Here is a 557723-nt window from a genome sequence, read left to right on the forward strand (position 1 = left end):
TGACCCCTAGATAACGCATCCGCCAACTCATTCTCGACTCCCGGCACATGTCGAGCTTGAAAGGATATATCGCAGGCCAGACAGCGCCAGACTAACCTACGCAGAAGTGTAATTACTGGGGGGGACTTGGACCTTTGTCCATTTATTGCCTGCACAACACCGAGGTTGTCACACCAAAAAACTACCTGTTTTCCAGTTAACCTGCTTGACCATAGCTCCAGTGCCACGATCACGGGGAAAATCTCGAGTAGCGTCATGTTAGCTGTCCAGCCGGATGCCACCCACTCCTCGGGCCATGAAGCAGTACACCACTCGCCGGCAAAGTATGCCCCAAACCCTACCGACCCAGCTGCATCTGTAAATAGCTCCAGCTCCGGACTGGACACCGGAGGACCGGGCCATACCCGTACTCCGTTGAAATCCTGTAAGAACAGGTCCCACACTGCCAAATCCTCCCGGATTTCCTCCGAGAGTGAGATTCGACAATGCGGTCGCCTGTTCCCCGCCGTTGCCCTCTCCAGCTTCCTACAAAATACCCTGCCCATGGGTATCACCCGGCAAGCAAAATTGAAACGTCCCAATAACTCCTGCGCTTGTCTCAACGACACTCCCCCTTGGCCTATCACTTCGCCTATAGCTCCCCTTAGCTTACTCACTTTATCGTTTGGCAAGCAGCAGATACCCCGGACAGTATCTATCTCAATACCCAGGTATGATAACTTGGTGGTGGGGCCTTCAGTTTTTTCCCCAGCCACTGGTACCCCCAGGGAATGGAAAAGAGCCCTCACCGCAAACAACATGTCTCTACAAGTCTCATCCTCCCCGGGCCCTACCACCAAGAAGTCGTCCAAGTAGTGGGCGACTCCGTGGTGGCCTGTGCCCGCGCAGATACACCAGTGCAAGAACGAACTGAAGCATTCGAAGAATGCACAGGACACCGCGCACCCCATGGGAAGGCACCTGTCTACATAATAGCCCTCCTCTAGCTTAAAACCCATAAAGGGGAAGGAATCCGGATGAAGCGGCAGCAGACGAAAAGCCGACTCCACGTCAACTTTCCCCATCAATGCCCCTTCCCCGAATCCCCGAACCATGTCCAGAGCCGATTCAAAGGACTGGTACGTGACACTACAGTACTCATCTGGGATCGCATCGTTCACCGACGCCCCATGTGGAAATGAGAGATGCTGAATGAGTCGAAATTTCCCTGCCACCTTTTTAGGAACCACCCCTACCGGGGACACCACCAATTCCCGATATGGGGGGTCCCGAAAAGGTCCACTCATGCGCCCCAGCCTCACCTCCTTCTGAACTTTCTCCAATAGAACCCCTGGGTGCAAACTAGCCGATTTCAAATTTCTCCCTTTTCCCGACTGAACCGCTCCCTCGATAGGAACTCGAAACCCCTCTCTAAAACGTTCCCTCAAAAACTCTGCCTCCATCCTATGAGGATAGCGGCTAAGCCACCTGCCCAGGCTCACCAAATTAATCGGCGACCCTGCCTTCCCCAACGCCAGTGCTGGGCTGACCACCTGAGCCACCTCTTCTATCCTGCTTGTCACATGCCTTTGCTGGATGCCCTCCCCCGCACTTAATACATGCATGGGTGAATCTGCACCCTTGTCCGTGAGGGCAGCTTGATCGGTTGAACAGGAAACAGCGGCCCTTGCTGAGAAAGGGCGCGTTACCCTTCACCCGCCCTGTCTGTCTCCGCCACGTGACGCTTGCGGCGGCGGCCCCCCACCCTTCCTGGGACACCTTCAACCAAGTCTCAACATCTTTGTAACCTAACATCAGGCTGGCGTGTCCCTTATATTTTTCCCTGAACACCTCATCGTAGGCCAGCCAAACCCCGGGACGGGAGGACACGTACATCTCGTGTATCATATGCAGATATTTTAGCATCTCCATCCATTCACTAGGGCGAGACTCCAGATAACAGGCCGCAAAGAGGTAAGCGCCCGACAGCCAGTTCTTGTAGGTCTTGTAACTGGCTTCCCCGCCCCCTCCCCTGGCCTCTGTCACCAATTTCTTGCCCTGCTTGGAGACTTCAAACATATCCACAAAACGCCCCCTGTGAATTCTACTGCGTATTGTCTTCCTGACACCTTGAAATATACCTGTGCTTGCGCAGCGCATAGTGTCATCACCCGTGAGCCTGGAGCCCCTGAAATGTCTGTGTCTATCCGCAGAGCGCTCTGACTGTCTGGTAACAAAATGCTTCCGCAAGCGCTTCACTAACCGCTGCGGACTACCTTGTGAATCCGAAGAAGACATGCTAGAGCTACAGCTATAGCTACCAGACCCCCCAGATTGCTCGTCATACATATCAAAGACATTCATCTCACCTTGCTCCGCGGACCCTCCTTCCAAGCCCGTCCACTGACCTTCCATCTCCGCCTCAGCCGAGGCCTGCCGCTCTCGAGTCACGGACCCATCCCTTCGACCACCACTGAAAGCGACGCCATCTGCTGGGAGAGATACGTTACTACATGACCCCAGAGACACAGCATCAATCAACAAAGAGCGCCTTCCTTGACTACCCGACCTGTGAGTCTCCTGCACCAACCGTCTAGGCCGCTCCCCCTGTCCTTCCGGGGCAACACTGCTGGGACCTGATCCACTCCTCGATCTACCCCTGCGGGACCTGGAAACCACCTGTCTGCTGCCCCCTGCTGCCCGGTCTGACTGCTGACTACTCTGGGATAGGGCTCTATTCTCTCTGGCCCGGCTATGCCCATGTAAAACATCCTGAACCTGCCCCTGGTGACTACCCCTTGGAGATGAAGAAGGAGGAAGACCACTGTCTATCCCCCGCAGGACATTCCGCTTATCCCTGCCCTCCCCTAGAACAGGACTACCCCTACCATGTAAGCTACCATGTACACTGAGTGCCCGTGACAGGGATTGGGACTGACTAATTACAGGCACCCTGGGGCTACTCCCCGTATTAACAGTGGAACTGCTGGGCCTGCTAACACAAGTGGGGGGGGGGACACCACCCCCCTGTACTGACCGTGAGCCAGCGCTATCCTCATGCTGGCCCACGGAACTATGATGCTGCCTACCGGCGGGGGGGTGCCCTGCCCCCTCCGCCGCTGAATGCTGGCCACTTACCATCCCCCTGGCTGGAGCTATACGAGCGGATCCTCCGCTCGTGGAGTTGCCGAGCGGAGGATCCGCTCGGCAACTCCACGGGCGGCGGCCATGGAGACCAGACTCATACCCCTCCGCCGCATCTCGTGACGGGGGGAAGGCCCGGCGCCTACTAGCTCTAACATGAGAGCGGGATGCCTGGTGACCTAAAGGTAAGGAGCCGGGCGGGGGAGGGGAGCGGGAGGAAGCGGGGGAGCGGGGATCCATATCGTGGCTGGGGTTAAATAATGGGCACATGCAAAAACACAACAAGGGGGGGGGGGGTGGAGAGCGTGAGCGGGGACAAGGAGAGAGTCCAGCAGTGTAAGAGATGGATTCTTCTCCGCCTATCCCATATATAACCTCCGTAACTCCTCCCCATGACTCATCCGGACGTCCTGATCAGACCAGCCCCTTTAACCCCCCAGAGTCCAATACAGTTCAACACAGCCTTAGCTTTTATTATCCCTCGGGCTTATCTCCAGCCCTCTGTTCTTATGACCAGTTGTGTGGAGGTAAAATCATATTTGTAGGCCACTCTGGTGCGAAGTTAGGACAGGATAAATAAAACCTGACTGAAAAGGTGTTTTCAACAGGAGACATAAAACCCTAATTTGCATTCACACAAACTCTCTAGTTCTCACATCAGATGAAGGAGGACTGTGGACCCTGCAGCAGTTTTAAAAACTGTAGTGTAACTCTAAGAATTGGTCACTTTTGGGGAGTCATCTGATATTGCAGAGCATCCCATTTTCCACTTCTCCCAGCACCAGAAACTTGATCATACGTGAGTTTATCAATTCTATGTTTATCATTTTTATTTTTACAAGAAACCATTGCATTATACATTTGTATGTCATTTGGTTTATTGTTTTATCTTAAGCATTGTGGATTTTTTTCCATATTTAATTACACTTAATAAGTTAAGATCTCTGTGTTCTTATGAATTCATGGGACAGCTTGGTCAAAACACTATATAGTTGAAACAGGGGAGAACATTGTGGGCTATGGTAACTCTGACCAAAGTAAATTGTGATAGACTAGTTTTAAGGGAGAACTGAAGGCTTCCTGAATAAAGTGTAAGCTCTACATAAAAAACCTTGGTGGGGGCATAAATGGTAAGACAAAGCTAATGTATGGACAGGTGGTTGTTTTTGATTAACCCTTTGTCACACACATGTCACGCAGGCTCAGGCGAGTGCTGGGTGGCAATAGCTCCCTTCGTGTGACATAGTCAACCTCAGGTGATTCACAGGCGGACAACTTCCTCCTTAAAATAAAGTACTTTTTTTTTTCCATCACGATAAACAGATCATATGCATTCCTTCAGGATGACACCAGGCAAAATATCACTGGCTGGAAATATTTTTTTATTAAATTCTTGCAACAAATACATACAGCGAAACATTTCGTATGGTGGCACCAACTTAAACTTAAAACCAACTTAAGGAGTATGGCTGAACGCCAAAAAGTCTCTGAAACAAAAGGAACCAATCCGGCATATAAATATGTAAAGGATTAAAACCACATAAAATCAAGAAGGTGCCACCTCTAAACCAATTCTAAACAGACAAACACACCTACCCCTATACCACAAGAAGCAAGTTGTAGGTGCATGTAAGCCATACTTGAAAAAAGATTTACTCACAAGTCAAAATCTACTGGGGTGCTAAAGGATAGCAAGAGAAAGCCACACAGAGAGGAGGGACACCAGACTTTGACCCCCTACGGAGGTCTCAGACCCCTCCACAGTCTGAACCAGTTGGCATTGGGCATCCGGCGGCCCTCCATAACCCTCAGTTTCCATACCTCGTGGAGAATATCACCCACCACCACTTCACAGGGAAGGACTTTCTGCCGGATGGACACTTGGCACCGTGCATTCCACGTGAAATATCTAACCACTAAACTGACTAGGAAAAGAGTGCACAAATCAAAAGCCCTCCACCTCGCCTTGAATGCCCCGTAGACCCATTCAGGGTAACTAAGCCCCGAAAGGCAGGGGATCCCCAGCGACCTGGAGACTCTCTTGTAAATCTCTATGTTGAAGGGACACCCAAGCAAAAAATGGTCCATAGTCTCCTCCACCCCTAGACATTCCTCCCGCGGGCAACCGCGATCATCGACATTTCTATACTTGAGGTTCCCTCTCACATAAAGTCTCCCTTGGAAGGAGAGCCAGGCAATGTCCCAAAGCTTCAGCGGGATTCTCCCCGAGTTTATCAGGGAAAGCCCCACCGAACTCACATCACCTGGGCAGTCTCTCAGTGACAACGGGACCCAGAAGTGGGAGTGCAGGACTCTCTTCTCCAACTCCCTTCTAGAAGAGCTCCTGACTTCCCCCGCCCCAAGCCCCAACGTCTTGTCATTTTCAAACCCAGGACAACGTAGGTCGGGAGATATCCATGCCTGACCCGGAAGCTTTTAACAGTGCCTCCACCATACCATGAACTGAGAAAGGGATCCACCCACACCCTGAAGCCTCCCACCCACTGAGGAGGGGTCTCAACTAGGAGACTACTCAGATGCAACTTTAGGAAAGTTGATGTAAAGAAAAGCACTGGGTTAATCATACCCAGGCCCCCATCCTTCCTCAGACGGTAGGTCACAGCCCGCTTGACCAGGTTTAGCAAATTCCCCCAGAGTAACTGGAAGAAAACTGCATACACCCTAGACCATAAAGACTCCGGCAAAAGGCACACGTAGCTGATGTACAAGAATACCGGGATCAGGAAGGTCTTGATCAGGTCCACCCTTTCCCGGAGAGAGTGTTTCCACCTCTTCCAGCTCTCTACCTTCCGGGAAGCTTCTTCCAGCCTTAATACCCAATTTTGTTTGGCATAATCACCATGACCGAATTGGATCCCTAAGATTTTAATCTTGTCACTAGCCCGGGGAAGACTGTCTGGGAGACTGAATTCACAGTCCTCCTTCCCCATCCAGAAAAGTTTACTCTTTTCCTGGTTTACCAACGAGCCACTGGCTTCGGAATACCCACAGACCAGAGTCGTTACCTCCTCAGCTTCTGCAGAACTCGACAAAACAACAGTAACATCGTCGGCGTAGGCCACAACCCTCAAGGGACACTCCGGACCCAACAGCACTCCCCCCAACGAGCTGCCACCAACCCTTCTGACGAAGGGATCTATGGCAAACACATACAGAAGGGGGCTCAGGGGACAACCTTGTCTTACTCCAGAGCTGACCCCGAAGGACGGACCCACCCAACCATTCACAAGAGGAAAGCTCTCGGCCTGCTTGTAAATAGTACGTAGCCAATTCACCACCCGGACTGGAAGACCATACCTCAGAAGCAGAGCCCAAAGGTACTCATGATTTACCCTGTCAAAAGCCTTCGACTGATCTAATGCCAAAAGGTACCTTCCCTCTCCCCCAGCACAGCACCGCTCAAAAGCCTCCCGCACCGCCAGGACAGCACTGAAAGTGTTTCGACCCTTCACAGTACAATGCTGAAAAGGAGAGAGCAACCGACCGGAAACCTGCATCACTCTACAAAATAGCACCTTCGCCAGAATCTTTCTGTCGGTGTTGAGAAGAGCTATGGGGCGCCAGTTCTCAACACACGACTGATCCTTCCCTTTGGACAACAAGATAAGAGCAGAGACCCTCATGGAGGGAGGTAGTAAACCTCTGCCCAGGCTCTCATTAAAGACCTCCACAAGGCGCGGAGCCAGGATGTCCCCAAAGGTCTTATAAAATTCGGATGTTAGTCCATCCGGGCCTGGGGCTTTCTTGGCAGACAACCCATCAATTGCCATCCTGACTTCGTCCACCGTTATCTCGTCCCCCAAAGACTCAAGCGAGCCGTTAAAATCCTCAAGGCCAGGGGTTTCCCTTAAAAACTGGTCCCTCCTTTCTCCGTCAAGTGACTTCTCGGACAAGAGGTCGGAGTAGAAAGACCGCACAACGTCAAGAATGCCCTCCTTCTCCTCCCTCAGGACACCCCCAGCGTCGCGCAAGCCTCTCACCTCCTTAGCATCTACCGAGTTCCTACAACTCTGAAAAGGGTCGGGCGAATGGTACTTCCCATAATCCCTCTCCAGAATTAAGGAAGCATACCGGTCATACTGTATCTCCCTCATCCGAGCCTTCACCCGGGAGATCTCCCCATTGTCTCCCTGTCCAGAGATCAGGAATCCGAGTTTTCTCCTCAGTGCCACGTAGGTGTTCTCTTTTAAACAATTGTTTCTGGCTACGAGGCCCTGAAAGAAGCTCCGGGTCCTCTTCTTCAGTATCTCCCACCATTCAGACCTACCCCAACCTGCCTCCAAAAGTGTTTCCTGGGTTTCAAAAAAGTCCCTAAAAGACTGTCTTATCACCTCCTCTTCTAGGAGCTTAGAGTTCAGGCGCCACAGACCCCTACCCTTCCGAAGGGACTCCGAAGCATTCAAGGACATAGATAGGTAAACGTGATCGGAAAACTCTACCGGCCTCAGCTCCGGAGCCGAGGTTTTCGAGCTTTCCTTAACAAAAACCCTATCTATCCTAGACCTACAATTACCTCTGAAGTAAGTGAAACCCGTGTGGTCCGGAGAATGGCGAACATGAACATCCACCAGACCAGCCTGTCTAACCATGCTATTTAGAAAAATGGAGTCATAGCCCAACGTAGTCTTTGAACCTCCCCTGTCTTTTGTCCTAGTAATGGTGTTGAAATCACCTCCAAAGACTATCTGTCGGGCCGAAAAAAGGTATGGCTTTATCGCCCTGAAAAGGCACTTCCGATCCCACTTTGTTTGTGGGCCGTAAACATTAATTAGCCTCAGGTCGTGCCCCCTCAGATTGACATCCAACACCATGCACCTACCTACCTCAAGCTCGATAACTCGCTGAATGGTTATCATGCCGGTAAAAAGTACCGCCAGCCCACCGTACGGCTCGGCCGCAAGAGACCAGTAGGAGGGCCCCCGCCTCCACTCTCTCTTTGCTTTATGTACGTCAGCAAGCTGACTCAATCTGGTCTCTTGCAAAAACAAAAAATCAACCTCAATCGTGTCGAAAAAATCATAGGCCATGTAACGAGCACGCTCGGAAAGGATAGATGCCACATTAATGGTGGCAAATCTTATGGGCTGGGAAGCCATCCTTCAGAGTTATAGACAGTAGTAACAACTCACTTCTTTTTTATTTCCCTCTCCGAGTCCTCATCTGAGGACCCGAAACGTTTATAACTTACGCCTGCTGGAAGGGAAAGTCCCTCTACCAGGACTGTCTCTTCCTCTGACCGGGGGACAGCCCCTACCTTTGTTAACTCCCCAACTGACCCACCAGGATCCTTGGTCTCCCGTTCTCTATCCCTCCCCCTCTGGCTACTCTGGCCGCCAGACGGGTCAGAAGAAACATCCTGAGGACCCATGATGTTATCAGGAAAGGGACCTATAGGGCCTAGTGGAGGGTCTTCCACACGTAGAACAGGGACTGTGTCCTCCCCTCCAGGTACTCTCTTCACTCTTACCCGACCCTTAACAGGAGGCTCTTCCTCAATGACACTACCTGTGGGTTGGGCCTGTATTTTTAAGTTTGCTGCCTCTTTCCCCTCAGAGGCCTCCAGAGACGCTTTCGTGTTATCTTTCAGGAAGGAACGTGCCGTTGTTTTTATATTTTCAGATCTTTTTTTTACCTTCGCTATCTCCCCCAATGACATCTCCCTTGCCCTTCTTGACTTTTGTTTTTTCCTGGTTGCCCTTTGAACTAGCTCCCCTCCTGCCACCCTCACTATTTCCCCTTCATCCATGCTTTCCTCGCTACTGGTGAGAAATTGGAACTTGTTAGATAGTACCACCACCCCTTTTTCGGCATGTTTTTTCTTAGCCTTGGCTTTCCTCGGTTTTGACCACTCGGCCCCTTCACCTGCCGGGCTCTTACCCGCCTCACTTACAGGGCATTCAACCACCTTACTTATGAGGCTCTCAGCCACCGCCACAATCCTTGGGGGGAGGGGGGAAGGGAAGGGGGAAGGGAGGGGGGACTGTGAGGGGGGGAGGTCTCTTAGTACTGCCAGTTCCCTCTGTTCCACTCTGCTCTCTTTATTCTCCACCACCTCCATCACCTCTACCAGTTCTGCATCTGTGTACCCCCCATTATGCGCCGCATGGGGGCACCTACTGAATGGGTGGCCGATGACTCCGCACAGGTTGCACCTGATCTGACTGCATGACTTTGCCTCGTGGCCTGTGTCCCCACAATGCCCGCACCTTTGCTGGGGGCAATTCATGCTGAGGTGGCGGAAGTCCCCACACTTGTGGCACATCCTCGGCTGACCTGGGTAGAAGCACTGGATCCTGTCGCGGCCAATGAAGGCTGCCGAGGGCAAGTGCACCAGGCCAGCCTCCGTGCTTCTGAGGTCTACCGTGGTGGACCAACCGCCACCCCAGACCCCATGGCTTGGGTCCGGCACCTTGATTAAGGGCGATGTTATCATGGCATATCTGCCGATCCAGAACCTCAGGTCTGCCGCGGGGATCGATTCGTTCCTTACCAGGATCGTCACCTTCACCTTTTCCTGCCTGGTAATTGCTAGGGCCTTAAAACCCGTCCACGGATCCTTCAGCCTGCACCCACCCCACCGATTCCAGAAGGCCTGGAGCCCCTGGTACGACATGAAGCTAACATCGTACTCGGTCGTATTGACAGGGTGGATGCAGGCGAAGAGATCCGCCGGGACAAATCCAAAGGTGTGTAGGAAACTCTTTAGAAAGTCAGACCTGTTGGGGGGATCTTTTCCCATGAACTTTAGTTGTACAACATTCCTTCGCCTAAAGGGTTGAGCCCCCATTGGCCCTTGCGACCTGGGCGTGGTGTTAGCCCCACCCCCTAGGGAGCTCGGGCCCGCTACAGCCCCAGCATATGATTTTACACCGGGCAATGGGCTTGGGTCTGCCACTTGATCCCTTTCTTTTGACTGGCTTCTGTCACCAATATTGCTGGGTTCAGGACCCCTCCCCTCCAGCCGGGACCCAGACCCCCCTTCCCTGGCACGAGGTGCCATCTGCCTCCCGTCCCCCAGAATGCCAGACATGGACTTTGATGCCTTTTCTATTAGGTCTGCCGCCCTCTTTGCCCTGTCTGACACGACTAGGGGCCCAAAAATTGTTTCAATGATCTTCTCCTGAACCGCACTGGGACCCGCATTGCTACCCATTGTAACACTTTTGTCCCCTACCACATTTGTTTTCCCAGCCCTGGGTACACCACCTTGGGCTGTCAGATTCACTGTGTCACAGGTGTCAGCATCAGTGCCCACCACACATACATCGCTCACTGACACCTTGTCCTCAGTTTTTGCAGCATCCGAATTGACATTGACAGCATTAACACTTATCACATTTCCTACTGTTACCACAGCACAAACAGACTTGGACGCACTGGCACTGATCTCTGGGCTATGGCCGTTGCTCGGCTGCGCTGCAGGGGAACGCGCCACCACTCCGCAACTAGCCTCTGCCCTGATCTCTAAGCCAGCTTTTGCATCCACACATAAGCTAGCATTATTACACGTTATATCCTCTGTATTGACATTTACAGTATTTGGGACAATAGCTGCGTTTACACTCACCAGTCTCCGGGCAACCGGGTACTCCCTTCCGGCTTCTCCAGGCAGGACACCAGACTGCCGGGTGTGCATGATGCTTCCGTCCCCCGGAAACAGAGCCGCACTATCCTCGGGTCCGCCTTCCGTTTTCCCCGGGCCCTTCATAGACTTCTGTTCCCCTTCCATAGCACGGATGGTTTCGTATAGTCCACCGCTCTCACTGTCCACCTGGGCCTCAACTACCTCGTTCGGAGGTAATGCCGCCGAGTCCATCAGGCTAGCAGTGTCCATGGCGGCTCTTAGTGATTCCAATAAATTTACCTTCGCCTTAACGGCCTCCATTAGGTCATCTATTTCCGCCGAGATGATCGCTCGGTCCCGGCTATACGCCCGGTTTCTCTTCTTTTTCTTCTTGGCAATCGTCCGCATCAATCCTTCTACCTCCGCTTCCAGTACACCGATCTTGGCCTCGGCGCCCGTCTCCTCCTGCTCGCTGTCTTCAGATTCCGGCAGGCCGACGGTCGCCGGGTCTATCGGTTCCTCCGGCTTATTATCCAGATCTGCGCTTGTCTGTGGACATAGCTTGCCTGCCGCCTTCCCCCCCGAACCTGGTTGCTCCACCAGGCCGGATCCCGGTTCTTGGCCCCCGATATTAATCTTCATACCGGCCGGCTCCAGGATGGCAGGTTCACACGCCTCACTTTGTCCGCTTGTCTGCTTGCCTGGTTTCCCGGTGCCTAGTTGCTCCACTAGGCCGGTACCCGGTTCTTGGCCCCCGATATTACACTTCATATCGGCCGGTTCCAGGATGGCAGGTTCACACACATCACTCTGTATGCTTGTCCGTATGCTTGTCTGTATGCTTGGTTTCCCGGTACCTAGTTGCTCCACTAGGCCAGTTCCCGGTTCTTGGTCTCCCGTATTAACCTTCATACTGGGCGGCCTCCGCATACCCGTCTGCATACACCGTTTCCCCGTACCTAGTTGCACCACTAGGCCGGCTCCTGGTTCTTGGTCCCCCGTATTAATCTTCATACGGGGCGGCCTCCGCACGCCCGTCTGCATACTCAGTCTCCCCGTACTTAGTTGCTCCACTAGGCCGGCTCTCGGTTCTTGGTCCCCCGCATTGATCTCCATATGGGGCGGCTCAAGGATGGCAGCACTCGGGTCAGTACCGGGGTCTACGTCCGTTACCCTGTCCAGGGCAGACTCTGCGGTCAGTCCGTTGTCTTGCAGGTTCCCAGCCCCGGCCAAGCTGGTTTTAGGCCTTGCGCTAGGAACCTCTTCCATTCTGGGTGATTCAGGCCTTGTTTGTGCATGTATAAATGGTGGAATAATAAGTGCTATAATAATAATAAAAATAATAATAATGATAATAATAACTAATACAAGAGTTTGGGCAATTTTACTAGACGAGGTGTCTGGTGGACTTGAAGTTATGTGTTGTGGAACTGTGGTGTCACAATTCAGGGTTTGCAGACTGCAGGGACACAATTCTAAAAAATATCTAAATAAAAAAATATATGTATAATTTATTATTCTAATTTTGAATTATGGGAAACAGAATGTCCAGAGGTTTAAATAACAAAGCATTCCAATTTGGAACTGCTAATATGCAGGGCCGCCGAGAGGGGGGGGGAGTGGGTACTAATTACCCGGGCATGTCAGGGGCATTTTTTTCTTTTTTTTTTCTTTTTTTCTTTTTTTCGGCGGGGGGGGAGGGGGGCTCAGTCGTTGGCGGGGGGAGCAGGGTAGTAAAAAAACCAAAACCATACTCACGTGATTGCGGCGCCGACGTCCCTCCTCTATGCTGCTCTGTGCTCTATTGCTCCAGGCTGACTGAATGCCGGGTGTGACATCATCATGTCACGCCCAGCATTCAGTCAGTCTGGAGCAATGGAACACAGAGCAGCAGAGAAGACAAGAAGGAAGAGAGAAGTAAAGGTAAGTGAAGGGAGGAAAACGGGGGGGTTAAAAAACGGGGGGGGACACAAAGGGGTTAAAGAAAGGAGGGACAATAGCAGTATGACACGGGTTAAAAAAAGAGGGACAATAGCAGCATGACACAAAGGGGTTAAAGAAAGGAGGGACAATAGCAGTATGACACAGAGGGGTTAAAAAAAGAGGGACAAAAGCAGCATGCCACAGGGGGTTAAAGAAAAGAGGGACAAGCAGCATGGCACAGGGGGTTAAAGAAAAGGACAAGCAGCATGGCACAGGGGGTTAAAGAAAGGGGCAAAGGCAGCATGGAGGGCGCAGTGTGATCATAAGGGGGCATAGCGTGGTGATGATAACGGGGCACAGTAATGTGTGTGTGATGACACAGAGCTTTTGGCAATGTAGTGTGTGTGAGGTAGATGGTGGCTAATTAATGGCTGCTATTTTGTTTGCGGGGTAGTGGGAATACTATTTTAATGTTGGGGCTGGAGGAAGGCCTAATTATTAATAATGGATGTTATTGATTTAACGGTGGGGCTGGCTGTAATTTTCTAAATGTAGCCATTTTTTTTCCAAATAGGTCCTCCAACATCCCATGATCCAGACAAGCCGCAACTAAAGAAATCTGCAGCCACATGTGGTAAAAGTGAGAAGAAGAGGTAGGACAGAGCAACATAGTGTGTGAAATGTTGTGATTCTAGTAGGGACAATGTCAATGTTTGGTGAGCCCAGTGGGCGCAGGCCAAGACTGAACCCTTTGTGTGCACACTGCATTCTTCCTATACTACGCAAGGGTGCTAGATGTCCTGAAAGTCAGGAATGCTTGGATAAATGTCACGCTCCGCGGAATTCAGGACCTATTGATTTTATTGTGCTAGCCACGCCCCAACGGCGCATTGCCACGCCCAAAATTGTGCGAACATACACATGAAAAATTTTGTGCCGCGGCGACAAATTTTTTTGCTTACTCAACTATAAGGGGGGGCCCCATGAATTTGTTGTACCGGGGCCCTGAATTCCTCTTGGCAGCCCTGCTAATATATGCTTGTGAAACTGCTTTGCCTCAATATTTGTTCTAAGCGATTTGTGCATGACTGCGTGAATATGACTAATCATTACGATAAACATTTTCCAACTGCTGGTTCTTTTGATAATGTAATTTTGGATAATGTGTATGCGGAAATTGATATATTTAAAAATCAGAAAACAAAGTTACTTATATTTTTTCAGATGGTGAAGGGCTGAAACACAGGCAATTAAATGTGAAATAGTTAATACCAGCAATCTCAGCCTGTAATTTTGTATTTCTTGAGTTAGAATGTCTGGAAAATTATTCTAGTACAGAGCGAGCCTGATGAATTAATTACAGATAATCAAATGGCACTGGCCAGTCCGAGGATTTTGCAGATATAAATAGTTGATCAGGGAGTGGCTGGAATACCAGCAGTGCAATTAGATGGCGCAGCAGCTGCAAATGAGCTGGCTGGTGGTGGGGGAGGAGTACAATATGCCCCTAGCATATCTGAACGAGTTAAAAGACGAGAGGACAGTCATCCAGTTCAATTGCATGATCCTCTAACAGGGCAAACATATAGGAAAACAGATCAGATTGTTAAGATGGAAAATGGCATCACTTATGAATGATAACTTGTTGTGCATGAATGATGCTGCTAATCCATACTTGCCAACATAGGCTACTTGTTTCCTTGGAGGTCTGGGGAGCAGTGGGTGTGTGGGGACGGGGCTCGGAGATTTGTGTCATTAGCCCCGTCACTAAATTGTCATCACTATTTTTGACCAATAAAAACAGGGGGACCACAATGACCTGTGCATTCCACATCACTAAGCCCCACCCCTCCATTTGATTTACAGAACTGGCTTGAGAATTGCCTGCCCTCATGGAGTCTCTCGGACATTCCGGGAGAGTAGGCAACTATGTGGTAATCAGACTAATATTACTAATATCATTGCACAGCTGAGGCTCTCTTTCTTCCCCTGTGAGTTGATTGGTAGAAACTTTTCATGATCAAGCAAAAGAATAATGAATCTGCTCAGGATTATTGTGCAATACAGAAAAAAAGGAAAGCATACATTATTAACTGTTCAATTAAAAACTTTAGAGCAACAGGCAATGAGTAGGAATTATACCTTGTTTGGTATTAAGCAACATCTAAAATGGGCTGCTCTTTGTTTTCCATGTGGACAAGAGGGACATTATGCTTATAATTGTCATTCTTTTGGGAGATGGTGAGCCAGATGAAGACAGGGTATTAATATGTCGATGGGGTATCTCTCTGCCTATATTTCCAGTGGGTGAGTAAGGGGTGTGATCAGCCAAAATCTTTTTCAAATCCTCACCCCTCCACCAAAACTCTCAATCATAGTGCTATTTCTTTTGTGTCCTCAGAGTACAACCAGCAAGAAGGAAAATGACTTTTGGAAAATCACATGTGCAGATTTCTGGGCAGCAGCTTCAATATTCTTTTTCATAATGATATTATGATCATATCTGTAATTTACTGAGTTTAGACACTTCAGAAACTGCAGAAGTTAAGCCATTAATTTTATTGTCTGATTGTCCTGAGGCTTTTATGCCGCAATGTGGTTCTGTATTGATCCAATAGGATGATAATTTACATTTATGTTCTGCTTCTTTACAGTCATTGCAGATACCAGTTTAATGTTAACATTCCTGTATCAAACTGGCCACAAGGTATCCAGAACTAAATTGCAACCTTGCCAGACTCAAGTTATGTATTTGAGTAATTGCTTAACCCAAGGACTGAGACATCTTTCCTCAGAAAGAGTGCATGTTATTCTGGATATTCACTTGCCACTAAATAGATCACAAGTGCGTACCTTTTCAGGGATGTACAGCTGGTGTTTTAAGACAACTACATAGTGTCAATCAAAGGCCTATTGGTTACTATAGTGCCCAATTAGATACAGTTACCCATTCCTTGTCAACTTGTTTAAGTGTACTTGCAGCTGGAGCATTATTGGTGGATAAGGCAGAAGATCTAGTGCTTAGCCATGAATCAACCTTTTACGTACCACATGCTGTTTTGACCTTGATGAATTTAGCACAAACACAATGCAGTGGTAACAGATGATGGTATTAGTGATGTGAAGATTCCAGGGCCCCCATATTCGGCCCAGATAGCTGAGTTAGTATCACTCATAAGAAGGTGTAAGTTGGCACAAGGTAAAAGAGTAGACATCTATACAGACAGTAGGTATGTATTTAGTGCAATGTGGTGACGCAGAGAATTTCTAACTGCTGCAACTACACCAATAGCACACGTTTAACATGTAAAAAAAGTTGTTAGATGCCATTCAGTTACAATTGTAAGTAGCAGTGATTAAATGTCACATTCTCACAAGTAATACTGATCCAATTGCACTGGATAATAAAAGGTCAGATGAAGTTGAAAATATGTAGTAAGAAGACCATTAATTACAGACATTTCAACACAGGACAATAACTTAATGCTGTTTCAGTTAATTGCTGATCAGAAATTATTCAGAATGTATATGTTTTGTTATCCCCAAGTGGCCCCCTGGAAGTCAAAGGGTTCTGTACAAGATAACAATGGTATGTGGAGAGATGGTAAAGTTAGACCAGTGACCCTAGCAGAAGCAGCCCATGGTCTGTGTCATTTAGGCAAGGATGGTATATGTAGACTTGCTAAGGACTACTGGTGGGCACCTGTTCTCTCTTCTCATGCAAGTAAAAAGGTTGTTTCATGATTTATTTGCCTTAGGAAGGTAAATCCATACCAATATAACATCACATATCCCCCTCTGCAGAGGGCCCATTTCAGGTTATGTAAATTAACTTCATTCAAATGCCAAAATGGTAAAATTTGCAGAATGTGCTTGTATTTGTGGAAATGTTTTATAGCTGGGTAGAAGCTGCATGTTGCACTGCATTACTTACAGTAAAGGAGCTAGTACAATAATTTGTGTATACATATGGTATACCACATGTGATTGAAAGTGACAGAGGTACACATTACACTGGGTGAGATTTTCAGACAATGTGTAAGTTATTAGAAATTGAGAATAAATTACATACCTCATATAGACCACAAGCAAGTGATAAGGTTGAAAGATTTAATGACATAATCAAGAACAAAGTGAGTAAAGTAATGAGGGACACAAGAATGCCTTTAATCAGGTAATGCACAGTATCAAAGCCACTCCAAGGTCCTCATTTACTCTTTTACCATATGAGATTTTGTTTGGAAGAGAATCATACGGCATGATAAATCCACAAGAGACTTTAAAATGTATAGATATAACAGTGAAGTACCTGATACAAACGAGTAAACTGTTAGAGAAACAACATGAGACATTAAAATTAATTGCACCACAGATGACAACTGATAACTGTCATTAGATAAATCAAGGAGAAAATGTTGTGGTTAGTAACTTTTTACATTCTGGTTGTTTGACAGATCGATGGGAAGGAACTTACCAAGTATTGTAACAACAACCACAGCATCGAAAGTAGCTGTAAGAGACACTTGAATCCATGCGTCACACTGCAAGAAGGTAGCCGATCCAGCACAGACCCATGTAGAAAATAATAGAGTTGATGAACCTGATATAACCGGTTTGTTTAAGGAATCCGAAAATGGCGTGCTACGGAATAAAGAATCTGACCCAGTAGGGTGAGGAAAAGAAGAAATACATTAAAACTCTATTAGTTATTATAAATGGTTTGACTTTTTTGTTAATATTTATCTTCAATATTGTTTTTAATGAACATTTTGCTAAAAATTCCTCAAAGGTAAGACCTAGTAATGGTATTGATAATTTTTCAACAGGTAATAATAAGGCAACAGGTCTTCTTCCATCCTCTACTTTACTCATAGAAGTAGAAGGGTTTCCAGTTGATCAAAAAACATATAAAGAAAGATTGCGGTGAAAAACTGCCAAATGAAATTTGCATTTGTCAATATTGTGGTCACGCACCTGAAGAAAGATATGTCAGATGGTGTAAGGAGGATCCAAAACATTTTCTGAATGAATCCTTTATTTCTATCATAGTAAGATAGGACAGAGAGTTGATTAAACTACTTGTTGGATATGTCCACACCATCATCATCATCATCATCATTTATTTATATAGTGCCACTGATTCCGCAGCGCTGTACAGAGAACTCATTCACATCAGTCCCTGCCACATTGGAGCTTACAGTCTAAATTCCGTAATATAGACACACACTCACACACATAGACATGTACATACAGACAGAGAGGTAGAGACTAGGGTCAATTTTTGATAGCAGCCAATTAACCTACCAGTATGTTTTTGGAGTGTGGGAGGAAACCGGAGCACCCGGAGGAAACCCACGCAAACACAGGGAGAACATACAAACTTCACACAGATAAGGCCATGGTCGGGAATCGAACTCATGACCCCAGCGCTGTGAGGCACACCAATTTGATATGACAATTTATGATTGTTACCTGTACCTTTAAATATAACTGAGTTAAGTCGTTTATCAGAATGGTGGCCAACATCTGGTGAATACAATGAAACACAGCCACCTCATTTGAAATTGTTACCCCATGTTTTAAATGAAAATGTTATATATATAAATGTTAGATACACAAGCAATTAGTAATTGGGAGTTAAAATGGTTTGAATGAGTAGTAACATTTTTCAATAGACATGATGAATTTAGTGAATATATAAATAACATAATGAGAAGTCCAGCATTTGGTAATCCAAAATTTACTAATGTTGTGAAAAAGTTATTGTTATAACTTTACAGGATTAAGATTATAAAGAAGGACAGGAAATGCATAAGCATGAATCACTGACAGATATTATATCTACCGATATATTCAAAGTTCCTATGCCTTACATTTGACCATATGATATATATTACATATGTGAAAAGTGAGCAAAAAAATGGTTACTATTAAATGCAGAAGAAGCATGTTATCTTTTAAAATTTTCCCCAGCAGTTGATTCATTTATACATATGGTTTAAAGAAGGTGATACAAGATAAACACACTAATCAATCAAATATATAGTTAGGAAAATGATACTATCAAAGGGTGGAACTGTTAAATATAATTGTATTTGAATGAAGTCAATTAAATATGCATTTAATAATAGATTGTAGAATCAATATAATTATCTTCATTTTGAAAATCTCTAATGTATGTGTTTTACTAAGAGGACACTAGAGGGCACTAAATGTTCACAGCGATGTATATAATGACTTGATAAGTAAAGTGCCATGTGGTATAAAGATGACTGGTTTTGCCTAGTTCTCAAACTAAGAGAAAAAAGAATTCCAACTACAGAATAATTTCCCAGAATTCTGAACAGTAAACCATATCCACAGGACCAGCCCAGATGAGACTCTGAATAATGGTTATTATTTTAAATTACTTCTTTCTCTGTACACTGATGAAGCTATGTGTTCTTAGGAAACTTTTTATGAGCGTCCATACTGAAGCCAAATCACATCCCAAAGCAGTTCTCTTACATCCGTACACAACTTAAACGCTGCCACCATCTGTTGTATGAAGTCAATAGGGCCCTGAACATTTGCCACACAAATGTACATGTCACACAATAGCATTCAAAGGATTGCCAAGCTATATCCGATCTTCCTAAAATGCTTATTAATTCTTTAGATTAGCAAGGACATACTTAATACATTTTTGAGATTTAATATAAAAAGGTATAGTGCTTTAGAAGTAACAAAACATGTGACAAATGGCATACAGAATAAATGATAGAAGATAGAAGACTCACTTATGATCATATAGTCTGTTGCCTGTGGACTGGCAAGAAATTGGACATCCGTTCAATTTGATTGATTCCCCATAAGTCTGACCCCAAGGATAGTTTGTTATGGCATTTTATATCCAAATTTTCCTTCCTCAGTCCCTTCTATTGGGATGTAAATGAGATAAGGCTATTCCCTTGCTAACAAAGCTTACTCCTTCCATGTCCCCAACATACTCCAATCAGGAAATCCTATCTATGTTTTGCAGCCATATTGTCTGACTAGCTTTAAGCCCTACTCCACACACCACCTGTTCACCCCTCTATGCTAATTGACAAGTATGACACCTTATAATATCCATATCCTCAAGTCTTCACACAAAAAAAACCTTATTTAAATAGATACCCTAGATTTAAAGCAGTTGAGGAAATTATGTTTTAGATTAAAACCCACCAACTTGGCAACAATCATCTTATAGTACTAGGGAGTTTCAAGGGGGATGGATCTCCCGATTACCCTCCTGTAGATACCACACTCGCTACAATAAGATAAAGTAATCTATTGATATGAAAAGAACAAACTAACGGATAATGAAGTATGGTGTATTATTAGGGTGTAACAGCTAGGAATTGCCCATTTCTGCTTCCCAATGAATCAGCAATTGATAACTGATTTCAGGAAGTGTCACTTATACTGGCCAACCAGATAAAATGCTTCAAGTGATAATTGATACTAAATATTCAAAACACACACAACACACATTTATAGTGCGGAGTGTGATAGTCACGTAAAGCAACACAATTCCCTTGTAAATGTAAATTGCCTCCTTCTGCTACTGAAAGGCATCTAGGCAAGGAACAAGGCATAAGCAAGTGTTTAAATAATTTTATAAATTATATCTTAAAGTTAAAATACCTAAATAATGTATTTAAGCAACTGTAGTGCCACTGGTTGTACAGTATTAGTACCTGTTCTCATGCACTACAGGGCACAGACCACTAGGGGCATCCATAATTATTAGATTACACGTCCAACACTTAATATAGTTGTTTGACACTATATGCAAGTCCTGTTTATAATGCATTGCTTGATATGTGTGTTTCCAGTACTGATTATATTTTGTTCTTAGACAGTAATCCTCAGGTTTCAAGAATTACAATCAGTAAAGACAGTGTCAGTCACTATATGATTCACAGCTATGAATTCACCTACAGATGAGCAAAATCTTCACGATTGTTTAAGGGAAAATTTGTCTCATTTTGCATTTGGCTTCAGAATTCTGAATTTGGCTTTTATTGTTCTCTGCAAAATTTACCTTTATCATGTCTATCCTGCTGTCACTTCTCCCATACTGTACCCCAACCCCACCACAGAGTAGAATAAAATGACACCATCGTCACCCAGTTCTAATTATGGACCATATATTTTGCAAAATGTGGTATTTATAAATGCGAGTGGGATTGTATTTCCCTGAATACAGAAGCAACAGCAGGGAAAAAAGATTTTATTGCCAGAACTTTGCACCTCTGTAAAGCACCTGTTCCATCACGTAACTCGACTTGCTTGAAGTATTGCTACAATCTCGCTAGTCACTATATTCACTTCTGTAGAATCATTGATAATTGCAGGTGCTGGAAACTGAAATTGCTCCCACTTTTAACAAAAACAATAAAAAAAACTATCTGCAATTGCTTCTTCTGTGACATGAAGCTATGGGATGGATTTGTGCGGTTCCCATTTGCTGTGACTTTCAGTGTCACTTCCTGTATTGTTATCAGCCACAATGCAGCTCAGATGTGTCACTAGTAACTGCAGCCCTTGGAGATGACACAGGTTCTGCAGCTCCTTATTTCCCTGTGGTGTCTGCATTGTGAGTCCCACAGATCATTCGTGTGTGTAGAGTTGTCTATTTGTGGCAATAATCTATACCGTATATTTTCTACTTCTATACAGCAAGCTAAGTGTTTGTCCATTTGTTATTATATCCATATATTTTAAAGATATATTTCAAAAAATACAAATATACAATACAAAAAAATCCCCAACACTATCACAAATAAGAATACAGTACATGGAACAGTATATTCATATAATTACCATCATTTTACAAAACTATCAATAAATCATATGATACACACACATGTACATTAAACCTTATATATGTGAAAGATATAATGATGATATACAAAGTGTCCTCTTTCCCAGCAGTCTGCCTGGCTGCAGATGTTGTTCAGAACCCTAAATTGCAGTCGGTTCATCCTATGAAGGACGTGTCTCTGACCTGTGAGCACCATGACACCAGCCAATACACCAAATACTGGTACCGACAGGAGAAGGGGAAAGAGCTTGTTCTTATTGGATACACAAGCTATGAGGAAAAAGCAACAATGGAGAAGGGGTTTGACGACGGAAGAATAAACATCCACCCTGAAAGCGTCACGAGAAGCATCCTGAACATCTCTAAAGTCTCCATCCAGGACAGTGCAGTGTATTATTGTGCCAGCGGCAAACACAGTGATACAAAGATACAGAGTGTGTGTGCAGAACCAGACACTGAGACCCCTCCTGATATGTGACAGTTAGAGGTCACAGATATGAGAGAGGCGTCAGTTAGAGCACACAGCTGTGTGAGACATCTTCATACCTGGTGTGGGAGCTCATCACACTTTGTGGTTTAGTTATTGTTAATTCAGCCAGGAATTAAAGGGGGCAATAAATGAACAAACATCCCTCAGTCAGACATACTTTGGGCATGTTTAAAAAGAACAAGCAGACAAATATTTTTCTAATAATAAAAAGAAAAGCGGAGACTTAATACAAGTTTATAATGTTTATATTTGCCCACCAGCCACGTCAATGTGTCTTTAACAGCTAGATAGTGAACTCTAACAGTGGGAATAGTCATAGTGGTTTCTGAATATTTGGAGTGACCACTTTGATTTGTACCCATATTGGGGACTTATGAATCGACGATGATTACTCCCAGGTACATGTACTGCAGACCACAGGCTCACCAGGTGTCCTACCCAAAATACTGCACCACCAGGTAACACAAACTGTTTAATAACTTGTAATTCTAGATTCTGTTTGTGACAATTCTGAGAGGATCATGTATGTCGAAAGAGTACTGACCCACACTGGTAGACATAGAGATAGAAATACAGAGGTCCAAGATAAAGTAGTTTAACCTCTACTGTAACCTAGCATCATGGAGTTTATTAGAGGATGAATAGTTTCCGATAATGGAGTCCAATTTCAATGCCTATTGTGATAGCCTTGATATTTCTGGTAGCTGACTGAAGGTGAGCTTAGCCTAGGACTGACAGCAAAGATGTAGGGAACTCTGTGTCAGAGCATCCTTTCATTTGGGGTCACTGTGGTATGTCGCCTTTGTCTAGCAGTGTCCCTCATTCGGACGTAAGAGGAAAATGGAGTATATAAATTAGAGATGCTCAGGCTCGGTTTTCTGAAAACCAAGCCCACCCGAACTTAAGGGATCCGAGTAGGCTCGCAAAACGTCATCGTTGCATTGTCAGATCTCCCGAGTTTTGGATTCCATAAGTACCTCCATCCCCAGGAGTTCCAGTGCCATTGCTCACACAGAAACAGGGGTAGCAGTGTTCTTGTCACTCTCCACTCTCCAGTGACACTGCTCAGTGCCATTGCTCACACAGAATCAGGGGTAGCAGTGTTCTTGTCAATCTCCAGTCTCCAGTGACATTGCTCAGTGCCATTGCTCACACAGAATCAGGGGTAGCAGTGTTCTTGTCACTCTCCAGTCTCCAGTGACATTGCTCAGTGCCATTGCTCACACAGAATCAGGGGTAGCAGTGTTCTTGTCACTTGACAAAAATTGACAGTAAATGACTGGAAATTAATGTTATTGAGGTTAATAATACTGTAGGAACAAAAAAAAGAGACAAATTATGTGATTTTAGCAAAACAATAGGGATTTTTTAAAAAAAATAGGGATCCAAAACCAAAATACACGAGGGCGGTTTTTCCAAAACCAAAACACAAAGTTAATCCAGATCCAAAACCAAAACACAGAGGTCAGTGAACATCTCTAATATAAATATAAATAAATATATGAACTCCATTTAGTGGGTTAGGGTGAGGATTCACGATGCTCTGACACAGATGCACGCAAAACCTTGCGGCCAAACAGTCGATGTTCCATGGAAGATTAGTGAGAGCTGCAGATACATTTACAGTATGGTGGCTCAGTGGTTAGCAGGTCTGCCTCACAGCACTGGGGTCATGAGTTCAATTCCAAACAGCGCCTTATCTGTGTGGAGTTTGTATGTTCTCACTGTGTTTGTGTGGGTTTCATCCGGGTGCTCCGGTTTCCTCCCAGGTGCCAAAAACATATGGTAGATTAGTTTTGCTGACAAAAGTATCCCTAGTATCTGTGTGTGTTAGGGTAATTAGACTGTAAGCTCCAATGGGGTAGGGACTGATGTGAAATTCAAAACTATTCTCTGTACATAGCTGCAGAATTGGTGGCGCTATATAAATAAATGGTGATGATGATGATTAGTCAAGTTTGGATGAATAGTGCTCTGAAGTTACCTGAAACTGTCGAATCAACCCAATGTGTGAGAAGTATAGTGATGTCAGCACCCTAAGCACAATACTAGTCCAATAGTGAAGATGGTAATACACAAGGGTCTGTCAGCTCTTGTGTGACATCATTTACACACTCTCAAGTTTCATTACAACTATTAAGCTTGTGCAGGATGTTTTCAACAGTAGAGTGGACTTTGTTAAGTGATAAGACTGGTGAGGTGAGGTGACCTGTATTACTGTATATAAAATATCTTCCATTTAATCTAGTTATCAAATTTACATGTGCAATGGCCTAATTCCACCTTGTAACCCACAGAGCCCTGAGAGGTACATAAACTGAGCCAGTCTGGGGGATTACTAAGCGAAAGGTCGGTGCACAGCCATTGAGTCCCCTAATTACATACATCTCTGGAGATGGTTTACAATCATGAGCGGAACAGTGCATCAATGGGCTCCATTGTAACCTTGGAAAAGGGTCCAGCAATGCCGATCTAACTTCCTGGAACAGAGCCGGAACCTTTACTGAGAATGTGCGGGGCATAAAGGTAAATGGTGGCTTGCGGACTACACCTTCCACTATATAACTCTCAGTCTGTGGCTTCCTGCTGCCTCCATTCTACTCCTCACATCATGTCAATGTCCCTATTACATGTAATATTGTCCTCACTGATACATCACTCATTTCCTGATATACTTTGCGCTGCTGAGGACCCTGCTCCTTCCACTATATAACTGTCAGTTTGTGTCTTCCTGCTGCCTCCATTCCCCTCCTCACATCATGTCACTGTCCCTATCACATGCAGCCCTGTCCTCACTAACACATCACTCATCTCCTGATATACTCTGTGCTGCTGGAGGACCCTGCTCCTTCCACTATATAACTGTCAGTTTGTGTCTTCCTGCTGCCTCCATTCCCCTCCTCACATCATGTCACTGTCCCTATCACATGCAGCCCTGTCCTCCCTAACACATCACTCATCTCCTGATATACTCTGTGCTGCTGGAGGACCCTGCTCCTTCCACTATATAACTGTCAGTCAGTGGCTTCCTGCTGCCTCAATTCTACTCCACACATCATATCACTGTCCCTATCACATGCAGCCCTGTCCTCACTAACACATCACTCATCTGCTATTGTTGTGCTCACTTGTTTCTCCTGTTTCCTGGGACTTATACAAGCTGCTTGCCGACATCTCTGTACCTGGTCTGTCTCCACTCAGCCTGTTCACCTGCACCAGCCGTGTTCCCTGTTATTTACTTTCTCACCAACCTTGTTCAATATCTGCAATACTCGATTTGTACCATTCTGCGCTATCTGGATCATATCTGTTTAATAATATCATATGCTTTCATCATATTCCGGGCTCCATAGCTGTCATTTCCAGCTTTCAGCATTGAAGTGTGACAATATCAAGACACATTTTCCCACTAATAAATTTGCAAAACCCCCACTCACCTACATACTGTAGACCTATTTATTAATGAGGAAGATGGTTACAAACATAGTACTGTCATAATACTGGCAATATAATTTCAGCTGTTATATCAGCAAATATCCACAAGGTGTCAGTCTTGTCTCTCTCTTATCGCAATTTCTGTACTTGAAAAATGTGCTCAATCTTTAAACATATTGAAATGGAGTAATTCAACAGTTACTAATATAATATTCATAATCCTTTGGCTGTAAAAACTCACATGATTTTATCTTAAGTTACCTGAGAAGTCAGTGGTGTTATCCTTCTGCTATTTAATGTTCTTACCCCTTACCACTTTTTACACTTAACTATTGTCGTTAACTGATGCTGTGTATTTCCTCCTTTGTCATCCATATGTTTTTTGCAAAACAATACATTTTACTTTTCTTTCTAGTTATATATTATTGATGACTAAGAATTATTTTATGAAACAGGATTGAATCGGCTGAAAACAAGCTCCATAATAATATTATACTTGATATTTAAGAGTTTAGTTCATCATTGTCACGAGCCTGGAGTGAATTAGCAGCCGGGCGCGTGCTTTAGAGAAGGATAGGGCTACACCAGGGGGAGCTCTCATATGATTTAAACTGGTTCACTTATATTTTTATACATGCTTCCTGGTTATGTTATTTCCTATGCTAGTTCTAGCTAGTAATTAATTAGCTGCCTCCTGAGGCTGATTGTCAGCCCTATCCTCCTCTGTCCTGATTGACTCTTAGTACTATTTAAGGCAGTGAGATCTGAGCCTCAGTGCTCATTATAGCGTCCTGTTTCAGTACTGCTGCCTGCTACCTTGTTCCTGTGTTTGGTGTTTAACCTGTGATTGATTTCCTGTGTATGACCCGTGCTTCTGACCCTGATCTATTGCCTGAACCCGGATTCTGAAACTTTGCTAGTGACCTTGATCTTACGCCTGTCCCTGGACTCTGAACCTGTGCATCATAACACTCTATTCCTGGGTTCTCCTTAGCCGGTACACATCTCCTGACCCTCTGTGTGTCTGCAGCCAAGTCTGTCCCCACCACTAGGGGCAACAGTGAAAACCGGACTTCAGAGCAGACTCCAGGTTTTGCTGTACTGGCTGAAGGAGTTCCTAACAATCGTCACCAGTTATTTATGTAGCGCCACTAATTCTACAGCGCTGTAGAGAGTACTCACATCAGTCCCCATTGGTGCTTACAACCTAAATTCCCTAACACACACCGACTAGGGTCAACTTGTTAACAGCCAATAAACCTACCAGTATATTTTTGGAATGTGGGAGGAAACCGGAGCACCCGGAGAAAACCAACGCAAACACGGAGAGAACATGCAATCTCTTCACAGATAAGGCCATGGTGGGGAATTGAACTCATGACCCCAGTGCTGAGAGACAGAAGTACAAACCACTAAGCCACTGTGCTGCCTGGCAAGTTGGATATGTTTCTTATGTCTAGATGCTGGGATTTACTAGAAACTCTCAAGGTCAATGATCAGCAATACTGAAATATGATATGAAATCGTTACACTATATTTGGACTATATAGTGTAATAGGAAGAAAGTTATAATAAATGTATTTTCTTAATGATGAAATTGTAGTTTGTTTCACTATTGACGCTAAATAGATACATTGCGGAACACATGTAGGGTCAGAGTGTCCCCAGTGTAGCAATCTTTATCTACCCATACTCCAGACTGTCTACAGTTTTGAAATGAGTGGGGGCAAAACAACCTGCAGACACACAGAGATCTCACGGCACTGATTACGTAGAACGTAGTGACCTGTCCACTTGTGTGATTGTGTAAGGGCAGAGTGTATGTGGCAGGGGCAGTGCCATGATGTGAGGAGAGGAATGGAGGCAGCAGGAAGCCACAGACTGAGAGTTATATAGTGGAAGGAGCAGGGTCACCCAGTAGCACAGAGTATATCAGGAAATGAGTGCTGTATCAGTGAGGACAGTGGCTGCATGAGACAGGGGCAGTGACATGATGTGTGGAGAGGAATGGAGGCAGCAGGAACCTCCAGACTGAGAGCTATATATTGGAAGGAGCAGGGTTTTCCAACAGCACAGAGTAATTATGCAATGCTCCTATGACACTGACTCAGGAAGATTGTGCTGTCAACTGCACCTATATATGAAATAAATTTCATACATCTGACTTGTTAAATCTTTGCTTCTTGATATTTTTATCCCTACCTTTATGTCAGTTTTACTAATGAATGACTGGTACCACTTATGACTCAGCATTTTCTATTCTTCTATACAAAGTACCAGTTAATACCTATTTAATTTCAGAATTAGATACAGTTCCCTTTTAATAGTTTTACATTGAGGCTTGACAGATGTCATCCAGCAATGATGTCACTTCCTGACATTTACTCAGACAGCTCAGCTGCTCTCTGCATTATTATTCTGTAACCTGTAGGAGATGGGAGTCATCCTGTGCTTGTTTGTAGCATTATTGCAGCTGAATTGTGAGCACATCTGTATATTTTTCTCTTCTGTGTTTGTTTTGCTTTTTGCATTTCTTATTGAAACTATTTGGAGTGTTTATTTGTACACAGTATATGGTCAAATTTTAGTGCTGTGTGATGTCTAGTTGTGATGCGGTTAATAACATTTGGAATTTCCCATTAGGTCTTTACATGTGACAGTCTACATGTACAGTGTTTAGTCTTGATGCAGCTGCCATATACATCAAGGGCAGCAAGTGGGGCAGGTTTCAGGATTAAGACCCCAGAACAAATTATTTATTCATTACTTTGAAAGGTCAATGTCTAATATAAGTGATGCTGGGTATCTTCATACATATTTAGCTATAAAGCATGACTTTGAGTGGTCTGTAGGTATTACTGTAAAGTGATGAGTCGCCTCAGCTGAAGAACGGATACAGAGGTTCAGACCTGTCTATGGTCAACACCAAGAGCCATTGGGCAAATACATCACAAGAGACTCCGAAAATGACCTGTGATCTTTTCCCCAACAGCCTGTCCAGCCGCAGATGTCATCCAGACACCTGTCCTCCATCTGGTTCATATTGGGCAGAACGTGTCCCTGAGATGCTCTCACAGTGACAGCGCCTACCTCACCAAATACTGGTACCGTCAGAAGGACAAATCATTCACCCAAATTGGATACTCATATAATGCAGGGGAACCTGTAATGGAGACCGGGTTCCCTAAGGAGAGGGTGACGATGGAAGCTGATACAGCTCAGAGAAGCATCCTGAACATTTACAGTGTGTCCATCCAGGAGAGCGCAGTCTATTTCTGTGCCAGCAGCATCCACACTGAGACAAAGGGATCGTGAGACTGTGCAGAATCTGGGCAATGACGCTCCTCCTTCTGAATAGCAGTTATAAGGAAGAGGTGTCAGCTGTGTGTGGTATAACTGATGGTTATATAACCAGTGTTTGCAGTTCCATTTTATTTTTACTTTCCAAAATAGGAAGGATCTTCTCTTTCGTATCTTCCTTTCCTTCTCAACAATAAAATAGTAAAACTTTCTGCAATGTCCTTAAATTGTCCCATCCTGCTCACGTTTTACCTTGTATATGTTCTTAAGAAGACTTAGACAACTTGCGGTTGTGAAATTACAGGTCATAGCGTAGAGTGTCAGCAATTCACCCAGCTTAGTTATCACATTCTGTGTCTATATCAGGCTTATGCCACCTCTCCAGCTGTTTGGGAACTACAAGTCCCAGCTTATAACAGTTGATGGGACCAGGCTGCCTACATCTGCTATATAGATTCCATAAAGATTTCTTTAGGAACTCTTGATCATAAATGGTCAGGCCACAGACTGAGAAAGTATAACTCAAATGAAGCAAAAAACAGGTGTTCAGAGAAATGTGCACTTCATCATATCACATGCAAAGCTGCTTACTGAGCTCAGGGAAGTTTTCATCATCATCATCACCATTTATTTATATAGCGCCAGTGATTCCGCAGCGCTGTGCAGAGAACTCTCACACATTAGTGCCTGCCCCATTGGGGCTTACAGTATAAATTCCCTAACACACAGACACACACACACACACACACACACACACACAGGGTCAATTTGTTAGCAGCCAATTTACCTACCAGTATGTTTTTGGAGTGTGGGAGGAAACTGGAGCACCCGGAGGAAACCCACATAAACACGGGGAGAACATACAAACTCCTTACAGATAAGTCCATGGTCGGGAATTGAACTCAGTACCCCAGTGCTGTAAGGCAGAAGTGCTAACCACTAAGCCATCATGCTGCCCATTTTAATAATGATCTCTGTTCTGGACACTTTTTGATCTGAGTGTCTGTGATTCTAAAATTGGACTTGCTGGAACAAATTCTGCAGATTGAGCATGCAGCACTTAAATAACATTTTGTCTGTCCTTTCTTGATTGCTCAGCTGAGGGAACATTGGTCCTGAGCCAACCACAGTAGAGAGACTGGATTCCTTACTATAGGTGCCTGGATAAGAGGGTCCCTAAAAATAGCCAATATCTCAGCCGCCTGGTGTCCTTTAAATACAAACAAACAATTGATTAAAGAGGTGAATTTGCTCTTCCAGACAGATTGATCAACCTAAATTTCAACCTACCCCAAATTTTATTCCGGCCAAAGCATTAAGCAAAAATGAATTTCCTAACCATAGACCTAGCTACTGCTGTTATGCTTTCAGACTCATAATAGAGCTATAATCTCCTTCCCCAAATAATAAAAAATATATGAAACTCTATTATGCAGCTAATTTGGAAACCATAAATAGCCCAAAAATATTTTCCTATAGTTTTGCACTGTTCATGTTTTGCAAAGCATCATGGGTGTCCTGTGATGTAAGCGTTAGCTTGGGCCTACTAACTATAAAAGCAGCCCGCTTGGTGCCTTATTTCCAAAGTTTTAATGATTAATCCCTGGATTTGTTTTTCTCCCCTGAATATGACCATTTTTTTTTTATATTCACCAAGTGTATTGTACAGTTCCACTTATTCTGCATATTGAATGCAATTTTTATTGTCTGGGATTTGTATAGTTAAATTAAATGAATATTTAATAATTAAATTTAAAATGTTGAACTATGATTTCGACTTAATCAGTTGGATTTTCATTGATATAACAGAAACAATAAGTTTATAAATACTAGTTCAACTAAATATCTATTCTTCATGTGCTGGGTATTGTTCTGTTGTATAAATGTTTGTCATACAGGATGTGTGGTTCTAGTTATCTGCCACATGCTTCCTGTACACGTGTCACCCATGTACAGGCATGAGACGTGTCAGTATTGATATGTAATCCTAGGAGATGACATGTATATTACTTCTCCTCGTTCCTCTGTGTTGGCTGCAGTGTGAGTGGGACAGCGAGACTCTGGAATAAATCATTTCTGTGTTCAATATTTCCTACATTGTGACTTAATGTCACATGATATTAATATTTATATTAATATTTAGCATTTAGCTGAGTTACCAATTGTTTTTCAAAAGTTTAGACTGAGTATCTAAAGATTCATCCCATCCTAAGTCTTACAAAAATAATATTAGTCTGACCGAATCTCAAACGTTATCCTGGATTTCGTGCATCCTTACTTCCTCTACCTCTGAACGGTGATTTAATGACATGAATATGAAGCTGGTGATGTATCTGTGTTTGCTGACAGTGTGTCTGGCTGCAGAAGTTATCCAGAACCCAAAGTTCAAGCTGGCTCGTCCTCTGGATAACGTGTTAATGAGCTGTACCCATGATTCGAAGTACAACTATAAATATTGGTACCGTCAGGAGAGGGGGAAAGCTCTGCTTCTCATTGGTTATGCATACAAATCAGATGAAGCAGTTATGGAGATCACCGATAAGAAAATATCTATGAAGCCTGAGGGTGATCAGACAAACATCTTAAGTATTTCTAGCGTCTCATCTGCAGACAGTGCTGTATATTACTGTGCCTGCAGCATCCACAGTGAGACAATGACAGAGTAAGACTGTGTAGAACTGGGGGATATAGGCTCCGCCCACAAGTCATAGCTGTAACAGACACAGCGGAGCCGAGACTGTTTGCACGAAGGAGGTTACTATACTGACATCAGTGCCGTTTGTAGGGAATGTTTCCTCCAGCATTTTAACTTATTAATAGTATACTCACAGAATATACCAATGATTGTTGTAATTGTATTTTAATTATTTCACGTTTTACCAGCCTGCAAATTTGACTGGATTTAGTTAAACATTTTATACTGTCAGCTGGTCGTGTTTATTAATGTAAGTTTGAGAACCACAATTTTAATTGAAACATTCAACTTTATGGCTAAATATAATCATCAGACATCATAAAGAAAACAATAATTACTAAGATTTTTCTGTAAAAAAAAGCTTTATATTAGATAAATACAGATATAAATATTAAAGAAGTGATTGCATAAATGTTTTATTTGACAATATACAATGCTGGAGAAAAATGCCTATTAACTAAAATAAACAGAATAATCCATTTTTTGTCCCTAATCCTGAAAGACAGCATTAATACACAGGTTACTTACAGTACGGACAGGTACTTAGGAATTAATAAACTATAACTAATGTAATATAACTCATCTTGTCTCAGACCAATGACATTTGTGGTTCCAATGCAATAAATATGTTAATGATGATTCTATTTAATTAATAGATGAACTAGATGTGGAAGGAGAGGAAAGTTTGCACTTATAAAGTATGTATTCCTGGATTTTTTCTTTTTCTCTTTTCCAGTAACAAAAAATATACCCATATATTTTACTGCACACATAAAGATTAAAAACCTGAACAAAAAATTACATGCAATTGTGTTATTTATATTGGATTCAGTCCTGTCCCATAGGCAAACTGAGGAGGGGGGGGGTTGCTAGTGCCCGGAAACCCCCCTCCAAGCCTGGGGCACTGTATAATTGAGGTGGCTGGACCCTGCCCCTGCTTCACACGGCTCTGCTTGAAAACAGAGAGCTACGTGCACCTAACAGTAGCCAACGCAGCATTGCCCATGTATATTATGGAGATGGGGAGAGTTGGAGAGCAGCCAAACACTGTCTAATATTATAGCCCCACCCCATGTATGCTGGTCACGCCCACTGGCAGCGTGGTGTGGAAACCCCCCTCTACAAATCCTGCATTTGCCCCTGTGTCCAATTGCTTTGACATTGCTTATAGATTGCAGTTTGTAAGTGATGTCCCACAGATTTTTGCCCAGGGACATCGGTATCCACAGAGGTGACCTCTGACTTCCTCTGATATTATAAAACAAGGTCAAGTTAACACACTAGTCATTCACTACTGGAAAACCCACAATATCACCCTTGACTTGGGAACCGAGCCAGTTGCAGAACCCAGATCACCCGTCACACGTACTAACGTCTTACTATTTTTTGTGGTTGTGCTTTCATAAAAAAGGGGTAACTTGCAACTGTACCCCAAAAGTAGAGTGCATTAGATTTTCTTGAGGGTGAGAAGGACAAGCTCAATTTTCTTTTAATGTTTCCAATGCAAATACAAATTACACTGTCAGAGGGATCATAGGACATCTTAGGATCATCTTCACCAACCAGCAACTCGCTTGAAAGATTGAAATCTCCCTTTTCATACAAGGGATGTCTTGTTTTTCTAGGACACCTGGGGGTTCAAATAGTAGATAATATAGGACCTCTCCCAAACTACATACTTTTCTGTGAAGTCTAATACCACCTGAGCCCCAGTCAAATGCCTTTTCAGCGCCCTTATTAAAAAAACCCTGGGCTGTATAGGCATTCCATGTTATCATCATCGTCATATATTTATATAGCGCCACTAATTCCGCAGCGCTGTACAGAGAACTCACTCGCATCAGTCTCTGCCCCATTGGAGCTTACAGTCTAAATTCCCTAACATACACACACAGACTAGGGTCAATTTGATAGCAGCCAATTAACCTACAAGTATGTTTTTGGAGTGTGGGAGGAAACTGGAGAATACCTATGCAAACACAGGGAGAATATACAAACTTCACACAGATAAGGCCATGGTCGGGAATTGAACTCATGAACCCAGTGCTGTGAGGCAGAGGTGCTAACCACTAAGCCACTGTGCTGCCCACTATCATTTTGGGATTTGACTATAAAAGCTTAAACTTAATGAGCATATGTATTTATATAACCTAAATAACTATGGAATTAATTAACACTAGGGGGTAAATGTATCAAGCTGAGAGTTTTCTGGCGGGTTTGAAAAACCAATCAGATTCTAGCTATCATTTATTTAGTACATTCTACAAAATGACAGCTAGAATCTGATTGGTTGCTATAGGCAACATCTCCACTTTTCAAACTCGCCGGATAACTCTCAGCTTGATACATTTAACCCTAGATGTTGCTGTCACGATTCTAAAAAAAAATGACAGTTAATACACGGATGGGAAGAGGATGAAGAAATGCATTTCCTGAGTGAGGACATTTGATGTGAGTCACATGACATGAACCAACCAACCAGAACTGAGCTGAAAACAAAAGTATAGAGGGTGCCAAGACTATTAGTTATAGTTATCTTACATGTCAGAGATCTCCACATAGAGCAGTAGTATGTGATATATGGTCTCTCACTAATTTATTACTTAATGTTCTTTTGGAAGAGCTAAAAACATAAATTATTGTAAAATGAAGACATATCCGACTGTCCTGTTGGTCTTCAGCTGTATCATATGTAAGTTTGACTTTTGAGAATTCCTATGTAGATTTAACACCTGTATATTAATCTAGATATCTTTGTGTATTATTTAGCAGTTGTACAGCTACATATATCAAAAAGTAGAAAAATAGATATACATTCATCAAGTCAAACATTATCTAAGTTTTATCTGTGTTGATCCAGAAGAAGGCAAAACAAAATACCCAGCGAGGCAGCTGACACTTAACCCTACAGGAGGTAAAACTAGAATCCCTCCAGGTGTAACGTTCCCACCTTAGACCTCCCTTGTGCTCCTCTGTCCCACAGGTCAGTGCTGGGGAGTGTCGGTCACACAGGATAAGAAGCTGGTGATAGTAAAGCTGGGAGGAACTGCAGAGATCCCATGTTATCAGAGTGAATCCACCTATCTCAGCATGTTCTGGTACCAACAGAAGCCGGGAGAAGGGATGAAGCTTATGGTCTACTCAACGGGAGCTAATAGTGAAACGATGGAGAAAGATTATAGTAACACATGGACCCTGAAAAGAAACGACACTTACAATTCTCTGCTCACACTTAAAGCTGCAGCCACGGAGGATGATGCTGTGTATTTCTGTGCAGCCAGTAGTACACACAGACACTAAAACCAATGTAACACCTGGCACTAAATGTCATTCATTCTACAGAAACAACAGCTTCATGTACATAGTATAACTCTATAACATTGCAAAAATCTTAATCACAGAATCATTTAGAAATGAGTTATCATTTTTTTTGCTAATTGCTAACTTTGAGTGACAAAAACAATAATCACACTATAAATGAAGACGATTATATTTTTGGTGTATAGGTTTGTGATGTAGTCCACAAATGTCACTTATACTATTGTTAATTAGTGGGAGATTTATAGTTATATATAATATAGAAGTGAAGCAGCAAATCATCCTATATGGGGGCCAAGGCAGCTGAATGGTTAATCACGTTAAAGCATAGAAGATCCCTTAAATAATAATAATAATAATAATAATAATAATAATAATAATAATAATAGAAAACATTCAGAAATGATGAGTGACAGCTACAGTAATTTTCTCTGTTGTATAAGTCGCTCTTTCTTATAAGTTAACAGGTGGTTGATGTCGGTGTCCAATCTCACGGTACCATCCTCTTCAGCAATCCTGCGGGATAGCTGAACGATCTAATAAACCCTGACTATTTACTGAATATTGTTATAGAAATAAAGCTGCCAAGCAGGAGAAGGGGGCTTCCATTTACATAACAGCCGTGTGACTTAATGCTTGAAACACTGAGGGCTAGATTTACTAAGCTGCGGGTTTGAAAAAGTGGGGATGTTGCCTATAGCAACCAATCAGATTCTAGCTTTCATTTATTTAGTACCTTCTACAAAATGATAGCTAGAATTTGATTGGTTGCTATAGGCAACATCCCCAATTTTTCAAACCCGCAGCTTAGTAAATCTAGCCCTGAGTGTCTACATCATTACACAGACCATCCACCTGCAGATGGAGCCATCTTGAGCCTCATCAGTGTAGGATAGGATCATCTGGTCAGCAATGGGAAGTGGATAACTTGTGAAACGTGTTTCCTGATTGAGGACATTTGATGTGAGTCACATGATCTGAACTAACCAACTAGAAATGAGCAGACAGCAATCAAAAGAAAAGAAGGTGTTCCAGACTGTGAGTTATAATTATCTTGCACATTAGAGCTCTCCATATAGAGCTGTAGAATGAGATATATAGTCACTCACTAATTACTAACCACTAATTGTTACTCTTCTTGTAGGAGAGCTAAAGACATGAATTGTCGTAAAATGAAGATGTGTCTATTGGTCCTGAACTGTATCCTATGTAAGTTTAACCCTTCAGAAACCAAGTTTGTAATTTATCAACAATATGTTAATCTACAAGTAAATGCAACATGTTATCCTTTGGTAGTTGTACAATGACATATTTAAAGGTAAAAAAATACATATACACATTTATCAAATTCAGCATTATCTACATTCTAGCCATGATGATGCAGAAGAACCCAGCAATGTAGATGACATATAACTGTACAGGAGATAAAACTGAAATCCTTCCTGGTGAAACGCTCTCACCTTAGACCTCCCTTGTGCTCCTCTGTCCCACAGGTCAGTGCTGGGGAGTGTCGGTCACACAGGAGAAGAAGCTGCTGATAGTACAGCTGGGAGATACTGCAGAGATCCGATGTTATCAGAGTGATTCCAGCTACTATAACATGTACTGGTACCAACAGAAGCCGGGAGAAGGGCTGAAGCTGATGGTTTTGTCCACATCAGCTAATGATCAAACGATGGAGAACGATTATAGTAAGACTTGGAGCCTGAAAAGAAACGACACTCACAATTCTCTGCTCACCCTGAAACCTGCAGCCACGGAGGATGATGCTGTGTATTTCTGTGCTGCCAGTATACACAGACACTAAAACCAATGTAACACCTGGCACTAAATGTCATTCAGTCAATAGAGGAAACAGCTTCATGTACATAGTATAACTCTGTAACATTACCAATACAGCATTTCTCACAGCTAATTCAGTTACATTTTGTGCTCATATGCAGTGCGAAGAGGGGAAATTGTCAGGGTTTTTTTTATAGAAATGTAATGTCTTTTTTTCTGATTGCCACAAAGTCAGTGCCGGTAAAAATAATCGTGGTACTCTCAGACTGAGTGGCACCAGCGTCAGCCTTTTTGTCTCCAGAGAAGACATTGCCAGTCCAAAGGTAGAGAGAGGTGAAAGAGAAAATGGAGGAACGGAAACAAGGGAAGGGAAGGCTTCTGCTAATAGGGTGGTCCTAACTCTAAACAATGAGAGTCCCTATTTTTGGCCTATACATACATGTGTTTTTAAATTGAGAGCTAACTCACCAAGAGGTACCCACGAACCTCCAAATGGCAATACACGTCCATCATCACTATCAATCAGCACTTACACCTGTCCTGTAGCTGGTGCAAATGATACGGCCAAAGAACACATACCTTAGAAATGCCCAAGGCTTGAGTTGGCCGCTGGTGTGTGCACTTGTCCTCAGCACCACCTTCCTGTACATTGTCTACATTATCCTTCCCCTCCTCGCTCTACCCTTATTGTTGTCTCTTCCCTTATACTTATCCCTCTCCTATGGACTGTCGAAGTCAGTAAATTGGATAAAGTCATTTCAATTAAAGTCTAGCAAACTTGGTTGTCTTTGTCTGAAAAGATGCGTACGGTACGCTACGACGTACAAGGGCACGCTACAGCGTGAAAGGGCGTACGCATCCACTACACGTGGCAGCAACAGTAATTGGTCTTTTACCATACATTCGCACAAACACACATACTTATAAAATAGTACACATTAATGGTAATTGCAACACATAGTCAGTTATGTCGAAATATAGTAGTATTTATATGTTATATCAGAGTTACATGCATATTAGTGAAATACACAGAATAGGTTAAAGGAATAACATCATGAGTGGTATCATAATGAACCTTGTTACATATCCTACTGTTTGGTTCACTCTGCGAGGGAATCGCAGAGTGCATACGCAAGTTATGAATGATAAGGAATTATGAACTACTTAAGACTAAGGAATCCTGGCGGGAAGAGCAGAGCATACCCCCTGCAGAGATGACCCCCTCCTTTGGATTCCTTGGGATGAACCAGCCAATGATTGACGACCCCTTGGACATTCCTGAGACCCGGACCAATAGATGCAAGCTATACCATCTTCATTGTATCACTGTATTTGATTGTGTATATAAGCAGCAGCTTGTGATCCAGAGTGCAGACTTCTTGTCCCCAGACTTCAGGATTGAATGACTGCACTGGATCCAGAGCGCCTGCGATAAGTAACGGCTGTATTTACTATTACTTCGCTTGAGCATATTTTTCCACTTATTGCGAATAAATCTTTGTGCTTTGGAAACACAAATCGAGGTTCGACAATCGTTATTGGTTAGCGACGATACGCACATAACAGGACTAAGCTCCTGACCTTCTCTGGCATAGCCTTTACATCTCAGCTTAACTAAATCTATTGACTAATTCTCCCTTTTCTACTTATTAATTTTTCACTACTCTGAATCACAGGATAAGCTATATTTTATTTCTGTAAAGTGCAGGCTGCTTTAATATACACACAAAATATCATTGTTTTTGTCTGATAAAGGGTTAGTGAGTATATTTTCTTATAATTAATCTAATATTCATCAAAGTATAACTACTACTGTGTTTCATGCGTGTATTTCTCAATAAAGATATCACAAATATAAGGTAACAACTATTTGCTTCCTAAAATTATCCTGTGTTTAGCAATAAAATAACTAAGAAATATTATTCCCATCTCGCCTCTCTGTTATCTATCTTCTGACAGATTGCACTATCCTGCCTCTCAGTGCCCACTTCGGCCCAGTCACCTTTGGAGCTTGAACTTGCTGTCTCGAGCTTGCTGTCCAAACTGTCTAAAAGCACTATATTGATATAGTCTTTATGTCTCTGCTTAACTAAATGTCTTCACTCTATTAAACAATATTCTACTTATCTGAATCCCACTTTAAGCTATCATTTATTTCCTGAAAGTATAAACTGGTGCTTTAATATAACTGTGCAGTCGTATTGTTTTTTCTGATAAAGGTTTACAATTAGGTCTGCTTTAATGACAGTCACATCTACAATACATGTACTCTAAATATACTATATTTTGTAGTGGTCAGAGCCAGATTAAGACCACATGCAGTCCTAGGCACGATACTGGCTTGGAACCATCCACTTCTGATTGACCCTGGCAAGATATATTTCCCATGGCATTCAAACTCTGTTATGGAACACACATGTACTCAGTTCTACGGAGGTGTGGTTGGGTTCACCTAGTAGGGATATTCAAAGCCGATGGCCCAGTGCCACTGTATTTTATTGGGCAGGACCGCTTGTGCATTCGATTCCTCCACTTTAATGGGGGAATTCAATGTTCAAAGTAACATCAAGGCTAATTGAATTCCCCCTATATGTCTCTCCTTTTCTTTTTCTAACGGTCTCTCTCTCTCTCTCTCTCACTCACTCTCTCATCTCTCGCTCTTATTTTCTCTGATTAATTTAATGTGTAGATCACAATAAATTAAAAATTAGACCAGATATGCGGCTGAAATGTGTAAGTCACATGTAAACTGTTCCCCAGTACTGTACAATTAGAGACTGACATTGTTCTGAATAAAATAATGTGGGGCCTCCTGAGTCTACAGAGTAAAGAGATGCTCTCCACTCTGGAATGCATGGGTGTTTCTTAACTAAAAATGCCGTATTGTATCAAAGCAGGGGGCCGTCGTCTCTATATTTTACTGGACAGTGCAATGGATTTCCTCAATAGTTTAACATAACCGATTTCCAAATCGGTATAGACACAAATTGACTTATTTAATACATACGGGAAAGTGTTATATTCCTCATGAAAGGTAACAAGGGAAGTAGGGAATAAATGGGGTGTATGTGGGAATCGTCCTGCTTGTGTTTACTTAATTGGTAATAAAGGGAATGTCTAAATATTTTAATTGTACTTAGATGTTGTCATTGGAGCATTTATTGTTGTTGTTTAGGCCTTAAAATGCGATATCCACATGACTGTGATGGCATTCAGGGTATTATATAATAAACTGGTTATATACTCCATTCTGTATATTACCCATATTCTACTGATGATAGCTGGAATGGAGGACAGTTCCAGTCTCTTCCAAAATAAAGTTGTCTGGTAGTATTTGGCAGAGTGAATTTAAACTACATTCAAATACTTTAACACAACATATTAATCCACATTATTATTTCCAGGTGGTGGGAACAGCCATGGGCGCTAAGTTTACCCCTAGCTAAGCTAATTATACATGGGTGAATTTGAGCAGTCATATTTGGGATGGGCCCTATTGTGTGAATCTAGTGTTCTCTGGCCATTACATTAATTATTCATGTGTCATTTGGGATGGGGGTCATGTTTCAGCACTAGAATGTGTCACCTTTTTAAATACAAATGATTGAAATCTTAAATTCAATCATATTTTTAGCACGGGGTGAACTTTCCCTCTCCATGTTGGACCCACAAATCATGTCCACAAATTACGGGAAATAGGTGGATTATAACAATTTTTTTACACTATGAAAGTGGACATAATAGGCCTTGAGTGAAGAAAAGAAATTGCACTTTGGAAGATAATTTTGAATGCCAAGTCAAATTTTTGTAGAGAAAGTTCGAAAAAAGAGTTTATCCAGAAGGAAAACATGTGAAAATATTGTTGGAACCAGAAAAAAAATTTACAAAATGAGAAATGTGCTGAAAATGTATATTTCAAAATCTAACAATAATACATTAGAAAACAAACCTTGTGTTATATAAAAAAAATGTAGAAATAATTTTTCCACCTAGCTTTTTGAAGAAAACTGAGCCCGAACAAAGTGAAACTAGCGGCCTGAGTCATTAAGGAAAGCAAAGCAAAAATTGAGTAACTTTGCACCTCAGCAAAACCATGTTGCATTGGAGGGGGAGGTAAATTTAAAATATGGGGACAGGTTTATAGTTGGGGTAGAGCATGTCCTAGGTCAACTTTAAATTTCAGTGTAAATGCAAAGTTATCAAGTATTTGTGTGCTACATGAAAAAGCAGCCAGTATTTTCTGTATGTGCAAAATAATAAACTGCCCCAGGCTTGGAGGGGGGTTTCCAGGCACTAGGACCCCTCCCCCCCCCCCCTCGGTTTGCCTATGAAAGTATATTGCTGTCAGGTAACATCTGCTGTATAAGATGAAGGAACAAAACAGCAGACATTTCCTGGGTAAGACGTGAAACAGGAAACCAGGCGACAGGAAACCAGACGACAAGACAGAGAAAGTCAGGGGACTTTACCAGTGAAACATCTAAATTCTTCTACAAGAACTTGCAATGAGGAGACATCTGAAACTTTTCCTGGTCCAAAACCTTCTTCTGTGTAAGAACTAAATCCCCAGTAGGTCAAAGAAAATTAAGACTAGGCTGGCAGAGAATTATACTTACATGGAAACTACATTAATAGAGATACCGTACTCTGTATTATCATCACTAAATTCCATTACCTGTTTATTTTATTCTGTGATTGTATATTCAAAAAATCACTATTGTTCTTCAACAGAAATAATATTAAAACATACTTCTTAAAGTACAAATGGTTCTTTAAACTGACAGCTTTACAGTTAATGTATCCTCTACTTAAATTAATTGGATGCCTTGTTTATTAAACAAGATATATTTGAGAGCAACAGGATTTTTTTTACAGAAAGTCGCAATATAGACTAGAAATCTCCCGAAAATCTTTCAGAATTCATTAAGGAGTTTATTTATTTATTTATTTTCACAAAGATTGATGTAGAGTAATCGTTTTACCTTATAGATCATTAGAAATAATTATTCAGGACTGATTTTAATTGATTTGTGCTGGGGTCTTTTTTTTTTTTTTTTTTTTTATAACTATTTAGAAAAGTATTAATACAGAGAGTAATCATTTAAAATGACATTTTCAAGGGAGATGCAAAATAAGAAATACATTAATGAAAATAAGAAATAATTAAAAAGTATCTCAGTATATTCTGTAATATGAAATTAATGAATTAATGTTGCTATTTTTACTCTTTAAAAGGTCTGTGCTGGGGAGAAGAAGTCTTTCAGAATAAAAAGTTCCTAGTTGGTAATGTTGGAGAAGAAGTGGTCATCCCCTGCACGCACACTGACCAGAGCTACATAACTATGCTTTGGTACCAGCAGAAGGAAGGAAAAGGCATGAAACTCCTAGCTTATTCCACAGGAGAGGGTCAGCAAGAAATAGAAGATAATGAAAATAAGCACAAGTGGAACCTGCACAGACCAGATATTCTGAATTCAGACTTGAAAATAGCCAAACCCGATGTCCAGGATTCTGCTGTGTACTTCTGTGCATCTAGTACACAGTTGCACACCACATATTAGAAGCTAGACAAAAACTTTCCTTTCCTGTATAACTTGAACTATAAATGCTAGATACTTCCTGTTTCCACCAGCAGGGGGAGACAATTCTCTTTCATTAACTTTCACAGCTCTATTTACAATTGTTTCGGGGACTTCTAAGAACTTTGAGATTCACAATGGTTTAAAACTTAAATTTAAAACAGCAGAAATGACTATAATTTGATAGATGTGACTGATATGCCTGGAGCTGGATTTTGTGTTCGTCACAGTTGGATAAATAGAGAAATAATGCATTTAATTTGCATTTTTTCCCCCATTTCCTAAAGTCAAGAGTGACTGATGTAAAAGTTGAACCTCATAGATATTCTTCATCACTGTTAGCTAAGTCACTAGTAACATGCAATATATAGGGTGCTCCGGTTTCCTCCCACACTCCAAAAACATACTGGTAGGTTAATTGGCTACTAGCAAATTGACCCTAGTCTGTGTCTGTCTGTCTGTCTGTCTGTGTCTTTGTTAGGGAATTTAGACTGTAACCTCCAATGGGGCAGGGACTGATGTGACTGAGTTCTCTGTACAGCGCTGCGGAATTAGTGGCGCTATATAAATAAATGGTGATGATGATGATGATGATGAGTTATAGGCCCGGGCCAGTTTCTGATTGGAAAGACCGTCCTGTGCAGTGTGATATAATAGTATTGAAGGAGACCACATACAAAACTCTGTGTGACCAATATAAATATTAACTTAGCAACAGTGTTTAATTTAGTCAATCTTAGAATTTATTTGAAGGTAACTTGACCAAAGAATGTGAACCATAATCTATCAGTAGCCCCATCATAATGCAAATTGCTCTTTCTGTCGAAAAAATTATGTCATTGCAACTATCAGTAAATGCTGTTACTAATATGCATGTGGCGGGGACATGTTTATTTTGAGAAAAATTGATTTTTATTAAAGAACACAATACAGACACAATAGAGAGCTGCAGAGTTCAGGTGCCTGGTTTGGGTTGTGATGATGGCCCTGATGCATTAAGGTTAGTTAAGCAAAAGTAAGCAAGTAAGGAAAAACCATGTTGCATTGGAGGGGGAGGTGCATTTAGAATGTGATGGCAGATTTATATTTGGGGTAGGGCATATCCTAGAGCAACATTAAATTTCAGTGAACAAATAACCTTTCAAGTATTTGTGTGTTACATGAAAAAACAGACAGTATTTTCCTTATGTGCAAAATAATAAACTCATTTGCACCCCTTGCCTTGCAACATGGTTTTGTCCAGAAAACCTGGGTAAGACACCTTACTAAATTATTTGCTTAACTTTCCTTAATGAATAAGGTCCAATGTCATCAACGCACTTGTCTCCAATTTCTAATTATATTGCAAGAGGCTCATTCCTTCCCTTTTTGAGCACTGTCTCTTCTTAATTGCTGAAGAATTACTCTCTATACCTCCAAAATTCAAACACCATCTGATAGCACACCCCGGTTAAAGAGTCATAACTATAACCCAAAATAGAGTGTCTCAGGATTGTTAAAGAAAATGCAAACCAAAAAAAAAAAATGTTCTCCTTAGGTTTCCAATGTTACAAATTGAACTGTGAGAGAATTTTTTATTAAAGGATATCTCAGGCTCATGTTCGTCAAGCAGCATCTCACCTGAAAGGTTCGATCCTTGTATATCTAAGACATCTGGGGGATAAAAAGGGACATTCATATAGGATCACTCACAACTGAGATCCATTTCTATGAAGTCTATTAGTGAGGTCTCTTTTTAGCCCCCTTAATAAGAAAACCCTGTGTATTATTGGCATTCCCCACTTCCTCTGTATCAATTGACGATTTTTTTGTGAATAAAAGCTTAATCCTGATGTGCATATATATTATTTTAACCTAAATGACTATGTATTAAATGATGACTCATTGTTTTCTTGTCTCAATTACCCAGCACCGTTATTAACATAAAAGAATGACAGTTTATACACAGATGGGGAGGAGGATAACTAAATGTATTTCCTGAGTGAGGACATTTGATGTGAGTCACATGACATAAAACAACCAAACAGAAAGAAGCCGAAAACAATCAAATGTATAGAGTATGTTCCAGGGTGTTATATATGATTATCTTACACATGACAGCTGTAGTAAGTGCCATAGGATCACTCCCTAATATTTTTTTATTTTACGGGAGCTAAACAAAAATGATTTTTTGTACAATGAAGACATGTCTGACACTGCTATTGGTCCTGAGCTGTATCCTATGTAAGTTTCACCCTTCAGAAATCCTGTCTCGATTTACCACCATTATCTTATTTTACAGGTAAATGTATCGTCTCTTGCTAGTTATTTACATATTTGATAACGTAGAAAATCCATCAAGTTAAATATTATATAAATTCTAGCTGTGATGATCCAGAAAAAGGCAAAACAATGTACCCAACGAAGCTGCTGACATTTAAGGTGGTAAAACTGAAATCCCTCCTGGTGTAACGTTCCCACCTTAGACCTCCCTTGTGCTCCTCTGTCCCACAGGTCAGTGCTGGGGAGTGTCGGTCACACAGGATAAGAAGCTGCTGATAATAAAGCTGGGAGATCCTGTACAGATCGGATGTTATCAGAGTGATTCCACCTATTATTACATGTCCTGGTACCAACAGAAGCCGGGAGAAGGGCTGAAGCTTATGGTCTACTCATCGGGAGCTAATGAGGAAACGATGGAGAAAGATTATAGTAACACATGGACCCTGAAAAGAAACGACACTCACAATTCTCTGCTCACACTTAAATCTGCAACTACAGAGGATGATGCTGTGTATTTCTGTGCTGCCAGTATACACAGACACTAAAACCAATGTAACACCTGGCACTAAATGTCATTCATTCCACAGAGACAACAGCTTCTTGTACATAGTATAACTCTGTATCATTACTAATGCAACATTTCTCACAGCGGATACAGTTATATTTTGTGTTCACTCATAGTGTATCTTAGTTTTTTTATACAAATGTTTTTCTTTTTTTCTGATTGTTACATTGTCACTACATAATCGTACAATTGTTATCATTTATAGTGTATACCTATAGTCCACAAATGTCATTTATACTATTGGTGATTTGTGGGAGTATTATACCTGTAGATGATGTAGAAGTCAGGCGGGAAATCATATTACATGGGAGTCAAGGCAGATGGACACTAGGGGGTAGATTTAATAAAGCTTTTAAAAAGGAAAAGTGGAGGTGTTGCCTGTAGTAACCAATCAGATTCTAGCTATTATTTTTTAGAATGTACTGAATAAATGATAACTGGGCAGCTTCATGTTCATAGTGCAGCCCTGTAACATTACCAGTGCAACAATTCTCATAGCTGATACAGTTATGTTTTGTTTTTCGATCACTGTGTATCTTATGGGGAATGTGTCAGTTTTTTATTAAAATGTTTCTCTTATTTTGCTGATTGTCACACGACCCATCTCACTACTAATTAGTACAATTATCATATTTTAGATTGTATAGAACTGTCTTGTGGCCACATATATCACTTGCATTACTGTCGGTTAGTGGGAGCGTTATTCCTATAAACAATGTAGAAGTGATCTGGAAATCAACTTATATGGGAGTCAATCCAAGTACAAAGAGAAGGAGGGTGTCTTGGATATGTATTTAAAATGCCTATAATTGTATTGATATGCCTTAAAAAATAACAACACATTTCTGCTAAATAGAAAATTATTTATAAACAGCAAAATATCTAAAATTAATAATAATAATAGTGTATCAGAAAACAAAAAGAATCAGACCATTGCACTTTCTTTCTTATAGTTTGTTATCTGTCGATTTTGTGATAGGCACACGATTTCTAAGTAAATCGGCGCAGCCAATCAGACGCAGCCTGCTGCTCCAAGGATCCGATCCACTTAATATTATAATACAAAAAATAAAACACAAATATTGGGGAAGAAACTGTGCTTATGATATATCACCCCTATACTGATTATATTATAAGCCTGTTTCTGCCCCAACGTATGTGTTTTATTGATTTTATGATAAAATCTGTCTTTCTGTGTTTTACATTCAATTTAAGCAGTCCTATTTGATGATCACTTATCCTCATAGACAATATAATCATCATTTCACCTGCTGTTTCTTTACCAAATGTCAAACATATTCTGTTTTTTAGTGTATAACAGAATTTTAATTAACCAGTGCCTCCGTAATCTCTCAGTAAACAATGTCTCTAATAGTTTTCATTGGCTGAAATTATATTAGCAATGTTATTAATGTCCTCCTAGACCTGGTTTGGGGGTGTAAGAAATTTTGCAATATTTATTTTCTACCTTTTGTCTCATAATTGAATTTAATAGATTACTGATTAATACTCACTGTTGACAACACCACCATCTCCTCTGTTCCCCAACTCCTCTGCCTGGGTATCATTCATGTCTCCTCCCTCCCCTTCAACCCTCACATTCCATCTCTTGCCTAATCCTGTCACTTCCAGCTCTGCAACATTGCCCGTATTAGACCTTCCCTCTCGTAGGATGTCACCAAAACTCCTATCCGCTCACTGATCATTTCTTGTTTCGACTACTGCAACCTTTTCCTTACTAGTCTCCTCCGCTCCCATCTGGCTCCTCTTTGATCCATATTTAATGTTGCAACTATACTTACCTTCCTCTCTCGCCGCTCCACATCTGCCTCCCCCCTCTGCCTCCTGCCCTCTGCCAAACCTTACACTGGCTCCCCTTCCTTACAGAATCCTTTTAAAACTGCTCATCCTCACGTAGAAAGCCTTCTCCAACTCAACTGCTTCCGACATCTCCAACCTCATCTCTCCAGTCAGCCAAAAACCGTGGCCTTTCCTCCCCTCTGGTAATCTCATCTCACTCCCATATCCAAGATTTCTTCCATGCTGCCCCTCACAACTAATTTGTCTCCTCTATCAGACTATCCCATGGCCTGTATAGCTTCAAACAGTCATTGAAAACCCACCTATTTATAAAATCCTACCAGTCCTCCACGTAACCATCTCCCCATGTAGAATATCTCACCCCCTTTCATCCTCCATCTCTCCCACTCTTGCTTTTTGCCCTCAGATCTCCTTATATTGGCTCAACCCATGTGTCATCCATTTGTCTGCCCCTGTCCATTTAGATTGTAAGCTCCGGTGACCAGGGCCCTCTTCCCTTCTGTTCTTATTACCTTTAACCTTTGCTCACCAGCTACACTGCTCATCTCCTCCTTGGGCTCTCTGCTCATTGACTCCAATTCTCCATTTTCTTTGCACCTCTTTCATTTATTTACTGTATTGTACTGTTATACCATGTACTGTCTTTGTCATACACTAGTTTGCCAGAAGCCAATTCCTTCAAGGATACTGGAGGGGTCCTTGACGTTTTAGCAGAACCATCTCAGAAAGGAAGAAATGTCGCTGCCAGGCATATGTGGGCTTCACATTGAGACCATCACTTGTAGTGACAAAAACTGGATTCAGGACTCGCTGCTGTCTGTCACGGGCACTAGGAGACTTTACCCAGGGATCACCAGGTGATAGGCTTACCAGAGCAGTATAGGTGGTAATATGGTACTCTGGTAGCAGGGTGATCACGGAACAGGGAATAGCAGGTGATGAGATGCTCAGAAAAGTCTATGACTAGCAGCACTGGTAATATGGAGGTAATAATACACGAGGAACTGTATGGACAAAGGACACGTGAAGGTAGTCAGTGGTCTGCGGTAGCAAGTTGTACCACTGCTATAGTGAGGGGGAATGTCCAACAGAAACGAGTAGGTGATGAGAGTCAGCGGTCTGCGGATAGCAAGTTGTACCGCTGTCTGAGTGAAGGAATGGAATCCAAGTGGAGGTATCCGGGGAGTCAGTGGTCTGCGTTAGCAAGTTGTACCACTGCTATGTGAGAGGATACTGGAACAGGTGATACAGGAAACAGGGATCAGTGGTCTGCCTCTAGCAAGTTGTACCACTGAATATATATGTGAGGAGGAGCACGGGGAGAGACTGCAATACAGGAGATACACGGGCACCTTAATCTTGATCCACAATAATATGCACAATATATAAATGACTGAACAGCACTGCAATAATAGAAAGTCACTTGAGGTAATCCGGCACAAGATAACACAGTCAATGATGGTAATAGACTCAGCGGATAGCAAACTTCAGAGGAGAACCAACACAGTCCAGCAAGATATGCAATACACCAGCACAGTCAATGAAAAGTATGCATACCGTGGTTCAGAAGCAGGCTGTCAGACAGGAGTGCAGAGATACCTGAACGGCTGGAGGCCGGCAGGATGCGAAGTCCCTGGATGGGTGAAGCGGTAGTCAAGTAGGTGCAGCGCACAGGTAGGTAGACCAGCAGGGAAACAAATACTCAGGAAGCAGTAGTATGTAGAACTGGACTCCTGGAGGACCCTGAAGAGAAGCGATGGTCTAGCTGAGAGGTAAGTAGTGAGGCGCAGATCCGATGCTGACAGGCGGGTAGAGACCAGCGGGAACACAGGAAAGCATGGAGAGCGGATCAGCTGTAGAAGGACGAGTAGAGCTGAGGAGTAGCAGCAGCAGGACTCTGCAGACACACGGAGGTAGCCAATAGCAACCAGCAGGTGCAGTAACGATGGCACACGGGAAAGCAGAGCTGAGCTGGAACTGTTGATCACGGAGAGTAGCGGATAGCAATAGTAGAAGCAGTCTCGAGGAAACACGGGAGAGTTGAGATGAGCTGAAGACTGAAGCGCACAGAGGCAGCGGATAGGAATCAGCCAAACAGTCACGATGAAACACAGACGAGTTGCAGGTTGAAGACTGTAGTGCACGGAGGCAGCGGATAGGAATCAGCTAACAGTCACGATGATGCACAGGTGAGTTGATGTAGATTGAAGACTGTAGTGCATGGAGGCAGCGGATAGGAATCAGCTAACAGTCACAATGATATATAGTAGAGTTGATGTAGATTGAAGACTGTAGTGCATGGAGGCAGCGGATAGGAATCAGCTAACAGTCACAATGATATAATAGAGTTGAAGTGGCTTGAAGACTGTAGTGCACGGAGGCAGCGGATAGGAATCAGCTAACAGTCACGATGATACACAGGAGGGTAGAAGTGGTATGGGAACCACAGGAGTAGAAGTGGTTTGGAAACCACAGAGGTAGAAGTGGTTTGGAAACCACAGGAATCAGCAGCGCTGAATACACGAGGAAACACAGGAACACCTTCAGAGACTCATGGGGAATGAGACTCCAAGATCAGGCAACGTGGTATTGACCACAGGTGCTTAATATAGGGAGTGTTGCCTGATCTGCCAATTAAGTTAAAGGAACAGGTACTGAAGGGTTTGAAAGGGTTGCGCATGCGCACCGTCAGGATGGAGGACGGCCACGGTTCCTAAATGTCTGGGAAGAAGCACTCACAGTCCGGTGAGTGACAGTACCCCCCCTTTTAAAGGTGGGCACAGAACGCCTGGAACCGGGCTTGTCCGGATTTTGGAATAAAACTTCTTCAGAAGAGCTGGGGCGTTGAGATCTTCAGCTTTGATCCATGAACGCTCTACAGGACCAAAGCCCTTCCAATGAACGAGGAAACGGAGAACTCCTCGCAAAATTTTTGCATCCAATACCTCAGTAATCTCGAAATCTTCCTCCTGATGAACTTGAACTGGCTGAGGTGCTGAAGGAGGAGTCGAGAAACGGTTGATGATGAGAGGTTTGAGCAAGGAGACATGGAAGGCATTGGAAATCCGAAGATTCTTAGGGAGTAGAAGTTTAACACACACTGGATTGATTACTTGAATGATCCTATATGGACCAATAAAACGAGGAGCGAATTTCATAGATGGGACCTTCAAACGAATATTTTTGGTAGATAACCAGACACGATCTTCAATTTTTAGTTGTGGAATAGCCCGCCTCTTCTTATCTGCGAAAGATTTATATTTGATAGATGTCTTCTTTAAACAGGTTTTGACCTGAGACAAGATATTTTTGAAGGTCTGACAAGCAGTCTCCACAGCAGGAACTTGGGTGGGCGGGAGGGCAGGAAATTCCGGAAAAGACGGATGGTGACCGTAGACCACAAAGAATGGAGTTCTGGATGATGACTCATGGTACATGTTGTTATGGGCGAATTCAGCCCAAGGAAGCAATTCTACCCAGTTGTCTTGATTGGCTGATGAGAACATCCTTATAAAGGTCTCGAGATCTTGATTGGCCCGTTCAGTTTGTCCGTTAGATTGCGGATGGTAAGAAGATGAGAGTGCTAATCGTATGCCCAAGGTTTTACAAAGGGCCCGCCAGAATCTGGAAACGAATTGTACTCCTCTATCTGACACAATCTCAGACGGACATCCATGGATACGAAAGATTTCTTTAATGAAATGTTCAGCCAGAGTAGACGAGGAAGGCAAACCAGACAAAGGGACAAAATGAGCCATCTTCGAAAATCTGTCTACCACTACCCAAATAGTATTATAATTCTTACTAGGTGGCAAATCAGTAACGAAATCCATACTAATATGGGTCCAAGGCTTGGACGGAATGGGTAGTGGTCGCAGCAACCCTGCTGGAGTTCTGCGGGAGGATTTAAACTGAGAACATAAATCACAGGAAGCAATAAACTCTTTGACGTCTCTCCTCATCGAAGGCCACCAGTAACTTCGAGAGAGAATCTCAAAGGTCTTGCGTTCACCGGCGTGTCCAGAAAAACGAGAGGCATGGAACCACGAAAGGATTTTCCTCCTCAGAGTAGGAGGCACGAGGGTCTTCCCAAATGGTAGCATTTTGGTGGACGAAGCAGCCAGCGAGATACATTTGGGGTCTAGAATAGCATGGTTGGGAACCTCTTCAACGTCAGAGGACGTCACAAAAGCTCGAGATAGAGCGTCAGCTTTTTTGTTCTTAGCAGCAGGTTTGAAGGTTATAATTAATTCAAAACGGGAAAAGAAAAGAGACCATCTTGCTTGACGAGGATTCAAGCATTGAGCAGATTGTAGATATGACAGGTTCTTATGATCCGTGAAAATCGTCACCGGATGGCGAGCTCCTTCCAATAAGTATCTCCACTCCTCTAATGCAGCTTTGATAGCCAGCAACTCCTTGTCCCCGATTGTATAATTTTTCTCTGCCGGCAGGAGACCCCGAGAGTAGAAGGCACAAGGATGGGATTTTTGTTGCTCCGAGCGTTGGGAGAGAATGGCTCCTAAGCCCACATTAGAGGCATCTACTTCTAGGAAGAAGGGAAGTGTCACATCAGGCTGTCGAAGAATGGGAGCAGAGGAGAAGGACTCTTTGAGAATTTGAAAGGCTTGGAGAGCCTCAGATGACCATTGCTTAGTATTAGCCCCTTTACGAGTCAGGGCCACAATAGGAGATGCAATGGATGAAAAGTCTTGAATGAAGCGTCTATAGTAATTGGCAAAACCTAAAAAACGCTGAATAGCACGAAGAGTAGTTGGCTGGGGCCAATGTAATACAGCATTCACCTTGTCTGGATCCATCTTCAGGCCAACTCCGGAAACTATATACCCCAAGAATGGAATCTGGGGCAACTCAAATGAACATTTTTCTAATTTACAGAACAATGAATTTTTCCGGAGTCTGGAGAGGACCTCGGCCACATGTTGGTGATGAGAAGGCAGGTCCTGTGAAAAGATCAATATGTCGTCCAGGTAGACAACGACACATACATATAATAAGTCCCGAAAGATCTCATTGATGAAGCCTTGGAAAACAGCGGGGGCATTGCACAACCCGAAAGGCATTACTAGATATTCATAATGCCCATCTCTGGTGTTGAACGCTGTCTTCCATTCGTCACCGGAACGGATTCTAATTAAATTGTAGGCACCACGAAGATCCAACTTGGTAAAGATCCGAGCTCCCTTGATGCGATCAAATAACTCAGTGATCAGCGGAATGGGATACCGATTTTTAATAGTAATGGCATTGAGTCCACGAAAATCTATGCAGGGGCGTAGTGATCCATCCTTCTTTTTAACGAAGAAGAACCCGGCTCCAGCGGGAGAGGCGGAAGGTCGAATAAACCCTCGCTGGAGATTCTCCTGTATGTACTCAGATGTGGCTTGAGTTTCAGGTAACGAAAGTGGATAGACCCGACCCCTGAGAGGAGTCTTGCCAGGTAGAAGATCGATCGGACAATCCCAAGAACGATGAGGAGGAAGACGTTCAGACTGAGCTTTATCAAACACATCGGCAAATGAAGCATACTGAGGAGGGAGTCCCGGTGAGGAAGATGAGATGGAAGATTGCTGTACTTTAAGAGGAATGACTTGGGAAAGGCAACGATGATGACATTCAGCTCCCCAAGACGTAACTTGAGGAGTGCGCCAGTCAATCTGCGGAGAGTGACACTGAAGCCATGGAAGGCCTAAGACAATCGGACTTGTCGTAACTGGAAGAATTAAAAACGAAATTTCTTCATGGTGTAGCACACCAATCTGAAGTGTTACTGGAGACGTACTCTGGGTGATGAGACCATTGATGAGACGTGATCCATCTATAGCAGTCACAGTAATCAGTGTTTTTAAAGTAATCACTGTTAGGGACCATTGATTCACTAGGGATTTAGAAATGAAATTTCCTGCTGCTCCAGAATCAATCAATGCCTGTGACTCAAAGGATTTGGTAGCAAAGGAAATCGTAACATCAAAAGCGCAGACTTTTAATTTCATAGAAGATGGAGAGGACTCCAAGGACCCTAACTTCACCTCTCCAGAACTAGTTAGGGCCTGGCATTTCCCGATTTCTTAGGGCAAGAACTGAGCATATGTGTGGAATCAGCACAATAGATACAGAGTCTATTCTTTACTCTTCGTTTCCTCTCTTCTAAAGATAATTTGGAACGTCCTATCTCCATGGGAATCACAGAAGGTGAAGCTGGACGAAATTGAGGGGTTGAACGAAGAGGTGCTTTAACAGAAGTTGTTTTCTCAGATTCTCTTTCACGAAATCTCATGTCTACACGATGGCAAAGAGAGATCAAATCTTCTAGTGACGAAGGAAGCTCTTGGGTAGTCAGTGCATCTTTAATTTTATCGGAGAGCCCCTGACAGAAGGCGGCAATTAAAGCTTCAGTGTTCCACTGAAGTTCAGAGGCTAAGATCCTAAATTGGATGACGTACTGGCCTACTGTATGAGAACCTTGTCGTAAACGAAGAATGCTGGAAGCAGCGGAGGTCACACGACCTGGTTCATCGAACACACTTCGGAACGTAGAAATGAATTTGGCACTATCTTGTAGTATAGGATCATTTCTCTCCCACAGAGGGGAGGCCCAAGCTAGAGCTTGTCCAGAAAACAATGAGATAAGATAGGCCACTCTGGAACGATGGGTAGAAAAATTTTGAGGTTGGAGCTCAAAATGAACTGAGCATTGGTTAAGAAAACCCCTACAAGTTTTGGGGTCTCCATCGTATTTTGACGGAGTAGGCAGGTGAAGCGTGGGAGCTGTAGACACCTGGGATGGCACTGGGGAAACGGAGGAAAGCACAGGAGCTTCAATATTAGCTGTAACAATCTGTCCAGATGTTCCTTGGGAGGTTAACGATTGGTAACATTCAAGTAACAGCTGTTGGCGAGCATCCTGTTGCTCCACACGGGTGACCAGATGCTGCAGCATCTCTTTGGCTGTAGGTTCCGTATCTGGGTCTGTCATGGCCTGATCTTACTGTCACGGGCACTAGGAGTCTTTACCCAGGGATCACCAGGTGATAGGCTTACCAGAGCAGTATAGGTGGTAATATGGTACTCTGGTAGCAGGGTGATCACGGAACAGGGAATAGCAGGTGATGAGATGCTCAGAAAAGTCTATGACTAGCAGCACTGGTAATATGGAGGTAATAATACACGAGGAACTGTATGGACAAAGGACACGTGAAGGTAGTCAGTGGTCTGCGGTAGCAAGTTGTACCACTGCTATAGTGAGGGGGAATGTCCAACAGAAACGAGTAGGTGATGAGAGTCAGCGGTCTGCGAATAGCAAGTTGTACCGCTGTCTGAGTGAAGGAATGGAATCCAAGTGGAGGTATCCGGGGAGTCAGTGGTCTGCGTTAGCAAGTTGTACCACTGCTATGTGAGAGGATACTGGAACAGGTGATACAGGAAACAGGGATCAGTGGTCTGCCTCTAGCAAGTTGTACCACTGAATATTTATGTGAGGAGGAGCACGGGGAGAGACTGCAATACAGGAGATACACGGGCACCTTAATCTTGATCCACAATAATATGCACAATATATAAATGACTGAACAGCACTGCAATAATAGAAAGTTACTTGAGGTAATCCGGCACAAGATAACACAGTCAATGATGGTAATAGACTCACCGGATAGCAAACTCCAGAGGAGAACCAACACAGTCCAGCAAGATATGCAATACACCAGCACAGTCAATGAGAAGTATGCATACCGTGGTTCAGAAGCAGGCTGTCAGACAGGAGTGCAGAGATACCTGAACGGCTGGAGGCCGGCAGGATGCGAAGTCCCTGGATGGGTGAAGCAGTAGTCAAGTAGGTGCAGCGCACAGGTAGGTAGACCAGCAGGGAAACAAATACTCAGGAAGCAGTAGTATGTAGAACTGGACTCCTGGAGGACCCTGAAGAGAAGCGATGGTCTAGCTGAGAGGTAAGTAGTGAGGCGCAGATCCGATGCTGACAGTCGGGTCGAGACCAGCGGGAACACAGGAAAGCATGGAGAGCGGATCAGCTGTAGAAGGACGAGTAGAGCTGAGGAGTAGCAGCAGCAGGACTCTGCAGACACACGGAGGTAGCCAATAGCAACCAGCAGGTGCAGTAACGATGGCACACGGGGAAGCAGAGCTGAGCTGGAACTGTTGATCACGGAGAGTAGCGGATAGCAATAGTAGAAGCAGTCTCGAGGAAACACGGGAGAGTTGAGATGAGCTGAAGACTGAAGCGCACAGAGGCAGCGGATAGGAATCAGCCAAACAGTCACGATGAAACACAGACGAGTTGCAGGTTGAAGACTGTAGTGCACGGAGGCAGCGGATAGGAATCAGCTAACAGTCACAATGATATATAGTAGAGTTGATGTAGATTGAAGACTGTAGTGCACGGAGGCAGCGGATAGGAATCAGCTAACAGTCACAATGATATAATAGAGTTGAAGTGGCTTGAAGACTGTAGTGCACGGAGGCAGCGGATAGGAATCAGCTAACAGTCACGATGATACACAGGAGAGTAGAAGTGGTATGGGAACCACAGGAGTAGAAGTGGTTTGGAAACCACAGAGGTAGAAGTGGTTTGGAAACCACAGGAATCAGCAGCGCTGAATACACGATGAAACACAGGAACACCTTCAGAGACTCATGGGGAATGAGACTCCAAGATCAGGCAACGTGGTATTGACCACAGGTGCTTAATATAGGGAGTGTTGCCTGATCTGCCAATTAAGTTAAAGGAACAGGTACTGAAGGGTTTGAAAGGGTTGCGCATGCGCACCCTCAGGATGGAGGACGGCCACGGTTCCTAAATGTCCGGGAAGAAGCACTCACAGTCCGGTGAGTGACACTGTCACTGACTCCTAATATCGTTTACACCTTGATACTGACACCTGGCACATAGACCTCCACTGTAATCTGTGCAAACATCATGTAAAAGATCCCTCTCTGGTAGCTCTGAATGTTGAGGGTCTCAGCTCTTAGAATCCCTGGACCAGGATCATCCTTTTGCAGGCCTCCACTGTCATGTCCAGCACTCTCCCATGCACCTCCCTCGGCTTCAGGACCACACCCTGTCTCATCCAAAACCCCAGTGCTGGCATTCCCTGGGGATTATAAAAGCTTGACATCCTGTGATACATGTCGGGGGGGGGGGGGGGGGGTAGTTGGGGTGACGTGTCAGGTACCAGGATCAGAAGATATCAGAGTCATACACAATGGTCATAAACTTTAATTTCTTGTATAATAGTGAAGTATATATGATCAATGCGTCATATGTTTAACAAGCAGGGGAGCTAGTTCTCTTTTTTTAAGTTAACAGTTGTACTTACAGTGGTCTCTGGAACCTCTAAGAACTTTGTGATCGGGCTGTGATCTGAGGAGGAATGCGGGGAAACTTAAATTTAAAACACCAAAAGTGCCAATCAGTGACCAGATCTGTCTGAGATGGATGGATTTGGTTTTTGTTTTAATCACATTGGGATGAATAAAAATATATATTTTTTTATTTTGCACACATTTTCCATTACTTCAAATGAACAGTGACTGATGTAAAAGATCATCGTCATCATCAACATTTATTTATATAGCGCCACTGATTCCGCAGCGCTGTACAGAGAGCTCACTCACATCAGTCCCTGCCCCATTGGGGCTTACAGTCTAAATCCCCTAACACATACACACACAGACACACACACACACACACACACACACAAACCGAGAGAGACTAGGGTCAATTTGTTAGCAGCCAATTAACCTACCAGTATGTTTTTGGAGTGTGGGAGGAAACCGGAGTACCCGAAGGAAACCCACGCAAACACGGGTAGAACATACAAACTCTCACAGATAAGGCCATGGTCGGGAATTGAACTCATGACCCCAGTGCTGTAAGGCAGAAGTGCTAACCACTGAGCCACCGTGCAAACCTAAAAGACATATTTCATCAATATTAGCTATGTTATTAAAATGCTATACAGATTAATAGGCAACTATAGAGCTCATCTGTGGCACTGTAAGACAGTGCTGGTCCGTCTATGGTTGGTGTCACCTGATCAAACAAACACAGAGGGGCTTTAATTTCTCCTACAGGGTGTAGGACCAGGTGAGTTATTAGGTGTAAAATTCGTCCCATTAAGAGTGACATCATAATAATAATAATGAGACCACACACAAAACACACTTTCACTTAATGATGTGACTAATAGACATGTGGCAGGGACATGTCTATTTAAGAAAGATAGTTTTTTAAAAATTGCACAATATAAAGTTGCAATGTTCGGATGCCCTGTTGGGGTGTGATAATATCATCAACTCTGTAGCCTCCAGTTTCCAAAATCGTTGGTAAGAAACTTACTGCATCTCTTTGTGAGCTCTATCTTTTATTAATTTCCCATGTCTTAAAGATTTACTCTCCATAATTCCCAAATTCAAACATCATTTGTAAACACGCTGCATTTGAAGGGAAAGTCACATTTGTAATCCCAAACTGGAGTATAATGTTTCTCCAGGGAATGCAAACCAAACAAATGTTCTCTGTCGGTTTCTAATGTCACAAATTACACTGTGAGAGAGTTTCGTACGAGATCTTTCTCAAGCAACAATTCACTTTAAAGTTTAGGCCCTTAATTTTTTGGGGTGATAAAAGGATAGATTCATATAGAGCCTCAAGCTAGATCTACGAGGTCTCTGTTTTGAGAATGAAAACTTTGATGTGCATATTTCATTCTCAACCTAAATGACTCATTGTCTAATTTTTCCAGCACATTTGTTAATATATATGTCAGTCTATACCCAGAAGGGGGAGGGGAGTAACAAAACGCTTTTCCTGAGTGATGACGTTTGATGTGAGTCACATGACATAAACCAACCAAACAGAAAGGTGCATGAAACTATCAAAAGATTAGAGGGCTTACTACACTGTTAGTTGTGATTATCTTACACATTCCAGATCTTCGTATGGTGCTAATCTATCTGTCACTATTTGTTTTACTCTAGTTGAAGAGACCTAAAAAATTTGTGAATTGTAAAATGAAGACGTGTCTGACTCTTCTCTTGGTCCTGAGCTGTTTCCTATGTAAGTTTAACCCTTTAGAGTCCATATCTATATCTACCGCCATTATATTAATCCAGAGAAAAAAATGTAATACTTTATCTCTTGATGGTTGTACAGTTATATATTTAGTAATGTAAAAAATACACAAACCCACCAGTTAAATATCTAAATTCTAGCTGTGTTGATCAAGAAGGCAAAACAAATACCCAGCAATGTAGATGACATTTAACCTTACAGGAGGTAAAACTAGAATCCCTCCAGGTGTAACGTTCCCACCTTAGACCTCCCTTGTGCTCCTCTGTCCCACAGGTCAGTGCTGGGGAGTGTCGGTCACACAGGATAAGAAGCTGCTGATAGTAAAGCCGGGAGCATCTGCAGAGATCCCATGTTATCAAACTGAAGCCACCTACAGAAATATGTTCTGGTACCAACAGAAGCCAAATGAAGGGCTGAAGCTGATGGTTTATTCGGTGAATGCTAATGAAGAAACGATGGAGAAAGATTATAGTAACACTTGGACCCTGAAAAGAGACGACACTCAGAATTCTCTGCTCACACTTAAATCTGCAACCACGGAGGATGATGCTGTGTATTTCTGTGCTGCCAGTAGTACACACAGACACTAAAACCAATGTAACACCTGGCCCTAAATGTCATTCATTCGATAGACAAAAGATTCAGAGTATTCAAGTGTAACTGTAAAATTACCAAATGCAACATTTCTCACAGTGTATCTTAGTTTTTTATACAAATGTTTCTCTTTTTTCTGACTGTCACTACATATTAGTACAATTATTATATATTATAGTGTATAGCACTGTCTTGCAATCCACAAATATAATTTAGACTATTGTGGATTAGTGGGAGTATTATACCTATAGATAATGTAGAAGTCAGGCAGGAAGTCATATTACATGGGAGTCAAGGCAGATGGACACTAGGGGGTAGATTTAATAAAGCTTTTAAAAAGGAAAAGTGGAGGTGTTGCCCGCAGCAACCAATCAGATTCTAGCTATTATTTTCTGGAATGTACTCAATAAGTGATGGCTAGAAGATTGCTTGATTTTCCTTTTATAGAGTCTTTAGTAAATGTACCCCTCTATGTAGACCTGATACAGTCCTAGATCTACATCTTCTCCCTTCTTAATAAGAGGGGATTTCTGGCAAACCACAAATCGTCCTTTTTTACACCGAAGTTGCGCTCCGATTGGAATCCGGACCTTAATGTACATTTGTTCCCCGTTACTTTATGTCAAGAGGGAATGATATAAAAGATCAAACCAATAGACATCTTTCATCATTATTATCATTATTAGTTTTAGTAAAATACCAATTGCTCTTCATGTTGCAAAAGTTTATATTGCAAAAAACGATGAATAAATGCCCCTTGTGCGTGTGATACGAGTGTGTCTGTTTAGAGAAGGACAGAGAAAGAGTTTTCAAAACACATAACAGATTTCTGCCGTGTTCAGATGACTGGGTTTGGTTGTGATGATGTCATCAACACTATAAGTACCACTTTCCAAAATCAATCTGAATTGTGTCATCCCGTCACTTTTTGACTTTCATCTCCTTTTAATTACCATGTTCTTGAAAAAAATGCTCAAAATCAATCTTAATGATCTCACCCCATCTCTTTTGGATAATTTTTAAAAAATCCTTTACAATTACTCTCCATACCATCGAAGCAACATCCATTGTAAACAAGTGCACATCATCGTTGCCATCAGACCACACCTATTGTCACCGCTAGAAGTTGGAACTGCCCCACGATAATCAGGACTGTTGGAATAAAAGAACTATGTGTGATCCAACCTATTTAGAACCTTAAGGAGAAATTCATAGTTGGTAGCACCGTTTTAAAGAGTGCTCATTCCGGTAGTAGTCTAATGTATATTTGTGGACTCCACACTTAATTGCAGAACACAAGGGGTGTCTTGAAAATGTTCCCCAAAATTAGCATATCATATTTTCTGAAAACAAAGGTGCAAGCCAACAAAATGTTTTCTCAATTTTTCCAATCTGCTAATTACACCATGAGAGGGATCTAGGGAGACTTTAGGATATATTTTTTCAAGTTGATTGATTAGGATTTCCCCTTTTTTTTCCGGACACCTGGGGCTGAAATTTAAGTTAAAGTATTACATTTACCAAGCTAGGTCCATTTCTATGACGTCTTATAAGCCCTTGATCACAATGACACTCACACATATGCTTTTCTTGCTTGTTTCTTTATTAAGAGATAGGAGATACTGTCGCACTAAATCATATATTTAGAAGCTTACTACCCATGAAATCTTATATATCAAAATTGTATCGATATGGGGTGCTACGTTAACTTATTTTACACTGAAAGTTTGAGGGAAAGAAAGAAAGTTATTTGGTAGGTGCACTGAGGCTTCTAATTGATATTAAATAAAATGTAACTTTTATTAAGTATTGATTAAAATAAGCGAAATACAATAAAATATACTAAAAACAAATGCTGTCTGCATGTATATCCTTCTTAATATGTGGACTTATGTATAGGTAAATTGCTAATATTACCACTAGCTATAATTGTGTATTGCTGGGTATTACTATGTGTTAAAAAACACAGGGAAACCTCCCCACATTAAGCAAATTCCACAATAGAATTAGCTAGAGATTGGTCAAAGTATCACTGTGCTGAGACGCTATCTAATTAGCCCATATATTAGAGCTGTAGTATCTCCTAGCAAACCAGAGGATGTATTTCTATTGAAATTCACAGTGAAACCTCCCCACATTAAGCAAATCCCATAATAGGATTAGCTATGGATTTACCAGAGTATCACTATGGTAGAGCACTATCTCATAAGCCCATATATTGGAGCTGTAGTGTCTCCTAGCAAAAACGGGGAGTGTATTGCTATCTACCTAGATAATATCTCCGAACTAAGTCTGGTTATATCGGAGTATTATACAAACTGCCAATCTAAGGTATAGTTTATGCAGACAGCGAGGACGCCGACGCGCGTTTCGCTTAGGTCTGCTTTATCCAAGGCAAGCTGAGGCACTGTTTGACATTTCTTAAATACACTGGAGGGCATATCTCCATTGTCACGTGACCGGAGTTTTAGCCAATAGAAATCCTTCGATATGGGGGTGGGTAAAGTTTATTGAATACTATTGGTGTTCAGATTTTAGAGTCCCGCCCCTTGAAATGTTTGTTGATCAGATCTCTGTCTGAAATGTGGAGATCATGCTTGTTTAATTCATTCGTATATAACGCATAGGAAAAGGAATTTTGTTCCCTAGTGAGTGATCATATTATTGTTCATTTTTGTCTTTAGTAGCGTCATTTGTTTATCAAGACCTTTCTCGATTATTACAGAGGTTTAGACCTAGTACTCAGTATGTAATTACAGCCTTTTGTTTACATGTGTTTTATTAACCCATTCACAGCTATTTTGGGTGTTTGTAGATATATCCCCATAATCATATAGATACAATTGCCATATTTCATTGTTATAAAGTAGTTCAGAATATGTTTTATTATTTATATCTAATGATTCAGGCTGTTAAATTAATTTGCATATCTGACAGGTTTAATTTTATCAATTGTTTATTAAATGATAATTTTATTAAATATAGTGGTTTTTATATATATGTCTCCATTTTTTATAAAGATATTCAAGATAACGATCTTTTAAGGAGAAAAAAAAAATAAAATATATATATATATATATATATATATATATATATATATATATATATGTTTCTTTATTAAAACAGCTCTGTACTTTAATTACAACTTTCCTGCCTCCCCAATTTTCTTCACCAATTGGCGATTTTGAGAAGAAAAACTTAAACTTGAGTGACAGTTTACACACAGCTGGAAAACAGAAGGAAGAAATGTATTTCCTAGGTGAGAACATTCGTTGTGAGTCACATGACCTTAACTAACCAACCAGAAAGGAGCAGGCAACAATCACAATGTATTAGAGTGTTCTGTCTAGAGCTTTAGTCTGTAATATATTGTCACTCACTAATTAGTAAGCACTAATTGTTACTCTTGTTGCAGGAGAGCTAAAAAATGAATTGTTGTAAAATGAAGACATGTCAGACACGGCTATTGGTCCTGAGCTGTATCCTCTGTAAGTCTGACCCTTCAGAATTCATATCTAGATTTACCAACAATATTTAACCCACAGAAAAAAATATTTTATCTCTTGATAGTTTTAAGGTTGCATATTAAATAAAGTAAAGGATACAAATCCGTCAAGGTAAATATAATCTAAATTCTTGTTGTGTTGATAAAAATCCAGCAAGGTACCTTTTTCCTATGGATAGGGCCTTTAGTGGAAGCTGGACCTTCAGAATCTGAAGCCATCTTCATGGCACCTTTACTTTTAATGTGAAGGTCGATGGTCAACTGAGGAGTGAGGTCACCTACTGGTGGGTGGAGCTATCGAAAATCTCTCCCCAACAGGCAGATCAATGCAGAGTATCGTTCCTTTAAGTTGCCCTTCCCCTTCATTTTGCTTCCTCGGCCGATGCAGGACCACCTGATGTTGGAGAACCGTACCACGATTTCTGGCTTCTAACCGACCTTCTACCCTCGCTGTTGTTAGGATGCCGGGGTCATTCCTCCACCGGCTGGAAGTTGCTAATTCAGATCTTTTTTAAAATTGCATAACTATTTTAACAAGGGTATTATTACACAGTGGGATAATGGAAAATAACATATTAGTTGGCAATGTAAAATAAATAATACACTAAGTAAAATAAAAAGCATATCAGTATATACTGTAACAACAAATTAATGTTGCTTTTATTATTATTATTATTATTATTATTATTATCATTTATTTGTTAGGCGCCTCAAGATATCCGCAGCGCCACACACATTACTAACAGTAGACTATACATGGTGAAACCATACAGAACAATGAACAAAAAGTACCAATACTTCAGAAACTCCGGCCAGTCATATGCAGTAAAGACGGAGCGGAAGAACAGGTATGGAGACAGGAGGGGAGGGGGCCCTGCTCATACGAGCTTACATCCTAAGGGAGGGTAAACAGACCAGGCACAAGAGGAGCCAGTTGAGGCAAGAGGAGAGAAGGGAGGACGAGCTAAAGGGAGGAGATGGGGGTTAAGTAGATGGTTGGTAGGCTTTGAGGAAGAGGTGAGTTTTGAGTGCACGTTTGAAGGAGCACAGAGTAAGAGAGAGACGGATGGAACGAGGGAGGTCGTTCCAGAGAAGGGGGGCTGCACGGGAAAAGTCTTGGATTCTGGAGTGGGAAGAGGTGATAAGAGTGGAGGAGAGGCGGCGGTCGTTGGCCGAGCGCAGGGAGCGGGCAGGAGTGTGAATGGAGAGGAGGTTAGAGATATAAGGGGCAGTAGAGTTGGAGAGAGCCTTGTAGGTGGAGGTGAGGAGTTTGAAAAGGATTCTGTAGGGGAAGGGGAGCCATGGCCGGGAATCAAACTCATGACCCCAGTGCTGAGAGTGCTAACCACTGAGCCACCGAGCTGCCCCAATATATATATACAATGCTTTGGTACCAGCAGAATGAAGGATAAGACATGAAACTCATAGCTTATTCCTCAGGAAATGATCATTAAGATATAGAATATAAGAAAGATAATCAAAAGTGGTACCTGGATAGACCAGATATTCTGGGATCAAACTTGAAAATAGCTAGATCCGATGTTCAGGATTGTCCTGTTTACTTCTGCACATATAGTACACAGTTATACACAAAAAAAGAATAAAAAATCAAGAATTTTTATTTCCTCTATATTGAACTGTCAACACTGGATACTACCAGTATCAACCAGCAGAGGGAACCAATTATCTTTACTTAACTTTAGCAGTTGTATATCAGGGACTTCTAAGACCCTGGAGATTATGTTGTGATCCATGGAGGATCCATGATAAATGGTCATTTTAATTCAAACACCAGCAATATCTACCAGTTGATAAATGTGCTCAAGAAATATGGGGTTGGATTATGTTTACATCACATGGGGATAAATGGAAAAATAAAGCAATTACTTAAGCAATTAATTTATGTTGTTCTCCATTTCCTTAAATCAGAAGTGCTTAATCCAGTCCTGAAGTCCTACTAACTGGTCATGTTCTCAGGATTTATTTAATCATGCACAGGTGAGTTAATCATTTTTGCTAGACCAGTAATTATCCCATCTGAAATCCTGGAAATATGACCTATTAGTGGTACTTGAGGACTGGAGTTGAGCACCCCTGTCTAAAGTCCATAGTGACTGATATAAAAGTTGAGCTTAATAGAGATTTTCCATCATTATTGGCTACGTTACTAGTAAATGCCCTATAGCTTCACAGGCAGCCATAGAACTCATCCCTGGTACTGTCTGACAGTGCTGGTGTGTTTATGGGTGGGGGTCAGTAGACCAATCAACCACAGAGACACTGGAAATCTCCCTGCAGGATATAGGACCACATCAGTAGCTAGAGGAATAGGCAGTGTAATATAATAGTAATGAATGAGACCACACAATAAAACACACCCTTTAGAACCAATGTAAATATTAAATTAGTAAGAATATATAAAATAGTAACTTGTAGGTTTTATTTCATGGTAACTTGACCAAAAATGGACTAAGTCACTAGGAAACAACACAATTTAAATTGCTCTTCAAGTTGCAAAAAATGTGATAAGGACGTGTCTATTTTGAGAAGAATTGATTTTATCAATAACACATTATATTGCTGCAAGGTTCAGATGTCATCAACACTCTAAGCACTAATATACAAAATCAATCTGAATGATCCCAATCCATCCCTTTTTTAAATTCTCCCATCTTGAAGAATTACTATCCAGACCACCCGATTTCCTCAATAGGAAAATTGCAACACTCATCGATCCAAACGACACCCATTGTTAACAAGTTCACATCCCCTTTGTCATTGACGAAACCTCTCCTGGCAAATGAGCACATATAGATTATCTCAGAGAATAAGAACTATGTGGAAATCTAACAATTGCATGACTTTAATAAAGAGATATTCACAGTTAGTCGCTCAATCTGACAGTAGTCTAATAAATATATATTTGTGACCTACACTCTCAGGTACAGAAGGGTAACATACAACTGAACCCCAAAACTAACATATAACATTCAAGAAAAAAGCACAAGCCAACAAAATGTTTTCTTTATTTTTCCAATGCCATAAATTACACCGTGATGGTATTTCTTAGGAGATCTTAGGATCATTTTCGTATAAGCAAAAATGAATAATAAATAGCCCGGGCTTAAATACTCTGCGCTCCTAAATGCCCAATGTGCATGCGGCAGAACATGTCTTTTTTGAAAATGATACTATTGTCAAAGGACACAATAGAGTGCTGAAAATTGCACACGCCTTGGCTGGATTGTAATGATGTCTTCTACACTCTAACCACCACTTTCCAAAATTGATCTGAATTATCTCATTCCAACTCTTTTTCATTTTCTCCCTTCTTGAACAATTACTCTCTATACCACCCAGTTGGGAAAACAGTTTAATCCACGCCCCTTTCCATCCATGTAACACCTATTTTCAGCAAGTGCACATCCCCATTGTCATCAGACCACACCTGTTTTCACCACTGGAAATTGGGACTGTCCGGCAATAATCAGGACTGTTGGTTAGATTCTCCTGGCAATTGAGCAGCATAAAGATGTTCTCATAATATAAGAAATATGAACTATCTAATATATTTGTGACCTTAATATGGAGAAATTCATAGTTGTTAGCAACATCGGATAGTGTGAATATTCTGGTAGTAGTCTAACTAATGTACATTTGTGGACCCCCTTCTCAACTACAGAACATGAGTGGTATCTTACAACTGTACCCCAAACGTAGTGTATCAAAATATCTAAAGCGCAAACCAAAAAATGTTTTCTTTCTACTTCCAATGATATAAATTAAACTGTGAGAGGATTTCTTACGTGATCTTCTAATCATTTTGTCAAACAATAACTCAGCTGAAAGATTCAGAATTTTAGAATCTCCCCTTTGATTCAAGCAATCTCTTGTTTTCCTATTAACTGCAATGTAAATTCACGTAAGATCTCTCCCAAGCTAGATTAGATGAATTCTAATAGTGAGCTCTCTATCATGATGAGACTTAGACAAAAGCCTTTCTTGATTGCCCCATTATTGAAATGACCCTTTACTTTAATCACACCTCACCATTCCATCTTTTTGACCACTTGAGAAAATAAAATAAACTTGATGGGAACATATATTTATTTTCACTTAAGTAACTGCAGTAAATTATGAAAAATAATTTTTGTTTTGTTGTTGTCTCATGTATCAAACACTGGTGTAAATATAGAAAAATGACAGTTTATGCACAGATGGGGAAGAAATGTATTTCCTGAGTGAGGACATTTGATGTGAGTCACATGACCTTAACTAACCAACAATAAGGCAGCAGACAACAATCAAAGGGATAAAGGATGTTTCAGGCTGTGAGTTATAATGATGTTATATATTAGAGTTCTCTATATATTGCTGTAGTTCGTGACGTTTAGTCACTCAATAATTATTCTTGGTCTAGAAGAGCTAAAAAAAATGAAGACATGTTCGACTTTGCTATTGGTCCTGTACTGTATCTTGTGTAAGTTTCACCTTTCAGAATCCATATCTGAATTTACCACCAGTATTTTACTCCACAGGTATTTTATCTCTTCAGAGTTGTAGAGTTACATATTTAATAAGCTAAAAATACACAAATTCATCAAGTTAAAAATTATCTAAATTCTAGTTGTGTTAATCCAGAAGCAGCCAACAAGACAGCGGACATTTAACCTTACAGGAGGTAAAACTAAAGTCCCTCTTGGCAAACAGTTCTGCTGAAAAGTTTTCACCTTAGACCTCCCTTGTGCTTCTCTGTCCCACAGGTCAGTGCTGGGGAGTGTCGGTCACACAGGATAAGAAGCTGCTGATAGTAAAGCTGGGAGGGACTACAGAGATCCGATGTTATCAGAGTGAATCCACCTATCTCAACATGTTCTGGTACCAACAGAAGCCGGGAGAAGGGCTGAAGCTTATGGTCTACTCAACAGGAGCTAATGATGCAACGATGGAGAAAGATTATAGTAACACATGGACCCTGAAAAGAAGCGACACTCACAATTCTCTGCTCACCCTGAAACCTGCAGCCATGGAGGATGATGCTGTGTATTTCTGTGCTGCCAGTACACACAGACACTAAAACCAATGTAACACCTGGCACTAAATGTCATTCATTCTATAGAGACAACAGCTTCATGTACATAGTATAACTCTGTAACATTACCAATACAGCATTTCTCACAGCTGATAACGTTATTTTTTGTGGTTATTCACATTTTTTTTTTTACTATAAAAATGGTTTCTATTTTGGCTGATTAATGCAAGAAAAACTTCGCTATAAATCAGTACACTACCGGTAATATTATTTTATGGGATATAGAATTGTCCTATAGTCCAGATATGTCACGTATACTATGATTAATCATTTGGAATTTTATGCTTATAGATAATATATAAGTGAGTTACAAAAACAGCTTTTATTACTCTTTCAAAGGTCAGTGCTATGGACATGAAGTACTTATGAAAACAAAGTTCTTGGTTGTAAATGTTGGAGAAGAAGTGGTGGTCGAATGTACACGCACTGACTAGAGATACATAACTATACTTTGGTACCAGCAGAAACTCACAGCTTATTCTACAGGATAAGAGTCAACATAAAAAAGAATAAAGGGAAGATGATAAAATGTGAAACCTGGATAGACCAGATAATCTGGTATCAAACTTGAAAATAGTCACACCCGAGGGCCATTATACTGCTATGCAGTTCTGCGTATCTACAGTTATATAACAAAATCAAAAATTCCAAACCAAAAACTTTCATTTCCTCTATAATATTGAACCATAAACGCTAGGTAATTCCAATTACCAGCAGGGGGAGTCAATTATCTCTAATGAAATTTCACAGTTATATAAATAAATTGTCTCAGGAACAGCTACGGACATTGAGATTAAGTTGTGACCCATGGAGGAGCCACAAAGCTGGCTATTTAAATAACCAGAAATATCTGTCAGCAGTATTAAAGCCATTTTATTGTTTACAAATAATTATTGTCCAATGCGATTGTTGTGGTTCCAAAGCACAAAGATATTTAATTGCAAAATATAGCAGGATTTACAGCAAGCCATTATTAAGCCATTATTACACATTAAAGATGTTACAATAAAGCAGGAAAGTATAAAAACACTGAATACATTACATTTTCATTATAGTGCTTCCTCAGGCCCAGGGGATACAGTCATGCTCACATGTATTCAGGATCAGAGAGAGAGAGAACAAAATGTCCCAGCCTGCTTATATGTAGCTTCAGTATAGAAAAAACTACTGGTGATGTCACTATGTACACAGATAACACTTAGTGAGGTCTTCATTGGTCCATGGTTAATAATATTCCAGTTGCCAGATGGTCATAGGTCAGTTCATTTGATCCTTTCAAAGGGTGAGGGGCAACTTCCCCCAATAGCTGAAAACATGTGCTTCTCAAGGAATCTGACCCAAACCAGTTCTAAACAAACTTAAAACACAATGTGATTTTGATCATTCAATCTTTTATCTTCCAGAACTATTGATCACAGAACGTGATTGCAAAGCCGAAATTAGCGGATTAGAGATGGTAATGTGCAGATCAAAATGACACTAAACATGATACATTTATTATATCCTGAGCCTTAGATACTTTTAATATATTATCATTTATGTATAAACAATCTAATACATTTTACTAATAAATAAATGTGGATTTTATCCTTAATAAATGTGCATTATTTACAAGTGTAAGTGTACGTGTGCATTATTTATCATGCGATTGTGACATAGCACGTGGCGTACAGATCGCAATTGCACGGTAAAACAATATTAATCAATATGGTTTACTTCAACCAATTATTTGACTTCGACAGTGGATAAATGTGGCTGATGTCTGGAATTGGATTGTGTTTTCATCACATTGTGATGAAATGCAAAATAAAGCATTTCATTTATGTTTGTTCTCCATTACCTTAAGTTACCAATGTCTGATATAAAAGTTCAGCCTAATAGACTTTTTTCATAATTATTATCTAGATTAATAGTACAATGCCTTACAGATTCACAGGCAGCTATCAAGCTTATGTCTGGTACTGTCAGACAGTGCTGGTATGTCCTTGGTGTAATTTGATCGAACAACCACCGTGAGAACATAATATCCCTTGTAGGTTAATACTTTCCTGTGCAGTGCGACTATGAGTCTGATTCAGTAGGAAAGTTAAGCAAAAAATGCTTTCTTACTTAAGTTTTCTGGACAAAGCCATGTTGCAATGCAAGGGGTGCAAAATATTGCAACATGGTTCTGTGCAAAAATTATTTTTGTGCAAAATAATTTATTATTTTGCAAAAAAATTAAATGCAGGCTGTTTTTTCATGTAGCACACAAATACTTGAATGCTTGTTTGTACAGTGAAATTTAAAGTTGATCTAGGACATGCCCTACCCCAAATATAAATCTGCCATCTCATTCCAAATTTAAGTCACCCTTTCAATACAACATGGTTTTGCCTTACTTACTTTTGCTTAACCTTCCTTAATGAATCAGGCCCTATGTGCCTATGTATGACCTTAATAAGGAAATATTCATAGTTGGTAGCAACAATTGATTGTTTGTGGGGGTTCTGAGAATAAAAGCTTAATTTTGATGGCATAATGTATTTTTTCAACCTAAATGTGTATGTAGTTAGTTATGACTGATTGTGTTTTTGTTTCATGTTGTAAATATAAACAATGACAGTTTACACACCGACGGGGAAGAGAAGGGGGAAATGTGTTTCCTGAGTGACGTTTGATGTGAGTCACATGACAATAACTAACCAACCAGAAAGGAGCAGACAACAATGAAAGGTACAGAGGGTGTTACAGGCTGTGAGCTATTAGAGTGGCCCATATAGTGCTGTAGTATGTGATATATAGTCACTCAGTAATTATTTTTTTACTCTTATTGTAGAAGAGCTTAAAACAAATAATTGTTGCAAAATGAAGACGTGGCCGACACTGTTATTGGTCCTGAGCTGTATCCTAAGTAAGTTTCACCTTTCAGAATCCATATCTAGATCTACCACCAGTGTTTCAATCCACAGGGAAAAAATATCTTGTGATAGTTGTACAGTTATATGTTTAATATTGTAGGAAAAATACACAAATCTATCAAGCTAAATAGTATCTATGTTCTAGTGTGTTGATCCAGAATAATTTGCAGAGGCAGCTGACACTTAACCTTACAGGAGGTAAAACTAGAATCTCTCCAGGTGAAACGTTCCCACCTTAGACCTCCCTTGTGCTCCTCTGTCCCACAGGTCAGTGCTGGGGAGTGTCGGTCACACAGGATAAGAAGCTGGTGATAGTAAAGCTGGGAGGAACTGCAGAGATCCCATGTTATCAGAGTGAATCCAACTATTTTGCCATGTTCTGGTACCAACAGACGCTGGGAGAAGGGCTGAAGCTGATGGTCCACTCAACGGGAGCTAATGATGCAACGATGGAGGATGTTTATAAAACCACATGGACCCTGGAAAGAAACGACACTCACAATTCTCTGCTCACCCTGAAAAGTGCAGCCACGGAGGATGATGCTGTGTTTTTCTGTGCAGCCAGTGAACACAGAGACTAAAACCAATGTAACACCTGGCACTAAATGTCTTTCATTCTATAGAGGCCACAGCTTCTTGTACATAATACAGCCCTGTAACATTACCAATGTAACATTCCTCATATCTAATACAGTTAGATTTTGTGAAAGCACACCTCCTCGCCTTCTCGTTACCCTAGGGGCCCCGCAAAGGACCCCCGAGTACCCCTCAGCCCAGACCAAGCTGGGCAATAAACCCTACACCTGGATCTGGGCCAAAATGCCGAGAAGCGATAACCCGAAATGGGAACTAGGAAAGCGCCCGCTTCTCAGACTAGGCCTGACAACTGTAGGAGACAGCCACACCAAACACCGTATACTTTCTTCAGCGGCAGGGCACAACACTCCATTGCTGCACATTCTAGGCCCGACTAGCCTGAAAAGCCTGACACCTTCACTGGGACCCACCTTACACCTCTCTGTCTGCAAAGGCACGCACATCACCCAAGGACTTTTTAAAAGAGATGCCTGCAGAATTTGCATAAACTCCTCCCCTTGACCATAAGTGCAGCGACCCCCGCCGATTAGTCTGTTTGCCGTTCCGTCCTCGTCTCCCCAGGCAATTAATCACACTGTCTGGCCAGCTTCTTTCGGAATATTCACAACATGTCACATATTGCCACATATGGCAATAGTTGATAAAAGTTATGTAAAAGATCCTTCTAAGGTGGCTCTACATGCTGAGTATCTCCACCATATCCAGCACACCTCCATCCATCCCCTTCAGGACCAGGTTTTCTGCTCGAGGTCCAGGCTTGACGGCCCATGGCGGTGCTGGAGGTGCAGTGGACTTAAAAGTGCCAGTTGTTATCGATTCCATGGGGTGTTATTTCTTCTCATCCTTCGACCTAGGAATAGAGCTGGAGTGGAGGCTGACAGTACAGGAGCAATCTTCATGTTCATGGCTCATTTATCCTGAATTGAGAGGAAGATCAAAGGTCATCTGAGGAGAGAGGTCACTTCCTTGTTGACGGAAGTGAACAAATTGTTTCGTCCTCAAAGTCCGTCCACCCCATTGTGCTTCTTATGCCGATGCACAACTACCTGTTTACGCTGTCCACTCTATCATCACCAGTGTTAGGCCACAGCCAGCACACATCCAACCGTTTTCTGGAGAACCACAACAGAGGTCTGACTGTCCTTATACCCTCCACATTGTTAGGCCAGAAAGCATTAATTCCCTGTGTGGAAGCTACCAATTGATTTGTGCCTTTTAAAATGTTTTATAACAATTTTAACAAAAGCACTATTACACAGACTAATGAAAAAAATAACATATTAGATGTAAACATAAAATAAGTAGTACATTAATTAAAAAAAGTAAGCAAAAAGCATATCAGGATATACTGTAATAACAAACTAATATTGCTATTATTACTCTTTCCAAGGTCAGTGCTGGGGAGAGGAAATATTTCTGAAAACAAAATTATTGGTTGTTAATGTTGGAGAAGAAGTAGTCATCCCATCTACACACACTGAAATTCACAACTTATTCCACTAGAAAGGGTCAACATAAAATAGAAAATTAGGAAGCTGAAAAAATGAGGACGTTGGATAGACCAGATATTCTAGTATAAAGCTTAAAAATAGCCAGAACCGATGGCCAGTATACTGCTGTGTACTTCTGTGCATCTAGTACACAAAACACAAAATATCAAAAGTCAAAGCCAAAAACTTTATTTTTCTCTATAATACTATAAACGCTAGGTAATTCCAATTACCAGCAGGGGGAGCCAATTATCTTCAATTAACTTTCACAGCTGGATAAAGATTGTCTCAAGAACTTCTAATTACTTTGGGATTAAGTTGTGACCCATGGAGAAGCCACAATGCTGGATATTTAAATAACCAGAAAGACCTATCATGGGATATATGTGGCCGATGTCTAGAGTTGAATTGTGTTTTCATCCCATTGGGATAATTAGGAAAATGAAGCATTTCGCTTATGTTAGTTTTCCATTACCTTAAGTTAACAATGTCTGATATAAAAGTTGAGCCTAATAGACTTTTTTTCATAATTATTATCTAGATTAATAGTACAATGTCTTACAGATTCATAGGACATCGAGCTTATGCCTGGTACTATCAGACAGTGCTTGTCCCTAGTTGGTGTAATATGATCAAATAACCACTAAGAGAACGCAATAGTAACAAATGATATCACACACAAAACCCACTTTAGGACCAAAATGAAGAATAATTTAGTAATAACGTATAACATAGTAATTTGCAGATTTTGCTTTATGGTGACTGGACCAAAATGTGGACCATGTTCCTCACCTAGAAAAACCACGAAACAAATTGTTCTTCATGTTGCAAAAAATTATGTTTTTGCAACTATGACTAAATGCCCAATGTGTATGTGGCAGGGGTGTGTATATTTTAAGAAGATTAGAGAATGATAGTGTTAAAAAATGACACAATAGATTACTTCAAGGTTCAGATGCCTGGCTTGGGTTGTGATGACTTTGGATTCACAATCTAAATTATCTCATTAAATCTCTTTTTGAACTGTATCTCTTTTTAATTTTCTCTCATTTTGAAGAATTTCTCTCCATAAATTAAAATTCTTATTAGCTGGAAAACCAATTTAAACAACATCCCTATACATCCATGCAACACCAATTGTTAGCAAGTCCACATTCCCTTTGTCGCCAGACCAAACGTCTTTCACCACTGGAAATTGGGACTCCAATAATTAGGACTGTTGGTGTGACTCTCCTGGCAATACAACTATCAGGTTTAGAGCCACTTAAAGAGGTGCAAAGACAATAGAGGAGTGGAGTCAATGGGCAGAGCCCAAAGGGGAGGGGAGCAGTGTAGCTGGTGAGCAACAGTTAAAGGTAATGAGACCAGGAGGATAGAAGGCCCTGCTCACTAGAGCTTACAATCTAAAGTAAAAGAGACTAATGGTTGACATATGGGGTTGAGCCAATGTAAGGGGATCTGAGGATATGAAGCAAGAGTGGGAGAGATGGAGGAAGAAAGAGGGTGAGGGATACTACATGGTGAATTGGTTAAGTAGAGGACAGGGAGGCTTTTTTAAACAGGTGGGTTTTCATTGACCGTTTGATGCTATACAAGCTAGGGATAGTGTTATAGAACGAGGGAGATCATCCCAGTGGTGGGAGGCAGCCCGTGTGAAACCTTGGATAGGGAGGACATGTCGTTACCAGAGGTGAGGAAAAGCGACGGTCATTGGCCGACCAGAGAAGCGGGAGGGAGTATGTATGGAGATGAGGTTGGAGATGTAGGGAGCAGTGGAGTTGGAGAGGGCCTTGTACGGGAGGGTGAGGACTGTGAGTAGCTAATTATCACAGTTTTTTTGTATGTCCTGTATATAACACTGCTGTAATTATAAATAAAATAACAGTTTACACACAGATGTGAAAGATAAGTAAGAAATGTATTTCCTGAGTGAGAACATTTGATGTGAGTCACATGACCTCAACTAACCAACCAGAAAGGAGTAGACTGCAATCAAAGGTACAGAGGGCGTTCCAGGCTGGGAGTTATTAGAGTGCCCCATATAGTGATGTGTTATGTGATATACAGTCACTCATACACTTTTTTTACTCGTATCGCAGGAGAGATTAAAAAGGAATGGTTGTAAAATGAAGACATGTCCGACACTGCTATTGGTCCTGAGCGGTATCCTATGTAAGTTTTACCAATCAGAATCCATATCTGGATTTCCACCAGTGTTTTAATCCACAGGAAAATAATATTTTATCTTCTGATAGTTGTACTGTTACATATTTAATATTGTAGGAATAATACACAAAATCATCAAGCTAAATAGTATCTATATTCTAGTGTGTAGAGCCAGAAAATACCCAGCGAGGCAGCTGACATTTAACCTTACAGGAGAAAAAACTAAAGTCCCTCCTGGTGAAACGTTCCCACCTTAGACCTCCCTTGTGCTCCTCTGTCCCACAGGTCAGTGCTGGGGAGTGTCGGTCACACAGGATAAGAAGCTGATGATAGTAAATCCGGGAGGAACTGCAGAGATCCGATGTTATCAGAGTGAATCCACCTATTTTGCCATGTTCTGGTACCAACAGAAGCCGGGAGAAGGGCTGAAGCTTATGGTCTACTCAACGGGAGCTAATATTGAAACAATGGAGGATGATTATAAAAACACTTGGACCCTGAAAAGAAACGACACTCACAATTCTCTGCTCACCCTGCAAGCTGCAGCCATGGAGGATGATGCTGTGTATTTCTGTGCAGCCAGTTCACACAGACACTAAAACCAATGTAACACCTGGCACTAAATGTCTATAGAGGCCACAGCTTCATGTACATAATACAGCCCTGTATCATTACCAATGCAACATTTCTCATTTCTAATGCAGTTATCTTTTGTGACTCACAGTCTTACATGGGAAATTGACAATATTTTAAATTTAAGTAGTGTCCTTTTATGCTGAATGTCACAATATGAATTTACCTGAAAATTATTATACTTATTTTATGGTATATAGAACTAAATGTCATTTATTCTATAGAGGCCACAGCTTCATATACATAGTACGGGCATCTGCCTTACAGCACTGGGGTCATGAGTTCAATTCCTGACCATGGCCTTATCCCTGAGGAGTTTGTATGTTCTCCACATGCTTGCATGGGCTTTCTCCAGGTGGTGCTATATAAATAAATGATGACCATGACGATGATTGTAGTTTGGTCAGTGTGGGTTCTCATGATACCATCCTCTGTTGCAAACCTTTAGGGGGCAATTGACTTCAGGGCTTATCTTTGCTGAAAGGCTAAGGGAGGCCACTTTATTCTTAGATTCTACCAGAGAACTAGGACTTTTCCGCTCTACTTGGAGAGGAAGCTTCCAAAATGTTCATGGTAGTGGTCATGCCAAAATAATAAAAAACGTGAAGGCCCCCCTCTAAACACTACTAACCCTACCGTTAATAGTGTTTATAGCAAGCACTCGCAGGTTTGTTTTACTAAGGCTTGCGCATTATACAGGCGCTGGATCCTCGCATTGCCCTCTTAATACCGGCAATATGACTGTCACCATTTTAAGTGATGGCAGTCACACTCCCGGCATTTTCTGCTGTTGGCGTTTATAGCAGAGATGTCGGCAATGTTGCTTATCAGTTTTTGGGTAAGTCTGTTATTCCTACATGTTGAAATTATACCAATCAGCATTTTAGTGTCTAAATATCTGTTGTCGCAATTTTGATAATCGGTATTATGACTACCACCGACCTGCTCCACTGTCCGCAGTGGTAATTGCCTCTCTTCAGCTTATTGCACCATTGGTTCCAGTTCCACTGTCCGCAGTGGTCATAACCTGTCTGCAGACCATCACATTACTGTAACCTGCTCCACTGTTCGTAGTGGTAATAATCTTTCTGCAGCTCATTGCACCATTAAATCCAGTTCCCTGTCCGCAGTGGTCATTACCTGATCGCAGACTATCACATCCCTGTTACTTGCTCCACTGTTCGCAGTGGTAATCATCACTCTGCAGTCTATAACACCATTGTATCCAGCTCCACCCTCTCCAGTGTTTACTGTCTATCCACAGACTATCACATTCCTATATCCAGCCCACTGACTATTCTCCTGGTCTGTTCTCTTGGTCATTTTGGTTCTCCCCATTGGTCTCGCACTCTCTCAGTGGACCGCCACCTGCAGGGCAGACACCGCGAAGTCCATACCTCCTTGCAAGGATCCCTGGCAAATACCACCTGCCTCGATAGACTCCACACCCCTGGGAAGAGTAGTACCAAGCCAGGCAGATCTGAAGGGCACCTATCCTAGTTACAATGATTACTTCCTCTTCACTTTCCATGAGGCATTTTTCTTCTGTGTGCAGCCCTTCTTCGTTTGTCTACTTGTCTAAAATGTCCATCTTTTCAGCCAGGGCTCTGCCACTATGTTTCATAGGGATTGTAGCATGCTTTGCACACAAAACGTAGTTGCTCATCCTCCTCTTCCTCATCCTTTCAGCATAGCAGTGCTAGCAAACAATGCCTTGTCATTCACAGGAAAGCTACTCTTTGTATCGCTGGTTTCACTAAGAAACATACCGGTGTCAATCTGTTGGAAGAACTCAGGAATGCCATTTTCAGCATTCAGCGACCACAAGTAGATACTTTATGCACACATTTGTGCCACTATGGATTGTATCTTTTATTAAACTGCCATGTACTTGTGCCGCTGCTCTGCCACTAATTTTAGCCAGCCAGCTCGCTGCAGACTTTCGCCAAAATTGGTGAAAATGTTTCCAGTTGTGAAGAGATCATTAGAAAATAGACTGTTAATGAGCGTAAATGAATGTTAATGCTATAAATAATAATGTTGGAACAAAATCAGCTCAAATTCACATGATTTTACCTATTTTTCACAATTTTTAATTAAATCCAGATCCAAAACAAAAAACCCATGAGGGTTTTTGGACAAAACCAGATCCAAAACCAGAGCATGAAGATGGTTTTAATATCAAAACACAGGGGTTTGCTCACATCTCTTACATGTATACTTTGTAATATATGTTTGTTTGTTTTTTAGCATCTTAGCCATACAGAATGAATCAGAACCACGATCTTGTTCATTTTTGGCATTCTATTTATAGTAAACTACAAAGTATTTGGTTTGCAGTATCTCTATAATTTTGCTAAGTTATCATTAATTTGTTTCAATATTTTAAATATTCTAAAGGTATTACTTTTTCTGTTCTTTCTGACGGTCTCTCACTAATATCCCACTTGGAACATAGCCTAGTGTATCTCTGTATGTATCTAGCTCTGTATATTTTCTGTCAATTCTCCAACAAGTGTAACTCCTGAAGTATCAGACAAGCTCTTTAAGCCTGAATATGATTTCAGACATACTTCCTGGAAATCAGCTAAGGTTAATTGGTTAAACTGCTTGACTGGATCTCTGTACTTCCATGTCAATCTCTGTCAGCAAGGATCATTCCTTTCCCAACATAGGGAGAAAGTACAGCAGGTCTTACCATAGAGCACACTTTTTACATACGCACTTTCTTGTTTGTTGAATATGCATCCTTTCAGCAATTGATGGCTTGTGCAGAACCAAGAAGGCAAGTACCCAGCCTGTATTATTTTCATAGAAATTTGGAACCGCCTTATACTCCAACTCTAAAGAAAAATCTTGTCGACTTTCACTCACTGTTTTGTGTTGCTTGCTGCTTCCTCAGATATTATACACGTATGAAAGGTAATGTGAATTGGAGCTAGGATTCTGGGAGTCAGAGCAATTTGCAAAAAATACAAAAGTGTATTATGTAGTCTAATAAGAACTGGGCCCTGTTGCTATGAAAGTTGCATTGGCAGTGAACAGGAACATGTTGTTTATATGGCTGACAATGTGTTGACTCCTGTACTGCTGTACAATTCTTGGAGTTCCTGCTGTGTTTGGGATGGATTGTTGGTTTAAATGGAAGCATTTGTGTTATACATAGTTCTGTGTGGTTCTGTGTTGGTTTAATGTTGTAATGGAGTTTTGTTAGGTTATTTGAGTGGAATTGTCTAAGTTCAGATAAACTGGAGTTAGTGAAGTTTTGGTCATGGAAGCATTTGTGGTTTTGGCAAAGGTTGTTCTTGGAAGGCTAATGGAAATTGCAAATGTTGTGTAACAGATGTGTATGGAAATAGGTTGTTTTATGCAGTTTAGTGTAAATGTATAGTGTTTGGATTGTTCAGGAAGTGGTCAGATTGTTCTAAATAACGTTTTGTTAGACTGTTGGTTTAAAGGGTAGTTTGTAACTCTGAATCTCTGAAATAATGGGGTTTATTGCTGGAAATGTTGATGTACTTGATGTACTTAATATCTTAATATGGCAGTAAGGTGAATTACCATGTATTTAGAGCATGCTGAGTTCAGACAATAGAGAAAATGGATCTAGTATCTGGCAAGCCTGTAAAATGACTGTCACCTAGAAACTCTCATGTGAAGGGAATGTGGATAGTGAATAATGGCTTTTGGACTTTGAATGAGATAAGTGAAATGAAATGAAAGAGGGATAAATGTGGTATGTGAAAATATTTGGAAGGGTAAAATGTATGCTTGAGTGTGTATGTCTCTCTCTCCCCCTACAGGTCTCCCCCCTCCTCCCCCTACACACACACAATGCATTCACACACCTAGAACAATCGGTAAAGCTTCACACACACACACATACACACACACACACACACACATTCACACACCTTTAGACAATAGTTAGTCAAAACACACACACAATGACTTGTATATTTATATAACCGGCAATAAATGTAATGTTGAGCACCAAAATCTATACTTTGTGTAAAATATTGTTACGCTGTTTACTGTTTTATAATATATACATAAGTTTTACAATTAGAATGTTAATAATACAGCACGGTTTTTAAAGGAAACAATATTTTGTGTGTAGTTTTTCTTGAAGATATGGGCATAAGCTATCATATGAATATTGGTTCTGTGGATTTAAGGCAAAATAAGAATTATATTTCTTAGGTTAAATCACAATTACCTTTGCGAGGAGTGGGTTGGTGGTAATAGTCATATATAGTCATATATTATGGAATTAAACGGTCATCCATACATTTGAAATATTATTAAGGAGATTAAAACCCCATAATCACCCTAGAAATCCTTTTACAGAGACACAGAGAAAAAGTGTATTATAGGAAACGTATACACATAACAGGGGGGTAATGATGTTGTTTTCTGGAATTCTTTATCTTAGAAAGTAATCATTTTGTCCGGTAACTGTTTAATTTTTTCTTTAGGATGAAAAAAATTGAATTTATACTTTTGTAATTTAAAAAAGCATTAAAAATAACAAATAGAAAAAAATTACCTTACGAATATTTTATACCATTAAAATGTCTTTTTCAACAACCTTTATGTTTAAACAACTAAAGAAATGATATAAGAACTGATTTGCTGCCAGATATATTCGCCAAATTTTGTGGTCAACTGTATCGAAAACAGCAGAGAGGTCAAGGAAGGTGAGTAGTGAGTGGTGACTCTGACTTAGCTATTATTGGATCATAGTGGTAAATAATTAGATCGTCGTGCAGGAGTGGTAGATGAAGTAAGTAGTAACTTAGTGCACGTAAAAGAAAGTGAAAAGGTTATTAGTAAATGGTGACTAACAGAAGATTAGAACATTTGAAGTGAAGTCATGAACAGAAAAAAAAAAGTTACAAAACTAATGTGGTAAAGCATTTTTAAGAACAATTATTTGAAAACAGTTCAATACCGAGTGTCCAGGCGGTACACAAACCAGGTCCATGAGGTGGTAACTAAAAGGAATTCACAGGAGAGTGTTGGGCGTTGTCCTCCTGTAGCAGCCTTCCAGGTACAGTGTTTACCCCCTATCCAACTCCTGTATAACTCTAAATTATGATATATAAATCTGAATGCACACTTGTAACAAACACATGTAAAAAAAAAATCACTAACATAATAAAAACAGCTCATATGATCACGTTAAAGATAACTTGTGCAGATATGGAATGGAATAATTAACATTAACAAAAACAACAGCACATCTAATCATATAATATTGATAATATAATATATTGATAATGATAATATTTAGACATATCACTGAATTACATTGTAACTAAGCTCTATCCGCGATATAAAACAGAACAATATACAGCCATTTCTGTAAGTAGAGCACCATTCAGAGCATCAGAATAATACTAAATGTAGGCGTATCCTGACAATGTATAGAGGACAGAGACAGCTGGGAAGGAAGTGACAGAGTATGATAGGAACACAGCAGAACAACAGGTGGGTAAACTCAGGGCACCATTTAGCCTGTAACTATGAAGACCACAGCGACATTTGGAAATATTTACACATAAAACAGCATAAATATATAAATAAATATATCAAAAATATTTAGTCATGATTAAAAAAAAAAAATCAAAATGCTTCCTAAAGTGTTTGTATATTTTTATCCCAAGATTCGATCTTTCTCTTTATTTTTACAACAGTTGGTTTGTGGAAGTCTGCCCGGGATAAATGACGATGTGGCTGACCGTCGTACTGATCCTGGACATTTTTTTGTGTAAGTTTAGGGCTTGAGTTATGGGGGAAGGTGGCGTTGGCAGACCACAGTGGTCAACTGCCATTAAATATGGGACACTCCCCGATACTTTAAGCTGAAGTCTAATGTTATATTGTTATTGAAAACATTTTATTGCACAATATAAACATGATTTTGCAGGTGTGTAATCACAGAGGGGGATAAAACAATCCAGAATATATGACTTTATTTTTGTGTTCCCAGATCCATGTCAAGGGGTGACGATGACACAGGAGAAAAAGCTTCTTATAGTTTCTCTCCGGGAAAAGGTGGAGATTCTCTGTGATCATGATGACACCACGGGCACTTACAATATGTTCTGGTATCAGCAGAAGCTTGGAGAGAGCTTCAAGATAATGTTCACATCAGTAGACATTAATAACCCCACGGAGGAGGAGGAATTTAAAAAAATCTGGAAAATGTCTCGAACGGAGAAGAAATTGGTTCTGTTAAAAGACAAAGCAGATGCTCAGGACTCGGCTGTGTATTTCTGTGCTTACAGTATCCACAGCCACAAAGAACAGAGCAACAGCCAACATAAAACCTGCAGCCTACATCAATAAGACCTGTGCAACAGCCTAAACCTACCAGCAGGGGGAGCTTGTGTTGCAAATAAAAAAAAATTCCAAACAACAATCATATGTATTCAGCAAAAAACACCTCCAGGAACGAGGGGATAAAATTAATACAAGAGGAAAATAATGTGTAATTATCAATACAAATGCACAATCTGCACTTCTGCTTGTATCAGGATATTAGTCCTCATACACAGGGGCACCAAGAGGGGGCGGACGTTAAGAGGTACCGTTGTCTGTCTATGTTGTGGACACATGCCCATCATTGGCGCAGTGTTACAGTGAGAGTGGAATGGGAGCAGGTATACACAAAGCCAGATTCTGTATGAGTTTGTGGGTGTGATCTTGACATGTCTCAGCCTTGGCTCCTCCCCCTCCTCCTCCATCTGTCCCTCCCCAGCCGATGCACATCTTGGAACTCCCCGCATGTTGTAACCTGGCTCTGAATGCTTCCCACACAATGATCCATAAGGATGACCTGATAGATCCCAGCTATCAGCTACTTCTGCTGAAAATGTGACAACAAAGGAAAGTGACTGTTCTGTCTACATTGAACAGAAATAACTCCCAAGAGAAATGATTGTCAGATATAAAGTGTGTTCCCTTCCCAATACTAATCTGTTACCCCTTTCCTGACTCTGTACAACTATACCCCCCCTAAAACTAATCTGTCACCCTCTCCTGCCCCTATACAACTATACCCCCTCCTAATACTAATCTGTCACCCTCTCCTGCCCCTATACAACTATACCCCCTCCTAATACTAATCTGTCACCCTCTCCTGCCCCTATACAACTATACCCCCTCCTATTACTATTCTTTCACCCCTCTCCTGCCCCTATACAACTAGGCCCCATCCTAATACTAATCTATTGCACCCTGACCTAAGAACATGGGGAATCTCTTGGTTAGAAATATAAACTAATAGGAGCTCTTAGCAAATCTATTCTTATATTGTCACTTATGTATATTTTTTTACTAAAACAAGGATCTGTACTTCCAGATGACAGCGGTGTAAACCTGGATCTAGGTGAGATAATAGAGTGTGAATGAGGATGTGCAGGAGAGTATTTATTTCAATTAAACTATTTTTACAAATGGAGTGTGTGTATTATTTACATTTTTCTCGGGTGGACTACAGGTCCCAGCGGACCGTTGGTGCCATGGTACGCTAGACCTTAGTGCAAGACTGGACATGAAGGGTCCTGTGGTGCACCGTGCACCAAATTCTAACTTTATTTTCCACACCCACTGTTTTAGGAGTGTAGGAATAGCCCTCACGGTATTCAACACATGGCTAGTGAATCATAAGGGAAGGGAGCATTTTTTGCTTCCCTGATTCCCATGAAAGTCCAGTCCCGTTCTGATTGGTCTAGGGCTGCTTGTCACTATGGCAGGGGAACCCCATGCTGCAGATGAAATTTTGATGCAAATTAAATTTAATTAAGAACCCATACTCATCTTCCAGGGCTGTGGGAACATCCCTAGTTCTTTCAGCATAAGTCTCTTTTTTCCTAGGGAGGCAGCACTTTTTTTTGTGGACCTGACCTAGGATATGCAGCCCTATGCTGACCGGTCTGGGGCTGGTTGGTACTATGGCAGGAGGACCCATGCTGCCAGTTTCCAGACTATAGTGCAACAGTCCTGCTGGTATCGACATTTTTTGGGGACCCCACACTATTCATCTACCCCTTGGGCTATGCTATTCCATCACTTCCCTTCCCCATTACTAGTCTATAAGGGGTAATGGGCAGCTAAATTTAAGTCTCTAAAAAGGGCAGTCCTATGTATTTTGTGTTTTAGAGATGGAATTATGTCAAACTTTGCATGAGGCCTAAATATATCCCAACAGTGTGGGCAGCTCAAGGCCAGACCTTTAATCCAGATGGGACACAGTATTTAATTTAAGCCCCTTGTAGGGTGTGGTGCTGTACATAGTGGGTTTCTCGCACTTGCTGTGGTCACTGACCAGATCTGGAAACTCGTGGACTCATGAAATATGAATCAAAGTCCTGAATGGGTCTTGAGTGACTCTCCTCAATAGTCCATAATGTAGAAGTAGCAGTAACATCAGGTACCTGGAATAACTGGAAAAGGCCAGGATATTCCGCAAACAAATGGAACATTTCTGACTCCTTCTGAACCTAACTGCCTCTGGACTAGACCTGGACTCCCTCTGGACTTGTGGACAGGACAAGTATTCCCTCTGGACTTGTGGATTGGCCCTGGACTCTCTCTGATAGTCTGGCAGCTTGAAATGGACCTCTAAAAGCTTTCTCTCTGGAAATAGAGGACACCCAGGCCTGGCCTTACCATTATGCAGCATTAGTCAGCTGCCTAGGGCACCGGGCTCTGGGGGGCACTGCTGGTGTGCACTAATGCTGTGCCGTGGCTGGCTGAGCTTAACTTCCACAGCCCCCAGCCGCCGCACAGCTCCACAGGGGGTGGGGTGGGTGATTGCACCCCACACCCGGACACTGCCGATGGTATGCACCGTCTCTCCTCCACACTCCTTCCCTCCTCACTGCCTGTTGGGCGTGACATCATCATCCCGTCCCGATAATGTCAGTGAGGAGCCCGGCAGAGAGGAGCAGCTGCAGTCTTTGTCAAGGGAAAGGTAAGTAAAGAATTGTATTTAGTAGAGGAGAGGGCAGTGTGAATAAGGAGGGGGAACATTGTGAAGGAGGAGGGAGAGTAGTGTGAAGCAAGGGGGGTGATATTGTGATGGAGGGGGGCAGTGTGAAGCAGGAGGGGGGACATTGTGATGGAGGGGAGCAGTGTGAAGCAAGGGGGGCAGTGTGAAGCAGGAAGGGAGACATTGTTATATGGGAGGAACTGTGAAGCAGGAAGGGGAACATTGTGATGGAGGAGGGGCAGTGTGATGGAGGGGAGCAGTGTGAAGCAAGGGGGGGCAGTGTGAAGCAGGAGGGCGGACATTATGATGGAGGGTGGTCGTGTGATGGAGGGGAGCAGTGTGAAGCAAGGGGGGCAGTGTGAAGCAGGAAGGGAGACATTGTGATATGGGGGCAATGTGATACAGGAAGGGGAACATTATGATGGAGGAGGGGCATTATGATGGAGGGGGGGCTGATGACATGCCATTTCCATTTGGGCCAATAAAGGAGAGAAGATGCCCATTGCTTTTAACAAGAGCATAATACATAGACAAGGACTTAGATCACCACATAAAATTGTATGTTGTTGGCTTCTTGTGTCAAGTTTTATGTTCCCAAAGCTAATACTTGAATACCTGCCCTCTAGAAATCCTGTGTTTGTCTGGGGGCAGCAGTGAAGTCTGGACAGCGTTCTGCATCAAACTTCACTGCATCTGTACTGTTGGAGGAGGTAAGGCTTATCATTTTTTACAAATGTCAAGTGGGTGAGGGTCTGGGAAGTGGATGTTTGGTGGTGGGGGGGGGGGTAGTTTAAAACTTTGCCTAGTGTGCCGAGAGATCTTGCACCGGCCTGATGACACCACTCTGCAATAGGCAGTTCCTTCTTTAATTCTGGCAGCCCGCTCTAGTTACTGGGCAGCTCTCCCTGTTAAATTAGCAGCTTTTTCAGAATAACTGTCAACTTTCTCCACTATCCATTAGCTCTGTTTGGCAGAGTAGTGGTGCTTCTATACTTTCTCCCATGCTTCTCCTCCCTGGCGCATATATCACTGCAACTGGGGGGGGGGGGGGGCTGATGTCACTTCTTCCTCCTCTGATCCATGGGCATGCTGCGTATATAGAACCCAGAGAATAAGGCTATATAATAATAATTTCATCTTATCTATAGAAAAAGTGAAGCCCTTACCAGTTAGTCAGTTTTTAAAACTAGATTGTTTTTTCTGCACAATATGAAAAGACTTGCCAAGTGTTTTAACCCTTTCATTACCATTTTCCAAGCTCATTTACAGATACAACTTGTTCGTACATACATAATACAAACAGTTTGAGGATGGGAGAATCAATTGCAATACAGGAAGGAGAAAGAGCACAAAAAAAAATCATATCCATATATACTATTTGGAAAAATCACAGAAATATGTTGTAACTAAGGTTAGTGTTAAATAGAACAGAACAATTCTGAACGATGGGGACTCCTTAATTAAAATACTCTATTTATGTTTACAGCACCAATCAGAGGGTAGGAAAAATGTAGGCGTGTCCTGACAATGTAAAGAGGACAGAGACGTCTCAGGATGAAGTGATAGTGTATGATATGAACACAGCAGACACAGGCAGGTACATTCAGGAGATCATATAGCCTGTAAGTTACTATAAAAGCTGCAGAAATATATGGACTTATTTGTAATATTCTTAGTGAGTAAATAAATAAATAAATGTCTAATAAATATTTACGGATATTTAAAATAAATAAAAATAGTGTCTGTATATTTGTACACCAGGAACTGATGGAATCTATGAAAAATCTGGTATATTTTTTGTCTTTATTTCAGAACAGTTGGTTTGTGGACGTCTTTCCGGGAAATGACAATGTGGCTGAGCTTCCTACTGATCCTGGGTGTTTTTATGGGTAAGTTTAGTGCTTACGTTATTGGAAGAGGTTTTTAGCAGACCACGGAGTGGTCAAATGCAGTTGAATGTGGGACACCACCATCTATATTAATTTGTAGTCTAATGTTGAATTTTCAAGAACAACAATGTTATTACGCATTATAAGCATGAATTTGCAGCTATGTAATCACAGGTTGGATAAAACAATCCAGAATATATGACTTTATTTTTGTGTTCCTAGATCCATGTCAAGGGGTGAAGATGACACAGGAGAAAAAGCTTCTTATGGTGTCCTCTGGGGAAAATGTTGAGATTCACTGTGAACATGAGGGCACCACAGGTTCATACAACATGTACTGGTATCAGCAGAAGTTTGGACAGGGCTTCAAGTTAATGTTTATGTCAGTAGCAATGGGGGATCCAACTCCGGAGGCTGAATTTAAAGAACACTGGAAGATGTCTTTACCAAATAACAAGGAATTGCTTCTAATAAAAAACAAAACAGATGTTCAGGACTCCGCTGTGTATTTCTGTGCCACCAGTTTCCACAGCCACAAAAACAGTGCATCAGCTAACACAAAACCTGCATCTTATATCACTAAGACCTGTAGAACTGCCTAAACCTACCAGTAGGGGGGGCTTGTGCTGCAATATATAAACCAGTAACATTTAAAAAGAAAACAGTGTAACAAATGAGGAATTATGTGGAGAAAAAATAAAACTGTAAAACAATGTATAACTATCAATTAAAAAATGAAAAAAAAATGCATATCTGCTTGTATCAGAATGTTCGTACTCTAATATTATGTTTATTCCAACAAGAATAACATATTAGCAAGCTACCCAGTAATCTTGAGCACAGTGAGCGGTCAGGAAGTTTGTAGCCATCAAAGAGGCATTGCAGCATTTACATTTGTATGAACGGATCCATGTGCTTGTTAAGGCGGCTGATGGTGGAGATTACCCTGTGTGTTCCTGATGCTCACAGATAGGGAGTACCTGGCTTGGCAAAGCAGCACCAGTCAGAGTTTTCAGTAACAACCACTTACCAATGAAGCCCAAATATGTGTGGAGCAGGGTGGCACAATAAACAGAATTTATCACGCTAAGTGAGACCCCTGAGATAATAAAAGATAGTGACATGGCTGATAATTTTCCATGACTTGCAACACTATTGCACTCAGATTGCATCTATATTTTGAGCTTCAACCAGGGGGGTCCTTCACTTTTCATATTCCTGATAGTTTCCTACAGTGTGATAGTCCCTAGAGAGCAGTAGTTTAAATTGCGAAGAATAATAGATATTGGAGCAGATCAAAAATTACTAAAGCAAAACAAACTGTATAGCCAAATTAACGTATCTCATTGTTCTAATTATCCTAAATGTTTAGCATTGTGAAGTTAAAGTGTAGAGTATGTGCCTCAAGGATCTGTCTAGAACCCCAGGTAATAGAGCTTGGATCATTGACAATGATCCAACATATAGAAAAGCCTGAAAAATTAGATGACCGTTCCAAAAATAAATATTGTAACATGTTAATTGTCCATCTAGTGTTGTTATCCTTGTGATGGTGGTGATGATGATGATGATGATGTTGATGATGATGATGTTGTACATGTTGGTCATTGTGCTACAGCTGATGACAAATGTGAAATTCAAACTGTAAGTTATCAATCATGATGATCTATGCTGAATGTTAGTAATAAATCATGCATGAATTCCAAACCAGCCACAACTTTTGAGCCAACCAGCACTACAGAAAGTATTAGACAGGGGGAACAGCGGGACCCATCACTGTGCCCTAATTCTACATAGGCACTTGGCAAAAATTATAGCTTTAAACATGTTGCCTTTCAAGTTTGTCGAATCTGCATCATTTCTAGAATTGATAATTAATAACATGTAATAGCTGATTTGCTGACAATAGACACATTAGTAAAATGTTGTGAATTGCTCAACAAACCAAACTGTTTATCATCCACTAATCAATTCTGGTAGTTTTTCTTGTAGTTGCACAACATATGGATGTCTCCAACACAAAAAATAGCACAGAGATACAATAAGACAAAGGAGAAGAAAGCAAAACATAGTTGGCAATCTTCAAAATCTTCGCTTAATTTATTGCAAATAAGTGTTGTTGAAATAATGTAATCTATTTGTTTTGGAGACACTATATTTTAGCAAATTGTGCATGGTCCATGTGTCTTTATCTAAATATCATAATTTTTATCCCAGAATACATTAAGATGTGATAGGGTTATTTGTGCAGACTGGGGTATAGTAGTGAAACAAAACACAGCTTAATGATGGATACACACAGGTGCCTATTTCTCAACAAGCAGCATTGGTGTTCCTCCCAGCATTTGGGAAACTGTCAGTGGTTAATGACATCCTGTTTGTTATAGACATCAATCATCTTTAGTTACACACGTCCCCGCATCTTGAATGGACATAAAATAAGTTCCTGTGTGTATCTACACTTACTTATCCCAAACATCAGAAACTTTGTCTCAACAAAATTCTTGACCTGACTTTGAGCAGCTTTGTATATTCAGAGCTTCCTCTGGGATTGGCTCATGTATTTCATCATACATTTAAATGGAGCAGATTATATCATACAATAAATCCAGTTAAACCTTATGTACAATATATTTACTGACATCTATGTGTACATATCCATTAGTCACATAACAAAACATCAATGACTGCAGAAACTATAAAGAGAATCAAACATATAATTCTATTAATATCTTATTATAATTATATAACACACCTGCATCCTGCATCTCCCTACACCCAAAGGTAATAGGGGGACGTGTATAGATCTATGTGCTGCGTTTTACTTTTGCCATAAAGGTTGCAAATGAAATCACGCCCCATTATCTGGGGCAGTAGGCAAGAAAAATTTTCATGGGGGCAGAAGACCAAGGACTACTACAGGGCTTGGAGCTACTTTTTCTTGCGTTTGGTATCTTATTTTACGATAGATGTAACAGTGACTGTAAATATACAAAGACTCCCAATCCTGTGTCAGTGTTTCAGGGGTTGGGCAAATATTTCTTTACACATTATTAAATATTATTATTAATATTAGTTACCAATTAGTACAACAGCTGAAAGATAAATAAATTTAAGTGTTAATCTTAAAAATGTACATTTGTCATAGTTCTTAACCTAGTTTTTATTCAGATTTCATTGACAGCCTAATCTCATTTGATTGGGAGTATTGTTAAATCTATAGTCACTGCCTCACTGGTTATGGGATGTGCTATAAATTCAAATTGCTATATCTCATGTTTGTTACTGGACGCACCGCATGAATCCCATGGTAAAAGTAAAGTGAATAGTTGCTCATCATCAATACAGGTTATTTATAAAATGTTTATCAATGGAACACTTACAGTTTTTTAAACAAACCAATCAATCTGTATTAAATCTATACTAAGACAATCTATATTAAAGACCATTTGGTAGTTATACTAAGATAATCTGTCATTTATAAAAGTTTCACAAGGTTAGAACAGGTACCGTGACTTCAGAAAGTAGCATGAAGGCTTTTATGTAGAAGTTCATGTGGGGAGGGGGGGTGGGGACACAGTCTTTGCCCACCCAACAGAAATCATGGAGGATCAACTGCGCTCTCTGCCCCCCAGCCCTGGCTGCACATATAGAGTTATTGTTATTTTTCTTTTGCATTATTTCCTTATACACCAGGAATGACATCTGTAGCTCTAAAGCTAATTTCAATAATTTTGCGACTTTGTTGGGGCATAATTGTGTAACTAAAAAATAGAGAATGTGACATTTGCATCAGAGACTGAGCACATTTAAGGAAACATATATATATTAGCACATTGTTGTCTTTTAAGAAGTTATACATAAAAGTCTATAGATCATCACCATTTGTTTCTATAGCACCACCAATTCCGCAGCGCTGTACAGAGAACTCATTCACATCGTCCCTGCCCCGTAGGAGCTTGCAGTCTAAATTCCCTAACACACACAGATAAGGTATAGAGGAAATATACAATTAAATACAATAGTTTATAATGTTCTAAAAGCAGGGACACTGTGTCTGAGCAGTTACCTCTAAGATCATCACAATCGGTGCTGCCTAGGCGGCTCTGGAGCTCCACAATCCCCATAATAACAGGATTATAATAGGAATTTTATAACTGAAACAATCATCTTAATTTATAAAGTCCGGAGGCTAAGATTATATAGTGATAATTGGATCTAATCTACATAAAAGGAGAAATTATACTTTGTGTTTGACCAGTATTGAAACTAGAGACATATTTCCAAGACTACATTACGTGAAAAGACTGGGACTAACTCCTTTATGGATAAAACAGGGTAATACACACATCTTAGTTTGAGGGTAGAGAAATAATAGAAAACAAAAATGAGAAATAAAAGCTCATACAAAGCAGTAACATGTGCGCCCTATCACAGCCCAGCACAAAATAAATCATGTGTGTATATAATATTTGGAAATTGGAATAATCACTGAAATATTTTGTAACTAAGCCTTGTCTGATAAATAGTCCAGAACATTTCTGAAAACTTCATGAATTAATAGTTACATTTATGTTTACCTTATAGTTCATTATGAAAAGTACAGCACCAATCAGAGCATCAGACTAAGAGTATATGTAGGAATACTCTGATGAGGTACAGAGGGCAGAGATGTCTAGGGAGGAAGTGACAGTGTTTGATATGAGCACAGCACAGAACAGGTGGGTAAACTCAGGGGACCATTTAGCCTTCAAGTAACTATAAAGGCTGCAGAGATATTATATTAATAAATAAATCATAATAATATAATATATAAAATATATATATATATATATATATATATATATATATACTGGCTTATAATATATTATATATACAGTTATTATTATATCACTAATTAATATATAATATATAATATAAATAATATAATAATAATAATATAATAATGATAGAAAATTATAATAAATTATAATAAATAAACAAATGTTTAGAGATATTTTAAAAAATCCTTTAGAAAATAGTATTTGTATATTCTTACAATGGAAATTGAAATAAACTGTGAGAATTCTGGTACAAAACTTTAATCACTTATTATTTTTCGCTGTCTTTAGCTGATTCGTGGACGTCTCTCCGGGGAAATGAGGATGTGGCTGAGCTTCCTGCTGATCCTGGGAGTTTTCCTGTGTAAGTTTTGTACTTAGGTTATTGGGGGTGATCAGTGACACATAAAGTGATCAAATCCAGTTGTATGTTGGAAGCCACAGAGTGGATAAAACAATGCAGAATACATGGATCTCTTTCTGTGTTCCCAGATCCATGTCAAGGAGTGACGATGACACAGGAGAAAAAGCTTCTTATGGTTCCTTTGGGGGAAAAGGTGGAGATTCACTGTGAACATGACGACAGCTCCGGCTCGTACAACATGTTCTGGTATCAGCAGAAAATTGGAGAGAGCTTCAAAGTAATGTCTATGACAGTAGGAACGGGTGACCCCGATATGGAGCAAGAGTTTAAAAATAAATGGAAAATGTCTGTACCAGATAAGAAGAAATTACTTCTGATAAAAGACACAGCAGACGCTCAGGACTCAGCTGTGTATTTCTGCGCTTCCAGTCTCCACAGCCACAAAGAATAGAGCAACAGCCAACACAAAACCTGCAGCTTACATCACTGAGATCTGGAGAGCTGCCTATACCTACCAGCAGGGGGAGCTGGTGAAACAATATGTATTATATATTATCTATTATAAACCAATGAGTTATTTATTTAAAAAAAAAGCATTTCCGGTCATGTGGCAACATATAAAGACCTCTAACAATAAGGAATTATGATGATACTTCAATAACTAATAAAAGAAAATAATGTACATGTGCAATAGTCACAATCTTCACTTAACAGAGGAACATTAGAAAATATTTGAATATAAATACATATTTTTCTAGTCCGGGCAGTTTCTAGATATTTGGGAGATAATGAGTTACTGTTTAGTTGGATGTGCCTTTCACTCTATAGAACCCTATAATTTAAGTTAGCACCATCAATCCCTTTCTTTAAATTTAAATAAATTTCCTGTAACACATTGAGGTAGTTTCAGAAATAAACTAAAAGTAATAAATCATATTTATAACACATTAATAAAACAGTAATTGCTGTAGCAGAATCTTCTTTGGCTATTTTGTCCCAGTTATTGCTGTTGATGTTGTAATTGTCAATGATTTGAAGTCACCACAATCCTGCTCAGCACCGGACAGTGGGGAAAACAGAGCATACTACAAACAGGGACATACAAGGTAGACAAAATACATGCAAACATTAAATTAAGTGGTAGGGAGGACCCAGATTATGAGAGAGTTTACAACATTATGCGAAAAGGGCACAGCTGAAACAAGAGGAGTAAGTGTGACTCTTGAAAATTGGGATAGTTGTGAGCAGAGGCGGCACTAGTCAGCTGTGGGCCCCAGGTGCACTGAAGCAGGGAGGAGGGAACCGGGGTCCACAGCTTACTTGTTCCCCATGCAATGGGCCCCATTCTCTCCATGGGTACCAGGGGCCCCCACCGAAAAAAACCCAAAAAAACAAAAAAAAGCATGCGCAAAAAAGCATGCGCAGCAGCTCAGTTTCGGCAGCACAGTACTATACAGCAGCCGTGGCGCTGTCAAAGAAGTGTCCACGGTGGTGATACAATTCAGCACCGCCACGGATGCTTCTTTGACAGCGCCGCGGCTGTTGTATAGTACAGTGCCGTATGTAGGAGCACTTTGTTAGCGGAAGGGAGGGGTTTCTGGAGACCCAGAAACCCCCCCTGCATGCACCACTGGGTACAGTATTGAGTAAGTAGGATGCATACCCACAACCTTGTCTGTCTCTGGGTCTGGCAGTGTGGCTGAGGGAGAATCTGCAGGGGATGTAGTGTCACAGGAGGTATCTAGGTAATTGTCTGTCCAGTTTCTGTAACCTGTAAGAATGTTGAGGATTTTGAATAGATCATGGATAGATCTATCTTGCATTCCAGAGTACAAAGGTAGAGGGGAGGGAGGGTAGTGGAGGGATTTTGATAATACTGTTGGGTTTGGGAGTACTAGGTGGATGGGAAGTTTTTGGGAGGACTAATGTGCGTCAGCAAATAGTGGCGATTGTACGGGGGCCTGGTTTGGGTGAGATATTGCCAGCAGCCATGACAAGGAGCGGGTCAAGAAAGAGGAATTCTGAGAATTATTTGTGGGTTGGGAGGTTTTTTCACCTTGTGTAGGCGAGTGAGTGAAGTCTATGTATGAAACAAAGCAGTTCATGGGTGATGACTAGCGTGGAGGGAATTAGTTAAGGGGAAATAATTAGTGGGGAGGGAGTAATATAATGCTGGAGATAGAAGAGGAGCTTGGAGAGAGGTGAAAGTGATTAGGAGAAAGATAGAAGGTAAGTGCTGTCAGATACAAATTGCAGCCATCAAAGCTGCTTAGTCCTGAGATTGTGAGGGACAAAGCCAACATCGATGGGTTGGAGAATGTTGAATTATGAAAGATGAAGCCAAAATGTATAAGCATGGAAGTTGAACAGGAGTTCAGAGAGAGGTGGTGGCTGATCAGGAAGAGAACTCTACATTTCAGCATGCTGAGACTTGTGGTTCCCCCACAGATGGAAAGGCACAGGATGACTAGCTGTCCACTAGATCATGCCCCCACTACAGAAAAGTCCCATAAAATGATGAGGCCACAAATGCATTAAGACAAATGAGAACAAAATAAATATGTAATTAACACCCTTCGATAGAAATTATTTCTTTTTATTTTCTTACACAGGAATTCCTCAATATATTAGTCTAGCACTTGTTTTGTAGAGACATTATTTCAGAATTGTGCATGATCCATCACTAAAAAATAGCATTTTTTTTAGCCTCTGAACTAATTAGGTTAGGTCCTAGATAGGGTTCTTGAAACAGTGAAAACTGAGGTATATTGGTGAAAAAAAAAAAAGAACTTTATGGAGTATATTTACTAAACTGCGCATTTGAAAAAGTGGAGATGTTGCCTATAGCAACCAATCAGATTCGAGTTGTCATTCTGTAGAATGCACTAACTATATGATAACTAGAATCTGATTGGTTGTTATAGGCAACATCTCCACTTTTTCAAACCCGCAGTTTAGTAAATATACCCCTAAATGTGGATACACACAGGTGGTTATTTGAAACAAGCATTTGGGACACTGTCAGTGGGTGCTGACATCCTGTCTGTTATAGACATCAATGATCCTTATTTACACATTTCACCACAGCTTGAACAGAATATACCATGGGCACAACATAAGTTTCTGGGTGTATCTACACTTAGGGCTTGTGTCATTAAGGAGAGTAAAGCATAAAAAAAGGAGTAACTTTGTACCTGGGCAAAACCATGTTGCATTGCAGGGGGAGGTACATTTCATATTTGAGGACAGATTTATAATTGGGATAGGGCATGTCCTAGATCAATTTTAAATTTCAGTGCAAAAATAAAGTTATCAAGGATGTGTTCTAAAAAAATATCTAGTAATTAGCTTATGTGCAAAATAGTAAACTAATTTGCACCCCTTACATTGTAACATTTACTCCTTTTTTGCCTTACTTTCCTTAATGACTCAGTCCCTTAGTTCTCTCAAAGGTCAATTCCTAAACAGAATTCCAGACCTCTTTGAGAATAGCTTTGTATAATTTGAGTTGCCAACAAGATCAACTCATGTATTTCATATTACATTTAAATTAAGCAAGTTAATTCATGTAAAAAAACAAATTCAACACTTTATGTAAAATTGTTACTGACATTCATACCTACATTTACATTATTTATATAAAGACATCAATACCTGGAGGAGAAAAGAGAAATATATCTAAGATTTTGTTAACATGTTATTATCATTATGTAACACACCTGTGTCTCACTGCTCCCCAAAAGTAAGACATAGAGGTACATATATAGACCCGCTTGCAGCTTTTCACTTTTGAAAAGAAAATTATGAATAACGTTACACCCCATTAGTGACAATATAATGTTATTAGCAATTTTCATTTGCATTATTCCCTTGTGCGGGAGGATTGAAACTTGTAACAATTTTTCAATATTTTGGGATATAGCTGTGGAAGTAGAAAATAGAGGATGTGGAATTAAAACAAGCATTTAAATTAAAGTTGTAGTATATATATTAGCAGTTCTACAAAAAAAAGCATTGGGTCCAGTCTTCTAGGGGTGGAATCTAACTTAAAGATGCCTGGCCCAATGCTAAACAGCCGATGGGGATCAGGGAAATAAAATATTGTGTCCCTTTATATTTAATATTAACTAATAGTGTCTCAAACATTTAATAATAATAATAATAATAATAATAATAATAATAATAATAATCCCCTTATTTTTAATAATGAAAAAATGTGTCTCATTATATTTAATAATAAATAATATTATTACATATTATAATATATTGTTATATTTAATAATAATACATTATAATTAATTAGACATAATTATTGTGTCAAGTTTTTTTTAAAAAAATTTAATAATACCCCCTTTATTTTTTCTGTAGTGATGTGGGATGAATACATGTTGACTAATCTTCTTTTTTGTTCTGACATAATCCAGAGATGCAGAAAAAAACAGAAATGAAGGAGACTGCCCCCGAGGAGCTCCTGTCACTATACCGTAGACGGGCAGCCAATCAAGAACATATAGAAGGACCTAGAGAGCCGGATCCAATGCTGAGCAGTATGGCCTACAAAAGAATGGGATGGAGGGGTGTTTTTTACATTTTATTACTATTTATTACTATTGCGTGGGAAGACACAAGCTGCTTGAGCTATTTCACCTCTTTTTTCCGTCAAGATTTGTGCCCTTTTTTCAGCTGTGTGACAAAGCACACATTAATAAATGTAGTGCTTTGTATTCTTTTAGTTGAAAAAATCGGGACATGGATTTAGAGTGTGGTGCTTTGTAAAACAACGCTTTTCTGGCAGTTTTGCAGCACTTTTAGCTTTAGTAAATCTGGCGGTTTGAAGACCTGCCAAAATAAAATGTTGAAAAAGCGGTTATATAGCAACCCCACTTTGGTAAATTTTCCCCTGGGAGTTTCTTTAAACACTCTTATAGCCATATTCCAAGCTTATATGTAGATAAAACTGTTGCATACAGACATCATACCCACAGTTTGATGGGGGGAGAAACATTAAAAACGCAGGAAAAAGAAAAAGAAATGAAAGGCTTCATACATAACAGTAACGTATGCCCTATGGGTACATTTACACATACTTGCCAACTCTCCCTAAATGTCAGGGAGACTGGCATTCTCCCTGATGCTGAGCCAGTACAAGACGTGGTTGGCTTCGCCATCTGTGGCATGATGACACAGTTCAGAAATTGTGTCCTATGTCCATGATGTCTATGGAGGTGGCCATTTTCAAGGAGACCAAGACTTAATCAAAGACTGACAGGTAAGACAACATGACTTCAGTAATGGAGACAGAAATGTAAAAGACATTTCAGGCTCTAGAGATTATTTAGCTGCTTTTCTTTAACGCATAGTTGCCTACTCTCTCGGAATGTCCGGGCTCCCGGGAGAGCAGGGCAACCTCTTATCACCCCCTCAATAGATAAGTGGTGGGGGGGAGCTTATTGACGCAAATATTGCATTATCTTAGCCAAAATTATGTGAATAATGAAGCCCCGCCCCCGCACGCCCACCTCCCCCGGGATCTCCTTGAAGCCAACAAGGCAAAGTTGGCAAGTATGTATTTACATGATAGTTTTGTCAGAAATGTAAAGTACCAATCAGAGTGTCAGACAAAGAGTAAATGTAGGCGAGTCCTGAGAGTGTACAGAGGACAGAGACATCCAGGGAGGAAGTGACAGTGTATTACAAGAGCACAGCACAGAACAGGTGGGTAAATATAAGGGAATATTTAGCTTACAAAAAGGCTGCAGAGACGTTTGAAAATATTTGTAGCAGCATTAATGAACAATTAAACATATAGCAAATGTTTAGTTATAGTTACAAAAAAAAGCCTTTTACCATTAGCACCTGTGTATCCTTACACCTGGAACCGATGGAAATTGTACGAAAACTGGGTAAAACTTTTTTATCTTTCTTTATTTTTACAACAGTTGGTTTGTGGACGTCTCTCTGGGAAAATGACAGAGTGGCTGAACTTCCTACTGATCCTGGGAACGTTTCTGTGTAAGTTTAGTGCTTGCGTTATTGGCGGAGTACAATTAGCAGACCCCATAAAGTGATCAAATGAAATTAAATGAGGGCCAGTACCTGCTACATTAATCTGTAGTCTACTGTTGAATTTGCAAGAACAATATTACACGTTATAAACATGATTTTGCAGCTATGTAATCACACAGCGGATAAAACAATCTAGAATATACAACTTTATTTTTCTGTTCCCAGATCCAAGTCAAGGGGCGACGATGACACAGAAGACAAAGCTTCTTATGGTTTCTTCCGGGGAAAAAGTTGAGATTCACTGTGAACATGAGGGCACCACAAGCTCTGACAACTTGTACTGGTATCAGCAGAAGCTTGGAAAGGGCTTAAAGTTAATGTCTATATCAATAGCAATGAGTGATCCAACTGAGGAGCCTGAATTTGGAAAATGGAAAATGTCCTTACCGAATAGCAAGGAATTGCTGCTGATAAAAAGCAAAACAGATGCTCAGGACTCCGCTGTGTATTTCTGTGCCACCGCTATACACAGCCACAAAGACCATAACATCAGCTAGCATAAAACCTGCAGCTTATTTAACTAAGACCTGTAGAGCTGCCAAAACCTACCAGCAGGGGGAGCGTGTAGTAGCAAATATATAAATCAATGAGGTTTCCAAACAAGAGTGTCTCTAGTCATCCATCGGGTAACATGTATTTGCAAATAAAGACATTAAACAATGAGGAATTATGATGATACTTTAAGTAGCAATATAAGAAAATAATGCACAGTCTATGTGCACTAATCACAATCTTAACTTAACAACAGAGAAATAGAAGAAAAGTTTTGAATATGAAATACATATTTTTTCTGGTCTGGGTACTTTTTAGATATTTGGGAGGAAATACAGTGACTGTCCAAGTCTCAGCTATGTAATTCTGAGCAAATATTCTGTGTACAATGCATTCCTGTATATAATCTGTTAATTAGGGGCAGCACGTTGGCTTAGTGGTTAGCACTTCTGCCTCACAGCACTGAGGTCATGAGTTCAATTCCCGACCATGGCCTTATCTGTGCGGAGTTTGTATGTTCTCCCCGTGTTTGCGTGGGTTTCCTCCGGGTGCTCAGGTTTCCTCCCACACTCCAAAAACATACTGGTAGGTTAATTGGCTGCTATCATAAATTGACCCTAGTCTCTCTCTCTCTCTCTCTGTTTGTGTATATTAGGGAATTTAGACTGTAAGCTCCAATGGGGCAGGGACTGATGTGAGTGAGTTCTCTGTACAGCGCTGCTGAATCAGTGGCACTATATAAATAAATGATGATGATGATGATGGATTAGCAGGTGTCTGGTCTTCGTATAATTACATTTAGTTTAATAATGTATTGTGTAATGTATTATGGATCGTTGCTGTATGTGTATTACATATATATAAAAGTTAATAATAATAATACAGCCACAAAGTGTAAATACAGCTATGATATCATACAGGGACCCCAGTAATTTCCAGATCCCCTAGATTTTCTGCAAGGAAAACACACCAACAGATATTTGTGATACAGCATCATGCAGCGGTCACTTTCCTCTTGTCTACACATCTGTTCTGGCTCATGAGGCTTTTCTTGGAGGACAGCAGTCTGGTGGGTGATAATAAAGAATAAATATTGCTATGGGAACAATACACCCTAATTACACTCCTGACCTAACCAGAATGCCCTGACCATAGTACAGTTGTATTACATGGTATACACTAATTTTGATATATTAATACTAATATACAACATAAAGCTTTAAAAACAAATCTTCATAATCTGGAACTAAGTATACTTAGAATACTATCTGTAAGACACAATCTGTTGGATAGTTTGAGAATAGGGAAAAAGCACAAAATATTAATGAGTGAACAGGAAGGAAATTAAAACCACTATAACTGTAAATATACAATTCAGGAACCCAATCTGAGGATGTCTAGAGATGTTGTGAGGTTTCCGAGAGTCACATACACCAATGAAAAAGAGACAGGGCGAGAGAAAGACAGAGAGAGAGACAGAGAGATACAGAGAGAGAGAGACAAAGAGAGAGACAGAGAGAGAGACAAAGAGAGAGAGACAGAGAGATACAGAGAGAGAGAGACAAAGAGAGAGACAGAGACAGAGAGAGAGACAAAGAGAGAGAGACAGAGAGAGACAAAGAGAGAGAGAGAGACAAAGAGAGAGAGAGAGAGAGAGAGACAAAGAGACAGAGAGAGAGAGAACCATAGAGGCACTTCGAGAATTAAACTTGATTCGTATTTAAGTGATTATACAATTACTATATAATTGATTTATGAAAAAACAAGCAAGAGACAAAAAGATGATGATGTTGATGATGATGAAGAAAGACTGAGTATATATATATATACAGGTACGGTTTTGGTAAATCACTTCCTGAGAGTATGTTATTGACCTTGGTGTAAGACCTTATGACACAATAATCACGTGTCATGTGTGTTTTCTTTCAGGAACATGGGACATCATGATCTGCAGGGTGAAACATGGATACGTCTCTCATTAATTCTGGTTCTGCTTTTTCTAACATGTGAGCATGAGATCAATGTGTAAGAGGGACACTGTTATGTGTGGATCAGGGTTACACTATCATAACATCAGTAACTGGGATTAGATCTTCTGAAGAATTTATATGATATAATTTTATCAGAAAGACTGATGAGAGATGTGAACAGCACTTGGTCATTGCAATTATGTGTCAAGTAGATGATTCTAGTTCTAGATAACGCCTTTGTCGGGAGACTTGGTTTATTAAGAGGGGTTTCCACTAATAATACATTTCTAGTAAATCCACTCACTTCCATATTTTATTCAGTGAGTGGTGATCCCTCCCTTATGATCCCATTCTCCGTAGTTATCAGGATCCTGACACTCACCTATACTGGGACACCTGCGGTGACCTTTTGTTCTGCTTGGCTCTTTCCATAGCAGGAGAGAACTGACACAGAGGTGTTAATGAAATCTGGATGCTGATTGGAAGCCACCCTTAAATCAACATCTGTCTTTTATTTATTTATCTGCTGTTTTGTATTTCTCCTGCTAGGGAGAGAGCGGAGAAAACAGAAGAGAGGTCACGGTATATGTGGACCCAGACCCCACCAAATAATATTATGGGGAAGGGGTTTTCTAAAAGTTTAGTTAAAGTGGAAACTCATTTGTGCTGTTCATCCCACCCCTGTCTGTTTCCTGCAGGTCAGTGCCAGGGAGTGAAGGTGAATCAGAAAAAGAGGCTGCAAATAGTGTCCCATGGAGGCTCAGTAACTCTTCAGTGTGAAAGTGATGACCCAGCTTACTACTTCTTGTACTGGTACCAGCAGAGAGCAGGTTGGGGGCTGCAACAAATGCTGTATTCAACAGGCGCTGACCAGGTTGATTTGGAAGAAAAATTCAAGGACTGGACATTCAAGAGACCTGATGTTCTCAATTCAACACTCAGCTTTTTACAAGCAAAGATCCAGCAATCCGCTGTGTATTTCTGTGCAGTCGGTAAACCCAGCTACAGAGTGAGGCAGCTACCATCACAAAACCTGCAGATAAGGACTCTCAGATTGACAGTTACACAACAGAGTGCAAGAGTTCAGAGAGTCCAGTAGGGGGAGCAGTTTTCAAATTGCTTTATTATTATAATAAAAATAATGTAGATGTCAGCCCAACAAATGATAAATACCTCCATAAAACTATTCTTTAGAAGACCATTTCTATACAGTAATCATAAAACGCCTTTAATACTTTAAGACACATTACTTACAGATTTTTTCAAAATAATAATCATGCAATCACAATTTATTTAGATTTTAGTATTTTCTGTTTGTTATTTTCAAATAAAGGAATCATTTGTTTTGATATATTTTCATGATTGCAGAGAAGAAGGTAAGAAGAAAAAGGGGCAGCACGGTCGGTACCATCCTAATGGCGGCCCTGCATACATGCAATATAAGAACTGATAACTGGAACTACATGTAGCATAGAACAAAAGAAGTGGCAGTGTGCATATGGTGAACGTGAAAAAATAGGAGTGGAAACATCCACAGACAAATCTCCCAGAAATTAAAGACAGTTGTTAGCGGAGAGGTTTATACTTGAAGGCAACAATCACAAATGTAGTGTACAATTCTACTGTATTCTCTGGTATTGTGAGGGTTACTTTGTTACAAAGCTTTCTGCAGCCTTTATCAGCTGAGAAAGAATAAAGGAATTTGAGCAGGGACCTTATTGTGCAGATGTGCTCTGTGTATGTGGTAACTTCATGTAATTCTGCCAAAACCTCAATGTGGGAGGAGACAAAAAGTTTCAAATACTCTCGTACCAGGGAAACAAGTCACAGACCTCTTACAGGTACAAGTCAAATATATCCCGAGCAGCGGTCAAACAATAATACTTATAATGGTTTACTTAGATTTTTGAGACGTCGCTTTTTCTGTCGTGAAAATATCAAAGATTTTCTGAATTGTTTTGTTGTCTTTGAGGGCTGAATATTTGGAGAGAGAAATGGCAAAACACTGGCTGCTACTTCTGGCTCTGCATCTTATACCATGTAAGGCTGAATTATAGGACCACTGGAATTAAAGGGGTGTTAGAGAGTTACACTTAGACATGAGCTTTTATCTAAGGCTCCATCAATGTAACTGGTTTGAAGAGGAGCGATAGTTACAGGTGAAACCAGCCTGAAACTTTCTTACTGTCAATTTTTTATAGACATTCATTTTTAGTTACCCCAGTGTGTAATCAACATTCCCCTGAATTATATATTTGTACTAAGAGATATATACAATCTAAAGCTTACACATTATAGTTACATTTATCAATGTTACTTTTATGACTCCTACAGGTTTGTCTCAAGTGGTGGAAGTATCTCAAGACCAGAAAATCTTAATAGTGGAGTCTGGGAAACCTGTGGATCTCCGCTGCAGACATCATGAGAACAGCTATTTTGCTATGTACTGGTACCAGCAGAGACCACAGCAGGGGCTGAAGCTTATGGTGTACTCTCCAGCTGCCAACGACGGCAATATGGAAGAGGGATTCAACTCCTGGACTCTAAACAGACCCCACATTTTGAATTCTACATTGAGTCTGTCACAAGTAAAGGTCCAGGATTCCGCAGTGTATTTCTGTGCAGTCGGTAGACACAGTTACATATGGCAGTGCAGCTGTGAGCACAAAACTGAAACGCACTGAGACAGGCAGTTACAGAAACAACATCGCAATTATAATTTATAACTGTAGGAGGCGCTGTTTCATTACAGTATCTTTTGCTCAACTTTTCTTTTAAATGTATAACAGAATATGCCGTAAGTCTGCTGCGCTTGTCTACACATTGCAGGATACGTCAAATACGGTGTGGATTATAAATTCGCAAAAGAATGCACAGGAAAAAAACAACAAAAAAACTGTTTTACATGTTACATGTTAATGATATAGTCATTACTGTACACAGCAAAAAAAAAAAAAAGTGTTTTTTTTTTCTTTCACGAAATTCATTTATTAGGATGTTGTTAATGTCTATTGAACATAACGTATATTTTTAAAGTTGTTTTTGATTGCAAACACATGTAATAGCATGCATACAAGACTGTCATCACCACTGACTAGAGGGTAAATGTATCAAGGTCCGATTTTGCAATTCCAGCGATTTTCTCGGGAGAGTTGAAACTCGCAGATGTATGAAGCTGAGATTTCATGTTAAATCGCCAGAGATGTATCTGTCAAAATCGCTGTTTCCAAAATCGATAAGGGTCAAACTCCCGACTTTTTGCCACTCTGGCTATACAAGTCTCAAATGTATGAAGCTGCGAGTAAGCAAACTCTCCTGAGTTTGCTTCAAAACACGCCAGATACAACACGCTGCTTGCTAGCAGCATGATTAGTAAACACATCACTGTCCTGTCATACAGCCGAAGGTCCCGGCAGCTGTCAAAACTGTAAAAAATAGATAAAAGTAAAAAAAAAAAAGAAAGCGTGGGGTCCCCCTTTCCTACCACTATTAACCCTAGTGCTGCCAGTCTACTGCTGGTTTCCTTAAAAATAGGGGAAACATTTTGCGTGGGGTTCCCCCGATTTTCACGGAACCAGCAGTAGACTGGCAGAACTAGGGTTAATAGTCAATAGACGGGGGCCCCCCCACTTTTTTTTTTCAACTTTGATCTATTTTTTACAGTTTTGACAGCTGCTGGAGCTCCGGCTGTAGGAGCTTCGGCTGTAAGACAGGACAGTGTAACAGTGATGGGTTTATAGAACACGCTGATACAGCACAGGAGAGTTGGCTAAACACGGGAGTGTTTTACATCGCAGCAAAGCGCCAGAGATGACCAGCGATTTTGAAGATCAGAGTAAAAATCGCAGCTTGATACATTTGATGAGTTTTGGACTAACACCCGTGATTTGCCTCAATTTTAACATGCTGAAAAAATCGGACCTTGATACATTTACCCCTAGGACTTAGACTAGCACTGTAGCTGGAGCTAGAGATACGGCAGAAGAACTGCTTCTTACACTTGAGCTTGCCGCGCCCTTACTGTTGATTGACTACTGATAAACTCCCCTTTCCCGGCCTGTTCACTCCCCGAAATTCTAGGCTGTGATAAATGTCCCTTGGGCTTGCTGAGGTAGCGGACAGGGCTGCACTTACTGGCATATGGTCTGGTTCTGGGTATATGCAGAATAATTTTGCCAAAGATATGCTTAAAATCGGCAGATACGTGCAATGATGAATAAGGCCCAAGACATCTGCTATGTATAGGAACAATGTTCTCAAACACCACAATTTTATCGTAAACATTTCCTCTTTTATGCAATACAACTTGTATTTAACTTACCTTTTACTTTAAGTCAGAATCTTAGAAATTATAGTATCAAATATCAACCATACTTGCCCACTCTCTCAGAATGTCTAGGAGACTCTCCAAGTTCTGGGGTAGGTCTCCTGGACTTCTGGGAGAGTAGGTAATTCTCCCGCATCTGGGACAGGGGCTTCAATGACGTGGTTTTGGCCCTGCGTCCCGATGATGGAATGACACAATCATTTAATTTGCGCTTAGGGGACGAGGCATAACTGAGACCATTCTCAGCCCCCTCCTCACTTGCAATTCAACTCCCCTCTGGGATCTCTTTGCAAATGCTTTTGTGAATGAAGAAATCATCCTCAGCATCATCACCATTTATTTATATAACCACCACTAATTCTGCAGCGCTGTACAGAGAACTGACATCAGTTTCTGCCCCATTGTAGCTTACAATCTAAATCCTCTAACACACACACACACACACAGACAGAGCAAGAGATACTAAGGACAATTTAATAGCAGCCAATTAACCTACCAGTATGTTTTTGGAGTGTGGAAGGAAACCGGAGCACCTGGAGGAAACCCACGCAAACACGGGGAGAACATACAAACTCCACACAAATAAGGCCATGATCAGGAATCGAACTCATGACCTCAGTGCTGTGAGACAGAAGTGCTAACCACTAAGCCACCGTGCTGCCGTAAGAAAGGAGCTGGATAGATTTACAAGGGTGCACGCCCTGATGTGGGAGGGAACAGGAAACAAACATGTGGTACAAGGAACAGCAATCACAAATACATGGGGTGAGTGGCAGCAGTTAACAATGGCAAGAGAGATGCATTATAGTTACAGTTCATAGAAAAGAGAAAAGGGAGAAGAATCCAGGTTTGATCATATCAATTCCTTAAGTATTTTACTACAATTAGTTACATTCATTGTCTAAGGTTTGAATATCAATGAAGGGAATTTAAAATATCTTTGTAAGTCAATATCTCATGTAAATTGTTGTTATTTTGTTTCAGAGAATTTAAAGAATGCGTCATATGGTTAAACATCTCCTGTTACTTCTGAGTCTGCACTGTCTCCCAGGTAAGTTGGATAAGACGGAGAGATGAGATTTCAGTGGGTACAGCAAGAACATCATTTAACTCTGTGCAAGTTCACGTGAGTTTTGTTGGGGTGCTGCAGATGAGACGCACTTGTAGGATACTTGGCTGACGACTAAATTGGTCCTGGTTTGATTTTGTGCTGTTTAATAGGCTGTTTAAAACTGTAATCTTCACTGACACAGACCTGACGTGTCTGAATACATTTCTCTGTACAGACCCGTGGAATATGTTGGGATGATATAAATAGTAAATGGTATATTTCAAAGATGCTATAGTGACCACAGGGAGTTTAATGGAGATTATAATCAGGGGAGGGCTGGCAAATTATTTTTTAAAAGGTAAAAAAATTTAGGTGGCCCAATGACCTAGCCCAAGATAGTCCACTATGAGAAATCGGCCCGAGGGCCAAATGCCTCCTTTCCCCCCAGCCCAGCCAGTCCCTGAATATAATGATCTGACCGCTCTGGACATATAGATATTCTTGTTAAAGCAAAACACCACAAAATGCCAATACCTTATATATATCTTTTCTCATTTTCTGCATTGAAGAGACCTGTAAAATAGTAAAAGTTGAAATGGATATATATATATATATATATATATATATATGATGCAAATTACATTTCTTACTAAATAACAGTCTTTGGCTCTTGCTGTTTATTTCAGGTTTGTTTCAAAAGGTGCAGGTGACTCAGAGCCAGAAGCTCTTAATAGTCAGCCCCGGGCAACCTGCGGAACTTTATTGTGAGCATAATAATCGTGACAACTATGTTATGCTTTGGTATCAACAAAAAGCAGGACAGGGTCTGCAGCTGATGGTGTATTCCCCAGATGAAACAAATGCTGAGATTGAACCAGGATTCAAGAACTGGACATTCCAGAGAACTCACCTTCTGAATTCTACACTGAGTCTGAAACAAGTAGAAACTAAAGATTCCGCTGTGTATTTCTGTGCAGTCAGTAGACACAGCCGCAGACAGTAAGGCAGCTGCCAGCACAAAACCAGCTCATAAGCTCTGCACAGAGGGACAGTAACACAGATCCCAGACAGACCTGCAGGGGGAGCTCTTCACCACATCACAAAAATACTTAGTCCATCAGTTGATGCCGTTTCATAACTTTATTGTTACTTAAATGTATTTATTGAAAACCACATAAGCTATTCTGTATCACTATGGCAAAATATTGAAATAGTACATTTCAGGCAATAAAAATCGAGAAAGTAAAAGTGTTTCAAGAGATTATTAAACAAATCTACATAATTAGGTTTTGAGTGTATTGACATCACATGCACAGCAAATATCCATGTTACTAAATATGCTAATAAATGTTCTTATAAAGACATAAAATCAATATTAGAATAAGGTATGTGGGGAAATAATTTGGGTTGGGGAAATATGGACAGTTTGCCCTATTTAACAGATCAACTCTTAGGGCTAGATTTACAAAGCTGCGGGTTTGCAAAAGTGGGGATGTTGCCTATAGCAACCAATCAGATTCTCGCTGTCATTTTGTAGAAAGTACTAAATAAATGAAAGCTAGAATCTGATTGGTTGCTATAGCCAACATCCCCACTTATTCAAACCCGCAGGTTAGTGAATCTAGCCCTTAGTACAAACATTTGTTGTTTCTTTCAGAAGTGTTTTGGCCAAGACGAATGCATATATTGCTGTAAATGAATTGTTCGGGATGAATAATGACACTTACAAGTGGTCAGTGTGATGTGCAATCTTATTAGTGAAGACAAGACATGACTATTGTAATTATCTGTTTAACTTTAAAATATATAACTGTTAAATGTTTCTATTAGTGTACAAAAATCCCTAATTGCTGCTAATAATACATATTTTTAAGCTACGTTGTATTATGTTATTAACATATTTATACAACATTTAATACCAATTTGGTAACTTTAAAACTTTCAAACAGTTAAAACTTTGTGAAACTCATCTAAGTTTTCTTTATTTCATAGGTACAGTGGTCCTGTGATTCATCTGTTCAGTTCTGTGTGACACCTACAGGGACATAGATGTCACAAGATATTTTCTTTTCTGACATATCAATGTTTAAATATTGTATCATTTAATCATTTAATAAACGTTTGTTTAAAAATTAATGTGAATCCCAGATAAATTGTTTTTGTTTGCAATTGCAGAACAGCTTCCAAATAATTCTATTTAAATATCATCAGTTTATATTAAGAGTTTTTACCTTTTGATGATAAATCGTGGTGAGACATCCGCCCTGGTAGCGTGATATGAACGCAGTAAATGTTTGAAATCGCTGCATTAGCTACGTTTACGTCAAAACTTCATCCCTGTCTTCTTATGGTTATTTAGTTTTGTTAATGGATGAGGAGGCCACACTTGGGTCAATCCTCCTTGTTGAAAGATTGGGCTATTTGCTTGTGTGTGTGGGTAGCATTACATTAGTTATTGCATGAGTACTAACAGGCAGATCTTCCCTGTAGTTTTCAGCTCATGGAAGATTCTGTTGATTTCATGGGATTATTGCAGAAGCATTAAATGATAAAACTACACCCAAAACTAAAAATGTTAAAGCAGTTTTATGAGATATAAAAAATATATAATTTTCCAAGATGGGTCATATGGTCACACGCTGCTATCCAATCTTTTCCTTCAGCTCAGCCCGTTTGAACTAGGGATGGTCATTGGCGTACTCCAAACAGACTAAGGGCAAGATTTACTAAACTGCGGGTTTAAAAAAGTGAGATGTTGTTTATAGCAACCAATCAGATTCTAGCTGTCATTTATTTAGTGCATTCTACAAAATGCACTAAATCTAGAATCTGATTGGTTGCTATAGGCAACATCTCCACTTTTTCAAACCCGCAGTTTAGTAAATATATCCCCAAGTGTAAGAGGTTTGGGGATGTTACAAACAGAGCCACCATATTAAGCTGATTATCTGATATTTGTGTCTGCTTAGCTTGGTGCCTGCCTGTCACTGACATACATATAGGATCGTTAGCAAGGGATTAATCATTTTTTTTAAGTAGAGTAGAGAAACAATAGTGATTTGTTAGAAGGTGATATGTTTCTTACAGTTGACAGATTGGTACAATTATTAAGTCCTGAATGAGAGATAGAATGAATGTAAAACATTATTGTTAGGAAATTTCTGTGGTCCTGTTCATTTGTAAACAAACAACAAACAAACAAACAAACAAACAAACAAACACCCACTTGTGTTACAAGACACATTTTGAATGTGTTCCATAATGGAATTTTGTACCATTCAGTAAACTCAAATAACTAGACAAGTATGAGATGGAATACAATGTAGCAACATTTTCTAGATACAAATACAATGTAGCAGAGTATGGTGCTGGGAACTGTGCACCACAACCCAAAAGGGGTGTGGCCTCTCAGAAAGTGGGTGTGACTTTACAAGAATTTGGGCTTATCTGGTTGGGGGGGAATAATTTTGTCACAATTTACTGAGGCTTGAATTCGCAGCTCAGGATATTTAACTTAATTGCCTAATGATGTGTCTATTTGGATTACTAAACCTAATTCCATTTGTATATATGTGAAGAAATAGGTTGGAAGAGAAAAATAAATATTAAAACAAGTAAAAGGGCTACATTGCAGAAGATGGAACTAAAGGTTCAGAATGGTGCAAGCTTGGAAAAAATAAATAAGCGTTGCCCTCCAGGCAGGAGTATAGCAGGACACAAATTAAATTTTTCAGTGACAGAATGAAAATTAATTAAAGATTGCCACATTAATCTAGATTATCAATTGGAATACATTGTAACACCCTGAAGGGTACAGCTGTTGTTGAGATTCATATTATGGTCTGTGACCCTCCATTGTAGGGAAGAAGTAACTATAGATGTGATTTTAATTTATTGTACTAGAATATAATTTCCACTCAGCAGAGAAGTCAGCAGACTCGTGTGTGCTAGTGGGCTGACAAAAGCAGACAAGGCTATGTAAATAGAGACGTTGCCAAGGGAAATGCTGCCAGGCACAGTCCAGAGATTGGCATACCTCCCAACATCATCATCACCATTTATTTATATAGCGCCACTGATTCCGCAGCGCTGTACAAAGAACTCACTCACATCAGTCCCTGCCCCATTGGAGCTTACAGTCTAAATTCCCAAACACACACACACACACACACACACACACACACACACACACACACACACACACACACACACACACACACACAGACAAACAGAGAGAGAGAGAGACTAGGATCTATTTTGATAGCAGCCTATTAACCTACTAGTATGTTTTTGGAGTGTGGGAGGTAACTGGAGCACCAGGAGGAAACCCACGCAAACAAAATTTGGATCGTCGGCATCAGGATGGGAGCGTGACCACGTCACGATGGGGCGTGGTCACACGCCGAGCATTTTTCTAGCACCTTTGAACTGCTGGGCTGCCCCATTCTCTCCTCCCCTCCCTCGAAACACCTTCAATGCCGTGCACAGGACCTACTCACTGCTGCTCTACTAATTGTGGTTCCCAATTTTCAATTTTTTTCCAAAAAAAGGCATCCAATCAATTTTTAAGTTTTAATTCAATTAGTGAATTTTAGCCCTGATGTAAGATATTCCACAGTTCTAACCTCTATTCATAATCTAACATTCCCTTTTCTAAGACGGTTGCCCGTCTCTTAACACTTTCAAGCTATGTCCTTCGCTCCATGTGGTGCCACAAAATATAAACATGACAATGTGTATGCAGAAAAATATCACATATAAAGATTTACAATATGTCAATTAAGAGAAATTGTGGTTCATCAGTATTAAAATTAAAGATATTTCAAGGGACTTTAAAACCTTCAACAGTTCATGGATATTAGGGACATCTGCGGTTGTATTGCTGGTAATATCCGTTACATAAGTATTGAAATGACTGAAGCTACTTCTTGTGCGAATGAGGAAACAGGAGGGAAGTGAACATCCGGTGAGTGTAGATAACTCTACTCTGTGATGTAAACAAGAGACCACAAAACAGATATAACGACTTGGAGAGCAGTAGACACATGCATTGAAGAATCAGAGAGAACAGGGACATTGTATGTTCATTGAGAGGTAAACTCAGACTCAGAAAGTATGTGAGTTATTATGATTTGTAACACATGAAATATATCTTATATATAATGTTTGCTTGATAAATAATACACATTGCTTCTTATTTTTTAAGGACTCTGCCCGTCATTGAGATGACAAGACACCTGCTGCTGCTTATCGGTGTGAGCTGGTTAATATGTAAGTCTGTACTTGGGGCTCCCATGGCCCTTTAATTTACCAGGACAGACCTGTTATCTGCCATTGTAATCACTTACACCGTATTGCATATGTGATGTTATCGTGTCAAAAAAGACATAAGTATTATATGAGTGATACCTTTATTGGCTAACTAAAATAAATTTGTATATTTGTTAGCTTTCAGAGCACAGGGGCCCCTTCTAAAAGCTAGCAAATATAAAAAAATATTTTGGTTAGCCAATAAAGGTATCACTTCTATAATATTTTTGTCTTTTTTGACATGAAAGTATTTAACATCACGTAGATTTTTCTGGTTGACACGTTACTGCAATAATTAAAAAAAAAAAATGTTTTGCTACACGTTGTATTGCATACATTCGTTTAAATAAGGCTGGGTGCACATTACAGACAATTTCTCCCCATGCGATATATGATTTTACAAACGACGGGAAAAAAAAATAGTCCAGATAAGCAGCCGATTCCTGTGTACACACTAAACCTATTTTCCAAGGTTTACCGTCAGATCTGTGCTCTTCATCTGTCATAACCATCAGCTGAAAAGACTGTGACACCGCACCCTCCATAGAGATCTATGGACACTGCCGGCCCTGAGTGCTTACACACTGCACCCTCCATATAGATCTATGGACACTGCCGGCCCTGAGTGCTTACACACTGCACCCTCCATATAGATCTATGGACACTGCCGGCCCTGAGTGCTTACACACTGCACCCTCCATATAGATCTATGGACACTGCCGGCCCTGAGTGCTTACACACTGCACCCTCCATAGAGATCTATGGACACTGCCGGCCCTGAGTGCTTACACACTGCACCCTCCATAGAGATCTATGGACACTGCCGGCCCTGAGTGCTTACACACTGCACCCTCCATAGAGATCTATGGACACTGCCGGCCCTGAGTGCTTACACACTGCACCCTCCATAGAGATCTATGGACACTGCCGGCCCTGAGTGCTTACACACTGCACCCTCCATATAGATCTATGGACACTGCCGGCCCTGAGTGCGTACACACTGCAGCACCCTCCATAGAGATCTATGGACACTGCCGGCCCTGAGTGCGTACACACTGCAGCACCCTCCATAGAGATCTATGGACACTGCCGACCCTGGGTGCTTACACACTGCACACTCCATAGAGATCTATGGACACTGCCGGACCTGAGTGCTTACACACTGCAGGATTGGAACGTTCCACCGCTGTTCGAGATTTCTAGTTCAGTTTTAAAATAAAATAAAATAATACAATGTGCATTGGGACGATAATCGTTCAACATTGGAGCGTACACACTAACGAGATAATGGTCGCTTCTCGTGTGATTGGCCCGATAATGTGCTGAAAACACTGAAGTGTGTACCCAGCCTTAGACTACTGCTACTATTAACTAAAGGGATATATAAATATAAAATGTTTACTCCACTGTCCACCAAAATAGAATCCTAAAGTTGCAAACTTCACAACACATTGATGTCCAAGGTGTGTGGCTAGGGGGGGGGGGGGGGGGGGGTTGGGTGCTAATAACTGGATTAGTTTGTTGATTTACATTGACTACTTTAAAAGTCAATATAGCAAGAAAAGAACATCTGTCCAACCAGCTCCAACACCTGTTCACATTATCTTATTATATGTATTTCAGACGTCACCCAGAGCCTCAAGGTTACTCAGGAACAGGTGTTTTTAACATCCAAGGTAAACTCTACAATAGCACTGACCTGTAAACACGATAACAAGGATTACTTGTATGTTTACTGGTACCAGCAGAAGCTGGGAGAGGCTCTGAAGCTCATGGTCTTATCAATAAATGTCAATGAGGAAGAAATGGAGCCAGCGTTTAAACCAGGATGGAAACTGAAGAGATCTGAAGTGCTGAGCTCCACGCTGACAGTAACATCAGCCCAGGTTCAGGACACGGCTGTATATTTCTGTGCAGTGAGCACACAGTGCTGGAAGTCGGAGCAGCGATAACCTCAAAACCTACACCCAGCCCCGCTCAGACACTGAGGATGGGGGAGATGGGGGCACCAGACTGCACACTGCACCTGCAACAATTCTGTTTCTTGTACAATCAGATTAGTCTTCTAATTGCACCATACATCATTTTATTGTCACTAAAAATCACCAGTATCTCTTATACAGTGTAGTTTGTGGATCATTTACATTATAGACCCTTTGTATTTATTATGTTTATTGCACTAGGAAAAAGATATCAAAATAACTTGTTTTTTCATATGTACAATTTAGGAAGAGAAGACAGAAGAGGCTGGAAAAATTATGTTCACGTAATTGAGATATAATTAGAGTTGGACGCAGATGCGGGTACGCTTGTTATGAGGCGTGCCTCTGGCCGGTGCTTGACCCTGGGTGCTGAGATCTGTTCTGCTGCTGATTATCATCAGTAAGGACCTTTGCAGTATTAAAAAAAATACAATTTCATAAATAAATAGCAGCCGCCCCCCTCCCCCCCCCCCCCACTCTTGCCACTAAACAAAATAAATAAAGTGATAATTTTTTTCTGGCAAATCCAAAGTAAAGAAAAACAAAATAATTTAGCGATGCCGTACTGCTCCTTGTATATCCTCGACGTAAAATATGGGCTTTCGCTCTGATTGGTCAAAGCATAAGAAAACTGCAGTGATTGGTCAGTTGTGGCTAGACCATGGCAATGAGTTTCACCGATAGAGTGTAGCAATTCTATGATGGGGATCGTACACTGCCGGTTTCCATGTGATAGTATTACCATCCCAGACTGTCATACACTGGTGCTGGTTGCTGTTTTTGCACTGAGGAACCCTGTGCTGTTCACCCCTCCCCCCCCCCCACATTAGCCATATTGAGCCATGGCTTGTAGACCACATTGGGGGTGGCACATGTGGGCCCTGTTTGCTAAAAGTGAAAAACTGGAGTGGAATGTCATTTATTCTAGTAACATCAAAATGAGGTCCTCAGGAATTCCCTTTGTAATGGGGGTCCCAGTAGCAGTTTGGGAGAGGTTCGTGTTGAATCTTCTCAGCCATTAATATTATTGAATACAGAATAGCATGGATCTAATAGGTGCATACATGTAAGTATTAGGCCAAAAGAGCACTGAATCTAATAGTGTAAGTGTTCAGGTGAGATCCATCAGTGATTAAGGTGGTACGCCCGATCACCACTACCGCCTTCATTGTAACACTAGCACATTCCATTCACTTATATTTTCCATACCACCACTTCTAAATGTCCATTTCAACCTGTCAGGATTCGAACCCAGGGTTCTTGCCTCTGTGGACTGTTGCTCTGCTGACTGAGCTATTCTGGCTGCTGGACAGTTCCTTGCCTTTATTCGGTGTTGTAGACCAGTTCCAGTGATCTCCTGATCTTCCAGCATGCCTTAGCTCCACCCCTTGACTTCCTATAAAAGCCTGGCCAGTTCCTGTCTCCAGTGCCTGATTATTGTGCTCTGTGCCTGTGATCTAGCTCCTACTCCTGCTGCTGTTCCTGTTTCTGTCTACCAGCATCTACTACACGTGTACTGACCTCGGCTTGCCCTCCACTTCGCTTCTGCCTCAACCTTTGGACTTCTACGCCTCTCTGTGTTAGCCAGCCTTCCACCCTGCCACTGGGCTCCTATCCAGTCTCCGGACCATGACAAGACCACTGGTCTCCATTGTATATAGACCCTGCGCAAAGTGTTTAAAATAAGCAAAAAAAATTTTAAACCTACTTTGAAAATAAAAACTTAAACTAAATGTTAATCAAAAGTTCGAAAAAAATCAATATTAAAAGAAAAACTGTTCTTCCTTACTCTCCTATCTAGACCGTGTACTGCATTGTGTGTGACACTAGTGCATTTGCATCAGTGTTATGCACTTCACAAAAAGTTGTGCCTGTCACACAGAATGAAGATTGCTTTGTGACAACACAATCATGCAATACCTTTGCACAGATTATTATTATCTTTAATTTATAAAGCGCCACAAACGTTCCGCAGCTCCATACATAACATATACAGAAAACAGTGAGCCATGACACAACATGATACAGAAAGAACAAAAACGGAACAAAAATATATACACAGACACAGGTAACATGGTAATGCAAATCAAACTATTACTGGGACAATGAGTGAAAGTGATAGTAGAAATCAGCGAGAAGTAGGCCGAAGCTTAAGAAAATAGGGCTAGGGAAGCAGGCCAAGAGGTACAGGGGGTGATGGAATAGTAGAAGGAGCACACAAGGAAAGAGGGCCCTGCTCCTGAGAGCTTACATCCTAAAGGAAAGGGTGAGACACAAATAGGGTGGTACTAGCTGGGGGAGAGAGCTGGGACAAGGGAGTTAGGAGGAGGACTGATAGACTTGAATAAAGAAATGAGTCACACAGATGAACTTAAAGCTGGTATAACATTCACACTTGCCACTTTAAAATGCTATGGGGGTATGAAGGAGGACCAGTCGGAAAGCTCAGTCTCCACAAGCAGAAGAACCACGGAGCCTTAGGAAACACAGCTGAACAGAGATGCCCTGGGGTTCCTATGAGAGTTGCTCTGTATAGTGTTACTGTTTCCCCTTTCTGAGACTGTAGTCCAAAAAATAAAACAGATTAGGGGTGTAGACATGTGTGCAACAGTCAAATCTCCCGATTGTATCTGGTTCATACATAACTTACAGACTGGATCTGTAAATAAAACGTTAAAAAACATTAATAAAACAAAGAAAAAAAAGTAATTTATTATGTAACACTTCGATATATATAAAAGTACTAATAAAATATACAAAATATACACATACTAATAAGTAAATTGTACTGTTTAGCCTACTATACATTTTATCTAGAGCTTGCTTTATTTACTTAATTCATTTGAAATATTCTTTCCGTGTCATTATTGCTGTTTGTTTGAAAAGTATCATATAAATAACACGATGGGCCTGAATCATTAAGAAACATAAGTTCAGTTGTGTGCCGTGTTTTGAGGGTGCGCATGCTCAGAAACACTGCACGCAATGAACGCAAGTGCATGCTATTCCTCTTCAAATGCAACTGGCACTTCCTACAGCCTATGTTTAAGAGAGGGACGGGGGAGGGAAGGGACGTATGCACGTAGGCAATGTACAGTAAGGGCCGTGCCAAGATCGAGCACACGCACATACGTCCGATTCAAGCTCGGGGCATCTGAGGTATGTGATTTCTTAGCCGAATCATTTGCACCAGTTAAAGGTCTGGTATAAGTGCGGATTACTAGTGATGACGGCTGTGTATGCATGCTAGGACATGTGTTTGCAATCAAGAACAGCTGTAAAAATGTATTTTTTTGTACAGCAGACATTAATAACATGAAATGTATTTTGTATGTTTTGTCACAAGATCGTATTAGTGTTACCGTCCTCTGGGGTAGATGGCTGCACTTCACTCACTTCTGTCAGATAAATTCCAGCAGTCAATTGTTTTGGTTTGACCAACTACACCTAGTTTTATTTTCTAGTCATAAAAATAATCAAACAGAAACAAAATCTTTGCCTGTCTAGCACTAGCTAAACAGGTACACCCTCTCTCAAGTGAGGGGTCTTGTGTCCCACACACACACAAAATACAAGACTTACTGGTCACTGTTTGTAGTTTCTTTTAGGAGGCATCCAACCTCCTCCCTAGACTGTGAAAGATAGAGAAACTGCCGAGCAGCTTTCTGTCAGCCCCTTGCAGGTGCAACTCCTGATTAGTCTGCTGTGTGACTGGGAGTTCAGTAGACCCAGATTAGGCCTTATGTGTGGAGCCCACCCTTCCGTCTCTCCCATAACCCCAGAGACCCTTATCAGCTTTTCCTATAGTTGAAGACAATTTTGGGAAGCACCGTTCCACACACAAATAATCTCCCTGGGGCTTTAGAGCACGTAAGACAGACAGCATAGGACACATATACCTGCCTTCTGCCACTTTCCCAGTGCTTCTGTCAGAGTTTGTAAAAATATTTTATATTGGATTTGAAAAAAAATACAACAACCTATATAGGGACGAATAGAGGGTAGCAGCAGTAGAAGGACTTATTACAAAGAAAATTAGTCAAGCCGGTGAATTTAAAATAGATTTCCTTGTTAAGGGAAGACCAGCAAGGAAGGCATTACAATAGTCAATGCAGGAGATTACAAGTGAGGAATTAGGGTTTTTGCAGTATCTTGTGTGAGATATGTTCATATTCTGGAAATGTTTCTTTAGATGTATGTAACAGGATTTGGAGAACAAATGATAGTTCTGAATAAATGATGACTCCTATACAGTGAGCATGAGGACTATAGTTTATTGTCATGCTGTTGACAGAAATAGAGATATCAGGTAAGTAGCTTCAGTTGACTGGTGGGAATATTATTAGCTCAGCTTTGCATTTGAGGTGGGAAAAAGTAATTCAAGATGAATTACCAGAAAGACATTCAGTAATCCTGGCCACCACAGATGAATAGATAAATGTAGCTATCATCTGCTTGGAGATGATTTTAAAATCTAAAGAACTTATTACTTTTCAAGAAAAGTGGTAGATACAGAAAAGCAGAGGACTGAGCCTTGTGGTACTCCAACTGGTAGAGGAAGGGGAGAAGAGTTGTATCGAGAAAAATGAACATTGAGGGCTTGATTCAAGTTTTAACTCAACTTGCACGTAAGCTGCAGTTTAAAAAAAGCGCTCAAATCGGGCGTAGTTCTAAACATAATGAAATCCAAGAGTATCTCAAGATACATTTCCATTTGAATCTGAGTGTAAGTACCCTCTTCCCTGGGTGTTATTCCTTACCTCCCCCCGTTACAACTCTCAAGTTATAGGCAGTAACAAGTTTAATTTGTGTTTGGATATGAATTGCTTACATTTGCGTTCATTGGTCCTTTTCTGAACAAGCGCAGGACTATTTCACACAAGACATGCTACGCAAATGAACCTATATCCGAGAATGAATCAGACCCTAAAGAACCAATGTGATGAGTAGGTTGAGAATCAAAAAAGGACAGTCTCTTGAAACATAGGAAATGTATGAGAAGTGAGTGTTCAACCTCGTCAAAAGCAGCAGAGAAGTCCAGAGGAATTAGAAGTGAAGCATGGAAATAACATGCACAACAAATACAGGTCAGTGATAACACAGGAAAATATATTATTGAGAAACAGAGTTATGAACCTGGAGGTTCCCACAACCTTTGTACGTCCGCACCTTATGCCGTTACACAAGAGAAAGCAAAGGTCTTCGGATGGAAATATTTAATCTGATAACTCCATGTTTCTTACTAATTGGTAACATTCTATTTTTTATTAGTATTTGTATTATTATTGTTATTATTATTATAGCACCACTAAAACTGCAGCGATGTACATCGGGGAGATGAAGCATATTGCAAACACATAGAGTCCCAGCATGCAAAGTACTGGATATTCAAGAATATGTACATATGATAGGGAGACGACAATAGGCAGGGTATATAACAAGTGTCTAAAAGAACGTGCAGGAGGCAAAATACAAAAATACACAGATGGAAGTGGTGTGACTAGACATGAAGACAGGAGGAGGGAGAGCTCTGCTCATGGCAGTATGCAATCTAATGGGATGAAGCAAGGCTGAGACAAGACATGGAGTGGTGGAAGGTTAGCAGTCTCTGGTGAACAGGTGGAATTTTAAAGAATGTTTAAAACATTGGAGGCTGGTGGAGAGTCTGATTGGATGTGGGAGTGTATTCGATAGTTGGAGAGTGGCACAGGAGAAGTTTTGGAGGTGGAAATATAATTTTATTATTAGTAGGAAGTTGAGGCACCAGTCATTGGCAGATTGGACAGGGCAATAGTGTGGAGTGAGATGATGTTGATGATGTATGTGGAGGGGATTTTTAAGTGAGGGTGAGGATTTTAAAATGGATTATATAATGAATATGGAGCCAGTGTAGAGTTTGGCAGGGCTGGGAGGAAGAAGCGGAGTTGCAGTATTTCCCCTGCTAATCAGTGGAAAGGGAAAGGGAGAGAGATAGACGAGAAGCTGGTCAGACAGTGGGAGGTTGCAGTAGATGAGGCAGGAGATCATGATAGAGTGGATAAGAGTTTTGGTAGTGTCAAAGGGTCAAATACTGTAGATGTTTCAGGTGGAAGAGATAGGTGTTAGGCACCGTTCCTGCCTGCCTGCCTTGTTGTAGGGATGGATACTTCTTGCCGGGATATGAAGTTATCCTGCAAAAGTTCTTGTGACTTTCTGGCTTGACTCCTGCTATTCCTGACCACTCTTTTGGCATCTGATTCTGGTTGCATTGGTTTACCTGGTTCTGACCCCAGCTTCCTGGACTATTCTTCCTCATTACTAATTCTGGTTCTGATTGGATTTCTGGCTATGACTTTGGCTACCTTGACCACTCTAATTCTAACCCAAACTGCTTCACCAGTGACTGACATCAAGGGCCACAACCTGCACTTCTCATGAAGCTAAGCCCAAACCTCCTTGGTGAACACTGGGGCATGTTAGAATCCGTGCCTCCTTGCTGAGTAGCACCATCTACTGTCAGGTGTTTATCCATCATTTCCTAGTGGGTCTGTGACAACGGACTTGGGAGAGCTGCTCAAAATTGGATATGAAGTAGAGGATGGAAGCAAGAAAAGTAGAGGGTGGAAGCAAGAATGACACCCAAGCAGTGGACATGAGGAACAGAGGGGAGCATAGTGCTGTCTACAGAATAAAAGATGTGGGAAGGTATGGAGTCTCAAGAGGAATGAATGATGGAACTCCCATAAGGAGGCAGCAGTGAGACAAATAGACAAATTAGAGAACAGAGAACGGGAAAGAAGGAGGAGAGGTAGTTTTTGATGTAATTAGCATAGAAATGGTATTAGAGACCAAAATATTTGATTAATGCACTAAGAGAAGAGATGGGTGGCCAGAAGAGCAGAGGGCTAAGCATAGAGCCTCGTGGGACCTCAAAGGGTAGAGGGAAACGAGGGGAGCATGAGTTGAGATAGAAGCAGTGAAGGAGCACTTTGGCACGTAGGAAATGAACCAGAAGAGAACATTACCACAAAGGCCAATGAAATGAAGGATATGCTGGATGAGAAGGTGGTACACTGTGTTGAAAGCAGCATAGTGTTTCAGCAGGGTTAGCAAAGAGAAGTGACTCTTAGACTTTTCAGAGAGAAAATTATTGGTGATTTTAGTGAGAGAAATCTCAGTGGTGGGAAGGGAACAAATGCCGGATTGGAGTTGGTCAGTTAGGTAGTGAGATGAAGTGAAGCTTATGAGGCAGTTATAAAGAGCCACTCACTTTACTTGGAGGTAAATGCTTGGATAGAAATTGGGCATTAGTTATAGCAAAATGAAAAGTCAAGAGAAGGCATTTTGAGTATGACTGTGACAACATCCTATTTACAAAATGATGGACACATACCAGTGGAAAGAGACAAGTTGAAGAGGTTGGCTAGGTGCAGGTCAGGTATTGGAAGATTTTCAGTGGAGAAAGATTGTGGAGATAAGGTCAAGGGAGCAGGTAGAGGGGGAGTATATGAAATAAGAGCATGGACTTGTTCCCAGAGACTGTGGGAAAATAATGGGTTGTGAGTTGAGTAAAGGGAATGGATCTTAGTAATGCAGGTGAGACCTGCCAGGAGGAGATTTCTTGACAGATGGTGTCAAGTTTGTAGATGAAATGGGTTTTAAAGTCAAAGGGTGTAAGGGAGTTGGGAAGTAGAAGGGCATGGGAGAGAGATGAAGGTAGCAAATATGATCTGGTGATATGGGGCTGGAAGACTGGGTGGAAATAAGAGACCTAAAGTAGGTTTGTTTAGCAAGTGACAGAGGAAATTAGCATTAGAGCTAGATTTTCTCCAGAAGAGGTCAGCAGTTCGGGATTGCTTTTGCAAGTAACAGGTCTGCTTGCAAATATCGGGTTTGCCATGGCTAGGATTTATGTATGGCTATAAAAAGATTGCATAGTCAGGTCAGAAGCAGAAGTCAAAACCAAAAGTTTATCCAGGAGCAGTGGGAGTATTGAGAATATTAAAGAGAACACAATAGATACTCTAGCACTGGAGGAGTGCTACAGTGGGATTTAAATAGGGCAGTAAATGAGGAAGACGTGGTCTGCAGAGTCAGCTGAGTGCCCTGCCTCCATCTTCCTGTAAGCGTCCTGTTCCTTAGCGATGGGGCACATGGAGATCGACAGGAAAACGCAAGCCATTGCTTAGCAACAGGATGCTCCAATCTCAGTAGCGGAAGGTGCGCTGCGTTGACAGGCAATGGGGCGTGTCCGCTAGGAGGGGAAGGTCTCCAACCCTGCGAGTGCAATGAAGAGCAGAGAGGGCTCCTGACATAAACCCACTAAACTGCTAAATAATCCTACATGGCTTGGCATGATAACCCTCTTTATTGTTTCACACAGTGATTATACTTGCAGTGATAATACCACACAATGTTTATACCTTGCAAAAGAACTATACCAGCATTTCCCCAATCAATCCTACAATACTCATTAACACTACACATCCTGCCAAATCCCCAGGCCTTTCTTTTAGTCACCCTTGTCCTGGTGTGTCAGCAAGTGAAAACTCACTCATTCCTCCAGGGTGTCCCCCTCCCTTCTAACCCCATGGGTCACTTCATCTCTAGTCTTATTGAATTAAAGAAAACACTTATTGCAATATTAGTGTTGGAATATTTCAAAATGGCCAATATCCAAGCTCTGACATGGAAATGTATCATGAAAAAAACAGAAAATAGAAAACTATTTCTGAACTGGTTCCAGTAGAGCTTCTTTGAGAGAACCAGGTTGTCCACTATTTGAAAATAGCCAAAACCTGTAACCCCCTCAGTGCAGCTAATAGGGGATTCCCCCGGTAACATTCATGTTACCTGAAGCTTGAGGATGGATCATAAATAGCGAATATACAACTACCAGATAATGGGACAAAAATATTAATATAATTAATAAATATCAATGTTAATTATTAATTAAGAAAATCTCCAAAGCTCCATGGTTTGAGATAATTAACTATATCCCTAACAATTCTAACAATACTACTACTACTAACAATTCCGGTTAATGAAATTGTACATGCAATTTGGGAGAAAATAAGTGTAACATGATATACCTGTAAATAAACTATAAGCACATTCTACCCTGTTTTTGGACATAGGCGGATCCCAATATATAGGTTAACACTAAATCAAATTGTTGGCTAAAGTGTATTTGAACCAACTACAGCACCACTTGGGTAAATAAAATAATTAAATGAACAATAATAATTAAATTACTTGAATTCATCGGTAGCCAAGAGCAGTTTTTTACTACCTTGTTTTCCTTATATCATCAGCAGCTGCTATTTATATAGCACCACTAATTCCGCAGCGCTGTACAGAGAACTCACTCACATCAGTCCCTGCCCCATTGGAGCTTACGGTCTAAATTCTCTAACACACACACACACACACACACACACACACACACACACACACACACAGACCAAGACAGACTAAGGTCAATTTAATAGCAGCCTTATATGTTCTGTACCGTGATGCTGCCCTTCTAAATTAAACTAGGGGACTCGTCAACATTTATGTGGCATGGAGGGCGAAAAAATCATTGCCCCGGGGTAAGCTTTGTCCATCCCTGGGTAACGAGGACTGTCCAAAACTTGCAGCAGAGGCTGTCCCCAAAAAGTAGTGTAGTCACTCTGATGGCACTGCTGCTGCGTCCCGGCTAGTGACAGGAAGCCGGGGCGCCCAGCTGTAGTTAAATTATTGCTGCCTATGAGTGGTCGTGGGGGGTGTACTCTTGGCCCCATTTCTCCTATCTCCATGTTACCGATTCCTACTCATAAGATTTTACTACATTGAGTTAAGTCCTGGGGGACCGAGTACCTGTGAGTGCGTCCAACTCTATGGTAAAGGCGGCTGCTATAGGTGAAGTCTCTCCCGCTAGTTCTAAAAGCTTCTGACAGTTACTATGAAGCCGTAACATCGTAAAGGATTATATCCTGGGACCACCGGTGTAATAACAATCTGACCTTCCACTGTTTGGTTTTGCTATAAGTTGTTAGCTGACTCGCACTACTCTCTCTGCCACCATTTTTGTTTAAATAAGAACTATGACCGAGTGCCAAATCTACATTGGTGTCAGTGTTGTTATTTCTTTATTCAAGTACAGTATTAGTAAGTCAGAACATGCGAAGAAGGTTTGGGTGCAATGAAAGGTAAATATCAACACTATTCAGTTTATTAATTTTTTAATTGAATCAGAGAAAGCAGATGCAATGACGGCAAAGTTACAAAGTCTTTCATTAAGACAGCTCCTTGCAGACTTTGGCCAACATTAGTGAAAATTTGGACAGTTGTGAAGGAATCATTAGAAAATAGACTGGAAATGAACGTTAATGCTATAAATAGTAAAATAGGAGCAAAAACCGCTCAAAATTACATTATTTTTAAATATTTTTCACAATTTTTAATTAAATAAAGATCCAAAGCCAAAACCAAAACCTTTCGTGGTTATTTGATAAAACTGGTAGCAAAGCCAAAACACAAAGTTGGGTTAGAACCGACATCGGTTTTCGAAACCGAAACACGAGGGTCAACGCCAGGCGCGGGCTGGGACACTGCAGGCAGGGGGGCACACAGGAGGCCGCATCTCATTACACGGGATGCGGCCGCGTCATTGATGACGCGGCCGCATCCCGTGTCATGGGATGCGGCCTCCTGTGCTCTGACACGGCCGCATCTGATGTATGCGGCCGCAGAAAAAAATGCGGAGAAATAGCATCGGGGGGGGCGGCCGGCCGGTCTACCCCCCGGCCCTAAAAGCAGAAAATCTGACCGGCCCAGCCCGCCTCTGGTCAATGCGCATCTCTAATATATATATATTGTAAGTGACTTGAATGTGACAGTGTGATAGTGTTATAATGAAGGTAGCAGGAGAAGTGGCTGTCTGGTATAATACAGGACACCAGCCCAATTGGAACACTGACCGTAACATCTTCAGTAATGGTTTATGGAGATCTTTTGCATGACAGCTATATCTTAAATGCACTATATATACATATATATATATATATATACATACATACACACACACACACACACACACACAACAAAAAAAACTATGTACAGACTTTATGGGCTAGATTTACTAAAGGGCGGTTTGGTGAAACCGCTGTTTTTTGGCAATTTTAAAACAGCCGTAACTGACAATCTTCAAAACCACCACTTTACAAATCGCCATCTCGATTTCAACAATGATGAACATACAAACTGCCAGATTTACTATGGTGGGGTTTTGAAAACCGCCTCAAAACAGCCATCCAAACAGCCAAAATGAAAGAGGTGGTTGTGAGTGGTGAGATTGCTCAAACTACATGCCATTCAGAACATAAGAGGAAGCATCAATCATATATAAACTTGTGAGGCAATCATTGTTTATTTATTAAGGTGCAATATTAATTTATAAGTTGGTCAAGATGAACTACTGAGTACCATAACTTCAAAATGGGTAAATCTATCCTCTTATCTTTATAAGATGCATAGTGTTGCAATTATTTTAATCACTATTTAAATACAGTGCACACTTTTCTGTTTATCTTGTCCTTAAATATTCACGGCACAGTCTACTACATTAATATCGAGAATGAATAACAATTTACACAATGCCTGAGTTTATTTTCACATATAGAGGCACTAATCACATTGACAAAATAGACATTATGTAATTTCTTCTGTTTTTGGGTTCTCTATGGTGAATTTCTCCTGAAAATTTTGATGTAGGAGTTTAGTTTTTGGAAATAGTGTCATCTATCCAGGAGTTGTAGTTGCAGACCTTGGTGTAGACACCGGGATAGTTCCTCAGAGCACAGCCATATCCCCAAGAGACAATACCCTGAAGTTCTCCATTACAGACCACGGGTCCACCAGAGTCACCCTGAGCAGAGGAGAGATATTGTTATAAATTCCTAAAAAAACATGATCAACACTGACAAACTACCAAACTATCCAACTACGATTTCATACAACTTGCAGAATACAAGTTTGTTGAACTATGCATCACTACACACAAATGATAATGATTCTATAGTTTTAGTATTATAGTGATCGAGTAGTAACAATTACCTGGCAGGAATCCTTGCCACCTTCCAAATACCCAACACAGATCATGTTAACAGTGATATCTCCTGGGTAGGCGCCGTTACACTGAGCATCGGTCAGGATTGGAGCTTCAACACACTGCAGGAGATCAGGGTAGTAAGCTGCCGAAAAAAGAATTAGACTTGATTTATATTCTTTCATTTTATACTGTATATTGGTGTAATATCTCATTTCCCATCCCTAATTGGGCTGGTATGTTTATTTTGTTGTGTTTATTATCCTTGTCCGAATGAAGTATGTTTATGCTTTTTTTCTGTATTTTATTAAATAAGCCCTTTTTTTTAAAGATTATTTTTATTTTCTTAAAGACATTCTAATATTTTGTTGACACTGCAAAGATATATATTAGTAACTCTCCTCCATGGTCAAGGGCAAGTAATGAAATGTAGCTACTGATCTGTAACTTACATCCACTGCTGTATATGTTTCCCCAGCCAGAGATCAGACAGCTAGTTCCGGGATCTGCACATCCAGAGGGGAGAGCCACGGGCTGGACATAGGCATTGAGGGTGGCGGGGGAGGAGAGTTTGATCAGCATGATGTCATTATCGATGGTTCTGGAGTTGTAGCGTTTATGTCTGATGACACTGGCAGAGCTGATGAACTGCTCGGTGCCCTCACTTGCAAAGATGTTATGTTCTCCCAGTCTGACCTCAATTTTCCTGAATTAACAGAAACACAGGACAATCAGCTAAAGAGTTATAAACCTGGTTCGCAGTTTTAGCAATTTGGGGATGTGTGTTAGACATGGATCCTGCATTGCAAGTAAGTACAACTTTGCTGTTCACTTTGACTATATGTATTGAGAGAAAAAACACAACTAATTTACAGCATCAAGTATATTCAAACCCACATACAAGTACAGTGAATCCGAAAGTATCTGACTACTGAGGGACAAAACTTCCTTTTGAGTACAATGCTAACAATAAAAATTGAGAATTAGGATTACACTACATCTGCAGCCTTACTGTATGGAACAGCAAAATCAAAATAGTTATGAATAAGAAATAGATTTACTCTTTATGGAATAATACATCTGAAATGTTTATAAAGCACGGTGGCTTAGTGGTTAGCACTTCTGCCTCACAGCACTGGGGTCATGAGTTCAATTCCCGACCATGGCCTTATCTGTGTGGAGTTTGTATGTTCTCCCCGTGTTTGCGTGGGTTTCCTCCAGGTGCTCCGGTTTCCTCCCACACTCCAAAAACATACTGGTAGGTTAATTGGCTGCTATCAAATTGACCCGAGTCTACCTGTCTGTGTGTGTATATTAGGGAATTTAGACTGTAAGCTCCAATGGGGCAGGGACTGATGTGAGTGAGTTCTCTGTACAGCGCTGCGGAATTAGTGGCGCTATATAAATAAATGATGATGATGATGATGATGATGATGAAGAATCCAAGACATGGCAATATATGGAAATAAATAGAAAACCTACAGCTTAGTGATGCTGGTCACAACAAACCAACCAGCCAACCTACCATTCAAACTACCAACCAACCATCAAACCAGGAACAATAGTGAATTTTGCTTAATTAATATACTTACGCCATGTAGCAGTGAGCAGCAGACACCACCCACAGGTCGTTAATCAGGGACCCTCCACAGAAATGGTATCCAGCGTTCAGGGACGCTTGGAAGGGAACAGAATTCTTGGGACAGGTGTAACCTCCGACAATCTTATCATCCTCAAATGCAGCTGCAAGAGATAACACATTGAGTAGCACTGGGGGATTATTACAACTAGAACCTCTATGGTATCTGTGAATTGAGCAGACTCACCAGCTGCTCCAAGGAGCACACATATCAGAAGCAGTTTCATGGTGGAGAGATATCCAGTGGGTTGATTGCTGAAAACAACTTGGTATTTATATGCTTACATTCAGTTGTGTCAATATGGTAATACTCCTGTTGATGTGTATAGAATATGCATGGCTATTATCAGAATGTTTATTTTTTTTAATAACCTTGAATACTATTTTTAGTCATGGAAAGTTAAACAAGTTTCTCCTTTTTCTCTGTATCGTTAGGTATAATTTTCTTATCTTCATTGCATCGCATGTGTATATAGAGGTTTACGAAGCAATCCTTCAGCCAAAAACTCTGACATACTGACTCTGCAATGTATCTGCTGGGTAAATTACCATAATGATAAAGCATCTTACAGAATACATTGTATCACATCCCACCCGATCCATCAGCGTGGTGGGAAATAGTTGACCCTCAGAAGAACCATCTTGACCTGAGTAATTTCCTCTATTTGGCCCTACACTTAGTGAGTCTGATGACACAGAACGTGCTTGTGTAAACTCCATGCTGGCTCTCTGCTCTCACAATATAGTCAGATATATGTGTCGATGGAGAATGTCTGGCTGCCTTATTGGTGCTGGATATCATCATGTTGTCCACCTCTGGTTTGGTGGAATGTTTCAAGGTATTTTTTCTTCAAAAGGTTACTCATTCAAATGAAAGAGCATATTCCTGATATCAGCGAAAACATATTTATAACTAAATTAATCTACAACACAATTGTTTTGCTTATGCTTGTGTTTTACTTTACTGAACACAGTATGTTTTATATTTAATTAGCTCTGAATTGAATAACGAATATCTAGACTAGAGAAAGATCTTCGTACCTCAGTGTTGTCATCAGGGGTTGAGGTGAACTGAGATCAACAACTGACCTCAAGTGATTAGAAGACATGGCCACTGCATGCCAGGCCTGCTCCAATCAGGAGGAGCGGGCGCTGCCTTATTCTTTGTGTGTTGCCATTACTGAGAGCGTCTTTTCTATGTACTGCCGCTGTCTAAAAGGTTGCTAGGCAGATAATTCATTCATCAGAGCCTGGTGCATTTAGTGCAGCTAATCAGGCTGGGCTCCTCCCATTGTTCCCTCTCTGAATAAAAACCCTTTCCTATTGATCACTTATACTGGTGATAGTTTCTGCTAAAGCTAGTGTACTTTTTGGAAGACTGACCAGTATTTACTTCTTGTTGTGACCTTGACTATACCTTGAATTTCGCAGCTTTCACCTGTTCCTGATCATTGCCTGTTTTCTGTATCTGCTATTAACCCATTTCTGCCCTGACCTTGGTCTGTTATCTGGATTTTGCATTGAACTCTGCCAGCCCTGAGCTCATCTTGTCTGTTGATCACGCCTTTGAACTCAGTCTGCCGTGACCGTAGGACTTGCGGTTTTCTGCTACCTCCTTCCACATTCTGCCCACCCCACCAGAAATATATTGTGTTTTATAAAACCACTACTACTACGAGTTAAGGTCTGGGGGCAACCAAGTAATTTTGAAAGATATTGGGAAGGGGCTGCTATAGTCAATTACTTTGTGAATAATGTTGCAGTGGTTTTATAATCCCTTCCGATATTATTATAACAAAGTGGCACAATGAAAGGAGATGGAAAGGCATCCGATGCATACTGATGAGGCTCATTATCTTAGAACTCCAAAAGACTCTAAAGAAATTAAATTTGGCATCCATGATTCCCTGCATTTCCCAACCATCATATATCTACATGAGGCATTTTTCCTCTCCCTCTCCGTCTCCATTGCAATTACTTTTACTATTAACATATTATTGTGCATTAAATTAGCTTCACTATATCTTAAGAGTCAGGCTAAGGGGTTGCATTTATGATTTCCACCCAAATTGATTAACTTGCAAAGTGAAGGAAAATCTCAATTAAATAACACTGTTTATCAAAAAGCGTCTGAGGACAAATGGGGGATAGGAGAATGCCCAACCCGCTGCCTGGATGGTCATCAGGTCTCATCATCATCATCATCATTTATTTATAGGTCTGATGGAGTGGGTGATAGTAAGGCCCCCATAGGAGAGAGCAGTGGGGAAACAGTATCAGTGGAAGAAAGACAGGTTTCTGTGCTGGCAAGAAGGTTAAGAGATGACAAGGTAGATAGAGGGCAGTTTGTTGTGGATGGATCTGGAATCTCAACAAGTACCGAAAGAAAAAAATAAACATAATTTAAAGAAATAAGTTTAAATTAAATAAAATAGAATATAACCATTTATATGTAATAAGTTACAGTTTACTAACCCCACGGCACTTCCTGAGCTCCATACTAAGTTTATTCATTGATTATTTCTGTTGTTTGGAAGTGATAATGAGTTTGGGAATGGTATACCTATGTAATATTCGGATTTTGAATGATGTTCTTATTTACCAGCTAATGAGTTAGAACATTTTGGTGTCGACTCACAGGAATGGCGTGGCAGGATGGCTTAAACATACATTTGCAAATGTGTGCAACAAAGACTTTTGCATTTTTATCTACAGTAGAAATGGCAGATCTGTTGCTGGCTATAGCAGTGTGCTGGGGGAAAAAATGTTGTGTGTATGTTCCTTGCAGGATAACCCCACCCTTTCAGCACCTGTTATGGCCTATAAATTGATTTGAGCAGCTTCCACTTTTGTATTTGTCTGAGAGGCATGTTGGTGTCAGTAGCTGAGGGGGAGTGCTGACATTGGATTGCTATTTGGAGGCTTCTGGGGTACCTCTTTGGTAAGTTAGCTCTCAATTTAAAAACACATATGTATGGCCCAAATATAGGGACTCTCATTGTTTAGAGTAGGACCATATTATATGCAAAAGCGCCTTGGCGTGGCAGGATGGCTTAAACATACATTTGCAAATGTGTGCAACAAAGACTTTTGCATTTTTATCTACAGTAGAAATGGCAGATCTGTTGCTGGCTATAGCAGTGTGCTGGGGGAAAAAATGTTGTGTGTATGTTCCTTGCAGGATAACCCCACCCTTTCAGCACCTGTTATGGCCTATAAATTGATTTGAGCAGCTTCCACTTTTGTATTTGTCTGAGAGGCATGTTGGTGTCAGTAGCTGAGGGGGAGTGCTGACATTGGATTGCTATTTGGAGGCTTCTGGGGTACCTCTTTGGTAAGTTAGCTCTCAATTTAAAAACACATATGTATGGCCCAAATATAGGGACTCTCATTGTTTAGAGTAGGACCATCCTATATGCAAAAGCGCCTTGGCGTGGCAGGATGGCTTAAACATACATTTGCAAATGTGTGCAACAAAGACTTTTGCATTTTTATCTACAGTAGAAATGGCAGATCTGTTGCTGGCTATAGCAGTGTGCTGGGGGAAAAAATGTTGTGTGTATGTTCCTTGCAGGATAACCCCACCCTTTCAGCACCTGTTATGGCCTATAAATTGATTTGAGCAGCTTCCACTTTTGTATTTGTCTGAGAGGCATGTTGGTGTCAGTAGCTGAGGGGGAGTGCTGACATTGGATTGCTATTTGGAGGCTTCTGGGGTACCTCTTTGGTAAGTTAGCTCTCAATTTAAAAACACATATGTATGGCCCAAATATAGGGACTCTCATTGTTTAGAGTAGGACCATCCTATATGCAAAAGCACCTTGGCGTGGCAGGATGGCTTAAACATACATTTGCAAATGTGTGCAACAAAGACTTTTGCATTTTTATCTACAGTAGAAATGGCAGATCTGTTGCTGGCTATAGCAGTGTGCTGGGGGAAAAAATGTTGTGTGTATGTTCCTTGCAGGATAACCCCACCCTTTCAGCACCTGTTATGGCCTATAAATTGATTTGAGCAGCTTCCACTTTTGTATTTGTCTGAGAGGCATGTTGGTGTCAGTAGCTGAGGGGGAGTGCTGACATTGGATTGCTATTTGGAGGCTTCTGGGGTACCTCTTTGGTAAGTTAGCTCTCAATTTAAAAACACATATGTATGGCCCAAATATAGGGACTCTCATTGTTTAGAGTAGGACCATCCTATATGCAAAAGCGCCTTGGCGTGGCAGGATGGCTTAAACATACATTTGCAAATGTGTGCAACAAAGACTTTTGCATTTTTATCTACAGTAGAAATGGCAGATCTGTTGCTGGCTATAGCAGTGTGCTGGGGGAAAAAATGTTGTGTGTATGTTCCTTGCAGGATAACCCCACCCTTTCAGCACCTGTTATGGCCTATAAATTGATTTGAGCAGCTTCCACTTTTGTATTTGTCTGAGAGGCATGTTGGTGTCAGTAGCTGAGGGGGAGTGCTGACATTGGATTGCTATTTGGAGGCTTCTGGGGTACCTCTTTGGTAAGTTAGCTCTCAATTTAAAAACACATATGTATGGCCCAAATATAGGGACTCTCATTGTTTAGAGTAGGACCATCCTATATGCAAAAGCGCCTTGGCGTGGCAGGATGGCTTAAACATACATTTGCAAATGTGTGCAACAAAGACTTTTGCATTTTTATCTACAGTAGAAATGGCAGATCTGTTGCTGGCTATAGCAGTGTGCTGGGGGAAAAAATGTTGTGTGTATGTTCCTTGCAGGATAACCCCACCCTTTCAGCACCTGTTATGGCCTATAAATTGATTTGAGCAGCTTCCACTTTTGTATTTGTCTGAGAGGCATGTTGGTGTCAGTAGCTGAGGGGGAGTGCTGACATTGGATTGCTATTTGGAGGCTTCTGGGGTACCTCTTTGGTAAGTTAGCTCTCAATTTAAAAACACATATGTATGGCCCAAATATAGGGACTCTCATTGTTTAGAGTAGGACCATCCTATATGCAAAAGCGCCTTGGCGTGGCAGGATGGCTTAAACATACATTTGCAAATGTGTGCAACAAAGACTTTTGCATTTTTATCTACAGTAGAAATGGCAGATCTGTTGCTGGCTATAGCCGTGTGCTGGGGGAAAAAATGTTGTGTGTATGTTCCTTGCAGGATAACCCCACCCTTTCAGCACCTGTTATGGCCTATAAATTGATTTGAGCAGCTTCCACTTTTGTAATGGTATACCTATGTAATATTCGGATTTTGAATGATGTTCTTATTTACCAGCTAATGAGTTAGAACATTTTGGTGTCGACTCACAGGAATGTAGAGTTTGTTATTGATCAATATCATCTGGAATCTAGTTTTATTTATTTACATAGATTAGAACTGATTTTGTGTGAGAAAATTTGTGACAGATGTATCACTTTAAAAGAAAAAAGTATTAAGTAGTTTCATTCTGGGGCATCCCGCACCTAAAGAGAATATCTGACAGCAATAATCAACCATCTTTTTTTAAGTTTTCAAGCAACAAAGTTTTAAGGCAGAGTTCCCGCACAACAGATCTTGTATCTCTGTGTTAGGGCCCACCACCACCTAGATGAGCTTTTAGAACAGTTAGAGTAGAGATCTTCACCTATAGCAGCCGCCTTTCCTGCAGAGCTTTATGTGCTCACAGGTACTCAGATGCCCCCAGGTCTTAGGCTCAGCATAATAAAAGCTCATCAAAGGTGGCCGTAGCGCAGATGGAACCAGGGGTGCTAGCCCAGGCTGGAGCGGGTAGTCAGTGGCAATCCGAGGTCAGAGGTCTGTAGCGAAACAGCGAAGTCCAGCATACAAGCCAAAAGGTCAGGGTACCAGGCAAACAGCGAAGTCCAGAATACTAGCCAAAAGGTCAGGGTCACAGGCAAACAGGCAAGGTCCAAGGTACAGCCAAAAGCTCACAATGGTAGATCAGGTATACAGGAATCCAACAGCAGGTCAGCAACAGTGCAGGACTGGAACGCTATAACCGGCAGGGAGGCTAAGCCCTCACTGCCTTAAATAAAGAAGAGAGCCAATCAGGACCCTTGCCCAGTAAGTGCCCCCATGGGCTGCTTAATAAATTACTGCCTGATTAATTAGCCGACAGGCTGTTCACTACACTGCGCACGCGCCCGGCTGCTCAGTGTTGGGACGAGGGAAACTGGAAGTGATGTCCTGGCTGTTGCCATGAGAGCCAGGACGCTGGAGGAGGAAGCAAGCCACGAATCACTGCGGCTCGTGACACTCTGGCCTCTGTTTTCTTCCAGAACTGTGGAATTAATGGCGCTATATAAATAAATAAATGATGATGATGATGATGATCACCTTCCTCTACACAAGCTGTGCTCCTCCACAGCTCTCTATACATTCTGACTTACCTGGATAAGTACTTCGCACTGGCCTTATAGTGCCGATGCTCTAGTCGAACCTAGTCGGGACCTGGAGCTAGTCTCCCATCAGAAGGAAAAAGCCACAAGAGCCCAAGGCTCCTGGCTCTCCTTGCAACCCTGCAAACCATATATAAAAGACGAAAACTCCCAGCAACTGAGATGAGCTCTGAAGCTGATACGAAGAGTGGAAGCGATTAAATCAAGGGGACAGGAATAAGGCGGCACTGAAATAATAAAAAACTGCCTACTGAAAAAAAACATTTAATATGAGACTAGCCCAGGAGGAATGCTTACACTTGCCCCCCTGCCCAGCATGTACCTGGGAATTGACAGGGATAGTGAGGAATATGACATGACAAGTAAGATTAAAAACCAATATGTGATTTTAGTAACAATGTAGAGCAGTATCCATTTGTAAATAGGGAGCTTGCACAATGGTATCATGGCAGACCAAATTGAGTAAGGAGCAATGTAGGATTATTGGGGACAATGAGTAGTGTTATCATGGCAGGTCATGTAGGGTTATTGAGCAGTGTAGGATTAAAATTGTATAGCTAAAAGTATTAGTGGATGCTTGCTAAATTTTAACAATTTGAAATGTTATTAGTCATTAGGTATAACTTTCTCCAGTCAGAGTGAATCTTTTCCTGATTTTATAGGTATTTTTATATTAATGTTTTATTAATAAAGCTTTTTTCTTATGTTATAAGCAAGCCCAGAATATATAATTTGATTTATTATTTTTACATATGTAGTAATAAAGTGTTACTGTTAATAATACATAGCATTTTTAATCAGAATATTCAACTTTTGGCAATGATGATATTTGAGGATGAAAGTGTAACCCCTGGGGATGCTGCAGTTGGACTTGAGAACCCAGGGGCTACTAATCACAATTGCATCAGTAAGAAAAGAGATGGACATTGGCAATACTTCGCACTTTCCGCGGTAATGCGCGTTACCACATACCGGAATCGTAATTGAATATGCCCCTTAATGTTTATGTCTTATACTGTTGATATTATTGATTTATTGAGAGTTATTGTGTTAACCTGGTGTTCATAGTAAGAGTTGATGCTCTACTTTCATCCACACTGTATTGTATTGTATTGTTCACACTTTTATTTTAAATTATACCAAGGTATATTTTTCTATAAAATCACAAAAGCTGCATTTAGTGGTTCCATTTCAATAAATGTGCCTGGCTGGCTTTTGCAGCACACAGTGTGTCACAGAGTGTTGATACTGGGCAGGGGCTTGTCCCAAATCTCCCCCTGGTGTTTTTTTAGGACATCCCCCAGAAGAGAAAGCAGCAATTTGGGTGTAGGCACTGAAAGCCAAGTACAGAAGTGAGAAGCACCAACATCATTCAATATATATACCCCCCTTACAACGCATAATACAAAAGGGAGTGTTATAGAAGTATATAACAACTCAAACATACCGTTTTGTTGAATGCAGAATTAGCATAATTGTTAGTTCTTGATCTCATGCCATTCATGGGGTGCATACCGGTTGAAGAACTAATGTGGGAGATTGCGGGTAGGTACATTTTTTTTAGCCTCCGTTGTCCCAGCGATGTACTGTAAAATTGTAAGCTTGAACAATATGTCTAAGTGCACTGCAAAGTTATCTCTTTGTTTTCATTACTTGTATTGTCTTTACTTTTCTTCTGTCTGTATATGATTCTCTTCCTCCATTCCTGCCCCCCCGCCCCCCCTCTTCCTTCCCTGGTAAATAGAATTCTGAAGCTGATGCCTATTCCAGGTCCATAAAGTATTATTAAAGTTCTGTTTTATCCCATTCTGTCTAGATTCTGGTGTTTTATCTAGATATCACATAATAGAATGATGGTTTGGAATGGGTGGTGGAAGAATGGATAAACTTATTTAGGTGGCACAATATTTGTGCAAACATTTTGCCGTAGGGCTCAATAATCTTATATGATGTATAAGACTCACTCTGCTGTTGTGGAACAAGGTCTTTTTCACCTTTGCCTGAAGACATAAGGGGACTACTCCACTGTTTACAGTTTTGGTTTATTGTTTTTCTTTTAATACATCCCTGCGCCATAATTGCTGCATTTTATTTTTACATCAAGGGGCAGGTATGCTCTGGATGAGTTGTGGGGAGAGGCAGGAGCCCGGGTAATAATAAAGTGGATTATGAGATCAAACACGACCTATGATCATATGTATTTTAAAAAGTACATTTTTGGAATCAACATACAGAGGTTGATCCAGCGCTATCACGGTGTGTTAAGGAGAGAGGAACTGATGGGAATTGATGAATCCAGGCTAAAGTGTTACATAGATAATGGAACTCCTTGAACTGTGTGTAAGGGAGGTTTCTTTGCTTAAGATATAACAGAAAGAAGTGTATAGAGGGGCACTCCAAGATGTAAATGAAAGGTAATTAAAAAGTATAACCTTTATTATCTTAAGTTTAAAATTTATATCAAAGAGTATCTCCAATTGTAGATAAGCGAAATAATTAAAACGAGGGGAGGAAAAGTGAAATAAAATTGCAGATCAACCACAAATGGCTCTGCCTGCCTGATAAATAATATATTTTGTTGCACCAGTTAATATATTTATTATCGTAATTCAGGTGCCCGCAATTAGATATAAATCGCACCTAAATTGTTTTCAAATAAGGCACTAATGATGGATATGGACTGTTCAGCAAATGGATTCCCTACGGAGTTGGGGGTCCACAAAAAAATGTCTGCTTCCCCCACCCCCCCTCAAGGGACACCCAGCCTTGTGCTGAAAGCACTACGGCTCTTCCCACAAACCTGGGTAGTAGGTGTGGGGTAATAAAGTGAAATAAAAGAAATGTTTAAAACACTATTTTCATTTGTGGAACTACAAGTCCCAGCCAGCCTGGGCTGCCATTAACAGTCTGGACATGCTGGTGCTTGTAGAACTATATGAGTCTGCTAACAACTAATAGATAAACAAAACAGTGGAAGGTCAAATTGCCATTACACCACTGGTCCCAGTATATAATCCTTTATAATTGTCCAGAGCTAAATCTGGCGTCAGAGTGAGCAAACCTCTTCTTGGGGACAACCTCTACTGCAAGCCTCCAGCAGTCCCCTTTACCCCGGGGTTGGCTGAAGCTTCCCCCAAGGAACTGATTCTTCAGCCCTCCCCATAAATATATATGAATCCCCTGGTTTCATTCAGCAGGGCAGCATTATGGTACAGATCCACCTTACTCGTAGCATATAAGTAAAACAAGGTATGAAAAAGCCAACCTTGGCGCATAATGAATCTGCCCATCGAGAAGTATGGGTGCCGACCACCTTCATCTGTCATCATCAACATTTATTTCAACGCTCCAACCTTCATCTATTTACTTATATAAATGTCTAACTCTATTCATTAATACCACTTTCTATCCAATGAGTTCTGCCTGTTACTGTAGCTTCATTGTCTTTGATGTTTTGTAGTATGAGTGCAGGCCACTCTTGTCTTTCATCATCAACATTTATTTATATAGCGTCAAGGTATTTTAAAGCTCTGCTCATGGCTACTGATGAATGCTCTGTCCAGCATGAAGTGCAAAGTCTTTGACGTTTTTAATATGGGTGCAGGCCACCTTTGTCTATCTTCTTTAACATTTATTTATATACCGACAACAAATTATGTAGCGCTTTACAATTGGGTATCTACTTGTCTGAATATCTACTGATGCCTATGTGCATCTAATGACTGATCTGATTGTTACTCTTTCTTCAGTCTCTATGATGCATGCCATATAATGTTCCAAATTTAATGTGTGCATAGCCTTTCAACATTTGTATCTCTTGCTCCTTAAACTATTTTTTGTTGTTGTTTAATTTATCTAATGGGCTTGCTTCAGCTGGTGGCATGGCAGATGACATTTTTTTTTGGCAGCCACTGCAATGTCCTACATGCGATCGCCGAATGTTAAAAATGGCCAGAAAAGAACCCTCAACGCAAAAACCCTTTTTTTTTTAATATAGATGTCACTAGATGCCCCTTTCAAATTTGTCAAGTATAAAAAAATAAAAGAGTAGAATATAGAAAAGAATTTTGTGATGGGATCTGCTGCTGACCCTCACACGCAAACACCCTTTTTTTTAATATACATGTCATTGAAAGACCCTTTCAAAATTGACAAGTATTGAAAAAATAGAAAAGGTTAGAAAACACCCAGTTTTTTCAAATTTATTCATATGTCATTGTCCCACATAAGATTACTTTCACTAGAAAAAAAATAAAATTTTAATATAAATAAATCTATTTGTTTTTTTTTTATTCTGCTGCTAATAGTCATACAGCAAAAGTACACTGTTTTTCTCCACTAATTATACTAGTCAGTTCAGAATGATATCTAACTCAGTCTATATACCAGTACAATTAAGTATGCATTAATAACAACCAGAAGTCACCACTCCTTGTAAACTCTCTGACAGATTGAAATTAAAACCAACTGATCAGCAAACTATCCTAGCTGAATGATCTCTACAGAACTGCTTTACAACAATCACATTATTCTATTGTTTTCAATGATCCTCTTTCAACTGAACGATACTTTCAATATATATATATGTATGTGTATATATATATATATATATATATATATATCTACTATATAAATGCCTAGAGGCGTCTGTGGAAAAAAAAACCCAAGCTGCAGCGCCACCTGCTGGGCAGAGTTATACACTGACCTATATATTTCTTGAAGGAGAAGTGACAGTTGGGAGTGGTTGGTGGTTGCCAGGGGTGACAGTGGGGAGTTTTTAACACCTTAAGTAGCTTGATGAAGGATGTGGCGATGAAGATGAAGAATAAGGTGATGGAGAAAAATGATGAGGTGGTGACACGTGGACAAAACCACGTTAAAAAAGGGCGCTTGCGTCGGGAAGTAACGCTCTTCCCCTGAGGAGGCCTGGGCTAGGCCCAAATGCATGACAAGAACCTTTTTAACACCTTAAGTAGCTTGATTTGACTAGAATGCATGAGTATCATGCACGGGTTATCTTGTATATATATATATATATATATATATATATATATATATATATATATATGTGTGTGTGTGTTTGTGATAGCAATCCAAAACATCATTTGCATCGATATTTTCCCTGAAATAACAATTTGCCTCGTTTTGAGATCCATAATTAGCGTGCGAAACCTCATGACTTGTTTTCACTCAGAACCCCAAAACTTGGATCTGTTGTATTTCTCTGAATCCGAACCACTCATCCCTAATAGCTACATAGAGCTTTTTTCAAATCTTCATGGTAGGTATATCTGAATGGTACTGTAACTCCATTTTCTTTTTTTTCCACATTATTTAATAAATTGATAATGAAATACGTGTAGTGTTATGTATATCTTATGGCAGTGTTTGCTACACACAGCAGTTAAAGATACCACCCCCCATATTTAGCTAGTAGTCAGTAATTGTCTAGATAAAGGAAAACCTCTGAATGTGACTGTATATTGGACACTTGGGATAGAAAAGTGTAATAAAAATTTCAACTTTATTATTATACATTGAAATTGTGCATTTTATTAAGTGACATAATAACTGTATAGTGTTGTGATGCTTGATACAATTGGTAACAGGGCATTATTTGCTGATCCATTGTAACAGATTTAATATAACAGATAAAATATTTCAGACCTAACCTATTTCACCTTTAATTTGGGAACAATCGTGTGAAAATATAATCAAAGTCTTCTTATGTATTATTCCATACATACTGCATACTAACATGTTAATCTTTTGTATAACAATGAAGCATTTAACTTAGTATTTGATAATAGTTTTAACTATTACACAGAAGGCAAAGTATAACTTATTCTTATTATCTTTTCCAATACCATTTTCTCCTTGTGTTTTATAAATATTCCTTTCCCTAACATTTATCTCCACCACTCTCCCTTGGGACATACATTCATTTCTTATCAGATATTTGCAGTGTTTTTTTTGTAAGAAAAAAGGTGCCGCAACTCACATCACGTAGTCAATCACTGTACACACACCCACACGTCAGTAGTGTAACGAAACATAATGGTCGCCGCCCGCAGTTAGCACTCAGTGCGCGACCACACGACCAATCACAAGCGGAACAGCGCCACAAGCTGAGCAGTGCCATCCCAACCAGTGTGGACGATGTACACATGCATTGGACTCGACACACAAGCAGCAACGTTTTAATGATTTTGACGCCGACCTGCTATGCTCGACAGCGATTCAAGTACACGTGGACCAGACATCAAATGTTCAAAAATTACTTTTAAAACTTGGAAAATCCGTCGAAAAAAGGTGCCGGAACTCAGTTCTGGTGAGTCCTATGACAAACAAAGCACTGGATATTTGTATAGAGAGGAGGAAGGTGGGAAGAAGCATATGTTGTCACCAGGGGCAGGCTTGTCTGGGGGGCCGGGTGGCATCTGCCCCCTGGGCTGGTCCCATAATGGGCTATCTTGGGCTGTGTCACTGGGTCACCTCCATTTTAGTCCTTTAAAACAGGCTACCGAGTCGAGTCTTGCCCCCCGGGCTGAAATTTGCCAACCCTCCCCTGGTTATCACCAAGGACCATATATGGCTGACAGATATGTGTGAATAAATGCTTGCTAAAGAAAGATATTTAACCAAAGAAAGAATATAAACAGTATATTTGCATGAAATTTGCATCAAACACAAAACAGATATAGAAAGCGAAAATAAGGCTATTACCCTATTAATGGGGACACTGGCGTATCCCCTGTAGTGCATCATCTGGTGCCAACTGCTATCAGTTCCTAGTCTTAAGCAATATGTATAGCACTGAGATGTTTTGGAAATATTTTTGGGTAAAACTCAATGTTTGATGCGTCTATACAGCTAAATTGTACTTCCTTTCATAAGCTTTCTATTTAATTCCTACTAAACATATGCTCATAGCTGGAACTACAGTGTTTACAGACTTTTGTTTTACTGAGCATTAGCTGTGTGGTTCTGTTTTTGGAGCAGGGCGACGCTATAAGTTATATTTTATAATTAACTGCAACACGACTCTGCTCAATAAAACAGAGAAGAGCTGCCTATATCCACTATTTTCTTCACCTTTCTCTACTCTTGGTAGGTTTCCATAGAAACTGGGGTGTGCATGGGGGGAGGGGAGGGACGCACGTACATGCAAGCCATCTGAACACATCCTGGATGGACAACCTTGCAAAGCAACCAAGTGTTAGGAACCCCTCCAGCCGGCACAACACAACCCGGAAGTTACTCTGCCAATCAGGTGTTCACTGGAGCCCCTGATGGTGGGGACAGACTGGGCCGCAGACTGACAGAGGGTCGTGAAGTGTGTACCGGCTGGGGAGAACCCAGGCAAGCGGAGTGAGGTCCATGCAGAGGTCAAGGGCCGGCAGCAGACAACAGTACCAGTAAACAAGCCGAGGTCAGGGGTCACAAGCGGATAGCAGAAACGGTAAACAGGCCAGAGATCAGGGTCACAGGATACACAAGCGAAGTCCAATTCAAAGCCAAGGGTCATACACGGGAAATCAGTAGCGATTCAGAAGACAGGAACGTGAACAAGCAGGTCAGCAGACTGATATGCAGAAGCTATAACCGGCAATGAGGTAGCAGACCTCATTGCCTTAAATATCAGTACCAGCTAATTAGAGCCTGTCAGTGGAATCACATGGACAGGGGTCCTGATACAATTACCTACTTAAATAGCCCACAGGCTTGCCTATTCCTGCGCCTGCGCCCGTCTGTCCCCAGCCGCCGGGAGGCGGCGCTGCTGTAGTTAGCGTCCGGCCGTTGCCTAAGCAACGGTCGGGTAAATCCCGGAAGTGACGTCCCGGTCGTCATAGCGACGGCCGGGACGCCTGCAGACAGGAGGTGAGAGTAACACCAAGTGGATGTAAATATGGAGAAAAGAGTGGAAATGCGCCATTATTGCCTAAATATTAAACCGTATAATACGTTTAAAGTTTATATTGTATTAAAAGTGTGTGTACTGCTTATTAGACTCTTAACCTATGTCCATTTTGCAATGACAAGTGTCTGTTTCATAGAGCTGAGCAATTACAATTGCTATATAAGCTTCAATACTCACTCCATATGCAAATATATAACAAACTATCAAAACAAGTATTTCCATCAAGTAATACCTTTATTCAGTACATACAGTACAAAGCTTTTATTCAACTAAAAGATTTGATGATAAACAGAAGATGAAATGATCTGAATATATATATTATGTAGGAGTTTAGTTGGTGGCAAGAGTGCTGGAAATCCAGGAGTTGTAGTTGCAGACCTTGGTGTAGACACCGGGATAGTTCCTCAGAGCACAGCCATATCCCCAGGAGACAATACCCTGAAGCTGTCCATTGCAGATAACGGGTCCACCAGAGTCACCCTGAGTAGAGGACAGATATTGTTACAAATTCGTAGAAATCATGATCAACTCTGCAAAACTTAACAACTTAAGCAAATGATAGTGATTTCATTGTCTCAGGACTATAGAGATAACACAGTAACAATTACCTGGCAGGAATCTTTGCCACCTTCCAAGTATCCAACACAGATCATGTTAGCAGTGATCTCTCCTGGGTAGGCATTGCTACACTGAGCGGCGGTCAGAACGGGGGCATTCACACACTGCAGGAGAGATGGCATGTTGGCTGCGGGAAAAGAAATCAGACTTGTTTTATATTCTTACATCTCATACTTTATATCACTATTATATGTCCTTATCCATCCCACACTTAGCAGCCACTTCTACTTTTGTGACTTATATTATGTGACAGATTATAATATAATTGTCAAAAATGTCACTGAATTCCATTTGCTTAAGTTCTTTTTCTTCATTTTATTAAATAAGCCTTTATATTTCTACTAATAAGATTATTTTGCTTTTTGCAAGGCGTACTATCTAAGATTTAATATTTGCTGATGTGTTCATCTGATTATATATTTATTTATTTATTAGAAATGATAGGTTAAGAACTTTTTAACATTGCAAAAGACACACAGTAGTTAAATGGACTTTGGTGATTGCTCTGTAACTTACTGCCACTGCTGAGTGTGTTTCCCCAGCCAGCGATCAGACAGCTGGTGCCGGAGGCAGCGCAGCCAGAGGGCAGAGACACAGGCTGGACGTAGGAATTGAGGGAGGCGGCGGAGGCCAACTTGATCAACCAGATGTCATTGTCCAGGGTTCTGGAGTTGTAGCTGGCATGTCTGATGACTTTGGCAGAGCTGATGAACTGCTCGCTGCCCTCAGTTGCAAAGATGTTGTGTTCTCCCAGTCTGACCTGAACACTCCTGGATGAACGAAACATAGGACAATCAGCTAGTGAAGCATAGAGCTATATATAGCGATATTTGAGGCATTCTGAGGGCAACAGTGGACATGGATCTTGTATTGTCAGGAAGTAGAACTTTGTTATACAATTAGATCACATATGTACTGAGAGAATAGACCAGAGCTCGGCGGGAGCTAGCACAGTCTGGACTATTCTCCTCATGGCAGTGCAATGAGTCACAAAGTGAAACTTCATTATCAGTAAAATAACAAGGTAAAAATACAATTTGCGAGAATCCCCTTTATCTACAAATCTATAGAAAAGCAATAGCTTTACTGTTGGAATGTTTAATAAAATATAACAATATAACATGTAGCCAGAATAAAAATAAATAAATATCATCATGCTGATAAAAATATATAAAGTTTAAAAATAAAATCAGCAGCTTAGTAATGGTGGTTATAACCAACTAGCCAGTTATGTGACCAGCCGACAAAGGAAGCCTCCCATCTCCTAATTCTTCTACTTACGTCTTGTAGCAGTGAGCAGCAGAGACCACCCACAGGTTGTTAATCAGGGACCCTCCACAGAAATGGTATCCTGAGTTCAGGGAAACTATGGAAGGAACAGAATTCTGGGCGCAGGTGTAACCTCCAACAATCTTATCATCATCAAGAGCAGCTGTAAAAGAAGACAGAATGACAGGTACCATTGTACCATTAACAATATAACACATTTAAACTTCACAGTACAAGAAAAATAATATAAAAGAACCCATAAATGATTAGATTTGTATACTGTAATATGAATAAAGCTCATGAGTATACACAGACATCACTTGTAAATCCACATACTCACCAGCAGCTCCGAGGAGCATACAGATCAGAAGGAACTTCATGGTGGAGATGGATCCAGTGAGTGGTTTGCTGGAAATAATCTTGGTTTTTATACCCTTTACCAGACACTGACTACCTGTACATTGCACAACTATGTCAATATGGAAATATTTCTGTTAATGTGTATAGAATAGGTTTAGCTATTAATAACACCTTTCTTTATCAGTGACCTTGCCAGCAAATTCAAGAAAAATTAAGCAGATTTCTATATGTACTCCCATATTATATATTTCTTGTGGATACAATTATTATTATTTTTCTTAATTTGTCAGGAGCCACTTTGCTCCACAGCACCAGACAGTGGGAATACTGGACACAAATAAAACACGGACCTACAAGGTAGACTAAATAAATGCAGATATGAAAATATAGTAGAGTTTTCATTCTAATTGGAAGATGGTGCAGCTGAAATAAGAAGAGCATTTGCGGTTCAGAGTTGAGATTGGGACAGTTATGAGGGTACATTAGTGTGGGTAGTATAGGTGGGAGTAGGGTAAGCTCTAATATAGAGATGGTTAGTAAATATCTTGTCTAATGGTATTGATTTTGACTGTGAAGTAGGAAGAGGAATTACATGCAACATATGTCCGAACGTAAATGATACAGCCTATGACTTGAGGGGCAGAATGGGTTAGAGAAGAGGCAGACTATTGTAGGCAATGTACAGTGAGAACATGTCGAGAGCATTCTGATGCAACTGATTCAGGTCTTCGGTTACTCCTAAGTACGCTTGGATTCAGCCACATGATTTGCACCGGCTACTGTGCAGTGTAAGTACTGATAGTGTTGACTGACATGGCATAGTCTTTGTTTTATAAACTGCATGTATGCACACCTCTAGATAGCACAGAATATGTGTATGCAGGTAAGATAGACGAAAAAACTAACTTATGTACATAATGCATCGAAAGCATTTTGATTTATCTATTGAGTGTTAAAAAATTTTTTTTTTTAACAAATCATATTTTTATTAATGATTATAGAGTTAGGAGTTGTTCACTTACAGTATAATATAATTTTTTTGTATGTCTTCTTATGTCACCTTATATTTCACATGCTCGGGTGTATACTGCTGTCTATTTTGAGTATTAACACACGGCAAGTAGCGTTTACGCAGAGTGTACTTACACCCACAATTAAATCCCTATGGATTTGAATTACACTCAAATTTTGTGCCCTTTTTTAATACAAGTCTTAAGTTGCACTCAGACTCGTATCAGGTCCTTAGTGTGCCTTTTAGTAGGAACTAAAAATGTTTGGATAAATGTTATAAATGGTTTTTAATGCATCCCTTCTTTAAAAAATGTACATGTGAATGTCCATCATATTTGACTACAATTAAATGGGTTTGGATTAATTTGGTGAAATGTTAAACACTTTACAACATCTTTATAACAGCCATATTAGATTATGGTTAGAGATGCACAGGCTCGGTTCCCCGAGAACCGAACACACCCGAACTTTGCAGATCTGAGTACCGAGCCGTGTCGGTTCGGTACTTTCGCACGCCCTCGGAGTTGAAAACGTGGCAAAACATCATCTTTACATCATGGGATCTCGGTTCTCGCGAGTTTTGGATTCTATAAGCACCGCCCTCCTCGGCGATCCAGTGCCATTTCACAGAGGAACACAGAAGGGGTAGCACAATTCTTGGTAGTCTGTAGAGAAGTTGGGCAGCATCATAGGTAGAATAGAAAGAGGAGGTGGTAGCAGTGTTCTTCAAAGTCTACAGTGACATTCAGGAGAGCTACATTGCTCCATTACTAATTGTCATTGCTGAAATAGAATTAATAGGTCTGGCAGGCTTGGTGTAAATGTGCAGTCAAATTGTACGGAGTTATATAGGTTACACACAAAGAGGAGAGCTACATTGCTAATTGTCATTGCTGAAATAGCAATACTAGGACTGGCAGGCTTGGTCTTCTAAGTTTGCAGTCACAATTTACTGTACCATAGCTCACTCAGAAACAACAGAGGTGGCAGGGTTCAGTGCTGAAACAGAAATTGTAATAATAGGGCTGTCAGTTTTCTTAAAACTCTCCAGTGACATTCTACTGTGCCATAGCTCATACAGAAACAGGAGGGGTGGCATTGTTCTTTTCACTCTCCAGCCTCAGCCATGATGAAACTAATTCCTCTACCTTATGTGCTAAATTCTATGTTCAAGTGCATAGTTGTTTAAGTTAGGGAAACAAAAATGTAAATAAAATGCTTGCACCTTTTTAAAGACAAAAAAACTCTCTAATAAAGGTGAAAGTTTACTGTAGAAAAACATAAAATTGCCAACATGCCATTCTACCCAAAATATCACCAAGCATACCAGCATCAGCTAGCTCCCTTCTCTCAGCTAGATCTCAGCACCTGCAATCTACACTAACATCATATTCACCCTTATCAGTGTGTACATCATCCTCAAACAATACTAATTCATCCCCGCTGGAATCCACAATCACAGAAGTCTGTGTACTTTGATGTAATTGCCATTCATGGCTTTCCTCATGGAATTTGTAGTTCATTTTGCGTAAGAGTTGTAACGATTTTTGGGCAATTCTTTTAGACTAGACCAAATGTCAAAATGTTGTGCAGACTCATCTGCATCACCACTGGAAGTTTTGGGAATGCTAAGTTTTTTCTTAGCAGAAATTTCCAGAGAAACTGAAGGAGACGTCATTGTGTCAAGTACTACTTGAGCTGTCAGCGTGCTGATCAGGAGCTCATTGCATCTCTTGAGATCTGTGTCAGTTGGAAAGAAAGAAAAGACATAGCTTTTAAACCTAGGATCAAGCACGGTTACCAAAATGTATTGATCCGATTTGAAGATGTTGACAACTCTTGGATCCTGGTGAAGTGACTAAGGTACTTAATCTACAAGTTCAACATAATTAGCGGAATTGCTTTGTTTAATTTCTTCCTTCAATTTCTCTTGCTGCTTTTCAAAAAGTCTAATTAGGGGAATCACTTGACTCAAACTAACAGTGTCTGCACTCTCTTCACAGGTGACTACTTTGAGTGGTTTCAGCACCTTGCACAACAAGAAAAGAATTCTCCACTGCATTGGACTGAAGTACATTCCCTCTAAATGCTGCATTCTCCTACATGCTGTTGCAGAATCCTGAAAATGACCCTAAATATTTTGGGACACAGAGAGCATCGCCTGCATGTCATTGTCATTTTTTAAAAAGTCCTGCACCACGAAGTTGATTGTGTGAGCAAAACAGGGAATGTGATGGAATTCCCCCCACTGTAATGCTCTAACAATATTGGTGGCATTATCAGAGATCACATGCTCTTTGAAAAGCCATCTCTTTTTTTATAGATGACCTTATCCTCGATAACACTATTCACACTAATGCACCCTCATAACTATCCCAATCTCCACTCTGAGCCACACTCGCTCCTCTTGTTTCAGCTGTGCTCTGTTACCTTTAGATTGTAAGCTCTCTAATGAGCCTTTGTTTTCATGTCTCCATTCATTTTGTCTGCCTTGTCTGTTCTAGTTTTTCGTATATGTCTTATTTTATGTATGTCCTTGTCTTCCCTACGGTACGGCGCTGTGGAGCACTGTGGTGCCTTACAAATCTATGATAATAATATTTATAATAATAATAATATGCCTCTTAGTGAAGCCGGTGATACACAGAGTAGCCTGCTTCTGAAAAATGTGACGTACTTGGGTATATGCCGCTGCTGTTCCTGCTGGTGAAGGCGAGTCACCAACCCAGTGGGTTGTCACAGTCATATAATCTTTAGTTTGCCCAGTTCCGCTTGTCCAAATATCTGTGGTTAAGTGTACAGTGGGTAGAATGGCTTTTTGTAGCCCAATAATAACATTTTTACGAACCTCCTGGTAGAGATGAGGAATAGCTTTTCTATTAAATGGTGTTGTGATGGAATTTGGTAACAGGGACACAAGACCTCAAGTTATTGTCTAACACCAGCTGCATTAATAGTGGATATTGGATGCAGATCTAATACTAGCATAGTTGCCATGGTGTATGTGATCCGCTTTGCAACTGGGTGACAGCATTCATACTTGCTAAGGATTGTTTAATGCTCAATTGTCGTAAACTACTAGTAGTCTTCTTCTTGGTCTGCTTCTGGATTGAAGATCCATCCCCAGCAGTAGGAGCAGCAGCAGTGGGCTTAACGCTCAAGGATTCTTCTGAGGAGTCCTGGATAAGGGAAGAGTCATCTCGCATTAGCAACTTGGATGCAGGACTAACTCCGATCACTTGTGAGGATATTGATGAAGGTGTTGGGGGTGTAGATTGCAGGTGCTGGGATCTAGATGAGAGAAGGGAGGTAGCTGATGCTGGACTGATTGTTGTTATTTTTTTTAGCATATGTTTCTGATTTTCCCAAGAGCTTTCCATGACCTCGCTTCAAGTGGCGTAACTTGGATGAGGATCCTAGATGGTTAAGGTATCCCCAATGCTGCTGCCCGGCTCATCTTTCTCTCCTGCTGCTCTATCTCTGCTGTCTCCCTCCAACAGTCACTACATTGGCTCCCCATGGCCTACAGAATTAAATTTGAACTCCTCACCTTTAAAGCTCTTAATCAATCCTCCCATCTCTACATCTCCAATCTCATCTCTACCTACACTCCTAGCCGCCCCCTCCACTCTGCCTGTGACCACAGCCTCACTACTTCACTGATCACCTCTTCTCACTACCGTCTCCAGGACTTTACCCGGGCTGCTCGCCACCTGTGGAACGATTTTCCATGCTCCATCATTGTAGCTTCTACTCTCATAGGCTTAAAGCGTGCCCTTAAGACTCATTTCTTTATTCAAGTCTTTCAGTCCTCCTCCTAACTGCCTTGTCCCAGCTCTCTGCCCCAGTTAGTACCACGCTATTTGTGTCTCCCCCTTTCCTTTAGGATGTAAGCTCTCAAGAGGAGGGCCTTCTTTCCTTGTGTGCTCCTTCTACTATTCCATCAACCCCTATACCTCTTGACCTGCTTCCCTAGCCCTGTATTCTTAAGCTTTGGCCTACTTCTCGCGGAATTTCTACCATCATTTTCTCTCATTGTCCCAGAAATAATTTGATTTACATTACCATGTTACCTGTGTGTGTGTGTGTGTCTTTATATTTTTGTTCTTCACTCTTTTGTTCTTTCTGCAACATGTTGTGTCATGGGTCACTGTTTTCTGTATGTCATGTGTGGCACCTTATAAATTAAAGATAATAATAAGGTCCCTACCCTTACTGACTGTGACTTTACAATGCTACAAATGGCTAGACAACTGTTGTCAGAATTTGGGTAAAAATAATTCCACACATAAGAGGTGGATTTTTTGGTCTTATGCCTAGGCATGACAATGGCCTTCTTATCACTGACAAGAACTGCTGCAATCTTTGTTTGAAAGTGTATGAAAATAATATTGTGACCTATGAGGTGGTCAAAATTGACTGCAAATTACTTGAACTTAGTGTTATTGAGGTTAATAATGTAGGAAAAAAATTAGCAAATTATGTAAAATTAGTTAGTTTTCTAAAAAATACAGATCCAAACCAAAACACACGAGGGCGGTTTTGCCAAAACACGAACTTAATCCAGATCCAAAAACAAAACCAGAACACAGGGGTCAGAGAACATCTTTAATTATGGTTCAAATTATGGTTATAATAACCAAATAAGAGTATAGTGAGGGTAAGTAGAATTGTGTCTATAATATTTCTTTTTTACTTTGCACTTTTCAAATAAACAGTAAAACTTATATCACTGTTCATAAATCATAGTTCCGCAAAGTCCGGGAGACTCCTACATTTCTGGAGATTCTCCTGGACTCCCAGGAGAGCAGTGGAACCTTAAGTGTCTTGCTAGCTTCCTTAATTAACGAGCAGAGGGCGGGTTTAGTGAATCGAAACACAGTGAATTGTCTAATCCTTGTGTTGTTGAGCAGCGGGACGGGGCTTAATAATGTGATTTACATGTACGATTAGTCAGCGAGACCTCTCTCCAGGATTGGAGATCACAATCGTTAGCAAATATTATCTGAGAGCTAATATTTTTGCTGCAGAAATAGTGTGTGCTGTCAGGCACCGTCCCCGCAATTTCCCTTGGTGCCCCAGATGGACAACTGCCTCTCCTTGCTGCCTGCTGACGCTCTTCTGGCTTTCACCAGCGAGTATACACAGTGGTGTCCACATCCTGTTGCTTGGCAGCGGGTCGCCCTCCTTCGTTCTGCCGGCATTCAGCCGCTTCCCTCTATTTAAGGAACCTACATTCTGCGTCTGAGAGGGCATCTTAATTTATTATAAACATCTTTTGAATCCACAGCTTCCCTCGAGAGAGAGTCTCCGACCGCGGTGTACAATTTGTCTCCAGGTTCTGGAGGAGGGTGTGGTACGTTATTTTCTTTGTACAATGGTAATGACGGCAACTGAAATTACGTTAAAATAAAGGCGATTGCAAAAAGCATGATAACAAGTAAATTCAGACTTACTATCAATTCGACAGAGCAGATGGGCGACACGTCTCCTGCACGGCTGCTATAGACTACGAACGCAGGAAATGCTGGCACTTGTAATTCACATGAGTAGCAATGCAGAAACTGAAATTTAGAGTTTTAAAGCGGAAATACCACAATTGTAACCCTAACCATTAGACTAATTTATCTTTGCGGCGGGTCCATGGTATTGCCGCTTTAAAAGTCCAGATGTCATTTTTTTCATTGCTAGTGACGTGAATTATAAGTGTTGGCATTTGCTGTGTTCTTAATCTATAGGAGTCGTGAAGGACATGTGTGGGGCATCTGCTATGTCGTATCAATTGTAAGACTGCATTTAGTTTTTATCGTAATTATTGCAATCGGCTTTAATTTATCGCAATTTCAGTTGGCGTGATTATAATTGTCGTTATAATCAGTACCACTGCTTGAGGGCTTTCTGCAAACATTTTGGGATTGATCTAAAGTTTTCTTCTGGGTACTACCCACAGACTGAAACGGCCAGATTGAGCGGGTCAACCAGGATTAGGAGTCTTACCTTCGATGTTTCTACTCCAAACAACAATATTCCTGGAGTGATTTTCTTCCTTGGGCAGAGTTTTCTCACATCAACCATCAACACGAATCTTCTGGTGCCTTGCCTTTCTTTACTATCTTTGGAAGACACCCCATATTACCCACATTCTCAGATCTACCTGACTCCTTGGTTCCGCCAGCTCAGAATCTGGTCCACACCTTCTCCCAAATTTGGTCTCAAGTACAAACCAAACTCCATCAAACTTCTAACAGCTATAAACATTTTGCAGACCGCCATCGGAGAAATCTCCTTTTACTCTATGTTGGAGATAAGCTGTTTACAAGAAGCCTCAAACTCAAGGTGCCGTCCATGAAATTTGCACGTCGTTATACAGACCCTTTTCTATCACCCACGTAATTAATGCTGTCACTTATAAACTTTGGTTACCTCCCTCCTGGGGCATAACTCGTTCAATATTTCCTTGCTGAAGCCTTTCATCCACAGTTAATTCTCCAATACATCTCCTCCTGCGCTTAAGACTGTTTTAGATGAACGTATTCTGAAAGCACACACCCTTCACAGCAAATCCCAATTCTTGGTCCACTGGAAGGGCTATGGTCCTGAGGAAAGATCTTGAGTTAACAAGGAAGATCTTTACATTCCCCGTCTTTTGGGCAAATTCTTGAAAAATCAAGTTGCTGGTTCTCTTAGGAGGGAGAGGGGTACTGTCAGGCGCCGTACCCAAACTTTCCCTTGGTGCTGGGTGTAATGACAGTAGGGTTTATGGGATCCGTCACAGGACCCTTGGGGTTACCTGTGGCAGTTATGTAGTGGAAACTGGGAGGCCGGATGAGTGTCTTGCTCATAGGGGTATCTCTATTCCTGTATACCAGACGTTAGGAGGAGTAATGCTAAACTGGACTCCGTACTGGAATAAACAACTGGAATCTGGACCTGATGGACTGAAAGCTGGAGGTGGGAACAGGGAAAACCGGACCCCATGACCAGAGACTCATGTTATGCACGTTTTGTTGCTATTCAATAACGATTGTCGAATCTTGATTTGTGTTTCCAATGCACAAATATTAATTCTCCAAAAGTAGCAGAATAATTCAAGCGAAATAATAATAAGTACAGCCGTTACTTATCGCAGGCGCTCTGGATCCAGTGAACAGTCATTCAGGTCTGAAGTCTGTGGTCAAGATGACTGTCCACTTGATGAAAAGCTCCTGCTTATATGCAGACAGAAATACAGTAAAACAATGCAGATGGTGTGGCTTGCTTCTATTGGTCCAGGTTTCAGGAAGGTCCAGGAGGTTGCAGGTCATAGGCTAGTTCAAACTAAAATATCCATAGGTAGGGGTCATCTCTCCAGGGGATGTGCTCCGATCTTCCTGCCAAGACTCCAGTTTCAACTAGTCCATTAGCATTTTATAGTCAGTATCACATTTAAAGGTTTATTCCCTAACATCAATAACTAGCCTATGCAATGTGCGATCTCTTCGCAGAATGAGCCGGACATGACACATTTCCTTTAACCTGTACCATATGTTTTACTAATATGCATATAACTTATTATATTACACATAAACACTACTATGTTTCGACATAAATAACTATGTGTTGCGACTATTATGTTTTTGACACCAGTGAGTAAGGTACTAAGAGCAGTGGCTGCCTGTATTGCATAAGCTTCTATCACTCTCATGTCTTACAAATTTAAATGAAATAACAAAGACACCGTGTTCTTTTTCATGTAATAGGAGAGGAATAGCTGTACATTCACATTCAAGTCCTGGTTATAATCCTGACTCATACTGACACTTTCTTCTTGTGTGTTCTAATAACTCCATTCCTTCATCCTGATCTCCACCACTCTCCCTTGCTGGCAGGCATACTTTCCTTTCTTATATTCATCCAGACTAGAGTTGATATAGAACGCACTCCTAGTCCAATAAATTCACATATATTTAAAATCAATTGTATTAATAACTGAAATTAAATATTCACATTACAATATTTACCAGGCCTATCAATGGTAAAATATTAACATAAAAAATAGAGAAAAGCGACAAAGATAGAACTTTGTGCTAATAAAATATTATTATTCAGACCCTTAGGTGGGGATGACAAAAAGTGTCTGGATAGTTGACAAGTGCATGCATTCAATTATTGAACTGTATTATATACAGTTTATCCATGTATTATATTATTCCAGACATAATTTCATGTGTCTAGTTGGAATATTGACAAAATTCACTTCAATTGTCACATGGCCATATTATATCGGGAGATCCATATCTATCCATAGTGTGAACATATTTAGTACACCCATTATAGAGAGGAAGTGAAATATTTTTGCGTTAAAGGCTACTGATCTTATACAGTATCTCAATAATTAACAAATATTGCTCTCTTAATGGTTCACAGTTGAACAGGAAAAATTTGTCCATCAGGGATTTATAGCAATTATTTTCTTCTCAAAAAGAAATTTCTATGAATTATTTTTTTACTCAATAAAAATATGTTATCATAAACAAACAGTCTGCTATATATTCAGCACTATAAACCGTTATTTCATATTGTTACAGGGATAAGTGTTGTCTCCACATTTAGTATAATTGCCCCCTGTATAGGCAAGAGCTGGTTATGCTGCAGTATGGGGCTTTTCTTAAACTACTTGAACTTAGCAAGTTGAAAGAGCACCTCTTCTAACTAAATCTAATTATAACTGCTGTACATAGGGTTTGAGGTTAGCCCTGACCTACTGCGGACCAACCCTCCCTCTTTTACTTGTGTAATACTTTCCTTTCTTAGCGGATATTTATTTAGAGGGGAGGAAGGTGGGATGGAGCAGATGGTATCACCACAGACCATAAATGGCTGCAAGTTGTGTTTAAATGAGAAAGATATTTAACCAAAAAGAGAATATAAACAGTATATTTACATGAAATGTTCATCCCTCACAAGACAAATATAGAACAAAAAAATAAGGCTATTACCCTATTAATGGTGACAATGGAGTATCCCTTGCAGTGCATCATCTGATGCCAACTACTATCCGTCCCTACTCTCTGTACAGCGCTACGGAATCAGTGGCGCTTTATAAATAAATGGTGATGATGATGATGATGATACTCTTAAGCAAATCAGATGACACTGAGATGTTTTGGAACCATGTTTGATGCTTCAATGCAACTAAAATGTGCTTCCTTTCATTAACTTTCTATTTAATTCCTACTTAACATATGCTCATTTCTGAAACTACAGTATCTACAGTCTTTTGTTTTACTGAGCATTAGCTGTGTGGTTCTTGCTTTACATCCTGTTTAATGCCTCTTCCTAGTTGGAAGCATAATTATAAATACCTCACAGCAGTTCAATGTTTCACATTAAAGTCTTAATTTTCTTGTGGGCAAAAGGATAAAAGTGACTCCAAGGATACAGATGCATAATACATATGTTGTATAACAACACATGTGAAAATGCTGAACCACATAGGGCTCCATGTACTAATGTACATAAAGCCTTAGCCCTCTGTTTTTGGAGCAGAGCGATACTATAAGTAATACTTGGTTATTACATACAACAGGACTCTGCTCAATAAAACAGAGAAGAGCTGCTCAGATCCACTATTTTCTTATATATATTTCCTTTCTCTACTATTGGCAGCTTGGCATAGAACTGGGGTGTGCATGGGGGAAGGGGTGGGACGCACATGCATGAAAGGCATCTGACCACACTCTGGATGGACAATCTTACAAAGCAAGAAAAACACAACCCCATTGGGTGTATGCTTACTGGAACGCAGCTTGGTCACGCCCATAAAAATGAATTTATCCCCGCACGGCACCAGATTCTCAAAGTTGATATCCCATACTCAAAATAAAGAAGGAAAGAATTCTATCTTTTTAGTAAAAAATAAATATAAAACATGCAAGTGGACTCGTACCGGAAACAGAATAATACTCGAGTTCATCAAGGTAAGTGGGAACAGCCAAAATCCGCTCCCCCGATCAGATCTCGTATCTGCTCACCACGGTCCCGTAGTCCCTAATGATCAAACCAACGCGTTTCAACTTGTGCTGCAAGTCTTTCTCAAGGTTTAGTTTCTACATTCCATCCGGTCTTTTTTGTACTGCTCCTATTGCACCGTGGTGAGCAGATACAAGTGTCCGAGATCTGGTCGGGGGAGCGGACTTTGGCTGTTCACACTTACCTTGATGAACTCGAGTATTATTCTGTTTCCTGGTATGAGTCCACTTGCATGTTTTATATTTATTTTTTATTGAAAAGATAATGCGCTAGAATTTTTTGCTTCTTTATTTTGAGTATGGAATATCAACTTTGAGAATCTGGTGCCATGCAGGGATAAATTCATTCTTATGGGCGTGACCAAGCTGCGTTCCAGTAAGCATACATCCAATGGGGTGCTACATAAGAGTGAAGACACGGGTGACATATTATTAACCTATGCACGGGAATTTTGGAAGACCTGCACTATAGCTATTTCAGTGGCATGTAGAAATACTACACCATGATAGTTTTTATGTGTCTATAATCTTGCATTCTAGAGAATTTCTCGAGAACATCGAACTTATGTGTTCATCTTTTTGTGTTTTTCTTACTGTTTTTCAAGTGCTAGTGGTACCTTGTTGATACTTACTAGGCTGCATGCTGAATGAAGCGCCATAGAAACAATTTATATTCACTACATAACCTTACAAAGCAACCAAGAGGATGCAAATATCGAGGAAATATTTGATTTTGCCTAAATATTTGATTTAATACATTAACCGTATAATGCACTTACAGTTTATATTGTATTTAAAGCGGGTGTACTACTTATTAGACTCTTAACCTATGTCCATTTTGCAATGACAGGTGTCTGTTTCATAGAGCTAAGAAATAACCATTACTAGATAAGCTTCAATACCTACTCCATATGCAAATATATAAAAAACTATCAAAAGAAATATTTCCATCAAGTAATAAGTTTATTCAGTACATAGAGTACAAAGCTTTTATTCAACTGAACGATTTGATGATAAACAGAACACAGAGTGATTTGAATATATATATTATGTAGGGGTTTAGTTGGTGGCAAGTGTGCTGGAAATCCAGGAGTTGTAGTTGCAGACCTTGGTGTAGACACCGGGATAGTTCCTCAGAGCACAGCCATATCCCCAGGAGACAATACCCTGAAGCTGTCCATTGCAGATCACGGGTCCACCAGAGTCACCCTGAGCAGAGGAGAGATATTGTTACAAATTTGTACAAGTCATGATCAACTCTGCAAAACCACTAAGTTACCTCACAAGGACATATTACAGTTTGTTTAAAACACATTTCTCAAGTTTACAAAATTGTTGAACTTTATTAAACAACTTAAACAAATGATAGTGATTTCATTGTCTCAGTACTATAGAGATAACACAGTAACAATTACCTGGCAGGAATCCTTGCCACCTTCCAAGTATCCAACACAGATCATGTTAGCAGTGATCTCTCCTGGGTAGGCATTGCTACACTGAGCGGCGGTCAGGACGGGGGCATTCACACACTGCAGGAGAGATGGCATGTTGGCTGCGGAAAAAGGAATCAGACTTGTTTTATATTCTTACATCTCATACTTTATATCACTATTATATGTCCTTATCCATCCCACACTTAGCAGCCACTTCTACTTTTGTGACTTCTGTTATGTGACACATTATAATATAATTGTCAGCAATGTCACTGAATTCCATTTGCTTAAGTTCTTTTTCTTCATTTTGTTAAATAAGCCTTTATATTTCTCATAATAAGATCATTTTTTTCAAAGACACTCTATCTTAGATTTAATATTTGCTGAATGTGTTCATCTAAATTATATATTTATTTATAAGAAATTCCATGTTTAAGAACTTTCTAACATTGTAGAGGACACATCACACACAGTAGTTACTCTCAGCTAAGGTCTCTATCAAGTAATGGACTTTGGTGATTGCTCTGTAACTTACTGCCACTGCTGAGAGTGTTTCCCCAGCCAGCGATCAGACAGCTGGTGCCGGAGGCAGCGCAGCCAGAGGGCAGGGACACAGGCTGGACGTAGGAATTGAGGGAGGCGGCAGAGGCCAGCTTGATCAACCAGATGTCATTGTCCAGGGTTCTGGAGTTGTAGCTGGCATGTCTGATGACTTTGGCAGAGCTGATGAACTGCTCGCTGCCCTCAGTTGCAAAGATGTTGTGTTCTCCCAGTCTGACCTGAACACTCCTGGATGAACGGAAACACAGGACAATCAGCTAGTGAAGCGTACATCTATTTATAGAGATATCTGAGGCATTCTGGGGGCAACAGTGGACATGGATCTTGTATTGTGAGGAAGTAGAACTTTGTTATACAATTAGATCACATCTGTACTGTGAGAATAGACCAGAGCTCGGCAGGAGCCAGAACAATGGACTATTCTCCCCCTGGCAATGCAATGAGTCACAAAGTGAAACTTCATTATCAGTAAAATAACAAGGTTAAAATACATTTAGCGAGAATCCCCTTTATCTACAAATCTATAGAAAAGCAATAGCTTTACTGTTTTAATGTATAATAAAATATAACAATTTAACATGTTACCAGAATAAAAATAATAAATATCATAGTGCTGATAAAAATATATACATTTAAAAAATAAAATCAGCAGCTTAGTGATGTTGGTTATAACCAACTAGTCAGTTATGTGACCGGCCGACAAAGGAAGCCTCCCATAAATAAAGAATACTAGTATATATCTCCTAATTCTTATCCTTACGTCTTGTAGCAGTGAGCAGCAGAGACCACCCACAGGTTGTTAATCAGGGACCCTCCACAGAAATGATATCCTGAGTTCAGGGAAACTATGGAAGGAACAGAATTCTGGGCGCAGGTGTAACCTCCGACAATCTTATCATCATCAAGAGCAGCTGTAAAAGAAGACAGAATGAAAGGTGCCATTGTACCATTAACAATATAACACATTTAAACTTCAACCAGTACAAACAATATAATGATATATATTATAATAATATAATATTAATGATTCAATTTGTATACTGTGATATGAATAAAGCTCATGAGTGACACGAGCATCACTTGTAAATCCACATACTCACCAGCAGCTCCGAGGAGCATACAGATCAGAAGGAACTTCATGGTGGAGATGGATCCAGTGAATGGTTTGCTGGAAATAATCTTGGTTTTTATACCCTTTACCAGACACTGACTACCTGTACATTGCACAACTATGTCAATATGGAAATATTTCTGTTAATGTGTATAGAATAGGTTTAGCTATTAATAACACCTTTCTTTATCAGTGACCTTGCCAGCAAATTAAAAAAAAAATTCTATATGTACTTCCATATTTTATCTTTCTTGTGGATACAATTATTATTAATTTGTCAGGAGCCACATTGCTCCACAGCACCAGACATTGGGAATACAGGACATGCATAAAACATACAAGGTAGACTAAATAAATGCAGATATAAAAATATAGTAGAGCTTACATTCTAATTGGAAGATGGTGCAGCTGAAACAAGAAGAACATTTGTGGTTCAGAGAGGAGATTGGGACAGTTGTGAGGTTACATTAGTGTGGGTAGTACAGCTGGGAGTAGGGTAAGCTCTAATGAAGAGATGGGTTAGTAAATATCACATCTAATGGTATTGATTTTGTCTGTGAGGTGGGAAGTGTAATTGCATGCAACTTATGTCCGAACGCAAAAGATACTTATTACAGCCTACGACTTGAGGGACAGAATGGCTTAGAGAAGAGTCAGACTTATGTAGGCAATGTACAGTGAGGGCATGTCGAGAGCATTCCGATGCGACTGATTCAGGTCTTTGGTTTCTCCTAAGTACACTTGGATTCAGCCACATGATTTGCACCAGCTACAGTGCAGTGTAAGTACTGATAGTGTTGACTGACATGGCATAGTCTTTGTTTTATAAACTGCATGTATGCACGCCTCTAGATAGCACAGAATATGTGTATGCAGGTAAGATAGACGAAAAAACTAACTTATGTACATAATGCATCGAAAGCATTTTGATTTATCTATTGAGTGTTAAAAAAAATTTTTTTTTAACAAATCATATTTTTATTAATGATTATAGAGTTAGGAGTTGTTCACTTACAGTATAATATCATTTTTTTGTATGTCTTCTTATGTCACCTTATATTTCACATGCTCGGGTGTATACTGCCGTCTATTTTGAGTATTAACACACGGCAAGTAGCGTTTACGCAGAGTGTACTTACACCCACTGTTGACTGTCATGTCATAGTCTTTGTTTTAAAAATTAAATGTATCCACGCCTCTAAATTGCACAGAATATGCCTGTGCAGATAAGAGAGAGTATAAAATTTGCTTTCATTTACAGAATGCATTGAAAGCATTTTGATTTATGTATTGAATTTTAAAAATTTAGTTTTTAAACAAACCATATTTTTATAAATGATTATAGAGTTAGGAGTTGTTCATTTATTGTATAATATAATTTTTTGTATGTGTTCTGTCGAAGTCGTGTAATTGGATGAACAAAAGTATATTGGTTAATATTGTTTTATTGGTCAATTGCACTCGGCATGCCACTCTACACGTGGCATACGGCGATCGCAAGGTAAAATACGCACATACACACTCGCATTACAACATTTAGTTATTTATATAATTCATATTTATATTGGTTCCGTTACACAGTAATTTATGAGCAGATAGTATTTAGTTTATTATTAGTTTATATATTATGATTATATGTACACTTCAGTGTTATTTAAGGTTCAGGTTATAGGAAATGTGTTATGTCTGATATCATTCTAATCCCCTATTCATCAGCAGCTGTCCGGTTCCATTGCCGAAGAGATTGCATATTGCATACTCTAGTTATTGATGTTAGGGAATAAATAGTCAGATTGATATCAGACTAGAATCTAGGGACAAGAAAGAAAAATGTTTCTTTTTATTGTCGTTTTGCATTTTAAAAGGTATTGCATTGCCTAGGGTATGTGTACTTCCTGCATTGAGTATGTGTATTTCCGGTATTATTGCCATGGGCGTAAACAGTCATAATCATAGTCTGTTATATATGCATAGTGTAATCACTTGGTAAAATCTCTGAAAAGATAGTGCCATTGTTTGGGAAATTTATTTTCTGTAAAGAAAACAAAAGGTTGTGTGTGTATGTGAAGGTTATACATAAAGACAAAAGTATACTGGTAACGGAATAAAGGTTTTTGCATGTGCACTCAATACTAATCACGGCGTTTACTAATAAATAGTAAGTCTACATCCCGTCCGCACAACAGCAGTTCTCAATGGGAAGGCGGACAGAGATGGTATAGTTATCTTTGAGTGGTGCGATTCGACCGCATGGTAAGGCCGTTATTGAGTATTGGGAGGGCAGCGTGGAACTGTGGAAATACATATTGATATACAAAAGTTCATTAAGGATTGTATGTTGGAGGAGGATAAATCCTTAACTGAGGATGATAATCAGGACAATATTAGACGTATAATCACACAGTTGGCTATATATTTTCCAGTGATAGTGGACTGGAGTAAAATTTTTACTATCAAACAAAAGGACAGTGAAAGTGCTGCAGTCTATTTTTGCAGGGCTCTAATAGCGATGGCCAAATATACTGGGGTATCAGACATAAAGGATAATGTACACTACAGAGAGGTTGCTGTTACAGTTCTAATGAATGGCCTCAGGGAAAACTTGAAAAGAAGGGTGCAAACTTCATTACCAAACTGGAAAGGAATCACTGTAAGTGCTCTCAGGGAGTCAGCTATAGGACATGATAGAAGTATAAATAAACAGAAAGAGACACTAAGTGATAGGGTAATGATGGTAAGTATCCCCGCACTAGAGGGACTGCACACACGACCACCAGCATACAACCACACGAGCACCAGCATACAACCCACATAACAAGAAACATAAAATAATCAAGTGTTTCAACTGTAACGAAGAAGGACATTTCATGAGAGATTGTAAAAAGGAAAGACACAATACACATAGGGGTGGGTCACGTAGATATCCTCCAAGGAGGAATTCACATAGACTAGAAGACTCACACCTGCCCGCGCATGTTATAGCAGCAAATGCTGCGCGGGAAAGCAATCGTCAACGCTAGGAGTCAGGTCACACCTATAGTCCTACAACCATGCGTGGTAAATGTTAAACTGTGGTAAGTATTAGTGTGCAGGTTACTGATTTAAAAGGTATACTTTGTTCATATTGCTTGTTTGTTTTATGTTGTCACATGCTTGCTTTCCTAATTGCTGGCCAATGGTAAAGAATGAAAATGTTTGTTTCGTTTGTTGTTTAAAGATAACTATCTTGTTTTTTTTTTTTCTTCTCACAGATAAGGGTACACAGAAGAAATATAGACTTAGGGCTAGATTTACTAAGCTGCGGGTTTAAAAAAGGGGGACGTTGCCTATAGCAACCAATCAGATTCTAGCTTTCATTTATTTAGTACTTTCTACAAAATGACAGCTAGAATCTGATTGGTTGCTATAGGCAACATCCCCACTTTTTCAAACCCGCAATTTAGTAAATCTAGCCCTTAGTGTTTAAAGTGGTGGGATAGAGAAATAGAAAGATTACTCTTGAAAGACTAATTAACAATGGATCATTGGAACACTCTTTGTTTTAGGCTGCAGTGACTCATGATAATTTGTTTGGCTGAGAATCATTATCCAAAAATGAAGTATGTACATACTTTGCTCCAAAATATTGTTTTATGTATCTTAGATGAGTCAAGAGTTAATTTTTACATTTCTCCGTCATAAGTCAGGAAGTCCATCGCAAAGGTATGTAGTCAATGTGATGCCGAGTTCTTAATGAACAAATGAGGGACGACACTGGATTGCACGGTTGATGTAAGACCCCCTAGTCAAGTATGGAGAGGGGCCATAGTTTAGCAAATAGCTAAGGGGATTAGTGGAAGTAATACAGCCATTTTCCCATAGAGTCCAATCCAGCTGTCATTTTTGCTGTAAAAATCTCCCTTTCTGCATGTATGTTTGTTTTCAAACCCTTGTATTCAAATCTTTGTATTCCTATTATTCATTGCTTTCTTATTTCTCATTCTTTACATCTATGCTAGTATCTCTCTCTCTCTCCCACTCTCTCTCTCTCGTAGAGATAAAAAAGACAGACAGTCTCATTAGTGGAGCTAAGACATATTTTTTTTTACATAAGACAAACTCAGGGATATACACACTAGATTGACATGAGTTACAGAAACAGTCAGGGGTTTGGTGTTATGTGTATAGAAGCTGCTAATTTTAAGCAAAAAGTTTTGTTGTGGAAATACGATTCACGTTTTATAAACTGCATATCTGTTTTTGTTTTCTTTTTTTTGTTTCATGCCTCCTGTACAAAAATGTGCCTTTATATGTATGCACAAAGGATGGTTAGGAGATTGCTGGAGGGTAGACATACAGATATGCATCTCTGTGTAGAAAATTGGAGTAGGATTTTTGCCACAAGATACGACATAATGTGAAACCCTAGAAAAAGTTTCGTGTTTTATATTTTTCACTGTTAGACAGACATGTACTGGATACTGTTATATTTTAAGAAAGTGTTATAGAAATAGACCCCTTTGTCTTTCTCACTTAGTCAAGTAGCTGAATGTGAGGTACTGAGAATGATATGTGAGTTGGCAGAGGGAAAATCGATTGATATACATTGGTCTTCAGCATTTTTCTAGTCTAGGGGGCAACGTTGAGTGGACTGAAAAATCTTTTTATAGCAATACCAGCACATGAGTAGGACACTACATAGAGGACTTTATACAGTGACACAGTTACCAGCTGAAGTAGCTGCTAGTAAAGTCCACACTTACACACACGACCATACATGGCTGTCACACCAGGGCGAACATAGCTGTCAAATAGACAGCAGGGTTTTATGTGACAGCTGACAAATCTATGTTTTGTCTTGTTTTTCGTTGTATTGTTTTTGTTTTAAAAATGTGAACACACACACACATGCACGCATACACATATTGGTTAATATATGAAGATTTGTTTTACCTGAAGAATTAACTGTCTGGAAGGTGAAGAGATGTGGTGAGGAGTCTGGTGGACCCTGGAGAGATGGACAAGGTAGACCAGTAGCTCCCAGAGTGTATCTTCCAGACCCAGCGGAGGCAGCACATGGTCTGGCTCAGCTGGGTACAGAAGGTATGTGCAAATTGGTAAGAGTATATTGGGGTGCACCAGACGTTTCTTCTCAAGCTAGTAGGACGGCAACGTCCTATCTTGATTAAGAGAATGTCAGGAAAATGATACCAATAGAGCCATCCCATATTCCTCCTGCAGATGTTTTTTTTCTCCAGATAAAACAAATCCACGTCATCCAATTACCACCATGCAGGATCCTCAAGTATACACTGGTGTAGCAATGAAATATGTCTGGGTAAAAGTGTATTGAAATGTGTCTAATGTATTACTATGTCATACTCAAAGCTTTTGTTATTCGATGTGATAGCCCTAGAATTATAATAGGTGATAGGGGTATTCATGTTATTGATAATAAATGTATAACATATGAGTAGTGGTAACAAATTACATGCTTTCAATTAGCCGCAAACCAGTGTGAACATAAAGTAACTGTACTAATTAGAACGAATTGAATAGAATGAGAGTTGGAACTCGATTGAAGTGGCTGATAGCTTTGGCCACTAGTCCTTCCCCACTATCAAGATCACTCCTGGGCTGCCTCTTAACCTGTTGACTTTTGAAATGTTTTTGACCCCTCTTGGGATGAGAGACTAGTTTAGACCTTGAGAGGGAAGGTAAATAGTGAGACAGCAACCGAGAACGTTCAGAACACTGTTTCCTGAAAAGTTACACTAACTGTCAGGATGTTGGACCGGGAGAGTAAGTTGTGGAACAGTAAGTTCTTAGGCTCAGGTTATTTGAAAGACAGGTACCAAGTGTAAGCTACCAGCACCAAAAGTAGCAGAGACACTGGTACCCATTACACCCGCTGCAGAGGGGCCATCACTCAGAGAAGGGTCCAAGGGCACTCATGAATCTGTTCTGGGAGGCCTCGATTGCAGATAGTAGCACCTGAGCCAAAGGCTAAGACAGCTGTCCATCATGAAGTTGTAGTTTTTCCTGTTTTGTGTCTCTCTCATTTCATTCTCTTCTCAGGACGGTCAATTCTTTTAATTGTTAACAGGTGACAGAGGCTGGTTCAGGTAATGATATTGAGGAATTGGGGATGAAGGAGAAGTTAGTAGTATAATCTATATAATCTGTCCAGCCAATTACTCTATTCAATTCAGGGTAAAGGAAAATTTAGAAACCTTGGAGCTTGGAGAAAGTGCGAGGGGCTATTGTCTGAGTAGCATTACGTCCGTAAGTACGTTGACCCCATAGTTAAAAAGAGATACACCCAGCAATGCCAGTCCATTAATATTTGGACTTGAGCAGCAGGCATCCTTGAGAATGATTATCATTCTTGGGTGGGTAAGGTTTTAGACTAAACATAGTGCTGGGCGTGCTCTCACGAGCCTCAGTGATTGTATCAAGTAGGATTAGTTTGCTTTCCACTAAATATTCTTGAGATACCCGAATTACTCAAACGTCTTGTGTATTCCCTGTGGAAATTGAACACACATCCAGTTCTAGGATAGCCGTCATGGCTTTAGTAATCTGCATTAGGGAAATCAGTTGGGATTGGAAAATTGGATGCTTTACTACCTACTAATAATGAGGGTGTTGATGATGACGGTGTTGGCAGTGGTGAGGATTGCAAGAAGTGTTAATCCATTTGGCTGCTACCTGATGCTGGGCTGTTTGCTACTATACACAATTTTCCACGTTTTGACAAATAACTTGAATGCATTCGCTGCAAATGATGTAACAGGAAAGAAGTTCCTAGAAGATCAACGTCCCTACCTCTAATTATTGTGGCCTGACAAAGGCTATAGATGCTTTGAAAAATTTTGTCTGGTCTGGGATAAAAATATTTCCAATCACAAGAGATGCTTTTATTCGTTGCCCTGGCTTGATAATGTACTTATAATGGGCATCAGGTGGTTCCACTGGTGACTGCCTTAGTTCAACTTTATCATCATCCTCCTAATTATCTCATTAAAGTAACAACACATTAATGTTTAGATCCACAATTCTGCCCCGAATTCTCTTGCACATCTGCAAGTTCAACAGGACAAGATAAAAATAAACTGAATCCTGGATAACTTGGTGCACAGGAGTAGTCCCAATTGTATGATCTACATCCAACAAATTCCAATAAAATATAACTTTTTTTTTCTATATGCTAGAATAATTTATTAAAAGCAGCAAAATAAATGTGAAACAAAGTGAAAATAAACGTGATTTTAAAATACTGGCTGTGACTCTCAATCTCTTTATTTGTATTGCAAGTAGATTAATTCCTAATTAGTTGTCTGATATAATAAAGTATAAGTATCTACTCCATGTAACAAAGCATTCATTGGATTGATAAAAAAATATTCACTAGTAAGTAACTGTATAATAGTGCACTGCCCTAAATCATAAAATAGAAATAAGAGATTGCGAACAGTCATTTATTGAAAAGAAAAAAAGGAAACATATTAGAGACAAAAATGATTTTGACATGAATAACATTTTTAGATGGAAAGTTATAATAAAAAAGGAGGTACGAAAACCTAATTATAGTATATCTGAAACTGAAATATCAGAGGGAGAGTTTTCTGAAAGTCCACAAAGATCAGAAGTAACTTCACAGATGCAAACTGATTTTTTTAGGCAGAGGACCCAGGTATGGAAAATAATTAACAGATCTTTCCATACAAAGATGCAAAGGAGTCATTATAAATCAAAGAAAGAGAGGTACCAGAGACTGGGAAGGGAATATTCAACCCTGATACAGACAAGCCAAACGTTAAATGTTAGAGAACAATCCTTTAGAGTAAATAATCACTCTACAAGGCTCTTAATGGAAGAACAACTAAATTTACTTTTAAAGGGTTTTTCCTTTACACCTACAAAAATCCTAGACTGATTTGAATTAGAAACTGACCTCTATCTTTATGCAAGTAAATTACTCTTGCACAGGTTTTTCAAACAAAGGAATGACAAATCTACTTTTTTGGACATGGGAGGAACGACTCTAACATCTCAAGAAGCATTTAATATTTTAGAAGATCTGCAACAAGAAAGTATATCAGAATCAGACTAACTAATCATATCTAAAACCAAATTACTGAAAAAAATCTACTTTTCATCCACATGTCTCAATATGTCTACAAGTACAATTTTTTTTTGATCTTGTAACACAAGACTTTGACAAGTTGACACAATACAAGAAATATAATCAAAATTTAAGTAAGGGTGAAATGAAAGCTCTTAATGAAATCCAAAAATGGAGTTATGTGGTTGTCAAAAATTCTGAGAAAGGAGGAGATATAGTAATATGGTCAAAAGAGGGTTATTTAACTGAAGTCAATAAGCAATTACATGATCTAAGTTGTTATCAGAAATTAATCTTCAACCCTAAAGCTAATTTCCTCAAAGCATATCAAAGTTTAATACAAACTACTTTTGACAACGGAATCATTAATAACAATGATTATGACTTCTTATGGATGGAGAATCCTAAAGTGGACACAATTTATGTTACTAAAAATTCACAAAAGTGAGACAAGACCCCCAGGAAGACCAATAGTATTGAGGATAAATAATCTAATAGAGAAGGCGAATATTTATGTGGACATATACTTACGTGAATTTGTAACTGAATTACCTTCATATGTCGGGGATACAATGAATACATTAGGAAAATTACAGAATTTAACCTTAGAGCCGAAGACGTGGCTTTGTACATGCAATCTAGAGTCGTTCTATACTAGCATTCAACATGATACAGGCTTAAATGCGATTTGATTCTTTTCACAAATGAAAACGAACTCTGACCATAATAATTTTATTCTGGAGTTGCTAGGGTTTGTACTTACAAAAATTACTTCGTATTTAATGAAAACTTTTATCTTCAAAAGCGAGGAACAGCGATGGGATCATCATGTGCCCCCACCTACGCAAATGTATACCTAGGCTGGTGGGAACAGTATTAATACAAATGTTTTCTGGAAGGAATTTCCGGTAAAAAAATGTGGGATGTTATAACTGATTCATTTTAGGTAAAATCACACATCAATGAATTAAATTTTGTATGATGTGAGTCATGGGAACTAACTTCATTACACAACAACAATGAAGAGTGTTGTATGACAAAATATAAATTTGATATTAATTTATATATATAAATATCTATAACACACAACAATTTTGAAAACGTTGAACTGTAAATTTCGATTTCATAACAAGGTTTTACATTAGAAGTCAATTATCCGACCATAAAGTCATATTAATGTGATGCACTTATTTACAAAAGAGAATAAACGGCATGTACATACGAAAGTATTACTAGGAAGGATCTGTGACGCAGGGGATTGTTGTTGGCGAGTGTGTAAGGAGGAGATAAGATGGGTTGCTCTATGTAACCAATATAGGTTCTAGCAGGGAAAATGAAAAATAAATCTTATGACACTGTTACACGCTATTTTAAATCACCTAATTTATTCAATTAAATCACTCCTTACGTTTTTCACTAATATTATTCACTTATTTTCCAAGCCATTTTAATTAAATTTAATTGAACATCACATTTCGTTTGTATATCACCTTAGTACACTGGATGATTTAATAGGATTTAATTTACACATAGTAATAATAATAATAATAATAATAATAATAATAATAATAATAATAATAAAAATACATATCATTAGAGATATAGGAATTTAGGACTAAGATTTGCTTAAATTTTTCTTGGGAAAAGCACACTACCTACGGTTAACCGCAAAGAGAAATAGATGACCTTCACGATAATATTTTCTATGCAATTTTCATACAATTAAGAATATTTTTATGCTTATAGAAGAGTGCTGATGAAGACATCCTCTGGAGGAGTTTTTTCTCTTTTAGGGGGATCTAAATTAATCAAATTACTTACATAGAGGAATATTATATTTATTTGAATACAGACTGGTGGTTATGTCATAATTTGGTGATTAACAACCAATTTTGGAAATGCGCTACAATCACATTACCTAATTTTATTGTTAGATGGTTATTTAAATATGATAGGGGGTACCAATGCAAACGCTAGGGAGGATTTGGACTTGGGAGATAATTATGTATCACTAATTATTCAATATAAATGATTCATTTATCACATTAGCTTTCACAGAATATCATTCACTTTGTTATGTTATTTTATCTATCACCCAATTTATTTACAATCTAATTTGATCACATATCACTTTTACATATAGAAGGTTGTTCGTAGGATTTACTTAATCAATCCAATACTCTTAGAGTGATGGAAGTTTAATGTTAAGGTTTGATTAAACTAAACTTGTGATTTGCATGTTTAAATAATTTCTGTGCAAGTTAATATTATGGGCCAGAGTCATTAAGAAAAGTAAGGCAAAAAAAGGAGTAAATGTTCTTTGGGACAAACCATGTTACAATGCAAGGGGTGGAAATGAATTTATTTCTTTGCACATAAGTTAAATACTGGCATTTTTTCATCTAGCACGCAATTACTTGATTTATTTTTACACTGAAATGTAAAGATGATCAAGGACATGCCCTACCCCAACTATAAATCTGTCCCCACATTTTAAATTTACCTTCCCCTGCAATGCAACTTAATTTTGCCCAGGTGAAAAGTTACTCCTTTTTTATACTTTGCTTTCATTAATGACTCAGGCTCTTTATGTTTATAATACCACTATACTCCATGCGATTGTGGAATAACATCCTAGTGTTTTAAGAATAGCATTGTATATTTTCTCCAGGGTAAGTATCCCTTTAGGGGACTCCATGTCAAATTTATTTATGCACATAGGGATTCTATAATCTATTTTTAAACTGATTGATATTTATGTTAGAGATTAAAATATGGTACTTTATAAGTAAAGTTGAATGGTGTTAATCAGCATATTTCACGTCTAAACAGTGAATTAAACCAATGCGGGATACAAATGCAAGTCCAAGGGGGAACCCAGACTGGAGAGATAATTATGTATTATTGAAAATCCACATTAAAAAAGCACATTAGATTCCTATTTATAATACAACAAATCACTTTATTTTATGAGACCCGTGATCTACAAACATAAAATCGCATGGGACTTTTTTATAATTACTAAACGGATTTTATTAAAAGCTGCACTTTAAAAATATGCGCTTCATTAACAGCAGATAAGATCGATTTAAGTCCGACTAGGACAATCACTGTTAGAATAATAGTATAATAATACAATAATGGTAGTTGGTTCATACATTGATAATACATCGTGTTTAAATAATGATATTACCAATTTGCAAATTACATCTATCAGGTAGAAACCCTATAACATAAGTCTAAAACCAATTACGATACCAACAATGATAGGGGTTAAATATGAATAGTGGTGGTATTCAATAATAAAATTAATTTATAAAATAGCTGATTGATCCTTTTAAGTTTAAAAAACCTTGTTTTTTGGCCACATATGGATTGCCTTGAAAAAGGTGAGACAGCGAAACGCGCGTCGGCATTGCTGTCTGTGACTGATATATTGAATTTATATTTATTGCAATAGTTTTTGGATATGAGAGAGAATCACTGCCCAAATCCTATGTTAGCAAAATATTAGGAAAATAGCAAATCACTCCCGTCGCCTTTACAATCCAGATATTCACTACCGTAGCTACAAGGTAGTCAACTATGGCTCACTTAGGGAGATTATCTATCCAGTACTTGGAGTGACCGCTGGGATGGTACCTAATAGCTATTGTGCTAGGATAATCATTTATCAATGATTTAGGGCAGTGGACTATTATTCAGTTACTTAGTAATGAATGCTTCTTTATAAATCCAATTAATACTCTGTTACATGGAGTAGAAGGATTTATAATTTATTACAACAGACAACTAATTAAGAATTAATCTACTTGCAATACAAATAAAGACATCGAGAGTCACAGCCAGTATTTTAAAATCACGTTTATTTTCACTTTGTTTCACATATATTTTAATAAATTATTTTAACATTTAGAAAAATAAAAGTTATATCTTATTGGAATTTGTTGGATATAGATAATAGAATTATCATTAGAGATCATACAATTGGGGCTGCTCCTTTACACCACGTTATCCAGTATTCTGTTTATTCTTATCTTGCCCTGTTGATTTTGTAACAAACTGGTTGGTTTCACCTTCAGCTAAAGTAAAAGCTATATACGAATCATATAATTTAAATAAAGATATGGTATAATATAATAAATAGAAGTGTGAACAGTCTAAAATCTACAGAAGTGCGACACAACAATTTTATTTGTAAATTTGCAAGTTCCAAAGACACATCCTCAATTTTTATGTCTAAATCATCATCATTAGTATTACTACTACACATGCTCAACTTTACAAATGGTTGTGACATTTTAGAAGGAGGCTGTTGCTCTGTATTGACAATGTCAGAATCTGAAATGTCAGATTCACACATAGCACTCCTTACACTCTCCTAAGGATTCTGTGAGTGCCCAAGTTGTTATTTTCATGCACTGAATTAGCTGTTTTGGTGGTGACAGTAACAGACCTACACTCTGAGCGTGATGGTGGTACATGGGAAGTTATTAAAGTTTTAAATGACTGTGTTGCGCAATGTCTTTTGCAATGAGTATTGTAGTACATGTACCAGTACCAGCAATAGAAGGACCCTTACTAGCAAAAAGTAGGCATGGTCTGAGCCTTGTGTTGCCACTGCAGGTGGTGTATAGAATGTTAACTATTTTCCATTTTTTGGACAAATCACTACATTCATCAGAAAATAAACTCTTAATCCTTCTCCATACATCATGAGCTGATGTTTTCTTTGCGATTGACAAATCATGTTTGGATGTTGAGGATTCTTTCTTACACTTTGTCTCCTTATGACATTTTTACTAGTAGACATGGATCCTTCTGATCTTTAGAATGATCAATGGTTGACATTGACAAGATTAGTAATGCTACTTGAATTTGGAGTTAATTGAAGCTCATTGGCCACTCACCACAACAGGTGAGCGGCCAATGAGATTTTGAAAGTAGGAAATGACTTTACAATTCTTATGACTCTGCACCACCCACAATTATATAATTGAAATTTAGTCAATTGCTTCTTTAAAACAAAATTTATGTCTTTTCTGGGGGGTGTTGCTCACAGTAATACAGCACCCTATTTTTCTCCACTATATACTTCAGCTTTCACACTCACTGGTGCTACCCCTGACAAAATTGGTACAAACACTTTGTATTTTAAAAGCAAAAAACCTAATTAATATTTTTATTTGGTGTGTGCTGCTCACAGTCATACAGCAATAGCACCCTGTTTTTAGACAATAAATACTAAGTCAGTTTTCTGTACTAGTATATATGTAACAGTATACTATAATATTATTAAGAATACTCAGTAGACACTACTCAGTCTAAACTCTCTCACACCCAATTACTGATCAGCAGAACACAATTCTAACCGACTGATCTCTACATCAATAAACTGCAATAAAATAGCAGATTGATTGCTATCTAAATTGCTAATTTCCCTACATGTTGTCTGTTCGAAAATGGGAGAGGAGAAGAGGAGGAAGAGCTATAATACACAATGTGACACTGCTCAATAAAACAGAGAAGAGCTGCTCATATCCACTATTTTCTTCACATTTCTCTACTCTTGGCAGCTTGACAAAGAAACTGGGGTGTGCATAGGGGAGGGACGCACATGCATGCAAGACATCTGACCATAGCCTGGATGAACAACAGTGCAAAGCGACCAAGAGGATGCAAATATGGAGAAAAGAGTAAATGGACCACTATTTCCTTCATATTTGATCTAGATCAGAAACCGTCTAATATGATTACAGTTTATATTGTATTTAAGGCGTGTGTACTACTTATTAGACTCTTTCCCTATGTCTGTTTTGCAATGACAGGTATCTGTTTCATAGAGCTGAGAAGTAATCATTACTATATAAGCTTCAATACCCACTTCATATGCAAATATATATAAAAAAACTATCAAAACAAATATTTCTGTCAAGAAATAACTTTATTCACTACATAGAGTAAAAAGTTTTATTTCAAGTGAAAGACTTGATGATAAACAGAAGATGGAATGATCTGAATATATATATTATGTAGGAGTTTAGTTGGTGGCAAGAGTGCTGGAAATCCAGGAGTTGTAGTTGCAGACTTTGGTGTAGACACCGGGATAGTTCCTCAGAGCACAGCCATATCCCCAGGAGACAATACCCTGAAGCTGTCCATTGCAGATCACGGGTCCACCAGAGTCACCCTGAGCAGAGGAGAGATATTGTTACAAATTCATACAAATCATGATCAACTCTGCAAAACCACTAAGTTACCTCACAAGGACATCTTACGGTTTGTCTAAAACACATTTCTCAAGTTTACAAAATAGTTGAACTTTATTAAACAACTTAAACAAGTGATAGTGATTTCATTGTCTCAGTACTATAGAGATAACACAGTAACAATTACCTGGCAGGAATCCTTGCCACCTTCCAAGTATCCAACACAGATCATGTTAGCAGTGATCTCTCCTGGGTAGGCATTGCTACACTGAGCGGCGGTCAGGACGGGGGCATTCACACACTGCAGGAGAGATGGCATGTTGGCTGCGGAAAAAGGAATCAGACTTGTTTTATATTCTTCCATCATATACTTTATATCACTATTATATATCAATGTCCATCCCAAAATTAGCAGTCACTTCTACTTTTATGACTTCTGTTATGTGACACATTATAATATAATTGTCAGCAATGTCACTGAATTCCATTTGCTTAAGTTCTTTTTTTTTATTTTATGAAATAAGCCCTTATATTTCTACTAATAAGATGATTTTGTTTTTTCAAAGGCACACTTAGATTTAATATTTTCTGATTGTGTTCATCTAAATTATATTTTTTATTTATAACTAATGACATGTTTAAGAACTTGTTAACATTGTAAAGGACACATCACACACAGTAGTTACTCTCAGCCAAGGTCCCTATCAAGTAATGGACTTTGGTGATTGCTCTGCAACTTACTGCCACTGCTGAGTGTGTTTCCCCAGCCAGCGATCAGACAGCTGGTACCGGAGGCTGCGCAGCCAGAGGGCAGGGACACAGGCTGGACGTAGGCATTGAGGGAGGCGGCGGAGGCCAGCTTGATCAGCCAGATGTCATTGTCCAGGGTTCTGGAGTTGTAGCTGGCATGTCTGATGACTTTGGCAGAGCTGATGAACTGCTCGCTGCCCTCAGTTGCAAAGATGTTGTGTTCTCCCAGTCTGACCTGAACACTCCTGGATGAATGGAAACAGAACAGTCAGCTAGTGAAGCATAGAGCTATTTATAGAGATATCTGAGGCATCTGGGGGCAACAGTGGACATGGATCTTGTATTGTGAGGAAGTAGAACTTTGTTATACAATTAGATCACATCTGTACTGTGAGAATAGACCACAGCTCAGCGGGAGCCAGTTCAATGGATTCTTCTCCCCCTATCAATGCAATGAGTCACAAAGCGAAACTTCATTTTCAGTACAATAACAAGGTTAAAATACAATTATCGAGAATCCCCTTTATCTACAAATCTATAGAAAAGCAATAGCTTTATTGTTGGAATGTTTAATACAATATAACAATATAACATGTAGCCAGAATAAAATAAATAAATATCATCATGCTGATAAAAATATATAAATTTAAAAAATAAAATCAGCAGCTTAGTAATGGCGGTTATAACCAACTAGTCAGTTATGTGACCAGCCGACAAAGGAAGCCACCCATCTCCTAATTCTTCTACTTACGTCTTGTAGCAGTGAGCAGCAGAGACCACCCACAGGTTGTTAATCAGGGACCCTCCACAGAAATGGTATCCTGAGTTCAGGGAAACTATGGAAGGAACAGAATTCTGGGCGCAGGTGTAACCTCCGACAATCTTATCATCATCAAGAGCAGCTGTAAAAGAAGACAGAATGACAGGTACCATTGTACATTATACAAAATAATATAATGAACCCATAAATGATTAGATTTGTATACTGTAATATGAATAAAGCTCATGAGTATACACAGACATCACTTGTAAATCCACATACTCACCAGCAGCTCCGAGGAGCATACAGATCAGAAGGAACTTCATGGTGGAGATGGATCCAGTGAGTGGTTTGCTGGAAATGATCTTGGATTTTATACCCTTTACCAGACACTGACTACCTGTACATTGCACAACTATGTCAATATGGAAATATTTCTGTTAATGTGTATAGAAAAGGTTTAGCTATTAATAACACCTTTCTTTATCAGTGACCTTGCCAGCAAATTCAAGAAAAATGAAACAGATTTCTATATGTACTCCCATATTATATCTTTCTTGTGGATACAATTATTATTATTTTTATTAATTCGTCAGGAGCCACATTGCTCCACAGCAACAGACAGTGGGGAATACAGGACATACTTAAAACACGGACCTACAATGTAGACAAAATAAATGCAGATATGAAAATATAGTAGAGCTTACATTCTAATTGAAAGGTGGCGCAGCTGAAACAAGAGGAGCTTTTGTTGCTCAGAGTGGAGATTGGGACAGTTGTGAGGGTGCATTAGTGTGGGTAGTATAGGTGGGAGTAAGGTAAGCTCTTATATAAAGATGGTTAGTAAATATCTTGTCCAATGGAATTGATTTTGTCTGTGAGGTAGGAAGTGGAATTGCATGTAACATATGTCCGAACGTAAATGATACTTATTACAGCCTAAGACTTGAGGGGCAGAATGGGTTAGAGAAGAGGCAGTAATACTAGTGCTGGCAGGCTTGGTGTAATTCTGCAGTCACATTCTACTGTGTTATATAGGTAACACACAAGGGGGAGAGCTCCATTGCCAATTCTCATTGCAGAAAAATACAAATACTAGTGCTGGCAGGCTTGGTGTAATTCTGCAGTCACAGTCTACTGTGTTTTATAGGTAAAACACAAAGAGGAGAGCTCCATTGCTAATTCTCATTGCAGAAAAATACAAATGCTAGTGCTGCAGGCTTGGTATAATTCTGCAGTCACAGTCTACTGTGCTATATAGGTAACACACAAAGAAGAGAGCTCCATTGCTATTTCTCATTGCTTAAAAATACAAATACTAGTGCTGGCAGACTTGGTGCAATTCTGCAGTCACAGTCTACTGTGTTATATAGGTAACACACAAAGAGGAGAGCTCCATTGCTAATTGTCATTGCTGGAATACAAATACTAGGCCTTGCATGCATTTCTTCTGACTTTGCAGTCAAATTGTACATTGTTATATAGGTTACACACAAAGAGAAGAGCTCTATTGCTCCATTGCTAATTGTTATTGCTGAAATACAAATACTAGGCCTGGCAGGCTTTTCTTCAGAGTTTTTGTCAAATTGTACAGTGTTATATAGGTTACACACAAAGAGAAGAGATCCATTGCTCCATTGCTAATTGTCATTGCCAAAATACAAATACTAGCCTGGAAGGCTTTTACTCTGAATTTGCAGTGAAAGTGTACAGTGTTATCAAAATGGATTCACAGCAGTACACAGAACAGGAGGAGCACCAAGCAGCTTCTGCATCCAGTCTTGATGATAGCAATCCCTCTATGTCATCTGGTAAAGCCTATGTAAAAGTGCATAGTGTTTTTAAGTCAGGGAAACAAAAATGTAAAAAAACACCTTTTACCTTGGTCCAAAAAAAAAGAGATGTAATCCAGGCAACGTTAGCTGCAGAAAAAAATAAAATTGCCAACATGCCAGTCTACACACGCAGTGGCAAAGAAAGAATGAGGCCTTCGCCTTTCTCTATGAGTACGAGTTCTGCAACTGTCACTGAGCCATCTTCTTGTAAGGTCAGTCGTGACCAAGCAAGATCTTGTCATTCAGACTCCAAAAGTGGTGCCCAAATACGTTTACGTGTAAAAGCCGAGCTGGAAGAAAACAGTAAAGCATTAGAGGAAAATGTAGGTTCAGATTCAGAAATGACACAAATCCCTGAGGAGAGTCCATCCACAAGTGCTATGTGTAATCGTGACCATTCTGATAGAGTACCCTTTATGAAGACCCCTTTCAGCATTTCTGCAGATGTGTGCCTGACCAGCCCGAGTGTAGCCAGTGATACACCAATTGAGGATGCCACTTTGGAAATGCAACAGGATGAGGGGGATATTTGTGTAGTCGCGCTAATGAGGATGTTGATGAGGATGATGTTGTCTGTGTAAGTCCTGCACCGGTGGAAGCAGTTCTGGCACGTGATAAGAAGAAGGCCATTGTCATGCCTGGACATAAGACCAAAAAATCCACTTCTTATGTGCGGAATTATTTTTACCCAAACCCTGACAACAGTTGTCTATACATTTGTAGCGTATGTAAAGCCACAGTCAGTCGAGGTAGGGACCTTCATGGCAAGGTGTTGGGAAAATCAGAAACTTAAGCTAAAAAAATAATAACAAGCAGTCTATCATCAGCTAGGAACCTTCTCTCACCTACATCCTGATGCCTGCAAGCTACACCCACAACACAGTCCTCATCAATATCCTCAGTAGTGATCAGAGTTAGACCTGAATCCAAGTTGCTAAGGCTAGATGACTCCTCCACTACCCTGGATTCCTCAGAAGAATTTTTGAGCGTTAGTCCTACTGCTGCTGCTGCTGCTGCTGATGGAGGTGGATATTCTTCCCAGAAGCAGACCAAAAAGAAGACTACTAGTAGTTTACAACAATTCACTGTTAAACAATCCTTTGCAAAAGGAAGCAAGTATGAAAGCTGTCACCCAGTCGCAAAGCAGATCACAGACGTCATGGTGACTATGCTATTATTAGATCTGCATCCAATATCCACTATTAATGCAGCTTGTTTTATTCAGTTACTTAAGGTCTTGTGTCCCCGTTACCAAATTCCATCATGACACCATTTCAGTAGAAAAGCTATTCCTCACCTCTACCAGAAGGTTTGCAAAATTTTATTATTGGGCTGCAAAATGCCATTCTACCCACTGTACACTTAACCACAGATATGTGGACAAGCGGAACTGGGCAAACTAGAGATTATATGACTGTGACAGCCCACTGGGTTGGTGATTCGCCTTCACCAGCAGGATCAGCAGCAGCATGTACCCAAATACATCACATTTGTCAGAGGCAGGCTACTCTGTGTATCACCGGCTTCAAGGGATGTCATTGCAACATGGCTTATGCTGCTTGGACTCTCCTCATGATATGTCATTTTTGATAACGCCACCATAATTGTCAGAGCATTACAGTTGGGTGAATTCCATCACATTCCCTGTTTTGCTCACACAATAAACTTGGTGGTGCAGAGCTTTTTAAAAAATAAAAGGGACGTGCAGGAGAAGCTGTCTGTGTCCCGTAAAATATCTGGACATTTCTGGCAGCAGCCGCAAGAGCAATTTAATTTGCCCTGCCAGCAACTAAAGCAAGAGGTGGTGACAAGGTGGAATTCCACCCTGTATATGCTTCTGCGGATGCAGTAATAGCGAAAAGCCATCCACGCTTACTCCACAAAGGAGGGGGGATGTATTTTAGTCAAGTGCAGTGGACAATACTTTCCGTGTTGTGCAAGGTGCTAAAACCATTCGAAGTAGTCATCTGTGAAGTGAGTTCAGACACTCCTAGCTTGAGTCAAGTGATTCCCTTAATTAGACTTTTGGAAAAGCAGCTTGAGAAACTGAAGGAGAAGATTAACCAAAGCAATTACGCTAAGTATGTCGGACTTGTCGGTCAAGTACTTTATTTGCTTCGCCAGGATCCAAAAGTTATCAAAATCTTGAAATCGGATCACTACATTTTGGCGACTGTGCTTGATCCTCGTTTTAAGAGCTATGTCTTATCTTTGTTTCCAACTGACCCAGATCTGAAGAGATGCAAGGAGCTCCTGGTGAGCAAAATGACAGCTCAAGTGTTATGTGCCAGGACTCATCATCATCATCAACATTTATTTATATAGCGCCAACATATTCCGTAGCACTTTACAATTGGGGCAAACACGGTAAACTAATAAACAAACTGGGCAAAGCAGACAAACAGGTGAGAAGGCCCTGCTCGCAAGCTTACAATCTATGGGACAATGGTCCTAATTATGTGCCCTTTTTTAATACACAACTTATGTTCAATTTGCGTTCAGACTCGTATCAGGTCCTTAGTGTGCATTTTAGTGTGAACTAAAAATGTTTAGATAAATGTTATATATGCCTTTTAATGCATCCCTTCTTTAAAAGGTGTATGTGAATGTGCATTATATTTGACTTCAATTGAATGGGTTTGTGTTTACTTGGAGAAGCGTGATACACTTTACAACATTTTTAGAGAAGCAATATTAGATTATGGTTCCAGTTATGGTTATAATAACCAAATAAGAGTATAGTGAGGTTACGTAGTGTGGTGTCTAAAATATTTATTTTTTGACTTGGCGCTATTCAAATAAAGTTTGTCTTAAGGATAACATTGCTTTACCTGTTTATCCCTTTCATGTTCATACTAAGTCTCCAGGCATCTGGTAAGGAGTTAAGTGACTATTTATGTACATTTTCATCATCCCACAAATTCATTGGTGGGTTTGCTCCAGACAAGCTGGTGTCTTTACTATTATTGCACAACTCCGCTGATAATATTTGCCAATGATGAAGTACAACTATCTATACTTTTTAGACTGCCGGATTCCAATTAACTGTGCGACAGTTTTTGTGCATATTTTTTGGGAATTGATTCCTAACAGTAATACGAACAAACTTGGTATTTTCACACATGATCAAATTCATTATTTTAGTATTATTATTTTTTTATTTTATTGGGATATATTTTATGTATTATTGATATCTTGCAAGTACTTATTGTGGTTATCGATGTGGTTAGAATAAACTTTGGTATTTATTTATCCATGGTTCACAGTGTTGTTTGGACTTTTATACACTATTGCACTTCCCTCCCTTTTTTTCACAGTTAGACAGGAAAGATTTGTCCACCAGGGGTTTTTATCAATTATTTTTTCCTCAAAAAGAGATTTATATGAATTAATTTTATTACTCAATAAAAATAATATGTTGTCATAAATAAACATTATGATCACTATTCATCGCTATAATCCTCTATATCAGATTATTACATGGAAAAGTGTTGTCTCCACATTTAGTATAATTGCCCCATGTATAGGCAAGAGCTGGTTATGCTGCAGAACGGGTCTTTCCTTAAATTACTTGTCCTTAGCAAGTTGGAAGAGCACCCACTCTAATTAAATATAAGGCAGCAAAAAATAGCTGTACATAGTATCTGAGGTTAGTCCTGACCTAGTACGGACCAACAACCTTTTTTGTTATGTAATACTTTCCTTTGTTATCAGATATTTGTTTAGAGGGGAGGAAGGTGGGAAGGAGCAGATGGTATCACCTAGGACCATATATGGCTGCCAGATGTGCTTAAATAACTGCTTCCTAAAGAAAGGTCTTTAACCAAAGAGAGAATGGTAAAAATATAGAGTATATTTATGTTAAATGTTCTTCCCAAACAAAACAAATATAGAAAGAAAAAAATGAGGCTATTGCCCTATTAATGGGGATACTGGAGTAGTCTGTGCAGTGAGTCATGCAATTTCTGAAGTCAACTGCTATAAGTACCTACTTTTCAGCAAGATGTATAACACTGAGATGTTTTGGAAATATTTGTGGGTAAAATCCATGTTTGGTGCTTCTATACAACTAAACCTGCACTTCCTTTCATTAGCTTTCTATTTAATTCCTACTCATAGCTGGAACTACAATGTCTACTGCCTTCTGTTTTACTGAGTGTTAGCTGTGTGGTTCTTGTTTACATCCTGTTCTATGCCTCTTCTTGGTTGGTAGAATGGTTATTATATGCTGGAGATGTGAGCGGACCCTCGTGTTCTGGTTTTGGTTGTAAAACTTTTTTGTGTTTTGGTTTGGTTCCGGTTTTATCCAAAAATGCTGAAAATGCCTCCTCTGGAATGGACTATAAAGGAAGTGCACCTTCTGGAACAGGCTGTAAGGTGGCAGTGGCTGGGACCTCTTAACTGGAGGCTCTGGCTGTGACCTTAGAACAGGAGGTGGCAGCGGCTGGGACCTCAGAACAGGAGGCGGCTGAAAGTGGCACCACAGGACAGGCGGCAGGAACTGGCACCTCAGGACAGAGGGCTGATGCATGCGGCCGAAACTGGCACCTCCGGACAGGCGGCAGAAACTGGCACCTCAAGACAGGCGGCAAGAAATGGCACCTCAGGACACATCACTAAGAATAAGTCAGGTTATAATGTAAAAACGGATAGTGATATGTGGATTAATCCAGGATGAGAAGGGGAGCAAACTGAAGACTGTTCTGTAGGCTGTCATGATCTACTTCGTGGACAGTCTTGTAAGAAGTGTACATCCCTGGCACAGTAGAGACATCATTTATTAGTCCTTCTGTGCCATTGCTCCTCTTCGGTCAGGTGGGGGTGTGGAGCACCTGTAAACCTGGAGTTTGCTACACAGTGGACCTTGGTTAATTGAAATTTTGTAGAAACATTATTAAGAGGTGTTTTTTCACTGATTCAGTAGCAGTTAAAATTGGTTGAGGCAAATCAACACATTTGTCACTCCAGCACTTGTATTGGAGCAAGAAATACTAGGAACCGAAACGGGAAGGTGTTTAAGCACCTTAATTAACAAGAAGAGACCTGAGAAATTTGAGTTGAGAATGTTCACTTGAAGCATCTGGAAGAGGGGATTTTCAGAAGAAATAGTAGCCATGGTCTCTGAACGTTGAATTCTGAGTTAATATACCAACACCCTGGGAATCCTCAAACATGGGTGGAAAGCATGCAATGGCAGTATTAATTTTATGTCCAGTTTATAATGTCAGGAGTCACAATATAAAAATCACTGAGAGAATACAAGTGGAATGAAGTGGGTTTTTTCTAACAAGGGTTACACAGGTAAATGATGCAATAAATGGTAAGGCATGAAAAGTCAGCAGTATGGCCGTTATAGCAAGGAGTACATGGACTCTGGAGGCTCGAGGCACTGGATGCGTCACAGGTAGCAGGACTCCAGGTATCTCGGGAGTCATGAGGCTGATCAGCAAGCTGTAAAGGTGTAGTGGTCTGCGAAGATAGTGGAGATGACACACAGGGCGCAATAGTCTGCGGACCGATACACAGGAGATACTGGAGACAGGATGCGATGGTCTGCGAAGCGTTACCACTAGACAGTGGAGATGACATACAGTATGCAATAGCCTGTGGACCAATACACAGGAGATACTGGAGACAGGATGCGTTGGTCTGCGAGGCGTTGCCACTAGACAGTGGAGATGACACACAAGATGCAATAGTCTGTGCACCGATACACAGGAGATACTGGAGACAGGATGCGTTGGTCTGCAAGGCGTTGCATTTAGATATTGGAGATGACACACAGGATGCACAGTGTAGGTGTTGTATTTCTAATGGTGCAATGGAATATAAACACCACAAAGCAGTAGAGTCAAACAAGCCAGGGATCAAAGCCAGACGGTCCACCACGATAGCAGGCAGATGCAGGTGCCGAGTCACAACAAAGCCGAGTCAGGGGTAACAGGAAGAGATACCAAAACAGAAGCCCAAGCAGAGGTCAAACCCGGGAAATCAAACAAGCATAACTCACAGGAGAATAAGCAGAGATCAAAGCAACAGATGAACTGGCAAAGGCTGCTGGGACAGGCAGGTTTATAGAGGCCAGGGACAGGTGCTAAGCATCCTTGAGTAATGAACGTAGCACTGGCAGGTAGAAGAGATGTCCAAATACCACAGTGGCCCCTTTGGTGGAACAGTGGAACTGCAAGCTGGATACCTATAACGGCAAAAGTCCAACATAGCTCTTGGTAGACAGGAGCTGCAGGAGGCAGTTTGTGACAACATGTGTAGATGAAGATATGATGACAGACGATTTACTCCTATGTGATGAAGTTAGAGAACAGTATAGACTGGTTAAGTATTTTTGGAATTGAATTGGAGAAAGCAAATATAACAGTGGCAGAATTGCAAGACGAGAGAGAGAGCCCATTGTCATAAGGATCTTTCCTGATATGGGCATTAAGGTCATAATCAGTCATTATGTGTGTGTAGACACTCAGTTGTGTCGGTGATATAGTTGAAGAAATCCATGGGAATCAAAGAAGACATAAAACATTATGGCTCAGAAATGCAGATTGCAGAAGCTAATTTACATGATTGCAAAACGTCCATTGACCCCTAAACTGCTTTCTAATTGTGTCTTAGAAATGGGAAGTTTTTTTCTGGCATTATTAGGGAAAAGCTGAAGCAGGGGTTGTGGGATGTGTAACTTCACAAGGAGCTGTTTGCATCTGTGAAGATTTGTGTCAAGTTGAAAGAAAGACATTACATATGACTTTTTTGTCCACATATGCATAGTTAAATGGATAGTCGGTACAATGGCATTATCTAGGGACTGAATTAATTTTTGTTTAACCTCTTAGTACAGCTGAGGAATTGCTGTTTGGGAAAAAATGGAGTTGAGATGCAATTTGGTAGTGCGAACACACAACCTCAACTAATTGGCTAAAACCTGATGCATTGATGGCGGAAATTGAACGCACTTCCAATGCTAGCATAGCTGTCATGGCTTTAGTCATCTGCATTAGGGGAAACAGTTGGGATTGGAGAAATGGATGCTTTACTACGTACTAATAATGAGGAGTTTGATGATGAAGGTGTTGACGGTGGTAAGGAATGCAAGAGGTGTCAATCCATTTGGCTTCTACTTGATTCTAGCCTGCTTCCTACTATACACAATTTTCCAGGCAATTTTACAAATGACTTAAATGCACTCGCCGCAAATGATGTAATAGGAAAGAAGTATCTAAATGATCAACGTCTTTACCTCTACTTATTTTGGTCTGATAAATGGCTGTAGATGCTTTGACAAATGTTACCTGGTTTGGGATAAAAATATTTCCAATCACAAGAGGTGCTTTTTTCGTCTTAAGCCCTGACTTGATAATGCGCTTATCATGGACATGTATGAGATGGTTCCACTGGTGGCTGCCTTAGTGCAACACTATCATCATCCTCCTCATTATCTCATTCAAGTACAACACATTTAAGTTCAGATGTACAATTCTGACCCTCGTTTTCTTGCACATTTGCAAGTTCCAAAGACGCCACCTCAATTTTATGTCTAATCATCATCATTAGTATTACTATTGCTCATACTCACATTTCCAAAAGGTTGTGAAATTTTCGAAGGAGGCTGCTCTATAATGACAATGTCAGAATCGCAAATGTCAGACTCACACGTAGCACTACCTACACTCTCCTAAGGTTTCTGTGAGTGCCCAAGTTGTTATTCAGCCTCAGTGTTATTTTCAGGCACTGATTTGGCTGTTTTGGATGTGACAGTGACAGACCTACACTCTGAGCGTGATGGTGGTGCATGGGAAGTTATGGAAGTTTCATGACTGTGTTGGGCATTCTCTTTTGAAATGGGTATTGTAGTATATGTGCCAGTACCTGCAGTAGAACGACCCCTACTAGCAAAAAGTATATATCGATTGCTGGCAATGCCGGCAGTTTGTATTTACGTCACTTAGCATAGCGACTTGCAGGTTTCTGTATTTGAAGCGGCAATGCTAGAAGCCGTTTGTAACGTAAAAAAGTTTAGCGTGTTAGTAATTTCAACCCATAGCCTAACCCTAACGCTAACCCTACCCCAACAGTAATCCGAACTCTAACTCGATCCCCAATACTAACTCTAAACCTAAACGTAACTTTAAAATGAGATGAGAAATTCTTTGGCTACTGGCATTGCCGCTTTAAATACAGAAAACTACAAGTCGCTTTGCTAAGTGACGTAATTACAAACTGGCAACACTGCCAGCCTTTGGTATAGCGGATGTATGTCGGTGATGTACACTGTTATTTTTATGGCAAGTCTGCATTTTAATTTTATAGGCATTCATCAAATTGATTTTTTTTGTCTGTATAGTCCTTTTCGGTGTCATCAGTGTCATTGATGACTACCACCGGCCAGTACTGGTAATGAGATCCTTCTGATCTTTACAATGATCAATAGTTGACATTGACAAGATGAGTAATGCAACTTTGGAGTTAATTGTAGCTGACACCACAACAGGTGAGTGCACAATGAGATATTGAAAGGAGGGAATAACCTTACAATTGTTATGACACTGCACCACCCACAATTATATCAGTGAAATTTAGACAATTGCTTCTTTAAAAAACATGTTATGTGTTTTTTCGGGGGATGCTGGTGGTCACACTCTACCAACACCCTGGCTTTGCCCGCTTAATAAACAGGATGTCACTGAGTGCCCCTTAGAAAACTTGCTTTCACTGGTAGACGAACATTTGGAATTTTAAAAGAAAACAAATTAAGAAAATGATGTACCTTTGGGGGGTGCTGCTCACAGTCATACAGCACCCTATATTTCTCCACTAAATACTTCAGCTGTCACACTCACTGATGCTACTCCTGACAAAATTGGTTCTAGCTTCAAACACTTTGTATTTTAAAAGCAAGAAACCTAATTAGAATTTTGTTTGGTGTCAGATGCTTACAGTCATAAAGCAACAGCGCCCTGTTTTAGCCACTAAATTCTACTTTAGATGTCTGTACCAGAATATATGTAATAATATACTATAATATTATTAAGAACAATCTGTAACCACTACTCAGTCTAAGCTCTTTCACACCCAATTACTGATCAGCAGCAGACAATTCTAGCAGACTGATCTCTACATCAATAAATTGCAATAAAATAATAGCTTGATTGCTTTCTAAATTGCCTATTTCCCTACATGCTGTCTGTTCTAAAATGGGAGATGAGAAGAGGAGGGAGGTCTATAATACTAAACGTGACTCTGCTCAATAAAACAGAGAAGAGCTGCTCATATCCACTATTTTCTTTCAATTTCTCTACTCTTGGCAGCTTGGCATAAAAACTGGGGTGTGCATGTGGGAGGGAAGGGACACACATACATGCAAGACATCTGACCACACCCTGGATGGAAAAAATTTCTTAGCGACCAAGAGGATGTAAATATGGAGAAAAGAGTGGACATGCAACACAATTTCTACCATATTTGACTTAGTACAGAAAACATATGATACATTTATAGTTTATATTGTATTTAAGGCCTATGTACTACTTATTAGACTCTCAACCTATGTCCATTTTGCAATGACAGGTATCTGTTTCATATAGCTGACAAGTAACCATTACTATATAAGCTTCAATACTCACTCCATATACAAATATATAACAAAAAACTGTCAAAAACAAATATTTCCATCAAAAAATAACTTTATTCAGTACATACAGTACAAAGTTTTATTACAAGTGAAAGACTTGATGATAAACAGAAGATGGAATGATCTGAATATATATATTATGTAGGGGTTTAGTTGGTGGCAAGAGTGCTGGAAATCCAGGAGTTGTAGTTGCAGACCTTGGTGTAGACACCGGGATAGTTCCTCAGAGCACAGCCATATCCCCAGGAGACAATACCCTGAAGCTGTCCATTGCAGATCACGGGTCCACCAGAGTCACCCTGAGCAGATAGAAGATATTGTTACAAATTCATACAAATCATGATCAACTCTGGAAAACCACTAAGTTACCTCACAAGGACATCTTACAGTTTGTTTAAAACACATTTCTCAAGTTTACAAAATTGTTGAACTTTATTAAACAACTTCAACAAGTGATAGTGATTTCATTGTCTCAGTACTATAGAGATAACACAGTAACAATTACCTGGCAGGAATCCTTGCCACCTTCCAAGTATCCAACACAGATCATGTTAGCAGTGATCTCTCCTGGGTAGGCATTGCTACACTGAGCGGCGGTCAGGACGGGGGCATTCACACACTGCAGGAGAGATGGCATGTTGGCTGCGGAAAAAGGAATCAGACTTGTTTTATAATCTTACATCCTGTACTTTATATCTCTATTATATGTCCTTTTCCATCCCACACTTAGCAGCCACTTCTATCTTTGTGACTTCTGTTATGTGACACATTATAATATAATTGTCAGCAATGTCACTGAATTCCATTTGCTTTAGTTATTTTTCTTCATTTTATTAAATAAGCCTTTATATTTCTACTAATAAGATAAAAATTTTTTTTGAAAGGCACACTATCTTAGATTTAATATTTGCTTATTGTGTCCATCTAAATTATATATTTATTTATAAGTAATGAAATGTTTAAGAACTTTTTAACATTGCAAAGGACACATCACACACAGTAGTTACTCTCAGCCAAGGTCCCTATGAAGTAATGGACTTTGGTGATTGCTCTGTAACTTACTGCCACTGCTGAGTGTGTTTCCCCAGCCAGCGATCAGACAGCTGGTGCCAGAGGCTGCGCAGCCGGAGGGCAGGGACACAGGCTGGACGTAGGAATTGAGGGAGGCGGCGGAGGCCAGCTTGATCAACCAGATGTCATTGTCCAGGGTTCTGGAGTTGTAGCTGGCATGTCTGATGACTTTGGCAGAGCTGATGAACTGCTCGCTGCCCTCAGTTGCAAAGATGTTGTGTTCTCCCAGTCTGACCTGAACACTCCTGGATGAACGGAAACACAGGACAATCAGCTAGTGCAACATACATCTATATATAGAGATATCTGAGGCATTCTGGGGACAACAGTAGACATGGATCTTTTATTGTGAGGAAGTAGAACTTTGTTATACAACTGCATTTTCAGTACAATTTTCAGTACAATAACAAGTACAATAACAAGGTTAAAATTAATTATCGAGATTTCCATCCCCATTTACAAAAAATAAAAAAATAAGCAGCTTAGTGGTGGTGGTTACTAGTCAGTTATGTGACCGGCCGACAAAGGAAGCCACCCATAAATAAAGAATACTAGTATATATCTGCTAATTCTTCTACTCACGTCTTGTAGCAGTGAGCAGCAGAGACCACCCACAGGTTGTTAATCAGGGACCCTCCACAGAAATGGTATCCTGAGTTCAGGGAAACTATGGAAGGAACAGAATTCTGGGCGCAGGTGTAACCTCCGACAATCTTATCATCATCAAGAGCAGCTGTAAAAGAAGACAGAATGACAGGTACCATTGTACCATTAACATTATGACACATTTAAACTTCAACCAGTACAAACAAAATGATATAAAAGTGCCCATGAATAATTAGATTTGTATACTGTAATATGAATAAAGCTCATGAGTGACACGAGCATCACTTGTAAATCCACATACTCACCAGCAGCTCCGAGGAGCATACAGATCAGAAGGAACTTCATGGTGGAGATGGATCCAGTGAATGGTTTGCTGGAAATAATCTTGGTTTTTATACCCTTTACCAGACACTGACTACCTGTACATTGCACAACTATGTCAATATGGAAATATTTCTGTTAATGTGTATGGAATAGGTTTAGCTATTAATAACACCTTTCTTTATCAGTGACCTTGCCAGCAAATTCAAGAAAAATTAAACAGATTTCTACATGTACTCCCATATTATATCTTTCTTGTGGATACAATTATTATTATTTTTATTAATTTGTCAGGAGCCACATTGCTCCACAGCACCAGACAGTGGGGAATACAGGACATACTTTATACAAGGACATACAACGTAGACTAAATAAATGCAGATATGAAAATATAGTAGAGCTTACGTTCTAATTAAATGGTGGCGCTGCTAAAATAAGAGGAGAAATAAGAGGAGCATTTGTGGTTCAGAGTTGAGATTGGGACAGTTATGAGGGTGTATTAGTGTGGGTAGTATAGCTGGATGTAGGGTAAGCTCTAATATAGAGATGGTTAGAAAATGTTTTGTCTAATGGACCAGCCAGGTCTTTTAAATTATGTGTTAAGACCATTGGTAATCAAGGTTAGTTATTTTAAATAATCCGATAATTTCCCAAAGTGTGTGGCTATGTAATTAGTATAATACTACTTGTTGCCCTCCTGCATCGAAGGGTTACGTGGGATGTCTACTAAATATTTTTGAGAAGTACCTAGTATAGTATATAGTATAGTGAATTATTTGTTATATATTAATATTATATATATTTTTTATTTTGAGTTTCATATATTATATTATTAATCATCTATTCATCATCATCATCACCATTTATTTATATAGCGCCACTGATTCCACAGCCCTTCAGTCCCTGCCCCATTGGAGCTTACAGTCTAAATTCCCTAACATACCCACAAAGACAGACAGACAGAGAGAGAGAGAGCGACTAGGGTCAATTTTTTGATAGCAGCCAATTAGCCTACTAGTATGTTTTTGGAGTGTGGGAGGAAACCGGAGCACCCGGAGGACGCCCACGCAAACACAGTGTCACTGTTTGGAACACTGGACTCTTGGACCTGCCCAACTTGGCGCTACACCCAGCAGGGTGTGGAGTCTAATGGACGGATGGTATTCACCAGTGATCACCACAAGGTGATTTGGACTCAGCGGCGTCCGTCCGCAGGTCGCGGCCCCTACCAGGAGTGTTAGGCGAGATCCCAGGGGAGTAGATGTAAAGGTATGCGGACACACTGAAGATGATTAAGATGTAAGCTCTATTTCCAAGTAGCAGAGTGAAGACAGATGCAGGATGAACAATTCAAGTAGCGGTTTAATGATGACTAAGAGTTTGAACAGAACAGTCTGTAGTATATTGACACAAGGAGATTAATAGCAACATGTACAGTTCCACTAGCAGATTAACAGGAGTAAATACAGCTTAGCAGTATATTGGCATAATAGGAACAGTAGTAGCATGAACAGTCCAGCAGCAGAATAATAGCGGCAAGTGTAGGTTGAGTATTGGGACCACAATATGGCAGCACGATAAGAGAGGTGCAATAAACAGTCCAGCCAGCAGGATAATAACAATAAGTGCAGCCAGAGTGGGATGACCCATAATACAATAAAGACAAATGCAGTAGGAACAGTCCAACCAACAAAGGTAGATGAAGTTAAGCAGCTTTAGAGATACAACCAGTAGTACAGCCGGACCACAGGGAGGAATGCAGAGTAGATGATCCAGATGGCAGAAATATGGAGATTGGAGCGGCTAGAGCAGGGTAGCCCGTGGAGCAGCTACTCAGTTGAGTCTGGTGTAACTTGAGTGGTATAGTCTTGTGGAGCAGCAATACAACGGAGACAGGTGCAGCTTGAGCGGTTTAGCCCGTGGAACAGCAACACAGCAGAGATAGGAGCAGCTTGAGCGGTTTAGCCCGTGGAACAGCAACACAGCAGAGATAGGAGCAGCTTGAGCGGTATAGCTCATGGAACAGCAACACAACAAAGACAGATGCAGCTTGAGCGATATAGCCCATGGAACAGCAATACAGGAGAGACAGGTGCAGCTTGAGTGGTATAGCCCGTGGAAAAGCAACACAGCAGAGACAGGTGCAGCTCGAGCGGTGTAGCCGGTGGAACAGCAACACACAGCAGAGGCACTGACGATCCAAGTAGATACACAAGAAACAGACAAGATCCTAATCAGGCAAGTAACTTGATCAACAGGCCCAGAGGAAAGGGAGTGCCTTTTCAAGTTTAGAGCCAGGACTAGGAACCAAAAGGAAACTGGCATAGATAGACAGGTACTGAGTCTGCGCATGTGCAGAACCGACGCCAGGCACTGAGGTATGCTTAATGAGGGACAGGTGAGTGTCCTAGTCTTCGGTTGTGGAAACCGAATGAGCACCGTGTGACACACGAGGAGAACATACAAACTCCACAGAGTTTGGTCGGGAATTGAACTCATGACCCCAGCGCTGTGAGGCAGAAGTGCAAACCACTTAGCTACCGTGCTATTATTTTAAATAGATAACTAAATATAATATTTATACTGTGTTTATTTTTTATTATTTGATTACCTAATCTTTAAATTTTATATATTTCTTTATTTATTTATTTTTTATTTTTATATTTTTATTTTCTGTTAATTGTTACATTGATGTTTAGCCTTTATTACTAATATAATAAAATTCTTATGAAACCGCCTACCACAGGGGTGGAGAAACGCATCAGTAAGACACAAACAAGCCTAGATGCACCTTCCTTTCCTATTTTTCGTGTATACAAGTTTTTTGCGGACATTAAAAGGAATTTGTAAACATCGAATTTCTGCCACAACGATTACACAGGCTTAATTATGTGATTTGCGTGTCCACGTCCCCAGCAGTCGCCAGCAAACAGTGTATGGGAAGTAGAGGTCTGGATACATTCTGTTGAACTGTATTATACATGTGCACCAATGTATGTTTTTTATTACTTTCTCCCAGACATATTCCCATATGTTTTTTCAATTTTATTATATTTTTCCAGACATATTTTCCTGTGTTTATTGTCTAGTTAGAACATTGCCAAAATTCACCTCAGTTGTAGGATGTCCATATTATATCGGCAGATCCTTATCTATCCAAAGTATGAAGATATTAATTACACCCATTATAGAGAGAAAGTGAAACCTTTACGTGTTAAAGGCTGCTGATCTTATACAGTATCTCAGTAATTAACAATTATTGCTCTTTTAATAGTTCACAGTTGAACATTAAAAATTTGGCCTCAGGGGTGTATAGCAATTAATTTTTTCTCAAAAAGTTTGTATAATTGCCCCATGTATAGGCAAGTTCTGGCTATGCCGCAGATTTGGGCTTTCCTTAAGCTACTTGTCCTTAGCAAATTGGAAAAGCACAGCTTTTCCAACTCTCCGCATAGTCAATGAGCCAAGGTAATATAACTGGGTATATTGTATATTTATTATTGCATGGATATATTTCTTGGAATGTAGTGACATAGAGTATTTTTTCCCTTTTAAAAACACATTAGCCAGTCATATAGCTGCTCCCTGCGCTCGGCCAATGACCGTCGCCTCTCCTCCACTCTGATCACCTCTTCTCACTCCAGAATCCAAGACTTCTCCCATGCACCTCACCTTCACTGGAACGGCCTACCTTGCTCCATCCGTCTCTCCCCTAATCTGTGCTCCTTCAAACGAGCACTTAAAACTCACCTGTTCCTCAAAGCCTACCAACCTTCCACCTAACCCCATCATCTCCTCCGCTCGTTCTCCCCTCTCTCCTCCCGGCTAATATAATGTATAAATGGACTAGAAGGAATTTCGCCCTTTTAAGTTTATGAGCCAACCAATTGCAATCCTGATATCATATCTCTGCAGACATATAAGATATAGATAGATAGATTGATAGATAGATAGATAGATAGATAGATAGATAAATATTAATACTTATATTTAAAATAGAATAAAGAGATAAATATAACGATTCCGCAACAGCTATCTATTTCATTCCTACTTAACTACTTCTCACAACTGGAACTACAGTCTCTACTGCCTTTTGTTTTACTGAGTGTCAGCTGTGTGGTTCTTGTTAACATCCTGTTCTATGGCTCTTCCTGGTTGGTAGACTGATTATTATACACTAGAGATGTGCGCAAACCCCATTGTTTTGGTTTCGATTCTAAAACTTCTTTGTGTTTTGGTTTGATTTTGGTTTAATCCAAAAATGGTGAAAAGATTTTCTTTTAGTTTTGGATCTGGATTTAATTTAAAATTGTATAATATAGATACAATTATGTTATGTTGAGCTATTTTTACTCCTACATTACTGTGTATAGCATTAACATTAATTTATGGTCTATTTTCTAATGATCTTTTCACAACTGTCCAAACTTTCACCAATTTTACCCAAAGGCCACAGAAAGATGGCTGGTTAAACTTACTGACAAAGTAGCGGTACAAATATACATGACATTTTAATAAAAGATGCAATCCCTATAAAACAGAGTAGCACAGCATTGTGCATAAATTATCTTCATGCGGTCGCTGAACATGACATTCCTGAGTTGCTCCAATATATTGACAATGGTAGTAAGAATAAGAGGTCATTAGATGGACAGTTGCATCAGTAAACATTTAGACAAGTAGATAGACAGAGGTGAGCTACACTCAGCAGCAAAATGTTGAAAGACAACAAACGCAATACATGTTTAATGTTTGAGAGGATCCATTATTGACACTGTAGCTACAAGACCTGAAAAAGAGGTCACTAAACTGACAGCAGTATCATTAGACATTTAAATCGACAAAGGTGGGCTTTAAACATAATAAAAAAAACTCAAAAGACTAAGCAGACACACAATATATTTTGAACATTTGAGGGCACCCTTAATTGACATTCAAGCTACAAATCAGAAGAAGAGGTCATTATTCTGACAGCAGTATCATTAGACATTTAAAAAGATGAAGGTCATAATAAAAAATGTGAATCACCATGCACTCTATATATTGAACGTTAGACAACATGCATCATGGAGAGTGAAGTACATAGCCAACTGTAAAGTGTTACGTAATTTAATGGCTCAATATAAATAAATGTTGATGATAATAGATGAAGAGATCTTTACTCATAATTAAAAACTTAAAAGAGTATGCACACAGTAATGAGGAAAGGAGGGCTTTACCCATAACAATAAAGCTGATGAAAAATCCCGCAAAGGCAATCATTCCTTTTCACTGGCGGTCCACTGTACTCCCTTCTGTCACAGAATGGTTCACCAGGATCAATTATTATCTTTTTATGGACAAGCTCACTCTATCAAGCCAGGATAAATGTCAGGAGTTTTCCTCTAACTTGTATCTTTGGATGGAATTTAAGGACACACTTACTTACAAAGCATTATTTTCCTTTTAGGATGCTCCCTTTCTTTTTAATCAGTTATTTAGCTTCAATCGACTGCCATCATAATGGGCCTCACCTATTAAATTGATTCCTATATAAATATTTCCAATCACAAGAGTTGCTTTTTTTGTCTTAAGCCCTGACTTGATAATGCGCTTATCATGGAAATGCATGAGGTGGTTCAACTGCTGGCTGCCTTAGTGCAACACAATCATCATCATCATCATCATCCTCCTCATTATCACATTCAAGTACAACACATTTAAGTTCAGATCTACAATTCTGACCCTCATTTTCTTGCACATCATCATTAGTATTACTATTGCTCATCCTCACATTTCCAAAAGGTTGTGATATTTTGGAAGGAGGCTGCTCTATAATGACAATCTGAAATGTCAGACTCACACATAGCGCTCCTTACACTCTCCTAAGGGTTCTGTCAGTGCCCAAGTTGTTATTCAGCCTCCACTACTGACAGTACGGGTTGGATACCAATTTACGATGACACTGACAAGGGCTATACAGAGAAAAAAATCAGATTTTAAGAATGCCTAAAATAAGTAAAATGTAGACTTACCATAGAAATGACTCTGTAGCTCATTGACATGCTTTCGCTATATACCGATTGCTAGCAATGCCGGCAGTTTGTATTTACGTCACTTATCATAGCGTCTTGCAGGTTTCTGTATTTGAAGCGGCAATGCCAGAAGCCGTTTGTAATGTAAAAAAAGCTTAGAGTGTTAGTAATTTCAACCCGTTGCCTAACCCTAACCCTACCCCAACAGTAATCCTAACTCTAACTCGATTCCCAATAATAACTCTAACCCTAAACGTAACTTTAAAATGAGATAAGAAATTCTTTGGCTGTTGGCATTGCTGCTTTAAATGCAGAAAACTGCAAGTCGCTATGCTAATTGACGTAAGTACAAACTGCCGACATTGCCAGCCTTCGGAGTAGTGGAAGTATGTCGGTGATGTACACTGTCATCTTTATGGCAAGTCTGCATTTTAATTTTTATTGGTATCCTTCAAATTGTATTTTTTTGTCTGTATAGTCCTTTTCGGTGTCAACAGTGTCATTGATGACTACCCCCGTCCAGTACTGGTACTGAGATCCTTCTGATCTTTAGAATGATCAATAGTTGACATTGACAAGATGAGTAACGAAACTTTGGAGTTAATTGTAGCTGACACCACAACAGGTGAGTGCACAATGAGATATTGAAAGGAGGGAATAACCTTACAATTGTTATGACACTGCACCACACACAATTATATCAGTGAAATTTAGACAATTGGTTCTTTAAAAAACATGTTATGTGTTTTTTCGGGGGATGCTGATGGTCCCACTCCACCAGCACCCTGGCTTTTGGCCGCTTAATAAACAGGATGTCACGGAGTGCCCCTTAGAAAACTTGCTTTCACTAGTAGATGAACATTTGGAATTTTAAAAGAAAACAAATTAAGAAAATAATGTACCTTTGGGGGGTGCTGCTCACAGTCATACAGTTCCCTATTTTTCTCCACTAAATACTTCAGCTGTCACACTCACTGATGCTACTCCTGACAAAATTGGTTCTAGCTTCAAACACTATGTATTTTAAAAGCAAGAAACTTAATTAGCATTTAGTTTGGTGTGTGCTGCTTACAGTCATAAAGCAACAGCACCCTGTTTTAGCCACTAAATTCTAGTTTAGATGTCTGTACCAGAATATATGTAATATTATACTATAATATTATTAAGAACAATCTGTAGCCATTACTAATTGGATGTAAGCTCTTTCACACCCAATTACTGATCAGCAGCACACAATTCTAACAGACTGATCTCTACATCAATTAATTGCAATAAAAGCTTGATTGCTATCTAAATTGCCTATTTCCCTACATGCTGTCTGTTCTAAAATGGGAGATGAGAAAAGGAAAGAGGTCTATAATACTCAACGTGACTCTGCTCAATAAAACAGGGAATAGCTGCTCACATCCACTATTTTCCGTACATTTCTCTACTCTTGGCAGCTTGGCATAAAAACTGGGGTGTGCATGGGGGAGGGGAGGGACGCACATACATGCAAGACATCTGACCACACCCTGGATGGACAAAATTGCATAGCGACCAAGAGGATGTAAATATGGAGAAAAGAGTGGACATGCAGCACTATTTCCTTTATATTTGATTTAGTAAAGAAATCATATGATACATTTACAGTTTATATTGTATTTAAGGCGTGTGTACTACTTATTAGACTCTCAACCTATGTCCATTTTGCAATGACAGGTGTCTGTTTCATATAGCTGACAAGTAACCATTACTATATAAGCTTCAATACTCACTCCATATGCAAATATATAACAAAAAACTATCAAAAACAAATATTTCCATCAAAAAATAACTTTATTTAGTACATACAGTACAAAGTTTTTGAAAGACTTGATGATGAACAGAAGATGGGATGATCTGAATATATATATTATGTTGGAGTTTAGTTGGTGGCAAGAGTGCTGGAAATCCAGGAGTTGTAGTTGCAGACCTTGGTGTAGACACCGGGATAGTTCCTCAGAGCACAGCCATATCCCCAGGAGACAATACCCTGAAGCTGTCCATTGCAGATCACGGGTCCACCAGAGTCACCCTGAGCAGAGGACAGATATTGTTACACATTTGAACAAGTCATGATCAACTCTGCACAACCACTATGTTATCTCACAAGGACATCTTTCGGTTTGTTTAAAACACATTTCTTAAGTTACAAAATTGTTGAACTTTATTAAACATCTTAAGCAAATCATTGTGATTTCATTGTCTCAGTACTATAGAGATAACACAGTAACAATTACCTGGCAGGAATCCTTGCCACCTTCCAAGTATCCAACACAGATCATGTTAGCAGTGATCTCTCCTGGGTAGGCATTGCTACACTGAGCGGCGGTCAGGACGGGGGCATTCACACACTGCAGGAGAGATGGCATGTTGGCTGCGGAAAAAGGAATCAGACTTGTTTTACATCCTTCCATCTTATACTTTATATTAGTATTATTATTATTATTATTATTATCATTTATTTGTTAGGCGCCACAAGGTATCCGCAGCGCCACACACTGTACTAACAGTAGACTATACAGAGTGAAACCATACAGAACAATGAACAAAAAGTACCAATACTACAGAAACTCCGGCCAGTCATATGCAGTAAAGACGGAGCGGAAGAACAGGTATGGAGACAAGAGGGGAGGGGGCCCTGCTCATACGAGCTTACATCCTAAGGGAGGGTAAACAGGCCAGGCACAAAAGGATCCAGTTGAGGCAAGAGGAGAGAAGGGAGGACGAGCTAAAGGGAGGAGATGGGGGTTAAGTAGATGGTTGGTAGGCTTTGAGGAAGAGGTGAGTTTTGAGTGCACGTTTGAAGGAGCACAGAGTAGGAGAGAGACGGATGGAACGAGGGAGGTTGTTTCAGAGAAGGGGGCTGCACGGGATATGACTATTTATATAACTATTATATGTCCTTTTACATCCCACACTTAGCAGCCACTTCTACTTTTGTGACTTCTATTATGTGACAGATTATAATATGATTGTCAGCAATGTCACTGAATTCCATTTGCTTAAGTTATTTTTTTTCATTTTTTTAAATAAGCCTTTATATTTTTACTAATAAGATAATTTTTTTTCAAAGGCACACTATCTTAGATTTAATATTTTCTTATTGTATCTGTATAAATTATATATTTATTATAAGAAATTACATGTTTAAGAACTTTTTTACATTGTAAAGGACACATCACACACAGTAGTTACTCTCAGCCAAGGTCCATATCAAGTAGTGGACTTTGGTGATTGCTCTGTAACTTACTGCCACTGCTGAGTGTGTTTCCCCAGCCAGCGATCAGACAGCTGGTGCCGGAGGCTGCGCAGCCGGAGGGCAGGGACACAGGCTGGACGTAGGAATTGAGGGAGGCGGCGGAGGCCAGCTTGATCAACCAGATGTCATTGTCCAGGGTTCTGGAGTTGTAGCTGGCATGTCTGATGACTTTGGCAGAGCTGATGAACTGCTCGCTGCCCTCAGTTGCAAAGATGTTGTGTTCTCCCAGTCTGACCTGAACACTCCTGGATGAACGGAAACACAGGACAATTAGCTAATGAAGCATAGAGCTATTTATAGAGATATCTGAGGCATTCTGGGGGCAACAGTGGACATGGATCTTGTATTTTGAGGAAGTAGAACATTGTTATACAATTAGACCTAGATCAAATCTTTAGTGTAAGAATAGACCACAGCTCAGCGGGTGACAGAACAATGGACTCTTCTCCCCTTGGCAGTGCAATGAGTCACAAAGTGAAACTTCATTACCAGTAAAATAACAAGGTTAAAATACAATTATCGAAAATCCAGATTTAAAAAAATAAAATAAACAGCAGCTTAGTGATGTTGGTTACAACCAACTAGTCAGTTATGTGACCAGCCGACAAAGGATGCCTCCCATAAATAAAGAATACTAGTATATATCTCCTAATTCTTATCCTTACGTCTTGTAGCAGTGAGCAGCAGAGACCACCCACAGGTTGTTAATCAGGGACCCTCCACAGAAATGGTATCCTGAGTTCAGGGAAACTATGGAGGGAACAGAATTCTGGGCGCAGGTGTAACCTCCAACAATCTTATCATCATCAAGAGCAGCTGTAAAAGAAGACAGAATGAAAGGTGCCATTGTACCATGAACAATATAACACATTTAAACTTCAACCTGTGCAAATTTTTTTTTATAAAGAACTCATAAATGATTAGATTTGTATATTGTAATATGAATAAAGCTCAGGAGTATACACGAGCATCACTTGTAAATCCACATACTCACCAGCAGCTCCGAGGAGCATACAGATCAGAAGGAACTTCATGGTGGAGATCGATCCAGTGAATGGTTTTCTGGAAATAATCTTGGTTTTTATACCCTTTACCAGACACTGACTACCTGTACATTGCACAACTATGTCAATATGGAAATTTTTCTGTTAATGTGTATAGAATAGGTTTAGCTATTAATAACACCTTTCTTTATTAGTGACCTTGCCAGCAAATTCAAGAAAAATTAAACAGGTTTCTATATGTACTCCCATATTATATCTTTCTTGTGGATACAATTATTATTATTTTTATTAATTTGTGAAAAATGAAGAAATTTTATAGAGACAAAGCCTCTGTTCTTAACATAGAACCCAGTAGGAAAATGAATGATCAGACACCGTTAAGGGAAGAAAGGAATAAGGAGGATAGGTCCTTAGAGAAGAAAGATCGTTTTACATCAATAAGGGAAAGGAAGGATAACTACTATGTGTATCAGAAGAATAAAATTCACACAAGAGGTAATCATGAGGAATTAAAAAAAGAGGCACAGTATCCACAACCTAGATTTAGAGAACGAGATTCGAGAATTCTCCTAAAAGAATTCGGAAATATTATCCATATGATAATGAAAGGAATAAAGGGTATTCACATAACAACTCCCCAAAAGAAAGATGGAGAAGAAATAAGGATTTTAAAAGATATAGGAGTCCAGAGAGAAACAGCTTGAGTATTCCTCTTCACAATAGATTTGAGGTTCTAGATGAGTGGACTACAGACCCTCCGGGTCCATCATCTGAAACATTTTTAGACAGAATAGGGCACAAAAACACCTGGAGATAATACACCGTCACCCTAAAAAGAAAGAACAAAGGGGAAAAAAGGGGGGGGGGGAAAGAAAAAAGGAAGAACATTTTGGATGTAGCACATGAAAGAAATGAACAAAAAGGATCTAATATGGAGAATGAAAAACCTAAAATAAGTAATAAGGATACATTGAAGGTTTTCAATTTGAGCTCCATTACTCTGTCAGAAGGAGAAATTTCTCTCTTGGAAAAAGGGTTAAAATATGCCCCGACTAACACAGTTAAACCATTTGATTTATATCTTGATGTACAGAAATTTATTAGGAGAATCACTATTAAAAAGTTCTTTAAGATTAAGGAAGGAGAGAAGGTAGAAATAGATGAGAATCCAATTGACAATCGTAAGTTCAAAAAGAAAACCTCCTTTTCCCCTGCGTATGTGAAAGGCAATTTTATTGAGATGTTTGACAACTTAGTCACAGAAGATTTAGAGAAACTCAATAATAAAAAGAAGAAGAATAATGTCAAGAGAGTCAATCTTACATCCAAAGAAAGAGCAGCCTTAAAAGAATTAAAGTACAATAAACAATTTGTAATTAAACCTGCGGACAAGGGTGGGGGGGTTGTCATTATGGATGTGGATTATTATACCAAGAGATCCTCAGTCAGCCCAATATGGGAGACACCTATAAGAAACTTAAAAGTGATCCCAAAAACAGGATTATAAAAGAATTAGAATTGTTCGTTCTGGAATATAAGAACGAGGATATTACTGATGAAGATTTAGTCCATTTTATTCAAGTTCCACATCCGAGAGTACCCGTTTTGTATACACTCCCCAAAATTCACAAGGACCCAAAAAAACCACCTGGGAGGCCGATTGTCTCGGGCATTGGTTCATTCGCTATGAACATGTCCGAGGTAATTGACCATTACTTGCAACCCTTGGCACAAGAAGCGAAATCATACTTGAAAGATACAGGTTGTTTTTTGGAGAAGCTTCACTCCATTGAATGGGATTCTAAATACATCTTAGTAACAGCAGATGTAAAGTCCCTGTACACTATTATTCGTCATGATCTCGGTTTAAAAGCAATAGAAAAGAAGTTAAATACAACTACCTATTCTGAAGGTTTTAAGAAGTTCATAAGTGAAGGGATTAAGTTCATTCTCTTGAACAGTTACTTTAGGTTTCAGGATTCATATTATCTTCAATGTATCGGCACCGCTATGGGAACCAGGTTCGCCCCGAGTTATACGAACATCTTCATGGCTTCGTGGGAAGATTGTCATGTTTGGGATAGGCATGATTTCGGGGCGAACCTGGTGATCTGGTGTCGGTACATTGACGATATTTTCTTTATATGGAGAGGCTCCGAAATGGAGCTTCAAGCTTTCTGTGAACATCTCAACAATAATGATCAATTTATTGAGCTTAAATTTGATTCAAGCAAATTCACATATGGAAATGACTGGCTGCTTTGTGATGTAGCTCAGAAATACTTGATAGATTTATTTTTACACTGAAATTTAAAGTTGATCTAGGAAATGCCCTGCCCCAACTATATATCTGTCCCCACATTTTAAATTTACCTCCCCCTCCAATGCAACATGGTTTTGTCCAGGTGCAAAGTTACTCCATTTCTATGCTTTGCTCTTCTTAATGACTCAGGCCCTTTTAGTTTATACTGAAATGCACACTAAGGACCTGATACGAGTCTGAGAAAAACTTGCATGTAAGTTGCATGTTAAAAAAGGACACAGAACGTGAGTCTAATTCAAATCCATAAGGATTTGAATCTGGGTGTAAGTACGCCCTGTGTAAACGTTACTAGCCGTATCTTAACACACAAAATAGACTGTACAGGAGCATGTGCAATATAGGATTACATCAGAACACATACAAAAAATTATATTATACAGTAAATGAACAACTCCTGACTCTATAATCATTAATAAAAATATGGTTTGTTTAAAAAAATATATTTTTAAAATTCAATACATAACTCAAAATGCTTTCAATGCATTCTGTACATACAAGTCAGTTGTATACTCTATCTTACCTGCACACACATATTCTGTGCTATCTAGAGGCGTGCATACATGCAGTTTATAAAACAAAGACTATGCCATGTCAGTCAACACTATCAATCAGCACTTACAATGCACTGTAGCTGGTGCAAATCATGTGAGAAACCGAAGCCCTAAATCAGTCGCATCGGCATGCTCTCGACATGCCCTCACTGTACATTGCCTACATAAGTCTTGCTCTTCTCTAACCCATTCTGCCCCCCTAAGTCATGGGCTGTAATAAGTATCATTTATGTTCGGACATAAGTTGCATGTAATTCCTCTTCCTACCTCACAGTCAAAATCAATAAAGTTAGACAAGATATTTACTAACCATCTCTATACTAGAGCTTACCCTACTCCCAGCTGTACTACCCACACTAGAGCACCCCCACAACTGTATCTATTTAGACTACCTTTTAGGTCCCTGTTTCATGTATGTTCTGTTTTCCCCACCGGTGCTGTGGAGCAATGTGGCTCCTGACAAATTAATAAAAATAATATTAATTGTATCCACAAGAAATATATAATATGGGAGTACATATAGAAACCTGTTTAATTTTTTTGAATTTGCTGGCAAGGTCACTGATAAAGAAAGGTGTTATTAATAGCTAAACCTATTCTATACACATTAACAGATATATTTCCATATAATGACATAGTTGTGCAATGTACAGGTAGTCAGTCTCTGGTAAAGGGTATAAAAACCAAGATTATTTCCAGCAAACCACTCACTGGATCCATCTGCACCATGAAGTTCCTTCTGATCTGTATGCTCCTCGGAGCTGCTGGTGAGTATGTGGATTTACAAGTGATGCTCGTGTCACTCATGAGCTTTATTCATATCACAGTATACAAATCTAATCATTTATGGGTTCATTATATTATTTTGCTTGTACTGTGAAGTTTAAATGTGTTATATTGTTAATGGTACAATGGCACCTGTCATTCTGTCTTCTTTTACAGCTGCTCTTGATGATGATAAGATTGTTGGAGGTTACACCTGCGCCCAGAATTCTGTTCCTTCCATAGTTTCCCTGAACTCAGGATATCATTTCTGTGGAGGGTCCCTGATTAACAACCTGTGGGTGGTCTCTGCTGCTCACTGCTACAAGACGTAAGGATAAGAATTAGGAGATATATACTAGTATTCTTTATTTATGGGAGGCTTCCTTTGTCGGCTGGTCACATAACTGGCTAGTTGGTTGTAACAAATATCACTAAGCTGCTGATTTTATTTTAAATGGGGATTCTCGATAATTGTATTTTAACCTTGTTATTTTTCTGAAAATAAAGTTTCACTTTGTGACTCATTGCACTGCCATGGGGAGAAGAGTCTATTGTTCTGGCTCTCACTGAGCTGTGGGCTATTCTCACAGTACAAACTTGATCTAGGTCTAATTGTATAACAAAGTTCTACTTCCTCACTATACAGAACCCATGTCCACTGTTGACCCCAGAATGCCTCAGATATCTCTATATATAGATCTATGCTTAACTAGCTGATTGTCCTCTGTTTCCGTTCATCCAGGAGTGTTCAGGTCAGACTGGGAGAACACAACATCTTTGCAACTGAGGGCAGCGAGCAGTTCATCAGCTCTGCCAAAGTCATCAGACATGCCAGCTACAACTCCAGAACCCTGGACAATGACATCTGGTTGATCAAGTTGGCCTCCGCCGCCTCCCTCAATTCCTACGTCCAGCCTGTGTCCCTGCCCTCTGGCTGCGCAGCCTCCGGCACCAGCTGTCTGATCGCTGGCTGGGGAAACACACTCAGCAGTGGCAGTAAGTTACAGAGCAATCACCAAAGTCCATTACTTGATAGAGACCTTGGCTGAGAGTAATTACTGTGTGTGATGTGTCCTTTACAATGTTAAAAAGTTCTTAAACATGTCATTTCCTATAAATAAATATATAATTTAGATGAACACAATCAGCAAATATTAAATCTAAGACAGTGTGCCTTTGAAAAAACAAAATAATCTTATTACTAGAAATTTAAAGTCTTATTCAATAAAATTAAGACAAAGAACTCAAGCAAATGGAATTCAGAGATATTGCTGACAATAATGTTATAATCTGTCACATAACAGAAGTCACAAAAGTAGAAGTGGCTTCTAAGTGTGGGGTGGAAAATCATCTTCTCCATTTATTTATGTAGCACCACTAATTCCACAGCGCTGTACAGAGAACTCCTTCACATCAGTCCCTGCCTCATTGGAGCTTACAGTCTAAATTCTCTAACACACACATAGACAGGGAGACTAGGGTCAATTTAATAGCAGCCAATTAACCTACTAGTATGTTTTTAGAGTGTGGAAGGAAACCAGAGTACACAGAGGAAACCCATGCAAACACAGGGAGAACTTACAAGCTCCACACAGATAAGGCCATGGTCTGGAATTGACTCATGACCACAGTGCTGTGAACCAGTAGTGTGAACCACTGAGCCACCGTGATATATAATAGTGATAAGTATAAGATGGAAGGTTATAAAAAAAGTCTAATTTCTTTTTCCGCAGCCAACATGCCATCTCTCCTGCAGTGTGTGAATGCCCCCGTCCTGACCGCCGCCCAGTGTAGCAATGCCTACCCAGGAGAGATCACTGCTAACATGATCTGTGTTGGATACTTGGAAGGTGGCAAGGATTCCTGCCAGGTAATTGTTACTGTGTTATCTCTATAGTACTGAGACAATGAAATCACTATCACTTGTTTAAGTTGTTTAATAAAGTTCAACAATTTTGTAAACTTGAGAAATGTGTTTTAAACAAACTGTAAGATGTCCTTGTGAGATAACTTAGTGGTTTTGCAGAGTTGATCATGATTTATTTGAATTTGTAATAATATCTTCTATCTGCTCAGGGTGACTCTGGTGGACCCGTGATCTGCAATGGACAGCTTCAGGGTATTGTCTCCTGGGGATATGGCTGTGCTCTGAGGAACTATCCCGGTGTCTACACCAAGGTCTGCAACTACAACTCCTGGATTTCCAGCACTCTTGCCACCAACTAAACTCCTACATAATATATATATTCAGATCATTCCATCTTCTGTTTATCATCAAGTCTTTCACTTGTAATAAAACTTTGTATTGTATGTACTAAATAAAGGTATTTCTTGATGGAAATATTTGTGTTGATAGTTTTTTTTTATATATTTGCATATGGAGTGAGTATTGAAGCTTATATAGTAATGGTTATTGCTCAGCTCTATGAAACAGACACCTGTCATTGCAAAATGGACATAGGTTGAGAATGTAAAAAGTAGTACACAGGCTTTAAATTCAATTTAAACTGTAAATGTACTGTTCTGTTTATGTACTAAATCAAATATGGAGGAAATAGTGGTGCATGTCCACTTTTTTCTCCATATTTACATCTTCTTATGCTATGCAATGTTGTCCATCCAGGGTGTGATCAGATGGTTTGCATGCTTGTGCGTCCCTATTCTCCCCCAAGCACACCCCAGTTTCAGGGCCAAGCTGCCAAGAGTAGAGAAATGTAAAGAAAATAGTGGCTATGAGCAGCTTTTCTCTGTTTTATTGAGCAGTGTCATGTTGTGTATTATAGACCTTCCTTCCTCTTCTCATCTCCCATATTAGAACAGACACCATGTAGGGAAATAGGCAATTTAGATAGTAATCAAGCTGTTACTTTATTGCAGTTTATTGATGTAGAGATCAGTCGGTTAGAATTGTGTGCTGCTGATCAGTAATTGGGTGTAAGAGAGTTTATACTGAGTATTGGCTACAAATTATCCTTAATAATATTATAGTATACTATTTTATATATTCTAGTACAGACATCTAAACTAGAATTTAGTGGTTAAAACAGGGTGCTGTTGCTTTATGACTGTGAGCAGCACACAGCAAAATAAATATTAATTAGTTTTCTTGCTTTTAAAATACAAAGTGTTTGAAGCTAAAACTAATATTGTTAGGTGTAGCACCAGTGAGAATGACAGCTGAAGTATTTAGTGGAGAAAAATAGGGAACTGTATGACTATGAGCAGCACCCCCCAAAAAGATATAATTTTCTTAATTTCTCTCTTTGAAAATTCCAAGTGTTTGTCTTCCAGTTTTGTATGGGGGACTCCGTAAAATCCTGTTTATTAAGCGGGGAAAAAACAGGGTGCTGGTGGTTTGTGACCACCAGCATCCCCCAAAAAACACATAACATTTTTATTTTTTATTTTTTTTAAAAAGAACCAATTGTCTAAATTTTACTGATATAAATGTAGGTGGTGCAGTTTCATAAGAATTATAAGGTTATTCCTTCCTTTCAATATCTCATTGGGCACTCACCTGTTGTGGTGTCAGCTACAATAACTCCAAATTCAAGTAGCGTTACTCATCTTGTCAATGTCAACTATTGATCATTCTAAAGATCAGAGGGATCTCAGTGCCAGTACTGGTCATTGGTAGTGATCATAATGACACTGATGACACCGTCAAGGACTATACAGACAAAAAAAATCCAATTTGAAGAATGCTTATAAAAGCGAAATGCAGACTTACCATAAAAATTACAGTGTACATTGTGCAATGCCGGCAGTTTGTATTTGCATCACTTAGCATAGCGACTTGCAGTTGTCTGTACATAAAGCGATGGGTATTGTAATACATGTACCATTACTAGCAGTAACTCTCCAATGTTTATGGCCTCCTTCTGTGTCACCTGGAGTTGAAATTGCTTTGAGAACAATTTAAAGAAATATTTAGGCCAAATTATAATGGACTGATTTAGTTATTTTATGCTTATTCCTCTTTGTCACATTGGGTCAAATTATTTTAAGGGCAGCTGGACAATCATTATACTGAAACTTAGTTACATTAAAGACACCTTTTTTACAACATGCCTTTTCCTTCCCTTGGGCATGATTGCTTTATACTCTGAACACTGACACTCTGAAAAACATAACTTGGTGAGATTGTACTGTAGGAAAAGAAAAGAATACAGAAACAAATGATGGGAAAACTTTCAGTGATCTATGGGTATAATATATCATCATCATCATCATCACCATTTATTTATATAGCGCCACTGATTCCGCAGCGCTGTACAGAGCACTCACTCACATCAGTCCCTGCCCCATTGGGGCTTAGAGTCTAAATTCCCTAACACACACACACAGCTAATCAATATCAACTAACAGGTAGCTATACTTTTTATTTTCTTACAAGGTTACAATATGCATATTAATTATTAAGTGTTTTGTCAAACAGTCTTGTGTTTTGTTATGTGGTCAGATAAGGAAGCGTATATAATTAGAAAACTTACCATTTTGTTTCTTATCTTGTGACTTGTATAACCGTAAATAAATATTAGTAAAATCCAATTTTCATGTGGAATTATTGTTAATTCTTTTTCTAAAACTATCTATAATATAAATGTCTAGTGGCGTGTGTTAGTCTGTCTGTGTGTGGAAAAAATAAAACCAAGCTGCAGCGCCACCTGCTGGGCAGAGTTATACACTGACCTACTAAATTCTTAGTGTGTGTGGAAAAAAAAATTCAGAAAGGGCTGAAATTTGGTATACTAAGGTGTTTTTAATTTGTTAATTTAATTTGTTAATTGTTAAAAGTGTTTATAAAGATTTAAAAAATATATATATATATTTCTTGAAGGAGAAGTGACAGTTTGGAGTGGTTGGTGGTTTCCGGGGGTGACAGTGGGGAGTGGTTGGTGGTTGAGGCCTAGGCTATGGCCCAAATGCATGACAAGAACCTTTTTAACACCTTAAGTAGCTTGATTTGACTAGAATGCATGAGTATCATGCACAGGTTAACTTGTATATATATATATATATATATATATATATATATATACAGATATATATATATATATATATATATATATATATATATATAGGAATCTATATCAGGAAAGATCCTCATGCCACTGGGATCTCTATCTCTCTCATCTTGCAATTATGCCATTGTCGTATTTGCTTTCTCCAGTTCAATTCCAAAAATACTTAACCAGCCTATACTGTTCTCTATCTCCATCACATAGAGTAAATCATCAGTCATCATATCTCCATCTATACATGTATTCTTCGCCAGTGTCAAATTCTGTCCTCTTATTCTCTCTTAATCTGGAGTTTCAAATGCATTGTGAAGAAAGATGTTTTTGGCAACCAAATCTTCATCAATTCCATCTCGATGCCTTGCTGTCTGTCTATTGAACTGTGCTTCTTGCTGTAGCTTGACTGTCAATGATGGATGCCCTCTAAAGTTCAAAATGTAATAGTCTTACAGCTTTTTTTATTATATATTAGTTATTTTAAATTTTTAGTGTCAGCATGCAAAAAAAACCAACAAGGTAACAAGCTTTACGTTGCATGTACAAAGTCATTTTCAGCAACCAACAATGTTAAGCAAGCACATATCATATGAAACAGAAAGACGTAATCAGGGGCAAAATACCTGGTCTTACATAAGAAGGAGGAGAGAAAGGTACATGAAGCTAAGAACATGATGGAAAGGGGCAAAGCAAGCGGGGGCAGAAGGGGGTGGATTATAGCATGTGTTGAAGTAATTATTAACAAAACCCTATATTACCAATTAGTTCAATAGAATGAACCAATGAACTTGAATTTTGTTTCTGTACTTTTAAGAGAACGGAAAAAAACACATATTACATAACAAGAGACATGTTATTAGTAAATTTCCATTATTGCACAATAACTGGATATGGCCAAAGGATGAACATGTCATTTTAATTATAGAGACTTAGATTGCCAGCAGTGATGTAAGCTGGGAAAGTGTGTTTGCTAACCACTAGCCCACTGTGCCGCTGTATCTATGTATATTATCATTTTAATAATAAACTATAGAAATATTATATTTTGGAAACCTTCTCCTCTCATTTATTATTTAAAGAGACGGAAAGAGAAAATCTTATACACATGGTACCAGGTGTGAGGTACGAGTAATCAATTTAATAGGTGAGGCCTATTATGATGGCAGTCGAGTGAAGCTAAGTAATTGCTTTAAAAGTAAGGGAGCATCCTAAAAGGGAAAATATGCTTTGTAAGTAGGTGTGTCCTTAAATTCCATCCAAGGATACAACGTAGAGGAAAACTCTTGAAATGTATTCTGGCTTGATACAGTGAGCTCATCCATAGAAGATAATAATTGGTCCTGGTGAACGATTCTGTGATAGAATGGAGTAAAGTGGATCGCCAGGGAAGGTAAATGATTGGCTATGCAGCATTATTGATCAACTCTCTTATTATGGATAAAGACCTCCATCAATTGACTGTCAATTATGGATGCCCTTTCCCATTAAAATATTACTGTGTCTGTAGTCTTTTAAGTTTTTAATTATGGGTAAAGCTCTCCTTCGTCTATTATCATCAACATTTATTTATAGAGGGCCATCAAATTACTTAGCACTTTACAATTGGCTATGTACTTGTTTAAATATCTACTGATCTCGCTGTCTTACTAATGAATGCTACATCCTACTGCCTCTTCACTCTCCATGATGCATGCTGTTTAACGTTCACTATATAGTGTGCTTGGTGTTTCATGTTTTTTATAATTGGTAAAGCCCACCTTTGTCTATTTAAATGTCTAATGATGCTGCTGTCAGTTTAATTACCGCTTATTCAGGTCTTGTAGCTGCACTGTCAATAGTGAATGCTCGCTAACATTAAGCATGTATTACGTTTGTAGTCTTTGAACATTTTTCGTCTTGGTGCAGCCCACCTTCATCTATCTACTTGTCTAAATGTTTACTGATGCAACTGTCTGTCTAATGACCTCTTATTCTTACAACTAGTGTCAATCCAATCTGTTGGAACAACTCAGGAATGTCATGTTTAGCGACCGCATGAAGATAATTTACGCACAATGCTGTGCTACTCTGTTTTATAGGGATTGTATCTTTTATTAAAATGTCATGTATATTTGTGCCGCTAGTCTGTCAGTAATTTTAGCCAGCCAGATAGCTTTCTGCGGCCTTTGGGTAAAATTGGTGAAAATTTGGACAGTTTGAAGACATCATAAAAAAACAAACTGTAAATAAATGTTAATGCTATAAATAGTAATGTAGTAGCAAAAATAGCTCAAAATCACATAATTTTACCTATTTTCCACAATTTTAAATTGAATCCAGGTTGAAAACCAAAACCTTTCAACATTTTTGGATAAAACCAGAACCAAACCAAAACACGCAGTAGTTTTAGAACCAAAACCAGAACACTGGGGTCTGCGCACATCTCCAGCATATATCATTCTACCAACCAGGAAGAGGCATAGAACAGGATGTAAACAAGAACCACACAGCTAACACTCAGTAAAACAGAAGGCAGTAGACACTGTAGTTCCAGCTATGAGAAACTGTTAAGTAGGAAGTAATTAGAAAGAGAATGACAGGTAGTGCAAGTTTAGTTGTATCGAAGCATCAAACATGGATTTTACCCAAAAAGAGGTTCTTATACCAGTTGGCTCCAGATGTGACATGATTCACTGCACGGAATTCTCCTGTATCCCCATTAATACGGCAATAGCCTTTTTTTTCTAAATTTGTTTGGTTTGGGAAGAAAATTTTATATAAATATACTTTATACTTTTAACATTTTCTCTTTGGGACCTTTCTTTAGGAAGCAATAATTTAACCACATCTGGCAGCCATATATGGTCCTAGGTGATACCATCTGCTCCTTCCCACCTTCCTCCTTTCTAAACAAATATCTGATAAGAAGGGAAAGTATTACATAACAAAAAAGAGGGAGGGGTGTTGGTCCGTACTAGGTCAGGAATAACGTCAAATACTATGTACAGCTATTTACTGCTACCTTATATTTAATTAGAGGGGGCGCTCTTCCAACTTGCTAAGGACAAGTAATTTAAGGAAAGACCCGTTCTGCAGCATAACCAGCTCTTGCCTATACATGGGGCAATTATACTAAATGGGGAGACAACACTTTTTCCTGTAACAATTTGAAATAACGGACTATAGCGATGAATAGTGATCATAATGTTTATTTATGGTGACATATTATTTTTATTGAGTAATAAAATAATTCATATAAATCTCTTGTTGAGAAGAAAATAATTGCTATAAACCCCTGGTTGACAAATCTTTCCTGGTCAACTGTGAACCATTAAGAGGGCAATAATTGTTAATTACTGAGATACTGTATAAGATCAGTAGCCTTTAACACATAAAAGTTTCAATTTCTCTCTTTAATGGGTGTAATTAGTATCTTCATACTATGGATAGATATTGATCTCCTGATATAATATTGCCATCTAAAAATGAATATATGTCCCTTATTTCAAGATTAAGAGTGACCACTGAGAATGTTTTGTCTCCTGGCTCCAATTTGTGAAAAGTATAACTATGTGTACAGATGAGGAAATAAAGTGTATTCATGGCAGGATAATGCTAATAAAGATACAAGACTGATTGGTGTATCATCTTTATTGATACAAGCATTCAATATGATCCGTAAACTTGGACATCAGTGCATTGGTGGACACGTATAATACAGTTCAACAGTTGAATGCATCCAGACCTCAATTTCCCCGACGCTTTTTGCTCATAGTTGCCAACTCCCGGAAACGTTTCCAGGAGAGGGGGCGAGACTGGAGGGCGGGAGGGGGCGGGACGAGGCCAATCGCGGCATTTTGGCCCCGCCCCCCGCGAAAACGTAATTTGCGATGCGGGGGGCGGGGCCGAAATGACGCGATTGGCCTCGTCCCGCCCCCTCCCGCCCTCCAAAATGGCGTGATTCACCGAGAATCGCGTCAAATGACGCAATTCTCGGTGAAATCCGGGATGCGGGAGAAATGCCATCTCGGGACTTTCCGGGAGAGTTGGCAAGTATGTTTTTGCTGGTGAATCCTGAGGTCGTGGACACGCAAATCACATAACTTAGCCCCGTTCTCTGCTAAACAACACAGGATGACACTATTCACTGTGTAACTTCCCAGGGACTCTTTGTCGGCCCCACCAAAGGATCTGATTAATAATATTTTATTAGCAAAAAAGTTTTATCTTTATCTCTTTTCTATGTTTTTTATCTTAATATTTTAATATTTACAGGCCTGGTGAATGTTTTAATGTGAAAATGTTATTTTAGCCATTAATAAAAGTTATTTTAAGTGTATGTGAATTAATGGTCTCAGAGTGCATTCCATATCAACTCTAGTCTGGATGAATATAAGAAAGGAAAGTATGCCTGCCAGCAAGGCAGAGTGGTGGAGATCAGGATGAAGGAATGGAGTTTTTAGAACACACAAGAAGAAAGTGTCAGTATGAGTCAGGATTATAACCAGGACTTGAATCTGAATGTACAGCTATGCCTCTCCTATTACATTCAGAAGAACACGGTGTGTTTGTTATTTAATTTAAATTTGTAAGACATGAGAGTGATAGAAGCTTATGCAATACATGCAGCCACTGCCCTTAGCACCTTACTCACTGGTGTAAAAAAAAATGCTTTTACACTGTATTTTCTAGCCTCCATGTTTGTCCCCATATCGATATTGCAAGGGCAATTGTTGGTTACCACAGCATATCAAATGTGATGGACAATGAATGTTTTAATTAAACTTAGATGTGATATTAAATACTTTTGTGTCAAAAAGACAAAAACATTATAGGAGTAATACCTTTATTGGCTAACCCCTAAAAGATTATATTTGCTAGCTTTCAGAGCACAGAGGTCCCTTCATGACGGAGATTTTAATCTTAATGACTAAGGAAAAGGCTCAACATTTAAGAGTTGCTACATCAAGAAATTTGCACAGGGGGGGGGATACATCATTAAGATAAGCTAAAGTAATAAAACAAAGGTTTTAGTTATGGATGGAAGAGTAAAAGTTCTAGGAGTTCAGAGATCTGGAGTTGCTCTGCTGTGGGGTGTGAAGTGTGTCCATGTAGTGGGTCATAAATTTAGGTGTTATATTGAGACCTTGAGCTAATGACTGGAATGTCCTTATCAGTTTGAATTCCCATATTTTTCTCTCCCTGTCATTTTTAAAAAGACATTTTAGTATTAAGACTTTTAAATCTGTCATCATATGTCCTGGTCCAGAGAAGTGTTTACCCACGGAGGTGTCCAGAGACTTCCTTATTGTGTGTCTGTGTAGATTCATCCTGGATTGCAGTTTCTGCTTGGTCTCTCCAATGTATATTCCCTCAGGGCACCCTGTACACTGTATCATGTACACCACATTGGAGGATGTACATGAGAATGTGTAATTTTATAGTCCCGTTGTCTGTTGGGTATGTGGACTGTGTTTGTTAGTAGGACATGGGTGCACGTTTTGCATTTTTTGTTTTTGCAAGGGAAGGTGCCAGTCTCTGATGGTGATGAGAGGGGACTTCTAACGAGGAGATTTCCTAAATTTGAAGGCTGTTTGTATGAAAGGAGAGGTAAATCTGGGAATATTTCCTTCAGTCTTTTGTCTTTCTGAAATATGGGTTGAAAGTCAACAGCAATTTTCCCCAAAATGTCCACTAGTGGCACCCTGCTGTTACCTTCCTTCTGCTTGTAATCCAGGAAGCTACACCTTGGGATCCTTGTGGCATTGTGGATCTGTTCATCTATAACAATTGGATGGTATCCTTGTTGTAGGAATGTGCTCCTCAGTAATAGCAGGAGTTGTTTAATGTCTCAATATGATCCACTAAATGGATACACTTCACACCCCACAGCAGAGCCACTCCAGGGGGTAAATGTATCAAGCTGAGAGTTTTCCGGCGGGAGTGAAAAACCAGTCAGATTCTAGCTATCATTTAGTTAGTACATTCTACAAAATGACAGCTAGAATCTGATTGGTTGCTATAGGCAACATCTCCAATTTTCAAACTAGCCGGAAAACTCTCAGCTTTATACATTTACCCCCAGATCTCTGAACTCCTAGGACTTTTACTCTTCCAACCAAAATGAAAACTTAATGATGTATTCCCCCCCTGCACAAATTTCTTGATATTTGTCTAGGATTAGTTTTGTTGTTTATTTGAATAGCGCCTAGGCAAAAAATAATTATTTTAAGCACAACACTACGTACCTTCACTATCATTAGCAGCTATTTATATAGTGCCACTAATTCCGCAGCGCTGTACAGAGAACACATTCACATCATTCGCTGCCCCATTGGAGCTTACAGTCTAAATTCCCTAACATACATACAGACTAGGGTCAATATGATAGCAGCCAATTAACCTAACAGTATGTTTTTGGAGTGTGGGAGGAAACCGGAGCACCCATGCATACACAGGGAGAACATACAAACTCCACACAGATAAGGCCATGGTCGGGAATTGAACTCATGACCACAGTGCTGTGAGGCAGAAGTGCTAACCACTAAAGCCACCGTGCTTGCCTAACCACAAAGCTTACCATTACTCTTAATGGTTATAATAACCATAATTACAACAATAATCTACAAACAGGAGCATGAGAAATATAATGTCACATCAGAACACTTAAAAAAAAAATTATATTATAAAATAAATGATCAACTAATAACTCTATAAACATTAATAAAAATATGGTATGTTTAATTTTTTTTTTTTAACATTCAATACATGAATCAAAATGCTTTCAATGCATTCTGGACATATAAGTCAGTTTTTTACTCTACGTTACCTGCACACACATATTCTGTGCAATCTAGAGGCATTCATAAGTGCAGTTTATGAAACAAAGACTATATCATGTCAGTGAACACTATCAATCAGCACTTACACTGCATTGTAGCTGTTGCAAATCATGTGGCTGAAACCAAATGTACTTAGGAAAAATTAAAGACTTTAATCAGTCGCATCGGAATGCTCTCGACATGCCCTCACTGTACATTGCCTACATAAGTCTGACTCTTCTCTAACCCATTCTGCCCCTCAAGTCGTAGGCTGTAATTTGCGTTCGGACATAAGTTGCATGCAATTTCTCTTCCTACCTCCCAGACAAAATCAATACTATTAGATAAGATATTTACTAACCCATCTCTTCATTAGATCTTACCCTACTCCCAGCTGTACTACCCACACTAATGTAACCTCACAACTGTCCCAATCTCCACTCTAAACCACAAATGATCTTCTTGTTTCAGGTGCGTCACCATTGAATTAGAACGTAAGCTCTACTATATTTTCATATCTTCATTTATTTAGTCTACCTTGTATGTCCCTGTTTTATGTATGTCCTGTATTCCCCACTGTCTGTTGCTGTGGAGCAATGTGGCTCCTGACAAATTAACAAAAAAATAATAATTGTATCCACAAGAAATATATAATAGGGGATACATATAGAAATCTGTTTAATTTTTTTCAGGAATTTGCTGGCAAGGTCACTGATAAAGAAAGGTGTTATTAATAGCTAAACCTTTTCTATACACATTAACAAAAATATTTCCATATAATGACATAGTTGTGCAATGTACAGGTAGTCAGTGTCTGGTAAAGGGTATAAAAACCAAGATTATTTCCAGCAAACCACTCATTGGATCCATCTGCACCATGAAGTTCCTTCTGATCTGTATGCTCCTCGGAGCTGCTGGTGAGTATGTGGATTTACAAGTGATGTCTGTGTATACTCATGAGCTTTATTTATATTACAGTATACAAATCTAATCATTCATGGGTTCTTTTATATTATTTTGCTTGTACTGGTTGAAGTTTAAATGTGTTATATTGTTAATGGTACAATGGTACCTGTCATTCTGTCTTCTTTTACAGCTGCTCTTGATGATGATAAGATTGTTGGAGGTTACACATGCGCCCAGAATTCTGTTCCTTCCATAGTTTCCCTGAACTCAGGATATCATTTCTGTGGAGGGTCCCTGATTAACAACCTGTGGGTGGTCTCTGCTGCTCACTGCTACAAGACGTAAGTAGAAGAATTAGGAGATGTATAATAGTATTCTTTATTTATGGGTGGCTTCCTTTGTCGGCTGGTCACATAACTGACTAGTCGGTTGTAACCAACATCACTAAGCTGCTTATTTATTTTAACTAGAGATGGTCACTGACCACCGTGTTTTGGTTTTGGATATGGATCACCTTCAGGTTTTGGTTTTCCGCCCTTGCGTGTTTTGGTTTTGTTTGGTTTTGTTTTGCAATTTTGTTTAAAAATCTATTTTTTTTGGCCGAAAATTAACCTAATTTAGTGCCACCTGTTTCTTGGATAAGTAAGGTAAATTCTAAAGCTAATAAATTTGGAAAAAAAAACAGTTTAATCCCTGGTAGGCCGTTCTTAATTCTGCACACAAACCTCATTTTCTTTCTCTCCATCTTAGCAGCCAGTCTTTGGGTGTATATTACACCCTACACTTATAGCTAAATATAAAAAGAAATGGACAAAGGCAGTTTGGTTTCTGTCTGTACAGCCCCCCCCCCTCCATTTGTAGTTAAATAGAAAAGAAGCAGCCTGCATAGACTGTACAATATAAAAAGAAATGGACAAAGGTAGTTTAGTGACTGTCTATCAGTCCCCCCCCTCCACTTGTAGTTAAATAGAAAAGAAGCAGCCTGCATAGAGACTGTACAATATAAAACAAAATGGACAAAGGTAACTTGGTGGCTGTTTATGAGCCCCACCCTCCCCCTGCACTTGTAACTAAATAGAAAAAAAGCAGCCTGTATAGACTGAATAATATAAAAAGAAATGAACAAAGGCAGTTTGGTTTCTGTCTGCATCAGACCCCCTTTCCACTAGTAGTAAAATAGAAAACAATTCAGCCGTTCTAGACTGTAGAATATAAATAGAAATGGACAAAGGCAGTTTGGCGTGTGTCTGTGTATGACACCATACCCTTATCGTGAAATTGACAAAACAGCAGCTTCATCCTCACCCTCATCAGTGTGTACATCATCATCACACACTATCAATTCATCCATCATCCCTGCTTGTGTTTGGAAAGTGCAAAGAAGCTCACATGCCAGAACTGCTGCCACTGGTGCCACACTGCTGCCTCTGGTGCAGGACTTACACAATTGACCGCATCCTCATCAGCGCCCTTGTCGGATACCCAAATCTCCCCCTCATCCTCTTCTAATTCCAAAGTATCATCCTCACTTGGTGTATCACCGGCTACACTCGGGCTGCTCAGGCACACATCAGCAGAAATGCTGAAAGGGCCCTTCTTTATGGGTACACTATCAGAATGCTCACGGTTACACATACCACTTGTGGATGGACTCTCCACAGGGATTGGTGTCATTTCTGATTCTAAGCATATATTTTCCTCTACTGCCTTACTGTTTTCTTGCAGCTCGGCTTTCACAAGTAAGAGTTGTGCACCACTTTTGGAATTCAAATTACTTGGTCTTGCTTCGTCACGAGTGACCATACAAGAAGAAGGCTCAGTAACATTTTTTAATCTGGCAGTAATAGAGAAAGGCGAAGGCCTCATTCTTTCTTTGCCACTGCGTGTGTAGAATGGCATGTTGGCAATTTTTTTTTTATCAGTTAACTTTTACTCAGTTACAGTTCTTTTCGCTTCAACACGGTAAAAAAAAATTTTGGGAGTATTTTTTTCCCTGATTTAAAAAGACTATGTACTTTTTCATAGGCTTTACCAGATGACGTACTGGAAACACTACCATCAGGACTGGTGCCAGCACCTGCTTGCTGATCCTGCTCATATGTGGACTGCTTTGAATACATTTTAATGAGCCCAAAGTACTTGTAGTGCAAAATATTAAATATATAGTGCTGCTAGATAAGACTTTTTGCTGCCAGAAAAATTATTGTTTCACACCAGGGAATATGGGACACTCGAAAGCACTTGTAGTGCAAAATATTCCGAAAAATGCCTCCTCTATCCTCCTCTCTTCCTGCTATAACAATTGCTATACAAATTTCAATAATAATTGAAAGAATAAGGTATACAATAATTGCTCTGTCCCTGCTCTAATGCTGCCTGTGACCTAACCCTGCTCTCTCCCTCTGTCAAATGGCGATGGATTGCTGTGCAGGCAGGTATTTATGCATTTCAAATATCGAGCACTGAGATCCAACTACGTCACGATGATGTTTTGCCTCGGTTTCAGATCCGAATGGGCGGGAGAGTACCGAGCCTGCTCGGTACTCGGATAGGTGACGTTCGGGCGGGTTCGGTTCTCGGGGAACCGAGCCCGCCCATCTCTAGGTGTAACTACCATTACTAAGCTGCTGATTTTTTTTCAAATGTATATATTTTTTAACAGCACAATGCTATTTATTATTTTTATTCTGGTAACATGTTATATTGTTATATTTTATTAAACATTCCAGCAGTAAAGCTATTGCTTTGCGATAGATTTGTAGATAAAGGGGATTCTCGATAATTATATTTTAACCTTGTTATTTTACTGGTAATGAAGTTTCACTTTGTGACTCATTACAATGCCATGGGGAGTAGAGTCCATTGTTCTGGCTCCCACTGAGCTACGGTCTATTTTCACACTACAGATTTGATCTAGGTCTAATTGTATAACAAAGTTCTACTTCCTCACAATACAAATTCCATGTCCACTGTTGCCCCCAGAATGCCTCAGATATCTCTATATATAAATGTATGCTTCACTAGCTGATTGTCCTGTGTTTCCGTTCATCCAGGAGTGTTCAGGTCAGACTGGGAGAACACAACATCTTTGCAACTGAGGGCAGCGAGCAGTTCATCAGCTCTGCCAAAGTCATCAGACATGCCAGCTACAACTCCAGAACCCTGGACAATGACATCTGGTTGATCAAGTTGGCCTCCGCCGCCTCCCTCAATTCCTACGTCCAGCCTGTGTCCCTGCCCTCCGGCTGCGCAGCCTCTGGCACCAGCTGTCTGATCGCTGGCTGGGGAAACACACTCAGCAGTGGCAGTAAGTTACAGAGCAATCACCAAAGTCCATTACTTGATAGGGACCTTGGCTGAGAGTAACTACTGTGTGTGATGTGTCCTTTACAATGTTAAAAAGTTCTTAAACATGTAATTTCTAATAAATAAATATATAATTTAGATCAACACAATCAGCAAATATTAAATCTTAGATAGTGTGCCTTTGAAAAAATATAATCTTATTAGTAGAAATATAAAGGCAAGTATATTATAATCTGTCACATAATAGAAGTCACAAAAGTAGAAGTGGCTGCTAAGTGTGGGATGAAAAAGGACATTTAATAGTGATATAAAGCATGATATAGGAAAATATAAAACAAGTCTGATTCCTTTTCCCGCAGCCAACATGCCATCTCTCCTGCAGTGTGTGAATGCCCCCGTCCTGACCGCCGCTCAGTGTAGCAATGCCTACCCAGGAGAGATCACTGCTAACATGATCTGTGTTGGATACTTGGAAGGTGGCAAGGATTCCTGCCAGGTAATTGTTACTTCGTTATCTCTATAGTACTGAGACAATGAAATCACTATCATTTGTTTAAGTTGTTTAATAAATTTCAACAATTTTGTAAACTTGGGAAATGTGTTTTAAACAAACTATAAGATGTCCTTGTGAGGTAACTTAGTGGTTTTGCAGAGTTGATCATGATTTATTTGAATTTGTAACAATATCTGTCCTCTGCTCAGGGTGACTCTGGTGGACCCGTGATCTGCAATGGACAGCTTCAGGGTATTGTCTCCTGGGGATATGGCTGCGCTCTGAGGAACTATCCCGGTGTCTACACCAAGGTCTGCAACTACAACTCCTGGATTTCCAGCACTCTTGCCACCAACTAAACTCCTACATAATATATATATATATTCAAATCTTTTCATCTTCTCTTTATCATCAAATCTTTCACTTGAAACTTTGTGCTGTATGTACTGAATAAAGTTATTTTTTGATGGAAATATTTGTTTTCGATAGTTTTTTGTTATATATTTGCATATGGAGTGAGTATTGAAGCTTATATAGTAATGGTTACTTGTCAGCTATATGAAACAGACACCTGTCATTGCAAAATGGACATAGGTTGAGAGTCTAATAAGTAGTACACACGCCTTAAATACAATATAAACTGTAAATGTATATTATGGTTTCTGTACTAAATGAAATATGGAGGAAATAGTGTTGCATGTCCACTCTTTTCTCCATATTTACATCCTTTTGTTCGCTATGCATTTTTGTCCATCCAGGCTGTGGTCAGATGTCTTGCATGTATGTGCGTCCCTCCCCTCCCCCATGCACACCCCAGTTTTTATGCCAAGCTGCCAGGAGTAGACAAATTGAAAGAAAATAGTGGATATGAGCAGCTCTTCTCTGTTTTATTGAGCAGAGTCACATTGTGTATTATTGATCTCTTTGCTCTTCTCATCTCCCATTTTGGAACAGACACATGTAGAGAAATAGACAATTTAGGTAGCAATCAAGCTGTTATTTTATTGCATTTTATTGATTTAGAGATCAGTCTGTTAGAATTGTGTGCTGCTGATCAGTAATTGGATGTGAAAGAGCTTAGACTGAATAGTGGCTACAGATTGTCCTTAATAATATTATAGTATATTATTACATATATTCTGGTACAGGCATCTAAAGTAGAATTTAGTGACTAAAACCGGGTGCTGTTGCTTTATGACCATAAGCAGCACACACCAAACACAATTCTAATTAGGTTTCTAGCTTTTTAAAATACATAGTGTTTGAAGCAAAAACCAATATTGTCTGGAGTAGCATCAGTGAGTGTGACAGCTGAAGTATATAGTGGAGAAAAATAGGGTGCTGTATGACTGTGAGCAGCACCCCCCAAAGGTACATTATTTTCTTTTTTTTTTTTTCCTTTAAAATTCCGAATGTTCGTCTACCAGTGAAAGCAAGTTTTCTAAGGGGCACTCCGTGACATCCTGTTTATTTTCAACACCAACATCAACACCTTCATCATCAAACTCCTCATTCTTAGTATGTAGTAAAGCATCCAATTCTCCAATCCCAACTGTTTCCCCTATTGCAGATGACTAAAGCCATGACAGCTATGCTAGCATTAGATGTGCGTTCAATTTCCACCATAATGCATCAGGTTTTAGCCAATTAGTTGAGGTTGTGTGTTCGCACTACCAAATTGCATCTCAACTCCTTTATATCCCAAACAGCAAATCCTCAGCTGTACTAAGAGGTTAAACAGAAAGTAATTCAGTCCCTAGAAAATGTAATTTTACCGACTTTCCATTTAACTACACATATGTGGAAATAAAAAGTCATATGTAATGTTTTTCTTTCAACTTGACACAAATCTTCACAGACGCAAACAGCTCCTTGTGAACAAGAAATCAGCTCAAGTTACACATCCCACAAGCCCTGCCTCAGCTTTTCCCTAATAGTGCCAGAAAAAAACTTCCCTTCTCTAAGATACAATTAGAAAGCAGTTTAGGATTATATCACCGACACAACTGAGTATCTACACACACATAATGAGAGATTATAACCTTACTGCCCTTATCAGGAAAGATCCTTATGCCACTGACCTCTCTCTCTCTCGTCTTGCAATTCTGCCTGTCGCATTCCGTTCCCCGGGTGCCGTTGCCTGAGCCTCTAAACACTGACTGCCACTTTAATTGTGTTCTTAGTGCAGACTACTGGTCATGGTCTGCATCTGGGATTACTACACCTGTGTGCTGATCAGTTCTGCTATTGGTCAGTCTCCCTTTATAAGGCCCCTCCTTTCATCCTTGCATTGTTGGTTCTCCAAGACATACCTGTTGTATTCTGATGTCTCTGTTGTGATGCATACCTGTGGAAGCTGTGCCTTATTGCTGTTGCATATCTGGACTTTATTGATCTCTGCATACCTTCTCCACTGCTCGTGGTAAACGCTATGATCCACACCTGCTACCTATTCGGCCTGCATTGCTGACTACTGTTGCGTGCTCCGCAATCCATGGTAAGCTGCTACTTCATCGCTGCTGTGTGTTCATCGCTGCTGTATGTTGGACTTCCTCGATCTCTGTCCGTGGTAAACGCTATGATCTACACATGTTATCCACTCGGCCAGCATTGTTAACTTCTGCTAACCTGTTCCACAATCCGTGGTAAGCTACTATTCATTGCTGCTGTTTCATCGCTGCTGTATGTTGGATTTCCTCGATCTCTGTATACCTGTTCCACTGCCGATGGTGAACGCTATGATCTACTCCTGTATCTACTTTGCCTGCACTACTGACTATTGTCTTCTGGTGTGTTTCATTGTGGCTACATATGTCTGGACTTTGCTTATTCCTGTGCCTCAATTCTATTACTAGTAGAGACTTTGATCATTACATGTGCAGCCTGTATTATTGAATGCTGCTGACAATTACTACTCTTGCATGCCTTCATGATCATCGGCGGCAAATTATTCAAGTCTTCATTGAACTCTTGTATTAATATTTTACAATTAATGGTAATATTCGTTACCACCATTGGATGTCCGAATTGGATCATTCTTCTGTTATGAAACTTGGGGGTAAATGTATAAATCTCCGGATTCTTCATCTCCGGCGTGTTCAGCCTCTTCAGCGCTTAAATTTAAAGCGGTGCTGCATTGTAAAGTTAAGTTTCCCTTTACAATGCAGCGCCGCTTTAAATTTAAGCGCTGAAGAGGCTGAACACGCCGGAGATGAAGAATCCGGAGATTCATACATTTACCCCTTGTTCTCTAACTATCACACTGGGAGCTTTCCTGGAGGGCCGCAACCTGCAAGGTGGAAGACGCAGAAGCCCATATTCCCTTGCGGGAATCCCTGCTGAACACTTTCCATTTTGTTAGACTCCGCGCCTCCAGGGAAGTTTTAGTCAATACCCATTGTGACAGCAGGATCTCACTCAGTTATTCGTGAGCTAACCTGACACTGCCACTGTTATATTTGCTTTCACCAATTCAAATCCAAAAACACTTAACCAGTCTATACTGTTCTCTAACTTTATCGCATAGCAGTAAATCGGCTGTCACCATATCTCCATCTATACATGTTTTCTTAGCCAGTGTCAAATTCTGCCCTCTTAGTCTCTCTGAAACTGGAGTTTCAAATGCATTGTGAAGACAGATATTTTTGTCAACCAAATCTGCATCAATTCCATCTCGATTCCTTGCTGGCTGTCTAATGAACTCTGCCTCTTACTGTCGCTTGACTGTCAATTTTTTAATTATATGTACTTTATTTGCAATCTTTAGTGTCTGTATACAAAAAAAACCCAACAAGATAACAACCGTTAAGTTGAATGTACAAAGTCACTTTCCGTATCCAACAATGTTAAGCAAGCACATATGAAACAGAAACAAGTAGAAGGGGGATATAGAGGTAGATAAGGGAAATAACATGATGGAAAAGGGGAAACCAGGGGGGGGAAGGTAGAGCATGGTACCAGGTGTGAAGTATGAGAAATCAATTTTATAGGTGAGGCCTATTATGATGGCAGTCGATTGAAGCTAAATAACTGATTTAAAAGAAAGGGAGCATCCTAAAAGGAAAATAATGCTTTGTAAGTAAGGGTGTCCTTAAATTCCATCCAAGGATACAAGGTCGAGGAAAACTCCTGACATTTATCTTGACTTTATAGCGTGAGCTTGTCCATAAAAAGATAATAATTGAACCTGGTGAACCGTTCTGTGACAGAAGGGAGTACAGTGGACCGCCAGTGAAAGGGAATGATTGCTTTTGCGGTATTATTCATGAAGTTATTTGCTATGGTTAAAGCCCTCCTTCCCTCATTACTGTGTGCGTAGTCTTTTAAGTTTTTAATTAAAATCATCTTCATCTATTATCATCAACATTTATTTATATTGGGCCATTAAATTACGTAACATTTTACAGTTGGCTATGTAGTTGTTTAAATATCTATTGATGCCACTCTCTAATAAACTCTGCATCTTACTGCCTCTTCACTCTCCATGATGCATATTGTCTAACGTTCAATATATAGAGTGCATAGTGTTTCATATATTTTATTATGAGCTTTATCTATTTAAATGTCTAATGATACTGTTGTCAGAATAATGACCTCTTCTTCTGATTTGTAGCTTGAATGTCAATTAACGATGCCTTCAAATGTTCAAAATGTATTGTTTGCGTGCTTAGTCTTTCAAGTTTCTTAATTATGTTTAAAGTCCACCTTTGTCTATTTAAATGTCTAATGATGTTGCTGTCAGTTTAATGACCTCTTTTTCAGGTCTTATTGCTGCAGTATCAATAACGAACGCTCTCAAGCATTAAACATGTATTGCGTGTGTAGTCTTTCAACATTTTGCTGCTGAGTGTAGCTCACCTCTGTCTATCTACTTGTCTAAATGTTTACTGATGCAACTGTCCATCTAATGACCTCTTATTCTTACTACCAGTGTCAATCTGTTGGAATTTCATGTTCAGCGACAACATGAAGATAATTTATGCTCAATGCTGTGTTACTCTGTTTTATAGGGATTGTATCTTTTATTAAAATGTTGTATATTTGTGCCGCTGCTTTGTCAGTAGTTTTAACCAGCCATCTTTCTGCGGCCTTAGGATAAGGTTGTGAAAAGATCTTTAGAAAATAGACCATAAATTAATGTTAATGCTATACATAGTAATGTAGGAGCAAAAATAGCTGAAAATAGCATAATTTTATCTATATTATACAATTTTAAATTAAATCCAGATCCAAAACTAAAACGAAAAGTTTTCACCATATTTGGATTAAACCAGAGCCAAACCAAACAGAAGTTTTAGAACCAAAACCAAAACAAGGTGTTTGCGCACATCTCTAGTGTATAGTATTTATTCTACCAACCAGGAAGAGCCATAAAACAGGATGTTAACAAGAACCACACAGCTGACGCTCAGTAAAACAAAAAGCAGTAGAGACTGTAGTTCCAGCTATGAGAAGCAGTTACGTAGGACTGAAATAGATAGCTGTTGCGGAATCGTTATATTTATCTCTTTATTCTATTTTAAATATAAGTATTAATATATATCTATCTATATATATATCTTACATGTCTGCAGAGATATGATATCAGGATTGCAATTGGGTGGCTCATAAACTTAAAAGGGCGAAATTACTTCTAGTCCAATCATACATTATATAAACACATTTATCACATATGTGCATATGACTGGCTCATGTGTTTTTAAAAGGGAAAAAATACTCTATGTCACTACAGTCAAAGAAATCTATCCATGCAATAATAAATATAAAATCTACCCATATATGTTACCTTGGCTCATTGACTATGCGGAGAGTTGGAAAAGGTGTACTTTTCCAATTTGCTAAGGACAAGTAGTTTAAGGAAAACCCAATTCTGCAGCATAGCCAGAACATAGATGTTAGAGGGTGTAGGTACATCCTCCAACACCAGGGGGAGCTCTCATATGATTTAAACTGGTTCACTTGTATTTTTATACATGCTTCCTGGTTATGTTATTACCTATGCTAGTTCTAGCTAGTAATTAATTAGCTGCCTCCTGAGGCTGATTGTCAGCCCTGTCCTCCTCTGTCCTGATTGGCTCTTAGTACTATTTAAGGCAGTGAGATCTGGGCCTCACTGCCGGTTATAGCGTCCTGTTCCAGTACTGCTGCCTGCTATTTGTTCCTGTGTTTGGTGTTTAACCTGAGATTGACTACCCGTGTATGACCTTTGCCTGTTCCTGGACTCTGAATCTGTGCGTCTGACCCTGATCTATTGTCTGAACCCGGATTCTGAACCTCTGCTAGTGACCCTGATCTTACGCCTGTCCCTGGATCCTGAACCTGTGCCTGTGACCTTGATCTTTCTGCCTGTACCTGACATATCCTCTGGTGCCCTGCCCAGACATCTGGCCTGTCGCTACTCCGTGTGCAACCTCCTGTACCTGTGCGCTACTGTGTAAGCATAAACACATACTACTCTGAGCATAAGACCTGGGGGCATCTGAGTACCTGTGAGCATAACCAGTCTCTACGGGAAAGGCGGCTGCTAAAGGTAAAGACCTCGTCTACCTGTTCTATGTGTTTATGCCGCACTGATAGCCATAACAGCTTACAGCCAGTTCATATTTTAATCTGCGCATAAGTTTGGCACACGAAAACTGCAATGGAATGCTAGCGGGCATTTATGCGTGGCTCAAGCTCCGCCCACCGCGACTGTGTCATCAGCAGCGATATAGGAGCTCCTTCACATCAATATGAGCTATATGTCCCCTATTTTTATTTTCATTTTTTTATTTTTCTCATTACTTCTCTTTGAGTATAATTGAGTCACCCAGGAAATCATGTACTGTGTTATGGTATGAGTCTAGGTTGGTTAATATATCCTTGATGTCACTTTGGACGTATTAGAGATACCTTATTGGATGCCAACTATGGAAGGGAGTTATTTGACATAACGTATCAGCATATCGTTTTTTGACTATTTTGTTGTAACCAAATTTTTCTTTTATTATCAGATTATGCATCTTTAATAAATCATAATATTTGGTTTTTAAGTTTCTCAATTTTTGTTCTTTTATTAATTACCAGCATTTAGAATATATTCAGCAATATACATTTCAGGCTACCATTCCTCAATATTTCCACTATTACTCAATTTAGTAAAGGGATCATTCCACTAATAATATTTATTAATCACATGGGTCCTCATTCATTAAGGATCTTAACACTTGAGAAACTTCTTATTTCAGTCTCCTGGACAAAACCATGTTACAATGCAAGGGGTACAAATTAGTATTCTGTTTTGCACATAAGTTAAATACTGACTGTTTTTTCATATAGCACACACATACTTGATAGCTTATTTGTACATTGAAATTTAAAGTTGATATTTGTGTGCTACATGAAAAAATCATACAAGATCACATATAAGGCACTGATGCTTCAGCTATGAATTCACAAATCCTAGTAGCAATCCAAGGAAATTGCCAGCGATAAGTCCCAGGTTTATAATACAATATCGCAGTTGAAATTAAGAAGTTTATACATGGAGCTCTAGCACTATTCAGTGCAGAGAAGAAGGGGTCTCCTTATTGACAACCGAATGATTATTATATCTTACAGGGACAAGTGTTAGTTCCTGGTCTCTTTTATCGAGTACTCCAATTGATCTGCTTTAGAAATGAATAGCGGTATAATTGTTGTGCCAAAGATTTGAAGTTTCCAAATTCCTTTTAATGTCTGTAAAAACGTGTATACACGAAAAATAAGGAAGGAAGGAAGGCTTGTCTAGGCTTGCCTGCGTTTCTCCGCCTCTTTGGTAAGCGGTTTCATCAGAGGTTTATTATATTAGTAATAAAAACTTAAAAACAATGTAACAATTAATAGAAAATAAAAATATAAAAATAAAAAATAAATAAATATATAAAAATTAAATATTAGATAATAAAATAATAAAGAATAAAACATAAACACAGTATAAATATTATATATATATATATATATATATATATATATATATATATATATATATATATATATATATATAGTTATCTATTTAAAATAATAGATGATTAATAATATAATATATAAAACACAAGATAATTAACAAAACCTAAATAAAAAATAAAAAATATAATATTAATAAATAACAAATAATTCACTCACCTGGATTTTTTTATGATTCAACACTTTCACTTCACAATATGGTAGCCTGTTATATGGTAATATAATCATTTTATATAGTAAAACATAAGTAAAAATAAAGAACAAATAATTAGTCACAAATAATAAATAATACAAAATTAAAAAATTAAAAAATAATAAATGGGAGATATAAAACATATAAAATCAAGATTAAACAATAAGTAACAAAATAAATAAAAGTATAAATGAACACAAAGGTCAAATAGAATGATAAAATAAATAAATAAATATACTAAAATTAAAGTCATAGACAGCATTAGCAATATGGGTGCCCAATTTCTGTCTTTTCGTTAGATACTCTGACATGTGTAATAATATGCATCCCTACTAACAGGGAAGACAGATCAGTTACCTTTATTTTTATTTTGACCGATCATAGTTTTTAATATACTTAATTATGCACTGCCAATGCATCAAATGATTACAATACAATCCCTTGATCTTGTTATATATAAGATACACAGGCAATGTAAAATATAGATGTTCTACTAATTGTTTACATTGGTGACTTAGGATTGGGCAAAATACATATCAATAATGTCTGAGGATGCTGATTGGCCACTATTGGCCACTATTAGTATAAAAAAACCACCCTGGTAACAGACGTGTAATTTCCCATAACTAAGCCCTCATAGGCGAAAAGTACGTCGGGGCTAGGCGTCATGACATGTGACGCCAGAGCCGGAGGTGGTAAGGACTGCTTGTAGAGCTTAGCCGCTAGTTAGTTTTACAATATTGCCTCGTCCAATCAAAGAGATCTGTTTTGTCGTTTGGTTTTATCCCATAAATAAGTGCATGTGGATGGCTATGAGTCTATACTAGGTACTCCTCATGATGATTTTGTAGACAACCCACGTAACCCTTCAATGCAGAAGGGCGACAAGTAGTATTATACTAATTACATAGCCACACACTTTGGGATATTATCGGAATATTTAAAATAACCAACCTTGATTGCCAAAGATCTTATTACATAATTTGAAAGACCTGGATGGTGTTGATAGGGATAACTAAGAATTTAATGACAATTGATACACCAATATGTTACTATAAGTAATCCACTATATAAAGATACATAACAATAGGAACTGAACACATATAATTTCTGCATTTGATTGGATAAACTGGAATGTCCTTGTGACTTATGGAAAATAAATACATATAATTATAAAGGGATAAACCATATTGAATATGAATAATATCTGTTTGTGTTTGGATGAACTGGTATGTCCTTGTGGTTTATAGAAAATAAATACATACAATCACCAAGTGACAAACTATGTTGAATGTGTAAAAGCATTCATATAGTTACAAAGTGACATACTATGTTGAACATGTATAACAAGAATATAAATAAGGGGTGTCATATATAACTATTTAAGTTTGGATGACATCCACTTATCCCCCGATTCAAATAGTAAGCACCAGGACATTCTCATATGATGTTACCAATCCATGTAGTAATTATATATTGAGAATATTATAAATGATTAAAGGTTTGTGAGGTCCATGATTTAAGGCACATTATATGGGATCAGTCCCACCACAGGGTCAATCTATATATCTTAACCACTTTTTTTTCCTACTTTAACACTACATATTTTTTATATATATTCGCCTATTTCTTCTGGTCATCTATAGTGTTTTAATATGATCTAATAAAATATTTGAGTGAAATTATTTGTGGTAACCTTTGAGACCAGAATACTCTAAGATTCAACTCTTGTCCCTTTTTTCTTATATGTACATTATATTTTGAATGAAGCACCCCCTCACGGCATAGCAATATAAGAAATTTATAGTGAGGAAGGCCCCAACCTGGTGCGGAACCAATTCCCTTTCCCTTTTCTTTCCCTTTCTGGTATATGAAGTGGGCAAGACACAGAAGGTTTCACTACTCTCCCGGAAGTCCGGGAGAATTCCCAGAAATAGGGAAGTCTCTCGAACATTCCAGAAGACTAACCAACTATATTTTATGCACTGTGATATTAGTTTTATTGTTTATTTAAATAGTGCCAAGCCAAAAAAGAAATATTTTAGACACAAATCTAATTCTCACTATAGAATTATTTGGTTATTATAACCATAATTAGATTCATAATCTAATATTGCTGTTATGAAAATGTTGTAAAGTGTATCACATTTCTCAAAATAAATCCAATCCCATTCAATTGTAGTCAAATACGATGCACATTCATATACAACTTTTCAAGGGGGTATGCCGTAAAAAGCATTTATAACATTTAAACATTTTTAGTTTATGCTAATGAGGAAAGGTGGGCTTTACCTATAACAAAAAGGTTGATGCCACAAAAGCAATCATTCTCTTTCACTGGCGTCCACTGTACTCCCTTCTGTCACAGAACGGTTCACCAGGATCAATTATTATCTTTTTATGGACAAGCTCACTCTATCAAGCCTGGAGAAATGTCAAGAGTTTTCCTCTACCATGTATCCTTGGATAGAATTTAAGGACACCCTTACTTACAAAGCATTATTTTACTTTTAGGATGCTCCCTTTCTTTTAAATCAGTAATTTAGCTTCAATCGACTGCCATCATAATGGGCCTCACCTATTAAATTGATTCCTCGTACTTCACACCTGGTACCATGCTCTTCTCCCCCCCTGTTTTTCCCTTTAACGTCATGTTCTTTCCCTCATCTACCTTTATATCCTCTTTCTACTTGATTCTGTTTCATATGTGCTTGCTTAACATTGTTGGATACAGAAAGTGACTTTGTACATTCAACTTAACGGTTGTTATCTTGTTGTTTTTTTGTATACTGACACTAAAAATTGCAAATAAAGTAAATATAATTTAAAAAAAGTTGAAAGACTATGCACACAAGAAATGTTGAACTTTAGAGGGCATCATTGACAATCAAGCAACAGTAAGAAGCAGAGTTCATTAGACAGCCAGCAAGGAATCGAGATGGAATTGATGCAGGTTTGGTTCCCAACAATATCTGTCTTCACAATGCATTTGAAACTCCAGTTTCGGAGAGACTAAGAGGACAGAATTTGACACTGGCAAAAAATACATGTATAGATGGAGATATGATGATTGACAATTTACTCTATGAGATGGAGTTAGAGAACAGTATAGACTGGTTAAGTATTTTTGGAATTTAATTGGAGAAAGCAAATGTAACAGTGGCAGAATTGCAAGACAAAAAGAGAAGGATCCCAGTGGCATGAGCATCTTTCCTCACTTTATGGTTATAATCTCTCATTATGTGTGTGCAGACATTCAGTTGTGTCAGCAATATGTTTGGATTTGAGGAGGTTTTCTAACACTTTGTTTCCACATGACCTCCTTTACTAGTAGACGTGGAAAATGTACTACTACTGACAGTACGGGTTGGGTACCAATTTACGACTCTGATGACACTGACAAGGACTATACCGACCAAAAAAAATCCAATTTCAAGAATGCCTAAAAAAATCAAAATGTAGACTCACCATAAAAATGACTCTGTAGCTCAGTGACATGCGTTCACTATATACCGATTGTTGGCAATGCCGGCAGTTTGTATTTACGCCACTTAGCATAGCGACTTGAAGTTTTCCGTATTTGAAGCGGCAATGCTAAACTTAACCCTACCCCAACAGTAATCCTAACACCTACTCTAACCTTATACTAACCCTAAGGGGGGTATTCAATTGTTAGCGTTAATGCAAAAAACGAGCGCTCACAAAATATTACCGTTTATACGGTAATATTGCGCGCGAAAAGCGTTAATACGGTAGTTTACTCGCGGAATTTCAGCTCGCCGCTCACGCGAGTAATTACCGTATTAACGCTAAGATTTTTTGAGCGCTCGTTTGAGAGCGTTAACGCTAACAATTGAATACGCCCCTAAAAGTAACTTTAAAATGAGATAAGAAATTCTTTGGCTGTTGGCATTTCCGCTTTAAATGCAGAAAACTGCAAGTCACTATGCTAAGTGACGTAAATGCAAACTGCCGACATTGCCAGCGGAGGTATGTCGGTGATGTACACTGTCATTTTTATGGTAAGTCTACATTTTCATTTTATAGGCATTCTTCGAATTTTGCGTCTGTATAGTCCTTTTCGGTGTCATCAGTGTCATTGATGACTACCACCGGCCAGTACTGGTACTGAGATCCTTCTGATCTTTAGAATGATCAACAGTTGACATTGACAAGATGAGTAACGCTACTTGAATTTGGAGTTAATTGTAGCTGACACCACCACAGGTGAGTTCCCAATGAGATATTGAAAGCAGGAAATAACCTTACAATTGTTATGACACTGCACCACCCACAATTATATAATTGAAATTTAGACAATTGGTTCTTGTGGGATGCTGGTGGTCACACTCCACCAACACCCTGGCTTTTGTCCGCTTAATAAACAGGTTGTCACTGAGTGCCCCTTAGAAAACTTGCTTTCACTGGTAGACGAACATTTGGAATTTGAAAAGAAAAAACAAATTAAGAAAATAATGTACCTTTGGGGGGTGCTGCTCACAGTCATACAGCTCCCTATTTTTCTCCACTAAATACTTCAGCTGTCACACTCACTGATGCTACCCCTGACAAAATTGGTTTTAGTTTCAAACACTTTGTATCTTAAAAGCAAGAAACATAATTAGAATTTTGTTTGGTATGTGCTGCTGACAGTCATAAAGCAACAGAACCCTGTTTTAGTCAATAAATTCTACTTTAGATGTCTGTACCAGAATATATGTAATAATATACTATAATATTATTAAGGACAATCTGTAGCCACTACTCAGTCGAAGCTCTTTCACACTCAATTACTCATTAGCAGCACACAATTCTAACAGACTGATCTCTGCATCAATAAAATGCAATAAAATAATAGCTTGATTGCTATCTAAATTTCCAATTTCCCTACATGTGTCTGTTCTAAAATGGGAGATGAGAATAGCAAGGAGGTCTATAATACTCAACGTGACTCTGCTCAATAAAACAGAGAAGAGCTGCTCATATCCACTATTTTCTTTCAATTTGTCTACTCTTGGCAGCTTGGCATAGAAATTGGGGTGTGCATGGGGGAGGGGAGGAAAGCACATGCATGCAAGACATCTGACCACACCCTGGATGGACAAAATTGCATAGCGACCAAGAGGATGTAAATATGGAGAAAAGAGTGGACATGCACCACTATTTCCACCATATTTGATTTAGTAAAGAAACCATAATATAAATTTACAGTTTATATTGTATTTAAGGCGTGTGTACTACTTATTAGACTCTCAACCTATGTCCATTTTGCAATGACAGGTGTCTGTTTCATATAGCTGACAAGTAACCATTACTATATAAGCTTCAATACTCACTCCATATGCAAATATATAACAAAAAACTATCAAAAACAAATATCTTCATCAAAAAATAACTTTATTCAGTACATACAGCACAAAGTTTTATTACAAGTGGAACACTTGATGATAAACAGAAGATGGAATGATCTGAATATATATATTATGTAGGAGTTTAGTTGGTGGCAAGAGTGCTGGAAATCCAGGAGTTGTAGTTGCAGACCTTGGTGTAGACACCGGGATAGTTCCTCAGAGCACAGCCATATCCCCAGGAGACAATACCCTGAAGTTGTCCATTGCAGATCACGGGTCCACCAGAGTCACCCTGAGCAGAGGAGAGATATTGTTACAAATTCAAATAAATCATGATCAACTCTGCATAACCACTAAGTTATCTCACAAGGACATCTTACGGTTTGTTTAAAACACATTTCCCAAGTTTACAAAATTGTTGAAATTTATTAAACAACTTAAACAAATGATAGTGATTTCATTGTCTCAGTACTACAGAGATAACGAAGTAACAATTACCTGGCAGGAATCCTTGCCACCTTCCAAGTATCCAACACAGATCATGTTAGCAGTGATCTCTCCTGGGTAGGCATTGCTACACTGAGCGGCGGTCAGGACGGGGGCATTCACACACTGCAGGAGAGATGGCATGTTGGCTGCGGGAAAAGGAATCAGACTTGTTTTACATCCTTCCATCTTATACTTTATACCACTATTATATGTCCATTTCCATCCCACACTTAGCAGCCACATCTACTTTTGTGACTTCTATTATGTGACAGATTATAATATAATTGTCAACAATGTCACTGAATTCCATTTGCTTGAGTTATTTTTCTTCATTTTATGAGATAAGACTTTATATTTCTACTAAATAGGTTTTTTTTTTTCAAAGGCACACGATCATAGATTTAATATTTGCTAAATGTGTCCATCCAAATTTTATGTTTGTTTATAAGTAATGACATGTTTAAGAACTTTTTAACATTGTAAAGGACACATCACACACAGTAGTTACTCTCAGCCAAGGTCTCTATCAAGTAATGGACTTTGGTGATTGCTCTGTAACTTACTGCCACTGCTGAGTGTGTTTCCCCAGCCAGCGATCAGACAGCTGGTGCCGGAGGCTGCGCAGCCGGAGGGCAGGGACACAGGCTGGACGTAGGCATTGAGGGAGGCGGCGGAGGCCAACTTGATCAACCAGATGTCATTGTCCAGGGTTCTGGAGTTGTAGCTGGCATGTCTGATGACTTTGGCAGAGCTGATGAACTGCTCGCTGCCCTCAGTTGCAAAGATGTTGTGTTCTCCCAGTCTGACCTGAACGCTCCTGGATGAACGGAAACACAGGACAATCAGCTAGTGAAGCATACATCTATTTATAGAGATATCTGAGGCATTATAGGGGCAACAGTGGACATGGATCCTGTATTGTGAGGAAGTAAATTTTTGTTATACATTTATGTCAAATCTATACTGGGAGAATAGACCACAGCTCAGCAGGAGCCAGCACAGTGGACTCTATTCCCTACGACAATGCAATGAGTCACAAAGTTAAACTTAATTTTCAGTAAAATAATAAGGTTAATATACAATTATCGAGAATCCCCATTTAAAAAAATTAAACAAAATCAGCAGCTTAGTGATGGTGGTTACAACCAACTAGCCAGTTATGTGACCAGCCGACAAAGCAAGCCACCCGTAAATAAAGAATCTAATATATATAAGCCTAGCGGTGTGTGTTAGTGTGTGTGTGTGTGTGTGTGTGTGTTTGTGTGTGTGGAAAAAACTATTTTCTCAGAAAGGGCTCATCCAATTTGGTATACTGACATTATTTGACAAAAAAATTATAATAGTGAAGACAGTTAACTTCCATCATCACCCCTTCCCCCCGTGGGACGGTATTAAAGGCTAAAATTACCAGTTGATGGCTCAAACTCTTGACCGTGTGGGTATTTATTTACCAGAGCCTGTGTTTGGTCATGGACAATTGTATGTCGCATTTTCACGAGTACGGAGAAGCAGTGATGTAAAAGTGCAGGTTATGAATACTGCCCTTCAAGGAAGACTAATTGAGCACAGCGATAAGGTGTTTAGCAGAAACGTTGTGTATCGAGAGGTTTTAGAACAGTAAGACGATGGAGATTAAGGATGTGGCGATGAAGATGAAGGATGAGGTGATGGAGAAGAATGATGAGGTGGTGACTTGTGGACAAAACCACGTTAAAAAAGGGCGCTCACGTCGGGAAGTAACGCTCTTCCCCTGAGCAGGCCTGGCCTAGCCCCAAATGCATGACAAGAACCTTTTTAACACCTTAAGTAGCTTGATTTGACTAGAATGCATAAGTATCATGCACGGGTTAACTTGTACTAGTATATATCTCCTAATTCTTCTACTTACGTCTTGTAGCAGTGAGCAGCAGAGACCACCCACAGGTTGTTAATCAGGGACCCTCCACAGAAATGGTATCCTGAGTTCAGGGAAACTATGGAGGGAACAGAATTCTGGGCGCAGGTGTAACCCCCAACAATCTTATCGTCATCAAGAGCAGCTGTAAAAGAAGACAGAATGACAGGTACCATTGTACCATTAACAATATAACACATTTATACTTCAACCAGTACAAGCAAAATGATATAAATGAACCCATGAATGATTAGATTTGTATACTGTAATATAAATAAAGCTCATGAGTATACACAGACATCACTTGTAAATCCACATACTCACCAGCAGCTCCGAGGAGCATACAGATCAGAAGGAACTTCATGGTGGAGATGGATCCAGTGAATGGTTTGCTGGAAATAATCTTGGTTTTTATACCCTTTACCAGACACTGACTACCTGTACATTGCACAACTATGTCAATATGGAAATACTTCTGTTAATGTGTATGGAATAGGTTTAGCTATTAATAACACCTTTCTTTATCAGTGACCTTGCCAGCAAATTCAAGAAAAATTAAACAGATTTCTATATGTACTCCCATATTATATCTTTCTTGTGGATACAATTATTATTATTTTTATTAATTTGTCAGGAGCTACATTGATCCACAGCACCAGACAGTGGGGAAAACAGGACATACATAAAACAGGGACCTACAAGGTAGTCTAAATAAATGCAGTTATGAAACTATAGTAGAGTTTACATTCTATTTGAAAGGTGGCGCAGCTGAAAAAATATGAGCATTTGTGAGGGTGTATATTAGTATATGTGTATTAGTGTGGGTAGTATAGCTTGCTGTAGGTAAAGCTCTAATAAAGAGATGGGTTAGTAAATATCTTGTATAATGGTATTGATTTTGTCTGTAAGGGCATGAGTCATGAGTTCAATTCCCGGCCATGGCCTTATCTGTGTTGAGTTTGTATGTTCTCACCGTGTTTGCGTGGGATTCCTCCGGGTGCTCCGGTTTCCTCCCACACTCCATAAACATACTGGTAGGTTAATTGGCTGCTATTAAATTGCCCTTAGTCTCTCTCGGTCTGTGTGTGTTAGGGTATTTAGTTTGTAAGCTCCAATAGGGCAAGGACTGATTTAAATGAGTTCTCTGTACAGTGCTGTGGAATTAGTGGCGCTATATAAATAGCTGCTGCTTATGATGTGAGGTAGGAAGTGGAATTGTATGCAACTTATGTCCGAATGCAAATTAAACTTATTACAGCTTATGACTTGAGGGACAGAATGGGTTAGAGAAGAGGCAGACTATTGTAGGCAATGTACAGTGAGGGCATGTCGAGAGCATTCCGATACAACTGATTCAAGTCTTCGGTTTCTCCTAAGTACGCTTGGATTCAGACACATGATTTGCACCAGCTACAGTGCAGTGTAAGTGCTCATTGATAGTGTTGACTGTCATGGCATAGTCTTTGTTTAATAAACTGCACATATGCACGCCTCTAGATAGCACAGAATATGTGTATGGAGTTATGATAGACTAGATGAAAGCATTTATATTTATGCATTGAAGGTTAAAAATATATTTTTTAAGCAAACCATATTTTCATTAAGGATTATAGAGTTCTGATGTGACCTTATATTTCACATGCTCGTGTGTAGTCTATTTTGTGTGTTAACATACGGCTAGTAACGTTTACACAGGGCGTACTTACACTCAGATTTAAATCCTTATGGATTTGGGTTAGACTCAAGTTCTGTGTCCTTTTTAATATGCAACTTACATGCAAGTTGTTCTCAGATTCGTATCATGTACTTAGTGTGCATTTCAGTATAAACTAGTTCTCAAGTTCCGTGCCCTTTTTAATGCACAACTTACTTGCAAGCTGTGCTCACACTCGTTATAGGTCCTTTGTGTGCATTTTAGCATGAACTAAAAATGTTTAGATAAATGTTATAAATGCTTTTTAATGCATCCCTTCTTAAAAAGATGTACATGTGAATGTACATGATACTTGACTACAATTAAATGGGTTTGGATTTATTTTGAGAAATGTGATACACTTTACAACATTTTTATAACAGCCATATTAGATTATGGTCCTAATTATGGTTATAATAACCAAATAATGGTATATTGCGGGAAAATAGATTTGTGTCTTAAATATTTCTTTTTCGACTTGGCGCTATTCAAATAAACAAAAAAGCTAATATCACAGTGCATGAAATATAGTTGCTTAGTCTTCAGGATTTTTCAAGTGACTACCACATTTCTGGGAATTCTCCCGGACTCCCAGGAAATTAGTGAAACCTTCCGTGTCTTGCCCACATCCTTAATGAAGGGGCAGGTGGAGGGTTTAGTAACACGATACACAGTGAATAGTGTCATCCTGTCCAAAAATTGTGTTGTTTAGCAAAGAAATAGGACTTAATTATGTGATTTGCGTGTCCACACCCCCAGGATTCACCAGCAAAAAGTGTCTGGGAAGTTGAGGTCTGGATGCATTCTGTTGAACTGTATTATAAGTGTCCACCAATGTACTGATGTCCATTTTTACAGATTGTATTAAATTCTTGTATCAATAAAGATGATACACCAATCAAACGTGTTTCTTTATTAGCCTTATCCTGCAATGCATACACTTTATTTCCTCATCTGTACACAGTTATACTTTTCACAAATTGGAGTCAGGAGACAAAACATTCACAGTGGTTACTCTTAATCTTGAAATAAGGGATATTGTTGGTTACCGAAAGTGACTTTCTACATGGAACTTATTAGTGGATTTTTTGCATACTGACACTACTGAAAATATGGTTCATTTATGGTTCTCCTTTAGCCAGAATTAAAGTTAACGGCTCCTTGTCTGAATCATTCGGTATCCTGAATGGCACTAGGCAGGGATGCCCATTTTCGCCAATGACTTTTGTCCTATGCATGGAGATTCTTGCGAGGGTGAGTAGAGCCAATCCTAACATCTCTGGAATTAAAATACGTGAAAGAGAATGTAAGTTGATATTTTTTGCCGACGACATGCTGCCATCGATCTTCTACTCTGTGACTTCGCTCCCTAGCTTGATGACTGAATTCAATAGTTTTGGGGCACTTTCGAACTTCAAAATCAGTTTCACAAAATAATATCCTTATCCTGCCATGAATACACTTTATTTCCTCATCTGTACACATAGTTATATGCTGCAGAATGGGGCTTTCGTCAAACTACTTGTCCTTAACAAGTTGGAAGAGCACCCCCTCTAATTAAATATATGGTAGCAATAAATTGCTGCACTTAGTATTTGAGGTTAGTCCTGACCTAAAGAGGACCAACACCCCCCCTTTTTTGTTATGTAATAGTTTCCTTTCTTATCAGATATTTGTTTAGAGTGGAGGAAGGTGGGAAGAAGCAGATGGTATCACCAAGGACCATATATGACTGCCAGATGTGGTTAAATAAATGCTAGATAAAGAAAGGTCATTAACCAAAGAGAGAATGTTAAAAATACAGTTTATTTATATAAAATTTTCTTCCCAAACAAAACTAATATAGAAAAATATATATACAGGACAATTCCGTGCAGTGAATTATGTCACATCTGGAGCCAACTGCTATAGGAGCCTACCTTTCAGCAAGGTGTATAACACTGGGATTTTTTGGAAATATATTTGGACAAAATCAATCTTTGATGCTTCTTTACAACTAAACCTGAACTTCCTGTCATTAGTTTTGTTACCATATAGGTGATTGTTTAAATAAAATTTATATAATTGAGTAGGTAGTAGTAGTAATTTTAAACTGTTTGAAATAAAATAGTATAGATAATGATAGGTGTGTGTATATTTATATGTGTGTATATATATATATATATATATATATATATATATATATATATATATATATATTAGTAAGAAGTAGATGTGTTGAGATATAGTTTTATGCGTAAGTATATCAATTAGTGAATTGGATAAGTGATACAAGTTTGCATGTTTTATCTAAGGTAAATGGAATGTTGTCAGACAATGGTTGTAACAGATTAGACCATACAATCTGGTTGTAGGATAGATTAGGTAGAAACTTTGAACAACTATCTAAATAGAGCAAGTTTGTCACTGGATTCCATTTACACATCAAAGGACCATCAATGAGAAAAATATGTCATACAGGTTATGACAACCCCCCTTGCTTGTCACCCTGGGGCAGAATCATCATCATCATCTATTTATTTATATAGCGCCACTAGTTCCGCAGCGCTGTACAGAGAACTTATTCACATCAGTCCCTGCCCCATTGGAGCTTACAATCTAAATCCTCTAACATACACAGACACACAGATCGAGAGAGGCTAAGAGCAATTTTTTTAATAGCAGCCAATTAACCTATCAGTATGTTTTTTGGCAGAATGATCCAAATTGGTTTTATGACTCTTGAAAATGAGTCAGGAAAGTTCTGCCATATGTGTGTGGCTCACAAGGTTTTAGAGGGCTTTCAACCTCATTGTAAGTTTGAGGTTCACATTTCCAAATGGTTGAGACATTTTGGAAGGAGGCTGTCAATGTCCGAATCTGAAATGTCAGACTCACACATAGCTCTCCTTACACTCTCCTAAGGAATCTGTGAGTGCCCAAGCTGTTATTCAGCCTGATTTGGCTGTTTTGGAGGTGACAGTGACAGACCTACACTCTGAGCGTGATGGTGGTGCTTGGGAAGTTATGGAAGTTTCATGACTGTGTTGGGCAGTCTCTTTTGCAATGGGTATTGTAGTATATGTGCCAGTACCTGCAGTAGAAGGATCCTTACTAGCAAAAAATAGACATGGTCTGAGCCTTGTCTTGTCACTGCGGGTGGTGTATAGAATGTTAACTGTTTTCCATTTTTTGGACAAATCACTATGTGAAGGGGGAGCTGCGGGTTACAGGCATACGTGCTCGTACCGGGTACAACTGCGCATGCGCGGGTCACACATGCTCAGTTGCATAGTAGAATCCCCACTGTGGACTGGGTCTGGACTATAAAAGTCCAGAACCGGGACTCCCCCCTTTCTCTTGCTGTCTGCCTGCCCCTGGGCAACGAGCACTACTCTACACTACAGAAAATACACTACACTACAGAAAAGGGTTAATAGGAACACTACACTAATAGGGACACACTACACTACAGAAAAGATATATATATTACACTATACTATTCTATAGGATTACACTACACTACAGAAAAGATACATTACACTATACTACAGAAAATATATATACACTATACTACAGAAAGCCTACACTAATCTACAAGAAAGGATTCTATGCTACAGGAATGTTCCATACACTGCAGATAAAGAATCGGATCCAGGATACAAGGACTTGATAAGTATCATTAATATATATATCCATGAAACTATATGTGTATTTGTAATGTGGATTTAACTATTTATATACACATAACTGTGTAGCTATTGTCGGATGTCTGCAATAGTTAAATCAATATTATAAATACTGATTCTTATCAAGGATACATATGTAAATCAAGGATAGTGTAAAAAAAAAATGGGGTGAACCAAGGGTTAATTTTATATTGATATACTATGTTATGTTGAACAACGTTATGATATATGTGTGAACTGTGTATACAAGATTTTCTGTGTTAACAGTAAAATACTTTGATTTAAATACATATATATGTTGTGAGTATTGGTTATTTATAACGAATATATACTGTGAAGTACTGCTGAGATACAGTGATTATTGGATAAATACTTCTGTAAAGATTGTATTATTTAGTGTGGTCAAAAGACTGAGTAAGGCAACACTGTGTAAGGAAAAGTACATAAAAGTGTGAGTTTTATAGCGAGTGTATCTAAGAACAGAATAAGAGGATAGCGTGCGCATGTAAGGCGCTACAACAGGTCCTTTTACACACTACATTCGTCAGAAAATAATCTCTTAATGGCCTAATTCATTAAGGAAAGTTAAAAAAAATTGAGTACATTTTCTTACTTAAGTTTTCTGGACAAAACCATTTTGCAATGCATGGAGTGCAAATGAGTTTTTTTATTTTGCACATAAGGAAATTACTGGCTGTTCATGTAGCACACAAATATCAACTTTAAATTTCAGTGCACAATTAAGCTATCAAGTATGTGTGTGCTACGTGAAAAAACCCCCCAGTATTTTCCTTATATGCAAAATAATAAACTCATTTGCAGCCTTTGCATTGTAACATGGTTTTGTCCAGAAAACTTAAGTAAAAAAAATTACTCAAATTGTTACCTAAGTTCCTTAATGAATCAGGCCCTTAATCCTCCTCTTTACATCATGAGCTGATGTTTTCTTTGAGATTGACAAATCATGTTTGGATTTTGAGCAGGCTTTCTTACACTTTGGGCCTGATTCATTAAGGATCTTAAATGAAGAGGTATCTTATTTCAGTCGCCTGGACAAAACCATGTTACAATGCAAGGGGTGCAAATTAGTGTTCTGTTTTGCACATAAGTTAAATACTGACTGTTTTTTCATGTAGCACACAAATATCAACTTTAAATTTCAGTGTACAAATAAGCTATCAAGCTATTATTTTTTATGTGTGCTGCTCAGTCATACAGCAATAGCACCCTGTTTTTAGCCAATAAATACTAGTTCAGTTGTTTGTACTAGTAAATATATAACAGTATACTATAATATTATTAAGAATAATCATAGGTCACTACTCAGTCTAAACCCATTCACACCCAATTACTGATCAGCAGCACACAATTCTAACAGACTGATCTCTACATCAATAAACTACAATAAAAAAAACAGCTTGATTGCTATCTAAATCGCCTATTTCCATTCATACGGTATGTTCTAAAATGGGAGATGAGAAGAGGAGGGAGGTCTTTAATTCTCGACGTGACTCTTCTCAATAAAACAGAGAAGAGCTGCTCATATCCACTATTTTCTTTACATTTGTCTACTCTTGGCAACTTGGCATAGAAAATGGGGTGTGCATGGGGGGAGGGTAGGGATGCACATACATGCAAGACATCTGACCACACCCTGGATGGACAAAATTGCATAGCGACCAAGACGATGTAAATATTGGGAAAAGAGTGCAAATGCACTACTATTACCTCCATGTTTGATTTAATACAGAAACCATATTATACAATTACAGTTGTATTTAAGGCATGTGTACTACTTATTAGAGTCTCAACTTATGTCCATTTTGTAATGACAGGTATCTGATATGCTGAGAAGTAACCATTAATATAAAAGCTTCAATACCCACTCCATATGCAAAAATATATATAAAAAAACTATCAAAAACATTTTTTTCCATCAAGAAATAACTTTATTCAGTACATACAATACAAAGTTTTATTTCAAGTGAAAGTCTTGATGATAAACAGAAGATGGAATGATCTGAATATATATATTATGTTGGAGTTTAGTTGGTGGCAAGAGTGCTGGAAATCCAGGAGTTGTAGTTGCAGACCTTGGTGTAGACACCGGGATAGTTCCTCAGAGCACAGCCGTATCCCCAGGAGACAATACCCTGAAGCTGTCCATTGCAGATCACGGGTCCACCAGAGTCACCCTGAGCAGATAGAAGATATTGTTACAAATTCATACAAATCGTGATCAACTCTGCAAAACCACTAAGTTACCTCACAAGGACATCTTACAGTTTGTCTAAAACACATTTCTCAAGTTTACAAAATTGTTGAACTTTATTAAACAACTTAAACAAGTGATAGTGATTTCATTGTCTCAGTACTATAGAGATAACACAGTAACAATTACCTGGCAGGAATCCTTGCCACCTTCCAAGTATCCAACACAGATCATGTTAGCAGTGATCTCTCCTGGGTAGGCATTGCTACACTGAGCGGCGGTCAGGACGGGGGCATTCACACACTGCAGGAGAGATGGCATGTTGGCTGCGGAAAAAGGAATCAGACTTGTTTTATATTCTTACATCATATACTTTATATCACTATTATATATCAATGTCCATCCCAAAATTAGCAGTCACTTCTACTGTTCTGTGACACATTATCATATAATTGTCAGCAATGTCACTGAATTCCATTTGCTTGGGTTTTTCTTTATTATATGAAATAAGCCTTTATATTTCTACTAATAAGATGATTTTGTTTTTTCAAAGGCACACTTAGATTTAATATTTTCTGATTGTGTTCATCTAAATTATATTTTTATTTATAAGTAATGAAATGTTTAAGAACTTTTTAACATTGTAAAGGACACATCACACACAGTAGTTACTCTCAGCCAAGGTCCCTATGAAGTAATGGACTCTGGTGATTGCTCTGCAACTTACTGCCACTGCTGAGTGTGTTTCCCCAGCCAGCGATCAGACAGCTGGTGCCGGAGGCTGCGCAGCCAGAGGGCAGGGACACAGGCTGGACGTAGGAATTGAGGGAGGCAGCGGAGGCCAGCTTGATCAGCCAGATGTCATTGTCCAAGGTTCTGGAGTTGTAGCTGGCATGTCTGATGACCTTGGCAGAGCTGATGAACTGCTCGCTGCCCTCAGTTGCAAAGATGTTGTGTTCTCCCAGTCTGACCTGAACACTCCTGGATGAACGGAAACAGAGGACAATCAGCTAGTGAAGCATAGAGCTATTTATAGAGAAATCTGAGGCATCTGGGGGCAACAGTGGACATGGATCCTGTATTGTGACGAAGTAGAACTTTGTTATACAATTATGTCAAATCTGTACTGTGAGAATAGACCACAGCTCAGCGGTAGCCCACACAGTCTGGACTATTCTCCCCATGGCAATGCAATGAGTCACAAAGTGAAACTTCATTATCAGTAAAATAACAAGGTTAAAATACAATTATTAAAAATCCCTGATTTAAAGAAAAAATTTAAAAATTAGTGATGTTGGTTACAACCAACTAGCCAGTTATGTGACCAGCCGACAAAGGAAGCCTCCCATAAATAAAGAATACTATTATACATCTCCTAATTCTTCTACTTACGTCTTGTAGCAGTGAGCAGCAGAGACCACCCACAGATTGTTAATCAGGGACCCTCCACAGAAATGGTATCCTGAGTTCAGGGAAACTATGGAAGGAACAGAATTCTGGGCGCAGGTGTAACCTCCGACAATCTTATCATCATCAAGAGCAGCTGTAAAAGAAGACAGAATGACAGGTACCATTGTACCATTAACAATATAACACATTTAAACTTCACAGTACAAGCAAAATAATATAAAGAAACCCATAAATGATTAGATTTGTATACTGTAATAGGAATAAAGCTTATGAGTGACACGAGCATCACTTTTAAATCCACATACTCACCAGCAGCTCCGAGGAGCATACAGATCAGAAGGAACTTCATGGTGGAGATGGATCCAGTGAGTGGTTTGCTGGAAATAATCTTGGTTTTTATACCCTTTACCAGACACTGACTACCTGTACATTGCACAACTATGTCAATGTATGGAAATATTTCTGTTAATGTGTATAGAATAGGTTTAGCTATTAATAACACCTTTCTTTATCAGTGACCTTGCCAGCAAATTCAAGAAACATTAAACAGATTTCTATATGTTCTCCCATATTATATATTTCTTGTGGATACAATTTCTATTATTAATTTGTCAGGAGCCACATTGCTCCACAGCACCAGACAGTGGGGAATACAGAACATACTTAATACAAGGACATACAAGGTAGACTAAATAAATGCAGATATGAAAATATAGTAGAGTTTACATTCTACTTGAAAGATGGCGCAGCTGAAATAAGAGGAGCATTTGTGAGGGTTTATTAGTGTGGGTAGTATAGCTGGGTGTAGGGTAAGCTCTAATGAAGAGATGGGTTAGTAAATATCTAATGGTATGGACATACAAGGTAGACTAAATAAGTGCAGATTTGAAAATATAGGGGACGGGTTTAGTTACTCGAAACACAGTGAATTGCCTAATCCTGGACAAACATTGTGTTGTTGAGCAGGACGACGGGGCTTATGTATATGATTTGCGTGCCCATGCCCCCAGGATTCGGCAGCGAGTTCTCTCTCCAGGAGGGTAGATCACAATTGTTGGCAAGTACAACATAAATATTGTCTGTGTGTTCATTTGTTTCCTGCAAATGTGTGTAATGTAATGTGTGCATTTTTTTTCAGTATAATTAAAACATTCATTGTCCCTCACATTTCATAGGCTGTGTTAACCAAGACTTGTACTTGCAATATCAATAGGGGGTCAATCATGTAGGTTAGAGGTATATAAAGTAGGTAGCAACCAGATAATGCTGCCACAAATGCTCTAGACCACAAGCGCAAGTGAGTATGGGGTCATTGGAACCAAGGGGGCCCATTCTCTCGTCTGTATAAATGTTTATACAGTGTAAAAGCATGTTATTTGACACCAGTGAGTAAGGTACTAAGGGCAGTGGCTGCCTGTATTGCATAAGCTTCTATCACTCTCATGTCTTGCAAATTTAACAGCAATAACAAAGACACAGTGTCCTTCTTAATGTAATGGGAGAGGCATAGCTGTGCATTCACATTCAAGTCCTGGTTATAATCCTGACTCATACTGACACTTTCTTCTTGTGTGTTCTAATAACTCCATTCCTTCATCCTGATCTCCACCACTCTCCCTTGCTGGCAGGCATACTTTCCTTTCTTATATTCATCCAGACTAGAGTTGATATAGAACGCACTCCTAGTCCAATAAATTCATATATTTAAAATAAATTTTAGTAATGATTAAAATTTAATATTCCCAATACCATATTTACCAGGCCTATCAATGGTAAAATATTAAGATAAAAAAATATATAAAAGCGATAAAGATAGAACTTTTGTGCTAATAAAATATTATTAATCAGACCTTTAGGTGGGACAACAAAAAGGAAGTTGAGAACTGGATGCATTCAACTATTGAACTTTATTATATACTGTTGATATAGGTATTATATTATTCCACACATAATTTCATGTGTTTATTGTCTAGTTGGAATATTGACAAAATTCACTTCAGTTGTCAAATGGCCATATTATATCGGGAGATCCATATCTATCCATAGTGTGAAGATATTAATTATACCCATTATAGAGAGAAAGTGAAATATTTTTGTGTTAAAGGTTACTGATCTTATACAGTATCTCAGTAATTAACAAATATTGCTCTCTTAATGAAAAATTACAATAATATGAAGACCTACAGGCGCTTATAAATATTCTTTCTAAATAAATAATAAAGATAATACTTAAATTTGGTGATGACCACCCTCCGATTCTTATTTCTCACAAGTATTCATGTGATCATGGAACAGAGAAAAAAAGGACAATATAGTGTAATACAGTCCAATTAATATATATAACAAAAAATAAAAAAAAATAAAAATAAAATAAAATAAAAAATAAATAAATAAATAAATAAATAGTTCAATAGACACAGAAGATCTTCTCTTATATGTAGACAATAAACAAGCTCCAACATGTTTCGACCTGAACTGAAGATGCACCTTGAAAAAGACCAGTTCAGGTCGAAACATGTTGGAGCTTGTTTATTGCTGATTTTAATATCTCTTACACTGAATGGATGTTTATGTTTTGGTGTACTCTGCATGGGAACCAGTTTGGAAACTTTGTGGAACCTTTACCAACTGCCTGAATACTTCATCTATCTGGTGAAACATCTAAAATGTCAATGGAAATATCCCATGGATGGAGACTATATGAAAAGAAAAGACAAGTTATCTTTTGATGAGCCCATATTTCATCTGACTCTTGTGAGTACCCCACCATAGGGGGTATCTACATATAAGAGAAGATCTTCTGTGTGTATTGAACTATTTATTTTATTTTTTTATTTTTTTTTATTTTTTTTATTTTTTATTTTTTATTTTTTGTTATATATATTAATTGGACTGTATTACACTATATTGTCCTTTTTTTCTCTGTTCCATGATCACATGAATACTTGTGAGAAATAAGAATCGGAGGGTGGTCAACACCAAATTTAAGTATTATCTTTATTATTTATTTAGAAAGAATATTTATAAGCGCCTGTAGGTCTTCATATTATTGTAATTTGTCTATGAATTGTTGGGAAGTTGTGTATATTCCCTTTGAATTCCAGCGGGCGGCTGTTAAAAGTGAAGCGCTATTTGGATTTCACATTCCGTTTTTACATTGCTCTCTTTATGGTTCACAGTTGAATAGGAAAAAATTTGTCCACCATGGGTTTATATATACTATACTTGCACTTCCTATCAATAGCTTTCTAATTAATTCCTATTTAATAGCTTCTCATAGCTGGAACTACAGTGTCTACTGCCTTCTGTTTTACTGAGCATTAGCTGTGTGGTTCTTGCTTTACATTCTGTTTTATGCCACTTTCTTGTTGATAGAATGATTATTATATACTAGAGATGTACGTGAGCCTCCTTGTTTTAGTTTGGTTTCCGCTTTTGCCCAAAAATGCAGAAAAGTTTTGTTTTTTGTTTTGGATCTGGATTTAATTTAAAATTGTGAAATAAATAGGTAAAATTATGTGAGTATGAGCTGTTGTTGCTTCTACATTTTTATTTAATACATTAATTTACAGTCTATTTTCTATTGATCTCTTCACAACTCAAATTTTCCCCAATTTTGCTCGAAGGCTGCAGAAGGCTGGCTGGCTAAAATTAGTGACAAAAGAGCAGCACAAATATACATGACATTATAATAATATAAATATTCCTTATAAAACATAGTAGCACAGCAGTGTGTATAATCTATTTACATGTGGCCACTGAACATGACATTCCTGATTTTTTTCCAATAGACACAGGTAGCAAGAATAAGAGGTAATTAGACTGACAGCGTCATCAGTAAACTTTTATACAAGTAGATAGACGAAGGTGGGCTGCACTCAGAAGAAAAATGTTTAAAGACTGTGCACGTAATATATTTTTAACATTAGAAGACATCCATAACAGGGAAGCTACAAGACCTGAAGAAGAGGGGCCTGATTCATTAAGGAACTTAGGCAGTAAATAAGTCTCCTGGACATGCCACAACATTGGTGCGATCTACAGCATCAGGTATTCTCGAAACCATATGGTTTTGATACTTACCCGGCCCAACATGGCTTAGCTTCCAAGTGCTGATGGGTTTGGGCGTTTTTCACGGTGTTATGGCTGTAGACTAAAACCAGGCATGACTGTGCCGAGACGAGTCCCTGGGGGTTTCTTTACACACAACTCTGGATATTGAAGTCTATATTTAGAACTTTGGGGGCAAGTGTGCAAAGGTCATATATCCATTTGGTCTCTATGGTGTTTATAGTTCTGAAAAAATCACCTCTCCTCCAATTTCTTTGTACCTTCTGTATGGCTGTAAAACATAATGTGGAGGGGTCCTGGTATGTTTCTGTTTGTAATGCTAGGAGACACTATGAGTTTTCAAACCATTTTTAAGATTCCCTATATGCTCTCCTATACAGGTTTTCAGGGGTCTGACAGTACCGCCCACATATTGCAAGTTGCACGGGCGCTGTAGTAAATAAATTCCATCTTTTGTGTCACAAGTTAGAAAATCCCTGATATTATATATCCATCCTGTTTGGGATGATGTGATCTCAATAATGGGCTTTGTGTTGCATGTTTTGGAGGATACACATCATACACATCGGCCACATCTATAGAATCCTTTTGGTTTCTTGTTAGCAGAACCTGTTGGGATTGTTACTTGGGTCTAATGTAATTTTTGACCAGTTGAGTGGTCAAATCAGGAGCCTTCCTGAAAGCTATACGAGGGTGGGTGGGTAGAATTTTTTTTAAGACTTTTTTTCTTGTAAAAGTATATCCCATTTCTCTCTGATAGTTTTTCTACTCTTGGGATCTGAAGTGTTATATCTTGTTATGAAACGTATTTGTCCATCTGTTGTGGTGTCCATTGGTTTGGCCTTGTATCTAAGGAGTTCTTGTCTATCTATAACTTCTATTTGATTGAATGCCTCCTATAATTTACCATGATGATATAGCTTCTCTTCAAATTGTGTTTTAAGATGATGGCCTTGTATTCTATATTCGTCAATAGAGGGACAGTTCCTTTTGATTCTTTTGAATTGACCTACCGGAATATTACTCAACCATTGGGGTTTAAGGTTGCTGGTGGAGAGGATATAACTATGGACGTCTGCTTGCTTGCAAAGCGTTTTGGTTTCAACTTGGCCATTATTTATATATATTGTCAGGTCTAAAAAGTCAACTTCTGTTCTACTATAATTGGTGGTAAATTTCATATGGTATGGATTCTCATTTAGTGTAAACATAAAATCAAGAAGGGGTTGTTCATCCAGCTGCCATTTGAGCAAAATATCATCTTTATAGCGTCGCCATAGGACCAGGTTCGCTCCGATTTCTCTTGGTTGGACCAGATGGATTCGTCCTCCCACTTGCTCATAAAGATATTGGTGTAACTCGGAGCGAACCTGGTCCCCATGACCGTTCCTCTAATTTGCAGGAAAAATTGGTCTTGAAACCAAAAGTAATTATTTTGTAGGTAGTGTTCTATACTGGCTATTCCCTGGGAGTGGTTGATCACTGTGTATAGTGACGTTATGTCGCTGGTGACCAGCCAATAGTCTTCTTGCCAGTTTAAATGCTATAGAGTCTGCAAGATTTGTGTGGTTTCACGGAGGTATGAAGGTTGTGCCTTTACATAATCCTAAAGGAAACAGTCTATATATTGTGAAAGGTTAGCGGTTAGGGAGTTTATTCTGGAGGTAATGGGACGCCCCAGTGGATGGAATGTATCTTTATGTATCTTGGGTAAGTAATAAGAAACGGGTATAGTTGGGTGCTTATTGTAAATAAATTCAAATTATTTCTTTGTAAGAATCCCTTATTCAAGGCCTCCCTTAAGGAGCTTGCTGAGGAGGTCCTGATATTTACTCGTAAGCTCTGATCTGAGGCGTTGGTAGGTAAGTGAGTCTCCTAATAATATAAGAGCCTCTGCAATGTAATCTGACTTGTTTAGCACCACAATACCCCCCCCCCTTTATCTGCTGGTTTAATGATAAGGGATTCATCTTGTTGTAGATCGCATTGAGCATCTATCGCTTTCTTGGTCAAACTGGCTTCCTTGGGTTTGTGTGTCGTGTCAATTTGTTCAATCTCTTTCATGACCATAGATTCAAAAGTGAGAATAAAAGGGCCTTTTAAATAACTCAGATTAAATGTGGATGTCGGTTTAAGGTTAGTATGTTTGAATATATTTATTGTAGACTGATTATGTTTAAAACTTGCCTCCCCAGGAGTTCTTAAAAAATATTTCTTTAAAGCAAACTTCCTGGTGAATTTGTGAATATTTATATAGAAATCGAATTTGGTCAAATGATTGGTGGGGCAAATTTTAATCCTTTATTTAAAAGAGATTTATGTGCTGGTAGTGGATGTGAGCTCAAGTTGAAAATCCCTACCGGGGTGGTGATGGTGGCCCTACTGTTAAATGTTTGGTCTTTCTGGTTCTTTTGGCCCCCTCGACAACCTCTTCTTCTAGTTCCAGTTTCATTTTTGTTTGACTCAAAGTGACACCATTTGTGTTGGTTAAGATTCCCTCCAGAGGATTCTAGAGGGTAGGTTCTAAAAAAAGCTTTTGTGGAGGTGCTAGGATGACAATCATGTGTCTGTGTTGTTTCTATGGGTGATTTAGGGCTGTGTACAACTATACTAATCTCATCACATCTTTCCTTGTCTGCCTTTGTAGTATTCAAGGAAAAGTGATTGGTATCGTCTCTGAGGGAATTGTCATGTGTTGTCAAAAGGAACATGTCTAAATCTAGACACCCTTAACCAAATCATTCTCTTGCTAATCGTTGGTAACTGTTTTCTTCATGTATTAGATGAATGGAAAATGATGTTCCTGATTCATCAGATGTATTAGAGGAAGAAAATGTATGTCTGGTGAATCTATCCCTGATAGAGGGGTATCTGATTCTGGAGTGAAGTTGGGTCATATATTGTTGGTATGTGAGGTTGAATTTCTTGTATGGTATTGTGTATGCTGAGGGTATGGTAGGATGATCTAGTAGCATTTTTCAGTGGTCCTTGTTGAGGTCTTGCCTGCGTTAAGAGGTGCCCTTGATACCAAATTTGTCCCTTAGTAATTTGGGTTTTTTAACATGTATAATATATTCTTCCTTAGTTTCCAATCTTTTCTGAACTAGGCTTTCTAATGTCTGATAATCTTGATGCGTCTTAAAGGATTCTAATTGTGTAATTCTGAACTTCAGGTGGAAATAATAAGGTCCATTAGTTGATAGGAACACTGGTCTAAAATATTCTGCCATTGTTGCATAAAATTGGTAATGTTTAAGATATGTGTGGGAGATTTCTTGATTCACTATATATTCTTAGGTCCATCACTTATTGTTAGATCCACCAACTTGATTTACGTCACTAACGCCGCACTATGAGAACCAGACATACTGCAAGCATCATCAATTTCCCTTGAAAAAGTCACCAGATGTGATGAAACGCATTGGGCAAGCCCACACATATAACAGGAAGTCGTCATCAATGTGTGCGTTTCACGGTGGAACACACGCAAGCTCCCTGAAATCTCACACTGGTATCTCGCTCACCTATCATCGCAATGAAGCTGGCCAACGAACCGCAGGTATAGAGACTTTTAATGATTACCTCTGCATTTTCATCGGATAGTATATTCCACCCACCACGGACTTTGCTCCCAGTATATCGAGTTGACATCAACCAATTCTGTATTGGACAATACTGCTCTGTGTTTATTAGCTGGATGGTACTGTCCATGGACTTTTTAATATTCTATTTGCTGGATTTTATATTGATTGCATATTATGTTATACATGTATATGAGTTACAAATAGCCTTACTTAGGATAAGGCTGTCAACACAGAGTGGTTGACAGCCTTACTTAGGCTTTCTATTCACGTTGTTAAATGCTATTCATCTTTGTAATAAAATATTTTAAGTAACAAGATATACACCCCAATCTCCATATACAATATCTATCCATACTTGTCAATACAGGTACTATTACACTTCATATCTTTTACAAATCTCAGTGTAACAATAGCGCAGGATCAACCTAGCGCAGGATCAACCTTCTTAATTTTTTCCTCTTACCTCTCTGTCTGTATGTATTACCCAGTATTGTTTTATTACTGTTTGTTCCCAATTGTAAAGCGTTAAGGAATCTGCTGGAGCTATGTAAATAAATGTTGATGATGATAATGATGTTAATGATGAGAAAACAAGTATGTATAAAGGCATTGCATTAAAACAGTGACTTGTTGGCTTTCTAACCCTAAGTGAACTGATATCACTTAGTTAAGGGCTGTATCTATTAAAAAGAAATATATTGGAAACAAGACTGCTCATCCTCAATTATTATATAGAATATACTAAAAAGAAGAGTCTGATTTTTATATCATCTACTAGTATTATGTATATAAACATTTATTTCTGCCTTCACAGCTTACAAAGAGCAATATTCCTCTATTTTCTCCTCTGCAATAGAAACACAGGTTATTGGAAAAGAGAAAATGGGGGATAGGAATAATGCAAACATGGCATAGACTTTCCCAGGTAAAGGAAAAATGTTGAAAACATATTATGGCAAAAAGACAAGGCTGTCTACAGATCTCTAATGCCACCTAGTGGTTGGAATTATGTGAAGTTCAGTCCTTAATATTCAAAATGGATAGCAAAATATGTTTTTCCAATTCAGAAAGAAAATGACACCTGGGGGTAAATGTATCAATGTCCGGATTCTTCAACTCCGGCGAGATCGGGCGTCTTCAGCCCTTAAATTTAAAGCGGCGCTGCCTTGTAAAGGGAAACTTAAAGCGCCGCTTTAAATTTAAGCGCTGAAGACTTAGATCTCGCCGGAGTTGAAGAATCCGGACATTGATACATTTACCCCCTGGAATACTTTCTTAAATAATGAGCGGGTGGGGTGGATTAGTTAATCATGCTAAGATGGGAAAATTCCCTGAAGATTTTCTTCTTTTTTTTTTTCCCATATTCGGAACCAAGAAAAGGAGAATAGCAGAATTTCGGAAGAATTCTACAAGTGAACCGAACGAATAAGATGACAGACGCATAGGAAAAAGTAAACATTTCAAAATGTCTGATTTTTTTTTTTATTTCTTCCCTACTAGATAACGAAAATAAAGGCGGTGCCCACCTGTAGCAGACGACACCTCCAGCAGATGACAGAACGGATCCTAAGACTGCAAGACATGGACAGAGATGAGACAGGAGCCAGATGTCTAAAGATGACTTACAAGACCCCTATTGTACTTTGCGAAGACGATGGCATCATAATGATGCAGCCAAAAAGAAACAACTATAGGATAAAAGATTTAATTATTGAGGGATAATTTCAAAATTGGTTTTGCTGACAGTGTGGGATTGTTCCTGCAGTCAGTAAATAAGACACAGGCTTTTTTATCTCACCGGCCATAGCAACTTGAAGTGCTTTAGCTCAGGGTGGTACCTGGGTAAGATAACATAAATATGTGAAGTTTAAACAGTATATATTGCGTTTGAATGGAATTGTGCAAATAGTGTGGAGTTTGTGTTTGTTGCAACAGTTAGATTGAGTACGACAACGATGTTGCTTAAATAAACTTTAATTGTTGTAACTTGATGTGTGCGATATTCTTAGTGTAAACGCATAGCAAGTGATATTGTTAGTGTACTTTGAAACTGACTTGTTAGATTAAAAGGGTTGTTCAAGTACTGTGTAATGGAAGTGTTTGGTTACATGGTAAAGCCTGTTTGTGAGCGCATAGTGTAATGTTTGTACTGTCGCTACCAATAAATATTGTTCACTGCAATCAATGTGGTTCCAAAGCACAAAAAAGATTTAATAGCAAGATTTGTCAGATCACAATAATAATACAAAGTACAACTGATACATACGCAGTGCACTGGATCCAGCTAACGGTCCTGAAGTCTGTGGTCAAAGTAGACTGAATGGTTGACTCAGTGCCTGGTTTATATACAATTTGTGTTACATAAAAAAGTGATTATATCATAAAGTAAACAAGATAACAGTTAAAGCATTCTCCATTGGTTCAGGATTTAACAGTCCAGTACAATGCAGGTCATAGATTGATTCAAAGGATGCTCTTCAAGGGTGGGGACAGCTTACTCCAACTGCAGTATACGCGTCTTGCTTCAGGAGCCCGCCGAAATACTGATGTAAACTGACCCATTAGAAGAGTGTTTTTGAATATTAATCTCATATAGTTCATAACTTGCGGTCGCTGCTCTGTTGAAACCGGTTTTATGCTGTTAAAATATGCTTTAATTTGAAACCAAACTCTTTACATGTTAGTGAAAATGAACCATAAATACCTTTACTATAATATTATCCGCATAAATAACCTTTAATTCATTTATTAAATGATCAACTGTAAATTGGTTTTAAAAAATGTGTACTATTTACAAGTGAAAGTAAATGTAAGCGTGTGAGTTATTAATCTGTGTGAAGGTGTCATTACACGTGGCGTAGTGATCGCAATTGCACAGTAAGGATAAGTACAAGCTGAAGAATTTTCTGACCGACGTGTTATCTCAAATGATTGTACCTATGACTGAAGGTCCGATCAGTCTGACGATTCATGCGAACACACTGACACGATTTACCTTCAGATCTGTGCTCTTTATCTGGTCCTTCATCTGGTCCTCTAGTCTTCAGAGAATGACAGCACAATATTCATTCATTCATTCATTCTTGTCACATTGTCACACTGATTAAAACCGCCTTGTTATAGCTATCCACATGTCCTAACGAATTTCTTTACCTTCTGTGACTCTGAAATGAAACATTCTGTCTCAGAACAAACAAACAAATTATTCCTTCTACAGCACTCTCTACATTTATTCACCGGGACATTCAGCGCTAGCATCGGCTGAAAAGAGCTTGACTCTGTAAACTCTATGGAGACTGTGAGCATGAGCGCATACACACTACATGATTGGTCAGTGATTGGTTGGAAAATATTAAATAGTACGACCAATCATTCCCATTCTATGAGTTTTGAGTGCTTGTCTAGAGCTTTGACCTCATCGATCTTAGTTCAGTTTGATCTCTGGACGCTAGCAATTCAATAAGGTTAAAGAAGCATTGATTTAGCATTTCCTGACATTTGTGGATTAATGATGGGTTGTATCTGGATAAATTATGTCACAATTTTATCTGGTACATTTTAAATTTATAAAATCTTGGGGGTAAATTTATCAAGCTGTTGGATTGAAAAAGTAGAGATGTTGCCTATAGCAACCAATCAGATTCTAGTTATCATTTATTTAGTAAATTCTACAAAATGACAGCTAGAATCTGATTGGTTGCTATAGACAACATCTCCACTTTTTCAAACCCGCAGCTTGATAAATGTACCCCTTTAGAGATGATATTCTGATCCCGATATCATTGTAGGGTTTCCCAACACAACTGTTTGATATCTAAAAGTCCCATATATGTATGTGTCCACTGAGCAATATGTGTCAAATTAGATTATGCTAGAAGTAGCGCAGCAAACAGCAGGACAAATAATTTGCTAATTAATACAACAGTTTGCGCTCATGATTCCTTTGACTGGTACTGTGGATTAATTGGAAGCTGCTTAAGTACAGTGGTATCCACCTCCTGAATTCAATACAACTGAACAAAATACAACTCAGCACTGCACCCTAGAGTATTACTGCAATGTTAGTATATAGTAGGTAAAATTAGTATATTGTGCAGACAACTTGAGGTGTTAGTAATTACAGTGACAATGAGCCAATTGGCGTCTAACTGGTGGTTGAAAAGAAGAAACTCACTAACTCCTCGTTACAATCCTTGTCCAAAATTCACAATTTTCACTTCTTATATTCACTTCCAGAAAGATAGAACAATGAGAGTCAGCTCCCTACAGGGGGTGGTGCCAACTCACTCAAAATAATTAACATAGAATGGGAAAAACAGTAAGGAGCGCCAATCTACTTGTATTATCAACTAAAATCTCAAAAATATATTAAATAAATATGGCAGGATAAACATAGGCTCCCTTCGCCGTTTTTCATCCCAACATTGCTACTTCCAGCATAGGCTTTGAGCGCTAATGCTGGTAGCATTATTGGAGGGGAGGGGAGCAGATCAGTTTTTTAAAAAAATGTAAATGTATTTATTTAAGGTCTATTTTTCACTAGCAAGGTCTGGATCTTGATACAGGGGTGGAGCATCGGCAGCACATACACCTCTTGAAAGTCATATGTACATTAGTCTTGACCTCTAAATTGGTAGCATGTACATGAACATGTCTTTACTGTACTTGCGCTATGTTGAAACATAAGTTTCCTCCCTTTGAGGCGGTGCCAATCATAGATAGGAAAATTGCTTTATATTGATATAAGCCTACACCTTTTTTAATGCGTGTGAGCAGTACAACGAAGCAGTACAGAGAGCTAGATTTTACTGTTAAAAACAGCAATCACGTTAAACTCTATACGACCCCCTAAATGATCTGGTGGTGTAAATCCGAATCTATGCTGCAAGCTATTTACATTACATAAATAGATTGTAAACAAGGTCACTGATAAACTATTTAGGTCTACTAATCAAGTTACTACTATATTATTATATACCCACATGTTTTTGCTTCTGCTGGAGGGCAGGCATTACATGGAGATCCTCTAAGTATAAATATCACTCAGTACTTTAACAACAGGCTCATTCTGCATCAGTTCCCACCATGAAACTTCTCCTGATCTTTGTGCTCCTTGGAGCAGCTGGTAAGTCCTATAAGATTCTAACGTTAGCTATTGAGCAAATGATCATTAGTTTTTGGCAGCGATGATACTAGAAAAAGGAAAAATATCTGAGTTTTTTACAAACACTACAAACCTTAAACTTGAACCAAAGCCAAGACAGCCCTGTGGGTCTCATTGTGCAAGTACAATAGAATTACCTGTTTCCCCCCAGACCAGAGGTGGAATAAGACTCCATGAGGCCCTAGGCAAGATACTGGATAGGATACATCCCAATGCCTGGTCCTAGGTCGCCTAATGTGTGATCCTTCTCCTGCTCAAACTTGGCTATTTAAGTTTTATACAACAAAGCAGGCAGTGAGTCCTACAGAAGAGAGTTGTACAGCGGTAAAACAGGATAAGAAATTATTACCACTGAAACAAAATATAGTTTTGGAGCTTGAGGAACTGCAATTCCATATGTTCTCTGACAGCTGCATTTGAGGATGATGAAAAGATTGTCGGAGGTAAAACCTGCACCAAGAATTCTGTTCCCTTCCAGGCGTCCCTGAACGCTGGATACCATTTCTGTGGAGGGTCCCTGATTAACAACCAGTGGGTGGTCTCTGCTGCTCACTGCTTCAAGGCGTAAGTACAAGAATTAGGTGATAAATATCTATATTCATTGTTTACTATCTGAGAGCATACAATCTAGTATGAAAGGGTAACGCTGAGACAAGAGGGTAGAGTGTGGACTTTGGGACAGTAGAGCGTTTAAAGATTTGAAGGTTGGGTGAAGTGTTTGATCAGGTATGGTAAGGAATACTGTCACTGGCTAGCAACACTAGAAATGTCTTGGAGGTTGATAGGAGAAGTGAGTAACAGAGAGGGGCTGAAGTGTAGGTCAGAGGCACACTGAAGAAAACATGAGGTAGAGTATTATTTCTATGTGATAAGGCTGCAGGTGAAAGGAATATATAGAGAAAATATTCTTGATAATTTTTCAACACTGTTCTTTTACTGAAGATAAAATTTGACTTCAGGATTCATTGCACTAATTTGTGGTGTAAAAGACACTTTGCAAGGTGTCAATGAGCTGTGGCTTATTCTCATTATACAGAATTGATCTCAGCGAAAGTGAATATTCCTTCCAAACAAGATCTATATGCAATGTAATATTCACAAAGCCTCAAATATCTCTATACATTTTTGTACTTCACTAGCTAATTGTCCTGTATTGCATTCATTCAGGAACATTCAGGTCCGACTGGGAGAACATAACATCGCTACAAGTGAGGGCACCGAGCAGTTCATCAACTCTGCCAAGGTCATTAGACATAGCAGTTACAACTCCAGAACCCTGGACAATGACATCCTGTTGATCAAACTGGCCTCCGCCGCCACCCTCAACTCCAACGTGAAGGCAGTAGCTCTGCCCTCTGGCTGCGCTGCCGCCGGCACCAGCTGTCAGATCTCTGGCTGGGGAAACACACTCAGCAGTGGCTGTAAGTTACAGAACAGTATCAGTATGTTGCACTCAGAAACATTCATAAAGGGAAAAATACAATCCCTCATGCAAGAAAAGAGGGACTGTAATATGTTGGAGTATAAGTATGGGATGGAGAATGACATATTACAGCAATGTTCAGTATAACATGGAAGAATAAAAACCACGTCTATACTTTTTTACAGCCAACTACCCAGATCTCCTGCAGTGCGTGAGCGCTCCGATCCTGACCACCGCTCAGTGTAGCAGTGCCTACCCAGGAGAGATCACTGCCAACATGATCTGTGTTGGTTACTTGGCAGGTGGCAAGGATTCCTGCCAGGTAATGTGACTGCTTTATCAATATAGTATGAAGATTATGGAATTTCAATCATTTGTGTGTAATATTTTTTGGGTTAAACTTGATAAGTTGATTTAAAGCAAGTAGTATGCTCTCATGGTGAAACAACTTAGTGGTTTTGCAGAGTTGATCATGGTTTTGAATGAATTTGCAACAATTTCTCTCCTTTCCTCAGGGAGACTCTGGTGGACCCGTGGTCTGTAGAGGAGAACTTCAGGGTATCGTCTCTTGGGGATACGGCTGTGCTCTGCCAAACTATCCCGGTGTCTACACCAAGGTCTGCAACTACAACTCCTGGATATCCAACACTATTGCTGCTAATTAAAATAGTAAATATTTGAATAAAGTATTAATATTATTACGATTTGTATATGTTGGCGAAACAGAAAAATTGGCGCAAATTTAGAAATCTGACACCTGATAAAAATAACACAGGCTTGGAAAAATTAGAGTAGTTACTAAACAGAATTCTCTTCCTATTCAAAGATTCAGTTTCCTCTGTAATTATGTCTATTAGATACAATAATATGAATTACATTGTATAAAAATGGACATAGCAAATAACCTGATAATTGCACTCATTTAACTTTACCCTCAACAGTGGGGTCATTTCCATAGTTATAATTAGAAGGAGCTGATACAAAGGAAATTATTCATTGTAGATTAAAAATGGTGGAGCCCCCCAGAAGCACAATGTTTGTCGAGATTGGCTGAGGGATTTGACAGCAGTGCCACTAACCTGACCTTGGATTGGATGTGTATGCCAAGTGCCCATGACACATCCTAACCTGGGATACTATGCTCTCTTGCTGCTGAGATCCCTCTCCAATGCAAAACATACATGGGTTTGTCATTTCAAGAACAGATTTTAGAAGCCAGAGGAAGTCCATTTTTTGTGGCTAAAGTTGCAATTTATTTTGATACCATTGTATAATGCTAGTATGTGTATTTTAACTAAGATCAAATTAGAAAAACATTGTCCCGTAAAAGGGAAGATGGTAAATGATTGGTCAAAAGATGTTGCATGCATAGATATTTGTAATTAAAATGTAGTGCTTCATTGTAACCAGACAGCTTGCTATAGCATGTAATATTGTCATTGTGCCATTCCCACTTGTTGCCTGCAAGATGAGCATAATTCATGAACGATTGTGACTATATAAAAACTTGATTAAAATTGCATAAGTATCTTATTTTTTTGTTTAAAGAAGAAACTCTGAAACTTACATTGTTGAGTTGCTAGCCAGAAGTTAAAGGCTCTAGAAAGACCCCGTTCTCCAACGACAAAAGTATCTAGATTAGGAAAAAATTCAATCTAATGCAAGAAGCTGGCTTATTAAGAAATATAAAGTAGTTGCAAACTGGGTGAGAAATAGTTAAGTATCTTTAAGCTCAGGTCTACTTCCCAGAACTCTTCTGATATTTTGCCTGGAGACACCAGGCAAAACACCAGGGGGTAAATGTATCAATATGCGGGTTCTTCAACACCCGCGTGTTCAGCCTCTTCCGCGATTAAATTTAAAGCGGCGCTGCATTGTAAAGGGAAGTTAACCCTTTACAATGCAGCGCCACTTGAAATGTAATCGCGGAAGAGGCTGAAAACGCGGGTGTTGAAGAACCCGCATATTGATACATTTACCCCCAGAGGTTAAAACAATGCACTTGGTCAGTCCTAAGGACATTTCTGCTGAGAACAAGAAAGCATGTCACTGAGTCTTACTGACTGTATACAATGTGTGACTCATACGGATCTCTATAGATGCACCAAGATATGCTAAGAAGTTTTGCTTAAATCCGCTAAGATATTTTTATTATCTAATCTGTTGAATAGAAAGCATGTTTAGAGATCAGATAAGAGACATGTCAGACATGGACCAACCATTGGGTCTGACAGGGCATAGCATCTGTTTATGAAATTATCACCTGGTGAGATACCAAAAAAACACTCAGGGCCTGAGTCATTAAGGAGAACAAAGCATTAAAGGCAGTAACTTTGCACCTGGGCAAAACCATGTTGCATTGTGGGGACATATTTATAGCTGGGGTAGGGCATGTCCTGGACCAACTTTAAATTTCAGTGTAAAAATAAAGCTATCAAGTATTTGTGCATAAAAAAAACAGCCAGTATTTAACTTATGTGCAAAATAATATACTAATTTGCACCCCTTGCATTGTAACATGGTTTGTTCCCGAGAACATTTACTCCTTTTTTTGCCTTACTTTCCTTAATGACTCAAAGTAAAAGATGATAAATAAGTTCAGGATTTGTGCCACAGTGTTTCATTGTTTATGGTTATATCCATTGTAGAACATGGTGACTTTCATTAAACATATCCCATCATTGTGCAGTTTTTGAATGTGGTGACTATACCATAGCTGTGTGAAAGAGACAGAAAATATGAGAGGCAAGTTCAACCAGCTGACCAAACACACAGATTTATACCCCATTCATACTGCACCAAAATCCCGGGTTTTTGCCAGGGCGAGCTCAAACGACCTGGGTCTTGGTGCAGTATGAATGGTACAAGTCAAAAATCCCGGGACTAAAAACCCGGGTCTTCAACCCGGGATTTATCGAGGGGTAATTCCCGGGTCGGACCCGGGTTGCCTGCACTATGAATGGTGCAACCCGGGTTTTTCAACCCGGGTTGCACAGAAAACAAGCTGATTGGCTGTCTGCCTGTCTCTGGAGGATGATGTCATCGGTGGGAGCCCATGGAAGATTCGAGAAGGAGTTTAGGAGAAATGGTGGATGGTGGAGTGCAGATCAAGCTGAAGCAGAATCGGAGTTTGTTGGAGAATGACGGCCATGATGAAAAGTAATGTGGTAAACAATCACCACCCACTTTTGCATCATCTTTATGCGTCAAAAACCAGTCACCTTTCAATGACATCACCATTTTTCAGCCAATGAAAACTGCTCTGGTGATGACTCCCACAAATTGCCAGGGCACAGACTTGTGCAGTATGAATGGGGTCAACCCGGGAAATTCCCGGGTCCGAGGTGCAGTATGAATGGTGTTTCTGAGCTGGGACGCTCCGAGCCCGGCAAAAACCCGGCTTGAAAAACCCGGGATATTGCCAGGGCGGCAGTATGAAAGCGGTATTAGACACATTGTTCTAATGCTGTGAGAAAAGATTATACTGCATGTCAGAAAAAAAGCAAGTGCACGTTAATACAATGAAATCCAGAGAATTAGTGAAAAGTCAAAAATCTGAAATTCAAAAGGAAAATGATTTTGATATTTCACAGTGGAGAAGAAGAAAAAAATGTTTAGTTTGCATGTTTAAACATTTGAGGTAAACAGAAATGTTTATACATGTGATTTTGCTATAATGTTTAATTAAGTATAACGATTTTTAGTTACTCCTGGTAATATGGAGCATGCAAAATTCTAAAGAAAAGAATAAAGCATCACAAAGAGACCAGAAAAGAGTCCAGAGTATTTTTTTTACTGCAGCTTCCTGCTGCTTTTAATATCCAAAGTGTTTCAAGCTGAAAACAATTTTTGAGGGGTAGTATCAGTGGAATCTTTAATGCTAGAATACTAGGTGGCCAAACAACAGGGTGCTCTTTGAGCAGTATATCGCAAACAACAAATATATTTCTTGCTTTTAAAATCCAAAGTGTTTCAAGCTGAAATCAATTTTGTGAGGAACAGTATTAGTGAATGTGACATCTGAACTATTTAGTTGAGAAAAACAGGGATAGGAGCACTTCTAAACTGTTCTGCTCTTATGAAGATCAGGGTCTGGCTGTGTTGGTGGGCAGTGGGGCATATGCAATCTGGGAGGGTCCCCTAAAAGGCTGCTGAGCCAAATCTTGTCCCCCAGGTTAAAATTCGCTAGCGAGCCCCGATCAAGAACCTGTCACAACTGGGTATAGGGTGCAGTACACTTGCTGGAAATAGCACTACTGAACTTGGAGGCGCTGAGTCTAACGTGCCCCTGGTCTTCACCTGGGACCCCCGCAAGGAGGTTTGGTCTAAGCTGCTTGGGACGCGCAGGCCACAGTTCTCCAAGACAGTCGCCAGTGAAGTATAGGTGAAGTACAGGAGTAGTCAGTCGAACGAGGCTTGGTACTGGCTGAAGGATGCAGCACAAATCAGAACCAGCGGAAAGTCAGACAGGCCAGGGTCAAACTAGGGAGCAGTATAGAGCCAAATTGGAATCCAGTAGCGTAGTCAGACAAAGCAGGGTCAAACCAGGAATGGTAGTAATAGGAACAGAATCTAGGAGAAGTAATGCAACAAGCCTGGTCAGAAACAAATGGAACAAGAACAGAAGGAGAGAGCTGGAGTAGAGGGGATCTGGTACTCTGGCACCCTAATGGTGCCAGAGCAGCTTTAAATAGCAATAGGCAGCAGCTAATTGGGTCTCCCCAGTGGTCAGTGACATCGCTGACCGCCAACAGCTGATCCAAGGCCTTCCCTATTGCCTAGCAACGGGGATGTGATGGGGATGTCGGGCGCATGTGCACCCTTACGAGAAGCCGACTGATTGAGCTGCTTCTCATTGCTAAGCAACGGGATGCTTCTGGCAGGAAGAGGCAAGCGGCCGTCCCCAAGCAGAGAGAAGACTGCGGGGACAGAGCATGACATGTACCAATTTCAGGATTCTCTGTTAAAGGCAGTGATTTATAAGGGAACTATAAAAATGTTGAAAAATATAATGATTAAAAACACAGAAAATAGTCAGGACTTGGCTTGGCTTGATAGACCATTATTCTTCTTTTCTTCTTGACTTGGTCCATCTTCAATATCCTTGAACAATTTCTCGAGTTATAGGATGACTATTCTTTGGTTGTCTTCCTTTCTTTACTTGTACTGTACCGAGTAAAATGGATTCAAGTCACTTTTTTTCATCAACATGTGTTGGTTGCCTCTGGTAACACATACTTTTTCTATTTTCATTATTTATAGTTCACATTGTCCTGTGGCCCTATCACCGCCTGTGGTTTTTTTTCAAATTGGTTTTCCAGAAAAAAATTCAGACATTTAAGAGAGAATCCGGGAGTGATTCTGATGCCTCTGCCTACATTAAGCTTGTCTCTCATTCATTTTGCTCATTTCATATGAATTTCCAGTCTACCACAGATGTATCATATATAGAGTGTAAATTCTACTGTACATATCATAATTCTCCCAACTACAGTATTAAACATTTATATAGAAATTAATGCCTGTATTATTTTCGCATTTCACTTAGATTGATAATGCATTAGAGAAAAATAAATAAGAACATTTTTCATGCTAATACCATTAGCTAGTTCCTATACATTTTTATGAAATCGACATGTCTTTCCTGGAATGGACCGTCTGAGCAAGAATCCAGATGCCTTCCACTATCTACAACTAATGTTACCATATACAATTTTCTGTAGACCTGTGGAACCTTGGTTATTTCACTCTGATTTTCAGATGTTTTACTAAAATGCTTAATGGTTGATGTTCTCACATGTAAACAATCCCCTCTTTACATCCCCTCTTACCATTCTACTAATAATAATTGACACTACACATTGCTTTGGCAAGTAAAGGAGTTTATTAAAACAAAATATTGTATGGCGGTGGAGAAAGCGATAAGCAGTTCAGCTTGAACCAATGCTCCTAACATCACAGTGAGGGTCATTTACTTCCCTTAAACAACATTTGTTTTTGCTTGACCAAAATGTATATATTAAAAAAAAAAAGGAATTACAATGGGGACCAGGTTTGCACCGAGCTATGTTAACAATTTCATAGGTTTTTGGGAGGAGCTTAATGCTTTGGAGCTGGGGGTGAACCTAGTCATATTGGATTGTTTCATAGATCATATATTTTTATGTGGGGGGTGATGAATCTTTTTTGAAGTTCTTTTGCAACAAATTAAATCAAAACCCTTATAACATCACCCTTACCTTCAATTATAGCCAGATTAGAGTTAACTTTTTGGATCTGTGGATCTATGTGGAAGATGGAAAATTGCTGACCAGTATTTATACCAAACCCACAGATTCAAATTCATATATTGACATTATAAGCAATCATCATCAGATATGGCTAAGACGCTTTCCGAAAAGTCAGTTCCAAGAATTATACGCAACTGCACTACATTGAAGGGCTTTAATAATCAGGCTTGAGTGATGAAATGTAAATTTAGTAGTAAAGGATATAAGGATAAGGTTTTAGAAATTTCAAATGTTCAACGTGAGTCTTTACTTTTACTAATTAAAAAATAAGTTTAAAGATAGTATGAAATGTATTGCATTTAGTACTAGACTTCATTCGAAATGCAAATAGTTAGAACATATCAATCACAGACAATGGTCTCTACTAAAGAGAGTTAAGTCTTTGATTAATATTATTCCTGAAAATCTCAAATTTGTCTATTGAAGAGCTAAAAATATAAAGGACAAATTAGTTAAAAGCAGTTCCTCTAAACCAATGTTTCCCAAACCCAGTCCTCAGAGACACCTAACAGTACATGCTTTCCAGGTCACCAGTGAAATAATTAGTACGACCTATCGCTCTTTCAAAAAATGTCAGCTATGAATACACCTGTGCTCCAGCAAAGAGATGGAAAACATGCACTGTTAGGGGTCCCCGAGGAATAGGCTTGGAAAACATTGCTCCAAAACAACTAAAAGTAGTATTACTAAAACAACTAAAAGTAGTATAACTAAAACAAAAGGGTTTTTCAGATGCGCCAATTGTGTTATGTGCAAGACATGCAAAAAGAGTGGAACCTATATTAAAGAGGTGATATCAACAGCATAAAAAAAAATCATCTATAAAGTAGTTTATCACTTGCAATACTAAAAACTGTATTTATCTTATCCATTGTATATGCAAAAAACAATATATAGGTCGTACATCTAGGAATCTGAAAGAGAGATGGGTTGAACACATCCACTTTCCTCCCCTTAATAAGGCGTGAATCATGGACATGCAAATAGCTTTACAGCGATATAAACCTACACATTTTTCATGCGCGTGAGCAGTACAAAGAAGCAGTACAACCAACCAGATTTTTTGCTTAAAAACATCCCTCGCGTTTTACTCTATACGACCCCCCTAAATGATCTGGTGGTGTAATTCCAAATCTTTGCTGCAAGCCATTTATATTACATAAATAGATTGTAAACAAGGTCACTGATAAACTATTAGGTCTAATCATGTTACTACTATATTATTATATACCCACATGTTTTTGTTTTTGCTGGAGGGCAGGCATTACGTGGATATCCTCTAAGTATAAATATCACTCAGTACTTTAACAACAGACTCCTTCTGCATCAGTTCCCACCATGAAACTTCTCCTGATCTGTGTGCTCCTTGGAGCAGCTGGTGAGTCCTATAAGATTCTAACGTTAGCTATTGAGCAAATGATCATTAGTTTTTAGCAGTGACGACACTATAATAGTAGATAGGGGTTTGTATATAGATTAAACCAAAGCCAAGACAGCCCTGTGGGTCTCATTATTTTAATATACTAAGAATTACCTGGCACCTCCCCCCCCCCTCCCAAGCCAGAAGTGGTTTAACATTAAGGCCCTAGGCAATATACTGGACAGGATACATCCCAATGCCTGGTCCTGTTTAAGTTTTATACAACAAAGCAGACAGTGAGACCTACAGAAGAGAAAAGCACAGCGGTAAAAGAGAATTTATTACCACTAAAACAAAATATAGTTCTGGAGCGTTGGGAACTGTAATCTGTCTTAACCCAGTCTTGACCCAGATCTGCTTTTAAATCCCATATATTCTCTTACAGCTGCATTTGAGGATGATGATAAGATTCCCTTAGGTATAATCTGCAACAAGAATTCTGTTCCCTTCCAGGCATCCCTGAACTCAGGATACCATTTCTGTGGAGGGTCCCTAATTAACGACCTGTGGGTGGTCTCTGCTGCTCACTGCTACAAGACGTAAGTAGAAGAATTATCATCATCATCATCATCACCATTTATTTATATAGCGCAACTGATTCCGCAGCGCTGTACAGAGGACTCACTCACATCAGTGCCTGCCCCATTGGAGCTTACAGTCTAAATTCCCTAACACACACACACACAGACAGAGAGAGAGAGACTAGGGTTAATTTTGATAGCAGCCAATTAACCTACCAGTATGTTTTTAGGGTGTGGGAGGAAACCGGAGCACCCAGAGGAAACCCACACAAACACGGGGAGGACATACAGACTCCACACAGATAAGGCCATGGTTGGGAATTGAACTCATGACCCCAGTGCTGTGAGGCAGAAGTGCTAACCACTTAGCCACCGTGCTGCCCAATTATGCGATAAATATCTATATTCATTGATTACTGTCTGATTTACAGCTTGGTTTATTGCTGATTGTGACTAGTATTACTAAGCTGTAGGCTTTCTATTGTGTAAACAATATAATCCCATAATTCCAAGTGATATGTAACAATAATATTCCAGATTTTTTCAAAGTCAACTGTTAGCTTGTCTTGTTGTTGTTGTTATTATTATTATTATTATTATTATTATTATTATGCTTGATTTGTAATATGTCACAAAATGCAGAAGTGAAATAAACATACAAGGGTAAAGGAAGGGCAATGGTGAGACAAGAGGGTAGAGTGTGTACATAGGGACAGTAGAGCGTTTAAAGATTTGAGGGAGTGTCTGGTCAGGTATGGTAAGGAATGCTGTTGGTGAGTAGCAGCACTGGAAATGTCTTGGAGGTGGATGGGAGAGATGGGTAACAGAGAGGAGATAAAGTGTAGGTCAGAGGCACACTGAAGAAAGCACGAGGGAGAGTATTATTTCTATGTGATGAGGTTGCAGGTGAAAGAAATATATAGAGAAAATATTCTTGATCATTTTTCCAACATTATTGTTTTATTGAAGATAAAATTGTACTTTAGGATTCATTGCACTCATGTGTAGTGTAACATAATGCTAGGTGTCAATGAGATGTAGTTTATTTTCATTGTACAGCATTGATCTCAGTTAAAGTGAATATTCCACCCAAAGAGGATCTGTATTCAATGGTGTATGCAGAATGCCTGAAATATCTCTATAAATAGATTTATCCATCATGATTGTTCTGTTTCCCTTCATGTAGGAGTGTTCAGGTCAGACTGGGAGAACACAACATCGCTACAAGTGATGGCACCGAACAGTTCATCAACTCTGCCAAGGTCATCAGACATGCCAGCTACAACTCCAGAACCTTGGACAATGACATCTGGTTGATCAAGCTGGCCTCCGCCGCTGTCCTCAATGCCTATGTCCAGCCTGTGTCCCTGCCCTCTGGCTGCGCTGCCGCCGGCACCAGCTGTCAGATTTCTGGCTGGGCAGGCACACCTACCAGTGACAGTAAGTTAGAGAACAGTATATAAAGACCATTGTTTGGCCTGGAAATTGGTGGATAGTGACAACTGTAGTAAATGAATCCTTTGCAATGTTAACAAGCTATTGTCTTTGATAAATATATCCCTAAAATATAAAGGCACAGAAAAAAATATATACATATAATGAAGAATGACATATTTCTGCAATGTTCAGTATAAGATGGAAGAATATAAACTAAGTCTAATTTTTTTTCCCCAGATCTCCTGCAGTGTTTGCATGTCCCTATCTTGACCGCCGCTCAGTGTAGCAACTGCTACCCAGGAGAGATTACAGATAACATGATCTGTATTGGTTACTTGGAAGGTGGCAAGGATTTATGCAATGTAATGTTACTGTTTTATCTAATGAATTTATGTTTGGTCTCATGGTGAGATAATTTAGTGGTTTTGCAGACTTTATCATGGTTTTTATAAATTTCTAACAATTTCTTTCCTCTGTGCAGTGTGAATCTGGTGGACCCGCGTTCTGTAATGGAGAACTTCAGGGTATTATCTCCTGGGGATACGGCTGTGGTATGAGAAACTATCCCACTGTGTACACCAAGGTCTGCAACTACAACTCCTGGATATCCAACACTATTGCAGCTAATTAAATGAGTAAATGTTTGAATAAAGTATTAATATTATTATTAAGTGTTGTATTTGATGGAGGAATAGAAAGCTTAACACAAATCTAGAAAGGTACAGTTAGAGCGAGTTGATACAAAGGAAATTATTAATTTGTAGATTAAAAATGGTGAAAACCCCCCAGTACCACAATGTTTTATTGTGATTGGTCAAGGAACTTGACAGCAGTGCCGCTTACCTGACCTTGGATTGGATGTGTGTCCCAAGTGACCATGCCCAATCCTAACCTGGGAATGCTCTCTTGCTGCTGAGATCCCTCTCCAGTTCAAAATAAATACTCCAAAGCATACATTCATTGTAAGAACAGATATTAGAAGACAGAAACAGGCCATTTCAAGTGGTTAAAATTGCAATATTCTTTGATATCATTTGATAGTGCTAATGTGTGTATTTAACTTAAAGATTGAATAGATTAAAAATTGATTTCCATTAAAAGGGAAAACTTAGAATTATTGGTTAAAAGATGGAATGCTGCATGCATAGATATTTGTAATTACGGTGTGGGACTTCATTGTAACCATATAATATAACATATGCCATATGCATTGCGCCATTCCTTCTTGCTGTCTGCAAGATGAGTAGCATCCATTAAATATTGTAACTGATATAAAGACTTTCTTGATTAAAATTATTGGAGTATCTTATTTTTGGGTTAAAGAAGAAACTTACAGTGTTGAGTTACCAGCCAAGAATTCACTTAAAAAAGCCATTCTCAAATAAAAAAAAGAGTCTAAATTAGGAAAAAGTTCAACCTAATGCCAGAACCTGTCTTATTAAGAATTAGAAAGTCGTTACAAACAGATATATATATATATATATATATATATATATATATATATATATATATATATATATAGTTAAGCATCTTGCAGCTCAGCTACAGACCTACCCTACTGAACTCTTCTGATATTTTGCCTGGAGACACCTAAGTTGACTAAAAATAGGATGCACTTGGTCAGTCATAAGGACATTTCCATAAGTATGTCCCAGGGTCTTAGTGAGTGGATGCAGTGGGTGGCTCATGGATCTCTAGAGATGCACCAGGTTATGATAAGATGTTATGCTTAGATACACTGAGATATTTTTCTTTTCTAACCTATTGAAAAGAAACATGTCTACAGATCAGATAAGAGATACGGCAGACATGGACCAACCATTGGTCTCTTTATTACATTATTTTATATCATCAGGTGAGATACCAGAAAAACACTGAAAAGAAAAGATAACAAACAAGTACAGGATTTGTGCCACCGCTTTTTAATGTTTTATGTTTATATGGAGATTCTAATCCCCAAAGGTTCATTAAAACAGAATGCAATTATGTTTATAAGAGAGCATAAAATGTTTTGATAATACTCCTTTATGTGAGATAGTCCAACAACTTATGGTGCAACACCACCTCCTTCCTGAAAGCATTTGCTTAGGTAAAGATAGCAAATCATATGTTTAAGGGAGGATGGATGGTAGTCACTGGTATATATGTTATTGTGGGAAGCAAAATTGAGATGCAAAGGTCCAGAGAAAGGTGAAAGAATAAGGACTTCACCGTATATATATATTTTTATTGTACTTTTTTAAAAAAAAAAAAAAAATACTGATTTCCACATGACAATTATTGGTATAAAAATTTTAGGGCTTACAGGTGTCATGGTGGATCTTTAAAATTTAGTCCTTTAAATTAATCAAAGGCTTAAATTTTTACAGTGATACAGTAAGACTGTAAATGATTGGTTAAAGGCTAAGATGCAGCATGTAGATATTTGTAATTTGTGTGGTGTTTGTAACCAACCAACCTTGCTGTAACATACGCAGTGTAACATATACCATATGCAATGTGCTTTCTCACTTGCTGCCTGCGAAATCTGCATGATCTGTGAATGTTTCTAACTGATATCAAGACTTGTTTGATTAAAGATAATATGAACATTAGTTTTTATCATTAGACTGATTGCACCAAATGTATTACTTGTCCCAGTATCATCCATCAACAGGAAAGGCCAGTAACATTTATCGATAGAATTGCTCATTTACAGGGCAGATTCAATTCTCTGCAATGTGCTTATGGGGTATATTTACTAAATTGCATGTTTAAAAAAGTGGAGATGTTGCCTATAGCAACCAATAAGATTCTAGCTGTCATTTTGTATAATGTACTAAATAAATGATAACTAGAATCTGATTGGTTGCTATAGGCAACATCTCCACTTTTTCAAACCCGCAGTTTAGTAAAGATACCCCTATGGGTCTACGGGGTGCAATGTTAAAGTACGATAGTACCTGAAAATACACACAGACAAACATCGCAATGATGTTCAGCAAGGCATGGCCTTCATTTGAATTCCAAAAGAATCATTATATTTCCTATATAGTAAATCCTTTATTAACCCTTTCATAACCATGGAAAGCCTAGAATTATATTAATTCACCTAGTGAATTGCCAGGTTTTTCTTTTTCCTGATAAACAATTTTATCATTGTTTCTAACCATGACTGTGTTAATTGTTGCCTTAAAATTAGTGCATCCACTAAAATACACCAAAATATATTATCATATTCCCTACATTGTATTTGGGGTCTATAATCTGGGACGTAGGTTTCTCGGATAATGAATATATTATATATATTAAGTCCTAGAACCTGTTTTGTGGTCCCCTCTTTTGAGGTTGCAGAACAATCGCATCCTGTCAATTAAAGCCATAGCTAAATAAGGATAGGTACACACTGAAGAATTATCTGACCGACTTGTTATCTGAAACGATTGTATCTAGGACTGAAGGTCCGATCAGTCTGGCGATTCATCCATACACACTGACACGATTTACCTTCAGGTCTGTGCTCTTCATCTGGTCCTCTAGTCTCCAGAGAATGACAGTACAACATTCATTCATTCACTACTGTCACATTGTCACACTGATTAAAACCGCCTTGATATAGCTATACACATGTCCCAAGGAATTTTGTTAGCTTTCGTGACTCTGAAATGAAACATTCTGTCTCAGAACGAACAAATTAATTATTTTTACTACAGCACCCTTTAAATTTATTCATCGGGACATTCATTGCTAGCATTGGATGAAAAGAGCTCAACTCTGTCAACTCTCTGGAGATCATGAGCATGAGTGCATACACATTACATGACCGGTCGGTGATTGGTCGGAAAATATTAAACAGTACGACCAACCAAATGAGCCGACAATCGACACTTTGGAATGAGTTTTGACCATCGTGTCACTATAAACACTAAACCAACTTCCAACCGAACGGTCTTATGTCGGCTGATTTGCCCGATTATTGGACGAAAACGCTCCAGTGTGTACCTAGTCTAACACTGAGGCACTAGTCTTTACATTGCACCATAAATTTAAGCTATACAAAGTTTAAGGTGTTTTTTTTTATTATTTTTCTGAAACCATAAAGTATTTCACATAACTGTAGAGTGAACATTTGAAGTCTGCAACATTTCTAAACATAAAACATTTCACAAAATATTTTGTTTTCATAAATTGAAGCAACCATTGTTAATATAGCTCAGGACTTTAAATTTCCTGCTTAGCCCTCCTCTTCCAACAATTTCAGAGTTACATTTGTAATATTTAAACAAATGGAAATGTTCCCAAGAAGGCTTATCATAAAGTTAGGTAATAAAGTATATAAAGTTATTCAGCTCAAAAGTCATGTAATGTACAGCCCTCCATTATCTACATTTACATAGCAAAAATAGGCTCATGTGATTGATAAACTGTTCCCAGTCTCTGGCCTCATCACAGATAATCAATTTAGTAATAATTTTATTGTAACCAATTGTAGAGGGAATACATGGAGATAAAAAGGATCTGTAAATAAATCTATCAGTTGTTTATTTTCCAAAGTCTTACCCTACATCAGAATCAGTCATGAAATTTCTTCTGATATCTGCTCCTCGGAGCAACAGGTCCATTTACCACCTCGTTTCCTGGTTACATTTTGGTGACTACAGGCCTCATTGTGCCACCAGGTTTATTTCTATTAAGTCTACTTTTCAAAACACTCTTCTTTAGGACAAAGTTTAAGCATTACATTATTTTGATGATCTCTCAGTCTGACTCGTTAAACTATTAAATACCAACTGAAAGTAAATTCTTACTAAGTTTGGTCACATCAAACAAGAGCAAACAGATTAGGCAACACAGTTTGTGAAGTGAGGCCCATCAAGCCAAACAACCTTAAACTTATCCACATGTTCAATAGCTAAGCACTTACCAATTAAGGGTTTAGTTGTTAGATATCTCCAGCCAATAGAATTCTGTGGGAGTGTCTGGGATTGTGTGCCCATATATTCTCACGCAAAGGATGCTGGGGCCTCTTCCATCGCAGAAATCCCCTCCCACCCTCCCTTTGTTTTATGGATATGGTTACAAGTTTTTCATAGTTGCAGAGTGAGTACGGTCAGGCGGGAGAGCTATTGCAGTTGGCTACTAGGGCGTACGGTGTTATTGTTGATTGGCTAATGCCACCACATACTTCGAAGCACCCTGGTTCGTGGTTACATTGTACGGTGACCCAGTGTTATGCGTTGTACGGCAATTCATCCGTTAGCCCAGAAGTAATGTGGTCACTATTATGCCAGATTTAGCACCGGGCAATCGTAAGGGACTAGGTCCCGGTACCAGTGGTAGGCCTATTGGTTGCACGCTGTTTGGTTTAGCCTTTAGTAGTTAGCCGAAGGCAGGTGCTCTTGCTGCCACCAGGTTTATGCATATTAATAAACTGTGACCTATTTAGCCAAAGCAGAAGTTGTCAGTGTTTTCATTTATTAGTTGGTAAGAGATAGTATTATGTCTGTTGAGGAGGTTTGTGCATGTAAGGTGAATCTGTGGTATGAAGTTTATGGATTACATGACTGCTGGCACCTGAAAGAGGGTGGATGAGCTCAGGGGCAAACGCAGGATTTGTAGAAAGGTGTTTCCATTCCAGCATGCGTGGTTATAATTTTATATAGTGATTGCCTCCTCTCCAACTTTTCCTATCCCCATCAAAAACACGAGCAATGCTGTTTACACAACTGTTAGGTGCAAGCAGCTCTTCCATTTTGTGCAAAGCCATGTAAAGCGGGACATACCTCCCAACTGTCTCTATAGTCAGGACAAAGTCATGACTGAGTGTGTCAGAACAGTTGGCAGACTGTCCTGCTCTCTCCTACCTGTTCTTGCTGCTGTCAATACTTGTTGCTGGTGTACGTGTCCTAAGTTCAGTTGTTGCTTGTCTGGATCCTGGAATTTTGGGCCCGTTTGGAAAAAGGACAAATATATGAGATATAGAAAGCCTAGCAATTAGTGAACACTGTATGGCTCCCTAACCCAAAGCAGCCCAATATTAAATCAAAAGCACCCATGTTTAATAATTAGGCCTCCCAGCAACCAACCCAGACAGTCAGTTAATGTTATTCACCTTTAATAAAAAGATCCCTTTACACCAAACAACCCCAACATTAAATGAATAGTATTTACATTTAATAAATAAACCTATTTCTTCCCAAACATGAAATAATTAGCATTCACTTTTAAGAAATAAACTCAGCCACATATTCAATTAATAGCACCCAAACCACCCCACCATTAAATGAATAGTCCCATCATCCCACCCTTAATAGGTCCGCCATAACCCCAATATTAAATTATATATCCCCAAACATCACCCCACCTATAAATTGAAAGCTCCCACTCTCAACCTACTATGAAATTAATATTTCACACCCCAACCACATCACATATAATTTCCCCCTACACTTACATTAAAATCCCTTCCCCCCCCTCCCCAACACTTATATTAAAAGCCCCTCCAAACCTATGTTTACAAAGAAACTATTGTAGCTATACATTAAATCCTCCCACTTACATTAAAAGCACATGAGAACCCCCCCCCACACATACACACCCTCTTCACTAGTGCTGTGTCTTTTGTGCCACACACACGAGACATGCAGGCAGTGGGAGAGAGGAGCAGAGACACACAGCAGGGGAGAGATGGCTGTGAACAGTGCGGACAGAAATGATCTGCACACAAGCTGCAAAGTGGCTGGTCCCGGCGCCAGGGTCTAGCCACCACAAGCATATAGTGTCCCAGGCTGGGTAGGGGGGAACTTCCAGGCACTAGGAACCCCCCCTGGGTTTTCCTATGGGGCTCCCGGAAGTGTTGTACACTCTGTAAATCCACTTGTTGTGTGAAATAAACCAGCTCGTAAGAGCTCTTTGGAAATATGGACTGTCTGGAGGTGCATTGCCTTATCAGGACCTATTTGCATGTACCTAGAAGTGCCTGTGACAGATTTGGAGTACCAGCATTTCTAAAGGCATTTAAACCCCATACAGATATATGTTTTGGGATTTTGTTTAAATGGCACATGCTGTAATGATATCTCTCGTGTACCATTTCTGCCTGTCTGACTACGTGTTGTTGCATCCTCCTGTGTACTGAACTTTGCTTGTCCGTTGCCTGATTTCCCATGTACCAGATCCTAGCTTGTCTGACCATCCATTGCCTGATTTCCTGTGTATCAGATACTAGCCTGTTTGACCATCCGCTGCCTGATTTCCCATGTATCAGATTCTAACCTATCTAACTATTCTTTGGCTTCCTCCTTGGGCCTTGTTTTACAACCTGAAGTCGTCCAGAGGGCCGCGACCTGTGGGTTACTGGCAGCAATGCCCATCCTGCCTTTTGGCGGTTCTTGGTGAATACCTGGAAGCTGTTAGATTCAGCGCCTCTGGTCTGTTAGTGCAAATCGGGATTGACACAGGTACCTCCTGAGTTGTAACACAACTGAAAGGAAAAAAATGCCTCTGGTGCCTATGGAGTTAATGCAATGATTACAGAAGATATCAGCAGCTGGAAAATTAATTGTGCTATAAAGTTCTCCATACTCGCTTCTACTCACAGACACCAGTCAACACCAATTGAAATGTCCCTAACTCACCACCACTCCCTGGTACCATCGCTCACCCCCTTAAATACCCCTCACTCACCACTATTCTCAGGCATGATATCACATTGGAATACCCCTAACTCCCCACCAATTCTTGGTAACATCCCTTATGTACTGAAATACCCCTCACTCACTACTTTCAGATTCCATCCCTCACCCACTGAAATACCCCTCACTCATCACCACACCCTAGCATGATATCTCACTCATTGAAATACACCTCAACCACCACCAATTCTTGGTACCATCCCTCGTGTTCTGAAATTTCCCTCACTCACCACCACTCCCTGGCACCATATATTACTCACTGAAATGCCACTTTAAATTTCTATTGACACACATTGCAATGACGTCAGCCTGCACTGCCGAACACTTGCTCATTCGGAATCACTTGCTGTCAGCATGGTGCTCCCATCGGAGATGTCCAGCGTCGGGTTGAAGGTAAGTCTGTTTATTTTCACATCGGTTTTTCAGAATTTCGGATTTTATTTGTAGGCCTTAAACATGTTGGGATGATGGTAATAGTTAAAGAGTACCAACCCTTTAATGTGGTAGTGATAGAGCACAAGGTATTTAGTACCCAGAATCCTACATATCCCATGTTCTGCATTCCACAATACTACACCTCCCAGAAAGGAAACCCCACTTTGGGATTGTTATTCATCAGATATATATTGAAAAATATTATAATAGCTCTCAGTGAGGGTGTTCAGGCTTTTTATGATCTCATCTTGCAGCTGAAGCAGTTTCTAGACCAATCTAAAACGCTGTTGATTTAAGCATTTACATGTCTGATGTTTTATCTCATAGAAATGACTGTTTTGTGTCAGGTAGGATTATAAAAATAAAATAATATGCAGTGTAATATTTGGATATTTTGCTTCTGCCGATGAAATGCACAATGCTGATCACTTTAAGTCAGTTTATATATTTTGAAACCTGTACCAAAGGTGCTTATATTTTCCTTGCACTGATCCTTAAAAGAATGTTCATGACATTTACAGTGAGTTAAGGTAAATTAACGAAACTGTTTCATGAAATATTTTTCAGGTTTCATAACTAGAATTAAGCTTTAAGTTGTCCTTGTCCTACCGTGAGCAGACTGCGCCGCACAGCAGAATGAATAGACCTCGTCATGTCAGCTACACTCATAGATTGGATTCATGTGTTAAACTAAACCCAGGGAAATCTCTCTTTGTTTTTTCTCTAAGCTGCAACTGAAAAAGCAGAAAACCAAAGAATACATTGTTATTGTTATGTTAAGGCTAAAATTCCTAATTTCTGCACAAAAGATGAAAATTCATAGCATCCTATCTTACTGTGTTTAGACTTTATCAGCTCATATTGATGAACAAAGTTTGAAAATACAAAAAAAACCAATAAAATTTAATGAACACGGCATGGGCAGCACGGTGGCCCAGTGGTTAGCACTTCTGCCTCACAGCAATGGGGTCATGAGTTCAATTCACAACCATGGCCTTATCTGTGGGGAGTTTGTATGTTCTCCCCGTGTTTGCGTGGGTTTCCTCCAGGTGCTCCGGTTTCCTTCCACACTCCAAAAACATACTGGTTGGTTAATTGGCTTCTAACAAATTGACCCTAGTTTGTCTGTGTGTGTTAGGGAATTTAGACTGTAAACCCCAATGGGGCAGGGACTGATGTGAGTGAGTTCTCTGTACAGCGATGCGAAATTAGTGGCGCTTTATAAATAAATGGTGATGATGATGATGATGACTGTAGTGTTTTAAGGTATGCAGAGAAAGAAATAGCAAAGTGCACCTGGAAATTATTTAAAAATGTGTGCAACAGACATTTATAGATTGCACTCAGCAGCTTGATTCATTCTCTAATTAACCAGAGTTGTTCTGACATTCAAGGAACGACACAAGAAAGCTCACTCTCCTTTAGCATTTGTCAAATTTTTTTTTTTTTAAGTCTTAGTTCCACTTTAGCAAAAACAGTTTCTGTAGAGTTTGTCGGGTTTGCAATGTTATAAACCAACACTGCCAACTGGTGGCAGCTCGCAATATAATGAAAAGTTAAATTTGCTTTCATCTTTCTGCTAAAGTAATGGTTATCTGCAGCTAGAAAAGTAGATGTAGTTTTTAAATTTAGTGAACCAAGTGCGGAGTTAAGAAATTTAAGTTTCATTTTAATATTACATTTTAGTACAAATTTGAGTTTCAGTTAAGTTTAGTAAGTTTGTATGTTCTCCCCATGTTTGCGTGGGTTTCCTCCAGGTGCTCCGGTTTCCTCCCACATTCCAAAAACATGCTAGTAGGTTAATTGGCTGCTGTCAAATTTGGCTTTAGCCTCTCTGTCTGTCTGTCTGTCTGTCTGTGTGACTGATGTGAATGAGTTCTCTGTACAGCGCTGCGGAATCAGTGGCGCTATATAAATAAATGGTGATGATGATGATGGGGCAGCACGGTGGCTAATTGATTAGAATTTCTGCCTCATATCGCTGGGGTCATGAGTTCGATTCTTAACCAGGACCTTATCTGTGTGAAGTTTGTATGTTCTCCCCATGTATGTGTGGGTTTCCGTCAGGTGCTCCAGTTTCTTCCCACAATCCAAAAACATACTGGTAAGTTAATAGGCCGCTGAGAAAATTAACCCTAGACTGTTAGGAAATTTAGACTGTAAGCTCCAATGGGGCCGGGGCTGATGTGAGTGACAAATATTCTCTGCACAGCCCTGTGGTACTAAATAAATAAATGATTATGCTTCTAGCTAAACATTTATCTATGAACAAAGTCTAATGAATTTTCAATTTTTTTGTAAAAATAAATTTGTTATTTAAATACAGTATACAGAATCCACTTTTTACAGTTCTATCATAGAAGGCAAATCACTGCTATAGAAACACACCATGCAAGGTCTTATATCATAGATAGAATATGACAAGGAAAAAAAGCTCTCATTAAATAAAGGAATCTTTAAATAAAGGAATATGATTTCTCGTCATGACAACATTTTTGCTTGTATTCGTTAACATTGGCATATTTTGAAAAATGTATACAACCTTCACTACAATAAAATCTTTATCATCTGTAACTGTGCATGTAGGTCCAACACCCATGTGGCCATGCCCTTCCTGTACTATGGAAGGAAGCAACAAATGGTTAGGGAGGAACCAAGCAAGGCGTAACTCCTCATGGGCGTGTCCGATTGATGACATACAAGTGACGCCCTTATAAGGAGAGAGAGTGTGTTGAGACCTGACACAAGTAAGGAAGTTTTTACAGAACTGTTTACTATACATCCTGTATATTAAACACTGGCTCTTTCACATTCAAGATACAAATAGAACATTCAATGTATGTATCCAATACTCAATCTTCTGGGTCTCGCTCATTTTAGCGCTGGCTGAAATCATCACTGATAATAATGTCTTTCTCTAATAATTCAATTACACATTAACCAGCATGCTGTTTATGCTGAAATACCATATGTTGTAAATACATGGATATTTTGGGTGAAGCAAGAGATAATTTCTGGTGCAAAATATAAGTAGTTGACATTTCTTCTACTAGTTCCTGGATCCATACTTAGCATGAAACTGTTTCTGATCTGCGTGTTGCTGGGTGCAGCTGGTGAGTGCATATTACCTCTGCTAGCTAGTCTGTATTAAGTGCTTGATCAGAAAAGTATCATAGGCTTCTAAGCTGACATAGGGCTTGGTCGCTGCTAATTGATTACAAGCTTTCTAATCAGCATTTCAGTATGTCTAATATCTCTTTTAAAAATACTGTGTGCCTTGCTATAAGACTGTGAACACTTTTTTTTAAGCTCACAAGATCTACAATTGTCATTATTCTTTATAGTAAAAAACAACCACTTGTTTTCTGACAGTGCATTGCCGACATCTATATGTCTAAATTGTAAGCTCTTTAGATTTTAACTTTTTTTTAAATGCATCCTTTATCCTCTGCACTTACTGGAATCTCCCTTTTTATCAGTGTATTTCTTCATTTATTTTTATGGATGTTTTTTTAGTCCCTGTTGCATTAGGAAAAAAAAAAGGGCATTCTAAATTCTGTGACATTTCGGGACCTGTGGTGGTGAGAACTGGAAACTCAGTAAGATGATAAAAAAGTTTGGGTATGGGCTCATTAGAACACATTAATTGCTATGGCAAGGACGGTTGGTGTTGGTTTATTCAATAAATACTTACAGGGCTGCACAGCGCTTAGCATTACTGGCTCACAGCGCTGGGGTCATGAGTTCGAGTACAACCAGGGCTTTATCTGTGTGGAGTTTGTATGTTCTTTCCGTGTTTTCGTGGGTTTCCTCCGGGTGCTGCAGTTTCCTCCCACACTTTAAAAACACACTTGTAGATTGATTGTCCTGAGCAAATTGACCATAGTGTGTGTGTTTGTGTGTGTTAAGGAATGTAGACTGTAAGCACCCATGGGTGAATGAACGATTACATATTCCTTAATGCTGCATATAATACATATTTTCAAGAAAGTCTTTACATTTTATTTAAAGGGGTACCCATCTACATATTACTTTAATTTATTAGTTTGCACACAGCTTACTAAATCATCATCATTTGTTCATAAGGCTCCACAAATTACACAGTGCTGGACAGTCGGCATACAAATACATGAACACAATATAACATATAGATAAATATACATAAGTATAATCACAAATACATTTAAGCATAATAGCATATATGTGGTACAAAACCCAAGTATGAGTAATACTCAAGAAAAAACAGGTAGCGCATGAACGGGTATGAATCACACAGGGCCATAACAAGGGCTGTTTATGAATATTTTAGGTAAATTTGGTTTAAATTGAGGTCAAGGGGGCGCTAGTTTTCCTTCTCGCCCCGGCGCTAACATTTTAAGTTACGACTTTGGAATTCCATGTGTATGAGTAAACAATCAGCATGACCATCACACAGAGAATTCAGCATAAGACATCACAGGGGCAAACGTGGCAGAGAGACAGACATGAGCCATAGGGTAGAGAGGACCCTGCCTGTGAGAGCTTATATTCTACAGAAAGAATATTATTTAGCCACAAAGAAGTCTGACTCATCAAAAGGTCAATCTATTGTTATTGTTCATTAATATAGTGCCACCATATTACTAGAGCTGTAAAGAGAATATGTCATCATCCCTCCCTGCCCTATTGAAACTTACAATCATACTAGTGTCCATTGTAATGATTAGCCAATTAGCCTGCTAGTATTTTTTGTTTTTTGCTTTGCAACTTAAATATTTATGCATTTATTACATTGGAGAGAGTGGTTTATTTTTGTAGTCCCAGGAAATGACAAACTGGAGCCCAGTGTCCAGAGATCAACTCCCATAGCATTGTAAATACTATTTCTCATGATAATTTATAATCGGTTAGTATGGGGTAGTCTATGAGTCAGGCTGGATTTTTCTGTCCTTTGTCCTCAGTTGCTTATAATGACGACAATAAGATTGTTGGTGGCTACACTTGCTCCAAGAACGGTGTTCCCTACCAGGTGTCCCTGAACTCAGGATACCATTTCTGTGGAGGGTCCCTGATTAACACTTTATGGGTGGTCTCAGCTGCTCACTGCTACAAATCGTAAGTAGTTTGGCTTCTTCTTCGGTTGGGGTCTTGTTGGAGGGACAGGGTTTTCAGCTTATTTCTAAAACTTATATTCTAACTGTTACTAAACCCTAAAATAACACATTGCTGATGTGTTACCTTCAACTACCAAATGTATAAATGGTCCCATGAGAATAGACACATTTACCTTCCAGATGTTATTTTAAACTGCAAACCTCACTTATTTCTTAGAGAGAAAAAAATAAACCATAATAGTTATACAAGTAATAAAATAGAGGCTTTACAGCAATGGTCCATCCATGGTTACTATCTTGGGTACTATATAAAAAACAGGGGTTGTGAGCATGTGTACATGTGGATCATAATTTGTAAAATTTGCATCGGTGTTGTTGGACCTCTAGTTATGCAACTGGTTATAGTCCTGTGTATCCTGAACATAATATTTCTGGAGATTGCAAGATTATGTTTTGAATCATCGAGGTCCACTCATAAGTTCTATAAGTTCTCTCTCTATAAACATCTAAACCTAGTCTGACTGTACACATTGGTAACCATTTGTTAATTTTTTATGTTAGGGTTCTCTTGACAGTGCCAAATGTGAAACTAGGTTGCACCTCTGATTTCAAATAAGAAGCATGTATATGTGGTAAACCTATTGTTCCTTCATGTACATGTCAATGGTTGCTGTTGGTTAGGAGCCTTCAGGTCAGACTGGGAGAACATAACATCGCTACAACTGAAGGCAGCGAGCAGTTCATCAACTCTGCCAAAGTCATCAGTCATCCCAGCTACAACTCCAGAACCATTGACAATGACATCATGATGATCAAGCTGGCCTCCTCTGCCACTATCAACTCGTACGTCAAGGTCGTAGCTCTACCCACGAGCTGTGCAGCCACAGGCACCGGCTGTCTGATCTCCGGCTGGGGAAACACACTCAGCAGCGGCAGTAAGTTGATAGGGGTGGCATGTATGTATGTATGTGTGTATGTAAATATATTTAAATATTTATCATTTGAAACTAAAAATACACTAATATGAAAATGTAACATTAAGACTCAAGTCCAACAAATGGAATAAACATTGTTAATAAAAATATGTGCATCATGATTCTTTACATATCACTCACGGTTGCTTAAAATTAAGGTGTCATTATCCAGCCAATAGCCATTAGAGATGTATCCAACACAGTGAAACAATCGAGCAAAATAGATTATACTCAGATCAGAACTCTATATGTATTGATATCTAGAACATGTTGTAGAATCCCAATGTGATGCTTGTTCTCAAAAATAGTGGAAACTTCCGCATTCAATACAAATATAATGTGCTTTTATATAATAATTATAAATGTATGTTTAATTTAATTGTATTTTGTTTGCAGCCAGTATGCCTAACCTCCTGCAGTGTCTGTTCGCCCCCATCCTGACAACAGCTCAGTGCACAGCTGCCTACCCAGGACAGATAACCAATAACATGTTTTGTGCAGGTTTCCTTGAAGGTGGAAAGGATTCTTGCCAGGTAAAGTATTATGTCACCTTAGCACTGAGGTGGTCTGGCCAGGAAACAGCTTCTGTAATATATCGCTGCAAGAGTTTGAGAGTGATTATCTCAACTTTTCATTAAAGCAATGTTGACTTTGGCTTGAGATTACTATCAACATTCAGCAAAACTTATGCAAATTAATTAATTATACAATGTATCTTAGTTTTCTATATATTTGCAATTGTTAGTAGAAGACAAAGGAACCATATTGATTGCTCTGCCGATTACAAGGATACAGATGCAATTCAGTTTATTGCAGCAAATGGTTACACAATGTTCTTTTGCACAATTAACTTGAAAACTAAAAACCATTTATCACAATAATAATCAGAGATCGGTCACAAGATAATAAATACTCTTTATTTAATCCTCAGCTATGGTGCACAGTTCACTTCCATAAGCTCTACTCTGTCTGTAAATCATCCATATACAATAATTGGACAGTGATCTCAATGTCATGTAACTCTGCAAACTACTAGAATGGAAATTTCCAATAGTTACCTAATTTCAAGGCACTTCCTATAAGATGGGATTAGTCTTGTTTTACTTATTATGGACTCTACATTTAAATTATCTTGAAGATTTTGTGCATGTTCCTATTTTCCTTTGACCATTCTCTTCAGTTGAAACATTTTTAATTTCACCCCTCAGGGTGACTCCGGTGGACCCGTAGTGTGTAATTCACAGCTGCAGGGTATTGTGTCCTGGGGCAATGGATGTGCCCTGAGGTTTTACCCCGGTGTCTACACCAAAGTCTGCAACTACAACTCCTGGATATCAAGCACAGTTATCAATAACTGAAATGAATATTTTCCAGTTGTGAAACTGAATTTACTGATTGACTGGTAGAAATCCTTTATTGGGTAACAATAATGGCTGAATAAAACAAATGGAACCAAATATGTCAGTTCATTGTGACTATATAATATTTGTGTTCGCTCCACAATGCTTTATCATCTATAGCAGGCCTGTGGCTCTCCTGATGTGGTAAGACCAAAAGTCCCAGCATAATTTGCCAGCTATTAGTTGGCCATCTATGGGCAAATCAAACTGGGTCTTGTAGATTCACAACACCATGTGAGACACAGGTTGGCCAGGCCTGATCTATACATTAGACACAGTTTTGAAATATACATTTGATATCCCCAATTTCTTTTGTCAGATGATGGTCTGCAGTCGGTTCTGTCTTTGCCTTTAGAGAGAGTGTGTCATAGAACCTGACTCAGAAAGAGGCAAGACCTGATTTAAGCTAGACCCTTTTAAGGATAGTTGTTTTATTGTGGTAGATATGGCCAATTATGGGCTCTGCTTGATAGGAAGGGACTCAAGGAGTTGCTAAATTGCAGAGGGATACTCAAAGACAGAGGCGGAACTAGCGAGGGGTCTCACAACTTGCTAGTTCCCCGCAGTGGGACCCATTATCTCAATGGGCCACCTGTTGCATCAATGGTAGTTCCAGCACTGCTGACAGGGGGCACTTACTGACCTCAATAAATGTTACACATTTGCTACTTTCTAAGATTTAAGGTAAGAAACCAAAATATGATGATTCATTCAATACTAACCCATAATTATCTGAGTTCACAATTATCCTATCTTTATCTAAGATATCTAACACAGTTTATACAACTGAAAAAATGTGTAATTATCACTCTAATGTGATTTCATTTAACAGCTTTATTAAGAAATGACAATGTCCTTATAGTTGTATAGTGCACCATCTTAGGATATAGAATGTTCATTTTTATCAGGCTCTTATCACCTCATTTCCACAGTGGATCCTGAATGGATTCTTGTATCCCTCAGTTGGATCCCTAGAAAATAGTTCCTTTATGTTGAGTTCACTGGATAACTGCGGGCAGTTGTCAGTAATTTCTATGTTTCAACTGCCCAGGATTTAGGTGTGTACTCTAATATTGTCTGTTAGTGGCACCACATATCCGTCTCTCTGGAGATCTTAGCCAATCCCTTCCTGCTATGTTGTGGAGTGAATTTAGCATCACACACACAGTCCTGGACAGTCGGCATACAAATACATAAATACAACATAATATATACATGAGTATACATAAGTATAATTACAAATACATTTAAGTAGAATAGCAGACATGTGGTAAAAAACCCAAGTATGAGTAATACTCAAGCAACAACAGGTAGCACACAATCAGCATGGTCGTCACACAAATTCAGCATAGGACATTACAAGGGCAAACGTGGCAGAGAGACAGACATGGAACATAGGGTATAGAGGACCCTGCCTGTGAGAGCTTATATTCTACAGAAGGAATATTATTGAGCCACTAAGAAATCTGACTCAACTAATCAATCTATGATTATCATTTATTTATATAGAACCACCAATTAGCCCAGTGGTAATCGAGTTATCGGTGCTGCAAACACTGACACTGTTAACTCCTACATAATTATTCCGATAATGAACAGAGCGACATAGGAAAAATAACTACTTACAGTAAAGAGACACAGAGGAAATCCAATGACAGGACATTGCGACACTTCTAAATAACATCAGCTGCTTGCGAGACTTGGAAATTTCGGCTTTTAAAGCGACAACGCACAGACCCAGGTAAGTATTACCTTTACGTTAGGGGTTAGGGTTAGGAGTAAGGGTTAGGAATAAAATTAAAATTACCATAGTCTGAGCATTGTCGCTTTAACAAAAAAAAAAACGAAGTAGCGCACAGAACTGATGTCATTTTAAAGCGTTGTGATGTCCTTTCATCAGATTTCCTCTGTGTCTTTTTACTGGTAAGTAGTTATTTTTTCTATGTCGCTCTGTTCATTATCGAAATAATTATGTAGGAGTAAACAATGTCGATGTTTACAGCACTGATAACTCGTACTACACCCCAATTAGCCTGCTAGTATTGCTTTGGACTGTAAATGCATTGTTTATTTTGCAACTTCCATATTTATGTATTTATTAAATTGGAGAGAGTGGCTTATTTTTGTAGTCCCATGAAATGACATACAGTTGTGTCCAGAGATCAGCTCCCAGAGTATTGGAAATACTTTTCCGCATGATGCATACTTTTTTGCTTTTTCGGGGCAGCACAGTGGCCTAGTGGTTAGCACTTCTGCCTCACAGTACTGGGGTCATGAGTTCAATTCCTGATCATGGCCTTATCTGTGTGGAATTTATATGTTATCCCTGTGTTAGCGTGGGTTTCCTCCGGGTGCTCCGGTTTCCTCCCACACTCCAGAAACATACTGGTAGGTTAATTGGCTGCTATCAAATTGACCCTAGTCTCTCCCTCTCTGTCTGTCTCCCTCCCTCTCTGTCTCCCTGTCTGTCTGTCTGTGTGTGAGTGTGTGTCTATATTAGGGAATTTAGACTGTAAGCTCCAATGGGGCAGGGACTGATGTGAGTGAGTTCTCTGTACAGCGCTGCGGAATTAGTGGCGCTATATAAATAAATGGTGATGATGATGATGATGATGATGATGATGATGAATTATGATCAGTTAGTATGGGGCAGTCTATGAGTCAGGCTGGATTTATTTGTCTGTGTCATCAGTCTTCTGATGACAACAATACGAATGTTGGAGGCTACACCTGCTCCAAGAACGGTGTTCCCTTCCAGGTGTCCCTGAACTGCAGTTACCATTTCTGTGGAGGGTCCCTGATTAACACATTATATGTGGTCTCAGCTGCTCACTGCTACTAATCATACGTATTTTGTCTTCTTCAGGGACAGGGTTTTCAGCTTATTTCTAAAACATATATTCTGACTGTTATTAAATTTTAAAATAACGCATTGCTGATGTGCTACCTTTAACTACCAAATGTATAAGAGAATAGACATATTTGCCTTCCAGATATCATTTTAAACTGCAAATCTCACATACTTTTCAGAGAGAAAAATATAAAATATACTAGTTAATCAAGTAATAAGATGGAGGCTGTACAGCAATGTCCTTACATGGTTTCAGTCATTCCAAAAGGTCATATTCATTTCATAATCGTACTTGGCTAATCTAGACCATCTATATTTTAAATGAAATAGTTTAATAGAAATAGTTAAAAAATAAATTCCTACCTATAGCAATACAAATATACTGCTTATGATGCAAACATAGTGATATAGTTTAGTTTCAAATTTCGCAGTGCTCAATACAAAATGTTTAATGAATTGTGCAGTTGTCGAGCGAACGTTCTCTAAACTAAACCAAGCATGTATCGTATGTTGCATGTATATCAATTGTTAAATATTCATATGTCAAAAATGTACAGGTCCTTGTGCGTTACAATATGCAGACGATTTATTATGGTATCCCAAATGGAAGTGTTTTCGCCGAATGTGTTTCTAATCTTCTCCGTTTCTTATACAACTAGGCTTGTTAAACTCTGCCTAACAATGACATGAAAGAGATAGAAAAAGTATAGCATAGAGAAGTACTGTACTGTATGTTTTCAGCAACAACCTGGTTCTTACTAGAGATGAGCACACTCGGATTTCCTGAATCCAAGCCCACCCGAACGTTGCCGATCCGAGTCGGATCCGAGACAGATCCGGGTATTGGCGCCAAATGAAAACTTGAAAGCGAGGCTCCAAGTCATAATCCCGCTGTCGGATCTCGCGATACTCGGATCCTATAAATTCCCCGCTAGTCGCCGCCATCTTCACTCGGGCATTGATCAGGGTAGAGGGAGGGTGTGTTAGGTGGTCCTCTGTCCTGGTAGATCTCGTGCTGTGCTGTTTAGTTCTGTGCTGTGCTGTTTAGTTCTGTGCTGTGCTGTGTTCTGCAGTATCAGTCCAGTGGTGCTGTGTGCTGTGTTCTGTCAATTTTGAGGTCAGTGGTGCTGCTGGGTCCTGTGCTGTGTCCTGTTCAGTCCAGTGGTGCTGTGTCCTGTGCTCTGTGCTTCTAAGGGCATAGTTATTTCATTTCCCCATTATTCCCAAGTGTTTAAAAAATTAAAAAAAGTTATAAAAAAAAATACAAAAAAATAATTAATTTTTTTTTTAATTACAACAAAATTTGCACAACCAATCCTGCAGTATAAGACCATTGGTAGTGCAATATTACCAAGTTCACACATTCAGCAGTAAAAGTCCAGTGGTACTGCAATATTACAAAGTTCACTCATTCTGCAGTATATCAGTCCAGTCCAGTGTTGCTGTGTCCTGTGCTCTGTCCTGCTGAGTTCAGTGGTGCTGCTGGCTCCTGTGCTGTGTCCTGTTCAGTCCAGTGGTGCTGTGTCCTGTGCTCTGTGCTTCTAAGGGCATAGTTATTTACCCATTATTCCCAAGTTTTTAAAAAATAAAAAAAAAGTTATAAAAACACACTAAAAAAATAAATTAAAAAAAAAATAATTATAACTAAATTTGCAAAACCAATCCAGCAGTATAAGTCCATTGGTACTGTCTGCAATATTACCAAGTTCACACATTCTGGAGTATCTTGTGCTACATATAATGGAAAACCAAAATTTGGAGTATAAAGTAGGGAAAGATCAAGACCCACTTCCTCCTAATGTTGAAGCTGCTGCCACTAGTCATGACATAGACGATGAAATGCCATCAACGTCGTCTGGCAAGCCCGATGCCCAATCTCCTAGTACAGGGCATGTAAAATCCAAAAAGCCTTTATCAATTTCTATTTATATTCTAGAATATATAACGGCTGAATAGTTTTCTATTTTACTCCTAGTGGAGAGGGGATCCAATGCAGACAGATACCAAACTGCCTTTGTCCATTTTTTGGTCTATTTGAATTTCTAGTTCTACAGTCTATGCAGGCTGCTTTTTTTATATTCAACTACAAGTGTAGGGCGGGGGGGGGGGGGGGGCATAGATAGCCACCAAAGTAACGTGGTCCATTTAATTTCACTTTCTAGCTCCACAGTCTGTGCAGCCTGCTTTTTTTATCTTCAAAGTATTTACAAGCCTTGCAATCTAAATTAACTAGAGGTAGTGACGTGGTAGAACTCCAAAAGGCAGTTTTGAAGCCCCTGTACAAACTGGCTCTATTTTACCTGAGTTGTCCCCCCTCCAGTGTGTACTCGGAAAGAGTTTTTAGTGCAGCGGGGAACTTGGTCAGTGAGCGGCGAAGGAGGTTGCTTCCTCACAACGTTGAAAAAATGATGTTTATAAAAATTAATAATCAATTCCTCAAGGAAGTACAGCACTGCCCTCCAGATAGTACAGAGGGACCTGTGGTTGTGGAGTCCAGCAGGGACGAATTGATAATGTGTGAGGAGGAGGAAGTACACACTGTAGGGGGAGAGGAATCAGAGGTTGAGGATGAGGACGATATCTTTCCTCAGTAGAGCCTGTTTAGTTTGTACAGGGAGAGATGAATTGTTTTTTTGGTGTGGGGGCCCAAACAAACCAATCATTTCAGCCACAGTTGTTTGGTAGGCCCTGTCGCTGAAATGATTGGTTTGTTAAAGTGTGCATGTCCTATTTCAACAACATAAGGGTGGGTGGGAGGGCCCAAGGACAATTCCATCTTGCAACTATTTTTTGGGCATTATGTGACCATTCAACAGTCGTTTGCCATGTTCAAAAAGTAAAAGAAAATGCCAACAAATTCAATAAATTAAATCAAAAGTAAAATGCCCTGTCATTATTTAAAACAAGAGGTTTTGACGTGCTAGAATTAGTGTAGTGTGAAGATGTTATAAACACTACACTTGGAACTTGAAGGAGGTATTGTGGCCCCGGTATCAAATTGTGTACCGGGGACACCCCACTACGCTGTCCAGATACTTGTTTGGTGGCATTCTGACCAGTTGAGGGTGTATTTATTTTATTGTGGCCCCGGTATCAAATTGTGTACCGGGGCCACCCCACTACGCAGTCCAGATACTTGTTTGGTGGAATTCTGACCAGTTGAGGGTGTATTTATTTTATTGTGGCCCCGGTATCAAATTGTGTACCGGGGCCACCCCACTACGCAGTCCAGATACTTGTTTGGTGGAATTCTGACCAGTTGAGGGTGTATTTATTTTATTGTGGCCCCGGTATCAAATTGTGTACCGGGGCCACCCCACTACGCAGTCCAGATACTTGTTTGGTGGCATTCTGACCAGTTGAGGGTGTATTTATTTTATTGTGGCCCCGGTATCAAATTGTGTACCGGGGCCACCCCACTACGCAGTCCAGATACTTGTTTGGTGGAATTCTGACCAGTTGAGGGTGTATTTATTTTATTGTGGCCCCGGTATCAAATTGTGTACCGGGGCCACCCCACTACGCAGTCCAGATACTTGTTTGGTGGAATTCTGACCAGTTGAGGGTGTATTTATTTTATTGTGGCCCCGGTATCAAATTGTGTACCGGGGCCACCCCACTACGCAGTCCAGATACTTGTTTGGTGGCATTCTGACCAGTTGAGGGTGTATTTATTTTATTGTGGCCCCGGTATCAAATTGTGTACCGGGGCCACCCCACTACGCAGTCCAGATACTTGTTTGGTGGAATTCTGACCAGTTGAGGGTGTATTTATTTTATTGTGGCCCCGGTATCAAATTGTGTACCGGGGCCACCCCACTACGCAGTCCAGATACTTGTTTGGTGGAATTCTGACCAGTTGAGGGTTTTATTATTATATTGTGGGGACCACTCTTTACCACACTACCACTCTATACCACTCTATTTAATACTTTAATTCTATTTAATACTTTAATTCTATTACTAATTCCCATAAAGAGGAACTGCCGCTTCTATTTAATACTTTAATTCTATTAGTAGTTACCATAAAGAGGAACAAATTAAACAAATTTTACCAAAAGTATAATATGACTTACAAACACTACACTTGAAAGATGGAGCCTTTAAATGAAAAAGTCACTCTTCATTGCACGACTACGTGCAACAGGGAAGGTTTTTTGGTTTACAAAGTCAACCAATAACACTTCGACCCTGTCTGTCTTTAACATACTTGATGGGATCTCAATGATGAATGCTCTGTACCATGGTTGGAGGAGGTATTGTGGCCCCGGTACCAAATTTAGTACCGGGGCCACTCCACTATGCAGTCCAGATAGAGGTGTATCAGATATTAAACAACGTTGACTGTTGCTGCAAAATTTTTAAATAATATTGTGGGGAACACTACACTACGCAGTCCATAAACTTTTTGGGTGGAATTCAGACCCGTGGAGGGTTTTTTAATAATATTGTGGCCCCGGTAAAAAATTGTGTACCGGGGCCACCCCACTACGCAGTCCAGAAACTTTTTTTTTGGAATTCAGACCCGTGGAGGGTTTTTTAATTATATTGTAGTGACCACTCCTCTAGCCAGTCCAGGTAAATTTTTTGGTGCGATTCAGACCAGTTGATGGTTTTCTTATTATATATATTGTGGTGACCACTCCTCTACGCAGTCCAGATACATTTATTGGTGCGAATCATACAAGTTCAGGGTTTTTAAATTATATTGTGGTGACAACTCCTCTACGCAGTCCAGGTACATTTTTTGGTGCGATTAAGACCAGTTGATGGTTTTCTTATTATATTGTGGGGACCACTCCACTACGCAGTCCAGAAAGATACCTCGTTGCAACGTTTTGGACTAATAACTATATTGTGAGGTGTTCAGAATAAACTGTAAATTAGTGGAAATGCTTGTTATTAAATGTTATTTAGGTTAATAATAGCGTAGGAGTGAAAATAAGCCCAAAAACTTGATTTTTTTACTTTTTATGCTTTTTTTAAAAAAAAATCTGAATCCAAAACCTTAAATCCGAACCAAAACCTTTCGGCAGGTGTTTTGCGAAACAAATCCGAACCCAAAACATCGCGAAAATCCGGATACAAAACACGAGACACCAAAAGTCGCCGGTGCACATCCCTAGTTCTTACAGAAGTATGTAGTCGTTCTCACTTGTATACATGTGGATCTTTGCCCAGTTGTTTCAAATTACTGTGTAAGTTGCTGAATACCCGTATAGAGCTTTCTGTGATACCAATTCTCCTGACAGTAAACAATGTGTAGATCATAGGGGAAAGTACATAGTCCCTGATAGTGAAGTACTGACAATTTTAATAGTCATAAACAATTATACAGTAATGCACTTATATTTTGTGCACTTGTACAAATAAATGTATTAATGGTCTGCTGTGATTTTGCTGGATGGTGATTAACTCTCCTTTCTACATGTGACTGCAGCTGCCTCCGTTGCCTTATTGTTGTGAATATGGCGCTGGTGCTGGGTGTAGGAGTTCAGTAAGGGCAGGGTAGTGTCTCCATTTTTATAAAAACTTCAGATTTGTCCTTATAATCTTAAACACATTTTGTCCCGAACACAGGGACTTCCTTAAGGAACTGCATTACGTAGTAATACTGCCATCTACAGTTAACAGTTTGTATTCTGTCCCCATTGATTCTTATGGTAGCAAAGACCTTTTAAAGGATTGCACTTTGAAGATTTTCCTTAGATGTTTATAGTAGGTGAATGAAGCATTGCTAGTCTCCTAAATCAAGACTCTAGGATACATTATTAAACCTTCTGCTCATTATTATTATTACCATTTCCTTATTACCATTTATTTCTATAGCACCACTAATTCCGCAGCGCTGTGCAGAGAACTCACATCAGTCCCTGCCCCATTGGGGCTTACAGTCTAAATTCCCTAACACACACACAGACAGGCAGACAAACAAAGACAGACACACACAGACTAGGGTCAATTTGTTAGCAGCCAATTAACCTACCAGTATGTTTTTGGAGTGTGGGAGGAAACAGGAGCACCCGGAGGAAACCCATGCAAACACAGGGAGAACATACAAACTCCTCACAAAGAAGGCCATGGTTGTGAATTGAACTCATGACCCCAGTGCTGTAAGGCAGAAGTGCTAACCACTTAGCCACTGTGCTGTCATTGATGGGATCTCCATACAGAGAATCATTTATTTGTATATCAACCTTATTAATCATAGCTAAGTAAACATACTTTATTTCTTTCTAGTATGTCAGGATTGTAATCTTGGTAACCCGTTACATGAATATTCATTTGTAATCCTACTGCTATCAGTAGCTATACTGCATAAAGGGTGCAAATGTAGTTCCGAATATTAAAAACAATTGTCTCAGGCTGTGAGCTCTATTTCAACTTTTCTTATTCAGCAACAAACGCTTCCTTGCAAACACTACAGAATTTTGGATCCTTTTTCTGCCTTCTTCCCGTTCTTAAAAACTCCATTAGAAGCTTATCTCATTGCCCATTGTGTATTTTGGTGGAATATAATTCCCAGATTAGGATACTCCTTAAGCCATGGTGAGTTATATTAAGGGAATTTTGGTTTATTCTACTGAACCCAGGGAAATAAGAGGTTAAAAACCTTCTCCAGTCAATATTAGTGGTACAAGTATGACCTAGAATAAAGGTAAAATTAACTTGAGGTGAGGGTTTACTATATATTCCAATGAAATTTAATATTCTTGCTATTTATTGCAATTACTTATATTATGGGGCTGTGAATAATAAGTCATGCAGAGTGGTTCTTTATGAATTATGATGGCGATCGGCCATGAAAATATATGTGGAGTGGGTGCCTACACTTGAGCACCACTCAAGGCCCACAGTGTAGGTTTAATTCACCACTGAAAGCAAGGTGCTAAGTTATATTAAAATGTAATCTTACACCTCTTAATATATCTCTCTTCTACTAGAGCCATGTCACAAGTCTGTTAAATGTCAACATTTCCATGTCTTCTTAAGGTTTATTAGACTCTAGGTTAGGTGGGACAGGACATTGCTAAGTGCTTCATTCTTGAAAATCAGACCATGCTACTGCACCAAACATTGACGTGGGGTTGCAGGAGGTTTACATTTTTACATTTCAAGCATATTCTATATGTTACCTTTGTCCTAATTTCACATTTTTAAAAATAATGTGAGGTAAGACCATAATGTGGAGAGTCTAGTTGGAACGATATACAAAATCTGTCCTCTAACTTGCCCTGGTGTCCACCAGGGACCCCCGCAAGGAGGTTTGGACTTTGCTGCAAGGGAAGCGTAGGTCGCAGTACTCCAAGTCAGTTACTAGCGAAGTAGGTAGGCGAACAGAGACTGGTCAGATAGTCTGGGAGCGTAGTACAGAAGCAATATCCAAAGGGTGGTTAGGGAAAGCCAGAGGTCAGAAGCCAAATGATAGCAGTAGAACAGAATTGGGATAAAGGGTCCAATTAACTGTTACCAAAATTATGCATAATCAAAGGAGGAATTTTAGCACTAAAACACAGTTGGAGGAGAGGTAGTGGTGATGTAAGTGGCGTATATCAAAGTAGTAATAGTAATAATACTAACACATTACATTGCTTAGGGAGATGAAATCCAATTTAGGGACGATACAACCTGTTCTTACCTAATGTTTTTGCTATTTAGTGTTTACCCCTCTCTACTAACTGTTCACCTCTTCTCCGTTCCATTGCCACCTATACCTTGTCCTTCACAGACTTGCAAGTTTATATAATAATGTAAAAATATAAGCCGTGTACATAATAGTTTATCTTCATTATCATAATACGTTTTAATGCAAGGTCACTGATAAACACCTTTTATATGTTTACATTCAAACTATTTGCATAGCTCCATGTGAGGAGGAGAAACAGGAGCCTGGAAACACTCTATATACCTAACATCTCAATGCCAAAAACATTTCTCTGCCAGATGTCCACCATGAAGCTGCTTCTGACATGTGTGCTGCTAGAAGTTGCAGGTAAGTTGTTTTGTCTGATATAATATAATATACTTTAAGCAGTAAGAAGTTAGCTAGCTAAAAACTCACATTGGATGCCAACCCACATTGGATGCAGCTACTTTGTGAGTTATGCTTTAGTGTTGTCAACCATTTCTAGATTTTTTTTTTCCATAGATATTGGCTTACCCAGCAAAATGAGAGCCTGATGGTAGTGCCTAGGTGGGCGCGGCCCAATTCATGTCCCCGTCAAAGCCAGATTGTAGGTGGGGAAATGACAATAGCGTGCTAACCTGCAGCAGCACCTGCTTTTCCCAAAGCTGCTCTTAAGGTCTTGGGGGGAGGAGGTCAGCAAGTTCAGATCCCATTGGCTGCTCATGCAGAGGCTCGAAAAGTAGCTTTGGGTGGACTTAAGAAGCAGCCACACTGTTGGCCATGACTGCCAATAGGCAACAGAGAAAATTTAAGACACTCAGAATTAATGCATGATTGCTGGACAGAACTGCTTCTTCTTGGAAAGCAGCTCAGGTATTGGTATGCATATCAAAGTTTATTTCTTTATTGACTTTAAGAGTTCATCTATTTAAGGATCATTTCTGAAGATGCAACAATGGAGATTCACAGCGCAATTGCCATTAAGTGAGTCATGCATTTATTTGTATGCTATTAAAATTATTTATACAGGTATATACTAGAGATGGTCACTGACCCCCGTGTTTTGGTTTTGGATTCGGTTTTGGATCTGGATTACCGTCGTGTTTTGGTTTTGGTTTTGGTTTTGCAAAACCGCCATTGCGTGTTTTGGTTTTGGTTTTGGTTTTGTTTGGTTTTGTTTTGCTATTTTGTTGGAAAATCCATGTTTTTGGGCCTAAATTAACCCAATTTAGTGCTCCAACTGTTTTAGAGACAAGTAATCTAATTATTGAGGTAATAAATCATCCAAAAAAACAGTTTAATTTTTCGTTGGTAGGCCTTTATTTATTCTACACAGAAAACAGATTGTCTTCCTCTCCATCTATGCATATTGGCAATGCAGCCATCGTCTTTGAATGTATATTACACCCTACACTTATAGTTAAATATGTAAAGAAATGGAAAAAGCCAGTTTGGTTTCTGTCTCTCAAGGCCCCCCTCCACTTGTATAAAATACCAAAAAATTCAGCCATTATAGACTGTACAATATTAATTGACATGGAGAAAGCCAGTTTGGTTTCTGTCTCTCTAGGCCCCCCTCCACTTGTATAAAATACCAAAAAATTCAGCCATTATAGACTGTACAATCTTAATTGACATGGAGAAAGCCAGTTTGGTTTCTGTCTCTCTAGGCCCCCCTCCACTTGTATAAAATACTAATAAATTCAGCCGTTATATACTGTACAATATAAATTGAAATGGACAAAGGCAGTTTGGTATCTGTCTGTATCAGATCCTCTCTCCACTATGAGTAAAATAGAAAACTATTCAGCCATTATATAATCTAGACTATAAATAGAAATTGAGAAAGGCAATTTGGTATCTGTCTGCATCATAATCATCAACATCATCATTAGCGCCCTCGTCGCCTACACAAATCTCCCCCTCATCCTCTTCTAATTCCAAAGTGGCATCCTCAATTTGGATATCATCGGCTACACTCGGGCTATTAAGGCACACATCAGCAGAATGCTCACGATTAGACATCCCACTGTTGGATGGACTCTCCACAGGAATTGTTGTCATTTGTGAATCAGAGCAAACATTCTCCTCTAATGCCTTACTGTTATCTTGCAGCTCGGCTTTGACGCGTAACAGTAGTTGTGCACCAATTGTAGGCTGGGTAACTTTTTGGGATCTGCCACTAATAGCCAAAGGTGAAGGCCTCATTCTCTCTTTGCCACTGCGTGTGTAGAATGGCATGCTTGCAATTTTTTTTTTATCGTCACTTAACTTTTGCTCAGTTACACTTCTTTTTCGCTTCAATACAGTAATTTTTTTTGGGGTTTTTGTTTTTTGCACTAATTTGAAAACACTCTGTTGTTTGACATCGCCTTGGCCAGATGACGTACTGGGAACACTAACATCAGGACTGGTGACAGAACCTGGTTGCTCATTCAGATCATATGTGGACTGCTTTGAATCCATTCTGAGCGCAAACCACTGGGGAGTGCTAAAAATTATTTGGTAGATACTGCTGACAGATATGACTTTTGACAGCCAGAAATATTAATGCACAATTAGGGAGGACACCCCAAAAGCACTGAGGAGTGCTAAAAATTATTTAGTAGATACTGCTGACAGTTATGACTTTTGACAGCCAGAAATATTAATGCACAATTAGGGAGGACACCCCAAAAGCACTGAGGAGTGCTAAAAATTATTTAGTAGATACTGCTGACAGATATGACTTTTGACAGCCAGAAATATTAATGCACAATTAGGGAGGACACCCCAAAAGCACTGAGGAGTGCTAAAAATTATTTAGTAGATACTGCTGACAGTTATGACTTTTGACAGCCAGAAATATTAATGCACAATTAGGGAGGACATCCCAAAAGCACTGAGGAGTGCTAAAAATTATTTGGTAGATACTGCTGACAGATATGACTTTTGACAGCCAGAAATATTTATGCACAATTATGGGGGACACCCCAAAAGCGCTGGGGAGTGCCAAATATTAAGAAAAAATAATTAACCTCTATCCTCCTCTCTGCACTAGCGATTTTGGTTAGAGCAATTGCAAGAACAATATTGTATTCTCTGTCCCTGCTCTAATTAGCCTATGACTACACCCTGCTCTCTCCCTCTGTCAAATGGCGATGGATTGCTGTGGAGGCGTGTATTTATAAAGTTAAAGTATCGCGAGAAGCGAGCCCCGAGATCCGACGACGTTCGGCCTCGATTTGGATTCGGAACGGGCGGGAGAGTACCGAGCTGCTCAGCTCGGTACTCGGATACCCAAAGTTCGGGTGGGTTCGGTTCTTGGAGAACCGGACCCACCCATCTCTAGTATATACATAGTGGGGACTGCAAGGGTGCCAAATTATGTACCTTCTAATGGAAGGAGCTGAGAGATTGGGGGCATTTGTTGTTGGATGTGGGATGGGTACATTCAAAAATGTTTCATTTAAACACAAGAGTTCTGAAAAACAGCGTGATTTATACATGTATTTGAAAATCGGTTTTCAATTATACTTTTAATGAGATGCTTTTTCCAGAAAACATACTAAATTTGCAGGCAAAATTTATGTTAATACTATCAAATCTATTACTTACTCTAAACATGAACGAGGCTCTAAGGAACAGTATTTTAAGAGACAAATTCAAAAGTTTTACATAAGGGTGTGGTCCAAAGGTGATAGTAGGCAGGATGTCCTCTTGTACTATGTATACCTATATGCCACTTTATTAGGTACACCTGCTCATGAATACAAATATCTATTCACCCAATCATGTGATACCAACCCAATGCATACAAGCATGCAGACATGGTCAAGAGGAGGTTCAGTTGTTGTTCAGACCAAATACCAGCATGGGGATGAAATGTGATCTACGTCACTTTGCCTGTGGAATAATTGTTGGTGCTGCACTGAGTGGTTTGAGTATTCCAGAAGCTGTTTCTCTCCTGGGATTTTCATGCACGACAGTCTCGACAGTTTAAAGAGAATGGAGAAAAAAAAAAAAAGAATCCAGTGATCAGCAATTCTCTGGGTAAAATCACATTGTTAGTGAGAGAGGTCAGAGGAGAATGACCAGACTGGTTCAAGCTGAAAAGAAGGCGGCAGTAACTCTAATAACCATACATTACAACAGGGGTATGCAGAAGAGCATCTCTGAACACCAAACTGGGCTCCACTCCTGTCAAGCAGAAAACTAAGGTTATAGTTGGTACAGACTCGCCAAAATTGTAGATTGGAGAAATGCTGTCTAATGAATCTCGATTCCTACTGCAGCATGCAGATGGTAGGGTCAGAATTTGGTACAACATGGCACAAGATGAATCCATGGATCTAACCTGCATTGCATCACCAGTGCAGGCTGGTGGCATTGGTGTAACAGTGTGGGGAATGGTTTCTTTACATTCATTATGCCTCATATTAGTAATTGGGCATTGTTTAAATGTCTGAGCCTGCCTGGGTTTTGTTTCTGATTATGTGCATCTCTTTGTGGTCACAGTTTATTCATCTTCTAATGGCTACTTCCAGCAGGAAAATGCGATATGTCACAAAACATACGTCATCTCAAACTGGTTGTATTACTGTGTGATGCTATTGGGTCGACATGGACAAAAATCTATAATGTATCTGGCATCTTGTTGAATCCATGACACATAGAATTAAGACTGTTTTTGAAGAGTGTTTTATTCTATAGGAAAAGCCAATGCAAGAGTCCCTGGGGTTGTGAATGGAGATAGAAGGGTGGGCTCCTTTCATGTGGCCCAGTCCGGGGGCAAAGTGGGGACCCCTCCATATCTAGAGACCTTCTCATAGTAAGGTAACGTCTTTAATTTTGCAGCATAATGAGGCTCAATTCAGAGAAAACAGCCAGGACTTGTTCTTAAAATTGCAGATCTGATTTTATCTTCCTCAAACTGCCTATAAGGATAGGAGTCTGACCAAACTGTGACACCTCTGCTCAATGAGAAGTAGAAGCCAATGTGCCATCTAGCACCTTAATCCTTGAAAACACTGCAGGTCTGATTCATCTAAACAAGCATAATGAGCGCAACATGTGTTTATAAACGCACTCAATATTGGCTCTGAGGACTGCTGTGCTCTAATAATGACAAAACAGTTAAAAACAATATAGATAGATAGATAGATAGATATAGGGCAGCACGGTGGCTAAGTGATTAGCACTTCTGCCTTACAGCACTGGGGTCATGAGTTCAATTCCTGACCATGGTCTTATCTGTGTGGAGTTTGTATGTTCTCCCCATGTTTGCGTGGGTTTCCTCCAGGTGCTCTGGTTTCCTCCCACACGCCAAAAACATACTGGTAGGTTAATTGGCTGCTAACAAGCTGACCGTGGACTGTGTGTCTGTTTGTGTGTGTGTATGTTAGGGAATTTAGACTGTGAGCTCCAATGTGGCAGGGACTGATGTGAATGAGTTCTCTGTACAGCGTTGCGGAATTAGTGGCGCTCTATAAATAAATGGTGATGATGATGATATATATATCTATATATATATAAATATAATAATCTTAGGCTGTAAGTGTGCTTTGCATATGTAGATGCATTGAACGTTGCTGCGTCTAGTTGTATCACCCCGTTCTGGGCATGCTCAGAGTGAATTTGCATGCGATACGCACAAAATTGGCAAAACTGTGTCATGATGAATCAGGCCCTTGATGTTTTTGGGAAGACTGACTGTGATATGTATTGAATTTAGCCATACCTACAATAAATGATCAAACAGGTGTAAACATATGGAATGTATGTGAGGTCTCAGGATTTTACTCCAAGAACAAAATCTTATCACCTGGGAACTCCACAAATGAAAACATATGGAGTTTAAGGCAACTGTCCATGTATTTACCCCAAACGGTTATTTTTTTTTCTTTTTGTATTTATTCTTATCCAGGACATGTCTCCATGAACGAACTCCCACCATGACCCAGAGAGAGGATATATATATGAAATACACAGAACCACAACATGAAACAGCTTAGACATCAGTCATGCAGTTCCTGCTGGTTGCAGTTTTGCTTGGCGTGGCAGGTAAGACTTGTAAATATACTGTACTATACAAGGAACAATCATTTTTAAACTAATGTAATTGCTTTGTAAAATGAATGTTCCTTTTTAGCAGTATTACATGCATATTGGAATACACTTTTATGTATCATGACTCTTTACTATAGCTGTCTTTCAGAATGGCGATAAGATTGTCTGAAGTTTCACCTGTACAAAGAACTCAGCCCCTTACCAGTTATCTCTGAGCAATAGATAGCATTTCTGTGGAGGGTCTCTTATTTACTACCTGTGGGTGGTCTCTACTGCTCACTGCTATAAATCGAAAGTTATATGATATTATAAAGAAGCATCTAATATTGTAAAAACAGGAGGTGTTTTATAGAGTTCCTATTGAATCAGACTTAATTACAGCTATATCTGAAATTCTGTTTGTTCAAAAGTGATTCCCTAAAGCCAGCAGTTTATTTTTTATATATAATAATAGCCACTGGAGGCACTGTTCCATTGTGTCTAAATGTAGAAAGTTAAAATTATCTCATAAAAGCTTCTTGCTAAATAAATAAGATAGATTTTCAATTTATGTATAGTTACATAATAAAGCTGACATAGGTGCATCAAGATCAACTTTTCATGGATATTAATTCCGTTAATCCAGACTTGAGCCAACTGCTCATTGGACATGATTTTTTTTCTTCACTTTGTCCTGTAGCAATGAGAACAATTTATAATCCCTGCATGTATATTTTCTATACAGGAGCATTCTTCTGGTTGGCTTCCCCCTCCTCCTTCAATTCCTATGTCCAGGCTATGTCTTTGCCTTCTGGCTGCACAGTCACTTGGTCTTTGTAGCCACAAGAACAATTTCTATTTCCCCCTTGTATATTTTGTATACAGAAGCATTCAGGTTAGGCTGGGAGAACATAACATCGCTGTAACTGAGGGCAGCGAGCAGTTCATCAGCTCTGCCAAAGTCATCAGACATGCCAGCTACAACTCCAGAACCCTGGACAATGACATCTGGTTGATCAAGCCTCCGCCACCTCCCTCAATGCCTACGTCCAGCCTGTGTCTATGTCTTCTGTCTGCGCAGCCACCAGCACCAACTGTCTGATCTCCGGCTGGGGAAACACGTTCAGCAGTGGATGTAAGTCAATTTTACTGTTAAACTCATCAACGTGATTTTCTGAGCATCAATTTGCATTGTCTTAAGGAACAAATACACAGAAGATTCCATTTGGTCTCACCGAGTATTTCTCTTCTATCTAGCTAATTATCCAGATCTCCTGCAGTGTCTGAATGCACCAATTTTGACCGACAGATGCACCAATTGTTATACTGGAGAAATGACTGGAAACATGTTCTGTGCTGGTTATGTGTATGGCAAAGATTCCTGCCAGGTAACTAATACTGGTGTTTGCATACGGTAGTTTACTTTTATATGTAGAAACAATTCTAGAATTATGAAGCATAAAGAGCCTACTAAAGTAGGAGTGATGCAATAAATAGGAGGATTGTCTTTAAACAATGAGGAATGGAATACACTTTGTTAGTAGATTTTTTTTAGACAATAGGTTAGAACTAATTTAATATAATATTGTGCCTTTCATTAAAGTGTAAATAAAATAACAACTTAATGTACTTTTTCATGCTGATGGAGAGATAAGAACGAATTGTTGAAGCTCATCCAACACATTGAGAGTCTCATGTAGTGTAAATTGTTACTGTGTACAGAAATATGTAACCTGCATATATTAATACCAAGAAGAACAATTATATCATAGCGGGTTCTGGGATGGTTAAAGTAATAATCTACTAGTTGTATTATTTCTTTTAAGTATTTGCACAGTGCCTCGAGAGAAGAACACACTTTATATACACACCCCATTACATTTCTAGTGCTACACTTACTCATTAAAACAAGAGCTGATTTGAAACAAGAAGAGTGCTTGTTATTAACGATAAGCAAAACCGTGGCACATGTTGGGCAAATTGAGTTTTCCAGCAATAACTTTCTTATCGGCACTGTCAGATGTTTAGCTCTTTCAGAAAATCTATTAAAAGGGGAAGTAAAGCCTTGTTCCTTAATCCTTGCAAACGCTTCATGTTTTTGGGAAACCTGACTGTGATATGTATTGTATTCAGCCATAAGACCTGTATATGATGAAGTAGGGGTAGATATATGGGATGTCTGGGAGGTCTTAGCTATGGAATATAGACAGATGAGCAGCTCTCGCTAAGCACATCTGCTCGTATTGAGCACTGGGCTCCTGACTCCTAAAATTGTGACTTATATACCTGAGAATGTTATTTGTAGCTAGAAGTTTTGCAAATTCATTATTTATAAATACAACCACAAGTAAAGGAATGGTAAGTTACATACAGTAGTAATTGTACAAAAAAATTGTACAAAATCCTAATATTATGTTTCTGTGTTATTTTTTTACGCTTACAATATAATAACCCTGGAATTGTTTATACAGGTTGACTTACAGTTGTTTTTTATAAAAGTATATTAGTCAACCAATAAGTAATCTGTAAAAAAAACACAATTTACTCCAGAAATCTTATCAGCTGGGAACTTCACATATTTAAGCATAAGGCGTTTACGGCAATTGTTAATCATTGACAATTGCCGTAAACGCCTTATGCTTAAATATATTTAAAGATAAATATGGAAATTGTAACAAGATGGGGTAAATACATTTACTGTTAATGCATTTACCCCATCTTGTTACAATTCCATATTTATCTTTATCCAAGACATGTGTCCTTGGACTAACTCCCACCATGCTCTAGGCAGAGGATATAAATGGAAAATACAAAGAACCACAACATGAAACAGCTTAGACATCAGTCATGAAGTTCTTGGTGGTTGCAGTTTTGCTTGGCGTGGCAGGTAAGACTTCTAAATATACTGTACTATACAAGGAACAATCATTCTTAAAATAATGTAATTGTTTTGTACAATGAATTTTTCTTTTTAGCAGTATTACATGCCTATTGGAATACATTTTTATTTTATGTACAGCTGCATTTGAGGATGACGATAAGATTGTCGGAGGTTACCCCTGTCCAAGGTTGGCATGCACTTACCAGGCAGCTCTGAACTCAGGATACCTTTTCTGTGGAGGGTCTCTGATTAACACCCTGTGGGTGATCTCTGCTGCTCACTGCTACAAGACGTAAGTAACAGGGATATTATGAAAGGAGCATTAAATATTATAAAAACAGAATGTGTATTATAGGGTTCATGTTAAATCAGACTTAATTACAGCTATATCTGAAAAATGATTTGTTCAAAAGTAATTCCCTTGTAACACCAGTAGTTTATTTTATACATAACAATAGCCACTAGAGGCAACGCTCCATTATGTCTAATTACAGACAGATATAATTCTCTTCTACTAGCTTCTTGCTACATAAATAAGATAGTTACATAGTAAGATGACATTGGTGCATCAAGTTCAACCTTTCATAGACACTAATTCTGTTACTCCAGACTTGAGCCAACTGCTCATTGTACATGATTTTTTTCTTCCCTTGGTCCTGTTGCCACAAGAACAATTTCTATTCTCCCCTTGTGTATTTTCTGTACAGGAGCATTCAGGTTGTGCTGGGAGAGTATGACCTCAGCAAATCAGAAGGCACCGAGCAGTTCATCAACTCTGCCAACATCATCAGACACCCCAGCTACAACTCCAGAACCCTGGACAATGACATCATGTTGATCAAGCTGGTCTCTTCAGCCACCCTCAATACCTACGTCCAGCCTGTGTCTCTGCCCTCTGCCTGCGCTGCCGCCGGCACCATGTGCTTGGTCTCTGGCTGGGGAAACACACTCAGCAGCGGAAGTAAGTGCATTTTATATTTAAAAGCATCAACGTGATTTTCTGAGCATCAGTTTGCATTGTCTTAAGGAACAGATACACATTTGGTCTCACCTCTAGTGTTTCCTCCTCTATTTAGCTAATTATCCAAATATCCTGCAGTGTCTGGACGTACCAATTTTGACTCAAAGCCAGTGCTCCACTTGCTACCCTGGAGAAATTACTGCAAACATGTACTGTGCTGGTTATCTGGAGGGTGGCAAAGATTCCTGCCAGGTAACTCATACTGGTGTTTGCATACTGTAGATCATTTTTATATGTAGAAACTTTGATGCAGAAACGGCAAACTAAAGTAGGAGTGATTTAATTGTAAAATAACTAGGGGGATTCATCATAATCATCATCATCATTTATTTATTTATATAGCACTACCAATTCTGCTGCTCTTTACAGAGAATATTTGGCATTTACATCAGTCCCTGCCCATTGTAGCTTACAGTCTAATTTCCTTAACACACACACACAAATACTAGGGTTCATTTTGCCGGCAGCCAATTAACATATTCATAGCTTGCGATTGTTATGTGCGATCTTTTTCCTATTGACACCGGATTTCAGCTAGTAAAATATGGATTAATATGAGACCCAACTTCACACATTTCTGTGGACCTGAACAATAGTTACCTTTACTGTAGGAATATCTATGTATAAATAATCTCTAATACATTTACCAATAAAAGAATGTGGATTGGAACTTTAATAAATGTGTACTATTTACAAAATGTAAGTGTGTGTTGTTTACCCGTGTGATTGCGTTATTACACGTGGCGTACTAATCGCAATCGCACAGTAAACTATTACAATTTAATTTAGAACGACTTCATCCAATTATTCAACTTCCAAATATATTACTAACAGACTATGACTCTAGCACAGGTTTTGGCAGAAGCTGCGAGAACCTACTGATACCTGTAATTCCACAACAGTTAAACCTAATTCTTTCAAAGTTTTTCACCTTTAATTTGACCAATGTCTTTTTCCTCAGGGTGACTCTGGTGGTCCCTTAGTCTGTAAGGGAGAACTTCAGGGTATTGTCTCCTGGGGATACGGCTGTGCTCTAAAGAACTACCCCGGTGTCTACACCAAGGTCTGCATCTTCGTCTCCTGGATTAATAGCACTATTGCTACTAATTAAATCCTTTATCCAGAACTATCTTTTTGGCTGTTACGGGTGTATCCCTGTTCCACTCTAAGAGTGATACATATATAATCAGCATATTTTCTGGATCTTTTTCATCAGAAATAAATTGGTTATCCTCTGCTACATAGTTGTGCCTGGCTTACTCCTAATAAGAAATGTTGGGTAAATGCTGCAATATCACAGCTGATATCAAGCAATTGAGACAGCATCACAGTATACATAATATATAATAGCAACAACCATAACTTCCAATTCCGATCATTAGAAATGTATGTGACCTATCGGCAATGTAATCAAACAGTGACCCTATCGGCATGTGGGGATTCTTATCCTCCGAGCAAACACAATGGGCCCCAGTATTGTTGTGCATGACCAAAATAAACATTAAAACCATGTGTCAAACAGGAAGTGGCTGAATTTATTGTCTTAATAATAATGAGGATGAAGACCTTATATCATGTATATTGGTCTGCCAGATCCTATACACAATGTTAGCATCATCATCATCATCATCATTTATTTATATAGCGTCACTGATTCCGCAGCGCTGTACAGAGAACTCATTCACATCATGCACATATGAGGCACTTAAAGAGACAGGAACCCCAGCTGTGTTGCAATATACGTGGTCGAGAGACTGGACAGCAGTTGGGGCGTACTTGGTTGGATGTTGTCTCTGGGTAGGATGTGAGCCAAAAGCCTTAATAACAATTGTATATATACACCAAGTGTTTCCTTATCCTGTAATCTGGTGCTACTAAGAGGATATAAAAATGTGTAAATATTCTCCGATTTGGCATGGTTGGGGGTAAGGGCAAGCTCCATGTGGAACAAAACCATGATAAGGGGAATACTGGGTGGAACAGATGAGGCCAAATTCCTCTAGCAAAACATGAAAATCCGCAGTGAAATGCAGAATGATGTCAATATTCCTTGGACCAAATCTTAACAATTCACCTCATCACTTATACCAAGGGTAATAAACATGTGTACTGACACAATCATTTGGTGGTTTCTGTACATGACATGTAGGCTGTTATAAATTGATTAGTGAAAAAGAAATACTAAAATAACCAAAAAAAAATACTAATTCTAATTATTTATTGGATGAATAATAAAAAAGAAGTATTGCATACAAAATCCAAATCTTACTGTTACTTAATGTTTTCATAGGTATTTTACTAAGCTTTTCCAACTTCTTTTAAGTAATTTCTGCTTTCAGATTTACGACACTTTGATCCTGGTATAGTGACATATACATATGGTTGGAAACCATTTCTTAATTATTGAGATGTTTTGTGACCTATCTGAGTTTACGATACATTGCAATAAAAGAACTAGCTGCGAATATTGTTTTACAAACAATAATCATGACAAGCATTAGAGGCAGCATGAAGGAGGATGATCTATAGATGCTTTTCCCAAGTGGAATTCATACATACTCCCTTTAAACATATAAATGATGTAGATAATAATATAATGGGCTTCACCTATCTCCAATCAGCAAGGAGCTTGTTTCAGTCTCATCCCACAAGTTTGACGATGATCATATCTTATATATATCTAGTTGTTGTGGGTTTTAGTGTAAATTTACTTTTTGACAATGTTAGTAAATAGAGCTTAGCGTAGGCACACACATTAAATGTTCTGCTCACCTCATCCCTGTAGAGATAGACATGCACAAGTCTCGGTCTTCCACTATTTTTAATATGGAAAGATTTCCCTGTAACATTATATTTTCTGGGTTCATAAAAAGCCCACAAAATATTCTCACTAAATCTGTTTATTACGATGCGGCCTGTACTGTGAGAGAATTATCACACATCAAGAGGACTGACAGGAGGCTCTGGATAAAATAAATTATTAAAACTAGATAAAGTCCTATAAATATTATTTCATACATTTATCACATAACATTCACACTCGAAAAAAAACAAATAACATATAAACAATACGAAAACTCTATCACTCAAAGGACTAAAGATTGATTTTGAACTTAATAACTTCCTGTAATGTTTGTATACTATATAACTACATATCCCATCCCTGTCAATATCCATCATACAGTAAGGATGTCCCTATTATACATTAAGATATCCCCTTTCACTATTTGACTGTAGCTGCTATTAAACATCTGTGGCAGCGTATATAATTCATTCCACTATGTCACACTGAGACTCTGTTTTGATGACTTGTTTATTAATACATAATTCTCTATTGGCTACCTGTGAAATTTCCACTCTATTATTTCATCCACCTTCATCCACCAATCAAATTCTATATTAAGCCAAGGCGCCTTTTATAAAACTGTACCTGTAGATACAGGTTTACTAATCATCCCTGAGGAAACTGTTAAGTGAAACGCGTTGGTTTATACTTTCTACACCACCCATCTGTCCAGATTATTAATCACGACAGCACCATTGAGGAATTACCGGCTTTTGTCCGATCATCTTCGCATGCGCATGTGCAGATAGAACCCAGCCACAGCCGCGACATAGAGGTTTACACCTCCCAGTATACAGCCGATAGGGAACTCCAAAAGAGATGGAGAAATGGAGTGACACCTGCAAATCCCTTCAAAGAGGGTAAGTTCAACCGCCTATCCCCAGACGCTGGGGTACTTTTGGACCGATCATGGACTGTGTTTATTTCCACATAAGACTACCCATATATCGGAACACATTATCGGCTGGCACTTATGCAAAACATCCACCTTTGTCACGATATATGTATTTATGTACCAGTGGCTTGGTTATGCTGGAAGACTTTGCTTTCTCCTGGCTTTTATTGACTGACCTCTCAAGTGTCCATTTCAAGTGACTTTGATCTCACATTTGAGACCTAGTGGACTTTGCTGTTTTTAGGTCTCATTACTGACCCTTAAAAACCTTCTTCAAGTGAGTTTAATATTATACAACACTCTTGAAGTAATTTACGTAGAGCAGCACGGTGGCTCAGTGGTTAGCACTTCTGCCTCACAGCACTGGGGTCATGAGTTCGATTCTCGACCATGGCCTTATCTGTGTGAAGTTTGTATGTTCTCCCCGTGTTTGCGTGGGTTTCCTCTGGGTGCTCCTGTTACCCCCCTCACTCCAAAAATATATTGGTAGGTTAATTATCTGCGATCAAATTGACCATAGTCTCTCTCTCTCTCTCTCTCTCTGTGTATGTTAGGGAATTTAGACTGTAGACTCTCTCTCTATCTCTCTGTGTGTATATGTGTTTGTTAGGGAATTTAGACTGTAAGCTCCAATGGGACAGGGACTGATGTGAGTGAGTTCTCTGTACAGCGCTGCGGAATTAGTGGGTCTATATAAATATCTGGTAATAATAATAATAATTTATGTTACTATGGTAATTTATTTAATTTACTGTGTATTACACGTCTTTATTTTTATGCTACATTAAAATCTTTCAACATACATTGCATCCACTTGCGTCAAGGGACATTCTTCTTTGTATCACTCCATAGGAAGGGCTGGGACTTCCCTTCTATACTACACTAGTCCCTGCGACAGCATTAGATTTTCTACACACATTAGGGAGCGCAGATCCCCACCACCCTCTGTTCCTAATAAAATATAAAAAATACACTATAATTAAGTTATAATGTAGTTACAATCCCTTTAATGGTATCTATCACTATAGATCAGTATTGAATGCTGAAACTAAACTTTTGTAAAGAAGCAATTAAAAATAAGTTGTTCAAATAATTATCAGCCCTCCAGTCTATGTACAGCCTGAAAATGGTTGGAGCCCAGTGGTGCAGTGATTTCTGGTCACTGCAGCCTTAAAACTGGGTAACTTGCAATAAAACAGCCAAATTTCAATAACTTTCTTATCAGCACTATCAAAAGTTTAACTCTTTCAGACTAAACTATTTGAAGGGGGAGTACAGCTTCTAGTTGACTTTAAATTATATCAAAGGATTTGTATAACTGTGCTGAAGAATATAGATGTAAAAACTGGTTAGAAGGGAAGTGCTAACTAACTCTAACTAATCAGACAGTGACTGACAGTTTGGCAGACTTACTTTGCAGAAATGCACAGTGTGGATTGGTTGATTCCTACACAGGCCAGTGATGTCACATCAACACATCAGTCTTATGTTATTAACAAGGATCAGACCAAATCAAGACAATCTCATAAATATGTAGGAGTAGCTTAATCTATCTGTAGTGGAGGGGGAGGAGTAACACTTTAGTTTATAACAGAACTGCAGGAGAATATAAGGTTAACACATTTTACCTTCATGTTTCATATTTGCAAATTTGAATTTTGGTGTTTAGTAATCTTTTAAGCAAAACACTTTGGAATATTTCTATTGTCTATGACATTCATTTTGCAGGGCTGGTAAATCAATTTTCAAAGGTTTCGGGGTAAATTATCAGTTCAGAATTCAGAAAACATTGTTTTTCATAAAGTTGGTTCTGAACAAAATTATCTTTAAAAAAATATTTAAAACAGCAAATTAAAATATATATAATTTAGCCTTAATATTATACCCTTAAAACATCTTACTATTTTTTTTAACAAAAAAAGTGAGTGTTTTGATGAAACTTTTGATATTGGTTTTTTTTTACTCAAAAAGATTTTTATTAAGTTTTTCAAAGAATATAGTACACAAAAACAATTAATATTGTTATTTTTTAAACAGTGGACAATTCACTCTTGTGTATATGCAACGTCAGGAACTACCCAGAATACTTCAATGAAGGGTCTTGATATATCAACAATACCACTAGGCACCTATGGAATAAACTAATCATGAACTTTATCAACCAATTATGGACCTCACCGGTTACAAAGCAGAACATAATAATATTCTGTCAGTATGCCTCTGGTAGCTGTACTTTACTGTACAGGACGTGCAGTCTTCCGTCTGGTCTGTAGGTGGAGACAGACTGCTTGAAGCTTAGTGTCTTGTGTGTCTGACTAATGGATCTGATTGCTGGCACATGAATTCTCATGTACACATTCCCTCCCATCTAATGATGTTCAGCCCATCCCTCAGTATTTAGCAGAAGGTTTCCTTTATTAGGTATTGCCTTATGTATCGCAATAACACTTGGAGACACATAATGAACTGGTAAATAAACTGAACATGAACTGGCATCTTCCTGTTTACATAAAGACTTCTTGGATCCACAACTCTTATCAAGCTGCAACCAATCAGATTCTAGATGTCATTTTGTAGAATGTCATTGGTTACTATAGGCAACATCTCCACTTTTTCAAGCGCGCACTTTAGTAAATATACCCCTTGGAGACACATAATTAACTGGGATGGAACTTCTTCCTGTTTACATAAAGACTCTTTGGAACCACAAGTGTTACAGGTGAAAACAACTCTTATGAGTAAATTTATCAAGCTGCGGGTTGAAAAAGTGGTGATGTTGCCTATAGCAACCAATCAGATTCTAGTTGTCATTTTGCAGAATGTACAAAATAAAGGATAACTAGAATGTGATTGGTTGCTATAGGCAACATCTCTACTTCTTCAAACCCGCAGCTTGATAAATTTACGCCTTAGATGTTTTGCGTGTAATGAGAGATGAGGCTGTTTTCCCCAGCATAGGAAAATCCAAATGTTATAGATTGTATCTATTTATCTATCTATCTATCTATCTCTCTTATTGTTATTATACTATGCAGTGTACAAGGATGTACAATATATACTTCTGCTAAAACTGCCTTACTAACAGCTTAGTGAGGCTCATGGGAGAAATATTCCCTAGTAATTAAAGAGTCAAGGAGGTAAATGTATCATACCCCGGTTTTAGCAACTCGCGGGAGATCTGGCGTCTTCGCAGCTTAAATTTAAAGCGGCGCTGCCTTGTAAAGGGAATCTTCCGCTTTAAATTTAGGCTGCAAAGATGCCGATCTCCGGCGAGTTGCAAAAACCGGGGTATGATACATTTACCCCAAGGGGTGGTGTGTGTGGTATATGGAGATAACATTAAGCAGCTGAGTAGTGTCTCTTTAGTGACACTTCTAAATTCTCCATATAGCATTACATACATCCATGTTGAAAATGAACAGTATGTTGTAGAATAATGAACTGATCTATTGTTTTATGTAACATAAAGATCAGGGCTCCGGCACTGTGACAGCTGCTTCATTCTGGAATTGATTTTGAAAGTACCAAGACACCTTCTGACTATGGAAATACCAGGACTTGTGTAAATGCTATGGAGCCCCTAAGCTGAGAATAAGTTAACCTTTTAATTGTAGCTAACTATCAATTATTGTGTAAGATAAATAGTGCCAGTAATTTTACTTATTGGTGTATTTGTTGCTTCATTGGAACTCTAATCACAATAATAATATTGTCCTGCACATGACAAGGGGGGCTGCTATAATGTGCGTAGGAGGGGAGGGGGGCTGCTATAATGTGCGTAGGAGGGGAGGGGGGCTGCTATAATGTGTGTAGGAGGGGAGTGGGGCTGCTATAATGTGTGAAGGAAGGTGGGGTGTCTTAATATATTGTGTGATATGAGGGAAGGGAGGGGGGCTGTCTTAATAGTACATGGGTGGGAGATAGGCTTTCAATTTAATGGTGGAGTTGAGGTGGGGGATAAATAATTAATTGGTGGAGCTATTTAATTTAATACTGGGACATATTAAATTAAGATGGAGTGATGGGACCATTAATTTCATGCTGGGGCGAATTGGGGCTATTAATTGAATGTGGAGCTGGGTTTGCAAAGGAGGGCTTTTTATTAGATGTGAATACTAATTATTTTATGATGGGGATGGTTGTGGGAAATGGTTATATTAAACGTAAATGCTATTAATTGATTGTTGGGGCTGTTTGGAGGAAGTGAAGTAGGTTTATTTGTTAAGTAAGAATACTTTTATTTTAATGTTGGGACTGGAGGGAGGCCTAATTATTAAATGTGGGTGCTATTGATTTAACGCCGGGGCTGGTTGGAGTTTTCTAAATTTTCCAACATTCCAGGATCCAGATAAGCAGCAACTACTGCCCCTTATATCTCTAACCTCCTCTCCATTCACACTCCCGCCCGCTCCCTACGCTCGGCCAATAACCGCCGCCTCTCCTCCACTCTGATCACCTCTTCCCATTCCAGAATCCAGGACTTTTCCCGTGCAGCCCCCTTCACTGGAATGACCTCCCTCGCTCCATCCGTCTCTCTCCTACTCTGTGCTCCATCAAACGTGCACTCAAAACTCACCTCTTCCTCAAAGCCTACCAACCATCTACTTAACCCCCATCTCCTCCACTCATTCTCCCCTCTCTCCCATTCCCTTAACTGGCTCCTCTTGTGCCTGGTCTGTTTAACCCTCCCTTAGGATGTAAGCTCGTATGAGCAGGGCCCTCTTCCCTCCTGTCTCCTCACCCGTTCTTCTGACTCTGTGTCTATTGCATCAGCCTGCCTGGAGTTTCTGAAGTATTGGTACTTTTTGTTTATTGTTCTGTACTGTTTCACCCTGTATAGTCTACTGTTTGTACTATGTGCGGCGCTGCGGAAATCTTGTGGCGTCTAACAAATAAATGATAATAATAATAACTGAGCTAAAGACACAGCAGCCACAAGTGGTGAAAGTGACAAGAACAGATAGGAGAGACCAGGACAGTCTGACAACTGTCCTGAATCTGTTGGGGAAGACCCAAATTTGGGTGACTGTCTCACTTAGTCAGGATTTGGTCTAACTATAAGGACAGTTGGGAGGTATGTCCCACTCACACCGTACTGCTGGTGAAGGCAGAGCTGCGTGCACCTAACAGTAGTGCACACATTATTGCCTGTTTATTTGTCTAAAATGATAACCCCCTGTTTTAAGTGCCCTGGGCCCCCAATAGTCTTATTCCAGCTCTGGTGATACGCTCGTGGTTCCTGCATTGATTCCATTGCCTCCTCCTACCTTGCACTGGTCCCATTCTCAGATCACTTTGTTGAACATATGATAAGCCCACATTGCACTGACAATATCATTAATCCTTCCTCCTTTGTAATTACTATATCACCAGCAAACCCTTGGATTAGCTCTCTTCACTTATCCCATTGTCTGCCAACCCTCCCTGCACTGTTATTAATTCAAACTACCCCCAATCACTGGGCACATTTAGGGCTCATACAAAAATGTTACAAAAATAGTGTTTTCTTGCAGATGCTTGAAGCATTTCACCTTTGTGGTGATCGCAGTGGATAATAGTCATTTATTATAAGGATTATGTCTAATGCATTTTTTTTACACACACACAGTGCACATTTTATATATTAAAGAGAGAGGTTTGTCGGGTAATTTGCATCTCATGACGTCAGGGGAAGATGCTACAGAGCGGTGAGGTCTCATATGCTTCTCTGGCAGACTGATCAGATACGATTGTGCCAACATGTTACGTAATAGTTAAACTTATTAAACGCAGTCACATATGTTTCTATGAAGGGAATATTGGAAGTATGTGTTAGTAGCAACTAAACAAGTTGGAGCACAGAGGTATAAACCAGTCGTAGATCATGTAAAAGGATTCATGTCATTTTATAACACAGGACTGGCAGCATTTTCCTGCATTGCTTTAGAAATGACCCACTGTGTCTTAAGTCATCACATATGGGGTTTCCTAATTGTTACTACAACCAAATTCTAGTTCTAAATCCCGCCTACTTTTGTTTTGGCCCCACCTACAGCTGATTTGGTCCCGCCCACATGAGGCCAGTTCAAGAATTTTTTCCAGGGCCTCTTTCAGTTCCCAATTCACCTGTTACAGTTACTTCCCCAATAATGTTTCTCAATGGCACATCAGCGCCACCCCTTTATTTGTGTTTCCCTTCATTAATACTATTACCCCCCCACACACACAAACACTTTAAAGACCATTCCCTCAGTATATTACTTCCCACACATTCTTATCCCTCCACATCCACAAGCCCACTCACAGCTGCTGCATATTCAGTCATTCCCACCTAGCTCCCACTCACCTGCAAGACCTGAGTCATATAAAGACACACACAGCACCATAACACTGCATCCCGGACACCATATCAGCATGCACAATATGTGTTGTATACTACACTACTACACTCATCAATCTAAAGAACTAGTCCCACATATTTTCGAATTGCTTTTTATTGATGGTGGGGAGGACAAAGGGGCTCAGTGGTTATATCACGGTTAGGTAGGGTAGGATCCAGAGTCTAACGGTTGATGATGATACGTGCCGCTGTTGGTACGTGCCGCCGTTGCTATGTGCCGCCGTTGGTACGTGCCGCTGTTGGTTCGTGCAGCTGTTGGGACGTGCCGCTGTTGGTTCGTGCAGCTGTTGGGACGTGCCGCTGTTGGTACGTGCCGCCTTTGGTATGTGACGCTGTTGGTACGTGCCGCCTTTGGTATCGGTAGGGGTCCCATCCTGTTGGAGTGAATTTTGGTGGAGTGAAGGGTGGTGTTGCTGCGGAGAGAATACCTGCCTTCTTCAGGTGCAAGTATGGGGATTAGCCCGTACTTACACCTGAACAAGGTGGGTACTCTCTCCGCAGCATTACTTCACTGATTTCAAAGGCGGGCGGCTCTCTGATGCTTAGGTGTTACTTAGCATGCCTCTTGTTCCTCTTTTTCTTGGATTTCTTTCTGCAAAATGAAGAGAAACCTGGTAAATGACAAAGGTCTAGGGAGCCATGTGCACATTACAGACATTTTAGCAGGGCATACATATATATACTGTGAGGGGAAGACACTGGGAAAGGGGTTGGAAGTGTGTACATTTCTACTAGATTTTTAACTTACTTTGGAGGCTCCTTTAGCCGTTCGTACGGTGTTTCTTTATACTCGTTCTTCATGAAAAGTTTTTTCCAGAAGCTCATTATGGTCCCAGAAGGTTTTTCTATAGATAAAATGCAAAATAAGAGTCATACTGGTGTCTTGAGGTCTCCAATTGCCTGTTTAGAACAGAAACTCGCCCGAGATTCAACAGAAAGAGAAACTTTTTTCTGATGTGGCAACACTTAATATTTTCAGGTGGAATACACCATTTAAAGTATATACTTGTGGGACTACAAGTGGCAGCATGCACATGGGCACAGCTTGATACATTTACCCCCTGGGGTCCAAAACACTTGACTGATCTTCCAATGTAAACATCCTCCCACAACTAGCCTAATATATAGGAAGGAATATGTCTATCTGGGGGGTACAGTAGAAGTGAGCCCCCCAGGGCTGTGGCTGCTTCCTAGAAGGGGAGATTTAACAAATTCCTTTTCTGAATGTTTTTTTATTATTATTATTATTTTTCCTGCTCAAGTCTGTCCCTGTTCATTGATATAGTTTTTAAATGCCAGAGGGGAAGAATTCAGGGTTTAATACAATTACAGAACTTTAACCACTATGCTTACCATTCTTCTTGGTCCAATCATATTCATCAAAATTAATTACATCAAGATCATCAAAGTCCTAAAAATAGTAAAATTATACATATGAATACATCTTGGCATTGCAATGTGTGAATAGTATGTAATATGTATGTAATAGTAACCAGTATGCATATCACTGGAATACATTTATTCCTGGCAGTAATAACATTTATAATTAAGGACACCTCGGACAACTTCTATCTCTTTAACATTCCAGTACCAACAGCAACAATTTACTAGCAGTACATTAATCATACTGGCGTTGGCACAAAAGTTACACTATCATAGATGTCAGCTTCAATCCTACATACAGTTGATAGAGGTTTATTCTAATAACTAATATTAATATTGCTAGTAATTTCTGCATAGCTTTACTTACCATTGTGTAAACAGGTAGTTGGCCCTTGATGTTTTAGACTTGTAACAGGCTGGAGGGCCTAATATATAGTATTTTGCAGCATGACATCATAATGATGTTATACACATTATGACCTAATAGGACCTCGCAGCCATTATTTGCTAATTAAAGTGGCCCCAACAACATTTACATGTTTCAATGTTTTGGGCATTGCATGTCATTAGTTTAGAAACAAATATTAGGACAAAAAAGTTCTAATAGTGGTCGTGCGAGGTTTTCTTGTGAATGCCCATGGTTTCTAATGTATGGGTCTTTGTTTTTTTATTTGACGTATATACCAAACCTCCCAACATGTCAATAGGCTATTGAGGGACACTTAAGATTTAATTTTTTAAATTGCACTTTTTTTTTAATGAATCAGAGAATTACCCATGACTCTCCGCATACTTCTGGGTTCAAGTTATAATAAAATACAGCTACTAACACTCAAAAACATTAACCCTCAACCTAATATAAAGGATGTAAGCTGTAATAAACTATAAAATGACCGGTGAATTGGGGGTCCAAAAGAAAGATTCTTGTGAGATATGTATAAACATGTATTTATATTAAAATAAAAAGAATGGATGTTTCTCAGATAGGAAAGCACAGTTAAATAAACGTGTGCTAAGATGGAGCTAGGATGCAGATAAGGGAATACATATCACATAAACTGTAAATGAAGGCTTATCTGAGACATACTTGACTACTTTTGAAAAATAATTTCAGGGAGATTGTGCAAGTAGCACCTAGACGCAGCGCACTGTCAAAGGGGGCGTGTCCTGCTCTGTCCAAAGGGTGTGGCTAGCTCTAGCTGTGGGCGTATCTACTGCCTAGTACCGCCCAGGAGCGTGTCCTGAAATTACTGCTGCACAGCTTGATTAATAATAATATAGATTTTTGATATTTAAAGAATTTAGGGCCAATGTATCAAGCTCTATGAACGCTATAAAATAGAGATTTTTTTTTCACCTTGCGCTATTTATACAACCAGTTACCATAAGCACCTGGGCCCCCATACTTCTGCATGGGAGAGCTTATTATTTATCAAGCTGTGCAGCAGTAATTTCAGTGCTGTGCTGCTTGGTTATCGCTGTAAATTGTTTACAGTAACATTAAAATAATCTTTTCTTCAACCCTGTTACACATACAGATTCTGGTGACGTGTCACCCATGCACAAACTACACACAAAGCTAAAAGTTCCACCTGGTGCTGCAGGACACGTTCCAGGGCGGTACTAGGTACTAGATACGCCCACGGCTAGAGCTAGACACGCCCTTTAGACAGAGCAGGACACGCCCCCTTTGACAGTGCGCTGCGTCTAGGTGCTACTTGCACAATCTCCCTGAAATTATTTTTCAAAAGAAGTCAAGTATGTCTCAGATAAGCCTTCATTTAGTTTATGTGATATGTATTCCCTTATCTACATCCTCTCAGCACAACTTTTCTATCTGAGAAACATCCATTCTTTTTATTTTAATATAAATACATATTTATACATATCTCACAAGAATTTTTCTTTTGGACCCCCAATTCACCGATCATTTTATAGTGTATTACAGCTTACATCCTTTATATTAGGTTGAGGGTTAATGTTTTTGAGTGTTAGTAGCTGTATTTTATTATAACTTGAACCCAGAAGTATGCGGAGAGGCATGGGTAATTCTCTGATTCATTAAAAAAAAGTGCAATTTAAAAAATTAAATCTTAAGTGTCCCTCAATAGCCTATTGACATGTTGGGAGGTTTGGTTTATACGTCAAATAAAAAAACAAAGACCCATACATTAGGAACCATGGGCATTCACAAGAAAACCTCGCACGACCACTATTAGAACTTTTTTGTCTTAATATTTGTTTCCAACTAATGACATGCAATGCCCAAAATATTGAAACATGTAAATGTTGTTGGGGCCACTTTAATTAGCAAATAATGGCTGCGAAGTCATATTAGGTCATAATGTGTATAACATCATTATGATGTCATGCTGCAAAATACTATATATTAGGCCCTCCAGGCTGTTACAAGTCTAAAACATCAAGGGCCAACTACCTGTTTACACAATGGTAAGTAAAGCTATGCAGAAATTACTAGCAATATAATTATTAATTATTAGAATAAACCTCTATCAACTGTATGTAGGATTGAAGCTGACATCTATGATAGTGTAACTTTTGTGCCAACGCCAGTATGATTAATGTACTGCTAGTAAATTGTTGCTGTTGGTACTGGAATGTTAAAGAGATAGAAGTTGTCCGAGGTGTCCTTAATTATAAATGTTATTACTGCCAGGAATAAATGTATTCCAGTGATATGCATACTGGTTACTATTACATACATATTACATACTATTCACACATTGCAATGCCAAGAGGTATTCATATGTATAATTTTACTATTTTTAGGACTTTGATGATCTTGATGTAATTAATTTTGATGAATATGATTGGACCAAGAAGAATGGTAAGCATAGTGGTTAAAGTTCTGTAATTGTATTAAACCCTGAATTCTTCCTCTCTGGCATTTAAAAGCTATATAAATGAACAGGGACAGACTTGAGCAGGAAAAATAATAATAATAATAAAAAAACATTCAGAAAAGGAATTTGTTAAATCTCCCCTTCTAGGAAGCAGCCACAGCCCTGGGGGGCTCACTTCTACTGTAGCCCCCAGATAGACATATTCCTTCCTATATACTAGGCTAGTTGTGGGAGGATGTTTATATTGGAAGATCAGTCAAGTGTTTTGGACCTCAGGGGGTAAATGTATCAAGCTGTGCCCATGTGCATGCTGCCACTTGTAGTCCCACAAGTATGTACTTTAAATGGTGTATTCCATCTGAAAATATTAAGTGTTGCCACATCAGAAAAAAGTTTCTCTTTCTGTTGAATCTCGGGCGAGTTTCTGTTCTAAACAGGCAATTGGAGACCTCGAGACACCAGTATGACTCTTATTTTGCATTTTATCTATAGAAAAACCTTCTGGGACCATAATGAGCTTCTGGAAAAAACTTTTCATGAAGAACGAGTATAAAGAAACACCGTACGAACGGCTAAAGGAGCCTCCAAAGTAAGTTAAAAATCTAGTAGAAATGTACACACTTCCAACCCCTTTCCCAGTGTCTTCCCCTCACAGTATATATATGTATGCCCTGCTAAAATGTCTGTAATTTGCACATGGCTCCCTAGACCTTTGTCATTTACCAGGTTTCTCTTCATTTTGCAGGAAGAAATCCAAGAAAAAGAGGAGCAAGAGGCATGCTAAGTAACACCTAAGCATCAGAGAGCCGCCCGCCTTTGGAATCAGTGAAGTAATGCTGCGGAGAGAGTACCCACCTTGTTCAGGTGTAAGTACGGGCTAATCCCCATACTTGCACCTGAAGAAGGCAGGTACTCTCTCCGCAGAAACACCACCCTTCACTCCACCAAAATTCACTCCACCAGGATGGGACCCCTACCGATACCAACGGCGGCACGTCCCAACAGCTGCACGAACCAACAGCTGCACGTACCAACGGCGGCACATAGCAATGGCGGCACGTACCAACAGCGGCACATAGCAACGGCGGCACGTACCAACAGCGGCACGTATCATCATCAACCGTTAGACTCTGGATCCTACTCTACCTAACCGTGATATAACCACTGAGCCCCTTTGTCCTCCCCACCATCAATAAAAAGCAATTCGAAAATATGTGGGACTGGTTCTTTAGATGGATGAGTGTAGTAGTGTAGTATAGAACACATATTGTCCATGCTGATAGTGTGTCCGGGATGCAGTGTTATGGTGCTGTGTGTGTCTTTATATGACTCAGGTCTTGCAGGTGAGTGGGAGCTAGGTGGGAATGACTGAATATGCAGCAGCTGTGAGTGGGCTTGTGGATGTGGAGGGATAAGAATGTGTGGGAAGTAATATACTTAGGGAATGGTCTTTAAAGTGTTTGTGTGTGGGGGGGGTAATAGTATTAATGAGGGGAAACACAAATAAAGGGGTGGCGCTGATGTGCCATTGAGAAACATTATTGGGGAAGTAACTGTAACAGGGGTGAATTGGGAACTGAAAGAGGCCCTGGAAAGAATTCTTGAACTGGCCTCATGTGGGCGGGACCAAATCAGCTGTAGGTGGGGCCAAAACAAAAGTAGGCGGGATTTAGAACTAATAGAATTTGGTTGTAGTAACAATTAGGAAACCCCATATGTGATGACTTAAGACACAGTGGGTCATTTCTAAAGCAATGCAGGAAAATGCTGCCAGTCCTGTGTTATAAAATGACATGAATCCTTTTACATGATCTACGACTGGTTTATGCCTCTGTGCTCCAACTTGTTTAGTTGCTACTAACACATACTTCCAATATTCCCTTCATAGAAACATATGTGACTGCGTTTAATAAGTTTAACTATTACGTAACATGTTGGCACAATCGTATCTGATCAGTCTGCCAGAGAAGCATATGAGACCTCACCGCTCTGTAGCATCTTCCCCTGACGTCATAAGATGCAAATTACCAGACAAACCTCTCTCTTTAATATATAAAATGTGCCCTGTGTGCTTCAAAAAATGCATTAGACATAATCCTTATAATAAATGACTATTATCCACTGCGATCACCACAAAGGTGAAATGCTTCAAGCATCTGCAAGAAAACACTATTGTAACAATTGTGTATGAGCCCTAAATGTGCCCAGTGATTTGGGTGGTTTGAATTAATACCAGTGCAGGGAGGGTTGGCAGACAATGGTATAAGTGAAGAAAGCTAATCCAAAGGTTTGCTGGTAATATAGTAATTACAAAGGAGGAAGGATTAATGATATTGTCAGTGCAATGTGCGCTGGCCATATGTTCAACAAACTGATCTGAGAATGGGACCAGTGCAAGGTAGGAGGAGGCAATGGAATCAATGCAGGAACCACTAAAGTATCACCAGAGCTGGAATAAGGCTCTGGGGGGCCCAGGGTACTTAACCGGGGGGTTATCATATATGACAAATAAAGAGGCAATAATGTGTGCACTACTGTTAGGTGCACGCAGCTCTGCCTTCACCAGCAGTACGGTGTGAGTGGGACATACCTCCCAACTGTCCTTGTAGTCAGACCAAATCCTGACTAAGCAAGACAGTCACCCAAATTCGGGTCTTCCCCAGCAGATTCAGGACAGTTGTCAGACTGTCCTGCTCTCTCCTACCTGTTCTTGTCACTGTCACCACTTGTGGCTGCTGATGTCTTTAGCTCAGTTGCTGCTTATCTGGATCCTGGAATGTTGGAAAATTAAGAAAACTCCTTCCAGTCCCGGCATTAAATCAATAGCACCAACATTTAATAAATAGACCTATTTTCCTCCAACCAGCACCAACATGAAAGTAATAGTATTCTTATTTAACAAATAAACCTATTTCGCTTCCTCCAAACAGCCCCAGCAATAAATTAATAGCATTTATGTTTAATATAACCATTTCCCACAACCATCCCCGACATAAAACAATTAGTATTCACATCTAATAAAAAGCCCTCTTTCGCAAACCCAGCTCCACATTCAATTAACAGCCCCAATTGCCCCAGTATAAAATTAAAGGTCCCATCACTCCATCTTAATTTAATATGTCCCAGTATTAAAGTAAATAGCTCCACCAATTAATTAAATATTTAGCCCCCACCTCAACTCCACCATTAAATTGAAAGCCTATCTCCCACCCATGTACTATTAAGACAGCCCCTCTCCCCTCATATCACACAATATATTAAGACACCCCACCTTCCTTCACACATTATAGCAGCCTCCCCTCCCTCACCAGGGGGTCTATTTACCAATCACCGCAACATATGATTGAAACTTTTCAATCCTCATCGCATAGATGCGGTTTGAAAAGTTCCCCATATGCATCAAAAAATCAGCACAGGAACAGCCGTTCCGAAAAACGGCTGCTCCTGTGAAGATTAACACTTACCTTTCCCTTGGGTCTTCTCTTCTCCTCCCTCCGCGGTGCTGTTCGCCCCTCTTTCAATCCCTGTGCGCATGCGCCGACCGATAATCTGGGGCATGCGCACAGAGATCCCCGAATGAAGGAACCAGAGTCATGTGACATGGAGGGATCACATGATACCTCCACACATGCGCTGTGCAGCTCTGCTCTTCGGAGAAGAGCTGTTTTCAGTGAAACTTTTCAATCATGGTAATGTGCGCCAGCTTCAGGTGGCGCCAGCTTCAGGTGGCGTACATTAACATGATTGAAAACTAAGTACCATTGTTACATACTGAGCACTTCCCATACACTTATCGGGAGTGCTCAGTAAAACGATGAGAAAAGCAAAGCAGCAGATATCTGCTGCGATGCTAGAATAATACATAATAAGTTAGTGGTAAATCCCCGAAACCAGCAGTTTTTGGGGATTTACCTCTAAATTACAGGAGGGAGATCTTTGATAAATAGGCCTCCAGGGGCGCGGCTGTATTTTGGTTTCCTGCTGTTCCAGCAATGCGACAGTTAAGGCAATTCTTAAATTAATGTCTCTCCCAGCAGTCTGATCAGTGACTTAGGGAGGGAGATGATGGTGTCACCCTGAGATCCTGTTTATCTACTAAACTTGGAGCCTTGATCTTGATCTGTGTGTCTGTAAACTTGGGTATTGACCTGACACGTCAATGTATTGGTGAATCTTGAATCCTGACCTGACTGTAATGTGAATCTTTTTTACATAGTGCAAAGAAGGAAAATTACCAACCACAAAGCATAATTGGGGCAGCATTGTGGCGAAGTGGTTAGCACTTCTGCCTCACAGCGCTGGGGTCATGAGTTCAATTCCCGACCATGGCCTTATCTGTGAGGAGTTTGTATGTTCTTCCTGTGTTTGCGTGGGTTTCCTCCGGGTGCTCCGGTTTCCTGTCACACTCCAAAAACATACTGGTATGTTAATTGGCTGCTTTCAAAATTGACCCTAGTCTGTGTCTGAGTGTATGTTAAGGAATTTAGACTGTAAGCTCCAATGGGGCAGGGACTGATGTGAGTGAGTTCTCTGTACAGCGCTGCGGAATTAGTGACACTATATAAATAAATGGTGATGATGATGAATAGTTATTGCCTGTCTAGTTCTAGTACTCTAGGCCCCAGGGTGGATTATACCTCCAGATACCTGTTCTATCGGCATCTAGAGCCTCAGTCACCGCTGCCGGGAGACTAACTTTGTACATGGCCGCATAGTTACATTACCCCCCTTAAGAGCAGCATTAACAGCGTCGCTTATGTCAGTGACGTCATCCAGCCCTCCACCAGCGTCTTCTTTTCTCTGGATTTCTTCAAGTCGCTTCACAAAACATTGTGATAGATCCTTGTTGGGGAAGCAGCCGTTCGGACTCAAGATGTTGTGGTAAGTCTTGTCGGTGTAATCAGCACCGTTATTCCATACCCCACCCATAATAGTGACAGTGCCTACATTTTCTAACTTTTTTATTGTATTTAAACGTTTGGTGACACCAAAGTAGATTAAGACAAATGTTGGCAACCTGTGGATCTTCAGCTATTGTAAGACTAGAAGTCTCAGACTGCCCAGGATGACATAAAACTGAAGGGTCAGTGAGGGACCTGACCTGTAGATCCATAACAGCTGGAAAGTCATAGTTTACCTATCCCTGGCAGTGAGAGTGCCCACATCAACACATTAGGTTACTAGTCCATCACCTGTTACTAGGCAGCAGACCAGAGTTAGTGGACTATATAGTAAAAGCAGTGTTATGTGCACCAGCTAGTACAGTCTTGTATAGTCAGAGCATTACTAGGGACTGGTGCAGAATGAGCAGTCACAAGAAGCAGGAACCAGAGATAGGTACTCACACTCAGAGATTCCACCAGGCTTGTTGTTTCCTCTGTCAATCCCACTATGGCAGTACGTGTGGAAGGTGAGGGAGCAGTCTGAGCAGAGGATCGGTGGGGATTTTCATTGGTATGGCAAAGGCCACAACAATTAGGCAGCAGTGTATATCAACATGTTCTGCAAGCAAAGCATATTCAATGAAAGTGGGGAGAAAAAAATGTCAGTATGTCATATCGGGGTATAAAGGCAGATAATGGTATTCACAGGAAAAGAAATGTATTATTGGGCAGTCACAGAGAGTCACTTGATACTACGTGCACTATATCATTCCCAGACAGCTGAATTGATTGAATGAATGTATTGTTGAAACAACAAATCAGACTTCTAACACTTACACATAAGATCAGGGAATCCCTTTGGATTTACAATCTCCCCGATGTACCAATATGATTTCCATCTGATACTATCCCAAGCCTCATTGCATTTCATGGCTGATAGCATGTTAGATAAATGGGGAGGCTGAATAGAGATGCACTCAGGAGGAATTTTAGGAATATTGTGTTATACTACATAACTCTTTAGGCCAAACGATACCTAAAGGAACCAACACTGGTATGTTATGGATATGTAATAAACGTATCAGTGAGATATATAAATTATGATGTAAAGTGTGGGTAGCACCTGTAGTAAGAAAGAAAACTAAATAACAAGTGTAAAACATTGCAGCCGGACAGGGAATTACACAGTTGGTGTTTACAACATGCTGATAAAGCTGTTTACATTCCTTCTTACAGATTGCAGTTATCACCATGAAGCCTTGGTTCAGCCTCTGTCTTCTGCCACTGGTATGAACGGCCACTCACAACACTTATCCTGATGTGATGAAGCAGACAGTCTGTGCAGTGAGTGTCACCCATTGTTGGCTGTGTGGAGCCAACAGTTCAGGGCATTACATTGTTACTGCTGCATTGGATCATGGTAATTAGATCCCTCAGTCTTTTATATTTAGAGTACTTGGCCTAGACTAGGTTTTCCTGACCCCACTCTTGTTTGGTTTCCTGCACCCTATTACAGCAACACCAGTTCATTTTATATCCTGATTCTATACAGTCCCTGTTTTGTGTATTGGTCCTAGCTCTGTTTTGCTATTTTTTATCAATGGTTGTATATGTTCACTCTTTTGTTCTTTGCGACATCTATTAAATATCCGTTGCTTTTTGATCAACTTCTGTGTTGATCTTCAAACCAGGGCTTCCATTAACCCAAATGATCTCACTTGTGGAGACCGTAATATGTTCTTTGTAGTTTCTGTCTGTTGTGGTTGTAGGAAAACAGTAATGTTATGATTTCTTGGTTTATTTGCCACCCGTTGGATAATGTTTTGTTAGCACTCTCAACCCATGTCGAAGCCAACAAAAGTTCACCAGGCTGAAATATAACTTAGAATGATTATAACTTCACTCTCTCACTACCCACCTAAATAGGACCATATCTAAGTTTGTATCCATTACTTTAGGTCTGTTAGGTATACCCCAAATGTAGTATTATGCAATTATAAATACTACTAGAGTCCCACCCACTGTGAACCGTCCACCACCCTCACACTCAACGATATATGACCAACTATAGGATATTGCTTTTCCTGAGTAGTTTTTTTCTGGAGCTCATATGAAAAGTCATAGAAAACTAAAATGTTCCCGTTTTCAAAGTGTAGATCTCCCTTTCTCTTTACAGGCTGTAGGAGGGAATCCTAATCTTTTCAGAAGTCAGTCCGGAATGGTTGCAAGGACCCAGTGCTCAGTGTCTGCAGTGCGCACCCTCCAGATCTAGAGGCTTTCTTATAGTAAGGTAATGACCCCCTTAACCTCATTAATTTTGCAGTTTAATGAGGCTTGAGTCAGAGATAACTGCCAGACCTTGTTCTGAAACTTGCTAGAATGGCAGATCTGGTGGAATCTTCCTCAAACATCCTAATGATTGGAGTCTCACTAACTTCTGACACCACTGGGCAGTGAGAAGTAGGAGCTAAAGTGCCTTCTTGCTCCTTAATCCTTGAAACTATTCTGGCCTGATTCATCATGGTACACATACTGAGCACAGCGTGTATTTATTTATAAATGCCCAGAAATCATCTTTGAAAAGCCAGAATTCAGAAACAAATGGATATGAAAATATGTGCGCTGTTGAATTCGGGTGTAGGTCTGCTCTAATCTACTATATGTTGCAGCTAGTGGCTATTAACATAAGCTTCTAGAACAGGTGAACAGCGGTCGCCTATAGCAGCCGCCTTTCCCGCAGAGCTTGTTGCACTCACAGGTACTTGGATGCCCACAGGTCTTATCTCTCAGCATCGTAGAAGCTTATATGCAATAGCGCAGCTGGTAGGTAGGTGGCGGTATCCAAGAAGAGGTTCGTAGCAAGCAGGAGAATGGTTAAGGCTGGCAGCGAGCAAAGATATCCAGTAATAAAGTCAGAGGTCAGGGCAATCAGAGTTCAAGCAGGATCCAGAAACAAGCTAAGGGTCACAACAGGAATCAGAATCAAATGGATAGGGTATTCACAGGTCAGCTAGTGGGTCACGCAACCGACAGGGAGACAAGGCACTCCTTGCCTTTAATAGGGAGGCTGGCCAATATGCTTGCTAGGTCAGTTGCCCTGCAATTAGCCCCATATGTCTGACTGAATTAATGAGGTCCCCTGCGCATGCACCCGGCTTTCAGAAGTTGCTGCAATGCGGCACTGAACAAGAGAGCATCCCAACCGTTGCCCTGATGATGGTCAGGAGGAACAGGGTGGAGGTGACGTCCCGGTTGTCAGGACAGCTGCCGGGACACTTAAAACGGAGGAAGTAAGTGAGCAAAAGAACGCACAGAAAAAACATTGTGAATTAATGTCAACTGTTCATAATATAGACATTAATGATAAAACAGTAAAAAAAAGCTTGGGAAATCTGGATAGGATCACGTAGGTTTGACATATGGGATGTCTGGGAAGTCTCAGAATTTTGGCTATGGAATATAGATAGATGAGCAGCTCCCACTAAGCACATCTGCTCATATGGAGCTCTTGACTCCTAAAATTGTGGCCTATATATTTGAGAATGTTGTTTGTAGCGAGGAGTTTTGAGAGATAGTAAGTTCATTATTTTTAATACAGCCACAGGTGAAGGAAATGGTAAGTTAGATACATTAATATTTGTACAAAAACCTAATAGTATGATTCTGTGTCATTTTTACGCTTACAATATGCTAACTCTGGAATTGCTTAAACAAGTTGACTTACAACTGTATTTCAGAGCAGTATATCAGTCAACTAATAAGTAATCTGTAAAACACAATTTATTCCAAAAATTAAATCTTATCACCTGGGAACTTCACAATTTAAATCATATGGAGTTTAAGGCAACTGTCCATGTATTTACACCAACTTGTTACTTTATTATAATTATTCTTATTCAGGACATGTGTCCTTGGACAACCTCCCAAAATGCTCTGGATAGAGGATATAAATATGAAATGCGACGGACCACACCATGAAACAGCTTAGAAATCAGCCATGAAGTTCTTTGTGGTCGCAGTTTTGCTTGGCGTGGCAGGTAAGACTTCTAAATATACTGCACTACACAAGGAACAATCATTCTTAAAATAATGTAAAAGCCTTGTAAAATGAATCTTCCCTTTATCGCATTATTACATTTATATTTGAATACATTTTTATTTTATGTATCATGACTTACAGCCGCATATGAGGATGACGATAAGATTGTCGGAGGTTTCACCTGTACAAAGAACTCTGTCCCTTACCAGGCATCTCTGAGTTCTGGATACCATTTCTGCGGAGGGTCTCTGGTTAGCAACCTGTGGGTGGTCTCTGCTGCTCACTGCTATAAATCGTAAGTAAAAGGGATATTATAAAAAAGCATCAAATATTAGAAAAACAGAATATGTTTTATAGAGTTCGTGTTGAATCAAACTTAATTACAACTATATCCAAAATTTGATTTGCTCGAAAGTGATTCCGTTGTAACGCCAGTAGTTTATTTTTATATATAACTATAGTCACTAGAGGCACCCGTTCCATTGTGTCTAAATATAGAAAGCTAAAATCCACTCATGATGGCTTATTGCTACATAAATAAGATAGATTTTCCATTTCAACATAGTAACACAGTAAGGTTGACATAGGTAAATCAAGTTCAACCTTTCATAGATACTAATTCCGTTAGTCCAGACTTGAGCCAACTGCTCACTGTACATGATTGTTTTCTTCACTTGGTCTTTGGAGCCACAAGAACAATTTCTATTTCCCCCTTGTATATTTTGTATACAGAAGCATTCAGGTCAGGCTGGGAGAACATAACATCGCTGTAAATGAGGGCACTGAGCAGTTCATCAACTCTGCCAAGGTCATTAGACATGGCAGCTACAACTCCAGAACCCTGGACAATGACATCATGTTGATCAAGCTGTCCACCCCCGCCTCCCTAAATGCCTACGTCCAGGCTGTGTCTATGCCTTCTGGCTGCGCAGCCGCCGGCACCAACTGTCTGATCTCCGGCTGGGGAAACACACTCAGCAGTGGAAGTAAGTCAATTTTATTTTTTAAACCCATCAACGTGATTTTCTGAGCATCAGTTGTCATTGTCTTAAAGAACAAATACACAGAAGCTTCCAATTGGTCTCACTGAGTAATTCTCTTCTCTCTAGCTAATTATCCAGATCTCCTGCAGTGTCTGAACGCACCAATTTTGTCTGACAGCCAGTGCTCCAGTAGCTACCCTGGTGAAATTACTAAAAACATGTTCTGCGCTGGTTTTCTGGGTGGTGGTAAAGATTCCTGCCAGGTAACCCATTCTGATATTTGCATAGTGTAGTTAAATTTCATATGTAGACACAATTCTAAAGCTACGATGCAGAAACAGCAACTAAAGGCCATTTTGAACAAGTAGGGGGATTGTCTATAAACAATGAGGGACGAAAAACACTTTTTGTTACTTTAATTTTTTTTAGATTATAATGGTAAACTAATTTAATATAATTTTTTGCCTTTCATTAAAGTGAAATAAAATAATTACTTTTTAATACTTTTTTAAGATTTATCTCTTATGGATAGATAAAAACCCATTTTTAAAGCTCATCCAACATATTGAGACACTCATACAGTGTAATTTGATACTGTGTAGATAAACATGCACCCAGCATCTATTTATATCATAGCGGGTTGTATGTTAGCTAAAGTTATAATTTACTGGTTGCTTTATTAATTAATAGAGCTATATTTACTCAGTAAAACAAGAGCTGATTTGAAACAGCTAGAGTGCTTGTTATTAGAGAAGGACCAAACCGGGGCAAATGTTGTGGAAATTGAGTTTGCGGCAGAAGTTGACATTTTCCACAGGTGCAACTTTCCGATGAAACAATAGACTTTTGTTCAGCCATTCTGCACTGTATTTGGAAATTCACAATTCACAGAATTGCATATGAATAGACAAAGAATATAAACACAGTGGTATACAGCGCAAAGAGCCACCTACATAACTGCTCCAATCCACCAGAGCTAAAAGTCTGGTATACAAAATATAATAAAATATATGGGAACGGTGCTTAAAAGTTTGCATATGCATAACAAAAATAAATACATTCAAAAACTGGAGGACATATGATGTTTTCACAATGCCTCTCTTATGTTAGAGCCACAAAACGTCTGAATGTATTTATTTTTGTTTATGCATATGCAAACTTTTGAGCGCCGTTCCTATATATCTTTTTATATTTTGCATATGAATCGAAGTAGGTCAAAAATATTTAATTCAAGGCTGAGAACATTTAAGACCAAATTCGAAAAACATGCAAAATTTCATAGCCAAATGTGGAGGCGAATATTTCTCAGAACAGTTTAGATAGTTTGTCTCTACTAGTAATTTCCCTGCATTATTGGGGTTTGCAGGTAACCAAAGTAGGTGCTACCTTTATTTTATCTATTTATATTACTCATAGACTATATTAGTCTAGCACAGGCTTGGGCAGAAGCTGCCAGGACATACTGATACGTGTAATTACACAGCAGCTTGAGCCTATTTCTTTCAATTTTTTTCTCCTTTAATTTGGTGTCTTGTTCCTCAGGGTGACTCTGGTGGACCCGTGGTTTGTAATGGAAAACTTCAGGGTATTGTCTCCTGGGGATACGGCTGTGCTCAAAGGAACTATCCTGGTGTCTACACCAAGGTCTGCAACTTCAACTCCTGGGTATCCAGCACCGTTGCTACAAATTAAATCCTTTACCTAGATCTGGCATTTCAGCTGTTGCCAATGTAACAGGCACACACCCCAATCAACAAATCGTCTGGATCTATTTAACCTGAAATAAATTGGTTATCCTCTGCAATATAGTTGTGCCTGGCTTATTCCTTATAAGTAATGTTGGGTAAACGCAGCAACATCACAGCCGATATCAAGCAATTGAGACAGCATCACAGTATATAGGGGTAGGCAACCTTTATCTATCAGTGTCAAGCCCAGGTGTGCCTGCTGTGTATGTATGTATGTATGTATGTATGTATGTATGTATGTATGTGTGCATATATATATATTTATACACACACACAATTCTGTGCATGAGTTGCTATCAATATTATAATATTAGCATAATGAAACAAGACATATATATATATATATATATATATATATATATATATATCATTTTATATCATAATAGTAATAGTAATCGGACCAGCAAATAAACATTCAAATAATGCCACATAGTAGTATACTCAATTCATATTATGCCACAGTATTGTCCTCAATTTATATTATGCCATATAGTTGTGCCCACAATTCATACCATGCCTCATAGTTATACCCCCAACTCATATACCACATAGTTGTGCCCCCAATTCATATTATGCCACAGTAATGCCCCAATTCACATTATCCAAACCTAAGTGCCTCCAATTCACAGTATGCCACAGTAATGCCGCCAATGAATGTTAAACCACGTATAAATGCCCCCATTGAATGTTATACCTCACAAAATGCCTCCATATAATTTTAAGCCACACATAAATGCCCCAAATGAACATTATGCTACACAAAAATGCACCCAATGACTGTTATGTCTCACAAGTGCCTCAAAAATATTTTTAAGCCACTAATAAATGAATAAAAAATTAGATAATTGTGTACTTACCTCTTCCAGGCGTGATCCGTTCTGCAATGGTGCATGGAAGTAACTGCGCAGTTCACTGTCCGCTAGATGAGCTGAACTGCTGTGCATGCGCATCAGTTCACTGTCGGAGAGCTGAACTGAACAGTTCCATGTTGGTGTGAGGATTAAATGACAGCCGGACGGACAGCGTGTCAGTAGGCAGGGGGCTGCGTGACGACCCCTGATATATAAAATAAAAACAATCACAATGTTCAATTTTGATCATTAGAAATGTATATGGTCATTATCAGACAGTGATGTCAGAAGGTGACCCTGTCGGTATCAGTGAATTCTTCATTTCCGACCACACACAATGGGCCCCAGTAAAGTTGCTCGTGCTCAAATTAGATAATAAAACCACATGCCATACAAGACGTGGCTGACTTTAATGTCTTAATAATATTGAGGGTGAAGAATCTAAGTGCCAATCATATCATGCATATAGGTTCACAAGATCATAATCCTATAACCATTGTTAGCAGGATGCACTTATGAGGCACTAAAACAGGCAGGAACCCAGCTGTGTTACAATATATGTGGTCAATGGACTGGACAGCAGTAGGGATGTACTTGGTTGGATGTTGTCCCTGGGTAGGACGTGAGCTGCTGTCCAGCCATCCAGCTTAATTGCAATTTTATATATTCACCAAGGGTTTCCTAATCCTGTAGTCGGGTACTACTAAGAGGACATGAAATTGTGAATGTTAAGAGATGTTAATTCATTCTGCTCTGTAGTGTGGCTGGGGTAAAGGGGGATGTCCACCTGGAACACAAAAAATGATAGGGAGATTTCTGGGTGGAACTTTTAATGTCAAAACATATAAAAATCTGCTGTCAAATGCAGAATGATGTCAATACTCCTCGGAAGAAATCTTGAAAATTCCTCTTAAAGCTTATAACAAGGGGCATAAACATGTACTGTCACTATCATTTGGTGGTTTGTTCACATGACACGTAGGCTGTTATAAATTGATTGGTGAAAAATCAATACTAAAATAATGAAAAAATATTATTTATTTAATTAATAATAATAAAACAAAAAGTATTATATACAACATCCAAGTCTTACTGTTACTTAATGTTTTCATGTCAACCCTATTACATTTTTCCAACTTATTTAAGTAATTTCTTTCAGTAATTATGACACTTTGAATCTGGTATAGTGACATATAAATAAGGGAGAGAAGCATTTTTTAATTATAAAGTTTTTTGTGAGCTAACTGAGTTTACGATACATGGTAAAAAAGAACTAGCTATGAATATTGCTTTACAAAGACTAATCATGACAAGCATTAGAGCCAGCATGAATGGTGATGCTCTACCAATGTTTTTTCCCAAGCGGAATTGATACATTCTCCCATAAAACATAGCAACGATGTAGATAATAATATAATGGTTTTTCCTTTTCTCCAATCAGCAAGGAGCTTGTTTCTGTCTCATCCTGCAAGTTAGACGATTATATCAAACGCTAGCAAACAAAATTACTGATGAGCACTAGTTGGAGTAAAAAATTATATATATATTAATTTATTAAATTAAAACAAATACAATATCATATATAATAACATACGTATTCAACACGCTAGTATTGTCAAAACAATACAATACACAAATTAAAATAAATAAAATAAAGCATAAAACCTCCCAATCAGTACTGAGCAGGCTCATATACGTTCATTTATCCAGATGAAATTAATGTGTATTCCAAACACTCATATGGCAATTGTTCCTATATAGAAAGCCAGATTGTATTTTATAGTCATATTTTATCATCTCCGTGTAAATCCACATAAAGCTTTATCCTGTTCTACATAGGGTTCACAGTTCCAGTGCGTTTGACCATTTAGCCACAATTCATTACCGGTTCTACTGCAAAATATATATGCTCTTTAAGAGGCAGCCTCTGTTTAGGAAAAAATAATTCAAATTTGATACAACACTGTTAGGGAACACTTCCCAACATCACTATTTAAAGTCAGCCCATTTTCTGTGACAATGAGAAGCCAAAAAGATTTTTCTCTTGTACTGTCCATAATTGTATTAGTGTTGTACCTTACTTTCCAAATAGCATACGATTTCTGAAAGGATCCAAAAAATAAAGTCCACGATGATAATTAGACTTGAAAAGTTGGAAAGGTTGATTTTCTTGCCACTAGCAAACCCCTGACGCGTTTCTCCACCTCTTGGGAAGGTTTCATTAGAGGTTATTATTATATCAAACTATATCAGATTTTATCAAACGTCTGATTAGTTGTTATGGGTTTGGTGCAAATTTATTTCAATGTTAGTAAATAGCGCTTAGTGTAGGCGCACATATTAAATGTTCTGCTCACCTTGTCCCTGTAGATATAGACATGCACAAGTCTCGTTCTTTCACCGTTTTTATTATGGAAAGATTTCCCTGTAACAGTGTGTTTTCTGGGTTCATAAAAAGGCCACAAAATATTCCCACTAGATCTGTCTATCATGATGTGTCAGATGCTTGGACTTAGAAGCATTCTAATTTAATTAAAGCTGAAATTAAACTTTTCAGCGATACAATGTGGTCTATTTATAAAACGTTTGCATATTACAAATGTACAAATATAGAGCTGCTGAAAGATAATGGCTGCCAATGGCCAGCATTTCTAAAAAGATTTTAATAAATGTTCCCTAAATGGCACCATGTACTTTGTGGTGGTAATGCTATTGACGGTGCTGTAAACACCGACAGTGTTTACACCTACACAATTAATACAATAGTGAAAAAAAGCGACCTGTAAAAAATAACTACTTACTTGGAAACAGACACACTGGAAATCCGAAGTAAGGAGAGAGCGACACTTCCAAATTACGTCACTTGCAAGTTTGTCCTGGTGTAGGACAAGTGTCAGTTTTATATCTTGCAATTGTTACTTCCCTTTATTAAATGTTTTGTCACTAACACTTTGCACAGAATTTCATCGGACTCATAAAATCACAATTTCCCTTATTATAAGTATGTAATTACCAAGCGCTATTGCCAAATTGTTTTATAAATGCTTCATTTTGAGTAAATTCCACAAAAAGCTGTGGCTTGTTATTTATTTTCATGGGTGCTATTGAAGTACCATAAAATGCACAGAAGCTGAAAGCGTACCCTACACATGGTGGGGGCGGATATTTTGTAGGCTAAACCAACGCTCATGAGAATCCAGCCAATCAAATTTCCAAAAGAAAGATTAAAAGTAAACTAGAATTGAAGTCCCTGACCCAGGGAGCTAATAATCTAAATAGGGAATGATAAACATACAGCATTGCAAGGCATGGTAATAAGTGTTAAGGTTCATAATATATTGTAAGTTTACAAGTGGCATGATATAATCTGCCGACACAGGTATAGGTTGCAGCATTGCTACCAATTTACAAGGTAATATTTTATCCTAGATTTGAATTAAAGAGAGATGGATTTAGGTACAGTAGTAGAGGGATAGCATTCCACAGGTTAGGAGCAGCTAAGGAGGAAGCTTTATGGGTTGAATTGGCAGCGGTTGAAAATGGCATAGAAAGGAGCCAGCTTCAAGTGGAACAAAGGGTGCATTTGGGGACAGATGGAAAAATAAGATTTATAAAAAGAGACAGCTGAGCATAATGCTTTGAAGATGAGCATGATAAATTTGTGGGTAGTAGGATGGATGAAAGGAAGCTAGAAGAGACAAGAGTAGACGATGAGTAGGAAGTGTCCAGGGAGCACAACTGAGGATTGGAGGAGAAACATGAGAGACAGAGAACGCAGGAAGCAAGATGCCATACTACTGTGTATTATTTCTTTCACAAAATAGTTTTAACAATGTCCCTCTCTGCAATCAACAGGAGCTCTTTAAACTTTTTATTGAAAAAAAATTAACAAAAATGTTGCTGCCCCTGGAATGTTGTTTTCCCTTTTGTGCTAGCCTCTAATTCTAACCCTAATTCTAAAAAGTTTCTAACTTATCTAAATATCTATAACAATAAAGAGCTTCTAACTTATCCTTCTACCTCTAATTCAAAAGAGCTTGTAACCCATCTCTTCAATAACTATAAATATGTTCTATCTTACTTCTCTATATCTAACTCTAAATAACTTCTACTCTATCTCTTTACTCAGATGTGGAGCCCCATAGTTAAATCTGGGTAGGGTCTGCCACTGCTCTCTAGCCTCCAGACTATCCCACCCACCCTCCTGAGTTCCAGCACTATGGCTGCACTGTATACAGTACCTATAGTGAACTTCAGACAGCCAGAACTCACTTCAGTGACAATTACTACTAAAGCTGGACAGCATAAAAATCACATAAATAAAATAATAAAGGATTCTGCATGATGATATTATCAAACAGGTGTTGCCGACTTGTTTTTTCTCTCATTCATTCTTAGCACAGGGATGAGAAAATGAATCCAATTCTAGAAGACATCAAGGGCATTAATATAATTTATTACACCAGTAAGTCAAAGAACAAATTAATAAAGCCTTTACTGATAGTCATGTCTGAACGTCCCACAAGATCAACAGCTGGAGAACCTAACATTTCCAAGTATCAATCACTTCTGATATCATGTAGACCAAAAAGAGTAAACAGATAGAACAAAGCCTTTATGGGCATATTATTTATACTTTCATCAGTGAACAGCTGGACCATACCATCTGTATGCATACTATCTACATTTACAGGTATGGAGGATAGCTGGATCATACCATTTCTAAGCATACCATGTATGTTTGCATGGTTGCTAGCTGGACCCACCAGACTTGCAAAGTTCTCAAAATACCAGGGACCCACCACTCTCACTAGTTCACTACAACCATGTATACAGTTGCAAGTAAATCTAATATAGGACAAAATGTCTCTTTATTATACCCGTAATTGTTAATTCAATAAGTTTCTCTAAGTCGTTAAAATAATAATTTTGAAAACCAATTGGGGCATAATGCTTGAGACTTGGAGATCTACCGATGGTAGAAAATTTAGCAACACCCCTGGCGGGATCATAACATAGAAAGTGACCCTTTACTTACTTTACCTACTATAACCCAGCTTGCAATGCTGCCTGTATCTGCCCTATGAGCCATTTAGAAGCCCCTACCATGCTTGTAAAAATATATACATTATAAATAAGATAAGTGAAGAAATTTCGAAGGGCTTCAGGTCCCCACTGGTCGAGAATAGACACTCATTGGATAGAGAACAGCCCTGAGTTAGGAGGCCAATTGTCAGCAGCTCGCAGTCATGCACCGATCTGTCATTTGTCGGCTAGTGCATGTCTTCAAGCTCCTAACTGAAGACAGGAAAATCAATTATTAATAATTAATGTCCACTGCAGCATTCGACCAATCACTGTGCATGAAAGCTGTCTACAGGGCCGTAACTAGGGCTGTGCGACAGGGGCGACCGCCCAGGGCGCAACGCTGAAGGGGGGCGCAATTTAGGAATATTTTAGGTTAATATGGTTAAAATTGAGGGCTAGGGGGGCGGCATTTGTCTTTCTCGCCCAGGGCGCTAGAATTCTAAGTTACGGCTCTGGCTGTCTATAATCATATAAAAATAATTTACAGCATATTTGGTACTCATACTTCCTGGATTAGTCTGGGGAAATCCCCTGTGGATACCATTTTTGTGACTCATGATATGAGCTGTGACTATATAGTTTCCTGCCCCTGACTATTTGACACTGTGCACACTGAGGAAGTCACTTATGAATTGAGAGTTACTATGGTCTAATGCAATATGTTGTATGTGTCGAGTGCTTTGTATATCAACTCTTGCAGTTGGTAAATATCTGCCTGAACAGGTCAGCAGCATTAATATTGTCCTTAGTTAGCCCTATATTGACTCACATTGGAGAAATTGTCCATATCTTTGCACACCTCCCAACCCTACTTCTACATTATTTATACAGATGAGCAAAATTTTCAAAACTGTTCCGCAAAATATTCCTCTTGTTCCTCATTTGGCTGTAAGATTTCACGCGTTTGTCATTTTGACTTTAAGTGTTTCCAACCCGTCCCAAACCACATTAATAGACTTTCTTCATCCAAGCTTTATTCATTGACCATAAACTCAGCCAAACGTGAATTTACTACTACAGTGTGTAATGCCCATTTTGTGTAATTCAGAAGCAAAGTGGAATTTGAAGATTACATCACTGAAACTTTGTATCTCTGTGAAATGGTCTGTTCTGAAAAACTTGATTTACCTGAATTTTTTCTGCAAATGTGTTCCTCTCTAATCATTTCCTACTGTAATAAATCTAAATTCTATTGTTTCTATACTTGGCATTAGCTATATAGCTGTTAATATTCAAAACATCGCTTGATTTTGCTCTGTCAATAGACACAATTTGTTTCTCCCATATGTCATTAGCATCACTATGCTATGTTGGTGTAAAAATACCCACTCAATACATTGGCATCTCAATCAGTGTTTCTTTATACAATACACTGACTGGAGAAACCGCAGTTTAGTAGACAGAGGCCCTGGTGAGTGCAACCCTGGGGACATCAGCTGATCCATGACAAGCTTAGATTTAAATATCTGCTCGGATGCCTGGAAGTTGAGTTACCATTAAATTAAGGGGTACATTTCTACTAATATAACATAATGAAACTTTACATTTATCTCTATGCTGGGATCTGTGGATAGAGGGAGCAATCAATGGGGACGGGAAGTTAGATGGTCTCCAAAACCTGAACGCAATCTGGCGGTAGCGCCACCTCGTGTATGAATCTATGTACACACTTTAGAATACCAAGGACAATATATCTATTTGGCTAACAACAGGTTTCCACTTCACATCCCTGTTGTGAGATAGAAGAAAACACCTGTTACATTTTCCATAATCAGAGGCTGAAGTGATCAGACAAGGATAACACCATTACGAAGAAATGGAGGTATATATATCCCCAATTAACAGGTTTCTTGTCTGCAGAAAACACTGTGTGAACATGAGTTTCCTTGTACTCCTTTCGATTCTGGGACTTGCTGGTATGTTTTCACATTTTACTTAAATTTTCAGGTTGAAAATTAAAATTATGAGGTAGCTATGGGTATAGGAACCGGGTCTCCAAAATATCTCAGTATCATTAATCTCTTTAAAGGACACAAACCTAAAATACATGTTGCTTCATTTTAAATAGCTACTAGTAACAATTTCAAATAACAATTTCAAATATAGATATAAATGTTCAAGGAGTTTAATGGAATTGAAAATATTTTAACTACAATTGTGAAACTTTTTTTTTCCCCATCTACATACTAAATTTCCTACCTGTAAATTCATTGAATGACAACACACACTCTCTCTTGATATCTCTGAAATCAAAAGTTTTCAATTATTTGTACAACAAATGTACAGACAATATTGAAAATCTGTAGTTTTTTAAAAATATAAGAAGATTTATTTGTACATTTGGGAATAGTGGTAGATGGTTTTCATATTGAATTAACTTGCATGAATTTAGTGACCTTTTTACGTTTTTAATTTAATTGAGGGACAATATGTGTTTACATTAATTCCAAATTTGAATTTATAAAAGCTACCACATAGTTACACTTTTTAGAAGGCAAATAGGCAAAATGGGGTAGGGAACATTTTTACCTTTTTTTCAATATATTTTGAAATCAAAGAAATAATTTATATAATACAAACATAATTAATATCAATTATAGCTTGCTGACAAATTGAGAAAAAATATTAGTAACTGCTTGCTTGTACGTTGAGTTGATTCTAACATAGTTATTGTGAGTAAATACATCCAAAATTTATATTTTTGTACCCAACAAGCACACTCCATCCTCTATTTTTTGTGACTTGGAATAAAAAAATATTAAAAAAAATTAAATATATATAATATAAAGGTAATTAAATGGTTTCAATTGTAGTATTTTCCCTACAACTGTAACAAGAGAGATGAACAGGAGCTGAAAAAAACTGTAGAACTTGTAAGAATGTTGAATGTAGAACTTAAGGCAGCAATTTTAGCACTAGCATAAAAATCTCTCTAAAGCAGCTTTTCCACTTGCAGTGGCATCACCTCTGGTTGAAGATGATGATAAGATAGTAGGAGGATACGCTTGCCACGTACCATACCAGGTATCCCTCTACTCTGGCTATCACTTCTGTGGAGGAATCCTGATCAACGATCAATGGGTTGTCTCTGCCGCTCACTGCTACAAATCGTAAGTAATATTTCGGACACTTGGAAAAAATTGACTGACAATTTTAATTCAAGCTAACAATCTTTTGCACATGTAAAATGTGAAAAAAAAATTTTTAACTGTGATATTCTAAATAAATTTTAGTTCCAAAATGTATTTATCTGGGATTTGATGTTCAAGCAGTCCAACAGGTCCTATGGCTGCTCTCAATGAGTTCTGCTCCACTATGTCCAGCATGTCTGCTGACAATACATTAGATGTCTGAAAATAGACCAGGACAATAGGAGTGAAGAGAGTGCTTTAGACATCACTGAAATCTCCTTCCTCCTGCCACCTAATTTTTTTCACACAGCGTGTTGTCCACAATAGCAGTGGCAATGGGGCTGGATGTTGGTGGACCAGGATAGCCTGAATGCAGGATCCCAGCTAAGGAACCTTTTGGAACTGGGACTTTCTACAGTTTTGTTCAGACAGATCATACATTTCTTTGATTTTCTTTTGTATCCCATGTGTAATTTCACTAGCCCTTCTTTGGATTGGTTGCAATTTTTGGAAATAAGATTTCATGATCCTCGAGGTAGTTTTAGCAGTGACCTATAAAACCAAGTATTCTACTGGCTTTTCCCACTGCTTTGCTAAAATGTTTGATAACTTTTCAATATTAGATTGTACGCTCCTCTGAGCAGGGCCATCTCTCCTCCTGTTTCCACCACTTCTAACTCTGCTCTCCAGCTACTTAGCCCTCCTCCTCGAGGGTCCTTCACCCCACGTCCACTCTCGCTCCCTCCTCCCCCCTGGGGGTCTCCCTGTCTTCTGCGCCCTCCTTCTTGGGCCCCGTTGTTTGCGTATCCTCCCTCCCCCTTCCCCGCCCTCTCTAGCTGTGCATTGAGCTTACTGAGTTGCTGTGCTTACTGTATACTGTACTGTGCTGTCTCCCATTGTATTGTAATTTGTTTGTCTCTGCACGGCGCTGCGGACTCCTTGTGGCGCCTTATAAATAAATATTAATAATAATAATAATAATATATCTTCAATTTAGAACTCCTAGTTTCCTTTCCTCTACTGTTGGCTACAAGACAATGCCACTTTTAGAGGTCTTGTTAATTAAATACAGTATGCCCTCCCTTTCACTTGAAGTCAAGAACTAGATCACTAAAACCATGCAAGCTTTGCCTGCAGCAACCATCCATACCTTTTAGAAAAACTCTAAGGAACATCTATGGATGGACTTTAATCATCCAATTCTACTGGCTTTTGGCTTCTGGTACTGGGAGTAATGCTGTAATAGTGCTTTTCCCCCACGTGCTGTGTGTTGCTGGCATTTATAAATAGCAATAGCTTCATTAAAGGTATTGTTGTCCTTTTAATTGACCATTGCTTATTTAACTGTCTTTTAGACGAATTGAAGTGAGGATCGGAGAGTATAACATTGCACAATTGGAGGGAACAGAACAGTTTATTCAATCTGAAAAGGTCATCCGCCATGAAAAATATAACGCATACTTGATTGACAATGATATCATGCTGATCAAGCTGCCAGCGCCAGTCCAGCTTAATGATGTCGTTCAGCCCATCCCTCTTCCTGACAATTGTCCACCTGGAGAGGCACCACCTGCACAAACCATGTGTCTGGTGTCCGGCTGGGGCTACACTGGCGGTAAGTGCCAATCTTTTAATATAGTTGCCAAATGACAGATATAAGCTGTGACTGGGTACTTGGGAAAATGTAAAATTAGTGATAAGAAACATACAGCGCTATAGAGACCAAACTGACAGAATTCACATATATATATATATATATATATATATATATATATATATATATATATATATATATATATTGCCAGTGATTTAATTATAGTGACTGTGAGTATATAAAACTCACCTTGAATTAATATAACCTTTTCAATTCTTCTCCTACCATAGTGCTTATTACAGTCTCACTTATTTAAGTCATGAGTGTTACATTTGGACACTTTAATCCTATAAAATATTCGTATTTGTTCCAGATCCTATATGAAATATAAATGCATTGTAAAAAAGATGTTCCGTTGAAGGTCTCTTAGCTAACAATCTCATTTCTTTGTTTCTCCTGATCTTCTTTCTTCTCTCTGACTTTCTGGATCTTTGTTCCTTATGGTCTTTTGTTCTTTTTTCCTTTGTTCTTCATTTTCTAATTTTCTTCTTCCTTCCATCCAAACACTTCTTCTTCTGTCTGATCTCTTCTGTCTTTGTTTCTTAATGTCTTCTTCCTTCTGCTATTTTGCATTTTTTTTTCCGCCATATTCTTTTGTTAGATACTGCTGTGATGTTTACAGTATCCAACATGTAGCTTCTCCCCCCAGTTATTAGCCCAGACATTCTGCAGTGCGTCGATGTTCCTGTTGTGTCTGATGAGGATTGTCGGAAGTCTTATCCAGGGGAAATAACAGACAACATGATCTGCTTGGGCTATCCAGAAGGTGGAAAGGACTCCTGTCAGGTGACTTGCAATACCAGGAATTATGTTAAAAGATAGATAACAATATTAAGAAATATAGATACACCAACTTGGGAAGGTCAAAATTGATAATTTTTAAATGAGAAGTGTTGGATATTAATGAATTTTGTTTAAATATGAATAATGGGGGGAGGTCACATTCTCAGCTTTGTATTCGTAACAGACAAAGATCACATGTTTTATTAGAAATACTAAATCATTGTGCATGTGGACTGTGCCCAGAAGTGACTACACACATGTTATGCCCAGCAATAAACACAGTCTTACTATATTTAGTTGTACACATACCCATAGTGCCCATCAGTTCTTATCACCAATATACAATATATACCACATAACACCAAAACATACATTTAGAATTGTCAAAAGCAACCAATTTTCCCACCAAATAATGGCAGTCCTGGTGCAGATCTGGGGCCTGATACATTAAGGATCTTAAATGAAGATGATTCTTATTTCAGTCTTCTGGACAATACCATGTTACAATGCAAGGGGTGCAAATTAGTATTCTGTTTTGCACTTAAGTTAAATACTGACTGTTTTTTCATGTAACACACAAATAATTGATAGCTTATTTGTACACTGAAATTTAAAGTTGATATTTGTGTTTTACATGAATAAACAGTCAGTATTTAACTTATGTGTAAAGCAGAACACTCATTTGCACCCCTTGCATTTTATCATGGTTTTGTCCAGGAGACTGAAATAAGGATCCTCTTCATTTAAGATCCTTAATGAATCAGGCCCCTGCACTGTGATGAGGTATACAGCTTCCCCTATTATACAATAGAGATGAGCAGAATACATTGACTATCTTCACCCCAGCTCTGCTCATAGACTGTAAATTCCATGAAGTGTGAAACTTGCAGAGCAGAATATCATAAATGCGGCAGAGTTAAAACAGAACTTGATGATTGTATTGTCGGAACTTTGCACCTCTGCAAAACATCCTGCTCTCAGGGCAAATTTTAGCCTGGGGGGTAAGACTCAACTCAGCAACCGATTAGGAACATTTTAAAGGACAAAAAAATACAGGTGGCCAAGTGACCCAGTCCAAGTTAGCCCAATATCGTACCGGCCTAGCCTGCCTCTGCAAAACTTGATTTGTGAAAAATGTTGCGGCAATTTCGCTCATATCTATTTAGCAATTCTGAGGAATATCCCTTAGTGTTGTACCAATAAGGATAATAATAACCAGAGGGTAGAAACTGGAATTGAAAGACATATTTTATTATTATTTGTGGGAACATGAAAATATAGGTTACAAGGATAATAATTTTACCTTCATTTCCTTCATTTTAGGGTGACTCCGGTGGTCCCGTGGCTTGCAATGGAAAACTGCATGGAATAGTGTCTTGGGGCTATGGATGTGCACAGCCTAATTACCCAGGGGTTTACACCAAGCTCTGTAACTATGTGCAATGGATTGAGAATACAATCGCCAACAATTAAATCTCATCACAGATATGGAATGAGGATGGCAACGAAAAGAAAATACCAATAAAATAGCATTCAGAGAGTTTCAATAGCATTGTAATTAAAGTGCTTAATAAAGGTTACCATAAATCTAAAGGAGTTTTGCCAAGATTATTATTGAGAATACAGACTCTGTATGTTGCAGCTTTTGTTTTTTTTTGAAAATGACCAATCGTGTTCCTTTTAAAACTGTTCCCATGGCAACCATTCTGACATTACTATTCTTATGTGTGACACTAGAGTGACCAAATCTAATATCTAATTGGTTGTCATGGGCTGCAGTACATTAGTGTTACAAGTGTTACTAATTAAACAAAGACTTTCTTACACATCCACTCAGTGGATGCAGAAATTTTGTGAGTTGAACCAATATTCTTGAGAATGCAGCCAGTACAGTAACAAACTAAAAGCCCATTATTTTCTGTACTTGATATTATCTGTACAGGGGCAAATGCAGGATTTTTAAGGGGGAGATTCCCCTCCCAAAAATATATATATATAGAGCCGCTGCGCATGTGGCCGCGCATGCGCAGCAGCCCCATTTTAGCGACACTGTAGTGGTGCTGTATTGTAGTACAATACAGCACCGCTGCGGACGCTTCTTTAACAGCGCAGCGGCTGCTGTACAGTACAGTGCTGCTGTGTAGGGGCACTGTTTAGCACCCATTCTTCGCAAGAGGGGAGGGGTTTCTGTTGAACCAGAAACCCCCCCTGCGTGCACCCCTGCTGTATAGGTATTAAAATATCCCGAGTTCAACATTGAATGCTGCTATCTCAACTGGTGTAGCTTTAACAACAAAGTGACTGGCACAAAAAAACACTTTTTTTTCCTACAGTTGTCATTAGTGCCATTAGCTACTGTATCTAAATGTACAATTACCCAGGAAATACATTGACATCTCAACTGGTATATTGATTATTATGCACAAACTGGTACAAAAAAAAAAACAGTTTATTTTTTCGAATACCCAGGGAAAAAATTGGTGTTTTTTATTAGTACCACACACTGACTGCCACAAACACATTGCTCTCCATTTATTTAAAGCCACTTAGTAGAGAGAAGAAGACAGTTGTCAGCACTTGTCCTTAGCATTGCATATCGGTGTGTATCTTGCATAATGAAGCGATGGGGTATTGGTTCATATTTTTATCAAAGCGTTTAAGCCTGCATCCAGAGAGGTGCTTTTCTTGCTGTCAAACTCTTAGCATTAATAGACCTTGATTATCATTAATGAAAATTGGGAACACTCAGCCCCTCTTACACCAGAGTTATTATGCGGGAGCATGAGTTTAAGGACTGCTTTCATTTTAACTGCTATAAGTCTGCCAACCCACAAAATTATTAAGTAGATCAGTAACATTACCACCATTGTAACAAGTGATAAAGATGAAGTAAAATGGCATTATCTAAGATCATCACTCAGCAACATAGCACATTACATATAGATATTGGTTATATCTGTACAGATTTTGATTCATGTAATCTGAAGTGGCAAGTGTTCATAGGGAAACAACAGGAGGATGTCAAAAACAGAGTGGAAGGAACATAGTGAATCAAACTTAAACAGTGTGTCCAGAAACTACACATAGCTTTTACTTGTATGGACAAACTTAAAAATCTGGTGCCACTGTTCCTCATCTGGGCTTATTCCCAGTTCTCTGTTCCAGGTGCAGCCGTAATTGGGGAGTTTAGCTTATAAATTATATAAAATTAGGTGCTTAGTGGAGACTTTAATGAGGCGGTGTCTAAAACAGTTATCAAGGGCTGTTTGGCTATTGCAAACTTTTAGAATAAAATGTTAAAGGCTGATATAAACCCAGAACGATTGATCCAGGAAGTTAAGTGCATTTTTACGGTCATTAAAGGACTCAAGTCCAACAGATGGCCGAGTCTGAGCGTCCTGTCCGGACACCAGCAAAATAAAAGTGTTTGGAGGAGAACCCTGTAGGGAACTACAGATTACATGTCAGGATAAAAGTGGGGATGGCACAGGAGCAAACATTTAGAGATGCCTAAATGTTTTCCAACATTGTAGTTGTAAATTACTATAGTGTGGGTAGAAATTTTTGTGATCCAAGTGAGGTTGTGGGCCTGAGCAAGCAGAGACTGTTCCTCAATGAAGATTGATTGCTTGAGTGCTCTCTTCTGGGACATACACTTGTGCGAGGTGGGCAGAATTGTAATAGCTAAGGAAACGGGGCAATTGGAGACCCCCCTTTCAGTTTTCTACTGACCAGGACATCTTGAGTTTAAATCTCTCTCCCCCAAACAAATCCCCCAAAGGCCTTCTTAAAAGCCTTGCATATGAATAAATTAGAAGAGTCTGAAAGAGATTTGGCAAGATGTTCATCTTAATTGTAATCACTTTCCCTAGACAGGATAGTTTCAGCGATAGCCATTTCCGAAAGTCTGATTTGAGTTTAGGTAATGAGGTTGAGAAATTTAGATTGAATACATTAGATGTGTTCCTGGTTAAGGTGACCCTTAGGTAGAGAATATATCTGGGTGCCATTTGAATTGAAACGCTGCTTGGAGCCCTTTAACCGTGACCTGGTGAAACTGATCTAGAAATTAAACAGGATTCTGATTATCTGGGAGTCCTGCTATCAGGTTGGGAATGGAGACCACTGTGTTAGCTATTGTAGCAACAATATTATCTGCAAATAAAGCAAACAAGATCCTGTATCCCACTAATATTGTATTTGTTAGCTCTGATCATCCTTAACAGAGGGTCCATGTAGAGGAAGAATATTAGTTAGGAGAGTGGGCATCTGAGTTCATTATCAAAATAGAATGAGTCCAAAAGGGCATCATTAACTCTAATCCTGGCTGAGGAAATGCTATACAGTGTCAAAGTCCTATGAAAGCAAATCCATTGTGCTGTTGCAAACTGGGCATACTTTGCCAGTTCACTACTTTCAAATAACTTCTCCATCAACAAGACGGCCACGTGAGTCTCACCTTTATTCCAACTACTCTTATGGTATTATCATTAGTTTCTCTTCCTAGAACGAACTCCACTTGTCCCCAATGAATCAGGTTCGGCAGAAGGGTCTTTAGACAGTTACCAAGCAGTTTAGTGAACACTTTAAGATCTATGTTTAACAGAGAGATCAAGATGTAGCTCAAGCACTGGGATGGGTCCTTTTCTTCTTCAGGAATGATTGTGATGTGTGCCAAGGATAGGAGCAAAAAGTTTCTTTAATTACAGACTTGAGAATTTCTTCAAAGGTATTATAATAGATTACTGCCAATCCGTCTGGGCATTGGATCTTCCCATTGGGGGTTGAGGATTCATCTAATTCTTTCTTCATGAATGGTCACTTAAGATAGTCACACACTTCTTCAGAAATATGTGGCTATTTTACTGGTGTCAAAATTGTCATTATTTGGACTTTAAAGGAGTTTGTATCGGGAGGGGGTGGTTTTTCTTCAGGTTTTAGCATTTTAATACTCTTGCAAAAAATTTTAAATGTTAGCAAAGGTGAAAACCTTAGTTCTCTTACTGTGTCTAAAGGAACGCAAATAGATATAGGTTTTTTGGGCTCTGGCGAGCACTCTCCCAATTTTGTTACCCAAGAGATAGAATTTATGTTTACCCTTACTTAGGGCTAATTTAATTTTGCCAATCTCCCTGTTAAAGAAATTCTGATGTTGTTCTTAACAACAAATCAGATTTCTGCTTCACTTTATAAATTGCACTAGAAAAATTACGGAATACTTGCATTGGTGTTCATAAATACCACTCTCAATTGGCTTTGCATTTATCAAAGGTTTTAACAAGGTGCAGGAGGGAAACATTCTACAAAGGAAGAGAAGTATTAGAACACGAGGACATGTACTGACACAGGGGGGAAGAGAAGTATTAGAACACGAGGACATGCACTGACACTGGAGGGAAGAGAAGTATTAGAACACGAGGACATGCACTGACACTGGGGGGAAGAGAAGTATTAGAACACGAGGACATGTACTGACACTGGGGGGAAGAGAAGTATTAGAACACGAGGACATGTACTGACACTGGGGGGAAGAGAAGTATTAGAACACGAGGACATGCACTGACACTAGAGGGAAGTAGGTTCAGAGGAAATGTGAGGAAAACTACTTTACAGAAAGGGTAGTGGATAAGTGGAATAGCCTCCCATCAGAGGTGGTAGAGGATAATACAGTAGAGCAATTTAAACATGCTTGGGATAGACATAAGGATATCCTTACAAAGAACTAAGGATCAAATAGGGTTTGAGGTTATCATAGGTTAAACAATGGGCAGACTAGATGGGCCAAGTGGTTCTTATCTGTTGTCAGATTGCATGTTTCTATGATTCTGTTTTACATGATTATTATTTGATGACTACAATCCCGTATCTTACAATATCTACTCTCTTAGTTTCTCATCTAGACATCCTGTGCTGATGTCCCAGTTGTATCGGATGAGGATTCTCATGATATACATCCAGAGCAAATTACATAGATCTGCCTGGGCCATCCGGAGGGTGGAAAGGACTCCTGTCAAATGACTAGAAATTCACCAAATAAATAAATAAATTCAATGTCAAAAAATAATCTGGAGGTTGAAATGAATGGATTTTCTTATTACTAATTTATGTGCTAATGTTCAGAGCACTAGTATTTTGAATGTCATACTATATCCTCTACATCTCTTTCTAAATTGCCAGCTGTGAATATTCATTGGTGGATTATAATATTTGTATAATTTATAGTAGGTACGTATGTATAATGATGGTGAAGAAAGGGACAATACAGAATTTTTAAACATAAATATACATTTTTACTGTCTTTATAGTCTACACCCTTAATTTATTCAACTTTAATTAATCTTTAAGCCTCCTGTTCATGATGGTGGTGGCAGATGAAAATAATTAAAATATTATTTATTCCTGTTTTTTTAATTTGCATTTATTTACTTTTTATTAGTGGAATTGAACGCCAAAATCATGTAAGCAGTGGGATTTTTGGAATTCATACATCTTATTTATAGTTATGAGACATGCGCTAAACTGATTATTTACTTGTGCAAACATGAAAGTTTCCAGAATTCTAAGGAGAACAGTCCATGTGGAACACGTATTGAGCTCTGTAACACTACACAAAGTGCTCAGATTGCACAAATAGCAAAATTAGTATGATATTTGGTAAACAATGTAACAATGGGTGTATACAGCAATTTATTCATTAAGTATACCACAATATAAAACTTGTTCCAAGCAGCATGTCCTACATCAGAGTGTAATGAAAAGCCATAACCAGTCCAATCTAAGTTATAAGGGGTGCCAAGATCATCACGGACAAATTTAGACAATTGTTCTTGCCAGAAACGTTGCATAGACATTTACTTCAAGCACTCCGGTTGTTATTTTAAAACAGGGAAACAGCTGTCTGATGTTACCATAACTCACATGTCCAACCAAGGTCGAAAGAGGACATTAATGAGTTCAGATCAAAAACCACATTAGTTGGCGCCTACACCCATTTGTAAAACACAAGGTGTCAACTTTATCTCAAAAGTACAGTGTATCAGGTGTTCCCAAGGGAGCAGAACATTTAGATTTTCTGAACTTGGTGATGCAAGAGCAGAGCTTGGTTAAGGTGGTTTTAGAGCATGAGATAGATTTATAATTAGTACTTTGCTGTCAGTATATTTGTCCTTTTTAATATTTGTTTGTAATTTGACTCAGGGGATCAATGTTTCAAGCAACACGTGAAAGAAGATGAAATTTTTTCTGTGAAACAAGAGGTCTCTTGTCTTTAAAGGGCACTAACGGACTGAGCTGATATATAAGTCTGTGTTGCCCTGATTTTATTGATAGAAACTCGAATGGAGGGGCCCTTGTCATTGGGCAAATGGCAAATGTTTATCATGCTCCTTTATTAAAACAATCCGGTGTGTGGTATGCAGGGGTCCATGTTTTTTTCTTAAACACTTCACATAACACATTTTGTTTTTAATTTTAAGTTTCTATTTTCAGCATAAAGGAAAATAATTGTAAATTCAAAGTACAGTACAAATACCCCTAGTTAACAAAAAGAACCTAAGCATATTATACATAATTCATATATAGAGGCAGAAAACAAAGAAGATTTTACTTGGGATATAAAAGGGACATCAGAATATCTGACACATGAGAATAACTGAGACATGAGAATAACTGGAACATGAGACAGGGATGTGAGCTGAGTTGATGAATGTTCTGCAAGGAAGCATGCCAGACTCCTTCACAATTAAGAATGATATGTCAGATATTGCATTTGGGGGGACCACTCCAGCGTGAGCTGATATTGATTATTCAATGGGTGGAAATGAATACACTAATTTTCAAACTTGAAACCGTTCAATCTGTTTTTTATATTGTTCACCACAAGTAAAATAGGTATATTCCAGCTGATCTCCAGAACTGTCTTGACCATGGTAAGAATTTTTGAGTTTTTGAGAAGCAGATTGTGACTGAAAAATGTACTCATGGCCATGTCATGCTTAATGTATCTGCAATTATTAGACTATTATTACTATTAGAGATGAGTGAACAAGTCTCCTAAGAGGTTTTCAGAAGACCATCAAAACTGTCTGTTTTGCATTTTTCCTGAAAGCATTTACTCCCGTCTATGATTGTTGCATTTTCAATGAATCAGCTGTAAAGCACCATGGTATGCAGTAAAATGTAACAATCTTTGGAAAAAACCTTTTCCTACAAAAACTTATTTAATTTTTTGGGACTAATTTTCTGGCTCTGCCAACTGGACCATCCAACTTTTCCCTCTCACACTTGCTTCATATATCCATCAATTGGGGCTGGCTATTTTCAAATGTAACCTCTATGAGGCATATCATGTCTAAGAGTTCTTCTTGTCTCTGCTTGTTTGCTTACTTGTACAGTGTGACACATCATCATAGCGATAAAGTTTTTAGGAAGGTGTTTACTGCTTGTGGCGTAGTATTCAGGTAGGTATAAGGTGATCTTGCACTTGGTCACTCTACAGTTTATAATTGCTATTCACAAAATGCAACGGTGACCAGGGACGGATTGTCCTACCTGATTATAGGGTATGACCAGATGGGCCAGTACTGAGGCCTGAGAACTAATCATTAAAGCCTATTTTCTGCAGAATGTCAGCACCCAGCTTATTCTGCTGGATAATCATGTTATTCTAGACCACAAATTATTTCCTAAGTGCAGAAACAATGAAAAGATCTGTAAATAAAATAAATTGAATGTACAAACTTTCTTTCATATAGTGTTATGTTTGACACTAAAAATTCCTGTGTTTGACACTAAAAATTCCTGTATCAGGAGCCTCATATCAGTACTTTGTGCTGATGGGGGACTCTGTTCTTTCCATCATCTAACTTTCAATCAGTGGATTACTGCTTTTCATACTCACCTTCTCCAGAAACACACTCAAAAACACCCTGACATCACCTGCCCTGTCCATGAATACGTAATGACATTAGTGGCCAGGTCATAGCCTCCACCTCCCACAAAATCAAGTAGATTTATAACTTGTGTTGCTGGGTTCATTCCGATGATCTGATTGGCTACAGGTTGCTCTATCCTCAAACCTTTCCAAATGTAGGAAATCCAGACAATGCTGGGTCTTACAGGAAGCACCAGGATGGCATTAGTGGATTCCAATATCAGAGAGCTTTAGACCAAGAGTAAAGGATAACTATGACAACTGGCAAAATAACAGAAACAGGGATAAAGCAAACAAGAAAATGATTGAAGACCGTGAACAAGGAGACAGTGTAGTTCTGGATCAAAGTCGGGAAGTATAATATTCTGGCAGATTCTATTACAGGGAATCATCAACATCTGGGAGAAGTTGAAGTATTGGCATTGCACAAGCTTAGGGTGTTAGATTTCTGTCCCAAGGCTTAATCTGATTTCCAAATCCTGACAAGCAGGATGTATAGAATAAAAACAAAATGATACTCTGACCCAATTCATGTGTGCCGAATAATAATGTATGAAGTCATTTATTTCTATAACTTATAACTTCCATTAATTTCCATTGTCATTCCAATGAATTCCAATGAAAAACATTGTGCTCTTGTCTTTATATAAACATAGTTGTTGTTAAAGGTCATGTACTTTTATTTATATTTGATATTTATTATTGGCTTGCTCAGTGATTCAGAGATTTCGGTCAGTGGTATTAAACTGCATACAAGAGACTGGAGTACCCATGTTTTTCCAATCCACAAGAATAACTATATTTGAGCTAGTGATGAAAAACCTCATAGGTAAAACATGGAGTCAATACGTGTTTAATCTTTTCACCTTGTCCAAAGTATCCAGAATTTGGATGGCAACTGGGGGCCCTGAATACCAGGAATAGGTTGATTTAGTCAATGAAACATTGAGTCATGAGCGGTTTGTATATATTAGTAGAAATAATTAATCTAAAATGTTAAAAGTTTGGTCCAAATGGATTACGTCTTGTTACACATTAGATGTTGATAATTATGGATATGCGTGTTCTCCTGGGTGTTCAGTTTAATCATTAAGATGCTTTTGTTTTATTAATTACGTTCTATGTTTTATCCCAATTTACTATAACTGTAGATAGATGATGTATTGATATATGTAGTAGCTTCCTGTTATATTAATTTATAAAACTTGTATGTGAAGCCTATATATTGTTTCTGAATGTATTTTAAGAGAATAATGTATAGTAACTAATCTGTAACATTTGACCTTGCACATTATTGAAAACATTTCAATCAATCAAAAAATGTATAGTATTATGGGCATTTTATGACAATAATAAACTGTGTTATTGCACAAACTAGGGAGGGAACACAGAAAATAGTGGTAACAATGGGGCTATGCCTGGAAGGCGTTTTCGGGCAGCTCATAGATGTATCTACTTAAACCTAGTGAAGTTAGTTGATAAGTAGCAATAGCTAGCTGCTAATCACATGACCATTGTTACCATCATTTTAATTTAGTCCTATACAATTCATAAATGGTTTGCACATCCTGCTTCCACGTAGACGTAGGTATTAGGTAATCAAAATGCTTGCCTTAGAAATATATTTAAACTGTTTTCCTCTGTAGGTTAAGGGTATATGTACAGGCGCGGGCTGGCAATTTCAAACCGGGGGGCGCAGAGGCGGTCGCATCACATGACACGTGACCCGTGTCATGCGATGCGGCCGCCTGTGCGATGATGCGGCCGCATCTCGTGTCATGAGATGCGGCCGCAGGTAAAAATCGGCGATTTTGAATCTGGGGGGCGGCCGGCCAGCCTACCCCCCCCGGCCCTAACATTGGTGATTCTGAGCGGCCCGCGGGGCCGATGCCCCCCTGCGCCCCGGCCCAGGCCACCCCTGTATATGTATCTGAAATGTAATTATGTGTCTCTGTGTTTTATAATATACTTTACTCCTAAAATATAGATTCATGTTTATAAAAAAAATCTTTGTCTGTTTGCCATTGTTTCCTTTCATAAACTTTTTTCAGCTCCGCATGAACCACCTGAATGAGATAGGGATCATTTGCAGAACTCGAAATCTGTTCATTGTTTATATTTAAATAGTCGAAGGTGCTTTAATTATAACCGTTCATGTTTGTTTTATCTTATAGATTGAAGCTCTCAAACAGTAAACTAGTAACATCTATGAAAATGTTTTTGTAAACTTGTGTTCTAGTTTTAAAATTGAATATTTATAGGGATATTTTGACTAATTATGATGTCCATGACTTGTCACTTTCAAGTTCAATATAATAAACTATTTGCTATATATGTAGCAATATTTTGCCAGAATTGATTACTTTTATAGGTATTTGCTGTTGGATTTTTTTTCTCAACCTTCTTTAGCATTATATGGAATATAAAATGTTTAATTTCCTTTGCAATCATCTTCCAAATGTTGTCTCAAAACATGCCTGCATATACCACCCAATATTGTCATTAATTGTGTTACTATCACTGTTATTCAACTAAAATACAAATATAATTAAAAAAAAACAGAAAGCAAAACTTGGGGCAGGGTGATCAAGGAACATATGACCCTTCCATATATGTGAGAGGAAAAGAGGTTCAAATTTTGCATCAGGCCCATGGACCTCCAATTGAAGAGATGGTTACTCTTTGTAACTAATTGGTTGAAGACTTATTTCGATATAATGATTGTCAAGGATTCCGTGTCTCTGAAGATAATTATGGAGGAAGAGGTAAACTGAGACAAAAGTGCACTAAGAATAGAAAATAAATGAACCAGAATCCACAAAGAATGAAACAAGAAACTGACTAATGTCCAACCGGGATAAATGCCAAACTCAACTCAACCTTCTGGTAAGTTTCCCTCAGTTAACGAGAGTTGGCACAACAGACACCATCCATGAGAAAGGGCATGTGGTGCCACCTGATTGTAGGAATGTGGTTATTGGAGAGTATAAAAGTTGTCTTTGCCCAACATAAGTCCTCACTCTCTCAACATGAAGTGTCTCCTCCTCCTCTCAGTTCTGGGTCTTGCTGGTAAGTATTTACAGTTTTTTATCAGTGTCTTTATTTTTATCATGTCCTTTATACCATGTAGTAATAATCTGTAAATTATATTCTATATAGTTCTTAAAATTGGGTTTTTCCAGTGCCTGTTTGGCAGCAGGCTTGAAAGAAGAGGGTGCATTAACTGCTATAGAGAACGGTATATAATTGTGTACAAGTCAACCATTTACCACTTTACATCAGTGAACACCCCCTCCCTTTTCATACCGAACAGCTGTCAAAAGCAGCATCGGCAAAGGGTACAATAACCAAAGTATTCAAAAATATTTATGAAGATGAATGCGAAAATCCAGACAGGATTTTCACGCTAACCCCTCTGTCTATCAAGACATACCTAAACATATTATACCACAACTGTGATTTAAAACACAACTGTATAAAATTATGTATATAGTATAGTTTATCTCTGTTAATGTTCCACTTTGAAAATATGTGTTATTTTCATGGTCAGTTTTGTCCTGGGCAAACAGGCAACTGTTTAGATTACCAGCAATAGTCCCACGAAATAGGAATAATAAAAATGTTTTATTGTGTACACAGAAGATCTGGTTAACATTTTAAGTGCTTATATGATGTCTAATGTCTTTTTCTGTAGCTGCTTTTCCCTACAATGATGATGACAAGATCGTAGGAGGTTACACTTGCCCATTGAACACTGTCCCCTACCAGGTCTCCCTGAATGCTGGCTACCATTTCTGCGGTGGATCCCTCATTAATGACCAATGGGTGGTCTCTGCTGCTCACTGCTACAAATCGTAAGTTATAGGATAAGATATATGGAACTGTGGGGTTGTGCTTAAAACAATATGGGCAGCACGGTGGCTCAGTGGTTAGCACTTCTTCCTTACAGCACTGGAGTCATGAGTTTGATTCCTGACCATGGCCTTACCTGTGAGGAGTTTGTATGCTCTCCCCGTGTTTGTGTGGGTTTCCTCCAGGTGCTCCGGTTTCCTCCCGCATTCCAAAAACATACTGGTAGGTTAATTGGCTGCTATCCAATTGACCCTAGTCTATCTGTATGTGTGTGTGTAAGTTCGGGAATTTAGACTGGAAGACCCAATGAGGCAGGGACTGATGTGAGTGAGTTCTCTGTACAGCACTGCGGAATTAGTGGCGATATATACATAAATGGTGATGATAAAGATGAACTTTATATGTTTTCCTCACTTGCAGGCGTATTGAAGTCAGACTCGGAGAACATGACATTGAGGTTCTGGAGGGAACAGAACAGTTCATTGCATCTGCTAAGATCATTCGTCATCCAAACTACAACTCCTATATGCTGGACAATGACATCATGTTAATTAAGCTTTCCCAGCCAGCTACACTGAACACCAGAATCCAAGCAATCCGTCTGCCCACTCACTGTGATGTTGCTGGAACACAGTGTTTAATCTCTGGCTGGGGAAACACCCTGAGCAATGGAGGTGAGTGTCAGTTCATTCCTTACAAATACCGTTTACATTTTAAAATTTTTAGGATTAATATAACTGGGGTCCGAAACCCTATTGTATTCAGTTTTCATCTCCGGATCATGCAGGATGGCAACTGTCTTTCAGCCAATCAGATAATCAAATCTTTATTTGTGGGACTGTGTTATTAAGGACAACGCTGTAATGGCACAGTGGCCTAGTGGTTAGCACTTCTGCCTCACAACACTGGGGTCATGAGTTCGATTTCCGACCATGGCCTTATCTGTGTGGAGTTTGTATGTTCTCCCTGTGTTTGCGTGGGTTTCCTCCGGGTGCTCCGGTTTCCTCCCACACTCCAAAAACATACTGGTAGGTTAATTGGCTGCTATAAAAAATTGACCCTAGTCTCTCTCCCTCTCTGTCTGTGTGTGTGTGTGTGTGTGTGTGTGTGTGTGTCTATATTAGGGAATTTAGACTGTAAGCTCCAATGGGGCAGGGACTGATGTGAATGAATTCTCTGTACAGCGCTGCGGAATTAGTGGCGCTATATAAATAAATGATGATGATGATGATGATGATGATGATAGGGCAGTGTTGTGATGTAAGGAAGGGAAGCCCCAGACTGAGAGTTGGACGTACTGCTGTGTAATATGTTGGCACTTTATCAATAAAATAATAATAATAATTATGTCATTAAAGGCAGTATCAGATCAGGCTATGCAGGCCCGGTTGTATATCTCATGGTTAATGCCCATTTTAGAGATAAAGATACAATTTCATGTAACACAAAAATGTGATACTTAATCATGTGCTGTATGATCTTGAAATATCATAGGAAAATATGTCACACTAGGTTCTGTTGTGCAATTGGCCTAACTGCTATCAGACAAGATCACAAGTTGGTGGCCAAAGTGGACAGTATGAAGATACCGGGTTTTCTGGCCCAATTCTACCCACTTGATGCTGGCTGGTCGGCCACACAGGGGTGCTTTAATATGGCAGGGAATCCTACTCAGTACCTTCTAACTTTATAGTCACTCAGGCACATGCAGTTAGAAAGTACAATAGTATATTTATTATAATCTAAACAATCACTAGAATATTATATACAAACAGTAAATTAATGCCAGGCAGGTTCAACATGTTATCTGTCTCTTACCCCACTAGCTTAAGGAGTTACAGTCACCTCCCTGTCCTGACTTGTAGAATCCAAAAACCATGGATTTTGCTGATCTGCATATGTAGCAGCATTCAGGACTCAGAATGACCATCAACTCTCCCCCTGGAGTGACTCCTTATAATCATGGTCAAATTTCCACAGTGTTTTCCCCTCCCCGGGCAAACCCCTGGGTTTCTCTTTTGTAAAAACTGGGGGGTGCTGGACTAGGGGTTTGGAAGGGGAGTGGAGATAATCTGACAGTTTACACTGGCAAACCTGCTGGGTTCCAGACAAATGTCTGGACTAGTCCTGTGAAGGACAATGGATACTAATTGACCTTCGCCACCTTCAGATTTAGGATAGCACTCAGTCCCTCCTGAAATTAACCACTTACGCTACTTTGTGATGTCACAGGGTCCCCAGCTGTTCCATGCTTCCTGTAGAGAAAAGAGGGGGGAGAATGAATGTAGCTACAGACCCCTCACCTGTATCCTGGAACCTGATCCTTACCCATAACCCACCTGGCTTCACTTGAAGCACAAAGAATAACATCTTCACTGTAATATCAACAATATACAATAAACAATGTACATATTTACAATGAGCTACAATGTCCCCTTATCCACATATAATTAGATACTGCAGTTGTACTCTGGTGAGCTGGGAAACAAACACAGGGCTATAAAAAGTACATGTTGTTATACTCCACATTTTGTGATAAACTAGGAACAGGCTGGTTAAGGTGTTATCAAACTTGTTTCGTCACAGACAGATTCAGTCATTCTTTGCTTGGACTGAATGACTCAGTGACAAGATGTCCTTTTAGTGAGGAGGAAGATGACTTATATTTCTACAACCAATTGAGAATCATTGGTTGCCTAGGATAACTCTAAAGTTTAACAGAATGCACTTGAATACCTATGTATTAAACCAATGTGTATTATATTGGATTCTAATCTTTACTAAAAAAAATTGTATTAAAATAGAGTTTTTGCTGTAGAATTGGTCAATCTGCTTCTCTCCTCTTGTCTGTGAATCTTGTCTGAGAGTCACATACTGAGCATCAGTCCCAGGACAATGTAGACTACCTTGCGGTCTAGTGACTTATAATATCTACTGTCTCTTCTAGTTAATTACCCTGACCTCCTGCAGTGTCTGGATGCCCCTATCCTGACTGAGGAGGAATGTTACAACTCCTATCCTGGGCAAATCACTGGGAACATGATCTGTGTGGGGTATCTGGAAGGTGGAAAAGACTCCTGCCAGGTAAAAATAATTCTCCACTTTCATCCTTTGCATATAAGATTTTACTTATTTTGAGAATGACCTAAAGTCTAAGGTCATGTGGGTGACAACAATGATCATTGTATAATATTTTGTATTATTTCCAGGGTGATTCTGGTGGTCCTGTGGTTTGCAATGGAGAGCTCCAGGGAGTTGTATCCTGGGGAATTGGTTGTGCTCTAGCTGGCAATCCCGGAGTGTACACCAAGGTGTGTAACTATGTGTCCTGGATTGAGGAGACCATCGCCCAATATTAAACATATGGAACAAAGTTGGTTAGGTCAATATAAGCAACAACAAATGTAATAAAATAACAATCAAAGATCATATTTCTTGTGTCTTTTTTACATCAATGGAAATATTAAGAAATCTAGTATTCGACATTATTATTATTATTATTAATAATAATATTACATCACATACACCTTATTGGAAGCTTTGTTACTGTACATTCTTTCTGTGCTTCACCTACTAAAAGAGAAAGTATCATCATCATTTATTTATTTATAAAGCGCCAGCAAATTCCATAGCGCGTTACAATTGGAAACAAACATTAATGACACAATACTGGGTAATACAGACAGACAGAGAGGTAAGAGAACCCTGCTCGCAAGCTTACAATCTATGGGACAATGGGAGTTTGAAACACAAGGGCATGTGCTACATTATATTGCAGACTGGACCAGCTAGAATGCAAAGGTAAAAGTACTGAGTGGGCTGTGTGTGTACCAATGTTGGCCAGAGGGTTGTTGTCTTGTGTTAGCTGTGTAGAGGGTGGTAATAGGGGAGATTAAGATGGTGGTTGAGAAATATCATAAGCTTGTCTGAAGAGGTGGGTTTTTAGAGAACGCTTGAAGGTTTGGAGACTAGAGGAAAGTCTTACTGTGCAAGGGAGGGAATTCCACTAAGTGGGTGCAGCCCGGAAAAAGTCCTGTAACCGAGAATGGGAGGATGTGATGAGAGTGGAAGAGAGACGCAGATCTTGTGCAGAACGGAGGTGTCGAGTAGGGAGATATTTTGAGACAAGTGAGGAAATGTATGTCGGTGCAATTTTGTTGACGGCCTTGTATGTTAGTAGAAGAATTTTATACTTTCATCTGTCTAGAGCAAGTTAGACAATGAATACAAGTGCCTGATTGGTTGCTATGTCATATTCTAGTTATCATTTACAATTGCATTTAATGTAAAGTTAGTTAATGATCCTTACTGTTACAGGATGGAATATTTGCACTATACTGTACCATAGAAACTTAAACAAAATGCCCTTCAAACACACCTGATGGAAATCCAAAGGCATATTTACCCCCCAAAAAATTCCCAAACAAAAATATTAAATAAAACCAATAGAGGACATTACCTAATTGCATAAATTGCACAGATTGCCTTATGTTACCTTGATACAAAGAAATGACTTTGAAATGTAGTGCCCCCACCCATAGAATCTAAATCAATGAACAGCAGAAAATCAAGTATCTTAGTTAGAAAAAAAAATTAAAAAAAAATCAATAAAGCACAAACACTAACAGGTAATAGAAGAAACATAACATGCACTCATTGTCAGGATCTGCCTCGCGTCTTCTGCAGCATTACTTCAGGATGCTGTTTCATCTCGGCAGCTCCTGCCTCTTGGACTATTTTGTATATGTTACCCTGCAGTACCTGTGAATCACCAGAGGCGCTCCTGTTCTGCCTTTTCCCACTACCAGGGGTTAACTAGCACAGCTAGTTAATCATCCGCACCTGATTGTCTCATATATATGCCGGCCTCTCCCTGTTCCCTTTGCTGGCCATTAATGTTTCTGTGCATGTTTATGCTTGTTACCTTGGACTAACTCACTCGCTTTCTCTGTTTCTGTGGAAATGCTTGTTTAGCCAGTTCCTGCTTCTCTCTAAGCATTTACCACTCACCTGTATATTGTCTCCTGGAGGTAAACCTGATATCTGGTTATACCTGTTATTCTGCAATACCTGGAAGTCTGTTTATACACTGACCTGGTCTGTGTTTACATTGCATCACATGGACTGTGTTTTCACTGCAATAAACCGTTTAATGTTTTCAACATATGTCTGGCTCCATGGCTGTAATTACAAGGACCTAGTTTGTGGAACAGATTTGTAACACTCATATTGTCCTGTATGAAGTGTTCACTCCAAGAAGTCTTCACTATTTCAACAGAACAATGTGGGTACCATGAATGAGGAACATCTAGAACCAAAGTGCTCATTAGCCAGTGTAAATAAAGAATATATTAGATTTCAGGCCATAGCCATTCAAAACTGAACTTCCAGTTCCTCAGTTAAAGGCCTCTGTGCCCCGATGAAAAATCTTTGCCAGGAGTCCAGAACATGAACCATTTGCACAACCTGGTGAGACATTCTAGCTCTATATTGTCAAGGAACCACAGTGATATCATCAAGCAGTGCTCCCAGCTTAGAAAGCCTCAGGGCAATGGTTGTGGTGGGTGAATGGATGGAGAAATATTGTGAGAGATGCAAATGAAATATTAAAATAAATAATAAAATAAAACCCATAAGACGTGACTACAAATGTGGTGAGCTTGGATGTGGAGCCTCTGGGACTTTTAAGGGCCAGTGATCACTTCTGCCCCATTGTGATCAAACATTTAATAATGGGCAGCATTGTGACACATTGGTTAGCATTGCTGCCTCACAGAGCTAGGGTAATGGGTTTGACTTTAACCAGGTTCCATTATCATCATCAACATTTATTTATATAGAGTCAGCAAATTTCGTAGCACTTTACAATTGGGAACAAATATTAATAATACAATACTGGGTAATACATACAGACAGAGAGGTAAGAGAACCCTGCTCGCAAGCTTACGTCCCATCCTGTATGTTTTCTGTATGTTCTCCCCATATTTGCTCTATAAAGTACTGCATAGTATGTAGGTGTAATAATTAGGTGTTATGTAAATAACTGTTAATTAATAAAATATCACCCAGTACTCTAATAAGGTGCTAGAGAAAGTACAGCTGTAATGTCTAAGTGCTACCAAGACCTGGCCTGATTTACCCAGACACCTATCTCCAGAGGTCATGGAAGGCAAAAGGATTCACCAACTTTGTATTGAGAAAAATGTCTTTGCACTCTGAAGCTATCAAAGAGACATTTTCGGCCTCGTTATGTACTTAAGAGAAGCACTGTGCAGATTAGCGGGTTCTTACTAAAAGTACCTGGACATTATTTTATACTGGACTAGTGACCACTGTCTTATCATTGGCTTCTTTGCATCATGCTTGATGAATTGTCTAAACGTGAGAATTCCATAATTCAGCTAGATGCAATATTATAGCTTCATATTTACATAGCTCACTGCAAATATTTTTAGATAATTTCCTGGGACACTTTGCTGCTAATGACATCTAAGCACAGCACACGGTTCACAGTCTAGATAGACCGTTGTACATTACAACCCCTATAGTATAAAATAGTATAATTAGGAGGCATTCATGGGACTTTTCCAAATTATAAATTCTTTATTTCATAAAAGAAGAAGTCAATGTTTTGGGCTTCACACATCTCTTTATAAAGACTAACACCACAGTCAACCAAACACCCATAAATACACTATACAGTGGGAGTGAACCAATCAGATAATCCCCAGCTGTGCAGATTGGCTAAACAAGGAGCAAAGCACACCAAAAAGAAAGCAAACATTTTTAAATATAAAAGGCAGCACAAACAGCATTAGTCAAAAACAGTTATCTATAGTAAATCAGCAGAGTATTACTTACTAGGTAGGATTGAAACTGCTATCTGTGAAAATCAGTCACTTTACATTGCAAGAAAAGTTGCTCATGTTGCTAAACAGCCCCTCTATGGGGGGGAATGTCACAAGGTTAATTTGCACAAGAATCACATGTAATTGATTATACAGCTGCTAGGCTGTGCAGAAACTCTTCCGTTGGCTCAGAACAGAGCTTCTGAATGTTGCTAGGTAATGGGAAGTTGTTCGTTAGAAAATGGCCATAGAAGTAAAACATTTGTTGATAAAGACAGAGTATGTGATCCAAGTGGACAATACAAGAGACTGTCAATATATAAAGAAATGTATGTACAATAAAGTGTTGATTTTGCAGACTTGCTGTGGAGTGCAACACAGGACTACAAATAAATGCACAGTCTGAGTGACCTGACAGAATACCAAATAAACACAAATAATGCAATATATACAGGCAGCAATTTCTACATACTAGGTACACATATAATCCTACACTAAGATTTGCAGCAAACTAGACAGGTAAAAACTACCTTGTAGCATTAACGTTGCGAAACACTACAACACTACACATAGTAGGTGTTTATATATCAAAATATATACAGTTATAATCAGTCAAAGGAAACATAGTACTGAAGAATCAAGTAACTAAAATAAACTGTCTATGTAAGGTATGAAGCTGTCTCTTATAGCTACACCACTATAAATCATTAAATCCTGAAAAATTACAGCCATGTACAAATCTGGTGTAAACAAAACAGAAAGTCACAAAGTATACTAACTTTGAGTAAGTGAACTGAAGAGAAGAAAAGAAATGTAGAAGAATATTACCACCAAATAAGGAAAGTTATAGAAACATAAGGTCAAACAGCTAGAGCATTGTAAATAATCATGATGTGAATATTTTTATAAAAACAACCAAGGTAATTGTCATTGTTTAGCCCACCAGGGGGCAAACGTATCCAGTTAGGCAATCCAGCGGGCTTCGCGTTGTAAAAGTAATTTTAGTCTAATACCACCTCTGGTTAGTGGTTGTACATGATCAATCAGAATGCACCTCAAGCTTGAGACCCTATGTGATCTGTCTAGAAAATGTCTTGCAACCAGTTTGATCTCTGTAGGTCACTTTAATAGATGATATATGGTTAACAAAACGCTCCTGGAAACTGTGTATCATATTTCCTACATATACAAGGCCGCAAGGACAATAAAGGATATAAACCACGAACTCCGAAGTGCAAGTAAAACGCTATTTAATAGCATATCTTCTGTTTGTGTGAGGGCCCTGAAAGTGAGTCCCAGTCACTAAGCTATTGCAGGTAGTACATCCACTGAATTTAAAGCACCCCATTTTCAAAGGGAGCAGCCATAATTGTATTGTTGAAGTTTATGCTGCTTTGCAATCAATAAGTACAAAATTGTCACATTCATTTTTACCTCGTCTGTAAGCAAATATTGGTTTGTTAGTCAGTGATGGAGATAGACTTTTGTCTGTGGCTATAAGCGCCCAATTGGCATTCCAATAATATGGAATGCCAAGGTGTACCCAATGTCAATCAGAAAGTGACCCCCTTTGTTTTTTCTGCTATTGAAGTCACAAATCCCAGATTGAAAGATAGCAAGTGCTCTATTTAAACAGTTGGATACATCCGTCTGTTTATACCCTCTCTGTAGGAAAGACTGAACCATTTGGGTGAGGTGTTTATTGGCTTGAGTGCTATCTGTGTTAATGCGGAGAATACGCAGAAATTGGGAATATGGAAAATCCTTCTTGAATGGCACAGGGTGGAAACTGGTTGCATGCAAGTAGGAGTTGCTATCAGTCGTTTTTTGTACAATATAGCAATCAGACATCCATTTTGTTTCATGATCACCAGGTCCAAGAAGTGGATACTGTTGGAGTTATATTCAAACGTAAATTTGAATGGCGAATCTGCTGCATTAATAGATTCAATCATTTCAAGGAGTTGCACCTCAGTGTTCATCCAGATAAAAAAAAAAGTTGTCAATTACACGTCTAAAGAAGGCAATCTGTTGTCTGAACCTACTCAAGTTTTGTTCCTGTTCAAAATGGTGCATAAATATATTTGCATACCTAGGGACCATATTAAACCCCATGGCAGTCCCAGCCACATGTAGGTAGTACTGCCTTTCAAATATAAAGCAATTTCTTTCCAATTTGAGATGTTGTAAATCAATTATAGATTCTTTATTTTTCATCCTGTGTGCTTATGCACCACAAAGGAGTTGCTTACTGCGTCAATCTCCGCCTTATGAGGAATGGCCGTGTACAGACTCTTAACATTCATTGTGACCAATAAACAGTCAGCAAGATTGATTTCAAGGCTAGAAAGTTCAGTGAGCAATGAAAGGAGTCTTAGATAAAGCTGGGTATGGCTCTGACCAGTGTCTGGAGATAAAAGTCAATAAATTGTCTTCCAGGAAGTGATTCAAGGCTCTTATGGATTTTTGGTAATGTATAAATCACAGGACAGTCAGGAAAGTCTGCTTTCAGGAATCTAGAATTGGGTTCCAAAATCAAATCAAACGTAGCTGCATAGTCAATGATTTTGTCAACGATACATTTATAAGCACTTGTGGTGTCACCAGCAAGCAGGGTGTAGGTGGATGTGGCAGAAAGTTGGTTGAAGATCTATTTCTTGTAATCCTTATAGTCCTGTACTACAATATCGCCACCTTTATCTGCTGGTCGAATGCAGATTGAGCTATTTATGGATAAGGTCCTTAGTGCTTTCTGTTCAAGGGGAGTGAGATTTGCTTGTATTCGGCGTTTGTTACATATATCTGCATGTACTGAACTATCAACCATTCTAATAAAGGATTTGATCAAACTGCTGTATAAATTATATTAATCAGTTCACAAGACAGTGTAAAACAATAACAGTATTTAATGCACTGGTTTCAATGGTTTCACTTGATGATATTACTATACAGGATTTGTGATGGTATCAATAGGTAGTCACAACTGCAATCTGCCCAATAAAGGATGGAACCATCCGTGAGTGAGGGAAAGGTTCTGTGATGACTTTAGGAGTGTCCATAAATATGAGCTGGTGTAGTATTTGCCAGACTAGCTTTATGGTCCCAGTATGGCTTTGAGTTGCAGTATCCATACAAGACTTCCTCTACCTTTCAGGGTCCATCTTCAACAAAGAACTGACTTTATACCTTGTGCAATTCTAGGAAAGAGGTTGTCACTGCCCTCAAGAACTTGTGGTTAAAAATAGGTGCAACTTGTTTGGGCTTATGAAAAAAATGAGCAAATATAGTGTAGTGTACTCCGCACACTAGTGACAAAATGAGTGGGAAGAGGTTTAATATTGGGTCCTTTTCTTCTAAGTATCCAAAGATAAGAGCCTATTGCATCCAATGGTACATACCAAAGGACTACACTGCCATCATGCAAACGGTAAATAAGGTAGCGGAATCCAAGGTACAGGCCAAAATGGTCAGGGTCACGAGCAAACAGGCAGAGTCCAAAGTCCAGGCAGGGGTCATACACAGGAAATCCAACAGAGTATCCACAGGACAGGGTACAGCAAACAGGAGCAGGTTAGCAAGACTGGGTCAGAAACGCTATAACCAGCAGTGAGGCTCAGTCCTCACTGCCTTAAATACATAGGGCAACCAATCAGGGCTAAGCCCTGTAACAATACACATGTCTGGACTAATTAATCAAAGCCACATTAATTAGCCCACAGGCTGGGGAGATTTCAGCGCCTGCGCCCGGCTGTCCTGTTTGCCGGGGTGCGCTGTGCAGGGAATCGGCGTCCGGCCGTTGGCTTAGCAATGGTCGGACCAGCTGGCGGAAGTGACGTCCCGGTCACTAAGGAGACGGCTGGGACGCTCAGTGGGGTAATAGATGAGTCGAGGCGGTGCCCGTGGCCGCCGTGGCTCCTAACAGCGTCTATATGTAAATGTTTACCTCACTTCCTCTTTTTGTAAGCTGACGCTTTGCACACCAATCACAGGATTGTGGTCTGAGATGGAAATTTGCACAACCAACAAAAGTAAAAACCTAATTTCAAAGTCTTGTTCACTATTAACTTTGGACCACCCCCTCAATTATGTCATGAGAGGGAGGTGACATTGTGACTGTATTTATTTCGTGCATCACATTTCTGCATATTTTTATTTCACTAGTTAGCGTAATCCAACCTCATTTAAATTGGATTCTTTCTATAAATTACACTTATTTTGGGGTTTCACATAAGCTGATGTCAGAAACAATTTTACAACACCATCAGCGATATCAGCAATCAAGTTTTCAGTGTAATCAGTAAAGTATATTTCTTCAAAATACCAACAATGTCATACTGATAATAAGAACACGAGGACATGCACTGACACTGGATGGAAGTAGGTTCAGAGGAAATCTGAGGAAAAACTACTTCACAGAAAGAGTAGTGGATAAGTGGAATAGCCTCCATCAGAGTTGGTAGAGAGTAATACAGTAGAGAAATTTAAACATACTTGGGATAGACATAAGAATATCCTTACAAAGAACTTAGGATCAAATAGGGTTTGATGTTACCATAGGTTAAAAAATGAGCAGACTAGATGGGCCAAGTGGTTCTTATCTGCCATCAAATTCTATGTTTATAGCTGAGCAGTGGCAGAACTACCATTGGTGCCGCAGGTGCCGTGCACTTGGGCCCAGGGAAATAATCGAGCCGGCTGCATGGCAGATGCAGAGGTCGTGGTCTCCAGTTCCCTCCTCCCTGCATCGGGTTTCTATGTTCTCCCCGTGTTTGCGTGGGTTTCCTCTGGGTGCTCCGGTTTCCTCCCACACTCCAAAAACATACTGGTAGGTTAATTGGCTGCTATTAAATTGACCCTAGTCAGTCTCTGTCTGTGTGTGTGTGTTAGGGAATTTAGACTGTAAGCTCCAATGGGGCAGGGACTGATGTCAATGAGTTCTCTGTACAGCGCTGCGAAATTAGTGGCGCTACATAAATAAATGGTGATGATGATGATGGTGATATTTAATGAACCAATCCAGGAATAGTAGAGGCTAGAAATATATCAAAACCTTGTGTTGTATTTTGACTCTTGGGACTTCTACAATCAAGAAATGTTTAGAAAATTTGTACTACTTAGTTGATCAGAATACAGGTTCCTTCTACTTGTACATTGCTCCTGACCTTGTATAGATTGTTTAAGCTTGGAAAAATAAATGGAAGACACATAGGAACATGAGGTGACTGGTGATATCAACTGGGGGTTTAATGCCAACTTTCCTTTTGTTATTTGTAGCAGTTGGCTTGATAAGACCATCCCTGTGAACAGACATGTGGTCTGGACATAAAGATAGCAGTGAGTCCATTACAGAAGTATATTGATGTGTTTGGGCCAGTAAAGAGCTGACTATCTGAACATGAAAATGTTTATTCTGCTTTGTATCCTGGGGCTGTCTGGTGAGTGTGAATTTCCTCTAAATCTTAGAGTTCATATATATATATATAAACCAATCACCCTTGAATGGCCGTTGGTGCACATATTGACAATAGTTGTGTAATTTTTATAATTTAACCAGTCTGACCAATAAGTCTTCAATTATCCTTTTCAAACTCCTTACCACCACTTACAAGGCTCTCTCCAACTCTACTGCCCCTTATATCTCTAACCTCCTCTCCATTCACACTCCTGCCCGCTCCCTGCGTTCGGCCAATGACCGCCGCCTCTCCTCCACCCTTATCACCTCTTCCCACTCCAGAATCCAAGACTTTTCCCGTGCAGCCCCCCTTCTCTGGAACGAACTCCCTCGTTCCATCCGTCTCTCTCCTCTCCTACTCTGTGCTCCTTCAAACGTGCACTCAAAACTCACCTCTTCCTCAAAGCCTACCAACCATCTACTTAACCCCCATCTCCTCCCTTTAGCTCGTCCTCCCTTCTCTCCTCTTGCCTCAACTGGCTCCTCTTGTGCCTGGTCTGTTTACCCTCCCTTAGGATGTAAGCTCGTATGAGCAGGGCCCCCTCCCCTCCTGTCTCCATACCTGTTCTTCTGCTCTGTCTTTACTGCATATGACTAGCCGGAGTTTCTGAAGTATTGGTACTTTTTGTTCATTGTTCTGTATGGTTTCACCCTGTATAGTCTACTGTTAGTACTGTGTGCGGCGCTGCGGATACCTTGTGGAGCCTAACAAATAAATGATAATAATAATAATAATTAATGGAATTAATGGAAAAACTACAACTGAGGATAGTTTCCACTATCAGTGTTGTTGCCACATTAGATAACCTTTCAGCAGCTCTATCATCAAAGAAATTATAAACCGTATCATTTAAAACTCATGTTGTTGATTAATAACATTTAACATTTCATAAATGACTGACGACACAAAAGTCTGCAAAAAGATGTGCACACTCCAGACACTATATATTTATGTGGCTATCATTTTATTACGGCGAGTGAACTAAAGGGTTATTATAAATTAACTGCCTCTGCTTGAAGTGAAATCTTATTCTGATTATCTCTAAATCAGTTGGTTTTTTTTAGAGAGAAAGAGAAATTACTATAGTTCAGCTATATAAACATCTGTAGTTAAATTACACACACTGTTTACTACTGGACTGTGGGTTGATACACTCATCTCTCACAACTGACTTTTTCCCAGAACACAAACTCTCATGCTTTCGGTCTGAGGTTTCTTTATAGCTTATCCTCCTTTTGTATTGATTGCTATCTTCTTAGTCTGTCATTATACTGTTATATACTTTACTGCTAAATTGTCCTCAATGTTCCTCTTCCTCACCCCTCACATGTCCTCCCCCTTCTCTCTTGTTCTCCTCCACTCAACTGTCTCATCTATATCACACTCTCATGTTCTCTGTCACTTGACGCTTATATTTTCTTTACTTCTAATCATACACCTTCCTGCTCTTTATCTCAACACATTTCTTATGTACACTAATTTCTAATTTCAACACTGTATTTTGACTCTCTGCAGCTGCAGTGCCCATCGATAATGATGATAAGATTGTTGGAGGATACACTTGCCCAGAGGATTCCATTCCTTACCAGGTGTCACTGAATGTGGGTTACCATTTCTGTGGAGGGTCCCTGATTAACACCTTATGGGTGGTCTCTGCTGCTCACTGCTACCAATCGTAAGTAATGAATATGTAATTTTAAATAATATAGCAGAATGGAGGTCTGGGATTATAGGATAAAAAAGTCAGGGTTAGAACTGCTGCAGAACAGTGCAGTCCAAAATCCTGGTTTCCTCACATAAATATACAGGTACGTTAACTAACTTAAGACTAAACTAGCCCTAGTTTCTGTACTTGTGGTAGAGATATTTGCTTGGAAACTTCACTGGGACAGGTATGTATACTATATAGTTACCAAGGTGGGCTGGTGGGCTTTATATACTGATTTGATTTTTTTTATTCACTCCTCTGCACTTTGAAAAATCTCTACAGGGGAATTTACAGTATAATATAACCAGTTAAGTTAAAACTTAAAAAAACAAACATATTTTATTTTAAAAATTGTGATTAAATTCCTGTGGTTAAAATATATTATTTGTGCTTGTGTAAGGAATAACTTTTTCCTGTATACACCTCTTTGAGTTATAATTTATAATCCAGCTAATACAATGTTTTATCCTAAACTTCGGGATGAGAGAGCTTTCATATTCCATTTTTTCCCCAGTAGTTGGAAGTGTATTTCTGTGAGTAGTAAAACAATCAGTTTATTAAACAATGGAGTTGAGCAGCTGGACAGTTCCTCAATTGATTTATAGTTATGGAAGAGGTATGGGACACTCTGTGAAATGGATATAATTGTAAATTTTTATTCAATCAGACACTATAATGGGAACATTAAACATAATGCCAGTCTTCCTATAAGCTAAGGACAACCTTTCTCAAGAGCAAGTTTAATGTGGCTGAAATGGAATGGTGGAGTAATTACAGAAATTCATTCAAGGAATAAAGTACAATACAGTTTTAAAGATAATTGCACTCAAAACTAAAAATTTAGGGCTAGATTTACTAAACTATGAGTTTGAAAAGTCAGATTCTAGTTATCTTTTATTTACAAAATGACAGATAGAATCTGATTGGTTGCTATAAGCAACATCTCTACTGTTTCAAACCAGCAGATTAGTAATTATACCCCTTAGTGTTTGGGGTCAAATGAGTTCAAGTTATAAAAAACCCTTACTCCTCATCGATGCTCTTCATTTACTGAATTTACTAGGGTTCCAAGGAGAATGACGTGTGGTGTGGAACCATTACTAAGAGCGTGGATAGTAAGATCAAACTGAAGATCAAACTCCACCCAAACCATTTTTTGGTGGTAGAGTTATACTTGAAATGTGTCCTTGGATGAAACAGTTAATGTGGCCAACGGTAGTATCTAGAATCAGGACAGAAAGAGCTTTTAGGTAATTTACTGCATAACCATCAGACAAACTCCACATAGATTATATACTGAAAAAATACAATTCCAATTTATTTGTAATTTTTATTTTTGTTCAGGCGTATTCAAGTCCGACTCGGGGAGCATAATATTGAAGTTTTAGAAGGACCAGAACAATTCATTAAATCATATAAAGTAATTCCCCATCCACAGTATGACCCACATGTCCTTGATAACGATATCATGTTAATCCGGCTCAGTAAACCAGCTAGGCTGAACACTCGGGTCCAGCCGGTCAGTCTGCCCACACACTGTGATGTACCAGGAACTCCCTGTCTCATCTCAGGATGGGGAAACACTCTGAGTAATGCAGGTAAGAAGTCATAGGCCAAGTGTTGGTGATGCTAGAAATGTATTGTATTATAAACTGTTCTGTGTTCACCCTAGTGAATTATCCTGATCTCCTACAATGTCTTGAGGCTCCAATTCTGGGTGATCAGTTGTGCCATGATGCCTATCCCGGAAAAATCACTGATAACATGATCTGCATGGGGTATCTGGAAGGTGGAAAGGACTCTTGCCAGGTAGATGTCAAACCTTTGAGATTCTGATAGAATAGTTGAACTTAATGGGGCTTATTCCGAGTTAGACTTAGAACAGGATTAACTTACTCTTAAAACAGGAGCATGGAAAAGGGCATGTTTCTGCCCATATCCTGAGCTGTATACATCTTGAGATGCATTCACCTCTGCATAGGCAACATATGCACCTGGTTTATGATAAGTCATTATCATTAGCGCATATTGGCACTTGCCCTATAACAGGTGCAAAATATACCCCTCTTAACAGGCGTACACATTTACGTGAATACGACTTTAGTGTACCCAGCCTGCATTTGCAACTCTCTTCCCACCCCCTTCCCTCCTCTTCAGTCGTAGGTGGGTGCAAACACGCAAGTCTGCCTAGAAGCATATGCTTGCACCCACTCTATGGGCATGTGCAGAGCAATTCCCCACAAGATATGTCAACGGGCATACGTGCCTCACTGAATCAGCCCCCTTATGTCTAATGCCAATTTATGTTAACTTATTAACTGTATAGCTATAAACAAAACTGACAAACAATATTTAGTACTTTCCCCCCCAATATATTGTTAATACAGAATATGGACAAGTTAATGAGGATGAAATATGTGAAGGAGGGACCAGTGCAGGATAATAGACATGAGGTTCATCAAGCACGACCATTTGTTTTCAGCAAATTAAAATATACATTGTGTCATTCATATAGCGTTTATATAATACACACAAAACATACATGTAGAATACAGAGTTTTCTATTGTACAATATTCCTGCCACAGAATATCATACAAGCCACAGCATTCGATACATTGTCAATGGAAGAATTAGAACATCTGGCATCTACTGGTAACAAGTGGTACTACAGCATCAAATCAGTGTTCCTTAGCCTGGGTGGATTCCATCCAGTACTAAATAGACACAATCTGTGGACAAGGAATGGAAAATGTATTTGTATTGTCCTTCTTATTTAACAGGGTGACTCTGGAGGTCCTGTTGTTTGCAATGGAGAACTGCAGGGCGTTGTGTCTTGGGGTTATGGCTCCGCCTTGTATGGCTACCCAGGTGTATACACAAAGGTGTGTAACTACGTGTCCTGGATTGAGGAGACAATCAACAGCTATTAAATGCTTCAAACGGATTGGATATAAAATATATATTGATGTTCACGGAAAATGCAATAAAAATATATTTGGAAACTGAGTTGTCCTTCATTATTTCTACTATATTCAATTCTATGACCAATGTTACTACAATTCTTGATTAAATCATTACTCATCACTGGCGGTGCGAGTAATCAGAAAAGTGCATGATTGGATTTCCCACAAAGAATCAGCTATTCTGCAGACTTTTTTCTTTAAATTGTCTGTATGGTCTCTATATCTTGTTAGAAACCTTATTGTATCTGTATCATCTAGATTTATTCTTTCATCACGACATTTCAATAATTCTTACCTGTCAACTTGTTTTATTTTCTCAAACTGTTTATTTGAAATGTTTCCCACATCTCTGCTGCCTGTTTCACATAATCTGAGTCTTTCAAGCAATTTCTTCTCCCTCTCAGACATTGACCGTTCAGATAACTGTCCAAAAATTCCACCTTTTCACTGCTGGTTTTGGGAGTAAAGTGTCAGTTTAATTGGTTTATATTTATGTACAATATACATGTTTCCAGTTCTTTTTTACCTCCTGACCAAATGCATATCATATATCATATATTTTCCCACTGGGCTATGAATAAATTTGCGTACTCCGGGGCAAAACGTGTCCCCATAGATGTACCACATGTCTGTCTATAATAATTCCCTACAAACCAGAAGTCATTTTTTTTCCAATATGAACCTAATTTCTTCTATGATGAATTTGATTTGAAGGTGGTCCAATGTCGAGTCTTCACAAAGGGTCTTTTCTATAAACTCACATCCTTTGTTGTGTTCTCAATTACAGTGTATAAGGACGTGATATCACAGGTCATGAGTAGGTCTCGTTCTTTCTAATCAGTGTTCTTAAGCATATTAAGAACTTGGGTCGTATCCTTAAGGTAACTCCTATGGTAACTAATGGTTGTAGGAATTGGTCTATATATTCCGATAGGTTAGCAGTTATTGACCTTATTCCCGATATATTCGGTCTGATAGTGGATTGATCAAGTTCAAGACTGGAAGTATAGGTATTTTTAGATCCAAATACTCGTGCTCTTTCTTTGTTCAGAATCCCAAATTCTAAGCTATTATTAAATATCTTTTTCAGCTCCTTTTTATATTTCTCTGTAGGGTCCGTTTTTAACATTTTGTATGTCTCCTTATCATTTAGAAGCCTATGGTATTCTGATAGGTACAACATTTTTAAATTGATTTGAGCAGCTTCCACTTTTGTATTTATTCTGATAGGTAATAAGATTTGTCCATTGGGACTGACCCCCCCCCAGCTGGATTTATAACCTGCTCATCATTCTCCTTCCCGTTCTATTTTGATAAAGTTCTGTCTTCTCTTGTTATGCAGCTTAAGTTTTTCTAGATCTGTTTATACTATTCTATATAAAGTTTCAATCTAAGTCCTTTCAAATAACTTTGTTTGCTGAAAATTCTTATCCACTATACACCACTGACAGCGAGTTTTAAGAACTAAGAACTAATTAGCTTAATCCTTATTTTAATTCTCACAGTAGGACCTGCTTATTATTTGCAATAACCATAAAGGCACATGTGGTATTTCATATCAATCTATTATTAATGGAAATTGCTAATAAACCATAGAATTTTGTTGTACATTGTAGTTAGATTTCATATGTGAAGCCAGGGGTATTGTGAAATTAAAAATAATTACCAGAATTACCAGTTTCTTATGGCCTTTCCACTCTTATATTTAAACTCCCAAAAAAACAATTACAGCTTATAATGATTAAGTAATATGTTCTTAAGCTACCAAACACAGCTTTGAAGGATGCAAAGTAATTTAAGGATCAATATGAAAGCTCATTGTCTATTATTAACTTGCAAACAAATAAATCCTTATTTTATGGTTAGCACAAATGTAATTTTATGTGACTCTAAATCTTTTGCCACCTGATAACTCACTAAACACTGTGATAGATCTAGAGCCAGGTTGGCCTGCAGGAGATTAATATGTGAGCTATTTCTGGATCTCCCCTTTACTTTTTGACTTAATTACCTGGGCTCAGTCAGCCGAACATCAATTACATTTGCTGTATAAAGCTACTGAACACTTTGCAATCATTAGATAATGTTAACAATAATAGGACTATGCCAAAATGGGTCTGGCTTCAGATCTGTGTAAATGTGGAATCGTTCACCAATTATAACAGTATAATTAGAAATTCAGCATGGGCCTAATATAACATTAAACTCTATCACACATTTAAACTTTTTTTTTATCTGAAATGAGTAAATAAGACTTTCAAAAAGTGACATTTCTTGGAATAGAAGAGCTTGTGCCCCCTCTAGTGGTTTAGATTTCAAATAACAGCCTTGAAAAATATGTTACTGAGCATAATGTAGTAGGATTTCTTTTGATTTCATTGTTTGGGAATCTGGAAAACTACATCCTGCTAGAACAGGACCATGTAGTGCAAAACATTACTAAGTACATAATAACATAATTTGCCATTCAAATTCTGCAATGCCTACGTAGCAAAGAGCAAAGGAAAATTTAATTTCTTTGCCTTCTGCACCTTGGAGGAGAAGGGGGTTAGATGAAAATCAGCGGGATCTTCTGCATGACATTTATTAATGGTAAGCTACACGTGTGGCAATAAAATTAATGTTAATAAGGCACTAGTCCTACGCCAGGTCTCGAACAAAAGCAGGGTGCTATTTCAAGGACATTTATTTAAAGAGTTGTTGTGGCTTTTAAAATAAATAAATAATGGGTATTATTGCACAATTACTTTGGATACATAGTGTGGAGTATGCACTTTATAGTGGCACATGCTATGTGTAACTGCTGTGGTTTACTGTGTCCATGTTTTAGTATCCAAACAGTGTGGCATAGCTAAGGGTAAACTGAGAACCCAGAGAAAGGTAACTGATATCATCATCTTCATCATCATCTTCATCATCATCTTCATCATCATTATGCAATGTAACTATGCTCCATTTCTACAAGAATAAAGGACTATACTGTAATACAGAAAACGAGGAGGGTGCTACATTTTATTGGACAAATACGTGTTTTCTCTGAAAAGTAAAACATATTGTTAGACTAATAGTTTGGAGGTAAAGAACAGCTTACGACTAAGAGGAGCAAAACTGCTTCTATTGCACAGAACTTACAGTCTATGATTAGAGCTGGAATGACAACAGTTAATTCTTTCTGCTATGTGGTGCGTATGTGCAGGTCACAGAAATCCAAGGTGAATATATATATATAATATATATATATATATATATATATATATATATATATATATATATATATATATATATATATATATAATGTCTAGTGGCGTGTGTTAGTCTGTCTGTGTGTGTGTGTGAAAAAAATAAAACCAAGCTGCAGCGCCACCTGCTGGGCGGAGTTATACACTGACCTACTAAATTCTTAGTGTGTGTGGAAAAAAAAATTCAGAAAGGGCTGAAATTTGGTATACTAAGATGTTTTTAATTTGTTAATTTAATTTGTTAATTGTTAAAAGTGTTTATAAAGATTTTAAAAAAATATATATATATTTCTTGAAGGAGAAGTGACAGTTGGGAGTGGTTGGTGGTTGCAGGGGGTGACAGTGGGGAGAGGTTGGTGGTTGCCGGGGGTGACAGTGGGGAGTGGTTGGTGGTTGCCGGGGGTAACAGTGGGGAGTGGTTGGTGGTTGCCGGGGGTGACAGTGGGGAGTGGTTGGTGGTTGAGGCCTGGGCTATGGCCCAAATGCATGACAAGAACCTTTTTAACACCTTAAGTAGCTTGATTTGACTAGAATGCATGAGTATCATGCACTGGTTAACTTGTGTATATATATATATTGGATGGAGTGCTCTAAACTACACAAGCTTCTCCAGTGAAGATTTCTGTGGTTAGACCAGAACTCACTGATTTATAATCAAAGAGTACAGCACATTATTTTTACAGATATACCTGGCAGCAGTTTAGACATAATACATACAGTATAGAAATACAACACTTATAATCAATAATACATATATTTTATGAGATACTGTAGATTATAAGAATATTAGAAGTCACCAGAATGACCTGTGAGCATATGAGTTTGCTCGCTGGTTTAGTTATGTCTTATTTGTATTTGTGCAATTGTCCGACTATACGGAATGTGTGGGGCCTTATAGATAAATAAATAAATGAAATAAATAATATTATTAAATACTGAAGAAGAAACATCACTATGCACAGATTATACGTGATGGCATCACAAGGCACAATTTCCTGCTTTTACAGGTGTTTAGATGTTTATTATATATGACTTGGGTGTTACAGCCTTTTATCTCCGCATTGGGTAAAACAGTTTTTAATCTATTGTATTATTCTTGTAATTGTAGCTATTTCCTGTTTTATCTCTGTGTCAGGAAGCCTTTCAGGATCCCACATAAGAAGGTTACTGGATGGGAAAGTTACAGAGTCACTGAGAGCAGTCAGATGAACCGAAACTCCTAAAGAGATTCTCACCATTTGTCATCCACTTGCTTCCTGCAGAGAGACACAGGGGGTACACTGATAACTGTGGTTACAATGTCTCTACCTGAATCATCAGGATGGAAGAGATACAGAGATCAGCAAAACAGTTCAACAAAATTTAGAATTCATAGAATTTTGACGTAAAATTAGGGCTGTATTTAGAATAAAATCAGCTAGGTATATTTATAGATACTTATAATGTTACTTGTTATTATTTAAGGAGTAATGGAGAATTATAGACCTGTAAGCCTGACATCAATAGTGGGGAAACTACTGGAAGGTATTTTAAGGGACAGTATTCAGGATTACTTGGTACGCAATAAAATTATTAGTGGGAATCAACATGGATTTGTGAGGGATAGGTCATGTCAAACTAATCTAATTAGTTTCTACGAGGAAGTTAGTGGGAACTTAGACCAGGGCAGGACAGTAGATGTGGTCTACTTAGATTTTGCAAAGGCCTTTGATACAGTGCCACACAAGAGGTTGGTTTACAAAATAAGGGAACTGGGTCTAGAAATCAAAATTTGTACTTGGATCGAAAACTGGTTAGAGAATAGGGAACAGAGAGTTGTGATAAATGGAACATTTTCTAATTGGTCAAAGGTCTTAAGTGGAGTTCCTCAAGGTTCCGTGCTGGGACCACTCCTTTTTAATATATTTATTAATGACCTTGGTGATGGTTTAGAGAGTAAAGTTTCTATTTTTGCAGATGACACTAAACTCTGTAAGGTAATAAAATCAGAGCAAGATGTAGCTTCTCTACAGAGGGACTTAAATAAACTGGAGGATTGGGCGGCTAAATGGAATATGAGGTTTAACACAGATAAATGTAAGGTTATGCATTCAGGGATCAAAAACAAGAACGCAATCTATAAATTAAATGGAATTAATTTGGGAGAATCTATAATGGAAAAGGATTTGGGAGTGCTCGTAGACAGTAGACTTAGCAATAGTGCTCAATGTCAAGCAGCAGCTGCAAGGGCAAACAAAGTATTGGCATGCATAAAAAGGGGCATAGATGCAAGGGAAGACAGTGTAATTTTGCCACTGTATAAATCATTGGTAAGACCTCATCTTGAATATGCAGTACAGTTCTGGGCACCACTCTATAAAAAAGATAATTTGGAACTAGAAAGGGTTCAGAGAAGGGCGACAAAATTGATAAAGGGTATGGAGTCATTAAGTTATGAGGAAAGGTTAGCCAGTTTAGGCATGTTTACTTTAGAAAAGAGGCGTCTAAGGGGAGATATGATTACTATGTACAAATACATTAGGGGTCAATACAGAGAGCTTTCATGGGAACTTTTTACCCCAAGGACCATACACAGGACACGTGGTCATCCCCTAAGGTTAGAGGAGAGGAAATTTCACAACCAGCAAAGGAAGGGGTTCTTTACAGTAAGGGCAGTCAAGATATGGAATTCATTGCCAGGGAAGGTTGTGATGGCAGATTCAATAGATATGTTTAAGAAAGGGTTAGACAAATTTTTAGCGGAAAGGTGTATCCAGGGATACGACCGTTAATTTAAAATAAAGGATAGTAGTGGATATAGGGTAAAAATTGGATTGCAATATTGAGTCTGGGGGGATTTTCAAAATTGAAACAGATGGGCGGTTGCCTACTCCGGATTAATTTCAAATATAAGTGCAGGATCGCAGGAGATCAAAAATAGGTTGAACTTGATGGACTGGTGTCTTTTTTCAACCTCATCAACTATGTAACTATGTAACTATGTAACTATGAGTAGAGAGTATTGAAGGGCGTGAGCAGGGCCGACGGAACGCAGCAAGCCCGCTAAGTTCAGTGGGAGGGCGCCAGACCCTGGTGTCCCGCCAACCCATCTGTGCCGACATTTCTCTTTCTTTGGCGCGGGTGATGTGCCACCTTAAATTTACAGTACCTGCTCTCTGGATAAAAGAGAAGGTATTGAAAATGCGCAGGGGCTATAGGAAAGTCTCGAGTGCACATTGAAGTCACTTACACACATGGACAGTAGAGTGTCAAAGGGGCTTAGTCCCGGCAGGGGAGCCGGAGCTCCAAGCACTGGCCTTGGGTGGGAGTGTATGAGACAAAGACTGGATTATGTAATATTCACTCCTAATGCTGAGGACGGCATTACAGAAGCACAGGGTCCTGTGATTGCATTGTTTTGCTTTACTACATAATGCCGTGTACAAAGTACTATACTCCCTCTAGGGCGGTCGTCCACCAGCACACACAGCAGGAGGACTGTAATCTGCACAGAAAACCAGACCTGGAGCGAGGATTGCGCAATGTGAAAGCTCGATGTGGAAGGCAAGATGGCTGTCAGAGTAGAGAGCGCTAAAACTAGACTCTGTTTTGTAATTTCCTCACCTTTATTTGAAAAATGATTTCTACATTGAACTTGCTGAAACCCTGGGGGCAGAGGTTGGGTTCCTGTATGACATCATAGGGTGTGTTCTGTGGGTGACCTGGTTTAAGATACAACGCAACAAACTGGGTCGAGGCTTTATAACCGCCTGATCTTTCTGTACTGGGGGCACAGAGGAGATATGAAGGTAATGAGCTAGTCCAGTGGTTCCCAAACTGTATGCCGCAGCTCCCTGGGGTGCCGCAGTGATCTCAAAGGGGTGCCGCGGCCAGGGCATGTGATAAGCAAGACAGGGGACTACTTGGTAATTATTTTTGCTTAGGGGTGCCTTGAAAAAATTCTGGAGAGCCTAAGGGTGCCTTGAACTAAGAAAGTTTGGGATCCACTGAGCTAGTCAAATGAAACAACATGATAAACTTAACAAAAAACAAAACAAAACACTGCTCTGTGATCTTAAGAAGCGAGGTGGATGTTTTCTACAAAAAGAACCGTTGGCAAGTTATATATATAGTAATGTGCAACAGTTGTTAGTTTAAAAACCACAACCAGCAGTGCCTCCTACTGACTGAAAGGGTGAGTGCGACACCAGTCTTCCCTTGAGTAGAGCAGCTGGGAGAGCATTCAGCTCTTTTTGTACTACAGTGTAACATTGTGGGGACAGGGGGCACTGTGATACAAACCTATGGGCTGCCTTTACAAAAACCCCCAAGGTAATTTTACAGTGAGAGATACAAAAGAACTCTCTAAGACTAAATGAGGGATTGGATCAAAGAGAGTGAGAGATATATTATTATTATTATCGTAGATTTGTAAGGCGCCACAGTACGGAAAACAGGACATACACAAAACAGGGAGATACAAGATAGACAGAATGAATGCAGACATGAGATTAAAGGGTATGAAGGACCCTGGTCATTTGAGAGCTTATATTATATTTAGAGGAGGGCACAGCTGAAACAAAAGGAGCGAGTGTGGCTTAGATTGGAGATTGGGACAGTTCTGAGGGTGCATTAGTGTGGGTAGTATTATGGGGAAGAAAGTAAGCTCTAAAAATAAAATGGGTTATCAGAAAGCATCTAAAGATTTGAAGGCTGCGGGAAAGCCTGAATGGGTGTGGTGGGGAATCCCGTGAGTGGGGAGCAGCACGGGAGAAGTTGAAGGAGAATAAAGGAAGTAACCAGGAGACAATGACAAATAGAGGCGATCGCTAAGAACAGAGAAAGTTTCTCAAAGTCAATGGGAAATAGAGGATATGATTTAGCATAGAGTTTACTGCCCTACAAAGTAACATACATCCTGATATAGATATATATATATATATATATATATATATATATAAAGTTTTGGGAAGCACAGACATAGATGAGAGTGAAAGAAGGGCAAATTAAAGACACAGGGGATGATGCAGTGGGTATTACACCAGTTTTCTAGCATTAATGATGCCAGAAGATTTGTGTGATTCTACCCCTTATTCCAGCCTGAGCATGGAGTAGTGGGACAGGGGCATTCTAACATAAGCCAAGTACAGTAAGGACGTGTTTGCACAGTTGCAAATGGATGCAGACTGGGGAGATGATGCATATCTGCAGAGGAAGCCATATCATATGCAGGCGATCAGGGTCAGGTGCAAATAGTGGATGATCTTACCGTTTTTCAGCGCCGCCTGTGATTGGCTGCTTGTGATTGGCTGCTTGTGATTGCAAAACATTTTATTGTACAAGAGATGGGGAGTTGTCTCTAATGTATTAGAGATCAATTTGTTACGTTTAATTGATGCCTAACAGTGAGTGCATGTAACATAAATGTATAAAAACTTAAAAACTTAAGCGCCTGTGACGAGTGCCTGGCGTAATTCGAGCGCATACGCTTCTGGTGCTGAGCTGCACAGATCTTAATATGTGAACGGATCACAGTATGGAAGTAAATACACTACTCTCACATCTATTGCTTGTGTTTAATTTTTAGCAAATTACAAACATGTTGTTGCCAATGCTACATCAGGCCCACAGTGCTCAAATAAATAGATACATATGTGCTTATACTGAAATAAACATAAATACAGACTGATAGGCAGAGTGAGGCAGGATAACAGTCATTAAGATAAGAGATTCCAGTTAGACAGTATAACAGAAGCTTGGTGATGTGTATATACGTCAGGGAGGTGTGTCAGTCATGAGATCTATAGGGCAGAAGTTAGGATAGGGAGAGAAGCTGCAGCTACACTGAATATCAGTGTATACAGGACATCATCTCCAGCCCAGATAGCATCTACAAGCAGGAGACTAAAGTATCAAAGGACAATGCTACACGGATCAGCCCATATGGACCTGGAGACTTCAAGCTGGCTCATGCCACTGATACCAGACTTAGTTACAGATACAAGGTAACACACTTTAGCAGCTTCCATACAGAGTTCACCACAGTGACAAACCACAACAGCCACATCCTGGACATAAACACCAGCAAAGAGATAATACATTACTGTAACTGAAAAAGACAGGAGCAAAGTTGCAAACTAAAGTTTATAACTACAGAAATGACTGACGATTCACAGAAACATCATAGAAAACAGACTTGTGTGATAATACCTACGAAGTTTTACCTACAAGTTTTGGCGTCAGGTGTTGCGCCAAGGAAGCCGCAGAGATCACGAAAGGAGGAACAGACAGTTGAACTCACTGGGCCTGAGTCATTAAAGAGAACAAAGCAAACAAAGGAGTAACTTTGCACCTTGGCAAAACCATGTTGCATTGGAGAGGGGAGGCACATTTAAAATGTGATGACAGATTTACAGTTGGGATAGGGCATGTCCTCGAGGATCAACTTTAAATTTCAGTGTTAAAATTAAAGCTTTCAAGTATTTGTGTGCTACATGAAAAAGCAGCCAGTATCTACATATGTGCAAAAAAATAAACTGATTTGCACCCCTTGCATTGTAACATGGTTGATCCAGGATCAAACTTACTCATTTTTTTTTTGCTTTGCTCTCCTTAATGACTCAAGCCCACTGTTTGCAGCAGTTTGACTGATGTGGTTTTCCAGTATATGTTCAAATAATCCCTATACTTGGTGTGATCACTCCTTGGCACCAGGCCCAGCGCTCCCATTAGGCAAGGTTAGGCACTTGCCTAGGGCGCCGGGCTCTGGAGGGCGCCACAGAATACTAAATGACTGTAAAACTGTGTGGTGACCGCTGACCATACCTGTCACGGCCACCGCACAGCATTCAGATGCACGGGGAGGGGGGAAGAGGCTATTTTGTCACCACTGCCGCCTCTCTGCTCCGTCTCCTCCCCTCCACTTACTAGTGTCAGTGAGTGGAGGGGAGGAGACGGAGCAGAGAGGCGGCGGTGGTGAGACAAGGTAAGGAGAGACGGGGTGAGAGGGGAGGAGAGAGGAGGGCGGCGATTTTTGCGGGGAGGGGGGGGGGCGCTGCTTTTTTAAAAATGCCTAGGGCGCCGTGGACCCTAACACCGGCCCTGCTTGGCACTAATATGTAATCTCCCACTGTTAGAATATTATGTGGAAAGTAGGGCACAGCGCTGATCTGAAGTGCAGCCATCTCTAACTCCTCTCTGCATGCAAAGCTGTTTGCTTGTTTGTAATGTAATAAATATTGTGAACACACTGTAGAATAAAATTATATTTATCTTTTTAGAAGTATTTTTACTGGTGGGAGTCTCACTTTGATTTTTCCGTTGGAATTGGCAACATTCTGTCTCAAAAGCAGGGAGGAGCCACCAGCAATCATGTGACCAGATTGCCACATACAGGAAGATATTGGTTGACCATCAGAACAACATAACATAGCTAAGAACAGAGAAAATGCTCAGGGACAATGAGAAATAATGAATATAACCAAGATAAAGAAAAAATCTCAGAGACAATGAGAAATCCCTAACATGACTGAGATTAGCGGAAGACGCTTGGAGACCATGAGAATTAGAGCAAATGACTGAGATAACAGGAATATGTTCACAGACAATGAGAAATAGCAAAACTAAAAAAGAACAATGAAATAAAAGTAACAAGCAAGAACAAAAACTGTATTGGTGCTAGTGTAGCCAATATAAAAACTGTAAACAAGAGAGGCAGCTAACTGCTTGCACAAATCATTCTGCAGCCCTCAACAAAGATAGAGCCAAGGGGGATATGCAGCACTGTCTGACTCTCAAACCTATCAGTTAAAAATATCTATTAAAATACAATATACAATGCCATCACAGAGGTGTTACAATCGTGACACGGGCACCCTTCTGGTGATGCAGATACCAACACCTTCTTGCTTTTTAATTTACTTTTATTTTAGGATGGCAAAGTAATTCATGACATAAAGTTGCACACACTTTCTTGTGACCCTAATGCTATAATAAACAGAGACTAGCTCCCTGGTACCCGGCCACTGTCTGGCATTGGTCACATTGTATAAAAGAAAAAGACAGGTTTAAATAGTTTACATTCCTTCCGCAGCTCTAACTTGATGGACAGAAGACCACCTGGCCTTCAAAAGGGAGTTCTTTTCAGGTGTTTGAAGGTGCAGGAGGGAAGCATTCTTCAATGGAAGAGAATTATTAGAACATGAGGACATGCACTGACACTGGGGGGAAACAGGTTCAGAGGAAATTTGAAGAAAAACTACTTCACAGAAACGGTAGTGGATAAGTGGAATAGCCTCCCATCAGAGGTGGTAGAGGCTAATACAGCAGAACAATTTAAACATGCTTGGGATAGACATAAGGATATCCTGACAAAAAACTAAGGATCAAATAGGGTTTGAGGTTACCATAGGTTAAAAATTGGGCAGACTAGATGGGCCAAGCGGTTTTTATCTGCTGTCAAATTCTATGTTTCTATGTGTTCTGTTTGATTGTCAGCCTGCTGGTAGCTGTAGAAAAGGTGCTTTTTAAACTACTTCAATATATGTATGTTAAATCAGACTCTTTACTATTATTTTGTCACACATATGTCATCCACCTGTATCTCTTTAACCTAGATGCACTACTGTCCAAATGTGTAACTCTGTTTGCATCCTTCACCTGCAAATTGCCAGCTATTTACCTAACTCCCCTCTTAGGAGCCTGTGGCAAACCAATCCCTTTGTCACACAATCTATTGATTATTGAATCTCTCATTGCTCCTTAAATGTTTGAGGGTATAGATTCTTAAATTTTAAATATATATTCTTAAATAAATAAATATATATTAATTGATGCATTTCTCCCCCACTGCCATGTCATCAGCGGCACGGCACAGTGTCAGGAGTGATATTTAAGCTCTAAAAATCAAATCAGGTCATTCATACAATTAGTCTCCAGCTGATCAATGCTAAATGCATAGCTGCTCAAAATCACAACATAAAAACCCATATGATGAAACAATTATATATTCCCAAAAAATCTACATAATTATGACATTATAAAATAATTATATAAATTTTATTATAATTTGCCTCAACTGGATAAGTGTTCATGTTTGGGAGAACACAGGAAAAGGGCAATTTGAGTTCCCATTATATGATTTACAATTTATAAATAAACAAATGTGCAATTGATTAGTAATTTAGTTTGTATATTATTATCAGTCAATATAATATGAGAGGCAGTTAGCAATTTTCACCTTTTTTTCTTGAGAAAATAGTGTAAAAAGCTGAGAAATAATTGGAAAATAGAGAAGATTAATGACAATAAAGGAAAAATCTCAGAGATCAAGGGAAATATAGGATATGACTGAGAATAGGGGAAGATGCTGAGAGACAAGGAGAAATAGACACAATGACTGGAACTAGAGGGAGATGTGGAGAGACAAGGAAAAATATATACAGTGACTGAGTATGAATCAAGATGCGGAGAGACAATGAGAAATAGACACAATGACTGAGAACAGAGGAAGATGCGAAGAGACAATCATCATCATCACCATTTATTTATATAGCGCCACTAATTTCACAGCGCTGTACAGAGAACTCATTCACATCAGTCCCTGCCCTATTGGAGCTTACAGTCTAAAATCCCTAACACACACACACAGACAGGGAGAGACGCACACACAGACAGAGACTAGGGTCAATTTGTTAGCAGCCAATTAACCTACCAGTATGTTTTTTGGAGTGTGGGAGGAAACCGGAGCACCCGGAGGAAACCCATGCAAACACGGGGAGAACATACAAACTCCTCACAGATAAGGCCATGGTTGGGAATTGAACTCATGACTCCAGTGCTGCAAGGCAGATGTGCTAACCACTACGCCACCGTGAGAAATAGAGAAAGTTGTGCAGAAGTGAAAATGCCCTGATCAACCTGAAAATAAAGGAAGATGCTGAAAGACATTGAGAAATACAGGGGGTGATGTAGTATAGAGGAAAATGCTTCAGTAAAGATCCTGACCAAGAAGTGAAGGAGGTGATCAAAAACAATGAGAAACAGAGGAGTAAACTGAAATAGGGAGAGATGATCAAAGAAAATGTGAAATAGCGGAGTAGTCTTATAATAAAGGAAACAGCTCAGAGACAATAAGATATATAGGAGATTACATACAATCAAGGAATGCAAAGCAAAGACAGAGCTCTACAGGTGCTACTGGTTAGTGACCACGGTCTCTAAATGCTGGATGAAGAAGAATATCTCTGAAATGTGTAGCAGGAGAACACAGAAAGGGCTGCCCCACTACGTGCTTATTTTTATGTGGGTTGTGTGCAATTTGCATTTTCTTACTTTTGAATAAATGGTGAGCATTTATTGATCTATTGAAAACCTTTCCTTACTTCAATCACTCTGCTTTCTGTTTACATTTGGATTTCACTGTGACATTGAATTGGTGTTCCCCACCAGTGGCAGCTGCTTTCTACTCTTCTGAATGGTGTGACCAGTCTATCCTTCCATCCAGAAAAGTTTACTCTGAGACCACAAGAAACAGAGGAAGATGCTCACAAGTTATGAAAGCTATAAAAGCTGACTAAGAAAAAAGAAAGATGCTCAGAGACAAAGTGAAATAGAGAAGATGTTCAGAGAAAATAAAATAGAGATGCTGACTGAGAAGTGATGGAGATAATCACAGATAATGAGATATAGTGAAGATGATTGGCAATAGATTATGAAGTTGAGAGATAATAAGAGGTAGAGCAGCTGACTGGGACAAGATATACAGTAAGTAATACATGAGCTGTAAGAGGATGGGAAATATTCAGACAACGAGGCATTGAAATGATTGCTAATAGAAGAAGGTGCGGAGAGACAATGAGCAAATTATTAAAATAGTGGAAATTGCTTAGAAACAATGGGACAAATAGGCAATAACAGATAATAGTGGACGCTATTGACAGGTAATGAGGAATCAAGATGACTGAGAATAGAGGAAAATGTTCAGAAACAATGAAAAATAGAGGAGATGACTAGGAATAGAAGAATAAGCATAAGCACAATGATAAATAAAGGAGCTCATCATCATCATTGTAGTCATCATCATCATCATCATAGTCATCATTATCATCATCATTGCTTATTTAAATGACACCTCAAAATTCAGTATAACGAATAACATATAAAAAAAGCAAGTCATATATATACAAATAAAAACAAGAAAATACAAGGTTCACAGAGAAGGTGCAGAAATGAGCCAGACTGTAGTCTTCATTAGAGGGGGTTTATAATCTAGAGGGAGTAGGTAATCAGACAATAAGAGCTAGAGGCATGGCTTGGTTGCTGCTGGTGCATAGCTGTAGTAGTATCAGGTGCGGTTGGGATAGCCTATAGTGAAGAGGTGGATTTTGAGAGAGCTCTTGAATATCTTACAGGTGGAAGTGAGAGCTTATAATCAGAGATGAGGTGAGGTGCGATTCAAATGCAGATCTACGAGGAAGAGTATCTTGTGAGAAAGGCAGATATGAGTGAAGTGAGGTGTTGCTGGGGGATTTGAAGGTGAGTATCTTGAATTAAATGTTGTAGGTTATGGGGGACCAATGTAGGGATTTGCAGAGTGATGCTGCAGATGTGGAACAGTGAAAAAGAAAGAACATAATTTTGAATTAATTGGAGAGGGTTAGACAGGTGATGGTAGGCCAGCTAGGAGGAGGCTGCTGTAGGCAAGGTGGTAGAACATAAGAGAATATATTCACTTTTGGAAATATCCTGATTGAGAAAATGGTGTATTCTGGCAATATTATGACATGTTAGCACAAGGAGCTGGATATGTGCAGTAAAGCTGAGGGCAGAGTCACGGATAACAAGTCAGCAGGCCTGGCTGACTGGCAGGATGTTGTGAATGGTGACGCAGATTAGAGGGGGGAAGTAATACTGGGAACAGGAAAGATAATGACCTAAGTTGAGCTTTAAATAGCTTTAGGACATTAAAGTGGAGAGTTCAGAGGAACAGTTGGACACAAGACAAAAGAGAAGGACAGTGAAGGAAAGGTGATTTGGGTATCATTTGCTTAAAGTTGGTAGTGAAAGCTGAATGAACATATTAGTTCACAGAGTGAATAGATATAAAGAACAACAATCAGAAGGCTGAGAATAGATCCTTAATGGACCACAACAGATAGAAGGAGTGGATGGGAGGATGTGCCAAAAAAGAGACACTTTAGGAGACTTCAGAAAAGTAGGCAGTGAACTAGGAGTGCATAGTGTCCCAAGACCAAGGGAGTAAAAGGCATGCAGGAGAAATGGGAGGAGAAATGGGTGGACGACTAAAACAAAAGTAGCGCCGAGGTCAAGGAAGATGGGTATAAAGAAGTGACCTTAGCTGTAATCTGCACGTTAGTCACTTTACTGATGGTAGCCTCAGTTAAATGTAGACGGTGGAAGTCTGATTGCAGAGGGAGTCAAAGGGAAAAAAGTGGGTTAAGCAGTTGTACACAAACTTCTCAAGAAGTTTGGAAGCAGTGAGCATATGAGAAACAGGTGGCAGTTAGAAAGAGATGTAGGGTCAGGAGATGATTTCTTGAGGACAGTTGAGATAATTGTATGTTTGAAAATGGAAGGGACTGATCCAGTGGAGAGGGACATGGATATGGGCAAATATTTTGGGACACACAGAAGTTTGAAAGGAACAAGTTCAATGAGACAGGTGAAATGGAATAGTGGAGACCTCATCCTCAGAGGGAGAGAGAACTAAAGATAAATAGAGGATTGGAGGAAAAAGTGGGTATGGCGTGTGGGGTCTGGTGAGAGAATATTTTTTGATGGATAGTGTTGACAGTAGCAAAATCAAGAGTCTTGAGAGAAAAAGGAGGGGGTTGATGTGGTGGGCAGAGAAGTTGAAGATTGCAAAAAGGGTTGTTAGAATGAGTAGATATTAAGAACTTAAAGTAGGTTAGCTTGGCTAGAGAGAGGGCACTGTAGTGAAAGGACAAGACAAATTTGAAGTGGAGGAATTCAATGTTGGAGCAAGATTTTCTCAATTGGCGCTTTGCAGAATGGATGCACTTTGTTGGTGGCAGGTCTGATTGGAGTGCCAAGGTTGGTGTTTGGATAACCAGAGATGATGTCAGTTGGCTGGATCTTCCCTGTCTAGAGCTGAGGGATGAATGTAGAAAGAGACTACTACATCAGGGGAGGATCGGGTAGTAATACAAAGGAGTAGTGGTACACGTGAGGATGATAAAATGTATCAGGTTGAGAGCATAGCTGTTGCTGTGTGCACATGAATTTGGGTGTCGGGAGAGATGCAGGAGGCAATGGAAGGCAGAAAAAGGTTGTGGTCAGAGAGTAAGAAGGACAAATTGGAAAAGCTAGAGATTGAACAGAAAGTAGAGGACCCAAGTGAATATCCATCATGATGGTTGAGAGATTATGTCCATTGAGAGAGACCAAATGATAAAGTAAGTGAGAGGAAGTTAGAGGCGACCATGTCGGTAAGGTTGTCAGGGAAGTTCGAATCCTCAAAAATGAGAGTGCGTAAGTCAGTGGATAGGAAGTAATACAACCAAGCTGCAAAATTGTAAAAGAAATTGGGTGAATGGACCTGGGGTGTGATAGATGACTGTGATGCGAAGGTGGACTGGCGGTACCAGAGGTGATTACCTTGAATGTGCAACTGGGCAGGAGTGAGAAGCTTACTCCGCCACCTTGGCAGCCATTGGTTCCAAGAGTATATAGGAGAGAGAGAGACTTCCATAGGAGAACTGCAGGGAAAGCAGTGTCAGAGGTAGAGAGGCAAGTCTCACTAATAGCAAATTCGAGGAAGGTTTTAGAGAAGAATAGGTCATAGATTAATTTTAGTTTGTTGCAGGCAGATCTAGTATTCCACAGCACACAGGAAAAGGGGTAGGACAAAAGCAGAGAGATGTAAATGAGGTTGGAATGTGAATGAGAATTGAAGGTACAGGGTGTATGGGACATTTTGGGATGGATGGAGGAGCATGACCGAATAGTGGGGGTTGCAGGGTTGGTGGAGATGTCACCAGCAGACAGGAGGAGGAGGTGGGTGAGAACGAGGACCAGAGAAGGTGATATGTGGGTGTAAGTAATGTTCCAGCTTGTGTAGACTGGACAGATAGAAGGGAATAGTGTGGATAAGTAATGAAGGAATGTTTGAGCTACGAGGAGGTAATTAAGGTGAAGAGGGTGAACACATACATGGAAGGGTGGTGATAGAGAAATATGTGGTATTAGAGGAAGATAGTAGAGGATTGCATAGGGATAGATGAAACAGACAGTGCAGGACAGTAGAGGGGCAGTTATATGGTGAGTAACAGAAAGTGTGATGTGGGAGTGGGGGTGTGAAGGAGGGACTATGAGCTGAACCTGAAATAGTGGAATATGATCAGAGACAATGGGAAATAGAGCAAATGACAGAAACATGCTGTCACGATACCCAAGGAAGTGGGCAGTCTCATGATACTCTTGCTGAAATGCACCCCTCTCAGGAAATAGAACACAGTATCTGCACAGAGCAAAGGCAATCACTCACAATACTGAATTTAGTAGCACCCATCCGATATGACATGCCTAATAATGTTTACCACATTAAATAACAGTAACTCACATTATCATCAGTAAAAACAAATGCAGCATAACTGCTGTTGGGATACTTTGTTTGAAAATTAAGTTCATAGCTTACAATTTCTATAAAATGTCACCTGTCCAAGCTTAAATGGCTACATTTTACAGTGTTTAATGTTTTTTGTTTTTTTTAATTCAAACAGTGAACAGGGGTCATCCTTACTGTTTAAATTAGCCACCAGCAATAACAAAAATGTTAAAAATATTTTACAATGTAGCTATTCAAGCTAGAAAAAGTTTGAATATGTTCAACAAGGCTTGAAAAAAGCTCAAACTTGTTCACATTGATTGAACTAAGCTTCAAATTATTTGAATAATTCTTTGAATTATTGCTTCTGTGAGTCACATAAACTATAACCAGCAGGGATGCTAATCCCTCTCTGCCTTAAATAGTCCTATTGCCCAATCAGAAGCAGCACTAATCAACCCTCAGGGGGCTGCTAATTAATGAATGAAGTCTGCACGGGTGTTGCGGCAGTAAAGTGGGAGCATCCCGGTTGCCCAGGCCGAAAGTGACATCTAGGCTGCCTGGGCAACAGCCTGAAAGTGAAGAGGAGGCCCAGATGGGCCGTCGTAAGCAGTGTTGCGGCCCATGACACTGTGATTCCAATCAAAACCCCCCCTTTCCCTCAGTCCCCAATTTTTTAACTCCCTGGGATGTCTACTCCTTCCTGTGATATTGATCCTTTTTGGGTTGTGGGAGTTTGTGTAAGGAAATTATCCATTAACTTGGTCAGTGTAGGAGTGGGGTAATATACCACCTTAACCCCTACTTTTGGTGTACTTCCACATGGGTTTGAGACAGGTAGATGTCATGTCTGCATGACATGATAAAGACATTAATAAAAACGGTGGTTGGGTGCAGCAAACAGTTCCTAGTGAAAGAGGAATACCTGGTGAGATTGACCCCTATAATGTGACCTGGTATCTCTATGTCACCACTAATGCTCAGAGACAATGAGAAATAGAGGAGATCACAGAGAACAGAAGAGACAATGTGAAATAGAGGAAGATGGTCAGAGACAATGAGAAATAGTGGAGATCACAGAGAACAGAAGAGACAATGTGAAATAGAGGAAGATGCTCAGAGACAATGAAAAATAGAGGAGATCACAGAGAACAGAAGAGACAATGTGAAATAGAGGAAGATGGTCAGAGACAATGAGAAATAGTGGAGATCACAGAGAACAGAAGAGACAATGTGAAATAGAGGAAGATGCTCAGAGACAATGAGAAATAGTGGAGATCACAGAGAACAGAAGAGACAATGCGAAATAGAGGAAGATGGTCAGAGACAATGAGAAATAGTGGAGATCACAGAGAACAGAAGAGACAATGTGAAATAGAAGAAGATGCTCAGAGACAATGAGAAATAGTGGAGATGACAGAGAACAGAAGAGACAATGAGAAATAGAGGAGATCACAGAGAATAGAAGAAGATGTTAAGAGAGAATTAGGAATAGAGGAAGATGGTGAGAGACAATGATAAATACAGCAGATGACTAAAAATATAGAGAGACGATCATGGCGGAGCCTCTGCTGTAAAATATATATGAGAAAAGAGGGGATTTTGGAAACAATGAGAAATGAAGGAGGGGCCATACAGATTATAATATGAATAAAATAATACTTGGAAGATACCTAATTTTTAGGCAGATTTTGGGCAACAAGCAGAAATGACAACCGAGTATGTACCAGCTAGTTAATAAAACATAAATAGGATACCTGCTCTGATGCCAAATCCTAAAAATGAATACACAGAGAAAATAAAAGGACCATAGATCTGTAGAAGTGTTGACTGATTTCGTTTTGGCAGCTGACAATGTCATTGTGTCTTCATACGGAGCAGCTCTTGTTTTTGGGAGCGGGACAGCGCTCAGCATCCTGGGTAAGTGTCTACATCATCCAAGTATTTTGTTACATATTTAGTATAATTAATGACGTGTTATTCTTTGTTAAATAAAATCAACAGATTTCTGAAATATTTTAATGTTGTGTTCATTCACCTAAAGGTGTCAGGCAAAGATTCTGTTTGTAACTTATTTTAGATTTGCAGGGTTTTGTACTTTTTTCCTATAATTACATTATCTGCTCCTATAGAACCTTTTCTCCATAGATGCTTTATATCTCCTGTTACTTATAGCTTACCCAAGGTGTATACAAAGCTCTGTTTAGATTTCTTGAATGAGCCCTTAACCCTGTGTAACTATCAAGCTTATTTCGGAGAAGGGACAGTCTTGGCAGTTTTAGGTAAGTATTTTTCGCTTTTGTATTACACACTGAAAACAAACTTTTCTGAGCTTTTCCTTGCCCAAAATGAAAAAAAAAAAAGGAAGTGAATTTGAACTTTACAAAATATTTTAACTTAACGCAGAAAATCCAGATTTGTTCCAAAAGTAAGAAACCATTGATAATATGTAATATTGTAAGAATTGCTTAACATGTACATATAAGTAATGGAAAACATTAATGTGAAATATTAATCCAATGTAAAGTATCCAAGGGGCATTTATTTGGAGGAAGACCTCTCCTTGCACAAGTTTTGCATCAGCTATACATTATGTTATTAACATTTCACTGATTTTCTGCATGAGCCAAGAAACAAACTCAGATAGAATAGATAAGGCAGAATAGGTTTGCAGAGAGGGTTTATTCTCTGTGACAAACTCTGCTGCTTACTTCGGAGGAGGAACTGTACTCAGTGTTCTCGGTAAGTTCGAGGGTACAAAAAACCCTCAAGACAAACGAATCTCTGGTGTAGTTTTTATACAGCCGTAAAGGGCTGTGAACAACGCAAAGCAGGAATTTGGAGCTGGAACGGTCGTTTCTGTGTTGGGTAAGATGAGGAAATTATGTCACGTAGAATGTACTGATGGGAATAGCTTATGGGACTTAGAGATTTTGATACATTGAGAAAAAATGTTTCAAGTTGGCTGAACAAAAGTTCAGGGGGAAGAGTACCAAGTAATGGAAGATTGAAGATTGAAGATTGACCCAGTAATAACTATTATAAAACTTGTTAAAGTGGATGCCATAAATTGACCATGTTAAGTGAAAAGTCAAGAAGGTTTTGTAAGGTTTATAGAGTCATAAACTCTTAGGGGGTACTGTCTTTGAACTATTATTATGCATATGTATGTATAAGTAATGTTGAACAGGTCATAGTGTAAATTACAGCTTTCTATGGTTTATTCATGTTAACAGAGGTATTTAGTGTAGTATACGGAACACTAGACGTCCACAGCTATTATTTGAACATACAGAAAGTTATACATAAACACATACTAAAGTTTGTGGCAACTTTGTGTCCAAGGGAAGTTTTGCACTTGTACTTTGCTTGTGTGTGACAAATGAAAGACAATACTTCGGAGGGGGTACGGTGGTCTCGGTCCTAGGTAAGTCATGACGAGACATATTGTGTATTACTATAAGATGTCCAAGATCAGTTAAGTTAAGTTACTTTCTTTCTGTCTCTTTGGAATGTCTGTATTGAACAGATATTGAAGGTTGGATGAAAGTATCTTTGTGTACATAGACCCGATAGACCGGTTGAGGACTGTTGAGCGGGTTATGTTTTGTTCATCTCTGTATTGTATGTTGTGAATGGTTGTTTTGTATTTTATATTGAAGACATAGTTAACAGCAAATCTAGGGACCTTGGTTTTGTTGTGATAGGGTACTAATGTGATGGCAACACACAGTATTTTGGACCTGGCAGTCATGTTGCTGTATTAGGTAAGTGTTTAAACAATTAGACATGTGTGTGAATTACCTGAGATACTTACTGAACACTTTCATATTCAATGGACTTATACAATTAGACTCTACAGATCTTTTGTAAGTTCTTTCATATTACGTTAATGTGTATTTCTGGGTTATAGCAACGTCTGATAGAATATTGCATGTTATTAAGTGAGGTCCATAATCTGATATGTTTTCTGTATATATACTTTTTATCAGTTAGAACTTTGGCGCTGTTACCGCAGTATATGTCCTAGGTGGTACTGTCATGGTAAGATCCACAGTATATTCCCATACACGTATCCAGTTTACTGACCCCCACTGTCTGTGTCATGTCGCAAATCTCAATGAAGAGTCAATTAATAAATGTATTTAAGTGCACTAAGTAGGCTGTCCCCACCACATGGTCACATTCTGTAAAAGTAACACAAATAGGATGAACCCCATTTCTTAATTATTCATTTGTAGGGTTAGATGCCCTAGATTTGGTACCAGTATGCCTCATTGTGTTCCTATAATGCTCAGTATTTCGGTGGAGGTACCGTGCTTCATGTAATGGGTAAGTCCCTGTATAGGATTCTAGACAACTCTGCTTTTAATACTTAATTACTTTCATCTGCAAATTGTACCATCCTATATGTTTTTCCCGTTAATCTAGATTTGAATGCACTGTAGTGTTTGAGGTTAATCTTCCAAAATCATAAATGGCTGTAATGTGTATCAGAAAGTGAAAATATGAACTTAATGATCTTGTGTCTTTTCTAATATAACTGTGAGACAGTTTTAAGTGTCTCTTTGGCCTTACTGGGCCTCGTGTATGGTCATGATGTTACCGTGTTATATTGATTCGAAGGAGTCAGCCTAGGCAGCCTGAAACACTCCGACTGTTGCGGAACTACAAGTCCCATCACACCCTGTCAGCCGAAGTTTGGCATATTCGCATTTGTAATTGGAGAGCCTATGGCCAGCTTACCAAATGTACTTTTATAATCAATACGTTATCTATCTTGGAACTAAGTCTGATATTTAGAACGCCCAAGAAACAGAATATTAAACCAACCCCTATCCTCAGTATCATTACTTTAAAGTCATACAAAGGCTGTTAGACTTAATCACGATCAGTGCACCTGGGAGGAAGCTGATAGATTTAATACAGAGATATGAGGCTGTGAACGCAGCTGACAAACAGTATTTTGGAGATGGGACAATTCTGTCCATACTGGGTGAGTGATTCTTGAAATGTGTCCTTTCATCCCACTGCCAGCTTGTCTATGAAATTCAAAGTAAGTCGATTTATAAATGTATCTGTGTGTGTAATATTAATATATTATTACTAACAGCAAGATAAAATATGGAGAACTGAAGAATCCTAATGCAGAGCATCAGTGAATTATGTTGGTGCATAGCTGCAGAATAAGAATATCATTATATGTCATTAAAGTAAAAGGGTAGAAGAAAAAATTGAGCATAAATGATGCTATTATTGGATTATTGAATAGGTAGGTTGCAGTCTTTCAATAATCTCATTTTCAGGTTTAATGCAATGCTGAAAATTAGGAGTTGGATCTTTAGGACATGAAACATAATAAAGCTAATAAAGAGCACATTGTAGACCTTTCAATTTGTTTAGACATAACTGAATACTGTTGAGATGTTTAATATTCAATCAAAAGAATCAATAACAGAAAAATTGAGCTTAGATTTATTTTTGTGTTTAGACATAAAACCTCAATTTTGACCTTGGCCAGTTTGTGATGTCACTAATAGAGAAGGGAGTAAAATAAGACATGTGTCAGATTAGCCAATGACATCAGACATAAATTAATAGTATGCACCAGGATAAAGAGCGATATCTGACCAAGTATGGCTTTGTATATGTTATAAATCAGTGTGTTGGGTTTGTAACTTTAAAAAAATATATAGATAAAAAATTAACAATTGTCAGTGAAGATTAGAACCACTGAAAATAAGCTCAGTCCAAGATGGATGCTCCAGGTCCATAAACTTCACAGAGTAGTAAAATGCTACTTAAATGTAATCTGTACATTGTAGTAATTATAATACAGTGAAATTTTTCATTTTATGTTTATCAATGTACCAAGAAAAATTAGTCTGTAATAAGTTAAATAAATGGAAGATACATATAAGACAATTTACAAATGACTGAACTGTTTGTTCCAGAGTGATAACTGTCTGCAGATGTTGGACTTTCCCTGAAAAGTTACATCTGTAGAGTATGATAAAGTGGTAACTTGCTTATCTGAGCAAACATATGAAGTCCAATTTGCTATATGTAGAGTATTTTGTAATGTTTCTATGATAAATGATATAACTACTGTATATAATCCCTTTAACAATACAAAACACTGTTTATGTATAATAGTTATGGTGTAAAATATGGGGAAAGGAAGTGCAGAACTAGAGAAATTGGGTCGTTAAAATGAACTAGGCACTTAGGGGACAATGACAATGTGTTAATTCGGAATATAGTCTGCTTCTATGTGAAGTGTCATTGTTTTCTCAATCAGTGATCATAAACGTAAAATAAACTTGATACCACCTATACACAACCTGTGCCCTTTAATATTCTAAGCAAAGAGTATACATCCAATCACTGTATGTTACTGGGTTTTGACTCCTGATACATAGTAACTTAATCTATCCACAGCTTGTTCGATTTGAAAGTTAATAATATGTATATATTTAGAACCACTAGTATTCCTAGTAGATTTTCAGAACATTCTAAGTGGAACCCGTCATGAAATTCACAAAAACACAATGTGAAGGTTATTGGCAGAATATATTGTTAAGCTGAACAAGCAGATTGAATATAAACAGGGGAAGGGTCTTCTTGTAGAAGAGCTTTGCAATGTGAGGAGGATATTCTGTAGCTTACTTCGGTGGTGGGACCCTCGTCAGTGTGCTGGGTAAGTAGATATGTATGAGGTGGAGAGAGGGGTCTTTACAAACCAGTAAGTGACTGTCAAAACTACTAGCACGCCTGAGTTTGGAGCACTTGGAGCAAAACTAATATTTTACTAATTGGTTAGTTCTAATGTGTAAATGTTCTAGTGATGTTAGGAAATTTGTATTAAAAACTGGTCACCTCAACATTCCCCCATTTTCAGGGGCTTATTAGTTCCTAATATAAGAGAACATTAGGTGCCAATAGAAAGAGCCGGATTTAGTATAGAGCTGTCTGGCTGTGAGCGGATCTGAAAGACAATATTTTGGACATGGAACCATCCTATCTGTCCTCGGTAAGTTAGATTGATGTTAAACAATACAGGACTCTGTAACTGTTTTAGTATTGGCACAATAATTATATGTTGGAGTTGATATTGACAAATATACATAATCAGCTATAATAGGATGAATATCATTAACTTCCTTTGGGGAGATGACAGTTCTATATTTGAAGGAATATGGGCTGACTAGATAGGTCTCAGGTCTCAGTTTGGTGAAATATCTAAATGTGGCCCCTTGTGAATATCATAAATTTGCTATTTAAACAATATTTTGCCTCTGACAATGTGTGAAAGTAAATTACAGCATCATAAAAAATTGAGAAAATAATATACATCCGTGGATACATTTTCTTTATTTTTAGTACAAATGTTACCTAAATATTCAATGTATTTTATATCCATAGCGAATTAGTATGTTATATAAGCTTTGTAAAGTGACGTGACTAATGATATGGTAATAACATGCATTGTGGATGGACATTGTGATAGTTTCTAAGGGGTAGATTTACTAAACTGTGAGTTTGAAAAAGTGGAGATGTTGCCTAGAGTAACCAATAAGAACCTAGCTGTCAATTTGTAGAATGCACTAAATAAATGAAAGCTAGAATCTGATTTGTTGCCATAGGCAACATCTCCACTTTTTCAAACCCGCAGTTTAGTAAATCTAGCCCTAAAACTTTATCCAAAACAGTTCAAAACTGGCCAAGACTGTTTATACACTTTGATACAGGCTACAAGATATCTAATAAAGTGGCTCTCTTATTTAATATACAGGGCCATTGCCTGAAGGTGACATAGTGGACAAAAGTCTGGCTTTATGGCACAGTTATTGACCCATGAATACATTTAGAGTTAAATATACAGTAAATTATAAATATGAACAGTTTTTGATCATGAAAATTGTAGGTGCACATAGGAAAATGCAATAGGCACTTTGAGTCCTTCTATTGACCACAAATAGTCTTTAATCTATTAAGAAAAGCACTTGTACTGCCATTTCTAGCACTGCACAATCATTTACATTGGGCTCTTTTTGCAAGACAAGGACATATAAATATATATAATTTATACTATGAACTATGTATAGTATTTGTGGAGTATGTACATAGATAGAATATATACATTTTGGAAAAAAGCAAATTTGGAATCCCAACAAATCCTGTGTTAATCCTGGTTGTTGTAGCTGATGAACCAACAAACTACAAGAACATAAACTTAGATAGATAACCAAGCAAAGGATACAAATACATATCACTATTAGAGATTAGAGAGAATGATTGTGTGCAGAGTCTTAGAAATATTGTTTTTGTAGTAGAGCGTAACATTGTGAGCAGTGGGGGCACCATGCTACAAATGAATATAAACCTTTTACAATAACCCTGAACTGAGGAACAGACTATTTCCCTATAAGTGAGGTGTGTAGATTCTTCAAAACAGTCTACTAATCGCCAGGGTGCCATGTCTGCAAAGGTCTTGGTAACAGTACAGGGTGACTCCCCTGGTTTAGGAAGTAGAACTGCTTTGAAATCCATATAAAATCTTGGTGATCTTCCCATAGAACGGGCAAGAGTTCCAGTTAAAGGAGTTGGCAATTAATGCAGTTAGAACTCTGCCCTGAGATAAATACTGTCAACAGAGTGTCTAAAAATATTTAGTAAACGTCCTCATTTGAATAATTTAGAATCTGGAGATGTTTTCTGATGGAGAATACCCACTGTGCTAGTACCTCTGCTGTGTATTTTGGTGGAGGGACCATTGTCAGTGTTTTGGGTAAGTCTGTGAAAGTTTTTAGACACCAATGTGTTGCTGTGAGTAGTGCTAATAAGCTTGAATTTGGAGGGGGTACAGTACTGTCAGTCCTTGGTAAGTAGAACTTTATTGTGTCTCATTGTTGCCACTTAATATATATGATAATGGATGTGTGTTAGTTCCATCTAAAAATGTTAGTGATCTTTCAATAGAGCGGGAAAGAATGTTCGGTAACGGAGTTGGCAATTAATGCAGTTAGAACTCTGCCCTGAGATAAATACTGTCAAGTGTTATAAAATCTTTAGTTTATGTCCTCATTTGAGTAGTTTAGAATCAGGAGATGTTTTCTGATGGAGGATACCCACTGTGATGGTGCCTCTGCTGCTTATTTTGGTGGAGGGACCATTGTCAGTGTTTTGGGTAAGTCTGTGAAATTCAGAAAGTTTTTATACAACCATAAGTGGCTGTAAGTGGCAATACTAAGCTTGAATTTGGAGGGGGTACAGTACTATCAGTCATTGGTAAGTCCAACGTTATTGTGTCTCACTATAAGCACTTAATATATGATAATGGATGTGTGTTAGTACTTTCCATCTGATGACCTCTTCAGTAATAAGAAAAATGCTGTTATTTAGAGCATTTTTGTGCCAGATTAAATTGTTAGGAAAGTGATTTCTAGAACATTATACCAAAAAAATCATTTGTTCTATTTGTTTTTTTTAATATTAATTGTGACATGAGCCTGGGTGGGAGCCGGGGATTTAGTACAGTAGTTTGTGACTGTGAACGCCGAGAAACTTTATTTTGGAAGTGGTACCGTTCTGGCTGTGTTGGGTAAGTTCTTAAACAAATGACTCTGGCTTCTTGAAAACCCCAAAATATATTTTTTAATTATACGTTTGATTAAGTTATTTCGTAGCTGGTTGGACATAAAGAATGGTGACTTACAATCATAAATGTAGAAATATACATGGGAGAAAATGTTTAGTGCGTTGTAGTTATTTATTGTTCTGGAGATTAGTGTAGTATTTTGTGAGTTATTTTGTTTTTTTATGTTTATACAACTAATATATCAGTTTTGTATGGACTATCATGCAGGTTAGAAAGTAGTTGCAAATTCAGTTCTTATCCCCTCTAAAACATCCATAAAATAGCATATATACTAAAATAAAATTTTGAAAAGTATTTAGAAAAATGTCATGTAGTTTTCATTATAAGTAACTATCTGGAAACTCTACTATGCTGATTAAAAGGGACAAACATGTATAGTTAGAAAGTAATTAAGCTATGGGAAATTTAGTAAAAACAGAGCATAATGTCCCATGAATATAAAGAAAATCAAAAGTGAACTTAAACATTGGTATTTTTATTCTAAACCCTAATTCGTTAAAATGGGACTTGTATGTGTCTTAATTTCCCCAGGACACATCCAGCGAGATGGATATACAGAATAGAAGAAAATAAAATTTGCATTTTATCTAAACTGTCCATGTATCAGTTTGCCTAACTTAATTGAATTAAATTGTACTGTACATTTCCTTTTATTTGTATAACAAATTAAAGGTAAAATAAGTACAACAAGCACAAAAATAGAAAAATATTATGAATGAACTCCTGGCCATAAAGAATTTGCAAACTAAATGATAATAGGGGATATAGAGTAATAAAAGACAATGTAACAAGTGCAGACGTTTAAATATAAAAAATTAGCTAAACCGTCTGCAAATAACATCATATTGTCAATCTACATTCAGTGGATTTGTACTGTCATTATCATACTTTAAAATCCACCAGTGCGACAAGATGGGGCAAAGAAAAGATGCAATGACCACATTGTAGAAGCATATATTGATTAAAAATAAATCACTCAACCTATTAATAAAAACATTCTTCAAATTAAATTCTATTTGAAAGAAACAAAGCAACATTTTATCAGATAGTTTTACAGGACAATTGAAAAAACAATGCTGTTTTTGCAGCACAATGTGTTATTGTGGGGACTGGGGGAGCACCATAGTACAAATTATTGCAAGAGCTTTACAAAAATATGTTCCTACATATGATGTGATAGTCCATGATGTGCCTTCATAGACCAGTTGTAACAAGGACAGATCATTCACCCACATAAGCTTCAGTGGTTACTCTGCTCTAAGTACAGAGTAGAATCTTTAGTACAACACAGTTCGGGAGCTGTCCAGTCCTGACCATTATATGTGATAGGGTTGTAGGGCCCCATTGAGGTTTAACGCTGACGTTCTCCCACTGTGACTGGCTCCACTGTGTATTTTGGAAGTGGAACTATCGTCAGCGTTCTGGGTAAGTCTGTATATGTCAGAGATTAACGAGTAAACTTACGGAGAGTTTTTATACACCACTATATTGCTGTGAATGCTGGAAACAAACAGGAGTTTGGCGGAGGGACAATACTTTCAGTGCTTGGTGAGACGATCTGAATTTTGTTTCTCATTTGCTTTTTAATGGATATACTTTGCATGAGATTTGATTGTCAGCTTGTGTGCCAGAAATCCGCAATAGACTGGAGATTACAGTGTTAAGCTAACGTTTAAATAATTTGGAGTTTACTAGTTTGTCGCCTGTTTGTAAGATGTAGTGAGAAAATATAGTAGGTTCTAGATGTTAATATACTAGGACAATCAGGAAGGAAAAAAATTGTTGATTTTATGCTATTAAATATTACCAAAAATTCACATAATATTTATTTAAAACAACAGTATTAGTTATCACTGTGTAATGTTCTATATTAAAGTTAAACCTCTTTATGTGCCAAAAAACATGTTGCTTTATAAACAATGTCTCTCTGGATGATTGCTGTAACTTTATTCCATGTAGAAAAGTTTATCTAGTAAGAAATATTAACACAAACTAACTTCAGAGCATTGTACTAACATTTACAAGTACGTACTAATAATATATAAATATAGCAACATTAATTTTCTTATGATTTTATGTGTGTTATTGTCAAATAAAAATAATGTAATATAGTTTAAATGTGGCCCAATGTTAAATGGCTGTACCCCACATTGTTAAGTAGATCCTATAGATAGTTCTGTTATTTGCTGTTGTTGTTTTCTGCCCAATGTAATATAAAAGTTGTACTGAAATAGATAGAAACTTAGTAGTTAATTTCATCCCCTTGAATCTATCAGAGACGATATCTATCATAGGCAAACATTATGGAGTTGGGGGGGGATTTTTATGCAAGAGTTTTTTGTTGTACAAAAATGGCAACTGGTAATTATCTTGAATAAGACCGGACAGATTGTCTCTTGTCTAATACACATTCGAAACTACCTTAGTGTTATCTTGTGGTCTTGTGCATAAGAGTTCTGCCTGTCGGTGGTTTCAGCTTTCTCAGAGTAAAGCGGCCAACGATCAGAGCAGCCAACAACCTCGTTTGTTTGTTTTCTGTTTGTTTCTTTTTGTTTAGTGTATTCCATCTTTTTTTTTACTAAAGAAAGAAAACTTAGCCTGCTCGGTGGGCCATATAGTGCACAGTGAATGATTGGTTCCCTCTTACATTAAGTTATTGGGTAGATACTTAATTAAGAAATATTGGGAAGACATACTAATAAAGTGCGGCCGTTGGGAGAGAATGAGGTTAGATAGAAAAGGTTCATGATAATGGTCATCTCCAAACCAGATCCATTCACCCTTAGTCCAATTCTATCTGCTATGACCAGACTAAGCTTCTGTTTGAAGACTTATAAATAATCTTTTGTGTATTATTTTTGTCTCTGCAGAACCAGAGAGGACTCAGACAGGACCCAAAGTCAAAATCTTTCGCCCCAGCAGAAAGGAGCTCAAAGATCACAACCTGATCTCGGTGGTCTGTGTGGCGTCAGAATTCTATCCAGAACACGTGCGGATAAGATGGTTTGTGAATGATAAACTGAGAGAGAACTTGTATGATCATGTGCCCAAGAAAAACACTGTAGGTTCCTTCTCCACCTTTAAACGCCTCACTCTGACCAGATCTGAATATTTCAACCCAGACGCCACATTCAAGTGTGAGGCTGCGTTCATAGATGGGACCCAGAAAGACTCTTATCAGATTAACGGAGAAACAGGTAATTAGATGTTAAGCTACAAAGATAATAAAAATGGAACACAGATTTAAAAATATATATACTGTATATACATATGTATATACAGATGGATAGATCTAGATAGATATATATAGATACATATATATATATGTGTAGAATTTTTAAAACATACTATTTTTAAATTTTTATATCTATCTATATATTTATATATATATATATATATATATATATATATGTATATATATATATATATATATATATATATATATATATATGTGTGTGCATATATATATATATATATATATAAGAAAATATATATATATATATATATATATATATATATAGATATGTGTGTGTGTGTATATATAATTATATATATATATATATATATATATATATATATATATATATATATATATATATACATATATATATATATATATATATATATATATATATATATATATATATATATATTCATGGAGTTAAGGAACTAAATAAAAATAAGGCAAATTATAAACCAAAATGGTGTAGTCAGACATACAGTTTGTGTATATATAGCTTTACAGTTTTTTACATTGTTTATATGGTAACTCAGTGCATTAACTTTCTGTTCTTTTATTCACAGATTGTGGAGTATCTAAAGGTGAGTAGAATGTGTGATCGTGACTCTTTTGTTTACAAAAAATGAATATTTATTTTGTGCCTTAATTCAATTATATCAAGGTTGTATCAATGTAAATACCAGACAGACACCATTAAGTTGGCTGGATATTTGGTGATCTGGTCTATCCTGTTTGTGGTCGGCTAAAGAAAGATGTATAGAGCAGACCAACCTGATTTCGTCTCTTTGTTTTGATCCAAAACAACATATTGAGCAAATAGGTATACACATGTATGGCTGACATTATACAGCAGGTATTCACATGTATGGCTGACATTATACAGCAGGTATTCACATGTATGGCTGACATTATACAACAGGTATTCACATGTATGGCTGACATTATACAACAGGTATTCACATGTATGGCTGACATTATACAACAGGTATTCACATGTATGGCTGACATTATACAACAGGTATTCACATGTATGGCTGACATTATACAACAGGTATTCACATGTATGGCTGACATTATACAACAGGTATTCACATGTATGGCTGACATTATACAACAGGTATTCACATGTATGGCTGACATTATACAACAGGTATTCACATGTATGGCTGTCATTATACAACAGGTATTCACATGTATGGCTGACATTATACAACAGGTATTCACATGTATGGCTGACATTATACAACAGGTATTCACATGTATGGCTGACATTATACAACAGGTATTCACATGTATGGCTAACATTATACAACAGGTATTCACATGTATGACTAGGACTATGCATCAGGTATGCATGTGTGTGTCTAACATTATGTTCATACAAGAGGATTTAAAAAAAATCATAATCATAGACAGTAATAAAATTGTAAATTATGGTCAGATGGATCCTGCAGTCTACTGGTCTGAACATTATGTTTAGCCCCTGATCCCAACACATGTTCTTAACTATTTTTTTTATGTCCGTACACCGATCAGAATTGCTGATGTGTTCTCCTGTCTCCAAAAACTGCTTCTTAGCAGGGAAATGTTCTTCTCTCCCCTGTCCCTGCTCTGTTTAACGACTCTGTTAAGATGATGGGATATATTTACTAAACTGTGGGTTTGAAAAAGTGGGGATGATACCTATAGCAACCAATCAGATTCCAGCTGTCAGTTTGTGGAATGCACTAAATAAATGATAACAATAATCTGATTGGTTGCTATAGGCAACATCTCCACTTTTTCAAACCTGCTGTTTAGTAAATCTACCCCTATGAGTCTCTCCATAGATAATATGGTCTGATGAGCTATAGGTGATCTTCAATCTCTCCTCCATTCAGCTATCAAACAACAGAAAGATGGAGAGATGGATTTAAATAATACTTATGTCCTCAGGCCCTTATTTTGTGCCATATTCAGGGACTAGAGAGGATGGAGCAGAGTAGAAGGTGTCAGGGGAAGATAACGTTGGCAGTTCTAGACAGGAGAAGACAATGCAGGGTGCAGGAGGGAGATAAATGCCAAAACATTTCAGAATACTACATAAAATATAGGTGAAAATAGAAATTACACATTTTCTTTAAGACAACTCTGCTTTAAACATGGGTTTTGTTCACTTTTAATATGACTATTTTTTGTTAGAAGAATTACTTTATAATATTGCCTGTTTCTTTGATGAAACTGTATAACAGATCTCCAAGGTCATAATTCTGTCTAACGTGATTTAGTAGAACCACTGTTTTATAGATCCTGTCTTTTTGCTGCAGACTTTAATTCCAGGTGCTCGTTGTCTGACACATTTATTTATTTTTTCCAGAGAAATTCGGCATGTCCATTAATCAGGGGAAGATTTCCTATATTATGGTCCTATGCAAAAGTGGCGTGTACGGGCTGATTGTACTAGCCGTGGTGTGGAGGAAAAAGGTAATGGAGACTTTCAGTACGTAGAACATATTGGGCCTGATTCATTAAGGAAGGTAAAGCACCAAAAGGAGTATCTTTGCACCTGGGCCAAACCATGTTGCATAGGTGGGGGAGGTACATTTAAAATGTGGGGACAGATTTATAGTTGGGGTAGGGCCTGTCCTAGATCAACTTTAAATTTCAGTGCAAACATAAAGCTATCAAGTATTTGTGTGCTACGTGACAAAACAACTAGTATTTAAGTTATGTGCACAATAATAAACTTATTCGCACCCCTTGCATTGTAAAATGGTTTTGTCCAGGAGCAAATTTACTCCTTTTCTTGCTTTGCTCTCCTTAATGAATCCGGTCCTTTGTGTTTATGTTGGATATACTGTGGAGGAGAGGGTGGATGCAGTGTAGCAAATGTTATGTTTGCAAATATAGGTAATTGTAGTGAATGTCATACCTCTCAACTGTCCTGATTTAGACAGGACAGTCCCAATTTGAGGGTCCCCTCGTCCCAATTGGGGCAGCTTTCTCCTGTAGATCAGAAAGCTGGGAGGTATCTCTTGTTCACTGCTGCTCTACATAACAGAGCAACATCAACAGACCCCACGTACACTTGCCACTGATGCTCATGGAAATTAATGGGTGTTTGAATGGAAAGGGGGTACAGGGCAGTCTAGCTGTTCAACAGTGCTAGGCACACCCCCGGCGGTGTGGCTACGCTCCATGGCCCCTATCATGAAATGCCACGACTCCATGGTGACGTTGTCACACCACATGTCCTGACTGAAAAAACAGCAAAGTTGGGAGGTGTGGAATAAGCTGGTGGCATAGTCACAGATATTATGCTTACATTTTAAAGCATACAGACATACTATAATGTTAGTGTGGTGGAGCTACATCTATATATGTACAATTTTATTTATTTTATTGCTAAACAAAAGTTGATTTGGGTATAATGCAGCTGAATGGTATGACATAAAAAATAAGGTGATTCTAATAATTGAAAGTAGAGATAAAATTTCGCACAAATGAGTACTACGGCAGACCAGGACGTTTCTAAGAGGTTAAAACTCCTGGCAATAGAGTCTTCAAGTTCAGTGGAGGCAGCCATTTTATGGCCTGAACCCATCATGAGAAATCAGCTGTTAATTAACAAGGAAGCTGTGAAATCAGTGCTCTACATGTAGAAACAGCCACTTGTGGACTAAACACATTTCCTGAGATTGTAGCCTATTACTTCACAAGGAACCAGGCACATCAGTGAGCGTAAACATAATGGCAGCCATTTTGTGGACTGAATCATAATCATGTAATGCGTTATGATTCATCTCACAACAAACTATCTATTATCTATATATTATCTATATATTATCTCACAACAAACCAGGGACATACATAAGATACATTTGGGGACAGCCAATTTGTGGACTGAAATCAAAATAATGATAATTCAGCTACTCCATTCACTAGGAACCAGTAAATCACTGAGGTACATGTGGACGCAGCCATTTTGAAGGTTGAACCCATAATCATGGGAATCCAGTCTATTAATTCACTAGGAATTAGGAAAATCACTGGTTGCTCCTAGTGAATTATTAGGATATATTCTCAAGACCGAATACCGTTTATACAGTTTACTATTTATTTATCTGCATGTTTATTATATTTTGTTTTAATATTAAAATTTGATTTGTTTTTACGGTTGCTATTTACAGGTTATCTCAGGTTCCTGTTAGAGGTTTTCCACTAATACTGCTGCAGCTTCAAAGCACAATCTACGCTTCATGTGCAAAATGCCTTATTAGTCCTATCATGGAGTAGCAATCAATGGATACGTACTGAGAAGGATAAACCAGCTCTAGACTGAAGGAGAGGATCAGCAATGGGATATTCCTAGGACAAATCAGCTGGGCCATTCTATATGTTGTTTTGTAATATTTATTTGTGTAAAATATTTACGTGTCAGCTAATAAAGACAGCACTGCATTGAACGTGACACTCGTCAGCCTGCTTTGCTCACTTATGTTTCAGACTTTATAAAAACTGTATTTCATAATAAAACATCTATAAAATATTATTCGTGAGCTCATTGGAGACAATGTAGCGGGTAAGTTCCTCAGAAATATATGTGAACAGTAATCTCTTTTACTGAGAATATTGCAGAGAATGTTGAACACAAAACATCTGCTAAGAAGGCAACAAAATAAAGGTCAAAGTATGAAATTTATACAAATAGGAAAAGTGTAATATTTGTTATAGCAAAGTTGTTGTTGAGTCCTGTAGTCCTGCTCAGCTCCTCACTACGGAGAAAGAAAAGGTTAGACTTAATGTAGCTGACAATGGGTCTGTGCAATGTACATGACAATGGGCTCTGTGCAATGGGGATAACAATGGTAACTGTGTAACATAGCTGACAATAAGCTCTGTGCAATGTAGTTGGCAATGGGCTCTGTGCAATGAAGCTGGCAATGGGCTCTGTGCAATGTAGCTGACAATGAGCTCTGTGCAATGTAGCTGACAATGGACTCTGTGCAATGTAGCTGACAATAGGTCTGTGCAATGTGGCTGACAATGGGCTCTGTGAGATGTAGCTGACAATAAGCTCTGTGCAATGTAGCTGGCAATGGGCTCTGTGCAATGTGGCTGACAATGGGCTCTGTGCAATGTAGCTGACAATGGGATCTGTGCAATGTAGCTGACAATGGGATCTGTGCAATGTAGCTGACAATGCCATTGGGTAATGATTGAGTCACTTTTGCTAGTATAATAGAAGGCAAACAATGGGACACCATATTACAAATAAAATACTGTCCTCAAAATTCAAGACAACACAACTGGTCACTACCCCTAGAAGTCTCCTACTGCTGTACAAGAGATGGCAAAAAGTGTGCACAGAATTGTGATGGATCAACGTAAAGATATTGCTCAGTGCAGCTCTGAAGAACGGCGATGATATAATGGATGATTTAATGGATGATTTAATGGATGATATAATGGATGATATAATAGATAATATAATGGATGATTTAATGGATGATATAATAGATAATATAATGGATGATATAATGGATGATATAATGGACATGGGTCTGCAAGAAGATAAAAATTCTAGCAATACACTGTGAAATGCCTACTTGTTGCTAAAAGTAAATAATAATAAATATACAAACACAAACACCAAGACACAAGAAGAGACTCTGCCAAATATGGCTCTTGTTCTTGGTTGGAAAAAAAACCCTAAAGTAATAAGAAGTTTGGCAATGTTTGTTAACCTAGGTCACCGTAATGACTAATATGCTATAAATAAGTTATTTTAGCCCATCATAATCCAGCCCTGGCATTCAAATTGTCTCTATAAACAAAATAACAAGGAAAAAATGGTTGATACATAAATATAAAATCATATTTTAAAGACCTCAGAAAAGTGCTGTCCTAGGCTAGCGCCTCTCTATAGAATTACATGGTGCAATGTGTACATGTGTTATAACTCAATCAAACACCAATCAAATGTTAATTTTATTTTAGAACCTGTGTTTTGAATATGACAACTAGAATCTGACTGGTTGCCGCAGGTTAAAAGAATTTGTATTGTTGCACTAGTGTTATTATTTGCAAGATAATAACTGGAAACCATGTAATATTATGCTATCATATTGATGTGAAATTTCTTGATAATCAGCATTAGTTTACATGGTAGCGAGGTGCCTCCCGCCAGTTGGAAATAACATAGGAGCAAAAAGAACTGGTACAGCCAAGTGCACTAAATCTTGATTATTTGTCAGTTGCCAGTTAAAGTCGTTAAAGCCCCTAAAGAAAGTTAAAACGTAACCTTTATTTGTAATAACTAAAATAATTGGATAAGAACAGCGAAATATAAGTGAATAAATGTGAAATAGTGAAATAAAAATGATGAAAAAATAGAAAAGACTTAGGGCTAGATTTACTAAACTGCGGGTTTGAAAAAGTAGAGATGTTGCCTATAGCAACCAATCAGATTCTAGCTGTCATTTTGTAGAATAAACTAAATAAATGATAGCTAGAATCTGATTGGTTGCTATAGGAAACATTGCCGCTTTTCCAAGCCCGCAGTTTAGTAAATATACCTCTGAGCGTAGTTCCTTGTTATAATATATTAGATTACTTGTAGCACTAGCGGTGAATCAATCTGAAAAAGTTGATATTGATTGCAATTAAGGAGCCAATAGTAATATTCTCATGTTAAAGCTCCGTTCAAAATAAAAAGTTACAGCATATACTTTTGTAGGAAAATCGGTTGATTCTCAGGATATAGAGCCTTAAAATGTCTGTGCCTCCCTGTGCTTTAACTAATAGGATGCATTGTCCGATATAGTATATGCGGTTTCCTACATAGTGTTTGTGGCATGGATAAAATTGATATCAGTCTATGAATAATGAGTAAGTTGAAGGTGGCAAAGAGGCGACGTGAGTTAGAAGACTGGGTGGATACTAGAGATTTGAAGAATGTTTGTTTGGCAATTGAAAGGACAGCTCTGTAAGATAAAAGGATGAATTTATAGTGGAGGAAATCGGGATAGGAACAAGATTTCCTCCAATGGCGCACTGCAATGCAGGAGAACTTTTGCAGGTAGCGGGTCTGTTTGTTGTATGTTTGGATCTTTAGAGACTGGGGGGTAGATTTACTAAACTGCTGGTTTGAAAAGTGGAGGTGTTACCTATAGCAACCAATCAGATTCTAGCTGTCATTTTGTAGAATGTACTAAATACATGATAACTAGAATCTGATTGGTTGCTATAGGCAACATCTCCACTTTTTCAAACCCGCCATTTAGTAAATATACCCCTGGAACTTCATTGTGCAGGGAGGAGGAGGGCATGAAAACCTTTATTTCAAATAACATAAACAGCATGAAGTGCTCATAGGACACCCTTGAAAAACTTCAATAAGACATAGCAACAACCATTAAAATGGGATGTAATTAATCTTTATTGACTTCTATGCCCAAAAGTGATAAAAAAAAAAACTGTGACCAATTAAAAGATCACAGTCACCCCACTATTGCTAATAGGTAGCAGCCCTTGGCCAGTGTGGTGGTATAATGCCGTTGTGTTACTCTGCTCACTGAGGCGTTGTCAGAGTTCGGGTTCAAAGAGGGATTTAGGATTCTAATTACCCTTATCTTGGTCACTTTTTCAATTTATGACTGTCAGAGTACTGCATTTGTTAGCATTGTTTCTATTATTATTATTATTATGATTATTATAATTATTATTATTATTACCGTTTATTTATATAGCGCTCCAAATTCCGCAGCGCTGTACAGAGAACTCACTCGCATCAGTCCCTGCACCATTGGAGCTTACAGTCTAAATTCCCTAACACACACAGAGAGAGAGAGACACACAGACACAGACAGACACACACACAGACTAGGGTCAATTTGTTAGCAGCCAGTTAACCTACCAGTATGTTTTTGGAGTGTTTCTAGAGCCTTTATACACTGGCAGTCATCATCATCATCACCATTTATTTATATAGCGCCACTAATTCCTCAGCGCTGTACAGAGAATTCACTCACATCAGTCCCTGCTCCATTGGAGCTTACAGTCTAAATTTCCTAACACACACACAGAGACAGAGAGAGACAGACAGACACACAGACTAGGGTCAATTTGATAGCAGCCAATTAACCTACTGGTTAATTGCTGGTTTAAGATATTGTTCGATTATTTCTGTATTGTTTCTATTTATTTCCATCCTCCTAATGTCAGGCTCACTAGTCTGTAGTCGCTAGCTCTTTTCTACTTTCACTAGTGTGACGTAGGACTTGTCTTACAGTCATAGTAACTATCACTTTTTTAATGGGTTAGAGATGTTTTACTTCTTTCTGCTTCATGGGTGGCAATAAATATGAATTACATCCATGTATGATTGTCATTGTATTCATGTCATGCATCCCAGAGGAATGGAAAAGAGTAGGTGTAGTCCTACGTCACACAAGTGAAAACAGACAAGAGGCTGCGACTACAGACCAGTGAGCCTGATGTTAGGAGTTGGGAAATTAATAGAAACAACGCAGAAATAATCATACAATATCTTAAACCAGCAATTTGCCAGATCCCACACAGTATATGGATGTACTGGGAGAAGATCCTGTGAAACATTTTTGATTGATTATTTTGCCTGAGTGACTAGGGTGATGGGTCAAGATGGAGCCATAAAGGATGCATATCTCATATTTAGGAAGGCATTTGATAGTGGTACATAAATGGGAATAGATTCAATGGTGGTTATGTGGATACAATATATTCAGAAGAGGGAGAGGTTACCAGTGGAGAACCCCAATGATCTACAATATATTTTTTGATGACATTACTAATGATATTGAAAGAAATTCTCTTTTCGCAGGTGCCACAAAGTTATGTTACAGGATAGACACACCAGGGGGCACCCAAAAATGTTGATGATCTAGGTAGAAAGCATTGGTCAAGTGTGTGATAATTACAGTGCAATGACAAATACACAAGAAAAGTTGCTTGGGTCTCAAAAAATCCAAAGGATGAATTTAGTATTAACGGCAGAGTAATGGCAAATACTGAGGAGGAAAGGGATCTAGAAGTCACTGTTTCAGGTAAATTAAAGTTTGACAATGTAGCAAAGCGATGGGGAAGGTCAGTTAGGAGTTTTGTAGCAGAATAAGAGAAGTGGCGTTGACACAATACAGGTCATTAGTGAAATCACACTCAGGGGTATATTTACTAAACTGCGAGTTTGAAAAAGTGGAGATGTTGCCTATAGCAACCAATCAGATTCTAGCTGTCAGTTTCTAGAATGTACTAAATAAATGATAACTAGAATCTGATTGGTTGCCTTAGGTAACATCTCCACTTTTTCAGACTCGCAGTTTAGTAAATATACCCCTTAGAGATCAGTCCTGGAGGTGATATCTCCAGATTGGACATAGTTAAATTAGAGATTGTTATAAATCAAAGAAGGACTGATAAAATGGTGCACGGTCTATATCACAAAACTTACCAGGAAAGACTTAAAGACTTCACTATGGGTCTAAGGTTTATAGGAATAGGACGGATGTGCGGTTCTTATCTACCATCAAATTCTACGTTTCTATGCTTCATTTTTAGGCCTATATAATTGTCCTTTTTGCGAGCTCTTTATGCAAGTATTTCAAATGGGTTCTGGTACATTGATAATTTTCTATTTACTAAGGTTTTCCTTTTGCCATCACCTCTCATTTGTGTTTATTACAAATATCAGTTCTGATTAACTCTGCAAACTTTTTCATATATAGTTGTGCCAATGTTATTAGTAGCTCTGTTATAGATCCGGTGGTTCTATACAGTAGTAGATCATATTTTAGACTTAATGATCCCTTAAAGACACTGAGGTATTTTATTATAATGCAGGTAACATGAATTATATACGTGAAAGTAGTTTTCATTTGGTAATGTGTATGTATGCAATTATTTCATTTAAAACTTCTATGACTTGGATAGAAACATTTGGGCTTCAGCAAAATGTATTTTACTGACATATTCTCTCTTTAGAACGGTTACCTGGTCAGGTGATCTGACCAGGTCAGGTGATCACAGTCCGTGGGACCTTGCCCATATCATGGACAGCAGTGTTTAAAAAAAATTTGTGACTGGAAAAATTAAAAATGTTCTCTATATTTTTAATTGTCATCTAGATCATGAAAGATTCTTCTTCTCCACGCTTGTTTCCGGCCGTGACCCCCTCACCACCCCTTCCTATATTTGCAAATGGCCCCTTACTAAGACTTGCCACTTATTCAGACATGTTTGCAAGGTTCAAAGCTTAATTAGTCATTATGCAAACGATTGCCTATCTGACAACTTTCTGCAGACAATTGGCTCGAAAGGCTTCGCAACTTGCAGTTTAGTTAAAGGAAATACTTCACATGCCTTATTTTAAATATGGTGACCTCATTTCAGCCACAGCCGCATTGAGAATAACTGACACGGAAATCACACGCTCAGCATCCTCGCCCACAAAACCCACGCGGCAGGAAAATAAGCTTCAGTACGAGGGCCGGAAAGAGCAGGTGTGCATGACTGAGCTCCAACAGGACGTGTAGGCTTTCTTCTGGCTTCTGACAAACATCTCACGCTAATATTGTCTTCAAAGCTCTCAGTTTAACTACTTAAAGGGACTTTCCACCGTCAAGCGACATTAATGTATTGATCGGCAAACGCCCTCTTGCAGCTTTTATTAAAATAAAAAATGTTATCATTTTGGCAAGTCGATAAATTCAGTTGTCTGAAAGTTGAAAACTACAATACTGCCCAGATATTAAGGACTAATTCTATTCTTAGTTATCATGTATTTTTTGGACCCATCTAAATTTTTTGTTTCCCATATTTAATCTCTGTCTGTCAGGAGGAATCGCAAAATAAATAGCTTTATATACTATATGTGAACATAAGTGTCTAGATGGTGGTATACAGACTATGGCAGCAAGTGGACCTGAGAGGTGGGGAATAAACCGCGCTTCCCTTCTATGTCATATGTATAATGCTGCCTAGAGAGGGAATGCTAAGTGTAAGGGGTGGTGGGTCCCTTCCCCTAATGGTCATATAGTAATAAAGCAGTATTCCATGGCGCAATCATCATCATTTATTTAAATAGCGCCAACATATTCCGTAGCGCTTTACAATTGGGGACAAACACAGTAAACTAATAAACAAACTGGGTAAAACAGACAAAGAGGTGAGAATGCCCTGCTCGCAAACTTGCAATCTATGGGACAATGGCAGTTTGATACATGAGGTTAAGTCTACATTTTGCATTTCGGTCCAGCAATGGATGTGGAATAGGTGCAAAAATGTATTCAAACAGAAGAATAATAAAACATATATAGCATATATGGCCCGGACCAAAAGAACTCGGTGCATAAATATGCAGTAAAGTAATATTCAGAATGACCAAATTCCAATATGAGTCCAACAAGTTCAATACTCAACATATACATCCTCTCCGGAGGTAAAGGGAAATAAATAGAAGTCCAATATATTAATAAAATATGGCAAGTTCAGTAACGATAGGTTTCCAATGTATAAGCCCAGGGTCCGGTTACAGTAAATCAATAAGGATAATGATACCTAAGGTGAGAACCAGGCATAATTCCCACTCACTTGTTGCATAGCCTGGATACTGTAGTCTGGAAGGATGCGGTCAGTTGTTTTCCTTGCTAGATATAATCCCCTACACCTGGTAGGTCTCATTCTCCGCGCTTTGTAACACATCCATCCCTGAGGAAGCCTGGCCTGGGCGAAACGCGTAGGGTACCCACTGACATTTGCTATATCCTAAATCTGACATCAGACACCTACTACTAAGCCTGCAGTTCACTCCCCATCGTGCATCTATTTGTCTCCGTGGAGCTGCTAACAAGGGACTCCTGTACAGGCAGAAACCGCCAACACCGCTGCATATGTGCGCGGACGCACCACCTGAACATCAGCCACCCGTTAATCTGGGTAGGTAATAGGAGGATGATTAAGGACCTTACTTTGACTGTCCTGGAGGTCAAACTTTCCAGTGGAGGCCTGTTTAGTTTGTTTATGGCTATATCATTACTTTTGAGGACGGAGAACCCCAGCAGTGGTGACCGATACACTTCAGATCACTAAGGGACAAACTGGAACCAATTACTTCCACACAGGGCTGTTACATCTCTTTACCCTGATACAGCATCGCTAAGGAGAACATCTGACCGCTTCCTTCCTGACTACAGGACCAAAGGCTGTTCAACAAGTGAGTGGGGATTATGTCTGGTTCTCACTTATCCTTAATGATTTACTGTCACGGGACCCTGGGCTTATACAATGGAAACCTATCCTTACTGAACTTGTCATATTTATTGAGATGTTGGACTTCTATTTATTTCCTTTTCCCTCCAGAGAGGACATATATGTTGAGAATTGAACTTGTTGGACTAATATTGGACTGTGGTCATTCTGAATATTACTTTACTGCATATTTATATATCCTAAGTTCCTTTTGGTCCGCGCCATATATGCTATATATGTTTTATTATTCTACTGCTTGAATACATTAACTTGTTGGACTAATATTGGAGTGGTCACTCTGAATATTACTTTACTGCATATTTTACTTTACTGCATATTTATATATCCCGAGTTCCTTTTGGTCTGCACCATATCTGCCTCATACGCTATATATGTTTTATTATTCTTCTGTTTGAATACATTTTTGCACCCATTCCATATCCATTGCTCCAGGGAATACTGCTTATATATTATACTGCTTTATTACTATATGGCCGCAGGTGAGGCTAAATGTTGGTGTATTGTCTACATGGTTGTATGTGATGCTTTCCTAGAGGATATCACTGGGCAGTTGGATCTGATGTGCATTGGAAATAATGAAGAACATGATCCTAAAGCGTTAGTAGAATGGATATTAATTAGATGTTTTCATTGTTTCCACTACACACACTTTCTCACAAAGGGGCAGAACAAAGCAACACTGGTCCCTATAACGAAGTTTTTGGTCGGCCCAGCAATGCTCTTCTCATCTCCTGGACTCCTCACCCTGCTCTCTATAGACCAGAGCAGCGACCTCAGAGGTGGGGAGGGGAGGGAGGGGGTACCCGTCATTGCTGGGCCCCCTTTACCTCCAGACCCCATTGCCATCTCACCCCTTGCTTATACTATTGCCCAAACAACTAGGTGCAAATTTTTTTTCCTGGGGCATTTGCAAGGACCAGAAACTGTGCGTGCATGTTTGACTACCAGTTCACTAGGAACTACAGACAACAATGAGGCATTTGGTGCCACATGCCTCAGTAATGACACGTTAAATTATACCCCACAACAGCCTCCACTTAGGTTCCTTTAAAGAGAGTTAGCTCTCAAGTCCAAAACGGTATTGTAGATAAAGAAAAACATGACATAATGCAGAAATGTGCAGAGTGTATGGGCAGCACGGGGGCGTAGTTGGTTAGCACTTCTGCCTTACAGAACTGGGGTCATGAGTTCAATTCTTGACCATGGCCTTATCGTCATCATCATCACCATTTATTTATATAGGCTGCTAACAAATTGACCCTAGTCTGTGTCTGTCTGTCTGTGTGTGTCTATGCATGTTAGGGAATTTAGACTGTAAGCCCTAATGGGGCAGGGACTGATGTGAGTGAGTTCTCTGTTACAGCGCTGCGGAATTAGTGGTGCTATATAAATAAATGGTGATGATGATGATATAGCACCACTGATTCACCAGCACTGTACAGAGAACTCATTCACATCAGTCCCTGCCCCACTGGAGCTTACAGTCTAAATTCCCTAATACACACACACAGACAGACTAGGGTCAATTTTAGATAGCAGTCAATTAACCTACCAGTATGTTTTTGGAGTGTGGGAGGAAACCGGAGCACCCAGAGGAAACCCATGCAAACACAGGGAGAACCTACAAACTCCACACAGATAAGGCCATGGTCAGGAATTGAACTCATGACCCCAGTGCTGTGAGGCAGAAGTGCTAACCACTAAGCCACCGTGCTGCCCATTATCTGTAAGGAGTTTGTATGTTCTCCCTGTGTTTACGTGGGTTTCCTCCCACACTCCAAAAAACGTACTAGTAATTGGCTGCTAACAAAATTGACCTGTGCCTGTGTGTATATTAGGGAATTTAGACTGTAAGCCCCAATGGGTCAGGGACTGATGTGAGTGAGTTCTCTGTACAGCGCTGCAGAATTAGTGGCGCTACATAAATAAATGGTGATGATGATGACGAAATGCATTTTAAAGCAAATGTCCCAGATGACCTGGACTAACAGCATCGTCTTTATATAACCCATTGTAATAGAAATGAAGTGTATCTATATCAGAAATACAATTACTTTTTCTCAGACCAAACAAACACACCATAACCCAGTATTAGATATATCTGCCGGTAGGAATGGTTTCTGATCTCAGAGTCTATGTTACAGGTGTGAGATGTGACTGATGTTTATTTGGGTCAACGTTACAGACATAGCAGAAATATTGAGCTCACAGCTGCAACAAGTTACACACCATGCAGATATTTTGGCACACACTGTTACCGCACCTCACCCCCGGTGTCCCCTTGCTACAATATCTTGGTGTGGTTGTTATGACTCTCACCTAAACAGGTTTGAAACAGGTGCTTCCAAAGATATAAATAAATAACTATGCATATAGATAACATCTGTAAAGAAATATATTTTATTATAACTGATGGTATTTTATTTTCACAATTGGCAATGTCAAGTTTAGAACAACAGATAACAACATAGATACCAAACTTTTCCTGATTTTTAGGGACTGTCGTACATGGAAAAGATTTGTCCATGAAGATGTCACCGTCAGTGATTGTATAAACCGACTAGTAGAGATGAGCGAAATTGCAGCAATATTTCATGGAGACTGTTTTGCAGAGGTGCAAAGTTCTGGCCGAACCATCTTCAAATTACTATTATTATTATACTTTATTTCTAGGGCAGCACAAAGGATCGGCAGCACCGTACAGAGAGCATACAACAAAACAGTACATAGCATTACAGGACAGTACAATAAACACATGGCAGTACAAAGCACAACACAGCTGTAAGAGCAATAGGGTACAAGAGGTTACCTACCACACTATAACTAGAAAAGGGGAGGTGAAAATTCTAGATGGTGTGCAGTAGACATGGTACGAAGAGGAAGAGGACAATAGGAAGATGGCTCTGCTCCTGAGAGCTTACAGTCTTAAGGGGAGGTGGTAGACACATGGGGTGACACATAGGTTGAGTCAGTGTAAGAGAAATAGAATTCTGCATTTGCTTCATAATTCCGCGTTGTATTTGAAATGACCACAGAATGAATAATCTATAAAAAGATGTGATGACAATGTGGTGTCAATGGCAGAATGTCCGGGAGACTTTCGAATTCCAAGAACGTCTCCAGGCCTCCCGGGAAAGAAGGCAATTCTCCCACATTCTGCCTGCTTCCTAGTGAAGTGAGCAGGATGTGTTCATGAGTGACGTGAGTCACGGTGAATCATGCTATCCCGGCCCTGCCCCGCAACAAAATTACATTTTTGCCGCAGTGGGTGGGGCCAAAATGACTCGATTGACCGTGTTTGGATACATTTGCACAGCAGGAATGTGTGGCAGGAAAGTATTTTCAAATGTTGGCGACTGGGAAATAATAAGTGCCGATAAAATAGCACATGCAGCTGTTAATACCTAAACAACTATATGCATTATGGGTATTGTCAAGCAAGAAATATGAACTAAAAAAATAAAAATCAAGAGAGGACACGAATGGCTGTTTCAGAATCCCACAATTTCCAGGGCTTCGGTGAATTATTCCAAAACATGGAATCTCTAAAACATATTCATCCTAATAATCGTTCTGCAGCATAATGGTGGGATAATTAGATGACACTGGAAATGCATAAAATAAAGCAAATTGTTCATTTTGTCAATTTAGAAACAAACAGTTCTCCCATTAAATGTGATTCTAATATATGTAATACATATTTTTATTGATGCAAAGATTTACCTCTGACCCTTGGGGTGTAATTCCCGTTTAGGCTGAGCACTGTTCCCGGGATCTGCCCATTAGGGGGTTAATGAAGAGTACAGTCCTGGGGAGGGATTTGGGAGTTGGTGACAGGATCAGAGGATTGAAATAGAGCTCGGCCAATCCCGTAGTGAGCTTGGGTGTAGAGAACTTTTTAGATATACTGCTGCAAGGAGCATGTAGGTCAGGATCATGGAGACTCTCGCTAAAGGTCTGAATTTGAGCAGTAGAGGTATCCATTCTGTACCGCGGCCCATGAAGTTAATGGAGGAGAGAAAGCAGAGCTTGTGCCAAGTCCATCTGCAACTCATGGAGGTAGTCTTGACCTTGTCTGACATCTGGCCAGAAGTATGCTATGTGGAATAGATGAAGACTCGAGACAAGGAGAAGTCAAGCAGAACTGCAGAGGCATTGAGTGAAGCGACACCAAGACCAACCTCAGGATCCGATGCGGCTCCTTCTTGGTGGCACAACCTCTTCTGCTTGTGCAGTCTTGGGGGTATCACCACATGGACTTACATCAAGTCATTGATCACTTTCCCAAACCCAAACTCCAGCTCAGTTGAGGCCATGAATGTGCCAATCAAGCCGATTTTTCTATCACCACCCACTTCCAAACTGAAGACATCAGCTCCCAACTCGGCAAATCCGTTCTACACAAGATCTGCGTCTCTCATCCACCCTCATTACATCCTCCCATTCCCGGTTACAGGACTTTTTTCAGGCTGCACCCACTCTATGGAATTCTCTCCCTCGCACAGTAAGACTTTCCTCTGGTCTACAAACTTTCAAGCGTTCTCTGAAAACCTACCTCTTCAGACAAGCTTATAATATTCCTGAGCCACCCTCTTAACCTCGCTACCTTTAGCCTGTTACACAATTTCATACAAGACAACTACCCCCTGACCAACATTGTTGTGTGACGGGATCATTTAGCTTATGAGTCACTTTTACCTTTGCAGTCTGGCCGGGCCAAAATGCAAAATGTAGACTTAACCTCATGTGTCAATCTCCCATTGTCCCATAGATTGTAAACTTGCGAGCAGGGCCTTCTCACCTCTTTGTCTGTTTTACCCAGTTTGTTTATTAGTTTATTATGTTTGTCCCCAATTGTAAAGCGCTACGGAATATGTTGGCGCTATATAAATAAATGATGATGATGATCATGGACAGGCCAGAGATTAAAAACTGCCCTGACCCTACTGAAATTAAACTGTTTTTATGTTTAATTTATTATAATCTCCTTTTAGAGCCTACAGCTACATTCACAACTGAATAAATATAAATAATCCAAAGATAAAGAGGAAAAATAATCATTTTATGAAGTTGCCAGAACACTGAATATAAAATATCACATGAAACCATGAAGTGTGATAATTAATCTGACATTATTATTATATGTCAGTGATGGGGATTTTAGGTTCAGCCGGCACCTACCAGTAGAGGGCGACCTTCTAGACATATTTCACATCACTATGCTGCTTGGTGTTGGAGTTATAGGTGATTGTTCACAGTGGAGATAGCTGAACCAATGTTCACATATCAACCAAGAGTCCTGATTTTGGTGGGACTGCCCCAATTTGCAGACTCCAAATTGGGTGGAAGTTAGTTTGGGTGGGCTGCTATCAGGATAAGAGTCTAGTTGTGCAGAAGGGGATTGCACCTTGGGTGGATGGGAGTGGGGCTCATTTACCCTAATTTTGTATATGCTGAGATATATCTAAGAGCAAGGCAGCCAATTAATTCACTTAGAACCAACGACATCACTGAGGCATGCAGTAAATGGATAGATTGCCTTCTCATAAATACTGATAAAGCCCATAACATGGCTGCTTACACTGTGTAGGCGATGACTACAATTGAAATAAAGGACACAGATAAAGGCAGCATCCCGTAGGGGTAAATTAGATGGGTGCAGTATGTGATTGTGAGAATATCTCAGAGAAGCCCACCCAGGGACTATAATGAGACAAATTGAGGCAGCTGTCACATGCAGCAGGTTTTGGGGGCACCAAAATGAACATACTGGGCCTGATTCATTAAGTAAAGTAAAGCAAAAAAAAAGAGTAAATTTGCACCTGGGCAAAACCATGTTGTATTGGAGGGGGAGGTAAATTTAAAATGTTGGGACAGATTTATAGTTGGGGTAGGACATGTCCTAGATCAACTTTAAATTTTAGTGTAAAAAAAAAGCCATCAAGTATTTGTGTCCTAGATGAAAAAACAGCCAGCATTTTCCTTATGTGCAAAATAATATACTAATTTGCACCCCTTGTAACATGGTTTGTCCAAAAAAAACATACTCAATTTTGTGCCTTACTTTCCTTAATGAATCAGGCCCATTGTGGCTATTATGAAAAATTCTAATTTTCTTGCGGCTAAAATCTGAATTATTGGTAGATTTTATAATCATTAAAGTTGTGCTTTATAGTTTGTTGCTTTATGTAAGGGGTGTAAGGGGGGTACGTTTGGCAGCAATATGGTGAATCCTTTCCTGAATCCACCATTTATAAAGACCCAGGAATTAGTGATTGTACATTAAGCCCCTTTCTCTGTTACCCACGAATACCATAGTAAATGACCACAGTGTATAGTACATCTTACTCGTATTGTTTACACAGTGCCTCTGAGGAAATTGTGGATCACGGTGAAACGCGTCAGCCAAGGTGTCATCTAATTACTACGATTACGACTTCTTCATCTCCGTCTCTGCCCACAGAAATCTGTACCTCTGTTATTGAAACGTACATTTTGTTCTGGACTATTCTTTTGGAAAAGCCCTACTATTTACACAGTACTGTGGGTAATTCAACACATGATATTGCAGATTGAGTGCACTGTAAACCTTTCTGTGCGGACTTACACAGCGATTGGAATGCTTATTTCATTATTGACCGTAGTCCTTCTCTGCAATTGGCTCTGTGAGTCTCTGGCATTCAAGAACTAGTTTCGATGTAAGTGGATGCAGATGTGATTACTATGAGTCCTCTTCCGATAGCTTCATATATTTCATCAGCCCTTATATACTACGAGACCATTGTTTTAAGATTCTGCATTTGACCTCATCTGCTAATATGTTTTTTTTCTACCATTTCACAGAGGTTGCATTGGACTAATAAGATGTTTATCATCGATAATTACCTCTGAGGGCTCGTAAGCTGGAATTGAGTTCATTTAAGTTGGATCATAGATTTCATCTACATCCGGGCTCCATGTTGGATATATCCCATTTGTATTTATATTATTCACTGTTGATACATTGTTCAATATTGATTCATATGTACTGACCCGCGGTTCTAATTTTGATACAAGTTATATTTTGTCCTATACAGCACTTCTGCTGTTCTGCATATATTTGCATCAGGATTCTCTTTGGGATATCTGCTCGTAGCTAGCGAACATATTTTCAGATGATGTATTGCTACTTGTGTTATTTTTGATATGTTTTAATAAATATTGGTTTTTATTTTTAGGCAATTGTGTTACCAGCGCTGTTATTTTGTGTTTTATACTACATCTGCCTCATGGGTTGGATTTAGGTCAGGCCATGGTGATGTTTCTACAGAATCTGTAAAAGACCATGTTTATTTAACAGTGTATATGTGTTTTATATATTTGTAACAATACAATGAAACTTCAGAACTGTCCCGGATCTGAATTAGTGTTATATTTTATACACAATTCTGTTGCAGACTTTACACAGCAAGAAACTTTATTAACAAATCAAATAAACATTAGTCACATAATAATTTGCTAACTTTGGAAAGAGACACAAAACAGCACTATGAGGCTCACTGGCCATTTTTAGTTGCAGTGTTTGGTTGGTGTTACTTGTGTTGATATTTATGCTTAGTGTTGATTTGTTGTTGCCTCTGTGTAAGTGGTTATATGTTCCCTCTGTGTGACTCATTGATGTTTATGTTCATTGTGAGCTTTTGATGAGGTTATTTCAAAGCCTCCGGGCTCCCTGTGTCACTGTGCATCACTGGAAGCACAGAAATAGACCCCCTGATCTTTGGCTGCCGGAGTCTTGATCTTTAGGCTGCTGTGTTTGTCTCCTCTTGTTCTACCCATCTCGTAGCCAGTTTTGTAGCCGTCTTCATAGTCGGGCTTTTGCTCTTTCAGCATATAAGCGATAAGCTTCAGCCCCTGACCCTTGCCTTGATAGTACCAATACATCCAGTCATGGTTTGTTGTCACCTGTTCACAGTCCAGTACAACCTCCGATCCAATTTTCTGTACAATGAATGGGGGACTTTGAGTGATGGTGACGGTCTGAGCCAGACCTGCAGAGAAACAACGACTATTACACATATCCAATGAGAAGTTATATTACTCAGACACTACATATAATTACCACCTGCTGAATGATCAAGACAGGGTCCTTAGCAGAAAGGGCCTCTCTTATAATATTCTGGATGTTTCATCAGTAAACCAGTTAAAGAGGAATCCAATCTAACTCCATCATGCACACCGTGTATTATGCTAAGTCCTTTCTCTCTCCCCTAATACTTACAATCTGGGATAATAAGACAGAGGAGTAACTTCAGTATACAGGACATGGTGACTGTGCTGCTCCACGATCTGTGACACCAACCACTATCGGAGACAGGAAGTCAATGGTCACACCTGGGAGGGAAGCAGTGTTAACCCCTTTTAGAACAAACGTCATAAATTACAGATTTGGTAGAATAACCAAACCATCTATTAAAAATCCCTCTTGGTTGTACAACCTAAAATTTCCCATCTGATTAAATATGGGCATTGGGGCTTTTATCGGTGTGATCCAGGTAGAAGTCAATTAGGATTTGTGTGTTCCTTATTGTTTTAACATATGTTATATAATTGAGAATGTCCAGTCAATAATGTGTTTTAAACAAAAATGCTCTTCCCTAGATTAGGGGCCTGATTCATTAAGGATCTTAACTTAAGAAACTTCTTATTTAAGTCTCCTGGACAAAACCATGTTACAATGCAAGGGGTGAAAATTAGTTTTCTGTTTTGCACACAAGTTAAATACTGGCTGTTTTTTCATGTAGCACACAAATACTTGATAGCTTATTTGTACACTGAAATGTAAAGTTGATATTTGTGTGCTACATTAAAAAATAGTCAGTATTTAACTTATGTGCAAAACAGAAAACTAATTTGCACCCCTTTTGCATTGTAACATGGTTTTGTCCAGGAGACTTAAATAAGAAGTTTCTTAAATTAAAATCCTTAATGAATCAGGCCCTAGGTCTATAATACACAGGTCACACTGGGAAGTAAGACTGGGTACACACTACAGAAAATTTCTACAGATGCGATATCGTTAACCATATTTTACCAACGACTGAAAGTCCCGACCAGCTGCCGATTCATGTGTACACACTATACACGCTTTACTGTCAGATCTGTGCTCTTCATCTGTCATAACCATCAGGTGAAAAGATTGTGACTCTTCACACTACATAGAGATCTCTGGACATTGCTGGTCCTGAGTGCTTACACACTGCAGGATTGGCATAAAATTGTTTCATCGTTGAAAGAGACTTTTAGTCTGGTTTAAAAATCAAATGAAATGATACGATGGGCTTTGGATCGCTCATCGATGGAGCGTACACATATATTTGGCCGAACGGTTGTTTATCATGTTAATGGGCTGATAATCTGCTGAAAACACTGTAGTGTGTACCCAAACTAACAGGATTTGTGTCTGTGCAGTTGGATGCTCATTTGGGCAGATAAACGTAATCTTTTGTTGGAAGAACACCCTTGATTTGTGCAGGTAATAAAAAATGTCTTACAACCAATTATTACCGATCCTTCCGATGCGAATATAGTTATTGGTGCAATGAAACTTGTTTTTCTTATATGTGAGTTTTTTTGAGCAATGTTCTGCAGACTGACAGGAAATACCCTGTACTAGGACCTGCTACTCAAGTTTTCTACATAGTAGTCAGTGATGCCCCCGTGTGGACACAAGGTGACATTGCAGAGCATGTTATTTCTGTACCAGATTCTCCTCTTTGGAATCTGGTTATCTGTGATCACACGGCAGATACAATAGCCTAAGGTTCTGTTAGCATGACTATTAGTAGTCCAGACTACTATACTCATATATGCACACTGCATGTGATACAGAGCTGTGTACATCATCATCATCATTTATTTATATAGCGCCACTAATTCCGCAGCGCTGAACAGAGAACTCATTCACATCAGTCCCTGCATCACAGATAAGACCATGGTCGGGAATTTAACTCATGACCCCAGATCTGTGAGGCAGAAGTGCTAACCAATTAGCCACCGTGCTGCCCACACAGTACTGCAACCTTGCCTAATTTATCTTACACCCTCATTACAACACACTGATGGGTGCAAAACACAATTGTTTACTGTGCTTTTCATTAGCACCATTGCCTATCTAGGTGTAGAGATACACAAGTAATTCAATTGGTTGCCAACCAGGATATTTGTTAAAGCACTAGAATGGAGATGAGATTGTAACCAAAGAGCCCTACATTTCCCCTGCCCCTCCACTTTGCAAGATTCACAAATACAATCGTTTAGAATTAAGATCAAAGTAAGATAAATGTAGCAAATTTTATCCTTGGCAAAATCATGCTGAACTGCAGGGGGGCATAATTATAATGTGCGTACAGATTTAGAGTTTTGAAGGGGCATGTCCTAGCTCAACTCTGAATTGCAGTATAGAAATGTACAATATTTGTGCGCTACATGCAAGAGCAGACAGTATTTTCCCTTCATGCAAAAATAAATTAATAATGCATTTCCACCTATTGCATTGCAACATGGTTTGTCAAGGAGCAAATGTGAACCCTTCTCTGCTTTGCTCCTAACTCAGAATGAATGTGCTATGTACCATTATAGGAGTAAAATTACATTGATTCAATACAAGGAGATATTTAGAGAAAAGTAGATTATATAAAACTGTAGTAGTCATTACACCGACTACCACTAAGCCGATACCACTTACCCCGACAACAATTACCCAACCGCCTTTTTTCCTACACACTTGTAAGGCTGAATGTTTATTAAAGTGATTTGCAAGAATTCGGATGAGATAACAGGGCGACAGCTGTAAATGGCGTCGCTTAAACCCAACAGTATTTTTTCTGCTCTTAAAGGGATAATTTAAGGAGGCACCACCTCTATAATTTAAAAACCTTACTAAAAGACATTGTGGACCCGGCGCATCCTTAAATTATCCCTTTAAGAGCAGAAATAATACTGTTGGGTCTAAGTGATGTCACTCAATTTGTGCCAGGACACTTAGTTGTCCACCAAAATACATGGGGCAAAATGACGCCATTTGCACCAGTCAATAGAAGGAATTGGGTGAATAAGGGGGTCCCATCTATACTGCAAGAAGACTTGAATTTTTCAGGGATTCGGGCTGGAAAATGAGAGCAAATCACTGATTCACCGGTGAAAACTGTGATTTATCAAAAGCCTTTAATGCTTATTTTATTTCAGATTCCCGGTGCAATAAAATTATCAGGATTAATTGGAACTGAATCCTTTACTATTTTGTCAACCTCAGTGTAATATTAATTATAGACTGAAAAACACTTCATGTTATAGGGGGGATATCCCAGATTTTAGTTTCAAACATTTGCTTGTTTGCTATTTATTGTTTCATTTCATTTGTGCTCAGTGTGACTGGTTGATGTTACTCAGTGTCTTAGTGTAGAGTGACTGCTGATGTTATCACTGGTTGATGCAGGCCGGATTTACCGCTAGGCAACCTAGGCACCTGCCTAGGGCCTAGCGGCTCTGGGGGGGCACAGCTGGGGGGGACAGGAGTAATTTTAAAAAAAATGAAAAAAAAAATAAATTCGGCCCCTCCCCGACTCGCGGCACCCCCCCCCCCCCCCCCGACTCGTGGGGGGGGGGGGGGTGCCGCGAGTCGGGGGAGGGGGGGTGCAGCGAATCGGAGGAGGGGGGGTCGGGTGCCGCGAATCGGGTCCTGGCAGCCTCTTCTCCTCTCAGTGATAGAGAGAGGAGGAGAGGCTGCCGGGACCCGACGAGCGATCACGTGACTTTCTCTTTTTTTTTTTTTTTCATCTGGACTGACGGAGGAGGAGCAGCGCGCAATAGAAAGGTAAGTAAAACAAGGGACAGAAGTGGTGATGGTGAGGGGGCACAGAAGTGGTGATGGTGATGGGCACAGAGGTGGTGAAGGGGCACAGAAGTGGTGATGGTGAAAGGGCACAGAAGTGGTGATGGTGAAGGGGCACAGAAGTGGTGATGGGCACAGAGGTGGTGAAGGGCACAGAGATGGTGATTGGCACAGAAGTGGTGATGGTGGAGGGCACAGAGGTGGTGATGGTGAAGGGCACAGAGATAGTGATTGGCACAGAAGTGGTGATGGTGATTGGCACAGAAGTGGTGATGGGCACAGAGGTGGTGATGGTGAAGGGCACAGAGGTGGTGATGGTGAAGGGGCACAGAATTGGTGATGGTGATTGGCACAGAGGTTTTGATGGTGAAGGGCACAGAGGTGGTGATGGTGAAGAGGCACAGAGGTGGTGATGGTGATTGGCACAGAAGTGGTGATGGTGAAGGGCACAGAGGTGGTAATGGCCACAGAGGTGGTGATGGTGATTGGCACAGTGGTGGTGATGGTGATTGGCACAGAGGTGGTGATGGTGATGGGCACAGAGGTGATGGTGAAAGGGCACATGTGATATTGTGAAGGGGCAAAAGTGACAATGAAGGGGCACAGTGTGATGATAGAGGGACAAAAGTGACAAGAGCACATACTTGGATTTATGCGTATTATTTTTGCAAACAACTTAAGTAAGTATTTCTGCCCTGACTTCAATATTTATTATGTTGTTTTGACCCAACTACTTAAAAAAACGGGACTGCTTGGTAATTATTTAGGGGTGCCTTTTTCTGCAGCAGGGTGGCCTTGCTCTTTACACATGTTAGGTACGCCCCCAAAGATGCAAGCCACGCCCTCACCTCCTTTGGCGGCGTGCCGGCGCTGCGCGGCGGCACATGCTTTCATATCTACTTAACTATAGGGGTATATGGTAGGCATGCGGCGGCACATGCTTTCACTTCTACGTAACTATAGGGGTATATGGTAGGCTGCAAAAATATAGTGCTATGGATTGTTGCAGGGAGGGGCCCCAAAAACAGTATCCTGCCTAGGGCCCTATGAGGTCTAAATCCGGCTCTGGGTTGATGAGGTTATTTCAAAGCCTCCAGGCTGTTTTGTGTCACTGTGCAGCACTGGAAGCACAGAAATAGACCCCTCGATCCTGGGCTGTCAGAGACTTGACTCTCAGGTAGCTGTGCTTGTCTCCTCTTGTTCTACCAACCTCATAGACATCTTTGTAACTTCCCTCGTAGTTGGGCTCCTGTCCCCTGATTAGGTAGGCAATAAGCTTTAGTCCCTGGTCACCTCTTTGGTGGTACCAATACATGTATCCATGATCTGTTGTCACCTGGTCACAGTCTATATAAGCCTCAGAGCCCGTTGTGTTTATAATGAGTGAGGGGCTTTGAGTGATGGTGACTTCCTGAGCCAGACCTGGAGATACAACGGTCATTACACATTTCTTATCAGTAGTTACATTACATATAAATATATATATATATAATAATTTAAATCTGATCATGGTGACCAGCGTTCCACGTGATCTAGCTGCACCCCAATGTCTGCTGTGCTCTCCTGGCTCCTGCTGACCCACTGTTCTATCTTACAGGTTGAGCATTATCTATCGACGCTGGAATCGAGAGGAAGAAGAGCAATCACAGCAGACATCGGGCGACTCACCGAATCATGTGGAACTTCAGAGCCCAGGACAGTAATCTTCTGGAATTGGGTTTAGCTGATGTTATTCCACCAAAAGATGAGTTTTAAGTTTTGGGTTAATCTCTCATTGAAGGAAGACTTTATTATAACCATATAACACAAATGTACTGTTAGAGGAGCACATGCTAAAGTGTTCACTCCCTCTCCTAATACTTACAGGCTGGGAGAAGAAGACAGACAAGAAACCTCCGTATAGAGGACATGGTGACAATGCTGCTTCATAGGCTGAGACACCATCAATATTGGAGACAGGAAGTCACATGACCCACCTATAGGAGCAGCTGTATTAACCCTTTACTGGCCTTAAGGCACATTTAATAATTCAGTATTATTATTATTATAGAATGTAATATTATTTACACAGTGTCACGATAAAATGTTTTATACTTAACATATTTATTGTGGTTGAGGCACCGTTTTTTCATATATTGGAGTGGAATTCTGTTGGGGCAGTACCAATTTTGGGTGTCTGTCCTGCTAAGTCAAGAGTTTGAGCACATGGCTGTTTGCGCAGTGTATTGCGTGATTTCCTTCTTCGCACACTCGCAGAAAACCCGAAAGCACCTACGTCTATGTAGATTTGCACATATCCACACTTGCGTTAAGATTACTGGTGGACCGGATTCATTCCCCAGAGGGCGGTCATCTGGACCTGTGGCAGATAAAGGTTCTTTATTTGGAATCTGGTACACATATTACCTCTAGGGTATCGAGTAAAAGGGAGCACCCACCATTATATATTTATAGTATCGCACTATGATTGGTTCTTGGTTCCTACTGTGATCTGTAGTTTTGGACCTCTACACACTGTTGTTGACACAGATCCACTAGTGTAACATTTTATATGTTCGATACGTTTAAGCGCTATAACTGGGTGCAAGGTGCAGGTGTAACAAAGGTAATACACTATTGCTGGTATATTCTGTTACTCCTGGTACATGTTTTGGGATCCTTGATGACGTTCTGAGTAAATGTGTGAGGACCAAAATCTGATACGCTCATCAATCAAAAAGATATCTGGTACGCATAATATATACCACCATATTTATAGGTCTTCTTGTTCCCTATAATAAAACACTAAGAGGCTCCCTGCCTTCTTTTCTTTCTTTCTATATATACATATATTGTTGCACCAGGTCAAACCCCTTCATTTCTGATTGTACCAGCAACAACCTGTATTTGCTGTGCATAAAATGCTGTGTCTTATGTTTGTTTGATGAACGGCTGGTGTGTGATCTCAGCAGCAGTTACTCTACTTTGAGCTGTGGTTACCTGCAAGTTACACAATAAACAGGATGTCAGCTTATGCACCAAGAGACTGGTTTAGAGTTAGGTATTAGGAACAGCAATCCAAGTTGCAATGCAAGAGGTGCATATGGATACATGTGGGGCAAATACTGCTGCTCTTAAATGCTGCATCCACTTACTGGCCAACTCTATTTTTACACTGTATTGTTTTTAGTTTGGGCTAGGATGTGCCCCTCTCACAACTCCAAATCAGGTATCTTTATACAGAAATCCTTAGCATGGAAGTAAGTTGGTATAGACTGTATGCGATGATACAGACACCAGCGTCACTGCAACATTTGGGGGCAGAGCTCAGCCTCTCTGAGTTTAAGCACCAGCAGGGGCTATGAGAGCTTCATGTGGAAACCAGAGTCTCTTTAAGATGGTTTTCCATCATCTTTCCGGGGACCCGAGACCATAAAGCGCTTTTATTTTACGTTGCTAGGGTTTCATATCAGGACAAGGGGCCTTGATCTACTCCTTTGAGGCTAGCTGATATGCCAATATATCACTATTATCATTGACATAGAATTGTATGGAGTGGGACAGCTTTGTCTCGCGAGTTGGAAATTTGGGAGATATGTGTCGTTCATCACTGGTCTGCATGGCAGGGTAGAGGTGAACGGGTTCTGCAAATGGTAATTGGAGGGAAAGGGAATTTGGGGCAGCCTAACACTTCCTTGTTACCATGCCCCCGTTGTAACTGTTCTGCTGCCGGAGAGACAAATGTTGGGGAGGTATGCAGGTATGTGAGGAATGGACTGGGCTGCCAGACTCCTAATGACTGATCCCCTTCCTCACATGTGGCAGACCTTCACCCTGTGGATTAGAGATGCTCAGGCTCAGTTCCTCGAAAACCGAACACACCAGAACTTAGGGGATCCGAGTACCGAGCCGAGCCGGTACTTTCGCGCGCCCTCGGAATCGAAAACGAGGCAAAACGTCATCATTACGTCACCGGATCTCGCAATTTTTGGATTCCTTTTTAAGATCCAAAATAACGGTGGGTGGGAGGGAGGGCGGTCCCAAGGACAATTCCATCTTGCACCATTTTTCTTTTCTGCCACTGCTGTGTGCTAATGTGTCCTAGATGTGGTAGGAACTGCCGTGTGTTTGTGTTATTGCTCTGTCGCTTACCATCCAGCCAGATCGCTGCAGTATTTGCCCGAAAGTGTATGAAAATAATATTGTGATCTGTGAGGTGGTCAAAATTGACTGCAAATGACTTGAAATTAGTGTTATTGAGGTTAATAATAATGTAGGAACAAAAAAACAGCAAAATTATGTGATTTTAGCATATTTTTTAAATTTTTCTATAAAATACAGATCCAAAGCCAAAACCAAAACTAAAACACACCAGGGCGGTTTTGCCAAAACCAAAACCAAAACACGAAGTTAATCCAGATCCAAAACCAAAACCAGGGGTCAGTGAACATCTCTAGTGATAACAGAAACATGGCTCACGCAATCAGACACTGCCTCACCTGCAATCCTTTCACATGGTGGTCTCCATTCGTTCATCCTGTGTGAACCCCACCAGCCACCGTACATTTTATCCCCAATATATAGAGCAACAATTCTAGTCTCGCGCATGCGTTACATAGAAGAAGAAGGGGCACATTACTGTAATCCCTTGGAAGGGATTCTATCTGACTGTAGAATTAATGTCACCTTCTGGTAATATAGAAACTAGAATACAGTAAATTATTATTTAAATTGAAATTTGGACAGCATATTTTATGATTTGTTAAAATTAAGTAGTAAATAGTATATTTATCTATATTTCTTTTTTTAATGAAGCCTGTGGTGTGGGGCTTCTAATCACTTAGTGCTGTGCAGAAAAACCAGTGCTGGCGGCTTGGGACTTTGGACCCTCCCTAAAGGGAAAGGGCCCCATTCCTCCCCATCCCCGGAGCCATAAGGCCCCTTATGGGGCAAGGGTCGGTAGTACATGTATTGGAGCACAAAGCATTTTTCTATAACTGTTGAACAGCAACTACAGTAGTACAATGAAACATTAGTCAGAACAGCTGCAGGGAACAGAATATTCTGAATCACTTTCTCGATGTGTGGTAAGAGTCCCCCAAGTGGCCAGAACTGGTACTACCTGAAAATAAATTAGGATTTTGGGATATAACATTATGGTAATGAGAGATTAAAAGGTAGCACGTAAATTGCTGGTGCATTGTGTGATTTTGTCTGATGTCTCTTACAAGCCCATATAAGATGTTCACTCACTATCCCATATTGGATGTTATTATGCAAGAAACCATTTTGTGAGTCAGCCTAATATTCACATATCTACCAACAGTTCTGATTTTGATGGGATTGTCCCAAATTGCAGACCCCAAGTGGAAAGGGGTTTATCACAAAATGGGTTTGGGTCTCGTTGGGCAGATCTGGGTGGGGTTCTGTTAGGGGATATTTTGTCCCAATGTTGTAGTTTCAATGTTCTGAGATACACTCTTGAGAATGCAGCCTAAGAACCAAAAACATAACTGAGCTGCAAGGCGCTAAGTGGATAGACTGGATTTTCATGACTATGGTTGCTTCAACTTCATACTTTGGATTATGTATCCAGTACAATGTCAGGGCATAGATAAAGGCAGCGCCCCCTAGGGGAACAAAAGGCCGGTACAGTGTGTGATGTTGTTTTTGATATATCCACCCAAGAATTTATCTACAGTGAGTCGCAGGCAACAGATTATAAGGAGAATAAATATGAACACAGAGTAATTAATTTAATGCTAATTTTCTTGCAGAAAAAAATCAAAATGATTGGATTCCATCTCGCTGGTAGGTTTAATTACCATCAATGTGCAACGTTGTGTTTTATAGACTGTTTCATAATGTCAGGAGTGTACGTTGGCAGGTCAGTCCCTGCGTATGCAGCAGAATGGCCCTAGAACTGGTCATTGTACATTGTGTACACTCCTGTTGTGCATAGTTTTGAATAGGTAAATATTTAGTTTTCTATTTTGCCCCATGAACATCGTTACCTTATAGAATTGTCTTTATATGACCACAGCGTGCAGTACATGTAACCTGCTCTGTCTCAACTGTTGGATGTAGGTCAGGACTCTGTGATATTTGTATCTGTGAAAGACCAAATGTATGTATGTATTTATATATCTATAACATTCTACAGCTCTTTAGAACTTCTCTGGCACTGCATAAGTGTTACTAAATTTGTAGTATACAATTCTGTTACAGACTTTAGACAAAGCAAATAAAAAAAGTTACATAATAATTGGCAGACTTCAGAAAGAGACATGAAACAGAACGATGAAGCTCATTGGCTATGTTTATTTGCAGTGTTTGGTTGGTGTTACTTTTGTTGATATTTATGGCTAGTGTTGCTTTATGGTTTCATCAGTGTAATTGTTATATGTTCCCTCTGTGTGACTGTTTATATGCAATGTAAGTGTTTGATGAGGTTATTTCAAAGCCTCCAGGCTCTCTGTGTCACTGTGCATCACTGGAAGCACAGAAATAGACCCCCTGATGCTGGGCTGTCAGAGACTTGATCTTTAGGTCGCTGTGTTTGTCTCCTCTTGTTCTGCCAATTTCGTAGCCAGTTTTGTAGCCGTCTTCATAGGTGGGCTGCTGATCTCCTCTTATCATATAGGCCATAAGCTTCAGCCCCTGACCCTTGCCTTGATAGTACCAATACATCATATTATGGTTTGTTGTCACCTGTTCACAGTCCAGTACAGCCGTGGAGCCAGTTGTGTTTACAATGAATGGGGGACTTTGAGTGATGGTGACGGTCTGAGCCAGACCTGCAGAGAGACAACGACTATTACACATATCTAATCAGAAGTTATATTACTCAGACATTACATACAATAAACACTTGCAGAATGTAAAGATTCTGAGCAGACACAGTCTCACGTATCACTTCCTGAGGGTTCATCAGTAAATAAATTAGGAGAACATAATCTAACTCTGAAATACGCACATTGTAGTGTTAGTTATACACTAAATCCCTTTCTCTCTCCCCTAATACTTACAATTGGGGATAATAAGACAAAGGAGTAACTTCAGCATATAGCACATGGTGACTCTACTGTTCCTGGGTCTGTCTCACCAAACACAGTCGGAGACAGGAAGTCAATTGTCACCCCTGTAAGGGAAGCTGTGTTAACCCTTTTTAGGACAAATTTCATTTAATATGTACTTCCTCTCTGTCATTAAATTACAGGTTCGCTAACATAACACCCCACCAGCTATCGGAAATCTCTTCCGGTTGCACAACCTAAAATCTAATCTGATTAAGTGTCTGCTTTAGGACTTTTATCAGAGTGAGCCAATCAGAATTGTGAGTCTCCTTATTGTTTTTACACTTTACATGATTGACAACGCCCAGTTAAAAATGTATTTTAAAAAAATATATACCCTGCCCCCAGAGTAGGTCTATAATACACAGGGCACACTGGGAAGTAGCAGGACTTGTGTCTCTGTATTGGCTTGGGTGGGCCCCATTTTTCTGAAGCTTAGCCTGGGACTGGAGTTTTCAGCTCCCTATAAGGAGGAGCCTCCAACATAAAGGGAAGGATGGTGGCCCATAATTGCCCCCAAAATGTGAAAAGTGTGTAAAATAAATAAATATTTAAGTGCCTTGTAGCCCCCAGCCTTTCAGCCAGAAATATAAAAACAGTTCTTGCACCTGGCCAAAAGCCTACGGCAAAGAAAATGTGTAGATGCTTAAAATCAAAAGTACTTCAGAGCAAAATGCCTTACAATGTACACATGATTACTCCATCGCCAGTGCATTCCCGCTGAGGCTGAACCCAGGGGCACATACCACCTTGGGCTTCAAGCAACTGGCCTCAAGGCCAGAGTTGCAGGTGATGGCCCATTGACTACATGGGAAACCCCACTGTGTACATAGACATCTACACCTGATCTTAGACAAAAGGCCCGGAAGCAACCCATGACAAAATAAAATTTAAATAAAGTGTTGGGAGTTTCCATTTTTAGCTTCCAACATTTGTTTATTTTTATGTTGTCTGTTTGTAATTTATTGTTTCATTTCATTTGTGCTTGGTGTGACTGGTTGATGTTACTCAGTGTCTTAGTTTTAGAGTGACTGCTGATGTTATCACTGGTTGATGAGGTTATTTCAAAGCCTCCCGGCTGTTTTGTGTCACTGTGCAGCACTGGAAGCACAGAAATAGACCCCCCGATTCTGGGCTGTCAGAGACTTGACTCTCAGGTAGCTGTGCTTGTCTCCTCTTGTTCTGCCAACCTCATAGACATCTTTGTAACTTCCCTCATAGATGGCCTCCTGTCCCCTGATTAGGTAGGCAATAAGCTTTAGTCCCTGGTCACCTATTTGGTGGTACCAATACATGTATCCATGATCTGCTGTCACCTGGTCACAGTCTATATAAGCCTCGGAGCCTGTTGTGTTGATAAGGAGTGAGGGGCTTTGGGTGATGGTGACTTCCTGAGCCAGACCTGCAGATACAACGGTCAGTACACATTTCTTATCGATAGTTGCAGTTTACTTATTGGAGATTACTGAAAATAAACAATTAGTGACTCTGACATACTTGATTCCCTCTATACATAAATTAAAGCTAATTTTTTGTCCAAAACTGAAAATTCAAGTTTTGGATGGAATATAATAAATTAAAGCCCATCCCAGAGATTTCTGTCCCGATGTCCAGTGTTCCACACGATTCAGCTGGTCCCCAATGTCTGCTGCGTTCTTCTTGCTTCTGGTGACCGAGCCTTTTACCATACAGGCAGAGTGTGATCCATCGACCGCGCAGAGCAGTGTAGGGAGCGCACCAGACATCGGGGGACTTGATGGATCATGTGGAGCTCCACAGCCCAGGTAAGTAATCTTCTGGAATTGGATTTAACTGATGATAATCCACTGCAATCTGAATTCTCAGTTTAGGGTTGAGTCATCATTGAAGGAAGACTTTATTCTAACTATATAACACACATGTACTGTTAGAGGAGCACATGCTAAAGAGTTCACTCCCTCTCCTAATACTTACAGGCTGGGAGAAGAAGACAGACAAGAAACCTCCGTATAGGGGACATGGTGACAATGCTGCTTCATAGGCTGAGACACCATCAATATTGGAGACAGGAAGTCACATGACCCACCTATAGGAGCAGCTGTATTAACCCTTTACTGGCCATCAGGCACATTTAACTATACAGAATCAGAATGTTGTAAACAATGTTTTTGTGAATTGTTCATTGAAGTATTTACATTCAAAATGAACACTATTGTATTTCCTTTGTTAAAATGCTTATTTTAATATTAAAATATGGATGTGATATTTGACACTCTTAATAGATACACAACCTTAAAGTACAATCTACTAATTCATTCGCTAGCATTGTTTTTCATCACAATACAATAACAATTTTGTTAACATTATGGTGTGAAAATAAATAACAAAATTAGTATCAGGTTTTAAGATTTCAAGAAAATGTTTTGAATTCTTAAGGAAGACGGAAGTTTGAGAATTCCAGCAATATTTTATGGGAGGGGGTCAAACCACATCAGCGCTATCAGGAAGTCTGATATTGTGCAGCATTTTAAATATGTCTAAGATTACTTCCTTTTTGAATGCAAGAGGTTGTCCTTTAAGGTTCTTTTTTAAATATTTTAAAAATTTAAAAAATACATTCTGTGGAAATATACCAGAGGCATCATGTGTAAACAAGGCTGCACATTTTAGCTTAATTTATGTTTTATTCTATAGTTCTTGTATTAATCATGATAGTGATGGGACATCTGGAGTGTCTATACTACTTGTGCATTATGTGTTTGAAGAATTATTGATGCATTGGGCAAAATGCAATTATCTCCAGAATATCATGGGTTACAGCTACTGCTACATATTTTTAAGTAAATGTCCTTGACTGCCCAATGCTTTAGATGCATGCGGAGGGACGATGATTGCAGAGGCTGGGGGTTGGGATAATATGGATCTTAGTATTAACAGGTGACAATTTGTAATAATGACTGAGTAAGAAATGAGTCTGTCTAAGACTATTTACTGTATATTGATACAATACAACACAGAAAAAGAAACTGCAATCTCATTACACAGGGAGCAAATGCTTACGGTGAACTTCATAGATAGACAGAGTTATAGGAATTTTTATCCCATTGCTCATTAATGGGGGAAAGTCGTCTTGAAATCTTTTGGCTGAGTAATGTAAGTTATTTCTACCTGCAAATTATTGCTTACTCATGCATCATTTAAATGATAAAATTTGAAGTCATTAAATTACCAGATCAAGTTATTATGCTCCTGAGCATTAAAGCATGACAGTATGGCCTTATCTGTGTGAAGTTTGTATGTTCTCCACGTGTTTGCGTGGGTTTCCTCCTGGTGCTCCGATTTCCTCCCACTCTCCAAAAACATACTGGTAGGTTAATTGGCTGCTATCAGAATTGGCCCTAGTCTCTCTCAGTCTGTCACTGCATGTGTATATTAGGGAATTTAGACTCTAAGCTCCAATGGGGCAGGGACAGATATGAGTGAGTTCTCTGTACAGCGCTGTGGAATTAGTGGCGCTATATAAATAAATGTTGATGATGATGATGATGATGACAGTATCAGACGGGAGACTTTTATGAATGGCACTTTTTTCCTGAAGAAAAGCTTAAGATAATAAGTTTTTTAACCTATTTTTATATTTTATCAATATATTAATATATACTGTACATGTATTGTGTACCAGGTCTTTATTTCTGATTCCTCCGGTCGAGTAACAACCTGTGTTTTCTGTGTATATAAAGCTGTGTCTGATGTTTGTTTGATGAGCTGGTGTGTGTTCTCAGCAGCAGTTACACCACATTGAGCTGTGGTTACCTGCAAGTTACACAATAAACAGGATATCGGTTTATGTGTAAAGAGACTGTTTTAGACATAGGTGTCAAATTTGCCCAGGCACAGAATCTAAAGTCTAGTAAACCATGTTACAGTGCAAGTGGTGCGATCGCAAACATTTTGTGCATGTAGGGCAAATACTGCTGGTCCTGCCTGCTGCCAACTCTAATTTTACACTGTATTTTTTGTTTATTTGGGCTAGACTGTGCCCCTCTCACAACTCCAAATTCTTATGCATAAATCCTTAGCATGGAAGAAAGTTGGGGCAGATATGGGAAGACAAAACTTCTAGGTTTGGGACCAGGTGAATTCTGCAGAACAGGCAGAGAGCGGGGGTAATAATTTTGCATGGCTGCCAAGGGAGCTAGCGGGCAGATGGGGCAAATGGGGAGGGGCAGGATATAAGAGAGAATTTAGCTTGAGAAGGAGTGAAAAGAATATTAACAAATTCTATTATGGGATTTGCTTTCAATGTAAAGCAGTGTGTCTCCTGGCTGCATGTTAGAACAGTAGAGGAATAATATCTGTAAGAAAACGACCAGCTGATGGAGGAGAAGATCCAGAGACTGAGAGCAGGTGTTGAGGCTCAGTGCTCACAGGTTTTTGTAATGCTCCCCCCTCCACTTGTACTTCTGTGGGGCTCCATGCACAGAAATAGGTCCCAGCATCTTCTGCTTTACCCTTCTCAGTGCTCAGGCTGAAATCTGCCTCACTGCTTCTGTTCGCTGTGAAGTGACTGAGCGTGAGCTCTTCTACCGAGCCTTTCACTGAAGAAATCGCTACAAATGAGAGGGGCTCTCCAGATGCTGCCTTTTTATACCAATACATAGTGGGGGTCCCAGAGGCTTTTGTGTTGCATGTTAGGGTCACGGGATCCCCTGGGCGGATGACCAGGGCAGGAGGGGACTGTACGATGGACTGTGACAGACAGGGTGGGAGGCAGAGTGAGAGGACAGTGAGGAGGATATACATTGTTAGTGAGGGGAGATAGTATCAGGCTCTGTCTCATAGATCAGACTGTATCATGCTGTTATTCTGACCCGTTGCTTCTGTATCTGAGATAAAACAATACACAGCTTTGCTTTATGTCTCTTACTGTCTCCTCCTTCTTCTTTCCTTATTGTACCTTTTACTGTCATAATATAACCTCTAGGTTCAGATGCCGGAAGGAACACAAACACCCCCCTCCTGTGTAATGTAAGTCAGAGGTAGGGAAAGGCATGCTGGGTAATTCCACAACAGCTGCAGAGACAATCTGAATGTAAATCCCATATCACCATGTAAATGTATTTGTAGTTGTTTCTACAAACTCTCCCATACATTTACTAACTAGTAACAGTCACCTCACCTATGTGTGTATGTCTGCTGTCTGTATTTCTATTGGTGCCTATCACCCTGATAACCAGGGGCAGAACATAGCATGGCCTGGCTCCATTGGGTGAGAGTCACCTATTGAGACCACCGCACTGTTCTTTTGAGCTTGCACAGTAAAGGGCTCATGGATCTATTCATTGGAAGTGGACCCTATGAAAGAGACCAGGGGGTATATTTACTAAACTGCGGGTTTGAAAATTAGAGATGTTGCCTATAGCAGATTCTAGCTTTCATTTATTTAGTGTAAGATGACTGCTAGAATCTGATTGGTTGTTACAGGCAACATCTTCACTTTTTGATACCTGCAGTTTCGTAAATATACCCCTAGAAATATAGAAGTTTGATACAAGAGGTTAAGTGCCACATGTTGGTCCGGCCAGAATGCAATAGGGAAAAAGTGCTTATATGATCCAGTCACACAGTAATGCTGGTTTGATTGGGTTGATTGAGTATAAAATGAGAAAACATTTATTTTTTATGTGAACTGTGTAGTGGCATGGTAGTTTGGTAGAATACTCTTTATATTTTTGTTCATGTTATTATAGGCTGCCTTATTTTATCCTGATTAAATTAGTCTGAGCAACAATATGGAGAGGGTCGGTCGCTGCAAGAAGCAGTATAGCAATATTTAATGTGGCCCAGGGGGACAGAGATGACACCAGAGAGGCTGAGAGTCCACAGGAGGGAGGGAGAGAGGGTGTCACTCACAAATTCCAGTGCGTGTGAGAATCCCCAGAGGAGCGAGGTAGTAGCAGAGAGAGCACAGTGAGCATGTATTATTGCCTACAAGACTCTCCTCTGGTCTACAAACTTTCAAACATTTTCTGAAAACCCATCTCTTTAGACAAGCTTATAATATTCCTCAACCACCCTCTTAACCTCACTACATTACCCTGTTACCACCCGTTACACAATTTTACACAATATAACTACCCCCATACATATTTATTTTAGTATTATTTACAACTCAAGAATCATGCTGGAGTGGAGAGAGGTTTAAATAAAGAGAATATTTTTATAGGGATCATCTGGCACCCAAATGATTGAGACATCTGTATAAACGGCAATATACGTTACCTCACCTGTGTCCCAACACCTTAAAGAGATTCCTAAAAACCTGTGTGAGTGGGGACCATCTGATCATTTACACCCACTGCTAGGAGCTAGTTAGGGTTAAAGAAGGAGGTGCACTGCCTAACTCATGCACTTTAATACCACATAGAGTGACAGGGGGTTACAATTGGTATGGATATTATCTGATCGTAGATTGTAAATAATAACAGCTGTCACAGTCTGGTAATATAGAAACTAGAAAACAGTAAGTAAATATATAAATTATAAATTGTTTAGCATCCTCCAGAATACGTACATATCTCACACAAGACACTGCAAAAATCTTAATTCATGCACTTATCTCCCGCACTGACTATTGTAATTCCCTCCTTATTGGTCTTCTTCAAAACAGACTCAAACCCCTACAATCTATTTTGCACGCAGCGGCTAGACTGATTTTCCTTGCAAATCGTTCTTCCTCTGCTGAGCCACTCTGTCAGTCTCTACTTTGGTTGCCTGTTTTTTACCGAATCCAATATAAAATACTTTTACTAGCATATAAGGCCATCAACAAAGCTGTACCAACATACATCTCCTCACTTGTCTCAAAATATCTCCCAACTCAACTCCTCCGTTCTGCACAAGATCTGCATCCCTCTTTCACTCTCATCACATCCTCCCATTCCTTGTTACAGGATGTTTTTCGGGCTGCACACACTCTATGGAATACTCTCTTTCACACAAAACAAGACTTTCCTCTGGTCTATAAACCTACAAGCGTTCTCTGAAAATCCAACTCTTCAGGCAAGCTTATAATATTCCTCAACCACCCTCTTAACCTCACTAGGTTACCCTATTGTCCTGTGTGAACCCATTACACAATTCACACAGGACAACAACCCTCTGACATACATTGCTTTGTGACTAGATCATATAGCATATTAATCCTTTTTGTTTTTTGGTTTTTTTTGTTTATACCTTTGCAGTCTGGCTTGACTGAAATGCAATATGTAGACTTAATTTCATGTAACCAACTCCCATTGTCCCATACATTGTAAGCTTGCGAGCAGGGTCCTCTCACCTCTTTGCCTCCTTTATCCAGTCTGTTTATTACTGTGTTTGTCGCCAATTGTAAATCGCTACGGAATATGTTGGCGCTATATAAATAAATGTCGATGATGATGATCCTTAATTTATTTGTTAAATTAGGTTTAAATAGTATGTTTTATCTGTACTCATGCCCCACTTCCAAAGCACTGATAACTGCTCTGTGTGATGAGTGCATATATTGGAGAATAAAGCGTTTTCTAAATTTGTCGAAGGTCATCTTAAAATATTATCACAATGAATATTTAGTGAGGTAACAGATACGCCTCTCAGATTGCCAGCTCGGCAATATCCTGGGTATATGAACTCAGGATATTGCCAGGGACAGATCCTACGGCTGAAATAGCCTAGGGCAGCCGGAACCCTTAATCGGGCCTTGGTGAAAGGGGTCTGAGCTGCATGGAATGGATACTTATGAATCATTCTCATTGTATGGCAATAGTCCCCCAAGTGGCCATTACTGGTACTACAGGAAAATAAGTAATGATTTTGGGATGTAACAGTATGGACAGAGAGGTGAAAAGATAACACATGAACCGCTAAATCAGATAAAATCATGGGACCTGATTTATTAAGGCAAACAAAGCAAAAAAAAAGAATAAATTTGCACCTTGGCAAAATCATGTTGCATTGGAGGTGGGGGGGGGGGGGGGGTTAAATTGAAAATGTGGAGACAGATTTATAGTTGGGATAAAACATGTCCTAGATTAACTTTAAATTTCAGAGTAAAAATAAAGCTGTAGTTGTGTGATATTTGAAATAACAGCCAATATTTTCCTTACGTGCAAAATAATAAACTTATTTGCACCCCTTGTATTTTAACATGGTTAGTCCAGGAGCAAATTTACTCCTTTATTCTGCTTTGCGCCTTAATGAATCAGGCCCATGATGAGCAAAGTTGTCCCAAACTTCTTCATTTAATGTTTGCTGCATTTGTATGTAAAACGTCTGAGATTTTACTGATGTTTATATGGGTAAAATAATGTGCAAACACATACCTGCCTACTCTCCCAGAATTCCTGGGAGGCTCCCGAATTTCGGAGAGTCCTCACGGACTCCCGGAAGAGTAGGCAAAACTCTCGAAATTTGGCGAAATTCACGGCAGTGAAAGAAGTGGGCGGGGCTTAATTGCATAATTAACTCCGCCTCTTCCATTAAATGCCGTGAATTTCGGCTTTTCTATAGTGGGGGCGGATCTCCCGGGGGAGAAATCTTAAAAGTGGGCATGTATGTGCAAACATACTAGAAATAATCAGCACACAGCTGCAGCAAGTTACAATACATGCTGATATTTTGACACTCATTATTACCACTCCGTACCCTCTGTGTCCCCTTTCTGCAGAATCTTCTTGTGGTTGCTATGACTCTTTATGGTTTGAAACAGTGGCTTACAAGATATAAATAAATATTCACATATAGATCATATTTTAAAGAAACTATTTCATAAGGATTTGGTTTTCACCATTTCAAACAATAAAATAGTTACCAAACTTTTCCTGATTTTTAAGTACTCAGTTGCAGAAAAAATTGTCAAAGAAAATGAAAAATTGTCAATGAAAATAATGCTGTCAGTCTTCCTGTACTATATAACACCGGTCAGCAAAGATAAGTGAAATTGCTGCAAAATTTTACGAAACGCAAGATTCTCACCTGAAATGTTCCCAGATGTAAATGTTGATGAGTTTGTTCTATTGCAATCTGGTGAGCCTATTTTTGATAGAGAAGGAGACTGGCAGTAACACTTATGTAACACTTATGAAAACAACTGAAATATAGGGATGAAAAAAAAATATTTATAGATATTGTCGGGATACTGGCTACAATATTTCATATTACGGAAAAAATAAGAGATAAAATCATTATGTTAGATCATTGATCTGCCAGTACTACTCTATGCTAATGGGGATTTTAGGTACAGTAGTCATCTACCAATAGAGGGCGCCCTTTTAGACATGTACAATTCGGCTGGTGTTTCATGACACTATATTCATGACACTATATTAACTGAGGTTGAATTATTTATTTATTTTGCATGCAGGGACAATACCGGCTGCTTTTGCATGTAGCACATAAATGTTGGGCAGCTTTAATTTTACATTGCAATTTAGAGTTGAGCTAGGGCCTGCCCCCTCAGAACTCTAAATCTGTTCACACATTTTACACTCCTACCCCCTGCAGTGCCTCTTCACGCACCCCCCCCCCACCCCCCACTCTCCCTCCGTTCTGGCCCTCAAGTAACAGGCAGTGATAAGTGTCATTTGCGGTCGGAAAGGAATTGCATGTAATTGTGTTAATTGATGTAAGGTCCCTTTCTGAGCATATACAGAGCTTTTTCCCGCAAGATATATCTTTACTGTATGTATTTATAAATCTGTAACATTCTATAATTCATTAGAACTAATCTGGCTCCAAATTTTTAATACACAATTCTGTTGCAGACATTATATTAGTTACATAATAATTTGAAAACTACATGAAAAAGGCACAAGATAGATCAATGAGGATCACTGCCGATTTCGGTTGCAGTGTTTAGTTGGTGTTATTTGTTTATGTTTATGCTTAGTGTTGTTTTGTTGTTCTTTCAGTGTAATTGTTATATTTTCTCTCTGTGTTACTGTTTATGTTCTTTGTGAGTCTTTGATGAGGTTATTTCAAAGCCTCCAGGCTCCCTGTGTCACTGTGCATCACTGGAAGCACAGAAATAGACCCCCTGTTGCTGGGCTGTCAGAGACTTGATCTTTAGGCTGCTGTGTTTGTCTCCTCTTGTTCTGCCCATCTCCTAGCCAGTTTTGTAGCCGTCTTCATAGTCGGGCTTTTGGTCTTTTATCATATAGGCCATAAGCTTCAGCCCCTGGCCCTTGCCTTGATAGTACCAATACATTGTATCATGATCTGTTGTCACCTGCTCACAGTCCAGTACAGACTCCGATCCAATTTTCTGTACAATGACTGGGGGACTTTGAGTGATGGTGACGGTCTGAGCCAGACCTGCAGAGAGACAACGACTATTACACATATCTAATCAGAACTTATATTACTTAGAGTATGTGAAATAAACAACTTCTAAATGAGGGTCTCACATATTTCTTGGGGGTTTCATCTATAAACATGTTAAAGATTAATCCAACCTAACTAAATACGCCCCACATGTTGCTACGTACACACTAAATCCCTTTTTTCTTCCCTAATACTTACAGGCTGGGATAATAAGACAGATGAGTAACTTCAGTATCCAGGACATGGTGACTGTGCTGCTCCAGGAAATGTGACACCAAACACTATCGGAGACAGGAAGTCATTTGCCGCACCTGTAAGAGAACGTTAAGTCAAATTTAACTCTTTTTATGACAACCATCATTTAGTAATATGATTTCCTCTTCTGTCATGAATTACAGAATAGTTAATATAACACCTCAAAAATCCTTCTTGGTTCTACAACCTATAATTGCCCATCTGATTAAATGGAGCTTTTATCAAATTGAGTCAGAGAGAAGCCAATCAGAATTGTGTGTCACTTATTGTTCTGTGAACAGGTTACATCACATGATTGATAGCGTCCAATGAAAAATGTGTTTTCACGTACGGTACACCCCCAGATTAGTTCTACACTGCACAGATCTACCTGGAATGATTTGTATCTGTATAATTGGATGCCAGTTTGGGCAGATAAGGACACTTAACACATACTGGAGAGGACATTACTCCTGTAAAACAAAACTCCATGTATGCACTGGAAATATCAGTCCACATAGAACAATGCACAGTTGAGGGAAGGGTTACAGAGTACAACACTGGATGTAGATGTTTATATAACGGTCTGCAGCCAATGCTGCATTGTGTACCTGTCAGACGCATTGCTGTAAATTATCTCAGTCTCATCCAAAGTTCTTTCATTCTTGATCGATTTTTTTCCTTTAAAATAAAGTAATTAATTTATTTTGTTACTTCACTGCTTTGAGGTCTTATCTTCTACTGGTCATACACCCTGTGATATCTAAAATTGGCTCGATATTGCAGTATTGTTTTACCTAAATGATCTGAGTGCCAGGTAATAGTCCTACTGAAATCAAATGGATCATTATAGAACATTAGGGTAAATGTGGATCTGTATTGGCCGTATGTGTGGAAGACTGACCTCTGATCCTGTCACTATGGTGCTTGGACTGAGCAGCCAGATCACACCATGGGCGCCCAGCTTTACCTATCTTTGTAAGATCAGGGCCATCTTTTCCATTGGGCACGATGGGCAGCTGCCCGGGGGCCCCACGGGCAAGGGGGCCCCATAGGCACGGCTCTTAATGAGACTAAATAATCCTGCAAAAGAAAAAAACCTGCAAAAAAAACCTACAAGGGTCATTGAGCAAGTACATCTATCTATCTCTATCTCTATATATCTATGTCTATATCTGTGTCTGTATACATCTATACATCTATATCTATATCTAGGGGCCCCGGGGCACTGCATAATGTTGTTAAGATGATCTGTGTAAGATTACCAAAATCTTGGAAATTGGTAATAAAAAATGTATAGTTACTGAATTGTTGCTCTAGATCCGACCTGTCTGTATGAATATAGTTATTGGTTTAATGAAACACAATTTTCTTATATGTGTTTTTGAACATTGCTCCACTGGTAGCTGCTACACCAGCAGTTTTCTATATTGTAGTCAGTGCTGCCCCCATATGGATACACGGTGACAGTGCAGAGCATTTTATTTCTACACCAGATTCTCCACTCTGAACTCTGGCTACCTGTGATACAAAAACATTTTCAGAGCTTTGCCCATTGATGAAAAATTACAAATCGGGTGACTGGAGAATCAGACCAAATACTGAAAGTTGTAAATCTGTAAACATTAACAAATGTGACATGTCTAGAACCCTAGAATGAGCCAACAGTCCTCAAAATCTTCATTCATCCTGTATTACACTAGTGAAGAAACCCAAACTACTGTAAACTCACTTGCATACTGCATTCGCGACATAGCTGTGCAAACACGACTGTGCCATTGCCTGATTTATCTTTTACCTTTTTTTACACCCTCATTAATACACACTGCCTGGCGCAAATGTGTTTTGTACTCGTCATTACTGCCGTTACTTATCTAGGTGTAAGAATATACAGTCCATTCATTGTGATTTCAACCAGTGTATTTATTAGAGTAAAATGGGCTGCTTGTTGCTAAGGAACCCTAGTGCCAACTCTTCATACAGCAAGAAAGGATATATGTCAGAGCAAAACGCGTTGGGTGTTCACAACAACCTCATATCAGTGGTAAAGAATGTAAAAATGATGATGATGATGATGAATATTGTTAGAGAACAGTGGGCAGAATAATAATTATATAGTATATGCAATTAAAATACTGTCCTGACTATGTTGTAGCACATTGTATGAACGTGTGTTTTGTGTTGAGATTGTAACCAAAAAATTATTTATTACTCCAAAATGTACCATAATAGTGTAGTGTTTCATTGACTTAGAGCAGAGAAATATTTAGCTTCAAATAGAAACTAGATTTCATAAGAGAATAATTTCAGAATACAACTTTTTTGTCAGAATTATTCTATTTTTCTTCAGAAACCTCTTAAAATATGTTGTTTAAAAACCTTCAAGGTAATTTACTAAGCACAAAACTTCCAAGGCACAATGGAAAATGCTCTTTTGCTAATGTGACTGGATTTGTGCCAGTATGTTCAGTTGTCCATCAAAGTACATTTGCACCAGCTGATGGGACTAGCTGAGTGTATATAGGATGTACCTTGTTAAGCATAGACCCGTTCTGAAATGAGATTTCAAATAAAGGCTTGGGAGTTCACATTTTTAGGGGTGTTCCTGTGGAAGGACTCAGAGCCAACTACAGACTGCAGGAACACTTGAAATTTGACAACTGGCCAAGGTGATTTACAATTCAGTGATTTGGGCTGGAAAATCAGAGCAAATGGCTGATTTGCCGGTACAATCCGCAAATTGAGAAAATCTGCTCTAATAAAAATGTTGAGCTTCTATACATATTTAATGCTTTTTTTTAATTTAACTCAGATTCCCGATGCACTCAAATTATTAGGATTAATTCAACTTAATCCTTAACTTTCTCATATTTCAGTTTCCAACATTTGTTTTGTTATTTTGTGGAATTATTTTAGCTGAATGTTGTGTTTCTTTTAGCTTAGTCCTATTGATGTGTTACTCAGTGTAGAGTGACTGCCGATGTTATCACTGTTTGATGAGGTTATTTCAAAGCCTCCAGGCTGTTTTGTGTCACTGTGCAGCACTGGAAGCACAGAAATAGACCCCTCGATCCTGGGCTGTCAGAGACTTGACTCTCAGGTAGCTGTGCTTGTCTACTCTTGTTCTGCCAACCTCATAGACATCTTGGTAAGTTCCCTCATAGATGGCCTCCTGTCCCCTGATTAGGTAGGCAATAAGCTTTAGTCCCTGGTCACCTCTTTGGTGGTACCAATACATGTATCCATGATCTGCTGTCACCTGGTCACAGTCTATATAAGCCTCAGAGCCTGTTGTGTTTATAATGAGTGAGGGTCTTTGGGTGATGGTGACTTCCTGAGCCAGACCTGGAGATACAACGGTCATTACACATTTCTTAACAGTGGTCTCATTATATTTGTAAGTGATTATTGAAACTAAACATTTACAGACTCCACAAAAGATTCACACAAACTTAATTCTTTCTACACAGAAATTAAAAGCTAGTTCCTGCCCAAAGCTGCAAATTTACTTGTTATGAAATATCATAAATTAAACCCCATCCTGTAGACCTGGGGGTATATTTACTAAACTGTGGGTTTGAAAAAGTGGAGATGTTGCCAACAGCAACCAATCAGATTCTAGCTCTGATTTTGTAGAATCCACTGAATAAATGAAACCTAGATTCTGATTGGTTGCTATAGGCAACATCTCCACTTTTGCAAACCCGTAGTTTGGTAAATACTCCCCCCCGGTGTCCAGCGTTCCTCATTATCCAGAGCACAAACTAAAGTGTTCTCTTTCTCTCCTAATACTTACAGGCTGGAAGAAGAAGGCAGACAAGAAACCTCCCTACAGGGGACATGGTGACAATGCTGCTTCTTAGGCTGTGGCACCAATCATTAATGGAGACAGGAAGTCACATGTCCCACCTATCGGAGCAGCTGTATTAACCCTTTGCTGGCCTTAAGGCACATTTAGTGATACAGTATCAGTATTTTGCAAGATAATACTACATTTTGAATAGTGTAACAATAAAATAAGATGTTTACTGAAATTATTTATTGTAGTCGTTCAGGCACATTTTGTGTAAGTCGTTTTATTGCAGTGCAGTTTGGTTTAAGTAGTCCCTTTATTTATCCCTTGACATATTGAGTGGAAGCCATGACATGTTTTCAAGATATGTTTTAACACATTTTACTTTAGCAAATAATTAAGAAAAAGAAAAAAGAAAGACAGAAAAATTGGTGATAAGTTAGTTTAGAAATATGCTTATTCTATATTCTAGTGGCTGTATTCATACTTCACCAATGTTTTTGGAAGTAGTTAAATTAAAATATTTACCTGTAAAATTAACAAACTCTATTTTATAGGTCAATTGTGCTTCTATTAACATTATTATATGGATGTGCTATTTGCTTAAAAGATCTTACACACAACTAAAATACAATTTTTTTTTAAATCTACTAATTAATTCACTAACACCACTTGTTAATCACAATACAGTAAAATATTTTAACATTTTGGTGTAAAAATAAATAAAAAACTATTAATAATAATGTTAATATCATGTTTTTAGGATATCAAAAGATGTTTTGAATTCTGTAGGAATAGGGACTATTGGTGCATTAAATATTATTTTTGTGGGATAAGCTATATCAGCACTATCATGAAATCCCATGTTGTAGAACATTTTAAATTTGTCTTGAAATAAAGATATTCTTCTATGTATTAAGAAAAGAGATTATCATTTATTTTATTTTTTTAATATTTCAATTGCTTACACAACACATGGTGTGGAAATGTACCAGAGGTATTACGTGACATCAAGGCTGCTGAAGAAAGTGGAGGATGCGTTATGTAAATTGTTTTATTTTGCACAAGTGCTCCTATCTTCCCACCCAAGTCACTTCTCCACTAACTAGATGTTTGACTCCAAAAACGCTCACAGTGCAAAACAGTAGAGGTCATATCAAAGGCAAAATTAATACACTTTAGAATTACCACTATCATTCATTTAGACTTTTCAGTTTACTTGTAAAATTCTGCTGAGCTAATTTATGTTTTTAATTAGTCGTGAGACTCAGCAGAGATCAGTACTACTTTATTACATGTATTGTGTTTAGAAGATTTACTGTATATTTATGCTGTTCAAAGTGAGCCTAGAAATCTGATTCTCCATAGAAGTCCAACTGTATGGTGCAAAGTGCATCACATTAGTATAAAATGAAAACCAAACTCTTCACTTCTGAACTTCAAGTCCTTTTTTGAGGAATAAATGGCTGTGTGTACCTACAGCATGCTTGGGATGCACCAAGAAGTGTCCCTTCTTCACTCCTTGATCCAACCTTTCCAATCATTTCAATTGACAATATATTTCTATGAGCTTTCCGTACCCATTGAAATGCATTGTCCATTGAATTTCTCTACCCATTGAAATGCATTGTCCATTGAATTTCTCTACCCATTGAAATGCATTGTCCATTGAAATGAACAGGGAATCTAACTCATCTCAGTGGTTTTCGGGCACTCTCAACTGTCTGAAACCAGTGAGATTATTTATGTAGATTTCAGTGACGATTTAGCAAATCCCCTTCTCTATATTTCACTTGCAGAAATTGGTGACTTCTTTAAATGTGACATATATGGTAAATGTTTTTTGAGGTTTTAATCAGCAAACATTTACATGGCTATTTGCACATTGTAGAATAGAAGAATTGCACATCACCATGTAAATCATTAAAAGTAGGTGGTAAAAATCATGCTTGATACATCTCCGCCTTAGTGTGGGTGTGTGGAAGTTTGGGAGGTATAACTACTTTTTCTAGGACATTGACATTGTAGTGATCACATAGTAATGCCAGTGGGTATTTATGTAAGAGTTTATACAGCTATTTGATCCAGGCTTTCATGCTTTTTTTAATGGTTTCCACCTTTGGTGTCAGTTTTCTCCTGTAGAGATGTTTATGGTGCAACTTTGCAAGCAGGAGGGAAATGCGTTAGTCTGCACTAAAGTAGCTGTGTTTATTGTGGTCAGTGCTGCCCCCACAAAGATGCAGGATGACAGTGCGGGATGTGTGATCTCAGCAGCAGTTACTCTACTTTGAGCTGTGGTTACCTGCAAGTTACACAATAAACAGGATGTCAGCTTATACACAAAACCCTCCAAGCATCTCTCAATCATAGTTACAGAATACTATGCACCTACTTTCACACTCATTTTCCATTTGCAATAAACCAGGACAAATTTATTATATAATGTTAAAAATGACAATTGGTGCCACATGGTCATTTTGGGATGCAGGGCATCTGGGAATTTTCTGACCAGTGAATATGCTCTAATACTGTGGATCAGTGTAACATTTTACCAGAAAGATCATTATGGTGTGAAAGGGACATAGCCGTCCCCCCATTCAACTATAATTCACTGATGCAGTGTACAAGAGCTGGTTCATATGTTCAGAAAATCATGTCATCCTTGAATGTCTTCAGCTCTAGAAATTAACTCAGCCCTAGTGAATGGAGCTTTCAGAAAACAATTATGAAGAGCATAAGTATAGTACTATATCTCTGTGTAAATGAGTTTCCGACATAGTGGGCCTGCTTCATTAAAGCATGCAAAACGAACATATTAACGTGCACAAATCAGACTTACGCACCTACGTATTCAACAAGGAGCAGATGCAAACATACATCTGTTGATGAATAAGGGTCCGGGTACATCCTGCTCTGACACACACAATACATTGCAGAATATGTCCTGTAGATATGTGGAATATAAAGTCCAAAAAGAAAACACATAAAAAACTATTCAGTTAATGTCACCTGTTAATAATATAGGGCCTGATTCATTAAGGATCTTAACTTGAGAAACTTCTCATTTCAGTCTTCTGGACAAAAAACCACGTTACAATGCAAGGGGTGCAAATTAGAAGTCTGTTTTGCACATAAGTTAAATACTGTCTGTTTTAACAGGTAGCACACAAATACTTGGTAGCTTATTTGTACACTGAAATTTAAAGTTGATATTTGTCTGCTACATGGTTATAGGACCCGTTATGTGCCAGGTGGATGGCACTTATCAACATTGCGACATAAACTTAATCGGCAGAAAAACCTGGGAGGTTTTCTACTCAAAGACCATCAAGGGTTAATGTTCGGCATGGCTGGTGTTAATCATGTGGAAACCCCGTTACTGGCCCATTGTTTCATCCCCATTGGTCTCATTGTTCTATCCTGTCCCTCATCAGACTTCCTGGAGACGTAACAATGTGGGACGTACATAGCCCATATTACCTGGGGGACGTGGGAAAGTTTGGCATGGGGCATGTTTTATCCTATCAGAGGATACCTCAGGGCAGGGGTCTGTCAGTTCCCACAGTCACCAAAGTTGGGGGATAAAAAGTAGCCCCTGAGGGACCAAAGGGGTGTTTATTTTGTGAAAGACTGACCTAAGAGGTGCTGCCCCCTTCACTGGAACAACCTCCCTCCCTCCATCCGCCTGTCCCATAATCTTGGCTCCTTCAAACGGGCTCTCAAAACCAATCTGTTCCTTAAGGCCTACCAACCATCCACATAACCTTATCGTTCTCATCACCTCCCACTTTCCTGTCTCCTCTTGTATTTGAACCCCTCTACTGACTCCCCTTGTGCCTGCTGTCCGTCTCCCCTCCCCTTAGTATGTAAGCTCTTATGAGCAGGGCCCTCTTCCCTTCTGTCTCAATGCCATTTCTTCTACTCCTACACTACTCTACTTGCTATGCTTGGAGATATTGAAGTCTTGGCTATACTTGTTCTACTTTGTACTGTCGTACCCTTGTATACTGTCTGTACTGTATTTTTGTATTTTGTACGGCGCTGCAGACACCTTGTGGCGCCATATAAATAAAGAATAATAATAATAATAATGTTCTGGTCAGAGTAAATTACCCATCAGGATTTGCGTGCTGTTGTGACTTTTGCCAATCATCTACTATTGGGCACTATAACCAGCCATTTGCCGGACTATGTTACCCACTTGGTGATTGTATTTTACGCTGATATGTTCTGTTGATGTTCCTGACTGTAAAGTGTACCTTCAACACTAAATAAATCATACTGGATTTATACCTGGTGTCGGGTGCGAGTGATATAAAGAACCCCACATCCTCACTTATGTTTATTTCACAGTGCCGATGAATTTAAATTATCAGGATTAATTGGAATGGAGTCCTTAACTATTTAGACAACTTTGGTGCACACAACGAGCTTAACATAGGACTAAACTAAGCTAAATATAAAAACTTTATTTTATGTTCCAGATTTCAGTTTCCAATTTTTTTAAAAACTTTTTTGTTTTGCTTTTTTACGTTTGTGCTCAGTCTGACTGGTTGATGTTACTCAGTGTCTTTGTGTAGAGTGATTGCTGATGTTATCAATGCTTGATGAGGTTATTTCAAAGCCTCCAGGTTGTTTTGTGTCACTGTGCATCACTGGAAGCACAGAAATAGACCCCTCGATCCTGGGCTGTCAGAGACTTGACTCTCAGGTAGCTGTGCTTGTCTCCTCTTGTTGTGCCAACTTCATAGACATCTTTGTCATTATCCTCATAGATGGCCTCCTGTCCTCTGACTATGTAGGCAATAAACTTTAATTCCTGGTCACCTCTTTGGTGGTACCAAAACATAGAGATATGGTCTGTTGTCACCTGGTCACAGTCTATATAAGCTTCAAAGCCCGTTGTGTTTATAATGAGTGAGGGGCTTTGGGTGATGGTGACTTCCTGAGCCAGACCTGGAGATACAACAATCATTATACGTTTCTTATCAGTGGTCTCATTATATTTATAAGTGATTATTGAATATAAACATTTACGGACTCCATAATAGATTCTCCGATACTTGTTTCCCTATATACACAAATTAAGGGCTAATTTCGAACAAAACAGAAAATTTAGATTTTTGGATAGACTATTATAAGTTGAACTACTTCCTGCAGATTACTGACCTGGTGTCCAGAGTTCAATTAGGAAGACTTTCTAAGTGTATAACACACATGTAATGTTAGAAGGATACATGTTAATGCATTCACTCCCTCTCCTAATACTTACAGGCTGGGAGAAGAAGGCAGACAAGAAACCTCCGTATAGGGGACATGGTGACAATGCTGCTTCATAGGCTGAGACACCATCAATATTGGAGACAGGAAGTCACATGACCCACCTGCAGGAGCAGCTGTATTAACCCTTTACTGGCCATAAGGCACATTTAATTATACAGAATCATTATCATACAAGATTACATTACATTAAGTATACCTGGGATGTTAGTTTAGTAATGTTGAGCCTGATTCATTAAGGATCTTAACTTAAGAAACTTCTTATTTTCAGTCTCCTGGACAAAACCATGTTACAATGCAAGGGGTGCAAATTATTCTGTTTTGCACATAAGTTAAATACTGACTGTTTTTTTCATGTAGCACACAAATATTTCATAGCTTATTTTTTAAGTTGATATTTACTGGAGAGATGTTTATAAGAAAACACTTTGCAAGAAAGAGGAATAGTTTACCCAAAGTCACACCTGTGAATATAGTGATTGTATTTATTGCGGTCAGTGCTGCCCCCACCAGGATGAATGATGACAGTGCGGGTTGTGTGATCTCTGCAGCAGTTACTCTACTTTAAGCTGTGGCTAACTGTAAATTACACAATAAACAGGATATCAGCTTATACTCAAAACCCTATTGCTCAATTAACTGATTATTGAATGGGGGGTAGTAATTCCTTCATGACCAGATTTTTTACGTTATTTTGAAATTGATCAGTTCTTCTACCCTTAAATTTCTGCCATATTGTATCTCAATGACACCATGTTTGCCGTCAAATTCATCACATAATGCTATCATAAAGCCCTTGTTTTCCCTACATTGCTTCATAGTGATTACACAAAGCCTCATTATGTACATCTATAGACGCACAATGCACCTATATAGCTTCATTATATCAACACAAAGTTACCAACACCACTATAAAATCCCATATTGTCCCCATGTGCACTATAATGTTTTGATAGTGTCCTCAGTTGGTTAATTTTGCCACCACACACCCGTAACTGACCCCTACTCACCCGTTGCTTTGGGGCCAGGAAAAAGTAATTGGTTAAAAACTAAAGTTGAATATCCACTGGAATTCTGTAGGAAGAGCAGTCTTTATTAATAATTATGGGAAATTGAAATATTCCTGTAGACGAGACTATTACCGTTATGTATTGTTCTCACACAGGGTGACATAACATCAAATGTGCTTATAGGAGAGAATTTTGGGTCCAGTGATCATTGGTTATTTAGCTTCTTTAGATTTTAGCCATTTCATATGGTATCTCACGCAAAAAAGTGTGTTGGTAGTACCCAGAGGAGTAGTATCAGATGGATGTACCATAGTCTATAGTTAAGAGGTGGGTTTTGAGAGAGTGATTGAAATATTGAAAGTTGGGGAAGAGACTGTTCCAGCAGGTTAGAGAGGGGCAGTAGCATGAGAGCAGTCTTGGTGGAGCGAGGGAGATGCTGAGATCACCGAGTAGTTTGAGGCAATAGAAGTTGCTGAGCAGCTCCAGTTCTTTAACTCCTACATCTCTACTACTAAGGCTGTAGAGCAGCACTATAGAAATACCCCTACACAATACTGTTTTATTACCTTGCCAAACTATATCATAATTGGTCAGAGGCCTGTTAATTGTAGCGAAAACTTAAGCCCTGCCTCTCTGCCTATAAGTCTCTGGGGTTAGAATGTCAGTCCATTATAGTGGCCTTAATTTTAGTATAGAACCCATTGTCTTTCATCCCCCGCATAGGGCAGGAGGACTTATAGGCTAAAACTAAGCCATATAGACTCTCGAGGATAGGAAGTCTGTCAAGTCAATGAGGAGGCAGAGAAGTTTAACAGGAACATGATACTGTCAAAAGTACAAAGCAGACAAGTACCAAGCAAAGGAGAACAAGGTTCTGGATGTCCGGGACTTATTAATGGCCTAGTTAGGCCTAGCTGAGGCTTCATGAAGATTAACACAAACACTTTTCCCTCTAGCAGAAACACTCACTCTGTCATGTCCTATAAAGGCCAAAAGCCCACCCAGTTATGAGATGAAGGGGATGGACTATGAGACTCCCTACAAACCTCATGTTTGGACAACCATTTCTTAATCTAACCTTCTTACTACATATATTTAAAAGTGGGTTCCCTCTGCTTGGAACACGGCTCATTAACTGCCCTTAGAGATTCTTGGTGCAACAAGAGCATTGCAGATCCTCCAGTACAGAGCTTTATTGTGATCTATGGATTGATTTAGTCACCCAATGAAAGGAGCTGCCGTGGCTTCAAAAAACTGAGTGCGTGGGCTTTGAATATTTGTAAAAGAATAGTGTGAGAAGGGGTAGACAACCAGTGCAAACGATTATTTTGGTTTAGTAAAGGAATATGAACAAACACTATAAGGGAATGTTTTTGATTTTTCTAAAACATAGCTCAATGTGCGTCCTGGCTGCATCTTAGAACAGTAATAAACATCCAGCTGGTGGAGGAGAGGAAACAGAGACTGAGAGCAGCTGGTGGGGTTTAGCTGGTGGGGTTTAGCATTTACAGGTTTTTGTAATGCTCCCCCCTCCACTTGTGCTTCTGTGGGGCTCCATGCACAGTAATAGGTCCCAGCGTCTTCTGCTTTACCCTTCTCAGTGCTCAGGCTGAAATCTGCCTCTGTCTCACTGCTTCTGTTCGCTGTGAAATGAATGAGTGTCACCTTGTCTACTGAGCCCTTCCCAAAAGAACTTACTATAAGTGAGAGGGGCTCTGCACCCACTGCCTTTTTATACCAGTACATATAGGGGTCCCCGGACGCTTTCACATTGCATGTTAGTGATACAGGCCCCCCTGGGCGGATGACCAGTTCAGGAGGGGACTGTACGATGGACTGTGACAGGCAGGGTGGGAGGCAGAGTGAGAGGACAGTGAGGAGGATATACATTGTTAGTGAGGGAGATAATATCAGTCTCTGTCTCATAGATCAGACTGTATCTTCATGCTGATTTTCTGCTCCGTTGCTTCTTACTATGAGGTAAAACAATACACAGCTTTGTTTAATGTCTTTATTGGCTCCTCCTTCTTCCTTCCTGAAAGGCATGTTGGGTTGTTTCACAACAGCTAGAGATCCCATGTATAACTAACTACCACACCCATAACACCTGGTAACACGAGACAATAACCACATAACACAGTGTTATGAGGGGGAAATGGCCACAGCCTTTATTGTATAACATTTTAAAATATTCTATGGTGACATGTACCAGAAAACTCAATATCACATGAGTCCCGGATACCGTGCCCAGATCCCGTACCATAAGGTCCAGGATTCCATGCCTTATACTCATGCTCATGAGTTGCATTGAATTCTGCTCCCCAACAAACACAATGACCTATCTACCATCTTTGGAATAAAAGTTATTGATAACAGCTCCTATATCTGCCGATATAACAGAAATATGTGGTTCTAAGATCTGATTGCCTTGCAGCAGGCCCAAGCAACTGTGGACCTTGGTGATCTTCAAGACAACTTGAACTGCCCACATACCTCACATTCTAAAGCATATTAATATGGCCTGATCTGTTCTCTTCCCTGTCCAGTGCACATACAAAATGCCCACATATCCACACACTCCTAAAATTAACACTATAATATGTAACTGAACCACAAATAATGGTCCCCTGTGGCAAATCCTCAGGAACCAAGAGGAAGCAACTCAACTAATCTTGTTACGTTTACAGTAAAATACATTTCCCTTAGTTCCTCTTTAATAATGCATTACTTCTACCAGTAAGAGGTACCAAAGGTTAAATATAGTATTAATGGCACTAAAATGGAAACTACTGAGGAGAAAAGGCATCTAGGAGTCACTATTTCAGATGATTTAAAGGCAAGTAAGTAATGTAACAAAGCAATGAGGAAGGCAAGTCAGATGCTTGGTTGTATAGGGAGAGGAATCAGTAGTAGAAAGTAAGAAGTAATAATACCACTGTATAGGTCATTGGTACGGCCTCACCTAGAATACTGTGTTCAGTTCTGGTGGCCATATCTCCAGAAGGATATAAATACATTACAGACTGTACAAAGATGGGCAACTAAAACGGTGCATGGCCTACAGCACAAAACTTACCCGGAAAGACTAAATGATCCTATTATGTATAGTTTGGAGCAGAGTAGGGAACGGGGGACATGATAGAAATTTTCCAATTTATCCAGGGTTATAACAAGGTGCAGGAGGGAAACATTCTATAAAGGAAGAGAAGTATTAGAACACGAGGACATGTACTGACACTGGGGGAAGAGAAGTATTAGAACACGAGGACATGTACTGACACTGGGGGGAAGAGAAGTATTAGAACACGAGGACATGCACTGACACTGGGGGGAAGAGAAGTATTAGAACACGAGGACATGTACTGACACTGGGGGAAGAGAAGTATTAGAACACGAGGACATGTACTGACACTGGGGGGAAGAGAAGTATTAGAACACGAGGACATGCACTGACACTGGGGGGAAGAGAAGTATTAGAACACGAGGACATGTACTGACACTGGGGGGAAGAGAAGTATTAGAACACGAGGACATGTACTGACACTGGGGGGAAGAGAAGTATTAGAACACGAGGACATGCACTGACACTGGGGGGAAGAGAAGTATTAGAACACAAGGACATGCACTGACACTGGGGGGAAGAGAAGTATTAGAACATGAGGACATGCACTGACACTGGGGGGGAAGTAGGTTCAGAGGAAATCTGAGGAAAAAGTACTTCACAGAAATGGTAGTGGATAAGTGGAATAGCCTCTATCAGAGGTGGTAGAGGCTAATACAGTAGAGCAGTTTAAACATGCTTGGGATAGACATAAGGATATCCTTACAAAGAACTTAGGATCAAATAGGATTTGAAGTTACCATAGGTTAACAAAACAATGGTCAGATTTGATGGGCCAAGCGGTTCTTATCTGCCGTCAAATTCAGTTTCTATGTTTTCAGACTAAGGCACCATTATTTGCTGGGTCTTTATCTGTCTGTGTCGTAGGGACAGAAATACAGCTGTCACTCACAGCTTATTTTTCTGCTCCAAACAAAGGGGTAACCAACCTCTTCCAAAGTCAAAGACCTCTGTGCCTCTAACAAGAGAAAACAAAGTCCGAGACCCACACTGATAGCCCTCTCCACATAAGTCTGTCACATTTCCTGACTCCTATAAACCTAAGTCTAGGCTTTCCCCACAAGACGAAGAAAAAGCAGCGAGTTATAGAGAACTGGAAGATCCAGGTATATATATGTTTAATATAATGGTCAGCAGTCAGTGTTGCATAATTAGCTTCAGGGAACTGTAGTTGAAAATGATATTGGACTTATTGTGTCAAATGGATTGATTTAAACGCTCTCACTCATCCCTGAAGTTAATCAAAGTTACTCTGGTTCTGCCTGTTTGAATACAGCTCTTGGTGAACTGAAATACACATTTCTTGGAATAGATATATGTATGTATATATATATATATATATACACATAATCCAGGAAATGTGTGTTTTCTTGTGATTCATATATATGTATATATATATATATATATATACATATATGGACATTTCAGCGTGGACATTTCAAATAATCGTCTTCTGTGAAATTAATTTGCAAATAGCCAATTTGAGAATAAAATAATTTGCAGAGCATGGAAAGTGAAGAAGCCAATCAGCAGGCATCACCAAATGCCACATGTATAGGGCTTTAAAAGTATTTTATAGCACCTTCGACTCATGTTCATTATTCATACTGCAAAAACACCTGAACCTTACAACTTGGGGGCTCCTGTAGAGTTGGATGTAAGTGTAGTTTTTTGCGTAAAATACACATGCAGGGAAGGGGCTTATAAGTATAGCCCAATTACTGGAAGGGCATGTTCATGAGTCTGACTGGGACATAGATACATATGTACCTGTCAGGAGTCATATCACTTGCACCTGCTAGAGGGCTGATGCCTAATAACACCTGAAGATGATGATAGCGATCAGCGATTAGATTAATGAAGTATACGCCTTTGAATCAGACCTGGGCGCGTCTTCAGGACCTGGGTGCGGTGATTTGCAATTCATGGATTCGGAGTAGCAGATGTGGGCAGGTCACAGATTCACTTTTTTGGGAATTTGTCAGAAGTTAGAAAAATTCAGCATAAATAGAATTCTGGGGTTTCTTTTATCTGTAAAACTTATGTTTAAATAATTTAGAGCCCCGTGCAATTGAAATATCAGAATGTACTGGAATGAAATCTTTAGCTATTTTGACATATTTGGTGCATACAACGACCTTAACATAGGGATTAAACTAAACTAAAAATTTAAAAAATATGTTATGTTCCACAGTTCACTTTCTAACTTTTTTTGTTTGTTTGCTGTTGTTGTTTTGTTTAATTTTTGCCCAATGGGACTCAGTGTCTTAGTTTAGAGTCACTGCTGATGTTTATTGATTACTTTTTGCTGCTTTGTTGTTTCATTTTCGCTCATTATAACATGATAATGTTTTTACTCTGTTTAGAGTGACTGCTGATGTTATCACTGGTTGATGAGGTTATTTCAAAGCATCCAGGCTGTTTTGTGTCACTGTGCAGCACTGGAAGCACAGAAATAGACCCCTTGATCCTGGGCTGTCAGAGACTTGACTCTCAGGTAGCTGTGCTTGTCTCCTCTTGTTGTGCCAACCTCAAAGACATCTTTGTAAGTTCCCTCGTAGTTGGGCTCCTGTCCCCTCAATATGTAGGCAATAAGCTTTAGTCCCTGGTCAGCTCTTTGGTGGTACCAATACATGTAGCTATGATCTGCTGTCACCTGGTCACAGTCTATATAAGCCTCAGAGCCTGTTGTGTTTATAATGAGTGAGGGTCTTTGAGTGATGGTGACTTCCTCAGCCAGACCTGGAGATACAACGGTCATTACACATTTCTTATCAGTAGTTACATTTCATTTATCAGAGATTGCTGAAAATAAACATTTACTGACTCCACAATAGATTCTTGTTTCCCTCTATTAACAAATTGAAGGTTAATTCTGACCAAAACTGAAAATACACAAGTTGGATAGAACATCAAGAGGTAACTCCATCCTGAAGATTACTCCCCTGGGTCCCAGCGTTCCACATGATCCCGCTGGCCTCTAATGTCTGCTGTGCTCTCCTTACTCCTGCTGTCCAGTCTCCTATCATACAGACAAAGCCATATCCATAGACAACACGCTGGCAGCGGGAGCAAGAAGAGCAGTGTAGGGAACGTACCAGACTTGCCGGATTATGTGGAACTCCAGAGCCCAGGTAAGTAGTCATCTGGGATTGGGTTTAGCAGATGATATTCCACCCAAAAATTAGTTTTCAGTTTTGGGTTGAGCTGTCTTCGAAGGAAGACTTTATTCTAACTATATGACACACATGTAATGTTAGAAGGATACATGTTATAAAGTTCACTTTCTTTCCTAATACTTACAGGCTGGAAGAAGAAGACAGACAAGAAACCTCCGTATAGGGGACATGGTGACAATGCTGCATCAGAGGCTGAGACTCCATCAATATTGGAGACAGGAAGTCACATGACCCACCTATAGAAGCAGCTGTATTAACCCTTTGCTGGCTACAAGGCATAGTTAATTAAAGAGTTTCTTTTATATGTAACATATTATATTTTTAATTGTCCAACAATAAAATAAGATATTGTATACCAAACATATTTGTTGTAATCTTTCTGTGTAATCCTTAGCCACAATGCAGGTTAGCTTTAGTAGTCCCTTCTTTTTTTTCCATTAAGACTTTGAATTCACTAAGCCATGACATGTTGTTGTCAAAAGTTGTTTTAACAATTTAACTCCTTTAGCAAAACATTCACAAAGATGTTTCGGACTAGTTACTTTACAAATCTCAGAAATTAGATGTTTGAAACTGGAAAATGCGTACGGCGTAAACTCAATCTTGCAAAAGCTGATAATATCCCCACCAGACACCAGAGGCTACCCACCTGATATTTCTATATTTCTTGACAACACTATAGTAGACCCTACCCCTCAAGCTCATTGCTTATGTCTTATGATGATCTGCATTAACTGCATTAACTACTGAACATTCACTACCTACTGGTCTTCTCTAAAAAAAACTTTCACCCATACAATCTATTTGAATGCAGCTGCTAGCCTCATTTTTCTGCTAAGATATTCTTCTACTGCTGCTCTGCTCTGTCAGTCCCTACATTTCCTACATCGGCGGTTCCCAAAGCACCCCTGGGAGCTGCGACGCTGTCACAGGGGTGCCGCAGCCAAGAAGAGAAGTAAAAAAACCAAACAACAAATGCATACCAATCTGGCGGCGCCCGGGACCCAGCATGCTCCCTCCTCGCTTCTCACTGATGTCGGGCATGACGTCATCACACCCGACATTCAGTGACAAGCGACAGGAGAGAGGAGGATGCTGGGTCTCGGGCGTCTCCGGATTGGTAGGTTTTTTTATGTTTTGTTTTTTTTCTCTTCCTGGCCCCTGTGAAGCAGACGGGGCTGAGTGAGGGGAGATGCAGAGGGGGCACAGATTGAGGGGAGATTCAGAGGGGGCTGAGTGAGGGGAGATGCAGAGGGGGCACAGATTGATGGGAGATTCACGGGGGCACAGATTGAGGGGAGATTCAGAGGGGGCTGAGTGAGGGGAGATGCAGAGGGGGCACAGATTGAGAGGAGATTCAGAGGGGGCTGAGTGAGGGGAGATGCAGAGGGGGCACAGATTGATGGGAGATTCACAGGGGCACAGATTGAGGGGAGATGCAGAGGGGGCTGAGTGAGGGGAGATGCAGAGGGGGCACAGATTGAGGGGAGATTCAGAGGGGGCTGAGTGAGGGGAGATGCAGAGGGGGCACAGATTGAGGGGAGATTCAGAGGGGGCACAGATTGAGGGGAGATTCAGAGGGGGCACAGATTGAGGGGAGATTCAGAGGGGACACAGAGTGAGGGGAGATTCAGAAGGGGCACAGAGTGAGGGGAGATTCAGAGGGGGCACAGATTGAGGGGAGATTCAGAGGGGGCACAGATTGAGGGGAAATTCAGAGGGGGCACAGAGTGAGGGGAGTTTCAGAGGGGGTACAGATTGAGGGGAGATTCAAAGGGGGCACAGATTGAGGGGAGATTCAGAGGGTGCACAGATTTAGGGGAGATTCAGAGGGGGCACAGAGTGAGGGGAGTTTCAGAGGGGGCACAGATTGAGGGGAGATTCAGAGGGGGCACAGAGTGAGGGGAGATTCAGAGGGGGCACAGAGTGAGGGGAGATTCAGAGGGGGCACAGAGTGAGGGGAGATTCAGAGGGGGCACAGAGTGAGGGGAGATGCAGAGGAGGCACAGAGTGAGGGGAGATGCAGAGGGGGCACAGAGTGCGGGAAGATGCAGAGGGGGCACAGAGTATGGGGAGATTCAGAGGGGGCACAGAGTGAGGGGAGATTCAGAGGGGGCACAGAGTGTGTGGAGATGCTGAGGGGGCACAGAGTGTGTGGAGATGCTGAAGGGGCACAGAGTGTATGGAGATGCAGAGGGGGCACAGAGTGTGTGGAGATGCTGAAGGGGCACAGAGTGTATGGAGATGCAGAGGGGGCACAGAGTGTATGGAGATGCAGAGGGGGCACAGAGTGTGTGGAGATGCTGAGGGGTCACAGAGTCTGTGGAGATGCTGAGGGGTCACAGAGTGTGTGGAGATGCTTTTAAAACAGGACTGCTCGGTAATTATTTTGGAGGGGTGCTTTGAAAAAATTATGAAGACTCTAAGGGTGCCGCGAACTGAAAAAGTTTGGGAACCACTGCCCTACATACTTCTGCTAATATACAAGGCCATTAACAAAACTCCACCAACATACATCTCTCACTTGTCTCCAAATATCTCCCAACTCAACCTCCTCACCTTGCCCAAGATCTGCTTCCCTCATTCCCGGTTATAGGACTTTTTGTGGGCTGCACCCACTATGTGAAATTCCCTCTGACATACAATAAGATTTTCTCCTTGCTTACAAACTTTCAAGTGCTTCCTTAAAAAACTCATCTCTTTAGACAAGTTTATAAAATTCCTGAGCCATCTTCTTACCCTCTCAAGGCTGTTCTACCAGATTACCACCCCTCTAAACAATTTACTCAAAATATTTATTCTCCTTCTATACTCAAAAAAAAAACCCTGACCCCAAAACCAACATGGATGACTAAGTAATTATTTCCATTGCTACCTGTCTGGACCAATATGCTGCATATATCAGGTAACCTCATGTACCAAACTCCTATTTTCCAATAGATTGTAAACTAGAAGGTAGCAAGAAGGATGCACAGGATTTAGTCTAGGGTCACACCTGCTTCTCAAGCAGTTGTATTTATTGTGGTCAGTGCTGCCCCCACATGGATTCATGATGACAATGCTGTCTGTGATCTCAGCAGCAGTTACTCTACTTTGAGCTGTGGTTATCTGCAAGCTACACAACAAACAGGATGCCAGTTTATACAAAAACAACCTCAGAGTATTGCTCAATTAAACAATTAATGACTGGAGGGTTTTAATCCTGTAATTACAGATTTTTTGATTATTTTTTTTTCATGACATACATTTGGTAGCGATATTGGATTAAATATTGGATTAAATATTGGATTAAATGTCAGATTAAATATTGGATTAAATATCGGATTAAATATTGGATTAAATATTTATTTTATCTTGTGGGATTGATAGGGAAGATCTTTAAAATATTAAGAAAAAAATATTTTCAAAACGTCCTTTAGGTGATTAGTGTAACAACAGAATGTTAATAGTTTGTTCTCCTGAATATAGGAATATCAAATAGATTTACTTTGTACAAGGTGTAAATGAGAGGGGCTCCCCACCCAATGCCTTTTTATACCAGTACATGTTGGGATCTCCGGAAGCTTTCACATTGTAATTTAGGGACACGGGATCCCCTGGGCGGATGACCAGGGCAGGAGGGGACTGTACGATGGACTGTGACAGGCAGGGTGGGAGGCAGAGTGAGAGGACAGTGAGGAGGATATACATTGTTAGTGAGGGAGATAATATCAGGCTCTGTCTCATAGAACAGTCTGTATTATGCTGCTTTGCTCCTGAGTTGCTCTTGTCTAGGAGGTCAAACAATACACAGCTTTGCTTTATGTCTTTATTGTCTCATCCTTCTTCCTTTCTCATTGTGCTAGAGAAAAGCATGCTGGGTAGTTCCACAATAGCTGGAGAGTCCCAGGTTGCCTAATCCTAATGTAAATCATATATTACAATGTAAATGTGTTTGTGTTTGTTATCCACAAACAGTCCCATACATTTACTTCACTTACTAGAAACAGTCGCATCACCTACGTGTGTCTCTCTGATATCTGTATTTCTATTGGTGCTTATCATGCCAATAATTGGATCTCCTGACATATGACATAGGACATAGGTCATAGGACAAGGTGGATCAGACAGACAGACTTCCTGTACTCAGTAGCAAAATCCTGTGTGCTGTAACACTGGAGCTTATATTGAATATAGATTGGGCATGCTTCTTGCCCCTGTATAACAAATTACTCTACCCATGAGAACTGGCATCACAGGACAATAGCCACATAACACAGTGTTTGGATAGAAAATGGCCCCAACCTTTCTTGTATAACATTTCAACATTTGAAGGGGAGGTGCGTACCAGGCAACTCAATACAACATGGGTCACAGATATTGTGCTCAGACCTTATACCATAAGGTCAAGGATACTTTGCCTAATCCACATACTCCAGGCTCACAGATGCAGTGCTCACCCACCTGCCCCCTGACATTAAGACCAAGTGCTAACCACAAAAAGGTATAACACCACTTGTGGACATTTGAGGACTCTGTCAAAGCCAGGTCAAGGGGATCCTCACCCCAAAAATATGGATTCAATGCTTATCGTGAATTACTGAATTATAAGTAATAGCCACCAAGTCCCCTCCCCTTTCGCTACCACAAAAGAAACCTTTTCACAAATAAATGGTCTCTGCTGCCAAACAATCACATTTACTAAAATACAGTTTTTGGAAGCAGTAAGATTTCTCAGTGCTTTATCTTGTGGTCTTCAAATCTCAAAATTTACTAAAGCCAAAATTGCTGAAAAACCAACAGAAAATTGTAGTCTTGCAAACACTTTACACATCACTGCTCCTTTTTTTCATAAGAAGAATACAAAGAATATATGATCTGTCTGGGACTTCTGAAGCTCTTTGACCTAGTGAATTGTGGTCTCCATAATAGTGTTCTTGCTGCTAGGACTGGATTGTGACTATTGAATCCAACTTGTATATGTCACTTTTGATTCAGTATTGAGATTTCAAACATATATCTTCATTGTCAGAGGAGCACTCAGCAGTAGGTTCACAATGGTCAGGAACACAGGACAAACAGAAATGAATTTCTGGGTTCTAGATTTTCAGGCCTAGCTAACAGCAATAGGCCTTCCAGAGGTTCCACCAGAGTTTAGTACGTACACTTTTACCTCTACCAGAAACCTTTAATCTAGGCTGTCATGCCCCAAAAAGGTGAAAGGCACGTCCAATTATGTGATAAAAGGTATCGGCTATCAGACTACCTAATAAATAAACCTCACATGTTGCAGACCTTCATCTTGCCACAGTACCAAAACGTTTTGACCATTAACCTTCTTGTTTTCTCATACTGCATGAAATACCTAAAGGGGTTTTTCACATTCTTAAACTTACCTTACTACATATATCTAATAGCAGTGTTCCCCTTGCTGTGGTCACCCCTGCTTGGAACTTTCTGTTTTTACTTTTAGCTGTCATCTGAGAGCTGTGGAACTAGGACATTCAGCAGTAAACTGATTGTATTTGAAGCCATCCATAGCTTAGCTACAGAGCGTTATTGTGAACAATGGATGGACTTAGTACATCAGTGCCATGAGCCACAGTGACTTCAGGTGACTTGGTGGAAGACTTTGGCTATAAGGAAACAAAATTCTAGGTTTAGTCAAGCAAATTAACAAATCCTATAACAAGCAATGTACAGTATGTGTGCTGGCTGCGTGTTAGAACATTAGAGGATTAATATCTGTGAGAAAACAACCAGCTGGTGGAAGAGAAGAAACCAAACTTGAGACCAGGTGGTGACGCTCAGTGCTCACAGGTTTTTGTAATGCTCCCCCCTCCACTTGTGCTTCTGTGGGGCTCCATGCACAGTAATATGTCCCAGCATCTTCTGGCTTTCCCTTCTCAGTGCTCAGACTGAAATCTGCCTCACTGCTTCTCTGTGCTGTGAAATGACTGAGTGTCAGCTCTTCTACCGAGCCTTTCCCAAGAGATCTAACTACACATGAGAGGGGCACTCTGTCCACTGCCTTTTTATACCAGTACATATAAGGTTCCCCAGAAGCTTTCACATTGCATTTTAGGGACACAGGCTCCCCTGGGCGGATGACCAGTGCTGGAGGGGACTGTACGATGGACTGTGACAGGCAGGGTGGGAGGCAGAGTGAGAGGACAGTGAGGAGGATATACATTGTTAGTGAGGGGAGATAGTATCAGGCTCTGACTCATAGATCAGACTGTATCTTCATACTGATCTTCTGCTCCGTTGCTTCTGTCTATGAGGTAAAACAATACACAGAATAGCTTTATGTCTCTTACTGGCTCCTCCTTCTTCCTTCCATTGTTGTGCTTATATTACTCTAGTTATATAACATGTGGGTTCAGATGCCAGAAGGAACATAAACACCCCCCCTTCAGTGTAATGTAAATCAGAGATAGGGAAAGGCATGCTGGGTAATTCCACAACACAATGAAAATATATTTGTTTATACTTTATTAACAAGAAGCAGGCTCAACATCTATGTTTGTCTTTCTGCTGTATTTGGATTTCTAATGATTCTTATCACCCCAATAATGGTTCCCCTGATTTGTGACAAGATGGTTTGGTCAGGCAGATGAACCCTGTGCTCGGGAACATAGACGTTTGTGCTGAAATGCTGGAGCGTAATGCTTTGACTATAGTTTGGGTATGCTTTTTGCCCCTCTATAACTACTGCCCCACCCATGAGTATTGGCACAACTAGACAATAACGAAATGACACAATGTTGTGGTAAGAAAAAGGTCCCAGCCTTTATTTTGATTTTTCCGTACCCATATGTCATACCATAAGATCATGGATGCTGTAGTCGGTCCACATACTCCAGGGTCATGGATTCCATGTCCACCCGCCTGGCACCTGACATTAAGCCCAGGGAGTAAACAGAAAGGGGGATAACATCCCACAGACAGAAGAACCCTTGAGGACTGCTATGAAGGCCAGGTCCTGGAAATCCCCAATAAAAATGTCACTGGATACAGTCTTCATTGTGTGCTCCTGATCTCACATCTGTAGGGAACAACCACTATTCCCCCTCTATTTAACCATTGCAAAAGAAGTAACTTCAAAATATAAATTGGCCTGCTATCCTCAACAACCACAAGGCCTTATCTACCCCATCTTGAATATGTTAAAGATATCAATGCCTACATCTGAAAGGTGCACCACATCATGGTGATAAAGCAGTTCTCAAGAGCTAAATATCTGACTGTATCAGTGCTAAAATTGTCAGCCACTTTTATGTCCGTCTTTCTAAAGCTCCTATTGATGGTCCTAGGACTGTTAGCCTGCCTCCATGTCAACAGGGGATTAATGTCCATGCAGATCACCACGCAGCCATTTAACATCTCTCTGCACAATACCAGGGTTCTACAGATTTCAAAGACTAGCTCTACAAGATTATATAACTCAATTTGTTTGCACCAAAATAAAGAGCAGCAGGTCTGACACTGGGGACAACAGGGACCCATTTGAGTCCAACTTATGCTTCTCCTTCCAACACATTTATCTGCAGGAGAATTCAGATTCTATCAAAGCAGCTGATATGTTGCTGTCTTCCCACCCACTGCAAATAAAAATTGCCACATTACCCACTACTGACCGAATCCACAAGAACATGTGATGTAAAACGCTAGACAAATTATTTGACGATGTGACATCTTAGCATGAGGAACCAGGAGAAAGCACCTTGACTAATCTCATTAGGTTTACACTAAAAATCCTCTCCCTTGGTTCCGCCCAAATGCCTGCAGCATCATTTGTACTATCTTGAGGTGCCACATCTGCAGATGAAGGTGACAAGATCCTTTACTTGCCTTCCCCTACAGACCTATGCTGGGACAACAATGCTAGCAATGACTTTGAGAAAGTGTCTGTGATGTTAAACCCCCAGCCATTGGATACAGTATCTCACCTGCACCATGATCTGTTAGCATTGAAGGATTCTATCAGTCCTTTCCTATCAGAAAGTTATCCGTCTCTCAGTGCTGTTGGAATCCACTTCTCAACTGAACCAGGGATAACTGACATGATCCTTGGTGTTCTGGAACAGGAACCATAACCTCCACTATTAGTGGAGACTTCTATGCCTGTGAAGAGAAAGAAAACACAAGCCAAATGCCACATTATCCTCCTTCTTCTCATAAGTCTGTCTACATTTCATGGATGCTCACAACTCTCACCCTCTTTAAGAATCCTGGTGCTTACCTGTTGCCAACAGGGGTGTTAACAACCTCCAGGCTCCATCTAGTCGGAGACATGGCCCTCCTAGGATGCCTTCCACTGGCACTGCTGCCACCTATACTACAGCTGCTAGAATGTGCACAGCCTTTTTGTAACCCCAATCTTGCTTTTTTGCATATAGATTTACTCAGCTAATTGCTGTGAAGCCTGCGCCAATATCTGTTATTGTGGGAAAGGGGCAAAATCTTCCTAGGATCACTTTATAGGTTAGCGATCACTCTGCCCCCTTTGATCTACCCTAGCATTACTTAGCTGAGCCTTGTTCAGCAAGGGGGAACCCATGCCTTCTCTTCCTGCCAGCTATCATAGAGATTAAGGGACCCACTGTACACTCACCCAGCCCATGTGGTACATCTTGGGTCACACCAACAAACCCAGCCCTTTCCTGTGCACTACAAGTGATTCCTGATGGAAACAGCCTAGAACCAATATGGACCATTTTCCTGGATGCCAATCCGCAGGATTTTCAATGCTACCTCAAAGCTCACATCTGATTCGGATACCATGGTTCCCGAAGATGTCTCTCCAGCTCCACTTTTTCAAGTCTGCTTCCACACAAAGATGAGAAACCCTATTCTGCAGGAGACTCCTGTTGCCTCCACATAGATGCCTGAGAAGAGGTGGGTAGTTGGTGCCAGCCGGTTATGTATTCTTCAGCAGCCGTACATGACTCCTCCTCATCCTATCCCTTACTTTCTGCTCCTCTGGCCTAGCCCAAGGGTCCTATGCAAGTACCTTGAGATTTTACTTTTGTCTTATCATACACTGGCCACACACACACGATATCTAAAGTACAATGGAACACTGCATTGTGTGTTCCCTAAATGACCCATGTGTCCTCTAATAATCTGATTGAAATTGATCAGATCATCATTAACATGTTGGTAAACATTGTCAAAAGATGACAGCAGATGACCTAAACTGTCCGTCTTTGTGTTCATCTTCTGATAGCACTAACAGGCCCCTGTGATGCCAGAAGACAAGTACCTAGACTTCTGATCAAATTGGAAACTAATGCTGTTAGTATGGAGCTTGGACAGATTGGCAGGATAGTGTGTGGGAAGTTTGGAGAAAACTGTGACTGTATCTACCTGATTGATTATAGTTGTTGAATCACATTTTTCTTATATGTGAAATATTTTTTAAGGAATATAATTCAGACTTACAGGGAGTACCCTGTATTAACTGTTGCTACACAGGTAACAATCTATTTTGCAGTCAGTGCTGCCCTCATATGGATATATGGTGATAGTGCAGAGGATGTTATATCTACACCTGATTCTCCACTCTTAACTCTGGTTACCTGGGATTTCCTTGCAGATGCAATAGCCTTAGTTTCACTAGTGGTTTAACTACTGAAAGTCTAACAAGATTAGAAGAGATGGGAGAATCGATTCATCCAGATTTCAGAGATTCATCATCAGTGAAATTAATTGTCAAATCGCCCAATGTAGAATCAGGCCAAGTATAGCGCATGGAATATAAGGAAGCTAATCAGGAAGCTTCAACAAATGTCCCGTCTAGAGCCTTAAAATGAGCTTACGGTACTTGCTTGGGCATTGCTAGGAAACGCTCACACAAACTCTCCAGTTATTCATACAGCAAGAACAAAATGTATCACAGCAACCTCATGTCTGTAGTAACGAACATAATAATGAAACTCAACAAACTTTCATCAAACTCCTTCACAGGGAAAGATATAAACTATTATGAAATCTATTTTGATGGGGAGAATGCTTAAGTTTTGATGAAGAGACCCATCCAATTCTGCAATTTATGGACAAAAAAAATGGTTTAAGCCTGCTTGATGAGCCCTATAGTACTTCCACCTGATTGTCATCCACCTGAAAAATTGGCAGAGGAATACCGACCTGTGGCCACATTTGTCAATGAACATCTTTCCAACCCATGTTGTACAGTATTGTCTGAATGTGTGTCTAGTGCTGCCAGTAGAATTTTGACCGAAAACAATGGATAACTCCTGAATTCACCCGGTTCCGCATGCAAGAATTACAAGAACAATAAGTGTATGTAAGAAAGCAATTGTTGCATGATAGGTATAACATTGTATTGATTTGGAACAAAGAAATATTCAGCGACAAGAAGATACTAAATTGCATCAGATATAAAATTAAAAATATAATTTTATTGTCTTATTAATTTCTTAGAGTCCTCTTACAATATGTTCGCTTGAACTTAGGAGTTATTTATAAAGATGAAAACTGCTGAGGCGCAGTACAAAAACCTCTTTGGTGATGACACCCGATTTGCACCAATATACCTAGTTTTCCACTTAAGTACACGGCTTTGAGGACATGGTGGTAGTCGATGGGAGGAGTTGAGTGTGTAATGGTCATTCCTTGCTAAGTGCAGATCTGTGCAAAAATTAGATTTCAAATAAAGATTATGGGGTTCACAATTTGTGGGTGCCATCTATGCACTGCAGAAACACTTACATTTTGAAAACCGAACCACAATTCATTGATTCGGACCGGAAAATAGGGGCAAATCACAGATTCACTTATACAATCATGGCCAAAAGTTTTGAGAATGACACAAATATTATTTTTCACAAAGTCTGCTGCCTCAGTTTTTATGATGGCGATTTGCATATACTTCAGAATGTCAGATGAATTCAATTATTTTTCAATGTCGCTCTTTGCCATTACAATGAACTTTATCCAAAAAACAAGATTTCCAATGCATTTCAGCCCTGCCACAAAAGGACAGCATGGTGGCGAAGTGGTTAGCACTTCTGCCTCACAGCACTGGGGTCATGAGTTCAATTCCCAACCATGGCCTTATCTGTGTGGAGTTTTTGTATGTTCTCCCTGTGTTTGCGTGGGTTTCCTCTGGGTGCTCCGGTTTCCTGCCACACTCCAAAAACATACTAGTAGGTTAATCGACTGCTGTCAAAAATTGACCCTAGTCTCTGTGTGTGCATGTGTGTGTGTGTACGATAGGGAACTTAGACTGTAAGCTCCATTGGGGCAAGGATTGATGTGAATGAGTTCTCTGTACAGCGCTGCGGAATCAGTGGCGCTATATAAATAAATGGTGATGATGATGATGATGATAAAGGACCAGCTGACATAAGGTCACTGATTCTCTCGTTACCACAGGTGAAAGTGCTGACGAGGACAAGGCTGGAGATCACTCTGTCATGCTGATTGAGTTAGAATAACATACTGGAAGCTTTAAAAGGATGGTGGTGCTTGAAATCATTGTTCTTCCTCTGTTAACCATTGTTATCTTCCTCTGTTAACCATTGTTGACCTGTGCAGTCAGCATTGCTTTGCACAAAATGGGCTTCACATTGAAGAAAATTGCTACTAGTAAGATTGCACCTAAATCAAACATTTATTGGATCACAAAAAACATCAAGGAGAGAGGTTCAATAGTTGTGAAGAAGGCTTCAGCAAGTGCCAGGACCGTCTCCTAAAGTCGATTCAGCTGCAGGATTGGGGCACTACCAGTGCAGATCTTGTTCAGGAATCTCAGCAGGCAGATGTGAGTGCATCTGCACGCACAGTGAGGGGAAGACTTTTGGAGGATGTCTTGGTGTCAAGAAGGCCAGCAAAGACGACACTTCTCTCCAGGAAAAACATCAGGGACAGACTGATATTCTGCAAAAGGTTTAGGGATTGGACTTCTGAGGACCGGGGTAAATTCATTTTATCTGATGAATCCATTTTCAGATTGTTTGGGGCATCTAGAAAAACCCTTGTCCAGAGAGGGAAAGGTGAGCGCTACCATTAGTTCTTTGTCATGCCAACAGTAAAGCATCCTGAGACCATTCATGTGTGGGGTTACTTCTCAGCCACGGGAGTGGACTCACTCACAATTTTGCCATAGAACACAGCCATGAATTAAGAATGGTACCAAAACATTATCCAAGAGCAACTTCTCCCAACCATCCAAGAACAGTTTGGTGATGAACAATGCCTTTTCCAGCATGATGGAGCTTGCCATAAGGCGAAAGTGATAACTAAATGGCTCGGGGATCAAAACATCGAAACTTTGGGTCCATGGTCAGGAAACTCCCCAGACCTTAATCCCATTGAGAACTTGTGGTCAGTCCTCAAGAGACGGGTGGACAAACAAAAGCCCACAAATTCTGACAAACACTAAGCATTGATTAGGCAAGAATGGGCGACCATCAGTCAGTATGTGGCCCAGAAGTTGATTGACAGCTGCCAGGGCGAATTGCAGAGGTCTTCAAAAAGAAGGGTCAGCACTGCAAATATTGACTCTGTGCATAAACGTAATGTAATTGTCAATAAAAGCCTTTGACACTTATAAAATGCTTATAATTTTACTTCAGTATAACATAGCAACATCTGACAAAAAGGTCTAAAAACACTGAAGCAGCAAACTTTGTGAAACCAATATTTGTGTCATTCTCAAAACTTTCGGCCATGACAGTGGAAACTGCAGTTTGTGAAATTAGGCATTATTTCACATCAGACTTAGGCAAATCAGTGCAAAGAGAATATCTGGGGTTTCATAGATCTCTAATACCTTTTTTTATTTCATTAATATTCACAGTGCAATTTATCATTAACAATTGGAATGGAATCCTTAACGTTATTGCCAACATTGGTGCCCAAAACAAACTTGGAGTAGGAATTATAGACTGAAAAATACTTAGTCATAGATTTACTAAAACGTATAAAAAGAAAAAGTGGAACAGTTGACTCATACAACCAATCTATCTATCATGATAGCTAGAACCTGATTGGTTGCTATCGCTAACACCTCCACTTTTTCTTTTAAGAAGTTTTAGTAAATATATCCTTTAATGCAATGTGGGTGCTTCAGATTTCTGTTTCCAACACTTGTTTTTTGACTAGGGATGAGCGCACTCGGATTTCTGAAATCCGAGCCCACCCGAACGTTGCGGATCCGAGTCGGATCCGAGACAGATCCGGGTATTGGCGCCAAATTCAAAAGTGAAACTGAGGCTCTGACTCATAATCCCGTTGTCGGATCTCGCGATACTCGGATCCTATAAATTCCCCGCTAGTCGCCGCCATCTTCACTCGGGCATTGATCAGGGTAGAGGGAGGGTGTGTTAGGTGGTCCTCTGTGCTGTTTAGTTCTGTGCTGTTTAGTTCTGTGCTGTTTAGTTCTGTGCTGTTTAGTTCTGTGCTGTTTAGTTCTGTGCTGTGCTGTGCTGTGCTGTGCTGTGCTGTGCTGTGCTGTGCTGTGCTGTGCTGTGCTGTGTTCTGCAGTATCAGTCCAGTGGTGCTGTGTGCTGTGCTCTGTCCTTCTGAGGTCAGTGGTGCTGCTGGGTCCTGTGCTGTGTCCTGTTCAGTCCAGTGGTGCTGTGTCCTGTGCTCTGTGCTTCTAAGGGCATAGTTATTTCCCCAATATTCCCCTGTGTTTAAAAAAATAAAAAAAAGTTTTTTTAAAAAATACCAAAAACTACTTTAATATTTTTTAATTACCACAAAATTTTCACAACCAATCCTGCAGTATAAGCCCATTGGTACTGCAATATTACCAAGTTCACACATTCAGCAGTAAAAGTCCAGTGGTACTGCAATATTACAAAGTTTACACATTCTGCAGTATCAGTCCAGTGGTGCTGTGTCCTGTGCTCTGTCCTGCTGAGTTCCGTAGTGCTGCTGGGTCCTGTGCCGTGTCCTGTTCAGTCCAGTGGTGCTGTGTCCTGTGCTCTGTGCTTCTAAGGGCATAGTTATTTCCCCATTATTCCCAAGTTTTTAAAAAATAAAAAAAAAGTAAAAAATAATAAAAAATTTAAAAAAAAAAAAATATATAATAATTATAACCAAATTTGCAAAACCAATCCAGCATTATAAGTCCATTGGTACTGCAATATTACCAAGTTCACACATTCTGCAGTATCAGTCCAGTGGTGCTGTGTCCTGTGCTCTGTCCTGCTGAGTTCCGTAGTGCTGCTGGGTCCTGTGCCGTGTCCTGTTCAGTCCAGTGGTGCTGTGTCCTGTGCTCTGTGCTTCTAAGGGCATAGTTATTTCCCCACTATTCCCAAGTTTTTTAAAAATAAAAAAAAAGTAAAAAAAAATAAAAAATTAAAAAAAATAAATAAATATAATAATTATAACCAAATTTGCAAAACCAATCCAGCATTATAAGTCCATTGGTACTGCAATATTACCAAGTTCACACATTCTGCAGTATCAGTCCAGTGGTGCTGTGTCCTGTGCTCTGTCCTGCTGAGTTCCGTAGTGCTGCTGGGTCCTGTGCCGTGTCCTGTTCAGTCCAGTGGTGCTGTGTCCTGTGCTCTGTGCTTCTAAGGGCATAGTTATTTCCCCACTATTCCCAAGTTTTTTAAAAATAAAAAAAAAGTAAAAAAAAAAAAAAAAAAAAAATATATATAATAATTATAACCAAATTTGCAAAACCAATCCAGCAGTATAAGTCCATTGGTACTGCAATATTACCAAGTTCACACATTCTGCAGTATCTTGTGCTACATATAATGGAGACCAAAAATTTGGAGGATAAAGTAGGGAAAGATCAAGACCCACTTCCTCCTAATGCTGAAGCTGCTGCCACTAGTCATGACATAGACGATGAAATGCCATCAACGTCGTCTTCCAAGCCCGATGCCCAATCTCGTAGTACCGGGCATGTAAAATCCAAAAAGCCCAAGTTAAGAAAAAGTAGCAAAAAGAGAAACTTAAAATCATCTGAGGAGAAACGTAAAGTTGCCAATATGCCATTTACGACACGGAGTGGCAAGGAACGGCTTAGGCCCTGGCCCGTGTTCATGACTAGTGGTTCAGCTTCACCCACGGATCTTAGCCCTCCTCCTCCTCCCCCCCCCTACAAAAAATTGAAGAGAGTTATGCTGTCAGCAACAAAACAGCAAACAACTCTGCCTTCTAAAGAGAAATTATCACAAATCCCCAAGGCGAGTCCAAGGGTGTTGGTGGTTGTCAAGCCTGACCTTCCCATCACTGTACGGGAAGAGGTGGCTCGGGAGGAGGCTATTGATGATGTAGCTGGCGCTGTGGAGGAACTTGATGATGAGGATGGTGATGTGGTTATTGTAAATGAGGCACCAGGGGGGGAAACAGCTGATGTCCATGGGATGAAAAAGCCCATCGTCATGCCTGGTCAGAAGACCAAAAAATGCACCTCTTCGGTCTGGAGTTATTTTTATCCAAATCCAGACAACCAATGTATGGCAATATGTAGCTTATGTAAAGCTCAAATAAGCAGGGGTAAGGATCTTGCCCACCTAGGAACATCCTCCCTTATACGTCACCTGAATAACCTTCATAGTTCAGTGGTTAGTTCAGGAACTGGGGCTAGGACCCTCATCGGTACAGGGACACCTAAATCCCGTGGTCCAGTTGGATACACACCAGCAACACCCTCCTCGTCAACTTCCTCCACAATCTCCATCAGATTCAGTCCTGCAGCCCAAGTCACCAGCCAGACTGAGTCCTCCTCAATACGGGATTCATCCGAGGAATCCTGCAGCGGTACGCCTACTACTGCCACTGCTGCTGTTGCTGCTGTTAGTCGGTCATCTTCCCAGAGGGGAAGTCGTAAGACCGCTAAGTCTTTCACCAAACAATTGACCGTCCAACAGTCGTTTGCCATGACCACCAAATACGATAGTAGTCACCCTATTGCAAAGCGTATAACTGCGGCTGTAACTGCAATGTTGGTGTTAGACGTGCGCCCGGTGTCCGCCATCAGTGGAGTGGGATTTAGAGGGTTGATGGAGGTATTGTGTCCCCGGTACCAAATCCCCTCGAGATTCCACTTCACTAGGCAGGCGATACCAAAAATGTACAGAGAAGTACGATCAAGTGTCCTCAGTGCTCTTAAAAATGCGGTTGTACCCACTGTCCACTTAACCACGGACATGTGGACAAGTGGTTCTGGGCAAACGAAGGACTATATGACTGTGACAGCCCACTGGGTAGATGCATCCCCTTCCGCAGCAACAGCAACAGCTGCATCAGTAGCAGCATCTACAAAATGGCTGCTCATGCAAAGGCAGGCAACATTGTGCATTACAGGCTTTAATAAGAGGCACAACGCTGACAACATATTAGAGAAAATGAGGGAAATTATCTCCCAGTGGCTTACCCCACTTAGACTCTCATGGGGATTTGTGGTGTCAGACAATGCCAGTAACATTGTGCGGGCATTAAATATGGGCAATTTCCAGCACGTCCCATGTTTTGCCCACACCATTAATTTGGTGGTGCAGCATTACCTCAAGAGTGACAGGGGTGTGCAGGAGATGCTTGCGGTGGCCCGCAAAATTGCTGGACACTTTCGGCATTCAGCCAGTGCCTACCGCAGACTAGAGGCACATCAAAAAAGCTTGAACCTGCCCTGCCATCACCTCAAACAAGAGGTTGTGACGCGCTGGAACTCCACCCTCTATATGCTGCAGAGGATGGAGGAGCAGCAAAAGGCCATTCAGGCCTACACAGCCACCTACGACATAGGCAAAGGAGTGGGGATGCGCCTGAGTCAAGCGCAGTGGAGACTGATTTCCGTGTTGTGCAAGGTTCTGCAGCCATTTGAACTTGCCACACGAGAAGTCAGTTCCGACACTGCCAGCTTGAGTCAGGTCATTCCCCTGATCAGGCTGTTGCAGAAGCAGCTGGAGAAAGTGAGGGAGGAGCTGGTAAGCCATTGCGATTACAGCAAGCATGTAGCTCTTGTGGATGTAGCCCTTCGTACGCTTTGCCAGGATCCGAGGGTGGTCACTCTTTTAAAGTCAGAGGAATACATTCTGGCCACCGTGCTCGATCCTCGGTTTAAAGCGTATGTTGTGTCTCTGTTTCCGGCGGACACAAATCTACAGCGGTGCAAAGACCTGCTGGTCAGGAGATTGTCCTCTGAAGAGGACCGTGACATGCCAACAGCTCCACCCTCATTTTCTTCCACATCTATGGCTGCGAGGAAAAAGCTCAGTTTTCCCAAAAGAGGCACTGGCGGGGATGCTGATAACATCTGGTCCGGACTGAAGGACCTGCCAACCATTGCAGACATGTCTACTCTCGCTGCATTGGATGCTGTGACAATAGAAAAAATTGTGGATGATTACTTTGCTGACACCATCCAAGTAGACATGTCAGACAGTCCATATTGTTACTGGCAGGAAAAAAAGGCAGTTTGGAAGCCCCTGTACAAACTGGCTCTATTTTACCTGAGTTGTCCCCCCTCCAGTGTGTACTCGGAAAGAGTTTTTAGTGCAGCGGGGAACCTGGTCAGTGAGCGGCGAAGGAGGTTGCTTCCTCACAACGTTGAAAAAATGATGTTTATAAAAATGAATAATCAATTCCTCAATGAAGTACAGCACTGCCCTCCAGATACTACAGAGGGACCTGTGGTTGTGGAGTCCAGCGGGGACGAATTGATAATGTGTGATGAGGAGGAAGTACACACTGTAGGGGGAGAGGAATCAGAGGTTGAGGATGAGGACGACATCTTGCCTCAGTAGAGCCTGTTTAGTCTGTACAGGGAGAGATGAATAGCTTTTTTGGTGTGGGGGCCCAAACAAACCAATCATTTCAGTCAAAGTTGTTTGGTAGGCCCTGTCGCTGAAATGATTGGTTTGTTAAAGTGTGCATGTCCTATTTCAACAACAGACCTCTCAACTGCAGCTCATCCCTCCTCTGCGGGGATAATGTCTCCTGTGCTCTGACACGTCACTCTGTGTACTCTCAGCCTCAGGATCTGACACTACAGCTACCATGCCTCTTGTAGCAGCCCTCACTCCAGGGCCTCTTCCATGTGCAGTGTCCCCCTCTCTCTTGGGTTCACTATAGTGGCATGGAGTTCTCCCCCTCATCCAGGGCACACATTCCTTGCCCTGGCTCAGTCACCACGCTCAGACTTCCAGGCAATGCTGGGGGAGCCTGGGAGCTTCCACCCCAGGTCCCCAGCTACAACTCTCCTCTCCTGTGTCTTCTCTCTCTTTCTGACACTTTAAAGATCGTGCCTTTAAATGAAAAAGTCAGTCTTCATTGCACGACTATGTGCAAGTGCAACAGGGACATTTTTTTGGGTTTACAAAGTCAAACAATAACACTACGACCCTGTCTGTCTGGGGTCTGTCAATGACGAATTGTCTGGAGCATGTTTGGAGGAGGTATTGTGGCCCCGGTATCAAATTGGGTACCGGGGCCACCCCACTATGCAGTCCAGATACTTGTTTGGTGGAATTCCGACACGTGGAGGGTTTTTAAATTATATTGTGGCCTCGGTACCAAATTGTGTACCGGGGCCACCACACTACGCAGTCAAGATACTTGTTTGGTAGAATTCAGACCAGTTGAGGGTTTTATTATTATATTGTGTGGACCACTCTATCTATACCACACTACAACTCTATACCACTCTATTTCCTACTTTAATTCTATTTAATTCTATTTCCTACTTTAATTCTATTACTAATTAATTACCATAAAGAGGAACAAAAAAAACCAATTTTACCAAAAGTATAATATGACTTAGACTTACAAACACTACACTTTAAAGATCGTGCCTTTAAATGAAAAAGTCAGTCTTCATTGCACGACTATGTGCAACAGGGACATTTTTTTGGGTTTACAAAGTCAAACAATAACACTACGACCCTGTCTGTCTGGGGTCTGTCAATGACGAATTGTCTGGAGCATGTTTGGAGGAGGTATTGTGGCCCCGGTATCAAATTGGGTACCGGGGCCACCCCACTATGCAGTCCAGATACTTGTTTGGTGGAATTCCGACACGTGGAGGGTTTTTAAATTATATTGTGGCCTCGGTACCAAATTGTGTACCGGGGCCACCACACTACGCAGTCAAGATAGATAGATGCGTATTGCGTATCATAGATAAAGTACATTCAGTGGTGTGGGGCAAATTGAAAAATATTCCAAATGCACTGACATTATCAAAAACAAGAGGTTGTCACACGCTAAAACTCCAACATGTATATGATGGAGAGGATGGAGGAGCAGCCGTATGTGTAGTGTAATGCAGATCTGTTGAAGGTTTTTTATATATTTTATTGTGGTGCCCAGTGCCCACTCCTCTACGCAGTCCAGATACATTTATTGGTGCGAATCATAAAAGTTCAGGGTTTTTAATATATATTGTGGTGACCCACTCCTCTACGCAGTCCAGGTACATTTATTGGTGCGAATCATAAAAGTTCAGGGTTTTTAATATATATTGTGGTGACCCACTCCTCTACGCAGTCCAGATACATTTATTGGTGCGAATCATAAAAGTTCAGGGTTTTTAATATATATTGTGGTGACCCACTCCTCTACGCAGTCCAGGTACATTTATTGGTGCGAATCATAAAAGTTCAGGGTTTTTAATATATATTGTGGTGACCCACTCCTCTACGCAGTCCAGGTACATTTATTGGTGCGAATCATAAAAGTTCAGGGTTTTTAATAGATATTGTGGTGACCCACTCCTCTACGCAGTCCAGGTACATTTATTGGTGCGAATCATAAAAGTTCAGGGTTTTTAATATATATTGTGGTGACCCACTCCTCTACGCAGTCCAGGTACATTTATTGGTGCGATTCATAAAAGTTCAGGGTTTTTAATATATATTGTGGTGACCCACTCCTCTACGCAGTCCAGGTACATTTATTGGTGCGAATCATAAAAGTTCAGGGTTTTTAATAGATATTGTGGTGACCCACTCCTCTACGCAGTCCAGGTACATTTATTGGTGCGAATCATAAAAGTTCAGGGTTTTTAATATATATTGTGGTGACCCACTCCTCTACGCAGTCCAGGTACATTTATTGGTGCGATTCATAAAAGTTCAGGGTTTTTAATATATATTGTGGTGACCCACTCCTCTACGCAGTCCAGGTACATTTATTGGTGCGAATCATAAAAGTTCAGGGTTTTTAATAGATATTGTGGTGACCCACTCCTCTACGCAGTCCAGGTACAATTATTGGTGCGAATCATAAAAGTTCAGGGTTTTTAAGATATTGTGGTGACCCACTCCTCTACGCAGTCCAGGTACAATTATTGGTGCGAATCATAAAAGTTCAGGGTTTTTAAGATATTGTGGTGACCCACTCCTCTACGCAGTCCAGGTACAATTATTGGTGCGAATCATAAAAGTTCAGGGTTTTTAAGATATTGTGGTGACCCACTCCTCTACGCAGTCCAGGTACAATTATTGGTGCGAATCATAAAAGTTCAGGGTTTTTAAGATATTGTGGTGACCCACTCCTCTACGCAGTCCAGGTACAATTATTGGTGCGAATCATAAAAGTTCAGGGTTTTTAATATATATTGTGGTGACCCACTCCTCTACGCAGTCCAGAAAGATACCTTGTTGCAACGTTTTGGACTAATAACTATATTGTGAGGTGTTCACAATACACTGTAAATTAGTGGAAATGCTTGTTATTGAATGTTATTGAGGTTAATAATAGCCTAGGAGTGAAAATAAGCCCAAAAACTTGATTTTTAAACTTTTTATGTTTTTTTCAAAAAAAATCCGAATCCAATACCTTAAATCCGAACCGAGACCTTTCGTCAAGTGTTTTGCGAGACAAATCCGAACCTCAAAAATAACGAAAATCCGGATCCAAAACACAAAACACGAGACCTCAAAAGTCGCCGGTGCACATCCCTATTTTTGACTACTGTTTTGTTGTTGTTTTGTTTCATTTTAGTTTCACATAATAATGTGTTTACTCTGTTTAGAGTGACTGCTGATGTTATCACTGATTGATGAGGTTTTTTCAAAGCCTCCAGGCTGTTTTGTGTCACTGTGCAGCACTGGAAGCACAGAAATAGACCCCCCGATTCTGGGCTGTCAGAGACTTGACTCTCAGGTAGCTGTGCTTGTCTCCTCTTGTTCTACCAACCTCATAGACATCTTTATAACTTCCCTCGTAGTTGGGCTCCTGTGCCCTCTGTATGTAGGCAATAAGCTTTAGTCCCTGGTCACCTCTTTTTTGGTACCAATACATGAATGCATGATCTGTTGTCACCTGGTCACAGTCTATATAAGCCTCGGAGCCCGTTGTGTTTATAATGAGTGAGGGTCTTTGACTGATGGTGACTTCCTGAGCCAGACCTGGAGATACAACGATCATTACACATTTCTCAGTAGTAAATTACAGTATATTTATCAGAGATTACAGAAAATAAACATTTACTGACTCCACAACTGGATTCTTACATGAATCCCTCAATACATAAATTAAGGGTAAAATGAAAATCCACATTTTGGGGGAAATTTCCATCCCGGAGATAACTTATCCGGTCCAGCTGGCCCCCAATGTCTGCTGCGCTCCCTTGCTCCAATGAACTAATTATTCTATCATACAGATAGAGAGTTATCCATCGACAACTCGCTGGTAGCGGGAGCGGTGTGGGGAGTGCACCAGACAACGGAGGACTCACCGGATCATGTAGAACTCCAGAGCTCAGGAAGCAATCTTTTGGGATTGGGTTTAGCTGATGATATTCCACCCAAAGATGAGTTTTCAGATTTGGGTTAAACTGTCCTTAAAAGAAGATTTTAGTCTAACTATATAACACACATGTACTGTTAGAGGAGCACATGCTAAAGAGTTCACTCCCTCTCCTAATACTTACAGGCTGGGAGAAGAAGGCAGACAAGAAACCTCCGTATAGGGGACATGGTGACAATGCTGCTTCATAGGCTGAGACACCATCAATATTGGAGACAGGAAGTCACATGACCCACCTAAAGGAGCAGCTGTATTAACCCTTTACTGGCCATCAGGCACATTTAGTAATACAGTATCATTATTATTCAGTATATTATAACATTTTTATTTGTGTGGCAATAAAATGATTTTTTTTTTTTACTGACCATGTACATTGTAGTCATTCTTTCGACTTTGTTTTTTGTATAACCTTATTATTTTCCTTATGACATATTAATTAGAACTCACTAAGCTACAATGTGTTTTAAAATATATTTTAATAATATTTCCTTTAACTAATAATTTGCAAACAAACAAAATTATTTCTCATAAACCTGTTTAGATATGTACTTATCAAAGTGAGTGTGTTTAAATAAATGTTAAATTTAACTACTGTGTTTTGTGAATATTGCCATTTGCATGCAAATATTAATACATTCTATTTCCTTTATTAAAAGTACTTTTTTCATCATCATGATATGGATGTGCTATTCTTAGTATTGTCTACCCACCTCACAGGGTGTGTGTGTGTGTGTGTGTGTGTGTGTGTGTGTGTGTGTGTGTGTGTGTGTGTGTGTGTGTGTGTGTGTATGTGTGTGTGTGTGTGTGTGTGTTGTGGCGTGAATTAATAAAAAATAAATATCAATAAATACAACTTTTTTTTTAGCCTTTTGTGTTAGTGCACCAAGCTTCCCTCTCAGTACCCTTATGTAAAGCATGTGATGCCCCCCAAAAATGTGCACTCTAATTAAAATAATCTCAAATTGCAAAACATGCTCATTTGCAGAAAATGCAAAATTTCACACATCTCCAAACGCAATCTTGCCATTTTTTTTATTTAGTCCGGTAAAAACCTATGCACTATGCACAAATCTAGGCACATTTAGAGAAAAGTAGGAGTGTGATGTCAACCAAGACGATTTTGTTCAGAGCCTCAGCAGTTCTACACATCATATATAAACTCCAGTCTGTTATTTTCAAATAACTGTCCAATGCTATAAGTGTGGAAGTCGACTGCAGAGACCAGAAGGGAAGAATATTGTTGTAAGACTTCTATATTTATAACAGGGGATAATCTGCAATAATAACTCCCAACCGTCCAGAGTTAGGTGGGACAGTCCACGTTTGTGGGCTCTGTCCCACCATCCCAATAGGGACAGCGTTCTCCCGATCGCTGGGAAAGTTGGAGGAGATTCTGATTGTGCTGTGAGAGGGAGCAGTGGAGGGGTTTGGAGGCTGTAGGTAAAGAGCATGGGGCAGCCTATCATTTCAAAAGCACTAGGCACGCCCCTGAGGAGTGTAACCACGCCCCCAGCATTCTGTAGTCAAACACCCAGCCTGCCGTGGCCACGATCCCATCCTGTTGTTGTTAGATAGAATGTAATGACTGAATAAGGAAAGTGTCAGTTTAACAGTATTTACAGAATATTTATACGCTGCAACACAGAAAATGAAAATACAATCACATTACACTGGGAGCAAATGTTTATGATGAATTTAGTAGATATATTATGTTATATGTATACATCCTTAACCATCTATATAACACAAGTTAGGAAGGTAAGGTTGTAAATAAAGAACCTATTTAATATCTGTAAGCTATTGTGCACCCTACTAAGAATGATTTTGAAATAGTCACACCTGCCAGTCAAAAATGTATTTATTGTGGTCAGTGCTGCCCCCACATGGATTCATGATGACAGTGCAGGGTGTGTGATCTCAGCAGCAGTTACTCTACATTGAGCTGTGGTTACCTGCAAGTTACACAATAAACAGGATGTCAGCTTTTATACAAAACCCTCATAGCACAATTGCTAAATTAACCAATTGATGACTGGATACTGGATGAGTAATATTGAAGGTCGAAACACAGCAGGTGCATTGGACAGGACAGGACATTGAGGAAAGTGAGAAAGAGAGGACAGAAAAAGGGAAAGGGGGGGAAAAAAAGAAAAAGAAGGAGAGCAAGAAATCTGCAGATATCACAATCTCCTGCAGATTTTTTGTCCGGATCCTGGAATGTCGGGACCTGTTTTGGAAAATGTATAGGCATATGAAATATGGAAAGCCGACCAATAAGTGAAAACGGTTCAAGAGACAGATCATGCAGTATGAACAGAGAACATCCTTGTAACCACCACACAATACAGAGAACATCCTTGTAACCACCACACAATACAGAGAGCATCTTTGTGACCGCCACGCATTGTATGGCTGAGGGGTTTGCCTCTTAGGACATTCATGTTAATGATGCTCTATGACCCCCCGTGTTTTGGTTTTGGTTATGGATCTGGATTACCATCGTGTTTTGGTTTTGGTTTTGCCAAACCGCCATTGCGTGTTTTGGTTTTGGTTTTGTTTGATTTTATTTTGCTATTTTGTTTAAAAATCAATGTTTTTGGGCATAAAATAACCAAATTTAGTGCTCCACCTGTTTCTTGGATAAGTAATGTAATTGTAAAGCTAATAAATTATCAAAAAAACAGTTTAATTCCTGGTAGGCCTTCATTAATTCTACACACAAACCAGATTGTCTTCCTCTCCATCTATGCATATTGGCAATGCAGCCATCGTCTTTGGATGTATATTGTACCCTACACTTATAGTTAAATATGCAAACAAATGGACAAAGGCAGTTTGGTTTCTGTCTCTATAGGCCCCCCTCCACTTGTCGAAAATACAAAAAAATTCAGCCGTTATAGACTGTACAATATAAAGAGAAATGGACAAAGCCAGTTTGGGGTCACTCTGTCTATGACACCCTACCCTTAATGAGAAATTGCCCAAACAGCAGTCTTTCAAGACGGTACGTGATATAGAAATGCCCCAAGTCCCTTTCCTCTTTGGGGGTAGATTGCACCCTACACTTAAATAGAAAGTTTTAAAAAGATGTTATCGTCATCATCTTTAGCTTCATCCTCATCCTCATCAGTGTGTACTTCATCATCACAGACTATCAATTCAGCGCCGCTTGAATCCGCCATTAGAGAACAGTCAGTGCTTGGATGTCTTGGATGGTGAAGGCCTTCCTCGTGGAAGATGTAGTTTATTTTTATAAACATCATTTTCTCCACATTTCTGGGAAGTAACCTTCTACGGCGATCACTGACTAAGTTCCCGGCTGTGCTGAACACTCGTTTAGAGTACACACTGGAGGGTGGGCAGCTTAGATATTGCAAAGCAAGTTTGTACATGGGTTTCCAAATGGCCTGCTTTTCTTTCCAGTAAGGAAAGGGACTGTCTGACATTTCCATATCAATTACCTCTTGAAAATAATCCTCCACCATTGCATGTTTATACTCATATTAGATGGAGTTATGGGCAAGGTCACACATTTTTTTGAAAAATCCTTCAAACCAGCTCAGATGTTAAAGTGTTCTGATCTGCCCCCTGCATCTTTCCTGCTTCTTTTTTGAAAATTAAATTTTTTACGAGCAGCAGCTGTTTGAGAAACTGAAGGAGGACACGTCATCAAGCCAAGGCCCAGTTCAGCGGACAACTTGCTGAGCAATAGCTCCTTGCAAAAGTTAACATCTCGTTCATTTTGAAGCAAAGACTCAATGTAGGTCTTAAACCTTGGATCAAGCACAGTGGCCAAAACGTACTGATCCGAGTTCAAGATCTTAATAACTCGAGGATTCATTATGAAGCAAATTAAGTACTTGATCTACAAGGCCAACATACTTTGCAGAATTGCTTGCTTTCATCTCCTCCTTAAGTTTCTCAAGCTGCTTTTCCAATAGTCTAATTAAAGGAATGACTTGGCTCAAGCTAGCAGAATCTGCACTCACTTCACACGCACAACTTCAAATGGTTTCAGCACCTTGCATAGCACTGAAAGGATTCCCCACTGTGCAAGAGGGAAATACATCCCCACTCCTTTCCCAATGTCATTGCTTGTGCAATACGCTTGGATGGCTTTACGCTGTTCCTCCATCCTCTGAAGCATGTACACGGTGGAATTCCACCTAGTTACCACCTTTTGCTTAAGTTGGTGGCAGGGCAAGTTAAACTGTTCTTGGAGCTGCTGCAATCTCTTACATGCTGTGCCAGAATGCCTGAAATGGCCTGAAATTTTACGGGCCACCAAAAGCATCTCCTGCACCTCACGGTTAGTGCGTAGGAAGCTCTGCACCACCAAGTTGATGGTGTGAGCAAAACAGGGAATGTGATGGAAATCACCCAGCTGTAATGCTCGCACTATATTGTTGGCGTTATCAGAAATGACATAACCTGGGGAGAGTCCAAGTGGTATAAGCCATGCATCAATCACATCTCTCAGTTTGCGTAACAAATTGTCAGCTGTATGCCTGTTAGTGAAGCCGGTGATACAAAGACTGGCCTGCCTGTGACAAATGTTACGTAGTGGTGTACATGCTGCTGCTGTTCCTGCTGGTGAAGGTGAATGACCAACCCAGTGGGCTGTCACAGTCATATAGTTTTTGGTTTGACCACTTCCACTTGTCCACATATCTGTGGTTAAGTGAACAGTGGGCAGAATGGCATTTTTCAGCGCAATCTCAACATTTGTACACACTTTTTGGTATAGTTGTGGAATAGCTTTACGGGAGAAATGGTGTCGCGATGGAATTCTGTAACGCGGACACAAAACCTCAATTAACTGTGAAAAACCAGCTGCATTTATTGTGGATATTGGACACAGATTAAACAATAAGACCAACCAAATTAGCCGACAATTGTCATTTTGGAACGACTTTTGACCCTCGTGTCACCATACACACTAACCAGACTTCCAACCAAAAAGGTCGTATGTCAGCTGATTTGCTTGATTTTTGGATGAAACGCTTCAGTGTGTTCCTAGTCTTACTTCTCTATAATTACCCCCCTTAAGAACCGGCACTTCTAGTCAATAACCAAATAGCAAAATGTTGTGACATAATAGGACCACAGCCTTTATTGTATAAAATTTTAAGGGGTGGAGTGTATCAGACAACTTAATGCCACATGGGTATGAATACTGTTTCCTGATCCCATACTATAAGGTCACAGATACAGTGACAGGTTCACTTACTCTAGTGTCACGGATGCTATACCCATACACCAGACAGCAGATTTAAATCCAGTGCTAAAGGAGGGGTGTAAACCGTTTCGATCCCCATAAAAAAAACAGTGGACACAGCCCTATTGTAAGTTACTGACCTCACATCTGTAAGTAACAGCCACCAAGCCCCCTTTTTAACCACCACAAAAGAAGCCATTGCACACCTTTTAGTAGGACCTGAACTACAGGAATACTCAGATTATTTCCAACTGGCTGATATGTTACTGTCTCTCCCCCTATCTACACAATAGCCATCTTCCATCCTAAATTAGATGTCATATCATCATCATCATCACCATTTATTTATATAGCGCCACTAATTCCGCAGCGCTGTACAGAGAACTCATTCACATCAGTCTCTGCCCCATTGGAGCTTACAGTCTAAATTCCCTAATATAGACACACACTCACACAGACAGACAGTGAGGGAGAGACTAGGGTCAATTTTGATAGCAGCCAATTAACCTAACAGTATGTTTTTGGAGTGTGGGAGGAAACCCAGGCAAACACAGGGAGAACATACAAACTCCACACAGATAAGGCCATGGTTGGGAATTGAACTCATGACCCCGGTGCTGTAAGCAAGAAGTGCTAACCACTAGGCCACTGTGCTGCCCCATGCACCTGAACCACAAATAGCCATTTTCTGCCCTTAGTGTGAACACATAGACAGAGTTGGAGGCCTCGGCTTCCTAGTTACACTGCTGACATGTCCACTGACAGCTGCTAGTATATGTGCAGCATTTTCTTAGGCACAGTATTGATTTTGTCAACTTTTTTGTATAGAGGAGATATAACTCTCTTGTTGGCTGGGTCGGGTTCGCAGTCATATCTTATACTGTCCACACACTCTGTAACATCTGCATTGTTATTGAGCTATTGAGCAATTATAATTATATTGCAATGTGTGGTCCCTAAGCTAGTAATTCTATTGTAATTTTTTTAATTAATTCCGATACCCAAAGTAATTGAATTATCAGGATTAATTTAAAATCAATTATTCACTATTTTGACATCATTGGTGCCCAAAACAAGCTTGGAATAGGATTTAAAGACTAAAAAAAGGTCAAGTTATGAAGGTTTCTCAGATTTAAGTTTCTAACAATTATTTTGATGTTTTTGTTGTTTACTATCTGTTGTTGTTTTGTTTAATTTTTCTCAGTGTGACTGGTTGATGTTACTCAGTGTCTTAGTGTAAAGTGACTGCTGATGTTATCACTGGTTGATGAGGTTATTTCAAAGCCTCCCGGCTGTTTTGTGTCACTGTGCAGCACTGGAAGCACAGAAATAGACCCCTTGATCCTGGGCTGTCAGAGACTTGACTCTCAGGTAGCTGTGCTTGTCTCCTCTTGTTGTACCAATTTCATAGATATCTTTGTAAGTTCCCTCGTAGTTGGGCTCCTGTCCCCTATATCTGTTGGCAATAAGCTTTAGTCCCTGGTCACCTCTTTGGTGGTACCAATACATGTAGCTATGATCTGTTGTCACCTGGTCACAGTCTATATAAGCCTCAGAGCCTGTTGTGTTTATAATGAGTGAGGGTCTTTGAGTGATGGTGACTTCCTCAGCCAGACCTGGAGATACAACGGTCATTACACATTTCACATCAGTGATGACGGAAAATAAACATTTACTGACTCCAAAAATAGATTCTCACATACTTGATTCCTTCTATACATAAATTAAGGGCTAATTCTGCCCAAAACTAAAAAAGGAATCTCCGTCCTAGAGATGACTTACCTGGTGTCCAGGGTTCCACGCGATCCGCCTGGTTCTCCAATGTCTGCTGCGCTCATCTTGCACCTGCTGATCAAGTCTTCTACTATAGAGTCACAATGATATCCATCAACAGTCAGCGGGATCGAGCAGAGCATTATGGAGAGCGCGCCAGACATTGGAGGACCCGTCAGATCTAGTGGAACTCCAGAGCCCAGGTAAGTCATCTTCTGGGATTAGGTTGAAGTAATGTTATTTCACCCAATACTGTTTTTTTCAGTTTTGGGTTAATCTATCATTGAAGGAAGACTTTATTCTAACCATATAACACACATGTACTGTTAGAGGAGCATATACTAAAGCGTTGACTCCCTCTCCTAATACTTACAGGCTGGTAGAAGAAGACAGACAAGAAACCTCCGTATAGAGGACATGGTGACAATGCTGCTTCAGAGGCTGAGACACCATCAATATTGGAGACAGGAAGTCACATGACCCACCTATAGGAGCAGCTGTATTAACTCTTTACTGGCCTTAAGGCACATTTAATAATTTCCATTTCCATTATTTTGCAAGATATTATTATGTTTTTAATTGCGCAACAATACAATAAGATGTTTTATACTGAATATATTTATTGTAACCATTAAGGCATTTTTTCTGCAAATTCTTTCCTCACAGTGCAGTTCGATTGTAGTCGTCCCTAAGATATGACGTGTTTTCAAAATATATTTTAACAGTTTTTCCCTTAACAAAGATTAAACAAACAAACAACAAATACATTTCTCTCTATTCACACTCCCGCCCGCTCCCTGCGCTCAGCCAATGATCGCCGCCTCTCCTCCACTCTGATCACCTCTTCCCACTCTAGAATCCAAGACTTCTCCCGTGCTGCCCCCCTTCACTGGAACGACCTCCCTCGCTCCATTCGTCTCTCACCCAATCTGTGCTCCTTCAAGCGGGCTCTTAAAACTCACCTGTTCCTTAAGCCCTACCAACCATCCACTTAACCTCTCACATCTTCTGGTTCTCCCCTGCCCCCTTTCTCTCTCCCATTTGCTTCACTGGCTCCCTTCTGTACCTGATTCTGTTTACCCTCCCTTAGGATGTGAGCTCGTATGAGCAGGGCCCATCTTCCCTCCTGTCTCCATACCTGGTCTCTACTGTATCTGCCTGCCTGGAGTTTCTGAAGTACTGGTACTTTGTGTTTATTGTTCTGTACTGTCTTACCCTGTATAGTCTACTGTTTGTACCATGTACGGCGCTGCGGAAACCTTGTGGAACCTTACAAATAAACGATAATAATAATAATAAGAATTTCTGACAAGATACTTTAGAAATGTACTTAGTAAAATGGGCGTGGTCACAGTGATGTCACATTTAACAAATGCTTTAGTGAATAGTTGATTGTAATATTTGCATAAAAGCTTAACAAATTCCATTTCCTTTGTGCATATGTTAACATTATTAAATGGGTTTGCTACTTGTTACTTTTAAGAGAGGTTACTCACCCTTAGAACACAATTTTTAAATTGCAATGGTTAATTCACTAACATTGCTTGTTGGTAACAATAAAAATAACAAAACAGTGTGAATATCATGTATGTGAGGTTTTTAAGAATTTCAAAAGAGCAGAACTAGGGTTTTAGGAGTAGATGGACCGGTATCACTGTGCACCAGTATCAAGCTGGGCTGGGTACGTTTAATCATTTTTTTTTTGTAGGTGTCATGCGTGTCGGATTTATCGTAACCGTTAATATGATTACCACCGGCTGAGTTTGCTGTGTATAATAAACTGTGTCAGATGGTAATGTGATTTGATGAGCGGATGGGTTTGATCTTGTGTCCCAGAATGCAATTTAAAGTGTAACAGTGTATATAAATAATAAGTGTCTGTCTGGAGCTGTGTGGAAGTTTGAGAGGTATACATGCTTCTTGTAGGACATTGATTTATAGTAATCATATAGTAATGCTGGGGGAAGGTATATTTGTAAGAAGCTGTTTATTAACATATATTCACCAGGCTGCTATGTTTCCGTGACGGTCAGAGAGATGCTTTAGTGCAACACTCTGCAAGGAGGAAAATGAGTCAGTCTACAGTCAAGTCTTTATTGTGGTCAGTGCTGCCCCCACCAGGATGAATGATGACAGTGCAGGGTGTGTGATCTCAGCGGCAGTTACTCTACTTAGAACTGTGGTTAACAGCAAGTTACACAATAAACAGGATATCAGTTTAAGGGACTGATTTATAGTTAGGTTTACAATGTGCTCTAGCAAATTCTGTATTTATCCATTCTCAGCAATATTGTTACAGACAATAACATGGCCGCTTACACTGTTTAGGGGATGACTACATATTTAATAACATACTTACCAACTCTCCCGGAATGTCTGAGAGACTCCTGAATTCCAGGTAGGTCTCCCGAACTCCCGGGAGAGTAGAGCAACCTCCTGCATCAAGTGGGCAGTATTAGGGCTGCCCATGACGCAATTCCTTGAGAATCTCGTCATTTTGGCCCCATCCCTGCTGTAAAATGAAGTGTACGCATCACTACGTCGCTGGGGACGGGGTCAAGATGACTCAATTTGTCAAGCCCCGCCTCCTCAGCCATACCACACACCTCCCCTCCCGGACAGCTACAGCCAAAAGTTGGCAAAGTATGTTTAATAAAAGTTTGAGATTCAGGCTACTGGTGCAGTACAATTCCATGCACAAACAAATTGCACCATTTATCACAAGGTAAAGGCACCACCCCTTAGATGGCTGCAGTATCTCATGTTGTCCGATGTATCTGATAAGTCCACCCAGGGATGATACTATAGTGAGTCCGAGGCATCAGATTTGGGGGGGCACCGAAATTAACACAGTGTGAGCAATGTAAAAACGCTGATTGTCTTGCAGCAAAAATCTAAATGATTTGATTCCATCTTGTTGGTTTAATTATCATCAATGTGCAACGTTGTGTTTTATAGTTGATTTATGTAAGGAGTGTAAGGTGGGAACGTCAGTAGCTTCATCTAGCAGTAGAATAGCTCAGCGTTCCCCTGAGTCCACCATGTAGAAACATCCCTTATTAGTAATTGTACACCATGCACACTCGTCCCGTTTATAGATTTGACTTGATAAATATTTATATTTCTCTGTTGCCCCTGAACACTGTTACCTTACACAGGTGTCTTTGTATGACCACAGTGCCTGCAACCTGCTCAATAGTTGTTTTTAGGTCAGACCTCAGTGTCGTTTGTGTCTGTAAAAGACCATATTTATTGAACAGTATACAGGGTGATTCAAAAGTCGCAGTACACCCTTTTATTTCAAAAACTCTACAGGAAATTGGGAAACCTGAATACTTCAGTAAGGTATGGGTGACGTGGTCTATCTTTTACGGTATGTACCAAACATGGGCGCAATCTTGAAATCGGCCAATCGACCCAATTCCTGTAGAGTTTTTGAAATAAAAGGGTGTACTGCGACTTTTGAATCACCCTATATATGTATTTATATATTTCTAAGAAGCTATACGCTCTATAGAGCTAACCTGGCTCTGTGCCAATGTTACACAATTTTTTTTTTTTTTTTAAAGATTTTATTTTTGCCAGGGTCAACCAAAAGTAACATTCTATACAGCACTGTGTTAAAAAAAAAAAACATCTGAAAAATACATATGCAATAAAACATACAGCGTCTTGTTAGAAAAGAGTATTAATGAGCATGTTGACCCAATTTTTTCAAGAAAGCAACTATTTTAGAAAGAGAAATAAGACTGAGAAGAGTAAAGGGGTGGGGGGGAGTGGCGGCGTGGCGGGCCACCTAAGAGTAAGATGGAGGAAAGAGTGTGGTGGAATATGGGAGAAGAAAAAGAAAAAGAAGAGATGGGAGAGAAGGAACAGGGAAGGGAAGAAAGGATCCAGATGGAGTGATGCTGTAGAATCACATGACAAAAGGGGTTTGGATTTGGAAGTATGAGGTCCACGGCGCCCAAACCTTAGTGAATGACTTAGAGGTATTACGGATTATGCATGTCATGTATTCCATCTGATAAACGTACCAGATCCTACTGATGATCGTCTGTAAAGTTGGAGCATTGGGCTGCTTCCAGTCCGTAGCAATCTGGCATAGGGCAGCGGAGATTATGTGGCGAAACATTTTCATTTGATGTTTAGTGGCCGATGGAATCCCGAGAGGGAGAAGGAAAAACCTGGGAGAAAACGGGATGTCAATCTGCAGTAGCTGTGAGGCGAAGTCCCGAAGTTCCGTCCAAAATGGGGCAAGTCTGGGACACTGCCACCAGATATGAAGGAAGGACCCCTCTGCGCCACAACCTCTCCAACATGTGCTAGATGAATCTGGGAATATTTTTTGTAATTTGGTTGGAACCAAATACCAGCGATAAAGAAGTTTATAAGCATTTTCTTTTAATTTAACACAAATTGAACTGGAGGCTGTGTTAGTTCTAATTTCCTCCCAGTCTTCATTGTCTAGCGTTTCCCCCAGGTCTCTCTCCCAACCCCTCTCATGAGAATCTCGGTTGTTCGAATCAGGGACTTTAAGTTTCCAGTATAGTAAGGAAATGAGACCTTTGGTAGAAGATCGCCGGAGCGAAAGCGCTTCGAAAAAGGTCAACGGTCTACGACCTAGAGTTAATTTGTTGGTAGAATGAAAATTTCTTACTTGTAGGTATTGGAAGAAATATGTGTTTGGAGTATTAAGTTTTGTTTTTAAATCATCAAATGAAGGAAATGAAGCGTCTTTGGTGATATCATTGAGATAGCGTATGTCTTTTCGTTTCCAGTGTTCAAAGGATGAAGTTATACACCCTGGTGGAAATTTGGGGTTATCAAAAAGTGGGATGACCGGGCTGGGAGTAGGAGCAAGGTTAAATTTCACATTTGCTCGATCCCAGATAGATAACGAGTGGGCTACAATCGGGTGATGAGAAACGGATCGTGGACGACTGGTGCGAGGGAGCCACAGGAGAGAGGATGAGGAAGAGATACCCAAGCTTTCTGCTTCAATCGAGACCCAGACCCTGGAGGAACTAGGAGAATTCCATAACACACATTGGGCAAGTTGCGCTGCTAAATAATACTGCCTAAAATTGGGTACCCCTAAGCCACCACCCCGTGCCGACCTCTGCAGGACAAGAAGGCGGACTCTTGGGCGTTTTTTGCCCCATATAAATTGCGATGTGTAGTGCTGTAAAAATTTGAAAACGTATGGGGGAATGCGTATTGGCAAGGCTTGATAAAGATATAGTAGTCTAGGCAAGATGTTCATTTTAACTGAATTGATACGTCCTATCCATGAAATAAAGTGCTGGTTCCAAGCTTCAAGATCAGATTTAATCTGGGAGAGTAATTTTGGGTAATTGGCTTGAAAAAGTTGATTGTATTGCTTAGTGACGTGAATGCCTAAATATTTAATCTTTTTTTGATGCCATTTGAAGGGGAATTGAAGAGAGAGGGAAGATCTAGTTTTGCCTGTTAGAAAAAAATCAAGAATTTCTGTTTTTTGAGGATTTATTTTGTATCCTGAAATGATGCTGTACATGTTGATATCTGCAAGGAGGGGGGGCAGAGAGACTGCAGGGTCCGAGAGAGTTAGGAGAACATCGTCTGCATACAATGATATTTTGTGTTCAGATTTCCCTGTTTTAATTCCTTGAATAGCCTTATTAGATCGTATCTTTGCAGCTAAGGGTTCAATTAGAAGGGCAAAAATTAAAGGTGAGAGGGGGCAACCTTGCCTTGTTCCGTTGGAGATTGAAAAGGGGGAGGATGAGACCCCATTGGCCACCACCGTTGCCCTGGGTGATTGGTATAAAGCTAGTAGCCCATCTAAAAATTTACCAGAGAAGCCCATTGACCTCAAGACCCTAGACATAAAAGGCCAAGAAATTCGGTCAAATGCTTTTTCGGCATCTAGCGCCATAATCAGAGATGGACATTTAGTGGTATTAATAGAGTGTACGAGGTCAATAGCGCGTCTAGTGTTGTCTATAGCTTGGCGGCCTGGTATAAACCCAACCTGATCCGGATGGATCAGGGAAGGAAGAAGGACATTCAACCGATTAGCTAAAATTTTGGCATATATCTTGAGATCTACATTCAGTAGTGATATTGGTCTATAGCTGGAACACAAGGTGGGGTCTTTCTCTGGTTTTGGTATAACAACGATGGTGGCCAAGGTCATCGCCTCGTTAAACGGGGAGCCTGTTAATACTTTATTAAAAAAATCTGTCATGTGAGGGGCAAGATCTTTAGCAAATTTTTTGTAATATTGTGGGGTGAGTCCGTCGGGGCCCGGGGCAGAGGATGATTTCATCATCTTGATCGCCGAAACTGTTTCTGCCTGAGTAATATCAGCGTTCAAGAAGGCGAGGTCACCATCTGTAAGATGCGGTAATGAAAGAGATGATATAAAGGATGTAATCTTCTCGTCAAGAGAGTCCGCAGAGGATGGGGCCCTGGGAAGATTATATAGTGCTTTATAATAATCGTGAAATTCTTGGGCGATTTGCACAGGGTCATACAACGGCTGAGAGTTAGAAGTTTTTTTAAGTTTTGTGATCATTCCTTTAGCTTTCCTCTGTCGAAGTTTGTTAGCGAGTATAGAATCTGCTTTATCAGTCTTATCATAGTATTGCTGATTTAATTTTTTAAGTGTGTTTGCAGCTCTGCGAGAGAGGATTGTATTCAGTTGGCCTCTGATTGCAGAGATTTGTGTTAGAAGAGACGTAGATGGGTGTAGTTTATGCTGGGTGAGCAATAAGGCTAATTTTTTTTCAAGGGATATTATTTCTTGAGAGGCCAATTTTTTAGCTGCGGAAGTCTTACTTATCATTTTGCCTCGGATGGTAGCCTTATGAGCTTCCCAAATAATTCCTGGGGCGATCTCTTCTGAGAGATTCAGTTCAAAGTATTCTTTAATTGCTTCCTTAATCTCTTGATGGACAGAGTGGGACAACAACAATGAGTCATCCAGACGCCATCGACGCGGTTGTGGGGCTAATTTTATTAAGTCAAGAGTGATATCTACTCCTGCATGATCTGTCCAACTGAGAGGGGTAATTCCTGCATTTAATATCGTATGAGTGAGAGAATGGGAAACAAAAATCATGTCTATGCGAGAATAGCTGCCACGAGGGGCTGAATAATGTGTGAAGTCTTTTGCATCCGCATTTTTAAGTCGCCAAGTGTCATGTAAAGCTAAATTGTGTAGACCTGACAGCAAGGATTGAGAGTCTCTTAATGAGGTGGGAGAAGGTTTCTGGTTGGAGGGGCCAGAGGATCTGTCTAGTGTTGGATGTAAAATGGTATTGAAGTCCCCAGCAAGAATTATATGGCCCTGTGCAAGGCGCCCAACACGACTAAATACTTCAGAAAAAAAAAAACTCTGACCCTGATTGGGTGCGTACAGAGAAATTAGTGTAATCTGCTCAGAGCGGAGTGTACCAATCAAAATCAAATACCGACCGTCTGGGTCTGAATATGATTTAGTTAGGAGAAAGGGAACCCTATTGTGTATTAAAATTGCCACCCCACGCTTCTTGCAGTCCGCAGAGGCAAAAAACGTTTGAGTATAAAGCTTACTTTGTAGACGAGTGTGTTGTCCCGTGAGGTGGGTCTCTTGAAGGAAGATCACATCAGCTCCCTCTCTCCTGCAGGCCCCCAAGACCACCGCCCGTTTAGTAGGTGAGTTCAGACCGTTGACATTGATCGAGAGTATCTTAAGCGCCATGGGTGCAAGAGGAAGCATAATTCCTACATAGTTTTAGTAAAAACATTACTTGAGTGAGTAAAAAAGAAAAAAGATTTTCAGTCCATCTGGAGCCTTGGGGGAAGGAAGGGGGGAGGGGTGGGGTGCCACAGGTAAGAGGAAGGTAAAAAGAAGAAAGAGAAAGGGGCCTAATTAGGCCAATACCCTCAGAGAGGAGAGCCCCGTATAGGGCTATCAATAAAATCAAATAATGAAGAAAAAACATTGTAATACAAGTAAGGGTGCTTGTGGGGGGTGGTTAGTTTAGTGGGATACAGATAGGCCATGAAAGGGGCCAGGAATAGCTATTTAGTATAATAGATTGAGATATTCTGAGCAAAGTTGGAGTGGATAAGTGACCAGAGGAAGGGGTGTTGGGAGAAAGGGGGGGGAGAGGGGGCGAAAATAGTAGAAAGGAAGGAGGGGTAGTAAAGGTTGGGGGTGGGACGGGGACAAAGGGGAAAAGTGTGGAGTGGGAGGAGGGAAGTAAGGGAAAAAGGAGGATATGAAGAAGAGGGATGGGGAGAAGGGAGAATCATGGACGTAGAGCTAAAAGGGAGGGGGAGGAGTGAGTGGAGAAATTAGACTAAACAATATGAACACTTATGTAATATAGAAATTGTAACAACAGCATCAAGTATAACAGGTAACATCTGACCAAGTCACACATACCAAAACTTGTTTACATTTTAACTCCCATAAGGGGATATTATTTAAAGCGCAAAAATACTAGGAGTACATGACAAAAGGCAGTTTGGTTATTAGGTGCCTGTAGTGATCACAAGGCAAACAAGAGCTAGGTATTAGACGTTAGTCCAAGAAAAGGTGTGAATAATGTAATGAACATTTGTGGGTTACCAATCAATCTGGATCGATGGAGGGTCTTGTCGATCGACGGCTCACCGTTGTCCAGGTAGGAGGCGGTGCTAAATCTTTTGCAGGTCTTGAGGAATTATTGCGTGCTGTGGATGAGGTTGAATCCGGAAGAATTTCTAGCTTGGAGAGGATGTCTTGTCCTTGGTCAAGCGATTTGGCATATAGGACGGAGTTCCCAGCGAATACTTGCAATTGGAATGGAAATCCCCATCGGTAACGGAAATTGTGTTGACGTAGTATTCTTGTAACTGGTTGCAGATCTCTACGTTTCTGGATAGTAGACGGGGCTAGATCTTGGAATATCTGGAGGTGCATTTCTTGAAAGTCAATCGAATCTGTGAGTCTAGTTGCATTAAGTAATTTTTCTTTCGTTTGATAATAATGAAGGCGGACTATAATGTCTCGCGGTCTTTGATCAGCTGCTGGTTTGGCTCTGAGAGCCCGGTGTGCTCGATCCATCAGAATTTCACTATCTGTTAGGCCTGGAAGTAGGTGTTTGAAAAGGCTGGAGAGGAAGTCAGGAAGAGAAGAGTTTGTAACAGATTCTGGTACATGGCGAATCCTCAGATTATTTCGCCGTGATCTGTTCTCTTGGTCTTCTTGTTTCTCTTTCACCGAGTCCACCTCAGTACGAAGCAAGGCTAATTCACGTTCAAATGTCGTCTGAGCACGGCACATGTCATCAGTTTTCGATTCAAGAGTATCAGTTCTAGTGCCGAGGGCTGCTATTTCTGATTTGAATTCAACAATAGCTTTCTTAAGTTCCTGTTGGAAAGTAAGTTTTATATCATTCGCTAGGTTAGTAATAGCTGCTTGAACTGTGGGATCTATATCCGAGTCACAAGGAGAGTTGGGACTTGAGGTGCTAGATTGATCTGTTGGAGGTGAAGAAGCTGTCCCTTTCTTAGAGGCAGCAGTAAAGATGGGAGCTGTCCCGGTCTGTTTTTTGTTTTTCGTAGACATCTTGAATGCGTCTTTTTTAGTTATGTTTTATTTTTATGTATATTTTTGTTGTTGTTTTTTTTTTTTTTTTAGATCATTTCTCCAGAAATGGAATAGATAAGAGGGGAGAGGGTGTGAGGGGGAGGTATAGAGTGAGAACTGGTCACATAGACATAGATAGCAAATACTCTTTTCAGCTCATCCCGGCCTCCGAGGCGGCCGAATCCCTTTGGGGTTTACATTTGTTTATTTGCTTTTTGGAAGCTTGGTTCAACACATCAGTGTGCCACTAGGAACAACTATTTAATCAGCAGGGTATATTAGAATATTAGAAAGAGGTAAATTCAATAAATGACCACAAGACGGCAGCAAAGTTACATATAGAAAATGAGGCAATCTGGTCTGTGCAATCTGTTAGGTCTGAAACCGGCAACAGCTGCAAAGAGCTCAATAATGAGGGATACTCACTATCAGTTGATTTCACAGCAAAATCTATTGGTCAGAGGAAGTCCCAGGCAGAACTCAGGTGTATGCTGCTCTAAAAAGAGGCAATGGGCTCCAGAGGATCCTGCCAGCAGAGAGAAGCTGCGGGTGGACGGAGATACACTCCGATGCAGGGGCTGGACTCAGCAGCATGCAGCGCAATGAAGGCAGAGATCCAGGACAGAGAGAAAGTTCCGAGATCGCCGACAGGAGGGTTTCCTCACCACGGACGCAGTCAGGTAAGTTGATTATGGAGTGGTGCCTCCGGGAGCGCTAAAGAGGTGGTCTGGGATACTGCAGGCACTCGGATCTATCGGGATCCCACCAGGTTCCGCGGCCAGTTGGCACAAATAGAGTTCCCAGGGGGATCTGTGCCACCAGGTTGTCGCGGCGGGTCAGATGTTCCCTTCAGTTGTGCCTTCGCTATCAGGGTTCTTTTATTTAATGTCGGGACTGCCGACGGCGGGGGATGTTCTTCAGCTCCTGTAGGAGATAGAGGGGTCGTCTCCAGAGAGGTTTTATCCCAGGTGGATGTGGGCTCTGGACTTTTTCTCTCCCTTAGAAATCCGGTGCCTGGGTCCCGCAGCGACGGGATTTCTCCCCGAGATTTGGCGGGAAAACAGGCCCGAAATCAGAAACAGAGTCAGCTCGTTATAGATGGGGCAAACAGAGCTGACCGTGGGTACACGTGGTCCCGGTCACTACCTCAAGCTGTTGTGGTCACAATCAGGCTGTGAGGGGTCCAAATCAGCAATTTAGGGATAGTTGAGTACGGAGCTCGAGTGAAACACGTCTAGCTACAATGGCGTCCAGGCCACGCCCCAATGTTACACAATTTTTAACACACAATTACGGTGCAGAGTTTGGACAGAAAGAAACTTTATTAACAAGGCAAATAAAAGATAGTTACATAATAATTTGGAAGCCTTTTTAGCAAGGACAATGGCGGTACAAGTACTACCTCTGTCTTCTTATCGCTATCCCCATCTCAGGATGGAGATTCGGAGAGTCCTCAAATAATAAAATGCATTATTATTAAAATAAAGCATTTTCCTTGTTTTTCTATATCAAGTAAAAAAGTATAACTGTTTTTATACTTTTTTTTTAATGAATCTGGAACTGCAAGATCAGGCATCAAGTTCCAGTGAGCATGCGCGAGCTGGTGAGTGGGCTCGTGTTTGAGCAGATGGACCCTGCACTCACCCAAGAGTCTCCTTGTCGAGTATTGCCGGGGAGCTGTGCATTGCTCACCTGCCCTGATGACCTTTTAATTGTATACTGGGCAGTGGTCGAAGTGGCCATTTAGAAGTGGCGGTATGAAAAATGTAATGTGAGTGTAAGGCTCGATGGCTATTTTCAGTTGCAGTGTTTGATTGGTGTTACTTATGTTATTATTTATTTTATTTGTTGTTCCCACAGTGTGACTGATTGATGTTCATATTTGTTGTGAGTCTTTGATGAGGTTATTTCAAAGCCTCCAGGCTCCCTGTGTCACTGTGCATCACTGGAAGCACAGAAATAGACCCCCTGATGTTGGGCTGTCAGAGACTTGATCTTTAGGCTGCTGTGTTTGTCTCCTCTTGTTCTGTCCATCTCGTAGCCAGTTTTGAAGCCGTCTTCGAAGGTGGGCTGCCGATCTCCTCTTATCATATAGGCCATAAGCTTCAGCCCCAGACCCTTGCCTTGATAGTACCAATACATTGTTTCATGATCTGTTGTTACCTGTTCACAGTCCAGTACAACCGCGGAGCTAGTTGTGTTTACAATGAATGGGGGACTTTGAGTGATGGAGACGGTCTGAGCCAGACCTGCAGAGAGACAATGACTATTACACATATCTAATCAGAAGTTATATTACTGAGACATTACACACAATAATCAGCTGCTGAATGAGCATGGAAGGATTCTTAGCAGAAAGAGTCTGGCTTATAATATTCTGGTTTCATCACCAAATGAGTTAAAGAGGAATCTAATTTAATTCTGCAATTTGCGCAGTTTATTGTTAAATATACACAAAATCCCTTTCTCTCTCCCTTAATACTTACAAGCTGGGATAATAAGACAGATGAGTAACTTCAATATACAGGACATGGTGACTGTGCTGCTCCAGGGTCTATAGCACCAAACACTATCGGAGACAGGGAGACGATTGTCGTACCTGTAATGGAAGCGGTGTTAACCCTTTTTAGGACAAATGTCATTTAATAAATTGTTCTCTGTCATTATAATTATGAAACTTTGCTCTACAGACTACTGTGTTTGTTTGATAGTTGGCATCTTGCTGTCAGTTTTTTCCCGTACAGATGCTTATAGTGGTAACACTCTGTAAGAAGGAAGGAAATGCGTTAGTCTACAGTAAAGTAGTTATGTGTATTGTGGTCAGTGCTGCCCCCACATGGATTCATGATGACAGTGATGGATGTGTGATCTCAGCAGCTGTGCTTAACTGCAAGTTACAAATAAACAGGATGTCACCTTATTAAAAAGCATTGCTCATTTAACCAATTAATGGCTGGTGTATTTCGTCCCTTTGAGACCAGACAAGTTATTATTATTTATTTTTTTATATAGCACCAATCATAGTATTCAACCTAAATGATGTAGTTATTCACATCAGCCCCTGCTCCATAGGAGCTTACAGTCTAAATTCAGCACTACACACACACACACTAGGTTCCTTTTTGTCAGAAGCCTTCCAGTATGTTTTTGGAGTGTGGGAGGAAACCAGAGCACCTGGAGGAAACCAACGTAAACACGGACAGAACATACAAACTCCACACAGATAAGGCCATGGCCGGGAATCAAACTCATGACCCCATCAGGCAACAATGCTAACCAATAGTAGGGGGGCATAACGTGGAACAAGAGTAGTCCTGGGGGCCGTAATGTGTGACAAGGGGAGATTTGGGATGCCATACTGTGTGTCAAAGGTTAGGGGGAATAAAGGGGAGTGTGAGGGAACATAATGGGTGCCAAGTGGAGTATATGGGGGATCATGGCACTGCACTGTATAACTCTGGCGGGAGAGTGCTGATTTGCGGGTATTTTCCCACTAACATGAGCGCCCAGCTCTTGTTACCAACTGCAGGGAGTTGGGAGATAGGTTTCCCTTTACACTGTCCTTTAACACAGAGAAGCTCAGTGAGAGAGTCACATGCACTAGAATTATCAGAGATTTGGAGGGTGCTTATATCACTAGGCATGCTTGCTCAATGCCCTGGCTCTAGCCCATATCTTTTTTTCATACTATGTAGAAGAGCACAGCCTATAGCAGACTCCTTAGTATTGTTGTATATGTATTTTGTGAATGGAATTGCATTATATCATTACATCGTTACACAGCACTCTAGTGAAAATTTGCAACCTGAAAAACTTTTACAATTACAGTGTAAAGCTGCCTGGCTTACATAAGAGGAGAGGGGTGAGATGTAGGGCTGAACACTCTTACTGTACAGATGAAGGAGCAAAAGAGGAAGATGGGAGACAGGGCCATCTTAACAACAGTATGGGCCCCTGGGCAAAGCAGTGCACCGGGGCCCCTATATATATATATATATATATATATATATATATATATATCTGTAAAAAAAAAAGTGATTTTATATATAGATATATTTATATATATATATAGATAGATAAATATATACTTGTGTGTGAAAAAAACCCAAACAGGTATATATATATATATATATATATATATATATATATATATATCACTTTTTTTTTCAAATCCCCCTTAACTTACCTTTCAAAGCCCTGATCTTCGAGTCCGATCCTCTTCTCTTCTTGTTGCTGTTCTGCGTTCCTCCGTGCTGTGCCCGCAGTGAATGTCAGGCATGATGACGTTATCACGCACGACATTCACTGTGAGCGCAACATTCAAGAGGGGACCGGATCGCCACCTGATCTGAACAAGTGACCAGAAAAGGTACGGTTTTTTTTGTTTTTTTAATAGAAGTCCTGCCACGGTCCACCTTGTCCACTGGGCCCCAGGCAGCTGCCCATCCTGCCCAGTCAGAAAGAAGGCCCTGATGGGAGACAGACATAGGAGAATTGGTGAGGACACCATAGGCAAACCGAGGGGGGGGTCCCTAGTGCCTGGAAACCCCCCTCCAAGCCTGGCGCACTGTATAATTGAGGTGACTGGACCCTGCCCCCGCTTCACATGGCTCTGCTTGTAAAGGGAAAGTTGCGTGCACCTAACAGTAGTCCACGCAGCAATGCCCATGTATATTATGGGGATAGGAAGAGTTGGAGAGCAGCCAAGTACTGTCTAAAATTATAGCCACGCCCCCATGCATGCTGGTCACGCCCACTGGTGGCGTGGTGTGGAAACCCCTTTCTACAAATCCTGCGTTTGCCCCTGGACACATCCATGGAAGCAGATATAAGGTAGTGAGAGGGCATATAATAAACATGGGAGGTCTGATCCATTAAGGAACATAAATACAGATACATGCCGTATTTTGCGTAAAATCACTCTGCGTATACACCAGAGGCCACAGAAGTGTGTTCGTTCTTTTGTGACTTTATATTCCACATATGTATTGGATGTATCACATCCTCTCCTTGTTCGGTACGGATGAGCATATGCACAATTTACTTGCAGGTTTTTTTTAAAGACTCACAATACTTTTGTTTTCCTTGGCATAATGAGTCAGGCCCGGGATGAAGTTCTTTTGGAAAGCATAATGTATTGTTCCAGCAGTCATCCTGTAGGGGGTCCCACCATAATTTCTATTCAGGGCCCCATTGTGTATCTTGTATTCCTATCGTCTATGTGGCCGCACACTTCATCGCCCCAACTTCTGGCCCTATTAAGACCTGGAGGATGTACTCCCCATGACTGTCCCGTGGGAACTAAGATTGTCAAAAGAGGCTGCCTGTATTATTTTTTTATTGTACATCTGAATAACAGTATGTACACATGACATTTATATTCCAAAATCAACTTTACTGACTTCAAAATTAAACTTTATACTGTAAGTGTTGACGTCTTTTTGATGACACATGTGCAGCTAATTTCTTGTAAAATTAATTTTATTTCTTTCATTTTATTATATTTATATAGTCAACAGAAATTTCCCTGCATTGTACATTAAACAATACGGCAACATTTAAAATGCTTTTGCATGCTGGGTAACAGGACTGCGACCAAACAGAACAGACCACATTCCCTGTAGACACTTGACCGACTTTAGGGAACAGGGCTCCTAGAATTACATCACAATACTGTTTGGGAAGGGGGTGATGGACCAGATATGAAATGTAATTGAAACTCACGTGTGGAGTATGTGCCCATGGTCTAGTGTAGCCAGTGACTCACAGTCCACATGTTTGAAAAGCTTCGCAAATTGGAGAGGAGCATCAAAATTTAAAGGATAGGTTTAGGGAAAATTGGAGTATTGCCTAAAACGTCCCATATTTCAAAATGAGAATTAAACGGACATCACAGCATAAATGGACAGCCTTAGACATGCCAAAGTATCTTTGCTGGATACTTTGTAAATATAATATTCTTGTTTTACTATGCTGCAAAGACAAAATGATCATATGCTCCTGTAAAAATACCTAGAGGTTGTTCATTTTTGAGAAACTTTCCCATTACCTATATAGTAAGAATTCTTTCAAATTATTCGTCCCAAGAGCGCCATTGCTTGAGGGGAATGAATGTACTGTTGGACGTCCATAGATTTTACATACAGCTGTATGGGAATATTTTTTTCTAATGTGTAGCAATGTCTGTGCTTGAATATGTGCACTGTCTGCATGATAGAACATTAGAGGAATAAGACCTATGGAATAAAGAGCAGCTGGTGGAGGGAGGAAGCAGGTGGTGACGCTCAGTGCTCACAGGTTTTTGTAATGCTCCCCCCTCCACTTGTGCTTCTGTGGGGCTCCAAGCACAGTAATAAGTCCCAGCATCTTCTGCTTTACCCTTCTCAGTGCTCAGGCTGAAATCTGCCTCTGTCTCACTGCTTCTGCTTGCTGTGAAATGACTGAGTGTCAGCTCTTCTACCGAGCCTTTCCCAGTAGACCTGACTATAAATGAGAGGGGCTCTCCACCCACTGCCTTTTTATACCAGTACATATAAGGGTCCACAGACCCTTTCACATTGCAAGTTAGGGTCACGGGATCCCCTGGACGGATGACTAGTGCAGGAGGGGACTGTAGGATGGACTGTGACAGACAGGGTGGGAGGCAGAGTGAGAGGACAGTGAGGAGGATATACATTGTTAGTGAGGGGAGATAATACCAGGCTCTGTCTCATAGATCAGACTGTATCATGCTGCTTTTTCTGTTCAGTTGCTTCTGACTATGAGGTACAATACACAGCTTTGTTTTATGTCTCTGACTGTCTCCTCCTTCTTCCTCCCTTTATTGTGCTTATATAACTCCCATAATACAACCTCTGTGATCAGATGGCAGAAGGAACACAAACACCCCCCTCCTGTGTAATGTAAATCAGAGGTAGGGAAAGGCATGCTGGGTAATTCCACAACAGCTGGAGTTTTGCCAAATCTGAATGTCAATCATGAATCTCAAATTGTGTTTGTACTTGTGATTTACAAACTCTCCCATACATTTACTTCACTAACTATAAACAGTGATGTTCCCATACTTACTTGCTATTTGGGCATCCCCCTGGGAGGTCCCAGAGGTCCAACGGCCTAGTGTGGGGATGTGATGACATAATTCACGTGGGCGATTGTTGTCACACAGGGAGTGACCACTACCTGCCAGAAATTCCTGATGCACCTTTAATATTGCCGTAAACCCCGTTAGCCTCCCTGATAAATTCTGCCCTTGCCCTGTACTTTGGAGGGACTTCCCTGATCTTGTCAGTGTTCCTGCTGCACCACATTTTCTTCACTTATTGATGACAATCTTCACAGTGTTACCTTTGAATTTTTTTTATACCCCTCTCCTGTTTGGTATCTGTCAACAATGAGATCCCGTAAATGTTTTGAAAGCAGCTTTCAGACCATGTCCAACCCAGTAGGATCCATCCTAGAAAACTGCAAGTAAATCTTACAGGAACAGTTGATCTTTATTTTGGGCTAATCACAGTCACTTTCACTGCTGGTAGTTGTGTGCTAATTACCTTTAAACACGATTTTGAATGCAATTAGTTAACTCTGAACACAGCTACAGCCCCATTATGAAAGGGTGTGCACACATATGCAACCAGGGTACTGTAGGTTTCAGGGGCGGATCTAGACTTTATTTTTAGAGAGGGCGATTTTGCATAATCACACTCCTCCTTCATTCTGATTGGCCGGCCCCGGATGGGCTCGCCCACCCACCCGTGATTGGCCACGCACCATCCCATTTTGATCAATGGTGTCTTTATAGCAATTCAAACTTAGATTTGTGCTGCTGGGGGGGAGTTGCAATTGCCCCGATCGCCCCGTTCCCTGGATCCGCCACTGGTAGGTTTTTCTATTTCACTTTCTTTTCACTTGAATTGTGTTGGTTGCAAGGTCACATTAAAGGCGAAGAAGGTCTGAAAGTTTTTATCTTGATTTCAGGCTTTACCTCACAAACACCTGCAAATGAATTACGAATGTGTGTACTCTTATATTCACTGTAGGACCATTGTGTTTTTTCCTTTTGGGAAGACATAGTTATCATTCTTATTATTTAGTATCGACAAACTGGGACATCCATCTGAAGTTTGTTCAAGCCATAATATCCACCCCAAACTTCTCATGTAAGGCATAACAGTTATAGAAACCTATCCGTTTACCCTGCCACTTTGGGTAGATAAGGTGTCTGAATTATAGGAATTGTGAGTTATATATTTTAGGTGGACAAATAGGATTATCCTGTGAACATGAGAACATCTGAAACCCTAGGACTTCTGGAGGACTATTGAGGTTGAGGCACTGCTCCATAAGTACAATCTTGGTCCCCTATCATGAAAACATAAAAGTCTTCTGGCAGGTTAGGACAGATCACGTGGAGAATTGGGACACCCAGATCAGTAAAAGGTCACCTATGTAAAACTCTGTTTTATACCTGACAACTGTTTTGAATTTCCCAGGACAGCCACAGAATTTTTGTAGATGCTTCACATACTCTGCGTCTTGGAACTTGAGTCTTAAAATGTTTCAGTTCCTCAGCTATAAAGAAGCCCAAAGAATAGGATATAAACCTGATGGTTATTATATGGTTACAATACATAAGGAGATCCCTTACTTGTTCCACAGTGTAGTGCATAGATGTGCCCTGCCCTGCTTGGGTACATATTAAAGATGAGTATAATAGTCCTGGCAGGCAGAATATGAGTCATAGGAACAGGAGGATTAGCGGAACATATATAGTATATAACATATATAGCACGTGATGAAAAAACTGTATCAAGTTCTGAATCGCTGATCAAACCACATCTCTTACTGTTACATTGTGTCTTCTCCCCTCCCTCTCTCTATGGTTTATTTGACAAAGCATCTACATCCTCTATCATCTAGTCGGTTGTGAAGTCTTGCATATATTTTGTGGTTAGTAAATGACTGTATTATCCTTGTTGGCCTGCAACTGGGCAGCACGGTGGCTTAGTGGTTAGCACTTCTGCCTCACAGCACTGGGGTCATGAGTTCAATTCCTGACCATGGCCTTATCTGTGAGGAGTTTGTATGTTCTCCCCATGTTTGCGTGGGTTTCCTCCGGGTGCTCCGGTTTCCTCCCACATTCCAAAAAAACATGCTGGTAGGTTAATTGTCTCTCTCTCTCTGTCTGTGTGTCCTTCTGTGTCTGTGTGTTAGTGAATTTAGACTATAAGCTCCAATGGGGCAGGGACTGATGTGAATAAGTTCTCTGGAATCAGTGACGCTATATAAATAAATGATGATGAAATATTATCAGAAGAACTTCTATATGAAATGTATTAAGAACACTTGAGATTTTTATATTTCTAATAGTTTATTAGTCTGCACAATATACAAAGATGACCCCATGGTATTGCCACCAAAATCGGAACACATGTATTAGATCAATGAGCAGCACATCTTCCATGTACGGTCAGATTGTCATCGTATGTCAGTGAGTGTTTGAATCTATGCACCTCATCTACAGCACACACTCAATGGTCCATCTAGCGCACGTCAAGGTGCTTGGATATTCTCCACTCTTGGGAAGCGGCTCAGCGAGGTGTGAGGAGAGGCAGAGAAGTCTGGAGAGGCCACTGTACAACCTCCACCCTTCATTGAATTTAACTTTCTCCTAAAATACTGCTCATTGTGGCCTCATGTATGGATTAAATTAATGATGAAAAGGAGGGGACTTGGGGGCGATATGTGTGAAGCTTTTTTTTGCAATGTGCTCCCTCTGAAATGCAAGAGAAATGCACATAATGCTTCCTATTAAAAATATAGGACGAGACCCCCATCTTCACCATCTCAAAGCCCTTTTACAGAGTTGAAATGTCCGTGTACCCCTCCGCACAACAGGGAACACCTCTAAACATGCTCCTTCTCCTCCCCTTTATCTCATTTTAATAATCTCAGTTTGCAAATTGAAATCTTGTTTTTGCACTGATCCACAAAACTAGGTGGCCTGCTCCATATTCTGCAAGGAGCGTCCTCACTCAGCCCAACTTCTCTCTTCCACCAACACAAAAGTCTGCCTTTCCGTCTACGCCATCTAGCTCTGTAAACCTCTGCATTTTGGAGGACATCCAGGAGCACTTGCACAAACCTAGGAGCACAGTACTGCCAACGAAGACTGAGTGCTGCACCTAAGCCATTTTTATGCTTGGCCCCAATGTTCCTGTATATTGTGTCATTTTGTCTAATTGTGCTTTGATTGGCACATTCCCTCTGCTGTCTGAAATTCAGACCTTCTGATAAATCAGTTGACATGGGTGTAGGCTCAATTTCGGCAGAGAAGTGGATTAATGATAAATATGAAGCAGGAAAGGCTTAAAACCTGGGGGTAAATGTATCAAGCTGCGGGTTTGAAAAAGTGGAGATGTTGCTTAGAGCAACCAATCAGATTCCAGCTGTCATTTTGTAGATTGTACTAAATAAATGATAACTAGAATCTGATTGGTTGCTATAGGCAACATCTCTACTTTTTCAAACCCACAGCTTGATAGATTTACCCCCTGGAGTAAGTCCTCTTTTGTTAAAGTACAGAATTCCATCACAGAGAGCTGAAGCTCCGCCCAAGTCTTTAGGACACTGTCCTCATGGGCAGGGGCAAACGCAGGATTTGTAGAGGGGGTTTTCCACACCACGCCACCAGTGGGCGTGACCAGCATGCATGGGGTTGTGGCTATAATATTAGACAGTGCTTGGCTTCTCTCCAACTCTCCCTATCCCCATAATATACATGGGAAATGCTGTGTGCAGTACTGTTAGGTGCACGCAGCTCTCCCTTTTCAAGCAGAGCCATGTGAAGTGGGGGCAGGGTCCAGCACCTCAATTATACAGCGCCCAAGGCTTGGAGGGGAGCTTCCAGGCACTAGGAACATTACTAGCCCCACCCCAGTGTATGTATCCACCAATGCATACAGTGTATTTATGCAAATCAAGACTGTCATGCTGTCATTCACTCCTTGTTTGCACCTCCCTTCTAACATGGGAAAATGCTGCAGAAGAGTGAAAATAACCATGATGGACATATGAGGATAAGTATAAACACTTCAAATATTTCCTATGTATTATTCAGTTTAGTCATACACAGTCTTTACTATGTATTAATGTCACATTGTAGCATTACTCACTCTTTAAAGTTGGACTTGAAAAATGAAAATACTTAATTTAAAGTGACTCTTATTCATATATGTGATAGTGATAAATAAATACTTTATGCTGATCAGTTCTAAAGTGTCATCATTTGCTGGCTGGAAACAGCCATGATGATGTTTCTCAAAGTGGACGATACTGTGTTGTATGTACCGAGAGCAAAGACAATTGTGTGATAAAATAAACTCTTTGCTCTAATTTTTATTAAACAAAAATAATATGATATGTCTTGTGTAGCATGCATTGCTGTTCACAGGGCGGTTTATTAATTAAAGGCAGTCACTAGGTGTATGGGACAGATGCTCTCTGAAATATGGTATCAGTGGCGGAACTACCATTGGTGCAACAGGTGGGATGCACCGGGACCCATGGAGATAATGGGGGCCGCTGCACTGGGAATTAGTGAGCTGTGGGCCCTGGTTCTCTCCTTCCCGCTTCCCTGCACCGTGGCCCACAGCTCACTAGTTCCAGCTCTGTATGCTATCAATGTAGTGAGGACGTTTTGCGCTAGATTTACTAAACTGTGGGTTTGGAAAAGTGGAGATGTTGCCTATAGCAACCAATCAGATTCTAGCTTTCATTTATTTAGTGCATTCTACAAAATGACAGCTGGAATTTGATTGGTTGCTATAGGCAACACCTCCACTTTTTCAAACCTGCAGTTTAGTAAATATATCCCTTTGAATAGTTTGCTGACTATACAGAGCAGTTCTGACCATTAAGGAATCCCCATTTGTAGAGGTCACTCTACACAAGATTATAACAACATATATTTTTCACATTGAGTTCCACTTTTGCACCCATTTTCCTTGTATTGATATAACTATATTAATTACAAGCTTCAACCAAATGATTTATTGTGTTAACCACCCAGTGAATTAATCTGTATTAATCCCAATATCACTACATCAGTAATCCTGTGACCTTCTGCCAATCAGTATCTTCATGTTCTACAACTTATCACTTCTTCACTAAGTCCCTGAGGGTAAGATGATCCCATATGATGCCAAATTGTAGATGTTATTGGGCATCTGGCCTGATATCATCCAATGTTTTGCTCCAAAATGGCCAAGAACAATCCTGTGAAATGAAATGAACACCTTCGGAAAAAGACCAGAATTGGCTTGTGTTTGCAGTTATCGTACGAATAATGTAATATGTTCGGCCTTGACTTGTCCAATTTTGCTACCCACCTATGTGGCCGATAACGCAACACCTGGATGAAGAACCAGGATCGAACCATGTGTGGTCAGCTTAAAACAACAGCAACCAATCAGCAATTAGAGTAGACCATAAACACAAATATCTGATTGGTTGCTATGGCTTTAGATGCACAGTTGAGCAAAGTTAGAAATCACCTCCTCTGGGATAGTCAGTATCCTCTCTTTGGTGTCTCCGTGCCAATCAGTAACCACCACCACCCTTAGTATGTGTCCTAGTCCGTCATTGTCCTCTACAATAATTTGCTGTGTCCGTTTCTACCTCCTGAGTCTCAGTCTTATATCTCTGTATAAATGTGAGTCCTAGGCAGGGCTGGATTAAGGGAATGAAGGCCCCTGGGCTAAGGGGGCCCCCATTCCCCTATGAGGCCCCCCTGTTAGCCGCCTGACACCCGCCCCCCCCCGTGACCTCCCCCCGTTGGCTGCCCGCCGCCCCCCCCCCCCTCAAAGTGCTTACCTTCTCCTGTCACTGTTGCCCTTCCGCGGCGTGCTGTAAACTCCGTACTGAGTGCCACGGAAGGGTATCAGTGACAAGGCTCTGCAGCATTGGTTGGGCCAGGCACCCCCGCCCCCGGCCCGATCAATGCTGCTGAGCTCTGTCAAGGGCCCCCTAGATGCCCGAGGCCCCTGGCCTGTAGCCCAGTTAGACCTCGTGTTAATCTGGCCCTGGTCCTAGATTACATATCTGTGTAAATCAATATTTTCTGTCTGTATCCTTTAAGTCTCCCTTTCTTCTGTGTCCGTTAATCTCTCCTGTATGTGCATCTCATTGTGTCTTCTTCTCAAACTTCCACTGGCTCCAGAGGTTGTAGATGAGCCTTCAAGAGTTGGATACTGCTCAGTATCTTCTTCTGGTGCCCAGAAAGTGTCACTCCGATCAGCTGGATATCTCTAGAAGTGAAGAAAGGAGGAAACCACTTACACAAACGTCAACATAAACTGTTGAAAAGTTAAATCATTTAGACAACATATAAAATAATAAAATAGTTAGCGAACGGAATTAGCTGCACACAGAACAATGTGCTCTCCTCACTCTGCTGTCAGCCGGGAAATGACGTCCAGTGTTGTGTATCCGGCTTTGTCAAAATTCTCCTTGTATCTCTCCATCTTTATTGCTACCAGCCATTCGTGGGGTGACGAGAGGGAGGGGAAATCTGGCGGACAGTTACTGAGGAGCGGCTGTGAGGGCCTAATAAAGAAGAGAAGGACAATCATGGCAGCTTCCTGCACATAATAAAAGACATCACTCTTAACGGTAACTTTACTAAACCTTCTAAAAAGGAAGAGTGAAGGTGTTGCCCATAGCAACCAATAAGATTCCAGCTATCATTTTTATAGTATCTTCTAGAAAATGATAGTTTGAATCTGGTTGGTTGCTATGGGCAACACCTCCACTTTTCCTTTTTAATAGAGATTGGTTTTCCGAAAACCAAACCCAAACCAAACCAGAACCATATTCATGGTTCTCAACAGGATGTTTTAAAATAATCTCCGACCAGTCACAACAACTCAGCAACTTATCATTAGATTCCCACTACTTTTTTTTTATCTACAAGTTAAACACTGGTGAAATCCATTGTATATCTATCTCATTCTTCACAGTCTTATGAACGAAATATTCTGGGTTTTGCGCTATTCTTTTACAGAACTTCAACAGAGCAGTTTCCTTTTATATCCATGTATCTATCTTTTGATTGGCTAAACAAATCTTTTTGAAATTTTTAAAATAAAATCAGATTTTCAACAAGTCCCTAAATTTCTAATTTCTGGGTGATCGGACATTTTACTAACCAGTGAAATTAGTGGCTTAGAATTATTCCATGACTCAAACCTTAATACTGCAGCACTACTGTACTGTAATAAACACATATTACTGTACGGTATGATAAACACATATATATTTTCATGTTTCGGTTAGCATCTAATACTGAATGTGCATGCACATTACGGGCTAGATTTACTAAAGTGCAGGTTTGAAAAAGTGGAGATGTTGCCTATAGCAACCAATCAGATTCTAGCTGTCTTCTTGTAGAATGTACTAAATAAATGATAACTAGAATCTGATTGGTTGCTATAGGCAACATCTCCACTTTTTCAAAACCCCAGTTTAGTAAATATACCCTTACCTCTCTGTATTGATTATACAGTAACACTCACCTAGTGCTTGAAACTCCCACTGTTTTTAAGCAACTGGGGTTCCGAATCATCCTGTCCAGTGAGCTGACAATCTGCTCAAAGCGAGGTCTCTGAGAGCGATCACGCTGCCAGCAGTCTAACATGAGGAGGTGCAGAGCACTCGGGCATTCAGGGGGTGGGGGGAGGCGATATTCCTGCTCAATTGCATCCAATACCTGAGAACCATACAAAAAACATACAATAAAGAAGAAGTGTGGTCCAGGTTATTGGAATCTGTTAGATGCATTACACAGATGTGTGAGCACCTATTGTATTTCCTATAAGTGAAGTTCAAGTGTAATCACCGTTAAAGTGCTCTCTAAAAAAGACAAAAATACCAACAAACTTTACTTGACTTCGACCAAAGTTATATCTGCTAGAGAGAAAACAGCCGGGACAAACAGTTTTTCGCTGCCCAGAGAACTTTATTAAATAGTGAGAAAAGTATATATTTTATATGTGTGTTAAGCAGCTATAGCAAAAATATTAACGTTTGCCAGAATCTGGCTCTTATTCATAAATAGACCTCTAAATATTGTACTCGTCAAATTCCGAAGTGCTAATGGTTTGTATTAGAAGTAAAATTCATGTGACATCACACACAATTAGATTGTTGAGAATTCAGACCTGGGGGTAAATGTATCAAGCTGAGAGTTTTCCGGTGGGTTTCAAAATTGGAGATGTTGCCTATAGCAACCAATCAGATTCTAGCTGTCATTTTGTAGAATGTACTAAATAAATGATATCTAGAATCTGATTGGTCTTTCAAACCCGCAGGAAAACTCTCAGCTTGATACATTTATCCCCTAATGAGTTAAGATGTTTTTAACTTGATACAACTGTTGTGTCTGTGCTGTAATTGTACAATTGTTCAATGCATTTTGCATGTTACAAGGAAAACATTTATGTGTGGGGGGTAATCTTTTGATATTATTTAGGTGCATCCTAACCGAAATAATTTATGCACCTCACCTCTTGATTGCTCATGTCCCAGTATGGTCGTTCCCCATAGGACGTTACTTCCCACATGGCTATTCCATAGCTCCAAACATCGCTCGCGCTGGAGAACTTGCGCTGCTGATGAGCTTCAGGGGACATCCAACGTAAAGACTGTCTCCTGACCTGCAACAGAGACGGTGGACAGTGGTGGCTACTGATCAACTATGTCAAAGAAGATAGGAGTATGAAGAGGTGAACATTTACTTGAGGGATGCTAAGCCAAGATTAGCCTGAACGATACATTTTTAGTCAGACCTCTTTTTTTACCACCATCAAAGTCTTTATGCTGAGTACTTCAACTTACTTAAATAACTCTGGATACTTGAAATATAATGTCAGCCTGAAATCACCTGTTGATAACTCAGAAATGCACTGCTGCTGCCATTTGATAGGTAGGTTGTGAATAACTGATTTTCCATAGCAACACCTGTAGCCATAGAAACAAACTGTGGACTGCACCACTGTTACCACGATTGGTTATTTGTACAAAAGGTTAGTTATTCACAATCTACTTGTCAAATGACGACAACACTTATCAACTGGCGATTTCAGGTAGAAAAGCTATTTGTGGTATCAGGAGTTATTCCAATAAGATGTAGCCAACATAACGATTTTAATAAGGCAACATCATTTTTTAGTTGAGTTATCCTCTTATAAAATAAGGATTTACCTTGCTGGTGTTCTAATATACTGGTATATCACTAAATAATTACATTAGAACAATTAATTTACTGATTCCAAGACCATTTTTTCTAGGAACATTCCTTTGGTTGAGTGGGGGATTTTGCAAGTTTTCGATATTCGCTAACTTTGCAGGGGAAATTTAAAATGTCAATGGCTTTAAAGGCAACATTTACCTTTAATACATTTACCCCAGGATTTTAGTTCCACAACTTATTTATGTTGGAAGTGTATTCCGAAACTGTGGCCATGTTTGACCAACCTTTATTTTAGGTTTAGTTGTCCTTTAGAGAAGAATTCAACCCAAAATGTAAACTTTACATTTTAGTCACTATGTTGACATTAAATTCTGTCTCTCACTTACTTCCGAGGTGGCGTTTGTTCAATTTTCTGTGCCTGACCCCCTTCCCATGGCCCCAGTGAGTCTCTGTCCTGGCCTTTTGTATATTAATCACACTTGCTGGATTTAAACAGTCACCAAGGTTATTGATGTCTCTGGACTGTGTACTTTCCAGTGAATGCAAATGGAATGTACACAGCAGGTTAATCGATTACACCTCTGCCTGAATCAGGTGATTGCAGCAAGTAGATCACATTAATAACGAGATAAGTAAAATTTAATGTTTATTGTTAGTAAACGTGAAGCAATACTAGGTTTTCAGTGACAAAGGGAAGCCGTTGGGTAGTAATTATTGATTTACCACATCTCCTGGTCCACGTAGCCCAGACACCTTGCTGACCAACTGTCCATTCACCAAGATACTGCGAGCTGCAAGGTTCTTGTGGATATAATTTCTGTCTGACAGATACCGCATGCCGGACGCCACACCGCGCAGCATAGAGACCATCTGCAGGGCGGAGAGCCCACCCTCACACTGCTGAGATATGAGAAGAGACAGACACTCAGCCACCCAACAATTACATCACAAGCCAGCATAATAACACTATATAATGTTATACATACTAAAAACTAATATTTTGGCATGTGTGAAAACTTAGGGGTAGATTTATTAAACCTTCTAAAAAGGTAACATGGAGGTGTTGTCCCTGAAACCTAACAAATTCTAGCTATCATGGAAATGTGGAGGTTTTGCCCATAGCAACCAAACAGATTCTAGCTATTAAGGAAAAGTGGAGATGTTGCCCATAGCAACCAAACAGATAATAGTTATCAAAGAAAAGTGGAGGTGTTGCCCATAGAAACCAAACAGATTCTAGCTAGCAAGGAAAAGTGGAGGTGTTGCCCATAGCAACCAAACAGATTCTAGCTATCAAAGAAAAGTGGAGGTGTTTCCCATAGTAACTCATCAGATTCTAGCTATCATTTATCGATTACATTCTAGAAAGCGATAACTAGAATCTGAATCTTAGTGAGTCAGCACATACCCTGAGATATGCATCTAGCTCTCCGTTCTCCATGTACTCTGTAAGGATCATGATGGGACGGCTGCGGGTCACAGCTCCTTCCAGACGTACAACGTTGGGGTGCTCAAACTGCCCCATGATGCTTGCCTCACCCAGAAACTCCCCCCGCTCTTTGTCCCCGCTCCCGGAGCGCAGTGTGCGGATACAAACAGTGGTCTCTCGTTTCCCAGGAAGACACAGTCGACCGCGACACACATCCCCAAACTCTCCTGCAGGGCGAGAGCAGAGCATATAACCGAATGGTCTTCAATAATGTGAAGTTATACATTACAAAGCCTGTCTGGTCTTTAAAATATGCCCTTTTTAATATATATCTGTTCATCACTTTTTAGTAAATATTCAGTAATTCATATGAGCATATTTCATTTGTAAACTGCGTGGAAGCGGCCGTTGTTTCTTTAAATTTAAATATCATTCATAGGCTCCAAAGGGGCAGCACTCAAAATATCATGAAAAATGTTACAATAGTTTACTATCTAATGACTAAAAAGCACATAAACACATAATAATACACTTGTGTTTCACATGGTAAATAGCATAATTAAAGGGGAAAAGGGAATTGTTCGGTAACCTTATAATATTCTATTGGCTTATTGATTATAAGGAGTCAGAAATTGCAGTTTTCTGTGGTTCGGCTTATTACACAGACATGTAGGGTCAGATTCATTAAAGAAAGTAAAGTTTAAAAAAAAGAGTAATTTTGCACCTTGGCAAAACCATGTTGCATTGGAGGGGGAGGTAAATATAAATTGTGTTGATAGATTTATAGTTGGGGGTAGGGCATTTCCTAGATCAACTTTAAATTTCAGTGCAAACATAAAGCTATCAAGTATTTGTGTGCTGTATGAAAAAACAGCCGTATTTAGCTTAAGTGCAAAATAATTTATTAATTAATTTGCACCCCTTGCATTGTAACATGGTTTGTCCCAGAGAAAATTTACTCCTATTTTTGCTTTATTTTCTTAATGAATCAGGCCCATAACGTTTCTATCCAGAGGAAATTAGATAGAGGCTAGAGACTTATAACTTACCAAATGATTTGTGGATGTAGTGTAGTGTAAAAACTGCCTTTGGGTGCTCAGTGAAATATGTTTAATCTAATTTTCTTCTAATTATGAGAATGTTGTCAAGCCAATGTTGCAGCACATTTTCACACAATAACCAGTGGTTTCCACTCCACATGACGGACTTGCCTGGGGGTTTCCAGGCACTAAGAAACCTCCCCCCCTTGGTTTGCTATGCTGTGGTTGGTTACAGAGCCAAGGTTCTGTTTCCCTATATAATAAGCTCTATCGGAAACGCATCCTTTGCAGTTTAATCAATGAAAGCACTAAGGGGGCTTCCTAATTTGGCTGTCTGGCTACCTGCTCCGGTGACCTCTTCAATCTTCACAAACGATACGTCAATCTCACGAGCAAACTCTCGCACCGCCTCTGCTGGGTCCTCATAGGTGGAAGGGTCAATGTAATACTTCACTCCTAAAGCTTAAGACAAAGAAATATCATTTTCATATAATTTTATAGTATGCTTGCCCAATTCATTAATTTCATTACATGTCCCATCCCACTTTTATACCATCTTTTATTTTCAAAGTATTCTACAAAACGATGTACCCAGATATCTTCATATAAATAGAACAGTTTAAATTAGGTTTGCATTCATAAAACATTCATTAGTATCATATAGACAATTAGTTTAATCCAGATCTCTCTACAATCTTGCGAACAGCTCCAGAGGGTATATTTACTAAACTGTGGGTTTAAAGAATTGCAGATGTTGCCTATAGCAGCCAATCAGATTCTAGCTGTCATGTTGTAGAATGTACTAAATAAATGATAACTAGAATCTGATTGGTTGCTATAGGCAACATCTCCACTTTCTCAAACCCGCATTTTACTAAATATACCCCCAGGAGTTGGTTACATTGTTACTAGACACTTGTTTCAGAAATGCCAAATTGTTTTCCTCTGAATTCACCTTCTATGGTCAGAGGTGGTCATTTCCATACATTACTGGGAACCGTACTTTGTAATCTGTCTGTATCAGCTAAAGTGAGCAACTGATGATGTATAGGGCATACTTACCTACTTTCTTCAGCTCTCTTCCGGGAGCCAGCCAGTGGAGGGGGGCGTGAGGGGGCGGGGCGGCCAAAATCGCGTCATTTCGGCCCCGCCCCCTGTGACGTCATGACGCAAATTGCGTCATTTGACAGCGGGGGGCGGAGCTAAACGCCGCGATTCATCGGGAATCGCGGCGTTTGGGATCTAATTCTGCCCACTTCACTAGGAAGTGGGCACTTCCTAGTGAAGTGGGCAGAATTCGGGAGATTGCCACACTCGCCCGGGAGTCCGGGAGACTCTTGCAAAATGCGGGAGTCTCCCGGACATTCCGGGAGAGTTGGCAAGTATGGTATAGGGTCCAACGTTCAAAATAGTTTCCATACTGAGTATACTTGACTACTCTTCCTGATTTTTTTACTGATAGATGGTCTGCAGTTGGCAATCTGCATGCATTATCTATGGTCTGGATTTAGTAATCTGCATGCAACAACTTTGGTCTATGGCATACTTACCAACTTTCTGTTGGTGAAATCCGGGAGCCTGCAGAGGAGGTGGGCGTAACGGGGGGCGGGGCTCCAAGTGGCGTCATTTTGGACCTGCCCCCATGACGTGATGACGCAAAATGCGTCATTTGACAGCGGGGGGCGGGGCCAAACGCCGCGATTCACCGGGAATCGCGGCGTTTGGGACTTAATTCTGCCCACTTCACTAGGAAGTGGGCAGAATTATCCAGATGCGGGGGATTGCCACACTCGCCCGGGAGCCCGGGAGACTCTCGCAAAATGCGGGAGTCTCCCGGATATTTCGGGAGAGTTGGCAAGTCTGGTCTATGGTTGGCAATTTGCATGGCTCAAGTAAGATCTGCAATTGATAATTTGGAATTTCCCTTAAATACACTGCATTGTTTCTTTTTGGAAGGAATGCAAAGTGAAATCAAAGATTAGGCACTATTTCATATGTTCAGTTTAGTCTTATTGACCAAATAAACACAATGTATACTTTATGATGTATTAGAAACTAACTCAGATATCTTAGTATTTTATTAATTGAGGTGTTTATTAATTTAGTAGTTTATTAATATTTTCGTAGTTCTGTAATTAGTGATAAGTTAAACTAGCAGTGATATCTGTGGGGGATTTTACAAACAACATATTCTAAAACTAAAATAAAAGTGTGTGCCTATTTTAGTTTAATTAGCTATGATAGGTGTTCACTATAGAAGGACAAGTGTTTGTCGTACTCACCTCTTGAGCTGATATAATGCTGCAGTCTGTCGGTATATGGAGTCTCTCGCCGTTTACTGGAAATAAATAGAGGACACGTTCACTTATGTGATGTAGGTAAAGCCAAAAAGCATCTTGGGGAAAGTGTATTACCCTTTGATCCTGGCAAATCGACGGTATTTGGCTATTTAGACAGACAAATTTAAAACGGCAAAACTTGCCTTTAAACACATTGTCCATATAAATATGGCCAGGAAAGTCGGCAATTTGCTAGAGTCGGAGGTTAATATATTTTACCCCCTTGAATGCTTGTAGTGTTAGTCACATTAATAGGTCCCAATATAGCCACAACTTTATTTTACAAAGTACGTTGTCTAGGATTAAGGCTATAAAATTTAAGTTGAGGTTAAAAGGTTTTTCTCTTTTCATATTTCACTTGAATCAAGGACAACAGCAGTGTGTAGATGGCTGCAGAGCAAAATAAAATGTTAAATGCATCCGCGGGATGATACGTGTAAAGCACATGAAGATATGTTTTATGTGTAACATGATGCCACATGCTAGACACGGCAGTCATCATCCTTTAATGTAGCACTAAAAAAAACAAAAAACTGCCCCCCCCCCACTTATGAAACTATAACAGACAAGAATCATAGTACAGAATCAGGTCTGAAATAAAAATTTGGTCCTCGCCAGGGATAAACAGCCCTATGTCCATGTCCGGTGGGGTAATAAAGGTTTTAAACAGATAAGGGCCAGGACATGCTGGCACTTGTGGTTCTACAAACTCCGCACTGAACAGGGGACCTCAGGCTGAAGTTGCTCTGTCAGTGTGACCAGTTTATCATAACCTGGTGCAGGTTGTAGGTTTTTCGGGGGGATTCCACACTCTTCGCCCCCCCCCCCCCCCCTCCCCATTAGCGATAACCATCCCAGATTGTGAGGGTTGGCACTTTACTTTTAATAAAAACAAAACAATTGATTTGCTAAATATTTTTTTAAACACTGCAAAAGTCTGAGTTGAAGATTGACATTATCACCATGGATCTAAGGGCCTAACAGGCGTATCTATGTCTGTTTCTACCTCTAACTATATCACAATAACACGTACTTAATGTACTTGTCCTATGCTTGCAGGCCTATTTCCTCGACCATAAAGCATACATGCCAACTCTCCCGGAATGTCCGGGAGACTCCCGGATTCTGGCTAGGTCTCCCGCATCAGAGCCTGTATGGAGTTGTGTATGGGTGAAGGGGGTGGGGCTTCACAAATCGCTGCATTTTGGCCTCGCCCCCAGTGACGTAATGCCTGCTTTGGGTCTTTTTACCAGTGTAAAAAGACCCAAAACAGGAATTACGTTACTGGGGGCAGGGCCAAAATGATGCAATTGGTGAAGCACCTCCCTCTTCCGTCCTCCCCTACACCCCTCTTCAGTGATCTCCCGTATGGAGCCAGACAAAAGTAGGCAAGTATGCCATAGAGGATGCACAAAAATCTTAATACAGACATACACATTTTTATGTGCATGCTCAGTATGAAAATGCATATTTTATGAAAGAAAAAATGGCCTCGCATCCAGCTCTAAATGAGCCCTGTATTGATCAAAAAAAGTTATTTAAAAAATCTGCAGCACCACATATTGCCATAAGGTGGTGATGCAGAGTCCTTAATATTTACTGTATTTCTATACTAGGACATGATCCACATGTGCCACATGTGTGTATAGTATAGGCATGAAGAGCCTGAATCATTAAGGAGAGAAAGGCAAAAATAGGAGTAAATTTTCTCCAGGACAAACCATGTTACAATGCAAGGGGTGCAAATTAGTTTTTTATTTTGCACATGAGGAAAATACTCTCTGTTTATTCACGTAGCTCATAAATACTTGGTAGCTTTATGTTTACACTGAAATTTAACGTTGATCTAGGACATGCTCTACACCAACTATAAAAATGTCTCCGCATTTTAAATTTACCTTCCCCTCCAATGCAACATGGTTTTGCCAAGGTGCAAAGTTACTCATATTTTTTATTTCACTTTCATTTATGAATCAAGCCTGATGTGTCTATATATAAAATATGATGGGCACCATACAATTATTTCACAAGTCTCCTCATTGCTCGTATTCTTATATATTTGTAGATTGAAGGTGTACATTATGTGGAGAGAATCTTACACTGTAAACTGGAAAACATGCAATATATATATATATATATATATATATATATATATATATATATATATATATATATATATAGTGACTTATGTTAGTAGCGATTACAAATGGAAGCAACACATTCTTGCTCCCATAATCTTGTTTAAAGATTAGTATTAATCTTTCCAACATTTGTTATCCCTATTGTATCAAGGAAGGAATAAAAGTATTGTAAAAAAAATGTTCCTCTTTATAACACCTCCCTCTATTGTCATCTGATATCTTCTTTGCAAAAAAAGTGCATTGATATGTACTAATTCCATTACATATCACCCTCCTTATAAGGTCACCCCATCTGTAGTACCTGGCCTGGTCTTTGTTTCTAGCTGGTGTTATAATGGCGGAACACTGATTCTGTAATTATAGGGCTGCAGTATGTTGGAACAGACTCAAGGTGGCGCTGTGCGCATTGTTATGTATGGAAAATGCTTGTTCTTCTAACCTGCTCAGCAAGTAAAGAATCATGTAAGGCAATAATAAAGTTGGTGAATGAGTGTAATTAAATACACTTTATTGTAAACTAGTTTAATACCATTAATAAAGCATTAAAACTAACAACAAAAATAATATTTTTTTACGTAAACAAATGTTGTTTCTGGGGTTATGAAGAATGTATTGAGAGTAGAGATCAGTAATGTTTGCAGGACGGTTGCTGATATTGTGCCAACAGTTCATTCTCCAGTGAATGGATTTAGAAAGGTTTTATGACAGTGCTCCCATCTACTACACAGTGTAGAGTTATCAGACACTAAGATATCAGCACGGTGCGTGTATCAGGTAATGACAACATAACATAACAGGGGTTTTAACCTTTTAAAGAGCAGAATTAGGATGAGCATGATGGAGATCCCAATGAAAGCCAAAGCTCCCAGGCAGGAGCCCACAATGAGAGGCAGCTTGTCCTGGGATAAGTGAGATTGTTCTCCACCTGTGAAGAGATATATCATCATTATTATTATATAACAAGCGGGAGATAGGACTTGTTGTTGGATGTACAGGGGTGTCGTTTGCAGGGGTGTAACCCTATCTTAACCTATTTGCCTTAGGAGACTGGCAATATCTCTATTGTTACACCTACGAAGTTCTATCTGGGACAATGCATCCCGAAATATACACTATAACAAGTCACCAAGCAGTAGTGTGACCCTGTAAAGGCCAACTGCTCTTATCCCACGCTACAGAGTATGCTGGTGCTATATAAATAAATAGCAATAAATAGGTACGTTCAGAAATAAAATCCAAGGGGACTTCTAATTTTCATTATAATGTACAGTACAGTGGCGGATCCAGAGGGGGAGCGATTGCACTATACATACTTTTAAATTATGACTGAGAGGTCCAATCATAGCTAAGGAGGAAGCGGGGCCAACCAATCAGAGTGAAGGAGGGGCGTGACTATGCTAAATCGCCCCCTGTTATAAATAGTCTAGGTCTGTCACTGGTACAATCGGAGGTGGATTGTTCCCTATATTGCAATTTTTCTAATGATTCCCGATGTAATGACATCAGAAATGACTGATGACTAATAATCTGTGGCATCAGAACTCAACAATTATACAATTATATTTGTAGTAGTTTATAAATGTCAGCATCAGCAGAGAATTACATTCTGCTCTATGAACATAAACTGCCTTGTGATACCTTAAGCATTAATGTACTGCACTGTGATACCATACAATAATGTATATTTATGAAGGTGCACTGTAGGAAGACAGCAGCCGAAGCTTTCCAAAGGCATTGTGGGATATCTGTAATTATGCGCCAGGTTAGATATTTCACTTTGTCAGACAGGATAAAGGGAGGAGATTGAATATTTAAAGCTATTCCATAGTTAGTGGGACTCTGCAGAGGTTTCTTTACATTAATCAGATCTCCGCCATTAGAAGGATGCTTAGTGCTTAGTCTCTGTGCATTTTAAATAGGATGCATTTTTATGTGTGAGTTACATTAATAAGAGAGCATTGGTAAAAATGAAATTGCTGTATGGGCATGGACCTATTTGCACATATGTGTTAATTCATACTGATTAAGGAGGAGTTGTCATGTACTCATGCTGGTTGCAGCCATTATGGGTGGTAAATATGGAGCCAATAGTCATAAGAATGCACCACTAGAGACCCAATCACTTTGTGTCTCCTGTCACAGTGATGTCACTGGTTCCAAATGAGCCGATAGACTGAAGAATGTGGTCTCCCACAAAGTGGCCTCCTCCTCTATGTGTAACTCCAGACGGTCCCAATTTTGGCGGGTTTGTCCAATTCTTGGTCATGGAAGGGGGGTGGCCTAACAGAAGTAGGTGTGTCTTTGTACTGATGCGGTTGGGCTGATCTAAGACAGGGTTGGAGGATGATTGAGGGCCAGGCTTATTTCTATCATAATTAGGGCTTCTTTTGTTCCTGATTTTGCTTCCTGTGTGGGTGAAGGGTTAAGGGGGAGGTACACATCCCAAATTGTACACTGGGTCCTGAAATCTTTAGATACTGCTTGAAGATGTATTTAGCTGTCATCTCAATGTTCTTAGAGAAATGCTATGAGCCTAATTTGCATAATATATTGCCGCAACGACCTCTGCAGTCATGTACGCTCCTGTCCTCTGCATGACGTATATATCTTTGTCTAAATAAGCTGGTGTTATGGACATGGAGATCTAAGCTGACAAGTGTGTTGCTCCTTTCATTTCACAGCACGTTAATGGCATCATCCTTTGTATGTTGGATGGAGCGTCTGTCACTAATTGCTTTTCTTGTCTCTACGTATCAACGAGCGTCCTCTGTGGCACTGAGGCTGTAAGAGAGAGCCATGTATTATTCAGCAGGGTAAGGGTTCCTTAGTGCAGGACTGCGGCGCTCACCTCCCAGCAGGGTTTGGAAGTACATGCTGCCGCCGTAGGCTCCGTACCCTCCTTCTGTTCTAGCTCTCACCTGGAAGGAATAGATCGCCCCTGGGTTCAGGCCACCAACGGTTGCAGTATTGGTTTCGCTGATGAGAGATAGAGACTCCCCCTCGTCTGTCTGGGAGACAGAGGACAAAGATAATGTAAATAATCGGATAGCACAGAAGGGATGATACAATGTAACAGGTTAATGTTGCTGATTGTATCCAATACGCTCAGGCAGAATACCACTGTTATTAACACTATATTGCCAGGGATTATTAAAAGTATTGTGAAAGTCGTGACATTAATTTTGTAAAGTACTATAGTGTTAGAGGGTAATGACCATTTTTAAGGGATATTGCAGTAATATGCAACTTGCAAAATTGTAAGGTCAACATTTGCTAGATTTCAGGGAGATCTATCGCAATCACCTGTAATTTAGACATGTTGTAGAAAGTTAAATATACATCTCCCTGGCAATTACGGAACATAGCAATTTAAAACATTTTAAAACCATGTCGTATTGTATTTTTTATCTGGCGATGTCTTCTCAAGAATCTTGCAGTAACATGTTCCTGCCTGCAGGGGTCACTGTTGTTCATAGTGAGCTAATGGATAAATGTCCTGGTCGTTGTAACAGGGAGATCTGATTGGTTACAAGTTGATAATATTCAAAACAATAATATTCTCTGTCTGTTTGTGTGTGTGTGTTAGGGAATTTAGACTGTAAGCTCCAATGTGGCAGGGACTGATGTGAGTGAGTTCTCTGTACAGCGCTGCGGAATCAGTGGCGCTATATAAATAAATGGTGATGATAATGATGATTGTCCACTGTCCCCTCTTCAGCTTTAGGCAAATCCTGAGGTTACCTCTACAGCAAATAGAGGCCTGAGTAATTTTATGCCTGTATGACTTTTTTTTACGATATTGATCATAGCTGCAGAATATTGTTGGTATTTTACAAGTAAAGTATCGAAATTTTGAGACTGTAAAGGTTTCAGGTCAAATAACTAGTTTAGCCACAGCGAATAAAGGTAGCAAAAACAAAAACCTCAAATAAAAAAAATGAAATTAACAAAATGTACATAAAACCATTTCTCAGCTGCCCTCTAAACCGTGCTGCCCTATGCCATTGCCAAGTTGGCCTGCACGGTGAATCCAGCCCAGGGTAGGATGCAGATGTTGATGAGACATAGTTACCCAGATGTCACTGGTAACAGATGTTTCATGCGCTGCATTAATTTCATTACAATCACGCTCTAATTGGAGCGACAGAGACGTCAGGGGTGACGGGTCCCGATACCTTTTCCCGATAGCGCAGCTGATAGTCAAGAATCTTCCCGTTCGGTTGTTCTGGTTCCGGCCAAGACAAGGTGATGCTCTGCATGGATCGGCTCACCTGGTGGATTATGGGCACGGCAGATGGGACTGGAATGGAGAACAGACATGTCACTAGAGAGGTGGGAGGGCAGCGAGGGAGAGAGAGAGGTGGGGGTGGGGGGGGGGGATAAAAATAAACCAGAGAGATAAAATGAGATGGAACATATTTTTCTGTGTATCATAAAAATACACAGAACAGGAACACCGACACAGTTTGCTCTATGCTGTGACATGTGACTGCAGGGAGGAGTGACGCTTGGCCGGACCTGTCACTTTGAATTTGGGTCACGGCATCACTGCCTCTTGTGAGACCCCCACGTACGGCACAGAGAAAGCGTCACAAAGAAAAATTCAATTAGAGTGCAGGGCCTGAGGGAGAGAGAGAGAGAGACACTGGAATGGAGAGAGCGGAGAAAAGAGAAAGAAACAAAATCTTGCGTAAAAATATAAAAATAGAGCAAATACATAATAACTGGAAATATAATATTCTACAACAGGCTGATCTCTGGCTCTACAGCGGTTGGGAATCTACAAGCCTCACAGGGGCTGATGGGAATTGATGAGCCGAAGAGCCAGGCTTTGCCCACCTCTAAACCAGGAAATACAAGGAGAGGTGACCCAGCTATTGTCCCAACAAGACACCCTATTTAATAGGGGAATCATTTACTGTATCTTAGTCTCAGTCATGTTTCGCATGAACAATAAAAGTGCTAACACATCAAACACGCAAAGAGACAGGACTTGTGAAAAGAAAATCACAGCTCTGTTGTGTGAATCTCTCAACCCTTCAGTCCAACCAACCATGAATGTTCAGGAATCCTGTAATGATGGAATCAGTCACTAATATGGGAGGGTGTCTGGGGGAAGGGGGGGGGGGAAGAGTCAGTGATTTTGTTTTTCAAACCAAGTTTGTGTTTTAAACAATCAGAACCCCTCCTCATTTCTACTCTTTACCAGGAACATGTATATTGTATCAAACCATTTCACCCAGGAAATGTACATTATTGGGGATAATGAATTATGGTACGGTCAGTACTAAGCAAATACACATATTGGTACATGGAAATAAAATTAGTGGAATTGACAATTATATTTAATGCTATCCTATAGGACCTGTATTGTGCCAGAAACAAGTCTGTAATATGCAGTGTAGACCAATTATCAATTACAAATTATAATGTGATGAGAATGACAGCCCTTAATTGTTCAAGTTTGTTGTAGTTTGGTTAATTAGGGGTCCCGAGTAAAATAGCCAAACACATTGGAGGATGTTTGTTCATAGAGAAAAAAATATGGAAATCTGAATAATGAATTCTATAAAAAAATGTCAAAGTAACAAATTAAGAAACATTACATTGTCTTTTTTGCCCCGAAAAACATATTTTACACACAATTTCCTATTTGAACTAGTTTTATAGCTGTTATTCACAAATATTTTTTTTAAGCCGTGAATGATTTATGCCACTTTCCTAAGTATTTCTGCAAAGTGAAGTGCAAGAGATTAATTTACTGCTATGTACAACAACAAAACACCATTGTATTGGACAATTTAACTTTCATTCTGATCCCTATGAAATATGAATTGTTCATTCTAATATAGCTTATTAGCCATATTTTGTGGAAATTGCAAGGGCTTTTCACGGTAGCATTTAAAAAAAAACTGATTAGGATTTAATAAGCAAGTCAAACCATTATTTGACCTTATGTATGCAAGGCTATGTATTACTGAACTGACTAATATATTTGAAATAACCAAATGGTTTAAATAAATCAGTATACCATACGTTTTTTCCCTCTGCAGTTTGCTGTCATGTCAGGAGGTGTTTCTCTAAGAGACAGACTGACAGGTATGTAGACTTTCTATGCAGTGATGCTCTGTGATTGGTGGATTCATACATGGGGCAGGGCCAGTGATGTCACAATGTTTAACTGATTGCAGGGTATATTTTGTAAAAAGTAGAATGTAACATTAAAACACTGTCCTAAATATGGGGGAGGAACCTCAGTGTGTAATGGAGGGTGTGTGTGTGGGGGGGGGGGGGGAATCATTTACTGCTAAACAGAACTGGAGTAAAATAGCAGAGTAAAGTGCACAATTTATTTCACAGTTCTGCTTCATATCTAGAAAAATTAATTTAGTTATTTTGTACATATTTAAGTAATGTATATAATACTCCTCAACACTAATGTGGTGGTAACATAAATGCAACTATTTATCAAAAAATGTGACTCAATTATTTGATTCATTGTCTAAAACTGATGAAAGTTTTGTAAATGCCAAATAAACATGTTTTTTATATTTTTCTTAATATATGGTGCCTTGTTGTTGGAGTTCATTGGGTGTTGAATCAAAACACTGATCATATGTGTCTGTTATAATAATAATAATAATAATAATAATAATAATGCCTACTAGTATGTTTTTGGAGTGTGGGAGGAAACCAGGGCACCCGGAGGAAACCCACGCAAACACGGGGAGAACATACAAACTCCACACAGATAAGGCCATGGTCGGAAATCAAACTCATGACCCCAGTACTGTGAGGCAGAAGTGCTAACCACTAAGGTACTGTGCTGTCCTTAACATTACTGTGAATACCCTCCATCTCCAAGTACCTGCTATGTGCCCTGCCTGGACACTCCCTATTAGCATTAATAATATCACTTCCATTGACCTCATTGTGTTCCCACCCTACCAAGTCCCCTCACCTCCCTGTATCTCTCTATCCATTGACAACATTCATCTGTCCCGCAAGTCTGCTGTCTAACCATTATCCACAACTCTTCCAGATCTTTCACTCATCATATTCATCCCCATTCTCAATTATGCCACTTCCACATTTGTAAAATTTCCAAGATCCATCCCTTTGTCATCCAGGATGCAACCAAGACCCTCATCCACTCGCTTCTCATTTCTCATCTGGACTTCCGCAACCTCCTTCTATCTGGTCTTTGTTCCTCCTACCTTTTCCCGCTCCATTCCATCCTCAACACCACTACTCATATTATTTTTCTTTCCCACCACTCTGCATCTACCACCCTTCTCTACCTGTCCCTCCACTGGCTCCCTTTCCCATAAAGAGTCATGTTCATACTCCTTAACCTCACCTATAAATCTCTCATCCAATCCTCTCCCCCTGCCACCGCACCTCCTCACTCATCACTGGCTCTCAGTCCCGCCTTCAAGACTTCTCAAGTACTGCCCAAGACCTCTGTATCTCATTCCCTCTCCCTATCAGTCTCTCCACCTCTCTACAAGGCTTCAAATGGGCTCTCAAAATCCACTTCTTCACCAAAGTCTACCAGCTTTCTTCCTAACCCATCCCTTCTGCCCCATCACATTGTCTCACCCTGTTTGTATCACCTCCATGTGTTTTCTCCTCCCATCTAAATTGTAAGCTCTGACGAGCAGGGTCATCTTCCATTGTGTTCTCCTTTCATTACCTATACCACTAGCACACGTATATCTTCTCTCATTGATTGGCTCTGTTCCTGCTAGCTACACACATCCTTCTGGGTACAGGCTCAACTTGCACCGATTTGATCCCTATTTTGCTCCCAATTCCCCCACTTCCCATGCCTTTTTCCTTAAGTGGTAAGTTAACCCTGACTGCTTCGGGCCAGTGTCGCTGGGGCAACCGAGTATCGCTTGAGACAACTGATTTTTTTTATGGGGCTCTTGATAATAAATATGCCCCTAACACATAGACAAACATTGACGGAAAATTCATGACAATGGACCAGTCCATAATATTGAAATTAACCTCTACAGTCTCACCGTGGACTGACCTGACTGACTGATACTGAGGTTCAATGAGGAATGTTTAGGTAGCTCAGCGCTCATTTCTGACACCTTGTTGGTTGACTGCACCTCCACTGTATATCCCATTCCAGGTAGAAGTCCTGAAAGGTGGACCCTTGTTTGGGTGAGTCCTACTTGTCCAGGTCTGAATGTTACTCCATCTCCGCACCGGAGGCAGCGTCCGTTCATACACTCTCTACACGCCACCGAGTACGTGACCTCTGTACGACCTCCCATGTCTTTAGGTGTCCTCCATGTCAGAGATACAGCTCCGGGACCTGTCACCTCGTAATTTAAATCCCATGGCCCTGACGGAGGCCCTGTAAAAGAACCAATAATATCATATTAAAAAGCTTTTTCCTCCTATTTTTTTCTAAATTTTAGACCTGTACTGCTTGAACAGTAAAGAACACTTACTTGAAGGAGAACTTAAATGGTTGTTACAGTTATATATAAGAATGGTTATTTACCAATGGCTCATTTGCTGTGCTCGGTCTACACTTACCTAGGTAATGATAGCACATAAAGCCCATATGGGAACTAGATTGAACTCTGCAGCAGCATATAGTACAAATTAAACTTCAGTAGTTTATCTGTTGTACAGTTAATTTATTTTTGGAATTTTTAAACACTATGAATCAACATGATAAATAAAGTAGCCTTCACCTGGAAGCAAACATGTTGTGAGCTGAGCCATTTTGCATGACAATGAGCCCTAGGAATAAACCAGTGTAATGACGGAAGTGTTAGACACAAGGGAGTAAGCAATGGAGTATAAAGAGTCATGTGATATCACATTAGACTTTTGCGCTGTAAGGCTCTTTGTAAAAGATTCCCTTACAATTACTATAGCCTAATGTTGGCAAATCACCCTAGATCTTTGGGGTAGTTGAAAGGACATCATAAATAGTTGGATATTTTCAAGCAGTCAGCTTTGAAATTAGAAAATATTATTTATAAATATTTATTTGCATTTATTAAACTCTGTTCTTACAAGATATCATTGTTTGGCCTTTTATCAGAGGAAATCTCCCAGGTTGAACTGACTGCCCTCATTGCATTGTTTATGTGACTTACCGGTACAGGGAGAGTCTGGAAACTCCTCGGGGGTGCGGTAGAAGCCCTTGTTACATGTACAGCTAAGAGCTCCAGACGTCATTGTGTAGCTGTTACTAGGGCAGAGGTGACAATGAGATGTTGGGGCGTCAGCAGAGTTGTAAGTTCCAGGTGGACAGGCTGTGGGCAAAAGTGAGACAATGTGGCGCTTATTACAAAAACGTAAAAATAGTCAGCAGAGTGTAATACGTGTCCTGTGGAACAGCACTGTGTGGATCGGTGCATCCAAATACAGTGATGTCACAGAAGGTTAACTGCTGAAGTCTTAACTTTTTGACCATAAGGACAGTGTCCTATGAATATGGGGTGATCTTCAGCTATCTATAATGGAAGGGAGGGGCAAATACTTAACCCTGCTTTACTTTTTAACACTGAATACTTTGTTTTATCTTCATGCTATATGAAAGTTTAAATTTTGGACTTTAGTGCTCTTTAATTACTAAATATAGTCTACTTAACTCTATAGCTACATTGAAATTGCATGTATTGTAGCAGTAGCACTAAATGTTTCTATTCTAAAAATTCTACATGTTTCTGTACAGCAACAAAGGCTAATCACAAACTAGTTATGTCCACGTAGTAACCTCCACAACTCCATTGTTTCAGTAATTGATTATATCTCTTCCTTTCTTTCATTTATTCCCCTCATGACTGCTAGACAAAATAAACTGACTGCGCAGTAGGCAGAAGCGCATTGCGCACTTATGAGTAAGACTTCTGTTCAACTCTAAATGACCCCTTCAGAAGCAGACCAGCAGAAGTGGCACTGGGCCGCTGTCAGACCAGAAAAAGTGGTACTGTGCCGCTGTCAATGCATAAAATATGAGAATAGACACTGAGAGTTACACTCAGCGCTCGAGAAGAGAAGTACTGTACAGATATAAGTGCTTTCAGAATTAAAATAGATATTGATCTATCCAGCACACAGAACAAGGCAAGGACCACTGAGCAGTTTCAGTGTCCACACAAAATTATAACCAATACTGAGAATTACAAAAGCTAAAAAGTGCCTTAGAATTATAGCTATAGATATAGCTGACATCTATGTTACATAGAACAATGTATTTAAGTATTGCTTATTATTGTTATTTCCAGAATGAAACCTTGCCCATGGGAATTTAATTCACCATCATAAAGGGCTGCTTGATTATTTTAATACTTAAAATCATTGTATTGTGTTCTCCATATCTGTCTCAGTTTGAGCTGCTGTGGTGCAGCTAGTGTGACATTATACTCTTCAGAGAGGCAGAAATCTGTTCACGCTTTGGGGCCTATGACCCAGATTCTTCATAGGGAGATAGATGTTTAAGGTTAATTCATTTTCTCTTGCCATAGGGAGTACAGGGAGACAAATAAGCGTCCCGAGTTCTGCCTGATGTTGTGATCATGTAAAGCAATGAAGTAATGAATATTTTATAGAGAGGAGAGAATTTCAAACACCGTGTCTGACTGTTTAATACATCTAGGATTATGTGTTAATGTAAGGCGGAGGGGGGGATTGAAATGGTGAAATGACATATGGAATATCTCATACTTGCCAACTCTCCCGGAATGTTCGGGAGACTCCCAAAATCCAGGTTGGTCTCTTGGACTCCCGGGGGAGCAGGCAAGTATCCTGCATACTGCAATTTACTCGCCAAAATGATGCAATTTGCGGTGAATCACGTAATTTTGGCCCACCCCCGCGACAAAATGAAGTTTTTGCCGCGGGGGTGGGGACAAAATTACGCGATTCACTGCGCCCCTCCCCCTCTCACCCTTCAACCACGCCCTCTGCCCGGGATCTCCTAGAATTCACTATTCAAAGGTTGGTAAGTATGGAATATCTCTTAGATACTATGCACTGGACAGACACCTAGCTACTATTGTTTAGATATGCGGATAGTGCAATTCTAAATACTTATTTTAAAATATGCATATATATATATATGAGCTGACTGTTTTATTTACTGATTTATTTATTTATCCATTTTTTTTCTTTCTTCATATGTCTTTCCATTTTCACTTGTTTATTAGCTTACTCCTCGCTACTATCTCAACTATATCTCATCCACTAAAAGCAATTGGCGTTTACTATTACCCAAAATCTGTTCCACTGGTTGTATTTGATTTATCCTCTTATCTAGTGATGTATCCAGACGTGACCCTTCCCCACCTCTTTTAGTCTGTCACTTCCAAAGCACTTTGTACTATTTGGCACAACTCCTACCCACTGCTCACCCTAATCTCCTGTCTACATCGCTCACCTTTCTACATCCATTCCCAGACACTACCACAGTCTCACCTTTATCCACCTTCTAAAACGCTACTAATCTATCACACGTATAACCGCAAACCATCACCCACACACACACTCTATATCTTACCCTAAACCTGCCCTATTAATCCTTTCTTCCCTACTCTCTCCACTCCGACACACCCCTACTCCAAGCCTCCATTCCCACCGTCCACCAATCTCACTTTCCTCCACCTCTACACTTCAGCTTAATCCTGAAATACTGTATCACACTGCACCTCGTATGAAACATCTCAGCACTTTTTTTTGTGGTTTCACCATATTTTTTAACCCTAATAGTGCTCATTCCATCATGCATGATATCACCTCTTATAGCCCCAAGCTCTGAATACCAGGAGATCCCTACTTTCATTCAAATCGGTCATCTACCTTCTACAGACCATGCTCACATACCTACATATAGGCAAACTGAGGGGGGGGGGGTCCTAGTGCCTGAAAACCCCCCTCCAAGCCTGTGGCTCTGTATATTGGAGGTGGCTGGACCCTGCCCCCGCTACACACGGCTCTGCTTGAAAAGGGAGAGCTGCGTGCACCTAACAGTACCGCACGCAGCATTGCCCATGTATATTATGGGGATAGGAAGAGTTGGAGAGCAGCCAAGCACTGTCTAATATTATAGCCACACCCCCATGCATGCTGGTCATGCCCACTGGTGGCATGGTGTGGAAACCCCCCTCTACAAATCCTGCGTTTTCCCCTGCTACAGCCAACTTCTACAGGCCACAGTTCCAGTATAACACCACGGCAAGCCTACTACAAGCAGCAGCTAAGGACAGATAAACTTATTACTAGTGCTGCCCTCAAAGGGAGACCAGGGGTCTGTGATCTGAAGGATATCATTGCAAGAATTTAAATTATGTGCTAAGTCTACACATTATTACCGTGAATCAGATGGAGAAATTTGTAATACTATTCCATCCCTATAAGAGGTTTTTGAGATATCACATGTCCTACATCATCATCAGCTATTTATATAGCACCACTAATTCCGCAGCGCTGTACAGAGAACTCACATCAGTCCCTGCCCCATTGGAGCTGACAGTCTAAATTCCCTAACACACACATAAACACCGACTAGGGTCAATTTAATATCAGTCAATTAACCTGCCAGTATGTTTTTGGAGTGAGGGAGGAAACCGGAGCACCCGGAGGAAACCCACGCAATCACGGGGAGAACATACAAACTCCACACAGATAAGGCCATGGTTGGGAATTGAACTAATGACCCCAGTGCTATGAGGCAGAAGTGCTAACCACTGAGCCATCATGCTGCTATACATATTATATTGTTTTAATACATATTGTTTCCTGCATAGCCATTGCTAATATATTCAGCACAAGTTTATGTTTTAATAGTGTTTGTAGTTTTAATTTTTGGGTGGGAATTTTGCACAAGACCCAACAATTATCCTGCAGCTTATTTAATCGCTAAATTAACATTAGTTTATTTTACTAATATTATAATTGTGGTGATAAATTAGTATCTGAATTTCTGTAGTTTTGCTTTGGCTACCTGCGATCGTTATTTAATTCTAGGTCAGGCGGAAAGTCCACAAGACAAAAAAAATCAGCTACAGAGGGAAAATGTTGCCGATGTCGAGATGCAGAGGAATATGGAAACATTAAATTACAATGGAAATTACTCTTCGCTTCGGAATTTCTGAGAGTGACTTATGTACACAAATGTAGAGAGATAAAACATGTAGCGGTGGAAAGCAAGACACAGGCACTGACAGGGGAGAATACTTTGGAAACACTTAGAATAGATCGCCGGAGGCTGTATAGAGCGGAATGTCTTTTCCTGCTGCATCTGTATGTGTTTATATGTGTTTTACCGCACCCAAGAACTCGCTAGAGGCAGGAAAATAGGCAACATGAAAATTTGAATACATAGAACAATTCTAAAGCTCTTTTAAAGGTACAGTGGACAAAAAATGTCTTACACTGAAAAGAACAGTGGCTAAGTGGTTAGCACTTCTACCTCACACTGGTGGGATCAAGAGTTCGATTCCCGACCATGGCCTTATGTATATGGAGTTTGTATGTTCTCCCCATGTTTGCGTGGGTTTCCACCGGGTGCTTTGGTTTCCTCCCACACTCCAAAAACATACTGCTAGGTTAATTGGCTGCTATCAAATTGCCCTTAGTCTCTCTCTGTCTGTGTGTGGTAGGAAATTTAGACTGTAAGCTTCAATGGGGCAGGGACTGATGTGAATGAGCTCTGTACAGCGCTGCGGAATCAGTGGCGCTATATAAATAAATGGTGATGATGATGTTTTTAGGTAATGTCAGAAGCCTGGTCGACAGGGTGTAGTAAGGATCATCCACCTCTTTGGTTTAAAATTCAAGGTCAAATTCTTACCTTAGTTTGACTGTGGAGGTTCCTCTTTAGTACCACCAATACTGCACGCCGAAGGGGGTCTGTGAAGAATTCTACCCCCTACAAGGCAGACATGGAGTATGCAGCAAACAGAGCCCTAGGGCTGCTCCGCCTTTGGCTCCCATCAAGGTGCCTATGCTGCCTATCAAGGCAATGGTCTCAGCGCAATAACGATTGGTGCTGGAACTCAGTGACTGTAGCGTGATGACCAACACAGGGAACAGCTTGCGGTCTAATCAAAAGCGGGTGCTCCTTTGTGGGGGGCAAAATATCTTCGGTTACCCCGTCAGAGGAGGGCCCCCACCATTAAGTAAAAGGAGTAAAGGGAAACGGAGGGGTTCATTTTTTTTTTCCAAAAAGTTGGAATAATTTAAGGATACTGCTGACACTTGATTCAGAGTTAAATATAAAATTGTGACTCTTGCGTATATTGTATCTGCACACTTAAGTTTTTTGGGGGCATTGTTTTGAGTTGCAAGTATCATATGATAAAGCATAAATCTAGCATATACATATGACTGGCAAATATAGGCAGCCGCCATCATCTTAAAGATATGAGTCACAATCAGATGCACCTCTAAAAGGCATTGGGTCTTCACGTCATTACCGCATTAACATATGAACATCATTACCTGCCTCTCCTAGTGCAAGAGGAAGTAAGTGTAAGATGCGCTCAATGCAAAATACAGACGTATAATGTGCACATACGCAGGGCAACAAATCTTACTCAAACTGTATGTTTACATGGAGCAAATGGGCTTATGTCAAACTCTACATTAGGTCCTTGAGGTACTGCAAGGATCTTTGTTGACTTCAGTGAGAACACATTTTTATTGGCTCATAATTAAGTCTGATTGACCATATGTTTGATTGCATTTATGCCGTAAAGGCAGGTATTCTTTTTAGCTGAACCAATATTGATGACTTATTATTGGAGTTTGACAGAGTTAGAGTTTGATACAAAAGTTTAAGGGCCATATGTTGCATATTGGTTTAGCCACATGCAAGGGGAAAAGTGCTCAGTATGGCTGTATAAACCAGCAGTATTGGTCTGAGGGGTCAGTGATTTAAATAGAAATAGAATAAAAATAAGTTTTGTATGAACTTTGTGGAGGGTTGTTAGGTATAATAGCCTATGAAGGTTGAGAAGATGGTTTGGGAATTTGAAGCTTGTCAGAAGCGTTGAGTTTTCAGAGAACGCTTGAAGGTTTGGAGACTTGAGGAAAGTCTTGTTGTGCGAGGGAGGAAACTCCACAGAGTGGGTGCAGAACGGAGGTGTCGAGTTGGTAGATATTTTGAGACAAGTGAAGAGATGTTGGTGCAGAGATTAAATGATTGCATGGGAATTATCATGTTGGTCACCGCTAACCATCATAGTAATAACCAGGCATAAATCAAAATGCAAGTGTACATTGTATACTCATATACATGTATAGTCAAATTTTCCAGCTCCGGCCTCTGTGCCGCCGCAGAAAGTGATTGGCTGCACGTCAGCGGTGGGTCACAGCTCTTTGTTAGTAAATAACCCATTAAACCTGCTTGTTGCTCAGTTTTGCTGCCCACGGTGAACAAGGCTCTCTCTGCCTAACAAGTTATAATCAGAATATTTTAGGCGGTTTCCTCTTCTCAATCTTCCACCCAAATAATACAGATTATGACTAAAGGATTTAAAGGATTAGACTCCTATAATCAGCAATGGATCATTCTTCATAAATAAAAGAGAGATTGTTCAGCAAGAGATTGAAATGCACAGAGGGACTAGGAGAAAACACGACAGACAGAAATGTCTCTTCTCCGTTATACTGAAGATGGAGCTTGCTTATGTATGATAAAAATATCAAATGCTTTACAGATGAATGATATATATATATAAAAAAATCATAAAGTAGACCTTTTTCCTACAGACAGTGGAGGAAGCTATTTTGTGGGCTCAATAAAAAGGCAACCTATTAATTCCCTTGGTACTTGTGAGATCACTGAGGTATGAGGCAGTTTATGCCCCGTGCCTCACTGGTGTTACTGGCTCCTTGTGAATTGACAAGGTAATATTCTTATAAATACTGGTTAAACCCACAAAATGGCTGCTTCCACTGTGTGTAGGCAACAGATACACATTTTTTTAACAACAGGTATCATTTAAAGGGAAAATATGACTTTTTAGGGTTTATTGTCACCAGATTTGTCTATACACATTCAGAAAACTGTATGGGTATAATTCAGTCAGCAACGAGCACATTATTTCTCTGCATTTCCATTTAGGAACGTGAATGGACTATCTCCGGACATTTTAAAAGCAAAACTAAGCCTCTGCCATCTTCTACCCAAACCATGCCCATAGTCGACCAATCCAGGCCCAGATTCAGCCGACCACACCCACATCCTCCAAACCACGCCCACATTCTCTTTACGTTTTTGAGTTTGAAAATAGGGTCTATTGAGTGGTATGAAGTAGGATGGTTAAAATTTAATATCATTTATATATTCAAATGGAGCAGTGCCCCGTGTGGCCAGAAATAGAATTAGTACCACCTATAGATGAGCAAAATAGTGTCAAAATTGTGTGCAAATTGGAATTACCTGTAGTACAAACAGTTTAGCAGAGATGTAAAGTTCCAGAAATACAATCTGACAACATGAGTGTGATAACACTTTAACCATCCTGTTTTTCGTTTCTCACATAATGTGGATTATAGTACTTTTTATAGCCCTTGCTTTTGTTCCCCAGCTCAACAGACTACAACTGCTGTGTCTAATTACATGTGGCAAAGGGGACATTGTAGCTCATTGTAAATATGTATATTGTTTATTGTATATTGGTGATGTGGCAGTGAGGTTGTTATTCATTGTCCTTAAAGTGAAACTGGGTGGGTTATGGGTAAAGATCAGGTGATGTCCAGGATGCAGTTGAGGGGGGCTGGAGCTGCATTTATTCTTCCCCTTCCTTCCTCTACAGGAAGCATGGAACAGCTGGGGACCCTGTGACATCACAAAGTAGTGTAAGAGGTTAATTTTAGGAGGGGCTGACAGCTACCCTATCTTTGGAGGTGGGGGAAGCCAATTAGCATCCATTGTTCTCAATAGGACTAGTCCAGACGTTTGCCTGCGTCCCAGCAGGGGGCTTCTGTGGAAGCACAGCTCATCTCCATTCTCCCCTACAACCCACTGATCCAGGACCTACCAATGTTTAAAGGGAGAGAGACCCAGGGGTTTGCAGAGGGAGGGGAAAGCACAGTGGAATTTTGACCCTAGTTATAAGGAGCCACTCCATGGAAGGGGGGTGGGTGGTGTTCATTCTGGGAATTCTTCATTGGAAGTGCAACATCTGGTTTTTGAGTTGTTCTCTACATATGCAGCTGACAGAGATCCACGGGTCGTCAAGTCTGGATAGCCAGGTGACTGTAACTCCTTAAGCTAGTGGGGTAAGGGACAGATGATGTGGTAAACCTGCCTGGCATTTATTTACTGCGTGTACATAATAATCTAGTGATTGTTTTTATTACAATAAATATATTGCTTTACTTTCTAACTGTATTTGCCTGAGTGACTATACGAACCCTATAAGGTACTGGGTAGACTTCCCTGGCATAGGAAGGCACCCGTGGTTGGCCAGCAGGTGTGAAGTGGGTAGCATTGGGCCAGATAAACCCGGTATCTTCACACAATATTTGAGTTCTGCTCTTATTTCTGTGCTGGGGGAGCGTCAGTCAGTTCAATCTGCTGTATGGTGTGGTCAGGTTAGAACTAGGAACACTAAAGGCTAAATGCCATTTGAGAAACATGTGAAGTTTTGCTGCCAAGTGTCAAGCATAGTAAATATTCTATGTATTCTATGTAAATATTCTATTAATATATATGTTGATAGTTTTGAAAATTTTGCTCTTCTCTAATATTGCACTTGTCTTATGTCATAAGAAAAAGATTACAAAACATATAATATGGGGACGTTTTTAAAAAAAATTATAATAACTTGCATACTGATAAGTAAACTATTAATTTTATTTTCTAAAGCAGGGCAACCTGATACACTTTGTGCGGCCCCCTGACCTTCGTAAGGGCAGCACAGTATTCTTAATCTCAGTAATAGGTTAATAATAGCTAACATATCAGCAGGCATTTCAAACTAGTGTTACAAGCTATAACAAACAAACCTGACAATAAAGTATGAAGGAACTGGGGGCTGAAAGTGAAGCCTTGGAGGGCCGCAAGCGGCCCTAGGGCTTCCTGTTGCCTATCACTGTTCTCAGCTATACTAGAGAAATGATCATATCTGATTGGTTGCCACAGGTTACAGCATCTTACTTGTGTGCAGTTACATATGTTTTAAAAACATCCTCAACATCCGTTTTAAAATAAATAGTCTAGTACAATAAAGAAGGTATTCACGTGCTACCAGGTAGAACTGACTTGAACCAAGTTTGCTTCATTAGTACATTCTCATCTTTTTGAACCTAAGTAGACTGAGATTTGGATATCTAAAAATCGTTTCATGAAATAAAATAAGATACACATCTTACCCCGACATTCCGTTCCATCTTCACTCACTTCTCTTCCTGGATTGCACGCACAGCTTCCACTCAAGACCATCCACTCTCCCTCTCCTCCACAATGCAGACTGAGCCCAGTGGTTCCCAGAAGATGGGCACCAGCAACGCAGTTCCCTATGGCTTCCGCCAAGGATGCTCCTCCTTCCCCACTAGATGGAGTCTCGGGGAAGGATGCCAGGCTCCTCACCGTGGCAGGACACTTGTGAAAATAAACCTTTACTCCGGCCAATGAGAGGCAAGCTCCCGAATCCACAAAGGCCAAGTAGAATCCATTTCTATGTATTGGTCCGAAGTCTATAGTCCTCTCATCCATCCGAGGACCTTGTCCACCTTTTTCCGGATCCCTTGTGAAGCTTTTGCCAGCTCCAATGGTGTCCACCTTTGCCCAAGCCTCTTCAGTCCACTCCCATTCCTCAGCTTGCATGGCACTATCTGCTTGGCGATGATAAAGTGTAAAGGTCTCCCTGCACGCCAGGTGACGTCTTCCAGGCGGTGGCCGTAGGCTGGCACAGTCCCTTACCGAGAAATGTAATTTGACATACACACGTTGAGCACCACGGCTAGCGATGTAGCCTGTGCGCAGCCAATTACTCTGGTTGGAGCGTTGTGCGTATGAATTGCACACTTCATAAGTACGCAGAAGGCGACGCTGGCCATCTAAAACACTGACTTCATCCCACTGGAGGAGGCAAGGGGGTAAAAAAAAAGTAATTTAACTTATGGTCAGTTATCTATTAGTAGTACCAATTAATTTTATCACCTCTTAATTGTAATCACCCAACACTGTCTAATATGGAAAGGGCTGCAAAAGTAATAAGTTTCCTATATATATATATGCAGAATTCAACAGATTTCAACAGTGCGGCCAACAATAAAACCAATAAAATAGTTAATAACATCAATAATTATGAACAATAATCCAGAAATATTCTGCTCCTGCCAGGATCCTTTCACATCTTCATCATCTACTCGAAACTTTGAAACTAATGTTTCAGCTAGTTTAATTCCATATAGAATCGAGTTTTGGAGCAGCCTTAAAAATGGTTAAACTATGTATCCTGTTAAAGTCCGTCCTTTATTTTATATTCCATGTGTGCCTAGTGTGCCACTAATCAGCCATTAATGCATTACTCACCCCTCCCTCCGGGTAGGTTGACCAGCCAATCTCTGAGGTTTCTTGGGTTGTATCAAGTACAATCTCTGTAACATAAGTAAGTAAATGGGGTTATTACTATTGGCTATCATAGCAAACTAATAGGTGTTTGTCACTTTTGCTTACTATCATGTTTACATTTTAATAGCAATTATCATGGTGGACAGTCGGACTTAACTCTCTCTGGGATGTCCCCAGCAAACATGAAAAGAACAAAAGAAATTGTCTGATTTAGTTTGGTATCGTCCCTGCAGCACCATTGATATTAGTAAATACATCTGGCAATACACAAATTCCAGTAACATACAGGATGCCATAATACTGATGGATCAATAAACAGCTGATCATATCACAGATGTCAGCCATGCCAGAAGGTCATGTTTTGTGGACATGTATTAAATACCAGTAGGAACCTTCTTGCTGTTATCTGGCCAAACTGACCAAATAGGCAACCTATGTTAAGAGTCCCTAGGGATCCAGAACTGGCATTAAATGCATAGTATTGATTCCACCTCTCATTGTGCCCAAAACACTTCACCCTTAAACTCTACATAACTTAACACTTTAACCAATAAATAATGATACGGACACCAACTTTAAGTTTGGAAGAAGGTCACAGTTTATTTATAATTACTATTGAACCAAGTGAGGTGGCGGCGAGAGCGAATGCGGTCAGCTAAAAATGTAAGAACCAACGAGGTGGAAGATCATATTTCCACCGACCCAGGTTATAACTTATCTATTGGCTGATATTATTATTATTATTATTATTATTATTATTATTATTATGAGGCAATGAGTGACTATACCCCCTCTGGACTCAACAATGTTATGCCCTTTCTTGGCAGCCCAGGATCCTCCCTACTAGAGAACCAAAGAGTCTGATGACTTCGAAGGGTACAATGACCCGTGACCCAAATGAGTAAGTACCGTATGGTAACTGAAAGCCAACTGCGATGCTTTCCTACCAGAACTGTGCCTCATCTGTATAGGAAGAAAAAACATGATATATCATTCAACAGAATGTATAATTGTCGAGTGGGGGGTATCTGGATCCAGGAGAAGAGGAAGTGACACCCTGCTGAAGCTACTAATATAGAAAGTGCTGGACACTCCCACTGGATCCCATTGGCTATTCCTTCTGGAGACTTAACCCTGAAGTGGTAAGTACATCTCAGACACAAACACATGATTATAAATGCATTTGGCTTGATTGACACTCTTCACATACACCCATATTGCCATTTCCTTTCACTATATAATAGTGGCGAAAGCTTTTAATTTCTTGTGTTCTCTGTCCCCTCAATTGTGTCCCTCCTACGAGCACCGTTGCTTAAATACCTTAAATTTAATATTGCATTTTAAAATAATCGGATGTAGCTTTCATGCAACTGGTCCCCCAGGGGTGCACGCAGGATTTTTAGGGGGGGGTTTCCCCCCCATACTAAAAAAAAAAAAAAAAAGCGAGAGAGCTCCGTTTCGGCAGCACTGTACTGCTATATAGTACAGTGCCGCTATGTAGGGGCACTTTGTTAGCGGAGGGGAGGGGTTTCTGGAAACCCAGAAACCCCCCCTGCGTGCGCCCCTGTCCCCCACACATGTACGCCTGTATTCAAGTACAAGCATACAAGAATCTCAAGAAGCGTTTCCATTTGAGTTTGGGTATAACCGCGCTCTGGCAGATAGACAGAACTCAGTGCAGGATATACCCATGCATATGGGCAATATCAAGTCCCATCACAACGCATGCCAAAAAAAGAAAGAAAATTAAATAAATTAACAACTTTTAATACTATAGTCAAGAATAAAAAAATATTTTAAAAAAATGCTATTCATTTTTTTGTACATGAAATACATGTTATTATTATTACCATTTACTTATATAGTGCCACTAATTCCACAGCGCTGGACAGAGAACTCATTCACATCAGACACACACAGACAGACAAACACTAGGGTCAATTTGTTAGCAGCCAATTAATCTACTAGTATGTATTTTGGAGTGTGGGAGGAAACCGGAGAACCCGGAGGAAACCCACGCAAACACGGGGGGAACATACAAACTCCACACAGATAAGGCCATGGTCGGGAATTGAACTCCTGACCCCAGCGCTGTGAGGCAGAAGTGCTAACCACTGAGCCACCATGCTGCCCATTTGTTAATCATCTTCCACACTAATTAACATAATATAATTATTATTATTATTACCATTTATTTATATAGCGCCACTAATTCCGCAGCGCTGTACACACATTACTAACTCTATGGTGATAATATCCAAATGATTTCTATGTTATAACAATAGTGTTTTCAAAATAATATCTTTATTTTCATACCAGTAAACCTTATCTAATTTATATTTCATACAAAATCTCCTGTACTTGCTTAATTTATCTCTCACTCTTTTCCTGAGTACCGACGCTCACTCACTCTGCACTTCCTCTCTCTTCCTTCTCTATCACCCCCTCCTCTCGCTATGTTTCTTTCTGGTGGTGATTTCTGGACTTGGTAATCTGCAGAAACAGAAAGTAGGTCATATGCACACAGCAGCTGAGACCAGCCTTGCTCAGGCATGTAGTGTGTGTGACGGACGGCCAATGTTGTACGGTGTCAGTGACATCTGACATGCACTGTGACACTGCACTCTCCCCAGTCAGAGATTCTCCGCACGGAATGTCACACTTAAGTGACATGATTTCACCTCGCACTTGTTGGAGGTCCTGGGGTAAATGAGGACAATCCATCACAACTTGTGGGATCATGAGTTTGGTAGGGAGATATTATATAAAGATAAAACTACAAAGACACTAGAGTGCAATATGCAAACAAGAACCATGAAACGTGCTGGAAGAGACTGTAGACAGAGAGATTATATGATAGAGCTACTGCCGGGGACTGTGGGGGGCCTAACTTCCCTGTGTATCCAACGGATTGACATTGGGTTAAGGAAACTGTCTTGTGGTGTAGAGTTGTTCAACATTCCAACAAGCCTTGGTTGTGTGGCATTCTGTATATAAAATATCATCAGAAAGTAAGGTTTTATTGGATAGGTGGGGGGTCTTAACGTTAGATTTAAACATTTTTAAAAATCTCATAAGAAAAGGAACGTACACATCAAAATTCTTGTGTATTTATGGTACAAAAAAAACATGTGCCCCATGAAGCATATTATTTTCAGCTGAACAGTGGGACTTTACAGCTTGATATCACTGAGCCCTCTAACCATGTTGGCACAGTGGTTAGGGACAATGTCTTACAGCGCTGGGGTCATGAGTTTGATTTCCAACCAGGGCCCTATCTGTGTAGAGTTTGTATGTTCTAAGTGTGCTTGCGTGGGTTCATTCCAATACTCCAAAGACATGCTTGTAGGTTAATTGGCTGCTAATTAAATTAACCCTTTTGCGTGTGGTAGGGAATTTAGACTGTAAGCTCCTATGGAGCGGGGAATGATGTGAATGACATATATTCTCTGTGCAGCGCCATGTTATTTGGTGGCGTTATAATAACACTTTCTATAATTCAAAAATCAGCCATGAACACATAATTTCCCGAAACCTAATAACCAATTCGCTTATTGATATCAAAATGTCTCTTTTGCATACCTGCCAATAATCTTTATTTTCTATGACCTGAATAGGTGTGACTTGGCTTGGTGGGGAGGGGTGTGGTCTTATCCAAAATGGGTGTGGTTTGGATGGACCTAGAAATGGTTTGGGAAAATCTGGGCATGGTTGTGTGGACCAGGGGGTTTTTCTGTCAAGAATGTTGGCAAGTGTGTTTTTTTTTTTTATAAGATGCTAGCTAATCATCTGAATTTATATTGTCCTGATTTAGTCATAAGGGTTCAGGTGAACATAACATTAGGAAATTACTAAACCTAATTCACCACCTGTCCCACCGCTACAGAGGAACATAAATATTTACATGAAGTTTCAATTTGTTTTGGCCTAATGAAATCGCGCCAGCACCCGGCTAATGCACTAAATTTAAAAATGATAGAATATATGGGGGCGTGGGATTTGAAATGGCATCAGACAGAGCTGCCCACTCTAACTTGTGGTATTTGCATTATTAAAGTTTAGTCTTATCCACCAGTAGATCGCAGGTGTTAGTGGGTTCTTCTGAATGGAGCATATTTGTATATGCAGGTGATCTTTTGCTCCCATTACAAATACTGTTTATAACCAAAAGGCTGATAGCGGAATATTCTTTTGACAGGTGGAACGTGATAGAAAAGTAAATGGTTATGTTTGTATAAAATAAAAACCCGTCATTCTTCCAACCAAAGAACCTCGTCCAATCTGTGTCCCGTGGATGTAAGATTATCGTGGCTTGTCGTTATTTTGCAGCCTCAACATCCAGATGATTTGCAATCATCGAGGGATTGATGAATTGTGAGTGATACCAGCACGTTCCACGAGAGAACCTCAATGTATCCGTCCATCTGTGCTGGGGATGTTTGCAGACGATGCAAAGTGACAATAAGCCTTAACTCACAAATGTGCAACAAGGAGATGCATCGTTGAGCTTTGGAAAGGGCAAAACAGAACAAAATGTTCTTACCCAGGTCGTTCAGATAATTGTATGATTTATGTGGGTATGACAGTCTCCATCATCAGTGTACATCATGATGACTGTTACACTTAAATTCGGAAAGTAATTCCCGTCTAGGAGTTCAGGAGTTCTTAGGTTATCGATCACGACCCAGAAATTGGTCACTGCAGAATTTAAGGTCTAAGAGGGACAATTCAATTCCCCCCAGATTAGCGCCGCGATAACTCTATCATCATTATTACGGTAAAATCAACCCGGCTTTCTACTCATGGCTCAGGGAGCTGCGTTGAAATTACCGTATTAACTGTATTTAAGAGCACTATTATCGTAATAACGGTAATAGTGAGCAGGCCGCGTTACTTTTTACAGTAATACGTTTAATTGAATTCTCCCCCTAAGTGTTGTAGATAAAGGTAAAGTGCTTTGAAATTGGAGAGCAGGAGACATAACGATAACAAACTGAAGAACTTTTTTACAGAACAAGTGATCCATGAAAATTCTCCCAGCTGTTGCGGTGGGGAATTATACAGTAATATTATAAAGAAAATAACCTCACCGATCCCAAAAAAAAGAAAAAGGTAAAAAGGACAAAACAAAGCAGACTAAACGCACCTGTAGGTTCTTTTCTGTTGTCAAAAGCAATCAATGTTTCTTTGTTTTGCTCTATACTAACAGCTAAAAAAGTATTAATTATTATTTAATGATATCATTTTGTACTTGTGAGTCACATTACAATAAATTTGTAGACCACATTAAAGTCATTAAAATGAATGTATTGTTAATGCCAAATGTTAAGAACACCAGAATAGAATGAAACGTCGGCAGCTTAAACATTGAAAACCAAGATTAACCAAAGAAAGGAAATGACAAAGTAACGACACGCTGGGCTGCAACCGATTCTTTCAGTGTTTTAGTTCATCAAATTATTATTATTACTATTATTATTTAAATATTATTTAACAAACTTACACAAATTCCAAATACAAGTATATGCTGTTCTGCTGGGGGTGACATAATAATAACCCCCCTGGACACAAGAGCTTGCAATCTTTGGCACGTCACCTGTTGCGGAACTACATCTCCCAAGCTGCTATGAGTTTAGTGTGCGGTGAAGGCGTGGAGCTTGTGTTAAGGGATGTCAGGAATATTTTGGACACTTACCCTCCAGGAGAGATGCGAGTGGCAGTAGATAGGAGATGCATAGAAGTTTCTTAATAGGCATGATGCTATCAGTGCTCAAGCAGGACAGGTGCTGTCTCCCTATAAGATGTCCACAAGTAGAAGCAGAAGAAGGGATGAGTCTGTCCTTTCATGACCTGATCTCTGTGCAGAAAGAGATGCAGCCGGCATGTGCAGAGACAGAGGACTCTGCGGAATCCTCCTTTTCCATAAATTCCATTTTAGATGTGTCCTTCCATCCTTAGTATCCGCCTGGAGGTCTGGTACCTCATTCCAGTCTCCCTTCCAGACTTTGCAGGGTCCCTGAGTTGTGTGTCTCTCCCCTGCTTCAGTTCTAGGGCTAGTGTGAGATTGTGATTCTCGCTCTGAGCTGTCCCACCCACCCCCCTCCCCAGCTGTCTCCCTAATCTTTATACGCTCAGTGCCCCTCGCTCCCCACCAGCCTGCAAAGCTTGCCCACTTCATCACACACACTGTCTCTCCTCGTATCTCTGGGATCGATTCAGCAGAAGTGTAGGACCTGTTACTATAAAGTAATGAACCTTCTTGTAGCATACAAATCCTAAACGTCATTTAGAAGTTAAAAGAACAGAGCGCAAATGCCCTGTTTGTGGCTCCTCGTGCTTACGTTTGCACACTTGTAGCTTGTTTTCCCAATGAAGGGCATGGATATGTGGCTAAGGTGGTATTGGGGAGCAGTGGGAGGAGTGGGAGGATTAAGAGTGCACTTTGCTGAGTGCAGGATATGTACACCAGAGCATCTAATTTTGCAAAGTACATGTTATGGCCACCAGTGCGGCATAAACTCATATAACAGGTAGAAGAGGTCTTCACCTTTAGCAGCCACCTTTCCCGTAGAGACTGGTTATGCTCACAGGTACTCGGATGCCCCCAGACAGTAGTATGAGTTGATGCTAGTACGGCAGCGCACAGGTACAGGAGGTAGCACACGGAGTAGCGTCAGGTCAGAGATCAGCGGACTGGACAGAGCACCAGAGAGGATGTCAGGTACAGGCAAAAGGTCAGGGGTCACAGGCAGCGGCTATGAGTCCGGGTACAGGCAAAAGGTCATACACAGGTAATCAATCCAAGGTTTCAACACCAGACAAGAATAGGAGCAGGCAGCAGTACTGGAACACAGCGCTATAACCGGCAGTGAGGCTCAGTCCTCACTGCCTTAAATAGTCCTAGGAACCAATCAGGAGAAGCCCTCAAAGTATCGCCACTATGCTACCCTGCCCCCAGACAGGGGCCACCCTTCCCGCCTTCCCAGCACAATCCCCCATAATTTGGGTCTCACGCGCCTCCCTCCATGCCCTGGAGTTGAAGATCTAGGGAAGCAAGTTGCTTAAAGCAATCTATATTAAAATGAAAATAAAAAAGAACAATCGTTCAAGCTCTGGGCATCTCTTAAGTACATTTTTTTTAGCCGTATCATTTGCACCACCCAGAAAGCCGGTGGCAGAACATTTGCAAGTAAGGTAAACTATAAAAATGCATCTTATGTACTGTGCACATTAAGAAATCCTGATTTATTAATTCCATGTTAAAAAAAGAACATATATTACTATTAATGATTATAGTATTAATAGTTGTAAATTAATTTTATAATTTTTTTTCTGCATGCGCTATGATAAAACTTATGTTGCACTTGTGTGTCCTGCACTGAGTTCTGTCTGCATACGGCAAGTACCGTATAACCAGATCCTACTTATACCCAGGTTCAAATGGTAACATTTCTTATGATCCGCTGGTATTTGAAATCCCGCGTCCAGGTGACGCACGTTTTTTTAAAAGTTGTGTTCACATTGCGTTTGAAGATAAATCAGGCCCCTTATGTTTAATCCAAGAGAAGCACTAAATAAAGTTTACCTTTCAAAAGTAATTAAGTGAATACACACAAATTTTGTTTAAATCCTATCCTCAAAATGATCATTTGCAGAATGTTGTCATCGACTATTCCATTGGTGGAAACATTAGGATATATAAAAAACTTAATGTTTCAAATGCTTACTATGCTGTTGCTTCAGTTACTCAAAACAGAAAACCAGAGGATTGTGTTACCAGCGATCCTCACTCAGGAGGAAAAGTTAGTTGTGAGAGGCACAGCGGAAAAGTAGGTGGAGGAGGCAAGTGGTAGTATATGGGGGGGGGGGGGGGGGGGTAGATTTGGTAAGAGGCAGAGTGTGAAAAATCCAGATTTAAAAAAAAAAAAAATCAGATTATTTCAATTTAAATGTTACAGTTTCTGAACCAATGTGCATTGTCCTCCAGTCTATTGGTGCCACTGTTGACAAAAATCGTTGTCAAACAAGAGGTCATTAAACGGGGTTGCTTTTAACAGTGATAAGTTACTTCTTTCAACTGTCCACTGGTGCGGTGTTGGTCATTCTCTCTGGATTCTGGAATTATCTGTTTCTTGTCTGTTGCCTGTGCCTCTTTGTATCACATGAGTCATAATTAAATTAGGTCAGAAAGCAATAGACAGAGATACAGACCTTTTAATCAAAGGTCAGAGGACTTTGGTCCATATTGCACAGCATTCCAATTACCACCAAAAGCTGTTAAAACCCTGGATTTTTTTAATGGTGATTTAAATCAATAACATTTTAAAAATTTCACACGATTCAAATCACAATTTAAATCGTGATTAAAATAGAGCTGATTTAAATCGGCACACCCTGGTAAGAGGGGTAAAGGTTGATAAACAGACACACAAAGCAGGAGAAAAAAAGGACAGACCCACATAATGCAGAGATGGAGACATAAAAAGGGTTAGTAGGGTTAGAGTGTAAGTCGGGTGACACAGCTTTATATATAAAATGCAAAATATGACAATGCACCTCTAAAAAGTGCCTCTGCACAAATTTCCTCAGGCTCCGTCAGCCCATTTCAAAAATGTTCTGTTTAAAACTGTATAAGTCCTGCTGGGTGGATTTGTAGTACTTTTGTGATACGTAGGCATTTTTAACTTGGCCCACCTGTCTCTTGCTTTCATACCTTGCTTTAAGTTGAGTACAGTAAGGGTGCGTTCACATAATTTTGACACAGCATGTTGGCATTGTGGTTAGCACTTCTGCCTTACAGCACTGTGGTCATGAGTTCAATTCCTGATCATCATCCCACACTCCAAAAACATACTGGTAGATTAATTGGCTGCTAACAAATTGATCCTAGTCCTGTGTGTTAGGGAATTAAGACTGTAAGCCCCAATGGGGCAGGGACTGATGTGAGTGAGTTCTCTGTACAGCGCTGCCGGAATTAGTGGCGCTATATAAATGGTGATGATGATAACACAGAAATGGAGGCATCCGCAGATACACCTATAGGATGCATATCTCTTGCTTAAGAATTAGTGTAACAATATAAAATGATGATGATGATGGGGAAGACAATGACTATGACAAGAAAGGGCGCTATAGCCGAATGCACTTACACGCAATGGGCCTGATTCATTAAGGAAAGTAAGGGGAAAAAAACTAATCATTTTTCTCCGGGACAAACCATGTTACAATGCAAGGGGTGGAAATTAGTTTATTATTTTGCACATAAGTTAATTACCAGCTGTTTTTTCATGTAGCACACACATACTTGATAGCTTTATTTGTACACCAAAAGTTAAAGTTGATCTAGAACATGCCCTACCCCAACTATAAATCTGTCCCCACATTTTATATTTACCTCCACCCTCCAATACAACATGGTTTTGCCCAGGTGCAAAGTTATTTTATTTTTTTTGCTTTACTTTCCTTAATGAATCAGGCCCCATATGTATGTGTGTGTGCATAAGCACTTACTTGTTAAGGGTTAAAGTTTTGACTGCCCATTTTCCAGCAGCCAAAGGGATCTGTAGGGGAGGTTCTTTTGATTCCCTATATAGGTCCCCTCACTTGAAAATTTGGCCTCTTTTGCTGCACAAAATCCTTTCGTCCCTTTGTAATGTCGATGTTTTGTGTTAATACATGCATGTTACTAATCTCTTTACTCCCTCCTTACAGACGAGGCACAGTTGGCAGGAAAGCGTTGCAGGTCATTGGATAATACAGGGCGCATTCGTTAATTGGCAACAGGTTACTTCCCCCTTCGATGTACTATGGCTCCAGGTCTTTATTGTGGAGGACCCCTTGATTTGTTTGTGTGGACACATCATTGTGAGTCCAGAAGGGGGCGCTATTCTTCTGACGCCAGGTTAAGCTCCGGCCATTCAATTAAGGGATGATATCCTTGGTTTTAGTGGATTCCAGGCCATCCACCCATTTTGGTTTAGTATTAGCTGTACTCGCAGTTTGCTTTCTCCCTCAGCTTTTTCAATTATAATTAAAACTGTGATTTTTTTTTTGCCAAATTCATATCTGTGTCCAGGTGTTTATTTCATTATTAGAGTATTAGTACGTTTATCGTGATATAAGAGGTTTATTATGCAGTGGGAGGAAGCATCAAAGTTATGCAGTTTATCAGCAACACTATCTAATCACTTCTGATTGGCTGATTGTGTATTAACCAATCCAGCTAATAGTACTTCAATCATTAGCACTGCGGCCATATAATATGATATATGAAGTCGTGGCGTTCTTACAGGGGGAGGAATGGAAAATTTTAGCCCGGGGGTCAAGACTTGACTCTATTAGGAACATTTTAAAGGAAAACAATGCCCTAGAGGAATCCATTGGCTTATACACCCCTGTGTTCGGCAGTAAGAAAATTCAATGGTGAGTTTATCGCTTTAGAATTTAGCAATGAATTGAGAAACGTATTGACGATTTACGACCACTTCAACATCTGACTTGTCTATTGAATTTTCCACCCACACACCCATACTAACTTTTATCATTTTAGAACTTTTGAGCTTTGTCGTCCTTAAAAGGAGATCTGGGGTTAAATGTATCAAACTGAGAGTTTTCTGGCGGGTTTGAAAAGTGGAGATGTTGCCTATAGCAACCAATTAGGTTCTAGGTGTCATTTTGTAGAATGATAAATATAAATGATAACTAGAATCTGATTGGTTTTTCAATCCCTCCAGAAAACTCTCAGCTTGATACATTTACCCCTTGTCTGTTTACCACAGCTTTGATTTTAATTAAAGACTTTATATCAGATTTGGATTTATCAGATGTGTACTTTATTCCGGCATGATTAGTTTGTCTGAGCATTATCCCAATTTTATGACGGCATTGTCCTACCACAACCAGTGCATTGTATTGATCCAAGTTAAATCATTTTGGTCCGGACCACAAGGACATAAGTTTGTATATATGCATTATAGTGTGATGTCAAATAAACTATTGCTGTTATCATAGTCACACTCTGAGCACTATTACATTTGTTAATTACACCACACATTTCACCTTGCGCCTTGGGAACAGTATCCTCTGTTTTAAGCGTTAGATTTATCCATTGGTTAAATACATCTTGTATCCCTGCTGTGAGGAGCAGTTTTCTGCTCTGTTGTTTTCATTTCACCTAAATAATTTACGCAGAAATAAATGGACAGAGATGTTCCCAACGGAGCTCTAGTTTGAAGGCTCTGATCCGTCTAACACAAATATTGCTGGACTGATATTTTACAAAGCATTTTCTGTCCCATTAATGACCTGCGCTCTGTTATTCTCCTGTGATGTTAGTGTAATTATTTCATCCTAATTTTACAAATAAGGAATTACTAGATAATGGCTTCTGTCTGGATACAGGTGGCTGCAGATGAGATAAGGCCCTTCTTGATGCACCCACAGAGGCTGCAGTTTTCATGTCCAGTTAGATCAAATTAGACCTAGTTTATTCATAACATGCAGCATATGTTAGTGAAAAAAGTTTGGGAATCTTGACCATTATCTGAACCGGATCTTTTAGATGTCAAATTGGACATCTGGTAAATTCAATTGAATGATAACCACAACTGACTTTATGTTGACATCAACTGTCCATACTAACTGTACCTCCAGCCAACTTTTATTCATACCTGCCAACCTTGGCAATTTATTATCCTGGGGGATAAACGCATCATTGAACCCGCCCACTATACTGTCATCGCCATGATTGGCTTATAGCAGCATGATACCACGATATTTGCGTTACTAAGCGCCGCCCCTCCCTTCAACTTGCCAAACAGGCCGGGAACCGGGAGATTTCTCTGCAGAGATCCGTTAGTCTTCCCAACATTCCGAAGGAGATTAGGCAACTATGCTTTTATTCATTAAATAAACAAACAAACATCCCCCTCCTTCCATTACCACCCACCATATGCACAAACATAACACATATCAGTCCCACTTCTTCCATGGATGTTTTACCTGCGATGCCTGGCGTTCTGGGGGGGGGGGGTCACTACCATCTGACCCTTGTCATATATCTGCATCTCCCCCACTTATCTGTCCCACTAATGCTCTAATCCTTTTGTATAATTTTTGAGTCACAGCTGGGTCCTAAGGGGGCCATGGGCGAAGCAGTGGTTGCATACATGAAATTTACAGTAGTATACAATACACAGACAGCAATGAACCATAATACATTACATAATACATTATTTTAATAAACATAATTAAACAAAGACCAGGGGGTAAATGTATCAAGCTGAGAGTTTTCCGGCGGGTTTGAAAAACCAATCAGATTCTAGCTATCATTTATTTAGTGCATTCTACAAAATGACAGCTAGAATCTGATTGGTTGCTATAGACAACATCTCCACTTTTCAAACCCGCCGGCAAACTCTCAGCTTGATACATTTACCCCCAGATCTACTAATTAACAGACTGCACACAGATGACTTGGTAATGCAAATCACGTTATATATGGAACATTGAGTGAGAGTGCTGGGAATGTCCAACCTGTGTTTGGCTAAACTGTCTTCTTTGATACCATGCAAATCAGTTTTTAATGCCTCATGTTCTATAAGTGTTAAAAAATTAAGACCTAGATCTATTTTGCAAATATAATTTCTACCTTATCTCCAGTTGTGGGTAAGATACACTCTCCAGCAGAGTATATCTAACTGCTACTCTTTTTTGCTGAGACTTGGCGGACAATTTACTGCCGCAGGCTTTCCAGTGCCTTGATGTTCGTCTGTATAAAGGTCCCTCAAAGAAATTAATTGCATCTATAGTATAATAAATTCGTAAACACTTTAATAAAGAATGAAATTGTGCACACATTAAAAATATTAATATGAGGAGCGTGGCCTGGCAGCCATCGTGAAAGGATGCACAGAGACAGAGCTACGGCCTTGCACATAGCAAAAACCCTATATGAGCACCGAATCAGGTTCTATTGGGTCACACAGTGTGATCCAATAGGTCTTTGGGACTACAGGTGTTAGTCTCTGGGACTACAGGTGTGACTCACACCTATAGTCCCAGAGACCAATTGGATCACACTGCACATGACTGTTGCCTCTACTGTGGTCTCCTGAGGCGGTTATTAACACTCGCAGCTGCTTTCACGACCTGGCATACTGTGCCCAACCAAGTCATGGCAGGGCTTGATACAGACTAAGGAAAATTGGCTGCTCCCCATTGGAAGCTACCTTGCCTGCTCGTTCAGGGTCTAACTGGACCGCGGTTCTCTCACCTACTGCTCCTATTGTCTGCACTTGCACCAGACTTTTCCACCTGCGGCTAAACACCTGGCCTGGTGCTGTATGCCTCGCCAAGTTGTTTCCGGTCCTGAGATTGACTGGGTCGGAAACGAGATCACCGCTCCAGTGGTCCTGGATTGTACTGTCCCTAACACATATCCCAGTGGCCATACCCCCCTGCTCTTGGGAGTACCTTAAGCCTGAAATAAATGGTGCACTGAAGAGGATTCGCCCAAGGATCTACTATAAATACATGGTAAATAAATCGGTCCTGCACTAATATTCTCTTAAGAGCCTGTAACCCCACAGCAGTGACTCAAGAGTCCTATTTTTGCATTGTTTGCCCAGTAATCACTTGATCTAGTAACTCTGCAGAAAAAAAAAAATCCCCGCCATTGCTTTCCCGGAATCATAGCATTGGTCGCCATCTTGGGTCTAGATCCCTCGTATTGTGAACGCTGATGTTATACTTTAATAGCTATTTAGCCCCACAACTGTGTGAAACAAAACAATTTTTATGCTAAACAGTAAAGCACTGCAAGACTGATAGCTTCATCTGTTCCTCCACATTAAAAGACTTTTAAATCTATCAACATACCAACAGAGATTGATGTTGTATGTTCATATTAGATTTTTGTTTCTTACTGAATATTGCAAGACCTGAGTGTTTGTCAACGATCATTTTTGCATATCGATTGCTGAGTGCCATTTCTATATATATTGTCAGATTCTTTATAAGTGCACAGCCTCGAGGGGATTCACTGCCATCTAGTGACCCAAAGTGTTATTGCGCTCAGTGTTTCTTAACCACTCCCTTAGGATGTAAGCTCGTATGAGCAGGGCCCTCTTCCCTCCTGTCTCCTTACCTGTTCTTCTGCTCCGTGTCTATTGCATCTGCCTGCCTGGAGTTTCTGAAGTATTGCTACTTTTTGTTTATTGTTCTGTACTGTTATACCCTGTATAGTCTACTGTTTGTACTATGTGCGGCGCTGCGGAAACCTTGTGGCGCCTAACAAATAAAAGATAATAATAATAATATTAATAACCACTCAAGTTTATTAATCTTCAACTATACACTTAACAGTCTATTACTTCTTCAAGTTGTTTGCATCCAATTCGCTCACTGTCTCCTGAAGATCTGCACTTTCATCTACTGGACTATATTTGTTGGTCACTTTACTGAATCCAACAAGTAACTTTATGTGAAAATTTAACATTTTACCATAGCTGAACCTCGGGGACAGCTTACTGGACTCTTGCCTTTTGACTCGTTCGTTATTTTAGTTCTCCTGGAATAAGGCAGTCATTCGATATGTCACATAGACAGAGAAGGACAACCCAGACTCTCCTGCATCACTATCCTCCCTTTCTCCAGTATCAGATCCTGAGGAATCTCAGCCCACTGGCTTACCTGTTCCACCCCAGACCTGATAAAACTGATACAGGCCACTATTCAAACAGAAACTGAGGGCAAGAATACAAGATAATAACTCTGAAGCGGCGTCCTTAGGCTCTCGAACAGACTCTTTAAAACATAAAGTGGATGAAGTCTGCAACTATCAAGAATCTGTTGAGAAGCAACTCACGGCGTTGCACCAAACTGTGGCGGATAAGCAAGATCATATAGAGGAAGCTGAAAATAGCTCCAGACTTAACGACGTTCGATTTAAAAACATACCTGAATCAGTCGACGCTTGACACCCTTCTGAAATGATTAAAGGGTCTCTTTCACCAATGTCCCCCAGACTCCTCTCTCTCAGATTTCTTTCTGGCTCGAGCTCTCAGAGCTCTTCATGTTAAACCACCAGCAGAACAACCTCCTCGGGATGCAATTGTGAGATTTCACTATTACAGAGTCAAGGAACTGTTCATTCAGTCCACGCACAACGCTCCAGTTATCCCGTAATCGGGTCACAATCTGCAGATTTTCTTGGATCTTGATCCTCTCCACTCTCCGCAAACGTCGCAATCTTATCAACATCCCAGAGGCTCTCAGGAATCATCGCATCCACCACCATTGGGGATTTCAAGCCACCGCCGCTTTAAATTTCCCCTGCAAAATCACTGATTTAAGGTGACTTGCAGAAATCAGAGCTTCATACATTTACCCCCTAGAGTCATGTTATCTCCCTACGTTGAGTGACTCACAATTGACTTTCCTAAACAAGGAGATAACACCTAAAAAATTGAAGCTCACTGTCAAATCTCTTAGAAACGAATCTGCCTCAGGCACTGATAGCTTCACAGCCACGTATTATTAAAAAAGAGCTCCCAGCTCTCTCTCCCATGCTCTTAGACTTATATAATTCTATTCTTCTAGGCATGAAGTGTGACGGAACCACAACCAGGCCGGACATAGTTGTAATCCCTAAAGAGGGGAAAGACCCGAGTCAATGTGCGAGTTACAGTCCGATTTCTCTATTAAATGTCAATTTAAAACTGTTTCCCAAAAATTTACTTAACCATCTTGCTCAAGTGATTCCCTCTCTGGTCCATCAGGATCAGATGGGTTTTATTCCTAACCGTCAAGTGGCGGATAACACTAGAAAAGTCATTAATCTAATTCATTCTGCTAATAAGTTTAAGACCCCTGTTCTGGTGGTGTGTCTCGACGCTGAGAAAGCATTCAACCGCGTCTCATGGTCCTTTATGCGCGGAGTTCTTAATGCTGATGGTATTCACGGCCCCTTTCTCAAAGGAATTGCTTTGCTATATTACAACCACTAAGCTATAGTGTAAGCAACTGGTTGTGCCAATATTTCCAAATTTCAAGTGAGGAACATACTGTAGGAGGGAGAGTGTGAAGAGGGAAATGGTCTTTTGCTTCAAGCCAGAATAAAATACAGTGAGACAACATCTTAAGAAGACGTCAACCCATAGTCTGGTGTGGGGACGTGCATGAGCCAAAACAGCTTAAGTGAGATATGATGATAAATAATATTTATGAAGACAGCTGCCTCACAGCACTGGGGTCAGGAGTTCTCCCCCCTTGAACCCCCATCCCCCCTCTTAAAACTTGGGATTTGGCCTCTTCTCTTTATCTGTACCTCTGTATTGGAAAAACCTCAATAAAACATTTTCTTTTTTTTTTTAATATATTAATTTGAGTTTATCTTGATGCACTAAGAAGCCCCAATGTCAGTGGATTAGATGGAGTTCCAGGGGGTAATTTATCAAGGTATGGATTTTTTGGCAGTTTAAAATCTGCCCTCAATGCCACCGGTTTTGCGATACAGCTGTTTAGAGGGTATAAAGTCGATGTACGGCGATTTCAAAGCCCCTAAATCTCATGACTCAATACATATTTGCATCTTCTTCTTTTCTTGACCTCATAAAACCCAGAGGGTAGAATAACGGATGGGTAGCCAATCAGAAAAGGGTTCTCATCTCCTTAGAGCTCCAGAACTGATGCATAGTACCATGGACCTTTACAGAAGGGGAGTTTTATTCAATGTTACACTTTATTTTAAACACATGTCCACATTTTGATAGTTGTGATTTGAAAATTAAGAGATTTTTAGCAGTTTGGTCATTGAGAAATTGTGCAGTTTAGAAACTGCCCATAACACCTCTGAAAACCGGAGGTTTAACAAAATTGCACATTAATAGAACTACCCCCCAGTGACCCTTCACCACACAGAGACATCTGGAGAAGGCAGGGCAGTTTCCAGGGATGGTGTAAGGATCGTCAATGAAATAGTGTCCAACTTTGATGAACCATACATGTTATCATCATCATCATCATCATTTATTTATATAGCGCCGCTAATTCTGCAGCGCTGTACAGAGAACTCATTCACATCGGTCCCTGCCCGATAGGAGCTTACAGTCTAAATTCCCTAACACACACACACACACACACAAACAGGCAGACTAGGTCCATTTTTGATAGCAGCCAATTAACCTAGTATGTTTTTGGAGTATGGGAGGAAACCAGAGCACTGGAGGAAACCCACGCAAACTCGGTGAGAACATACAAACGCGACACAGATAAGGCCATGGTTGGGAATCGAACTCATGACCCTAGTGCTGTGAGGCAGAAGTGCTAACCACTAAGCCACCATGTGTTATCACATAGACTTCTTCAGGCGCCTTTATCACCTGAGTGGACAGCATGGGGAATGTTATGCAGAGTCCATACTTTAAATTTGCTCATTGTCTGTCTTATGAATCACATGGTCTATGGATCACCAGACCGCTTCTTGTTTTTATGAAAATCGTGTATGTGTAAAGTAGAAAACATGGCTGCTCACGTTCTGGAATCTATAAAACCAGATCTAACACTCCTTATTTGTTGTAGGAATAAAGTATAGTCTAAAGGCTATGCTTAAATATACATTTCAGTTATATTTCTTTTAGCATCAACTGTTTCTTTAATTCTAAGCTCACAGAGTTTTGAGGACTTGGTTGATCGATAAAACATAACATACTATAGTCTCAGGTGGCAATATAATGGGGTCTTAAAATGCCACCAGTAGCTGCTTCCCATTGGGAGGGCTGAAAAGCTGTTGTCATCATTGATCGAGCTGTGCACACTTCACATAGAATATTGTCCGCACCATTGACCTCTACATGGTGATCTAGCCTGGCCTGCTGATGCCGCTTACTGTCAGGCAGGGTTAAGCTTCCTTCTAGAAAATACTGGAAACAGTCAACATGCTCTTTAAAGGAAAACCACACTGTTATTAAATGTGCAGAATACACCCGAATATGATCACTATCCTATCGTAAGAGTTTGGTATATACATTCGCTAGTAGAATGTTAGCTCTCATCTGTTCTGTAATTCCTACCGTCTTGTAGGGACTGTCCGTAGTGAGTCCTCTGTAGGTGTTGAATGGGATGGTGTAGGAGGTAAGAGGGTTCTACAATTATTTATTTAGAAACTAAAAATGTAACAGTGTAAAGGAATAAAAAAAGTTGGGCAGCTTATCTGGGGTACACATAAAGGACTCAAATAACCAAGAAAAAAGGAAAACAGAAAGTAGACTGACCCAGTAAAATAGTACATTGAAGACAATACACCAGGATAACATTGTACAACCACATTACACAGCATCTATTAAAGTTCACCAAAATATATAAGTTTAGGACAACCATTGTTTAATGTAATGTAATATACAGCAATGTGAAAATCTCTCTCTCTCTCTCTATCTCTCTCTCTCTCTCTCCCTCTCCCTCTCCCTCTTCCTCTCCCTCCCCCTCTCCCTCTCTCTCTCTCTCTATCTCTCTCCCTTTCCCTCTCCCTCTCCCTCTCCCTCTCCCTCTCCCTCTTCCTCTCCCTCTCTCCTTCTACATCATTGCCAAGTCAGACATATTGAATATTTGTCAAGCTAGAATGCAAAGGTTACAAAGTATTTAGTGACTGCATGCTCAGTCACACAACTATGTTGGTCAGAGGGTTGTATTCTTGTGTTAGCTGTGTAGAGGGTGGTAATTAGGTAACCTAGGGAGATTTAGAGGGTGGTAGAGGAATATTATAAGCTTGTCTGAAGAGGTGGGTTTTCAGAGAACACTTGAAGGTTTGAAGACTAGAGGAAAGTCTTGTGGTGGGAGGAAGTGAATTTCATAAATTGGGTGCAACCCGAAAAAGTCCTGTAACCGAGAAAGGGAGGATGTGATGAGAGTGGAAGAGAGACGCAGATCTTGTGCAGAACAGAGGTGTCAAGTTGGGAGATATTTTGAGACAAGTGAGAAGATGTATGTTGGTGCAATTTTGTTGATGGCCTTGTATGTGTTACACACTGGTCTCATAGACAGGTACCGGCATTGTTACATTCTGTATGAAAGCGGTGTTCAAGGAACTTCATTATCAAGGCATCATCTGTATTTAGTTCTGCGTATGTGCTACCTATTACTCTCACCTGTGACCTCTTACCTGTTCCTATTGGTTCTGTGTATTTTGGAGCGCTATTTAAACCTTCCATTACTCTTTGTTCAAATGCCTGTTCTTCGAGTAACCTCCTCTCTATAGGATTCGGCTTCCTGTGCTTTGATACTCCCGTTTTTGCCTTGCTCATACATCCTGGATCAGCTATCTACGGATCAGCTAGCTCAACGCCACTGCTCCTTCTATGCTAGAACTGCCGCTGAACCAGTAACTCACCCGTTCACGGATCTGCTAAGTTCTATTTCTCCGCTTCATTCATATTTTGAACTGTCGCTGTACCAGTAACTCACCTG

General features: G+C 39.8%; 18 protein-coding genes, 3 long non-coding RNA genes, 1 pseudogene and 6 gene segments (V, D, J or C); 16 read left to right on the top strand and 12 right to left on the bottom strand.

Moving 5' to 3' along the window:
* The first annotated feature begins 13209 nt into the window (after positions 1-13209).
* LOC142160594 (uncharacterized) lies at positions 13210-340102 on the top strand. The gene is made up of 13 exons (XM_075215463.1): positions 13210-13284; positions 322445-322558; positions 324169-324305; positions 324449-324602; positions 325040-325293; positions 325417-325553; positions 326833-326976; positions 332288-332445; positions 334838-334893; positions 335934-336087; positions 337464-337723; positions 338412-338548; positions 339869-340102. The coding sequence occupies exons 3-13, from the start codon at positions 324266-324268 to the stop codon at positions 340016-340018; spliced, it is 1644 nt and encodes a 547-aa protein (XP_075071564.1). The 5' UTR covers positions 13210-13284; positions 322445-322558; positions 324169-324265; the 3' UTR covers positions 340019-340102.
* On the top strand, positions 21562-21960 carry LOC142160668 (T cell receptor beta variable 29-1-like). The segment is given in 1 exon segment: positions 21562-21960. A coding segment is annotated over 1 exon segment (399 nt).
* Positions 27558-28918, top strand: LOC142160171 (uncharacterized). The gene is made up of 2 exons (XR_012693084.1): positions 27558-27887; positions 28400-28918. It is a non-coding gene; the product is annotated as an uncharacterized LOC142160171 (long non-coding RNA).
* LOC142160669 (T-cell receptor beta chain V region C5-like) lies at positions 31017-31373 on the top strand. The segment is given in 1 exon segment: positions 31017-31373. A coding segment is annotated over 1 exon segment (357 nt).
* On the top strand, positions 69643-70628 carry LOC142160779 (T cell receptor beta variable 10-1-like). The segment is given in 3 exon segments: positions 69643-69742; positions 69846-69920; positions 70195-70628. Coding segments are annotated over 3 exon segments (396 nt in total).
* Positions 90375-91437, top strand: LOC142160778 (T cell receptor beta variable 7-4-like). The segment is given in 3 exon segments: positions 90375-90428; positions 90815-90887; positions 91016-91437. Coding segments are annotated over 3 exon segments (450 nt in total).
* LOC142160770 (M1-specific T cell receptor beta chain-like) lies at positions 104514-403459 on the top strand. The segment is given in 8 exon segments: positions 104514-104589; positions 104727-104793; positions 105480-105769; positions 388329-388389; positions 398639-398965; positions 399573-399590; positions 401366-401472; positions 403179-403459. Coding segments are annotated over 7 exon segments (879 nt in total).
* Positions 123826-126024, bottom strand: LOC142160789 (trypsin-like). The gene is made up of 5 exons (XM_075215772.1): positions 125982-126024; positions 125748-125898; positions 124608-124861; positions 124164-124300; positions 123826-123975 (listed from the first exon to the last, which is right to left on the bottom strand). The coding sequence occupies exons 1-5, from the start codon at positions 126019-126021 to the stop codon at positions 123826-123828; spliced, it is 732 nt and encodes a 243-aa protein (XP_075071873.1). The 5' UTR covers positions 126022-126024.
* Positions 140433-142396, bottom strand: LOC142160784 (trypsin-like). The gene is made up of 5 exons (XM_075215766.1): positions 142330-142396; positions 142002-142152; positions 141237-141490; positions 140711-140847; positions 140433-140582 (listed from the first exon to the last, which is right to left on the bottom strand). Exons 1-5 carry the CDS (start codon positions 142367-142369, stop codon positions 140433-140435), a joined length of 732 nt encoding a protein of 243 aa, XP_075071867.1. The 5' UTR covers positions 142370-142396.
* LOC142160788 (trypsin-like) lies at positions 154430-156507 on the bottom strand. The gene is made up of 5 exons (XM_075215771.1): positions 156465-156507; positions 156125-156275; positions 155339-155592; positions 154786-154922; positions 154430-154579 (listed from the first exon to the last, which is right to left on the bottom strand). The coding sequence occupies exons 1-5, from the start codon at positions 156502-156504 to the stop codon at positions 154430-154432; spliced, it is 732 nt and encodes a 243-aa protein (XP_075071872.1). The 5' UTR covers positions 156505-156507.
* LOC142160780 (trypsin-like) lies at positions 170623-172654 on the bottom strand. Its single transcript, XM_075215763.1, has 5 exons — positions 172588-172654; positions 172293-172443; positions 171533-171786; positions 170979-171115; positions 170623-170772 (listed from the first exon to the last, which is right to left on the bottom strand). Exons 1-5 carry the CDS (start codon positions 172625-172627, stop codon positions 170623-170625), a joined length of 732 nt encoding a protein of 243 aa, XP_075071864.1. The 5' UTR covers positions 172628-172654.
* On the bottom strand, positions 183923-185798 carry LOC142160786 (trypsin-like). Its single transcript, XM_075215769.1, has 5 exons — positions 185756-185798; positions 185427-185577; positions 184836-185089; positions 184279-184415; positions 183923-184072 (listed from the first exon to the last, which is right to left on the bottom strand). The coding sequence occupies exons 1-5, from the start codon at positions 185793-185795 to the stop codon at positions 183923-183925; spliced, it is 732 nt and encodes a 243-aa protein (XP_075071870.1). The 5' UTR covers positions 185796-185798.
* On the bottom strand, positions 193692-195915 carry LOC142160592 (trypsin-like). The gene is made up of 4 exons (XM_075215462.1): positions 195734-195915; positions 195060-195313; positions 194047-194183; positions 193692-193841 (listed from the first exon to the last, which is right to left on the bottom strand). Exons 1-4 carry the CDS (start codon positions 195913-195915, stop codon positions 193692-193694), a joined length of 723 nt encoding a protein of 240 aa, XP_075071563.1.
* On the top strand, positions 199647-202008 carry LOC142160785 (trypsin-like). Its single transcript, XM_075215767.1, has 5 exons — positions 199647-199713; positions 199889-200039; positions 200454-200707; positions 201445-201581; positions 201788-202008. The coding sequence occupies exons 1-5, from the start codon at positions 199674-199676 to the stop codon at positions 201935-201937; spliced, it is 732 nt and encodes a 243-aa protein (XP_075071868.1). The 5' UTR covers positions 199647-199673; the 3' UTR covers positions 201938-202008.
* LOC142160783 (trypsin-like) lies at positions 212380-216593 on the top strand. The gene is made up of 5 exons (XM_075215765.1): positions 212380-212446; positions 212626-212776; positions 215489-215742; positions 216101-216237; positions 216444-216593. The coding sequence occupies exons 1-5, from the start codon at positions 212407-212409 to the stop codon at positions 216591-216593; spliced, it is 732 nt and encodes a 243-aa protein (XP_075071866.1). The 5' UTR covers positions 212380-212406.
* LOC142160787 (trypsin-like) lies at positions 229904-232511 on the bottom strand. The gene is made up of 5 exons (XM_075215770.1): positions 232469-232511; positions 232139-232289; positions 230814-231067; positions 230260-230396; positions 229904-230053 (listed from the first exon to the last, which is right to left on the bottom strand). Exons 1-5 carry the CDS (start codon positions 232506-232508, stop codon positions 229904-229906), a joined length of 732 nt encoding a protein of 243 aa, XP_075071871.1. The 5' UTR covers positions 232509-232511.
* On the bottom strand, positions 239551-241503 carry LOC142160781 (trypsin-like). Its single transcript, XM_075215764.1, has 5 exons — positions 241437-241503; positions 241110-241260; positions 240445-240698; positions 239907-240043; positions 239551-239700 (listed from the first exon to the last, which is right to left on the bottom strand). The coding sequence occupies exons 1-5, from the start codon at positions 241474-241476 to the stop codon at positions 239551-239553; spliced, it is 732 nt and encodes a 243-aa protein (XP_075071865.1). The 5' UTR covers positions 241477-241503.
* LOC142160775 (trypsin-like) lies at positions 253868-256099 on the top strand. The gene is made up of 5 exons (XM_075215759.1): positions 253868-253907; positions 254357-254510; positions 255114-255367; positions 255555-255691; positions 255885-256099. The coding sequence occupies exons 1-5, from the start codon at positions 253868-253870 to the stop codon at positions 256032-256034; spliced, it is 735 nt and encodes a 244-aa protein (XP_075071860.1). The 3' UTR covers positions 256035-256099.
* Positions 262998-265668, top strand: LOC142160777 (trypsin-like). 2 transcript variants are annotated; one of them, XM_075215761.1, is made up of 5 exons: positions 262998-263037; positions 263465-263618; positions 264787-265047; positions 265270-265399; positions 265519-265668. In XM_075215761.1, the coding sequence occupies exons 1-5, from the start codon at positions 262998-263000 to the stop codon at positions 265666-265668; spliced, it is 735 nt and encodes a 244-aa protein (XP_075071862.1). The 2 variants fall into 2 exon arrangements, with proteins under 2 accessions (XP_075071862.1, XP_075071863.1); XM_075215762.1 differs by having other exon boundaries at positions 264787-265018; positions 265256-265399.
* LOC142160776 (trypsin-like) lies at positions 276219-280622 on the top strand. Its single transcript, XM_075215760.1, has 5 exons — positions 276219-276258; positions 278086-278239; positions 278920-279177; positions 279613-279745; positions 280421-280622. The coding sequence occupies exons 1-5, from the start codon at positions 276219-276221 to the stop codon at positions 280568-280570; spliced, it is 735 nt and encodes a 244-aa protein (XP_075071861.1). The 3' UTR covers positions 280571-280622.
* Positions 291417-298535, top strand: LOC142160593 (trypsin-like; annotated as a pseudogene).
* LOC142160774 (trypsin-like) lies at positions 299965-302333 on the top strand. The gene is made up of 5 exons (XM_075215757.1): positions 299965-300004; positions 300137-300290; positions 300706-300959; positions 301075-301211; positions 301981-302333. The coding sequence occupies exons 1-5, from the start codon at positions 299965-299967 to the stop codon at positions 302128-302130; spliced, it is 735 nt and encodes a 244-aa protein (XP_075071858.1). The 3' UTR covers positions 302131-302333.
* LOC142160771 (trypsin-like) lies at positions 350507-354740 on the top strand. Its single transcript, XM_075215754.1, has 5 exons — positions 350507-350546; positions 351172-351331; positions 351750-352003; positions 354277-354413; positions 354539-354740. Exons 1-5 carry the CDS (start codon positions 350507-350509, stop codon positions 354686-354688), a joined length of 741 nt encoding a protein of 246 aa, XP_075071855.1. The 3' UTR covers positions 354689-354740.
* LOC142160773 (trypsin-like) lies at positions 363573-368274 on the top strand. Of its 2 annotated transcripts, none has more exons than XM_075215755.1 (5): positions 363573-363612; positions 365146-365305; positions 366683-366936; positions 367011-367147; positions 368120-368274. In XM_075215755.1, the coding sequence occupies exons 1-5, from the start codon at positions 363573-363575 to the stop codon at positions 368267-368269; spliced, it is 741 nt and encodes a 246-aa protein (XP_075071856.1). In that variant the 3' UTR covers positions 368270-368274. The 2 variants fall into 2 exon arrangements, with proteins under 2 accessions (XP_075071856.1, XP_075071857.1); XM_075215756.1 differs by having other exon boundaries at positions 365152-365305.
* Positions 403460-418732: 15273 nt separating the features above from the next.
* Positions 418733-425103, bottom strand: LOC142160172 (T cell receptor beta variable 6-1-like). The segment is given in 2 exon segments: positions 418733-419324; positions 425031-425103. Coding segments are annotated over 2 exon segments (360 nt in total).
* A 4343-nt stretch (positions 425104-429446) lies between these two features.
* Positions 429447-430329, bottom strand: LOC142160174 (uncharacterized). The gene is made up of 2 exons (XR_012693087.1): positions 430174-430329; positions 429447-429942 (listed from the first exon to the last, which is right to left on the bottom strand). It is a non-coding gene; the product is annotated as an uncharacterized LOC142160174 (long non-coding RNA).
* A 9546-nt stretch (positions 430330-439875) lies between these two features.
* On the bottom strand, positions 439876-444655 carry LOC142160173 (uncharacterized). Of its 2 annotated transcripts, none has more exons than XR_012693086.1 (3): positions 444593-444655; positions 440761-440873; positions 439876-440553 (listed from the first exon to the last, which is right to left on the bottom strand). It is a non-coding gene; the product is annotated as an uncharacterized LOC142160173 (long non-coding RNA). The 2 variants fall into 2 exon arrangements; XR_012693085.1 differs by lacking the exon at positions 444593-444655 and adding an exon at positions 440978-441033.
* Positions 444656-508360: 63705 nt separating this feature from the next.
* On the bottom strand, positions 508361-544304 carry LOC142160769 (ephrin type-B receptor 5-like). Its single transcript, XM_075215753.1, has 16 exons — positions 543958-544304; positions 538224-538288; positions 537059-537767; positions 527830-527988; positions 526740-527072; positions 522874-522998; positions 521547-521706; positions 519506-519623; positions 516501-516556; positions 514561-514680; positions 513158-513405; positions 512473-512649; positions 511064-511213; positions 510074-510267; positions 508950-509105; positions 508361-508807 (listed from the first exon to the last, which is right to left on the bottom strand). The coding sequence occupies exons 1-16, from the start codon at positions 544016-544018 to the stop codon at positions 508699-508701; spliced, it is 2940 nt and encodes a 979-aa protein (XP_075071854.1). The 5' UTR covers positions 544019-544304; the 3' UTR covers positions 508361-508698.
* Between the last annotated feature and the right edge of the window lie 13419 nt (positions 544305-557723).

Source organism: Mixophyes fleayi, chromosome 6, assembly GCF_038048845.1.
Source record: "Mixophyes fleayi isolate aMixFle1 chromosome 6, aMixFle1.hap1, whole genome shotgun sequence".
Taxonomy (NCBI): Eukaryota; Metazoa; Chordata; class Amphibia; order Anura; family Limnodynastidae; genus Mixophyes; species Mixophyes fleayi.

Excerpts from the sequence above, each read along its gene's own strand:
- LOC142160789 (XM_075215772.1), bottom strand. The coding sequence starts at position 126,021 with ATGAAACTGCTTCTGATATGTGTGCTCCTTGGAGCAGCTG. Across the intron at positions 124,862-125,747 it reads GCTGCTCACTGCTACATGGC|GAAAATTGAGGTCAGACTGG; the intron begins GTAAGTATATTA and ends CTGTTAATTCAG. Across the intron at positions 124,301-124,607 it reads AAACATATACAGCAGTGGAT|CTTACTACCCTGATCTCCTG; the intron begins GTAAGTTACAGA and ends TTTTTTCGGCAG.
- LOC142160784 (XM_075215766.1), bottom strand. The coding sequence starts at position 142,369 with ATGAAGTTCCTTCTGATCTGTATGCTCCTCGGAGCTGCTG. Across the intron at positions 142,153-142,329 it reads TATGCTCCTCGGAGCTGCTG|CTGCTCTTGATGATGATAAG; the intron begins GTGAGTATGTGG and ends CTTCTTTTACAG. Across the intron at positions 140,848-141,236 it reads AAACACACTCAGCAGTGGCA|CCAACATGCCATCTCTCCTG; the intron begins GTAAGTTACAGA and ends CTTTTCCCGCAG.
- LOC142160788 (XM_075215771.1), bottom strand. The coding sequence starts at position 156,504 with ATGAAGTTCCTTCTGATCTGTATGCTCCTCGGAGCTGCTG. Across the intron at positions 155,593-156,124 it reads GCTGCTCACTGCTACAAGAC|GAGTGTTCAGGTCAGACTGG; the intron begins GTAAGGATAAGA and ends CCGTTCATCCAG. Across the intron at positions 154,580-154,785 it reads GTGGCAAGGATTCCTGCCAG|GGTGACTCTGGTGGACCCGT; the intron begins GTAATTGTTACT and ends TCCTCTGCTCAG.
- LOC142160780 (XM_075215763.1), bottom strand. The coding sequence starts at position 172,627 with ATGAAGTTCCTTCTGATCTGTATGCTCCTCGGAGCTGCTG. Across the intron at positions 171,116-171,532 it reads AAACACACTCAGCAGTGGCA|CCAACATGCCATCTCTCCTG; the intron begins GTAAGTTGCAGA and ends CTTTTTCCGCAG. Across the intron at positions 170,773-170,978 it reads GTGGCAAGGATTCCTGCCAG|GGTGACTCTGGTGGACCCGT; the intron begins GTAATTGTTACT and ends TCCTCTGCTCAG.
- LOC142160786 (XM_075215769.1), bottom strand. The coding sequence starts at position 185,795 with ATGAAGTTCCTTCTGATCTGTATGCTCCTCGGAGCTGCTG. Across the intron at positions 185,578-185,755 it reads TATGCTCCTCGGAGCTGCTG|CTGCTCTTGATGATGATAAG; the intron begins GTGAGTATGTGG and ends CTTCTTTTACAG. Across the intron at positions 184,416-184,835 it reads AAACACACTCAGCAGTGGCA|CCAACATGCCATCTCTCCTG; the intron begins GTAAGTTACAGA and ends CTTTTTCCGCAG.
- LOC142160592 (XM_075215462.1), bottom strand. The coding sequence starts at position 195,915 with ATGGCACCTTTCATTCTGTCTTCTTTTACAGCTGCTCTTGATGATGAT. Across the intron at positions 195,314-195,733 it reads GCTGCTCACTGCTACAAGAC|GAGTGTTCAGGTCAGACTGG; the intron begins GTAAGGATAAGA and ends CCGTTCATCCAG. Across the intron at positions 194,184-195,059 it reads AAACACACTCAGCAGTGGCA|CCAACATGCCATCTCTCCTG; the intron begins GTAAGTTACAGA and ends CTTTTTCCGCAG.
- LOC142160785 (XM_075215767.1), top strand. The coding sequence starts at position 199,674 with ATGAAGTTCCTTCTGATCTGTATGCTCCTCGGAGCTGCTG. Across the intron at positions 199,714-199,888 it reads TATGCTCCTCGGAGCTGCTG|CTGCTCTTGATGATGATAAG; the intron begins GTGAGTATGTGG and ends CTTCTTTTACAG. Across the intron at positions 200,708-201,444 it reads AAACACACTCAGCAGTGGCA|CCAACATGCCATCTCTCCTG; the intron begins GTAAGTTACAGA and ends CTTTTTCCGCAG.
- LOC142160783 (XM_075215765.1), top strand. The coding sequence starts at position 212,407 with ATGAAGTTCCTTCTGATCTGTATGCTCCTCGGAGCTGCTG. Across the intron at positions 212,447-212,625 it reads TATGCTCCTCGGAGCTGCTG|CTGCTCTTGATGATGATAAG; the intron begins GTGAGTATGTGG and ends CTTCTTTTACAG. Across the intron at positions 215,743-216,100 it reads AAACACACTCAGCAGTGGCA|CCAACATGCCATCTCTCCTG; the intron begins GTAAGTTACAGA and ends CTTTTCCCGCAG.
- LOC142160787 (XM_075215770.1), bottom strand. The coding sequence starts at position 232,508 with ATGAAGTTCCTTCTGATCTGTATGCTCCTCGGAGCTGCTG. Across the intron at positions 231,068-232,138 it reads GCTGCTCACTGCTACAAGAC|GAGCGTTCAGGTCAGACTGG; the intron begins GTAAGTAGAAGA and ends CCGTTCATCCAG. Across the intron at positions 230,054-230,259 it reads GTGGCAAGGATTCCTGCCAG|GGTGACTCTGGTGGACCCGT; the intron begins GTAATTGTTACT and ends TCCTCTGCTCAG.
- LOC142160781 (XM_075215764.1), bottom strand. The coding sequence starts at position 241,476 with ATGAAGTTCCTTCTGATCTGTATGCTCCTCGGAGCTGCTG. Across the intron at positions 241,261-241,436 it reads TATGCTCCTCGGAGCTGCTG|CTGCTCTTGATGATGATAAG; the intron begins GTGAGTATGTGG and ends CTTCTTTTACAG. Across the intron at positions 240,044-240,444 it reads AAACACACTCAGCAGTGGCA|CCAACATGCCATCTCTCCTG; the intron begins GTAAGTTGCAGA and ends CTTTTTCCGCAG.
- LOC142160775 (XM_075215759.1), top strand. The coding sequence starts at position 253,868 with ATGAAACTTCTCCTGATCTTTGTGCTCCTTGGAGCAGCTG. Across the intron at positions 253,908-254,356 it reads TGTGCTCCTTGGAGCAGCTG|CTGCATTTGAGGATGATGAA; the intron begins GTAAGTCCTATA and ends GTTCTCTGACAG. Across the intron at positions 254,511-255,113 it reads GCTGCTCACTGCTTCAAGGC|GAACATTCAGGTCCGACTGG; the intron begins GTAAGTACAAGA and ends GCATTCATTCAG.
- LOC142160777 (XM_075215761.1), top strand. The coding sequence starts at position 262,998 with ATGAAACTTCTCCTGATCTGTGTGCTCCTTGGAGCAGCTG. Across the intron at positions 265,048-265,269 it reads CCTACCAGTGACAGTAAGTT|CCCAGATCTCCTGCAGTGTT; the intron begins AGAGAACAGTAT and ends TAATTTTTTTTC. Across the intron at positions 265,400-265,518 it reads GTGGCAAGGATTTATGCAAT|TGTGAATCTGGTGGACCCGC; the intron begins GTAATGTTACTG and ends TCCTCTGTGCAG.
- LOC142160776 (XM_075215760.1), top strand. The coding sequence starts at position 276,219 with ATGAAACTGTTTCTGATCTGCGTGTTGCTGGGTGCAGCTG. Across the intron at positions 276,259-278,085 it reads CGTGTTGCTGGGTGCAGCTG|TTGCTTATAATGACGACAAT; the intron begins GTGAGTGCATAT and ends CTTTGTCCTCAG. Across the intron at positions 278,240-278,919 it reads GCTGCTCACTGCTACAAATC|GAGCCTTCAGGTCAGACTGG; the intron begins GTAAGTAGTTTG and ends GCTGTTGGTTAG.
- LOC142160774 (XM_075215757.1), top strand. The coding sequence starts at position 299,965 with ATGAAGTTCTTGGTGGTTGCAGTTTTGCTTGGCGTGGCAG. Across the intron at positions 300,291-300,705 it reads GCTGCTCACTGCTACAAGAC|GAGCATTCAGGTTGTGCTGG; the intron begins GTAAGTAACAGG and ends TTTTCTGTACAG. Across the intron at positions 300,960-301,074 it reads AAACACACTCAGCAGCGGAA|CTAATTATCCAAATATCCTG; the intron begins GTAAGTGCATTT and ends TCCTCTATTTAG.
- LOC142160594 (XM_075215463.1), top strand. The coding sequence starts at position 324,266 with ATGAAGTTCTTTGTGGTCGCAGTTTTGCTTGGCGTGGCAG. Across the intron at positions 325,554-326,832 it reads GTGGTAAAGATTCCTGCCAG|GGTGACTCTGGTGGACCCGT; the intron begins GTAACCCATTCT and ends CTTGTTCCTCAG. Across the intron at positions 337,724-338,411 it reads CGGCTGGGGCTACACTGGCG|TTATTAGCCCAGACATTCTG; the intron begins GTAAGTGCCAAT and ends TTCTCCCCCCAG.
- LOC142160771 (XM_075215754.1), top strand. The coding sequence starts at position 350,507 with ATGAAGTGTCTCCTCCTCCTCTCAGTTCTGGGTCTTGCTG. Across the intron at positions 350,547-351,171 it reads CTCAGTTCTGGGTCTTGCTG|CTGCTTTTCCCTACAATGAT; the intron begins GTAAGTATTTAC and ends CTTTTTCTGTAG. Across the intron at positions 354,414-354,538 it reads GTGGAAAAGACTCCTGCCAG|GGTGATTCTGGTGGTCCTGT; the intron begins GTAAAAATAATT and ends TATTATTTCCAG.
- LOC142160773 (XM_075215755.1), top strand. The coding sequence starts at position 363,573 with ATGAAAATGTTTATTCTGCTTTGTATCCTGGGGCTGTCTG. Across the intron at positions 365,306-366,682 it reads GCTGCTCACTGCTACCAATC|GCGTATTCAAGTCCGACTCG; the intron begins GTAAGTAATGAA and ends ATTTTTGTTCAG. Across the intron at positions 367,148-368,119 it reads GTGGAAAGGACTCTTGCCAG|GGTGACTCTGGAGGTCCTGT; the intron begins GTAGATGTCAAA and ends CTTATTTAACAG.
- LOC142160769 (XM_075215753.1), bottom strand. The coding sequence starts at position 544,018 with ATGCCTATTAAGAAACTTCTATGCATCTCCTATCTACTGCCACTCGCA. Across the intron at positions 537,768-538,223 it reads CAACCTACCCGGAGGGAGGG|TGGGATGAAGTCAGTGTTTT; the intron begins GTGAGTAATGCA and ends TGCCTCCTCCAG. Across the intron at positions 512,650-513,157 it reads AGCTAGATGCATATCTCAGG|CAGTGTGAGGGTGGGCTCTC; the intron begins GTATGTGCTGAC and ends CTCATATCTCAG.